This window comes from Rhinolophus sinicus, chromosome 1 (genome assembly GCF_057876585.1).
Source record: "Rhinolophus sinicus isolate RSI-liver-muscle chromosome 1, RSI-T2T, whole genome shotgun sequence".
In the NCBI taxonomy this organism is placed as follows: domain Eukaryota; kingdom Metazoa; phylum Chordata; class Mammalia; order Chiroptera; family Rhinolophidae; genus Rhinolophus; species Rhinolophus sinicus.
This window is the reverse complement of record NC_142501.1, coordinates 90,089,391-90,660,340: the sequence shown is the minus strand read 5'-3', so window position 1 is coordinate 90,660,340 and position 570,950 is coordinate 90,089,391. Positions and strand designations below refer to the sequence as shown.

General features: G+C 46.5%; 13 protein-coding genes, 2 long non-coding RNA genes and 4 pseudogenes across 50 annotated transcripts; 9 read left to right on the top strand and 10 right to left on the bottom strand.

Moving 5' to 3' along the window:
- Positions 1–10,641: 10,641 nt before the first annotated feature.
- On the bottom strand, positions 10,642–114,502 carry IQSEC3 (IQ motif and Sec7 domain ArfGEF 3). 5 transcript variants are annotated; one of them, XR_002135809.3, is made up of 15 exons: positions 113,805–114,502; positions 78,737–78,820; positions 58,065–58,344; positions 46,209–47,329; positions 44,047–44,208; positions 31,998–32,120; positions 31,319–31,485; positions 26,831–26,970; positions 25,551–25,676; positions 22,849–22,948; positions 22,532–22,693; positions 19,710–19,802; positions 17,729–17,778; positions 16,608–17,642; positions 14,067–14,205 (listed from the first exon to the last, which is right to left on the bottom strand). XR_002135809.3 is itself a non-coding variant. In XM_019711319.3 (14 exons), the coding sequence occupies exons 1-14, from the start codon at positions 114,356–114,358 to the stop codon at positions 13,785–13,787; spliced, it is 3,600 nt and encodes a 1,199-aa protein (XP_019566878.2). In that variant the 5' UTR covers positions 114,359–114,502; the 3' UTR covers positions 10,642–13,784. The 5 variants fall into 5 exon arrangements, 2 of the variants coding, with proteins under 2 accessions (XP_019566878.2, XP_019566879.1); XR_002135808.3 differs by having other exon boundaries at positions 14,083–14,222; XM_019711319.3 differs by lacking the exon at positions 16,608–17,642 and having other exon boundaries at positions 10,642–14,222.
- LOC141570055 (uncharacterized) lies at positions 35,021–36,310 on the top strand. Its single transcript, XR_012493815.2, has 2 exons — positions 35,021–35,234; positions 35,547–36,310. It is a non-coding gene; the product is annotated as an uncharacterized LOC141570055 (long non-coding RNA).
- A 33,773-nt stretch (positions 114,503–148,275) lies between the features above and the next one.
- Positions 148,276–164,999, top strand: WASHC1 (WASH complex subunit 1). 6 transcript variants are annotated; one of them, XM_074325223.2, is made up of 12 exons: positions 152,195–152,333; positions 152,866–152,931; positions 156,107–156,156; positions 161,045–161,156; positions 161,368–161,514; positions 161,677–161,813; positions 162,041–162,176; positions 162,330–162,531; positions 162,605–162,769; positions 163,503–163,661; positions 164,438–164,506; positions 164,634–164,999. In XM_074325223.2, exons 2-12 carry the CDS (start codon positions 152,866–152,868, stop codon positions 164,771–164,773), a joined length of 1,383 nt encoding a protein of 460 aa, XP_074181324.2. In that variant the 5' UTR covers positions 152,195–152,333; the 3' UTR covers positions 164,774–164,999. The 6 variants fall into 6 exon arrangements, with proteins under 6 accessions (XP_088657637.1, XP_074181325.1, XP_074181323.1 ...); XM_088801511.1 differs by lacking the exons at positions 152,866–152,931; positions 156,107–156,156 and adding an exon at positions 148,276–148,466 and having other exon boundaries at positions 152,180–152,333; positions 160,982–161,156; XM_074325224.2 differs by lacking the exons at positions 152,866–152,931; positions 156,107–156,156 and adding an exon at positions 148,333–148,466 and having other exon boundaries at positions 152,180–152,333.
- Positions 164,997–199,479, bottom strand: DDX11 (DEAD/H-box helicase 11). 7 transcript variants are annotated; one of them, XM_019711276.3, is made up of 28 exons: positions 199,341–199,473; positions 195,643–195,831; positions 195,208–195,355; positions 187,923–188,171; positions 187,319–187,405; positions 186,859–187,016; positions 180,542–180,587; positions 179,436–179,543; positions 179,102–179,189; positions 178,521–178,735; positions 176,868–177,020; positions 175,861–175,907; positions 175,444–175,523; positions 174,536–174,580; positions 174,347–174,414; positions 172,829–172,867; positions 172,462–172,573; positions 172,179–172,310; positions 171,584–171,696; positions 168,895–168,967; positions 168,459–168,562; positions 167,679–167,828; positions 167,343–167,411; positions 167,146–167,246; positions 166,640–166,724; positions 166,300–166,378; positions 165,957–166,111; positions 164,997–165,878 (listed from the first exon to the last, which is right to left on the bottom strand). In XM_019711276.3, exons 3-28 carry the CDS (start codon positions 195,349–195,351, stop codon positions 165,849–165,851), a joined length of 2,730 nt encoding a protein of 909 aa, XP_019566835.3. In that variant the 5' UTR covers positions 195,352–195,355; positions 195,643–195,831; positions 199,341–199,473; the 3' UTR covers positions 164,997–165,848. The 7 variants fall into 7 exon arrangements, with proteins under 7 accessions (XP_019566835.3, XP_074181320.2, XP_019566842.3 ...); XM_074325219.2 differs by having other exon boundaries at positions 178,611–178,735; XM_019711283.3 differs by lacking the exon at positions 176,868–177,020 and having other exon boundaries at positions 199,341–199,479.
- A 25,411-nt stretch (positions 199,480–224,890) lies between these two features.
- LOC109434390 (maestro heat-like repeat-containing protein family member 1) lies at positions 224,891–275,798 on the bottom strand. 9 transcript variants are annotated; one of them, XR_016022655.1, is made up of 19 exons: positions 274,101–275,798; positions 273,207–273,366; positions 272,670–272,722; positions 271,978–272,085; positions 269,226–269,342; positions 262,867–262,989; positions 262,391–262,543; positions 261,613–261,735; positions 261,144–261,223; positions 260,426–260,561; positions 258,815–258,904; positions 244,030–244,134; positions 243,118–243,253; positions 242,572–242,672; positions 241,857–242,006; positions 240,612–240,765; positions 240,226–240,361; positions 239,385–239,578; positions 224,895–225,496 (listed from the first exon to the last, which is right to left on the bottom strand). XR_016022655.1 is itself a non-coding variant. In XM_088801472.1 (18 exons), exons 2-18 carry the CDS (start codon positions 273,241–273,243, stop codon positions 225,481–225,483), a joined length of 1,818 nt encoding a protein of 605 aa, XP_088657598.1. In that variant the 5' UTR covers positions 273,244–273,366; positions 274,101–275,798; the 3' UTR covers positions 224,895–225,480. The 9 variants fall into 9 exon arrangements, 2 of the variants coding, with proteins under 2 accessions (XP_088657598.1, XP_088657603.1); XR_016022654.1 differs by lacking the exon at positions 224,895–225,496 and adding an exon at positions 238,590–239,156 and having other exon boundaries at positions 239,272–239,578; XR_016022658.1 differs by lacking the exons at positions 239,385–239,578; positions 240,612–240,765 and having other exon boundaries at positions 224,891–225,012; positions 225,338–225,496.
- Positions 273,375–343,207, bottom strand: LOC141570056 (maestro heat-like repeat-containing protein family member 1). Of its 2 annotated transcripts, XM_088801489.1 has the most exons (14): positions 343,081–343,207; positions 296,618–296,730; positions 296,156–296,278; positions 295,055–295,217; positions 293,800–293,886; positions 293,201–293,355; positions 292,695–292,835; positions 281,326–281,424; positions 280,680–280,758; positions 280,028–280,138; positions 278,450–278,523; positions 276,049–276,165; positions 275,806–275,850; positions 273,375–274,144 (listed from the first exon to the last, which is right to left on the bottom strand). In XM_088801489.1, the coding sequence occupies exons 2-14, from the start codon at positions 296,714–296,716 to the stop codon at positions 274,112–274,114; spliced, it is 1,326 nt and encodes a 441-aa protein (XP_088657615.1). In that variant the 5' UTR covers positions 296,717–296,730; positions 343,081–343,207; the 3' UTR covers positions 273,375–274,111. The 2 variants fall into 2 exon arrangements, 1 of the variants encoding a protein (XP_088657615.1); XR_012493817.2 differs by lacking the exons at positions 273,375–274,144; positions 278,450–278,523 and having other exon boundaries at positions 275,803–275,850.
- LOC109439264 (elongation factor 1-alpha 1 pseudogene) lies at positions 317,143–318,556 on the top strand (annotated as a pseudogene).
- Positions 342,967–351,769, top strand: FKBP4 (FKBP prolyl isomerase 4). 2 transcript variants are annotated; one of them, XM_074325230.2, is made up of 10 exons: positions 342,967–343,383; positions 345,447–345,591; positions 346,045–346,187; positions 347,072–347,192; positions 347,461–347,617; positions 348,277–348,367; positions 348,470–348,553; positions 348,831–349,016; positions 349,546–349,814; positions 350,981–351,769. In XM_074325230.2, the coding sequence occupies exons 1-10, from the start codon at positions 343,279–343,281 to the stop codon at positions 350,994–350,996; spliced, it is 1,317 nt and encodes a 438-aa protein (XP_074181331.1). In that variant the 5' UTR covers positions 342,967–343,278; the 3' UTR covers positions 350,997–351,769. The 2 variants fall into 2 exon arrangements, with proteins under 2 accessions (XP_074181331.1, XP_019575088.1); XM_019719529.3 differs by having other exon boundaries at positions 343,089–343,383; positions 349,546–349,785.
- A 5,705-nt stretch (positions 351,770–357,474) lies between these two features.
- Positions 357,475–368,822, top strand: ITFG2 (integrin alpha FG-GAP repeat containing 2). Of its 2 annotated transcripts, XM_019719530.2 has the most exons (12): positions 357,476–357,705; positions 362,421–362,516; positions 363,138–363,179; positions 363,367–363,538; positions 364,274–364,413; positions 364,869–365,017; positions 365,374–365,471; positions 365,645–365,698; positions 365,809–365,900; positions 366,670–366,787; positions 367,636–367,809; positions 367,895–368,822. In XM_019719530.2, the coding sequence occupies exons 1-12, from the start codon at positions 357,610–357,612 to the stop codon at positions 367,996–367,998; spliced, it is 1,335 nt and encodes a 444-aa protein (XP_019575089.1). In that variant the 5' UTR covers positions 357,476–357,609; the 3' UTR covers positions 367,999–368,822. The 2 variants fall into 2 exon arrangements, with proteins under 2 accessions (XP_074181333.1, XP_019575089.1); XM_074325232.1 differs by lacking the exon at positions 363,138–363,179 and having other exon boundaries at positions 357,475–357,705.
- Positions 368,823–369,145: 323 nt separating this feature from the next.
- NRIP2 (nuclear receptor interacting protein 2) lies at positions 369,146–377,072 on the bottom strand. Of its 2 annotated transcripts, XM_074325234.2 has the most exons (7): positions 376,625–377,062; positions 373,325–373,477; positions 371,839–371,921; positions 371,371–371,492; positions 371,062–371,114; positions 370,628–370,731; positions 369,146–369,733 (listed from the first exon to the last, which is right to left on the bottom strand). In XM_074325234.2, exons 1-6 carry the CDS (start codon positions 376,814–376,816, stop codon positions 370,639–370,641), a joined length of 696 nt encoding a protein of 231 aa, XP_074181335.1. In that variant the 5' UTR covers positions 376,817–377,062; the 3' UTR covers positions 369,146–369,733; positions 370,628–370,638. The 2 variants fall into 2 exon arrangements, with proteins under 2 accessions (XP_074181335.1, XP_088657621.1); XM_088801495.1 differs by lacking the exons at positions 369,146–369,733; positions 370,628–370,731 and adding an exon at positions 370,755–370,923 and having other exon boundaries at positions 376,625–377,072.
- Positions 377,073–386,240: 9,168 nt separating this feature from the next.
- Positions 386,241–392,704, bottom strand: TEX52 (testis expressed 52). Its single transcript, XM_019719528.3, has 3 exons — positions 392,633–392,704; positions 391,058–391,611; positions 386,241–388,106 (listed from the first exon to the last, which is right to left on the bottom strand). Exons 1-3 carry the CDS (start codon positions 392,702–392,704, stop codon positions 387,812–387,814), a joined length of 921 nt encoding a protein of 306 aa, XP_019575087.3. The 3' UTR covers positions 386,241–387,811.
- Positions 392,705–393,316: 612 nt separating this feature from the next.
- On the bottom strand, positions 393,317–406,484 carry FOXM1 (forkhead box M1). 2 transcript variants are annotated; one of them, XM_088801459.1, is made up of 9 exons: positions 406,237–406,484; positions 403,872–404,420; positions 403,121–403,272; positions 401,054–401,245; positions 400,051–400,179; positions 399,344–399,388; positions 398,644–398,713; positions 398,302–398,477; positions 393,317–395,302 (listed from the first exon to the last, which is right to left on the bottom strand). In XM_088801459.1, the coding sequence occupies exons 2-9, from the start codon at positions 404,371–404,373 to the stop codon at positions 394,280–394,282; spliced, it is 2,289 nt and encodes a 762-aa protein (XP_088657585.1). In that variant the 5' UTR covers positions 404,374–404,420; positions 406,237–406,484; the 3' UTR covers positions 393,317–394,279. The 2 variants fall into 2 exon arrangements, with proteins under 2 accessions (XP_088657585.1, XP_088657588.1); XM_088801462.1 differs by having other exon boundaries at positions 394,128–395,302; positions 398,644–398,710.
- A 21-nt stretch (positions 406,485–406,505) lies between these two features.
- RHNO1 (RAD9-HUS1-RAD1 interacting nuclear orphan 1) lies at positions 406,506–411,405 on the top strand. Its single transcript, XM_088801463.1, has 3 exons — positions 406,506–406,600; positions 409,673–409,924; positions 410,704–411,405. The coding sequence occupies exons 2-3, from the start codon at positions 409,757–409,759 to the stop codon at positions 411,265–411,267; spliced, it is 732 nt and encodes a 243-aa protein (XP_088657589.1). The 5' UTR covers positions 406,506–406,600; positions 409,673–409,756; the 3' UTR covers positions 411,268–411,405.
- Positions 411,406–413,687: 2,282 nt separating this feature from the next.
- On the top strand, positions 413,688–481,868 carry TULP3 (TUB like protein 3). 4 transcript variants are annotated; one of them, XM_088801429.1, is made up of 12 exons: positions 413,688–413,836; positions 444,080–444,131; positions 458,070–458,229; positions 459,435–459,611; positions 465,786–465,919; positions 466,302–466,496; positions 468,711–468,823; positions 469,602–469,716; positions 471,372–471,470; positions 471,874–472,045; positions 472,599–472,712; positions 475,154–475,453. In XM_088801429.1, exons 1-12 carry the CDS (start codon positions 413,796–413,798, stop codon positions 475,279–475,281), a joined length of 1,500 nt encoding a protein of 499 aa, XP_088657555.1. In that variant the 5' UTR covers positions 413,688–413,795; the 3' UTR covers positions 475,282–475,453. The 4 variants fall into 4 exon arrangements, with proteins under 4 accessions (XP_088657555.1, XP_088657557.1, XP_088657563.1 ...); XM_088801431.1 differs by lacking the exon at positions 475,154–475,453 and adding an exon at positions 480,102–481,868 and having other exon boundaries at positions 413,689–413,836; XM_088801437.1 differs by lacking the exons at positions 413,688–413,836; positions 444,080–444,131 and adding exons at positions 445,695–445,972; positions 446,727–446,767 and having other exon boundaries at positions 475,154–475,775.
- Positions 446,689–447,181, bottom strand: LOC148759123 (non-histone chromosomal protein HMG-14 pseudogene; annotated as a pseudogene).
- LOC148759122 (small ribosomal subunit protein uS5 pseudogene) lies at positions 467,485–468,704 on the top strand (annotated as a pseudogene).
- Positions 481,869–485,205: 3,337 nt separating the features above from the next.
- On the bottom strand, positions 485,206–488,550 carry LOC148759120 (uncharacterized). The gene is made up of 2 exons (XR_016022649.1): positions 488,411–488,550; positions 485,206–487,472 (listed from the first exon to the last, which is right to left on the bottom strand). It is a non-coding gene; the product is annotated as an uncharacterized LOC148759120 (long non-coding RNA).
- Positions 488,044–553,020, top strand: TEAD4 (TEA domain transcription factor 4). 5 transcript variants are annotated; one of them, XM_088801441.1, is made up of 13 exons: positions 488,044–488,184; positions 488,643–488,754; positions 515,004–515,258; positions 527,347–527,411; positions 527,926–527,988; positions 531,077–531,205; positions 532,280–532,323; positions 532,803–532,858; positions 535,327–535,466; positions 536,549–536,722; positions 546,733–546,873; positions 547,741–547,893; positions 548,009–553,020. In XM_088801441.1, the coding sequence occupies exons 3-13, from the start codon at positions 515,252–515,254 to the stop codon at positions 548,120–548,122; spliced, it is 1,086 nt and encodes a 361-aa protein (XP_088657567.1). In that variant the 5' UTR covers positions 488,044–488,184; positions 488,643–488,754; positions 515,004–515,251; the 3' UTR covers positions 548,123–553,020. The 5 variants fall into 5 exon arrangements, with proteins under 5 accessions (XP_088657567.1, XP_088657582.1, XP_088657583.1 ...); XM_088801456.1 differs by lacking the exon at positions 515,004–515,258; XM_088801457.1 differs by lacking the exon at positions 515,004–515,258 and having other exon boundaries at positions 530,931–531,205.
- LOC148759119 (midkine pseudogene) lies at positions 508,641–510,289 on the bottom strand (annotated as a pseudogene).
- Positions 553,021–570,950: the final 17,930 nt, after the last annotated feature.

The following is a 570,950-nucleotide window of genomic DNA, read 5'->3' as shown; positions in this document are numbered from 1 at the left end:
GTTCAGAAGGGAAGGGAGGAGAGGGAATGGAGGTGGGGTAGGCCACTCAGAACAGTTTCCTGGGGCAGGACCTGAGAGCTGGAAGAAGGGAAGTCACCTGGGGGGACTGATGTGCCCATAGATGTCACCTAGAGCCAATGCCCAGTGGCTGAAGTAAAAAAATCTATGGTCAGGGTGAATTCCATCCCCAACAGCCCCAAGCCATCCTCAGAGCACCCACCATGCTTTGCTCAGAAATGTAGGTGCTTTTCAGCTTGTGAGAACAAGTACATTGGCACACTGGGCACAAGCAGATGTTCAGACTCCTGGATTCTGGCAGTCCCCTTATGCCTCCCCCCTGGAATGCCCCCATGCACCTGTGTTCACCCTTCTTGGACTAGTTAGTGGGTAAAGAAGCAGGTAGAGGAGAAAGGGATGGAGAGAAACTGCTTCAGTCAGATTGCTCTCAATGAGACTGGGGAGCATGGTTGGGCCCGGCATAGTGCTCTCTGCTGCCTCCTGGTGGCAGATAGCAGCAGTGCTGCTTCCCCGGGCCCCTGCCTGGGACCTCCTGAGCACCCTTTACAAACAGGAGGAAAGTGCCCTCACCCCTGCCCTCAGGATGGATGAACAAGCTGAGCAGCTCTTCTTCCTTGTGTGAGCTTTCATTCTCTGGAACCCAAATATTTCCCTCAGCCTTCTCCCCATGGTCCTGGTGGGGCTCCTCAAGAAAGTCAGCTTGCTTTGGGGCAGCCCAGCTGTGGAGGACATGGGCGCGGTCAGCCAGGCTTCTCAGCTGCCTGTCGCCTCCCCAGAATGCTCCGTGCTGTATAACCTTGGTCCTTTCAGCCTGGAGAACAGTATTTTCTGTTGTAGGCAGTTCTGTACATTGGCGGGCACTAGCTCTCTCCAGCTCACTGGGCCCGGAATCTTAGTCTCTCTGTTTCTGTAGACTGTTCACAGACACCCATCGTCCTCTCCCATCTTTCTCTCCCCACATAAATTTACCAGTACCCTCAGCTGCCTGAGACCCTCAGGCTTTAAACTCACAGCCTGTCTAAGGTGGTCTCTGCCCTGGCACAGGAGTGCTGCAGGCAGCGTCTGCAGCGGTTCCTCCCTCTGTGCCCCTTCCGGTCCAGCACTCAGTATACAGCCTCTGTGGCCTGTGGGTCCAAGGGATCTGGAGGGGGCAGGTTGGGGCTGGAGGAAACAGGGCAGCAGGGAAAGGAACTCTGGCCAACTTCACAGCTCATGGGAACCCACTCGTACTGGGTCCACAACATGGACTGGAAGCAGCAATTCGACTCTTTAAAGTACCCAGAGCACTGATACAGGTGTGTGTGTGTGTGTGTGTGTGCGCGCGCGCGTATGTGTGTGCATGTGTGTGCGTGCATGTGTGTGCGCACACGTGTGTGCACGTGTGTGCGTGTGAGCATGCATGTGTGTGTGTGCACACAGGCGTGCATAAAGGGCAGGTGCAGGTCTGTTCTCAATCTCGTCTCCTAGGCTGTTGGAGTTTCACACCTGGCCTGATCTGGAAGCTATGATTTGTTTGGCCAGTGTATTTAAAAAATGTCTTTAAGTGCATGCCTTTAGGCACTCTCCAGTTTGCCGCAGGAGGGCCCCACCTTTCCCCATTACGCATACCGACTTTTCACACATTCAGGTCTGAAGGCATTTGAATTCATGACCTGTGCCCTACGGGAGGGACAGAACTTTTGGACAAGGGAGGTAACCAGAACCATTGCTAGAGCAGAAGAGGAACGGAAGGCCAGCGGTCTCAAGAGTCCCAGTGCCTCGGAAGGGGACAGCCACCAACTCCGGCTTATTCATGTGTGGGCTTCCCACTCGGTAGGCCCTCTGAGGCTGTTTATTAATCCACGTAAATGCTCCCCCTCCCATCCAGGGTCTTCCCTTTCCCAAAGAAGGGTGGTGGCCAAGTTTACTTTCAAAGCTAGATCTGCAGTGTCAGTTCACAGCGGCTCCCCATGCAAGAGTGGACGCTAAAGTCATGAAGAACTTGGTTGGATTTTCTGATGTTTGGGGTCACTTCTGCCTCCCGACCCCACCAGTTCATCCAGATGTGCGTAGGCATCACCCCCCCCTTCTCCTCATGTTATGCAAAAGCGTTTAATCTGATGGTGGCACTCCTCCATCTGGGAGGCTAAGACTGTCCCATTTTCTGGGCACCCTGAGCTCCTCCTTGGGATTTCCGTGCCTCCACCCCTTTCCCCCAGGCTGGGCTTCCTGTGTTGCTGGCTCTCCAAGGCTGCTGGTGCCTTGGGGTTTGCTGTTCCCCAACCATTCACCTTGTTTCTTCTTGTGTCCCCCTTGAAAGGCCAGGCCTCAGTGCTGGCCAAAGCTTGGACTCTCCCCCTCCTGCCTCATCTGGGAACTCCTCCCCCATCCAGGGTGTGGATTGCCTGTGTGGGGACTGAGGAATGGGCCAAGGCATGATCGGTCCCCTCCACCCCCTGCCCCAGGCTGGGAGAGCTTATGGAGCTGAAGAGGGCCCTGAACTCTGCTGAGACTGGAACCCCAACCCCTGATAAGCGGACTTCCCATGTGCAAGGTTGTGGTGTTCGGTTGGAAGGGCCCTTGACCAGGGGAAATTGCTCCCTGTCTAGCCTGGCATCCCACTCTTACAGCTTCTCCCACCCGAGTCCATGCATGGCCCCACAGGAGAGGGCCTGGCTCGGGTTTGGGGCTTCCAGGAATTGCCTGGGCTCCACCTCCAGCTGACCTCCCAAACTACCCTCCAGGTTCAGGCCACCGTGTGGCTGACCCTTGACTTCTGGTCAGAGTCCCATGTGTCCACTGCTCCCACTGCTCCCGTGTCTGCAGCAGCTGTGCCTTTCTCTTCCATCCCGGTGCTGCCCAGGGCTGCAGGCCTTGGTCCTCAGATCAGAACTCCTCCCACCCTAATCAGAGAGAGACAGGATGTAAGGCACCCAGCCGGTCAGCCTTGTAAGCCCTTAGCTGCCGAGGTGAAGGGCAGGAGAAAGGAACAGAGTCATACAGGGGCCAGAGGGACATGGCTTAGGGGCCCTGGAGGAGAGAGGTATGGATTTGGGAGGAAGGAGCCAGGACTGGGGTTTGCGGGGAAATATGACAATCAGAGAGCTAAAGCTCAGCTCACTGCAAAGGCTAGCACCTTGTTTGAAAATACCAGGAGCACAGAAGGAGCTCCCTGGATAAACCTTCCAGCCCACCTCCTCCTTCCTTCTCGTCTCAGGGTCCCATGATCCTCACCTGCTGGTATTTGTGCCCTTGACCCCCAGTATATATGATGAGGGACTTTTGCAGGTAGGTCACAGAGGGCACTAAGGCTTCCACCTTGATCTCTTGGGTCACTTGCTCTGGGGGAAGCCATCACCATGCCATGTGGGCACTCAAGCCTCCCAATAGAGAGGCCTACGCAGAAGGAACTGAGGCCTGGCCGTGAGTCATCGCCAGCTTGTCAGCCAGGTGAATGACCCCTGTGGAAGTGGACCCTCCAGCCCCAGTCAAGCCTTCAGATGACTGCAGGCCCAGCTGACATTGACTGCGATCTTATGAGGGGCCTGGCCCCGGTCTGAAACACCCAGTCAGGTGGGCCCTGCATTACTGACCCACAGTGAGAGAGAATAAATTTATGGTGTTGTTTAAGCCACAGAGTTTTGGAATCACTTGTTAGGCAGTGGTAGATAACTAATATAGGCCCTTGGCTACGCTGAGTTCGAGAATCACCCTTTTAGGGTCAGGTGTGGCCCCCTTCAGAGCGTCGTCTCAGCACACGAAATGAATGGGCTCGTGGCGTCCTTCCTGTCTGAGCTCTTTGCCTTTCTCTCACGTCCTCACCACTTCTGACCCCTCCAGAGTCTTCCCAACCCTGGCCTTGCCCTCCTGTCCTGCTCTGAGGCAGGTGAGGACTGCCTGCCTCTCTTTCTCCACTCCAGTCCTCACATGCCCGCTCCTTGGTGACCCAGCACCGGTGGTTTCCCTGCAGATTTAGTTGCTCAGGGAAGTAGTGAGGGCTGATTGGACTTGACAAGGATGAAAAGCTTGTTAACAACCCATCAATACAGAGAGGCTGACGTGGGCCCAGCCTGGCAGGTCACATGGGGCTGAAGTGGGTTGGTGCCCTGGGCCCTGGCACTTTGCATTGCAGCACGTTCTGCTTCCAGTGTGACGACCAGAGGTCAGGTCACTGCTCGTGTGGTCTGAGGAGCCCTGTGGCCCTCGACAGGTCGTGGAGGTGAGCACAGAATTGCCAGATGACGCACTAGACAGAGAGAGGAGGGCCCTCGATGGCCCGGGTCCCTCTGCAGGGTCAGTGTCCAACCCCAGGCAGTAGAAGGAGTTCTGCCAAATTTCCTGATGCAATCACAATCGGAGGCTTTCTCTGCCCACACCATGTTGCCAGCCTGCTGCAGTGGAGCTGAAAGGGCCCTGGTCCTGAGGCCAGAACTCCCGTGTGCCACGTCAGCAACACGTTACTACCGTGTTTCCCCAAAAATAAGACCTAGCCAGACAATCAATCCTAATGCATCTTTTGGAGCAAAAATTAATATAAGCCTCAGTCTTATTGTACTATAAGATAAGACCCGGTCTATAATATAATATAATATAATATAATATAATATAATATAATATAATATAATATAATATAATATAATATAATACTGGGTCTTATATTAATTTTTGCTCCAAAAAATGCATTAGAGCTGATTGTCCAGCTAGGTCTTGTTTTCAGGGAAACACAGTAGCAGTGGAGAAGTCCCACCAGGGCCACTCAGTTTCCTCACCTCCACTCAGACTCCTAAGCGTGGATGTGGGAAGGGGGCCTGCACCCTCCCTGGCCCACTCTGTCCTGAGCAAGTGCCTCTGGAATCTGGGTCCCAGGAGGAGGGTGAGGATGAGGACAGAGCAGCCAGAACAGGCGTGTGGGGTGGAGGAGGAACAGCCCCTAAGCAGCTTTCATCTGTATTCATTCTAATGTATTTTTCCTCTTGATTCTTTAGAGCTTTTCATGTCTGGACATAATGACAATTTTATTTCTCTGACCATTATTCCTTTCGTGCTTTTTTCTTGTCTTCCTTCACTTGGTAACTAGAAGTGGTGGTAGGACACATCCTCTCCTCCTTCCTCACCTTGAAAGGAATTCTAACATTTTGCTGTTAAGTATAATAGTTGATGTAGATTTTTGAAAGATACCATTTATTAGGCTACAAAGTTTTCTTCTGTTCCAAGGTTGCTGTTTTTCAAAAAATCAAGAATAAGTGTTGATTGGATGTTGGCTAGACTCACTGTGGTGATCATTTCACAGCATATACAAATATTAATTATGTTGCACACCTGAAACTAATATAGTTACATGTCAATTATATCTCAATTAAAAAAGAATAAGTGTTGAATTTTATTGATTTCTTTTCTGCATTTATTGTGATGATCATATAGTTTTTCTCCTCTAATCTGTTAATGTGGTGAATTACATTAATAGATTTTTCTGATATTTAACTATTTTTTCATTCCTAGGACAAACCTAACTTGGTTATGGTACATCATTTTTTTTGTTAGTTGGTCAATGCTTGATTCACTTTCTTTACAATTTGCTTAGAATTTTGTATTTATGCTCATAAGCAAGAGTGTCCTGTAGTTTTCCTTTCCCACATTGTTTTTGTTTGGTTTAGTTTTTGTTTATAAGGTTACACTAAATCTATAAAAGGGAGTTTGGGAATTTTCTTTCTTTTTCCTTCCTCTGAAAGAGTTAATAAGAGATTGAAACTACCTGCTTTTTGAATGTATAGTAGAACTTTATAAAATTATCTGGCCTTGTGTTTTGTTTAGGGGATGGGTGTGGCTAGATTTTTAACTTCACATTTAAATTTCTTGAAGGGGTATACATCTCAAAATTGCTATTTATTATTATTTTTGTAAACTTTTATTTATTTAAGTGTGTTTTTCCAGGACCCATCAGCTTCAAGTCAAGTAGTTGTTTCAGTCTAGTTGTGGAGGACGCAGCTCACAGTGGCCCATGTGGGGATTAAACCGGCAACCTTGTTGTTAAGAGCACCGCGCTCTAACCAACTGAGCTAACCAGCTGCCCCTCTATTTATTCTTTTTTTTTTTTAATTGGGGAAGGGGAACAGGACTTTTATTGGGGGGAACAGTGTGTACTTCCAGGATTTTTTCCAAGTCAAGTTGTTGTCCTTTCAATCTTAGTTGTGGAGGGCGCAGCTCAGTTCCAGGTCCAGTTGCCATTTTCTAGTTGCAGAGGGCACAGCCCACCATCCCTTGCAGGGAGTCGACCCGGCAACCTTGTGGTTGAGAGGACGGGCTCCAACCAGCTGAGCCATCTGGGAGCTCAGCGGCAGCTCAGCTCAAGGTGCCGTGTTCAATTTTAGTTGCAGGGGGCGCTGCCCACCATCCCTTGTGGGAGTTGAGGAATCCAACTGGCAGTCTTGTGGTTGAGAGCCCACTGGCCCATGTGGAAATCGAACCGGCAGCCTTCAGTGTTAGGAGCATGGAGCTCTAACCGCCTGAGCCACCCGGCTGCCCCCCCCCCCCCCCCCCATTTATTCTTGAGTGAGTTTTGGTAAGATATTTTTCTAGGATAGTGTTCATCCTGTGAAGGTTTTAAAATTTCCTGTCATAGGTTTATCGTTTATTTGTAGTATTCTATTTAGAAAACATTTGCAGTATAGGAAGCATGTCCTCGTGGCTATGTATCTGTGCTGACTCTCTTTTATGGTTAGTCTTATCGGAGATTTGTAAGTTCATCAGTCATTTCTTAGAACTAACTTTTGGCTTTGTTAATCCTTTCTATTGTATATGCATTTTCTATTTCATTATGTCTGCTTTCATCTTGATTTCCTTCCTTCTGTTTATTTTGGGATTCTTCGGCTGTGCTTTTTGTAACTGCTTAAGTTAAATAGTCTCCTTATCCATAAAAGGAAGCAGCTGGACTAACTGGCCTGTCTGCTTCCAGGTCTGACATTCAGGGACTCTGTGGTTCCCTGACAGTGGACACAGATGGCTCCTGCACACCTGCCTTCTGTTCCCGTGGGGTTAGGGTGGGAGGCTATTTCTCAGCCCAGATGTCTTGGAAGGAAAGGGGGTTGGGGCTCATGGCGGGAGTGGGCAGCAAGTCTGTCCAGGGAAGCTGGGAATACAGAACAGGAGCCAGTTCTCCCCGTGATCTCCCTCCTTCCCTGAGGCTAGTTCCCACAGTTTTCCAGGGCCTGCCTTGATGTTCTTTAGGGTCATGGGAGCAGGAAGCCCTGAGGTGCTAGGGGCTGGCTAGTGGGGTAGGGCGCCTGGTTCTCTAGGGAAAGAAGCCATCCGGACCTGCAGGGGGGATGGGGGCGGGTGTGAAGAAAGTGTTCCATCCCTCCTCCTCATCTCCTCAGCCCAGCTCCCTCATCCTCCAGCCTCTTCCAGAATGGAATTTTCCCAGTAGGACCAGTTCTGGCTCCAAGTTGGGGTGTGGGGCCTATCTCTGGGCCTGGCTGCCTTCGTCTGAGGAGCAGACGAGGACTCAGCCTTCAACTCCAGGCCACGGGGCTCTGTCTGGGCCTCACCTTCCCTAGAGGGAACACCTCACCTGCCCCCTGAAGGGTCTCTCCTAGGTCAGCAGTGCCTGGTGGTGGCCTCTCTAGGCCATGCTTTGCCCTGAGGTGGAGGGTCCCTTTGAGTGCCGTCTCCCCGGAACTCCTGATCTGCATCTGTGCCCCGGCTGCCATCTTGTGTTTCAGGGTTCAATCTGTGGGTCAGAGGAGAGGCAATTGGTGGGAGGTGTCTGGAGCAACTAAGGGGACCCACTACACAGGGAGTTGACAGGCTGCCCAAGTAGGGAGTCCTTGAAAAAAGCAGCCCTGAGCATGGTTGTGGCAGAGCATCAGTGAGCTAAGGAACAAAGCAGGATTCCCTCCCAGAGCTGGTTTCCATGAGCAATCTGAGAACAGGGAACCAAGCGTTAGCAGCCCCTGCCATGAAGCCTGTCTTCCTGGGCCCAGGAGCTCATAGCCCACAGCTTGAGCCCATGCCTCCTGCTCTAGAACCACCTCCATCCAAAATGCGTCCTTCATGGTGGCTCAATGAGGACAACAGGGCTGGGTGGCAAGTTAATTTCATCCTGGTGTCGACGTATGTTGATTGATGGTGACTTCTGAACAGCTGTGATCAATTAGGCACGTCTGTCAAAGCTGGGGAAAGGAGAGGAGTTGTGCCAAGGCCCACAGTGGTGTTCTGCCAGCCCTGATGTAGGAGAAATCAATCTTACTACAGTTTTATGTAGTCACGCTGGGGTGTGAAGGGTTGTCAACCCCAGGAGTGGCGGGTAATAGGCTATGGTCCATCCTGTTATTATTTTAAATAGCAAACCTGAGTCCATTTGGATTGGGGGAATGGGGAGGAGGTGGACGAGAGCCTACCGGCTGGCCAGCCCTGGGTGGGTGCCTGCTCCTCAGGAGCTGCTCAGGACAGACTTTCCTGCCGCTGTTTGTCTTCTGGGGTCTGCACTGGTTGCCGGGGTCTGACTAAGGACCCAGCCATTAATGTTCCCCTCACCCACCCTGTCTTCTGCAGCAGCCTGGATGCCTGCTTTCAACCCACTTCCTTTCCCACAGGTAATGGCGACCATCTGTCCTGGGTTTTCTAGAAGCCCAGTTTTATTATTTTCTCAACAAAGGTGGTTTTTAAATGCATTTAAGTAAGATTTAGTAAGAATTTTCATGTAAGTAAATTCATATATCAGGAAATAGTCCTTTGCAGACTCTCCCTGTAGGGGTGGTCTCTGACTGGCTCACCTGCCCTCAGACCTGACCTTGACCTTGTTGAATCTGCCTTCTTGGAAGGTCTCCCTTGACTGTTCACTCTAAAATCGCCCCATCACCTCTATTGCACCACCATCTGCTATGTGAAAAAGTTGGTTCATTTGTTGACTTTTAACGGAACAACCCAATGGGAATGCCTAGCTAGCAGGAGCGTTGTTTGTCCCGTTCACTGCATATCCCAGCATCCAGACCATTACCTGGTACATGGCAGGTGTTCATGAGCTTGTTGAATTTTCCATGACTTCTAGCACTGGCATCTTGTTCTGGCCCATTGCTCTCAGGCAGAATCCCGCAAATCCCGGGCCCCTTACTGGAAACATTCCAAGTCAATGGCTGATGACTTTGAGTTTCCCCATCTAAACGGTCACTACAAGGGAGCAGCACTGACCACAGCTCTCCATCATATGGCAGATGGATCCAGAGGGGCCTGAAACACCAGCAGGCTCTATCAGAACAGGATGGCCTCCTTCTCTTACTGGACGGATGGTCATTCTTCCTAGATGACCTCAGAGGCCAGAAGACTCGGAGAATGGTGGCACTGCCCCACGTCCCCGCACAAAGAACAGCAGGTCCTTTTGGCCCTCGGCCCTCTCCCAGGCCTGGGCTTAGCTGAGTTCTCAAGGGGCCAGTTCTCAGCTTCCTGGGTCAAAGAGTTCCCAGGACGGGACAGGTCATAGCTGGGCCCTTCTTTCCCTGGAATTTCCCATTTCCTTGAAGGAGGGTTAAGTCACGTTGCCTTTCCTTTAACAGGGGATAAGGGGACACAGCCTGAGGAGCTGTCAAGGTTCTGGCTGTTCAGAGTTCTGGGCACCAGAAGAGCTGCATTCCCTTCCAGTGTCCTTGGACCAGCCGTCCTGGCCAGTTGCTTTTCTCCCACAGCACAGTGTCTCTGATGCTCAGCATTGCTGGAAGGCTCTCCCCTCTCTCCCCTGCCAGGAGAAGTCACTCCGTGTCAAGTCCCTATCGTGGAACCTGATCTGAGCATCGCACGTGACTGTGAATGCTTGCCAAGCACCTTGCGTCGCTCTCGAGCCCTGATTTCCGTCTTCTCTCCAGCATTACAGACACTTGGCTGTTGTCATAGCCCTCTGCAGAATCTTGGTATCCCCTCCGGCACCCAACAGGGGACCTGGCACACTGTGGGGCTCGGTAAACGTTTGCTCCATTGCACTCTATGGCTCCCTGCACTTTTCCCAGCAATATTCCCCCAATCTTTTCACCTGAGTCTGACCCCCCTGCATGGCAGGAAGAGTACACCCCAGGGATTGTCAAATCAGACCTTGTGATTACAAGGTAGGGCTTCAGGAGCTGATGTCTGGGGAAAATAACCGAGGCAGATGATCAAACAACGTCAGTGGGACCCAGGCCCCCCAACACACCCTCGCTCTCCATTACAGAAAGTCAAGCAGGGCAGATGGGATTCTAGCCATCGCCTCTCACTGTGCTGGATGCACACTGGCAGTCACGGTGCTTCCCCTCCGAAGCTGCCCCTGGTCTCCATTGTAACCTGCTCTCTTGATTGGCTCAGTGTGAGTGTGTGTGTGAATGTGCGTGTGTGTGAACTCCTTGGCCCTGCACCCCAGCTTGGACCCACTGCCCTCCCATCAGATGATTCCCCGTACCCAAGCCTCATTTAATATAAGACAGCACTTCCAATCCCATCACATGCTGGCTCAGAAGTACCTTACCCTGGGAGAAGGGATGACGTCACCATGGCCAGAGAAGAGCAGCCTGGCTGCCCAGCTGCCCCTTAAAGACCCCAGGGCTGAGGGCATTGGAATGTCCTCTTGCTTCAGATTTAAGGTGGGCCCTCCCTCTTGGAGAACAAAAGACACACAACCGACAGTTTGCTCAAGTGACATATTTCAATATAATCTCTAAAACTATGAATTGAACAGATAAAATACCTCTGGGCTATTTTGTTACAAAATATTTGCCATTTGGCTTAGTTGCTGGGTGCAGCCACCCTGCTTTTCCCTAGAGAGGTTTCTCTCCAGCGGAGTGAAGGGGTGTATGCAGGGAGGAAGGGTGCAGCAAGAAGGTATGTACAGCAGAACACAGGGACAGACGGATAGATGGTTATCAGGGAAGCCTATCGAGTACAAAGAGACATTCTGGCAGGCTACAGGGAACAGGTAGGGTGGGGGTTAAGGATTTCAAAGGTCAAGGGCCCAGGGCTGACAAATGTGTGTGCCTTTGGATATAGGCAGGCTTCTAGGTCAAGCTGCCCGGGCAGAGCCTCGCTCCAGATCTAGAGGTGGGACTTGCCCAAAGGTGGGTGGGAAAGCTCGTTCCATCTCCACTCCTGATTCTGGAGCTGGAGCTAAATGGATACAATTGAGAGAGGGGCACAGGCCCCCCAAAATAAGGCCTAGAGAGTAGATAGAGTGAGGCCATGTTGGGGTAATTGGACACGTATCCAGGAGGCTGTGTCGGGGCATGCAGTCAGCACTGCACTGCCCCTCAGCCTTGGGAGAGCAGGAGGGCCTGTGAGCATCTCCAGCTGAACCCTCTGCAAGGACTGGAGGGCAGGAGGCTGGTCCTAGGTCTCTGAGGGTTAGGCTCTGGGGATGGTGACAGAGGGGGTCTCAACCTTAGCCTGCTTGCTGATCAGGAGAGGGAGGATGCAGACACTGGGAACTCTTACCCCAGGTCACTCACAGCTCAGGCTTGCCCTGCGTTCTACAAGCACAGGCTGGTCTGCATCCTAGGCCAGGACTCCCAGTGCTGACAGTGGGGCCCAGGGCAGCCCCCGCAGCAGCGGGGGGTAAACCCCACTACCCGAGCATCTGGGTCTTCAGAGAGAGGTTTTGCGTGCCAGCCCTAAGACCTCTGCTGGTCCCCGTCTGGAAAGTCAGGGCTGCAGCAGAGGTGGGGGGAGGGGCCAGGGCTGCTGTGCCCATTGACACGGGTGGGGGGGCACTGTGTCAGCTAGAAGCATGATGTGAGCAGGTGACAAGGCCTGCTGGCTGGGACTGTGCCCCTTCCTCACCATCCCCTGGCGTTCATGGTCCCCACCCCATAAACATGTTCAGCCACCTCAGAACGTCTCTTCCTTCATAACTCATACTCCCATCTGTAACTTCCACTGTTTCCAGCCCCCCTCATTCACTCCCATTCCCACCACTCTGCTCCTGCTGCCCCGCTGTCACTCTTCAGGGGCAATCCCTGTCCTGGCCAAGGGCATCAGAGGTGTCTGACTTCGTGCAACCATCTGTCAGCCACTCCATTCCAAAAGGCTCGGATTAGCGTGTCCTTGTCACAGAAGACACACAGGAGAGGCAACAAGGAGAAAAGCAGGTCGGCTGGGGAGCCACAGGGGAGGAGACTGTAAATTGGTCACAAGTTATGGAAACCGGGCTGACAAAGACAGGGCCAGAAATAAACTCACTGGGTGACATCATAATGACGTCTGGTGACCACACACAAATGGACAAAACTAGGTCATCTGGAGGCTCTGAGAGCGGGAGAAGCATCGGGGCCTCCTGGCTAGCCCACGGGACTGCAGTGGGGTGTGGGTCGAGGAGAGGCAAATTCACTTTAGACTTGGCCCACATCCATTCCCAGCTCTTGGGACGTTTTGATAACAGGTTCCCAGTAGGAGGGGGTGTCTCACTGAAGGACAGCAATGGGCCAATGGCCCAGGACCGGTCCAGGCTGGCTTATACATGACTGGGGGCCTGGTACCTCTGGAGGCCTTTGACAGGGTCTGCACAGGCTCCGTGGAGTCACAGGAAGGCTGACTCCCTGATTCTGCTTGGCCCCCGTAGGTCAGCGGGCCCCATTTTGCTCTCCTTTGCCATTTTAAGGGTGGAGGGACTCTTTGAGCAGCTTTTGCAGGAGGCAGGTCTGGTGCCTCCCTAGGGAGGCGGATGGGGGAGATTTAAAGGCTGAGAGGTGAGTTTGGGATGATAGCAAGGGAAATGCAAGTGCCTGTGGAGCACCAGGGTCTCTCGCCCACTCCTGCATCCAAACCCCTCATGGAGGCCACGGAAGGCATGCAAGAAGGAGCCTGTCTCAGTCCCAAGTCTATGTCCACAGGGCGTACCAGGTGGCATTTGCCCCTGGGCAGACCACTGCCCCTTCTCCCTATTTCCACTTCCACAGTGGGAGAAGTTAACCTGGTTCTCACATGTGTTTGTTTATGGCCGGTGCACACTTTATGTTGGCTGGGTATTATTTGGGGCTAGGGAACTAAAATTCCAGAAAGGTGCATTTTGTAGATATATGACCTCATGATTCCACAGCCTTGTTGAATTGAACTAAAGAAGCTGAGAGTGGTCTGCCTTCTCTCCGCTCTCTCTCACAACTTTCCTGGAGTCTGGGCAGCCCTGGGCTTCTCCGAGAAAGAGAAGGTCCTGGGAAGAGGGGGAGGACATGGTCAGGACAGCCAACATCCTTGGGGACAGACGAGCAGCCTCCCGAGACTGCCAAGATTGGAGAGGGGGCAGGGGCAGCAGAGAAAGCCCCGCTCCTCACACTCCCATCCCCTAGTCCTTCCAGGGATCCAGGGTGCCCCTCCTCTACCCAGTGCAGCCCCTAAAGCTGAGCAGGGAGCCCAGCCACCTTCTGTCCAGTGCTCAGGCACTGGCTCCCAGCCCCTCGTGCCACCCTTCCGGCCTGAGGCCTGGGGCCCAACACACTCGACCCAGAGGCTGGGTAGGCCCCCAGCTCCTGTTCTCTCAGTCCACGGTCCATGTGGTGAGTGGTGGCAGGAAGACGAGGAGGCCTGGCCGTGCCTGGCTGCACAGGGCCTGGGACAGTGCGGTGGTGTCTCCAGATTTGGGGGCAAGGCGCTCAACTAAATAAGGGAAGCATGGTCGGGTGAGGCAAACTCAGGTGCCAGGGACTGGGGTTCTCTTCCCAAAATGACAGTGATGGTGACCAGGAACGCAGTGTGCCAGGGTGTGAGGAGCAGTGAAGGGGCGCTGGGTGTAGTCCAGGGACCCTGGTGACAGCCCTCCTGGGACAGCAGCATGGGGGCAGAGTCTACACCAGGCTCCTGGAGCCGCTGGAGTAGCGGCGCCGGTGCAGCAGGGAGCCGGGTGGACAGTACTGGTGAGGGTGGTTGTAGGGGGGCGGGGGTGGGGGCAGCGGGGGCTGGTGGATGACCTTCACTGGGGAGCCTGGGCCACCCAGGGGTGTGGAGCCGCAGGAGTCGGAGGAGGAGGAGGCGTAGCAGGAGAGAGCCTGGCTTAGCAGGGGCTCCATGCGTGCCAAGCAGGGCTTGTCCAGGACAATGACCTTGACAATTTGCTGGCACTGCACCAGGGTCCCCGGGGGTGTGGGTGGCGGTGGCGGCAACGGCGGCAGGGGCTGCTCTCTCGGGGGGCTAGGCTGCGGGTCTGGCAGTGGCGCCGGAGCTCCCCTCTCGGCCCCCAGCCCGGAGTTGTGCTGGGACGTTTGAAGCCTGTTGTGAATTGACACCTAGTTTAGAAACAGCCAGAGAAGCATGAAATGTTACAGGACTAATTCCCAGCTACTAGGACTGGCTACCCTGAGCCTCCCTGCTCCCCTTCCCTGGCTCCTGTGCCCATTAGGGGCTCTCAGCCCTCACCTTCACCCAGTCCCCATCTCTCCACCCGGAGACAAATGGTTGCTGACAGAGGTTCCGACACCGGGTACAGTCAAGAGACTGGCGTGTTCCGCCAGCGGCCGTGAGCAGCCTCAGCTCCTCTGTGAGAGGGGCCATTGGACCAGATGACCATCAGGGTCTGCATAGCTCTGCAGTCTGACTTCCTGGACCTGCTGGGTGGCTTTGGGCCACAGCAAACTTCTCCTCACCTTCCTCTCTCCTGGCCTTTGAGCTTGAAAAGCAGTGTCTTTGCTCCCTCCCCGCCTCCCAGGGGTGACTCAAGGACAAAGGGAGGACCCAGGAACAGGGCCCAGCAGCCCCTCTCCTCCCCTGGCTTTGTTAGAGGGGAAGCCTCATTGTTACATTGGCATCAGGAAGGCACCCAAACTCCAGAATGCCAGGGACACTGCAGGGGTGATCCCGACCTACCCCATCCTCTCAGACTCCCCAAAGCCACGACCACCCATTCAGGGGCAGTCCAGAGAGCTGAGGCCAGAGTCAGGTTCCCAGCTGCCTTTCTGGCCCAACCTGGGTCCTGGCTAAATTTGTTCTGCTGCAGGAAGGGTACCCAAAAAGGACTCTAATCTTTATCCCCTAGGTGGGGCATGAAGAGGGGGCCCTCTCCCGCTGACCGTGGAGGTCACTGTGGACCAGCCTGGCCTCCTCTTGCTAGCAGGGGAAGGGTAAGACAAGGGTGGAAGGGAGGCTAAAGGATTCTGGAAGGAGAGGGGTTTAATTCCTCATCCCAAGTTCCCAGGCTGTAGATATGTGGTATGTCAATACCACAACCTCCTTTTGACGCCTGAGCCCTTTAGGGGGTGGCCCTTCTCTCTGAGGATGCTTCCTACTTTCCTTGCTACCACAACCCAGGACCAGCTGCTCAGAGCATGGGGGTGGGGACCCAGGCCACAGGGAGGGGACCTTATCCTCAGGCCTAGACCAGGATGGCCCAGGCCAACACTATCTCAGAGCCTTAATCCAGCAGATCCTAACCCTATCTTTTGGCAGAAGGTGCAATTGCAGGGACTCCCCCCCATTCCCAGGTCTGTGCACTCCCAGGGGGCTGCTTCCCTCTCCACAGCTCCCCAAGCCCCCTTCTTTCTCTTCTCTTCAATATTCACAAGCCCCCTGTGCCATGCTCAGCTTGCTGTAAGCTTTGCTCTTCATTCTCAACTTCCAGCCTTGGCAGCACTGAGATTCCCCCAAACTAATGACGGAGGGAATTAGTTTGCCCCTCACTGCCTTGGCAGGCTGAGAGCATGGCTGGGGCCCACCTTCTTCCTGGAGAGCCCTCTGTGGTCCTCATTCAGGCAGAAGGCCTCTGTCCATCACTGCTGGAGGGGACCGGCTCCTTTCCCCACTTGCTTGTATTCTGAGTTATTCCCCAGGAGAAAAGTGGCTGAGAGCAGGCACGGGCTTTTGTCTCTGCTGCTGTCTCCCCCCAGACACTACAGCTGCCCCGCTGTAGGCAGACGCCAAGCTGCCCCAGTTCAGACTCACTGAGCCTCCTCCCTCCTCCTCTCAGCTGCCCCCCCACGTGGCCCACAGCTCCTGGTTTCATCCTGCTCCTCCTCTTCACCTCCTGCTTTCTGATTCCACCTCCACTGTCTCACCTCCCTCCTCACCTCAGCCTGATCACTTATCTTTAATAGTATGTGAAAAGCAGGAAATGACAGCAAAACATTCTCTCATTCTGACCCCCTTCTCACCTCCCTGCTGATGAGAGAAAGGAGAGAGAGAGAGAGAGAGAGAGAGAGAGAGAGAGAGAGAGAGAGAGAGAGACAGAGAGACAGAGAGACAGAGAGAGAGACAGAGAGAGAGACAGAGAGAGGGATTGACGATGGAACATGAGTAGCAGGTCAGATGGCTCAGAGAAGATGGAGAAGCACCTGCCAGAGGGGCCCGGCCCAGCAACGACAGAATGACAGAGAGAGGGCAGAGGACAAGAGAGCTGGAGGTTCAGCTGAGAGGCCAGGGCAGGGAGGGAGCAGAGGCTGGCGGGGCCCTGGGGCTAGCTGGGCGAGGCAGCCTTGCAGATAGCCACAGGGCCCTCTGGGCAGGGTGGGTGGGGAGGACGGGCCATCAGATCGCTTGACCTCCCTGTGCAGGTCAGGCTGAGGCATGGGCAGGGCTGGCAGAACCAGTGGGAGCGCTGGTAATTGTGTTTATCTGCAAGGCTAGAGAATGGGCAGCTGCAGGAAGACAGGGGAGGAGAGGGCAGGGGATGGAATACCCACCCGGGGGCTTGTCAGCTGCTGGGGCAGGAAGCTCCTCCGTGTAAAGGTGCCTCCTCCAGACACAGGTGTGTGGGGGGTGGGGGACCATGAGGAGAGAGAAGGAACTGGGCTTTCCTGGGGTATCCTGCGGCTTCCCCCAGATTAGGCTGGTGGGCGGGGCTCCTCCCTCAGACTTCTAAGTGGAGGCTCCTTCAGTTTGGAGAGGGGGTTGGGAAAGGAGGTGTCTGTGTGAGCAGCTAGTGGTCCCTGGAGGCCTGGCAGAAAAGGAGTGAGGGGCTCATTGGGGTTCAAGGGGAGCCAGTGCAGGAGGACTGGCGCCCAGCAAGGCTTGCAGGGGCAACTGCATGTCTCCCAGGTGAAACTTTTGGGGCCTGAGAAGGACTGGCTGCTGCTGTTACTTCCCCAGTCTCTTCCTATGTGGCTTGAGGACGGCTGCCCTTCCCTCCAACATGGACAGTCTTCAGATAGACAAGCTCGTCCCCCAGAAAAACCCTAAGACAACGCAAGCCTACTCTTTCTCATTTTCAGCTGCACACATCCCTACCCCATGGCCAGCTTTCCAGATGGACCAGCTCTTCCAGGGAGAAGCTCCACCTTCCCAGCTGCCCCCACTCTCAAGTCTCCAACGTCCCTAAGAGGCACCTGGGAGGGCAGCGTCCATCCTGGAAGGTGACTCTACGGAGGGGGTCCAGGCTCCTTCATGGAGGATGGGAGGCCTTGAGGGAAAGGGAATACTGGGTTCTCTGATCTAGCAGGTATTAGGGGATCCGTGAGCAGTGTGCGGAGGACGTGGGTTTGGGGGTGTGTGGGAGGGGTCACAGTGGAGGCACATGGGCTCCATCTGCTTGGCGTTAGTCTGGGTCCTGGGCCTTGGAGGGCAATCAGCTGGGGCAAGCCAGCCTGGGGGTGGGAGAAAGTGCTGCAGTTTAGTTAGGCGCTGGGACCATGGCATTGCCCATGCTAGCAGTAACTTTTAATTGTATCTCTTGAAATTGGTAAAGTGGTGAGTCGGGCTGGGGAGGCATTGATTAATACCTGAGAAGAGAAACAACAGAGACGGTGAGAAGAAGGACAAGCGGGGCCACAGAATCACTCACCTGGGCAACCAGGCCTCCACTTACCTCCACCGTGCTCTCTGTAGGTCTCTCCCCCAGGGCAGCTTCCCTTTTGGCTTTGAATGCAAAGAGCACAGGGCTCATTCTCCACCCGGCCCAGTACAAACCCCTGCCCCCCGCCACGCCCCCAAAATGAGCATGCCTGCAATTATAGGGTGTGGGTAGTAAGACTCACTGCTGACTGAGATGCACCCCCCAGGGACAGTGGACTGGAAGTTAGAGCCCAATTCCTCCACTTAATAGCTGTGTGACTTTGGGCAAGATGTTACACCTCTCTGGGCCTCCACAGAGCAGAAAATCTCTGACATTCCTCCTGACGTGGGCATTGTTGAGTCTAATTCACCCACAGTCAAAGCCTTCCCAACGTGGACTGTGCAAGTTGGTTATGAGCTGGCACTGGTTCTTAGCTCCCAGAAACACAAGGAAGGCTCTCCTGGTCATAGCACTGCATTAATCAGTCTCCTTCAAATACAGGCTCCTTGAGGGAGGGGCCACGTTTCTTTTTTTGTTCCCATCCCTGCTGCTTAGCTGACTAGTGAGGATTCGGTGAGCTGAGACCTGTACGGCACTCACCACAGGGTCTGGCACTCACCAGAGCCAATAATGGCTCTGTAATTGCTACAAGGGTGTTCTGGCTGGACAGGCTCAGCACTGGGGACCCTTTGGACCCCCAGGGACAGGTTGATGACTTTTTCTGGCTCCACCACCCCCTGCTCAGCATGCATCCCGGGGCTCCTCTGATTTCTCACACCCCCGGGATGTGGGGGTGCCAATTCCCAAGCTGTGCTCATCCTTCTGCTTTCAGTAGCACAAGAGGGAGGTGTGCCATGTTTGGGACCAAGAAGCACCCCATATGGAGGCACCTGATAGACAGGCCTCGAGAGACACACATCCTGGTCTGACCAGGGGCTGCAGCTTAAAAGAGGCAGGTTGGGGTGCAGGCTGTGTGGTGGGCTGTCAGGGAATCAGTCACAGCTGAGATTCGGCTCTGGAGTTTAAACAGCTGCGAAAACAAGCAGCGACCCAAGTACTGTGACCTGATAGAAATGAAGGGGCCAGCTGAAAATCAGGCAGGAGGGAGAATTATGAATGCATGATTCGTCAAACCCATTCATGGGAGATGACATCACAGTGAGAATCTCCACACAGTTAAAAGAGCCCTAAGTCGTGCTTGGAAAATGAATCCCATCTCCCAGTTGGTGTGACCCATCCTGTGATGCTGTCTGCCACAGCAACATGGCATCAGGGCCATCACTGAGGGCTGTGGACAGCACGAAACCCGCTGGAGTTTCTCAGCTCAAGGCTGCTGGTCCCTGCTTTCCAGGGCTTAGCGGGGGCACCGAGCAGGTACTCGGTCAATGTTCCATGTAGGAATAAATGCCTGAGTGAATGAATGAGTGCACAGTGCTGGGCTTTTGTTGGGATGGCATTTAATTCTCATGCCACCTCTCCTTCAAATTCTTTTTCATTTGGGCCTGGTGCAGTGAAGGTGGCCGTGAGTCCTCCCGTGCTCCCTGCGGGTAGGGGTCAGGGGAGAACAAGGAGAAGGGAGGTGGCCAGCTGTCAGTGGGAGGAAGGAAGCGAGTCTAGAGAAAGTGGCTAAGGGGGTACAAAGCCTGAAGCTGGATTCATTCACGGGGAGTGAAGAGTTCCGTCACCCCCAGTGAGCCAGCAGTCTTCAGCGAGCCCAGGTGTGGGAGGGTAGGAGACACCCGCCCTGGGCCAGGTGATAGGCCTCGGCCTGGCCGTTTCACGTGGACCCTGCCTTAGTGCAGTCTCTCCGCTTCCTCCTCACTCCCACTCCTAAGGCCCCGTGACAGTAAGCCTGGAGCCCCTCAGCAGGAAGAGACGGCCATGGAAATGAGCACTTCCCTCACCCGACTCCCCCAGGAACCCAAGCCCAGGGGCAGCGAGTGGCTTCCACGTGGCCCGGACCCTGGCCATTCAGGCCTGGGGTCTGGAACTCCGGAGCAGAGCCCAGGCTCACCTGTAGGGGATCCCTGCTTCGACTGTGGGTCCACCTGGGCTCCTCCGGACTTGAAGGAGAGCGTCTTTGCTCCCTGCTGTTTCTCCAGCTCCCCTAGGGAATGGAGAAGCTATGAACAGGGAGAAGCCCTAACGTCCACCACACAGAGGGGAAGAAGAAATGAGGGCACAAGGAGAGGAGGAAGGGGACAAATCCCTAACACATGCTACAAAACATGGGACTCAGCGTCTGGCACCCCACTTCACGGCAACTTAAATGACCTCTAGCGTCTCCGTTTCTTCATCTGTATGTGGGGATGACAGTACCTGCTTGAATGTCAGAGAGGCAGTAGAAGAGGTTAAGAAGAAGACGGTAGGCTGTGTGGGTTTCAATCCTGGTTCTGAAATTTCCTAGCTGCGTAGCTTTAGGCAAGTTAGTTAACTTCTCCGTGTCTCACTTGAGGGGCAGCAGCGACCACTTCAGTGTCATTAACAGGATTACATGAGGAAATACATTAAGGCACTTAGACCAAGGCCTGGCTTGCGGCAAGTGCTCAATAAATAGTAGCTTTTAGGACAATGCGCGAGAAGCACTTGGCAAAGCAGACCTTAGCAGTGGCTAGAGACAGCTAGCCTGCCCACCATGCTTCCCCCACGACTGAGCCGCCCTGGCCCGCTGCACTTCCTGGGGTTTTCAGAGGTCTCCACAGGAGGAGACCCCAAGTGCCCGGGGGCCTGCTGGTGCCTCACAGCCCGCATGGCAGGGCGGCTGTCTTGGGACTCCACTTGAAATTCTCTCACTAGACTGCAAACCCGTTCCTTCTTGTTCTTCTCTCAGTGCTACTAGAGAACTGCCAGTTACCATCCTTGGAGATTTGACAGGCATTATTAAATCACTCCTGCAGCTTCTCTCTTCCAGGAGACATAACTCAAGTTCCTTTTATTAAAGCAACTCTCCTGGGTCCCATTTTCTGCCTTTCTGGTTGTCTACAATCCAGGGACACCAGCCTGCAAACCCCTAAACCAAAACAATTTGTCCTGATTTGCCTGAACCACACCATCAATCAATACGAAGTATTTTTTACTGAACTGAGAGTCGTCTCTCTCCCTGCAGAGGGGCTCTCTTGGCTTTGGAGGAATCAGCATCATAGTTATAGGCAGGGAGTCCAACGAGCCTGGAGCAGATCTTGTTTTGTCACTGACTGTGAACTTGGACAACTTCCTTAAGCTCTGTTAGACTCAGTTTCCTTATTTGTAAAATGAGGACACTACTACTCACCTCTGTGGCAAGAATTACTGTGTTTCCCTGAAAATAAGACCAAGTCTTATATTAAGGTTTGCTCCAAAAGACTTATTAGAGCTGATGGTCTGGCTAGGTCTTATTTTCAGGGAAATACAGTACCTCTCCATCTGAAGAATAAGAGCCAGATGTGAGCCTCTCTCCCTGCTCTCCTGCCCTCTAAACAGCGGGAGAGGACATGTACCCTTGCACATACAGATTCTGGCAATATCGACCCCTTTGTACTTTGGGGAGAGATATGATGTGCTGTTCCCTGGCTGATGGGGGAAAAGGTGCCTCTTCCAGCAATGCTGGTGCCCATCGGCCCACTCTGGCTCCCCAGGGCTGTGTGGAGCCATCTGTGACATTTTGACAATGAGAGAAGTGAAGCCATTTCAGGGTGTCCCCTTAAGAATGTTCAAAGTCAACAGCCGAGGTGGCATCTCTGAGTATCCAGCCCAGCCCTTGCAAAGACTGTTTGTTATACTGCTGAACTCAGGTAGGCCAACAGAGTACAGAAAGGGAATTTATACACTCCTCCACCCAATCAGTTACCTGCTTTATACTCTGTTCTGGTGGGTTTTTGTTTTAACCTGATTTAGTTGTTTTCTTAGGAAACTATCAACAGAACCTCTTCTCTCACTATCAGAGTAGAAAGGCCATGAACCTAGATATCAGACTTACATGCAAATTCCAGCTCCTCTGCTTCTGAGCTGCATGACTTTGGACACACCCCGTAACTTCTCTGAGTCTTATCTGTCAAATGGGATGTATGCACCTACTTTGCAGCACCACTGTTAGGATCAGTGGAATATAAACAAACTGCCTGGTCCATAGTCGGTGACCCAAGACGCTGATTAAAAAGCACCACTCGGTCATACTGGACCCCTGCTCAGAAACTCCCACTGCCTTTCCTGTTGCCTAACGGATTTATGTGAATTTGGAAATCCTTTTCCAAGTAGCTGGATGAGGCAGACCTGAAGTCGATTTTTATTTTTTGTTTTACTTTCTGAATCCATCCTTATTTGTTTGTCTTAAAGGCTATCTGAAGCCATTGCCCTGCTTAAATAGTAAGAGCTTGTAAATGGGCATATGTTGCAGGTCATCACTGCTCTTTTCTTAAACCAAAAAGCAACCAGTAACCACTAGATATATCAAAATGCCTGAATTGGAACAATCCAGCATGAAGACCTTCCTTAGAGGAACAGGAAGCCAACTCTAAGATAAGGGATAGTCAGAAAATCAGCCCGGGCTCTTCAAAAAGACAACGTTATGAAAAATAAAGTGTGTGTGGCAGGGAAGGGATGATTCAAGATTAAAGAGATGAAAGAAATGAAATAAATTGTGAAGAAACATGAAGAGCAGGGCACCCACATGGGGTTGTGATGGTACCGTGGGCTGGGGATGGGTGAGGGTTTGGATGGCAGGAGGGTCCTTGGCTCACCTCACATTCACCCCAAAGTGGGGGAAGGAGTCAGAGTCATTTCTGTGTGCCAGCTACCTGACAGGCAGCTGGCCCCCTCCCTGCCCAGCACCTCACGGCCCTGGGGAGCCCGTGTCCTTACACTCGACCCGGATCTGCTCCAGCTCCGTCACTTCGGCAATGGATTCCTTCAGGTCCTCCACAAACTTCTGCATCTCGTCCGAGCCCAGGGCACAGAAATGCAACACCTGCTTCTTCTCAGAGCCCGAGAGCGGGGTCACCAGGGTGATGCCATGAGAGTAATCTGGAAACCAGACCCCAGGCCCACGGGCCGTGAGCAGCAGCGGGTGAGGCATGAGGCTGGAGCCAGCGCAGCGTGCTTGCCCCTGCCAGCCTCCTACAACCCTCAGCCTCCTCTGACCACCGTCTGCCAGGTCTCTGGGGCCCACTGGGACTTACATTCATTCTCGAAGAGGTGGAACTGCATGCCAAGCAGGCCGGCCGACTTGCAGAACGTGTATGCGGAGGAGCTCTTCTTCTTCGGGCAAAGTTTGAGAATCTGCTCACGAGGGAGACAGAGACGCACCGATGGGTATTACATGCGTGTGCACACCTGGCTGTGTGAACCCCCAGGGATAATCACAAACACACAGCAAACACACACGCAGATACATGCACATTTATTATTCATGATACATGCACACACATGTATACATATACACACACATATAAACACCCATTCTATCAATTTCTTTTTTCACTGCATAAAACCCTCCAGTGGCGACTCCCACTGCACTTAGAAGAAGCCAATCCATGCTTCCTGCCCCCCCAATCTGGTCCCTGCCTTACTATGGCTTATGCTCAAGCCACGCTTCCTTCCTTTCTGTAGATTGAACAAGGCAGGCTCAGTCCACCGCAGGCCATTTGCACATGCTTTTCCCTTTCCACAACTTTCCCTGCAGCTTTTTTCATGGCGGGATTACTCTCATTACTTAGATCTTAACTCAGATGCTACCTTCTGAGAGATTCCTTCCTTGACCATCCTATTTAAAAACAAACAAAAACAAAGCAAACAGAAACATCCACCTTAACTCCAGTCACTCTCTATCCTATCACCCTGTTTTATTGTCTTCATAGCATCTTCCTCTCAGTATGATATTATCTTGTTTGTCTTGTTAATTCTTTTTTTTCAATCTCCCTCCCCTACTAAAATGAAAGCTCCATCAGCCAGTTGCTCAATACACAAATATTTCTTCAGCACCTTCTATGAGCTGGACTCTGGGGGTGCAGGAGAATGGGAGACAGAGAGAGCCCTGCCCTCAGGGTGCTTGCGCTAGGTGGAGGAAGACCATCAGAGTCAATAAAACATAATGAAGAAAAAAAAGTGAAGAAATGGATAAATAAATAAGGTAATTTCAGAGACTGAGAAGTGTTTTGAAGAAAATGAAATAGGGTAAGGATTAGACAGTGACTGGGCAGGCTTCCCTACTAGGTAGACAGGGAGGGCCTGTGTGAAAAGGGGATGTTTGAATTGAGGCCTGAATGAAGAGGGGGAGGCAGTGGGGCAAAAGTGGGGGGTGGGGGGAGGAGTGTTTAAGCAGAAGGAGCAGCAAGAACAAAGGCCTGAGATGGACCGAGCCTGGCTCAAGCGAGGCAGCTCTGGGGCAAGGTGCCAGAGCAACACGGAGGAGCCGGGGAATGAGGTCAGAGGTCCTGCAGGCCCCTAGGCGGGAGGCGGGACTTCCTTCTCCTGCCCGGGAAGCCAGGGTGGGGTCTGAAGCGTGGCCAACAGGCCTGATTTGCACTCTAGAAGGGTCACTTCTGGCTCTGCGGAAGAGCCCTTAGTGCGGGCTCGTTAGGGTTGGGATAATTTTAGAGGTAGTGCCAACAGGACTCATGGATAGAGAGGGTGTGGGGTACAAGGGAAGGACAGAAACCAGATCCTGTTCACCACTGGTTCCCAGGACTTAGAACACTGCCTGGCACACAGTGGACACTCATTAAACATTTGTGGAATGGATACCTGTTTTCAAGAGCACAGAATGAGTACCCCACTGATGTGCTACATGCACGCACGCACACACGCCCCTCCCCCGCCCCCCAGTATCCTCCCAGGCCTGGGGACAGCGCGTGCTCTGCTCAGGCCCACATCCCCCCATCCCCAGCTGTGGGACATGAAGTGCATCCCTGTGCCCTCCCTGCCCCATGTTCGATGGCAGGGAGGACGATCTGGGGTCTACCCTGTTTCCCCGAAAATAAGACCTAGCCAGACAATCAGCTCTAATGACTCTTTTGGAGCAAAAATTAATATAAGACCAGGTATTATATTATATTATATTATATTATATTATATTATATTATATTAGACCCGGTATTATATGTATATTATATTATTGTTATATTATATTATTATATTACATTATTATATTATATTATACTATATTATATTATATTATAAAGACCCAGTCTTATAGTAAAATAAGACTGTAAAATATAGTAAAATAAGTAGTAAAATATATTATTGTGTTATATTATCATATCATATCATATCATATTATATTATATCATATTATATTATGTTATATTAGACCCGGTATTATATTATATATTATATTATTGTGTTATATTATATTATTATATTATACTATATTATATTATATTATAAAGACCCAGTCTTATAGTAAAATAAGACTGTAAAATATAGTAAAATAAGTAGTAAAATATAGTAAAATATATTATTGTGTTATATTATATTATCATTATATTATATTATATTATATTATATTATATTGACCCAGTCTTATAGTAAAATAAGACCAAGTCTTATATTAAAATTTGCTCCAAAAGACACATTAGAGCTGATTGTCCGGCTAGGTCTTGTTTTCGGGGAAACGCGGTAGTTCATTTCCACCATGTCTGTGGAACCATGGACAGATCACTTAACCTCTCTGTGCCTCAGTTTCATAACTTATTAAGTAAGAATGATCCTCTCTGCCTGAGCTGCCTCACGCCCCATGATGTGAAAGTGCCGTGAAAAAGGTAACTCATCCACTAAGTACACAGCATTTGGTATGAAATCTGGGAGGGCCCCTCCTGTCCCTTTCGGGGTCCCTGCTAAGGCTGAGCAGGGCAGCTGGCGCCCCCACGGCCAGCCCGCTCACCACCAGCAGGTCGTTGAAGAGGAACACCTCCCTCTGGTGTGCGGCCTGCTTCTGCAGCTTGTTCACGTCCGTCACCTCAAAGAGCCGGCTGCAGCAGACCAGGCGACGATGGGGCACTGACAGCACCTGGACAGAGGCATGTGCTCAGCAGGAAGTGCCCCAGAGCTCACGCCGGGCGCCCCACCCCACAGCACCCATTTCCCAGAAGAGCAGGTAGCTGCCCGGGGCTCTATCTCAGGGCCTGAACTTGACCCTAAACCTCCTCTCTCCTCATTGGCGCTCTGGCCCCTTCATCATGCTTCTCAGGGAGAAGGGCTCATTATGCTGGAGTAAATGAGGAGATAAAGGGATGGGAGATGGTTGATAAGTACTTTCAGATAGTTCACATCCAGTCACTGTCAATCTGTTTCCCTCCAAGACCTTCTTGAGGGCAACCCACATCCCAGGCACGGCCTGCAGGACGTCACCCCGACCCCTTTCTCCATGACACACCTAAACACAAGTACGCAAGAGGGAGGGGACCACAGGAACACCTCAAATCTGCTCCAGGGTGTAAAACAATCTACTCCAGTGGTGTCTGCAAACCAAACAGATGCTGAAAACTCAGCAAGTCAAGCTCTGGGCAGAAAAGGGCCTTCCCTGTGCAGGCTCGGCTGACCAGCCAGTGCACGGCCTCAGGTGAGGTCCCCAAACTGTCCCTGTGTCAGCAACCCAGGGAGGAGGAAATGGAGACAGAGCTTCATAAAGAGCTTCTGCCGTCATATAGGTAGAGAATGATCACCTTAAAAATCACTGCAATCTTGAACATACTGCCTGCGACACAGACAATACTAAGGGTGCCCTAATGGTTTGAGACACCACAGTCTAGAGCCCACTTTAACCCACTTCCTGTCTTCTATTCAGGAGGACCATCCAGGAATGCCCAGTATGCATCCCACGCTAAATAAACCTCCCCATCTGGCCAGATGCTTCAACCCTAGAGCACTGGGCAGTCTTTCCTGACATCTCACCTCAGTCTCTCCTGCTGCTGTAGCTGGGAGCAAGAGGCAATGAGGAAAGTAGGCAAGGGGAGAAAAGAGGGTGCAGTGCCCGACACAAAGTAGGAACTCAGTAACTATTAAGTGCACAGGTAATGGAAAAATGTTTTTGAAAGGCAAGGAGGACAATGGGAGATGTCAGGAAAAGAGACATGGAAGGAGATGGGATATGGGGGTGCTTAGCAGCCACAGGAGAGGAAGTGACACCCACAGAGTGAGTACTGTTTTGCAGTGGGCACTTACTGTCTTCATGCCGACGATGGACTTCTCCACCTTGGTGACATACGTGACATGGTCCTCATTGGACTTGAGCTCCTTCTGCTGTATCCTTTCATAGATACCTACCACCAGCTCCCTCGGGATGTCAGCGCCATCATCCACACCTAGAGTGTGCGAAGGGAGGTGGGGGAGGTGGAGGAAGGAGGTGTTAGAGGCCTGGAGCCAGAAAGGGGAAGCCCCCTCTCAGACTGATGGTCCTAAAGCGTGGCCTCGATTTTGCCCTATCCCTGTTCCAAAGCCTTCAATGGCTGGCTCCCCATATCCATTAAATTACAGGCAAACTCCCCAGACACAAGACCTACTATAATATGCCCCCATCACACATTTCTAGCCTCATATCCTGCTGTTCCATAACTAGAACCTCCACTTCCACCTCCCAGGCCTTTTTCCTCATCTCCAAATGCAGCCTCCATGTTCCTGCTGCATGCCTGTGCTTCTTCAGTTCTCTAGCTCTCCATTTAGTGGTCTAACCTCCCATCCCCCTCCCCACCATGAGAGCATCTTGAAGTCCAATATTCTGTCTTGTTCTCTTTTGGATCTGCCCCTTCTCAGTCCCTTCCAGTAGGGAGCGTGGTGCTCAGTGATTGGTTGTTGAATGGCTAACAAGTCTCCCCTCACTGGGAGCTTGGGGGTGTTAGATGTGGAGTGAAGAGGAGCCGGGCTGTCCTCTGTGGCAATGCAGGTAAGGAGACAGACCCTCTACCCATCTCCTACTTCATAGTAAGGACAAAACTCTGGTAACAAAAATTACTAGCAGGAAATACACCAACATGAAAACAAATTTCTTTGGAAGCAGAAACAGAGGTCATTAAAATTTTCTACTTTTTCTAAATCCTTTTTTAATGACTATAAGCTTTGATAAGAGGGGGGAAATGGAAAATAAAACAACTTTGGCAAATGTCCTCAAAGGAGTTTTCCTAACGACTGAGAGGACATTCACCTTTTATAAGCAACTCTGTTTCCTCCACATCTATACTTGGTTCTTAAAGGTGGGGAAATGAGTGATGCAGCACCCCTGGGACCTTAAGGAAATCAGGCTGGGGGCAAAAAAAAAAAAGCAGGGATCAAGAATGAATATTGAGAGGCTCCCAGGTAAAGATGGCAGGTTGCACACCCGCTCTTTCTGAATATACTGGTAAAAAGGAGTTTTTAAAAGAGGCCACACCCACAAAGACAAAGAGAACAGGAGAAGAGGCGATGGCACGATGGGGCCTGGGAAGTGGATGGATGAGTGGATGATTAACAAAGCTGAGAAAGTAGGACCGTGAAACCAACAGAGAGGTTGAAGCCACTCAAGCCACCACAGAACCACCAAAAGGCTCTGGAATGGGATCACTTAACGTGGAGGTGAAGGTGGGCTAGCAACAAGAAAATAGGTTGAAAAGCAGTCTAGAAAGCACTTAAATCTCTTTATCCCTTCTTCCATTCCAGTAGAACATTCAGGGCTAATCCTCTGGAAGGGATGCACCAGGAATTCTGGGCTGGGACCCCCAAGCCCAGCCAAAGGTGGGAGTCTGGGCTGAAAATTGAGAGATGGAGCTATGTCTACGTATTAAGAGACCCCCCTTAACCCTGTTTACCCACAAAGATCTCAGAATGTTGGCAGCCAGACTTATATCCTCTGGGCAATAGATTGGACATTTCTCTTCTGGGGAATCAACCAGCACAAGAGAAAATATCTAAAGATATTGTAGTAGGGGTCTCTCAATGAAACAGCTCAACTAAACCACCCTTTGAGAAAGCCTACCTGTCAAGAAGTCCTATCCATACTCAAAGTTTTTAATCAGCTGTTTAGTGGCTCACTCTGAAATGTGAATGAACAACCAAGTTTGAGCAACTACATATGAAAAGTCTATAACATAAAAGTATGGAAAAACAGAAAAAAGAAACCAGAAAAAATAGAGGCAAGCAGAAAAAACTAAAACAAACAAATGAAAACACATTAATATCTTCAGAGATGTGTAAGAAGATATTGCATCTACAAAACAAGAGTAAAATGCTATAAAAGAAGAACATTGAGAGAACAAAAAAAGAATTACTGAAAATGAAAACTATGACAATAGAAATGAAAAATGTAGTAGGAGACTTGAATGATAAAGGCGAGGGGCATCTTCAAGAAAGTCAACAAGAAGACAAAGATGGCAGATACAAAACAATAAAAATTAGAAGATCAAACTAGGATATCTAACATCTGAATAACAGGAGTTTCAGAAAGAGAGTACAGAGAAAATGGAGGGGAAAAATGAACAAATACAATATTTAGAAAACTTCCCTTGTGTTTTTAGACTGAAGGACCTACCCAGTGCCAAACACAATAGATGAGAAAAGAACCATAGCAAGGCACATCATGACGAAAATTCAGAACACAAAGGCCAAGAGAAGAATCTATAAATTTTCAGAGAGAGCAAGAAAAAAATAATAGCAGAAGGTCGGGAACTGGAATGACAGAGCATTCTTGAGCATTGTCAGCTAAAAGACAATGCCTTCACAGTTCTGAGTTGAATGTCTCCAATCTAGAATTCTGTTTCCAGCCAAACTCTCAATCAAGAGTGATGATCGAAAAAGATACATTTAGACACACAAGCTTTCAAAACATTTGCCTCCAGTGTACCTTTTCTCTGGGAAAAGGAAGTCTACAGTTTCTCTCTTAGAGAGGAAGCTATGAAATCTAAGAAACAGGAATCTAACAGGAGCAAGGTGAAGGAGCGTCCCAGATGATGGTGGAAGGAGATACCAGGATGACAGCTGTGCGTCTGTCCAGATCAGAGCAGAACTAGAGACAGCTCCAAGAAGATGAACTCACGGAATACCTCCTGGGGCTCGATGTGTTGAGAGGAACTTGACACAGAGCGGAGAGTTTGCAGATGAATTAATGGAGGGTACGTAGATCTAAGCAGATGGACAAAGGACACAAGTATTCATTCCAAGGAAAATAGAAATAGAAAAGATCTGTCATCATTCTACACTTTAAGACTCAGCTTTGGATTGTGTTCACCTAGTCTTAATAACATAAACCCTGAGGTCACAAAAACGGTGCTAGTCTGAGAGAATGGGGCTGCAACACAGTTTTAGCGGGGATGGGTTGGGAAAGGTGGATGAGAGTTAAACCCTTATATCCATATGGGGAATTGCTATGGTGTGAATGTTTGTGTTCCTGCCAAATTCATATGTTGAAATCCTAATGCCCAAAGTTGATGGTATTAGGAAGTAGGGCGTGTAGAAGGTGTCTAAGTCATAAAGGTGGAGTTCTCAAGAATGGGATTAGTGCATTTGTGAAAGAGACCCCACAGAGTTCCCTCACCCTTTCCACCATGTGAGAGCACAGCAAGAAGGTGTTAGCTAGAACCAAGAAGTAGGCTCTCACCAGACACCAAATCTGCCTTGATCTTGGACTTGCAGCCTCCAAAATTGTGAGAAACATGTGTCTATTGTTTTATAAGCTACCCAGGCTGTGGTATTTTGTTATAGCAGCCCGAACAGACTAAGACAGAAATTAATAGAGATAATACTTAAAATTTTTTAAAGGAACAAGTAGCAAAGTATGAAAGAAACTCAAGATGGGCACAACTAAGCAATGGTGATGGAAGCCCGGAAGAGTTGTTACTGCTGGGCAGGGGTATTGAATCGGACAGAACATAAGTGAATGTCATGAGGTGATGGATGTGATCTATATTCAGGTCTGGGTGTGATTACACAGGTGCATACAAATAAAACATTCATCAGGCTCTCAGATTTATACACCGTATGTATATATACAGTATGTATTTTTGTACCAATGAAAAAAAGGAATAGGGAAAAGAAGAAACAGAAGCATGTTATTTAGTGATATAGAGGAAACACAATAAAGAGAAAAAAAAGTTGAAAGTGGTTGCCTCTAAGGGAGGAAAGTGGTGAGAAGGGCAGGAACTAATATTTTTGTAGTAAGCCTTGTAGAATTATTTGACTTTATTAAATTATGTTCATGCATAACTTTCATTTTTAAAGTGCTAAAAAAGAAAAAAAATTGAGTGCACATCACACCCTGAGTTTTCTTTGATCCCTGCCAGGCGGTGCACTATATTAGTTAGACAAGGACTTGGCTGGTAGAGGCCACGAGTTATCTGCAAGGCTGACTTACATGGATGCAAGACCTAAAAGCTCTCATGGGTTGTGGAGTGCGAAGGGCTGGTACCACGTAGGCAGCAGCTTTGGTGCCAGGGGTCTAGAGGTCAACCAGTGGAGGACGTTCCATGGAGGGTGAGGGCATTGCCTAAGGGCCCTTGCCGCTTGGTGCAGGGCCGTGGCAGTGGCTCCTGGAAACTCCCCAGATGCCTGGTGTGCAAGCAACTTTCCCAGGCTGCTATGCATGACCAGTGCCCTTGGCCGCTGGGCTGACAACCTACGATCAGGCTCAGACTCACAGAAGTCACACTGAACAGACCGGGCCATGCCCTCCTGCCCCCACCTCCTCACCTCGCAGGTTTCGGATGAAGTCCTCCAGCATCATCTTCCGGTCAGGCTTAATATTGGGGCTGTACATGTCAGTGTTGAGGAGGATGATGGCGAAGGCCAGGATGAAGATGGTGTCGGGGTTGTGGAACTGCTGTACCACCTCGGGGTTGCACATGCAGTAGCGCTGGCTGTGGGCGCACAGAGCGGAGGCTGAGGCCCCTCCCACCCTCCCAGTTCCCGCAATGGGGGTTGTGGGGGGAGGTGTCCCTGTTCTCTGCAGGCTGTAGGTCCAGGGAGGTTCCCCTCACACCCTGATCTGCCCACAGCCCGGTCCTCTTCCTCACTGAGGGGACAGGGCAGGTGTCACACACCCACGGATCCCCTACAGCATCAGCCTTGCACAGATGCTCCATAAAAGTCTACTCGTTGGTGGGGACAAGTGAGATGCATGCAGCCCAGCCCACCTGAGGGCCCAGTGCTGCTCCAGCCTGGGGAGCGCGAGGGGTCCTGTCCCTTTTCTTTCCTTTCCTCCTTCCTATGCAGCCCAGCCCGCCCTTGCCTCCCCAGGAGGGCTCCTCCGGCCCCTGACTGAGCCTCCAGCATCTCTGTTCCCCAGGCCCAACAGCAGCTCTGTCTCCCCCATGCCCTAGGTATGTGTTTGGAGGGGTGTTTGAAGGAAGGGGTTCAGAAGGGGTCCTACCTGAAGGCCTCTATGAGCCGCTCCACCTTCTGGGCCTCCCCCTGTACGCGGATGTGCGCCTGGAACTTGCGCAGGGCCTCGTCCAGCTCCATGCTGGAGAAGTCCATCTCGTCCACCACGCAGCTGCGGGTGGCAGAGGAGGGTCAGGAGGCCGGCCCCTAAGCGGCTCCCAACTCACTGGGGCTGAGAGCAAGAGGCAGCCCACGCTGGGTGAAGGCCCCACCCTGCTGGGCTGGGGCCGGGACTTTTAGTCCTTGGGACCAACTGGGAGGGGACTGCATCCCCCCACCCCAGGCCTTACTCACCCCCCAGGGGTCTCCCTTTAACAACCTAGGAGACCATTTATCACACCTCTCCTCTAACACAAAGGCTGTGAGGCAGATGGCTGATGTCTCCATGTCTCCGTAAGAACCCAGGCCCAGAGAGGCTGGCTGGTTGCCAAAGGCCACAGAGCTGGGAGGAGGCTGAACTTCCAAAGCCCAATTCTTTCTTCCAGCCTCAGAGCCTCTCAGAGTCAAACAAAGGTTTACTATGTGCATAAATACAACTTACTCTTCTGTCCTTTCAAAGACCTGTTAGGAGCCTGCATGTTTCCCTAGCTTCCCTTTCCTGGTCCAATTTTGGTGTCTAGGATGGCCTCCCGCACAGCCCTCCCAGTTCTGCTGTAGATTCCCAGGTCCTTCATTTGCAGCCAAGGATCCCCAGCTCTCAGGGGAAGCTGTGGCCATGGAGAGGAAATGACAAATCGACTTAACATGGGAGGGGACAGTGTGTAAAACACGGCCAGATTCTGGGCCTGGGCCAACCACTGAATCACTTGTGACTGGCTCACTTGTGCTTGGAGCCTCATTTTCCTTTTCTGAGAAGGAAGGAGGTCAGAGTCCTGCTCTCCAAGGGCTCTTCTGCCCCTGAAATGCCACCTCTAACCCTGGAGAGTTTGCCTCTGAACGTCCCCTTTCAGTGTGTGAGGGGAGGAGGAAGTGGGGGGCACATACCAGTCACCCGCACTGCGCAGCCTCACTCATCTGGCTTGGCCTGCTCCTGGGGGCCCACCCTTCCACCGGGTCTGGGGCCAGGACCCTTCCAGCCCCCACCTCATCCTGCCTTACCCTACGTTGGGACGACTGTTCCCCAGGATTGTGAGCAGTAAGGCAGGAATGTAGGCCCCGCAAAGCCGCAGACGTAATTCTCCCTGAGAACTGCAGAAGCTCATGCGTGCCAACAAGGCTGTCAGGGCTGATTCCTTCCTTTCTGCACCCATGCTCTATTCCAATCTCCTCTCTCCTGGTCATTTCAGACCCAGCCCCTCACTGCCATATGGGGTGGAGCAGCCCCCTCTCCACTCCTACAGCTCCTGGAGACTCAGCCACAGCATGATGACCCCCAGGCAGCACTGGCCTGTTCACTGCCAGCCCACGGAAGGCACAGCCCAGCCTGTGGCTCAGGGCCCAGCACACAAAGCGACTCAGGAAACATTTGCTGAGTGGCTACCTGAGCAGAGGGATGAGCCCTGAGCAGGCCCCACTTCTGCCATCATGCCAGCTCCTGTGCAGAGATCTCAACTCAACCCTGGCTCTGTTGGCAATTTTTAGGAGAAAGCAAAGGGAGACGCCCACATGGTAGTGGTCTTGGGCCTGGTCTTCTGCCTCCCCCACTCCTTTCGGGGAGCCAAGGGGCAGAGAGCATCACTGAGAACTCCTAGAGAGGGAAGGGCGGGAAGGGGCTCTGCTTCCCCTACTCCCCAAGGCAGGGAGGGTGAGCATCGTCAGCTGGGAGCCTGTCCTGGGCTTGGTCACACCCAGCCTTCTCTCAGGATAAGACAGTGAGTGGGTCAGTGGCCTGGCCTGGAAGGGGGCAGCAAGAATGTAGCCCAAGCATGAGAACTGGCAATGCCAGTGCCTGAGCATTTGAGACGGACAGCTGGGTCATAGGACCCCAGGTCCAGCCTGATTTCTTGGCAGTTCCTGTCACCTTCTCCCTGAGCCCCTCCCCAGTGGAGCCTGAGCTCTGAGAGCAGCATCTCGGGGCCCACACCTGCATGTCCCTGTCGGAGGAGTTATGCGTCCAGCATGACAGAGCCACACAGGGACACTGTCCGTCTGGAGGAGTAAACCAGTACAGTCATTCTGGAGCCGGGGAGATAGGAGAGGGAGGGAGGGGACAGAGACACGCAGACAGTGAGAGACACAGGACACAGAGAGTCACGTGAGAGAGGCAGAGAAAACAAGGAGAGACAAGAAGAGGGAAAGAGAGGTAAGAAGGCAAAGACAAGAAGAGAGAGAGAGAGACCGACGAAAGTGGGGCGGGCGGGGGGTGAGGAGAGAAACAAGGAGGAGGAGAAGAAGAACATGAAGATGAAGATGAGAGGCAATGAGGGAGGACACCCCAAAGCCTGGCCTGGGTGGGCCTGGGCATGGGACACATTGCAGCCTCCCACCCCAGGGCCTCCCACCCTGACTCCTGCAAGGCCAACGGGGAGGGCAATGCACCCGTCTGGCCAACCCTGCCCAAGAGGCCTGCCTCCCTGGTGGACCCCAGAGTGGCTCCTGGGTCCTCTGGTCTGGCGTCCAGCGGTCCCCCCAGGAGTTGCCCCTATCGGTCTAACTACTCCCTCCTGGCCCCACCCTCTTCCTGCAGGTCCTGGCACCCTGCGCCCCTCACCAGCATCCCTCCCAGAGCCTCTGTGCATGTACCCTCAGCCCCAGTGCTCTAGACCAGGCCTCGCTCCACGATGAGGGGCACTGTGGGGAGACGACAGGAGGAGGCGGTGCAGCAGCTGGGCGAGGGGGGATCTGCTCGGCCGAGCACGGCGGCCTAGTTTCCAGCCTTTCACTCAGGTGACAAGCAGCCCGCTCACTCACTCACTCACTCGGCTGCGGATAAAAGCTCCAGGAAAGAGCCCAGAGCCTGAGAGTCAAGGACTGGGATGGAAGATGCAGCCAGGTGGAAATGCCAGCCCACAGGCTGGCGAGAGCTGAATAAGTCAGTCACGACCATGGGATTGGGGAGGGCTTCAGGGGAGGACACCTGGGCCGTGGGGCAGGAAAGTCTACATCTCACATCTGTGTGGACCCCACGGAAGAGGTGCAAGAAAGCTTGTTAAAATGTGGACCCCCAAGCCCCACCCCAGATCTCCCGACTAGAACACCTGGAGGCGAGGCCCGGAAATCAGCATTCTTCACAAGCTCTCGAGGTGATGCTTAAAACTTGAAAACGAATAGCTGAGCTGAGTGCAAGGTAGGAGGGGACCAGCCCACATGGAGGCTTTTTAAATGTGGCTCCAGCATCTCATGAGCCACCTGGGCAGCAGCTTATGGGGACACATGTGTCTCCGTCAGCTCTCAAGGGCTGCTTTAGTGGTGCAGGTGGTGAGGGAGGGATGGATGGAGGTACAGACAGTGCAGTCCCTCACCCCCTTGCCCCCCCCACACACACAATTTCATGGCTTCCTCCCTGCAATTGCCACCTTGGGGCAGCAATGTGTGACGGGCAGCTGACATCTTGGGGTTCTCAGATCCTACAGGAATAAAATCTCACTGTTTTCTGCAGAACCCCCAGATGGAACGGAAGAAACGGTGCTGAATGGTGGAAAGGCACTCGTACCCCTAGGAGACAAATCTCTTCCTCTCTGTAGAGTTGGGGTGGGGCCAGGTGACCCCTCAGGACTTCCCTGACCTCGAGAGTCTTTGACAAGGGCCCTGAAGCAGAGAAGGCCTGCAGTCAGTCTCTAAAGGCTCTCAGATGGCTTCTCAGATGGCAAGAGACCAAGCATGATTCCTGGCTGGCTTCGGAACACAGCTCACGATGACTGCTTTCCCCACGCCTCCCAGAGAACCATCATGTGCCTTCCTGGTGGGGCCTGTGCCTGCTGGGGCAGATGGCGGGGCCGACGCTGTGTTCTCTAAGAAGCCTTCTCTAAGACCCCTCACCTCAGGGGTCTCCATCATCCTGGAATCACCTACAATCCTTGCAGCCTCCCCACAGCACGGTTTTTTTCGACCCCTTAAGTATAAACTTAGGCCTACACCTTGACCTCTTCTATCTCTCCTCTCCTCTCACCCTTGCCTGTTGCTTCTCTTACTTTGCAGTATCTAGCAGAACTTAAAATCTCCCCATCCTTCTTTGCTACCCTGGAATCTTTGTGGGGAGCAGATTGCCGACAGTTTTCCAAATCCATCCAGAGGCCTCCACTTAGGACAACCAACAACCTTCTCTACTTTTTGATTATCTTGAAGGTGAAAAAACATCACATGTTTCTGGGTGGTATATTCTGGTGTATAATCTCCCCCATTTTACAGAAGGCAAAACTGAGACCTCAAAGGGGCTCCCTCCATGTTCCCACAACTAGGAAGAGCAGGTTTTCGGCTTCCTGCTTGTGAGGCCTCTTCCCCACTCTGGGCCCTCTCCACTTCACTGTGTGTGTGGGGCTCTGACACCAGTGGGGGAAGCTCCTTCTGCACTCTCATTTCCTGATATTGTTCTTCGTGCCTCAATAAGTGACTTGCTTATTAATTTATTATAAGTCACTAACTAGTTAATTTTCTTTTTGGTTGAGCTGTACTGTTTATGAAAGACCATACTAAGCAATGGTGTGACTGAATGTGGAGCGCTCATGTAAACTATTATTCGATTGGAACTTAACCAGCCCTCCTGGGTTCTGCCTGCTGAATTCATCTGGGCGCTCCAGTCTGAACGTGGGTCCTGGGCAATAGTCACACGAACACAGGTTGTGCTAGCATCTCTGGCAGAGAAGTCAGGTTGCATGTAGTTTATGTTTTACCTGGTATTTAATATTTTAACTTGTCCTCGGTAAATACTTGACGCTGTCTGGTTTGAGGAATTCTTCAGATTAAATGTCCCCAAACCCAGCATTTCTCTCTCCCACAAAACTGAAAATATATGCATGTTTATTTAGTATAATTTGCACAAATTACTGTACTGGGCCTGAAACACAAACATATTCACATGCAAAGACTGAGTGTTCTGAATTCTCAGCAGCTCAGGAGGCTGTCCACTGTGATCTGGCCCCCTGTTCTCCTCCCTGCAGGGTCACCAGGCGCTGTGGCTTCTCCATGCCGCTGGGCTCCACGGACTCTACCCTCCCTGGGGCCACTGCTGAGATTTAGCGCATCATTTCTCTACGATGTGACTGCAGTAGCCTCCTATCCAGCCTCCCTGCCTCCAAGTCATCCTCTAGAACAATCCTTCTAGGACACCCACCCATTTGGTCCTGTCACTCACTCCTCTGCTTATATTCTTTCCAGAGCTTCCCACATCCCTTGTAGGAACTCGAATTCCTCAGCAAAGCGAGCCAGGCCCTATGAGCCTCCCAGCTTCTCCTGCGCCTTCGGCATACTGCTTCCCCACCTGCATCTCCCTAACACACCTCCACACCTTTGTATGTGCTGTCCTTTCTTCTTACTCCCCAACCCCAACCTTGTAGCTCTCTGCTGAGTTACCAGTCTCTCCAGGAGTCTTCCTGGACTTCCACTGAACCCTGGGCATGCGTTGTGTGTACCACGGCGGTTGTCTCCTGTGTCCTAACGTTTACGGGTCTGTCTTCCCGTGAGGCTATGTGCTCCCTCAGGAAGAGGCAGTTCTTTTAATCGCTGCATCCCTGGTGTATATATGAATTCAATAAACATCTGTAGGATGCATGAATGAGTGAGAGATCAGCTGAGTGAATGAATGAAACCTTAAGCAATGTGGTCAGCAGGGGAAGGAGCCCAGTGGCCTGCGCCTTTGGAAACTCTCTGCCCGGCAGCCCCGGATCGCTGGGCCTCCCTGTTCTTCAGGATCATCTGGTACTGACCCGAGACCTGGACAAGCTGCCGGGGGAACAACCCTGGGGATTACAGACCACGAGCCGGCAGGATGGAGTGCACATGCTTCCTCTTCCTTCAGCGGCACATGCAAGTGAGCAGTGATGAGATCTGGGCAAACCGGGGCTGATTAGACAGCTGCCAGCCCAGCATGTCTGGACCTGCCTCAGCAGGTGCCGCCGATGGGTGAGTGAGTCATCAATGGTGTGGTGTGGCTTCTGCTCAGGCTTCCCGCTTTTCTGTGGGTGTCTGCAGGGGCTGCAGCAAGTACCTCACTAGGGTGGGGAACACAGCACACAGGCGTTCCCTGCATCTGTATAAACAGGTACAATGTTGCATAAAATGGCTTAGCACTGATTTGTACTTGGAATCAGTTTGTGCCACAGGGAGATCAAAATGATCTGTGATCAGAATGAATTTCGTCATCTCAACTTTTCTTTCTTTCTTTCTTTTTTCTTTTTATGATAGCAAGACTGTGTCAAGCAGAGCTGAAACTAGGTAATGATAGCTGCAGGGATTTCTAATTGGCCAGAAGGGACAGCGGAGATCTAGAAGCTGCAAGTCAAGGTCGGAAGAGGTGTGAGTGCAGCAGACGTGGGACTTATACTCCGGGCAGAGACTGAGCCCAGGTTTCAGGATGAGGGTGGAAAATGAAACTGCCCACTGCTGCGGAATGTAGAAACCCTGGTTTTATTTCTGCAGTTCTTGGCTCATACAATTCAATTAAAAATATCCCCATCCGCCAGAGTTATTTTTGTTAGTTGGAACTCATAACGTGCCCAACAAAGGTCAAGGCTTTCTGGAAAAGTGCAATATGGCTAAGAGACTAGAGCAGAAGGAAGCTGACGCAGTAGGGGCTGGCAGTTCCTGGTGATGATGAGGAGAAAGAAAATCTCGTTTGAGGGGGCCTCAGAAGGGATGCCTGCCAGTCATACCGCGAGGGTGAAAAAACCAAGAGAACGAAGTTTAAACTACCCAAACACATTAGAAGTCAACGTGGATGCCTGCGATGACTTTCCTTTTGCTGGACCTCGCAGCATCCCTTCTTGCCAGTGGATCTCAAACTTGAGCAGGCATCAGAATCTCCTGGCAGGTTTACGAACACACAAAATGCTGCCCCCGGAGTTTCTCATGTAGTGGGTTTGGGTTGGAGTCTGAGAACTGATATTGCTAACAAGTTTCCAGGGGCTACTGCTGTCCTGCGGACCACAGTTAGAGAAGCACGGCTTTATGTCAGCAGCAGGGGGTGGAGTGAGGAGGAGTCAGGCTTTTGGTGTCAGACGCCCTTGGGTTTGACTCTTGTTTCTAGCATTTAGCTGTGTGTGTGTGTGTGTGTGTGTGTGTGTGTGTGTGTTGGTGGGGCAGGTGGTTGGGGATGGGGGAAGAGCACTGGAGAGGTAAGAGGTCTAGGCCATAAAACCCCAAGACATCATTTCAGAAGAGAACCTCTCCTTCCGTTCCGGTGGGTAGAGGCAGCGTCAAATTTTCAGGTCGGTGGAAATAACCTCAAGTCCCTATCCCTTCTGCCCTGGGCCTCTTCCCACCTTCCTCCAGACCCCGAAGCCAGCTCTCTTCTTCCTGTGGAAGTCCCCAAGAGTAAGGTAACTGTCCTGGGGTTACACATGGTCCCACCAGCAGGGTGTTCGCAAATAATTTCCTCTTAATGATGAAAGGCCAGAGCCTTCCAGCCTGTAGAGCTTGAAAATCTGCCTGCATTTCTGAATGTCCTCTAAGAGCAAATCTGCTACACTCTGGCCAACACATTTCTATGGAAATGAAATAACGAAAGCTGACTAAAATGCCAAACTCTCATATCTACCAAAGAATGGAGTAGACACAGAGAGAAGGAACACCTAGGAAACTTTCTCCTGGCAGCTCAACCCAAAAGCTGCCCTTCGTGCATTTCTGTGGAAATGACAAATATCAATGCACTCCATGTAGAAATCCATACTGGAAAAGATCACCCAGGCCAGGAAAGAGACCGCTCACAGCCAGCATGGAACAGTTCCCCATCCACTGGCTTTCACACCTGCTGAAGCGAACATTTCAGAAAGGAAATAGAGCAGAGCCAAATTTCCCAGCCGTGTGAAAATCGAGAGGGAGAAGCTTCCAGCGCCCAAGGACCCTAATCCTGGCTGTGTCCGGCTCCTGGGCCAGGCTGGCCACTGCCCTTCTCTCCTCAGCACCGAGAAGACTTCCTGAGAGCACAGCCAGTCCCCGAACAGCTCCCTTCCTTCCCTAGAAGCCTAGAAGTTCTCGTTTTCTGGGGAGTAGACTCAGTCTCAAACCTGACCTGAAGAGTTTGAGGTTTCCCTGTGTTGTGGGCGGGGAGGGGTGGTGGTGTATCTAATGCCTTGTGCTTCCAAGGAGGGAAGATAATAATAGGAATAGCTAACAGTTTTAAAGAACTTGCGGTTTATCAGGTGCTGAGTTAAGCACTTTACATATATTTCAAAATTTTAATTCATATGCGGTAGGTACTATTATCCCCATTTGACAAATGAGGAAACTGAGGCTGGTTTCTCTTTAAACAAACACTCTTTCCAGGTAAACACAAATGGACACGACCCTTTGAGCTCAGAATGCCTTCTATTATTATTTGAATAAATCCTGGTTGAACACATTCCTTCTTGGGATGTGTCTTCTATGGAAGTAGGACACAGACGGATGGAGAGGTCAGCTTCTAAGGGACCGAGGAGCTGATTCTGGAGGCAAATGTCACTGCATCTGTGATGCTCATAGCTCAGCCCTGAGGCGGATTCTGCTTGGCCCCTCTTACTGTCCCCCATGGCACAAGAGCTGGGCGGTGCAGGGGTCCCACCCTTTCCCCTTCCAGAGGCTTTCAGCCTCTCTCCTTCCTCTCTGGCTTCTTCTTGGAGAGCACTGTGGCTTGCGTTGTCTCAGTCTCCAAGGGGATGGGTGATTTATGTCCTTTTATTCAGCAAACAGCTTTGTACAGAATGGATGCAACTTGCTGAATGTACCAGGCGGGGGCAGGGGAGCCGTGTAGCATCCCAACGAAGCCTTCCAGGCTTGGGCAAAATGGCCCCGGGTGACTTTGCTATTGTGTACTTTCTCTGGTGGGAGTAAGGAAGAGGCAGAGGATCCTGAAAGGTTCCAGGACAGTTGGCTTGAGTGACAGGGACACGCCAAACTCCCAGCATCTGGCTCCCCTGCTAGTGCCTGCCTCTTCCTGCTTCTCCATCTTTTTCTCCTGGCACTTTGCAGAGACAAATCAGGAGGCCAGCAAACTGAGGACTTGGGGAGGAAGGCTCTTTTTTGTGGACCTGTCGTGTGCAGAGGCTGAATATGCCAGGACCTCGGAGCCCAGGGCCTGTGTGGCTACAGAATAAAGCACGAGGGACCAAGGCTTTCACTGCAGCAGTATCAGGGCTCAGCTCTGTACTCGGCCCCAAACCCACAATGCCCACTGGAGCTTCCTCTGCTCCTTGCCTCCCTTTCCGTGCTTCCCCATTGTTTTCCCCCAGTTGACACCTGGGTCTGTAAGTTCCCCGAGGCCACAAGCCATGCCTATTCCTCCCCCACATCCCACAGACACACACAGGATGGCCAGTTCAGCCCCATTCCAAACACATGGTAGGCAGTCAGTGTTTACTGAATGAATGCTAAATGGTCCCCTGTTCCCGCATGAGCTCGGGAGCCTCAGCGCTGGCCTGGAGCCTGAGGGACTGCTCTGGCAAGATGGCGAAGCATGGCCTCCATGTTTAGGGCAAATGATTCTGCACGATGCCAGTGTGCTACAAATCACTCAGGAATGGGAAAGATGACAGATTCACAGGAGTTGGAAGGACGAGGGAGATCACACAGCCCAACTCTCTTGCTTTACAGGTGAGGAAACCAAGGCCTAGAGAAGTGACTTGCAAAAGCTACACAGCATGTTAGGAGCAGAGCCAGGTTCAGAGGTGGGCCCTTTCTCTCAGGTCCAGCCATTTCTCCTCTCCCACCACACTGCTGCCTCATGCCAGGCCTGCCCCTGCCTCAGGCACTAGCCATTTCCCCAGCCTCGCTCCCTTCCCAGCACAGGCTGCGGCTGGTCTGAGCCTCCAGCCCACACATCAGTCTCCCAGGGAGGATGGCAATTAGTTTTCATTGTGTAGCTCAGCACGACCTGGGCTGGAGAAAGACGGCGTGTTTCCAGCACTTCCAGCCACTGTGGGCCTGGCAGGTTAGGATTCCAGGGCCAGGTGGCATGGGGACTGGGGAGGAAGAAGAGAACAGAGCAGACAGTCACCCCTGTCCCCAGAGCACAGAAACAAAGCAGGGTCACCCAGGGGGTGTGGAACAGTCCGAAAGAACGAAGCCACAGGGCACAGCATCTCCACTCACCCTCCTAGGAACAGAAGGGGGACAAAGCCAATGAAAAGGCCAGAAAGGGGAACCAGATGAAGGAAAAACGGAAAGGAAGGAGCCTGGAAAACTTGATCTTTCTCCTCTTTCTACTCGTCCCTCAGGGCACCCTACACAGCAGGGGTGGTGGGAAGGGGAAGGGGCGCCAGAGGCAGAGGGAGAAGAAAGGAGGGTGAAAGGGAAAGACTGCACATTTATCTGTTTGCTCTCCTTTGCGAGGCTCGCAGAGCGTCCCAACCACCAGTTCTGGGAGGGACAGCACATTGTCCAAAGCCACCGAGAGGCAGAGGCAGGAACAGTGTTCTGCCAACGAAGGGCCATCTGGGGGTTTCAAGTTCCCTCAGATGCTCCAAGCCCCTAGTCCTTTTTTTTGGAAAAGGGGAAATGAATTTAGTGATTTCTTACAATGTATCAAACATTGTGAATTATCTAATTTAATTCCTAAAACAACTCCGTTTAAATATCACTAATCCTTCATTACAGAGAACAAAACAAGCTGAGAGAGAACTTAAGCAATTTGCCCAGGCATTGCATAGCCGCATTTGCATAGAGAAACCAGGCTTAGAACTTGCTCCCTGGAATATTAGGATAAGCTTGGGTTCCGAACCAGGTAGGCCCCTACTCTTTTGATTGTACTTGGTTAGGAATGTAACAGGGATTCCGGAGGGCAACTGGTCCAGCCCTCATAATCTAATATCCCCACTCTACAGTCATGGAAATGCAGGCAAAGACAAGCACCAGGGTTGCTCCTTCAGTGAAGCCAGGTCTCTGAGCTCCCACTCCAGGGACATCGACAACCTTGCCAGTCAGGCAGGGTGACTCCCACGCGTCCGTACTCTTGCTCAGGAGCCCTCTGCCCCTCCGTCGCAGGCCCTTGCTGCTCCAAAAGCAAGAACACAAAGGAGAGGTTCTCCCAGGACCTCTGACCAGATCCAAGGAGAAAGAGGGGAGAGAAGTGGGGGTGGCTCCCTACAGAATGGTGACCTTCAAGAAGGACTGAGCCTAGGGGGCCTAGATGAAGAGAGAAGGGACATCAGGGGAGTGGCGGGGGCCTGGGGCAGACGCTTGGGGCCTCACTCCCTCTTTGCCAGGGGAGGGGGTAGCTCCAAGGCCCTGCTCCTCACCCCGAGTGATGCCACCGCTGCCCTGCGGCTCCAGATGGGGAGTGAGTGTGAAGATTCTCACCTGTCCACACTGTCAAAGCTGAGCCGTAGCAAAGGCAGCCCTCCAACCCCACCCCCCATCTATAGACTTTAAAACAATTTTCTTCGACTGTTGTGATTTTGGTGGTCATCCTTTCTTTGTGGAATCACAGTATTTTCTTGCTTTAAAACCCCTCAGTCTAACACCTTTTTTCTGCCTCATGTTTGCCACCACCAATATGAAAAAGAGCCTGGGGCTGGGGGCAAAGAGGCATACAGACGCTTGTGGGCATTCTGGGGCCGGGAAGGCGGCAGGGAGAGGGTGGGCTGAGGGACCTGTTCACCAGGAGGAGATGGCCCCAGCACTGACGGGCTCCGCTGGGAGCCGCAGAGAGGGAGGCCTTTTTGTCTCCCTTGACTATTCCTGTACCAGGGAACTCAATAAATGAATGACCTTTCCTGGGAAACAGAGGCTGGTCAGGATGAGGTGATTAGCTAAAGGCCATGGGGATTCTGGTTCCTGGGGCCAATTAGGACGTGGCTAGGGCTGGAGTAAGGCTTTCTGGGAAATGGCCAAGACTTCCAAGACTTCCCAGGTCCCGCTCCTGTCCGAGCTGAGGTCCCAGGACTCCTAGGAGATCCTGGGCAGGTGAGTTGTGATGGAGGGAGAAGGAGGGGGCTTAGGGAGGAGGGGAGCCTGGAGGGTGGAGTACTCACTCCAGCACGTCGCGGTTGAACTGCTTCTTGCTGTTGCCCAGGAACTCGCCAATCATCTGCCGGCTGAGGCCCTTACGCTGGAGCAGGAAATGGGCCACTCCAATGGGGGTGTCGGGGATGAAGCCACGTGAGATTAGGAACTGGATGCCCTTGTCCGGGTTTCTGGGGATGGGGTGGGGGTGGGAAAAAGGAGTAGAGAGTGAGCCAAGGCCATCCATGACTTCTTTCCTCCCCTTCTTCCAGCCAGTGGAATCCATAAAAGTGCGTGGAGGTCCTTGGAATGAATTCCCAGGAAATGCCAGGATTCCTTCTGTTGCAGAGGGGTTCCCCACCAGAAGCACCTCTCATCAGAGCCTCACTCTCCTGAACCTCCCCACACAGGAGTGAAGATAGTGTGGAGTCAGAAGAGGGAAAGGGAGGTCTGTCCAAGCAAAGTGAATTCCAGAGCAGGTGAAGAGGTGTCCATTCTCTCTTCCTGCCTCACTCCCTCTGGATCTCACCCTGAGTTCCCAAGGCCTGCCAAGAGTTACCCCAGGTCCTTTCTGCCTACATCCTATTGTCTATACACAGTACCCCTCCACTGTAATCTGGAGAGGAGGAAATTAGAAAACAGAGGTGAGATCTCGCCCACACCCCTTCTTTCCTGTCTATGGTGGACACACAAGAATCCTGCTCTCCAGCATTTACTTTCTCAGGCTTGACTCTGTGTGTGGGTGCTGTGTCTTAAGGCAAATGCACTCACTGTGTGGTTAGCAAATTCAGGCTGCTCCCTGAACTGTGTCTTACTGGTCCATGAGAAGATAAGTACAGAAATAGAGGGTAAGCATTTGGGACCTTTTATAGCAGTTTGACATTTTCAGGACAGCTAAGCATGTGATTGTTTTGCTAGCAGTTCATTTTTATTGTATTTCCCAAAAGCACTGGCCCACAATGTATTGGGTAAAAACCCAAACTTGTCCTTCACTAAAGATAGTTTGAGAACCACTGTCTTGAGGGATCGCAGTATCTGTGGGAGCACCTCTGTGCATACCAGAGTGCTGCCATGCATGTGTCGAGTGGGGCTGTGCTCACCAGGATGGTGGCCTGATGTAGAAGAAAGAGCAATGAATTGGGAGTCAGACAAATCTGGCTTCATCCAAGTCTGCTGCTTACTAGCTGTTTCACAGTTTGCAGCTCACCTTTCTTGTGTGAGCCTGTTTCCTTTTCTGTAAAACAGCGTAATAATGCTATCTTTAATATTGTCGGGAAGATTGTGGATGCTTTATGAACAGTGGCTTTTCTTCCTAGGATATAAACTTCTTGAGACCAGAGGATGTGTCTTAGGCATCTCTGTAGCCACAGTGCCTGGCACTCATGCATGTGGGTGGGAGGGATGCTGGGTTTCCTGGCTGAGGGCTATGAAGAAAGGGGTGAGTGAGGGTGGAGATCAGAGCCTCATATACTTGAAATTTCTGTGGGAGGGGCATGTGTGTGCCCTCTACTTGCCACTGGCTGTATACATTCTGATTGCAAGGGGAGGTCTGGTTGGGGACTCTGTGGGCTCTGCGCTCTGGCAGCCATTCGTTTCTCTCCTTCAGTTCCCCTATTCTCTGTGTACTCCACCTCTGCTTGCTCCACACTCTCTCCCTGTCTCCTTCTTCCCTCTTTGTCCCACCTGTACTTTCCACCTGTACTCCTTACAAAGGTCTCCTCTCTTCTCCCCCACCCCGTCCCTCATCCACTTTTCCTCATTTCTCCTTGGCTCACTGTCTGTTTCTCGTCTTCATCCACCCCACAAGATTGCTGTGTTGCCCTAACTTCATGTCCTTTTGCTCGAGCCTCATACTGCCTGTACTATTATGCACTTAATGCTGTATTTTCTCTCACTTTTCAAACCCTATCTTCATGTTAAGCAGTAATAGGGGTGAAAGCATGGGTTTGGAATGTTATCCTGTCACTCATCCTTCTTAAAATGAATTAACAATTAAAACTAAAATGTGTATTCGTACACAGTATCTCCAGGATCTGGCACAGCACAGCCGCCACCTAGGAGGACACCGGGATGATGTGCTAAGTTACCTGGCGGCCTGCTAAGCTGTCAGCCCAGCTCCCGCCTTTGCTTCCCCCTCCGAGACCTCCCAGGAAGCAGCACAGCTCCCCCTCCCGAGCCTGAGCTCACTTACATGTTGAAGAGGTTGAGCCCGATGCGGTAGAGGCGCTTGCGCAGGGTGTCCGTGGAGAGCGTGGGCGACCTGCAGCTGGCCGGGTTCTCGCAGTGGTAGCGCGGCAGGCTCAGGATCATGGCCTGCAGGGCCTCCTTGGAGGCCGAGGAGGACACTTCCGAGCCTGACGGGGCGGCCTTGGTGGACGTGCTGCTGACGCTCAGCTGCTCCGAGGTGTCGCCGGCCTCGGCCTCGGCCCCTTTCCCCACTGCCCCCGCCTCCTCCTCTTCTTCCTCCTCGGCCTGTGCGGCCCCGGCCTCCTGCACCACGGCCTCCGCGGCCCCAGGCGCGTTGGCGCTCAGGGCCCCGCGGGCTTCGGCCTCCGCGCACGTGATCCCTGCGGGCGCGCCCCCCTGGCCCGCGGTCGTCACCGGAGCCTCCTGGCCCCGGGCCGCATCCTGCTCGGCTTGGCCCGCCGCAGACTGTGCGGAGGGCTGGGATGTCTGTGCCCCCAGGCAGTTGGCCACCGACAGAGCGGTGGCGGAGGAGACGGAGATGTTTTGGTTGGCGATCTGCACGGTGACGTCCCGGAAGGCCATCATGAGGGTGCTGCTGTGGCCCGGGGGCAGACCGGCGGCCTCGGCGGCTTCTTCCCCCGGCCGCGGGCAGGCACTCTCCGACTCGCGCATCTCCGCCTCCAGGCCCGGCGGCCCCGCGCCCGCGTGCAGGGCCTGATGGATCTGGTAAGCGCCGCTCTCCTGCAGGGAGCACATGGTCTTGAGGCTCCAGGTGCTGAGGGCGTCGTCGATGGACTTGGCGAGGGACTGCACCTGCTCGGTGAAGGAGTCCTCCAGCTCCGTGAGCGTGCCCGCGAAGGTGGGCGGCAGGGAGGGCGAGCGCACCAGCGGTAGTCCCAGGAGGCCATAGCCCTCCATGAGCGCCTTCTCAGCCGCCAGGCTCTCGGCCGTGGGTGCACGCACCTTGCGCAGCGAGATCCGCCGCGGCAGGCGGCTCTCCAGCAGCGAGTTGCGGATCTTCTCGAAGTTCTTGCTGAGCTGGTACTGGCGGAAGGCGGTTTGGATGGTGCAAGCGGCGCGCCGGGACACCAAGTGGCCCCCGTACTTGTGTTCTAGCATTTCAATCTGCAACAAGGACACAAAGGAGGAAGAGGGAAGTTAGGGAAGGGGTTTTACTGCCCTTACAAAAAAAGCAGTGCTGGTGGCTGTCCATCAGTGCAGGGAGCCACCTGGCTAAACTTTGCAGGGATGCACAGCTGGGGGGCACGAGGCGCGCAGGTCTGAAAACTAGCACGCACGTCATGGCAGGAGGTACCAGGTCCTTGGCAAGACCCCTAGAAGTGTAGGATGTAGGATTGGATTCCAGGGCTTGGTAAGGCCCCAGGCAGGGGAGCGAGGGGCTGCTGATGGTGGTCAGACATTGCTGGTTTCGTGGTGATTTGAAAATCTTCCTATCAGAGACGCATATGGAAGTACTTATGGGTGAAAGGCATGATATCTTGAATTTGTATTAAAATACTCCATCAAAAACGTGGAAGGTTTCAATGAAACAATGTTAATAAAAATTGTTGGAGCTGGGTGATGCTTTTAAGACAGTTTATTACACTAGTCTTTCTACTTTTTTGTATATTTAAAAATAAAAATAAAAAACAGAAATGCTTTAAAAAAGAAAAGTTGCTACTCCTCCTGTTCACCTGCGTTCCCTCTCAGCGTTCATGTCAGTGCGTCAGGGAGATCCCTGCCAAGGGGCATCATGAGAACTGGGGTTGGGCCTTGATCATCTCTGTGTTCCCAGTACCCAGCCCAAAGGCTGGTAAATGGTAGGTGCCCAATAAATGTGAATTTAACAAAAAAAGTGGATGGATGGGTGGATGGATGGCTGTTTCAAGAGTGGGAATCCCTCCAGGTTACCATGCTCTACAATTCAAATCACCTTTGTTCTCAATAATGGGAGCTGTACAACCAGGGCACAGCTTGGTGGGGCTGACTGGTGCGGGCGTGCTGCCTCATCAGGGAGATCTGAACCCAGGAAAATGTCTGGCATGGCACCAGTTTGTCTTCAAGGCCTCTACTCACCTCCTCTCAGCTCTGTCTGGTGTCTACGGTCCTTTCTCCCCCTCAGGTTACTATGCTTTTACTTTTTCTCTCTTATCTGAACCTCTCGGGAAAGGACTAGAAAGATATTCCTCCTGAAATGTGAATGGCCAATAACATTTAACCATGCCTCTTTCTGGAGATTTTTTTCATTTAAATAAGGGACAAATCTTGTGCTAAGGGGATAGACAAACAATAGCATTGTGGGCTCTGCTCAGTCCTTGGGGAAGTTTGGAATGTGAGAAAGCATTCCTGAAATTATGTCCTATTCACAGCCATACACTCCATTTACACATGGTGTCATTCCTGAACTAAGAATCAGGATAAGTGGGCTGAGATAAACAACTAAAGGCAAGAACATCATCCCTCCCCTGTTCCCCTAGGAAGGGGTACAGATAGGAAGGCCAAATTTCATTCTTAAATAGAACGAACCCATCTGCCTACTTCCTGTTCCACTTGTCCCACCAGGGACTGCAGCTGGAGTGACTGCCTCCTCACAACCCCAGCAATTCCCTCCCTGTGGGTGCCCCACAGCTGGACCAGCAGAGGCACCCTCCTAGCCCAGGAGACACAATCCTAGTCCCCAGTAACAATCCCTGGTAAATCAAATGTCCTCTTCAATCCTGACTTCAGTTCTCCTAGTCGCACCATTCAGTATCCTTCCCCATCTTCACACTTTGTGGTGTTATGCTGTCTCTCTCCCCACATCCAACCCTCCTCTCTTAAGATAGTTGGAAAACTTATTCATGTTAAGGTTTGGATGGCCCAAATGGCTTCCTACATGACTCCTCCCAAAAGTATTTGCATTTCACAAGGTACAAGGGCTTAACAGAAGGCAGGAAGCTCTCCCAGTCCTCACGGTCATCCTATTGCAGGGCCTGCAAGCTGCTCTGAGAAAACCATACCACGTGTGTCACGTATCTCTTGCTGCCTAGAAGGTTACCACAAACTTAGCAGCTTACAGCAACACCCATTCAGGCCCTCACAGTTCTGTAGGTCAGTGGTCTATGCACAGTTCTCTCCTTGGGGTCTCACCGGGCTGAAATCAAGGTGGCAATCTCATATACGGCTTGGGGTCCTCTTCCAAGCGCACTGCTATTGGCAGAATTCAGTTCCTTGAGATTGTAAGACTGAGGGTCTCAGTTTCTAGAAGCTGCCTGCTATTCTCAGCCACATGGCCCTCTTCACAACAGGGTAGTTTGGCCCCACAAGGTCGCCATGAGAATGTCTCTCAGATGCTTGACCTTCTTTTAAAGGGTTCACCTGATCAGGTCAGGCCATCCAGGATGACCTTTTTGATGAACTCAGGGTCAACTGATTGGTAACCTAATCCTAGGAGTGACCTCTCTTCATATTCTCTAGTCCTGCCAAGTGGGAGGGGGTGTTATGCAGGATGTATACACAAAGGGGCAGGAATCTCGGGAACCCTCTTAGAATTCTGCCACCATACCAACTGGACAGTCGCCTACTGGGTCTTTGTCTAGGTATGGGCTCCTGTACCTAGGAGCTCCAGAGAAACACCTGCCTTCCAGGCATTCTGTTCCTGCTTTTGTGGAAATCATGCCAGAAGGGAGAGAGCGCTGTAGCTCAGGCGTTCTCCCTGCGGAACTCTGGAGGGGTCCCCAGGCCTGGCATGGAGATGGGCTGTGGCTTAGGCAGGAAAATCCTCCAAGGGGAAGTGTAGAGTGAGGGGGAACTAACCAGTTAATGTCCTCCTTCTCTCTCAATTTCTGTTTCCCTCTTACCCCTCCCCAAACACCATGAGAAACTGACATCAGGCAGGAATTCATACCTTGTTCCTACCTGGCCTAGTCATACTTCTAGGGAAACCCCAGGCCTGAGAGCATTCTTTTCAGGTTATGAGATGCTATTGGCAACAGAGGGAAACTATGAAATCCCATTGTCTGAAATGTTTCCAAAACAGTACAGGGGTCCATCCCCCTGTCACGGTACCATCCTGCTACGAGGCAGAAGGCTGGCTGAAATCAGCCTAGGAGACATCTTCTACCAGCCACTGTCCATGCTTCCTCCGAGAGGAGAAGAAAACCAGATTTTAAATTCTCGAATCTGTTCCATCAAATCCTCCACTAGACTATAAACCCCATGAAGGCAGAGACTTTGCCTGCCGTGTTCACTGCTTTATCTCCAATGCTCAGCACATAGGAAGTAGTCCTTCAATGAATATTTTTTGAATAAATTAAAGAATTAATTCCAAAGGTATCTTTGTGACTCTCAAAAACCTTCCTAATCTGACGTGTAACTTTCCTCTCCCGGACCTGGTGATCTCACCCTCTCTTGCCTCTTTTGTAAGTTCACTTGATTCTCTACTCTTCCTTTGACTTGCATTTCCAACACTCGCCCTTCCATTGGCCCATTTTTACCTGCCTGTAGATTCTTCCAGATCTCCCCAGGCTAAAACACAACTCTGCTCGTCTCCCCTGCATTGGAGCACTTTCTAATTCCACTGAACTCTTTGGAGGGGCAGTCTACACCCTCTGCCTCACTCCATGGGCAAATGCCAAAATGCTGACCCAGCCCATATGCCCAGATGCCTTTCAGCCTGCCGCCTGCTCTCACCAATCTTCCAAAATGACTCCCAGGAAGATCACCAACGATGTTTAATCACTAAATCCAGTGGCCTATCCTCAAACTTCCTCCTCCCCTCTTTTCTGCAGCTCTTAATATTTTTATCACCTTGAAACTCTGTCCTCGGCTCTCCCACCTCCGTACAGCTCCTCAATCCTATATTTTGACCACCAGATTCCTAAGCAAGCTAGTTACAAGTCACATGTGTGCCGTCTTCCATTCTCCAGACACATTTTAATTATTTTTCTATGCATTTCTGGACATCTTCCATGACTTCTTGTTGGAAGTCATTAGAGCAGCCTCTGGTAGCTGACAATTAGCAAGTAATTAAGAGGGAAGCCGTCTCAGGCAGAGTCTTTGTGGCAACTCTAAAGGTGTTCTTACCTCTTGTCTGAGAACCTCGACCACATTGTTCTAGCTTCACTCCACTTTAATGGACTGATGAACAAGCTTTAGGGACACATCCAGGCCCAGATCTGCCTCTTCCCTGCACGTTGGCCCTGGACATCTCTCACTCTCAGTTTTCTTATCTGTTAAATGAGGCTAAGCCTGCTGACTCTGGCTGGTTGTGAGGCTTAAATTATTTCACATAGCATGTGGCACATTGTAGGTGATCAACAAGTGGTACCTATTGGTTAATGACAATGATGATTATCAATAACTCTCAGATCTCCATTCGGAGCCTTGATCTGCGTTTCCAACAGACCTTAACTCGGGTTCCCCGTCCATCTATGCAGAGCTATTGTCTTTCCCCACCTCACCCAAACCAGCTCTCACTGACTTCCTTATTTGCCTAACAGTGTTTTACCATCCAATCTGGGAACCTTTCATTTGTCCTTGGGTCCCCCTTTGCCCCATCCTCCACATTTTCAACCTCAAAGTCCTATAGTCACCCCCCCCCATGCCTTTTGCCATCATCCTGACCTTTCCACCAGATTGTTGCCACATGGGGCTCTTTGACTCCCACCTGGACCATTCCAGCTGCCTCATGGCCTCCTGCTTCCATCTCACCTTTCCCCCTCCCACCTTACATGCTATGACCCTGATCAATGCTCTCCAGGAGCAGATGAGAGCAGAGGCCCTCTGCTGCTTGAGACCAGTGCCCAAAAGAACAAATGCTTCCTCCTGACATTCTGATGCTGAGCAGTCTGGCGCGCCCTGCCTCCAGCCTCTACTACACAAAGTCCGTGAACACACCAGCCCTACTCTGCTCTTCTCCCCCACCCCCACCCGGGGCTGTCTCACTTTGAGCACTTGCTCAGCCTGCAGTGTTCTCCCCACCCTCAACTCCCGCTCTTATCCCCTTCCCTCCAGGTAAAACTTGTCTCCTGTCTTCAAGACCTGTCTTGGGGACGGTGGGATGATTCAGTTGGTTACAGCGTGAGCTCTGAGCAGCAGGGTTTCCGGTTCGATCCCCACATGGGCCAGTGAGCTGTACACTCTGCAACTAGATTGAAAACAACCACTTGAGCTGAGCTGCCGGTGAGCTCCCAGTGGGCGGCCGGATGGCTCAGTTGGAACGCGTGCTCTTAACAATAAAGTTGCCGGTTCAACTGCCTCATGGGATGGTGGGCTGTGCCCCCTGCAACTAGATTGAAAACGGCAACTGGACTTGAAGCTGAGCTGCACCCTCCACAACTAGATTGAAGGACAACGACTTGGAGCTGATGGGCCCTGGGAAAAACACACTGTTCCCCGATAAAGTCCTGGAAATACACACTTTTCCCCTTCCACAATTAAAAAAAAAAGTCTTAAAAAAACGACTTACGACTTGTCTCAACTGTGCTTCATCCATGAAGCCTTCTCAGTCCCCCAATCAGACCAGGTCTCCCTGTCTTGGGCCCTCGTGTACAATGTTGTTTCATGTATCTCTTTGACACTCAGTTTTCTCCACTACTCTTTGTGATATTTACCTAGCCCCCCCTTCCCTCCCCAGACTCCCACAGAGCATACGTTATTCAAGGCCTCAGTATGTCGTAGACATCCATGTATAGCACCCAGCACAGAGCCTGGCATAGAGCCGCTGCTCACTGTGGTATGTGAATTCAGTTGCTGGGTCTTCTCCATTTGTTGCAGTGCATTTAATGCAACCATCCTCCATTTATTCCAGCCTTGCCTGCTGCACCCTGAGCCTGCGTGTGCCCATTGCTTCCTTCCCATCCTCAATGCTTTCACACACACAGACTATACCTGCAGTATTACCTGTCTCTGTATCCCTGGTGCCCAGCGCTGAGCCAGAGCCATGGTGGGGGCTTAATAATGTTTGCAGACATGAACTAAACTGAACTCTCTCCTATGTTCCAGGAGAAATAAAAATGCAGGCTCTCTTCTGGATCCGGGCTTAGAGTCAAATGCTGCACACCCACTGCCCCCCCAACCCCACTTCCCGTAGGGCTTGGGGACTTGGCAGTGCCCCAGGTCAGCTCCCTCTCCAGCCAGGCCCTCCCATCCAGGGCCAGGTCAGAGAACTGAGAGAGATGGATGTGGAAGGCAGGGATGGCCCCAGGGAGGGAGAAGCTTCTGGGCCCACTGGCCAAGGAGCCACTCTGCTCACTTCCCTCTAAACCCCATGAATCATGGGTAATTGTGGCCTCACCTCCTCCCAAGAGAGCAATCTCTCAGCTTCTGCCGGAAGAAGCAGTGGAGGGAGGCTCGGGGGCTCTGTCTCTCTAATGAGCCTCTCAGTGTTAATTAGAACATGCTCCCTCTTTTCAGGTTGCCACTGAGAGACGGCTGCCATGGCAGGGTCGGGGAGGGAGAGCAGCTAGCTGGGGGCCACAGTGCTGAAGAACGTGGGGGAGCCAGGCCTGGGTAAACGTACGGGGCTTTCACATGTGAGCGAGGATTTCCTCTGATCCAAGGATTCTCAATTGAGAACATTAAAGCATGACATGGTAGGAGCCTGAAGGACAAGGCAAAGCAAACCTCACATGAGGCTGAGGAGCAGAGTGTGGGAGGGCAGAGGAGCTTAGGAGACACTCAGGGCAGCCGCAGGAGAGCTCGGCCCGACTGGGAAGTGTGTATCCCCTGCGTCTTCTCTGTGTATCCATCTCCCTGCCCATTGTCCGAGATACAGAAAAGCTCAAGACGGCAGGGCACAGCAGGAATGCCCCGGCAACCTTTCCTGCCTATAGCCAGGTAGGGGTGGGGTGCTACAGCTCAGCTGCTCCGAGGTCGCAGAGGCTCCCTCAGGGGAGCTGCTCCAAGACGCCTACTTTGAACCGCAGGTTGGGCTGCTGCTTTCTTTGGGGTCCCCCTGTGCCCTGGGCACCACGTCATGGAACTACCCTTCACTGTAATGGAGGAGATGGTGGCAGGTGCTGGGTTAAAGTCTTGGACTGTGGAGTCCAAGTCTTGGCTACACGGGGGTGCACACCTTGGAAATGCCCTGGGGCAGGTTACATCAAATTACTGAGCCTCAGTCTTCTCACTCTTCCATGGGGACAGTAGCAGGGCCCAGCTCGCTGGGATATGGTGCAGATCTGAGGAGCTAATGCATGGAAGACGTCCAGGACTGTGTCGACACAGAGTGCTGTTTGTGCCCCCGAGTACTGGTCACATGTCGGCCCCCGCCGCTGGAATGTGGGCTCCCTGAGGACTGAGGCTGTGTCTTTTACATCATGGTGGCCCCAGGTTTCACACAGGGCCCGACAGAGCAACTGTGCCTCCACCACCGTCCCGGCAGCTGGTCCCTGGGGCCCTCTGTGCCACGTGGAGCTCGCACCTTCAGGGTGGGCAGGTCCACAGACACCTCTGCTACAACCCCTTGTTTCGCACATGAGGATACGGAGGCCCAGAGAGTTGGAAACACAACCACCACTTCTCCCCTTGAGAGGTACCCCGTGGTACCCCGTGGCTGGACCCTGAGGCTTGGGTATGGAAGATCGGTCGGAGAAGGGGCGGCTCTCCAGAAGGAGAACATGGCTTCCACCCAGGATCCTGACTTGAGGAGAAGGACGTGGATGCCACTGACCGCAGCTCCATAGCCCCTGGGCTCGCATGGGCTGCTCCTCCATGGTGACAGAGAACAGGACGCACCTCCCTAGAAAGCCTGAATGAATTGGGCAATCCCTCCTGTGCTTTCTGTATCCTTGCCACAGCCACTTTCCTGAAGGGGCTCCCAAAGGGACCTGCATGTTCCCTCCCTGTTCCCCAAGGTTTTAGCCCCAAGGATCACTGAGGTGAAGTGAAAGTTGAGGACAAAGGGAGCAGAGGGCGAGAGAAGCTGTGCAGGAAGACCTGCTCACTGTGAGACTGCGGGAGGAGCTTGGGGGCAGAGAGAACAGGCAGGCTGCATTCATTCATTCACTCATTCATTCATTCATTCATTCATTCATTCATTCATTCATTCATGTGTGGCCATGGGAGGGCATGGGAAGCTGACAAGGGGGAGGAAAGAGCACCAAAAGTGAGTCCCAAAACAAGGGAGGCAGTAGGAACATCAGCAATGGAGGCAAAAGGAATAGTAGGTACAAAGACCCAAAAAGATATGCCACAATGAGGCCCAGAGAAGTTAAGCAACTTGCCCAAGGTCACACAGTTCATTTGCAGAAGAGAGGAGCAGAGTTTAGTCTCCTATATATGTGTGCCATTTTAATCACTTTTCTCTAGCCCCTCAACCCTCTTTTCCCCTTCCACTTTCCTCCCACCCCCAACCTACATTTGGCGCTGAGAGGTACATGAGGCAGGGGAGGTGAGCTCCTCTGCAGGGCTGGATCCACTCAGCATGAGGGCCCCACCACCCTCCACTAACTCTCACCTTTCCCGCCCCACTCCTGCTGACCTGACATGTAAACCCATCTATTAGAATTACGTCCACTACAAAAAACAGGTCCCTGTGTTAATCAGAACCCTATACAGCTCTCCATATCCCACCTAGTGAGTCAGAATTAAAACAATTCTCCTGCCCAAGCCGAAGCATGAGTTTCCTTTGCTGTTGTTAACTGGATCCTTCTTAAATTGAATGCAATCCCTTTGAGGGGCAGGTAGGGACCATGCCTTGCTGCTTTGCACGTCATAGTTATTCAAAAAGTATTCACTGAATGAGCTCTTACCATGTCCAAGACACTCTGCTGGATGCTGGGGGAAGGATACAAAGATGAATAAGAGACAGTCTCTGTCCTCAAGGAGCAAAGTCAGGGGGAATTGAGGGACCGCTCTCATCTGGGCCAAGTGTCCAGACAGGCTGTGGTCAAGCCCCTGCATGGCCATTCCCAGCAATGCAGAACTCACTACCTCACAAGCAGGACAGTCTGTATTTTTAATAGCTCTAATTGTTAATTGAGCTAAAGTCTTTCTGTCCTATAGCTTGCATACATTAGAACCACTGTTGTTGCCTGGAATGATAGAAAATACATCTAATCCCTTTTTCACATGCCAGCTCTTCTGTATTTAGAGCTTGCTTTCATGTGTACAGTTTCTCTATATGACACCAGCCAATCCTGTTTTCCCTCTTAGGGGAACTTCGGAACCTCAGGATTCTCATCTCCACCCTTAAACGGAGCTCCCAGAACAAAGCACAGGCTCCAGACAGTCCTGGCCAGCAGCTAGTGTAGGGCTCTGGCTGGCTGTTCCCTTATTCTGGGGCCTTGTCTAGCCTCCTGTGGAGCCTGCGGTGCTGGCTTCTCTGGCAGCTGCTTCGCTGGCTGTTGATTCATCTTAAGCTTATAATGAACTGAAGCCCTAAGGCCTTGCTCCCAGAACCAAGCCTGCCCGTCTTATACGAGTGCCATGGGCTTTTCAAAGTTAAGAGCAGAACTTTAGATTTTTCCCTATTTCATTTGACTCTTCTCATTTAAACCATCTTTCTATCCTGATGAGATATTTTTAAAATCTTGGATTCTATCATCAAGGTATTAGCTGTCCGCTATTAGCTGTGTCATCAGAAAGCAGTTAAAATGATTGAACTGGACAGCACCAAGGATAGCGACCCACTCAATGACCCTGGAATTAGCACTGGTAGAAAAACAAACCTTTTTGAGAATTCTGTTTGAGAACAACCCACCTGACTATATTGTGATCTAATCCATTTTCTATCATGTCTACAAGCTACCATGAGAGAGAGTATCTATGTCAAGTACTTTTCTAGAGCCAGACGCACCGAACTGCAGCGGCCCCTGATCCAGGGTGCTGGCTTGGCATCGACGTCTGAAGAAAGAGAGGAGGTTGGCTTAGCTTGGATTAGTCTTAGTGACCCTTCTACCACCTACCCTTCCCAAGACTAACCTTGTTCACTGGGTTAAAGATTGGTTCTTTAGAACCTACACATTTCAGAGCAAAAGGGTCCTAGGAGATGCTTCAAGATCTATTTCCCAATTTTGTTGATGAGAAACCAATGCCCAGAGTGCTTAAATGGCATTCCCAAAGTCCAGAGTTAACTAGAGGAAGAACAAAGATTGAATGCCCTGTCTCTGGCTCAATGTTCAATGTTCTTTCTTAATAGCATCAAGTCAAAATGTCTTTCTCTAAGCACATTGACAGTGCACACACACACACACACACACACACACACACACACACACCACTCACAGACTTCCTTCAAGTCTCTTAATTGTCCACCAAGACAAACTGTGGCATTACCATTGGGGCGGAGGGGTTTCAATGGGAAACCTATGACTGACCACTTTCTCCTAATGCATCACAGAATAGAAGATAGAAGCCTAGAACCTCTCAGTGGTACTTGTTTTCCAATAGGAGAGCTTTGAATTTCCCCAATTCCGGTCATTCTTGGGACTCCTCAGTCTCCTGGGAGGAGACCACTATCTTTGAAGCTCGTTTGAGCTTGTGTGTGCCCAGACATGGGGTTTGTCCCTTGAGTGGGCATGTAAGCTGGGCTATCTTTTCTAAGTAATGAGTGGTGGTGGGACTTCCCCAGAGAACAATGGACCATTTGACTAGAGCTTTGTGGGGCAGTTTAGGTTTCCTGCACATGGTGAGAGGAGCAGAGCCCTGAACACATTGCCTAAGGGCCTGTTATTGAAAGGGTGTGACCCTTCCATGTAGTGGCTGGTTGCCTGAGGAACTAGGCTGCAGCAAAAGGCAGATTACTTAGCTAATTTTGGGAGAATTAGTGCTACAGCAGAGATGGGCCCAGATGGGGAGATGCCTGGTACCCTGGACAGCTCCCAAAGGCAGGGTCCCTTTGCCACCCTTCCCACCCCCCATTAGAGGCCCAGGGTACCTGTTTATTCTTTAGGTCAAGGGAGAGTTCGTAATCGGAGGCGGCAGGGGTGTGGGAGCAGAGCGCCGTCGCCAGAGCAGGCTGCTGCTGGCCTGGGGAGGCCTCGCGGTGGGGGCCAGCCCGCGGGGAGGCACCCCCTGCCCCCGGCCGCACCTCCTCCTCCTGCAGCTCCTGGGCTTGAGCCTTCGGGGCATGGGCACTGGGTCTGCAGGCTGCCACCACCGCCGCTGCTACCATGGAGTCCTCCATGCCCCCACCGGCCTGGGCGCAGGAGCCGTCACTGTAAACAAAAGGTAACGGTGCTCGGTGCTCGGTTGGGGGAAAGGGGGACAGGGTGCGTGTGGGTGTGGGGTGGGGGAGAAACTAGGCACTCTGGCAGCGCTGGGCCTTCCTAGTGGTGGGGGCTAGCGGGGCTGTCTCCTACAGTCCCCTCTTGGGAGGGGCTATCTTGGTAGGGAATAGCCCCAGGTAAGGAGAACCTGAACTTGGGGAGGGTATCCCACGCAGAGGGAAGAGGCAACTATGGCTAGAGATTATGAAACTTTGGTTAGAAACACTAGAGCTGAGAGGTTAAGAGTAGACTGGGTTAAAATCTAGGCTCTGCTTCTTATTAGCGCTGGACTCTGAGCAGGTTGCTTAACCTAACTGTACCTCTGTTTCCCCATCTATAAAATGGGCATAATAATAGTATCTATAATACCTCATAGAAGTTGGCAGGCTTAAGTTAGTTAAAGTTCTTCAACCAGTGTCTGGTTCATGGTCACTGCTATGTATAAGCGTTAAGTATCATGGTTATCAGTGGGCTAGCTGGGAGGAAGCTGACGCACACTGAACCAGCTCCATCTTTAGACTGCCCAAATGAATCTGGGGGAAGGAGTGATGCTTATAGGTCTGGCTTAAGCATAAAACCCGTCCAGGGTGGGCGAACCCCAGTTTTTTTGGGCTGGGTCTGTGAAGAGGAAGGTTCTTGCCCTGATAAGTTTAGGGAAACACCTCTTTTTCCCTGGCCCCTTCTCTTCTCCCATGGAGCCACCAGGAGGCTGTGTTGTAGCTGCTGCCCACCTGCCTACTATACAATCCAGCCTGACCTGAGGCATTAGTGCATTCAGGTTACTCCCCCTGTCAGCTCCAAGTTCTACCCTCTATGAAGCCTTCCCAGATGACTCCAGCTTTCACTGCTCTCTCTGCTGGAATACTAGGAGCTGTGCTTAGAGAGTCAGTGGCTATTCCACACAGGAGGAGAAGCATCAAGTCTCACAGTATGGGCTCAAGTCCAAGCTCTGCCACTGTGTGGCTTTGGTCAAGTTGCTATTTCTCTGAGTCCTGGTTTCCTCATCTGTATAGTGGAGGTACTAGTACCCACCCTACAGTGTTATTGGGTGGGGGCGCGGGTAAAGGAGTCAGTATACGTAAGGTGTTTAACAGTGTCTGACACAAAGTGCTCAGTTAACCTTAATTCTTGTTTCCCCTATCTGTCCCCTCCTAGAGGCCAGGATGTATATTCCATTTGATTCCCTTCTCCTCACTGAGTGCTGGGAAAAGATGAGTGCTCAATAAATACTTGCTGATGACAGAATCAAAAAATCAAAGAGGACCCAAGGACCAGAGGATAACCTCTTCAGTGGACAGTGACAGAAGGTCAAGACTGGAAGGGACCCTGTGGCCATCTGGTTCAGCCTTCCAATCTCCCTTTCTTACAGATGAGAAGCAGGAGCCCAGGGAGGTGGGGTGGACGTAATCAGAGAGCTGGGCAACCTCAGGACTTAACTTATTTCTTCCAAGGCTTTGCCTCCACATAAGATGCCCCAAATTGAACCAGAGAGGAGACCTCTTCCTATTGCTTCCACCCAACTTTGGAGGCTCCTGGTGCTAGAATAACCAAGGGCAGGGTGAAGGATTCTCTCTTCACTAAACCTCCACCTGTCCTCCCAGCATTCCCCGGGCTCCCTCACCCCCTGCCCCTTCCGCACCAGATAAAGGAGAGCTCGCTGGGCAGCCTTAGAACCAGGGGCCTCAAATTCCCTAAGGCCACCCTCCGTGCTGCCGCATACTCCTTCGCTGCGTCATTTCTTGTGCAGCCACCAGTGAAGCTGCATAGTTGGATGAGCTCTGGATATCTGCTATGTTTCTAACCAGTATCACCAGGAGGTCCTTTCTAAACTCGAACTTCAACTCCTCTTGCTAAAGTCATGCGCATTCTTCCGGCAGGGCACTTGGAAATAGCCCTTACCCTCTGTGAGCACAGCTTGCCTCCCAGCCCTGGCATTCAGGCCAATATTCAGTCTCATCCATCTCCTCTCCAACTGTCCTTGGTACAGATGCCCAAGGCCTCTCCACCCCAAAACCTTTCAAGACTCGGTAGAGAACTGGTGGCTACTCAGGGCAACAAACATCTTTTAAACTAGCCCCTTGTTTTCTTTGATTGCTGGAGTGTGTTTGGCAAGAGGTTCTGGGGAGTTGATGCCGCTCCATAGCAGTGCACAACCAGCGACAATGGAGGCTGGAGGATAGGTACCAGCTTCCTTGTCCCCTGGGCAGAACAACTCTGAAGTACCTTCTACACCCTCTCCCACAAGCACCTAGTAGAATGGAGCCCCAGTCGGCCATAGCAATGACCTGATTACTAATGAAGCTGTACTGACTTCCTTCCCTGAGGTATCTCATTCCCAACTCCTTACTGACACTTCTTAGGGTCACCATCCCAAATAAACTACTTGTGTTAAAACAAAACAAAATTTCAAAAGAGCATTCTTTGTGGACCACCCCTCTGGATATAGACAAAAGCTCCACGGCATTCTCACCTGAACTCATTCGGAAGGCTCAGGAGTTAGGAGGCCCCCACGGCCATCTCCAGCACATGCACATACATGCATGTGTGTGTGTACATGGGCGATCTCTCTCTCTCTCTCTCTCTCTCTCTCTCTCTCTCTCTCTCTCTCTCTCTCTCTCTCTCTCTCTCTCACACACACACACACACGTATATACAATGCTTCAGAATAATTGTGGCTTTGGGTAATTCATGTCCTCTACCTGGTCAGTTTCGTCACTGGTCACATGGCAGCAGCTTACTCATCTTTAAGGACCCTTCCTGCTCAAATGTCCTGGGAGCTTGGATTGCAGTGCCAATGCCAGTCCACCAGAGCCCACCAACCCCAAGGTTCCAGGCTCTCTGGCTGTTGGAGTCAACTCTACCTTTGCCCACCTGTGTGTACACGGACCCAAGAGACTGCAGCCTTTCCAGGTATATGATTAAAAGTGGAAGTGTTGGAAAGGGGAACCCTGTCCCTGCCTTCCTTCTTTAGAGTTTGCCACAGACTTGTGCGGTAGAAGGTGGCTGTGGAAACCCAGGACTGCTGTCATCACTATGGTGAAGTTTAAGGTTATATAGTATAGAGCAAAGAACATGGGGCTTGATTTTGGGAAGACCTGGGGTAGAAGCCCGGTTCTGCTACATACTATGTGACCTTGGGGAAGTTACCTAGCCTCCTTGTAGCTCTATTTCCTCATTTACAATACGGGCATCCTAGTAACTCCTTTGCAAGGTGCCTATAGCTTGCAAAGCACCTAGTACATTGCCTGGCACAAAATGGTCCTTGATAAATGGTAATGGCACTGGTGCTATATTCTGAGCTGGAACAGCACAGCATGGAGTCATAAAGGAATCTCCAGAAAATAGCACGGAGACTTCCTAAGTGGAAACAATTCTAACATTTAGCCTTCCTGTCAACCTTCACAAACAGAAACAATAGGGTTTTTTTCATCATACCTCCTGTCCTTTCCCAGCCCTCCAGACTAACTGCCAAGGTCTTTAGGGAGAAGGCTAAAGATGGACTGGTTTCCTTGAGGCTTCCTCCCACCCTGGTTCTCCATCCGGAGGAGCAAGAACACAGCGAAGGGCCTTGGTCTATGGTATCACCAAGTCATGGAAGCCATGGCCTCTGAGGAATCTGTGTGTATTCACTACCTACAGGAAATCCCTTTAACTGTAGCTACTGCAATGTGGGCATCCCTAGGTGGGCATTTGTTCAGTGCCCATTGTGCAGATTTGTGCTTTGGGCACTTTGTCAGGGAGCGATGGAGGCCTGAGAGCTCAGCACCTCTATTTGGTGACTGAGCATCAATGGAATGTTCCCAGCCTCTGTTTCCCTCTCTACACTCCATCTATAAAAATGGTCTGAGGAAAGAGGTTCAACTCTTCAGCCTAGGCTGTCATAGCTGGAAGGACCATCTCCTTCAATCCACAGTCTCTTATATAACTAGAGGCCCATTGTCCCAGCACTTGGAACATGACTCCTTCCAAGACACAGTCTGTGTTGCTTAAGCTTCCAGAGTTTGCTGGGCTGACCTCACATCATGAAGCCGCCATCCTTAGTGAGACTTCAGGCAGCCTGGTACTTGGACAGGAATCGGGTGGATGGGTTCCCCTGTGTGACCTGCTTAGCTTCTTGTAAGCCCCTCCCTTGAGCTCCTGGAGAGGGATTCTGGTGATCTTAGCTGTCCTGGGCTTGGTATTCAGCTGGGAAAATGATTCCTTAAATGGCAGCCCACTAGCCTGGAAAAACTTGGGGCCACTGCTGACATGTGGGAGATGCTAGTCACAAGAGTCTTCCCTGGGTTGAGAAGGTAAAAATAAGGGTGTGGGTGGCATCAAAGGGAGAGGTGCCCACAAGACATTAGGCTGGTACACATATGGGGCCCAGGCCATCCACGGAAGTTACTCCACACACAAGAACACAAGATGTGAGTAGGGAAATGAAAGTCTTTTAGAAGTTGAGGGAACAAGAGTTGCTCGGAGGAATATCACATGCACCCAGGATCAGAACGGCCGGTGTGCTGGAACTGCACATCACACCGGGAGGGTCACTCAGGTGGAAAGCAGCTTGCGCTCAGAAGGATGCTCGGTGCCTGCTGAGCGTGCCTGGGCCTGGCACATATATGACCCTTGGGGGTTCTAGTGACCACTCCAGACTATCATGTGTGCTGTTAGAGTTGACTTCCTAAAATGTAGATGCTTTAATGCCAGCTCTCTGTTCAAAACCCATCAGTGACTGTCCAGTACTGCTGGGATAAAGTCCACCAGTGTGGCACTCAAGACCCTTCATGATCGTACCCCAATCTCCCTTTCCAGCCTCATTTCCTCTGATTGATCTAACCACTCTGTCCACACCAAAATTCCCCAAATCTGCCATGTCCTCTCAGACCACGCTGCCGTCTCCTTTCCATGCCCCTACTCTTTCACCCAACCCTTTCTATCTTGTCAACACTTCCAAGACTCATTCATTGCCCCCAGGAAGTCAGTCCCAGCCTCCTATGTGCTCTCATAATTCTTGGCATTTGCCTCTATTTCAGCAATGACCACTTTGTGCTCAAATTATTCACAGATGTGTTTCTCTCCTCCACCAGACTGTTCCATGTACACCTTCTTCTCACAGGTGCCTATGACAGTGGGCTGGCTCATGAAGCATGTTTAATAACTGTTAAATGGACAGATGGATGGACATGTGGGCAGAGGGGAAGGTGGGTGGATATCGTTTAATCTGTAGTACTTCCTCAAGGGCAGAGATACTGGGGTGGGTTTGGTGATGTACACCCAGGCCCTCCCTCCAGGACTGACTCGCCTAGCTCTGGGAACGCTGTTGGAGGCTGCCATTAGTGGTCAGCCCCATCAGCCAGTTCAGGGACTGTCTCAGCTGCAGACAGCTACTTGGCCCAAACTCACAGCCTTCCCAGGGCTGTCCGCATCCAGTGACTAATTGAGGTGGTGATATAAAGGCTCAGTCATTTTGACCCAACATGGGGTAAGCTGATAGGTCATTCTCACATCAGAGCTCACCACGGGATTGGCCAAGGCTTTTGTTTACCTCCATTGCATGTGACTTCTCCCTCTGCCTCATGCTGGGCTCCTGCCCTCCCTTCCACGTGTGTTGACCCCAAGTGCATCCCCTAGTAAACATTCAGCGCCCTGAACTCAGAGTCTGCTCCCTGGAGAACGCAATCAGCGATGGATACTGAGCTTTTCTTTTTCCTTCCTTTTTCTTGCCAGCCAGCATTACCCTGGTCTCCCTACCCCCCAGACCTGTAGAACCTTTCTGGGTGCTAGCACCTTTGGTAAGAGCTCCAGACTCTCTTCCCAGAAAAATGCATGTTATAACATACATGCCAAATTCTACCTCCGCATTCAGAGGCTTTACAGACTCCATGGACCCAGGCTAAAAACACTAATCTGGAGAAATGATCATGGGTTATGTTCCATATGCTGAGGACAGCGCCAAGGGCTGTAGACAGCTCTGGTCACAGAAAACGTTTGGGTACCACACACGACAGGGCTTTCTGACACTGGCCCCTGTTTTCCTCAACGCTGATCGAATCCTTCCTTATTCACCAGTAGCAAAGCTTGAATGGAGCGAGGCCCCTGGCTCTGCAACTTACCTGTCAGGTAATGGTGAGCACGATACCTAACTTCCCTGCACCTCAGTCTCCTCATTAGCAAAATGGGGGTGTGCATATATCCTCCCCAGGGAATGGTGAAGATGAGATGACCTCATAGACTGGTAGGCTGGACACCATAGGAAATTTGACCTTTCTGCGGGAGGAATGAGTAAGCAGAGAGGGCACGTGACGGGACCGTGGCATCTGTGTCATGCAGGCCCTGCCAGGAAGCTGAGTCCCTGTGAGGATCCGGAGGGGACAGGAGCAACAGAAGAGCTGGGTGAGGATGGGGAGAGGCTGTGGGCTCCGCTTGGAGAGGAGAAGACTACAGGGGAGGGGCCCCCAGCCTCACACTCCCATACCATAGGCCGGCGTGGGAGCTGGCCCTTGGCACAAAAGTGGAGAAAGGTGGAGGCCCAGTCCCTGAGCTTGTTGGTGCTGATGGTGTTGGGTGGCTTGGGGGGTGGGGTGGAGGTGGAGGGGGGCTGTTTCCCCATGTGTGCGGTGGCCAGAACAGTAATTACTAGAAAGCTTGCTGGAATGTTTTGAAGGCTGTGGGACTCCTCAGGCTGGAAGATTCCCCCCTAGGGCCTGACCAATTGCACTAGATTATCCCAGACTCTGCCGGCCTTTCTTAAAGCTCTTCTGGGACAAAGACAACGAGGCATTTTCCAGACAAAAGCTAACAATACACCTTACATCTCAAGATTTTTCAGCCTTTACTAAAACACTTCTTTCCCTTCCTTGTCTGAATCAATAAAGGGATCTTAGATGGTCAAAGTAAAGTCACCAAACAAGGAAAGCCAAGCATCCTGTGGGGTCCCAAGTAGTACTGGGGAGGGTTGAGGTGAACAGAGGGCCAGTGTCAGAAAAATTCACTCAGTGCTGATTCAAAGAACAGGCTGGAAAGAGCTGTTTGAGGTGGTGGGAAGAGCATTGGGAGTCAGGGCTCCATTTCACCTCTGTCCGCAGCGTTTGGTGTAACCTCAGGCACGTTTCTTCTTTCTGGACCTCTGTTTTCTCATCATGAAATGGACAATTCACGCAAGATGCTGTGACGTCTGGAAGGAAGGAGAGGCCCAGCCTCCTCCCTCTCCTCTTCCTTCTGCACGGGCCCAAGGCCCACACTGCACCATCGCTGCTTACACCCACCAGTCAGCTCTCAACACCCAAGGACACAGCATAAGCCTCCCCTTGCCTCCCTTACGTCATTTAATCCACGGCAAGCACCTCCCCCAGCCGTGGCTCCTTGACCTCCATTATCCAAGCTGGAAGCCAAGTCTCAGAATAGAAACCCCTGGAGGAGGGCAGCTGTGGCTTTCCAGGCTCATCCACTTGCAGAGGCTGCCCTGACTTCATTGGTTGTGACAGATGCTTCTCCCTCCCATCTCCCAAGAGCCCTGAGAGAGTAAGTTATTCTCTCTCCTGCCAGCTCCTTGGAGGCTCCAGACTTCGGTCTCACAGCTGTTCCAAAAGGTGCTGGCCAGTTTGGTTTGTCTGCAAGGGTTTCCTGTCACAGGGATACAACACTTCTCTGGGTTGCGCCCTCCCCACACCCAGGCCCACACTCCCCAGGACACTCACTCAAGATGGGGCATAGGAGCTACTCAGCCTGCCTGCCCCCAGATGTCCCATGTGTAAAACTCCCCTGCTTAGCCCAGCCCACAGGGAACGTTAGCACCTGGGCATGTCAGAACCTGGTGCGCTCCAGAGAGGCCTTATCTAGAAGCTTCCTCCCTCATAGGTTCCCAAACGGGCCACACTGACTAATGCCATCTACCTGTATATTTTTGAGCATTTTATTTTCTCACAGATAGGCGTGGAGCTCGTAGCAAGATCAAGCTCTACGAGTTTCCTGTTCCCTGCATCCTCCCCAACATACAGCACACAATTTCACACGTGTGTGCTTCCCTTACGCCGGGCAGGTAGAACTTACTGTGCGCCTGAATACACCTTGGATTTTCTCACCTTTTATGTCTGCTCGCATTATTACCCCTAAGAGAAAGTACTTCCTCCTTTTAATGTTCTCATCTCACCAACCGGAAGCATAAGCTCCAAAACCTCCCTCTGCAAACCACCCGCAACACACAACCTAAAGTCATCCCACAATACAGGTAGCAATTACTGTTTACGGCCTAGTGAACTCTGGTTTTTATTTAATTTTTTCCTTTTATTATGAACTATGTTATCTATGCAGACATGAATAACATGTGGGGTATAAAGAAAAACATACACTTGTACCCCGCTCAAGAATTAGCACATTAGAAGCTTTTAATACTTGGTATTCCTCCTTCCCTCCTCAGAGGGAATCCCCGTCCTGAATTCGTGTTTATCACTCCCCACCTCCTCCTTTGGGGCGAATTTCCTCCTGTCTTTACATAAGCAATGGTGCTGCCTGGCTGCAGCACCAAGTCTGCAGAGCATGCTTGATGGACAGGCCCAGGAACACTCGAGGTCTTGCAGACCCCAGAGGGGTCAGGAAGCCCCTCCAAGGGCGATGGCCCCACAACCGCATGCTGGCAGGGCTGCACAGATGGCAAGGGTCTGACTGCAGCTGAGTGTGCCCATTACTTCAGCAAGGAGACCTTTAGGAGAGACAATGGATGTGTCCCTTGAGGACCACCCCCTATGGCCCTTTGTGGCCTGCATGTGTGATGATCTCCAGATGGAACATGGTGACTGTCAGAAGCCACATGGGTGATGCTGGGAGAGCTGTACTCAAGACAGCCTGTGTGCCAGCTGGGAGCCAGGCCCAGGTGTGAGTGCCTTCGGGGTCCCTGAGAGGAGGGGGCACACGAGGCTGCATGCTGGGTTGGCCAACTCATAATCGGGCAGCATGTGGCAGCTACAAGAGTGGGCTCAGGGCCTGAGTGCCTGGGTCTGAATGCGGGTCTGCCTTGCCCCACTGTGTGGCCTTGGGCAAGTTGCTTAACGTCCTGTGCCTCACTTCCCCCTCCATGAAAGAATTAGGTAGTGATGTATGTCAAATGCTCAGTAAGCCCTAGATATGTAGCAACTGTCTTTTTTCTTTTTTCCTTTTTAGGATTTCCAACATGCTATCTTGCCAGATAAGAAAAAAATTCCAGGGCGGCCGGATGGCTCAGTTGGTTAGAGCGCAAGCTCTTAACAAGGTTGCCGGTTCAATTCTTGCATGGGATGGTGGGCTGCACCCCCTGCAACTAAGATTGAAAACAGCGACTGGACTTGGGGCTGAGCTGCACCCTCCACAACTAGATTGAAGGACAACTCCATGGAGAAACACACTGTCCCCCAATATTCCCCAGTAAAATTTAAATTCCAAAGCACCCTTCAGTTTCCCTATAACATTATAAAAGAATACGAAACGTAGGAAAGATGATTTCAGGATAAAGAAGAGTCCTTTAACTTAACTATCATTTTTTAATGTTTTTGATTTCTTGTGCTAGAATTCTTTAAACAGAAGTATCGGGCTTTTCTGTATGGTGTAATTTCTGAAGATCTGTGTCAGAGATGATACCAAGAAAAGCTTACCAGAAGGAAGTAAGGGCTGGGAGGCAGCAGCCTGTAACAAGTATGAGATGGAGAACCAGACACTGACCATGGTGGAAATCCAGCTACTCACTAGCTGTGTGGTGTTGGGCTAGTTTCTTAACTTCTCTGAGCCTATTTCCTCATATGTAAAGTGAGCATACCTACTCCATGATTTTTGGGGGGAGAGTTAAGGAAATAATGTCCAATAAGCCTCTGGCACCTACTTGATGCTCAGTAAATGTAGGTTTCTACGTTTACCCTAATCCCCCAATTTGTACCTCGCTTCTCAGAGTCTCTCTCTCTCTCTCTCCATTTACCCTAATCTGGGCCTTTTGTGCTTCCCCAGGTCCTGGCTCATGAGCAATTGCTCACTGGAGAACAAAGATCTCCTTTTGTTCTTCTTGGACCCCTCGGACAACCCTACGATGGTGACCTACACAAACCATGTGTGCACACAGCCCATGCCAGCGGCAGGGCATGAGACCATGCCTGCCTGGGTTTTGTGTTCTTGTGACTCTAAAGTCCCTTCATTTCCTCCTCCTGGTCCAACCCAGACCAGCCCTACCTCACCCCAGCAGAGCAGATGTTTCTTTGGTCCTGAGACATTTCCAGGGAAGGCTATCCTTCCAGCTCCTCACAGGCTCAACTTCACCACCTGCCAGGAAAAAGGTCTCTGATGGCACTCAGGTGCTTATGGCAGTCAGGTGTGTGCTTGCCAAAACAGGAGTCTTGTGACACAAGAGATGGAAATGGCAGATTTACAGTAGCGTAGGACATTGCTCTGGACATCCATCAAATCACTATGGAGGAAGAGTCCCTACCTGTTTCCCTATAGTCACCTTCCTTAGCTTCACCTTTCCTATTGGAAGTCCTTCTTGATGTCTACCTTCAGTCTTCCTTGCTGCAGTAGAAACCACTCACAAGCTTATAGTATCAGAATGGCCATGCCATTTCCCACACGTCTGTGGGTTTCATGAGTCATCTCCCAAAGTATTTAGGAGGAAGGGACAATGCAGCACACACCGGCTTTGGGAAGAAACTTCAGAAAGCCCAGCTTGGGAAGCCCCCCACAGGCAGGCCAGGAGTCAGTGCCACACCATAAAACTTTCCCTGAGGGGCTTAAACTGTTCCTCCTCTTAGGAGAACAGGCAGTCAAACTGGCAAGACTTTCCCAATGAAATGCCTCTGCTCTTAATCTCAACGTAGCCTGTGCTGTTACAGCCGGGTGCCGGGTTAAATCATTTCCTCTCCTGCCCTGAAAATCTCCTCTTCCTGCCTATGGCCCTGCTGGATTGGCATTCATCTGGGCCTTTAGCTTCTTTAATATTTCCCCCAAATTTGTACCTGAGTTCTCATAGTCTCTCTCTCTCTCTCTCTCCCCCTCCTCCCCATCCCCCCCATTCCCCCCGCCCATATCAGGCACTTTCCAGCCAACACTCTGCACGTCAGGGGCTAGGATTGAATAGAAACATCTGAAAGACTGCCTCCTGCTCCATGCCCATCACCTGCCATCCAAAGGAGGGATGTACCCTCTCCCTGAAGGGCATGGCTCAATGACCTGGAACAAATGCAAGGTGGTGTATCCCCTGCTGCTTGCCATACCAGAGGCTCTGCCACTAGGACCCCTGAAGGGGTCAGTCCATTCTTTCTAAACAATTCCCAGTCATACCTGCGTTTCTAGACCCCTTCTCCTGGGACTCCTGGATCTTGACTGATTCCTCTCTTTCTGCTCTTGAAAAATCCAGCTTTAAAATCGCTAGCATTTATTGAGTGCTTACTCAATACCAGACACCTTGCCATTGCATCATCTCATTTAATCCTCCCAACCACCCTAAGAGGTAAGTGCTATTGTGACCCCCATTTTACAGATAAGTAAATTGAGGATTAGAACACTTAAGTAATTTAACCAAGGTCACAGAATTTGTAAGTGGCCAAGCCAGGACTTGAACCTGGACTTGAATTGCTCTGTCTATGCTCTCAACTGCTTCACCTCCCAATGCTTCCTTGAAGTCTTCGTAAATGGGTCTTCTGGCCCTGGGCTCTCCTTTCCCTCCTCCTCACCTCTCTTCCTTTCCAACCTGGAAGGAAATCCACAAAAATCATCTGGTGCTCAGCCCTCTCTCTGCCCTTGGAGAAAAAAGAGGACTTTCATACTTTTAAGTTCTTTACTGATCAGTAATTAAGAGTGTCCTGTTCACCAGGATCATTTCTCATTATAAATTAGTAAATTCATACTAATATGATATATCATCCTCTTATGAATTTGTTTCTGGTGAGGCAGTTCCCCTGGAATCAGAGGCCCTCGGGCTAGCCCAGGTGATCTCCAAAGCTGCAAAACTACGGCCTAGACTTAGAACATGGTGACAAACCAAGATCCCTCTAGTTTGTGTGGGTGGTGGCACGTGGGGCATGACACATTCCAGCCGTGACAAGGAGGAAGCAGGCCTCAACATCACGGCTCAGGCGGCCTGTTCTTGGTGTAGGCTCTCATCTTAAGCTCTGCCAGCTTCCACCTTCGGACCCTGAGCAAGCGGCTCCTCTTCTCTGAATATTTCCTCGGCTGTAAAATGGACACAATCATTCTTGCCCTGTGACCTTTAACAGGTGTATGTGATGAAGATCAAAGGAGTAAAAGGTTGGGAAGGAGTTCTGTAACCTGGAAAAGGCTGTACACACGTGAGTTAAGGTTATGGCTGACTTTCCACTTAAGCCTCCATTTCCCATCATTGCTGTCCTTGGAGTGTCAAAACTGCATCCAAGTCTAGGAGCAATGCTGGATGGAGCCTGCCCGCGTGGAGGAAGGGAAGTGGGGCTCTGGCTCTTCCCTGTAGCATTCTGGGGGCATGTCCCAGCCTGCACACAGCACTGCCCAAATGCATGGGGAACAGGAAAATGAGAGGGCGTGGCTGGGCAAAGACTGTAGGATTATGCACGAGGTGAGGGTTTTCTCCGTGTTAGAATTTCCTGTTGCGTTTTAACAATAAGAGAAATGAAGAAAGAAAAAAACACATGCACTGGCCTGTCCAAAGTTTCTTTGTCTTACATATGCTCATACTAGTTCAAATGTTGCCTTTCCCCTCCTCCTCTTGGGTCCACTGTCCATTTGTTTTGCTTTGTGAATGCTCCTGGTCTCTCCAGGTGCACATCCATCCCTGGCCAAGGCCGATTGCCTTCTTACAGGCTCACTGCTAGAGGCCCTTAGGGTTAGACAGCTCTCCCCACCTGTTACAGCTGAGGACACTGAGGCCTGGAGCAGGGCAGTGCCTGGTCTGAGTCAGGGGGTGCGAGCACCAGCTTCTTCAGGAAGCCTGACCTCTCCTTGTTCTGCATTTCACCAGCTGGGAAACCCTGGGCAAGGCACCTTCATCCCATGCTCAGTCTCCTGTCTGTTCAATCAAGGCCGATATGCATGCCTTGGCTTGCTTCCAGCCATGACATCCTGTGGTTCAAAATCAACAGACCCTTTCTCTTAGCTCCCGCTGACACTTCTCCCTGCTGGAGACTGCAACACGCGCCAATCTTCCTTCACAGACGGCTGTCTTTCCCGTTTTGTTTTTAATTGTCACAAAAGAAATCTCTAAAAATCTTTCTTGAGTCATCCCAAGGCCTCTCAAAGTTTTTAATGACCTGATTAACTCACTCTTGCTATAGATTAAGATTATTTCCTTTTTTGATTTTATAAAACAAATTTAAAACCCTTTTTGTCATACATCAGAAACACAATGGAATTATAAATTATTTTAATGGTCATATTATTGGTCAAAAGATAAATGAATAGGTAAAGATGTCCTTTCAGAGGAGAAACAAAACAAAACAAAAAGCACAGGAGATAGGGAGGTTAGAAAAATATCTAGGCCTGCTGAGAGAGGTGACTCTTTCTGGGAATGGAAAAAACAACATCCAAAAGACTCAATTGAGAAATTTTCGGTAAATGAAACAACAACGTATTTCCCAGAAAATTGGACAAAACTCTGCATTAATGAATGCCAACTGAACAGAGATGGCCAGACATTCCTTGTGGTATATTTGATTTTGTTGTTCTGGAAGTGTTATATTTAGTTCTGTTTACCTCTTTAAATAATAAAGCCTAGCGCTTTTTCCACCCCTAAAAATATTCTCTGGGTCGTCTCTGTCTTCAGCTTGGTTGCCCCGATGTGTTTACCGAATCTGCCTGGAGTCTGCAAACAGCCTCACGCATTAAGGTGTAGGGACAGAAAGAGAGGCGCCGCCTTCTCAGTCCTTGAACTATAAGCCAGGTCCTCTGAGAGGAGCAGACGGCTTCCTGTGGCTGGGGAAGTGGGAGCTGGCTGTTCACTCCCCCGGCCACATTTTCACTTCCTGTACTTGAACACACATCCTTTTTGTTATCTGACTTCAGTGGTAGAAGCTGCAACAGATGCTTCGTTCAAATCCTTGCTGTGCCATTTACCAGGTACGCGCACCTTGAACAAGTCATTCATCATCTCTGAGCCTTACTTTCTTTGTTGTAACATGGGATTAACACTTTATAAGCTTTTTGTAAGAATTAAATAAGGAATACTTGTGTAGCACATAGCACGAGCTCAGTGCATGACAGCTAGTATTCTTTCCCTCTCTCATGGGCGGGGGACATAAAGTAGAAATACTGGGTGAGGAGGAATTCTCTGATCACCTCTAAATGCTGCTGACAGGAAGCTGTTGGTCTCAATAAGCAGCTCTTTGGAGGTGGCCCCGCCTGGCCTCTCTCACGGGCGCAGCCCCCAGCACAGCTCCATGGACACGTAAGTTTCCTAAGCACCCTCTGGTGATAGGAAGCTTTCATGAAGAGACCAGTCTTAAAGGATGGCTCAAGGCCTGGGAGGGAAAAATACACAAGGAAATTGACCTGGACAAATACTTGACTCCAAACATGAGTTTCACATCCCAGCTGAGGAAAGTCCTCTGAGCAGAAAGTCAAACGTCAGGATAAGACAAAGCTTTCCTAACACTTTCTGGAATTAGTGGGGGACACCCACTGCCAAGGTAGCACAGTAATTTGACATCCATTTTGGTTTTGTGCCTACTGAGTCTGGCAGGGAAGACACAGGCGGAGCAACAATCACGGAGAGGAAAGGTGACAGGCCACACGTTCATCAGAGGCCAGATTTCACTGGCTCCAGGACCAAACTCTCCTGCCATCTTGTTGTGGTCACCCTCAGGTGTGGAGCCCAGTTGAGGTGGATTCTGCTGTAACTATGCAAGACCCTCAGAAGACCAGTGAGCAAATCTGCTCAAAAAGCCCAGACAGGAAGGAGCAGCCCTGCCCCTCCGCCTGCTGCTCTGCACTTCGGTGCAAGTTTGCTGTGCCCACACCAAACGGTCCTCAGTGCCAGGAGTCTCACCTGGGCCAAGACGGCAGGCAGGATGCTCCATTCCAGGGCAGGGCACTATGGGAATTTTTACAGCCCTGGGCCAGGTCACGTGATCCCAACTCTTGCAAAGCCCTCCAGGAACTAACCACTGGACCCTGAAGGCGACCAGACAACTTCCCCCTTGGCCTCACCTGTCACCCACTGCCTTCCTGGTGTGAAGATACAGAGACCCCAGAGCCTTGGGGCAGGGCAGGCTGGGTGGACCTGTCCCCCCCACACACACACACACCCGGGCCTGTGGGGGAAGCTGAGGCTTTTCCATTCTTGGATGCAGTTCTGCAACCCCAGAATGCCCCCACTGGGTCCACTGGTGGGTGAAGCAGGTTTCCCAGCAGCCTCTGAGCCTCGGACGTGACAAATGGAGTAAGCACTGACGCCAAAGCTCCCAAGCCCAGTGGTTTGAAGACTAAACTGTATTGATTGAGAATTTAATTGCTCCATAATTGCTGAGTAAACACTGGCTGGTCCATTGATCATGCCTCACGCCGGTGGGGAGAAAGGAAAGGAGAGCCGGGTGCAGGGGCCGTGCTAAGGCAGGGCTCTCCCGGACAGCCATTCTTGGAAGGGTGTCCCTTCCTCTAGGACATCCAGGAGTGCAACATCCAGCAGAGCCCGCAGCCACTGCCACACACACCTGCGGGCTGGTTAGCGGGTGACAGAGAGCTGCGTGTCCCACAAGAGCGGTGGAGGCACGGGGAGGGTCTGGTTAAGGCAGGAGGCTCTCTCAATGCACGCGGTGGGAAATACAGGCTACAGCATCCCTTTTTTAAAGTGGGGGGACATGTAAAACCCAGTTCATAGAAAAATAAAACTCCAGAAGTTTGCACACTAACATAATAACAATGATTAATTCTACATGACGGGATTCAATTTTTATTTTCTTCTTTGTATTCCTGTATTTTCCACATTTCCAACAACTAGCAAGCATAACTTATAATCAGAGAAAATAATGTTACTTAAGATTAAATGAAATGTCTCAAAGGATTTCTCCTGTGCTACAAAAAAAAAAAAAAAAAAAAAAAAAAAAATCATAGCAGCAGCTCCCTGGAAAGAGGTTTTATTTGAGAGTTAGACCTGGGCCTCCCTGCCAGCTCCAAACTGATTAGCAGGGGTCCCCCTATCAAGACACGGAACTTCTCCGCACCCAGACGCCTTCTCTGTAAACGGGACACTAGCAGCTGCCTCACAGAGTCACGTGAGATAAGACATTGAGCGTGCTTAGTGCAATATCCCTGGAGCGTTCAGTAAGTGTTGTGTCCAATAAATATCAGTGTCTCTTCCCTCCTGGAGTAGGGCAGGGCGGTTGAGGAGGAAGGACCAAATATTGGGGGTGACCCCCACCCTCACCCCCATCCCTTCTTCCTCCCCAGAGCTGGAGATTACCCCGTTTCCTCCCTAGTGCCTCCCCTTCCTGGACACCCCTCCACCCCAGCCTCCTGTCATTACCCGAACAGAAGCCAATCTTCCTCATCTTACCCCAGTGCCACTCATGGAGACAAACGGGCTGCCATTCTACTAGATGCTGGGAAGCAGCTGGCCAGCGCCAGGGTCATTGTTCCAAATGTCACTGAGAGCCTGAGAGGGAGGGGAGCCCATGGGATTGAAAGTAGGGCTGCAATTACCAGCCTATTCAATTCCCCAGAATAAAGCCCTGCCATTAGCTAGCAGCAGGGAGGAGGTGGGGAAGGGGGATGAAAGAGCCTGGCACACACTTGCTGCCCCCCCCCCCCCCCCCCCCCGGCTGGCTCTGAGCCCCCTACTCCCAGCTCTCACCTAAAGGCCTGTTACCCTGGTAAGCATAGGGATATGTGAACCCGGGCACAACGGAGGCTGTGATAACCCTCTGCCAGCCCCACTGCTGTTCCGTCCCTAATGCCCGCCACGCGGCCTCTTCTCTCACAGGTAGGCACTTTCCAGATTTGCTTCACTTCAGGACTCCCCATTTCTGGGCGCATCCTCTCTGGCAGGCTCCAGTTCCAAGATAGATTTCTCCTGACCCCCTCTCCCTCCCAACTGGCCGGGGAAGGCTGTCCTAGCACACACTCACAGGGCTGGGGCTTCCTTGTCTCTTTGGGAGGGGCTGAGGCTCTCTCTTGGTCCCCCGGGGCTCTCCCCTGGGATGAGGGTTTGCCTCAGGCTGCAGCAGCAGCTCCTCTCACTCGTGTGATCAGCGGGGACCGCTGGTGATCCGCTTATACAGATCAGCTGCCACTGCAGCCCCCAGGGATGAGCCCAGAGGCTCAAGGAAAGGGATTCTTACTCGGCCCCACAGCTTGGGACGGGAGTAGGGAGGGGACAGGGCCCTCAAACTTGTGCTGACCTTGGTCACCATTGGCTTCAGCCGTGGTGCCGAGAAAGAAGGTGAGGGGCCTCTGCAGCCAGCTCTGAGATCACACACCAACTGCCCCAATAATCGATCCTGAGAGCGGATGGATTAATTTGGATTTCTTATTGGGGTCACCTATAGAGACCGATTGGCTTATGCCTGGAAAGCTTCAGAGGAGGCTGATCTGGCTGGAGTCTGGCTGAGCTGGGGGGAAACTAGACTGAGCAGTGGGAAGGAGCCTGGCTTGTCGTACAGGGCCCTGTGTCACCCCACCTTGTGCTGGTCTCTCACCCCTACATCCTCGGAGAGAAACCCACAGGGAAGGTTTGGGCTACATTCTCTAGAGGCTGGAAACCTGACTAAAGGAAAGGGATTAAAGGTTATGAAGGGGTCACACGTAGGGTGGGGAGCAGGGATGTTGGGAGTCTGATAGCAGAAAACTTATCTCAGGATGGAATTCCCCCAAGAGGCCAAGAATAGACAGACCAACTGACACATATACACTGTCAGGAAACAGCTACATGGTCTCCTCCCAGAGAAGCAGAGAAACTGTCATCAGAAAAACAGACAGACAGACAGATAGACAGACAGAAACACACTCTAGAAAACTACAAACCAGATAGACAGGACAACTTGGAATAACTTGGAACAGACACAGACAACAGCTGGACAACAGCTTGCAAACTCGGGTGCAAGTCTCCCTGCCTCCCCACAGGGGAGCATGGCAGTTGGCAGGGTTTACAGGACCCTCCATGAACCAGTTAAAGAAAACCACCCCCCACCCCCTTCCCTCCCCACAGCACCTCTGCACCAACCTTCGCACCTGCCTTTCAAAGGGAAACTGAGATAATAGGTTTCCTACCATCCCATGCTGAATCTCGAAAAAGAACCCTATTACCTTGGAGCCCGGCTCACATGAGAGCAGCACCCTTCCTACACCCACCTCTCTCCCACCCCATCCCACCAGGAGCCAGGCTGCAGGGTTGCCCGGCCAGGTAGTCAGAGGAGTGTTGGCAGGTGAAAGAGTGGGAGGGGTGGGTATGATAGAGAGAAAAGACCAAGGAAAACACAAGAGAGGGTTTCTGTTGCTGGGCCCCCCAGGACTGAGCTCTGTGAGGGCATGATGTTACCCATTCTCACCAGTGCCTGGTGCTTGGGTGGCAGCTATTAAATGTTCACTGAATTGAGTTGGATTGATGGGGTGGGAGGCAGGGTAGACAGTTTTCCTCGCTTCTCATCCCCTGCCAGGGAGGACATTTTTAGGAGGAAGACAGCCATATGTCTGAACAGGGACAGTTCATGGGAGGAGCCAGACCCCATCTCTTTCCACCCAGACCACCCTCATGTTACTCCACTCTCTGTCCTCTCTCCCTTCTCTCCCGTTGTCTCATGCTCCCATGCCTTTCTTTCCTTCCAGTTTCCAGGTGAGCCATTTTCAATTTGGAGGCATCACTATGCCCCACTCGATGGGGAGCTCCTCAAGGACCCAGTGTCCTAATTGTCCTTATGTCCTGAAACAGAACTTGATGCAAACACCTCTCAGGGCATCGCACAGAGCTTGTGCCTTCCCTTTGCCTTCCATCCTCCAACCTGGTCATCTGCAGGGAACAATCATGCCTCCCGCAGCTCTGGACTAAAGTCAGAGTCTGGAGGTGTTATTGTGGCCCAACTCCCTTTGCTCCCTCCTCAGCATCCTACCTCATCCCAGACCCCCTCCAACTTCCCTTTAAGGGAAAACCAATAGTAGTGCATTTCGGGGGTGGTTTTCTGTCCCCAAGCTCGATAGCCACCATCTCTGAGTACTATCTAGTTCTTTTCCAAGGATGAGGGGGAAAGATCATTAAGGGAATCGTTAAATCTTAAACCTGGAAGTGGCGAGCAATGGGAGTCAAACGCCCCCGTGTGCATCTGAGCGTGGACACTAACTGGCTGTGTGGCTGTGAGCAAGTCCCTTGAGGGCTCCGAAACCCACTTGTCTCTCGGAAGACAGGGATTATAAAACCTGCCTGGTCTTATTTCCCTAAGCAGTCGAGAGGCTCAGTGAGGTTATATGTAAATATTATTTTCTAGATAGACCAACCCCTTCACATACAGACAGGGAAATTGAGGCCTAAGGGCATGAAGTAACTTGACCAAATTCGTTCTGACAACAGGAGAAAGTGGAGGGGGCAAATTTCAGTCCAGAATCGGAGTATCTTACTCCAAGTACAGTAAAGAACAAGAGAAATGTGCAGAACTGTGAGAAAAATTGGTGGAAAAGAGAAGAAAGCGAAGTGTAGTAAGAGACAGAAACTGACAGCACACACAGATCTAGAGGAGAGGGAGAGGAAATTGATGTGGGCGATGAGGAGAAATGGAGGAACAGAAGGGCAGAGAGACAGATGAATGTGGAAGGAGAAAGATGCAAACATGATGGAGAGAGACTACAGGGAAAGGAGACAGGAAGAAAAAGGGCATATGAGTAACCCAAAACAAGAGAAATAAGGAAGCCTGGGACACTGACACCAAACGCTGCCTTTCCTTCCCAGGTTGTCAGCTAACTCCACGAAGGTTAAAAAAAACCCTAAAATTAAAGTCCGTCATCTTGGCTCCTTTATCTAAGGAGACAGATTAGAAAGAAAAATGTAAATATTTGATATAAGAGGAAGGAGGGGCACTGTCATTGGTTGTGCAACTACTGAGTGCCAGACAACCTACTACGTGCCATGTACATGTGTGTGAATATATGTATATGTGTTAATTTCCCATAATGTTTAAAAATGTATTTCATATAGGCCGTTTACAAGGGAGGAAGATAGGTTTGGCATTTGAACAAAACTGCATAATGACCTCAAAAGTTGGGAATGGCTCATCTGGGGTTCAGAGGAAGGAAAGAGAACTGGAAGTATGAGGAAGGAGATAAAAACAAAAACACAAGACTAAGAGTAAGAGGCCTAATGGCACAGCTGAGTGTGCTTTGCTCTGGGGAAGGACAGTGGGGGTGGGGAAAGGAGGAGCATCCACAGGTCGCTTCCCACCTTTGGGAGGCCAGGTCGGAGCCGGCGGGCTTCTGCTCGGTGTCCGCGGCTGGGCAGCAGAACTGGTGCAGCACGGTCTCATTCCTGAGGGCAGAGCAGAGGAAGAAGGTCAGGGTGCGAGGAGGCAGGCTCACACCAAGGCACTTCTGCCCTGAAACCTTGCCCGTATGTCACCAAAGTGGCCAGCACTGATCCAGAGTAGCCCGAGGCAAACACCACCTCCCGTCAATGGAACTGGTCCTACTTCTGCACCCCACCCCTTAGTAGGCTCCTCTACATATATGTACCATCGATTCCCTCATGTTTCATCATTATCATAGGTCTTTATAACCCTGTTCCTCCCTAAATTCTGGCAAAACAGAACTAGGTCTATTCCTCTGTGAGAACTGCACGCAGGAAATATCATAAAGCTGATCAGATACAAAGATACAAATCGCTCATACAGAGACTTGAGTATGGCCAGCTGAAAATCCAAGGCATGGTGCGCGATGGATTTGTTTGATGCAGAGAAAAAAGCCAATCCAGGAAGCAGAGATCTGGGTTCCTGTGCCAGCCAGCCAGCCAGCCAGTCAGCTCTGTGATACCCAGCTCACCTTTTCTGGGTCTCAACTTACTGACTGATGAAATGAGGGAGTTGAACTACAGAAGTGGTTGGTTCTTAACTGTACGGTGTTTCCCTGAAAATCTGACCTAGCCGGACCATCAGCTGTAATGCGTCTTTTGGAGCAAATATTAATATAAGACCCAGTCTTATGTAATATAATAATATAATATAAATAATATAATACCGGGTCTTACATTAATTTTTGCTCCGAAAGACTCATTAGAGCTGATGGCCCAGCTAGGTCTTATTTTCGGGAAACACGGTAGATGCTTATTAGAATCACCAGGAGATTTTCCAAACTAGCCCTGCCTGGGCCCTTACCCTCAGGGACTGATTCACTTGGTCTGACTTGGCTCGGGGACACCAGGACTTTTTATATGCTCCCAGGTGATTCTAAAGGCAGCCAACATTGAGGGCAATTAGACTAGATAATTTCCAAGGTCCCTTCCACCTCTAAAATGCTGCAATTCTAATATCCACTTTGAGCCAACATGGGATTTAATATTGAAATTACTTTTGCACAAAGTAACGCTGTCTATTGCCTTCTCTGCCTTAGCAAGCAGTCGCCATACTGGGCATTATGGAGTCAGAGAGTGTCAGACCTGGAAGGGCCCCCAAAGACCACCTGAAAGGGATTTTTAACTTCTTTAGCTTCAGAACACTTTGTTCAAACCCAATATTTACTGGAAGCTGCTGAGTTTGACTATCTTCATGGAAGAAAATAACATTGGAGCCTACCTTAATTTGACAAAAATAAATTCCAGAGAGATTGCATGTTTAAATGAGAAAAATAAAACGAGAGAAAATATAGATGGAAACTTAGGAATGTAGCCTATGTGTCGCGGAGACAAAACAAAACAGGAAACTGAAAAGCCCGTAGGAAAAAAAATAAACATATCTGAAGACATAAAAGAAAAACATCTAGTATGGAAAAAGATACCCTATTAAGTCAAAACACAAATGATAGAATGGGAAAGTATATTTGCAACATATATGACAGAAGGCACATTAATATCCTACATTGAACTCCCACAAAGACAAACCCAATAGAAAAAATGGGCGGGGCACATGAATTCCAGCTGACAGAAGAGGAAATCCAAAGAGCAGATAAATATATGGAAAGATGCTCCAGCTTGTACTAAACAGGAAAATGCAAATTGAAGCATCACTGAGATGCCACTGTGCATCCACCAGACTGGCAAACATTAAAAAGACTAATAACCATAAGTGCTGGTGAGGGTGTAGGAAAGAGTAAACTGTGATAGCTTTATTCATACCACAGAATTATGCACTATATCTCTATATGGAATCTCTATATAGATCTCTATATCTCTATATGTGCTATATCTCTATATAGAATCCATTCTTAGTCCTTGGTTCTTAAAATGAAATTATGTGCTGTTGCTCTTGGCCTGGTTGGATTTCCACAACATAGGGCTAAATGAGAAAAGCTAGTTGCAGAGAAATGTATATAGTTTTTTAAAATAAACAATGACCCCTCTCCCCCTGTCATGCGGGAGACCCTCCTCGCTGCGCCATTTGTCGTGCAGGCGGCCTGTGGGGTCTCTGCTCCCGCTCCCCATACAAGAACGCAGGATATGGTGAGGCCAAAAAGGAACACCCACGGAGCCATAGGTAGGGGAGTCATACTTAGTATATTCTCGCCGGTGGCACTATACTCTCACTGAGGCTGGATCCACACTGTCCGCAACCAGCCATCCTAACTGCAATCCGCGCTTGCCAGCCCAGCCACCATCTTCTTGCTAGCCCCCATTCTCTCTCTCTTCTCTCTGCTAGCGTAGCCACAGCAGTTATATTGTGGCCAATGGCTCACTGGTTACAGCTGACGGCCAACTAGCCACAGCTGATGGCCATGCAATCACAGTTGATGGCCATTTACTACCTGAGTGAGCACCTGTCTATGTGAGGCCGAGAGCCTGGAAACTACTTTCTGGGGCTCTGCCCCCACACCCCCAATGCAAATTCTATACATTGTATTATACTATATTCATATATGAATGCATACATAACTAAGTAGTTAACATTAGTTACCTCAGCAAGATGAGAATGGGAAAAAAGAGAGCTAGGTAAGAGCAGGAAAAGGAAAAAATATGTGTGGGGACAGAGCCCCAGAAAGTAGTTTACAGGCTCTCGGCCTCACGTGGGGGAGTGCTGGCTCGGGTAGTAGATGGCCGTCAGCTGTAGCTGATTGGCCGTCAGCTGTAGCCAGTTAGCCAATTAGCCGCTAATATAACTGCTGTGGCTACGCTAGCAGAGGAAAGAGAGGAAGAATGGGGGCTAGCAAGAAGATGGCGGCTGGGCTGGCAAGCGTGGATGGCGGTTTGCGGACAGTGTGGATCCAGCCTCCAGTGAGAATATAGTGCCGCCAAAGAGAATATAGTGGTATGACTCCCCTGCCTATGGCTCCGTGGGTGTTCCTTTTTGGCCTCACCATATCCTGCGTTCTTGTATGGGGAGCGGCAGCAGAGACCCCGCAGGCCACCCTGCACGACAAATGGCGTAGCGAGCAGGGTCCCCCGCATGACAATATGTTTGTTGGAATGTTAACTGAAAATGTTAAATATAAATCCCTACTTATGATATTATTATAAATACAGTAAAATTGAATATGTACCTGGAAGGACTAGAACATGTCAGGAACCTACACAAATATTCATGTCATTTCAGGATGGATGATGGGCAATTTTTGTCTTGGATTTTTATTAATTTAATAGATTATTGATTAAGTATAATCTACAGATTATTGATTAATATTTAGTGCAACTAATACAGCGTTTTTGAAGGGCAATGAAGCAAATAATTGAATCTGACCCCTCATTTTACAGATAAGAAAGCTGAGCCTAGAGTGGTGTCGTGCGGGAGACCCTGTTCGCTGTGCCATTTGTCGTGTGAGGAGGCCTGCGGGGTCTCAGCTCCCGCTCCCCACATAAGAACGCAGGATATGGTGAGGCCAAAAAGGAACACCCAGGGAGCCATAGATGGGGGAGTCATACCACTATATTCTCGCTGGCAGCTGGGTTGGAGAAACAGGAGCCACACAATTCACAACCCTCACTGCGCAGCTTGCTAGCCCAGCCACCATCTCCTTGCTAGCCCCCATTTTTTTCTTGCTAGTGTAGCCATAGCAGTTATATTAGTGGCCAATGGCTCACTGGTTACAGCTGATGGCCAACTAGCCACAGCTGATGGCCATGCAATCACAGTTGATGGCCATTTACTACCTGAGCCAGCACCTGTCTATGTGAGGCCGAGAGCCTGGAAACTGCTTCCTGGGGCTCTGCCCCCACAGTGGGGAAGTGCTTTGTCTAGAGTTGTTCTCTGACCAAAGTCCCAGGTCAGTCTTCCCGTCATCCCCATCGTCCTCACCCCAGACCCAGGTTTCTAGGGGCAAATCAGAGCCTTTAGAGAATTGTCTCGTGATAGCCCCTAGGGCTGCCTGGCACGAGAAGAAGGGGAAGAAGGGAGGAGGAGGCAGGGCAGAAGACCTCAGAGCCCACACAACAGAGGAGCAAGTGGACCCAGGTGTGTCAATAAAGCAGAGAACTTACCCCCAGTTCCTGCCACCAGGTGCGCCTGTGCCCTAGCGCTGGTTCAGAATTCTGACAAAAGCCCCGAGAGCCTAGGCAAAGAGCCACAGCTGGTTCACCACAGGCAGCACTGGCATTTCAGGAAGGAGAGTGTACCCAGACACAGTCTCCGGCTGCCTGTGTTGCCTGGGGCCTGTTTCCCAGAGGCAGCCTCGCAGGGCTGGGAGCTGCTCCTCTGACCAGACCCCGAGGCAGGCTCCGGGGGTTTTCCCAAGTCCCCAGTCTCAGTTGCATTGGCCCATGCAATGGGCAGCATAAGCCTGCAAGTCCCCAAGTCCTTCTACACCTCAGGCTCGGGGTGGCAGTGCTACTGGGGTTGCAGTCTCTTTCGGGGTTCCTGCTGATGGGGTCCCTCAGGGCAGTCCAACTGAGAGGGGAAGCTTGCCTTTAGCCCTTCTCCTCTTCCCCCTCTGTCCACCTCCATCCCCACGAGCCTCCTAAGCCTGGCCCGGGGGCTCCCCGTTAGAACCTCCCTTCTTGTTGTCTCTGGGGCTTTAGTTCATAATGAGAGATAAGTCCTACTCCTCCTGCCTCTGACCAGCCTGGCCACCTCCCCTGCCCACAGGCGTGGTCCCAGGCTTCTGACCTGGGCAGGTCTTAGCTTACATTGGCTGAACGCTGCTTTCAGCCTCCCAGACTACCCTTCCCTCTGCTTCAAAGGAGAATCCGAACAAAGGGGCCCAAAGAATTCATTCCCATTAAAAATAAAATTGGAGACGTGATGAGATGGGTACCTCATCTCTGTAGTATCCTTTGTAAAACGTTTAACCCCTGTCTAACTGAGAAAAACATCAGACCAACTCAAATTGAGCACATTCTACAAAATATCTGACCAGTACTCCTCAAAAGGGTCAAGGTCATGAAAACCAAAAATATAGAAACTGTCAGGGATCAGAGCAAAACTAAGGAGACATGGCAACTGTTGTGTGGTAACCTGAATGTGCTCCTGGAACAAGAAGAGGATATTAGTGAGACACTAGTTAAATACAAATAAAGGCTAGAGTTTTGTAGATAGAGATGATAGATGATAGATAGCGAGATAGCAGATAGATGACAGATGATAAAATCAGGGCAGCAAAATACTAATAATCATATGTTAGTACTTTATAGTGTTTACTATGTGGTAATTCTGTTCTAAGCACGCCACGTATTAACTTGTTAATTCTCACAAAACATCCAACAAAACTTTCTCATCACTCTCCAGAAGAGGAAACTGAGGCATAGTGAGTGTGTGAACTGCTGATGAAATATGCATTCGACATATACCTCATTCCTTATGACAACTCTTCTGGTGTGTTTTATCATCCCCCCTTTTTTTAACAAATAAGAAAACCAAGACTCAGAGGAGGTAAGTGAGTTGCCCAATGTCACACAGCTGGTTAGTAGGATTGCCTAAAGCCCAGTCAGACTTTGGAATCAAACAGCCGCAAACTCACCCTGGAGTGTGAGCCTGGGAAGGGCTTTCTCAGAGCCACCATGTCAGCACATCCCGGAGGCATCATTCACATTGCAGTCTGTGGGGTTCACAGCCTAATGCTGTGGCCCTAGGAGTTCTGGAGCTAGAGGGGATCCCAGGAAATTGGCAATGGGAAGGGCCCCTCTGAAAAGGGAACATGACCCATTCTCAGTCCTTGGCTCTTGAAATTCCAAGAGGGAAGTTTGTGGTATCCAGGCCAAATCTCATTTCTTGGATTCTTAATTCCAGGGCCCATGACTTCAGGCAGAACTCAGCCCTTCCTGGCTTTAGCGATTCCCAAGTGCCCCAAATGGACGAGTATTAGGGATAGCCGGATTGTGGGTGGATGTGATAAAACCTAAATGTGAGGCAGTCTGGACCCAGAATGAGGGTTTTGATGTGTTGCTTATCCCTGCTCATGCTGGGAGGCAGGGCTGAGAAAGAGCTTGGGGTTCTCGGGAATGAGAGGGGCAACTAGCTCAGGGAATTTCAGGCATCACCCAGGCAAGATAGGGGTTAAGGGTCTTCAAAGAAGACGGTGTGGGCCTGAAGGAAGAGGAACCTGGGGCTTAGCCAGGAAAGGGCCTTGTTTCTTAACTAGGAAGCCAAGAAGCAAGTGGTGATGCTGCCAGAGAAAAAACAGAGACCCAAGGGGCCAGCTGGCTGGCTGGAAGGAGAAGAAAACATCAAGTGCTGCAAGGAACTAATTAAAGCTTCAGCCAGGGCCAGGCACTTGAAATTATGGGAGGTTGTGCACCTATAACTTCCCACATCTATATTTAGTTTCAGACTCAGGATTCCACTGCAAGGCCATAAAAATAGTTGAGTGGCTTAGAGTAACTGATGATATGTGCGGTCCTGCAGTGCGGGAAGCTGGCGGACGGATGAAGGAGGACTCCCAGCAGAAGAATCAAGAAGGAAAAGCCAGGATCCCGAGCGGCAACTTTGAAGGGAGAAGACCCCTCCCCTTCACCAAGCTGAATACAGCAGATTTAAACCCCAGTGTTTGGAAGGAAGCAGCCAGGGAACCACTCTAAGGGAGCTGTTTTGAGCTGCAAGAAAAGGAAGAAATCATAAAATCATTTCCAGGAATCTCCCCCACCCCCACTCAACCTGGTACCACCATCACTAGTGCTCATAGAGCCTGAAGACAAGGTTCCTTTTTTTTTTTTCACTTTCTCTTAACTTCCTCACCTCTTACAGGAAGGCTTCTTTATCTAAATGTGATGAATAGTCGGGAAAGATACCCTTATTTCCTCAAAAGTCATTCCTATCCCTGGGAGTGGGCAGGGACGTGGGAGGAGGCTAAATATCCAAAACCACTTTGAAAAACAAGAACAAATTGTAGGACTTACAATGTATGCTTTCAAGACTTAAAATAAAGCTACCAGAATTACGACAGTTTGGTGTTGGCGTAAAGATAGACATACAGATTGATTGAATCAAATAGAGGGACCAGAAATAGAATCAAACTTGTATTGATTCTTGGTAAAAGTACCAAGAGAATTCAATAGAAAATGATAGCCTTTTTAACAGATGGTGCTTTAACATTTAGATACCCATAGGCAAAAAAGGACTTTAATCCACAGTTTACACCATATATAAAAATTAATACAAGATAGATCATAGGTCAAAAATAACAGATAGAACTTCTCAAAGAAAACATAGGAGAAAATCTGTGACTTTAGAATATGCAGAGATTTCCTAGATAGGACACAAAAAGCACAAACCATAAAAGAAAATAAATCATAAATTAGACTTCATCATAAATTTTTTAAATGTTCTCTCTGAAAGACTATTAAGAAAAATAAATAATTCTGAAGACTCACTAAGAAAACAACAAAGCTTTATAGAAAGATGTACAAAAGATTTGAACAGGTACTTCACCAAAGAAAATATACTAATGACCTTATTAGTCATTAGGGAAATGTAAATTAAAATCACCACTGATACCACTACACACCCACTAGAATGACTAAACTTAAAAAGTCTGACAACACCAAGTGTTGAAAAAGATGTGGAGCATTTGAAACTCTCATACCCTTTTGGTGGGAATGTAGAATGTTGCAATACTTTGGAAAGCACTATGACAGTTTCTTATAAAGGTTGACATACACTTACCATATACCCCTGCAATTGCATTCCTAGGTACTTACCCCAGATAAATAAAAATATTGAAACAAAACTATTCATAGCAGCAAATATTCATAGCAGTAAAAGAACAGCAACTCTACACATGTACTGTCAATTGGTCTTTGACAGGGGTGCCAACAATGCACAGTGGAGAAAAGATAGTCTCTTCAACAAATGGTGCTGGGGAAACTGTATATTCACATGAAGAAGAATTGGGGGTCCATGTCTTACTACACACAAAGATCAACTCAAAACGGAATAAAGATGTAAACATCAGACCTGAAACTATAAAACTCCTGAAAGAAAACCTAGAGGAAAAGTTTCATGACATTGGTCTTGGCAATGGTTTCATGGATGTGACACCAAAAACACAGGCAACATAAGCAAAAATAGATAAGCGAGGCTACATTAAGCTAAAAAGCTATTACACAGCAAAGGAAACAATCAACAGAGTGAGGAGACAATCGATGGAATGGGAGAAAATGTTCGCAAGATTATATATCAGATGAGAGGTTAATTTCCAAAATACATAAACTCCCTCAACTCAATAGCAAAAAAACTAATAACATAATTAAAATTGGGCTAAAAGATTTGAATAAACATTTCTCCAAAGAAGACACAAACGGTCAACAGTTATATGAAAGATGCTCCAAGTCACTACTGATCAGGGAAATGCAAATCAAAATCACAATGAGAAATCACTTGTTAGGATGCTAGTATAAAAAAAAGAAAGAAAGAAAGGAAGGAAGGAAGGAAGGAAGGAAGGAAGGAAGGAAGGAAGGAAGGAAGGAAGGAAGGGAAGAAAGATGGGCCAGCCCGGTGGCTCAGGTGGTTGGTGCTCTGTGCTCCTAACTCCGAAGGCTGCCATTCGATTCCCATATGGGCCAGTGGGCTCTCAAACACAAGATTGCTGGTTCAACTCCTCGAGTCCCACAAGGGATGTTGGGTTCCGCCCCCTGCAACTAAGATTGAACATGGCACCTTGAGCTGAGCTGCCTCCCGGATGGCTCAGTTGGAGCCATGGGCTCTCAACCACAAGGTTGACAGTTCAATTCCTGGAGTCCCGCAAGGGATGGATGGTGGGCAGCGCCCCCTGCAACTAAGATTGAACACGGCACCTTGAGCTGAGCTGCTGCTGAGCTCCCTGATGGCTCAGTTGGTTGGAGCGCATCCACTCAACCACAAGGTTGCCGGTTCGATTCCCACAAGGGATGGTGGGCTGTGCCCCCTGCAGGTAGAAAACGGCAACTGGACCTGGAGCTGAGCTGTGCCCTCCACAACTAAGATTTAAAGGACAACAACTTGACTTGGAAAAAAAGAAAGAAAAATCCTGGAAGTACATACTGTTCCCCAATAAAGTCCTGTTCCCCTTCCCCAATAAAATCTTAAAAAAAAAAGAAAAAGACAACAAGTATTGGCAAGGATGTGGAGAAATTGGAACCCTTACACACTGTTGAGGGGAATGCAAAATGGTGCTATGAAAAACAGTATGGAGATCCTCAAAAATTAAAAATAAAGCTACCGTATGATCCAGAAATCCCACTTCTGGGTATTTACCCAAAATAATTGAAATTGGGATCTTAAGGCGTTAGCATCCCAATATCGTTGCTGCACTGTCCACAATAACCAAGAGTCACAAAGCAAATAAATGTCCAGTGACGGGTGAAAGAATGAAGAAAACACATGTGCATGCAATGGAATATTAGTCAGCCTTAAAAAAAAGAAGGAAATCCTGCAATATGTCACCATATGGATGAAATCTGAAGACATCCTAAGCAAAATAATCTAAATGGAATACTATTCAAGCAATGCAAAGGGACGAGCGTATTCATACATGCACCAACGTGGATGAATTTCAAAAGCATTATACTAAGTGAAGGAAGCTAGACACAAAAGTCTACACACTGTATGATTCCATTTGTATGACATTCAGAAAAAGGCAAAACTATAGTGACAGAAAGCAGATCAGTTTCAGAAATGTGGCAGGGAAGGTTAAACTATAAAATGGAGCAAGGGATCATTTAGGGTGATGGAAAATTTCTATAGCTTGATTGAGATTGTGGTTATACAACAGTAGACATCTGTCAAAACTTATCAAACTACACACTTAAAAGTGGTTCAATTTTACTATATATAAGAATACCTTAATACAGCTGATATTTTATAAAAACCAAAATCTTTTTGTTTTCCTTCTCACTTCTTGACACTTCATCAAGAGGCTTTAGAATCAGTTCTTTTCTAACTTCCCTCCTCCCATTATTCACAGATAACCTAATTATTAACACCCCCCTCCCCAAGCAGCAGGAAAATACCACTGTATTTTCCCCTCCTTTCAACTGCTAGATTGGATTTTCAGAAACCAGATGGTTCGTGACTGAGCCAAAGGAGTCCAGGGGGCCAGAAACTAGGACAATGAGAGAATCGGGGGTGGGGATGGTTGAATGGGGAAAATTGTGGACCTGGGCCCAGGGGCTGAGAATCCCTGGAAGTGCAGTAGTACCAGTGCTGAGAGGCAGATGGGCCAGGCTCCACTCCTTCAGAGGGGCAGGCATGGTAAATGAGGCTCTTATTCCTGCCTGGTTTATCTCACTGAGTTGTGGGGATTCAGTAAGACTTTGGATGTGAAACTGCCGTGGGAGAAACATAATAAACCATGCACAGATGCAAAATCTTATAATGACTATTATTGATGTTATTCGTCTTTGCCACCAAGGAACTCAGCAACCACAGCTCTGTCTCTGTCATAAGCAGAGACGGCCCAGGATGCCACCTTGACTTCCTTCTCCCTAGTCCCCTACCCCGTCCGCCAGGCCTGGGGCTTATGGGGGTAGATTTCCTTTGCTCATTGGCAGAATGTGTCACTGCATAGTCTTCCACAGAAAGCTTTGGGAAGCTCTTAATAAGCTCTTAATAAGGCAAGTGATTACAGATGTTCCAGCAGCGAGGGGCAAAGGGCTACAGAAAGTACCACCTTGGTGGCATTCAGGTCGGGGAAGTACAACCGGGTTAAGCGTTCACTGTTCAGTCCCGACAAAGTCTGAGCTCTCTGTGTGGACCTCCCACTCACCAGGATTTGCTTCTCTTTCATTCTCTGCTCACTTTCCTTTGGGCGCGTTTTAAAGGTCATCTACTCCGTCCGTCCCCCCCCACCTCCAAGGAATAGAAGGTTCCAGAGTCCTAGAGAGAGCTGTCTGCCTCTCCTTTTCAGAGCGATTTCCCCTGAAAACATGCTGCAGACTCTTCAGATGTTCATATGCAGAAAATGAGCTTGGTCTTCGGCAGCCCTTTGTTTCTCTCCTGTGTTCTAAGGCGCTTCAGCGCCTGCCGGCTGCCTCGGGGGCCACACTGAGATCAGAGGAAAGTGGAGAAGGCGGAGAGCATAGGACCTTACACTGCAACCCGTGGAGCTCTGCTTTGGTCTCCTTTACATATTAGGGAGGCCCATTAAGTTTAAAAAAAACAGCCAGGAAAGCATTCGTCTAACCCAAAGCCCTCCTACTGCAATGACTGCAGCTGGCTGGTCTTGTCCAGTGGCAGCTCCTCTGGGAGAGGAACAACTTGCCACCCTCCCTGCAATGGCCCTTCTTGGCCCTCCCTTTCTTGCTGGAGGAAGAGGTCCTGGGTAACTCTCCCTGACTCCTCTGTACAAACTCTGCCTCGGATTCCTCATCTGTCAAATGGGGTTAATAACAGAATATCTTTAAAGCATTGTTTGGAGGATGAAATGGGTTAAAACACGTAAAGCACTTACTAGAACTTAAGTAAATACTTAATAAGTGTCAGCTGTTATTCATGCGCCCTCCTTCTGCCACCCTCGCCTCTCTCCCTTTGATCTCAGGAGAGGTGTGCCCTCCTCTGCAAGCCCCAGCAGCCCTACAGCTCTCCGTCCTCTGTGTCCCCCCCCCCCCCGCCAGTCCTCATGCTGTCACGTTCATGGGCCTTTTCTCTTCAGCATAATCATGCTCAGCTCTCTCGTCCTAAAAACATGTTCCCCCTGCAACTCCTCCTCTTCCTCCTCCAGCCAGCCTTCCAGGAGGAGCTGTCTGCTTGCAGGGCCTGCCTTTCATCTGGATCTCCTGCCAACTTGCTAGACTATGGTTCTCCCCCCAGAGCCTCCTAGAGGAACTCTCACCAGGGAGACCCCCAAGGATCTGGTTGCCCAATCCACTGGGAATTTCCCAGTTCCTGCTTGGCTTTTCTGCAGTATTTGTTGGCCAAACCCTCCTTCTAGAAATAGTCTCCTCCCTCAACTTCCAGGGAAGTGATCTGCTGCTCTTCCTACTCCTTCCGCCTTGTCTTCATGGCCATAAGAGGAAACCAGTCCCCGTGCTGGACAGAGCCCAGACGAGTTCATGAAGAGGCCCATGTGGGAAGGAACCGACAACCACCACCAGCCCACCAGCCATGTGAGGACCATCCTGAAAATGAATCTTCCAGCCTTAGTCAAGCCTCTCCAACTGATGCCCTACGGGTAGAAAAGAGTTGTCCCCAACGAGCAGATTTCTGAGCAAAACAAGTGTTGCATGTTTTGGGGTGGTTACAAGACAGTAAGTTTGGGGTGATTTATTATGTATCTCACAGCAGATTCTGATGGTTGGCTTCCCCATCTCCTCACAAGCTGCTTTCAGGAGAGACCACATCTCTGCATCAGGTATTGATTGGATTAATACAGAACTTCACACCTGCTAGTCCTGTGAGATGGGCACTACTGCTGCATTATTCCCATTTTACAGATAAGAAAGTTGGTGCTGAGAGAAAGGAAGTGGCTTGTACTTACTTATATGCAGATTTTGCAATTCAAACTACAAACAGAGGACCCCACCCCCTTTTCACACTTCTTTAAGAAGTTATCAAGCCAACCTCTCCCCAACAGAAAGGATGCCCTCTCCTCAGCGTCTCCCCACAGAGCTCAGAAGACAATGAACACTCCATAACTGCTTGCTTGTCCATTTATTTATTCACTGAGTATGTATTGCCTGCCAGGAACTTAACACACAGTAACTATAAAACAATAGACTGAAGAGGTAGATATTATCATCCCCATTTCACAGATGAGTAGAGAAGTTTAGTAACAAGGTCGAAGCCATAGTGCTAGGAAGAGGCTGAAGGTGGCTTTGTACCCAGGCCTGGTCCCAGCCCCCTGCATTATTCTAGTGCCACAGAGGAGGCTGCGGGGTACAGTGGGCCAAACAGGAAGCCTGGGTTCCAGTTCTAGATCGGCATCTAGCTGAGTGGTTTGGGGCTAGTCACTCGAGCTCTCTGAGCTTGTTCCCTTATCTGTGAAATCCACTATCACACCAGGTTGCTTTGTGTCATAAGAGGTAACCAGCACGAAAACTCTTTGTAGACGATGCAGAGTGGAGGCAGCATGGGATTGCTAGTTGTTACTGCGATGGCCTCCTGACTGCAAGTCCTGAGCCCAGACTCCTCTACTTCCCAGCCCATCTCGTGGATCACCACCATGCCCTTCTGAAAGTGTGATTTTATTTCATGGAGGTGGCAGGCACAGGAGAATGACCTTGGCTTGGAATCAGGCCGATCTGAATATACATAGCACCTTTGCCATTTATAGCTGTGTGATTTTGGGAAAGTTTCTTAACCACTCTGAGCCCTTCAATTATCTCTCAAACAGGCATAATGATTATAGTTCTTCATCGGATAGTTAAAAAATTAAATGAGGAAATGTGTCTTAGGTCTTCAGCCCACAGCCCACAGTAGTGTATAATAAATGGTAGTCACTCCGTTCTTAAATTAGTTGCTATACTTCCCAATCAAATGGCAAATTCCAGGCCAGCCACCAATTACCTGGTCAACATTTGCTGAACTAAGGGCAGAGTCTGCCTGGGTCAAGTGCATTCCTTTTTAAAATTTCACTTACACAGTATAGTGTTTTAGCTATAGTCACCACGTTTTACATTAGATTCTCAGACCTTTTATCTCATAGCTGAAAGTCTGTACCCTTCTACCAACCTTTCCCTATTCCACCATCCCTCAGGCACTGGCAACCAATTTTCTACTCTCTGTTTCTGAGTTTGATTTTTTTTTTCTTTTAGATTCCACATATAACTGATAATCATGCAGTATTTGTCTTTCTCTGTCTGGCTTATTTGACTTAGCATAATGCCCTATAGGTCCATCCATGTTGTCAGAAATAGCAGGATTTCTTTCCTTCTTGTGGCTACATAATATTCCATTGCATATATATATATATATATATATATATATATATATATATATATATGACATTTTTTTCTATCCGTTCATCCACTGATGAATGCTCAGGTTGTTTCCATGTCTTGGCTATTGTGAATAACGTCACAATAAACATGGGGGTGCGGATATCCCTTCAGGATCCTGTGTTCATTGTCGTTGATGTATATCCAGAAGTGGGATTGCTTGGTAGTTCTATTTTTTAAGTTTTTGAGGAACTTCGTACTGTTTTCCACTGTGCCTGCACCAATTTACATTCCCACCAACAGTGCCCAAGGGTTCCCTTTTCTCCACACTGTTGCCAACACTTGTTATTTCTTGTCTTCGATAATAGCCATTCTAACAGGTGTGAGGTGGTACTTCACTGTGGTTTTGACTTGCATTTTCCTATGTGATGCTGAGCACCTTTTCATGTACCTGTTGGCCATCCATATGTCTTTGGAAGAACGTCTATTCAGATCCCTTGCCCATTTTTTTAATTGGACTATTTCTTGCTAATGAGTTATCTAAGTTCCTTATATATTTTGGATATGAAGCCCTTATCACATCCAAAATTAATGATTTGCAAATATTTTCTCCCATTCCTTCAGTTGCCTTCTTATTTTGTTGATGGCTTCCTTCACTGCGCAGAAGCTTTTCAGTTTACTGTAGTCCCACTGGTTGATTTTTGCTTTTGTTGCCGGGTGCTTTCTTTATCACATTTACCACAGCGGTGGGCACACAATGCTGCTGCCTCTTCCTTTCGTTACAGCACTGCCCACTTTATACAGCATTTTCTCGCATATTTTCTTTTCATCTTTGCACCACCTTGTGAGTTACACCTAGTTATTCTCCTTTGCAGATGAGAAACAGAGATATGACCTACTTTTCCTGAGGTCACACAGCTGGTAAGGGACGGAACCAGTATTGCGCTGAGGTCCTCTGTTCCTAGGAGTGCTCCTGCATGGAACAGTGAGGAAGGCACAAATACTCGAAGGAGGAATTTCATCGAGGCCTTTTCTAAAACCATAGGAGGTAGCATGGTTCCATAGAAAGCCAGTAGACTATAGGTTGGGCCACCAGGATGGCACTGGTATCTCAGGCAGATTATCTGACCTTCTTCAGCCTCAGTTTCCCCAGCTGTGAAGGGAAGGTCATAAAAGAACCAACTTCACAGGGTAGGGTGAAGGTCAAACAAGATAACACATGCCATGCTTAGTGTGCAATGCTTAGCATGTAGCAGGGGCAGCCTAGAACATGTGTACCTGGACCATACAGGAGGCCAATGTTCAGAGTCCCATTCTGCCACTTTCCAGTTAGCAGTTTGGCCTGCCCAAGCCTCACTTTCCTTACCTGTAAGATAGGCTACCACCTCAGTGTGTCGTGAGGACTAAATGAGCGAATATCTCTAACGTGCTGAAAACTGTGCCCAGTTAGGACACTCCTGCTGCTCCTAGACCTGGAGTTCCTCACCCTCAGCCCTGGAGCCGAACCCTCAAAGCCTCACAATGTGCAGTGGGGTTGGCATAGCTTCTACCTATATCCGAGTTTTGTGATTAGGAAACAGACGGAAGTGGATGGAAGCCTCAGCCGGATACCACAGGCGGTGCCAAGCTCCAGATTCTACCCGGCCTTCAGGGCCCAGCGCCAAAGACATTTCCACCCCCCACCCCACCCCCCGCAAAGTCTTCCCTAGCTCATCCCTGTGCCTGCCCCCCACCCCTGCTGGCCTCTGCCCCTGCCTGGGCTGTGGCACTCACTTCTGGACGCCCACAGCAGCCTCCTTGTGACACTAGCATGCCGCAACATGAACATTTTCCACGTTGTATTGCCAGTGTGTACATACAGGTTGCATCTCCCTATTCTAGAGTGAGCTTTCCAGGACAGAGCACACGACTGCGACCAATTCGAGTCTACATCCAATATAGGATGTAGCCTGGCTCGAGGCATGTGGTAGATACCTTTTGTTGACTAAACACGTGAATAAGTCTCTGTTACTGAGCATGCTAGAGTGAAATGGGGAATTAAACATGTATATACATGAAATGTGCACATGCATGGAGACAAAAGTCCACGTACGTACCACAGAGATACCACCACCATCATATGTGTGAGGCCATGTGCAAGCCCTTTCCATATATTCCCTATTTTAATCCCTATTTGACAGATGAGGAGGCTCAGAGAGACTAAGATACTTGCTTAACATCACACAGCCTTGGTTTCACCTTAGCAGTCTGGGGATGCCTAACTCAGACCAGGAAACAGCCTGTAACTTGAGTGTGCCCAGAGTCCCCAAGCTCCCCTCCTCCATGCTCACCACCCAGCGCAGTCCCAGAACTGTCAGGTTTCCTCTCCGTCCCCAAGCTGCACGCTGCCCTCTCTGCTTCCTGCCCAATAGGGTGGTACTGCCAGCAACCCCAGAGCCATTCAGTTGCCTAGCTCAGAATCTATTTCTGTGAAGCCCAGCATCCTTTGTAGGGAGCCAGGAGGCTGTCCAGAGCTAGGCAGGGAGTCTGTGTGAATGACAGAGCCGGGAGCTGGGCTGCACCATGCCAGCCTCCCTCACAGGAGATTTTATTACCTGGCAGACGAGTGCCTGGCTGCTGGGCAGAGCCAACTAGAGAGGACGGATCAAGGCCATCCGGCCCATGCCCGCCTCAGAGCTGCTTTGCACTGTGTCCTACCTCACAATGCTGGAGCAGCGTGCCTTCGTGGCCGTACTCTCCCATGCTAATCAATTATGGGCATGCATTGTTTTTCCAGGGATAGTGAAGATAAATCCCAATCAATAATAGTAACTGCATCTGTGCAGTGGTTCTGATTTACGAAACACTTTGAATGCCCTAAGAATAATCCCAGTGGATGATGGTAGTAGGAACAATAGTATTATATATTATAATTGTAATTAATGTTAATATTAACGCCATTTGACTGATGAGGAAAGGAAGGCTAAGAGAGGGTGGAGTACCTCCTATAACCCACAGCTGAGACTCCAGCCCCAGGCCCTTCCACTGCTGCACACAGCCCCTGGACCCTCTCACTGCGGCTCAGCCTCACGCAGGCCTCTGCAGGGCGCTGCCACTGGGCCGCGAGAGAAAATGCCTTGAGCTTGCCCTTATAGCACAGGCAGACTCTTGGAGTTAGACAGAATCATAAAATCTCACCCAGCCAAACCCACAGCTTCATTTGACTCCTAGCCATCTGCTCATGTGTGCCCACCAACCTCACATACCTACAGAAGCACCTGTTGCTTCTGGTAAACCAACTACACTCAACATATTTGTATACACCTGCTTGGGTGTGTGCAAAGATTCATACACATGAACACACACATGTCCCTTGGTGCACACACACACACTAACATGTACACCTCACTTCATGAACATATCCAGAGCTCTCATAAAAATGTACACAGGGGGCCGGCCCAGTGGCTCAGGCGGTTGGAGCGCCGTGCTCCTAACGCCGAGGTTGCCGGATCGATTCCCACATGGGCCAGTGAGCTGCATCCTCTACAGCTAAGATTGTGAACAACGGCTCTCCCTGGAGCAGGGCTGCTGTGAGCAGCTGGAGATCGGTGTGGGCTGCTGTGGGCTGCCGTGGGCTGCCGTGGGCTGCCGTGTGCCACTGGCAGGCACCATGAGTGGCCAGCAGCCTGTAAGAGCTGCCGTGACTGGCTGTGAGCAGCCAACCAACCACTGGTGACCGACTGCCTCAGCCGGGGGAGCGCAAGCCCCATGATACCAGCGTGGGCCAGGGAGCTGTGTCCTACACAACTAGACTGAGAAACAAGGGCTTGAACCGGATTTGGGGGGGAGGCGGAAGAAGGGGGAAAAATGCACATAGGTCCTAAATATATGGCTGTCCGTCAGGATCCGCTGTGGATACCCAAATCCTTGGATGCTCGTCTGTTAAATAAATGGTATAGTATTTACATACAAATGGTATAGTATTTGCATGTAACTTACGCACATCCTTCTGTTTATTTTAAATCCTCTCTAAATTTCTTATACTATCTAATACAATGTGAATGCTATGGAAGTAGTTGTTATACTGTATTGCTTAGGGAATAATGGTAAGAAACAAAAGCCTATACACATTCAGTATAGACACAACTATGTAAGCCTGAGTACACAGTACACATCAGCAACCATGTAAAATTTTTCTGCAGATTTTTGATCCACAGTTAGTTGAATCCACAGGTGCAGAACCCACAGATACAGCCCGCTGACTGTATTCCCAGTCTCACACTTAATATAAACTCCCCAAACCTATGCACACACAATCCTGCATGCACATGTACATGAATGCACACACACTCACTCATGGATGTGCATAGATACACATATAAATACTCATAGATACACATATAAATATTTTCACGTACGACACTACACGCACACACACACACACACACACACACACAGGACTGAAACCACGTGGCCCATGGAAGGATGCAATGACCTGCAAATCATCCATCTCGTGGCTGCATATGGATGGCATTGTTCCAGCCCTCTAGCCCAGTCCTGCATGGCATGACAGAGATGAGCAGGCCGAGGGCCAAGTTCAGAGCTGCAGCAACATGAACAACTGCCATACGGGCATGAAGCCTCCAGCCTTTTTGTCCCTGAACATTGAGCCATGTTTTGGATCAGGCCTTGCCTAAGGGAGCACTTCCCACACCACAAGGGAACCCGTCCACTACCCCCTACCCCAAAATGGGGATAGCTATGTCAGGATATAAGAGGCTAAAGCTTTCATGTGAATCTTGAAGGTGCCACTTTACCTATGTGACCTTGGGTGGGTCACCTTAATATCTCTGAGCCTCAGTTACCATATCTGTGAAATAGGGATAATAATACCTTCCTATTAGGGTTGTGTGGATGAAATGAGGTAATATACATAAATGTCTAGCAAACAGCGGAAATTAGTACATGGATGTTGAAAGAAAGATTGAATAAGTGAACATCAAATGGTTGTGAGTTGCACTCCAAGGCTCTTTTGCAGCACTGCTCTCCCTCTTGTGCCCGTTGAACCCCGTTTTCTGTAGTGGATCACATCAGTCCCCTGCTCAAAGTTCCCACCCCCATGGCCTCCCATTATTATGCTATTGCTGCTCCCATTTTAACAAACAATCTTCAGTCTTGAACCCACTTCCCCCTGTAGCTATCATCCAATTTCTTTACTCCTTTTTGTAGCAAAACTCAGCAAAGAGTTTTCTATACTCACTGTATACACTACCTCTCATTCTCTCATTTTTTAAACTTTTTATTAGAGAAATTTCAAACATCCATTTTGCTAGTCTTCTACCCCCAACTTTTTTGCTGGAATATTTTAAAGCATACCCCAGAAATAACATAATTTCACCCAGAATGTATCTCTAACAAGTAAGAACTTTAAAAGGATATAACAGTATCATTATTACACCTAACTAAATGAACAATAATTCTCCAACATCAGCTAATACATCATCTGTGTTCAAATTTCCCTGATTGCCTTATAAATGCCTTTTACAGTTGCTTCATCTGAATCAGGACCTAATCACTGTGTTTGGTTGATTTGTCTCCTAAGTCTCTTTTCCCTTCTCCCTTAAACCCACACTAACCAAGCTTCCACCCCCATCACTCTACCAAAACTACGCTTTTCAAGGTCACCAATTACTTCAGTGCTGCTAAAGCGAGTGGACAGTTCTCATTGCTCCTCTCGCTCCAGTGTCTGACTCCATGTTCCTGCCCTCCTTGCTGAAACACCTCTTTGCTAAAACACCAGAGTGGTCCTCCAGCTTCGCCCCTCCTTCTTTGGCGGTTCCTTCTCAGCTTCCATCCCCACCTCTTGACACTGGTGTGCTCCAAAGCTCCACCCCTGTTCCTCTTCCGCCTTCTTTACTCACTTCTAGGTGATGTCATTCGGGCTCAAGGCTTTAAAACTCATCCCAAATTCATAACTCCCGTCCCTTCCAAATGTCTACTGGTCGTCTCCACTTGAATGTCTAACAGGCATCTCAAAGTTAACATGTCTAAAACCCCACCCGTCATCTTACCTCCCACCCCCAGATTTCTCCATCTCACCCTTCCAGCAACTTTGGCCCAAACTCTAGGACTCACCCTCAGCTCGCCTTTCTCTCACACCCCACATTAATCCCTCAAGGAGCACTGTTGCTTTCACTGCTTATCTCCACTTTTGCTGCTGCTTTATCTCTTACCTGGACATTGCAACAACCTCCTACCTGATTCTGGATTTCTTCCACCTTCAGTCTATTCTCAACTTAAATGCAATCGAGCCACTGAAGTTCCCTTTAAGCATTCTGTGCTCAAAACCATCCAATTTGTTCTCCTTTTTTTTTAAGTAAAGGCCGAATTCTTCACAACAGACTCAAGGGCCCTTCAGTGGCTCTCAACAAAAGACACTGGTATTTGGGCACAGGACTGTCCCGTGCATTATAGGATGTCTGACACAGCCCTTGCCCCCCCACCCCAATGCCAGTGGAGCAACACTTTCCCTCCCGTGTCCGTGTGGTTTCGCTACCATGAAAGTACCTAGAACCCTCCTCTCAACCCTGCCAGCCATTGTGACAAGTAAAAAGTCCCCACACATTTCCACACACCACCTGGTGGGTTTGGAAATCTCAGCTGAGAATCTCTTATAAGATTTGATGGAGCATCTGTGCCACAAACATTTTTGCCCCACAACTAATTGGCCGTAAAGCAATTTTGCTGTAAAAAAGATAAAATCACAACAAATAAAAGAGGGACATTTAAAAAAGATAACAAAATTACAAAGGCTTTATTGTGAAACACAAAATATTTGAATACATTTAAAATCTGTGTAGATTCATGGCAACACTGTGAAAATAACTGATTTTGTTTTGTGGAATGTACCTCAGCATTGGCCTTCATTCTATGGGAAATGTGGGTTCAACTCTGTACCCTCAAAGAGGCCCCTCGATGCCTCTCTTTTTCCTCCCAAAATAAGAAACCAACTAACTCATGGGGCAAAAATTGTCATCTGGAAGAAACGTTAACTATTTTACGACCACCTCTATTTAACTATTTTTTCCACCACTTCATCAATGGAGAAGTGATACCAAACTGACACCCTCCCCCACATCCCAAACAAAACAAAAACTGTCAACCAGTTATTTTATCCTTTTTACGGCAGAATTGCCTTGTGGTCAATGAGTTATGGGGCGAAAATGTTTGCAGTAAATACATCCGTCCATGGCAAAGATGCTACCATGAAAGTACCTAGAACCTCCCCTCAACCCTGCCAGCCATGGTGACAAGTAAAAAGTCCCCACACATTTCCACACACGACCTGGTGGGTTTGGAAATCTCAGCTGAGAGTCTCTTACAAGATTTGCTGCACCCCTGCACTCTCCTGCCCTGCCTACCCCCCATGTTGGCTTTGATCAGACCTCAGAGGACACTCCCTGCACACACCTCGCTGGGTCCCTGTGCTGGCTCTTGCCTCTGCCAGGAATGCCCCTCCACCTTGCAGAGCACTGCCTCCTCCTGTCTTTGCTCAGGTGTTATCTTCTCAGTGAGGCCTTCCCAGGGGATCCTGTTTGAAATTGTTTAAAACCCTTTACTGCCAGGCCCCCTTCTCTGTTTTATTTTTCTCCAGAGCACTGACCCCATCAGATGTTCTATATGTATTAATTATTAACCTTGTTTATTTTTGTCTGTATGCTTCATGAAAAGTTTTGGGGGTTTTGATTCATTGCTGTACCCCAGTGCCTGAAATAGTAACTGGTACACAGTAGATAATCAACATTTGCTAAGTGAAAGAAAAGCTACAGACGCCATGAACATAAATTTGAACAGAGAAGAAAACAAGCACTTTTGAATTGTGGCAATAAAGAATTCATTTCATTCTTCGCGAGGACTGGCATATGCTCGGCCTGGGGTGGTTAAGTAAGGGGAGAAGCTACGAGAATCTCAATTTATTTCTCAGATCAGGAAGAGTTCCTGAAGGAGATGGGATTTTAGGACTCACCTTCAGCTCATTTTGCGCCAGATTATAACACCCTGACAGCTCCCCTAAGGAAGGGAACAAAAGTAAGCCACGCTAGAAGATTGGTGCAAGGTTTTTAGGCTGGGAAGCACAGTGGATGAAGCTTATTTCTACTGTAATTTACACGTCTGTAGGGTACTACAGCAGCAAGTCAGCACCTGCAGGGCCACGTTCAAATAGAGCCTCTCAATAATGTCTGCCCACTCCTACCCCTGGTCATACAGAGGCAGGCTGTCCAGAGCTTGCCTTCCAAACTCTCAGCAGATAAGAAGAAAGGACCTAGATTCACAGTCATACAATGGAATATTTTGCAGCTATTAAAAAGAATGAGACAATTTTTCCTACTAAAGATGGAAAGAGCACCAAGATAGATTATTAGGGGGAAAAAGCAAGGTGCAGAACAGCATATAGTATGCTACCAGTTGTGTAAAATGAAAAAAGAAAAAATATATATATATAATATGTGTTATATATACACACACATACACCCCCCACACACACACATACACTTGAATGTACATAGAATTCCCTGGAAGGATACATGAGAAATTGCGAACAGCCGTTGCTGGTGGGGTGGCAGTGGGGGTGAGAGGGTTGGAAATGGGTGGGAAGACACTTTTCACTGTAAACTCTTGTATCTTTTAAATGTTGTAATATGTCAATCAATGTACTACCTATTTGAAAAGAGTACATTGAGTTAAAAAGAAAAAAAAAGAAAAAAAAAAAGAACACAACCAGGCTGACAAAACTAAAACCAATAGGGTCATGGGAACAGTTCGGCATTTTTGGTGTTTAAACAAAAGCCACCTGGGGGCCGGCCCGGTGGCTCAGGCGGTTAGAGCTCCGTGCTCCTAACTCCGAAGGCTGCCGGTTCGATTCCCACATGGGCCAGTGGGCTCTCAACCACAAGGTTGCCAGTTCAATTCCTCGAGTCCCGCAAGGGATGGTGGGCTCTGCCCCCTGCAACTAAGATTGAACACAGCACCTTGAGCTGAGCTGCCTCCCGGATGGCTCAGTTGTTGGTTGGAGCATGGGCTCTCAACCACAAGGTTGCCAGTTCAATTCCTCGAGTCCCGCAAGGGATGGTGGGCAGCGCCCCCTGCAACTAAAATTGAACACGGCACCTTGAGCTGAGCTGCCGCTGAGCTCCCGGATGGCTCAGTTGGTTGGAGTGCGTCCTCTCAACCACAAGGTTGCCGGTTCGACTCCCGCAAGGGATGGTGGGCTGTGCCCCCTGCAACTAGCAACGGCAACTGGACCTGGAGCTGAGCTGCGCCCTCCACAACTAAGACTGAAAGAACAACAACTTGAAGCTGAACAAAACCCTCCACAACTAAGATTGAAAGGACAACAATTTGACCATTGTTCCCCAATAAAGTCCTGTTCCCCTTCCCCAATAAAATCTTAAAAAAAAAAAAAAAAAAAAAAAAAAAAAAAGCCACCTGCCCAAGTACATGTGGCCTGAAGTCAGAGGACAGAATCCTTCAAGTAGAAAGAGTCCAGGGGCATTAGCTATCTGTCCTGTCTGTGGCCCCGGAGCTAAGAAAACCATTGGGTTCCCAGTTGCTATCCAGAGCCAGGCAGGGTCAGAATTTGCATGGTTGGGGCAGGCAGGGAGTTTGGGGGCAGGGATCTGGCCATACCCCCCTGGACCCCATAGCTCACTCCTGGATCCTAAAAGAGCTGTGATGAGATGAGATCAGAGACCCACAAAGCCATGTGGAGCAGGAAGGCGTAGGTGTGTTCCCCTGAAAGAAAAGAAGACTGGAAGAGGGGGAGCTAATGGACAGAAAGGCCAGGGAAGGAAGTATGACTGTCTTCAGATACTTGAGGGGCTGCCAAAGAAGGAAGGAGAAGTCCTGTTCTGAGTCCTCTGGAAGACAGAGGAAGGTAAGGATGCTCTCTGCCTTCAAAAAGCACTGTCGGGCCCAGTTTTTGCCAGAGGGTTCCGAAAATACCAGCAACTACTCCAGACCTCACTGTGCACCAGGCACTTTGCTGGCTTGGTGATTTTTTTGGCATTACCTCTTAGTTTACACAGCAGTCCTATGAAATTAGTACTAATTGTACCCCCATTTTACAGATGAGAAAACCAAGGTTGGCACTGTCACTGCTCAAGACCACACAGCAAATGCATGACCGAGTCAGGATTCAAACCCAGGGCCACATTCTGAACTCTTATGCTTCATCATAGGTTGGCCCAGAATTCTAAGATCATGTGATCCTCTAAAACACGAACATAAATACGGGAAGGCACCTCTTGCTGAGGTGTCCTGGGACAAGGCAGTCTAGGGGAGGTGGATGCTGAGTAAAAACTGGACCTCGGTGACACCGTCCTGATCCCTTATCCTTAGTCACGACCCCCCTAGACCCCTTCTTCTCCCTTTCTTCCTCAAAGGGAATCCACTCAAAAGCAGCCAGGGCCGGGACCGAGCAAGGCCTGGGAAAGAAGCGCACATCAGCCCCGAGGGCGCGCACCCTGAAAGGAGGGTGACAGGGTCTTGGTTTGGGGCCCGGGAGGACGCCAGGGTGCCAAGCGGCGGCAGGAGCAACAGGACCGGGTGGTGACACAGCCCCGAAGCCTCCTCCCCTCCCCTCCCCTCGTTCCTGGGCGAGGGCGGGCGGCGGCGCCGGGGTACTCCCAGACGCCGTGGGCGGGCATGCGGGTGCGCGCCAGGCTGAACCTGCAAGGGCGCGGGGGCGGGAAAAGACCGGGGGAACAGCCACACTCCGGAGACCGGCTGGGTGCGGGGTCCGCGGCAGCGCGGGTGGGAGAGGGGGCGGGGGACACAGGGGAACGGCGGGAGGAGAGAGAGCGCCGGGCGCCGAGGCCCCGCAAAGCCGGCAGGGGCGCCGCAGCCCCTCCTCTCCCTCCCGCCCCCGCTCCCCTCTCGACAGGCGCCGCGGGAGCCCCACCAGAGCCTGAAGGGCCAGGTGTGGCGCGAGGCGGGGACCGCGCCAAGACTGCGCTTTGAGAGCGTGTGACTCAGCACCGCCACGCTCGGCGGGGGTGCGGGAGCGGGAGCGCGAGCGCCGGGCGGCGGGCGGCCGTGGCGTGAGGCTTCCCCGCGCTGGGGGCCCGCCCCGCGGGGATGTGCGGAGGGGCGCGTGGGCCGGGAGATTCCATCCTGGTTGTCAGCAGCTCGCCAGCCCGCCCACACAGCCGCGAGCCTGACTCCGCGATCCCTCCCCACCGAGAAGCCCCCGGGGACGCGGCCAGAGGAGGAAGGACTTTCCCCAGGCTCTCTGAGCGAGTTTGGGGGGCAAAAGGCGGGGGAGGAGACTCGAGGCGGGAGGGGGCTGGATCCTGAGCTCTGCCTTCCTGCTGCTCCTGGATTTTACTCATTAATGGCCCGAGGGAGCCCAGTGGAAATCTCTAGAGTATTTAGAGTTGGAAGACCCTGCAGAATTCACCTCATCCTTCCTGGACCTGCAGGGCAGCGCCACCCAGCACCGGACCCACAGGGATCTGTCTTTTTCTATTTTTTCTTGAAAGAAAGAGTAAATTAAATCTCCCTCGGTCCCCCATCCTGAGCTTCCTTTCTAAGACATCATTTGGAAGTCACTTTTCACATCTAATCTTGGTCCTTCGTTCTGCAGCAACCTCTTCACAGCTCTGCTTTGCCACAGACTTGGTGAGCTGAGGGAAGAGAGAGGCAAAAAGTGCTTCTTCCCGTTGGGCCAGAGAAGGGAAGGGGTTTGCTCCAAGCTTACACTTTGGGGTCTGTGAGGGTGGCACGGGATTTGGGAGAACTGGCTTCTTGGTGGCGTCCAGCTGCTTGGAATGATAGTATCCCCAACGAGTGCCTTCCCTGCCTGTGGAATTCCCTCTGGCCTTCCTTGATGGGCTTTTATGAGTTAAGTAGCTCCAAGACTGTCAAAGATGCAGATGAGCCCCTTTGGAAGCTTCCAGGATCTGTCTGTAAAGACCAGGCTGTACACAGGAAGCACTGAAACTAGACATAGGCAAGAGAGTCCCAACTGCTTTGTAGACTTTTTGTTGCTGTTGCTGTTTTAACGTAATGAAAATTGTGGTTGATAGTCTCATTTATCAAGGAAGAAATTATGGAATTTCCTTGCCTCTGCCTGGGGTAGAGGTGCATTTCTGATTGGAGGCAGGGAGACAGCTGGTTTAACCTGAATCGTCCAGAGTCCTGAGAGGTCATGTGGCGCCAGGCTCTGGCCACAGTTAGGCCAGGTCAGGTGCAGGGACACCACACTGCAGTGTGCGGTACATCTAATGCATCTCCCTGCTGTTAGGTAGCCGAGCTTCCAAAGGCCATCGCTCAATAGAGAATCCCAGATGCCCCACCCCTGCACCCACCCAGTCTCCAGGCAGCCTTCTTCCCAGGAGCTCACAGCCTTCAGAGATCCATCTCCTTCTTGCTTGAGACAGAGTGAGGGATAGAAAGCCTGGAGTATAGACATTGTAGACTCACCCCATTTTACAGAGGGGAAGACTCGGGAGAAACTGGCCAGCCAAGAAAGATGAAACAAGCCATGCAGAAAAAGGGAATCCCGAGTCCTGACAGGGTGACAGACTGGGGTGTCATGGGGAGGCCTATGCTGAGATTTTCTGTGAGGCCCACGCATCTTTTGTGTGGTGTGGGTTGTCATCCATCTCCCCCAACCTGTCAGTAACGCACTCACCCATACGCAGCCGTCCCCACTCGGTCCCCCCCACACATCCAAACCATACACACCCCCACTCACCCTCCTGTCAGTGTCCTAACATTTCCGTGAACAGAGCTGACACTGCCTAGGAGAGAAATAGGAAGAAAAGACCTGAAGCCTGGGTGTTGGTTCCTGGAGAGTATCCAGGCCAGATGGTGACCCCAGGATCCAGCTCTCTCTCCTCAGTGTCTTTCCACCTGGAGACATGGCCATAATTTAGGTTCCCTTTCCCTCCCATCGTCGTAGACCCATTGCCCATTTCTAGTTCAACTCGCTGACAAGGCTGTGTGTGTGTGTAGGGGGGGGGTGTGTGGAGAGACTGGGATGAAACACTCAGAGTACTTTTTCATGCTTAATAATATAGCTTCCCAGGCGGAAGACTGGACTGGTCAGAGGCAAGCACAGAGGGAGAGGAGGGCTGTCCGTGCTCACAGATAGAGTTGAGGTCAGATCTGTTAGCGGGGAGAAGCACCCTCACTGCCCAAGCAGACTTAGAGCTGAGCTTCTGATCCAGGTTTCACACAGGCTCTGCTGCAGAAACTGTGCTGAGGGGCCTAAGCACACCCTGCCTGCCCAGTGGGGCCCCCTGTCAGCTGAGATCTTCTTCAGTCCTGACACTCTCCTCTCCCTCCACCCGGATAAGCTGGCCTGGGCCCTATGTCCTAAGAGTTTATTCATACAAGCAGTATTTATCAAATACCTCCTAGATGTTGAGTTAGCGTCTCATCGCCCATCTTTAGGCCCATGCAACACCATCCTCTGCTGCCTGCTAGCCCTTCCTGCCCACAACTTCCGGCCCCATAGCAAACCCCAAGAGAGTTGTGTGAAATTTTCCACCCCGAAAATTACTTTAAGATCCTAGAAAGGATCAAAAGAGCTTACCAAGCACCAGAATGCTCCCTAAATTCCTTTTACACAGGAAGCTCATTGGGAAAGTGTCCCTTCTACAGTCCAGATAATTACTTTTCCAAAAGAAGCCAATATGAGAGTGTCCTGGGTCCCCCCGCTGTGCTTGCCAGATCCAGGCAAGGCAGTTCCAAGTCCCTGTAAATATAGCAGCGATAACGATCATTTAGGCTCTTGACAGTCTTCCTGGGGGGCTCTGCCCTTAGTCAACTGGTGTCTCCATGGCACCCTTCCCCCACTTAGCAAATCCGCTGTTAGACATGGCTCAGATAAACTCTTTCATGCTGAAATATGAGGATGATATAGCTAAATGTGTTGTTTTCCTCCTGTCCTGGGGTAATTTGCATTTTAACAAGGGGATAACCTTGAAGTACCCAAAGGAATCCCTAATGGTGGAAAATCTGGTATAGGCAAGATATTCTAGAAGGAAGGCAGAGAGACTGGGTCCCCTGAGCCCCCATAGCTAGCTGTGCATTTGGCCCTGCACGTCCACGGAGCCATCCTGACTGGTTCTCTTGGTCCGTCACTATAGATTGTTAAGAGCCCTGGGTGAAGAATTCTAGTTCTAGTTCTGCCATTAACTAGTTTGGAAGTACCAGTCACTTCTGTCTCAGGCCATAGTTTTCTCATTTGCTAAAGGAGAAGTTTGGACCAAATGACCTTCTACAGGACCTTTCCAGTCTTGACATTTGCCTGACTCCCCAGAGGGGCTGCAGGACCACAGTCCACCTCCTAAAGCCCTGCAGCCCCTGCAGCTGTTGCCTGGAGGAAATGGCCTGATGGCAGCACAGAAAATGACAGGGACTGGGACGGGCCGCCCGCCTGCCAGGGACAAGAGGCCCTGCGCATGCACCGGCCATGCAGTTACATAACCCTCCGGATGGGATATTCCAAAGAGCAACAGCAAAACAGCCTGCCTCATCCCACACGCCCGGTGCCCCAACAGTGCACGCACAGCAGTCTCCCTACGGTGGCCTCACAGCCACAGACACCCTGGGAGAGAAGTTTAGAAGCCCCCCATCTTTTCTTTTCCAAGTGTTATGTTTTCCCTACAAGGTATTTCATCTGAGAAAGTCCTTATGTTCTCTAGGCTTGACCACAGAAAGCAGAGTCTTCCCCTAACCCGCCCCCCACGAGCAACACCAAAACCCCCACAACAATGCATCAGGCCTCTCCTTTTCTTGGTCCCTCTCTGCTGTCCTTCCTAGCTTTCTGACCTCAGAGTCCTGCAAACAGCAGGCCTACCCTTCCATCCTTAGGATGGAAGAATTTGGGGAAATGGATTTAGCTTTCATTCTTTTCAAGTGGGAGGCATTCTCCTGGTTCAGGCTCCATCTCTCCCATCCTCCCCTTTTGTCCTTGACAAGTCCATTTACTAGATGAGACTGTAGTTTCACCATTTAGAAAATGGGGAAGATCATGCTTATCACTGTGGGGCACTGGAGTCCTGGGAACTCAGATCCTTTTAATGTCCTTAAGAAGAGTACAAGTCATCTTAAAATGCAACAGATGAGATTGAAGTTGGGCTTAGGGGAAACTCCCAAGCTATCAAGTTGTGAGCCCTCATCACAGATCTCCAGTGGACGGTGGATTCGTCCTGCCTGGCTGCATTTCAGTGTGAGCTCCACATGCAGGTATGTGGAATAGCCTAGATGCGCATTGTCCTGAGGAAGGGGGCAGATGTGGAAAGAGCACAGGTACAAAGCTGGTCTGGAAGCAGGGAAGGAATCCTGAACCTGGATCCCAGTCTATTGCTGTGGTCTGACTGTTGGAGCCCTGGGCCCTGGGTTTGCTACCTGTAGAAATACTGCAGTCTACTGAGCACGTACTTTATGCCTGGAACGGTACTAAGCAAATGATACTGTCTAACTTTTAAACTTGACAACGACCCTTTAAAGTATATATTACCTCTCATTTTATAAATGAATAAACAGAGGCTCAAAGGAGATAAATAATGACTGTGAGACCTCATGCGGGTCGCTGGTAGAACAGGACTCATACCCAGCCCATGTTCTTAACCACCCAGATCAGGAAAATTCTGTGATTCTATGGTTTCCTGAAGTTCCTCTCAGCCTGAAAAACCTAATGTCTCCCTCACTGTGCTCCTGATCCTTTTTTGTTTATGTTTGTGTGTTAATTCCCTCATTGCTTGAAATGGAGGCGACTACCCTTTTCCTCCGTGGAAACAAGGAACCCTTTGCAGCCTGTGTGGGAACCTGCACTTTGTGCTTTTCCAGAAGCAGAGGAAGGAGCTGCAGTGGCCCAAGCCTCAAAAATCCTGCCAGATGGCTTTGCATTTGGGGATCTGCCAGTTGCGATGAGGGTGTCCCCAGGACCTCTTACTAAGAAACCTCTTACTAAGCTGCTGCTGCCCTCTGTCCGGGGTCACTGAGAGCATGTTTGAGCCCCAGTGAAGAAATGTTCAGGCTCCCCAACAAAACCAATCTGTCTAAAAATCTTTACACGGGACCTAAATTCAGGATCCAAGTGTCTTTCCAGACCATGGGTGGAGCTGTGTAGCCCAGCTCTCCCCTCCGTTTTCATGTCGCTCTATCTTTCATTGGCTCTCCACCCAGACCTGACCCCAGCTGCCTTTTTTTCATGAGTGACCTTTGAAACTCAGGCTGCACAGAGATTTGCTGAATCAGCAGGACCAACTGCTGTTCCTCTTGCTTGGTTTCAGGCCAAGGGGGAATGTTCGAGGATGACTTTGTGAGGCCCCGTGGGTCTAGGAAGGGCTCCGGAGTAAGGAAGGGGAGCCGGGGTGGAGCACGGCCAAGGGGCTGGTGGAGGAAGACCAGAGTTTCCCCAAAGCCAAGAGTGACTTGTTTCTCTTGAATTGTGTTCTTTTTGGGTGAAAGGCAGGGGAGAGCAGCAGTCTGGGCCCTTGGAAAGGCAGGGGACAGCAAATCTTTATAAGTGCCTACTCCATGCGAGCTTCCAGGTGAGCAAAAAGACACACACCCCCTTCTCTCAGTGAGCCTTCATTCTGGCCCCATTTTCCAGCTTCCCAGCTAAAAGTCCTCTCTTTGCTGGGGACAGGGGAAGGCAAGGAAAGGCAGGTTGGTGAGCATTGGCCATAATGCTGTTTCTTCAGCAGCCAGGCTTTCCAGGCACGAGATAGAAAAGGATCCTAAGGAGTGAGGCTCTCCTTACCCTGTTGAGAGGGTTTTGCCTGGTGGGATGGGGTTAGGGTAGTGGGGGGCTATACAGTCAGAAGATGGGATGAAATGCACATGCAGTCCAGATAGCTCTGTGCATTGGACCTTCCGGGCTCTGTCCCCTGTCCAGCTCTCCTGGGCTCTTTCTGTTCCTGATAGAAACCCTTGACTCCAACCAAGAAAACCTTCTTTGTGTGCTCTGAACGTGATTTGTATGCTCACCCTTGTCACCCTGTTCTTTTCTGATAGAGGGTAGCTCTAGGCAACTGCAATCTGCTTATACCTGTTTAGATGTTTCCAGATATGTGTTTCCCATATGTTAAACCGGGACTGTTTGCTTCTTTCCTGTCCTTCCACAGCACAGAGTGCAGGGATTTGAATGGGCTGGACACTTGCTACAATAGACTTGACTGACTGACAGACCCTTCATACTCTGTCTGCAGCTCCCAGGACGGCCCAGGCATGAGCTGCATTTCCAAGCTAAGACACCTACTCCAGTTAGCATCTTAGATAACAGGGTACGAAGCACATGCAATGATCTTCCAGCCCTCAGTCACTATGAGACCATGAAGCTCAAAAGATGACCCAAGATTTATTTTATGCTGAAAGGATGGGAGTAAAGAGGAGGAGACTTCCTTATGCAGCTTATGTAGAAGCAAAGGACAGAAAGAAGAAAATATGGGAGCAAGAAATTGTGTGGGGGGAGGGAAGGGAAATGGAAGGAAAAAGGGAAAGGGGGAACCAGTGAGGAAGAGGAAGTGTATAGAAGGAAACAAGAGAGGAAGCAAAAGAGCACAGGAGTTACTGAGCCGTTCAGACTTCATGGCCACTTGGAGGTGAGGAGTCTGAGGTAGGAACTAACTTTGAATTATGATGCAAGAATGTTGCCCAGCCTCCATTAATGCTCTGCCCATGGGCTCGGGGACACAGGCAAGCCCTGGTATCCACAGGTTCTAAATGTGTGGCTGGGTGGGTGGGCTCAAACAGAGAAGCTGTGGTCATACTGAAGCCAGTAGCTTCAGGTAGGGTCATGTGCTTCCGTGGTAAGGAGGCGACTTTGCCAGGTCGAGCTGAGGCTCTGGCTCCAGCCAGGAAAGGGATCATCAATTCTGTAGATGCTGTGAGCCTTGATTGAAAAACTAAAGAGGAGGAAGCTAAGATCGCTGCTTTCATTACGAGGGAAAAGCAGTGGGGGCTGGAGCTTAGCAAGAGCCACGAAGCATGTAGAAAGAGAATTTTAACCCCTCGAGCGTCTTTCTTCTGTAGTATCTCTGCACTCATCCATCCCCACATCGTTGCTTCCTTGGCTTGACCTCCAAGGCCTTTCTGTCTCCCTCAGCTGAAGGGGGGAGAGAGGCCAGCCTGCATAGTAATGCAGATCTGATGACAATTAAACAATCCTTTATTTCCCAGTCCCAGGTTCCCCAGGGTTCCTGCCTTTCCTGGATTTGGGCAGGAAGAAGAGTTCTGGGGCTAAGAGACAAACCATGTGATGAGATAAGACATTTAACACCATGCCTGGCCCCTGGTAACTCTCACCCACCCCTCAGCAACCTCACCGGGGTAGCATTCTCACTATAATGAGGCTGGAGAAGGGAAAATAAGGAATGAGAAAAGATTTCAGTGAAATTATAACCCGAAGACCCCCTCTGCCATCTCTTCCTTCGACTTCGGCCCCCCCAGTAGAGAACTGATTCAGCACGGAGCTCCCCAGGAGAAATACCAGGGAGAGGGCTGCTGGCTCTGCTCTTCTCCTCACCTCACCCTGTCGATGGAGATCTCTCCCTGCCTGCTGGCTGCATCTAGCTCTGCACCATTGAAAGGCATGGGCAGAGAAGGACTGACATACAAAATGGGGGTCATCAGTAGAGAGCAGGGTGGGGCCAAACGTAGTCAGCAAAGATGATTCCATCCTGAGGTTCTGTGGGGGAAACTTGGGTTGAAGTTAGGCAAAACAGTGGGGAGAAATGGGTGGTCCAAAAGGCACAAAAGGCATTGGGCAAGCCAAGACGCCCATGATTTCACATCCAAGAGGAGAGAGAGCTGCAGGGAGGATATGAGGCATGCATGTCCAGGCCTAAGCTCTAAATCTCTGGGTGTCCAGACTTGGGACGCAGGAGAAAAAGCTGGAGAATCTGGAGAAATGAAGGAGCTACTGGTGGTATTAACTGCTTAGTTCCTGGTACAACTTCCTAAGTGAGAGATTTCCAACAACTTCCACTCTCCTCCACCATTCTAATTCTTTCTTATTTTTGTTCTCTCCTGGGAAGCAGAAGCAGGACAAGGGAGAAGGAAAGATGGTGGTTCCTTTCTGGTTTTGCCATGTGAGGCTGGATAGGAATCCAGGTAATTCCTAAATCCCTGAATTCCTAGCAAGAGCACTTGGGCAAGAGAGTTGGGACTCTCTAAGCCACTGGGAGTGTGTGTGTGTGTGTGTGTGGGGGGGGTCACAGCAAAGTCCTCATCCAAGAAAAAAATCTTTCTTCAACCCTTCTTGCCTGCACAGTCCTCTGAAGGGATCCAAACAAAGTGGGATGCAGTGGAAGAAAAGGAGACACCAAAGGCCATGAAGAGAGGAATCGAGTGAAGAACCATCATTACCAGGAAGCTGTGGCTGCCCCCAGGGAAATGGAATGGCATAATTCTTTCCCCTTATCTGGGGAAAAAGCCACATGGTATCTTGGACCTTTTGATGAGCTATGGGCACGAGGGAAAACTGTCTTTCTGCTTTTTATGCTAGATAAGGAAAGAAAATGGTGAAATTCAAGGAAGAGTAAATGAGCCATTGAGGGAGCTGAGGGAGAAAAGTGCATCTTTTGGGGGTTTCAATTAAATGTTTTAGGTCTGCTAAGTCAGATCATCCTAGATCTTTCCCCCTAGGATCCCATGGTAACATGGAAGCTAACATGTCCTGACCCAACTTCTCTAACTCTACAGTAGATGTGAGGAGAAAATGAGTTTTTAAGAAGTACATCAAATCTTCACAAGTATCCCCAGACCTAAAGCACGCCAAGACTGGGTGAAATTGAGATCCTTGACTCTCCTTGCTCCTCCTCCCCTCTAACCCAAAGCCTTCAGCAGCAGCAGCAGCGTCAGATTCTGACCAGGTACTGATTTCCCCTGAGCTGTTCTTCCATGCAGTTCTCCCATCCCCTGTCCAACCAAAGAAAGGAAGCTGACATGTCACCGCCTTCCCAATACAGAGGAGAGAATATTCTAGTCCCCTTTCATCTCTTCTTCCCTTATTCTTAGTTCATGGATGTTGGGAATAAAGAAAGCTTCCAGTCCTAGAGTCCCTCATGGGAGGTTAATTAGCATATTTCTCTCAGGACTCAACATGAGACTCCAGTTATCGCCAAAGAACCAAAAGGAAACAAGGTTTGCAATTACCAGCCTTAACAGAGGGACTTAAACAGGAATTACATTCAATTACCAACTCCATTTGCCAACTATCTCTGTCATCATTGTTCCCTTTCCACGACTGCCAAACACCCTGGACAGAAACCCTCCTTGAGTCAGAGGAAAAAGCTCCGACCAGACTGAGTCCTCACACGATAACTGAGTCTCCCATTGTCTTGGTGGGTTGTTACCTTGCACCCTTTGGTTCTATGTGGATTCATGAGAAAGGCACCACTCAGGTCAGAGCAGAGTAAGCATCCCTAAATGAGCCCCCCCTTTGACTCCCACTGCATCAACTAAAGCGCCAGCTTGTTCCTCTGGAAAAAGCTTTCTCCCACCCTTCATCTTTCTCTACATCCAGGCCCCCCTGTCATCTCACATCATTCCTGCTTTTCAGACTCTTCCTCTGCCTCCTCAATTCCCTCAGAACCCAATTCTACTCTTCCTGGGCCATAGCCCTTTTAAAGCTCTTAGCATACCTCTTTGCCAAGCATTCATCTTTTTCATATCTCACTTTTCATTCAAATAATTTTACTACCCAAACTCCCTTCCAAAATTTTCCTAACTTAAAAGCATTCTTCAGCAGTTCTCTTTTCTTCAGTTTAATCTTCACCCCAACTTCCTCCCAATCTCATCTCCTTTAAAAACTGCCAGTTTCCAATACCCCCAATCACTTAAACCCCATGTATTTCCTCCTTTGTCCCCAAAGATGGTCTGGATACTTTGCCCCAGCACCTCCTAAACCCTGAAACACGGATATCATTTCCTTCGTGCCCCCAGATCTCCTTGACACACTTCTACCCCAGACATCTCCACATCACCCTAGTCCTTCAGACTCAGGTTCACCCGATTTCCCCCTTGCCTCGTCATACCCATCTGCTTCCCTTTCTCCTACCACAACAGTCCCCATCCCTTCTTCCCCACTCACTCGGGTCTCCTGCTCAGGACGCCCTTGCTGAGGGCAGCGGGGGATTTGTGCTGAAGGAGGGTTCCAGCGGCAGCGCAACAACTCGGGGGACGCTCCTTCTCCTTGTCTGCGACCGCCCCAGGCGCCACCGGGTGCTGGTGGGGCGACTGGGGTGCGTGAGCCCTGCTGCTGGGGCCCGGCGGGGGTTGCACCAGGATCTGTCCGTGGTGCTGAAGCTGTGGCTGCTCCGGCGCAGGCTGTGGCGAAGCGGGTAGGAGCTGTCCGTGGTTCTGGAGCGGTTCCTGGGCCCCAGCGGCGGCGGTGGCAGCAGTGACTGGGATAGCCGGCAGCGGGGCTGGCGACGGGGGGACGAGCCCGGGCGGAGGCTGGGCTTGCAGCAGCTGCTGGTGCTCCCACAGGCTTCGGTTCTCGGCGCTTAGCTCGTCCAGCCGCCGCTCCAGCTCGTCGATGCGCTGGCGCTGGGTGTGGATGAGGCTCTGCTGGTTCTGCACGATGGCCGTGAGCTCCTTGAGGTAGAGCACGGCACGCACCGGATTCTCTAGCAGGCTCTCCATGCCGCCCGCCGCCTCCTGCGCCCTGCCTGCGCCTCGGCGGGCGGCGGGGAGCGCGAGGGCGCGCAGGAGCCGAGCAGCCCCAGCGATCCGCTCGCTTCCCTCTCCTGCGGGCCCAGCCGCCCTCCCCGCCGCCGGCGCCGCGTCACCGCCACACATTCACACACGCACTGAGGGGCGGGACCGCGGCGCCACGGCCCACCTACCCACCCTCCCAACTCCAGGCTTCGTCCTCCCACTTCCCGGCTTCGTGAGGAGTCTCGGCTTCCTGCAGGGCTGACAGAAGAGGAGGGGGGCGAGTGAGAGTGTGGGCAGGGGAGCAGGATACACGAAGAAGAGCTGGGGTGGATAAGATAAATCCAGAGAGAAAAGGAAAGCGGGCGAGGCGGAAGTAGAGGTACTGGGGAAGTGCTGTGGGACGGGGAGAAGCAGATAAGGAAAGAGGGAAAGAAGAGGGAGAGGCTGGGAGAACGAGGAAGCAGAAAAAAGGAAGGTGGCAAAAGAAGAGAGAGAGAGATTTAAAAGGAGGAAGTCACGGGCTCTGAAAGGGTCACGAATTATTTTCCCTACGTCCAACCATCCCAGGGGCTGGGGGGCTCATCTTAAAGATCTTCTGAGGAGAGGCTGCCCTTGCCTCTTTTGTACGCAACAACGTATTCTGCTGGGGAATTCTCTGGAACACAGGATCATAAGACTATAAGGGACCTTAGAGACCACCTAGTCCTACTTCTTCGCTCAGCGAAGAGGAAACTTAGAATTGGAACGTCGTTTATGCCGGGTGTTCTCTGGAAATTAGAGCTCAAGACAGTTTTGGCCACTCTGATAGGAACACGAAGTAGATAAACCAGGCCTTCTGTGTCAGAGGCTAATGCTTCCAGAAACTTCTGAAGGGATCATTCTGTTTGAAAAAAAATTTATAAAATTCATACTACTGCCAAACACCAGACTAGGTAGTGGCAAGATAAGGATGACGAGGATAGAATCTTTGGCTTCTTTTTTTTTTTTTTTTTTTTTTAAGATTTTATTGGGGGAGGGGAACAGGACTTTATTGGGGAACAGTGTGTACTTCCAGGCCTTTTTTCCAAGTCAAGTTGTTGTCATTTCAATCTTTGTTGTGGAGGGTGCCGTTCAGCTTCAAGTTGTTGTTCTTTCAGTCTTAGTTGTGGAGGGCGCAGCTCAGCTCCAGGTCCAGTTGCCGTTGCTAGTTGCAGGGGGCACAGCCCACCATCCCTTGCGGTACTTGAACCGGCAACCTTGTTTGTGGTTGAAGGTCGCACTCCAACCAACTGAGCCATCCAGGAGCTCAGCGGCAGCTCAGCTCAAGGTGCCTGTTCAATCTTAGTTGCAGGGGATGGAGCCCACCATCCCTTGCAGGAGTCGAGGAGTTGAACCGGCAACCTTGTGGTTGAGAGCCCACTGGCCCATGTGGGAATCAAACTGGCAGCCTTCGGAGTTAGGAGCATGGAGCTCTAACCGCCTGAGCCACCGGGCTGGCCCGAATCTTTGGCTTCTTGAAGCTTATGATTAAGTATGTGAAACAGGTAATAAATATTTAATTTCAATATACAGTGGTGGTTGTAAGTGGTAAGATAGGGATATGCCCAGAGTGCTGTAGGAGCCCAACAGCGTGGGGATCTGGGGAGGCTTATTGGAGGAAATGACACTTGAAGTGGGAAGGGTTTTCCAGAAAAGGGGAGCAGTATAAGCAAAAGCTCAGAGATATGAATTAGCATGGACTGAAGCACTCAATAATTTCTACAATAAATGTATGTAAAATACCCACTAAGTGCTATGTACTAGGAACTATGCAGGCTACATCTAGTATAGATAATAAATTATAGTTTCTATAATCAACAAGATTACAATTCAGTAGAGTAGATATTGTGTGCACAAAAATAACTAAAATACAAATCAAAATTTCTGTAAGAGCTCTTCAAGCCAAGTGCTATAGAAGTTCCGGGGTGGAAGGTAGAAGTTGTGTTTGACTATGGGGATCTGATAGGGAGGAGGTGTTATTCAAGCTGGGCCATGAAGGATAGGAAGGATTTCAACAAGTAGAAAGGGGCCAGAAGATCGTGAAGATATGTCAGACACCAGGAGAAGATTAAGGAATGGAAATAGAGCATCTTAGTTTAATCTAATTTGACAGGGAAATGACCCTTTCCTCTGGGCTATGACTGCTTTTAGCATATCTATTGTACTGTTCCATTCGCCACACAGGTGGTCCTTTAGGCTCCCTGGCTACCTGCTGTTCCCCCATGGCAGGCATATCTGTGGATACCGTGTGCCCAGTGAGCAGGCCAGCCAAACCCATTTGGTGCCAGACTTGAATGACCTTATGGGAAAGAGATCTGTGCTCTGCAAATATATTGGTTTTTCTGCACTTGTTATGTGTTTTTATTTTACTTTCTCCCATTTATTTTCCTAGCAGACTTCCTTTTGTAAAGAATGAGTGAAGAAAGCTTATCCACAGCTGAGCCACCAGTAAGGAGAACAGAGCACCCAGGAGGATACTTTGTAACAATCAGTATTCCAGCTGAAGAGTGGAGGTTGGAGGGATGGAATGCGGGCACACAAAAAAATCAAACTTTTCTTCTGAATGTTCTTCGCTTGCTTAGTTGAGTTGTTGTCCAAGAGTTGGATGCTCATAGAGACCAATAATATTCCTGTAAGTGAAACAACCTGCAGCATAATTATCCATGGGGCTTCTTTACATTGCAGATATTTGGGCCCCATATTAGTCCTACTGTGATAGAATCACTAGGAATGGGGCCCAAATGTTTTCGTTTTTAACTGTTTTTTCTTTTATTTAAAAAACATCAACTTTACTGAATTACAATGTACATGTCATAAAATGCACCCACTTTGTGAGCACAGTTCAGTGAATTTTGACAAATATATACACCCATGTAGTCAAAATTATCATTACTACAAAAAGAAACTTCATGGAGAGGCTGGTTAGCTCAGTTGCTTAGAGAGAGGTGCTCTTAACAAGGTTGCCGGTTCAATCCCCGCATGGGCCACTGTGAGCTGCGCCCTCCACAACTAGATTGAAACAATTACTTGGAGCTGATAGGCCCTGGAAAAACACATTTAAATAAATAAAAAAGTTTAAAAAAAGGTAACCTCATGCCATTTTGCAGTCCATTACTCTCATCCTCAGCCTCAGTCAACTGCTGATCTACTTTTTGTCAAGATAAATTAGTTCTGCCCATTTTAGAATTTTATATAAACAGCAACCATACAGTATATACTCTTTTGTGTCTTTCTTTTTCACTCAGCATAATGCTTTTGAGGTTCATCTATTCTGGTATAGGTGTAAATAGTGTGTTCCTTTTTATTTCTGAGTAGTATTCTATGGTATGGATGGATATACCATAATTTATCTCTTCACCAATTGATGGACATTTTGATTGTTTCCACATTTTGGTTATTTTGAATAAAGCTGCTATGATCATTAATGGAGAAGATTTTTGTGTGAACATATGTTGTAATATGTTGTTTCATATGTTTTATATGGGCATATATTTCCATATGTTTTACCTGGAGGAAAAATCTAGAATTGGAATTGCTGAGTCATATACGAAGTAAATATTTAACTTAATAACAAACTGCCAAATTGTTTTCTAAAGTGGTTGTACTATTTTTTATTATCATCATCAATGTATGAGAGGTTCACGTGTTTCATATCCGTGCAAACACTTGGTATTTTTAACCTTCTTTTATTTTATTAACTCAAATGAATAAGTGGTAGTATATTAATATGGTTTAATAAGTGTTTCCCTGGTGACTAATGCTGTTGAACATCTTCTCATGTGCTTATTGGCCATTTGTATATCTTCTTTGCTCACTGTTTCTATTGAACTGCTTGTTTTCTTCTTATTGAGTTGTAAGAGTTCTTTATATATTCTAGAAAGCAGTTTTGGTCAGGTGTATATATTGCAAATATTTTCTCCAGTCAGTGGCTTGCTTTTTCATTTTCTTAACATTGTCTTTTGAAGAGTAAAGGTTTTTATTCTGATAAAGAAAAACTTACCAATTTTTTCTTTTTATATTTTATGCTTTTTGTGTCCTATCTAAAAATTATTTGCCTTTTCCAAAGCTAAAAACATATTCTCCTATCTTTTCTTCTAGAAGTTTTATAGTTTTTGTTTTTATGTTTAGGTCTATGATTCATTTGGGGTTAATTTTTGTGTTTGGTATAAAAAGTTCATTTCTTTCCTAAATCTTTGACAAAATTCATCATTGAAGCCACATCAGCCTGGAGTTTTCTTTGTGGGAAGATTTTTAACTACAAATTCTTTAACAAATGCAGGGCTAGGGCCGGCCAGTTGGCTCAGGGGGTTAGAGTGCAGTGCTCATAACTCCAAGGTTGCCAGTTCGATTCCCCCATGGGCCAGTGAGCTGCGCCCTCCACAACTAGATTGAAAACAATGACTTGACTTGGAGCTGATAGGTCCTGGAAAGACACACTGTTCCCCAATATTCCTCAATAAAAATTTTTTAAAACCCCACAAATACGGGGCTATTTACATATTGTATTTCTTTGTGTATCCATTTTGGTAATTTGTGTCTCTGGTAGGCAGAATGACTTCCCAAAGATGTCTATGTCCTAATCTCCAAAACCTGTGAGTGTATTACCATACATGGCAAAAGCAACTTTAAATGTGTGATTAAATTAAGGGTCTTAAAATGGGAAGATTATCCTGAATTATCTGGTTGGTTCTAATGTAATCACAAGAGTCTATGAGTGAAGCGAGAGTGTCAGAGAGGAGATGTGACAACAGAACAGAGGTCAGAGTGAAGTAATTGCCATCTGGGAAACAGAAGCCAGGAATGTAGGTAGCCTACAGAAGCTAGAAAACGGAGGGAAATAGATCCTCCGACAGAGCCTCCAGAAATGCAGAGAAACCAATATAATCCTGTCAATACCTTGATTTTTGCCAGGTGAAATCCATTTTGGATTTCTGATTTCTGGAACTAAAAGATAATACATTTGTGTTGTTTTTAAGTCACTAAGTTTGTGGTAGTTTAATAGCAGCAATAGGAAATTGATACAAGTCTTCCATAAATGTATCTGCTTCATCTGAGTTGTTAAACTTGTTGGCATGAAGTTGTTCATGATATTTTTCTATTAGCCTTTTAATGTCTGTAGGCTGTGTAGTGGTGTCTCCTCTTTCATTCCTTATATTGGTAATTTGTTTATTTTTAAAAATCAGTCTGGCTAGAGATTTATCTATCTTTATGATATTTTCAAACAACCAGTTTTTGGTGTCATTGATTTTTTTCTATTATTTAATAATTTTCTATTTCATTGATTTCCTCTTACCTTTATTGTTTTCCTTTTCTACCTACTTTTGTTTCCATTTTTTCTTCTTTTACTAGCTTCTTAAGATGGAAACTTACATTATTGACTTTAGACCTTTGTTCTTGTTTAATATAAGCACAAAGCACTGAGTGTTTTGGTGTTCCCACTAAGCACTGTTTTAGATGCATCCTGCAAATTTTGTTTTCACTTTCATTCAGTGCAAAATATTTTATAATTTCCCTGTTACCTTCAAATCTTTCTATTATTAATTTCTAATTTAATTTCTTTGTGGTCAGAGAACATACTCTATATGAGTTCAATCTTTTTAAATGTATTCAAACTTTTGGAACTTTTATACGGTTCAATTTATAATCTATTTTGATGAATGCTCCATGTGCAATTGTCCGATAGCCACTCCAGCTTGCTCATTATTAATGTTTGAATGTGTGCTAGGCAGAATAATGGCTCCCCAAAATGTCCCTGTCCTATTTTGGGAACATCACAGAAGAGACTTTGCAAGTGCCATTAAAATTAAAGACCTTGAGATGGGGAGATTGTCCTGGACTATCCAGGTGTGCCCAATCTAACTGCATGACTTCTTAAAAATGAAGAAACTTTTCTGGTTGTGGTCACAGTAAGACTGACTACAAAAGAATGGTCAGAGAAGTGTGATATAAGAAGGACTAGACCCTTTTCATTTCCTTTGAAGATAGAGGAAAAAGCCATTAGGAATGTGGGTGGCCTCTAGAAGATGTAAAGGCAAGGTAACTGATTCTCCCTTAGAGCTTTCAGGAAGGAATGCAGCATTGCCAGCGCCTTGATTTTAGCTTAGTCAGACCCATGTTGGATTTCTAACTTACAGAACAGTGAGATAATTAATTTGAATAGCTTAAATCACTACATTTGTGATAATTTGTTATGGCAGCCATAGTACACCAATACAGCACTTTACATTTCCCCCCATCTTTTTTTTTTAAACCTGTGTCTTTAAAGTGTTTTTTCTTACAGATAACATTTTGTGGGATCTGGCTTGTTGTTGTTTTTTTTGTTGTTGTTGTTTGTTTTTTAAGTCCAGCCTGACAATCTGTCTTTTAATGGGACTACTTAGATCATTTACATTTAATTTAATTTATCAATATGGTTAGATTTAAATTTACCATCTTGCTAATGTTATTATTTGTCTCATTTGTTCTTTTTTTTTCCCCCACCTTTTCCTGCCTTGTTTTAAATTGAGTATTTTCTGGTACTCCATTTCATCTCCACTATTGGCTTATTGACACTACCTGTTCATTTATTTATTTAGCAGTTGCTCCAGGGTTTACAATAGATTGTTGTTAAGTTTTCGTTGTCTACTTTCAAATATAATATTTCCCATACATATAACAATCTTACAACAGTTTCTTTACATCCCCCCTATTCTCTATGCTATTATTGTTATAGATTTACATCTCTGTACAAGGTGTGATAAAAAAATAGTGAATGTTTAAATTTTAAAAATTTATTACAGTAAAAGACACATTGCCATTAATTCCCCTTAAAATACTCCCCCTCACTTCAAACACACTTATCTGCTCATTCTTGCCACTTTTGGAAGCAGTTCTGGAAGTCCTCTTTTGTGAGTGTCTTTAGTTGTGCTGTCATGGCTGCCTCGATGTCTCAGGACATGACAGCACAACTAAAGACAGAAATTGCTGTATCAGAAGCGATGTGTGACTGGAGCCTTTCCGTTGTGATCACAAAATACGGTGAATGCTGCTGGCGAGTGCCATCCAAAGGAAAGGCAGGGATGTTCAATATGGGAAGCACGTGTGGAACCTTAGTAACAGTGTGTGACAAGTTTCAATTTGCTCAGTGCAGTCAGTCCGGTGTGAGCTATAGTTGAGAGAAGGTGTGTTTTAAAGTGTGTTGTAAATCATCCTCCATCATGACAACACTCCATGTCACACATTGCTTATGGTATATGGCAATTTCTGCCAAATGAAAACATTACGGTGTATCCTCATCCACCTTATTCACTGGATCTGGCATTGTGTGACCTCTGGCTCTTCCCCAAAGTCAAATTGATTCAGAACATCGAGGCAGCCATGACAGCACAACTAAAGATATTCACAAAAGAGGACTTCCAGAACTGATTCCGACAGTGGCAAGAATGATGGGATAAGTGTGTTCAAATCGAGAGGGAGTATTTTGAGGGGGATTAATGGCAATGTGTCTTTTACTGTAATAAATTATTTTATTTAAACATTCACCATATTGTTTGATCACACCTTGTATATTGAGTCCCACAATGCATTGTTATCATTTTTTGCCGTAAAGAATCAATTATCTTTTCAAGAAATTGAAAAAAATATTTTATATTTACTCATATATATATATATATATATATATATATATATATATATATATATATACCATTTTTACCACTTTCATGTCTTTGTAGATCCAAGTTTCCATTTAGTGTAATTATCCGTCCACCTGAAGAATTTTCTTTAACATTTCTTATAGTCAGGGCTGTTGGTGACAAATTCTGTTTTCTATGCTGAAAAAAAGCATTTCTTCTTAATTGTTGAAATTTCTTTTCTGGGGTATAGAATTCTAGGTTGACTTTTTCTTTCAGCACTTAAAGATATTGTTCCAATGTCTTATGACTTGCATTTTCTGGCAAGAAGTCTGTGATCATTCTTATCATTGTTGTGATCCAAAATGAGGAATAAAATAGAAACAAAATGTGAAATGACAGAGAGGTGGAATTAGCAGAAAAAGATTTTAAAACAGCTATCATAAATATGTTTAATTATTTAAAGGAATACATGAACACAAGGAGGAGAGAAATGGAAGATATAAAAAAGAACTAAATGGAACTTCTAGAAGTGAAAATACAATATCTGAAATGAAAACTTTACTGGATGAGGTTAATAGTAAATACTACTGCAGAATTTAAAAAATCAGTAAACTTCAAGATATAGTCGCAGAAACTGTCTAAACTGATTAATATTGCTCTATAGATCACTGAGTTTCTATTCATTTTCTCTCCGTCTTTTGTCTTTCTGTGCTTCAGTTTGGATAATTTCACCTGTAGAATTACCATTTAGTTCTTTTTTATATCTTCCATTTCTTACCTCATTATGTTTATGTTTCTCCCAGCTTGGGGTCTCATTTTCCTGCTTTTTCACATCTAGTAATTTTTTTATTCTCTGCTGAACATTTTGAATATGACTTTATTGAGTGCTGAATTCTGTTGTTTTTCCTTAAAGAACGTTGGACTTGGACTTTGTTTTTGCAAGTAGTTGAGTTAGTTGTGGATCCACTTGATCTTTTCAAGACTTTTTTTAAAAAGCTTTTTTAGGGGAAGTCTAGAGTAATCAGTATTCCGGGACTAATTTATCCCTACTGTTATGGTGTGATCATTCTGTCATCTGACTAAGTGCCATCAAGGTCTCTTTAGTCGGACTGGTCAGAACTCTGATCTCTTCCAGCCTTGGGTGAGCCCCAAGAGTTTTTCAGTTTAAAACCCCTCAGTCATTATTTTCTCAGTCTTGCAGAAATTCATTCAATACATGTGCAGCTTAATGTTCAGCAACAAATTCAAGGAAGGCTCTCTGCAGATTCCTGGGGCTCTTTCTTTAATATACCTCTTCTCTGGTACTCTGTCCTATAAATTCCAGCCACCTCAGCCTCCCCAACTCCAGTTTCTGTGTCCTCAACTAGGAGAGACTACTATGCTGTTTTAGGTCCCCCGCTCCTTGCACTGCAATCTTGAAATTTCCTCAATCAGTAAGCCAAGGTGATTCCAGGGCTCTCCTAATTTTCCTTTTCTCAGCAATCAGAGTCCTGTGATCCGAGTTTTCCAATGTTGGAAAATTGGTTTTTAAATATATGAATATATTGGGATATAACAGTTTTCTTGTTGATAGTAGGACGACAAGTACAGTCCCAATTTTTGGTTTTTGGCCAATTTTGTATAGCCAGAAGCCAACAGCTATATTTTTTAACAAATATCCCAGGTGATTCTGATGAATCCTAAATGTGGTGAATTCCTGGGCTAGGTAGAGGGCAATAAAAGTAATGCCTTACATCTGTGTGGCACTTTGCAGTTTGCAACTTATCTTTATACTTATTATCATTGAATCCTCATATCCACCCTCTGTGGAAGGAAGAGATTATTACTCCCCTGTTAAGACACAAAATTTGAGACCCAAGTGTCATGCTGGGCATCTGGCGGGGTTTCAGCTCTCGCTCCCCACATAAGAATGCAGGATATGGGGAGGCCAAAAAGGAACACCCACGGAGCCATAGATAGGGGAGTCATACCACTATAGTCTCTCTGGTGGCTGGGTTGGAGACACAGGAAGCAGGAGCCTCACTATCCACAACCTGCCGTTCACTTCTCTCTGCCAACCAACCAACCCCACTTGCTAGCTGCCATCCACCATGCTAACTGCAATCCGCTCTTGTTAGCTCAGCCACCATTTTCTTGCTACCCCCATTTTTGCTGCTAGTGTAGCCACAGCAGTTATATTAGTGGCCAATGGCTCACTGGTTACAGCTGACAGCCAACTAGTGACAGCTCATGGCCACCCATTCACAGTTGATGGTGTTGTGCGGGAGACCCTGCTCGCTGTGCCATTTGTCGGGCGGGGCGGCCTGCGGGTTCTCTGGTCCCGCTCCCCACACAAGAACGCAGGATATGGTGAGGCCAAAAAGGAACACCCACGGAGCCATAGGTAGGGGAGTCACACCACTATGGTCTCACTGGAGGCTGGGCCCACCGGACGCGCGACCTGCCGTCAGCCTTTCCACCAACCGACTGACCGACGACTCTCCTCCGCTCTCCTCGACTCCTCGGCAATCCTCGGCTCTCCTCCGTAGCCGCAGCAGTTATACCAGCGGCCAATCGGCTAACCGGCCACAGCCAATGGCCAATCAGCCACAGCCAACGGCCATCCATTACCCGAGCCAGCACTCCTCCACGTGAGGCCGAGAGCCTGTAAACTACTTTCTGGGGCTCTGTCCCCACAGATGGCCATTTACTACCTGAGCCAGCACCTTTCCACGTGAGGCCGAGAGCCTGGAAACTGCACTCCTGGCTCTGTCCCCACACCAAGGAAGTCATGACTTTCCTGAAGCAGGATTGTTGCTAGGTGGGTTGCTGGAGCTGGGACTCCAGTCTTCAGTCCCTAATGCACAGACTCATCTCCCGCACGTTATAAGAAGTGAGGAGCCCTTGAAGAAAACAGGCCTAACAGTGAGCTTGGAATCCCCCTTCCCTGAGCTATGCCGTGTATTTGCTTTCCAGGACTCAGGCTGTTTCTGCCTTTCCTACCGCTTCCAGCCTCTCCTCCAGCACTGTGCCCCCACCCTCTCTTACTGAACATGAGGCTCCCACCAAAAGGGACCATTTGTTCCTCCCAGAGTAAACCACATGCTCTGTCTTTCTAGTATTTTTTTGTATTAAGTGTTCTTTCTTACCCTGAGTCCTTGCATGTTCAAACTCTGTCCCATCAAGTCTCAGTATCAATGCCACTTATACCATGAGTATCTTTCATTTTCTCTTCTTTTTTTAGATTCTCATAGCACCTTATCTGTGTGTGTCTCTGGTGTTCACCCCTCTGTTGTATATATCTTTGTAGTTGTCTTTTCCTCCTGAACTGGAAACTCCTTGTGGTCAAGAATTAATGCCTTATAGACACGTGTGCTCCAATGTTCATTGTAGCTTTATTTACGGTGGCCAAGACGTGGAAACAACCAAAATGTCCTTCGATAGATGAATGGATAAAGAAGTTGGGGTATATATACACAATGGAATACTATTCGGGGATAAGAAAAGATGAAACGGGATCATTTGTGACAACATGGATAGATCTTGAGAATATAATGCTAAGCGAAATAAGTCAGACAGAAAAAGCAGAGAACCATATGATTTCACTGATATGTGGTATATAAACCAAAAACAACAAAAGAACAAGACAAATAAATGAGAAACAAAACTCATAGACACAGACAATAGTTTAGTGGTTACCAGAGGGTAAGGCGGGAGGGGGGTGGTAGATGAGGGTAAAGGGGATCAAATATATGGTGTTGTGCAGGGCGGCCTTCAGGGTCTCTGCTCCCGCTCCCCACATAAGAATGCAGGATGTGGCTAGGCCAAAAAGGAACACCCACGGAGCCATAGGTAGGGGAGTCATATCACTATAGTCTCACTGGAGGCTGGATTCACACGACGTGCGACCTGCTGTCCGCTTTTCTGCCAACCGACTGACTCCCTCTCGACTCCCCGACCAGTGCAGCCACGGCAGTTATATCAGTGGCCAATTGGCTAACCGGCTACAGCTGACGTCCAACTAGCCACAGCCGACGGCCATCTACTACCCGAGCCAGCACCTTTCTACGTGAGGCCTAGAGCCTGGAAACTGCTTTCTGGGGCTCTGTCCCCACATATGGTGATGGAAGGAGAACTGACTCTGGGTGGTGAACACACAATGGGATTTATAGATGATGTAATACAGAATTGTACACCTGAAATCTATGTAATTTTACTAACAATTGTCACCCCAATAAACTTTAATTATACAAAAAGAATTAGTGCCTTATAAACCTGGGCACCACCCCACACCCCAACCTGCACCAATCCCAGGGCTTTGTTCAAATATGTGTTCAATGAAAGAATAAAGTAATGGTTAGATGTGGGAAGAAAGAGGACAATGAGCAATTGTGCTTAGTTGTAGGGAAGAATTCAGCCATAGACAATAGTACTTTATCCCTTTGGGCCTCAGATGTGTTTTTTGAAAAACGACATAGTAAAAAATGAATCAAATTTAAATCTGATCAAGCTTCTAGATTCAACTATTAATTTACAGAAATTCTAGAAGAGACAGAAACATGTCAAAAACACAGAAGGTAATCAGCAAAATCCACGCTAAGGGAAGATGTATAGGAAAATAAAATAAAATGACATGGTGCAACACTTGGTTAAATTTGTGTGTGTGTGTGTGTGTCTCTGCGCTTTTCTACAAGTGTGTATATAATCAATAAAATGTTTCAAAATTGTGATTGTAGAACAAGGTCATTTCTAGATTTCTCTTAGCGATGACACATACAATTGAAAAATCATAACTTTAGGGTAATTTGATGGGTGCAGAAAGGATACTATGCGGTCTGATGCCCAACAACCACCTGCAGGAACAGCAAGGCATTGATTTTTCTGGTGGGGTATTAATTCAGGGCCTCGTTTCTCCCCCAACTACCTGACAAGAACAGAAGGTATTGCCACTTCTGCCCACAAGCTGCGTCGCCCTGAGGGGAAATCCTCTCACTTCAGCACAGAAAGCTCACAGATTTCACACTTGTCTCTGATTGGACACTTTTCCAGAAGGGCCAGTGGGCCTCGGGAAGAAACAGTGGCTGCTTCTGCTCCTGCCCAGAAGATTCAATGGATTCTAGACAACTAGAGAGGGCATTCAGGATCTTTTCATCCAGCCCTCGGCCTCTGGGCAGAATAGCGAAGCCCCTACACACAGCCAGAACTTGTCCTGGCTCACACATGCTTTTTATGTATTCTGTTGCCAGGACTGGAAATAAATCAGGTTATCAGCCGATAGGGAAGTAAAGCAAATATGACCTCTCGGATCTGTTTTCATGGACATTTGTCTTATTATTATATAATAATAGTGATGATAATCCTAGCCAGCATTTGTATTCCACTTTATGGTTTTAAATATCTTTGGGCCTTGGTTTTGTCAAGTGTAAAATGAGAATAATAACTGAATCCACATCATAGGCTATTGTAAGGATAAAAATATACCATTTTGTCCCGAAAATAAGACCTAGCCGGACCATCAACTCTAATGTGTCTTTTAGAGCAAAAATTAATATAAGACCCAGTCTTATTTTAATATAAGACCAGGTTTATAACATAATGTAATATAATATAATATAATATAATATAATATAATATAATATAATATAATATAATATAATACAATATAATTAATATAATGTAATACTGGGTCTTATATTAATTTTTGCTCCAAAAGACGCATTAGAGCTGATGGTCCGGCTAGGTCTTATTTTCGGGGAAACACAGTAGCAGAGCAGAAAGCCCACTCAGACCAGCCTGTTCCAGGCTTTCTCAGCCAGGGCTTCTCTTAAATGCAGCCCTGGAGGTGCACGTAGCAAAGGTCAGTTGAAGGGATGCTGTTCGTTGCATGGGCCTCAGAAGGAGGCTCTGAGGCTGTCTTGCAGTTGGGTTTTGGGCTGGGAAAGCCCTATTCGCCCCTGATGGATCAAGTCAGTCCTGCCAGGCTCTGAGACATTCTGAAGGCACCCCAAGCTTCCTGGCTTGGAAAGAGCTCTCACATCCCTTCTCCCAAGACACTATTTCCTTGGGTCTTCTCTCAATTCAGGAATGGAATAGAATCATGGAGAAAGAACACGGGTTCTAGAAAAGGCAGACATGGGTTTGAAACCTCACTCTACCCCTCCCCACTATGTGATCTTGGGGAAGTTATTTAACGTGTCTGAATCTTACTTTCCTCACCTATGCAGTGGGTATCATGAGGTTGCTGTGCTAGCAGTGCACCTGGTATAGATAAATGCTTATTCGTTTTTAGTATTTAGTGGGAGCAGTGGGATTTCCCTGCAGTCAGAGACTGGTTTCACCCCTCTGGTCATGGTACGTGGGTGAGTCACTTACTCGTTCTGAGTTTCCCCATCCTCACCTGTGAATGTTGTATATGAACAGGAAAGTGTTTGGGGCGTAAGCCCAGATCCAAACAGAACCTGTGAGCCCAGGTGAAGGTGGGAACACACCTTCCTCATTATTTCCCCATCTGCAGTCCCCATCAATGGCCCGCCTCGAATTTGGAGAAGGTCATAGGCCTCCATGCCAGGCACATTGAGACAATCCAGAAATCCCTGTAGTGAGGAGGGCATGAAGACAAACTTCCTCCTCCTCTGAGGCGGGCTGCTGTGAGTGTCATTGAGAATATTTGAGAAAGTTCCAGGCTGAGCACCCTGGTAATTGGTTCTAATCTGTCCTCTGGCCCCTAACAAGCTGCGTGAGCTGGGACCCAGGTCTGCCGTTCTCTGGACTCAGGAGTCAGTCCCATAGTGCAGTTGGCAGTGGAATCTCTGGGTCCAGGAGAAGGGAAGACCTGGAGCTCACCTACTCCAGGACACCCTTCTACCCAAGCGCAAGCATCCCCGCCACACCGCTGGTCACCAGACTCTGCCCCAAATTTTCCAGGACAAACAGGTCCCCTGCGTCACAAGGTTGTTATCTAATTTTAGGAAGACAAATGGCTAGGAAGTTTTTTCTTATATTGAGCTATGATCTGCCTTCCTTTACCTTTCTCCCATGGTCTGAGGTCAGCCCTCTGAAGTCTCATTATGTAAGTCAACTCCTACATCCCTTCCAGCTCTGCCTTCCAGGAAGAGATGGAGAGATAAGAAAGCGGGAAGGAGGGAGGAAGCCAGACCCAAGCTGCCTGAGCTTTCCATATAGCATCTGTTTACACAAAAGCTGTGGGTGTCATGTTTGACAAATTGTTTTAAAATATTTTCTTTTTCTGATTGCTGACAACTTTTCCTCACCCCCACCCACAGAAATTGCTCTAAGAATGACCCAAGAAATGGGAAGCAGTCAGCACCACACCCCCTGGGGCATCTCCAGTTTGAATGGCAATATGCAGTAGTTTCCAAATGTTTGTTATTTTTTCTAACATTTTCAGAAAAATAATTTTTTTAATCAAATAAGCTCTTACATGGAACTTGGATAAATGGATAAATGGATGGATGGATGGATGGATAGATAAAATGGGTAGATAAAATGGGAATCATGTAGTTAAGTAGATGTACTCCAGAGTTAAACTACAAAGTTCAAATTCCTGCTCTGTTGTTCACTAGCTGTGTTACCCTGAGCAAGTTACTTAACTATTTAGCTCTTCAGTTTCCTCATCTGAAAATGGACCCATCTTATAGGAACATTGTGACTACTGAATGCCTTGGTGCATCTAAAGCACTTAGCTAACACCTGGAGCAGTGAGCGCTCCGCTAGTGTCTGCTCTTATTGTTGTTGTTACCACCGCTGACTGGATTTGGGGAGACTCCTCCTTCCTCCAACCAGTGTAATTCCTGAGACACTGGAAGCTCTGGCAACACTGCTTATGTGGTTCATTTTCTCATCTGACAAAGGAGAAAATGAGCCCCAGTGAGGGAATATCATTTGCCTAAGGTCACACAATGGACTGTGTATGGTAAAGCCAGATCTCTGAACTCTTGGCCGTTGCAATTCTCAGAGCTCTTTTCTGCAGATGCCGAACTGTGGCCCGGAAGTCAAGGCCAGAGACACGGAATTGATCATCCCCCCAGCCAGTGCGTTTGCCCTGGGCCGAGCTACGCTGCTTGTCTCAGCCCCTCCAGAATGGGTTCCAGAGGCCCCCTGCTAATGAAGTAGCAACCTCAGCTCTCTCGCTGAGCAGGGGTGGAGGCTGAAGGGAACAGGATGGGGGGGGGGGGGCGTGGACAAGGTGGGTGAAGGCAGTGAGCTGCAAGTTTAAGTCACACTTTCTCAGTTAAGGCCACGTCTTAGGAGCTCAGGCTACAAGGCGCCAGATGCCATATATGCAGACTGCAGTGATTAATTGACAGGCGGGACCGGGCAGGCTTTCCCAGCCCCCTCATGTCTTTCTCTTTCACTCTTGCTCTGAAATGTAGGAGGAAGTGTGTCTCCCCAAGACAGACAATCCTAAGTAATGGCGCCCCTTTGAAGTTTATGCCGAGTCTCCAAGGTGATAAAAGAGGGAGGTCTTCAGTTTTTACTAAAACAAAATGAACTATTTCTCTTCTATCAAGTGACAACCCTTCATTCGTTTATTTCACAGATACTTATTAAGCGTCTATTGTGTATGTTACAGACCACCTTCATCAACGTATGACATGTGCAGTCACGAGGGGTCCTGTGCTCAAAAAGTCCCTGCACTTGGTTTAAATGCTCTGCCCTCACCATCTTGAGGTTATTAATAATTATATATTTACATTTGTGTTTTGTAAGTGAAGTCCAGTGAGACAGTAGAGCTGCATGTGCACAGAGGAGCGTCGCGTCATGTCACCCATCCACATAAGCCTCAGTATCCCACAAGCAGAGTTCTGATGGGCCCACACCCCAGGGGGCGCACAGGGACAGTCAAATCGAGCACAAGGGAAGGGTGTTGGCTCTATGAGTGAGTGAGCAGATGCTCAAAGGCCCAAGAAGCCATGCCTCCCATTCAAACCAGAACTTACTCTGCACACAGGAAGAAGGCAGTGACATTTGAAGAAACGCAAATGACCAAGGAACTCTATCATATCCTTTCCTACTATCAATCCCTGTGCTAACCAACATGTATGCTGAAATGAAGGAAGAGCTACAATAGCTTATAGCTCCTTTCCCTTCGGTGCTTCCTCACTCATCAATAACCCAAAGGTAGAGTGTGCGGGTAGAATGTGTGCAAGTCAAGAAATGAAATAGAAACATCTGAGTTAACTTGTAACAGCATTTTCACTGTTCTGGTAAGAATAAAATGGACAAGCTATGAAATGTGAATTGTGTCATTTTGGTGATTTCACATCTGAGTTAAATGCTCATATTTCCATTTAAAACTTGTATCATATAAAGATGAATGGTAAAATTCACGATAATAATTTAAATTTATTTTTTAACTTACAAATAGTAAATAAAAATACCACGACAAGTTGAGAGGGAGAACATGGAAGAAAATAAAAAGCTATATATATTGACACCTTTAATGACATTTTTCCTGCTTTTTGAACAGGGGCACTGCATTTCCATTTTGTACTGGGCCCTACACATTACCTAGCTGGCCCTGGGGTGACATACCAGGGACGCGTGATGAACAAAATACAGTCCCCGTCCTCAGAGAGCCTACTAGTCTAGTGAGAGAAATGTTAATTGAATAATCCCAGAAATATATCATTATAAGTTGATAAGTGCCAAGTAAGAAAATTACAGGGTTCTCTGAGGGCATATAGTAGTAGGACCTACTCTAGCCTTGGGGTCAAGGGAGACTTTTCTGAGAAAGTGATGTTTGAACTGAGATGAGAAGAATAAGCATGTTAGTGAGGTAAAGAAAAGGGAATGCGTGTTCCAGACCGGGCACGGCATGTGCAAAGGCCCCAAGACAGGAGAAAGCCTGGCGTTACAGCTAAAAGAAAACCAGGTGGCGGAGGGAGTCACGGCCCAGTCTTAGAATTCACATTAAGGAATTGATCTTCAACTGAAAAGTTATGGGAAGCCACTAAGAATGTAAACAAGAGAGTAATGTGATCAAATCCGTGTTTTATAAAGATTCCCTGTTAGAACAGCCTGAAAGAAGCACGACTAGTTAGAAAGGAGGCTATTGCAGTAATCCAGGTGAGAAGTAATAGTAATTTAGGCTATGATGAGGATGGGGAGAAGCAAATGGGCTCAAGAGGTAGGTAGGAGGAAAAGTGACGGAGTGGATGGGAGTGAGGAGACTACAGAAGAAGAGGAGTCAGGGATGACTTCTGAGTCTCCGGTCTGTGCCACTGTGTGGCTAGTGAGCTCATTTACTAAAACAAGTATCAGTAGTGGAGGCTAAGGTCTGAGGAAGGAGGAAGAGGGAGGGAGAAGGTTTGAGTTTACCTTTATGTTCAGTTGAGGTCCCTTTGAGACATCCAAACAGAATTCTCAAGAATGACATTGACACAGTCATCCAGAGCCCAGATGTGAGTGAGATTTGGACAGAAGTAAACTGGCTAATAAAAATTGCCGCGCTGGAAAAGGCTTAAATAGGCACTTTATAAATCAGACTATGAAAATTAACAATAAGTACATAAAAAGTGTTCAACATCATTAGTCATTAAAGAAATGCAAAATTAAAACCACAATGAGATATGAGATAGGATTTCACTAAAATGGCTAAAATTTTCAAAGAATGACAAAGCCAGGATGTGGAACAACCAGAGCTCTCATATACTAATGGTGGACATGTAAGATTGTATGACAACTTTGGAAAACAGGCAGTTTCTGCAAAGGTTAAACACATACTTACCATACAACCCAGCAACTGCATTCCTTGACATTCACCTGAGAGAAATAAAACATTTGTCTACACAAAAGACCTGCAAAATAATGTTTATCACAGCTTTTCCATAAAAAACCCCAAAATGGAAACAACTCAAATGTGCATCAGTCATGAATGGATGAATAAATTGTGGGATATCCATACAATGGAATACTGTTTGTTCACAAAAAGAAACAAAGTACAGGTACATGTAACAACATGGATGAATCTTGAAAATATTTTGCTGAGTGAAAGAAGTCAGATAAAAAAAGCGTACATATATATAATTCAATTTATACAACATTCTATAATAGAACAGGCAAAAATAATCTTTAGTGATAGAAATCAGATCAGTGGTTGTTGGGGTGGGTTGTTGGGGTGAGGGCACAGATTTTTGGGGGTGATGGAACTGTTCTAATCTTGATTGTGGTGGGGGTTACACAACTATGTACATGTGTCAAAACTCACAGAACTGTGCACTAAAATGTGTGAACTTTATATGAAAATTATATCTTAATAAAAAAATTTTTTTAATTGAAGCCATGAGTATAGACAAGATTCACTAGAGTGAGAAGAGAAGAGAACCAGTGGCTGCTAATCTTACCAACAGGTAAAAGGTATTGTTATTCCCATTTTACACATGAGAAAAATGAAGCTCAGAGTCGTGAAGTAACTTCCCCAAGATCACACGCTACTAACTAGTAAAGCAGGGGCCAGAGACATCTGGTGTTAAGATGCATGTTCTTTTCAGGGCCTCCCATCAGCCAGGCCTGGGCCCATAGCTGAGCCTAATGGCCAAGCAGGGAGTAGGACCCCAACTCCTACTCTTTGAGGAAGAAAGGCAGTGGCCTTGAGGGTTGGGCCTGGATCTGAAAAACCATGTGCTGTTCTTTGCATATGAGATGATGCTCCTCCCCCATCACCACCTGCACAGGTGCTTAGGATGGCGGGTACGTGGATCACTGCGATGACGGCTTTATCCTGAGCCATCCATATCTCTGCACCAGTCCTCATGTTACCTAACAGAAGCCCTAGCAAGATGACAGGCCAGGGTTAGGGGTTCTGCCTGGGTCTGCCAGACACCCAGCAAGCCACGGTGAGATCTGCTCCAAAGGAAAATCATACCCTGCCCCACTCCGCCAGGAATCTCAACATTGCCACAGTTCTTTATACTTTCCAACTCCAGAAGTATAATATTTACTGAGGACAACTACATTCGAAGCCTTGTCCTGGTCCTGGGCTCATTTGATCAATCCCAGCCCTCGTGGTCTGGTCGCTCCCTGGCACTGTTACCAAAGCCTCATGATGGCTCACTCTGCCTCCCAGACATCCCACCCCACTTCTAATCTTGGGTCACTATCTTCTTCAAAAAATCTTCAATGGGGGGCAGCCAGTTACCTCAGTTGGTTAGAGTGCGGTGCTCTTAACAACAAAGTTGCTGTTTCGATCCCCACATGGGCCACTGTGAGCTGCGCCCTCCACAACTGGATTGAAACAACTGCTTGACTTGGAGCTGATGGGTCCTGGAAAAACACACTTAAAATACATAAAAGTTTTTTAAAAATAGGAGCGTTTAAAAAAAAAAATCTTCAATAGTTCCCCATTGCCTAAGCAGTGCTTTGCAAAATGCAGGCAGTAGTGGATCATAAAATTAATGTAATGAGTTATTTTAAAATGTAAAATAAAATAGAACAGAAAATGGAGTGCATCATATGTGATAAGTTTAAATATTATCTCTTGAATATGTGATTCAATTAGATCTACATATGTGTGCGTGCGTGTTTATTTATGTACTGACTAGAGATGTAACATATATTTCTTGCTGTTGATCACAGTAAAAAAAAAAAAAAAGGTTTGAAAGCATAAATAATCCTGCTATGATGGAACATTGAGTTCCTTTCTTGCCTCTCACTATATATGCACCCACATCCTACCTTCCAGCCACTAGAACATCCTCCAAACACCGTCCCGTCTCGTGCTTACATAGCTTGTTAACGTCACTGCTTCCATCATTGTCTTTCCATTCGCCTTCACCTATTGCAATTCTATTTTACAACACACTTCTGAGAAGTCTCGACCTTCTTCCCAATCAGAACTCATCACATATTCCTCTTTGCTCCCACAGTACATTTTCATATACCTCTCTTTAGCATTTTTTGTTCTGCTTGAATAAAGGTCATTCAAATGTCAGTTTCTCCCAGTTGCCTTGAGTTTTGAGCACATATTTAATCCATCTTTGTTTTCCTCTGCAACTAACACAGTGCCTGCTATATTGCAATCACTAGGGACGTGCTTATTCGACTGAACTGAATCCTCAAACAACGCTATGAGGTGGGTATTACTATTTTGATTTTGCACATAAGGAAAGTAGAGCTCAGAGAAGTTAGGTGACTTTCCCAAGGTCACAAAGCTTATTTAGGAGTGGAACAGTGGACGAGAACAGGTCAGTTGGTTTTCCCACAGTCCTGATCCTGGCTGTGCCTGGTCTCTGGTGTGTGGGCCCCAGTGAAGACTCCTCAGGCACTGGCTTCGCCAGAGAGAGGCCTGAGCAAGGAGCCCCTCATGCACAGGAATGACCCCAAGCTGTGCACACATTCTCCACAGAGCTGGTCAAAGCTCCCCACACACCCCTTCCAGCTCTGGAGCGTGGGGTGGGGGTGGAGAAGAGACTGGGTCTGGGCTTGGAGGAGAGGCTGAGAAAGACGGGAGGAAGGAAGCAGCAGAGGGAGCAAGCAAGCAGGCAAGCGGGAGGTGGGAAATACAGAAACTGCGGCAGAGATGAACACTGAAAGGGGCTGAGAAACCCAGAGAGATGAAGGCGAGGAAGAGGGAAGAGAGAGGAAAGGACAGAAAACAGGGCGGAAGGAAGGCAGAAGACGGAAGGAAGGCGGAGACGGACATGTACAGGAGACCAGGGAGAGGCCTGCCGAGGCCACGTGTTCCCCAGTCTCTTCTTTCCCTGCTCCTCTGGGGCTCCAGGCTTCTTGTGTTGAGTAGGGTCCTCTAGTGTCTGGCAAATCGCTGCCCCTCATCTTTTGTCTGGTCAGAAAATGACCTGCATTTAGCTCAGGTGCAATGTCAGCTCCTGTCCCAGGTGGAGAAACCTTGCTCAGGATATGTGGCGCTTTCGTGGCAGAGCTGGATTGGAACCGACAGCTCCTACCCCACACTTCAGGGGCCGACGGCTCCTAGGGAAGTTTGACCAGGGAGCCACTCTCTCCAGGTGCAGGCTGTGAGTCTCAAGACTCCTTTCTGGTTCCTAGACCTGGAACAAAGTAACTGAGTGACCTTGGCGAGGTTTACTGACTTCTCTGGATCTGCAGGTCCTCATGTACATAATCAGATGACAGCTGCATCCCTCACGGCTGACCACTTACCAATGTAACATTGTGTTACTCCCTCTACATATCTCAAGTAATTAGACATACATAGTCTTTGCTATTTTGTAGAACATAGGAAGAGACCCACAGCTCACCCTCAACCTGCAGGGTCATGTTTGCTATAACAAGGAGTTTGTCCAGGAAAAGTATGTTACAAGGTGGGTTCTACAGAAATCTGCTAGACAGAAAGTGTCCTCCAGATGTACAGTCCTTTCTCCTCATTTTCCTAAGCATCCCCGACATCTGGAATCTCCATGGTTCATTTATTTTCTCTCCTACATAGTACTTAATGAGCATCTCCCATGATCTGAGAATACAACGGTTAAAAAAAAACCACGCAAATGTAATGGCAAAAGCATTGGAGAAAAATAAAGAAGAAAGGGGGACAGGGAGAGTTTGGAATGGGGGTAGACATGGTGTCATGCGGGGCGGCCTGCGGGGTCTCTGCTCCCGCTCCCCATATAAGAACGCAGGATATGGTGAGGCCAAAAAGGAACACCCACGGAGCCATAGGTAGGGGAGTCATACCAGTATAGTCTCACTGGAGGCTGGATTCACACGACGTGCGACCTGCTGTCCGCTTTTCTGCCAACCGACTGACTCCCTCTCGACTCTCTGACCAGCGCAGCCACGGCAGTTATATTAGTGGCTAATGGCTAACTGGTTACAACTGACGGCAAACTACCCACAGCCGACGGCCATCTACTACCCGCACCAGCGCCTTTCCACCTGAGGCCGAAAGCCTGGAAACTGCTCTCGGGGACTTTGTCCCCACACATGGGTTGCAATTTTTTAAAGGAAAGCCTGACTGTGATGGCAAAATGTAATCGGAAGGAGGTAAGGGAATGAGTCACGCATTTATGTGCAGGAAGAGCATTCTGGGAAGAGGGGACAGCAAGTGCAAAGGCAGGAGGCAAATGCTTGCAGTGACAGTGCAGTGAGCCAGGGACAGAGTAGCAGCAGGTGAGGTCGGAGAAGTCAGGTGAGGCTCAGAGTGAGGAGGGGCTGACAGGTTGTATCAGCTCTCCATCGCTGTGTGACAAATTACCACACACTGAGCAACTTTGAACAACACACGCGACCTCATAATGTACTTGGGGTTACCTGGGCCCCCTGTAAGGTTGCAATGAAGGTGTTGGCCAGAGCTGGGTTCTCACCTGGCACCTGACCGGGGACCAACCTGCTCCCAAGCTCACACAGCAGCACTCCGTTCCTTGCAGGCTGCTGATGTCTCTCAGCTCCTTGCTGCACATATGTCCTCCCCACATGGCAGCTTGCCACATGGCATCCTGCCTTTCCAATGCCAGCAAGGGAGACAGTGCCCTGGCAAGACAGGTGTTATGAATAACATGATCATGGATGTATAATCACATATATACTATAACCCATGACGTTCTCTATCGATTAGAAGCAGGACACAGGTCCTGCCCATGCCCAAGGGAAGGGGATTATGCAAGGGTGTGAATACCAGAAGGTGGGGTCACTGGGTCACCTTAGAATCTGTTCCCTCCACCCTCTGTCCCCCAGTGACTCATGTCCATTGCACTTGCCAAATACATTCACCCTGCCCATCCGCCAAGGTCCAGTTCCAGAATCTCACCTAAATCATGTTTACATATAGATGAGTTTCCTTTAGGTGTTCTTACTCGATCTATAAAACTAAAGATAGAAGGTATCTGCCTCCTCACACACAACATACAATGGTGAGATAACAGTTACAGGCATTCCTACTCAAAAAGGGGTAACATGGGAGCTACAAAGTAATCGCTGGCCCACAGCAGTTCTGAAATCCAGCGGGGCAAATATTGGGTGCTCCCTGATTAGGTTGTAACACCTGAGAATAATTCCACGTCCCTCAGCTCTGCCTTTTGGGCTCCGCCCCTGGAGTCATCCTTCCTTTTTCATGAAAGGTAGCATGTATTTGCAGCTGAGTAGTGTAATCAGCTTTCTTCTTACAATAAGAATTTTGGGGGTCCTAAAGCCCCCTTTCATTTTGTACTCTCTCTGTCCCTCACAGTTCAAGCTGGCAGTGCCCTTGCTGAAACAGCTTTGTCAAAAACTTTGTGTGTCTTCTGTGATTTCAGTGGGGTTCACTCTATTAGGCAAAAGTCACACCCAATGTTTGCAAGAAGGTCCTGATGACCTGGCTGAGGGATACTCACCTAAGCCGCCTCCTGGAGGCCCCATGGTTGGATTAAGGAGTTCTGTGAAGCATAGCCTTAATCTCTTGAACAGCCGTCTGTGTGACTCAATTCTATTCTGATCCTTTGATCTTCACGATGTTTTAACAAAAGATTGTATAGTCACACTTCCTGCTTTGTCTCCAGCCCAGGTTTATCTCTATTCCATGTGCTTGGAGGCCATTTCTTAATTTCAGCACCTTCTGTCATGTAGGGAGGCTGAGAATTTTGAGAATCATCTAGTCTTGATTCCTTTTCAGCTGTTCTTTAAACCAGTTTTTCCCTCAATTTGTCTCTCTCCTCTCACAGTCTACTATAAGCAGCAAGAAGAAACCTGGCAGCACCTCCACGTTTTGCTCCTCAGTATATTAACCAGTTCATGACTTACACATTCTGTTTCCACGAAACGGCAGGGAACCATTCGTCCAAGCTTTCTGCCACTACCTAACAAGGATTCCCTTTCTCCAGTTGCTATTAATGAAATCCCCACTTCCTTTGAATTCTTGCTGGCAAGTCCTCCAAGTCCACATTTCTACTAACAGTCTAATTAAAGCAATCTAGGCTTTCTCTTCACGCTCCTCAAAATTCTGCCAGTCTCTGCCTACACCACAGTTCCAAAGCCACCCCCACCTTTTTAGATATCTGTTACAGCAGCAACCCATTTCAGGAACCAAAATCTGCATTAATTATGTGTTCCCATGTAATAATTGTACCACAAACTTAGGGGCTTCAAACCCCACATGTTTAGATGCTCACAGTTTCTGTAGGTCAGCAGTCTGGGTATGGCTTACCTGGGTCCTCTGTGAGGCTGCAATAACCATGTCCATGGTGACAGAGTAGATCTGTAGTTTCCAGGGGCTGCGGGAGGGGAGAATGGGGAATGATTGCTAATGGGCCTGGGGTTTCTTTTTGGTGTGATGAAAATATTTTGGAATTTGATGGTGGTGATGGCTGCCTAACTTTGTGAATATATTAAAGACCATTGAACTGTATACTTTAAAAAGGACAGAATTTAGGGTATGTGAATTACTTTTCAATTACAAACAAAAAGGTGTTGGTCGGGGCTGGGTTCTCATCTGGGGCTTGACTGGGGAAGGATTTGCTTCTGAGCACACATGGCAGCGTCCAGTTCCTTGCAGGCTGCTGGACTGAAGGCCTCAGTGCTCGCTGAATGCTGACTGTAGGCCTCCTTAGCTCCTTGCTACACGGTCCTCCCCATATGGCAGCTCATAACATGGCAGCCTGCTTTTTCAAGGCAGCAAGGGCTTGCCCTGGCAAGATGGTGCTACAGTTTTACAATCTTATGTAACATCGTCACGTACATGTAATCGCATCCGTCCGGTCACCTTTGCTGTATTCTCTTGGTTAGAAGCAAGTCACAGGTTCTGACCACACTCCAGGGGAGGGGTGTGCAAAAGTGTGAACATCAGGCAATGGGGGTCATGGGAGTCACCTGAGAGTCTATTGTCACATAGGCCAATTTAAGGGACTAGGGCTTTACTCTGAGATGAGGGTTTTGAGCGGAAGAGTCACATGATCTGCCATGTTTTAAAAGGACACCTCTGGCTGCCATGTTGAGAATACACTGAAGGTGTCAAGAGTGGAAGCAGGAGGCCAGTTCGGAAGCTATTGCAAAAAATATCCAGATAGAAGGTGGGGTGTGGAGCTACTACTGGGTTGACACAGTTTCCTTCCACTCCTCAGGCTCCCCAGAACTTCCCCCGGGAATGAAGACTCTCCTCCCTCAGCAGCCTTTAGTCTTTTCTCAGGGCCTGCCCTCCTCTTTCCTTAAGGTCTCTTCAGCCCAAAACACACACTTGCCAACCCACTAAAGCAAACAGCAACTTGATTGCTGTTTCGTCTGTCCGCAAAATATTTATCAAGTGTCTTGTAACTATAGCATGATGCTAATACTCAGAATACAAAGAGAAATAGGACATGATGTGTGCTGGAGAAGCTTATGGCCCAGTGATGGTTATGCCACTATAGATGAGACACACTCTGCCAACACATGAACAAAGATGGGGGGAGGAGGGTGCAGGGGTATTCAGGGATGCAGATTTGGAGGGAGCCAAGAGATACCTAAGCCTCGTGATATAAACTAATGAACATGGCCTGCCACATGAAACACATTTTTACATTGCCAGGTCCAGTTGTCTCTAACCCCCCCAGCCCCCACTCCCCTCTTATCCCCACCCCCAAGCTACCTTTGGTCCTAGCCTAGAGAGCCTTCTGCTCCCAGCTTTCTAATTCTTCTCTTTCACTTGAAGCCAGGGGTAGGTCCCTCGTAGCAACCTTTGTAACTAGGGAAGAGCTGGCCACTAGAAATATAATGTGAGCAGCATGTGTGATTTTTAAATTTCCAGTAGCCACATTTTTAAAAGTTTTTAAAAAGTTGAATTGATTTTAATAGTATATTTATTTAACCCATATATCCAAAATATTATCATTTCACATGTAATTTTATAAAAAATTATTAATGAGGTACTTGAACAAATTTTTTTCATATGAAGTCCTAGAAGTTTATTGTATATTTTACACTTATAGCATACTTCAATTTGGATGCTAAATTTTTATTGGAAATACATGGTCTATATTTAAATTTCACAAAATTACATTGAAAAAGTCAATTCAGACACCCAAGTTGTCTGACACATACTTAAGCTTTCCAATGATTGAATGGAGTCTATTTTTAAGTTAGTTAAAATTAAGCACCTTGACAGTTCAGTTCCTCAGTGATACACACAAGCCACATTTCAAGTGCTTAATACCCACACGTGACCAGTGGCTACCAGCCCTCTCCTGTGTGGGCCCTGGGGCCGCCACTCAGCTTTCTCTTTCTCCAGTCACCCCGCTCACCCAGATCCTGCTGTGCTCAGCATCTCCATCCAGACATCTACAGGACCCTACCACTTCCCTTTCCTCCCTGCACCCCTGTCTCCAGCCAGCAGGAGCCACCGATGACTCATATCCACCCCTGGCTCTCTTCGCCCACTTTTCACCTGGTCCTCCTCCTATCTAAATTATCATCTCTATGCATAAACATTAGCATACCGGAAAACCAATTTACATACTGATTACTTCTGCTCTAGTCAAATTCACACACTTTCAGGATCAAGAGCATATTCCCCTCACTGATCGAAGTGGGATTTCAGTACTTGCTTGGTTTATGAGATGGGAAGGAGGGACAGAGAAGATACCCATGCATGGGTGGTAGTGTGGGTTGGAGAAAAGGTACTGTGGGTGGGGGGGGTGGGGGGGTGGTGGTGGTGGTGGTGGTGGGGGTGGGGGGGTGGGGGGGTGGGGGGGTGGGGGGGTGGGGGTGTGGGGGGGGTGGAGGGGTGTGGGGGTGTGGGGGGGTGGGGGGGTGGGGGTGGGTGGGGTGTGTGTGTGTGTGTGTGTGTGTGTGTGTGTGTGTGGTGGGGAGGACGTTACACATGTGGTTCATTGTGTCAGAACGATTTAGTTATTAAATAGCACCTTAAGGGATTATTTCACATTTCATACTTTTAAATTTTTATAATTTAAGTTCTTTCCCACTGGCTGGGTTTTTTTCAAGCTTCAGATTTCTGGCTGGAATTGGCTTGATTTGCATAATCCTACCTCTGAGATTTAGCCCCTCCCATTAGGGTCCCTTGCCATGTTCCAGAAGCCTCTGCTGGGCATTTGCCATCCCTGGTATTCCCACTTTGGGAAGCCACCCTGCTCTGGTCTCCTCCTCCCTGGAAATGAGCCCGCTGCGGTGCTGCGGGGAGGCTGGGATAATCCTGCAGGAGCTCTTTCAAGGATTAGACCTACTGCCCTGTGCCAGCTCCCACACTAGTGGAAATTCAGAGTTGTGGACACTGTACCAGGAAGGGAGGGGCACAGCTCCTGTAATGCACATACATCCAGGCAGGGGAGTGGGCTCTAGGTTCCAGGTTCCTTAGAGCATGTTATGGTGCATGGGGTTCAATGAGATGGATGCTGGATGCACACACACACACACACACACACACACACTCACGCACCAACCTCATTATGACTTTCATAGGCTAAGCACTTTTGCCTTCATGAGGACCTTATTCTATAAACAAATATTAAAAGTTATATTTTATGCCTATGTTGGCACATAGATGAATATATTAATATTTTATATTAAAATATGTCTTTCAATCTGAAATTCATTTTTGTCTTCTGACTTTAATTAAAATATTTTTGTGGGTCTCTACAAGTATTGTGTCTACTATGACTAATGAATATCAGCCCTGCCAGTGCCCCGCTTCTGCTCGCCCTTGCTTATGCTCCCCGTCTCTGTTTACCCAGCCGTAGGCCTCCACGGCTGTAGAGAAGGCCAGAATTGGGGGTGGTGGGAGAGCTGTAAGGTTCTCAGGTGGTCATTTTGGGCTCAGAGAAGGGCACTGAAGCTCGCTGAGCTTTCCCTCTGAAAATGGAGCCCTTCCTCACTGGGAGATCCAGGTACTGCTCCAAGAAGGATGCATTCATGGTTGCATGGAGTCCTTCCTGTCCCCCTGATGCCACTGATTAGAGGTAAGTCTAAACAAATCTGAAGGAGCCCAAGTTTGGCCACAGAAAGAGCTGGCTCAAGTGTAGACTCCTTACTATACGACACATGAGACCCTCTTTGAGAGATAATATAGTGGATAATATAGTGGATAAGAGTGCAAGTTCTTAAATATCTTAAAACCTAATTTTCCCCCCAATTTTACATAAGAATGATGGGAATATTTTCCTCATCAAATGCTTATAAGCAATAAACATTGTATACGTACATGTATTTTGCATTCAATGAAGATCTATATACCTGTTAGGAAATAGGATTGTTATGCAAAACAAATACACATAGAAGGTCTCCTACCTCTTCTCCGCAGGTCAGATATTTTGTCATAATTGAGATTATATATGTAAAGTACCGAGCTCGTTACCTGGCATAGACTAGGAAACTCCAAAAACCATACCTAGTGTTGTGGTCTGGTGCCTACTGACTTCTCTAATCTCATCCCCACCCCTCTCTGCCTTTGAACTTCAGCAACACCAAACTGTTTATGGTTTTGTCTCATTTCCTACTCCACACCCAACTGTACATTTTCTCACCTCCTGATCATTATATCAGAAACTGGCTAGCTCTTCCTCCTGGGAATATAAATAGACTATATTTCCCAGTCTCCCCTGCAGTTGGATGTGGCCATTTGAACCAGCTCTAGCCAATGGAATGTAAACAAGAGTTGTATGCTGCTTCCAGGCCTGTTCCATCAAACCTCCCACAAGGCTCTTCATGCTCTTTCCCCTTCCAATCTTGGAAGCTCCGTGTTGAAGATGGTAGTCTTAGATGGAAAGTACCTGGGTCCCCGGATTAAAATGTGAAGGAGAACCGTCCACTGTTTCAGATGTTCCATTAGTGAGAACTTAGCTTCCACTACATTTAAGCCATTATAAAGTTTTTATTTAAAGTGTTCAGTTTGTTGCAGCAGCTAACCTTACCTTAATTAATACACTCCTGCTGTCTGACGTCCCTGGAATGCCTATAACTACCCCCTGCTTCACCAAGGTAACTCCTACTTAGTCTTTAAGCTTCATGTCTGGCATCACGTTCTCCAGAAAACCTTCACCGAGCAACCCCCGAAGCCACAAGGAAGGATTAGGTGTATCTAGCAGACACTGCACAGCTGACTACCCTCTGTCCATTCTCCCCTTCTTCCTAATGAAATTCCAGTTTTGTTCAGGGGATTTCAATACCCATTTCACAAGACTCCCTTGCAGCTAGGAGCAGTCATGTGATCCAGTCCCCGCCAATAAATTGTAAGAGGAAGTTGCTGGATGCAGAGTCTTAGAGAAGCTTTTTAAAAAAGGAAAAGATTGGCCTCCTACATGCCTTTTGCCTTTTTTCTTTGTGCTTCCTTCCTTCCCACCTGGAAGTCAGCCGCAATGCCCCAGAATGGAGCACACGTATTACAACCATAAGGGTGACTGCATGTACTAAAGCAGAGTAGAAAGAAGATTCCAGGTCCCGCAAGGCACCATGGAGCCATGAAATCTGCCCCGTTCCGTCTACCGCTGGTTCTCCTGCAATGTGGAGAACAGCAACTCCTAGTGCGTAAGCCCTGTCATGAGGTTTTTATTTGCATGACCGAGAACAGTCTGAACTGAATGCACGCCTTGCTCCGTGCTTCGGAGCAAGCCCTCCACTGCTTCCATCAAAATGCAATCACACCAGGCAAGCATCGGCTTAAGTGTCCGTCTCCCTGACTTGTTTGAAGGCACAGAGCAAGCACTCCACCAATGTGGGCTGAAAGAATGGTGACAAGGGAGACTGTTGTGTCTTCCTCATCTTCATTCTGGGGAAAGAAAAAGGTATCCTCGGAGGATACAGAGAAAAGGCCCTCAGTCTATCGGTGCTGCCACCATGCTCCTCTGTCCGTGAGTGGAGCGTCACTCTACGACCTCTGAGGTCTCTTCAGACTCTTGCGTTCTCTGATGTAGCTCACATCCAGTACACGCTCCACACCAAGGAGGGTAGAAAGGGTAAGACACAGGCTTGGCCTCATATGGATACAGCATTTCCTACTCCCAGCATCTTTGTGTTATTGTTGTTTGTTTGTTTGAAGTGAGGTGAAAGTCATATAAAGTGAACTTATATGACTGTCATGAAAGTTTGAGAGTGCACAGTTCAGTGGCATTTAGCACATTCACAATGTTGTGCAACCACCACTTCTATGTAGTTCCAAACATTTGTATCACCCCAAAATAAAAACTTGCCATTAAGTAGCCATTTCCCATTCTCCCCTTCCCTCAGATCCTGGAAACCACCAATCTATGTTCTGTCTCCCAGGATTTACATATTCTGGATATTTCATATAAATAGAATAACACAATGAGCCAACAAAGGCAGGTAGGGCCATAGGGTCCACACAGTAGAATGATATTCAGGTTTTCTTTTCCAGAGTGAGGTCAAGGATTCCCATTGCAGCTTGAGTGGCTGAGGTCAAATGTCTTTGCAATCTAGCTCCTTGGAAGTTTTTAAAATTAGGTCTGGGATGAGTCTACAAATAGTAGATTTGGCAGAGAACTTTTATGTAGTGAAAGGTGAACTGTATGGCGGTGAACTGGCTGGCCTGGGCCATGGGGCACTGTCTAGCTGCACTTTTGTGAGAAAACACAGCTAGGTTTCATGTCATGTGGTGTGTGTTTGTGTGTCTATGTATAGACAGACATCCCAGAGCACATCCAAATTTCCTTTTGTCCTTGAATAAACTTTACAGATCACGAAGAACTGCTGACATCTAATGACAGCTCTCAAAAGGAGGCAGGGCAAGCACTTTTAACCCCAATTTATAAACGGGGCAATCAAGGCCCAAGGTCATACAAGGAATGAGTGGCGAGGCCTCGATCCTGCGTGCTCTCCTCTGTGCACAGCACATTTCCCCTTCTTCGATGTAACCTGGATACTTAAGTTACTCAGTCATTGCTCAGGAGGAGTGAGGGGGAAATGTGTTAGCAGGTTGTATTCGTTAAAAACAAAATACCATAGCCTGAATGGCTTAAGCAACTTGAATAATTATTTCTCATCGTTCTGAAGGCTGGGAAGTCCAAGATCAAGGTGCCAGCTAATTTGGTTCCTGAGGAGAACTCTCTTCCTGGCTTGCAGATGGCCACTTTCTCTCTGTGTCCTCACATGGTGAAGAGAAAGAAAAGAGCAAACTCTCCTGTGTCTCTTCTTATAAGGGCACTAATTCCATCATGAGGGTCCCACCTTCATGACCTCATCTAACCCTAATTACCTCCCCAAAGGCTCCAAATACCACCACATTGGGGGGTAGGGCTTCAACATATGAATTTGGGGGGACACAAGTATTCAGTCCATAATATAGGTGGACTCCACAGCTGGTGGGGACCATGTACTACAGCTGGTGAAAAGGTGGAATGTTCTTGTCAAAAAAGACAATTCAACCTAACGCCCTTGGAAGCAGGGGCAGGGAAGGAGGACAAAACTTGGAGAGTGTTAGGAAGAAAGTAGGATTGCCAAATTTAGGAAATAAAAATATCAAATACTTATTTGATTTTGAATTTCAAGTAAGCAATAAATAATTTTTTAGTATGTCTCATGCTTAGTTTGGGATATAATTACACTAAATATATATATATATATATATATATATATATATATATATATATATTTTTTTTTTTTTTTTTTTTTATCTGAAATTCAAATTAACTTGGTGCCCTATATTTTCCTCAGGCAACTCTAAAAGAGACAGACCAAGAACTCTAAGACAAGCCCCAATGGACTCCAGGAGGGACAATTGTAGGATCTCTGGACTAACGCTTCCATTATATATTTAACCTTTTTAAAAATCTTTTTTTTTTTTTTTTAAGATTTTATTGGCGAAGGGGAACAGGACTTTTATTGGGGAACAGTGTGTACTTCCAGACCTTTTTTCCAAGTTAAGTTGTTGTCCTTTCAGTCTTAGTTGTGGAGGGCACAGCTCAGCTCCAGATCCAGTCGCGGTTTCTAGTTGCAGGGGGCACAGCCCACCATCCCTTGTGGGAGTCAAACCGGCAACCTTGTGGTTGAGAGGACGCACTCCAACCAACTGAGCCATCCAGGAGCTCAGCTGCAGCTCAGGTCAAGGTGCCTTATTCAATCTTAGTTGCAGGGGGCGGAGCCCACCATCCCTTGTGGGACTCGAGGAATCGAACTGGCAACCTTGTGGTTGAGAGCCCACTGGCCCATGTGGGAATCGAACCGGCAGCCTTCGGAGTTAGGAGCATGGAGCTCTAACCTCCGGAGCCACCTGGCCAGCCCCAAAAATCTTTTTTTAAAAAAACTGTTAGGTTGGTGCAAAAGTAATTGCAGTTTAAAAGGTTAAAAATAATTGCAAAAACTGCAATAACTTTTGCACCAATCTAATAGTTTGTTTTTTGTGTGATAATATAAAATTTGCCATTTTAACCATTTTTAAGTGTACAGTTCTGTGGTGTTAAATACATTCACATTGTTGTGCAACCATCACCACTACCAACCTCTAGAACTTTTTCATCATCCCAAACAGACATGTCAAAGAAAACCAGATCTGGACAGTAGTTAAAGCAGTGAAAGCAGATTTTATCTAGGACTTTGCAACAGGGGAAAAGAGACCTCAGTATAGAACTGGGGTCAATTCCGAATATAGCATGGACAAGTGGGGATTTATAGCCAAGAAGCTGGGAGTAGTGGTCCTGGATGGAAAATTACTAATTTTTTGCTAAACTCACCTGACAGGATTCTTGCTGAAAGCAGGCCAGGGCGACTAGCTATCACCTGGGGTATGTTGGAGGATGAGGAATTTGGTCAGATGTTTGATCAGTATGGAGGGTGATCTGCTTAATACAGGAGTGGGGGATTCTGTCTAAACCCACTTAACAGGATTCTCACTAAAATTCGGAAACGTAAGTAGAGGCCTAGTTGGGAAGAGGATTCAGAGAAGCCTGACTACAGTTTGGTCAGAGGCTTTGTCAGAAACTGTACCCTTTAAACAATAACTCCCCCATCCCTGGCAACCACCATTCTACTTTCTGCCTCAATGAATTTGACTACTCTAGCTATCTTATATAAGTGGAATCATAATACAGTATTTTTCCTTTTGTGTCTGGCTTATGTATTTAATTTTTAAAGGGGTGGTGGTGGGGGTGGGGGTGGAAACTGAATTCTATGGGGAAAACGGCCCACATTAGTCAAGACAAGAAATAAAGGCGCGCTGAAAGACGCATTAAATGTTAAGTACGTACGGCTGGAGGGCACGGGCTGTTTCCAGGCCTGTGCTGGGGGTCGTGCAGGGGGTACACACAGGGAAAGGCAAGGGCGTCTCTGAGCATCGGGCGGCAGAGAACCAGGCGGGGCCAGAGGGGAAGGCAGCGAGGGGCAGAGACGGGGGCGCGGGCCGGGCGGTTAGGTGTTGGGACTACAAGAGGCAAGTGCCCAGCGGTTCGAGGGCGGCTCCGAGTGCGACTCCACGCAGGGGTCCGAGACTGACCACGATCGGGGCCCGAACTTGGGGACCCAGCGAGCGAACCAGAAGCAGAGTACAGAGCGGCGGCGGCGCCAGGACCCGACAGCGCCGGCGGAGCGGAAGCGCGGCGGGCGGAGCGGGCGGAACGGGCGGAGCGGCGCGGCGCGGGGCGCAGGTGAGGAGGGGCTGGGCAGGCCGCGGGAGGGTGCAGGCCTCCCCGACCGACGCCGCGGGGAGTGGCGGGAGGGGCTCCGGGGCGGGCTGGGCGCAGACGCGGGCTCGCGCGGGGCCGAGCGTGGGCGAGCATCGGCGAGAGGCAGATGGGACTGCAGACCCTGTGCCCGGGTTGACTTCCGACTCTGCCGCTTGACTTGCCAGCCGGGAAGCGGCGCGGGCCTCTGCCCACCAGTAAGCCGGATTCCCACCCCTGTTGGTCCCGGGCCCTCCTCGCCGTGCGCCTGAGCCTTCCCCTGGCCCTCTTCCCGGGAGTGAGGCCGAGGCCTGGCCGTAGGGGGGCCCTGCTGCAAACCGGCTCCGCGCTTAAGGCCGCAGCCCTCCACTTCCTCTCTCAGCCGGTCCCCGTGACCCTCACGTGTCTCTCCACCCTCGGGGCCGGGCTCTAGGATCCGGACGGAATCCGCAGGCCTTTTGCAGCTCCCATCCCTCACTGAGGCCGATTAATGCCTCTACCTCCTTCGCCCCTCTTATGTGACCCCACCCTGAGTACCTACAGCAGACGTTTTGGACCTGGGAGCTGGGTGTTCGGGGAGGGTTTGCAGGAAGGATTTCATGCACTTCCGAAATTATAAACAGCATTGTGAGAGATAGGTATGGTGTGGGTTCAGTTTTTTGAAAGCGTCCATAGTTTTTACCAGATTCTCAAAGGTAGCGGTGTTCATTAGAAATATGTGAGGCACACACGTGATTTAAAAAAAAATAAACAAATGGAATTAGTTTAGTGATATTTTTTATTTAACTCAGGATAGCCAAAGTATGATGACTTTAGCATGTAATCAATATACAGTAGTCCTCCCCATCCCCCCCCTCCGCGATTTACCAGGGGTCAACCACAGTTTGAAAATGGAAAATTCCAGAAATAAACATTTCATAAGTTGTAAGTTGCACGCCTTCTGAATGTGTGATGAAATCTTGCAGGTGTCCCACTCAGTCCTGTTCTGCCCTCCCTGGGTTGTGAATCATCCCTTTGTCCAGTGTATCCGTTCTGTAGACCTGACTAGGTTATCAGATCAACTTTCGAGGTATTGCTGTGCTTGTGTTCAGATAACCCTTATTTTGCCAAAGCCATTCACATAACTGTTATTACAGTATCTTGTTATAATTGCTCTATTTTATAATTGTTGTTAATCTCTTACTGTGCCTAATTTATAAAGTAAACTTTCTCATAGGTATGTGTGTATAGGAAAAATTTTACATAGTATATATAGGGTTCAGTACTATCTGCAGTTTCAGGCATCCACTGGGGGTTCTGGAACATATCCCTGGCATATAAGGGAGGACTGTAAAATTTTTTTTTTGTAAGGAGGGCGCAGCTCACGGTGGCCCATGTGGGGATCGAATCAGCAACCTTGGTGTTATCAGCGCCACACTCTAACCAACTGAGCTAAATGGCCACCCAGGACTAAAAATTTTTAATAAGTTATCTTAAATTATTTTTTCCTACTAAGTCTTTGAAATTCGGTGTATATTTTACACTTATGCCACATCTCAATTCAGACTGGCCACAGTTCAAGTGCTCAATAGTCGCGTGTAGCTAGTAGCCACCACATTGGACAATGCAGGCCTAAGGATTTCAGTCCAAACTCTTTGCTGTGGTATTCAGTGCTTTTTACAATCTGGCCTCTCTTTATCTTTCTTTTTCCTGCTACTTGCCCAAGGATGGTTACACCCTCACCTCTCAGGACCACTTGCCATTCCCCTATACACCTTTGTTCAAGCTGTTCCTTCTACCTGGAATGCTTTCCCTGAGCCTATTAGGGAGGTACAACTTCTGCTGAGAGGCTTTTCCTGACTCCCTTAACCCCAGAAAAGGTTCATCACTCCTTCCTCAGTGTTCCCCTAGCACTGTATTCACGGCTGGATTAGAACACATCCCATGCTGTTTAATTGTTCTTGAGGCTATTTCCATGGCTAGTAGAGTGCCCTGTTCATCTCCGTTGTGATCATGGCGGGCACCTAATAGTTGATAAGTAGATGTTTGCAGACAGAATGAGTAAACCACCAACCAGCTATACGCAGTCTCTTAATTCCTGAATGGACCCACGACTTCCTTGTTCAGGAGATTTGTGCCTGAATCACTCCCTGGTGCGTGTACACACACACAGATATGGTAAATAGCCGTGACGCATGCATTTCAAGATGTGCACAGAAAAGTGTCTTCTACCTTTTGTCCCCTCCCCATCTTACAGATGGGAAGGCTGAAGTACAGAACTAAATTAGGGTGGCCAGCAAATTTGCATCAATATAAATACAAAGAAGTGGGGGGATTCTCCTTGAAAGGAGTTGGGGGGTGTCTCAGGATTAGATTCCTCAGATAGTTAGGGATCAGCTAGCACCACTTTTGGTAGTTTGACAGGAGGCAAGAGGAGTGAGGAGTAATGCTGGGCCCTGTTGGGGATTCAAGGTAGGTTCAGGTCCGAGAAACTGAGGATGTGACTGTTGGGAAACAAGTTGGAGAGCAGAATAGTCATCTCAGCTAATGAAAAGTGCTGGCCTGGGAAGGGTAGGAGAGAACAAGTAGGGCGGAAGGAAGGGCTAAGGAAAGCAGCAGAGGGAGCAGAGAAGTAAGCACCTACTTGGTGAAGATGTGGTGTGATATATTGGGAAAAACCCCTTAGAGAACAGTGCCATTCTCTGTAGAATGGGAAGTAGCATCAGATATTCAGAGAAGGCAAGCGACTTACCCGAGGTCACATAACACTTTAAGCCCAACTGAAGCCCCCTAAGCCCTCCCTACCATACTTAACCGAGCCCCACCCACACCGCTGTTGCAACCAGGGGCCCTTAACATGGTGCCTAGGAAAACAGGTCTGGAGCACAGTGCCAGGCCTGATGAGCGTCTTCCTCCCCATCTTCTGCCAAGGGGCTGTGATTAGACCTATTTATAGGGGCCTGGGGCCTTAATATTCTGCTTGGTGCATCTCTTGCCAATCAAATCAGTACCGTCTGCAGTGTGATTGCTGCTTTAGTGGCACCAGGGAGTGGGGTTAATTAAGCCCAGTATAAATAGACTCTGCCCTGCCTTGCAATTCGAAAGAGTGCTTTTCCTTCCTGTTTCCTGGCTCCACATGCCCCTCCTTTCTCCCGGCCCCCCTTAGCTATAGCCTGGGTGAGCAGATTCTGGACACTTCAACCTAGAGTCACTAACCACAGCCTATCCTATCTGAGGACTAAGCCCTGAGTTCCTCAGGGACCAAAGTGAGAAGAACCCAGGAGTCCACATTCTCTGTGCTTTTCCATAACCCTGGTACCATTTGGCAGTTGACTGAGGCAGATTTTCCCCACACAGCTATCCCTCTGCTTCCAGACTTTTTCACTTTGTAGCCAGGGCTGCTTTCTTGTTCATCCAGGTTTGGGAGGTTGAAAGATGTACGGTAATATGTGACCCCTTATGGGGTCAGTCAGTGCTGTACCTTCTCTGAACCCTTCTCATCAGCCTCGTTCCTACCAATTTCCCTCCCGCATTCACTCAATAAGCAGCAGACCTGTGGGCTCCTGGCCTCCCACCAAATGCTCTGTCCCCAACTCCCCACCTGTACGTGCTGAATCGGTGGGGTGAGGGGCTGTGCGCCCTCCTCCCGGTGCCTTGCTGTGTGGTGGGTGGGGGTGGGGGCATGTGGGGTGGCCCTCATGCTCCGGTTTCCCCCGCAGGCAGCATGACTCCCATGAGGACCCAGCACTCGTTGGCAGGTCAGACGTACACAGTGCCCCTCATCCAGCCGAACCTGCGGCGAGAGGAGGCTATCCAGCAAGTGGCGGACGCCCTGCAGTACCTGCAGAAGGTCTCTGGAGACATCTTTAGCAGGTGGGTGCTGCCCGCCTGGGCAGTCGTCTCTCCTTTCCCAGGGAGGCCCCTCTAGGAGTGACCCTTCTGGTGGTGTTTGGTCCTGGGGGACCCCAGCTTAGAAGCTTTTTCTCTCACATGTTCCTAAGAGCTACCTACTGTCCCACTTAGCCCCCTGCGGAACTCCCTGTGGCTCCCACAGGCCCAGTGGTGGTACCGCTCTCCCAGCTCCTGCTCTTCCTCCCTCTGGGGCCCACGTGCACTATTCCCGCAGTCAGCAAATCCTGTGTTCAGGCATTGTGCTCCTCTCCTTAGTTACAGCGGTGAATACGGGAGATCCCTGTCCAACTAGATGATAGACTCCGGCAGGAGAGGTAGACTGTAATTAATCAATTGCATGCTATTTAATTCTAATTGCGATAAGACCTATTTTTAATAATTTTGTAAAAGCTGCTATTTATATAGCATTAACCATGTACTTCCTTTGAGCTGAAGCACGTTAACCCTCACAACAACGTTATGAGGAGGTTCTGTTGAAATCTCCTTTTTATAGATGAGGAAACCGAGGCACAGAGTGGCTAAGAGACTTGCCCAAGTGCAGAGCCCGGGGTCACAGCAGGTATGGTGGCTCCAGACTCTGGAGTCCCTACTGTCTCTCTGTGAAGATAAGTTGCTATGAGAGCTGTTAATGGGAGGCCCGACTTGGTCTGGGAGGAATCGGAGAAGGCACACGTAGGGGAAACATTTAGGGTAAAATCTGAAGAGTGAGTGGGAGTTATTGTGTGTGGGGGACGGCTGGGGACAAGAATGCTTCAGAAAGAAAGAAGTGCACGAGCCAAAACTCTGAGGTGGGAAGGACCTGAATTGAAGCCAGTGTGGCCGGAGCAGAAGAGTGAAGGGGTAAGGCGGCGGGTGAAGTGGGTGAGGCCTCAGAGGTCACTGATGATTTTGAGGTGGTGAGTGGCAGCTTTTGTATCTCCAGTGCTTATCTAGCATAGTCCTTGGGCTATAATGATTCTTTGCTCGGTGTTTATTTAACATGAATGAATGGTGTTTGCTGTTTCCTTGCAAAGGTCCCAGGTTTTGTCCTGGATACAGGGCCTGTCTTTCTCTGGCCATAAGCAACCTGAGGTGGGCTTAGGTCATCTCCTTCCTGGGTGCCCACACCATGCCTCACATAGGGGCCCTTTATCCCACCCAGTGTGAAGTATTTACCTGCCTGACTTAGGTTACTCTTGTGGTCCAGGTCACCCCCCACCCTCCCCTGCTTGTAACCCAGCCCAGGAATCCCCTGCTGCATCACCAGGCCACGTCTGCCTCCTTCGTCAGTTGGGAGTCCACCTCTTCCTGAAGCCTTCCCCAGTGGGAGCAGAAAACGAGGCCACTGTCTTCAGTTGGACTTAGTATAAACACCAGATACTCTGCACTCTTCTGCCTGTTACCTACCCACTGACATACCTGCCTGCCCCAAGCCTATCCAGAATATAAATGGAACCAGGGGGCGGAGCCCCAAGTGGTTCAGGGGCTTGACTGTGGAGCAGACAGCCTGGGCTGCCTCTGGCCTCCCCATTGCTTGCTCTGGAACCTTGGGCAAGTAACTTAACCTCTGTGAGCCTCAGTGTTCTTATCTGTAATATGGTAGCTTCCTCACAGGATTGTCGTGAAGATTAAATGAATTAAAACTTGCAGAGGAATTAGTGCCTGGCATATAGCAGGCATTCAGTAAATATTTGCTCTTTATATCATCTCTGCTCGTTTGCTGCCGATGGTGGTCCTTCATTAACCAGCTATCAGTATAGAAAGTGGTAGGTGCCCCCTTTGTGCTTATTTTTGTGCTAAATATGATCAAGGAACACATAAGTTAGAGGACACAGGCCTTTAAGAGCTGTCAGTCCTAGATTATGGCTACCCCATGCCCAGTGATTGAAATGGATGCCAAAACAACCCACTGAAAATATTTGTTTCCTCAAGGACTGTGACTGCTGCTTGCCTTTCTGTAAGGAGAGCGCTGGTGTTTTTAGCATGCTTTCCTTTCTCCTCCTGGTATGTGACACCCGTAGACAGTTTCCTGGGTGAGAGGGCAGGTAGGCCACCTCCTGGGAAGGGATGGAGAGCTGGGTATGGGCCCTCCATGTGGCCCAGGGGGAGGATGAGTCCCAGGGGCCCTCAGCCAGCTTCCAGGTGCCGCCATTGGTCCCACTACGTGCCCACTTGCCGGATCCTGAGGGTGCTGAAGTTGTGTGCGCCGTGGTTCCTCTCCTCAGGACGTACCGTCCGGAATGGGAGAGCAGTAGGTCTCGGCTGATTCTTAACTGCATAGCCTCTCAGGCTCCGGAGAGGAGAGAAATAAGTACGAATTAATGGCATGTTTGTTAATCCAAACACCCCAAACTAGTTTAAGCAAAAAGTGGAGCAGGCTTTGGAGCTGAAGGGCGTAAATGACGTAAATGACGTCATTAAGACCTGGTTTTGCGTCCGTTGCATGCTGGCGCTCTGCCTCTGGTTGGCCCCATTCTCGGACAGGCCTTGCTCGTGGTGGCCGGAGCTCCTACGTTCAGGCTCAGGTCCAGCATTTCCTTGGAAGCCCCACTTTCTCATTGGCCTGGTTTAGTTCTCAGTCGATCCCAGAGCCAGCTGCTGGGGCGACAGGGGTGTGACACACTGGTCCCATGTGACACACCTTGGTCACATGCATTACCTGAGCTCTGGGTTTAGCCTCACCGGAAGTGCAGGGACTGAGCCTGAGGGAGTGATGGATTATGCTTGGATAAGGAGGAAGTCGGTGCTAGTGAAGCCCACGTGCCCCGCGCACGTGGTAAGGGAAGGCCTCCTGAGGGAGAGGGGCATGGACCTGGCCACGGGAGGGACAGGCTGTGGACAGGCAGAATGGGAATGTGGGCCTGCAGGCCCTCTCGGGGGTCTGGAAATGGGTGCCAGAGGCTTAGAAGCAGAATGTGGAGTGCGGTGTGCGCTGGCTCCCCGGGTGCGGTGAGTCCCGGCTCCCCGAGTGCCGTGTGCGCTGGCTCCTGAAGCACAGACCTTGCTGCCTGTCCCATACTTTGAGCTCCTCCACTGCAGAACAGAAGAGGGTGTGAAAAGTGAACTTGCCGGCATCTGTGGGCCTCACTTACCCTGATCCTGCGCCCTTGGGAGCTTGCTTCCCGCTCCTTTATGTTCTCCGCAGTGCTGTGGGGTGCTCCATGGCAGAGGAGTGGGAGGAGACGGGGTTGAGGGAAAAGTTGGGATAAGTTAGGGCCCATGAGGGCTTCTGCAAATAGGAGTGGACTTTGAGCTTGAACCAGGAGTTTTAGAGCCTGGGTAGGTTCTTGAGCAGGGAGGTGATGGGACAGAAGAGTTTGGCGAAGGTTCGTCAGGCAGCCGTCACAGAGTGGACAAGAAGGGGAGATAGTGGATTCCAGGGACACCCTGGGAGCTGTTACTGTGGCAGGCCATGGAAGGGAGAGGCTGCAGTCCAGGGGACTTGCAGGCAGGGAGGGCTGGATAAGTGACATTTCCACGGGAACAATGACAACATGATGACAGAATGGGATGTGGATGAAGGGAAGGGAGGAGTCAGAGATGATTGGCAGTGGGGGGCAGTGCCTAGGCCAAGCTCCTTTCGCCTGCCCCCATCCCCATCCTGCAACCGGCAACAAGCACGGGCGCTTTTGATTTCTCGTGGCCTTTTGTGGTGGGGATGTGACCCAGCTTGCAAAGCCCCCCCTTTATACGTGCTCCTCCTGCATGGAAACCTTATAGAGAAGAGACAATTTCTCTCTCTCCTCCCGTTTCAGGCCCAGGCCTGGGCCCCTCAGCCCACTGGAGCCTGTGCCCAGTTCTGCAGGTAGGTGAGCTCATGGAAAATTAGCATTCCAAGCGGGCCTTCCTTCCTCCCGCACTGCCGCAGTGGGTGCTGTGCAGAGACTGGAGCGAATGACAAGTACCTCTCAGGCTCTCCTGGAACCCCTCCTTCCAGCCCCGTCCCTGCTTCTCTTCCTGCTTAGCGATCTCTCTGGCCCTCACCTGCCCCCATCTTCACCTGGGAGAAGCCAGGCCCCCAAATATCTGCCCCGAGACCTCCCTGCTTCACAAGACTTAGATGACGAGGCAGAAGGTGTTGCAGTGGCATAGCGAAGAGGAGCTGGACAGACTGCCTGCGACAGTGGGGTGCTGTCCTCGCCACTTCCGTCAGCCCCACAGGGGAAGCCACAGCCTGGTCTCACTCCTTCCTCAGGGGAGAGTCCATCTTCCCTGCAAGCTTTTTCCTTTTCTCTCTTTTGTCCTTGCATTCCCTGCCTCTTCCTTTCCTCTCCTCTCTTCCCCTTCCTCCTTTCTTTTCACCTTCCCCACACTTTCCTCTTTTCCTACTCCCTTCTTCCTCTCTCCTTCCCATTCTCCCCCCTTTCTCTCTACTGATTGGCACCTGACTCCCAAGGTCCGGAAGCATTCAGTCAGCTGCCTGCATAATTAGCGATCGTTCCTGATTATCCCAGAGCTGAGCAGATAACGCTGAAGGCAAGAGCCCAGGTTCACTGCTGTGCCCAGGGATAGGACATGGGAGGGGAGGACAAGCAGCCATTATGGGACAGGAGCTGGTGCTCCCTCCTCCCTCGCCGCCCCTGTAGACGGCATGCTGATCGCGAGGGGCTGTGGCAGTGCCGCCGGGGCCCTGGGCCTGTCTGCCTCATTGGAGGGAATAAAGGGCAGCTTTGGAGGTGGTGGGATGGGAGCCAGCACTGCCCTGGCCTCCCAGGCCCCTCCCTCTGCCACACCAGGAGTGGAGTGGTCCCTGGGTGTCTCCTCGAGTGCCTCCCACCCCAGCCTGGAGCTTCCTTCTGTCTGCCCAGCACTTCCTCCTCTGGCTTTCCCTCATCCCTCTGTCCACTATGGGTAGTGACAGCAAATGTTAACCGAGTACTTAGGCTATGTCAGCTAGTGCAGGAATGCTAGACATACATCCGTGTTTAGCCTTTCCAATAATTCCACGATACAGAAGTTACTACTCCTACTTTCAACTGAGGAAGCTGAGTCATAGGCCAATTAAGTGACTTGCCCAAGGTCACCCTGTTACTAAATAGATGTTAACCCAGATCTGTGGGATATTGTAATTACTTGTCTCCCCAGTAAACTGGAATCTCCGTGAGAACAGGCGTGTGTTATATGATTCATCTCTGTCCCAGGCTCTGAGTGAGCCAGTTCTTCCCTGGTGCTGACGGATGCAGCCCTTCCTCTGCGAGTGTCTAGCAAACATGTCACAGGGACATGGCTTCAGTGATGAGCTTGGAAACTGACCGCCAGGCCAGGGGCTTGTAAATCGGGAATGGCAAACAAATTGCCCTTTGGCCACCATCACGCTGGCCTTGTGGTGGCCACTGCTCATTATTCATCGCACTCAGTCCCAGCCCCTGTGGCCTGATGGTCCTTCCTAACACAGCCTTCCAGACGTCGCTGCCAGTCAGCAGAAGACGGCGTACGAACTGAAAGCTCTTTCTCATCTGTGGTGTGTACGCTCAGCATCGTGGCACGTGACTATGAGATTAGAGTGTTTGGGAACTCTGTCAGCAAGCAAGCCATTAGACTTACAGGTTCTAGGGTAAGAAAAGAACCCTGGACATTATGTCTTCCATTCCGCTGCCACACACAGGAATCTCCCTTGGAGCATTCCTGACAGGTGGTCATCCAGCTGGAATCTGACTGCTTTGGAGAGCTAGGCAGCTATTTACTAGAAAGTTCTTATGTAGAACTGAGAGCTACTTCCTTGTAACTCCACCCGCTGGTCCTAATGCAGCCCTCTGGGGTGACAGCGTAAGTCTCATCGCTTTTCCACGTGACAGGACTTAGGATATTTTTGATATGTGAAAGGAGTGATCACGTTCTCTACATCATCTCATCTATAGCCAGACATCTTTCACTTACCTTTGTGTGACATGAGTTTCTCACTCGTCACCATCCTCATTATCCTCCTTTGGACGTTCATTAACTTGTCACTTTTTATTCAGCCAGTATTTGTTACATGTCAGGCACTGTCTCAGGTGCTAGAGATATAGCAGTGAGTGAGGGAATAGTCTAGAAGGGAATTCAGAGTCCTCTTAAAATGTGGATTCAGTTTAACGGGGACACAGCTGTGGATGAAACTGGTGCCTGGCATAGATTAGCTCATTAATTCGGGGCTCTGTTTTCTCTCTAGTGCCTCTTAGAGAGTGGATGTTCCCTGTTTATTGAAAGAAGGTAGGAGAGGGCTCAGGAGCTGTGTGCCTTAAGATTGCATTCCCTTTTTAAGCTGCTTAACATACTTTTAGCTGAAACTGAGCTTACAGTCAACCAAAACCTCAGGTCTTTCTTCACCTGAACTACAGCTAAACCTCTATCTTCTGTATTTACGCACTTGACTTTTTAACCTAAATACTGGGCTTCACATTCATTCCTCGTCAATTTTATCTTGGTGCTTAGAGTCCATCCTTCTGGCCTCTCAGGATTCTTTGAGTCTTGATTGCATCATGCAGCCCATTTCTGACCCTTCCCCGTTGCGTAGCCATTTACTGATCAAGTGTTGAGTGAGCTGGGTGGGGCCCTGCCAGAGACCTTCGTGCAAGACTGAAATCAATCCATTCTTCGGCAGTGCCCTTGGGGTGCTGGGGTTCGTCTGCTTTGATTTTCCTTAAATGTACTCTCCGCCAACCCCCACAGCTCCATCTTGTCCGCAGGATTTTGTGAGAAACCGTCAAAATCCTTGCTGACTCAAGATGCACTGTATTTAAGGCTTTCCCCTGACACACCGGTCTAAGCACCCTGTCAGAAAAAGAAATGCTGCAGATTTAAAGCAGTGCTGGCCCTTGGGACCCGCCTCTTCCTTTCCTAAGTGCTTACAGACCCTCTATTTAATAATCCATTCTGGAAATTTGCCAGGGCTCATTGTTCGGCTTGATGTTCACAGTTTTGAGAAAGCAGCCCTTTTCTCCTTAATGAAAGAACCAAACAGAGCAGCCTCTGTCCAGCTCCGGCTCTCATTCCCTCCCTCTCCACCTCGGCTTCGAGTGGAGTGGTTACGTAACCACTAAGGCTTGGGACCCAGGGCCAGGGTGGCAGAGTGGGGGATTGGAGGAAGCAGCTGTGCTCGAGTCCCCTTCCCAGTGGATGAAGACCTTTCCCCCTGCCAGAAAAGATGGGGCTCATGCTGGAAAAGATGGGTGGTTCTGCATTCTCTCATTGGAAGGAAACTATGCCTTCTTGTTCTCTCTCTGCATTGTAACCCCACTCAGACCATTGTGTCAAGGAGAACTCAGCTGCTTTGTGTGCCTGCTTGTGCCCCTGCCCCCACCTCTGGACCGGGAGTAATCAGGGAGACTTTATCGGGATGGAGACCTGTGGGTTTGCGAAATTGGCTGATGTGGTGGGTTCTCAGGGGGCCAAAGCCTTCTAGAGTTGGTAGGGGTGGTTTAGGAAGGCTGGGCCAGAGTCTTAACTGTTCATTTCAACCTTTAGAGGACTCTCCGAGCCCCCTGGCCCTGCAGTCTCTGACCCCTCAGACAGCGGGGGGTGGGGGGGGAACCTTCTGTTGTTCACCGTGTCCTCCCACCTTTCCCTGGGTACTCAGCTTGCAGCTCCGCCCCGTTTCTCGTGTGTCCCTTCTGTGCTCGCTCCTGCCAGGTGAATGCGGACATGTGACCGCTCTGCATGTGGAATGTGGCTGTCATGGGCAGGGGCTGGTGTTCTTGGACGTGGGGAGGATGGACTGGCACGTGTGAGCAGAGGTAACCGTGCAGTGAGAAGCCCCTTGCTGTTGCTGAATAATGTAGGAACAGCGTGCGTGAGGCTCGTGTGCATTTTCATTTAGGGCACACGGGTGTTAGTCATTCATTAACCAGAGGGGCCCGTACAGGTGCCAGGCACTGGGAATACACAGGGAACAAAACAGTCCTCAGTCCCTTGGAGCACGTGTAGGCAAGAGACACAGGTCAAGTGGCGCTGTGTAAAATAAAGTGGCCGGGGGGTTTGGAAAGTGACAGGTGCATTTTCAGATTCCGTGGTAGGGAAGACTATAGCAAGGGGGGGCTATGCAGTGAAGCAGCGGATGTCTGGATATGGGGGGGGGGGGGCATTCCATTTGATGCCAAGGCCGCTTGACAACAGTGAGTTTGGCATGTCCAGGGAATAGCAGGGCAGCAGGTGACACTAGAGCTGACTGATCAGGTGGGGGAAGGGGGTGGACACCCACAACCACGAGAACCATGGTCAGGACTTGGGACATACTTACCTGAGCCGTTACCATGTCAGGGGCAGTTCCTCCTGAACAGGGACTGAATTTAGGTCCCGCCTTGCCTGTCAGTCAGCCCTCTCAACTCTGGTTCCGTCATCGGGAAATAGGTCAATGTGTCCCGTCAGTCATGATGATTGTCTCAGCCTGCCCCTGCTTGAGGCTGTAAAGTCCAGGAGGCAGGAACCATGTCCCTTTAGATGGCATGTCCAGGCGCCAACTCTGGGCAAGGTGATTGCCCACCCCTACCCAGACCTCCAAGGAACTCCATACGGTGCGTTCCCAGATGCTTCAGTTTGGATAATCCTTGCAGACGCCACCTGAGCACTTCCAAGACTGGCCCTGACAAGCAAGTAACACTTTTTAAAGAGCCCTTGCCCAAGCCCCTGGCTTCACAGGTCTGCTGTCCAAACAGGTGTGCAGGACGCTGCGGGGGCTTGAGGAGCAGCCCCCAGCCCTGTCATTTTTTCCGTGGCAGGATCTCCCAGCGAGTAGAGCTGAGCCGGAGCCAGCTGCAGGCCATTGGGGAGAGGGTCTCCTTGGCCCAGGCCAAGATTGAGAAGATCAAGGGCAGCAAGAAGGCCATTAAGGTAGCCTGTGTGTCCTGTGGCCGGCAGGCAGTCGCAGAAACCCCCTTTCCTACCATATCGCTGTGCTTTTGAGGTTGCCAGGTCCCTGCCTGCACCGTCCAGTCACACCTCTAGCTTTCCTCTTTCTCAGAATCCCCCCACCTCAACTCTAGGCTCTCTAGAGCTTCTCAGGGGCCCTGAAGAAGTGACCTCAGACTCCCCCTTCCCCCAGGTGTTCTCTAGTGCCAAGTACCCAGCTCCAGAGCGCCTGCAGGAGTACAGCTCCATCTTCATGGGTGCCCAGGACTCTGGACTGCAGAGACGCCCCCGGCACAGGATCCAGAGCAAACACCGCCCCCTGGATGAGCGGGCCCTGCAGGTCTGATGGGCACACAGCTCCCACGCTTGCAGAGGGTGCCCAGCGGTGGTCCTGGATGTGGGGGAGGAACTACGGGCCCAGCATCGGGTTCTGCCTGGGATGGGGTGGAGGTCACTGGTCCGGCCCTGACACCCACCATCCCTGTCACATCCCACCCCCCAGGAGAAGCTGAAATACTTCCCTGTGTGTGTGAGCACCAAGCCGGAGCCTGAGGATGAGGCTGAGGAGGGACTCGGGGGTCTTCCCAGCAACATCAGCTCCGTCAGCTCCTTGCTGCTCTTCAACACCACCGAGAACCTGTATGACCAGAAGGGGGGCTGGCTGGCTTAGCGGGCGGACGGGGGGCATGAGACTCATGTGCAACAGCAGTCTGCAGCTGGGGAGCCATAACCCCTTCGGTTGGCCTTGTACGGCTTGGGATCCACAGTACAAATGATCGTTGCCCCTAATGAAGTGGGAAAGGTGGGTGAGGGCCCTGTGCCTAGAACAGATGATAGATTGCCTGAGCTGCACCCCACCTCTACAGGTACAAAAAGTACGTCTTCCTGGACCCTCTGGCTGGTGCTGTAACAAAGACCCATGTGATGCTGGGCACAGAGACAGAGGAGAAGTTATTCGATGCCCCCCTGTCTATCAGCAAGAGCGAGCAGCTGGAGCAGCAGGTATACCTGATGCTTAGTGGGCGGGGTGACAGGCGGGTGAGGAGGGGGCCTGCCAGCCCCGCTAGGGCTCTCGGCAAGGGGACCCCATCCAGGTCCCACTGACTGCCCGTGACCCCTGCAGGCCCCCCTCACGTACACCCACTAACCCTGCAGGTTCTGGAGAACTACTTCTACGTCCCTGACCTGGGCCAAGTGCCTGAGATCGACGTGCCGTCCTACCTGCCCGACCTGCCAGGCATCGCTGATGACCTCATGTACAGTGCCGATCTGGGCCCTGGCATCGCCCCCTCTGCCCCTGGCACCATTCCAGAGCTGCCCACCTTCCACACAGAGGTGGCCGAGCCTTTCAAGCCAAGTGAGCGAGAGCCAGGAATGGGAGTTGGGCCACTTTCTTCCCCAGACATCTCACTTTCTCACACTTGTTTCAGACCTAGAAAATGGGGTGCTAACAGCACCCCCACCGCCACCCCCCCCACCGCCGCCTCCCCCAGCCCCAGCAGTGCTGGTCAGTGCCCCCCCACCCCCACCCCCACCGCAGACCGTGGCCTCTCCAGGTCAAGGCACCGAGGATGAGCGTAGCACATCACCTTCAGGTAGGGGCAGCACCGCGCAGGGGGCGCATGTGTGGGGAGGGGGGGTCCTCTCCGTGGGGTGCCGGACGGACTTCTGTAGGCTTGCTAAGTGGTCATCAATTCTAGATTTTCAGGATAGTTCTAATTTTGTATCTTGTTCCATTAGGTTCATAAAATAGTGGTCTTTAGGCTATGTCTGTAATGGCCCAGGAATTCTATCCTCCAGGGTAGAGGAAGCCTGGCCAGGTGGGGCTTTGGGTCCCCCATTCCCACTTAAACCAATGGAAAAAGGGGGCTACTAACGTAATTGAAAACTGCAGCAACAAAATATCCACGTGTCCTTTAATTGCAATTTCAGTTTTAATATTTTACCTCCCAGTCCTGCTCAGCATGCAGAAGTGGCACAGAACTCCTTGTTGGCTCATCTGTCACGTTTAGACACTCAGCACAGCAGTAATTCCCAGGGGCCACACCTGCAGGGTCACACCTGACCTGGGTAGGGGCTGGAGAGGGAGCAGGAGAGCCTGGACGCAGATTCCCCGAGCCCCCAGCGCAGGCAGACAGGTCAGCTTCCCGGCTCGTAGTCTCCGGAAGTCCAACTTCACCAGCCGGCTTCCTCTTCAGGAGGAACCCCTCCTCACAGCTAGGCTGCTGAGGGCTCGTGGCCCCCCCAGAACCTTAGGTTGGGCAGGCCTGTCCCACAGCCGAGCCCTGCCTGAGCAGCCTTCCTTCCTCGTGCCCCTCCTCACCCCAGCTCCAGTACACGGAGCTCCCAAGGAAGTGGCTGACCCCTCCAGTGGCCGGGCCACTCTGCTGGAGTCCATCCGCCAGGCTGGGGGCATCGGCAAGGCCAAGCTCCGCAGCGTCAAGGAGCGTAAGCTGGAGAAGAAGAAACAGAAGGAGCAGGAGCAAGGTAAGGAGACGCCGCCCCACTCCAGGAGAGGCGCTAAGGGCCACCTCTTCTGACCATCAGGCTCCAACAGGTGCTCCTTGCCACCCAAGTGTCAGAAGGCCAGCCCCCTGTGTCCCTCAGGGCGTTTGCTGGCAGCCCTGGGTGGCCTCCCTGACTTCTCTGCTGCCTGGGCACTGGGTTCCTGCCCGGTTTTGGAGCCTGCTTGGTGGAACTCTGTTCGTTGGTAGGGGCCGGCCTCATGGCTCAAACTATGGGAGAGAATCTTCTCCTATCTGCCAGGTGTCTGAGGAAATGGTCTGGACCTGAGATATTTTAGAGACAGAGCCTGGAGGGGTAGCCCGGTCCTGCTTCTCTAAGCCTCTGGTGCTAGATTACGTCTGCTGTGACTCCCAAACACTGGCATAGACCTGGGCATAACGCAGCAGCCGTGCCCTGGAGGTCAACAGTCCCGAGTGGGAGTCCCAGCTCAAAGAGGTTGCACTGTAACCCCAGGCAAATCGCCTAGCCTCTCTGGGCTGGTTTCCTCATCCATACAGTGGGGCTGCTCATAAGTGCCCCTCTGTCTCACTGGGTGGCCGTGACAGTGTTACTCAAATGTTAACCATTTTCTTATCAGCACCCCAGAGCTGGTATCAGACAGGCTGACCTCCAAGAGCTGGTGGTAGCGTGGTGGCTGTGGAGGGCTGGGGTGTCAACAGTGAACGAAAAGAGGACACGTGTGACTGAAACTGAGAACGTCCCCTCCTCCTCCCTCACCTGTGGTTTTCCTGTTGCAGTGAGAGCCACAGGCCAAGCTGGCGACCTGATGTCGGATCTCTTTAACAAGCTGGTCATGAGGCGCAAAGGTAGGAGGCAGGGCCGGGGACCTGGGGCGTTTGCATCTTGCACTTTCTCTTCCTGTTTCCAAGTCTGGAGGGGCTGGGTGCTAGTACCCCAAACCTCCATCCTCACCCTCTGCCTGTTCCCTCCCAGGCATCTCCGGGAAAGGACCTGGGAGTGGGCCCGGTGAGGGGCCTGGAGGGGCCTTCGCCCGAATGTCGGACTCCATCCCACCTCTGCCTCCCCCACAGCAGCCAGCAGGGGACGAGGACGAGGACGAGTGGGAATCCTAGGGGCTCAGACACTCCTTCATCCCCCAAACCCCAGCGCAGGAGGAGCACCGTGGAGCACGGCCCACGTCTGGGCCTGGACCATCTTCAAGGAGCGGGGAGGCTGGCTTCTGAGGGTGGAGGGGCCTTGGCTCTGCCTGCACCTCAATCCCTTCACCAGCGAGCGCTCCTCTTCCAAAAGACTGACATCCAATAGCACACACATCAATAAAGTATAACGCTGAACTGAGCATAAAGCAACCGTGCACTTTTAATTAAGGAACTACCGCTGTGCAGGCCTGGTTTCAGGCGATGGGGCAGAGTGCTGAGTAGACCGAGCCCCTTTCTCTGGGGTCAGGGAGAGGAGAGGCAGTCAACGGGCAGCTGTTACAGACAGAGGGAGGGATATTTTCACACAGGAAAGTGTCTCAGTGACAGACACAGGCTGTCTAAAAATAGTCGTGCTGAGAGCCTAATGGCCCTTGGCGTAATTGCTAATGTCAGGGGAAGAGGTGTCTTGCAGTTTGCTCAAGTGGCTGAGAGGGACAGAGATGCCGATGGGGAGGAGCTGGAGGCAAGCCAGGGAGGGAAGGACGCTGCAAAGGGCTGGGGGAACAGGTGAGGGGCTGCCCTGAAGCAGGGCACGGGGCTCTTCTCCCCGCTCTTACCCAGGGAGGCAGCTGAGGTGACCAGAAGCCCCAGGGCAGAAGAGCCCTGGACACCAGAGGACCGGAAATGGGGAACCGTAATTCTGAGGAAAGGGTAAATATTTGTAACAGCTGATTTTAGTGAGAAAGGGGAGAGGAAGGATGGGCCTGCTCCATCTCATGTCTAAGTGGAAGCTGAGAACCAAGCAAAGACAGATGGGGCAGTGGAAGGCTGTAGCCTCTAGCCGCCCGGAAAGGATGGCCAGGAAACAGGGCAGGGAGCTCAACGGGGCCATGTGAAGAGGGAGGGGAACTGTCCTGGCCAGGACCCACTGTTCATTCAGGATTAACCAAATTTTCTCCTATTGGCTTTTCCACCTATTCCTGGATCCTGGCAGCCCAGCGATGGAGCAGGGGGCTAGTCTGGACTCCAAGCAGGGGTGTGGCTGTTCTCAGGAAAGGCCAGACTTCTCATGATGAAACTAGGGAGACAAGGAAAGACAGTGAGAGGCTAGATGCGGGTGGGGGGGCTTTAGGGGAAAAGGAAAAGGCAGGCTGACCTTCCGTAGAGCAGCAAATGCAGGGCCAAAGGTGGCTTTGACCTCCACGCGGTCTTGGATCCAGCCTGGCAGCTTTGCCAGGATCGATGGGCGCGCATAGCGCTGGTCCAGCAGCACTATGCTGGCAAAGTCCTTCTGGTGCCTGATGGCCCTGCCTGGACGCAGACAGAGGCTGGGGCTCGGCTTAAACCTACCTCTCTGACAGAACATTTCTAGTGTGTCCCCTCCCCTTCCTCAGCCCTGCCTGGAGAGAAGGCAAGGAAAGTCCCTTGCGGTCACCTCCCTCTTCACCCATCCATCCCCAACTATTCGTCCTGACAGCCAAGAGCAGTCCCAGGCTTACCTATTGATTGGTTGACAGCCTTCATACACAGATTCTCCACCAAAGCCTTCCCTGGGGGGAGCTGACCTGGTCTTCGGGGCTGTGAGGGGCGAAGGAGAGGACTGTCAGAACTCTTGCCTCCTGCCTAGTATTCTGAGAGCGTGACACTGCCAGGCTTTCAGCAAGACCAGCCGGCTTCGTGGGCGCAATGCCAGTGTCACGAGAAGCTCAAGGGCACTGAGAGCTCCCGTCCCTCTGGAGGAAACACATCAGGGCTTGGGGCAGTCACAGCTCTCAGCCCTGGAGGCCGCAGCTGTCCCTGCCCTGCCCTCGCATCCCCCCAGGACCTGGAGGTACTTACAAGGGTGTGATCCAGGTAGGCCACCTTCTCCTGGAGCTCTGGAGACTTGATGTTGGGGTAGGGCATCCCCACCACCACCACACACCTGGGGTGGGGGCACACATGAGCCCATAGCACCATGGGCCCTCAAAGCCCAGGGCGAAGGGCCCAGTCCTCCCCGCACGTCACCAACTGCTCCGTCTACCACCCCGGCAGCCCTCAGGCTGTGCCCAGGGATCCTGCGTCTCCCTCCCCACCCTACACCTACTACCTGGAAAGGGGCTTTTCGGCCAAGAGGTGCAATCGAGCCAACAGACTTGAGTCCTGGGAATGTTACAGTCTGCCTAATTGTCCACCGGGTCTCAAAGGGCCAAACCCAGAGTTGCCGAATCACTGCCCCTCGCAGCCGACTGGCCTATAGTCAGGTCAGACTCAGGTGGCCTTAGATTGCAGGTGGGGGCCCAGCTCCTTGCAGTGAGGGGTAGGTGGGTGTCAGAACCCCAGGAAAGGAGAAGCCCCCTACTTACCGGCCGAGGTTGTCGGAGAAGTTGATGCCTTCACTCATCTTCCCTCCGACCACAGAGAGCAGCAAGGCCCCCGTCACCACGCCTCCCACCTGGCCACAACACTGCAGGACACCCAAAGCTGGGACGCCGTCCAGAATGCTTTTCAGCTGCCACCCCCCATGTTTTCTGGACCCAAGCCTCAGAGTCACACCGCTCACCTTAATGCACCTGGAATAGTCCATCAGCACCTGCTCCACCTGGCTTGCTCTCTTGGGTTCCTGAAATATCTGAGGGTAACAGACAATGTCTCCCAGAACAGGGTTTCAGGATACCTGGGTTACCATCTGCTCCAGGCCTTGTATTTTCCAGCCTGGGGACTAGAGAACCCCGTGGGCTTTGGGAAATCCTCTGGGTGGAAATCATGGATTAGAAGTGGAAGGGAAAGGAACCAGGAGAAGCTCAACTATCTGGTCTGATGTGCAGGAGAAATCCCAGGAGGAACTCTGGCAGCCACTGTCCCCACAAGTGGAAGGTTCAGATGCGGGGTCACTCACCGTTTTCTTGACGGCCAGGCGGGCCAGTAAGCCAGTCTTGTCCCAGTGGGCATGGACCTGGCGTTGGTACTCATAGGAGGGGAAGAAACACACCACCCCTCCAGGCACCACGTTGCACAGGTTACAGAGGACGCGGCCGGTCTCATCCATCTAAGGAAGGAAGACGAGGGGCCCTCCATGTGGCCACAGCCAAAAAGGCTCCTAGCCTTAGGGCTCAGAACCAAGTACAGACCCAGGGTGAGGGGGGCCAGGGAGGGGGGCTGTGGCCAGATGGTGCCCGCTGGCTGGGAATCATTGGATGGTGCCACCCTCCCTACGAAGGACACCCAACTGACAGTCCTTGGGCCTGGCGGCATCTGTGACACCCCCAGCAGTGCCAGCACACCAGAGCTACACCTTCCCAGCTCCCAATGTCCTGGGGGCACCTGGGGAGTAAGCACCACTGTGACAAACCGTGCCACTAGGGATGTGCCCCCAACACTCACACCCCTGCCATGGCAGGGGCCGATATAGCCAAATGGCAAGAGAACCAAAGGAAACGAGCCCTTTCTCATGCCTGGAGGTGTCAAGAAAACATTTAGCAGCGTAAGGGGTGAGGGAAGCTCAGACCTCCCTTGATAAACATCTAGGTACTATTCACCCTGTGCCAGCTCTGTGACGGAAGACCCAGTACTAATTTCCCAACGCCTGAACCCTGAGGACTGGCCAGTGCCCCCCACTCCAGAAATCCCTCTCCTACCCTAGCCAAGGCCGTGGGGAGGCAGGCTGGCTGGTACTAACCATCTGCGGCAGCTCTCTTTTCAGGTATGTGAATTCCAGCTGCCGGTTGGAGGGCCCGCTGCAGATAATGAGGGGCAGGATGTTGTCTGGAGGGATCACGTGACCTGAGGAGACCCGGGGAGGGGCTGGAAACTGGACATGCAGACTGCCCTGCAGGGCAGAGTCCAGAAAGAGCACTGCCCAGCCCTTGTCTTCCAGACTGAGGGCGGTGTAACACCCACCCACCCACCCAGCCCGCTTCCATAATCAAGTGGGGATGCTCAGGCCTCTCCCATGTCGACGGAGGCAGACAGAGCATGGAGGTGCCGAGCTCACGAGAGCTGGCAAAGGCTGCAGCGCCTCCCGCGTGGCCTGCTCAGGCCCTCAGGCCTGGTAACGGCATATGGCTCCACTGTGACAACAGGGGGCCCACTCCACCCTGGACATGCATTCTCACCACAGGAGAACTCCACCACTCGCTCAGCTTCCACCCCAGCACATGCCAGCAGCTGCTCCCGGAAGTCAGACACCTGCCGAGCACAACGTCAAGGCTGTGACCTCCCAGAGGTCCAGGTCCAGGGACCGAGGTCTGAGCAGGCGGGGCCTTGGCAGGGACGGGAGGAGAGAGTCGCTTGGAAAGACAGAAGTCTGGGCTTGGAGGCAGCAAGTATGTAACAGAAGTGGAAAGAAAGGCTGATAACAAATTAGCACAAAGGATAAAACAATTTAATGACACCAGTGTTGGTGGTCTCATTTAAACTACTGGTGGGAGTGGCAAAAGAGATGGAGCAAATTAGGCACAGTGGATCTCAATGCTGCCTATGAAACAAAATCACACATACGCACACAGGTCCCCGCCCAAACTATTGAGTGAGAATCCCTAGGGGGAGGAATGTGACTTTTGTATTTTTAAAGAGCTCCATCCAGAGTTTTCACCTATCAAATTGGCAAAAATCCAAGTCTGACCACTCTGTGGAGAAACAGGTGTTCTTCCACACGCTGGCAGGATGCAGAGCAGTACTACTCCAGGTGGAGGGAAATGCCACAGGATTTAACAAGTTAGATGTATTTTTACTTTGTAGCCTGGAAATCCCCCATCTAGGAGTCTTCCCTGGAGATGCAGCTCCACAAGCCAAGTAACCCAGGCATAGGGACACTTCTTGTGAAGTTATTTGGGAGCAAAACTGCCTTTCCAGAGGGACTGGATGAATGAGCTGTGCTCCGTCCCCAAAAGAAAAGTATGCAGCCAACAAAAGCAATGCAGACCACACATGTAGTGATCGCCAAAACATACTGATAAATAAAAACTGATTATGCCACCTTTGACATAAGGAAAAAAGAGTATGTACATATATTTGCTTATTTTTGCCAAAAAAAAAAAAAAAAAAAAAAAGGAATGAGAGAGTAGAAGGCTAGAGCAGCAGCTAATAAAACATGCTTACCGAAGGGGATGGAAACAGGCTGCACAGGGACAGAAGTGAGAATTCCTGAATCTTGTTATATAGTTTTGACATCTGAACCATATTCATGGTTTACATGTTTTAAAAATAGAATTAAGTCACAAACAACAAGGCAAAGTCTAAAAGTGAAAACAAACTGAAACAAAGCCTAGCTACCTGTCAAATTCACAACATACACAAAGAAAAGCCTGGTATCGAGTGGCTTCATATCCTTAGTGACCACACATCCTTCGTAGGCTATATTCTAAGGGCAAAAAATAAATGCAGAGAAATAAAACCTTAATCAAGAGTTTGCTGTTAAAATATTGGAATATTTTTAAACTATTTTAAGTATATGTGGGATATAGCAAATAAGTAATTATGCTATTATAAGAAACCAAAGTTTAGCTCAAGAGAAAAGAGGTACAGTGTAAGGTGAAGTAAGTTGATTTTGCTTTAGAAATATCAGTATGGGCTCATGATGTTTGAGAACGTATTTTGTAGGTCTGTACTGAAAAGGCCTATACACAGTGGTCATCCAGGAGCACGACAAACACCCCAGCACCCAGATTTTGGTTTCTAAGCTCCCATCCCCAGGAAAAGAAACCAGGGCACTTTGGAGAAATGAATGATTCCAAATCTGGGGCAAAGAAAGTATCAGGTGGCCTGGGATGTTCTGTCGTGCCGGAAAGCAAGAAAGCGTTCCAAGGCTAATGGGGCCACATGGAAAGGGCCACAGGCAGCATGAGTGGGTTCCCACAGGCCACATCTGAGACAATTCAAGCATCAAAAGCAACAATGACCCTAAATGGTCTTAATACATGAATGAGTAGAAATCTGCAAGTCTATACACAAGAAAAATAGAAAAGAAAAAAAAAAAATAAAGCCAAGGGGCAACCAATTTAATAGGCAGCCAAACCACTGACTGCTTGAGGACACTGAGTAGCTTTTCACGTAAGTCCCATCCTAGGATGTCTCCTAAGGAAACATTCACCACTGTGCAGAGATTGCTTACGTTCACCACTCTATTGTTTAAAACAGAAAAATTGAAAATCGCCACAATATCTAACAAAAGAAGAGTGGTTACATAAGATATAATGTATTGTTGTAACAGGATAAAGTGTGGCCAGAGTACGGTGGAATAAATGCTTGTTTGCTGACAAGGAAAAATGTCTGACATTTTGTTGCTGAGTGAAAAGAGCAAATCGTAACAGCAGATACAGACAATACCATTTTGTTTTGTTTTTAAAAACATGTACGTGTATTTGTAAAAATGATGCATACAAAGACTATTATGATATGCACCAAAATGAATCTCTTGCTGGTGAAATTATGATCCTTTTTCCTGTTTTTGCTTGCCTTGCTTTCTACAATGAAAACATAATACTTTTCTAAACACATATTTAAATTTACAGAAGAGAGGGTAGGTTATAGGTACGGTGGGTACAGGGAGGTACAGCACTGGGGCACCTACACGAGGGGGAGACACTCCAGAAGGACTCTCTGGAGACCTGTGATCCCACTGCTCCAGGTGCACGGGCGCAGTGGCAGTGCCCTGGCAGTGAGATGGTACAGCAGCGCCATCTGGTGGACACTACTTGGCCTGCTCAAGCCAACCCCCTTCTGGTGTGGGGACCAAGGGACAGTGAGAAGGCCTGCAGGTCCCACCCACACCAGGGCACAGGAGGCTGGGTCTGGCGGCCTTACCGGCTGCATGGTGCCCCCAGCAATGACCACTGCCCGGCATTCCTTCACCACCTGGGCAAAAGGCACAGCCGGATTCAGGAGCAAGAATTTCAGGCTGCTCTGACTGAGGCTGCCTGAAAAAGATAGATCACAGACAGCTACACGGGGAAGGGGGCAGGCGGGGGCAAAGGCAATCTCTAGCTGGGTCTACAGAGAAGGCACAGAGAGAACAAACACTTCCTCTTTAAATTAAATCCCATTTAATCTTCAGGACAACCCTGAGGTAGACTGTACTATCCTCTCCCTTTTCACAGGAGGAAACAGAGTTCAGAGACAAACTGGTCCAAGACACACAGCCTGATGGAACCAAGACTCAATCCAAAGCTCCTCTAACTTTAACCACAAAGCCGCACAGCTTCTCTTATACCATGTGAGGCGACCAACCTTCCCAGCACCTCTGCTGCCCTCCTCACCACCCCACCACCTGCACAGGTCCCAGGAGGCCAGGGATCACCACCCCGTTCCTCATCCTGACCCACGGAGCTGCCAGGATGGGTGCTGAGACTCCTTTCCCACGCTGGCCCCCTAGCTCCAGGCTGGCTCCTCCCTGGATTACCTTGGCGGCTAAGGATGACCCTGCCATCCTGGTTGGCAGTGGTGAGAGCTGCAAGGAAGCTTTCTACACGCATCAGGGGGGAAGCTGGCCGAGGCGCTCTGGCGTCCGCCTCCTCAACCGGAGCTGCGGGACCTGCACAGAGAAGTAGAAAGAGGGTCTGGGACTACAGACAGGGCGGAGGGCCTCCCTGCAGGTGGGCTCTCTGGGGAAGAGGAGCCCACGAGTAAGAAAGGGCTGTCCTTGCCCAGGGCCTGCAGCCCAGTTCCCCACCCTCCTGACTCACCCTCAGTCACCCCCGGCTGTAGGCTCTGTAGGAAGTGCTGGAACCCAGCCAGTCTGGGTTGCTCCCTGGGGAGTGCGAGGACTGCCCCATACCTTTCTGTGAAGCCAAAGAGCTGGGCAGGGATGAGAGCGACAAAGACCAATGAGGATGGCAGCAGAGAGGCTCCCATCTCTCACCTGCAACTCACCCCCACCCCCACCAGGCATCTTGGCAGCCCCTCCCCACCCTGGCAAGGCTGCTGCACAGTGAGGAAAATGGAGAGAAGGGTGACTGAGTTTCCAAAGGGCAGGAGAGAAGGCGGCACTGTGAGGGCAGCAAGCAGGGCACTGCTGGACCCTGCCCAGGCCCCAAGGAAGGGAGGCTGTACCTTTCTGCTGACCATGCTCTTTTCACAGTAGCGCTGCACCTGCAAAAGCCAAATCCACTATAGGTGCATGGAAAACCTAACCAGGGCAACAAAGAAAGATAACCACCTTCCAAAACCCAGGCAGGATTCACCAGCTACTGTGGCTGACCTTGTCACCCTCCTCTCTGAGGTCACTCCATCCCCACTGCCCCCCACTCCTACCCCAGTGCTCTCCCTCCACATGGCCTCTGCCAGGCCTCAGACATGGCCTCCTCTCAAACAAGCCTGCACGGCTCCAACCCTCCTAGAGGTGTTCAGTGACATCTATGTCCCCTCCGCTGTCCTTCAGCATGACAGCACCTAAGCTGGACACTGAAAAATTTAGCTTTTAAAAAAAACAAACCCTATGAGCAACGGCACAAAGGAAGTAACTTGTTCAGGGGACCTGTTCAGGGGACGCCTGGGGTGCAGTTTAGTTGGTGAGTAGCTTGGATGCAAGACAATGAGTTTGAAGCCTTGAAATATTTCTGGAAAGAACAGTATCTTTCAATTAAGATTCACTAGATTGTAGTTTGTAAAAGCCCTTAGGAGGTAGAATGAAATCAAGGAGGCCAGAAAGAGGAGGAAAAACAGCGTGCACTCAGGGAGTAGCTGTGGAAATGAAAAGGCAGAATAAATTCAAAAGCTACTCCAGGCTACTGTGCCTGGCAACTGTTTGGCTGTGGGACAGAAAGGGAGGACGCCAAGATGACTCGGACTGCCAGCCTGCCGGAGGGGCAGGGGCAAGGGGTATGTCAGGGGCAAGCTGGTCTGCAGGAAAAAGGCAGGACGGACAGAAAGAAAGCAGAGCCGTGAGTGTGCAGCTGGTTTGCATGCCATTTGCTCACTTGTGTGTGGTGCTGGCTGTGTGGCGCCCTCCTGAGGTGACTGGCTGAGCCTCAGCCTCCTTTGCTGTAGGATGGTGACGGCACACCCTACCTGGGGTCCCAGAACCAGGCACCACTTTGAACACAGTAAGTGCTCCATCACTGGAAGCAAACGAGTCCTCACGGTTGTGAGCCAAGTGACAGTGGCTGCACCCCTCCTGGGAGAGCACTGAACATGCACAGCCGGAGCAAAGACCTGGGGCTGCGGCAAACCCACAGCTACAGTGGCGACGACAGCAGGGTGGCCAGCTGTGTTCTCACCTCAGCCTGACAGCAGGATCACACTCAGGAAACTCCCTTCCGGCTCTGCCCGGCAGCCCAGGGGGAGACCCTGCCCCAGGACGGAGTCGGGCGGAGGCCCGGCTCTCTACTTGTGTCTACTGGACAAAGGACGGCACCTTTCCTCCCCAGTCCCTATGACCCTTCGACCCCAGGTTGCTGGCACGTGGCACTGCTAAGGGTTAATGACAGGTCTGCGCTGTGGAGCCTCAGTCCTCTTGGTCTGCCCGAGGACAGAAGGAATTTACTCTTCCTTCCAGGGTTAAGTGTCCTGCCCACAGGTGGTGGGAAGCCTACGATTTGATGCGCTAGCGTGAAAAGATAAAGCCTGTACCTTGAACAGGTTGATGTTGTCAATCTGGCTCTGAAAGAGGAAGTCATTGATGGTCTTCAGCTCTGTCCCTAAGGGCATACAAACGGGCCTTGGCATCCCGCCCACTCTGAAGACCCAGGCTTTCAGGTCTCAGAGGGAAGCCGGGAACCGGCTCAGACCAGCTCTGGCCCCTGAGGGCCACCCCCTTACCTGTCTGTGAGAGGCTCTGCGTATGGGGATTTTGCTTAATGTTCCCTGAAAACAGAATTCAGACAGGTCAGGGTGGGGGTCCTCTCCCTCCCCCACCCATCTTCTCACGCTTGACATTGTACTCGTCACACAAGAACATTTGCATCTGAACAGTTTTCTCCTTTTTTCTTTGTCATTTTAGCACCCACAGACCCCACTGAGGACAAGAGTCTGAGCCATACGTGTGACGTGAAGCCCAAAGCTTTGTGACTTCATTCTTTTCACGCCTCTTCAAGGAGGCGGGGACAGAGTGACCACCCCGTTTGATGCAGGTGCCAGCAGGACAGGCCCATGCTAAATGGACAGTGGCAGGCGAATGGAAGCCAAGGGCACCGGCACCAGACAAAACCCCTCCAGAACAATCCCGGCTGCTTTCTGGACTTTGCGTCTATGAAAGCCTTCAAAGGGACTGCCGAGAAAGAAAAGGGCTGGGGCACCCAATGCTGGAAAGACGCATGGGACCTGGAGCCGGCAGACTCGTCCCTCTCACTGGCTCACGTCCCTCATCTGGTCTTAGCTTTCGTTTGCTCATCTGTCACTGACGGCGGCTTGTGGTGCTTTCCTCACAGTGACCCGAACTGCTATCACTATTACGTAAAGTGTATTATATTATGTTACATTACTATTATTATACTACCTGTGGCGTAGGGTCTGGCAAAATAAAAAGGATTCAAAACAGTGGCAAGCAAACTAAGATTCTAAAAAAAAAATCCAAGGTCAGACAATTCAACCAAGCTATAAAAATTTACGAATTTTCTAGATCGGTGACCGAGACAATTCTTAGGATACAGAAAACCCAGGTGTCCTGAAGCGCCCAGGGGACCGCAGCCAGCACGAGCAGCAGCTGGGGTGGGCACAGCACTCCTTACCACCCAGCACAGTCACAAACTTCTCCAGCAGATACAGGATCTGTTTGATGTACATCAGGTTCTTGGCCTTCAAACGCTTCCTGGGGAAAAACCAATGGACATCAGCTGATGTTACTCCAACAGACACGTCCCTTCTAAGGTCCCCAAGCTGAGGCCTTTGCCTGGTGTATTTCAAACTGGGTCACAAGCTACAAATCCTCTCCCAGAAAAAGGGCTGCCTTCAGAGCCAGCTGCTGTGTCCCAAGTATCCTTGGCCGGTGCTGGGGACACACCAGTGAGCCAGGGGACGAGCAGCACGCCAGTCCCCCCCGCGCTGAGCCCGGCCAGACATCAACCTATGTGCTTCCTCTCAGAGGCCGACTTGGGCGCTGAGGCTGAGCGGGGTTTTTCCCTTCCCCTCAGGAGGTAGTGTCTCACCTGTATCGTTCCATGTACTGGAACAACTGGGAATGTGCCTGACAGAGCTGGGGAGAGAAGAGAGAATGGTGTGAGGGCAGACTGGGCTCCGGGCAAGCAGCGTACGGCTGTGCCAGTGCAGTCTTACATTATATCCGCCCAGGACACACCAGAGGCAAACAAGGTGGAGAGTGGGGCTGGGTACAGACAAGGTATGGGTGTTTACGGTCCTGAGCCTGGTGGGACCTGAGAGAGGGGAAGGGAGATTCTGCTGCAGGGTCCACTTTGTGTCATGGAATAAAGCAAGAGGCGGAATCTCTCAGGTAATGATCTCCCTGCTAATTTTTACTGGGTTGGGAAAAGACGTGTCGTCTGCTAAGAGTGATGGTTCTAAGTAACCATCACATCCTGGCCAAAGGTCAACCCAGGCATTGGTCAGTAGAGGTGCTGTGCTGCCATGTGGGCTTGAGGGTCAGAAACCAGGGTCACATCCCAGCGCCACACTTAGCTGTGTGATGTTAGGCACTGCTTATACCTTTCAGCGACTTCAAGTCCTCAATGTAAAATAGGAACACCAGCCCAATGCAGTCAGTGTGAAGATCAGACATGCCTCCTACAGCGGATGGCACACAACAGGTAATAACGGTGGCTTCCAGACACCTTGAGCATTCCTCAATTAAATCCCCTCAAAGAAATGTCAGTAACAATGACATCCAACTACATGAGGACCCTGCCTCTCTTGTGCCATCATCCTGAATCATGGAGAGCTAGTAAGTAGCATCGTGGGCTGGAGGGACTCAGTGTGACACAGGCCAGTGAGGAACAACGGAATGTGCCACCCTGCCTGAGCCGGATCCCCACAGCCCTGAGATCTGGTGGGAAGCCAGAGTCGGCCTCTGACAAGGCACCACCATCACTCAGTGCAACTCTCCCAGGCCCCATCGCTGGCGGGATTCCAGGCCTAGGTGGTTAGAGAACCATCCCTTTGCCCCGCGGCGGGCCCGCCAGGCTGGGGAAGGCTGACCCACCTGGGAGCCACTGACGTCGGTGCTGTGGATGCTGGTGATGGTGTCAATCAGATTGTGCGCCTCGTCGATGATCACCACCTGGCCCTGCAGCCGGACCCCCGCGGCCTGCCGCGTGGCCGCGTGCAGCAGCATCTGGTAGGGCAGCACCACCAGCTAGGAGGAGACGGCGTCCACCTCAATGGTGGCGGGACTCCCTCCGCCAGCGGGCTCACCCCAGTTTTAGTTCCTGCCCAGAGTAGGTGTACACGGAAAGCTATAGCCTCGTATTGAGCTTTTAGCAATAAACAGACTCTTTCCTCAAAAGTTTTATGTGGAATATCAAATATGTGAAACATGAAACTGACTTCTGACCGAACCATGGGCAGGGATGGGGAAGGGGAGTGGAACCCCTGCTGCCCAGCCCTGTCCATGTCCCTATGGTAGCCCCTTTGGCACCCAAGGTTCCTCAAAACACTGTGAAAACTACTGGAGTACGAGAGGGCAGCCTGGGGTTCTGGTCCTAGAGCTGCCACTTCCCAGCTGTGTGACTCTGGGAAAGTCACTTAACCTCTCTGAGTCTTGTTTTCCTCATTTGCAAAATGGGCTTGATAAACTCTATCTCAAAATAGGGTAAAGGAGTAGGGCTGAGTAACAGAAATAAAAGCACTCTGTAAAATGTGGCCCAGGTTTTCATACTGGCTCCATTATTCACTTGCTGTGAGAAAACAGGTAAATCACTTAACCTTTCTGGACCCCCGTGCCTCATGTGTAGAACATGGTTAATTCCTGCCTTAGTTATTTCAGTGGGATACCATAAAAGCAAAAAGGTGAAAAGTGCCTCAAAAAGCCTCAGTCATTCAAATTTCAGGACATCGTCCTGTACTTGCCACGGTGTCTACAGCACTAGTCCTGCAGTCTGGCTGCCAGAGCCCGGGAAGGCATGAGATGCTGAGGCTGGGAGAGACGCTGAGGCTGGGAGAGTCACTGGACTTCTCTGGGAGAACCATACACACGGTTCAGGGTAACACACGTGCTGATGAGCTCTTAGTGCTCGATTTTTACTTAGCTCCCTGCATCTTTTAAAATCGACTTTAACCTTTTCGTGATTACATGGAATCCTTCACGAATATCCTACTTCTAAAAGTCACTCAAATTAAGTAGTAGCAAGAAAACAGTTAAATCGTACCAACCAAATAACAATGACCTCATTTCCAACCTGTCAAATGAGCAGTGCTTCTGTGTAATACTCAATATGGCCAGTCTAGAAGACAGGACTCTGATATGCTGCAGGGAGGTACGCACTTAGGACAGTCACTCTGAAAGGCCATTAGGAAACAGACTTATGTTCTGTAGCTCCCTTATTGCTTTCTTCTCAGTTTCTGCCCTGGCATCTCTCACCATGGTTTCCCTAGGAATGCACACTCCTTCCCAGCTCTTATCTGCTGTCCCCCCATAATGCCAACTGTCCCTGTAGCCCAGAGTTACCAAGGGACCCAGAACCTCCTTTGATCCTACGTACTAGGAAAGTGGTTTACGTGTCAGCAGTGTGCAGTGTGTCATCAGTCCAACTACAGCTAGTGACATCCTTCTGAATTAAGAGGAGTGAGGAATTCCCTTGTGGCCCAGGCCGCAGTCAGAGCTAAGAGGTACTGCCCAACTCTCCGGGGTCTTCACCTGAGCTGCTGGGATGGCAAACCGGCTTGCGTAATAGGGACAGGCCCCAGCCTCCTTCCCCAGGGTCACCAACTGCTCAATGTCCTTCACCTCCACCAGGACCTCGTCCCGAAGGCGCTGCAGCCGCGTGTAGTTGTAGAAGGGGCAGGCAGTCCGGGGCTCCCGCCTTCTCCTCTTGGGCTCCTTCTCCTCCTCCTCGGCTCTGCTCTTGTTCTCTGTGGGTGGCACCAGCATGGGGGCAAAAGCATAAAGCACGGTTAACTGTCCCTGTGGCCAGGGGTGGGCTTGCAAGGTCAAGTCTACAAAACCCTTCCATGCATTACTTATGCTGGTCTCATCATAACATTCTGGTATTTACTTTGTGTTCAAAGCCAGGATTTCAGACTAGACACTGACCCAGAAAGCAAAAACAGCTTTTCCCAAGGAGAGGATCTTTGGGAAAAAACCATTTCCATTTAAGACACTCTGTACTTCCCGTGGCGTTGGCCCACTTCCACTCCTGCCCCCACTTTCCCAGTACTGCCCAAGGCCACGTGATGGCCCTGAGGCTCTTTCTGTAGCTCGAGGGTGCTGGTGGCTACCGTGTTTGCTTCTCTGCATCTCCATGCAGCGGTCGTTGGTAAGCTGCATAGAACCCAGGTTTTTCACATCTTCATTTACACAAAGGTTCTATAAGACAGAAGAGAAAAAGTTGAAGAAACGGTGCTGGCTCAATGACACACAGCAGCCCACCAGGGCCTCCCAGCCTAGCCCTCCTATTTCCTTCCAAGGGCCAGCAAGGCCAGAGCAGGGCCAATCCTGCCCCTGCTCAGCCTGCCTCGGACCCATCATCCTTCTGTGCCTGGAAGAGGGAGACAAAGGCACAGGGAAAGCAGCAGAAGGGCACCTAGGACAAGCTGCCCTGTCTCCATCTACCTGCCGAGAGCCGAGGGAGACGAGCCGGGTGTCCTTGCCAAAGGGGCTCTTCTGGACCTCGTGTACAAACTGGGCCAGCTGGGAGTGCGTCCGACTGCAGTAATAAATCTGCTCCAAAGAAAAGCAAGGGATTCCAAAGAGGAGAGATTAGAACATCCCCCAATATTCTGTGGACTTCAAGGAATGCCCCGGCCTGACAGGCTGAGGGAACGGGAAGAGCGACCACAAATACACAAACCTACAGTAAGGCGACTCTGTCCCATGCAGAGCTCAGCGAATGCGGGACCCAGGGCTTACCCACGTCACCCTAGCTCCTGAAGTTCAAGAGACTGTCAAGACAGAACTCCTCCCATCAGCCTCTAATCCAACATTCTGGCGGGGGGGCGGGGGCATGATGTTGGGAAAGGGTATTTCTCTGAGTGGTGACTCGTGACACGGAAACAGTCCCTAAGATTCTGGGGAGTGTGTGAGGGAGGCCTATTCCACACACACCTCCCAAAGGGCTTGGCAGATGGGGCTGGCAGTAAAGCAGGAGGAGGCTGAGCTGAACACTCTCCCGGTACTCCTCTAACATAACATTTAGAAGAGTGACGAGAGGAAAAGAGAAAAAAGGGGGGGGTGGGGGGGGAATCTAATTTCAACAGAGAAAACAACTCTAATGTGCATGAAACCAAATATTTTGAATTTGAGAAGTGCTGGCACCACACATGCCTCATAGCACGCCATGCAAATAAAAATATGAACAAAAGAAGAGAGGACCATGCCATCAGAGATCCAAAGGGCAGAGCACTCTACCCCTGCCTTCCCCACCTCCCAATGGACAGAGAAAACCCTGCTCCTGGCCCAGAATGGCGGCTCCTCCACGCCCTGGGGCACATGAGCCCAGGCATCGCCCCCAGGAGGTCTCCCCAGGTGCTCAGCCCAGCCTGCCAGGTGAGCATCTAGAGACCAAAGTCTGGGTCTGGGGGGCCACGGAGTCGGCAGCTGGAGGCTCCTCACCAACAGGAGGGTGAGCAGCAGCTGGGGGACTCTCGCCTTCTCCCTGGGGGCGGAGAGTCCTGGACTCAGCACCAATCACAGCAGGAGCCCAGGACATGGCATCTTACCTTGGTTATATGTTCTTCCTCCAGGTCATCCTCATCCTCACCTAATCTGAGAGAAAAACAAAACCAAAAAAACAGTCTTGTCAGTGAACTCAGGTCAACTAGAAACACATTAGTTGAGCATCTACCGCGTGCCAGCGACCAGCCCTGGACCTAAACAAGTAAGAGTGGAACTGAGGACGGAGCTCTGAGCTGGGAGGAGCCAGACACACCCAGGCAGTGAGGTTCCACCAAACAGGCATGTGTCGCTCGTTCTCTCGGTCAGAGATGCCCCAGCTAACACCAATGCCAGCCTTCCAACACCGCTCAGGACTGAACAGAGAAAGGGCACGGTATTCCCAAAGGGGTAATGTCTCACTGTCTGTCATCGAAGGCTACTCTCCCCTCACTGTTCACCCTCCAGCAAACTGGACTTCTCTTAGTTCCCCAAGAGAACTTTACTCTATCATCTCAGAGCCTTGGACATGCTGTGCTCTTAGCCTGGAATGCTCTCCCCTCACGTCCTCCCTTTACAGAGCCAACGCCTAGTCAACCTGGAAATCTCTGCATAAATATCACCTCTGCCGGGCAGCCCTAATCAACCTGGCAGGTGGCTGCCCCATGACACGCTGCTGTGGCCCCTGCACCAGTTCCTTGCGAGACTCAGCTCATTCAGCATCATGTCTTCTTTGTCTCCTTTCTCCCTGACAGGACCATCATGTCCACGGGCATGACCCTGGTGTGTCCTGTTTCTGTAGGCTGCTGGGGTCCCACCTGGAGCCTGCACACAGCAGGAAGTCCACGCACAGTTCCTGAGTGAAGCCCCGACTGACTGACTGACTGACTGGCCACAAGATGCCGTCACTTATGACCAGATGAACTTCTCTCCTCAGCACCTCAGCCTGCCCTTTCTAGCAATGAACGAAGGGCTCATCAGCACTGGGGATGGGGAGGGTGGTCAATCCTGCATTACTTGGCTGGATGTTTAGTCAACAAGATTAGTCTAAGCTCCTTAGAAAACACAAAATACAGATACAGATACACCTACATTGTGCATAAAGTAAGGCCACCATATGGGTATTTTTTGTTCACGCAGCAGTTCAATTTTTTTTTTTTTAAGCAGAAATGCTAATTGCCTTGGGCTATTAGAAAAGGAGTCACTTGTAGGGTCAGCTTCCTGGTCAATAAAGAATTGTTCAGCGAGCTTTGTTGGAAAGGCTTGGATTTCAAACACATGCCACATAGTGAACACACTCAGCAGGATCTAGGTGCAAGACGGGACATGTGAGGAAATAAAGAGCAAAAATTTTGCATTCAGAATTGGTTGTGTCCTGAGAGGAGCTCGCGTCTCTGTCGCAATGCGAAGGCACTAGAAGCTGTACAAGCTAATCTGCAGGATGAATGGCTCTTGCCCAGGTCCTAAGAAGCACTTTGTTTCTCTCATTTCACAAACTCCACACAAGTTCTTTATCTGGCTCCCAAGGGGCTCTAGGAGAGGCAGAAGAGTAGACAAGCAATCTTGGAGGCAGGTGTGAAAGGGTTTATGGAGCACGTGTGGCTCTTCTCGTCCCCACAGTGGGATCCACAGAGCAGTCCAGACATCTCAGCCCTGGGCAGGTTCAGAAGTCTTAGTCTGAATCCCGGTCCTGAAATCTGGGCTTAAGGGCAGGCCACTGAGCATCAACAAAGAAAAGCCCAGGACCAGATGATTTCACTGGCAAATTTTACGAAATATTTAAAGAAAAGAATGCCAATCCTTCTCAACCTCTTCCAAAAAAACTGAAGCAGAGGAAACACTTCCTAATTCATTTTATGAGACCAGCATCACTCGATACCAAAGCCAGATAAGGACACAAAAAAGAAGACAGGCCAATTTCCCTGATGAACATAGATACAAAAATTCTCAACAAAATACAAGCAAACTGAATTCAGTAACATGTTAAAAGAATCACACAGTGTGAGCAAGTGGGATTTATCCCTGGGATGCAAGGATGGTTCAACAGAAGCAAATCAATCAACGTTATACATCACAATAATACAATGAAAGATAAAAATCATATGATCATCTCAATAGATGCAAAAAAGCATTTGACAAAATTCAACATCCTTTTACGATAAAAACTCTTAACAAATTGGGTATAGAAGAAATGTATCTCAACATAATAAAGGCCATGTATGACAAGTCCACAGTGAACATAATACTCAATGGTGAAAGACTGAAAGCTTTTTTTCCTAAGCAAAATTTTTTGAGATATTATATCTGTATTCATTTTACATTAATTCATGATCATGATAACCCCATGTATCTTTTTTTTTTTTTTTTGGTTACAGTTGACATTCAAATATTACATTAGTTTCAGGTATACAGCATAGTGGTTAGACATTTATATAATTTATAAAGTGATCCCCCTGAAAAGTCTGGTACCCGCCTGGCACCATGAAAGGTTGAAAAGCTTTTCCTCTAAGATCATAATCAAGATAAGGGTGCCCACTCTCACCACTCCTATTTAACATAGTATCGGAAGTCCTAAACAGAGCAATCAGGTTAAGAAAAAGAAATAAAAGGCATCCAAATTGGAAAGGAAGAAGTTAAACTGTTTGCAAATGACATGATCTTATATACAGAAAATTCTAAAGACGGTAACAAAAACTGTTAGAACTAATAAATTCAGTAAAGTTGCAGAATACAAAACCAACATATAAAAATCAATTGCATTTCTATATACTAACAACAGACTGTCTGAAAAAGAAACAATGAAAACAATCCCATTTACAATAGCACCAAAAACAAAATACTTAGTAATTAATTTAACCAAGGAGGTGAAAGATTTATTTACTGAAAACTATAGAACACTGATGAAAAAACTGAAGAAGACACAAATAAATAGATAGCCCATGTTCATAGGTTGGAAGACTTAATATTGCTAAAATGTCCACAATACCGAAAGCCATCTATAAATTCAATATAATACCTATCAAGTTTCCAAAGGCATTTTTTTAAAGAAATAGAAAAAAACTCCTAAAAATCAAATGGAACAACAAACGACCCGGAATAGTCAAAGGAATCTTGAAAAAGAACAAAGCTGGAGGTATCGCATTTCCTGACTCCAAACTATATTACAAAGCTATAATCAAAACAGTATGGCACTGGCATTAAAACAAAGAGACCAATGGAATAGAATTGAAAGCTCAGAAATAAACCCACGCCTATATGATCAACTAATATTTGACAAGGAAACCAAGAATACTCAGTGGGGATAAGACAGTCTCTTCAATAAATGGTGCTGGGCAAACTGGATAGTCACATGCAAAAGACTGAAACTGGACCTTTATCCTATACTACAGTTACCTAGAAATGGACTCAAGACTTAAATGTAAGACCTGAAACCATAAAACTCTAAAATGAAAGAGGGAATAAACTCCAATGTCAAATGGCCTTGGCAGTGATTTTTTGAATATGACACCAAAAATACAAACAATAAAAAGCAAATGTAGACAAGTGGGACTACATCAAACTAAAAGGCTCCTGCACAGCAAAAGAAATCATCAACAAAACGAAAAGGCAATCTCTGGAATATTTGCAAACCACATATCTGATGAGGGCTTAATATCAACACATATAAGGAACTTCTACAACTCAATGGCAAAAACCCAAATAGTCCAATTGAAAAATGGGTAAAGGACTTGAATAGACATTTTCCCAAAGAGGATATACAGTGATACCTCCGTTTTCGAATGTAATCCGTTCCGGAAGACGGTTCGAGTTCTGAAACATTGGAAAACAGCCAACAGCTAGGCCTCAGGATCTTGCACTCAGCGGAAGCCGCGTGACATGTTTGACTTCCAAGGCATGTTCAAAAACCAAAGCATTTACTTCCGGGTTTACAGCATTCGTAAACCAAAATGTTCGTCAACAGAGACATTCGAAAACTGACGTACTACTGTACAAATGGTCAACAGATACATTAAAAGATGCTCAAAATCACTAGTCGTTAGGAAAATACAAATCAAAATCACAGTGAGATCTCACCTCACACCTGTTTAGAATAGCTATTATCAAAAAGACAAGAAATAAGTGTTGGCGAGGAAGTGGAGAAAAGGGAACCCTTGTGCACTGTTGGTGGGAATATAAATTGGTGCAGGCACAGTGGGGAATAGTATGGAGGTTCCTCAAAAAATTAAAAACAAAACTACCATATGATCCAATAATTCTACTTCTGGGTATATATCTGAAGAGAATGAAATCACTATCTCAGAGAGATATATACAACCCCATGTTTATTGCAGCATTATTCACAAAAGCCAAGACAACTTGTGTCATGGAACACATGGAAACAACTTGTGTCATTGATGGATGAATGAAGAAAATGTGACATATATACACATATATACACACACACACACAGAGAATATGGTATATGTATGTGTGTATATATGTGTATATATGATATATACGTGAACATTTTTCAACCACAGAAAAAGAAGAAAATCCTGATATTTGCAACAGTATCAATGAACCTTGAGAGCATCATGCTGAATAAAATAAGTCAGAGAAGGACAAATGCTGTATGATCTCACATGTAGAATCTAAAACACCAAAATCACAAAAACAGAGAGTAGGCTGGTGGTAGTTGGGGGGTGGGGGTGTGAAGGTGGTCAAAGGGTACAAACTTCCAGTTATAAGACGAGTAAGTTCTGGGGGTCTAATGTACAACGTACAGTACGGTGACTATAATCAACAAATGTACTGTGTACTTAAAAGTTGCTACGAGGGCAAATCTTAAAAGTTCTCACCACACACACACAAAATGGTAAGTATCTGAGGTCATGGATGTGTTAACTAGCTTTAGCGTGGTAATCACTTTGCAGTATATACATATATTAAATCATCACACTGTACACCTCAAATTTGCTTACACAATACTATGTCAATTATATCTCGATAAAGCAGGGGGAAAAAAGCCAGGGCACTGGGACGCCAGGTGTCTGGTGGTATATTGCAGACAGACTGTGAAGGAACGTGGATTTATCCTTCACGAGAGTCAACGGAGGGTTTCAGGCCTTGGAGTCACACTCCAGACATGCTCACCACAGTGTTAATGAAAACGTGGAACACACGGGAACTGTTGTCACCTTTACGGGAGCAGGGAGACCCCTTCCATGCAGAGGGCCTAAGAGGGGTGATCTGTAGGCACACTCACGCCTTAGGGAAAGGGAAGGGAAGGGCCACTGAAGATCAGGGCCGTAATGACCTCTCTAATGCCCGGGTCACTCCTGTGCCTGAACCTCCCACAGCGCCCCACTGCACTGAGAAAATCACCCACACTCCTCACTGCCAGCTGCCTCGTCTTTGGCCTCTTCTCTCTTCTTCAACTGCTCTTTGCTTGGCACCTGGGCCTTCCTTCTGTTTCCTCAAACACGCCGAACACGTTCCATTTCCAGACCACTGCACTCGCCAGTCTCTGACTAGAACTCTCTTCGCCGCACGGTTTGCTCATCCTTCAGGCCTTGGGGCAAACATCACCTCCTCAGAGGGTCTTTCCTGACTTCTCCACCTGGAGGGGCAACCCCACACTTCACCCCCTTTACCCTGTTTTACTGTCCTCACAGGTAAATGTGCTACTTTCAAGTAAGGGCTGTTTTTACATTTCATTGTCTGTCTCCCTCCATAAAACACAAGCTGAGGGCAGGGGTCATTATCTGCTTTGTTTTGCTCAGTATCTATCTGCAGCACCTAGAAATGTGCGACAGCCTGAGCAGACACTCAAAGGCCATTTGTGGGTTAAAGCATGAATGAAAGAAAAAAGGGTCTCACCAGCGGCAGTGCGGTGCAGACGTGTTTGCTAGTTCGCCCTTGTGTTACAGCTCATAAATTAGATACCTATAAATCTGGACCTACAGAAGCCTCGAGGTGAAAAGAAAAACAGCTAAGGATGCCTTCGCGGTTTACGTCACAAACAAGACACAGCCTAGTTTGGTACTTAAGACCCTGAGAGCTAGAACTGGACAGGTGGGTTCAAGTCCCAGCTCCCCCAGCCTGGTCCTGTAGCCTCGGCCAAGCACCACACCTTGCTGGGCCAGTTTCCTCAGGTGCGTAGGGGAGACACAAACGTTGCTGTGAGGATAACGGCATTAACACACGTAGCCAGTGCCTGGCAACTGTCACTGTCATTACCATTTATGCATCCTAAGAAGGTCCCTGGCTGAGAGACACGGGGCCGTCGCTGGCACTCCATCCCTTCGGATGTCCTATGAGTGACCTCTGGGCACAGGGAGGGGTGCCTCCCCGGGAGCCCCCACTTAGGCTCGGGCGGGCGGTGAGTGGAGAAGCTCTGTCTTACCCATTAGCTGCTCCTTTCTCCTCATCACTCTCATACTCGGAGAGGACCAGCTCCTCCTCCCCAGATGCGAGCTGCTCTAGCGGCTCGGCCCCTGTGCCTGCTGCCAGTACCTCCCTGCTGAGGCGGAGGAGACGCTCAGTCTCATCTTCTTCCTGTCTCTGCATTACAGGCGAAGAAAGAGAAAACTCTCAGTACTGGGGCCTGCCTCCCTGACGGGACCAGCCCCCGTGCGGCTCTCCAGGGCCACACACACGGCAGTAACACTGGCCTCGCTGAGTCACTGGTGTCGGTGCCTCAGGTATCAGTACCTTAGCTCAAGCTGCCCAACCACTGGGTGATAAGAACTTAGCCAGTGGGGGTCAGAGACAGGAGACTGAGGTCCTGGCCACTCACCCAGAGGTACCAAGCAGGGTGACACTGCTTGGACACAACCCCAGCCACTTCGGGAGATGCCACTCACCTCGCGCTTGGCCACATACTTGAGCTGTGCATTGTGCCGGATCTGCTGCAGGCGTTCTTCTCGCTTCTTCCTCCTGGTCTGCTCCTCCTAAAGGGTGAAGAGGCCATAAAGCAAAGCCCTGCAGGAAGCCCCAAAGCAGGCCTTCCCTAAGAGTAAGGGGCGGCTCAGCCTAGTGCATCTTCACACAGGGCAGGTTTGCCTCCCTGGCCAGCACTCAGGCTGCTGCAGCATCTCGTCACCAGACCCTGAACCTCGCCAGGTCCCAGCCTCATACTCACTGCAGAAGTCTGCATGCTCCCTCCCAAAGCCGCACTCTCAGTCCAATGCATTCCTTAATTGAATTTGTAGTCATGAAAACATGTTGCCAATGGCAACAGTGAGGCAGGTTCCTTTTCCAGGTGGGCAATGAATGAGAACTGCCAACCCCTTGTCTAGAGAAGACCTGTTGACATCAGCTTTTAACAGACTGCGAGGATATAGCACCATTGACTCAAGAAGCTGCCAGAGAGCCGAGAGGCCCTGCAGAGGAAGAGACAGGGTACCTACCGCTCAGGACCAACCCAAAACAATCACTGAAGTCGTTTCCTAAATCACTCCCACTCACCTTTAGTCGGTCCACCAGGTCCCTTTCCTCTTTCTTCTGCACAAACTGTGTAACCCAGTCAGGTTCTCCTGCAGGCCGCAGGGTGTCTGGGGTCTCTTGACAGGAGGATGAGAGAAGTGGGGGCTGGGCCTTCCCATCATTTAAGGGGGCAGTTTCAGTTTCAAGGAGACGTGCTTCCTCTTGGCGTTTCTTCTGTTCAAAGTCACGGAGCCAGGAAAGGGCCCCACAAATAAGACTCAAAGATTTTCCCTATAGGAAGAAAAATGTCTTCAGAAATAGAGAACAAAAACGAAAGATTCCTAAACAACCTTTCCCTATTTTAGTAAAGCCTTCAAGGAACTAGACACGCATGAAAGAGGACTTCCAGAACAGTTTCCAAAAGTGGCAAGAACGATGGAATAAGTGTGTTCAAAGCAAGAGGGAGTATTTTGAGGGGGATTAATGGCAATGTGTCTTTTACTGTAATAAATTTAAACATTCACCAATTTGTTGACCATTTGTATTTAGTTAAGAAAAGATGGGTCCTGAGCCAGTATGACTGTTGTCCTTAAAAAGCGGAAATTTGGACATAGAGGCATACATAGAAGGGCGATTTACAGGGAGAAGACGGCCATGTACAAGCCAAGGAGAGGGGCCTGAACAGATCCTCTTCTCACTGCCTTCAGAAAGAAACAACCCGCCCACAACTTGCTTTCAGAGTTCTGGCCTCCAGAACTGAGAGAGAATACATTTCTGTTGCTTAAGCCTCACAGTTGTGGGCATAAGGACTATTTTTACAGAAGAAGGAACTAAGAGGTTGTATTCCAAGCCTGCTGCCGGCATGCTCCAAGATGTAGAACTTGGGCAAACATTAATCCATCACATAGAACAGACCATCTGAAGCCTACTGAGCAGAGATTCCATTACGGCCATTGCCGCTGCACCTTACGGAAGTTAAAGGTAAACCTGCCCCTATTCTCCTTGCATCTTGCAGAAGTTCTCCACACCAAGAAGTGTTCCGTGGAAACAAGAAACACACATACACCCTAGCCCGGCAGATGCGGGGTGGTCTCTCTTCCACTAGCGATTAGAGGCTGCCACGCTGTGGGGTCGCCTTTCTTTTCTTACTCACTCTCTGCTAAGTAAACTTACTTGCACTTTAAACTCTGTATTGGCTCACGGTTGCATTCCTTCCTATGTGACCTTGGCCCAGAGCCTGAGTCCCCACTGCAGGGGATTCGCCTCACTGGCATCAGTGTGGTTTTGTTGTAACAGTGTGAACAGACTGATACAGTCCTTCTAGAGAGGCTGCTGCAGTAAGTTTCACAAAGCTGCCTCATCTGGTGTCCAAAAGGCAGTTGAGGCTAGTGACCTCTGGAGGGGCCAATACCTCCCGGTCCAGGCCGTCAGCTCCCGAGCCTGTTTAACCCAGGGGTGATCTTGGAGTATCCAGAGCAGGGTTCTGAACCTAATTCAGGATTGACTGAATTGTAGGTGAAATGCACGTGTGTTTAGAGTTGGGGGAAACAGCGGAGCACAGTGGCTAAGACTTCAGACTCCACAGCCAGGCTGCCTGGGTCAAATACTGGCTCCTCCACTTCCAGCTGTGACCTCAGGTAACCTCTCTGGGCTTGTTTCTACAAATGCAAAATGGGAATTACAGTAGCACCTTTCTCAGAGTTGCTGCAAGTATTAAGAAAGTTAATACATGTAAAGGTTAATGCCTTCAAGAGGACTAGAATACCTGGTACATAAGTGAGCAAATAGAGCCTTTGTTTGCTATTATAAAATAATAGTAAAATTATTATCCTGGGGTGAGAATCTATTAGTTTTCATCAAATTCTCAGAAGGCCCTTTGACAGACTGACACTTCTGAAGAATGGATGGCTCACACATCTTTAGAAAAGCCCCGTATGTACTATTTCCATCAGTTTCTGATAAATACTGAGTGATAAAGATTTGCAGACAGCACTCCCCAAGAAAACCTGGCCATTCTATGCTGCCTGTGGGAGCCATCAGCTTTAGCTGTCTCCAAGCTAGGGGTGTAGGCAAGATGTCCCCCTGTAACTGCGGCCCAGGGACAGACCCCTCATTAGAGCCAGGACCCTCCACTTGAAAGTGAGCTGAGGAAGTTCCTGAGGGGACGGTCAAAGTTGTCTTCCAGAAACAACTGTGGATATACTCTAACACAAAGAAAAAAATTAAGGCCCTGCAGTTCTATATTCTGTCATAGGGCCACAAAAATTTTAGACTGGAAAATGCGAAAAGGCTATATAACCAAATGGTCACCACAGTTTTGAAATAAATTTAATGAAGTATCCACAGTATACCTATCTTTGAGCAATGGTATTTCCTGGGGTACCAACCAAGATAACACAGAAAAAAAAATTTATGCCGAGATAAATTCATTCATCCTAAATACATACATCGTAGCAAGCGCTGGGCCTGATGCTGGGAACAGAGAATTGCAGAGCTCCCTAGAAAACGACTCCAGGCTCAAACTTAAACATACAGTTTGAAGGGCTTCATGGATCCCTGCAGGGCACAGACTGCAGGTTTTAGAACTCCCAGAACTGCAGTGCTATACCAAGTACAGCAGGACAATGGCGAGAAGTCAACTCATGGGGTGGACTCATGAAAGGCTTAAAAAGGTGACTCTTAAAGGGAAAACAGGCATCATGAGGCAGCTAAGGGGGGGGGACTGGGCATCCCAGCAGAGGCCTAGCAGGGGAGGCACAGCCTGTAACAGCATGGCACCCCTGCACAGGGCAGGAGAGGAACTCCATCAGGGGTGTGGTATAGAAGGCATCAGCATGTGAAGGTCGGTGAAGGACCCACGAGGCCACAGAACCGAGAACATCCACATGAAGGGCTGAGCACAGTGAGAGGACGCCTGGAATGGGCCAGGGGCTGAGACGGAAAGACCTGAGAGCGGGGAGGTGGCCCTCCAGGTTAAAGAAGGCAGACTGACCATGTGCTCTTCTACGTCCTTTTCTGAAACACACTAGGATGACACCAAAGGGATAAGAGTTTATACCCACAAAAAACAAAGGAAGTGGAAGGAGAGACGCACCAAGAGTGAAGAGAGATGGAAGCAGCGACAGGGAACTGGCTCAGCCAAGTAAAGGACACTGAGCCTGCAGCCATCTCCCCTAGCTCCCCTCAGAATGCCCAGAGGCCAGCAGGGCCAAGGCTGGTGCCGAAAACAAAGGAAGAATGGAAATTCTTTTACAGAGTAATCAGATCCCCAGCAGCAGTCCCCACTCCTCACAGAAGCAGGAGGTTTATTCTGTGGTGAAGCTAAGCCAGGAGGGCCCTGGAGACAGCAGGTGAAGTGAAGGGTGGGAAAGAGGGCTGAGCTGAAAGCAGAGCATTAAGTGAAAAACTACACCTGAAGCCACTTCTCCAGGACACCCTCAAGAATACTGACTGTCAGGTTTGGACCCACTAGGCAAGAGTTTAGAAGAGCCTTCTCTGGAAAACCTGAATGGCTCTAGGGAAAATTCTACAGATACTGACAACGGGAGGCCCCAGCAGAGAGGCCCGGCCCACTGGTCCACAGCGCCAGCTGCACCACAGACCTTTCACTCAGCCCTGTAGTGGCTTTTTCTTAAGCACCAACAGAAGACAGCCAAGGACCACCAGACATTTGAGGAAATCCTCCAAACCAAACACAGAAGCCAAACTTGGGGGGAGAATGGGACAAGACAATGCAGGGGAAACAAAACTTCAAAATACTACCATAAATGGTATCTTCAGAAAGATATTTCCATGAAACAAGAACAGGATGTTAGTCTTAAAAATCAGAGAGTAAGAACAAATTCTTGACTATTAAAGAGATGACAGCCCAAATAAACTGAATAGAAAGACTGGGCAATAAAGTTAAAGAAATCTCGAGGAAGTAGAATGTAAAGCAAAAACAAAAGACAAACCCCGGTGCCCAAAGAAATGGGCCATTAGAAGAAAACACAGTTATAGGATTCACCAGGAGGTCCAGAACCCAATGAATGGCAATACCAGGAAGATTATCAAATATACGAAAATGTCTCAGAAGTGGCCAGCACAGGAAATCAAACATATGCATCAACTTGCAATTGTAGAACACAAACGATAAAGAGATGATCCTGAAAACTTTGGAGGGTGGGGTAGGATCAGGTCACAAAGACCTGAGGTGCAGATTGTCACTGGACTTTTCAATAGCAACAATGGAAACCAGAGAATAGAGGGAGCAATTGTGAGGGAAAATTATTTGAAGCTAGAATTGTATACTGAACCAAACTACCAATACCAACCAAGTGAAAAGGCAGAATTAATACATTTTCAGACCAGCAAAGTCTTCAAATTACCTCCTCTACAACCCTTTTCAGGAAGGTTTTCTACCAAAACAAGAAAGTGAACCAAGAAGATATGGAATCCAAGAAACAGAGAATCCAAAACAGAAAAAATAAGGAAAGAATATACACAACAACATGGATGAATCTCAAAAACATTACTCTGGCTCAGCAAAAGAAACCAGACACATAAGAGTATATACTATGATTCCATTTTATGAAATAGCGGAAAGAAAACTATACTACAGAAACAAAAGTGTAACAATGACTGGCTGGAAACAACTTCCAAGACGTACAATGAACTTTTGGGGTAACGGAAATGTTTTGCGTCTTGATTTTTGTGACAAAAGTGTTTATATCTGTCAAAGCTTGTTGAAATTGTAGACTTAAAGGGGGTACAATTTATTATATGTTAATTATACTCAATAAAGTTGATTTTTTTTTTTAAGGAGCAAAGGAAAATCCTAGGACAATAGCTATGAAGTAGGTCTAAGAAGCAACTAATTCTGATTAGAACAAAAGGAAGACGGTCTTCAAGAAGAAAATCTCCAGGGTAAAATGGAATTAATCATTGCTATGGAATGAACTGTGTCCCCCCAAAATTCGTATGTTGAAGCCCTAATCCCCCATATGACCATACTGGAGAAAAAGCGTTTAAAGAGGTGATTAAGGTTAAATGAGGGCATACAGGTAGAACCCTGATCTGATAGAACTGGGGGTGTCCTTAGGAAAAGGGAAGAGACACCAAAGGTCTTTCTCTCTCTGCCATGTGAGGACACAGCGAGAAGGTGGCGGTCTGCAAGCCAGGGAGTCTCCTCACCAGAATCCAAAGCCGCAACCTTGATCTTGGACTTTCCAGCCTCCAGAACTGGGAGAGAGTAAGTTTCTGTCATTAAGCCGCCCAGTCTATAGCATTTTATTGTGGCAGCTCTAGCAGACTAACACAATAATTTTATGTATGGAATACAGATATCCCCCGCTTTCCAAAAGTTCTCGTTAGGTAAGCGAAGTGGCATTACGTGAACTTTCGGAAAGTGGGTGGATACTCTTTCCTTTATGTCCTTTTGGCTTATGAAGTTTCATAGGAATGATCTACAGTCGTCCCTCGATGTCCACGGGGAGATTAGTTCCAAGGCGCCCCTCCAAAGATATCAAAATCTGCACACGCTCATGTCCTTTATGTAAAATGGCACAGTACTCGCATATAACCTACGCACATCCTCCTGTATAATTTAAATCATCTCTAGGTTAATTACAATACCTAATACAATGTAAATGTTATGGAAATAGTTGCTATACTGTTTACGGAACAATGACAAGAACACTGTAGGTCTACCTACATAGTAAACCTCAGCAACAACATAACATTTTTCCCCCCAATATTTTTTGATCTGAGATGGGTTGAATCCATGGATGCAGGACCTGCGGATACAGAGGGCCAACGCTACTTTCAAATAGTGCGGGAAACCTGTATCATGTTGAGAAACCACTGGACAGTGTGTGAGGAATTAGCTAAGTATATTAAAAACTGAACAAACTTTAAAAAGGCAATTATTAACTCTAGAAAAATGAAAAACTATTCAAGAAAAAACAATCATAGTATACTTAGCAGAGACTACAAATAGATAACTACCTCGGCAAAGGAAAGGAAACGGGATGGTAAGAAAGCTACATCTTATCTATCACAAGCGTAAGGTACTAATGACTAAAGCCAATAAATCAAGCGACAGCAGCATGTAGCTCATAATTTCATATGTGCTTTGAAAGTATTTCTTAAGAAATAGATAAAAGAATTAAAAGCACCTGCTCAGGGAACCAAATTTGATACATCTGACTTTTTAAATAACACGCATTCTTCTTTAAAATGTTTATATTGCTTTAAACAAAGGAGGAGGATGTGTTCAACAATGTCAAACCCTGCTGAGTGGTCAAGATAAGGACTTGAGATATCCCGATGTATTAACCAGAAAGTCACCACTGATCCTAAAAAATATTTCGGTCAGTAGGTAGGGGAAGAAATCCTATTGCACATGGGTTTAAATGGAATGTTAAAATGCTAGTAGAATACTAGTTAAAAAAAACAAACCATTCAGTACATTATATTCATGGTCCACATTTTGCTAACTGGCACGACTTATTCTCTCACTGTACATACATTAAAGAACAAAATGAGACAACAGAGTACCCCAGTCTGCACTCTTCCTATCCCAGGAGATCGTGTCATCTCAAGAGCGAGTGGCACCCTTCCATCAGCAAGTGAGACAAGGAATGAGTCACGTTCTTTCTTTCATTCATTCATCCATTCATTCAACACACACCTATTAAGAGCCTCCTGCGGGCCAAATGGACCAAGCTTTGCTAAATGACAGGGACACAGAGGTGAGGACCATAAGGTCCTTATCCTCCAGGAGGTGACGGCCTCGCGGAGGGACCTTCACATCAACATATACATTTCATTACCACATAGTACTTGCTATAAAATAAAGTGCAAGAGAGAAGTGGGGACCAATCACCAGAGCCCCAATAATCCCCATGGCCAACTTCTAATAAAGCCCTCATTCCAGGCCTGGAAGAAAAAACGTAAGGAGCCCTTCACTGGATCCCTCCAGCACTCAGTAATCTAGTTCCTGGAGACTAAACCAGTATGTTTAATCTGGGAATAAGTAACTTCTCTGCTGCTCAACATCAAAGCAGTTGTGTGCCCAGAGAAATCTGGAATGTTTCAGTGCTATGCTTCCACTGCCACTGCAAGTCTCATATGCCTTTAGCCTAATTTTTTTCAGACCTTGGGACTGTGTTTAACAATTTAACAGAGGGAAGTGAGCACTACTCAGAAAGATAAACTGAGAACTACTCTGCCCAACTTCAGACCATGAAAATCTCTGCACAGGCCACCAAGCATGCCAGCCTGCCTCTGGCTGGGTGCAGACAGGGTACCCCCGGAGCTCACTTAGGCCCCGACTACTCATACTTACAGTGCCAGTTGGACTCTCAAATATCCCAATCTTGCCAGCTTCTAACACCTGGTATAGCTCTGCCATGAAGTCTTTCTGGATGGAATAGGGCGTGAAGGGAAAAGGGAAGTGGATGCCACCAACCTCCTGGGTTTTATTAGCCATCGTCCTAGGAGAAGGAAAAAAAAGGTAGCTCTCTTAGTTCTCTGATGAGCCAGAAAACTGGCTTGAAATCTGGAACAGTTGCTAAGAGCAGTCTCAATACTCGTTACGGAATTTCTCCTTAGGTTGTACTTTTTTTTTCTTCCTGCAAGCAGAGCATGTTCTCTCGATCACGTGTCTATCCCCATGAAGCCATGCCAAATCATGCAATCCATCTAGGGACATTTATCAGAAATGGCTATAGCAGAATGCAGCCTAGAAAAGCCCCTAAACAGCAACCCCCTGCCATTTCACCTGGGATGCCTTTGCTGCTTGGATACCCTTCTAAAGCCTCTATGAAAGGCTTGGCGATTTCTTCTGGAAGACCTGTGCCACTGGGATCAAGGATGTTGCATGTAATTACTTTTGCAACATTCTTCTCTCCCATCTCCACACGCAGCACTCACATGACAAAACTGCTTCACTCTACCATTCTGGGAAGACCTGTAAGTAAAACCATGACACACAGGCAGAGAGTAACAAGTACCTTTATTTTCACATGGCGCAGATTTTACATACCCCTTCTTCCTTTACTCACTATTTGGAGGACTGACTCTTCCAGCCTGGTACCCACACTCTCTCTTTGGAAGACACTGCTCCAAGCTATTAAGCAGGCCCATCTTTTATAAGCACAAATATTAATAAATCTAAAACCATTTACATCTCTGCTACGTATCTGGCCTCAATACGACCAGTAACAGTGTCAATGCACTTATGAGGGGCAAGGTAGTTGCCAAGATGTTCTTCCAGCTATAGTTCGGGAGAGTTCAAACAACTAGAGGTGGAAGGATAACTGTAAGAAGGGTGACTTATAAAAAACGAGGACAATTCAACACTGAGAGGGAGGCACGTAATCAAATAGCCAACCATTAAAACACAAGGGGAAGAAGACAAGCTTCTAACAAACTGAGCACCTACTATGCGTTAAGCACTCTGTAGGCCCTTTTACTTTTACTCTCTCATTTAATCTAAATAACACTGTAAGGATACAGTTGTTGGCTTCTGATGCTTACAGAAATGAAATAATTGTTCAAAGTCTCAGCAAATTACAGGAAAAACCAGGGATCCAAACCCACCTCCTTATGGCTGTGTTTCAGTTAAATTTATCTGGCTGCAAGAGATAACTAACATAAGTAAAAGGGAACGTTACTGAAGCGATACCTATTGAGAGATTAAGAATTGAGACAATGTAGGAAGAGCACAATCAGAAGCCACTGACAGGGTGGGAGTTCTTGTAGACTAGACCTACAAAGTAGTCCAGATTTCATGACAGCTCCAGGAACCTCACCAGCAAGTAAATACCCATGGAGTTTCATTCGCCAGCTCACTCACACGCTAGACGGAGCCACTGACCGACTCCCTCTACTTACTCACAGCTTCTGCTCATGCAGAGCCTCAGCCTGTACATGGCCTCTTCAGCCCCCTCTACCTTTTGGCTTCAGCTCCCACTGCCAAGCGAAAATTCTTTCATGTTGCTTAGTCCTAAATCCCAAGAGAAAAACCTGACAGGCATCTCCTCCCATCGGTCAGCCTGCAGACCATTTGGTGAAGCACCCAGCCTGATCTAATCAGATTGGGCCTCGCACTTGCTTCCCGCACTGCCTGGGAAAGGATTGGTCCTCAGCATTTAGGGCTCAGCAACTCAAGAGAAGCCTCTCTCTCTCTTTATTTGGCCATCCGATAGTGGTCAAATACCACTACCCACCTAAATAAATGCGCAGGACACGCGCACCGCTCTAAGTCACTCTTTTATTTCATTACTCTATATTTAATTTCTTCATAGCTTATAGCAATACCTCAACCTATTTTATTTACTGTCCTCCCCACTAGAATATTAACTGCATAAAAAAAGGAACCTTGTCTGCCTTGTTCTTCCTGCCCATAGCACTCAGAAAACCAGGTGTCTTGGCAACTAGCAGGCATTCAATAAAAATCTGATGAATGAATGAATGGCCGGCTTGACTTGGAGGCTGTAAGCAGAGGTTTCTGTTGTTCAGAGGTGTGGGTATTGGAGGTCCCATGACTTAAATACCTAGTCCAAGGGCCAGTTCTTACTTTCAAACTGTTTTCCTATAGCCTCACAACAACCCTGTGTGGTATTTCATTAGATGTTTTACAGATGAAGAAACTGACACTCAGAAAGGTTAATGTGACTTTCCCAGCCATTCAGCAAGTGCTTGAATCCAAGATTTGAATGCACATCTGCCAGACCTTCAAACCCCTGAGCTTTTTATTTCCTCACTCTTCCTCCCACTATGGTAACTAGGGTGCAAAGAGATGTAATTACCAAACTTTAGAATGTCAACATGAAACAATACAGAACTAAAATAATTATTATTTCACTACCTGTGGGTGGAAATTATGGATCTCATTATTCTAGAAGTAGTACAAGCTAAGTCAAAAGTTACAGAAGGGTTTAGGTAAATCCATCAATAATGGATACACTAAGTGCTATTAAGGATATTTGGTGTAGCCTTTTCTGACCTCTTCAGGTTGGTTGTGAGGACAGCCATGACCTCCCACACAAGCTCTCCCTAGAACTCCCCACCAGTGCTCAGGCACACACCAGTACAGCAAATCCTATGCTCATTAAATAAGATAATATAAATAAAGCAACTCAGGTACACATTAGTTCTGAAAGTGTTCATTTTCTTTCATCTTCAATTATCATTTGTTACTGGGGTATAAACTATTGTGACAGACTGAACTGTTTCTCCTCCACCCCCAAATTCATGTGTTAAAGCTCTAACCCCCAACATGACACTCTTTGGAGATAGAGCTCTTAGAAAGTAAATAAGATTAAATGAAGGCAGTAATTAATATTAAATAAGTCATTACAGTGGGGTCCTATCCTTGTAAGGATTCGTGGCTTTCTAGGAGGGAGAGAGAGCTCTCGCTCTTTACCAGCCAGGTGAGGACACGGTAGGACGGGGGGCCTTCCGCAAGACAGGAAGAGGATCCTCACAGGAGGTGAATAGGCTGGCACCTTGATCTTGGACTTCCAGCCCCTAGAACTGTGAGGAAAACAATTCTGCTCTTTAAGCCACTCAGTGTATGGCAGTTTGTTAAGGCAGCCCGAGCAGACAGAAACAACTATGTTCCAGGTACTGCCCTGCTGTTACGCTCCTAAAATGCTTTCACTTCACACACCTGGAAGACAACACAGCCCCAAGAGAAGAAAGGTTTTCTGCACTTGCTGTTAATCCAGAGCCAAAGCACGGAGCAGAGCTGCAAGGCTCCCCCAGCTGGGGACGTGGCCTGGCCCACTGCCCCCCCGCCCCGGTCTCACCTGGCTCTGGCCTTGCCTCCCTCCCAGCTCCATTCTAAGAGTTCTCACACTGAGTAGGAAAAACTTGCTACTTATCGGTACTTATTTCCACTTTTCATGACAAACCCTCCAACAATCTGATCAATTCCATTCACCCCAATCCTCTTTACTGGACCCCACTCTATCTCGATTAGCTAAATGGCAGTAGGGCAGAGACATTAACATTATGGGCTCTGGGGGTCAAATTGCCAAATTTGGGATCCCAGCTGTATCCTTGCTTAAGTTAACATCCCTAATTCTCAGTTTCCTCACATGTAAAAGAGAAATAGGTAAAACCGCACACTCATAAGGTTGCAGTGACCACTAATAAGATAATTTATGAAAAGTGCTTAGCATAGATGGGCTGCTGAAATCCGGGGTGCGCGTTAGCCGCCTATTACGTATTAGCCCTAAACACGCCTCCAGTTCAACTGCAAGTCCCGCCCCCACTGGCCTCCCCTTCGCCCTCGCATTGGTTTCTCGCCTGTCAATCACGGGTTAGCCCCACCCCTCCAGGTCCGGAAGGTTTCTCCCGCTCCCGACTCCTTCGCACACAGTCCCCCGTTTGCGCTTACACCAGAGTTCACCCTTTCTTATTTCGTTTCTCCTCGTCCCCAGCCCCGTCACCAATCGGCACCGCGCTCACCCTCCTCGCCGGCAGGACAGCTTCGCTTGAGGCCAGGCCAGTGAGGAGTCTGAAGGAAAGTCGCTGAATTTGAAAACGCCGCTCTGCCTGACATCAGCCCAAGGAGGAGCGTGCTGCGCTGCCACGCCCCCGCGCTACTGCGCGTGCTTACGCGGTGACTTAATGGGGCATACGTTTTGCTTTTGCGCCACTGCGCAGACGCGCACAGGGGCGGGGTTTTCTCTTTTTCCGCCGTTGCGCTTGTATGGCGGGCTCAGGGTCAGGTATGTTTTTCTGGCTGTGAGAACGATGAACACGGAGGACGCTCAGAGGATGTGGTCAGACTCAGAAAGTCTTCCTCTGGTCTTGATGCCCGTCTTCCTCTGCCCACCTGCCAGGTGCAGGATAATCTTTCGCCAATTAGCATCAGATGTACTAGTAAGCGCTCAACAGTTGCATGACTTGATCAAATGGACCAATGTTTACCAAATAAGGGAAATGCTGCAACCCAGAACAGAGAAACCTGTAATCTGGTCACCTGCTCTTGTCAGGCTTTAATATATATGAACCTGTTATATAACTTCTAAAATGGATGGTACTTGCCATGCCCAACTCAACTGGGTTGTGTGGGATCTTCGACTTTTTTTAAAATTACAGTTGACATACAATATTTTAGGTGTACAACATAGCGATTAGACATTTGTATAACTTAAGAACTGATCACCCCATAAGTGTAGTACCCATCTGTCACCATGTTTCCCTATGTTGTACTGTACATCCCTGTGACTGTTTATAACTGGCAATTTGTTCTTACCCTGCCCATGTTTCACCCATCCACAAACCTCCATCCTATCTGACAGCCATCAATTTCTTCTGTGAGTTTGTTTCTGGTTCGTTGGTTCGTTTATTTTGTTTTTTAGATTCCACATTTAAGTGAAATCATACGGTAGTTGTCTTTCTCGTCTGATTTATTTCACTTAACATACTACCCTCTAGGGCCATTCATGTTGTCGCAAATAGCAAGATTTAATTTTTATTTATGGCTGAGTATTATTCTATTGTATATATGTATCAATTCTTTGTCCATTTGTCTATGGATGGACACTTAGGTTGCTTTTCATATCTTGGCTATTGTAAATAATATTGCAATGAACATAGAGCTGCATGTATCTTTTCCAAGTAATGTTTTGGCTTTCTTTGGATAAATACCCAGGAGTGGAATTGCTAGGTCACATGGTAGTTCATTTAATTTTTTTGAGGACCCTCCATACTGTCTTCCATAGTACTGTAAATACAGTCTCACCAAGAGTGCATGATTCCCTTCTCTTCACATCCTCCTCAACACTTATTTGTTGATCTATTGATGATAGCCATTCTGACAGGTATGATGTGATAGCTCATTGTTCATTTAAATTTTCATTTCCCTGATGATTAGTGATATTGAGCATCTTTGTATATGCGGATTGGCCATCTGTATGTCCTCTCTGGAGAAATGTCTATTCAGGTCCTCTGCTCATTTGTTAGTCAGATTATTTTTTCTTTTGATGTTAAGTTGATATGCGTTCCTTATATATATTTTTATATTAACTCCTTATAAGTTGTATCATAGTGAACATACTCTCCCATTCTGTATGTTGTCTTTTTATTTTGTTGATAGTTTCCTTTGCTGTGCAAAAACTCTTCAGTTTTATGTAGTCCCATTTGTTTATCTTTTCCTTTTGTTTCACTTGCCTGAGGAGACATACCAAAAAAAAAATATTACTAAGAGTGATGTCAAAGAGTTTACTGCCTATGTTTTTCCCTAGAAGTTTTATGGTTTGGGGTCTTATATTTATGTCTTTAATCCATTTTGAATTTATTCTCATATATAATGTAAGAAAGCGATCCCGTTTCATTGTTTTACATGTGTCTGTTCAGTTTTCCCAGCACCATTTATTGAATAGACTGTCTTCACCCCATTGTATATTCTTGCCTCCTTTATTATAGATTAATTGACCATATAGGCGTGGGTTTATTTCTGGGCTCTCTATTCAGTTACACTGATATTTGTGTCTGTTTTCATGCCAGTTTCATGCTGTTTTGATTACTACCTTGTAGTATAGTTTGATATCAGGCAGCATTATACTTCTAACTTTATTCTTTCAGGATTGCTTTGGTTCTTCAGGGTATTTTGTGGTTCCATATAAGTTTTAGAATTATTTGTTCTAGTTCTGTGAAAAATGCCGTTAGTATTTTGGTGGGGATTACACTGAATCTGTAGATTGCTTTGGGTAGGATGGATATTTAGACAATGTTAATTCTTCCTATCCATGAGCATGCTATATCCTTCCATTTATTTGTACCTTCTTCAATTCTTTCTTCAATGTCTTATAATTTTATGAATATAGGTCTTTCACCTCCTTGATTAAATTTATTTCTTGGTATTTTATTCTTTTAGCTGCAATTGTAAATGGGATTATTTTCTTAATTTCTTTCTGATAGGTCATTATTGGTTTATAAAAATGCAACCCATTTCTGAACATTAATTTTGTATCCTGCTACTTTACTGAATTCATGTATTAGTTTTAATACCGTGTTTCCCCGAAAATAAGACCTAACCAGAAAATAAGCCCTAGCATGATTTTTCAGGATGACATCCCCTGAACATAAGCCCTAATGCATCTTTTGCAGCAAAAATTAATATAAGACCCGGTCTTATTTTCGGGGAATCACGGTAGGTTTTTTAGTGCATTCTTTAGGGTTCTGTCTATATAGTATCTCATCATCTCATCTGCAAATAATGACAGTTTTACTTCTTTCCTATTTGGATGCCTTTTATTTCATTTTCTTGTGTGATTGCTATAGCTAGGACTTCCAATACTATGTTGAATAAAAGTGGTGAAAGTAGATATCCTTGTCTTGTTCCTTATCTTTTTTTTTTAAAGATGAAAGTGCTTTTTTTTGTTTGTTTTTAAAGATTTTATTGGGGAAGGGGAACAGGACTTTATTAGGGAACAGTGTGTACATCCAGGATTTTTTCCAAGTCAAGTTGTTGTCCTTTCAATCATAGTTGTGGAGGGCGCAGTTCAGCTCCAGGTCCAGTTGCTGTTGTTAATTGCAGTGGGCGCAGCCCACCATCCCTTGTGGGAGTCGAACTGGCAACCTCGTGGATGAGACTACGTGCTCCAACCAGCTGAGCCATCTGGGAGCTCAGCAGCAGTTCAGCTCAAGGTGCTGTGTTCAATCTTCGTTGCAGGGGGCAGAGCCTACCATCCCTTGTGGGAGTCAAGTAATCGAACCATCAACCTTATGGTTGAGAGCCCACTGGCCCATGTGGTAATCAAACTGGCAGCCTTTGGCGTTAGGAGCACAGAGCTCCAACTGCCTGAGCCACTGGGCTGGCCGTTATTCCTTATCTTAAAGAGAAAGTTTTTAGCTTTTCGTGGTTGAGTATGATGTTAGCTGTGGGTTTGTAATACATGGCCTTTATTATGTTGAGATATATATCCTCACTTTGCTGTGAATTTTTATCATGAATGGATGTTAAATTTTGTCAAATGCTTTTTATGCATCTATTGACATCATCATATGATTTGTATGCTTCATTTGTTTTTGTGGTATATCACATTAATTGATTTGCAAATATTGAACCCACCTGGTATCCAGGGAAAAAATTCCACTTGATCGTGATGTATGATCTTTTTAATTTATTGCTGAGTTCTGTTTGCTAATATTTTGGTGAGGATTTTTGCATTATTGTTCATTAGGGATATTGGCCTATAGTTTTCTTTTTTTGTAGTGTCGTTGTCTGGTTTTGGTATCAGGGTAATGCTGGCCTCATAAAATGAGTTTGGGAGCCTTCCCTTTTCTTAAACTTTTTGGAATAGTTTGAGAAACATAAGTACTAATTCTTGTTTGAATATTTGGCAAAATTTACCTGTGCAGCCATCTGGTCCAAGGCTTTGTTTGTTGGGAATTTTTTGATTACTGATTCAATTTTGTTAGTAGTTATTGGTCTGTTCAGATTTTATGCTTCTTCTTGATTCAGCCTTGGAAGATTGTATGTTTCTAGGAATTTTACTATTTCTCCAACTTATCCATTTGTTGGCATATTAGAGTTCATAGTATTTCCTTATAATCCTTTGTATTTCTGTGGTGTTGGTTGTCACTTCTCTTTCATTTCTGATTTTATTCATTGGGGCTCTCTCTTTTTTTCTTGATGAGTCTGGCTAAAGACATCAATTTTGTTTATCTTTTCAAAGGACCAGCTCTTGATTTCATTGCTCTTTTCTACTTTTTAGATTCTATTTCATTTATTACCACTTTGATCTTTATTGTTTCCTTCCTTCTATTCACTTTATGCTTTGTTTGTTCTTCTTTTTCTAGTTCCTCTGGGTGTAAAGTTAGATTGTTTGAGATTTCTCTTATTTCTTGAGGTAAGCTTGCATTGAATTTCCTATGACTGTCCCTCTTAGAACTGCTTTTGCTGTGACCCATAGATTTTGGGTCATTTTGTTTTCATTTTCATTTGTCTCAAAGTCTCTTGATTTCCTCTTTGATTTCATTGTTACCTCATTCATTGTTTAGTAGCCTGTGATTAGTCTCCATGTGTTTTTCAGTTTTCTTCTTGTAATTTATTTCTAGTTTCATACTGAAACTAGATTTTCAGTATGTGATTGGAGAAGGTGCTTGACATGATTTCAGTCTTCTCAAATTTATTGAGACTAGCTTTGTAACCTAACGTGGTTTATCCAGGAAAATGTTCCATATGCACTTGAAAATAATGTATATTCTGCTGCTTTTTAGTGAAATATAAAAAAAAAACCCAAAAAACAAATAAGTCCACCTGGTCTAATGTGTCATTTAAAGCCACTGTGTCCTTGTTAATTTTCTGTCTGGATGATCTATCCATTGACATCAATGGGGTGTTAAAAGTCCTCTACTATTACTGTATTACTATGGATATCTCCCTTTATGTTCATCAATATTTGCTTTATACATTTAGATGCTCCTACATTGGGTGCATACATATTTACAAGAGTTAAGTCCTCTTGTTGGATTGGTCTCTTTATCATCATGATATGTCTCCTGTTACAGCCCTTGTTTTAAAGTCTATTTTGTCTAAGATAAGTATCGCTACCCCAGCTTTTTTTATTTCCATTTGCATGAAATAACTTTTCCCTTCCCTTTACTTTCAGTCTGTGTGTATCTTTCAATCTGAAGTGGGTCTCTTATAGGCACAAATATACAGGTCTTGTTTTTTATCTATTCAGCTACCATATCTCTTTTGATTGGAGTAGTTAGTCCAATTACATTTAAAGTAATTGTTCATAGATATGTAGTTATTGCCATTTTATTAATTGTTTTTGTTGGTCTTCTCTGTTCCTTTTTTATTCTCTTGCTGTCTTCTCTTGTATGTTGATGACTTTCTATAGTGCCATGTCTGGATTCCTCTCTCTTTATTTCTTGTATATCTGTTGTACATTTTTAGTTTGTGGTTACCATGCGCTATATCAAGCTATGTTTACAGCAGTCTATTTTAATTTGATGGTCGTTTAAGTATGAACACATTCTAAAATCACTATAATTTTTACTCATCCTCTCTACATTTATGTTTTTGTTGTTTTTTACTTTTTGTGTTTGTATATTCCTTAGTTCATTGTTGTAATTACACATGAACTTCCTACTTTTGCTTTTTAACCTTTGTACTAGCTTTGTAGTTAGTTGATTCACTGCTTTAACTGTCAGTGAGAATTTTTTCTTTCTTATATTTTCTTATTCATATTTTTTAGCCTGTCTTTTTTAATTAAAAACATCCCTTTCACATTTGTTGCAATACTAGTTTAGATATTATGAACTCCTTTATCTTTTTCTTGTCTGGGTAGCACTTTAATCTCCTTTTCAATTCTAAATATCTTTGCTGGGTAGAGTAACCTTGGTTATAGGTCTTTACTTTTCATCATTTTGAATTTCTCGTGCCACTCCCTTTTGGCCTACTGCAAAGTTTCAGTTGAGAAATCAGCTGACTGTTTCATGGGCGCTCCCTTGCATGTACCTGTTTTTCTCTTGATACTTTTAAGATTTTTTTTGTTTTTGTTTTTAACCTTTGGCATTTTAATAATGATGTGTGTTGGTGTTGGCCTCTTTGGGTTCACCTTGTTTGGGACTCTCTGCACTTTCTGGATTGTATGTCTATTTCCTTCACCAGGTTAGGGAAGTTTTCTGTCATTAGTTATTCAAATAGGTTTTCAATCCCTTGCTCTCCCTCTTCTTTTTCTGGTCCCCCTATGATGTGAATGTTCGTATGCTCGATGTTGTCTCAGGGGACCCTTAAGCTAGCCTCATTTTAAAAAATTCTTTTAACTTTTTGCTGTTCTGATTGGGTGTTTTTCACTACTTTGTTATTTAGATTACCAATTCAATCCTCTGCTTCATCTAATCTGCTACAGATTCCCTCTAATGTATTCTTCATTGCAGTTATTGTATTCTTTATCTCTGACTAGTTCTTTTTTATGGGTTCTATCTCTTTGTTGAGGTTCTCACTGAGTTCATCTATTCTTGCCCTAAGTTGATTGAGCATCCTCATAACTAGTGTTTTGAACTATGCGTCTGGTAGGTTGTTTGTCTCCATTTTCTTTAGTCCTTTTTCTGAAGTTGTTTCCTGCTTTCATTTGGAAAATGTTTCTTTGTCTCCTCATTTTGTCTGACTCCCTGTGTTGATTCCATGTATTAGGTAGATCAGGTATGTCTCCCAGTCTTGGCACAGTGGCTTTATGTAGTAATTGTCCTATGAGGCTCAGTGGCACAGTCTCCCTGGTCCCTGGGCTGGGTGCTCCGGGAATGTTCCTTGTATGGGTTATGTATGCCCTATTGTTGTAGTTGTGCCTTGATTGCTGTTGGCACGTAGGTGGGTGGGATTTCTCTCAGGCTGACTGGCTCTGAGGGCTGTCCATGACTATAGCAGACAGGCTGCTGTGTGGGGGCTGACTCCACATGGAGTGGGAGTTGCTTTAGTGCCAGCTGAGTCCCTTCAGGTGTGTCATTTGTGGAGCTGGCTGGGTGGTACTCTGCTGTAGTCTGAAGCTGGCCACCAGGGGCATTGGTCCTTGAGATTTTCGGGTGGGGCTCCTCTACAGAGCAAGTTCAGCTGCTATCTGTGCCTCACCTGGGGCTGCCTGGTGGGAGCTACAAAGTGCTGTGTGGTTAGTTCCCACTTGTGCTCTGCTTGGAGGGTCTTGGGAGAGGCTATGCTGTGAACTGAGGCTGGCTGCCACTAGTATCAAGCTTGGGACCTTTTGGTGGGCACCACAATGTGAGTTGAGGCCAATTGCCACTTGTACTGGGTTTGTGGCTTCTTAGTTGAATCTACATTCCAAACCAACTCTGGCTTCAGCGTATGTCAGTCTTGGAGCCCCTGATGGGAATTATAATGCAAGTTGAGAATGGCTACTGCCTGTGCTGGGCTTAGAGCTACTTAACAAGTGGAACAGGGTATGCTGAGGCCAGCCACTGCCAGTTTGGAGTTTGTGGACCTTTGAGAGAGTTTAGGCAAGTCCATAGCATGAGCTCAGGCAGGCCAATTGTGTGGAAAACTGCTGAAAGAGCTTTGGGCTGAGAGCATGAGATGGGTGAGGCAAGGTCTTGGGAAATCACCAGGGCAGAGTAAACAGTGTTAACCATGTTAATGGAGAGCTCAGATTTGGCACCCACCTGCTCCTGCCAGTTGGGTGGGAAAAAGGCTGGACAAAGGAGCAGTAGGGTCTGCCAGCAGTTCTGTCCTAGGAGAGAGCTATCCTGCCTCCTGCCCTTCCAGCCTCACCCTGAAGCTAGTCAGTTCAGCTCCTCCCCGTGTATCCTTGGCACTTTTCTGAGCTGCTGCCCCAGCACTGGAGCTCAGAGCAAGTGAGTTTGTGAGCAAGTGAGTCCATGCACAGGCCCCTCAAGAGGAGTGCCTGGGACTCCAGCAGCTCTCTGTCTCACTGGGATGCAATCCCTGCTGGTTTTCATAGCCAGGTGTCATAGGGACTCCACTTCCCTGCACTGATGCCCCAGGCTGGGGAGACTGATATGGGACTGGAACCCCTTGCTTTTCAGGGGGGACTTCCGCAGTGGAGATATCCCTCCCAATTCTTAATCACCATACTGTGGATGTGGGACCTGTCCATTCTGCTTCATGATCCTTCCTACCATCTTATCATGGCTTCATCTTTATATCCTTAGTTATAGGAATTCTGTTCAGCTAATCTTCAGGTGGTTCTCAATGATGGTGGTTCTACAATTTAGCCGTCATTTTAATGTGGTTGTGGAAGGAGGCAAGAACAGCATTTACCTACTCTGCCATCTTGACTGGAAGTCCTCAATAAAGTCTCAGTGCCTTGAGATCAAGTAAGTAAAAGTACTCTAGTAGACAAGTTTAGGGAATTGTTCCTACTCAGTGCCAGGAACAACCCTGAGGAAACAAGACAAAGCACCAGTCCTTCCATCAGGGAGCTCACTTTCTAGTCAGGAGGACAAACCACATCACATTCATTTACCTGGACTTGGGTTTTCCTTTGTTCAATGGGCACATTGAACTGCATGATTCCTGTGAGCTTTTCTGAAAATATGTCCAACGTGTGTTTTTCTCCAACACCACCAAGCAATTAACTCAATTTTTATACTATCTGGAGAAAGCATCAGATCCCATAGGTTAAGGGCTCAGTCCTACAAGACTGAGATGCCAATCGCAAGTCTAAAGTGTTACCTCTACTTCTTACCTACTGGTTATAGATTGGAGGTTCCCACAACCTCCTCTTTAGGTTCAATTAATTTGCTAGAGAGGCTCACAAAACTCAAGAAAACATTTTACTTAACTGTGTCACCAGTTTATTTTAAAAGACAATAACTTAGGAACAGCCAGATGAAAGAGGTGCATGGGGCAAGGTATGTGGGAAGAGTTAGAGTTTCCACACCCTCTGGGCACACTATTCTCCCAGCACCTCAACGTATGCATCAACCTGGAAGCTCTTGGAACCTGGTCCTTTGGGGGTTTTATGGAGGCTTCATTACATAGGCATGATTAAATCATTGGCCATTGGTGATCGAACCCTATTTCCAGCCCCTCTCCTCTCCCAGAAGGTCTGGAGGTGGGACTGAAAGTTCCAACCCTCTAGCCACTTGGTTGGTTCCCTTGGCAACCATCCCCTGCCCCCTCTCCTTAGGTTGGTAACCTAGGGCCTTTCCAAAATCTACCTAATTAACATAGCAAGGGACACCTAGTATATTGATCTCTTCACTTAGGAAATTCCAAGTGTTTTAGGAGCTCTGTGCTAGGAACTGGGACTAAGACCAAATACAGTCGTCCCCTCTTATGCACAGTGAATATGTTCCAAGACCCCCAGTGGCTGCCTGAAACTGGGTAGTACTGAACCCTGTATATACTGTGTTTTCCCCAAAAATACATACTTATAATAAAGTTTAATTTATAAATAAGGCACACTAAGGGATTAACAACTAATAATAAAACAGAATAATTATAACAATACACTGTAGCAAAAGTTAATAAAAGCTAGGTGACTGGCTTTGGGGCCATTATTAAGTAAAATAAGTGTTACTTGAACACAAGCACTGCGCTACCACAACATTTACTAAGTGACTAATGGACACAGAGTGAATACAGTGTGGAGACACTGCACAAAAGGATGATTCACGTCCTGGGCAGGACTGAACAGGACAGCAAAAGAGTTCATCACACTACTCAGAATGGCTTGCAATTTAAAACTTATAATTTGTTTATTTCTGGAATTCTCCATTTAATCTTTTTGGACTGCAGTTGACCACAGATAACTGAAACCTCAGAAAGTGAAACTATGGATAAGAGGGGACGACAGTATGTATTTATTATTACAGGTATGGTTCGATGAAGTGAAAATTGAGGGCATTTCATGCCAAGTGCTCCCCCAGAATGACATTAGTAATTGATATGACTTCCCAGAAGGATCAAGAAATGTTAGGGACAGTTTCTGGGATGTGAAGGAAAAGCTTTCACAAAGAGCAGCCAGTGTTACAAGCTGTGTTAAAGCTTCGGGGTGGGAATTTACAAAAGGTGATTCCAGAATCTGTTTTTTGTCAGTATTTTCAACTACCACTGATTGGTGTAGTTTGGAGAGTGCAAAGAACTAATAAATACCCTTCAGTGTCTTTGAATGTGGTCTACCAAAATCCTGAAAGGGACTCTGATGCCTCAGTTTTAACTCTAAAACTCGTAAATGTTGCATTCTACTCTGTATCAACTATGTTTTGTTTGTTTTTAAATGGTTTAAAGTAATTGTCATCTGGTGAGCTTGATACTTCAAGAAAATATGATAGGTTTGCCTATTGTTTCAAAGTCTCCCTGCCCCCTCCCCACACACACACTCCTAGGGTATGAATCCACCAATTTAAGAAGCACTATTGGAAGAAAAGGTGATAATACATGGAGTCCAGCTGCAGAATACTTTAAACAACAAGCTAATAAGTTTAGACTTCATGCTGTAAGCAATTTGCATGTCACTGAAATGTCATTAAACAGAGGAGTGGAATTGCAAAAGCATTGTCTTGGAAATATTAAGCTAGAAAGATGGTTTGGAGGGGAGAGAGACCAGAAGCAAGCGAACAAGTCAGGTTATGCAGTAAAACGGACAATGCAATAGGGACTTAGACGTTCAGTGCTAACAGGAAGGGAGAGGATGGAGACAGTAACAGTAGGCTGTAAACCCAGATCCTGTCCCTCTATCTTCCTCTCATCCTTACACCAAGGTTAATATTTAGAGAATAACACTCCTGACATAAGAACCTGGGCTTTGTCCCAAAGGCAAAACCAAAAGTTAGCCATCTGTCGACCACCTCTGCATTTCTTATTACACAGTCTTATATTATGCCATTCGTTGAATTAACTCAAAGTCCTTCTTAATTCCTCTCAAAACTCATGGCCAGCAAGATGGCAAAATAGGTGAATGCTGTGCCTGCCGCCTCCCAGGATCACATGAACTTTACAATTAAATTAGAGAACAAGCAACATCAAGAATTACCTGACGACGAGCTGAACACAAACCTGATAACTAAGGACAGAAGGAAGGGGCCACATTGAGACTGGTAGGAGGGTCAGAGAGGTGAAATGGGCTGACCCCAAACCTCAAAGGTGGAGGTTCCCTCTGAAGAGTGAGAGGCTCCAGCCCTATACTGGGCTCCCCATCCCAGGGGTCCTGTGCCAGGAGGAGCAGCCCCCCCAGCATCTGGCAGTGTAAATCAGTGAGGACTCCATCCAACCATCCTGGTGAGACAGCAGGCAACTGGAAACACAGACGTTCTCTTAAAGGACGCACACACAGACTCACTCACTTGTGGGCACTCACCCTGGGCTCTGGTGGAGGATGAGTAACCCAAGAGGCACCAGAGACATACAGGGAAAGACTGAGTTGTGTGACTACAGGGTGAGGGCTGGAGGGACAGAAAACCATTGTCCCTGTGTGGAGCCCACCTTACAAGTGGCCTACAGGAGAGTGCCATCATTCCTGTGTTGAACCCGTACCCACAGGGCCAAATCTGAGGTTGCATTGGTTTGGTAAAGTCATCGTATGCACACCACCTTGATAACTCCCTGGAACCCCACCCCACCCAGCTAGCGAGGCATTTACAGGGGTACTCCTGGTTCCCGAGTGGCTGGCCCTGCCCTCTGAGCTGCTGGAGGCTTGTATAGCAGTGGACGGCCTATGGCAGTCTATGAAACTTTCAGTGACAGGCAATCAGTCCCACCTTGTGTTGCAGCCTTTCTTGGGTGGCTCTTGGGGTTCTGCAGTCCTGAGGCGACAGATGTCTGGCACAGTGTTCTCAGGGCATCTTGCAGAGTGGCCACAGGCTCAGCACTCATGCCAGAACTGAATCTGCATTAACTCTCTGAAAACCACCGGCTACACCCTGTGACTCCCTGGGTCCCCGCCCCACCCAACTCAGGCGGCATCACCAGGGGCACCATCAACACTGGGTCAACCAGCCTAGCCCACACACCTAAGGAAGTTCTTGCAGTGGCTGAGCCTTATGGGCAGCTGGCAGCTGGCAACAGGTCCAGGGAGGCCCAGGGTCATTTGCTAAGCTGCCTCAGGCCCAATGCTGGTGGCAGCCAGCCTCAAGTCACAGCGAGGCCACCCTCACATGCCTCCGGGTACAACATAGGTAGCAAACAACTGTATATAGCTTCATAGCCCCTACCAAGAAGCCCCAAGCTGGTCACAGGCTGAAAATTGGCCTGTATGGGAGCTCCTCACAAGAGGCACCAGAAAAAAACATACCCAGAGGCCGGCCTCAGACCACACCAGAGCACTAGCTGGTATATCCAAAGGGTGGTCTCAACAGGAACAAGACCCCACTCAGGTGAATCTGCCTCCAAGGGGACAGCACGTACGTTGTGGGCATAACCAATCCTCAAAGCAAGTCAACCTGAGAGTCAACCCCACCCACTGACATGCCAAAAGCAATCAAGGCTCAATTATAACAGAAGGGCACACAAAACTCTCACAAGGGACACTCCTGGAACACATCCACAGGTGATCAGGGACGCTGGCATTGGACCACACAGGACACCTACTACATAAGGCCACCCAGCAAAGACTGAGAGACATAGAGACCTAATACATAGAAGAAAACACAGAGAGGCAGCCAAAATGAGGAAACAAGGAAACATATTCCAAATAAAAGAACAGGAGAAAACTTCAGGAAAAAAAACCTAAATGAAATGGAAGCAACCAACCTACCAGAGACAGAGTTTAAAACACTGGTTATAAGAATGTTTAAGGAAGTTAGTGAGAATTTCAACAAAGAGACAGTAAGCATGAAGAAGGACATAGAAACCATAAAACAGAACCAGTCAAAAATAAAGAACACAATAACTGAAATGAAGAATACACTAGAAGGAATCAATAGCAGATTGGATGAAGCAGAGGATTGAATAAGCAACTTAGGAGACAATTTAGTAGGAAACACCCAACTGAAACAACAAAAGAAAAAGGAATGTCAACAAAAGAAAGGTAGTTTAAGGGAACTCTGGGACAACTTCAAGCATAGCAACATTTGCATCATAGAAGCACCAGAAGGAGAAGAGAGGGAGCAAGAGATAGAGAACCTATTTGAAGAAATAATGACTGAAAACTTCCATAGCCTGGTGAGAAATAGACATACAAGCCCAGGAAGCACAGAGAGTCTCCAACAAGATGAACCCAAGGAGGCCCACACCAAGACACATCATAATTAAAATGCCAACGGTTAAAGACAAAGAGCAGCAAGAGAAAAGCAGTCAGTTACCTACAAGGGAGCTCCAGCTGATAAGACTATCAGCTGGTTTCTCAACAGAAACTTTGCAGGCCAGAAGGGAGTGGCAGGAAATATTCAAAGTGATGAAAAGTAAGGATCTACAACCAAGATTACTCTACTTTGGAAAGCTCCCATTTAGAACTTTGAGAGCTTTCTAAATGAGAGGACAGAGAAAGAGCTTCCCAGGCAAGAAAAAGCTAAAGGAGTTCATCAATATCAAACCAGAATTACAAGGAATCTTAGAGGGACTTTTTTAAGATAAAAAAAAAAAAAGATAAAAAATGTGAACTATGAAATGGCAATAACTATGTATCTATCAATAATCACTTTAAATATAAATGGATTAAATGCTCCAATCAAAATACAGGGTGGCTGAATGGATAAGAAAACAAGACCCTTATATATGCTGCCTACAAGACACTAACTTCAGATCAAAAGTCACACAGACTGAAAGTAAAGGGATGGGAAAAGATATTTCATGAAAATGGAAACAAACAAACAAAAAAGCTGCAGTAGCAATATTTATACCAGACAAAATAAGACTTTAAAACAAAGGCTATAACAAGAGACAAAGAAGGATGCAGTAATCCCACTTATGGGTATTTATCTGAAGAAAACTAAAACACTACTTTGAGGGGACGTGTGAATCCATATGTTCAGTGCAGCATTGTTTACAATTGTCAAGATATGGAGGCAGTCTGGGTGGCCATTGATGGATGAATTGATAAAGAGAAGGTGGTGCATATATACAATGGAATATTGCTTGGCCGCAGAAGGAAATGGGTTCCTGTCATCTGCAGCAGCATTGTGCTGAGTGGAGTATGTCAGACAGATAAAGACAGATGGAATATGATTTCCCTTATATGTGGAATATAAAAATAAAATAAACAAATAAATAAAACAGAGAGAAACTCATAGATACAGAGAACATTTTGATGGTTGCCAGATGGGAGAGTGGTCGGGGTTGGGTGAAGGGATTAAGAAGTACAAATTGGTTGTTACAAAGTAGTTACGGGGACGTAGCTATAGCATAAGGAACATTGTCAATAATATTATAGTAACTATTTACGGTGTCAGATGGGTACCAGATTTATCAAGGTTATAGATGGAAGAGGGTTTGGGGGACAGGGTGAAAATAGTGAAGGTATTAAGAAATACGTATCGGTAGTTATAAAATAGTCATGGGAATGTAAAGTAAAGCATAGGGAATATAGTCAATAATATGGTAAGTATGTATAGTGCCAGGTGGGTAGTAGACTAGTCAGGGGGATCACTTATATAAATGTCTAACCACTATGCTGTACACCTGAAATTAATATAAAATAATATTGAATGTCAACTGTAATTGAAAATTTTTTTAAAAGGGTGGGGGGGAGTGATGAAGGGGAATAAGAGGTTCAAATTTCCAGGTATAAAACAAATGTCACGGGGATGTAACGTACAGCATGGGGAACATAGTCAATAATATTGTGATAGCGTGGGACAGTGTCAGATGGTTGCTGGACTTACAATGGTGATCACTTCTTTACGTGTATAAATGTTGAATTACTATGGTGTATACCTGAAACTAATATGATATTGTATGTTAGCTATATCTTATTAAAAATCTTTTTAAAAAACACAACTAGTCAATAATAGCAGTTATGTGGTACAAGGAGCAAGGATTTAAATCTAAGTTTTAGAATGATTTTTTAAAAATAAATTGGAGTAGACTTAAAGTTACCTGGACAATGTCACTCCACGGCAATCTGATGTGCTGTCTTGAGTGAGAGAGATGGGGCTGGAGTTATTGCTGTTCCACTGTCTATAACCTGGAGCCCACCTTTTTATGCTCTGAATATTCCCATGGAAGTGTGTCAGGCATGTGAATTTCACACTACCTGTGTAGAGGTGCGGAAAAAGATGGAAAACTAGTTATCATGTGGTTCTATCACCCTATTCCTCCCTTTTGCCATTTGAATCTTTACCTGAAGTTTGAAGGAAATGCTTCCAGAGCTATTGCTGTCACTCGGGTTTATCCCCAATCCCCCAAAACTAGGATGGAAGCCATCTTGTTTTAGGATGAAAAAATAAGTTTTATTGACAAGTGTATGTGCTAATAGCCAACGATCCCTTAGGGAGATAAAGGACAAGAAACACACTGTATCTTCTAAGATCAAAACTGCCGCCTTGGGTAATCCAAAGTCGCCCACCCAGTTGGACAATAGGTGTGAGAGACTATTGTGGGCTGAAGCACTGACATCTGGATAAACAATTGGAAGAGGAGTTCGTCCCCAGCTCTAAATGTTCATGTTAATAGTGACTCTAGAAGCAACTGGTTTTTGGACAGGTTCATTCTCTTCAGAGGGACTTTCAGACTTTTGTGCTTGTGACTGTGTTGACTTTTTACGAAAGCTGCTTATTTCAAGTGGAGTATTTTTCACCCTCCCTTCGTGCTGGCTGTTCAGTGAATGTAGAGTGCCTCGGAGCCAATTCCAGACTTTCTTTTTCTGACTGTCATCACCTCTTTCTCGTCTGACAATCTTAAACAGTCGCTTCTTTCTTTTGGGGGTTTTCATGCCAGAGACTGAAGAAATTAGTGCTCAGCTGGCTTATCCTGGAGGTACGGACAGGCCTGGTGTTAACAAGATAGTCAATATTTTTCAGGGTAGTATTGACCAAAGTCTGGATAGATTCCACGGGATCATTGCTCACACTTTGAAGAGCTGAAACCAGACAGGAGGTTAACTCAGATTCTCAATCTTTAATGACTGTCCACCCAAACCCCATTATTTTCCAACCCACATGTCAGGTTATAATATAACTTCATTTAGAATACATTTTGTCTCTGTAAATTTAATATTGTTTTATTGTAGAAAATATTTAAATGCAAATTGTTTTTTTAAGGAAGAAAAATCACTCACCCCCAGAGACAACAATGTTAATATTTTCATACCTTTCCTTGTATTTTTAAATACCTAACATAAAAACATTTTTTAGGGGCCGGTCCGGTGGCTCAGGCGGTTAGAGCTCTATGCTCCTAACTCCGAAGGCCACCGGTTCGATTCCCACATGGGTCACTGGGCTCTCAACCACAAGGCTGCCAGTTCAATTCCTCGAGTCCCACAAGGGATGGTGGGCAGCGCCCCCTGCAACTAAGATGGAACACGGCACCTTGAGATGAGCTGCCTCCCGGATGGCTCAGTTGGTTGGAGCGCGTCCTCTCAACCACAAGGTTGCCGGTTCGACTCCCACAAGGGATGGTGGGCTGTGCCCCCTGCAACTAGAAAATGGCAACTGGACCTGGAGCTGAGCTGCGCCCTCCACAACTAAGACTGAAAGAACAACTTGAAGCTGAGCTGCACCCTCCACAACTAAGACTGAAAGGACAACAACTTGACTTGGAAAAAAGTCCTGGAAGTACACACTGTTCCCCAATAAAGTCCTGTTCCCCTTCCCCAATAAAAAAATCTTTAAAAAAAAACAACACAAACATTTTTTAAACAAAAACAGGATTAAAAATAGGACTTTTTGGACTTTTTTCTTCCCATAAAATATTCTTCCATACAACATACTATCCAATCATAGGATTCTATCATAATTTCTTTGATGAACTCCTTATTGTAAATAATTAGATTGTTTTCAATTTTTCACTGTTATAAACAATAACCATTAATTCACTCAACAACTATTTATTGAGACTTACTATCATCAGGCACTGTGTTATGTGCTGGGGATACAGTGGTGAATAAGAAAGATTTCCCACAGTCAAGAACTTGACATTCTATTGGAGGAAAGACCAAATAAACAAGTAAACATAAATTAAGTACATAGAAGGAAATTTAAGAGAGTAATGAGAGTGAATAGCTGGGAAGGACTCCTTCAGATAGGCCATTCAGGGAATGCTTCTCTGCGAAGGTGACATTTGAGCTAAGAGCCAAAGAACGAGAGCCAGCCTGCCAGCCAGAGCCACGAAGGAGAGGCAGGGGTCCATTCAGAGTGCAGAAAGCAGTCAGTGTAGCTGCCCCTTCTAGTAAAGGGGAAATGAAGTAGGCTGAGGGCAGAGAGAAGTCAGAAGCAAGATCTTTCAGGGCCTTGTGGCCGAGGATAAGGGACCAGACTTTGATCTGAAGAGGAGTGGAAAGCCACTGAAGGGTTTTAAGCAAGAAGGTGACATGATCCAGTGTATATGTTTCAAAGAGAACTTGGCTGCTGTGTGGAGAGTAGTGCAGAGAAGAGGAAGAGGGTGTGGGGGGGTGTTAAATGGTCCAGTTAGGGAATGGGGGAGGGGCATAGCTTAGGTTTGGGTGGGAACAGAGGGGATGGAGACAGGAAATTACTTAAAGCAAAGGATAAAGAGGACAGGAAGAACCTTTGCTCAACAAAACTAAAAGAACCTCATGCCCATCAAAGACTACAGCTTTATATTTATGTCATTGATATTTAGAACAGAAAAAAAGAGCTGGGCTTAAGCTATATAGAAAAAATACAATCCTTTGAAGAACCAGTCTTGACCACAAGTTTTGTTACTAGGTACTAGCTATGGGAAGTGTGAGGAGAATTACTTTCCTTGAGAAAAAGACTAGGTGGGGTGGGGGGGCTAAGTGGGGTGGGGGCGGCCAGGTGGGATGGGGGAGGCCAGGTGAATTCTCTGGTATACTGACGAGTCTAGGATTTCCATTCTGGATATAGTGTCCCTGAAATTCCCTAGCGGTGGCTGGGACTAGGGGTCTACTATACAGTTGAGACGTCAGTTGTAAAACTGAGAAAGCAGCAGAGGTACAGAAGGTCAGGATCAGAATTAAAGCCAGAGTTCTAACCCTCAGGGTCAGATGCTGCTACCTAGTCATTAATGAGCTAGAGGTAGCATAGCTATTCTCTGTGAAGCAACAAAGCAGTGGATTTTTCCTGGACCATAGTTATAAGTACACTGCCTGCCTGCCACTCTCAATACCACCTCCACCCTAGCCCACAAGCCTGAGTCAATTCAGCACAAATGTTTGTGGGACATCTATGTGCCAGCAAAGCTCAGTGCTTTCATGCTTTATATTCAATACTTAAAACAATGTTTAATACCAGCATCCTCATGATGCAGATGAAGCAACTAAGGCACAGAGACAAAGTAACTTGTGCAAATTCACATGGCTCATTGTCAAGAGATCTAGTATTTGATATTGGTCTCTTTGATGCTGGAGCTCATGTTTTTCATTACACCACTAATTTGAAGAAAGAAAAGACCCTTAAAAGTCGTTTAACACTTTACTCCCTAAATAAAGAGCTGCGAATGAACTGTAAAGGAAATAGAGACTTGTCCATCTGCAGTTGTCCGCTAAGCATTTCCTCTGAGGTATGATCCCACCATTACCTCCAAAACAGCAGATCCAAAATATTACTTCAAAGCAGGCACCCAGAAACTCTAATTGGGCTCAAACCAGAAGGCAAACCCCCGGAGGGCAGGCATTTGCAACATCAGAACAGCAACAACAGCAAACCTGTGGTATTCATGTCAGGGCATTCAGACGTAAGTGTCCGCACACACTTAAATATAAAAGGGCTGAGACACAGGAGCAGGAGCTGGAAAAGGAAGGGCACTGTGGTACGTGAAATAGTGAAGAATATGTAATTCACAAATCACTTCCATTTGGTACTGAACGAATTGAATCACCCATCACCTAACCACTTCCCTGCCCCCAGAGGAGTTAAGAACAGTGTTTAATGCCACATCCCTACCACTCAAAGTAAAGGCCTCAGTCTTTACCACGGCTAAAGGCTGGCACGATTCTGGCCCACCACTGCCATGCTCTGCTCCCATCTCCTCCTGCCCTTCCTGTGCTCACTCCACGCCAATCACATTGACCTGGTTCTTCCTTGAACACGCCGAGTGCTCTTCCCAGAGTCATGTGGTTCACTTCCTCATTTCCTCCGGGTCTCTGCTCAAATGCCCCTAATTGGAGAGGTACCCCTGACCTGCCCTTTGAGCCTTCTTACCCCCTTGCCTTGCATCACTTTCTCCGTAGTGCTTATCTAACACCTAGGTACTTCTTTAGGCTTCTTCCTCCCTTTCTCACTAGTGTGTAAGCTGCATGAGGGCAGGGTTACCAGTGTCGTTCACTGCAGTAACCCAGTGCTTAGAAGAGTACATGGTATACAGGTTTTCAATGATTAAGAAACTAATTTAATTAATAGAGAGCAATAACAGGGTGTCAGTGAGGTATACCCTATATAAAACAGGCGTGGCTGTTTGGGTACTGGAGTGAACAAAAGGTTTTGAAAGGCGAGGTAAAATTTCTCTTCTCGTAGACATTACCTCTCTCTCCACTCCCATTCCCTGTCTCTTTTTCAAGACTTTTGGTAAGATTAAAAAATAATGGAGCATGGGTTAGCAGAAAGATCCATCCCTGAATTGGAAATTCTAGTTCTGGTTCACCCCATAATTCTCTTCTGTGACCCTGGACAAATGATTCAGCCTCTGAAATTAGGAGTGTATATTAGGACTAGCAAACGCTTCTCTGAAGTGCCCCTAACTTCAGAGGCAGCAGAGAATAAATTGGTAGCCTCTGGGGTCTGGATGAGTTACCTCAAGTCCCATATAGTCCACAAATTCTTGGAACCTCTTTGATCTTAAAAATTCATGCATAATTTGCATTCTACTCCCTAACATGTCCATTATAATTTCTTAAATTCCGGCAGGGAGAGGGTACAGGTAGGGAAATAGGAAAAACAAGGTGGCCATGAGTTGCTACTTGTTGAAGCTGGGATACGGGTACCTGAGGAGTTATCACACTAGTCTCTATACTGTTAAGGAACACTAAAAACAAGAAGAAAAATCTTAAAACAGCCCAAGAAAAAGAACAGATTACCTACAAAGGAACAAATATTAGAATGACAGCAGGCTTCTTCTTAGCAACGAAGAAAGCCAGAAAATAATAGTACAATATCTTTAAAGTGCTGAGAGAAAACAAGTGTCACTAGTAAAGCTATCTTGCAAGAATGAGGGTAAGAAGAAATCATTACAAACAAAAACCAAGAAAGCAAACATCAAGATACTAGAACTAAAGAAACTCCTACAGCTGTCCTTCAGGATGGAGAAAAATGACCCATGAGGGATGGTCAGAGACACAAAAATTGATGGTGAGGTCGTAGCACCTTGTAAATCTAAGCCGTTTGCATAAAACACCTTATTTGCCATGTATAATGCGCACTTTTCTGCCCACATTTGTGAGGAAAATATAAGGATGTGCATTATACATGGGTACTACTAATTCCATATCTATACCAATTTTTTAAATTCTTTTATTTGTGCTTAAGAGTTAAATGTGTAACTCTAGAAATCAATAACAATATCCGTATGCAAAATAATACCCTGAAATACAATAATCGGTTTTGTTGAACCTATGACGAGCTTGCAACCATGAAGAGTTCTTGGCCTTCTCTGATGCATAAATATTGTAAATTTGTTACCAGTACATAAAATTTCTTGTACCTTGTATCTGTTCTTGTGTTTTGTCATTATTTGTTACATAAAATTTCTTGTACCATAATGTGTTTAAAAATAAATGCTAAAATTCCTTTATAATACAAAAACAAGTACCTAAATGTAAAGAAATAAAAATTTGAATTAAAAAATTAAAACGAAAGATTTTTTTCCCTTGAAAGTTTAGGCCAAAAACGTGGGTGCACATTATACACAGGAGCACATTACACACGGCAAAATATGGTAACAATGATAGTCTAAATTATGGGTTAAAAAAAGAGAACCAGGGGCAGACAGGTGGCTCAGTTGGTTAGAGTGTGAGCTCTGGGCAATGGGGCTGACGGTTCGATTCCCACATGGGCCAGCGAACTGCGCCCTCCGCACCTAGAGTGAAGTCAATGAGCTGCCGCTCAGCTCCTGGGTGGCCAAATAGCTCAGTTGGTTGGATCATGTCCTCTCAACCACAAGGTTGCTGGTTCCACTCCCACAAGGGATGGTGGGCTGTGCCCACTGCAACTAACAACGGCAACTGGACCAGGAGCTGAGCTGCGCCCTCGAGGGCACAACTAAGATTGAAAGGACAACAACTTGACATGGAAAAGTCCTGGAAGTAGATACTGTTCCCCAATAAAATCCTGTTCCCCTTCCCCAACAAAATCTTTTTTAAAAAAAGAGAGAGAACCAAAATCATGGCTAATAAATACCTATAAATTGGGAGGGGTGGTGATTGGAATTTATGTCAACACAGGAGGGAAGGTTAAAATATTGTTTTCCTTTAAACTCTGTTAAGCTCACTATGGGTGAGAAAAGTCTGTTTTGTGGTATCCAGTCTGGACTAACACTAACACCTGTATATAAGGAGGCATGTAGTTCATGGTAGCACTGTTTGAATAGCAAAAACTTGGAAACAACTGAAATAGTAATCTATCAAGAGTTACAGGAATGCAACAAGTTTGTGCCAACATACTAAGTGTGAAAAAAGCAAGTTGCAGAAACTGTTTACACACACACACACACACACACACACACACACACAGAGGAAGGTTTGACAATTAAGTTTGTGAACTCATTGCAATGATGTTGCTAACCATTTTTATTATCAGAGGGATTATTCATTACGAATTTGTACCAACTGGACAAACAGTTAACCAAGTTTACTATTTGGAAGTGCCGAAAAGGCTGAGTGAAAAAGACGACCTGAACTTTTCACCAACAATTCATGGCTCCTGCATCACGACAATGCACCAGCTCACACAGCACTGCCTGTGAGAGAGTTTTTAGCCAGTAAACGAATAACTGCAATGGAACACCCTCCCTACTCACCTGATCTGGCCCCCAATGACTTCTTTCTTTACCTGAAGGTAAAGGAAATACTGAAAAGAAGACATTTTGATGACATTCAGGACATCAAGGGTAATACGACGACAGCCCTGATGGCCATTCCAGAAAAAGAGTTCCAAAATTGCTTTGAAGGCTGGACAAGGTGCTGGCATCAGTGCATAGCTTCCCAAGGGGAGTACTTTGAAGGTGACCGTAGTGATATTCAGCAATGAGGGATGTAGCACTTTTTCTAGGATCAGTTTGTGAACTTAGTTTTCAGACCTTGTATGACATACATAAAATATATACCATACATATATATTGTAACATTATATATAACACATATATAATACATATCACACACACATAATATATGTAATAATATATATAACACATTATATATAACATATACATTTATTTATTCTATGTGTACACAGAAAAAGAACAGAGGACTATATGGCAAACAGGCAGGGGAAGAGGAGAAAAGAGCAAACTTGGGTGTTAATAGAATTTTACCCTTATTGATAAGGTTTCTTTTTTTTTTGCAAAGAGATTATACTCGTGGATTTCTTCTATAAGTATAAATTAATTTTTAACTATTTTAATGCAATGAAAAAGAACACAAAACCGCCAGTTCCTTAGGGCAGGGACTGACGGCCTCGCGCACCACTGCCGTGGCATCACCTACTGCATGTGGTAAGTGTCCAATAACTGGAACGTTTTTGTAGCCGTGTTTTTACCTAACTAGTACTGACAATGGATAATTTGTTTCTGTCCTCTTACTTCTCTCCATTTTAAACTTCTAAATATAACATTTATAAGGCTAAAAATACTTTATCTAAAATAACGAAACATGTCCTTAAGGAATTTCCTCTTCCTCCTGTCTTTCTTGCCGCAGCGCCCCCTCGCGTCACCCAGAAGCCAGGGACAAGGCGCAGACTCACCTTTCTGTAACTGCCGGACGTCATCCTCATGTATTTGATTCATGTTTATCTTCTTAACTATTAGCCCTAAAGACAGGACAGATTTAGCCTTCCAGAATCCCTGGACCTTTGGGCCCTCCGTTTCCCCAGGCTCAGCAGTGAACAAAGAAATTTGAAAACTATTCTAGCAAGGACTGTATCTAGGAGAGGCCTTGATATCAGTGTCTTAGTAAAAGAACAACAGTCAGAGCAACTGCGGCCCAGAAGAACGTTGTCAGCTGGTGACAAGTGAAGCGTGAGCCCAGAATGTTAAACTTCATGGGGTTCCCAGACCAATAGATGGACAAAGGGCACAAAGCAATTAATTTGCAAAAATAAAACATGCGTTGGCAATAAACACAGGAAAAAATATTGAACCTCACTGCTGACAAAATGTTCATCAAAACAACAAGTTTCTCTTTTTCTCCTATCTAATTGGTAATGATTTTTAAAACACATTACCCAGGGTTGGCAAATGTCTAGAGAAATGGATATTCACATATAGGACTGGTGACAATAGAAAATGATTTCAAACTTTTTAGAGGGCAGTTTGGCAAGAAGCACCAAAACCCTTAAAATTTTGCATACCCTTGGGGCCCAGCAACACTAACTTGTTCAGAAATTGATCTTAACAAACATAATCATGACGACATGAAGAGATTTAACCTCTGTGTCCCTGCTCATAAAAACTAAAGATGACACAATCTCGATATTCAAAAATAAGGACTGCTTAAATAGTTTCAGAAATCCATCTATACAACAGGATATTATACAGTCATTAAAAATAATGTTGAAGAGTATATAATGCATGTATTTGTGATACAGCAAACAGTGTACCAAAGTTTGCATTTTTTAAAAGTGGTGTGTGTGTGTGTGTGTGTGTGTGTGTGTGCGCCAGGCTTCCCCCAAAATAAGACCTAACTGGAAAATAAGTCCTAGCATGATTTTTCAGGATGACATCCCCTGAACATAAGCACTAATGTGTCTTTTGGAGCAAAAATTAATATAAGATCCAGTCTTATTTTCAGGGAAACACAGTAGTATATTTTTAAGAAAAATATTCTAGGATGTTAGCAGTGGTTAAATCTAAATTGTGGAAGTTCTGGCATTACTTATTGTCTTCTTTTTGCCAATATGAATATTTTAGACTTCCCAATGTTAACACATACTGTTATTATAGTTCAAAAATATTTTGGAAAATCCACTGGGTTCCAGTGGAAGCAGCACAATAGCTTTTTCCCTTCCAAATGTAAATGGCTCTCTTCCCCACAGAGCAGCATGCAGACAACCGGGGTAGATGCAAACAGAGCCAGCACCAAGGCACGTGGCCCTCTCTTCCTCCCCAGGCCTTTCTAACACACAATTTGAAGTCTGGTCACAGGACAACCTCTTTCATCAGGTCGGAGCTAGAAAAGGACGGGACCAGCTTCATCGCATCATGGTTCTGGCTTAGCCCTTCAGCAATAGGTCAAGAAGGGCTTCCCCACTACAGAGAGGAGGGACCACCTACCTATGAAATAGACTGCAGCTGCCCTCAGGAAGGACTGAGGGCTCTTCAGGAAGCCAAAGCTCTGGGACAGAAACTCCCCCAAGAGCTGTTTTTCACACGTGCTTGCCTGGGGAGCCAAAGAGGAGTGGGCTGATTAGGAGAGGGGGCTGCTGGGAACTCTACTAAAGACCTTCTTGCAGCCATGGCCTCTTCCCCATGTGCACAGCAGCATCATTTGCTGTTTTCAGTCAGCTTAAACTGCTTGAACCTATGCACTCAGATACCCCCTGCCACCAGCAACAGTGCAGACTCAGCAGGAGATTCATAAAGAGAATTTTGCTCCTTGGTACCAGCCATGGTAATGGAGAAAACAACTGATGTGGAGCCAGGAGACCCAGGTTTGAATAATGGCCCTGACACTTACAGGCTTCAGTTTCCCCATCTGTAGAGTTGAAATAAAACCTGCCCAACCTCCCTTGCATAACTGTAAGGCTCCAGTGGGATAAGGGATGTAAAAGTGCTTTCTAAACTGTAAAGCGCTCTGTCTGTGTAAGGCACCAAAATCCATAACATTAGAATTACTCATACTAGTTCCTAACCTTGCTTAGTCCTTACATGTTTGCTTTCCAGCAAGGATTCCTGATCTCTGGTCTATTCTTCACTTCACAGGAGCCACAACCCTTAACACCACGACCACTGATCTAAAGCCCTAAGACTCCTGCCTACATGTCTTCCTACCAATTCTAACCAAGAGGCCCTGTCCCACTGTCATCTACTACCCTCAGGTGATGTCCCCAGCCTCTGAAGGCAGAGAGAGATTGGGATGCTGGGCAGGGGGTGGGGGGATCGTGTGCGGGTGTCAAATACGGAGAACCAGGAACTGGCATCCCAAATGTGGGTTCTCCGAGTTTGTTGATGATAAAAAATGAGAATCAAGGAAAGGAAAGAATACATCTGTTAGCCCTGTCCTCTTTACCCACCTAGCTGCCACTGAATCCCTAGCATGAAGATGGTGACCTGGCTTCCTCAGAGACTCTCACTCACCAGGTAATTGCAGGTTTCTTTCAACACCTGGATGTGGTCACTGAGGGTGGTATGCCGGAATGTCTGTGTGAGCGGCGCCCAGCCAATCACCTTAGTCCATTCAGTCAGGGCCCCTCCACAGGCCTATGGGATGGAGAGAAGGGAAGCCCCAGAGCCTTGGCTCTACAGAGCCAGGCCAGATGTGTAGTGGAAGACCACGATGGGGCCTGGTTGGGGGTTCGTAGCTGGAATCATGACAAGGGACATAAATAGCTCCAAGGAGCAGAATCATATCAGGATAAGACTGATGGCACCCAAGAGACGGTGCCTGGAAGATGTTACTGAAGAGGTGGACATTGAATGCACAGCCAAGACAGGACTCAGGAAAGAGGCCCAACGGGAAGAGGCTGTGCTCTAGCGGACAGGGATACAATCAGGCTGAGGCCGGCAGGACCGAGGTCGTCAATACCTTGACCACCTCGGGGTTGTTGTCCTGAAAGCTGAGCAGCAGCGGGACTAAAAACATGTAGATCTCTCTGCGGAGGACGTGTCCAGGCTTGAACTTGTCAACTCGACAGAGCATGTGGCCCAGGGCAGACGTGGCTGAGATCCTCACTTGGTCCCTCTCCTGTCATGAAGAACAAATGGAGATGAGGACGCGAGGCTTCCCTCTGGCCCTGCCCGGCCTGGCTTCCATACTCCCACAGCTCAGTTTCCATGTCCCAAGGACACTGATGGCATTGTATTTACATACTGTAAGGACAACCGATTTGTGCAGCTGAGCAATCTCTTTAGACCCTCGAGCTAGTAGGCCAGTTTCCTAAGGCATAGTGCTAGGGGAACCAAGATCATAGTGTCAATACCACATGGACCATCACCACATCCCATAACTCTATTCTCTTCTGAGGATTTAGCTCAAGAATGCCAAATTTAAAAAATACACATTACTATGCTACTTTTTCGGTGAATAAAATTGTTTAAATTTATATTCACTTGTGTTAATTAACAATGATCACAAACAGCTAAACTCTGTACACTTTCAAGAGTATATTATATAGTAATTGAACAAATGTTTATTGAGCACCTGTCATGAGCTAGGCACGTGCCAAATAATAGAGACATGATGGGACAAGACAGTCCCTGAATTTGTAGGATATGGAAAACAGAAATTTTAACAAATTGGACGCACAAATTATTATTAGTTTTTGCACAGAGAGCATAACAGGTAAACAGAGAGAAGATTCAATGTTCATTCTTTAAAAAACAAAGAGGAACTTCCGGAAAAATGGCGGCGTGAAGTGAGCCTCTGTAAAGCTCCCCTGGAATTTACAAAGAATCGAACAACAAAAACTCCACAAAGGACTCCCTGCACAGCAGACAGGCAAGATGAAGAGGCCCACTACCGACTGAAATCACCTACAGGTGGGAGATTCGCGCGAGTGGAGGGAGGAGGAAAGGGAGAAGCGCGCGAGACGGAGCCGCGCGGGCGCAGGACTCAGACCTCGCTCAGTGCTCCGAGCTCGCTGCTTCCCGGAGCTACCGCAGCTGCGGGAGAGGGAAGAACTCGGACTGCTAGGGCTCCGCTTATGGCCCACAGGGCTGAGGGGACAGCATATAACACGGCTGAACCCAACGCTCACGGCAGAGACCTCGGAGAAAAGACTGAGGGAAGAGGCTGAAAACGGTGGTTTAAGCCCTCACTGCCGAGCAGAGAACGGAGCCTTAGGCACTGAGACTAGCCGCCCCCTCCCTCCCCTCCCGGAGCTCGCCCCGCCCCCACCTGCCCGGTGCTAGAAGCGAAACAGTAGCAGTGTCAGATCAAAACAACAGAAAATTTGCTGTTTTGAGAATTGTGGACCGCAAACACAAATTCACAGCCCAACTAGTTCCAGCAAAGGGGAGGGAGCTGTGGAAGCAGGACCGGCTGTGGTGGTGGTCGCCGCCATTGCTCTGGGCCACCTCTCACAACTCACCCCGCCCCTGACTCCACCTATCTGGGCGGATCCCTGCAGGAGTAAACAGAACTGCTGAAACATACGGGCTCTGAATCAGGAGCTGGAAGAGCTTTGGAACATCAAAAGCTCTCCGCATACCCACCGGGACACTGCGCCCTGTGACCTAGACGAACTATTAACAGAGGAGAAGCCCGTCTCCCAGGGAATCCCCACATTGTGTGAGAAGTTGGAATAGTGCAGAGAGCACATAGCACTACTGTGTGGGAGAAGAAAAATAGGTTGCAGTTGGAGAAATAATAAAACATTCCACCAACAAGTACTGGCAAACAAAAGAAAGACCGCTTTCTATCAACCTGTTGCAGAAGTCACTCCTGTAGATGTCTAGGAAGAGAAATAGTAAACCAGTAATCGCCATGAATAACCAAGGCAACAAGATAGCTTAGAAAGAAAGTGAAAAATCTCCAGAGAAGGCACTTAAAGATACAGAAATATGTGACTTAAATGACAGAGAATTCAAGATTGCAGTTCTGAAAAAACTCAACGAGATACAAGAAAACACAGATAGGCAGTTAAAGGAACTCAGAAACTCAATCAAAGAACAGCATGAGCATTTTACGAAAGAGATTGAAATCTTAAAAAATAACCAAATAGAATTTCTGGAGATTAAGAACTCAATAGAAGAAATTAAGAATGAAATAACCAGCTTAGGTAGTAGAGTTGACCAGATGGAGCAAAGAATCAGTGACATCGAAGATAGAAACCTGGAAATGACACAAATAGAAGAAGAAAGAGACTTGAGACTTAAAAGAAATGAAAGAACTCTACAAGAACTTTCTGACTCCATCAGAAAGAGCAATATAAGAATAATGGGCATACCAGAAGGAGAAGAAAGAGAGAAGGGAACAGAGAATATATTCAAACAAATTGTCGATGAGAACTTCCCAAATTTGTGGACAGAACTGGACCCTCGAATCTAAGAAGCAAATAGAACACCTAGTTACCTCAATCCCAACAGACCTTCTCCAAGGCACATTGTATTGAAGCTGTCTAAAATCAACGACAAAGAAAGAATCCTCAAGGCAGCCAGGGAAAAGAAGACGGTAACTTACAAAGGAAAGCCCATTAGATTATCATCAGATTTTTCAGCAGAAACTCTACAAGCCAGGAGGGAGTGGAACCAAATATTCAAACTATTGAAAGAGAGAAACCATGAGCCAAGAATAATATATCCAGCAAAGATATCCTTTAGATATGAAGGAGGAATAAAGACCTTTACAGACATACAGAAGCTGAGGGAATTTTCTAATACACGACCTGCACTACAAGAAATACTAAAGAAGGCTATTCGACCACCATCAACAGGGACAACTTGTGGCAACCACAACTCAAAAAGGGGGAGAGTAAAGGCCTGAACCGGAATATGGTAATGGAGAAAGTAAGCGTGCTGAAGAAAATGGAATACTCTAAATATCAAACTTTCTTTTACATAAACTTAAGGGTAACCACTCAAAATAAATCCAGAATTGAAATATATACTGAAATAAAAGAAGAAACAGAGGGAAACATCATAGAATACCACCACACAGAAATAATAGACAACAACAAAAAGGCAAAGAAACAATGGAGACACAGCCTTACCAGAAAACTAAAGATAGAATGACAGGAAATCCTCACATATCAAAAATCACCCTAAATGTAAATGGACTGAACTCACCAATAAAAAGGCACAGAGTAGCAGATTGGATCAAAAAACTAAACCCAACCATATGCTGTCTCCAAGAGACACATCTCAGCTACAAGGACAAGCATAGACTCAAAGTGAAAGGGTGGAAATTGACACTCCAAGCAAATGGTACCCAGAGAAAATCAGGTGTAACCATAATGATATCAGATGAAACAGACTTCAAGGTGAAAAACATAACAAGAGACAAAGATGGACATTTCATAATGGTGAAGGGGACTGTACAACAAGAAGACATAACAGTCATCAATATTTATGCCCCCAATCAGGGAGCACCGAAATACACCAAACAACTACTAACAGAACTAAAGGGAGAAATTGACCAAAATACAATTATACTAGGGGACTTAAATACATCATTGTCAGCTATGGATAGATCATCCAAACAGAAAATAAATAACGAAATAGTAGCCCTAAATGACACATTAGATGAAATGGACATAATTGACATTTATAGAGCACTTCATCCTAAAACATCAGACTATACATTCTTTTCTAGTGTACATGGAACATTCTCAAGGATAGACCATATATTGGGACATAAAATCAGTCTCAACAAATTTAAGATTGAAATCATACCATGCATATTCTCTGATCACAAGGCTTTGAAATTGGATATCAACTGTAAAAAGAAAGCGGGAAAAAATACAAATACATGGAGATTAAATAACATACTTTTAAAGAAGGACTGGGTCAAAGAAGAAATTAGAGGAGAGATCAAAAGATACATAGAAACAAATGACAATGAAAATACATCCTACCAAAATTTTTGGGATGCAGCGAAAGCAGTTTTCAGAGGGAAATTTATCTCATTACAGGCCTATCTCAAGAAACAAGAAAACTCCCAAATAAATAACCTCATGTTACACCTTAAAGAACTAGAAAAAGAAGAACAAGTAAAACCCAAGGTCAGCAGAAGAAAGGAAATAACAAAAATTAGAGCAGAACTAAATGAAATAGAGAACAAAAAGACAATAGAAAAAATTAATGTGACAAAGAGCTGGTTCTTTGAAAAGATTAACAAAATTGACAAACCCTTGGCTAGACTTACTAAGATAAAAAGAGAGAAGACACTGATTAACAAAATCAGAAACGTAAAAGGGGAAGTTATCACGGCCACCACAGAAATACAAAGGATCATCCAAGAATACTATGAAGGACTATATGCCACCAAATTCAACAACCTAGAAGAAATGGACAAGTTCTTAGAAACATATAGCCTTCCAAGGCTGAACCATGAAGAACTGGAAAATCTAAACAGACCGATCACCAGTAACGAAATTGAATCAGTCATCCAAAACCTTCCCAAAAGCAAAAATCCGGGACCAGATGGCTTCACTAGTGAATTCTACCAAACCTTCAAAGAGGATCTAATACCAATTCTGCACAAACTCTTCCAAAAAATTGAAGAAGAGACAGTACTCCCTAACTCATTTTATGAGGCCAACATTACCCTGATACCAAAACCTGGTAAGGACAGCACAAAAAAAGAAAACTACAGACCAATATCTCTGATGAATACTGATGCAAAAATCTTAAGTAAAATTCTAGCAAATCGAATACAACAATGCATTAAAAAGATTATTCATCACGACCAAGTGGGGTTCATCCCCGGGGCACAAGGATGGTTCAACATACGCAAATCCGTCAATGTGATACATCACATAAACAAAATAAAGGACAAAAATCATATGATTGTATCAATTGATGCAGAAAAAGCATTTGACAAGATACAACATCCATTTATGATTAAAACACTTAATAAAATGGGTATAGAAGGAAAATACCTTAACATAATAAAGGCCATATATGACAAGCCCTCTGCTAATCTCATAATTAATGGAGAAAAACTGAAGCCCTTTGCTCTACGTTCAGGAACACGACAGGGATGTCCCCTATCACCTCTGCTTTTCAACATAGTGTTGGAAGTCCTTGCCAGAGCAATCAGGCAAGAGAAAGAAATAAAAGGCATCCAAATGGGGAATGAAGAAGTTAAATTATCACTCTTTGCAGATGACATGATGCTATATATAGAAAACCCTAAAGACTCCACCAAAAAGCTATTAGAAACAATCAACGAATACAGTAAAGTTGCCGGCTACAAAATCAACGCACAAAAGTCCATTGCCTTCCTATATACTAACAATGAAATCTCAGAAAAAGAAATACAAAAAACAATTCCTTTTGCAATTGCAGCAAAAAGAATAAAATACCTAGGAATAAACTTAACCAAGGATGTGAAAGACCTATATGCTGAAAACTATAAGACATTTTTGAAAGAAATTGAAGAAGACACAAAGAAATGGAAAGACATTCCGTGCTCATGGATTGGAAGAATCAACATAGTTAAAATGGCCATATTACCCAAAGCAATATACAGATTCAATGCAATCCCCATCAAAATCCCAATGGCATATTTTAAAGAAATAGAACAAAAAATCATCAGATTTGTTTGGAACCACAAAAGACCCCGAATAGCCAAAGCAATCTTAAGGAAAAAGAACAATAATGGAGGTATCACACTTCCTGACTTTGGCTTGTACTACAGGGCTACAATAATCAAAACAGCATGGTATTGGCAGAAAAACAGACACATAGACCAATGGAATAGAATTGAGAACCCAGAAATAAAACCACATAAATATGGACAGATAATTTTTGACAAAGAAGCTAAAAACACACAATGGAGCAAAGACAGCCTCTTCAATAAATGGTGCTGGGAGAATTGGATAGCCACGTGCAAAAGAATGAAACTGGACTGCTATTTGTCACCATGTACCAAAGTTAATTCAAAATGGATCAAAGACCTAAGCATAAGACCTGACACAATAAACTGCATAGAAGAAAACATAGGTACTAAACTTATGGACCTTGGGTTCAAAGAGCATTTTATGAACTTGACTCCAAAGGCAATGGAAGTAAAAGCTAAAATAAACGAATGGGACTATATGAAACTTAAAAGCTTCTGCACAGCAAAAGAAACCATTGACAAAATAAAGAGACCACCAACTGAATGGGAGAAGATTTTTGCAAACAGTGCCTCCGATAAGGGGCTAGTATCCAGAATATACAAGGAACTCATGCAACTCAACAACAAAAAAACAAACAACCCAATTGAAAAATGGGCAGAGGACTTGAAGAGACATTTCTCCAAAGAGGACATACAAATGGCAAATAGACATATGAAAAAATGCTCAACATCACTAATCATCAGAGAAATGCAAATCAAAACCACAATGAGATATCACCTCACCCCAGTCAGAATGGCTATCATCAACAAGACAAATAATAACAAATGTTGGAGAGGCTGTGGAGAAAAAGGAACCCTCATACACTGTTGGTGGGAATGCAGACTGGTGCAGCCATTATGGAAGGCAGTGTGGAGGTTCCTCAAAGAATTACGAATAGAATTGCCATATGACCCAGCAATCCCTCTCCTGGGTATCTACCCAAAAAATCTGAAAACATTTAGAGATAAAGACACGTGTGCTCCAATGTTCATTGCAGCTTTGTTTACGGTGGCCAAGACATGGAAACAACCAAAATGTCCTTCGATAGATGAATGGATAAAGAAGTTGTGGTATATACACATAATGGAATACTATTCGGCAGTAAGAAAAGATGATATAGGAACATTTGTGACAACATGGATGGATCTTGAGAGAGTAATGCTGAGCGAAACAAGTCAGACAGAAAAAGCAGAGAACCATGTGATTTCACTGATATGTGGTATATAAACCAAAAACAACAAAAGAACAAGACAAACAAATGAGAAACAGAAACTCATAGACACAGACAATAGTTTAGTGGTTGCCAGAGGGTAAGGGGGGCGGGGGGTGGGGGGTGGGAGATGAGGGTAAGGGGGATCGAATATATGGTGATGGAAGGAGAACTGACTCAGGGTGATGAACACACAATGGGATTTATAGATGATGTAATACAGAATTGTGCACCTGAAATCTATGTAATTTTACTAACAATTGTCACCCCAATAAATTTAATAAAATAAAATTAAAAAAAAAATTAAAATAAAATAGTGCTTAAAAAAAAAAAAAACAAAGAGAAAAAGTAGCACATGCAGATTAGCTCAAAGTGGGTGACTGAGCATTGCTTCAGTCATTCCTTCCTGTCCCCAATCCCTAAAAGAAATAGTAAATATATTTATCCATAGTGACTCTGAAGTATTAGATGGGGTCCCCCCACTCCACACACACACAGGACTAGAGTGTTCCTGAAAGCAGCAGCATACAGGGTTGGAATTCAAGTTGGCCAAAGTGTGGGCAAGAACGGACTGCTGCAGAAAGTGGGCATAGTTCTGAAGCGCTCCAAACTTGAGGGCAGTGAGTATAGGAAGCAGAAGTGGACACTGGGCAATTGACACGGTGGTTGTTTGGGGTGCTATAGTTCAGCCATACAGTTAAGTTTCTCCCTTTACCCTGCCCTCCCAATATCGCCCTTACTAAATAGTAAGCATCAGCAGCATGTACCACCCCAATAGAGCAGGCAATGTGGTATCCGGATCTAAGAGATAAGATGGTGCCTTGGGTATCTAGTAACCCAAGAAGAGCAGGGAACCTAATAGTGAAAAGACTGGCTGTTGGCATATCCAACTGCCCACATATCCCTGGGTGCTCCCCCACAATTACTGAACTCAGACTGTCATAATAGGTATTGCTTTCACAGAGGACCAGCTGAGAATCAATAGTGCAAAATTTCCAGGCCTTACCACCAAGACTCACCAAACATTTAGGAAAACCAACACTACAAAGAAATAATCAAAAAACCCTAGCATCCAAGGACACAGTTAATAATACAATCTGAAAAAAACTTTAAAGTATAATTGAATCCTCAAAGATTTTGTAAAAAAAAAAAAAAGTTATTGAATACATTTTAAAAAGTGATTAGAAATTCAAACTTTGGAATAATAAATAAATAAATAAACAAATAAAGGCAAAGGTAAGACAGTGTTTCCATAGAATAATGTACTGGCTATTCAGATATCACACCATCAACCAGAAGACAAAAGAAGAGCACTTGCTTCATAAAAAACAAAAATAAATAAATAAAAATTAAATAGGTCGAATAGCAGAATAAATTCACAGCTAAAGGATGAATTAGTAAGAGGACAATTAGCCCAGGAAGTCTTCCAAAGTGGACAAAGAGATGAAAAATATTAAACAAAAATTAAGAAAAAAGATATATGTCTGACTACAGGTCAGAATAAATCCAAAGTTCCAAAGAGTAGAACAGAAAGAAGAGACAAAATAATAGATTGACAAAATAATAGAAGAAAAGTTTGCAAATGATAAAACTACTGAGTTCTGACTAAGTAAATCCATATGACTAAGTGAATGGTAAAGCAGCAGCTAGAACCCAGATCTAACAACCTTTGTCTGGGTCAGTGTTCTTTTCATTTTGCTAGATTGTCAGTGTGTAGATGATGACCATTTACTATTTCTCAATTACACCATAAATCTTGACTTCTCATTCCAGCAATATTAAGAAAAGATAACCTGACAACCTTCCCACTATAAACACCTTTAGATACTAAATCCAACATACAAAAATATTTCGTAATGTATAGCTAAGCTTTCAAGCAAGAAAGAGAAGTTCCCAGGGGCCAAGGATTCGGAAGATGTTGCTGACAGTCCAGCTATCGTGGGGTGAGGGGATGTTGCTGGTCTCAAGAACCCAGGGGCCTGGTTTTTCATATCTTCTGGTCTCCCCAACCTGCCCGGAAGGCAGCCAGGAACTGAGAAGCAAGCACGAGGGGCAGACAGAGAGCTCTAAGCAAAGCTCTCTCGTTAACCTCATAGAGCCAGAAAGGGAACCCACAGTGCTCAAAGAGAGTGGGGAAATCCCTCAGCTCTTTTTCTTCGCTTATTCCCTCCTGCCACAGCTCCCAAACAAGCCCCAGTGGGGATCTATAGGAGCCAGAACTCCGAGGGAGGGAAAACTTACTCTCCATTTGATGGAGGTGAGGCCGCAAGAGGATTGACAAACCTTCATTGCTTTATTTCCTCTCTCTTGGCCCAGTGTGGGCACAGTCATAGAAGCGCCTGGCATGGGAGGGTAACTAAGGCTCCAGATTTCTGGCCAAACAACTGGAAAAAGGGAGTCCCAGGGAACTGTAAAACCAGGGAGGTCACAGAGACAGAGGAGCTTGGGAAAGTGAAAACTCAAAAGAGCAAAGGCTGTGAATTCAGAACTGACTGACACTGAAATCACAGCCTACACACAGAAAGCTAGTCAGAACCTGCAGCCTGCAGTTAAATACATCAATTGCCTTCTAAAGCAAAAATATCAACATTCTTCACAGGATTTCAGTGAGACCCAGAGTCATATTTACTTCATATTTACAAAGGATACAATCCAAAATTTCTCACTTTGCAAAGAGCCAATAAAATCATAACTCATTGATATGCTAAAGTCAAGAGGAAACAGATGTTGGAATTATCTGATAAAAAAATGTAAGGAGTTATTATACAGAATACTCCAAAAAGCAGCAGTGAACATTCTTAAAATGAGTACAGAAATAAAAAATCTCAGCAAAGAAATAGAAGATATAAAGAAGAGTCATGGGAAAGTTTTAAACTAAGAAATACAGACTGAGTAGAGCAGTAGCAAATCACAGATGTCAAAGGAGTCAGTGAATTTGAAGACATATCAATAAAAATTATCCAATCGGAACAAGAAAGAGGAAAATGATTGAAAAATGAACAGAATCTTGGGACCTATGAGACAATAACAAAAGGTCTCACATTTATGTCATCAGATTCCTAAAATGGGAGGAAAAGGAATGTGGTGCTGAAAAAATTTTAAAGAAATATGGGGCTGGCCCGGTGGCTCAGGTGGTTGGAGTGCCTTGCTCCTAATGCTGAGGTCGCTGGCTCGATTCCCACATGGGCCAGTGAGCTGCGCCCTCCACAGCTAAGATTGTGAACAATGGCTCTCCCTGGAGCAGGGCTGCCGTGAGCAGCCAGAGGTTGGCGTGTGTTGCCATGTGCTGCTGCCGGCTACTGAGTGCTGCCCTGGGCTACTGTGTGTTGCCATGAGCGGCTGGTGGCCAGTTTGAGTGGCCGGCAGCCATCGTGAACAGCTGGCAGCCGGCAAGAGGTGCTGTGAGCAGCCGACTGATGACCTGCAACTGACTGCCTCAGCTGGGGGGGGGGGGGGGGGGGGGGCAGAGCGCAAGCCTCATAATACCAGCATGGGCCAGGGAGCTGTGTCCTACACAACTAGACTGAGAAACAACGGCTTGAACTGGAGTGGGGGATGGAAGCAGAAGAAGGATGGAAAATTTTTGAAGAAATAATGGCTAAAATCTTTCAGTTTGGTAAAAGACATAAATATAGAGGTTTCAAGAGACTCAGTGAACACCAAACAGGCTAAAACCCCCAAAAATGCATATTAACACATCCTTGCCTGCTGAAAACTAAAGAAAAATGTGAGATAAAATAAAGACGTTTTCAGACAAAAACTGAAAATATTTACTATTAACAGACGTTCACTGAAGAAGTCACAAAGGAAAAAAAAAATGAATCTAGAAGGGAGGAGACAGCTATGAGAAGGAAAAGTAAAGAAAGAAATTTGTAAACATACGGGTAAATCTAAACAAGTACTGACTGTATAATGATCATGATGATGATGATGGTATTGAAGGCCAAATTTGGGGATTTTAAAAGAATGTGGAACTAAAATACTACACAATATAAATATTTAAAATGGGAGGGTGTAATCAGAGTTAAAGCATGCTAAGGTTCTTATATTGTTTGGATGGAGGGTAAAGATTATTTCTAGGCTTTGTCAAGTGTACATGTTGAATTTTGAAAGTAAGTAAGAAATAGATGAATCAGACATGGACCCTACTATTATGGAATGTCTAGGCTCATAGAAAAGAAACTGATACAAAAATAATTGAAATCCAAGCTTCACAGAGTAACAAGTTGTAGATACCAGAGAGGAGTAGTGCAAGCATGCATCTCTGATGTCAGGTCCCTTCAGCTCTAAAACTCTATGATCTGTAAGCAGCATGAGACGTGGAGCGGATTGGTATTGGTCTGGGAAGTTCACATTTCTGAGCCTTTGGGCTCTTGCGACAAGGCTCCCAGCATTCTAGGCTCTCTTGTTTGGAAGGAGGGTAGAAGTCATGGGCTCTCTTCCCACTCTTCACTCCATGAGTCAAGTCTACCAGAGAAGACCCTTGTAGTCAGAACCAATTTCGTATCAGAACGTCACTTTTTTTCCTTCAGTGGCCACTTCAGGGAACTTCTGGTGAGAGAGCGAGTGGATGGGTGTGTGCTACATCTGTATGAACTTGGGAATGAATTTGGGACATGTCCGATGCACTGCTTCAAGTAGCCAGCTCTCCATTTTTCTGCCCCTCGGTGACTTCAGCCTTCTACCACAGTCCCATAGCCTTGCCCCAGTGCCCTTAATTCACCTTCCAGGGTTCATCTGCAGCCCTAGCCCATACTGTTCCCACCTGGTCCTCAGGACGTAGGCACATACATCATTGATGAGTGGACGCAGGTGCGTGGAGATGCTGCAAAAGAGCACCTTGGTATCCTCGCCCTGTCCGTGGCAGATGACGTTCCGCAGGCTCTTCACTGCCTGAACTGTCACTCGCACCTCATTCTGCAGGCAGTTTAGCAAGAATGGAACCAGGCTCTTCAGAGACTCTGACTATTTGGAAGGAACAGAGATCACTCACCACCTGGAGATTGTGCTACACTTTAGGGACAGAGTTTTGAGAAAACAGATGGTGCCTAAGGGAAACGGACATAGGGAATCTGAGGGCTGGACATGCCGAGGAAGGCTGCGCTCAGAAGGGTGTGGGAGGCCCGATGGCCAGTCTATGTACGTCTACAAACTGGATGCCCTAGGATGAGGGGTTGGTGAATATACTAAGCTCTGGTTAAAGAAGAGCACTAAGGAGGTAAATTAAGTGGCTGAGAGACCAGCACTCGATTTCCATTTGGTCCCCCACTCTTACTTGTCCTGGGTGCAGTGCCAGATTGCTGATTCCACGGAGCCCAACTTCCTTCATGATGAGGTTGGGCTCCTTGATCCACCTGATTACACGGAAAATCTTGCCCCAGAGTCTCAGCCACTGATTGGTGCCAGAGTAGCTGTGGGTGCAAGGAGACTACAGCTATGGATGGAGAAAAGGTCATGGGTACCCTCTGTCAGGCCCCATACTAACGTAAGGACTGCAACCGGTTAAGAGCAGGGCCAGATCTGTACCCACGGGGTAGGGACTAAGGCAAAGGGGTCATGCTGATAAGGTTTCAATTTGGGGCCAGATGCTGGGATCCACGGGTCATTCTGGGGAGATCAGAGCTGCTGATCCCCTCCCCAGGCCTTCCCTGCCTCCTTTAACCAGGCTCCTGAAGTGGCAGGGAAGGAAACCCCACCTTAGATGGCTCAATTCTATTCTTTCCACTTTCTGGGGCAAGTTACTTAACATTTCTGTTAACTGTCCTCAGCTACAGAAAATGACTGGCTAGGGCTGTGGACCTCTCTCCCCAGGCTTTCACCTGTGCATAGAAGGCCCTGGCCAGGATCTTCTGACGCTCATTGATGCTAGAGAGGAGGTTCCTGACAAGGTTCAGGATCTGGTGCAGAACAGCTGGTTTACAGTTCTTCACGATGCCACTGGGGTGGGACACAGGAAGCCAAGACGTGGCAAAGGATCAGTGTGCACAGAACAGGGAAAATGAGGACTGAGGAATCAGAACAGAGGGCTGGGAGACGAGGAAGGGGCGTGGGTTACAGGCTGCTGTATTTGAGTGTGGGCCCTGGAACATAAGGGTTAGGGGGCTAGAGTTGTATTGGGGGGATAGAAAAATGGTCCCACCTTGTCAGTTCCATGATCCCCATGTAGTAAAACTTGGGGCAAGACAGCAGATCCCAGCAGCGATGCTGGTCTGCGTAGACCACCACTCGATCGTATGCAGCTGCCAACAGCACGAGCTTCACTACCTCCAGCGCACAACTGAAGGCCAACCATCATTGGGTTTGTGCAAAGAAAGGGACAGAGGATGGACAGGCGTTATGCACTAGTTTGCATCCCTGTGCTGGCAAACCTGGAGAGAGTTCCCTAATCTGGTAGCTGGGTTCTGCCTTCCTGCCGATAGAAATCCATAGCTCTAGGGAAGCCATGCCTAATTGCCCACCCACTCACCCCTTCAACCTTGGTGCTCAGCCAACCACACAGACTTATGAATGAGACTATGGAGATATTCTAGTGCCATGGTTTTCAAATTCTGCTCTCCAGGGCGCAAAAGTGCTAGGATATCTCTTCACCTCCACGTCCACCTAATCAGAACGTCTCTGCTTACTGGTTTTATTTATTTTCATTTTCATGTAAGATTTCACCAGAATAGAATATCCTGAGGTTTTAAGAAAAGGTATGACAGCCACTTATTTAGAAGCCCAAGCCCCATTTTACAGATGAGAAAACTGCAGTAGTGACTCGCACAAGATGGCACAGTGCGTGACAAAGCTCAGCCAGAGGTCCCCTAGATTTGAACGGCCATGACTGCATGGAGAGAAGGACGTAGGTGTAGTCATTCACCATCTAATTGAATCTTTTCATGTGCAGAGAATTATGAACATAGATATGAACTGATGAGTGCACGCAAGAAAAAGAGAAGAGAAACTTGAACACACGTGAGAACGCTCCAGCACATGCTGCTGCAGCACCCACACCCATAGTCTATCTCTTCCTCAGCATCCCTAGGGCTCAGCATCTAGCAGCCCATGGCTCTTTGGAGCTGACCAGGCTCATTCCCGCATCACTCTGGGGTCAGGATTACCTAGTGGGATCAAAAGGCTTGCCCTTGTTGCCTGGGCCCCCATCTTTGCTGAAGACCACCATCTTCTGGGGAGCATTTTGCTCAATCACCCAGTAGAGATGACACAGCACAGCCAGCAACAGCTGTGGGTAGAGTTCCTGGATGGCCTCCTGGCACAGGGACCCAGATAGCATCTCACACAAGGCACATGCCACCTGGGGGAAGACACATGGGAAGGGGGCCGCAGCACTGACTCAGCCTGGGTGGAGACAAAATGGTGCGATCCCATACACATAGTCCTGACCTGTCCCTCGCCTGTCACCACCCAAAGGGCACAGCTCAGTCTGACGCAAGCTTGTAAGAAACGCCCAAAGACTAAAAGGCCACAACTCATCCCGAGGGAAATGAAGGGCCACATACATGCAATCTGCTCTGTGTTCATTCCCCAACATTACAAACAAAAAGGGGATCAACTCTAAATTTTCGTCAGAAAATGATTGGGGGCATAGTTTGTCCAGCCCGATTCCAGGCAACTGAACCTCCCATGCCACAGGCCAGGAGCCGGAAAATGAGTGCCAGCCCCCAAAACGGGAGATAGAGAGAGCTGACAGACTCTGCCATCAGCTTCCTTGTTCATAAAACGGGGCTGCTCCCTGCCCTTTCTACGTCACGCAGTTCTTGGATGTACAGGTGCAGAAGGAGGTCAAAGGCTAACTGAGGGCAGTATTAGTGAGTCCGGTGTTAACCCTCTCCTCTTCGCTCTCCCCAACACCTGCTCCCACCCTGCAGGTGCCCTTTAATCTTCAGCTCGGCTCCCAAGTCCCAGAACTTGAGTCCTCAGCCCCCTCTCCCCCGTGCTGACCGCCACCGGCTGGGAGGCCATCTCCGACGTCTCCTCTCCAGAGTGGAGCTTTTCCAGGATGTCTGTGAGCAGCTGCAGTACATTGATTGTGGTTTCCCGCCGGGTGCCAAACAACTTCCACAGGGCCAGATTGGTTCTGCAGGACCCAGAGACAGCGATGTCCAGTGACAATGTTGTTAGAACTAGTCTGGTTTGGGGCTTATTAAGGGCCAGTTATCAGGGTCTAGAGGGAGTGAGACCAAAGAGGCCTTGGCCAGAGAACATAAAGTTTGATTGGTGTCAAAGAGAAAGCATCTCTGTGCAGTGATTTTTGTCATGGGCTTGGGCTGGAGCACAGGAGGGCTTACTGGGCTGGAGAACATGCGCCTGGGCCATGGGAGAGGTACCTATCCCAAGGGAGGGGCCTGTTGAGCAGCATGGCACAACAATGTGGGCGTTGTTCCCCGCCAGCGAGCACATGGCCCGAAGGGTCTCTTCCTTCGTGCTGGGCTCCAGCTGCATGTTGAGCCGTTCCATGAGGCCCTCCACAACTTCCTCAATCTACAGGGTGGAGCCAGAAGGATCTCAGTCATTCCTTCTTTGCTTCCTCCCCTCTTCCTCCCTCTCTACCAACTCCTCAAACTCAAGAGGCCTAGTTGCAATCTTATCAGTGACTGTCTTCTCCAGGCAGAGTGCTGGGGTGCCAGAGGGCAGACCAGCCGGGGCCACAAAAGGAAATTCTAGAAGCTAGTGCAAGGCCTACTACAGCCCCAAAGTCCCGACAGGAGCTCCCAGCTTATTTAGGAGACAGAAGATGCTCCAGAAGGAGGACAAAAACCCTGGAGACATTTCAAGGCTTTCCCTCCCATCTGAGATCAACTCCCAACCCATGAAACTGCAGGCACAGTTGGCAGTGGATGTGGAAAGACCATAATGCTTGTATCTGGCCCTCAGATCTCTAATATATGAACCACTGAGAAGCCCATTTCATTGTAATACCCCAGGGACTCCCTCAGAGGCGTCCTTCCACTTATGGTACCAAGGCCAGGCAAGTCACATAAATGAGTGGAGACAACGGGCGCCAGGGACAGAAGGGTCTGGAGAGCCCATGCCATGCATGAAAGGGAAGGGGGTCACTCAGAGAGTTGTCCTATATAACCCCATTTTAAAGTGTTGCTTTCAGTGACGTGGGAAACGTAGATTTTTAAATGCAAAACCTTCCCATTTTTACATGTTAGCCTAAAAGAAAATTTATGCAAAGACCAGAGTCATTTGGTGAGCTTGCTTGTTTGCAATCCACAGCCTTACCCCTCACAGAGGTCTAAGCCCCTGTGAATCACCCCAGGGAATCAGGGCAGATCCCCCAATAGTGCCTCCTTGTGCTCTGCTGCTGGGCCCTCTGGCTGCCTACACCATGGCACGTGACTGTCATTAACTGAGGAATCAGCCCCCCAGATAGGAGGCACTACAGTGACGAGCTCAGGATTGCAAGTGTCAGAGCCCAGTGGGACCACAGAGAAGATACAGTGCAAGGCTCCATTTGAGAAGGGAGTGGATCAAACCGTCGCGAGGCCTGCGGCTGGTTAGTAACAGAGCCAGGAGAGCGCCCAGATCTCCCAATTCGCAGGGCAGGGCTTCCCACAGCATACTACCTTTATCATCTCTCGGCCCCGCTCTTCCATTACAGCACCCATCAGCTGGGCTGCAGCCAGAGACGCCTTGGCCCTGCTGTCCGTCAGGCCTTCCATGGCCGTGAGCACCAGGGTGGTGAGCTGGATCTGGGTGCAGTACTCTGCAGATGCCTGCAACAGGATGGCATCCGGCTGGGCACAGCTGTGCCCCCTTGCCTGAGCGAGCCTGTGCCATTCCTCCTGGTTAGGGCTAGAGGAAGCAGGGCTTCTCCTGGGAATGTGCTGTGTTTTGTCCTAGGCGCATGCTGTCTGCCTGGCTCCCAGAAGACTCTTTCACTGGGGACTGAGTCTTTGGGGGTAGAAGGGAGGGGACACTGACATCAGATGCCACGTGAGGCTCCAAGGTCAGTGGCCGCAGAGTCGGAGTCCTGGGAGAGAAGGGCTGGGGCTGAAATCCTCAGTGGCATCTCCTGTGAAGTGTGGGGCAAGTCTACACATTGTTCACGAAACATCCTTAGCAGGAAGCAAATGCTTCTGGGGGGACAGGCAAAACAGAAGGATCAGGAGCCGTGACGTTCAAGGGGAGCAGATGGTAGGAAAACGTCCCCCAAAGAAAAAGTTCACATTTAGCGGTAGAATGGGCAAGGGAGGGGGCTGAGTCCCACTGGAAGTCAATGCTACCGTGTAAATGAGGGCCCAGGCCTTCCCCACTCTGTCTCTGGCCCTGCCCCCTCACCTTGGCAATCTCAGAGATGTTGTTGTAGAACACGTTGGCACTATAGACTTCAGGCTTGCCCTCTTCTTCTTCCCACAAGCCCTGTTGCTTCCTTCCCATCTCTGAAACGAAGACACCCAAGCCCACCCCTCAGACACTCACAAGGCATCTTGGGCTCCCCCTTTTCCCACCTGCCTAGCCCAAAACTCCTGCTGAACTAAGTCAGCTCGGGGAGATGTATATTCTGTGGGGCTGGGAGTAGAGGAATGGACATGAAGATAAGGAATGGTGCGAGATGAGGTCAAAGGAACCCCCAGGTTTCCTGCCTCCGAGCGGAGAACTGGGTAAACATATGGGGCTTAGTCAGAGAGGGAGAAACTAATTCAGAAGAATTGTTTCCTGTGCAGGAAGTTTGTCCCAAGAGGGTATCTGTAGATCTGTAGGTAGGTCCCCCAGTGGGAATGGGGTGCTCAGGTCACTTCTTGGCTCTCACTCTTCTGGGACAGTGTGGCGGGGGCAGCCCTAAGGAAGGTTGGAGGGAGGATGATAAGAGAAGGCTCTCCATACTCTTTTGCTGCAGGAGGATACAGTAGAGGTTGTATACGGCCTGGGAAGACAGGAAGCAGATGTTGTCCACTGGGTCCCGGCAGTGTAAGGCCAGCAGCCTCACCAAGCGCCCCAGGCAGGTGAACTCGATTTCCGTCTGGGGAGGGAAGCTGGAAGTCACAAGTTATCCTAGCCATTCCCTCAGGCTGAGTGACCACAGAAAAAGAACTGGGAGGAGGGAATGCCTGTGGCAGAGACCAGACAGGCAGACTAGGTGAGGCTCCCGGAAATGGGGTTAGATAGGTGAACTATGGCTGTAAAGGACAGAAGGATCATAGTTCGGGAATGACCTTACACTATCCTCTTCCTTTGCCTCTTGACACCCTACTCATCCTTCGAGCCTAGCGCAAATGCCTCCTCTGTGAAGCTTTCCCTGATTCCCTCACTTGTTATGATTTGTGTTTTGATCTTTTATTCCCACTACATTTGGTTTATACATTCACTATCGCCTTCAGTTTCAATTTGTTCTATGCACGCCTCTCCCCCCATGCATAGAACAAATTTAAACTGAAGACATGGACTGTAAGACCCGCGAAGCCAGGGACCTGTGTTGGTCATCTGTGTCTTCACTGTAGCACCTGACACTGTGCCGGAACAAGGTGAGTGTTCCGTAACTGCTTGTGCTGGTGAATGGAATCAAAATGAACCAAGGGGAATGGAATTCAGTTGGTGGGTGGAGACAAGAATCAAGCAGAAGATGTCAGAAGGGAGAAAGGGGAGAACGAGGAGGGATGCACAAGAGAAAACAGGATGGAGCCAGGGAGAAGGAGAGTGAGGATGAGTGCCAGATATAATGAAGTTTGGGATCAATGTAGGGCTGAAGGCGACCCAGCGGGCAGGTGGACCCAGACTTCAGGGCAGGCGCTTACTCACCTCGAAGTTGTTCATTTTTGCAGTGAAGCCAAGAATCCGTGCAGCACACCACATGGCCCGTTCACACTCATTGTCCTTCTGGGAGTTAAGCCATGTGTCCAGAAACTGGAGGGAAATGAGAATGAAAGAAGAGGCCTGTTTGATTGCATTCCAGAGGACAGAAAGGTAATCTTGAACCTGGCTTTTGCAGAGTATCAGGGCAAGACTTCTGAGAGCAGGACTTCTTTTGCCAAGAGGCAGATGATGTGTGGGTCTGGCACCAGAGGCCACCAGTCCTCCTGTCCCAAATTTTGCCCTCATCGAGGTGCTAAAAAATCTCAATTACTACCTCCTTCCTTCGTGTTAAAGCAGTGGCTCTCAAAAGATATTGACTGTGATTTACATTAACGGGTCAGCCCAGTGTTCCCTACACCCACCTCTCTCCATTCTTCAGTAGAAAGAGAGCTTGGTGATAACAAAGAAGAACCAATGGGTTCACAGATTCCAGGGTAAATTGTGTACCAATTTACTTGAGAAACATAATTATGAATGATTTCACTTGAAACACAATACATGAATGTCTCGCCTTTGGTCAATTATGGCCCCAAACACCACTGACCCAAAGATGCATTGCTATATGTCAATCTACAGTCATCAATCTGACAATGATGCAACTAAAAAAACAGCAATTTATAATTGAAGAAGAAGAAGAGCAGCAGATAGAAAATCCATGCCCAACTCAAGAGAACACTGATAAGAAAAACATGCTCTTCCTGAAGAGATGAGGAATTCTAGTGGGAGCTCTGCAAATCTTCCTTGCAGCCAGACTGTGACGAAATACCCAGTGCCAAGACTTTGGTCTCTAAACACCATTTCTCACTGAGAGGAATCAGAACTCCTTGGAGGAAGAGTTGCCTCCAGGACTGAGACAGGAAGTATACAAGATATTATACTAGAGAGCAGGGAAGCTATTGAAGATTATTCAAGTCATGTTAGAGGGATTCAGGAGCCAACTTGAAGACTCTCCCATTGATCAAAGAGGGAAATTTAGGCATCAATAGGAATAATAGTTGTAATTGATTAAAACACACGAAACACTTAAAAACTCATTTTAAATTCAAATGATACTAGAGAAATAACAATCACTGGTTGCCTTTAGAGAATACTAGGAGATAATTCATTACTGTGAAAACTGATGAAGGGAAAGGACCCAGTATTTATCTTGTTTTTCCTATATGAGATATACCTCAAAGGAAACCAAATAATCTATAAAGGTAACTTCTCTTTATAGAATAATTCCAGCTAAAAAATGAATAAGGAATGATATAATGTCATCATTTTGCAAAAATAGAGGTATATTCATTTAATGGAATACTACATAGCAATAAAAAAGAATGATCTAGTGCTGCATGTAGCAATATGGATGAAGCACACAGATATAATGTGGAAGTGAAGGAATCCAGACACAAAACAGCACATAGTACTACATAATTCCATTTATGTGAAGTTCAAAAACAAGCCAAATTGATCTATGGTGATAGAAATCAGAATAGTGATTATTAGTAGGGATTATTCACTAGGACAGGGCACATGGGGAAATTTGGGGGGTATTGGAAATGTTCTATATCCTGATTTGACTGGTTGTTACACAGATGCATACAAATGTAAAAATGTACCTAAGTGCACACTTAAGGTTTAGACACTTTATTGTAGCAAATGATATTTCAATACAAGGTCTTTCTAAGAAAAATAAGAGTATCATCAATTTTCAACCACTAATGAATTAGTGAATGTAAGCAGTGATCTTCAAAAGCTGTGAACACCACAAATAGAGAGACAACTAGACATCATATGCCTCTTGGTGCGAAGTAATCTTGTCAAAACTTGATCATATTCACGATCAAGCCTCTAGATCTAAAAATTAATTTATGAGAAAGACCTGGACAGGGGAACTTGTAATCATCACAACGCAGAATATGGAAGGTTTACAGAACAAATAACTTGGTTTCTCCAATGAATAAATTTTAAGGAAAAATTACGGAAGGGGTATAAGAGACAAACCAACCAATTGGAATGTCTGAATATTTAATGCTATTAAGAAACAAAATTTACCAGAGGGTGGTGGGGGGGGGGAGGTGGTAGATGACGGTAAAAGGGATCAAATATATGGTGATGGAAGGAAAACTGACTCTGGGTGGTGAACACACAATGTGACCTATAGATGCTGTATCACAGAATTGTACACCTGAAACCTATGTAATTTTACTAAGAATTGTCACCCCAATAAACTTTAATTTAAATAAACAAATAAATAAATGTTAAATTGTCAATGTAATAATGTTTCTACATTTTTTAAAAAAAGAATCCTTGTCTTTTAAAGAAATATACTGACGATCTTAGGGGGATTCAAGATGGCGGAGTAGATAAATACTGTGCTTGCCTCCTCTTGTGGCCACATTAAAATTACAACTAAATGATAGAGCAATCAACCTGGAGAACCATCTGAAGACTAACTGAACAGAAGTCCTACAACTAAGGATATAAAGAAGCCACATTGAGATGTTTATCATTAAACCTGAAATGTGTATATACACACACACAGACATACACACACACACATATACTAAAATATTTATGAATAAATTGGTATGGAATTTGTTTCAAAATAATCTAGAGGTGAGGAGGTTGAGGAGTATATGGGGTATAGACAAAATAAAATTGGCATGATTGATCATCGAAGCTGGGTGATGGTACAGGCGGGCTCATTATACTATTCTCTACTTTTGTAGATGTTTGAGATTTTCTGTAATAAAAATTATAAAATCAAAGAATGGAAAATGGAGAAAAATAAAAGTAAGTGTTCTGGTTGTGGATAAGATGAAATAATCACTCTCCAACATATCTCTCCCAATTAATGCAGCTATAAAATTGGGACAGATTACATGGAGCAGCTATTTGAGGACTCTAAAATGTAATAGTAGCAGGCAGATTCGGGAAGAGGTCCAGAATTCAAAGTACCACTGAATTGGTGGGGAGTTTACCATTTTTTTTCTCAGGCATCTTCTGGCTTAAACTCAATATAGTCCAAAACCTGGGCACCAGGGTGCAGACAGAGAAAGATCCAGGGGAAGTGCTCTAAATATATATCAAGGAGTGGGAGAGAGAACTGTTAATGCTCAGAGAGAGTGGGGAAATCCCCGTTTTTCTGTTAGTCCTTTTTACCCCCTTTTCTCCATTGTCCAATGCCCCAGCTCCTAAGTAAACTTGTGGTAGCAATAGTGAATACAGGAATCTGCAGGATCTAAGCCTCTGAGAGAGGGGAACCTTACTCTCTGATCAGAGGAGCTGTGGTCCCAAAAATGTACAGTGAACTCCCACTGCTTTTCTTTAGTCTCCCATTTTTTGTCCCCAGATGCAGGCACAATTGTGGAAATGCATGAGAGAGCAGAGTAACTAAAGCTTTAGATTTCCAGCTGAAGGACCAAAAATGAGAGCTCTATAGAAGTAAAAAATCCCAGGGATATTATGGAGAGGGACGAGTTTGGGAAACCAACCCCTTAAAGTTGTTTATGAACTCACAGGTTCACCCCCAAGATTTGCATGTATGAATATAATTTTAAAAACATACAGACATTGAGAACTGAACTATAGGAAGAGATTACCACCCTATTCCCAAAGCAGCTACAGCTGACATATATGTGGAACAGATCTGAATAACACTACAAAGACTTTGAAAAACGAACTGATACTCTAACCAAAACCCATAGAAGAATGATTAGACACTGTGGCCTGAACTCAACTAGGTCAATTGCCTGTTAAAATGAAAAAAATCAAAATATTATGTAGTATTTAAATAAGACCCAGAGACTCATAATATTCATAACGTCCAGGATACAATCCAAAGTTACTCCACTTACGAAGGACAAGAAAAAGTCAACTCATATGGGAAAACACAATCAACAGGTGCCAATACTGAGATGACACAGATGTTATAATTATCTGATAAAGATTTTTAAGGTAGCTATTATACAAATGCCCCCCCCAAAACAATCATGAACACACTTAAGTCAGTGCAAAACAAAACATACAAACAAAAACAAACAAAAAAGAAAACATCAGCAAAGAAATAGAAGATATAAAGAAGTAATATATAAAATTGCAAAACTGAAAAACACAATAACTGAAATTTTAAAAAATCACTGGGTAAGCTCAGTAGAAAACTGGCGATGTCAGAGGAAAGAGTCAGTGAACTTGAAGTGAGACCAACAAAATTTATCCAATCGGAACAACAGAGAAGAAAAAAATACTGAAAATAAACATAACCTCAGGGACCTGTGGGACAGTGCCAAATTGTTCAATATTCATGTAATTGGCATTCCAGAGGGAAATCAGAAAGTGTAATAATGAAAAATATTTGAATAAATAATGGTTGAAAACTTCCCAAATTTGGTGAAAGACAAAATAGATATTTTGAGAAGCTTAGTGATCCCAAACAGGATAAATCCTAAGAAATCCACTTGCAGACACATCAAAATGGAATTTTTGAACACTAAAGACAGAGAACAAAAGTCTTGAAAGTGACCAGAGGAAATGAAACATTACCTTTAGAAAAACAATGATCTAAATGTGTGTTTATTTCTCATCAGAAAGAAAGAATTGGAGTCATATTTGTTAAGTGCTGAAATTAAAACACTATTAACCTAGAATTTGTGTCCAGTGGGGGATAGAGGTGGAAATCCTTGGAAATAAAGGTGAAATAAAGACATTATCAGGTGAAGGAAACTAAGAAAATTCATTGCTAGCACTGATTAAAAAAGAGAAATGAGAGCAAAAGGAAACTTGGAACATAAGGATTGAACAGAAATGGTAAATATCTCAGTAAATATCCAGACTATTCTTTTTTAATATTTTTTTCTCAATTACAGTTGACATACAATATTATATTAGTTTCAGGTGTACCACATAGTGATTAGATATTTATATAACTTACGAAGTGATCACCCTGAAATCTACTACCCACCTGACACCACACATGTTTAATACAATATTGTTGACTATATTATTTTTGTTATATTTTACATCCCCATGACTATTTTGTAACTATGAATTTGTACATCTTAATCCTTTCCCCCTTTTTCCCCCAACCCACAACCTCCCTCCCAGCTGGCAACCATCAAAATGTTCTCTGTATCTATGAGTTTGTTTCTGGTTTTCCATTTGTTTGTTTACTTTGTTCTTTAGAGTCCACATATAAGTGAAATCATATGGGATATGTCTTTCTCAATCTGATTTACTCCACTCAGCACAATACCCTCTAGGTCCATCCATGTTATTGCAAATGGCAATATTCCATTCTATTTTATGGCTGAGTAATAGTCCATTGTACATATGTAGCACCTCTTCATATGTCCATCCATTGATGGACACCCAGGCTCACTCCATATCTTGACTATTGTAATAATGCTGCAATGAACATATGGATGCACATGTCCCTTTGAAGTAGTGTTTTGGGTTTCTTCAGATAAATACCCAGAAGTGGGATTACTGGGTCCTTCTTTGTCTCTTGTTATAGCCTTTGTTTTAAAGTCTGTTTTGTCTGGTATAAGTACTTCTACTCCAGATTTTTTTGTTTGTTAGTTTCCATTTTTAAGAAATATCTTTTTCTGTTCCTTTACTTTTAGTGTGTGTGGCTTTTGATCTAAAGTGGGTCTCTTGAAGGCAGCATTTGCAGGGTCTTTTTTCTTATCCATTCTGCCACGCTATGTCTTCTGATTGGACCATTTAATCCATTTACATTGAAAGTAATTTTTGATAGATATGTAATTATTGCCATTTTATTATTCATATTTTGAATCTTCTCTTTTTCTTTCTTTCCTTCCTTTTTTCCTTTCTTCCTTCCTTCTTTCCTTCTTTCTTTTTTCTTTTGTCTTCCTAAAGAAGTCCTTCTAACATTTCTTGTAATTCTGGTTTTGTAGTGATGAACTCCTTTAGATTTTTCTTGTCTGGGAAGCTCTTCATCTATACTTTAATTCTAAATGATAGCTTAGCTGGGTATAGTAATCTTGGTTGTAGGTTCTCGCTTTTCATCACTTTGAATATTTCCTGCCACTCACTTCTGGCTGGCAAAGTTTCTGTTGAGAAATCAGCTGACAGTCTTATGGGAGCTCCCTTGTAGGTAACTGACTGTTTTTCTCTTGCTGCTTTTAAGATTCTTTGTCTTCAACCTTTGGCATTTTAATTATGATGTGTCTTGGTGTGGACCTCTTTGGTTTCATCTTGTTTGGGACTCTCTGCACTCTCTGTGTTTGCATGTCTATTTCTTTCACCAGGTTATGGAAGTTTTCAGTCATTATTTCTTCAAATATGTTTTCAATTTCCCGCTTTTTCTCTTCTCCTTCTGGTACCCCTATGATGGGAATGTTGGTATGCTTGATGTTGTCCCAGAAGCCCCTTAAACTATCTTCATTTTTTTGGATTCTTTTTTCTTTTTCTATTCTGACTGGGTGTTTTCTGCTGTCCTTATCTCCTAAATCAATGATTTGATCCTCTGCTTTATCTAATCTAGTGTTAATACTCTGATGTATTTTTCATTTCAATTATTGCATTCTTTATTTCTGACTAGTTCTTTTTTATGTTTCCTGTCTCCATTTTTATGTTTCCTATCTCTCTGTTAAAGTTCCCACTGAGTTCATGTACTCTTCCCATAAGTTCATTGAGCATCTCTAAAACCAGTGTTTGGAACTCTGTGTCTGGTAGATTGCTTGTCTCCATTTCATTCAGTTCTTCTTCTGGAGCTTTGTTCTGTTCTTTCATTTGGGACATGTTTCTTTGTCTCCTCATTTTGGCTGCCTCCCTATATTTGTTTCTATGTATTAGGTAGGGCTGCTATGTCTCCCAGTCTTAGTGGAATGGCCTTATGTAGTAGGTGTCCTGTGGGGTCCAGAGGTGCAGTCTCCATAGTCCCCTGAACCGGGTGCTCCAGGTATGTCCCTTGTGTGAGTTAGGTTTGCCCTCCTGTTGTAGTTGATCCTTAGTTGCTGCTTGCACATCAATGTTAGAGGTTCACTGTCAGGCTGATTGGTTGTGAGGACTAGCCGTGACTACAGTGGGGAAGCTGTTGTTCAGGGGCTGGCCCTATGGATCAGGACTCACTTTACCAGGGCTCTAGTGCTTTCTCAGTTTGCCCTTTGGGTGTGTCACTCACAGAGGCAGATGGTGGCACTCTGGCTGGCTCTGAAACCAGCCACTGGGCATGCCACCCTGAGGATTCCTGGGCAGGTTCCCGCCATAGGCCAACTTGAGCCACACCCTGTGTCCTGCCTGGGACTATCTGTCATGAGAAACAAAGTAATCTGCTGGTGGCAGCCACCTGTGCTGGGCTTGGAGGTACCTGGTAGAAGCCAAGCCTCAACCGAGGCCAGCTGCCACTAATGCGTGGCTTGGGGCTGCTCAGCCAGAGGTACAGGACATGCTGAAGCCAGATGTTGTTTGTTTGGGTTTTGTGAACGTTCGAGATAATTTAGGAAAGTTCACAGCATGAGCCAAGAAAGGTCATTTGTACAGAAAAACCAACAGAAGAGACTAGGGTGAGTCCGCAGTTGGGTGGGGTAGGGTCTCAGGGAGTCACCAGGGCAGCATGCATGGTGTTAGCCAGGTTGATGGAGACAGCCTCCTGTGTCTGCACACCAGGAGTGGGGAGAGCTCAACAAACAAATAATGGCTTCTCCCAGCATTTTTATCCAAGAGTAAGCTGTCCTCCATCTCTTGCCCTGAAACCAGACAATAAAGTTCCTCCTTGTATGTCCCTGGTGCCTTTAAAGCTGCTGCCCCAGCACTGGAACTCAGAGCAAGTGAGTCCACCAGTGAGTAAGTCTATGTGCAGGCCCTTTAAGAAAACACCTGGGACTGCAGCCACCCTGGTCTCACTCAGCCACAATACCCACTGGTTTTCACAGCCAGAAGTTGTGGGGACTTCTCTTCCCAGCACTGGAACCCTAAGCTGGGGAGCTGCTGTGGAGCTGGGGCCCCTCACTCCTCCAGGGGCACCTCTGTGGCTGAGATATCCCTCCTGATTTTCAACTTCCACATGTAAGTGTGAGACCAGCCTATTCTGCATCTCCATCCATCCTACCAGTCTCAAGGTGGCTTCTTCTGTATGTCGTAGGACTTAGTTGTAGGACTCCTGTTCAGTTAGACTTCAGGTGCTTCTCAATGTTGGTTATTTTGTAGATTAGTTGTAATTTTAAAGTGGTCATGAGAGGAGGCAAGCATATTGTTACCTGCTCTTCCATCTTGACCAGAAATCCTAATAGACAATTCTTTTATTGCAATCTGGGAAATATGTTAGGTGGCTCAAAGCAAATGTAAAATTTTCTGATGGGGGTTTAAATGTATGTAAATGTAATATGTAAGACAACTATGGCATAAAAAGGGGAGTAAATAAAGGGGTCTATATGGTAATAAAGTTTCTACATTCCACTTGGAGTGGTAAAATGTTGATTCTAAATATGCTGTAAAGAGTATGTATACTGTAATCCCTACAGCAACTGCTACAAAAACTATGCAAAGAGATATCTTCAAAAACACAAATAGAGGGGCAGACGGGTGGTTCAGTTGGTTAGAGTGAGAGCTCTGGGCAATGGGGCTGCTGATTTGATTCCCACATGGGCCAGCAAGCTGCGCCCTTGGCAGCTAGTCAATGAACTGCAGCTGAGCTCCCAGGTGACCAGATGGCTCAGTTGGTTGGAGTGCTGTGCTCTTAACCACAAGGTTGCCAGTTCGACTCCTGCAAGGGATGGTGGGCTGCTCCCCTTGCAACTAAGATTGAACACGGCACCTTGAGCTGAGCTGCCACTGAGCTCCTGGGATGGCTCAGTTGGTTGGATCGCCGGCTCTCAACCATAAGGTTGCCGGTTCGACTCCCGCAAGGAATGGTGAGCTGTGCCCCCTGCAACTAAAAATGGCAACTGGACCTGGAGCTGAGCTGTGCCCTCCACAACTAAGATTGAAAGGACAACAACTTGACTTGGATGGAGCTGATGAGTCCTGGGAAAAACACACCACTGTTCCCAGAATTGAAAAAAAAAAGTCCTGGAAAATACACACTGTTCCCCAACAAAGTCCTGTTAAAAACAACAACACACAAATAGGCAAACTAAAACATAATATTAAAAACATGAAAATAACCCAAAGGTGGTAAGAAAGAAGAAACTGAGAAACAAAATGAGAGAAAAACAGAACACAAGTAACAAAGTGGTAAATCTAAACCATATCATAATTTCATTAAATGTAAAAGGTCTAAACATACCAATTAAAAGACAAATTGCGGGCCGGCCCGGTGGCTCAGGCGGTTAGAGCTCCATGCTCCTAACTCTGAAGGCTGCCGGTTCGATTCCCACATGGGCCAGTGGGCTCTCAACCACAAGGTTGCCAGTTCAATCCCTCGAGTCCTGCAAGGGATGGTGGGCTCTGCCCCCTGCAACTAAGATTGAACACGGCACCTTGAGCTGAGCTGCCGCTGAGATCCTGGATGGCTCAGTTGGTTGGAGCATGTCCTCTCAACCACAAGGTTGCCAGTTCGACTCCCGCAAGGGATGGTGGGCTGTGCCCCCTGCAACTAGCAACGGCAACTGGACCTGGAGCTGAGCTGCGCCCTCCACAACTAAGACTGAAAGAACAACAACTTGAAGCTGAACAGAACCCTCCACAACTAAGCTTGAAAGGACAACAACTTGACTTGGAGAAAAAGTCCTGGAAGTGCACACTGTTCCCCAATAAAGTCCTGTTCCCCTTCCCCAATTAAAAAAAAAAAAAAAAAAAAAAAGACAAATTGCCAGAAAGGATTTTTTTAAATGAGTATACTGAATGATTTTTTAAATGACCAACTGTATGCTGTCTACAAGAAACTCACTTCATATAATATTAATATGTTAAAAGTGAAAGGATGGATAAAGACATATCATGCAAACACTCGTAAAAAGGAAGCTATGGTGGCTAAATTAATAACAGAAAAAGAAGACTTCAGAGCAAAGAATTTACCAGAGATAAAGAGGATATTTCATGTGATAAAAAGAACAATTTACCAAGAAGATATGAAAATCCTAAATGTATATGTGCTTAACAACAGAGCTTCAAACTATGTGAAACAAAAACTGAGAGAACTGAAAAGAAAAATAGATAAATCCTCAGTATAGTTGGAGGTTTCAACATTCCTCTCTCAGTATTCAATATAATTAGCAAATAGAAAATCAGTAAAGATACAGCAGAACTGATTGACACCATCAACTGGCATTTTAGCACAGTTGATCCAACAAAAGCAATTAGGCTATATCTTGCTTTATAAAATAAAACCTTTAGAAATTTTAAAACTTGAAATCATAAAAAGTATGTTCTCTGATCATAATGGAATTGGACTAGAAACTAATAACTGAAAGAAAATTCTTCAAACATTTGGAAATTGAGCAACACATTTCTAAATAATCCATTGGCCAAAGAGGACATCTTAAGAGAAATTATAAAACAGTTTGAAACGAATGATAATAAAAATGCAATACATTAAAATGTATGGGATACAGCTAAAGTAGTGCCTAGAGGGAAATTTGTAGCACTAAATGTTTATATTAGAAAAGGAGAAAGGTCTCAAGTCAATGATATAAGTTTCCACTAAAAAAAAAAAAAATAGAAAAAGTGAAATAAATACAAAGCAAGCAGAAGGAAGAAAATACTACAGATAATAGCAAAAATCAATAAAATTGAAACATAGAGAAAAATATGAAAAGAATGAATAGAGGAAAATAATAAAACAAAAAGTTGGTTCTTTCTGAAGATCAATAAAATTGATAAACCTCTAAAAAGACTGACAAAGAAAAAGACACAAGAATGAAAAAAAAAATTATGCAGACATTAAAAGCATAATAAGGGAATACTACAAACAACTCTGACTCATATAAATTCACCAATTTAGATAAAATGGACATAGACCAATTTTTCAAAAACTAAAAAACTCAGCTAGGATGAAACAGATAGCTTAAATAGTCCTATAACTATTTTTTTTTTATATTGAACGTATAGATTAAAAAAACCTTCCAAAAAAAAAAAATCTCCAGATCAAGGTGGTATCAATGGTGATTCCTACCAAAAACTTAAAAATGCAATAACATTAATTGTATTCAGTCTTTCCTGTGAGATAGAAGGAGCACTTCCTAACTAATTTTATGAGGCAATATTAACCTGATACCAAAATCAGACAAAAACAACAAAAAAAGAAAACGATAAGTCAATATCCCTCATGAACATAGACACAAAAATCCTCAACAAAATGTTAGCAAATTAAATAATACAAAATATAAAAAGAATAATACATCACAACCAAGTGGAGTTTATTCTGGGAATGCAAGACTGCTTCACTATTTGAAAATCAATGTAATATGACATATTAATAGTCCAAAGAAGAAAATCAATGTCATCATATTAATTGAGACAGAAAGTGTTTTATAGAATTCAACATCTATTCCTATTCAAAATTCTCAGCAAACTAGGAATAAAAGCAAACTGCTTAATCTGATAAATGGCACCTACAAAAAGCCTATAGTAGACATCTTACTTAGTATAAGACTGAATAACTTCCCCAAGACAAGGATGTCTACTTTCATCACTCCTATTTAACAGCGTACTGGAAGTCCTAGCCAGTGCAATAGCCATGAAAATTAGAGAAAAGTTAAAACATTAGAAAGGAAGAAATAAAATGGTCCCTATTTGCAAACAAATTAGTTTCTACATAGAAAATTCCAAGGAATCCACATACCACCCCCAAAAGTCCTAGATGTCATACAAGGTCAACATGCAAAACTCAGTTGAATTTCTATATTCTAGCAATGAATAATTGGAAAGCAAAAAATTGTTAAATAATTGCATTGATAATATCGTCAAAAATGAAATACTTAGATATATACAGGATCTGGATGCTGAAAACTACAAAATGCCGATGAACAAAATCAAAGAAGATCTAATCAATAAAGAGACATAACATGATCATGGATTAGAAGACTCAACATAATAAAGATTTCAATTCTTCCCACGTAAAGCTATAGATTTAATGCAACTCCATAAAAACCCCAGAGGACGATTCATAGATATGGACAACTTGGTTCTAAATTTATACGCAAAAGTAAAAAAAAAAATAAATAAAGGAATTACACTATATAATTTTAAGACTTTACTAAAGCTAAAAAAGTCAAGATAGTGTGGTATTGGTGAAGAGATAGACACAGAGACCAGTGGAACAGAGAATAGAGTCCAGAAATAGATCCACACAAATACAGCCAACTGATTCTGACAAAGGCATAAAGGATAGTATTGGAACAACTGAACTTTCATATACAAAAAAATTGAACCTCAACCTAAAGCTTATACATTACAAAAATTAAATCAAAATGGATCACAGTTTTAAATGTAAAATCAAACAGCTTTCAGAAGAAAACATAGGAAAAAATATTCAGGATCTAATTCTTAGATATGACACCAAAATCATGGTTCATAAAAGAAAAAAATCATAAAATGGACTTCATCAAATTTTAGAACTTTTTTTTCTTTAAAGAACACTGTCAAGAGAAAGAAAAGACAAGCTACACATTGGGTGAAAACACTTGCAAATTATAGATCTAACAAAGAGACTTGTGACCATTAAACCTGGTGAATGAAAGAAGCCGATCTCATAAAAAGTTACATACTATATGATTCCATGTATATTACTCATGGAACATCTTCAAAATGACAAAACTATAGAGACGGAGAAGAGATTAGTTGTCCACAGGGAACAGAAACAAGGGGGGAAGAGGTGTGACTATAAAAAGGGGTAGTACAAGAGAATTTCTCTTGGTGAGGGAATATTCTATATCATCACGGTGGTGGTGATGGTTACACAATTCTATAAAAGAGATCACATTGCATAGACCACACACACAAATGAGTGCGTGTAAAAACTGGTGAAAACTGAATAGTCTGTAGTCTTACAATAGTGTTTCATCATCAGCCCCCTGGTTTGAGAGTGTACTACTTTATATAAGATGTCACCATCAGGGGAAGCTGAGCAAAGGGTTCCAGGGGTGCTAGCTACTAGTTTTGCAGCTCCCTGTGAATCTCCAATCATTTCAAATTCAAAAGTTAAGAAGAAAATTAGCAGAAAAATAATTGGAAACAGCCCAGTGTGCCTCCATAGGGGACTGATTGAATAAACTATAGCACATGCACACAATGTATGAAACCATAAAAAAATAAGGAATATACCTGTGAACTGATGTGGGTAAGTGAAAAAAGCAAGGTCCAGAGCACTGGATAGAATGTGCTACCTACTGTGTAAGAAAGGAAGGGAAGTAAGAATATACCATAAACAGTTTGGCTTATTTTTACAATAAGAAAAACAGGAAGGACAAACCAGAGTGAATGAAAATGGTTATCTATAGGGGTGAGTAGGAATGAGGTTTAGAGGATCAGGATGGGAGCAAGAATTCTCTGAGTAAAACTTTATATAGTTTTAAGTTTTTAATTATGTAAATCTTTACATAATCAAGCTCTTGAATTAAATCAAAGAAAGGAAGCCCTAAAATTGAACACAAATAAGTTTAAATTATATCAATTTGATAATATAATCACACAGGAAAGAATTATTTCAAGTAACTTTTGAACACAATACTTTGACTACAGTCATTAGTTATCTGTATTCTGACAACAAAAGGAACTGCAAAAATATCTCAAATTTCATGTGGTAATTGGGGAACAGGATTTCCGGAGAAGACCAAAGTATCACAGTAACATTAGAATAAAGTAAATCAAGTCAATAAAAAGACAAATAATTTTAAAATGGGCAAATTGTTTGAACCTGTACCTTCCTTCTTTGAGCCAAGCACTTTATAAACATCTCATTCACTTATCAAAATGGCTGTATTCACTAGGTATTATTGTCATTCCATTTTCCAGGAGAAAACTGAAACAAACGGAAATTAAATAATTTCCCAAGGCCGCACAGCTAATAGCAGAGGCAAAATCTGGAACTGTAGTGTATGGAACTCCAGAACCCATGCTTTTAACTTTTAACTAGTATGGATTTTTTAACTAGGAGCAGAGAGAAACTGAGAGAGGAGCTGATCGCAGTGATGGCTAAAGTGGAAGAAGGAAGAGGGAAATTTTCTCCTCCAAAGGGAAGACGAACGTTATTTGAATCCTAGCCTTTATCATCCTTTCCCTAAAAGCTCTGCTCCCGACCTTCATCATCAGTTCTACTTCTTAGTTGGCCCCTAAACTGTTCTCCTGCCCTGTTCCCAACTGTACTGGATTGGTAGTGTCCCCCAAAAATCATGTCCACCCAGAACCTCAGCATGAGACCTTGTTTGCAAATAGGGTCTTTGCAGATGAATTCAAGTTAAGGTGAGCTCATACTGGATTCAGGTGGACCCTAACCCAATGAAAACACACACACACACACACACACACACACACACACACACACACACACACACAACCCAGAAAGGAAGAATGCCCTGTGAAAATCAATGGAGGCAGAAACTGGAACGTGTCTACAAGTCATTCGCGATGTTGCCAGGAACCTCCAGAAGCTAGGAGAGACCCATGGAACAGATTCTCCTTCAGATCTTCCAGTAGGAACCAACTGAGCTGATACCTTGATTTTGGATTTCTAGCCTTTATGAGTGTGAAAGAAAGTTTTTCTGTTGTTTGAAGCCATTTGTGGTACTTCATTACGGCAGCCATAGGAAATGAATACGCCAACTTTCAGGGGCTCCTTCCCACTGACCTCCAAGCAGTTCTGGATCCGAGTGGGCATTTCAACAATAAGTGCCTCCATTAGCCTTCGGAGGGATTGCAGGGTCTCCCTGAACAGATCCTGATGGGAGAAGAGGGACTCAAAGAATTGCCAAGCTATCAGCCCCCACCCTCCTTCTAAACTCTTCTCGGAACTCTGGCTCTCCCAGGAAGCCTTCCTTAAGAAATCCCGCCCCAGAAGAGTTCCCCTACATTTTAGGCTCTACTTGCCCACCATTGACTTGCACAAATTCCTCTACTGTTTCCACCAGAACCAAATGTCTGTCAGTTTGTCCTGGTGAACTGAGAGTTCCCTGACAACATAGCTACCCTGCCCTTCCCCCAACCCCCCCCCGCCCCACCCGCCCCGTCCCCACTCCCGATTTGAGCTTAACTGGGACCCTGCTCCCAGTGGGTACAGCTTCGGTCAGCAGCCGTGACTGAGGTGCTGGCTGGCTCCAGAGAGGGAAGAGGACTGACCTGGCAGGGTAACTGATTCCCAAAAGTTAGGACAGCAGATTTCTCCCTCTGGCCCCATAGGAAACCAAGTAGCCTTGCCCCAAACCTTAGAAAGAAAGTAGGTGATCGGCCAAGGAGTGCTCCTAAAGTTAGGGGCCCGCTCTGAGAACCAAAGCAACGTTTGTGACAGTTCCGGACTAAAACTGACCAGGAAGGGGAAAGAAAAAGAAAGAGTTTTCCTTTTGAATAAAGAACCCAAAGGAAATCTACCTCACAGTAAAGCTATTCTTACTGGGGCAGTTAGAATTCTCAGCCTGCCCCAAACGTGGGAAAATCCTGTCAAAATACCCTCCCCACCCTAAACAGATTCACACTGAGGAAGTCTCATGGGGATACAATGACAGGAAACCCACCTCAGCCCTTTCTGTGTGTACCAGTCCTTCCCTCAAACCATAAATAAATATGAACTGAAAAAGAAGCCTCTCCAGGTATCTAATAAAAAGAAAACCCTGATGAACAGACCAACTGACCTTAAAGAAAATCAAACTAATTCAGTAAGTAGCAGAACCATTTATTTAAAAAAAATTCTTATTAATATCCTAAAAAAAAAAATAAAGTCAAGGGACTATGGCATCAATAAAACAAGAACCAGTCAAGACAAAGGAGTAATCACAGAACATGAAAGAATTCCTAGGAATTAAGCATAGGAAATGTACATTAAAAATTGAATCCCTCTTCTCTCCCCAAGGAAACGCTGTAGGGCTTGTAAGAAATGGACTCTCGTTCCTGGGGCTCCCTGACTTTATTTACCTATGAGCCTTTAGTAAAATCAGGTTTGAAGCTTCCCATCTGGTTTCAATTGTACAACAGTTATAAAGGGAAGGATTGAGTGCCTGCCTTTGGGCCAGAATATTAAAGTGGTGACAGTGGTAATCAAGGAGTGCCTCTAAGGAGGAACTGGATCTCAGGAGTCGAGTGCAGACTGCACGACCTAGCAACCCCTTCTTCACAGGAAGTCCTCCTTCCAATGATTTTGTTTTTATTAAAGACAGAAGATTCTTACCTAAAACTGCCAAGCTTATACTTCTCATCCCCTTAAAAAAATAAATCAAACCAAAGAGACAAATATCAAGGAGTTAATTACCACATAGGCCTGGGTCTCCTTGGGACTGGGTGCCTCCTTTTGCAAAACATCTGTGGGTGGCAGGCAGAGCACACTCTTGCAGCTCGTTCGGAGCAGCTCTATTCTTTCTTCTACCTCTAGGAGGGGCCTGAGCTTCCTAAGATCCAGGGAGGAGCAGAAGTGTAAGCAGACATGGTGCCCAGGAATAACAGCTGAGAAAGGTACAGCGAGATGGTGGAGAAGGAGAGACGGGGGGAGCAAGAAAGAACATACCAGAAATTAGGGTAATGAAAGAGGAAAGGGAGGAAACAGTGACAAGAGGTGAAAAAGCCAAGAAGATGGAAAGAGAGGAGCTAAGGGAAAGAGAACAGCACGACTCTTACAGGAAAGGGTACTGATAATTTGGGGTGATATATTACTTTGTGGCTCCCCAGAGGTTGGGAGGGAATGGGGAATCGGTGACGGAAATGGAGGTGCCTACTCAGGGATGGCCCTGAAAGCAAAAGGAAGCCTGGGGCAGAAATGACAGCAAGTTTCTCCGGAGATGGGAGAGGCAGGTGCTCTGAAAATCCCATCCAAAAAAAACCTTGGCAAAAGGAAGTGGCAGACATCGTCCAGTAAATGTCTACTACTCCCCTATAATAGAAGCAGAAGCAGAAAAATAAGAGGTGGGTGGGACTGGGGAATAAAGAGCTGAAATACACCGTGGCAGGGCAGAGAGGGGACGGCATGTTGTTACCTGAAGTCAGTGACAATGCTCATTGCCTTTTGCCGAATGGAGCTGGAGATGAAGTTCAATGGCTCCACCTTGATTAGCTCCTAACACACACACACACACACACACACACACACACACACACACACACACACAGACCGAAGACCAAGAGGATGGTGAACATATTTTTCTTGCCAGCTTCCACCTCCTCCCACTCCAGGCTGTGCGCATAAGAAGGTGGAACCTAGAACTTTCCGGGGCTCCCGAAGACTCTGAGGACAGCACCTCTCCTGTACGCCAAACCATACCTTCCCCACTGTATCCAGCACTACCTTGAGGACAGGAAAGGGAACACTAACGCAGGAAAAGGACACTGAAAATTCTGGACGTCTATCCACCAGGCCGAGCCTAGAGGTGCTACCAATGGTTTCCACGAGAACCCAACCTCCCTCCTCTCTGCATTCTCACCTCTGTGCTCCTGAGAGGTACTTACCCTCATCAAGGTTACAATTTCTAGCTTGTGGGGGAACTGGAGCCGAAAGTTCACGTTCTGGCTGCTCAGGGGGTGTGTCAGTGTGGTCAGGGCATTCAGGAAATCCAGCTTCAGATTCTTATCCTGAATGAACCAGATGCTCAGAGACCTCCAAGGCGGGAACGATCCGGGGCCAGGGCACACTGTGTACACGAAGTCTGGGGCACGAGGGGCTAGGCCTCCTGCAGCCTTCCCGCTGAGGGCAACCCAGGCCACTCCTCTAATCAACCCCTCCTAGAGTCCCCCTCTTATAACTCCTAAATTAGGATAGGTCTAGCTTCCTTGTCCCTCAAGGTATTGTCTTGCCCCTGAATAAGTTCTACCCAATGGGAAGGGCTTCTTCTCCCACCCCGGGGGATACACGCTCTGCACAAATAGCAAAGGCAGGAAAATACTACGGGGTTCCCCTTACCTTCCCCAAATGCTTCTTCCTAGGAATGTTAGGGAATTTAGGTTTTACTCATCCCTTCATCGGAGATAGCATGTGACATTGCATGCCAGCAGGAAAGGAGACACTTTTCCCCAGACCTAAAATTACTGTGCTGTCCTCCTGGGGCCAGTGAGAATCGGAGAATCGTAGGGTGGCAGGGTTAAGTGAGAGGACTGAAATGTGGGAGAGGAAGTAACTCTCCTAGCCCCACCCCCTGATATCCCTTCAAGGCCAGGCATCTGTTCTTGAAGGGGAAAGGAAGAGAAGGCAGGGCTGGGATGTTGGAGAAGCAGAATAAGCAGGAAGTACCTTTTCCACAATGCAGTCACGATAGTGTTGCAGGGTCAAGGCCAGGATGGCATCTAAATGCATGAAGATGGCCCCATTGCTCACTAAGATAATCTTGCTATAGCTTAAGTAGATGGTGTTACAGACCAGCCCCCACTCCCTTTGCTGATGTTCCTGTAGAGAGAAGGGGGAAATTTGCCTTCTCCTCACCTTATCTTCCTTGCCTGATGGGGTGTTGGAGGTTCAGAGAGGACCAGGTTTCCCAGAGGGTGCAGAGGGGAAGATACAGTTGTGGAATGGTGAGCAGTTGGCAAGGGCGGGGGGAGGGTGCAGCTGATGATACCATGGCCTGAAGTGTGGATGTGAGGGAGCAAGGGACAGGGAGGGCAGGACGAAACTGCCCCACAGCTGGTCAGAGGGAAAGAGAAGCATTTATATCCAGGCGCCTTGGAAAGCTTTGTGTGGGAGGCGGGCAGAGCCCCTGGGAATGCCGTCACCTTCATCAGTTTGAGGATGGCCAATGAGTCCTTGTCAGTGAGGACAGCATTATACACTTGCAGTTGGTCCAGGACGACCGTCAGATGTTTCACAGACACGACACGGAGCGCCACAGCAATGCCCTGTAACAGGGATGGTGTCAACCCCACCCCACAGCTCAGGGCGAGCCAAGCAGGGCTTTAGAGAGGGAGAGGCAAGAAATGGAAGATGGAGAACCAAACATCTTTGCAAGAAGTCATTCAAGATGCAAATTATCCCAGATCTAAAAAAAATTAGGTTCACAGATTTACAAAATCTTGGTATTATCAAATCTGACATTGCACAATAGAAAATACTTACATGCACTAGGAATTCAGAGAAGGGCTGTTCTGAGGAGGGAAAGGAGGGAAAGAACAAATCCAAGGCATCTTATTGACAGGACAGGATAGCTAATCAGTGAGGAGATGGAAGAGAGGGAAGACTTACAGACAATGCCAATATTTCCAGTTAGAGAGAACAGGAAATAGTTAACTCTCACCAAAATGAGCAGGTGAAAAAGGGGGCCTGTCTAGGTTGGAAAGACATGAAGCAATGAGTTCCTGGATGTGTCGCAGGCACGTCATGGCAGAACAACTAAGTGGAAATGTCAGTGCCAGTGGGTCTGAAAGTTGGGGCTAGAAGTGCAGCTCTGGGACTCAACAACCTAGAGAGAGCCAAAAGCACAGAGGCTTGGGGACTCTGTAGTTCCTGCCAGGAACAGTCTTTAACTTAAATCCCTCTGCCTCACAGCAGGTCCTTTTGACATCAGTGTCAGCCAAGCCTCTTCCTAGACTTTACTCAACAAGCATGATGGGGCACAGAGCTAAAGAAAAGACCAACACACACACAGGTGCCAGCTGTTTGCCAAGGGCCACCGTTAAGACTTCGCAGCAAGAGAAGGCAGAGTGGAGGGGACCTGCGGACAGTGACAGATTCCAGGACACAGATCCTCAAGAAGGGATGAAGTATTAGTGAGGCTTGTAGGCTTCTGGACTCCAAGTAGAGGAAGGGAAACGTTTAACTAGTTAGAGAGCAGGGATAGCAGAGTATCAGAAGGGGGTTCTATTCTGGCCCTGGCCTTCTTCTTATGTCCTTGTTTTGCCACACCTTCCACTAATCATGGTTGTCATCATCCCCATCACCGTCACCATCATCATTATCATGACCATCATGACATCATCTGAATATCAGTGCTTAGTTTGTAGCAGCCTTACGTTATTTCATTGATCCTCACACTAAAGCTTTCAGGTAAATATTACCATCTCCATTTTACAGACAGGGAAAAAAACATGTTTCCCAAATCTAGACCTCCAGCCCAAATCTGAGTTTCTTGTGAACTGGACATTGGATGTCTCCACCTGGCTATCCCGGGGCACCTCAACCCCTCCTGGGCAAAAACTGAATGTATCATCTTCCTCCCCAGTTTGTCCCGGGTTTCTGGTCTCAGTGAATGATACTGACTCCTCCCACTGAGATGCTGGAAACCCAGGAACCATCCTGGATGTCCTCCTCCCTCTTATCTTTATCTTCTGTGTCCAATCTGTCCCCAAGTGCTGGCTGAGGGGTTACTTTTATTTCCCTGCATTCCAGTCCCACCAGACCACTGACTGTTCTCTAGACATGTCCCCAAAAGTTCTTGCTTCCAAGTCTTGACTCAGGATATTATGTCAAGTGGGGATATCTGCCTCCCTCCTTCCCCTAAACTTGCCCCAATGAGCCCACATCCCAGGCAGCCCACACAGCCACGATGCCTCGGTGACCACTCACGTAGCCTTTGGTCAGGCTATTCTGCGTGGTTAGCTGCTTCCTTCCCATACGTGTCTTGGCTTCCCATTGATATGTTTGCAACTTGGGCTTGGTAAATACCTGCCGATAACCATGATAGTGATGGATGCTCGGAGAATCTGGCAGGGGAGGGACACGGAGAGGGGAGGCCTGAGGGCACGGACACCGAGGCCACCAGAAATCAACATTCAGAGAGGGCTTATGTGCCAGGCACCATTCTAAGTATTTTACCATGTCTAATCCTCAAAACTACCCTATGACATGCATCACTTCTGTGGTATTCCCATCAAAAATGCATAATCTGAATCTAATCATGAGGAATTATGAGGCAAACCAAAAATGGGAGACAGTCTACAAAATAAATGGTCTGTACATTTTTAAAACGTCAAGACATGAAAGATAAAGATGAGGAACTTGTTCCAGATTAAAGAAGAATGAAGAGAAATGAGAACCAAATGTATTACTTGATTCTGAATTAGATCCCAGACCAGAGAAAAAAACATTTTTCTTTTGCTCTAAAAAACATTGGTAGTGGGCAGCCAGATGGCTCAGTTTGTTACAGCATGAGCTCTTAACAACAGGGTTGCCAGTTCGGTTCCCACATGGGCCAGTGAGCTGCACCCTCTACAACTAGATTGAAGACAACGAGCTACCACTGAGCTTCCGGAGGGGCAGCCGGCCGGTGGCTCAGTTGGTTAGAGCACGAGCTCTTAGCAACAATGTTGCCGGTTCGATTCCTGCATGGGATGGTGGGCTGTGCCCCCGGCAACTAAGATTGAAAACGGCGACTGGACTAGGAGCTGAGCTGCACCCTTCACAACTAGATGGAAGGACATTGACTTGACTTGGAGCTGATGGGCCCTGGAGAAACTTTTTATTGGGGAAACTGTTCCCCAATATTCCCCAATAAAAATTTTAAAAATATATATCCTCGTCGCTAAGGGGTGCATGATTGCATATGTGTGTGTGATTTATTAAAAACAAAACAAAACAAAACAACAACAACAAAAAACATTGGTAGGACAACTGATGATTTTCAAATCAGGTCTATAAATTAGATAATAGCATGGTGGTGATGTTAGTTTCCTGATTTTGATCATTGTCGTGTGCTTATGTAAGAGAATACCTTTATTTTTAGATAATACACACTGAAGTATTTAGGGATAAATGAGCATCATGACTGCAGCTTCCACTTCAGATTCAGAATATACAATAATAATAAGTTAATAAATTAATAAATAAGTTATATTACTTATATGAAAGAATGACAAAGCAAGCAGGGGAAAATGTTAAGATTTGGGGAGTCTAAGAGAAGAACAAACAGGAATTCTTTGTGATTTTTTTTTTTTGCAACTTTTCCTTAAGTATAAAATTATTTCAAAATAGAGAGAGACAACAAAGATGGTGCAGTAGGTAAACACTGTGTTTACCTTTACTCACAACCACATCAAAATTTCAACTAATCTACAAAAGAACTGTTATTGAGAATCGCCTAAAATCAAGCTGAACTGAAGCCTTTCATCTAAGGATGTGTAGAAGAAGCCACCTCCAGACTGGTAGGAAGGGCAGAGACACAGAACCCTGGGCTGGTCCCACACCCGTGTGTGACCATTAAAGATCAGGAGGGCTATTCCGGCTGTTGGAATTCCCCACCCCCGTCCCCTAGAGGAGCGAGAGATCCCAGCCCCACCCCAGCCCAGGGTTCCAGTGCTGAGGAGAGAAGTCCCCATAGTCGTTGGTTGTGAAAACCAGCGGAGACTGTGACTGAGTGAGACCGAGAACAGCTGCACTCACAGGCGCTCCTCTTAAACAGACCACGTGCAGACTTACCCACCAACAGAATCACTCACTCTCAGCTCCAGCGCTGGGGCAGCAGCTGGAAAGACAGCAGGGACATATGGTGGGGAACTGAGTTGTCTGGCTTGGGACAGGGACTGGAGAGGCAGATTTCTCCTGGACGGGGGCTAGCGGAGGCCATCGTTTCTTTGCTGAGCCCTCCCCCTTCCTGACGTGGGTCGCCATTTCTGACTGTCCCCCATTCGTTTGTCACACCCTGGAGATTTGAGACCTGGCCCGCCCAACTTTCAGGCACACCCAGGATGCTTTCAGTGGCTTTTTCATGCAGACCGCCTGCCTTGGCTCAAACTGCAGACTTTCCTGTGGTCTCTCAAAGGTTCGTGAAACCCAGACAAACAGCATCTGGCTTGAGCGTGTCCTATACCTCTGGCTGAGCAGCCCTAAGCTGGCATTAGTGGCCTTGGTTCACAGCTTGGCCTTTCAAGGCACTTCCAAGCATAGCACCTTCCATCCTGCCAGTGGCAGCCATCTGCAGATTTCTTTGTGGCTCCTGCTGGGTGGCCCCGGGTGGGGGAAGGGCTGTGGCTGAACTTGACCTATAGTGGATCCCCTCCAAGGTGGTCCTGGGGCTGGCGCCCCAGTGGCCAGCTTCAAAATAAGCTGGAGCATCACCCAGCTGCCTCCAAGGACGATACACCCAAGGGGAAGATTGGGCAGGCACCAGAGTCCTGCTGAGGCAGATCCTGCTCCATAGGATCAGCCCCTGCACAACAGCCCTTCCACTGTAGAAAAGGCCAGTCCTCACAACCAGTGAGCCCAGGGTCAGTCCCTCCCATTGATGTGCAATTATCAACCAAGGCTCATCTACAAGAGGAGGATACACATAATCCACACAAGGGACACACCTGGAGTGCATGGCTCAAGTGACCAGAAAGACTGCACCACTGAGCCCCACAGCACACCTACTACATATGGCCACTCTACTAAGACCGGAAGACATAGCAGCCCTACCTAATACATAGAAATAAACACAGGGAGGCAGCCAAAATGGGGAGACAGAGAAACATGTCCCAAATAAAAGAACAGAACAAAGCTCCAGAAAAAGAACTAAGCGAACAGAGATAAGCAATCTATCAGATGCAGAGTTCCAAACACTGGTTATAAGAATGCTCAGTGATCTCAGGGAGAACTTAAACAGAGAGATAAGGAGCATAAAAACAGAGACAGAAGCCATTAAAAAAAAAAAAGAAGAACCAGTCAGAAATAAAGGATACAATAATAGAAATGAACAATATATTACAGGGAATCAACAGTAGATTAGATGAAGCAGAGGATCCAACCAGCGATGTAGAAGATAAGGTAGCAGAAAACACCCAACCAGAACAGCAAAAAGAAAAAAGTATCCAAAAAATTGAAGAGAGTTTAAGGGGCCTCCAGGACAATACCAAGAGCACCAACTTTTGCATTATAGGGGTACCAGAAGGAGAAGGGAGAGAGCAAGGAATTGAAAACCTATCTGAAGAAATAATGACAGAAAACTTCCCTAACCTGGTGAAGAAAATGGACATACAAACCCAGGAAACACAGAGAGTCCCAAACAAGATAAATCCAAAGAGGCCAACACCCAAGACACATCATAATTAAAATGCCAAAGTTTGGCATTAAAATGACAAAGAGAGAATCTTAAAAGCAGCAAAAGAAAGGCAGCTAGTTTCCTACAAGGGAGCCCCCATAAGACTGGCAGCTGATTTCTCAATAGAATCTTTGCAGGCAAGAAGGGAGTGGCAGGAAATATTCCAAGTGATGAGAAGCAAGGACATACAACCAAGATCGCTCTACCCAGCAAGGCTGTCATTTAGAATTGAAGGATAAATAAGGAGCTTTCCAGACAAGAAAAAGTTGAAGGAGTTCATCACCACCAAACCAGTATTACAAGGACTCTTAGAGGGACTTCTTTAAGATGGGAGGGGGGTTAAGGATGGGTGAAAGGGGAAGGGATTAGGAAGTACAAATTGTTTGCTATACAGTAGCCATGGGGATGTAGGGTACAGCATAAGGAATATAGTGAATAATATTGTAATAACAAGGTATGGTGCCAGGTAGGTTCTAGATCTATCAGGGTGACAGATGGGAATGGGGTTGGGGGCAGGGTGAAAAAGGTGAAGGCACTAAGAAATATAAATTGATAGTTAATACAATAGGGAGAATATAATCAACAGTGTTGTAAAGATCATGTAAGGTGCCAGATGGGCACTGGACTTATCAGGGGATCATGTCATAGACTGTAGATGCCTGACCACTGCGCTATACACCTGAAGCTGAAGTAGAATAATACTGAATGTCAACTACAACTACATATACAGGTATATACAGTCGCTGGACATGGAGAACAACATAGGGAAGATAGTCGATGTTATTGTAACAGCCGTATAAGATGTCAGAGGGGTAGTAGCTTTGGGGGGGGTGTTATCACTTTATGAGAAGTTTAAATATCTAACTATTATGTTGCCTTGTACACCTGAAACTAATAAAAAATTATTTCAAAATAAGAAAAACTTTTTAGGAAACATCCTATGAGGAAGGTATCATAGCCTCATTTTACAGAGGGGAAACTGAGGCACAGAGAGATTCAGTAACTTGCCCAATAGTGCTCAGCTAGTAGGTGGTCTGGCTGCCAGGGCCCAGCCTTTAAGCTCCTTGTCATCCTGCCTCTTAAACTGTAAATGTTCCCCTTGCCAATGAGTACCCACTACCTCACCTCCCTGTCCTGCAGCTCCTCGTGGGCAGTTTGTAGGATAGAGGAGATCATTATCTTCACCAGTTTCGTATTCCTTGAGGTCCGAAGGGTGAAGCCAAAGAATTTATATAGGAAACCCTAGGAGAGGTGGAAGGGTAGAGTCATGCTCAGCTTGGAATTAGGTTAGGGCAGCCTGGGGAACAGCCATGTCCAAGACCAACTTTGTGACTGCCAGCCACCACCTCCACCCACCGGCCCTCCTGCTCTCAGGGGACGTCTGGGTAAGGCAGTAGTCCTATAAAGCAAGGACTCACATTAGAGAAAAGAGAAAGCTACATTTCTCATTTCTCAGCCTCTTAAGGATCATTCTTTAGGAAATTTCCCTGATCCACATACTTTCCATTTCTAGCTAGGAAATAAAACAGTTCTTTAAATTGCATAATTTTAAAATCAAAATTGCATAATTACAAAGCACTTTTCTGTAACCTTTATCTCCCTCCTTTGAATTCCAGTGGCCTTCATCTTTGCTTCCTGCACATTGTCCTGTCTACCTTGTAACACCAGCCTGCATGGACTCACCCACGCTCCTACCTCAGGGCCCCATGCGTTTCCTATTTTCTCTGGCTAGAATCCTCTTACCTGGGCTCTTAAAAATGTCTCGTTCTCATCTTTCAGATCTCAGTGAGGCTTCCCTGACCGCCTAAGTCCCTCTCCAAGCTCACCATCCTGTTCCTTTCCTTCAGTGCTTCCTCACAGTCCCTCATTCTCTTGTTTATGCATTTGTTTGGTTGCTTCCTAACTTGCCCCACCCCCACATCTCCAGTGAGAACAAAGCTGAGGAGCGGTGTCTGTCCCCAGTGTTAACACAGCCCGATGTAGTAGGCTAATAGGACATACCAGATGTTCAACGAATGTCTCACCTGGTTTTAACTCACCCCTAACACTCCCCCTTCTCCAGGCACCTTTTTCGCCTCTAGCAGCCGCTCTCTGTGCCTTGTCTAGACCTAAGGGTTCCTTTCCTTCAACTGGCTACAGGCACTTTTGTGAACAGCTCCTCCCTGCAGCCTTCTGGGGAGAAGTGCCCTGGAGTTACTGGGGCCTCCTTGCCCAGGATGCCTGGGAGCTACATTCTTCTCTCTCCTCTCCCTACCCCGTACCAACTTTGGAAACCTGGAGCCAATGACAGTCCAGAGTGGGGGAGGGCAGGTACAAAAGCCCCCTCACTTGCCTCCAGGCAGGACAGACTCTGCGGTACAGTTTCCCTCCAGGGTTCTCATGGGATCAGGACACACCCTTGCTTAGCTTCAGCGCTCCTCTAGCCTGCGTCCTTCGTCCTATCACAGCTTCTCTCCAGCGCTCTTTCTTGCCAAGTCACTTGACAAGAACCCTCACCTCAGGCTCCGCATCAGTGAAACCTGACCTAAGGCACCTACTTGATTATTTAGCTGACAAAAGACTACTCATCTTTCTAGAGTTATTCACTCTTCTGCAGCACAACTCATTTCCCGGTTTGCCCAGGACTGAGGCAGTTGCCAGGATGCTGAACTTTCAGTGCTAAAATCGGGCCAGTCTTGAGCCAACCTAGACAGTGGACCGCCCCTGAGGAAGCTTCTCTGTGCAGCCCCCACAGGCCTCCTCCATGTTCGCGAGCACACAGTGCACATTTCCACCCTGATACTTAAAACACTTACAATAATTGCCCATTTTCTTGTCTATTCACTCAAGCAGACAATGGTTTCCTGAAGGCAGAGATGAGTACCCTGCACCTCGTCCAATGCCTGTTGTGCTATAGGTATTTCGTATATATATTTAATAACGGAATTAATAAGATCAGAATTCCTGCTTGCATCCCTAATCTACCATCCACAAAGCTGTGCATACAGTAGGTGATGAATAAATATTTATTAATAACTAGAGAGCAAACAGTCTTGGAAATAAGGCCTCTTTCCTGGAAACCTCCAGAGCCCAAAAAAAAGTGTTGTTCAGTGACAGGAAAACAAGATTAGAAATCAAGAAACCTGTATTCAGTTTCCATTTTACCAATAATTTGCTTAAAGCTCTAAATCCTCTGAATGGTGTTTCTTACTCTGCAAGGGAGGGATAATGGTGACTACCAGGTTACTTAGCCTTCTGAGTTACCAAAGTACCTTCACAGGCATCCTTCTTCAGTTCTCATCCGCTCTCCTGTGGTGCAGAAGCTACTTTTGCTGCTTCCCAAGTGAGGCAACCGAAATCCCAAGGAGGCTAAGACACCTGACCCAGACTACACCGGGAACACACGGAAAAATGAGGACCGGGGCCCAGGCCTTCACCACCACACACCATGTGGTCCATGAAGAAAGGAGTCCATCTTTGTTCCTTAGCTCTGGTCCCCATCACCAAGCAGAGTCCCTAATCTAGGTACGCCCTCAAACAGTCTTTGAATAACGTGCTTAAATCTGACTCTAAAGTCAGTAGTCTTTCCCCTGCACCCAAGTCCCAGCTCCATTCTTTCACAGAATAGCTGGGAGGTTTGAAGACCACAGATGGCGACGTTCCTGATAAAGCCTAAAACACCGAGCAAATGTAAGCCCCTGGTATTTTTGCTGTTCCTGTGTGACCACCACAAGCTCCTCGTCCTCTCCCCCTCGAGTCCCAGGACACAGGTATGCCAGTTTGCTTTTCCCCAGGGCCTGGACTTTGTGCACATTTCTCCAGCCCTTACCCACCACACTTCTCTAGCCCCACTGTCCACCCAGCAGCCCCCTTGCGACCACCACACCCCCAGACATACCTTTTCCTCCTCCTCATTGCTGAAATAACGTATCCTCTCCAGGACGACTCTGACAAGGTGCTCCAGCCAGTTGTCATCATCAATGGCCACTAGTGACTGACTCAAAAACTGAGGAAGGGGAAGGGAGAAGACCAGGAGGAACAGTGTCAGGGCTTTTCTGCCCCGTGGAAGTAAACTCAGAAGGAAGTGAGAGATGGGGGCATGGTCTGTAAATATGGAAAAAGAGCTCAAGAGATGCAGAAGAGTTGAAATACATGGAGGGGTTGAGTCAGAACGAGACAATGATAACACAGTGACAATGGTGACAGTGCCATGTCATGTGAGAAGCCCTTTCCAGTCTACAAGGCCCTCCCCTATGACATCTTACTTAATTCTAGAAGAAGGGATCACTTCCATTTTATAGATGAAGAAACTGAGGCCTTCAAATACTATATAACTTGCTAGGGCCCCTTCCCTTACTCCCTCTTGATGCAGGGCCTGCGGGAGTGAAAGGGGAGTCAAGGCTTAGACTATAGTCAGAGGCTCTGATGCAGGGAACAGGAGGCAAGAGAACCACAGACAGACATTCTCTTGAGCAGGGACGTCCTTGGTCATGGCCTCAGTCTCTGGGGGGCCTGGGGCTCTCTTCCTTCAGGATCCTGAGAGGAGAAAGAAGGCAATGTGGAGGGAGGGAGGTCTTGGGGGGTGCTTACCCACAGCAGCTTGCCATCCCACTTCTTCTGATTCAGGTTCTTCTCAGTGTGATCTAGGAGAGGAGAGAGCACAGAGACCCACCCAACCGTAAGGCCCCAGCCAGGACAAAAGAACCACCGTTGGAACACTGTGCCAGGCGCTGTGCCTACAAGATAACTGCTCTTCCACTTTACAGAGGCTCCAGGAGATAAATGACTTTCCAAAAGTCAAACATACACAGCTGGCCAGTGTCTGAACAAGGATGCAAACCTGATCTGTCTGGTTCCAAAGCCCACACTCTTCCCTGACCCTCTGCCCATAAGAAGGGGCAGGAGTCATCCTGGGAACTCTGGAGCCACAGAACTCTGCATATCTGCTCAGTGCAGAACATCGCCCACATAAGCAGACCCATCCAGTGGCACCTCAGAGGCATGGACAGGCTGGTCCCAGTTCTCCTCACCCCAAGGAAGCTCCATGCTGCACCTTGGGACTCCATCTCTTCTGGAATCTGCCCACTGCCTAGCTCCATTCCTCCCCATTCCCAACCAACCCCTCACCATCAAGTATCTGCACCATCTGGGGGATTGCCTTCATCCACAGCTGGCCCACGTTAGAGTAGATAACGGGGTCCAGGGAGGTGATAGGATGCAGAGCATGTAGTAGCCTTAGGGAGCTTGCACCAAACTCTTTTTCTCTTTAGGGCTTCCGGGAAAACAGCTGAGAAACAAGAGAAGCAAGCAGGAGGCAGAGAAAGGATTTAAGGGAAGAGAAGGAAGAAAATTAGAACAAACCCATAGAATGGTAGAGCTGAAGCTTAGACCTTCCCCATTCTTCTCCACCCATTGACTTTCCACATGTTCTCCAAGACGCTCTCGAAACGTCACCTCCTCTGTGATGTCTTCCTGACTCCTGGAGTCCAAGTTAGTTCTTCTAAGCTCCCAGTGCACCCTGTGCATTCCTTTATTAGTACATTTATCACATGGAATTATGCGTGGTTATTCCCAGGCTCGTCTTCCCCACTAAGACTGTGAACACCTCAAGGGCAGATCTATCTTTATCACTCCAAATGTTCATGACTAGCACATAATGTCTGGGCAAATAGAGAAACTCAAAGTTGCTGAGAAAATGATATCCAGAAAGTCATGTGTACTTGTCCAAGGTCAACAGAGAGCAGCTTACAATAAGGCCACATAAGAGACAGGCCAGGCCCTTCCCATGCCCCACTCCTTCCCCATCTGCAGGCCCCACCACTATGCTCCCAGTTCCCTCCTCCAAGCTCTGGCCTGGATTACCTTTCCCCAGAGCACCCATGATCCCAGGCGCTGTCTCTTTATTCCATGTCCAACATAATGCCTGTGATACAGTAGTACTCAACTATTTGTGAAATGATTGGATGGATGGATGAAAGAATGGAAGAATGGCGACATAGTACTCATCCCAGCATCACTTACCACAAGATGGGTCAGGAGTTTCTGTGGGGAGATGAACTGGGTGGCTAAGTTAGAGAGGATAAAAGAAGAGGACAGAGTCAGTGCAAGCTCCAGGATGCCCAGCCTCCAGCCTCCACTGGCAGCCCCCCATCAGTACTTCAGAGGAGAAGAAAGAGCAAAGTAGAGAAGAAACGTCGGTGCCAATGTCATGGGGGCTTGTGACATTTTGACTCAGCCTAAAAATCAAACCATTACATTTTCAGCTTATAAAACACACACACACACACACACACACACACACACACACACACACACACTCACGCAGCAAGTAAAGTGCTGAACAGACATCCCACTGGGATTACAGGTCTGGGATGGGGTGAGCACAGAGTAAGGCTTAGAGTTGGGGCGAAGGAAGAACAAAGGGTCAGGAACGTCTGTGTACTCATTACTGTGCAATTAACAATGTTTACACATCTCAACTCCAGGTTTTAAAACGAGGAATAAAGCAGGAAGGAACTGTGTCCCTAGAGGAGTCCTCTTTTCATCCATGGGGCCAAATGGCCTTAAGCTGATGCCCTAACCCTTTGCCTCACTCTTCTCATCATGGCCCAGGCTTGAGGCCTGCAGCTTCCCCCACACCACAGATCTGCAGCGACTGTCCCTGGCGTGTCTCAGCTAGCCTCCCACCCCAACACTCCGTGGCTGCAGCAGCCCGAGCTTTCAGAGCGGGCACGTCTCCATCGGCTGCCCCACCCTGTACTTAGGCCTGAGGTAAAAGCTGCTGAGGTAGGGAAACTGGCCCAGGGCCCGAGCCTTCAGTGCCATTTCTGTGGCCATCTTACTCAGGCGCACGAAGGCCAAGGTATTGCTGGGCTCACACACCAAGGTGACCAATTTGGGCAAGGATACCTGGCAGGGGATGTAGCAAGGGCTTCAATGCCAAGCCCCAAGTCAGCCCCAGGCGAAGTTCTCCAACCCCAGGACCTTGTCTTCTTTTCCTGGAGAGGCATTTGAGGCCTGTATACAGAGACCCCCTGTCCCAAGTCATATTCATTCTCTCTCTGTCTCTCTCTCTCTCTCTCTCTTTCTCTCTCTGTCTCTCTCTCCCTCCCTCTCTCTCCAGCTCCATATTGATAAAATATAACCAAGGTCCTGATTAAAATTACAGCAGGAAGGACTTGATTGCTAGACAAGCTTGTTGAACTTTGGAATTGAGTGACCTGTGATTGCCTGCATTGGGGAATTTTGCAGGGGGCAGAGACATGCCGAAGGTCAGCAGATAGAGCTTGCTGGGCAGAGGAAATCACATGTTCTTTTCCTCCCACAGCCCTTTACTCAACTCTGACCCATATCAGCTCATATGATTCTCCAAAAATTTTTAGAGGTTGCTAAGAACAGGTAGGGAATATAATCACCCCCTTTTTTACAAAAAAAATTAACTGCGGCTGGGAGAGCAATTTACTCAAGATTTTACAGCTAGAAACTGGCTGAGCAGGACTCAAGCTTGGGCCTCCATGTTCACCAGCCAGTGACCCTCTTCTGCTCCACTGAGGAGCCCCAGGCACTTGAGGATGACCAGATGGAGGTGGGGAGGGGGGCGGCGGAAGGGGCAACACAAGGGATTAGATGGGGGTGGAGGTTAGAATGCAGGCTGGGGGTCAGGGTAGTGATCTGGGAGCCAGGGGAGGAGGAATGGAGAGGCATCTTTGAGCCTAGCTGTTCGTACCATCTGTAGGATTCTGGAACACATTATTCGGATATTCTCTTCATTCTGGAACAGGAAAAGGAAAGATTTCAACCTGAACCACTGCTACATGTCCTGGTTCACGGCCTCCCTGGCGCAGGCTTTCAGAGGCCAAAGCCCCGTCCCACATGTCAGCCATGCTCTCTTCCTCTTTTCCTTCTGTTCCCAACTCTGCCCTTTTCTTGCTCCCACCCTTGGTACCCTCCCTGCTTGGCCCCTGCTCACTGATGGGTCAGACTCGCTGAGCTTGATGACAAAGTTGATGATGATATCCCCCTGGGGCAAGGTAAAGTAGTCATAGTGGCCCAGCATCTCAATGAAGTTCAGGAGGGCCTTCCGTACCTGTGGGATCAAAGACCGGCACATCACAAGACAGGAAGGCAGTCAGGGACGGCCCATATGAGACCTCACGTTGCAGGCGAGGACACAGAGGCCTAGGGCAGGTGAGGGGCTCAGCTCTCCTGACTCCAAGCCCAGTGTGACTCTTCAGTGGGCTCCGGGTGGTGACAGACCACCAGCCGCTGCACCTGACCCTTCTGTACTCCACCCTGAAGCTCTAAACACTTCAGCTCCCACTATCCTCCTGGAGAATGCAAAGCACTTATCTTGCCCACACCTTACTTCCCCAGAGATGTGACTATTGGTAAGAGTGTTGGGTAGAGGAAGAATCTGAGTAGAGGAAAGACCATGTGTTCCGGCCTCCTAAGGAAAGCCAGGAACAAATCCCACAGGTCCTGAGGGCCCAGCCCTCAAAATCCCAGGCTGTCCATTAACCTTCTGAGGATCAAGGACTTTGTTTTTAGGAACAATGCCATTGTCATCCATTTGGCACCCCAAACCACTGCTCCCATGTTCCCCAATCCTGAATGATCCAGAGCTGGGAGCAGTCTGCTCTCTCCAACCCTGGCTGCAGAGCTTGTAAAAAATATGACTTCTCATACAATGGAGAAAAGACAGCCTCTTCAATAAATGGTGCTGGGAGAATTGGAAAGCCACGTGCAAAAGAATGAAACTGGACTGCTATCTGTCACCATGTACCAAAATTGATTCAAAATTGATCAAAGACTTAAGCATAAGACCCGAAACAATAAACTGCATAGAAGAAAACATAGGTACTAAACTTATGGACCTGAAGAACATTTTACGAATTGGACTCCCATGGCAAGGGAAGTAAAAGCTAAAATAAATGAATGGGACTATATCAAACTTAAAAGCTTTTGCACAGCAAAAGAAACCATCGACAAAATAAAGAGACCACCAACTGAATGGGAGATTTTTGCCAACAGTGCCTCCAATAAGGAGCTAATATCCAAAATATACAAGGAACTCATACAACTCAACAACAACAAAAAAAAACAACCCAATTGAAAAATGGGCAGAGGACCTGAAGAGACATTTCTCCAAAGAGGACATACAAATGGCAAATAGACATATAAAAAAATGCTCAACATCACTAATCATCAGAGAAATGCAAATAAAAACCACAATGAGATATCACCTCACCCCAGTCAGAATGGCTATCATCAACAAGACAAATAGTAACAAGTGTTGGAGAGGCTGTGGAGAAAAAGGAACCCTCGTACACTGTTGGTGGGAATGCAGACTGGTGCAGCCATTATGGAAGGCAGTGTGGAGGTTCCTCAAAAAATTATGAATAGAATTACCGTATAACCCAGCAATCCCACTCCTAGGTATCTACCCAAAAAATCTGAAAACATTTATCCATAAAGACATGTGTGCTCCAATGTTCACTGAAGCTTTATTTATGGTGGCCAAGACATGGAAACAACCAAAATGTCCTTCGATAGATGAATGGATAAAGAAGTTGTGGTATATGTACACAATGGAATACTATTTGGCGGTAAGAAAAGATGAAACAGGACCATTTGTAACAACATGGATGGATCTTGAGAATATAATGCTAAGCGAAATAAGTCAGACAGAAAAAGCAGAGAACCATATGATTTCACTGATATGTGGTATATAAACCAAGAACAACAAAAGAACAAGACAAACAAATGAGAAACATAAACTCATAGACACAGACAATAGTTTAGTGGTTACCAGAGGGTAAGGGGGGTGGGGGGTGGGAGATGAGGGTAAAGGGGATCAAATATATGGTGATGGACGGAGAACTGACTCTGGGTGGTGAACACACAATGGGATTTATAGATGATGTAATACAGAATTGTACACCTGAAATCTATGTAACTTTACTAACCATTGTCACCCCAATAAACTTTAATTTAAAAAAAAATATGGCTTCTCGGGCCCCACGCCAGATGAGACGTTTGAGGTCTTCCCTCCCCAGACAAAGCACGAATTCTCGGGGGGCAGAATTAGTGCCCTCTAGGGCTCCCTGCCCCCACTGGGCACCCCACACTGCTGCCCACTAAAAAGAATCAGAAAATAGGAAAGAACCACCTGTCCACTTCTCAAACCCTTCCCAGGTTTTGAAGAGCCCAAATGTAAGCCACGGGCAGTGGTCTGAGGTCAGAACTGGCTTGGCAAGGGTGCTTTACCTCTCCCCTCACCCCCAAAGCCTTCCCCTCTCCTTTTTACAAGACCTCAAGTTCTCAAGAACGCAGCCGCCCTCCCAGCCTACACATCCCGCCTTTCTGCTCACTGGTTTGAGATTGTCCTGAATCACAATAATGGTCGAATGCATCACGTCTCTCTGCAGTTTCTCTGTCTGGGGCACTAGAGAGAAGGCAGACATGCAGTGGAGGATCAGTTGCCCCCTCCTCCTCTGTTGTTTTGGGGGGCATAGAAGATAGGTAAGAGGGGTTCTAGGTACAGTCCTGGTCTGCAAAGGCCAGGTGGAAGCCCAGAGGTCATCTCCACCATCCCTTTGCTCCAAACCAGACTGAAGAGTGACCTAAAACAGTATTTTCATCAAGCTGGCACGAGCCTCAGCCATCGTCAGTCTCCGTGACTGCCCACGCAAAACCACCTCACCCCTCAAGCTGTTCTCCCTCCCTCTGTACATTTCAACCTTTCAAACAGCCACCACTGCTCTTTACAGAGTGAATTTCCTCTCCTGACTCACGCTCTCCTTCCCTGCTCTCAGTACATCTCCTCCATGGAGCCAAACCCATCTCCCCTGACAGACTGATGCCCTCTGCGTTTCTGCCACACGCTGTCATGCTCACATGTAAGCAACTTACCACATATGATTTCACATCATTTCGCTGTGTGAACAGGCTCATCGTCCCTACTCCTGGAGAGTAGGGACCGTGTCTTATTTATGTATTGTCCATGCCTTGCACCGTGCTAGGCACACAGCGAAGGTTTGGCAAACACTTGATTGGAGTTGAAGCCCACACTCCCAAATAGTAATCATACACTAACCACTATAAAACAGACTGCACAGTGGGCATATGTTTTCTCATTTAATATGTCTAAGCATATGTTTTTCATATGTCTAAGCATATGTTTTCTCATTTAATTCTCACTAAAACACTTAAGATAGGTATTACTGGGCCGGCCCGGTGGCTCAGGCAGTTAGAGCTCCATGTTCCTAACTCCGAAGGCTGCCGGTTCGATTCCCACATGGGCCAGTGGGCTCTCAACCACAAGGTTGCCGGTTCAACTTCTCGAGTCCCGCAAGGGATGGTGGGCTCTGCCCCCTGCAACTAAGATTGAACACAGCACCTTGAGCTGAGCTGCCGCTGAGCTCCCTGATGGCTCAGTTGGTTGGAGCGCGTCCTCTCAACCACAAGGTTGCCGGTTCGACTCCCACAAGGGATGGTGGGCTGTGCCCCCTGCAACTAGAAAACGGCAACTGGACCTGGAGCTGAGCTGCGCCCTCCACAACTAAGACTGAAAGAACAACTTGAAGCTGAACGGCACCCTCCACAACTAAGACTGAAAGGACAACAACTTGACTTGGAAAAAAGGCCTGGAAGTACACAATAAAGTCCTGTTCCCCTTCCCCAATAAAATCTTTGGGGAAAAAAATCTCTAAAAAAAAAAAAAAGATAGGTATTACTGTACCCCCACTTCTCAGATGAGGAAATAGAGGTACAGACTAATGTAATCTGCCCCAGTTTGCACAGCGAGTAAGAGTCGAAGTCAAGATTGAACCCACTGACTTACACTGAGTGTAAAACTGCGCTTTTCACTACTCTATGGGACTGGCTCCCAGAAAAAGGAGATGTCATGGGAGAGAAGATCCATAAGACTGGGCTCAACCCCCACTCACCTTCCTCGAACACATTCATGAACACTTGAAGGGCTGATACTGCCTTGGCTGGGTCCTTGGATTCCATGGTCTTTCGTATTAAGAATACCACCTGGTCGCTGTACAACTTTGCTATCAGAAGGGCATGGATACAGGGAATCAACAGTATGCTTGGTGGCAGGTGGTAAGCAGGAGTAAATTATGCTCACGGCAACCCACTGATGCCACGGGCTGGACAATGGAGGGTCCATTGGGTTGGGAAAAAAGGAGGAAGAAAGAGAGCTGGTGTTTGTCCAGCATTCCCCTGTGCCAAGCTTGGGGAAGATGTTTTCCCTGAGCTAGGCCTGGCCCTCCGCTGCCCCACCATGTGCCCTTTCGTGTCTCTCTCACAATCGTCAGTGCTATAATCACATTAGCACCTTTCTGAGCTGGGAATGACTGAAGGAGAAAGGGAAGCCAAGCCCAGGTGACGGAGTGGGAACGGTGGAGCAAGGTCTATGCCCTTTGACATTCATTGAATTTCAGGCAAAGTTGACATGCATTACTTTGCATTTCGTTTAGAGGATGGAAGCCCCTCATGGCAATCTAGGCTTCCATTCCAGTCCTGGGAGAGACAAGGTCCTGAGTACACACCCACACACATACCTGGGGCTCCGGAAGTGTGTTAACTTACTCAGCATGTGGAAAGCCTTCAGGGTGAGAATGTGGTTCTTTACAGAGTTAGGATCTGAGTTGTTGACTTCTTCACTCAGCTGTGGGGAGACCAAGGCCATCAGACCTAGGAGGACTGAAACCAGAGGCCCTGGGCATAGATGGGGAAACCGAGGCATGCAACCATGAAAAGTGTGGCACTTGGCCATAAGGCTAACATGCAAATAGAACCCAGGAACACACATTCACAACCCCAGAGGAAAGAAGGCAACGGCCAACAAATTACACAGATGGAAGCTAACAACTTTTTGCAAAATGTTCAGTTGTCCTCTTCCTACTCTAGGCTGCAACACAGCAGGCCTGACATTTCCCACGGGCATGATGGAGTGGTTTGAACGGCCTTTTAACCAGTGTAGGGGGAAAACAAAGACCTCCACCCCCAAGAAACACACAGAATATACCCAAGTCACCTCATGGAGAATGTCCCTCTCTGCGACCAGAATCCGGGCATTTGCCTAATCCAGGGAAGCCTGAGGTGTATACAGTTAAGGTCACCATGCAATAGACACCTGGGCCATGTGGAGGTTGTGACCTGAGCTAGGGGGCCATCGCCTCCAAAGGAAAGAGGAAGAGCAAGCCTGGGACACTTCCAGCCCCACAGAACTCACCTGGGTGAACAGAATGCCTGTAATGTTTTCCAGCTGGAATTCCACATTAATTCTTCTGCAGTCACTGCGAGCCAGGGAACCCACAAGTTGGCAAATACACTGTGTATGTAAGGACAGAGTCAGCCAGCCCTTGCCACAGCCTCAAGGGACAGCCGCTGGCCTCACATCTCTCTGAGGACGGCCCATGCCGGCATAGCTTCACACTGACCTCCTAGACCTTTTCAAGAAAAGCTCAGAGTCTAGTTTTCCATAATCAAATATGGCCACAAGCTGCTGTTTCACCTCACCCAGGAAGCTACACTTATTTTCAAATAATCTCATTATACCACGGAAACACAGGGCAATTCAGCATTGCAGGTGCTGGCTGACTTCAAAGAAGCAAGATAAATTAATCACGGCCAAAGCAAGAACTGGTTCTATTCTCTGATTTTCAAAATCCAGAAAACCAAGTTTAAAAGCTTAAATACCTACCCTCTAGCTAATGGATTCTATTGCTTTGTGGGTTGTTCTTATTGCTTGTATGAGAGTTCTACAAATAGCTATAGTTTCCATATGTGTAAACATTCCATTTGACTTTCTAAAAAAGGCTTTATTGATGTCTAATTGACAGATAATAAAGGACACATATATAGTAAGTTTTGATAAACGTAGACACCCATGAAACCATCTCCACTATTAAGATAATGAACATATCCACCACTGCCGAAAGTTCCGTCTTATCTCTTTGCAATCCCTCTTTCCCCACCCCCCAACACCTTTCCTTTTCCCAGGAAAAGCACTGATCTGCTTTCTGTCACTATAAATCTCTCACTGATTTTTTAGAAACTGCCAAACTGTTTTATAAAATGGTTGTGCCAATTTACATTCTAACAGATGTGCAGTGGCATTTCACTGTGATTTTAAATCTCCTAAGGTCAAAATGATGCTCAGCAACTTTTCCTGCCAATTCGCCATCCCCATATCATCTCTGATAAAGCATCTACTGAAATTTTGTCAGTTTTTAAAATTCTTAAATTGAGTTTTGAGAATTCTTTATATATTCTAGATACATATATATAATTTTCAAATATTTTCTCCCAGCCTGAGGCTTATTTTTTAATTCTCTTAAAAGCTTTCAAAAAACAGAAATTGTTCACTTTGATGAAGTCAAATTTATTTACCTGTTTTTTCTTTTATGGATCATGTTTCTGGTGTTGGAACTAAGATATCTTTGCCTAAGCGAAGTTCACACAAATTTCTCCTATACTTACATGTAGAACTTTGATAGTTTCAGGGTTTACATTTAAGTATTACCCATTTTGAGCTAATTTTTTATACATGGGGTGAGGTATGTGTTGAAGTTCATCTTTTTGCATATGGATATCCGAATGTCCCAGCACCATATGTTGAAGAGACTATTCTTTCTCCAAACAATTGTCTCTTCACCTTTGCCAAAAATCAATTGACCATATACAAAGTGAGATAAAAAATTATGGTGAATGGTGCTGCCAAGTGTCATCCAATGGAAAGGCAGGGGTCTTCAATATGGGAAGTGGCACATTGAACCTTAGTAACAGTGTGTGACAAATTTCACTTCTTTGGTGCAATCAGTTGGGTGTGAGCTACAGTTGAGAGAAGCTGTGTTTTAAAGTGTGCTATAAATCATCCTCCATCATGACAACGCTCTGTGTCACACATCACTTCTGGTATACAGCAATTTCTGTCAAAGAAAAACGTTATGGTGTGTCCTCATCTAACTTATTCACCAGATCTGGCACCATGTGACCTCTGGCTCTTCCCCAAAGTCAAAATGACCATGAAAGGTAAACATTTTGAATCGATTCAGGACATCAAGGCAGCCACAACAGCACAAGACACTCACTAAAGAGGACTTCCAGAACTGCTTCAGAAAGTGGCAAGAATGATGGGATAAGTGTGTTAGAAGCGAGTGAGGGGAATTATGAGGGGGATTAATGGTAATGCGTCTTTTACTGTAATAAATTCTTTTATTTAAACATTCACCATATCTTTTAATCACACCTCGTATGTGTAGGTCTATTTTTGGATTATCCTCTATTCTGTTCCATTCATCTATCTGTCTATCTTGATGCCAATATCGCACTGTCTTCATTACTGTAGTTACGTAAGTAATTCTTTTTCTAAACTGGTTTGGCTATACTGGGATTTTTGCACTTCATATGAATTTTAGAATCAGCTTATCAATTCTCATTTTTTTAAAAAAAGCCTGCTGGGATCTTGACTAGGATTGTATTGAATCTATAAATCAATTTGGGAAGAACTGATATCTTAGCTATATTGAATCTTCTAATTCATGAATACAGCATATATTTCCATTTATTTAGGTCTTCTTTAATCTCTCTGAGCAATGATTAGTAGTTTCCAGTGTACAGGTCTTACATATCTTTGTTTTTCAGATTTATTAGAAAAGTTAGAAAACTTTTTCAAATTTTTGTATAGATGATCATGTTCCCTGAGAATAAAGACAATTGTACCTTCTTTCCAATCTGTATGTCAATTAGGTCAAATTGTTTGATAATATTTAAAACTTTTATATACTGATTATCTACTTGCTCTATCCATTATTGAAAGAGGGGTGTTGAAATCTCTGATTGTGATTACGGTGTACACCATAGAAAGTAATACCTACAATATTATATTAGCTTCAGATGCACACCATAGTTAGTCAACATTTATATATCTAAAGAAGTGATCACCAAAGAAAATAAAAAAAAAGAAAAAAAAGAAGTGATCACCATGATAAGCCCAGCAACCACCTGACACTGTCCCACGCTATCACAATATTATTGACTATATTCCCTATGTTGTACATTACATCCCCGTGACTTATTTTATATCTAGAAATTTGCACCTCTTATTCCCCTTCACCTTTACCCCCCTTTCAATTTTTCAATTACAGTTGACATTCAATATTATTTTATATTAATTTCAGGTGTACAGCATAGTGGTTAGATATTTATATAATTTAAGAAATGATCCCCCTGACTAGTCTAGTACCTGATGTGCCCCCTCGTACCTGCCCCTAAAGCAAGGAGAGTCTGTGAGACGGATCCTTTTAGGGACTTTGCTTCACCTTTGTGCTTGCACCTTATGTCTCCCTGTTTGGCCCTAGAAAGATGGCTGGTCACCCAATGACGAGTAAGATTCCCCATTGGGGGGGGACAACTCAAGGCAGGTGGAGCTGTGTGGGGACCAACAGGAGAACCCACGGGGTTCATAGAGGTGGGCACAGCCCCCCACCTTCCCCAGGCTAAGGAGAGCCTCTGCCTCTGTGGCTGCATTCCTTCCCACAACCTGCAGGGGAAGAGATTCAATGATGTGCTCTCCATCTATTCATATGCATATAGGTTTTGTCCCTTGGGGAAGTACAGACATCCTAAGACTTATGGTGCAGCTGCCTGCAGGCAAGGGTGATTAGCTTGAGTCAGTTTCCTATTATAATGTATGGAATTCACAGATCTTGAGATTGACAAGCTTTATCTCCTCTACTTCCCCACCTAAGTAATAAAAGCTATGTGTAGGCCCAATTCGGGGTTCAGCTCTTGAGGCTGCAGTCCCTTGGCCCCACTTGCACACTATTCTTGGCTACTGTATTTCTTAATCCTGCGCTGCCCTCCTCGCTCCCCACAATCCTTGTCACGCGTGATGCAACTAGTACCCACCTGGCACCTTACATAGTTATTACCGTATCATTGACTATATTCTCTATGCTGTACTTTACATCTCCATGACTTTTGTAAATACCAATTCGTACTTCCTAATCTTTTAACCATTTTTACCCTGCCCCCCAAACCCCCTTCCATCTATCAACCCAATAAATCTAGTACTCATCTGACACCACGAATAGTTATTACAATATATGGGAATATGCTATATCCAACATCCCCATGACTACTTTGTAACAACCAATTTGTACTTCTTAATCCCTTCCCTTTTTTCACCTACACCCGCAACCACCCTCCCATCTAACAACCATCAAAATATTTTCTGTAGCTATGAGTTTGTTTCTGTTTTGTTTATTTTGTTCTTTAGATTCCACATGTAAACAAAATCACATTGTATCTGTCTTTCCCTGTCTGACAAACTCCACTCAGCAAAATACCCTCCAGCAAAATACCGTCCAGGTCCATCCACAGATGGCAAGGTCCCATTCCCTTCTATGGTCAAGCAATATTCCATTGTACGAGTTGTGATAAAAAAAAAAAAAAAAAAAATACGGTGAATGTTTAAATAAAAAAAATTATTATAGTAAAAGACACATTGCCATTAATCTCTCTCAAAATACCCCGAATTCCCCCCCACCCCCTTTGAACACACTTATCCCATCATTCTTGCCACTTTCTGAAGCAGTTATGGAAGTCCTATCTCATGAGTGTCCTTAGTTGCGCTGTTGTGGCTGTCTGGATGCCCTAAATCGATTCGAAACGTTTACCTTTCATGGTCATTTTGACTTTGGGAAGTGTCAGAAGTCACATGGTGCCAGATCTGGTGAATAAAGTAGATGAGGACACACCATAATGTTTTTATTTGACAGAAATTGCCATGCCAGAAGCGATGTGTGACACAAAATTTCACGTTAATGCATTGTTTGTGATCCATGATTACAGCCGGGAAATAACAGCTTCTCTCAACAGTAGCTCACACCCAACTGACTACACTGAACAAGTTGAAATTTGTCACACGCTATTATGAAGGTTTGATGTGCCCCTTCCTGTATTGAAGGTCCCTGCCTTTCTGTTAGATGGCACTTAGCAGCAGCATTCACTGTATTTTCTTTTCTCTCTTTTTTTTTCATCAAACCTCATATGTATGTACCACCTCCTCTTTATTCTTTCATCCATCAACAGACACCCAGGCTGCCTCCACATCTTGGGCATTGTAAACAATGCTGAAGTGAACATACTCTCAAAATAGCATTTTGGGTTTCTTTGGATACATACCCAGAAGTAGGATTACTGGGTTCTTCTTTGTCTCTTGTTATAGCTTTTTACAGAATCTATTTTGTCTGGTATAAGTATTGCTATCCCAGGTTTTTTTTGTTGTTGTTGTTGTTGTTTTTCCATTTTCATGTAATATCTTTTTCCATCCTTTTACTTTCGGACTGTGTGTCATTTGATCTGAGGTGAGTCTCTTGTAGGCAGCATAAGCATATGTAAGAGTCTTATTTTCTTATCCAGTCAGCCACCCTATGTCTTTTGGAGCATTTAATCCATTCACATTTAAAGTAATTGTTCATAGACATGTAATTATTGCCACTTCATTATTCATACTTTTTACCTTTTCTTCTCCTTCTCCTTCCCCAGCTACTTCTCCTTCTCCTTCTTAAAGCAGTCCCTCTAACATTTCTTGTAATACTGGTTTGGTGGTGATGAACTCCTTTAGCTTTTTCTTGCCTGGGAAGCTCTTTATCCGTCCTTTAATTCTAAATGATAGCTTTGCTGGGTAGGGTAATCTTGGTTGTAAGTCGTTGCTTTTCATCACTTTGAATATTTCCTGCCACTCCCTTCTGGCCTGCAAGGTTTCTGTTGAGAAATCAGCTGCCAGTCTTATGGGAGCTCCCTTTTAGGGAACTGCTTTTCTCTTGCTGCTTTTAATTCTTTGTCTTCAACCTTTAGCATTCTAATTATGATGTGTCCTGGTGTGGGCCTCTTTCAGTTCATCATGTTTGGGACTCTCTGCACTTCTGGGCTTGTGTGTCTATTTCCTTCACCAGGTTAGGGAAGTTTTCTGTCATTATTTCTTGAAATAGGTTTTCAATTCCTTGCACTGTCTCTTCTCCTTCTGGTACCCCTACAATGCAAATGTTGTTATGATTGATGCTGTAACAGAGACCACTTAAACTATCCTCATTTTGGGGGATTCATTTTTCTTTTTGTTGTTCTGACTGGGTGTTTTCCGCTACAAATCATTGATTTGATCCTCTGCTTCATCTAATCTACTGTTCACTCCCTCTAATTCTTTAATTCGGTTATTATATTCTTCATTTTTGACCTTTTTTAATGTTTTCTATTGCATTTTTATGTTTCCTAGGTCTTTGTTAAAATTCTGAGTTCATTTGTTCTTCCCCTAAGTTCATTGAGCATCCTTGTAATCAGTGTTCTGAACTCTGCTGCTGGTAGATTGCTTGTCTCCATTTCGTTTAGTTCTTTTTCTGGAGCTTCATTCTGTTCTTTCATTTGGGACATGTTTCTTTGTCTCCCCATTGTGGCTGCCTCCCTGTATTTGTTCTATGTATCAGATAGGGCTGCTATGTCTCCCAGTCTTAGCAGAGTGGCCTTAGGTAGTAGGTATCCTGTGGCGCCCAGTGGTGCAGTCTCCCTGGCCACCTGATCTGGATGCTGCAGGTGTGTCCCTTGTGTGCATTGGATGTGCCCTCCTGTTGTAGTTGAGCCTTGGTTACTGTTGGCATGTCAACAGGAGAGATTGACTCTCAGGCTGATTGGCTGTGGGGACTGACTATGACTACAGAGGAGGAGCTGTGGTACAGGGCTGATCTTAAGGAGCAGGGTTTAAGGAGCAGGTTTTGCTTTAGCTGAGCTCTGGTGCCAGCCCAGCCTGCTCTTTGTGTGTTTTGTCCTTGGAGGCAGCCAGTTGATGCTCCTGCTCAGTCTGAAGCTGGCTACCTAGCATGCCAACTCTGGAGACTCCTGGGAGAGGACCCACCATAGGCCAAGTTGAGCTGCAGCCTGTGCCCTGCCAGGGGCCACCTGGCATGAGCCACAAAGCAATCTGCAAATGGCTGGGTTGGGCTTGGAGTTACCTTGAGAGGCCAAGCCACAAACTGAGGCCTGGTGCTGCTAGTGCCGGCTTTGAGGCTGCTCAGCCAGAGGTATGGGACACACTGAAGCCAGATGCTGGTTGTTTGGGTTTTGCAAACCTTTGAGAGATTTTAGGAAAGTTCACAGCATGAACCAAGACAGCTTGTTTGTATGGAAAAGCCACTGGTAGCGGTTTGGGTGTGCCCAAAAGTTGTGGGGAGGACCCTCAGGGAATCACCACAACGGGGCAAATGAATGGTGTTAATCAGGTTGATGCAAACTCAGATATGGCTCCTGCTTGCATATGCATGCCAATACTGGAATCTGCCAGTAGTTCTGCCTGGGATAAAGCTACCCCTCAAGCCCTTGCTCTGAAGCCAGACAACTCAATTCCTTTCCATATGTCCCTGCTGTCTTTCAAGCTGCTGCCTCAGTGCTGGAGCTCAGAGGGAGTGTCTGTCAATGAGTAAGTTTGTGCACAGGCCCTTTAAGAGGAATGCCTGGGACTCCAGCTGCCTTCTGTCTCACCCAGCCACAATCTTCGTTGGTTTTCACAGCCAGAAGATGTGAGGACTTCTCTTCCCAGCACTGGAACCCTGGGCTAGGGAGCCTGGTGTGGGGCTGGAACTTCTCTCTCCTCAGGGGGGACTGCCACAGCCAAGATATGCCTCCCAATTTTTAACTGCCACACACAGGGGTGGGACCAGCCCATTCCACAACTTTGCCCCTCCCACCAGACTCAAGTTCGTTTCTTCTGTATGTTTTTAGTTGTAAGACTTCAGTTCAGCTAGACTTCAGGCACTTCTCAATGTTGGTTGTTCTGTAGTTGTAATTTTGATGTGGACACGAGAAGAAGAAAGCACAGCATTTACCTACTCCATCATCTTGACCAGAAATCCTATTTTCCATTCATTTTTGAAAGACATTTCCACTGTTATAGAATTCTGAGACATAATGTTTTTCCTTCAGTACTTTGAAGGTGTTATTCCACTATCTTCTCACTTGCTTTGTTTCCATTGAGAAATATACTCTTATTGTTGTCTTTATTTCTCCATATGAGACATGTTTTTGTTGTTGTTCTTTTGTTTTTATTTGAGGCAATTAAAAATTTCTCTTTTTCACTGGTTTTGAGGAATTTGATTATGGCATGCCTTAGTGTAGTTTTTTTATATTTTTGTGTTTGGAGTTCATTGAGTGTCTTGGATCTGTGGGTTTATACTTAGCCTCAGATTTGGAAAATTTTCAACCACTATTTCTTCAAATATACTTTCTGTCTCTCCCCTTTATGAGGGGACTTCAAGTGCACATAAATTAGGCTGCTTGAAGTTGTCATATGCCTCACTGATACTTTCTTTCATTTTTTTCATCTTTTCTTTTTTCTATTTCATTTGTATAGTTTCTGTTGCTAGGTCTTTAAGTTAACCAAGTTTTCCTTTGGCAATGTCTAATCTGATATTGATCCCATCCAGTATTTTTCTTTTATTGCAGATATTCTAGATTTTAGCTCTATAAGTTCAATTTGGATCTTTTTAAAAAATATTTTTCCTTGTTTCTACTTAATTTACTTAATCTTTCCTCTAGTTTTTAAACAATAGAACATAGTTATAATATCCATTTTAATGTCCTTGTCTGCTACTTCCAACATCTGTGTGAGTTCTGGGTCAGTTGTGATTGATTTTTCTCCTTTTCATAAGTCATATTTTTCTGCTTCTTGCATGCCTGCTGAATTTTTATTTAATGCCATTCACTGTGAACTTACCTAATTGGGTGCTGGATATTTTTATATTCTTGTAAATATTCTTGAGTTTTCCCTGGGAAACTGTTAAGTTACTTGGAAATAATTTGATCCTTTTTGGTCTTGCTTTTAAGATTTGTTAGAACCAGAAGCGCATTCTGTTAATTTTGTTAATTTTAGAAGCCTACTGTTAATTTTGCCCCCACACATCCTCAGTATTCTACCTAATGCCCTGTGAATTAAGAGATTTTACGTTGGTTAGTGGGAACAAGTATTATTCTTGGCCTTGTGTGAGTTCTAGCTGCTGTTCTTTCAAGTCTTGGTTCTTTTCCTTGTCTGGGACCATTTCCTCACACACACGGACTGTTTAGTATTCTTGCCCTGTGAACTCCAGCTACCTCGGTCTCCCTGGACTCTTGTCACCACCTTCTCAACTCAGGAAGTCCATCAGATTCTTCCTAGGTTTTCTTTCCCTCTGCCACTGCCTTAAGGAAGTAAGCTGGGGCAGTTATAGAGCTTATTTCATGTTTATCCAGTCTCTCAGGTATCACTGTCCTTTGTTGCCAGATGTCCAATGTCTTGAAAACCATTATTTCATGTATTTTTTTCAGTTGTTTCAAGAAAGAGAGTAAATCTAGCCTCAGTGACCACATCCTTCCCAGAAGCAGAATTGTCCTCACTGGATTTTGAATATTTAACATTTCCTCTCTTTTGGTTCACCTGATTGACCCCCCAAATGGACCAGCCTTCCTAAATAGAGCTGGTTAGTGCTAGTTGATGGCCAAACAGAATTATACTACAGACTGACAAATATCTCGATTCTTAACCACTATCCCCTGTAGTGACAGAGGAGGAGGAGAGAAAAGAAAGAAGTAGCCAAAACATTTCCACTGTCAACCAAGACATAGGGGAGAATCTCTTCCTGGCCAATCTGCAAACTAGCAGTTAGGTTATGAATTTCATCCTCCAACTCGCTAGTTGACTTCTCAGAGCAAAGGTCTGTTCCAGATTCATAGACCTTACCCTTAGGCAATACGTGAGAGGAGGGTAAGTAAATAAGATACTGTGGCTGATCCACTAATGGAGAGAACTCAGAGCACATACGTGAGAAAGGTCAACTCTTCATATACCAAGGTGGCAGTGCAATGGTAGAACACAAACTGTGGTCCCTGAAACTTGATGCTAAACATGCTGCACTCAAATAAAAGTTCTCCTCTTGGAATCTTACAAGTGCATATTAACATCTTGAGCAACCATGAAAAATGTGCCTCTCAGATGCCCACCCTGAGGGGCATAACTGACCAATATCTCTAGCTTCCATGCTCTAAAACCCATTACTGTGTTAAAACTGAGGCCCAATTCCCACAGGTTTCTGCCAGCCAACAAATGAGCATAGCAGGTCCTCTAAGACAGGCCTATTCATGCAAAATGTGGGACTTTTCTGATGGGTAATTTTGGCTCAATGACTCCCTGTTGGCATTGCTAAAACTTTCTTAGAACTACACTATAAACTTAGCCCTCCCAACCACCCTCATTTCTTCCCTTCTTTCCTTCTTTCCTTCCTTCTCCTTTATCAAGGGTCAGACCTGCATCTCAGTCGATGGTCCTTCCAGCCTCCTCTGGCTCCTTCCATTTTTCCTCACAAGTGTTCCTTCAATACATCTCTTGTACCTTTAATTCCAATTGTTATCTGCTTCTTGGAGGACCAGACTAAGCCACATATTGAAGACTATGAGAAGTCCTACAGTTAAGAAATTTGTTTAATTTTTAACTCAGTATTTCCCACCCATTTTGCTAAAAAACACATTCTTTTTTTGCGGAATACCCATTAAAAGTTGGTGGGGGGCCGGCCCGGTGGCTCAGGCGGTTAGAGCTCCATGCTCCTAACTCTGAAGGCTGCCGGTTCGATTCCCGCATGGGCCAGTGGGCTCTCAACCACAAGGTTGCCAGTTCCATTCCTTGACTCCGCAAGGGATGGGGGGCAGCGCCCCCTGCAACTAACATTGAACACGGCACCTTGAGCTGAGCTGCCGCTGAGCTCCCAGGTGGCTCAGTTGGTTGGAGCGCATCCTGTCAACCACAAGGTTGCTGGTTCGACTCCTACAAGGGATGGTGGGCTGTGCCCCCTGCAACTAGCAACGGCAACTGGACCTGGAGCTGAGCTGCGCCCTCCACAACTAAGACTGAAAGGACAACAACTTGACTTGGAAAAAATTCCTGGAAGTACACACTGTTCCCAATAAAGTCCTGTTCCCCTTCCCCAATAAAATCTTTAAAAAACAAACAAAAAACACACACACACAAAAGTTGTCAGGGACCTTGGTGTGAGAAATGCCACAGAACTGAAAGAACGACCGAAACAACGAGAAAGGTTGGGCTCTGGTTCTCAGTCCTCTTCTCTTAAAACATCTAATGTTGGTACAACGTTTCTATCACGGGCAGAATTCTGACCTGGCCCCCAAAATTCCAGGCCTCTGGTGTGCACATACCTCCTCCCAGTTTCTCAGTCAAGCACTAGTCTAAGTGTTGATGTGAAGGGATTTTGCAGGTGTAATTAGGGAAGTCCCATACCAGTGGACCTTAAAATAGGGAGATTACCAGGTGGGCTGGACCTAATCTCATCAGCCTTTGAAATCTGGGTCTAAAAGTCCAAGACAGAGAAATCTGAGATATTCAAAGCATGAGGTAGATTTTACAAATGGGCATGGCTGAGTTCCAGTAAAACCTTAGTTTACAAAAACAAGCCTCAGGCTAGATTTGGCCTGTGGGCCATGCTTTGCCGATTCTAGCATTAACCACTCAATAAATATGGAATGCATGAAGTAGTTAAATTTCCTTTTCACCTCCACCCCAATCACCTGGGAAATGTAGAAAGATGTCACTTTTGTGGATATCAAAATCATTAACCATCGGATTAACCGCTTCACTTCGTTCTTGAGTTTGGATGGAGACATGAGGGAGAAGAGGCGGCCAATTATCACCAGAACTTGCTCTGTCACCTGTGCCAAGGAGACACAACAAACTTGCCTCAGCAAAGGGATCAAGACAGGACAGGCCCTCAGGGGCTTTGCCTTATTCATCTTTGTATTCCCAGGGCCTCACACAGTGCCTGGCAAGTGAGAGTAATCAGTAAACGTAAACTGCATACTTAACAAATAAGTGAATGGATACTGGAGTGTTTTCGGACTGTGTCCTTTTCTGGAGAATGAGAGGAGCAGCCTGGGGGGAGTCACGCTGCCCTCCTGGAAGAGGCTGGTGAGTCGGCCTTCCACCGGCAAGTGGACAGATACAGCCCTGCCCGACCTTGGATCAAGTCTTACTCCTTCAGCCCGTCCACCCAACCCCTGCTATCTCCCAATCCCACCTTATCCTTGTTCTTCAGGGACCAACGGTTGAAGAAAACCCAGAAGGTGTGGTAGGCCTTGATGGACACTTCCTCTTTTGTGATGTCCATAATTTCATCATCGTCAGCGCCCAGCTCCAAAAGCCTCTGGGCACTGATGACCAGTCCATAGAGCACTGTGAAGGGGAGAGGGAGTTGGAGCTGCCTATCACCTTTCCCTTCCCACAATGGAAAACATACACACCTTTTGGCACAGTCCTCCTATCCTCAACCATAAAAGGGCCCCTGGGGTCCTTTGCTGAGAAAGACCAACCTATGACTACCTCCCCAACTATCTTTCCTTTCTGACCACACATAGTCCACTCAGCAGGCCAGAGAAAGTGAAAGAGAACAGCTGTCAACACCTACAGCATTCCTACCAAGCTTGGACCTTGTCCCAAACCAGGCCAAGAAAGTCAGACGGAGACGGGCACCTCCTCACACATGGCCTGCTCCCAGCCACCGCCTGCCCTTTCCCTAGCCTTCTGGGATCTACATTCAGAGGAACTCAGTCTTTTCGTGGCTTTCATGCCTCCCTCTCCATTTCCAACAAAGCCTTCCCCAGACCCGTGTACCCTCACCATGACATAGGGCCAACATGTCATTCTCCTCTTGAGCCAGGACGTGCAGGACATATCCCCATGTGACACCAATGTAGGAGGCTGTACCTGGGAGGGAGAGTACAAGAAAAACATCCCTATCCCAGGGAGAGGAGCCTCCTAGCCTTAATATACAAAACCTTATTGATTAGGGGCTTGGAGACCTGGGTTCTGATCCTAGCTCTGCCTCCAGAGAGTCTGGGCAACCTGGAGCAAGTTACTTAATTTAGACTCTTTTCAGCTTCCCCAACTGTTCAATAGGATTAAGTTCCTAAAGCGGCCATCTCACAGGGCTGCTGGCAAAACTAAGCTCAATGATGGATGTTAGCAAAGCATACAAATGCAAGGTATTGCCATACCCTGCATATACACACTCCCCTCCAAGGACTCTTGAGGAAACAAAAAGCTCTGCTGTCTGAAGCCAATGTGAGAATATTTATCCTGATTAGATCGCGAGACACATTTCCAGATTCTGCTGCTGTGTCCTCTGAGCTTTCTGTGCAGCCTGACCCACAGGCCCTGTCATTTTGAACCTAATGCCCAGAAGGCCAGCTCACTTCCCCCAACCTCTCTCTGGCCCCAATTCCAAGTGGTAAAGAATGGGCAGGTACTGTCATTTGCCTGGTGACTTGATTTTTTTTTTTTCACACTTTGTGATTGAGGGAGGGGAGTGGAATGGATAAGAGAGCCAATGCTGTCACCAGGAGCCAGCAGGATGGAGATTGTATGGCGATTCTCTGCTTCATCCTGCTACACTATTACCTTCCAAGCCTCTAATCAAATTCAAAACTTTAGGTTCCCCTAAGCAAAGCACTCCTCACTTCCTCTTTTGCCCCTCCCCACTGCTGTTGAATGGGGGCTTTCAGCATTCTCTCTCCATCTTTGTTCCTAAGTCTTGTCTGCCCAGCCCCACAGTCTCCCATACCCTAATACTCCCTACTGTGCTATTCCTGGTCTCCAGGAACTCCCTCCTGAGTTCCCATCAGCCCACAGGGATCTTGGTTTGTCCCCTTGCCCCCTGTACATACACCCATGACTGAACTAAGTGGAGATGACAAGTCCAGTGAGAAGAGGATAAAGCTATCGTCTAGAGTCCACCCCCACCCCCTGCTGACCCTGTCGTCTTCTCACACTGACTTTTTTATTATTATTATTATTATTATTATTATTATTATTATTATTATTTTATTAGTTTCAGGTGCACCCAGACTGACTCTTTCACCACAGCGAGCCATACCCTGGCAGAGGATGAGCTTCCCCACTGCAACCAGGAGGCTCCTTGGGGGCACATTCTGCACATCAAGTTTGTCCCATAGCCTGATGATGACCATTCCTGGAGAGTGGGACCCCAGAGCCAGTAGGACCACAGTGCACATATCCTCTAGTTCTCCCTCTGGCTTCTGGAAAGAGAAAGACTAACTGTTCCAAGGCCAATCCCCAAGATGAGTCCCTCGGCTTCTGGGAATCAGTTTTGGTCAATAAGTGATTTTTCTCTATCTAGAAGGCAGGAATTCACCTACCTCATCCTTCCACCCCATTCAACACCTTCCCCGTGATGGCGGGTAAGAGCTTCCTAGGGTGTGTAAGCGGACAGGAAGACAAGAAGTCTGCAAAGTCTCTGGCTTGTGAGTTGGGGTGGGAGTGGGGATTGGGGTTTCCAGAGTACAGAGCTTCCCCTGTAACAGCAAATGAACCATCAAGAAGGTGGGTAGATTGTGGAAGCAACTTTGGAAAGTCCCTGGTAGGTCAGAGGTCTTGATCAGAAGACAAGCGTGCCAAGGAAGGTGGGTAAACTGAAAGATACCATGTATGTAGGTAGTTAACAAAGAAAATAGGAAACCAGATTAACCCAATGTCAGGAAAGTAAGTACAAATGTATGTGGATAGACGGATAGGTAGACATAATAAATGTTTAGTCCAAAGGTGGGCTAGAAAACAAGTGGGTAGATTTAAATAGGTTAATAAATAAATGTAGATGACTAGTTGAGTTGCAATAACAAAGGCGACTGCCTACAACCTCCTAGGAGGAGGTTTAGGACACAGTGTGAGGACCAAGGCAGGCTGTGAGGCCAAAAGCCCAGATCCTTCCCCCACTTTCCATCTCACTTCTCCAACCTTACCTCTTCACTTCATTTCCATCTCTTCTAGGTCACAGTTCTTGAGACATGTTCAGGGTACAAGCTAGAGGCTCTAGTAAATTGTTTAGAAACTTGAGGTGCTCATCCCCAGATACCACTTAGTTTCCAAATGTCATCACCCACCAGAAAGGAACTCCTGGATTTAGGCCTGGGATCCTTCCTTCCCCACAGTCCCCAACCCAGAGGCATGAACTCCTCACCATTGTCCTCAGGTAGTTGACAATGACATCTGTCACCTTCTGGTATAGTGTAATTCCCATCTTGTTATTTAGGATTTTGACTTCCAGCAACTTGAGGGTTTGTAAGACAGTATCTGCTGACATCTATAGGAGACAGAGGGCTCAAGGAGAAAGCAAGATTGAAGGGTGGAAAAAATAAAAAGAATAATGATCCCTGGTAGAGAAAGGAAGAGGACGAGTGACCTTAGAGAGAGGATTAAAGCTAGACCCTGGGGTGAGGGGAGCAGTGGTGGGGAAGGTATGGGTCAGACTGGGGACATGGGAACCTAACCTGGAGCTGTGAATACACTGGACGAAGTAGTGCTCTGCTGACTGGAGACTCTTCCCACTCTCCTGGCACAATGGCTATATGCTCAATCAGCTACTTTTATGGAGGTGGTTCTACCCTGGCTAGAGCCAGGAAGATGTCTGAGATGTCCTCACCTGACCAGCAAGTTGGAGTGTCTCTATAAAGGTCTCAACATTCCCTCCGGAGATATCGCATTCCAAGTCCCCTTCAGCGGTCTCTGAGGAACCTGCCATAACTCTAAATATCTCTGTAAGAAATAAAGAGGGTGATATCAAAGAGAGAGGTCCAAGATGGCAGATTAGGTAGGCTATGCCTACTGCATCCCAGGATCACACCAAAATTACAAATAAATTATAGAACAACTAACCTCAAAATAATCTGAACGCTAGCTGAACAGAACCAGTATAACTAAAGATATAAAGAAGAGGTCACGTCGAGACTGGTAGGAGGCCCGGAAATGCGAAATGGGCTGACCCCAAACCCACAGATAGAGGTTGAACATAGGGGGGACACCTGAAGTGGGAGGGATCCCCCAGCCCCACACCAGGCTCCCCAGCCTAGGGTTCCTGTAACAGGAAGAGGAGTTCCCACGGCGTCAGTGAAAATCAGCGAGGACTCTGTCTGCCCTTCTGGGTGGGGCAGAAGGCAGCTGGAAACACAGACACCCTCCTGTAGAGCCCGAAGATGGATTTGCTTGCTCTCGGGCTCTCACCTGGTCTCTGGTGGAGAAGTGGCGGCTTTGGGTGGAGGGGGGTGGGGACGTACAGGAAAGAACTGAGTCGTGTGGCTTTGGTGTGGGAGCTGGAGGGACAGGAGCCATTGTCGTCCCTGTGTGGAACCTGACACACATGTGGCTTACAGGCGGGCGCCACCTTTTCAGGGTTAAGCCATCCCCCAAAGGGCCACGTCTGGGACTGCATTGGTCTGGTGGAATCACACGTGCACATGGTCTTAGTGATGCCCTGGGTGCCCGCCCTCCACACAGCTGGTGCTGTGTCGCCTGCTTGTGAAACTCTCAACTGCTGGGCTGCTGGTCCCACCCCACAGGCTATAGAAGCCTGTTTAAAGCAGCAGAGGACTTGTGGTGGCCTGGGAAATGTTTGGTGTAACCCAAGGCCTCTGCTGCAGTGTAGGCAGGCGGTGGTGGCCCTGACACTGGTGGTGGCTGGCTGTAGTGCTCTCAGGGTATTTTTGTGGGTGATCATGGGCCCAGCACCGGTGCGGAAGCCAAGACTGCACTGAATTTATAGAAACCACCGACCACACCCCTTAGCTCCCCGGAACCCTGCCCCACCCACCTAGAGCTGCACGGCGAGGGGCACTCTGGGCGCCTGGGTGACCATCCCCGCCCCAGAGGCAGAGGAGGTCTTTTATAGGAGCGGACATTCCACAGCAGTCTGGGGACATTTTGGTGGTGGGCAGTGACCCAGAAACTGGACCGCAGCCTCTCAGGGGCAGCCCTCAGGAATTTGCAAGCCTGAGGAGATGGCTAGCTGCAGTGTCCTTGGGGCACTGTGCAGGGTGGTCACAGGCCAGGCACTGGCATAAGAACCGAATCTGCATTAACGTTGTAAAAATCATCAGTCACGTCTTGCGACTCCCTTGAACTCCACCCAGCCCAGCTAGTGCTGCATCACCACGGGTACTCTCCACACAAGGTCAACCAGCCCAGCACACGCACTGGCTCTTTCAATGGCTGTGCCGTATGAACAGCTGGCAGGTGGCAATAGGCGTAGGGGGCCCTGCACCTTTTGCTAAGCTGCCTCAGGCCCACTATTGGTGGCAGCCAGCCTCGGTTCACAGCAAGGTCACCCCCACATGCCCCCAGTTCCAGCCCAGGCAGCATCCAACCACATGTAGCTTTGTGGCTCCTACCAGCTAGCTGCAGGCTGGTAACAGGCAAGGCTGAAAGTGGCCTGCACAAGAGCCCCGCCCAAGAGATGCCAGAAACAACACACCCAGAGGCAGCTTCAGACCACACCAGAGCACTACCTGGTTAGCCCCACAAGTGGCACACCCAAAGGGGGTTCTCAACAGGCACAAGAGTCCACAGAGACAAAGCCTCCTCTGAGGGGTCAGCCCGCACACAGCACACAGCAGCTCACATAAGATGGGTGTAGCCATCCCTCACAGTTAGTCAGCCTGAGAGTCAATCCCACCCACTGAGGTGCCAAAAGCAATGAAGGCTCAATTACAACAGAACACACGCAAGACACAGGGACACCTCTGGAGGAAATGCACAGACGATTAGGGAGACTGCACAATTGGATGACACAGGACACTTACTACATAAGGCCACCCAGCAAAGACTGAGAGACATAGGAGATCTACCTAATACATAGAAGCAAACAGAGCAGAAGACAGAAGGAAACAAACAAAAAAAACATGTCCCAAATAAAAGAACAGGAAAAACCTCCAGAAATGGAACTAAATGAAATGGAAGCAACCAACCTACTAGAGACAGAGTTTAAAACACTGATTATATGAATGCTTAAGGAACTTATTGAGAATTTCAAAAAAGAGACAGTAAGCATAAAGAAAGACATAGAAACCATGAAAAAAGAACCAGTCAGAAATAAAGAATACAATAACAAATGAAAAATACACTAGAAGGAATCAATGGCAGATTAGATGAAGCAGAGGACCGAATCAGTGATTTAAAAGCCAAGATAGCAGAAAACACCCAATTGAAACAACAAAAAGAAAAAAGAATAAAAAACAATGAAGTTGACGTCATAGGAATAGTGGCAGCGGGGCACACTTTTTGAGTTCTCCTCCGGATCTTATCAGAAACGGTACATTTATAACCCCTCAAAGGACTCTCTGCTCATCACGCAGAACAGCTAGGAGACTCGTGCAAGGATTACTTGAAGGTGGGCAAATTGGGCGATCAGGGGAAGAGGGAAGGGAGCGGAGTGGAGACACGGCCCGCATTTGAGGCTGTGGGGACGCGGTCTGCACCTGCGGCTGTGGGGACGCGGCCCACATCTGCGGCTGTGGAAACCCGGGCAGGATCTGCAGTGGTGGAATCGCGGCCCACATCCGCAGCTGCAGAGACGCAGGGGATCCCAGGACGGAACAGAGAACACAAAAGCCAGGAGGTGGGCTCTTTCCCTGCATCCCACAGCTGATCTCTCCCGCCCAGGGGGCAGCATATCCAACATTTGAGGCAATAACCTCAGCTGATACCTCCAGGTAAGCCCTAGGCCGGACAAAGGACACAAACTCCATACCTGGGCCCCTCCCCCCGCTCTTCCAATCCTACCTCCGCCCTTCCAGAGACTTGAACTGGCCCCTGAACTGAGGAGTGGTGTCAGATTGCAGAGGACCATTGGTGCTCGGGCTCTGGGAAGACTGGCCGGAGGCTCTGGCCCAGGGAGGAGGCTGGGAGGAGTGTGGTTTTTGCTGGGCTAGGAGAGAGGGGACTCCTCCGCCCACAGCCACCACCCTTTCTGGCCTGCCTAGGGCGGGGCAATTACGTCTGTGGAGGCCCTCCCAGGGATCAGCAGTAAGTGACAGACACAGCTCCCAGCTTTCAGCAGCTCAGAAATCTCCCGCCCGCCACACACACACACACACACACACACACACACACACACACACACACAGAAGAAGTGCCCTAAGACTCAGGAGAACTGGACACAGGGCTGGTGGTGCTACTCTCAGTGTGCATATGTGCAGGCAAGGGCAGAAACTGCACTGACTTTGTAAAAACTACCATCCAGACCCCTCAGCCCCACGCATCTAAATCTGCAGTCCCAAGGTCACTCTGGGCACCAGGTGACCGGATCTGCCTGCACAATACGCAGGGGACTCTTTGGTATAGCAGAGGACAACCTGGAGATTACTTGGTGGGCTTAAGCCAAGTCTGGCGCTGCTTTTTGTTTTGTTTTGTTTTGTCTTTATATCTTTGATATCTTTGCCTGTATTGAGTGGGGATTGTCAGTTGTTTTTACATGTGAATGTATTTGATTTTTTCTTTGTTGTTGTTGTTGTTGTGCTTGGTGATTTGCTTTGTTCTGAAATTGCCCTACCAGGGCCCAGCTTAAGAGGCACAAGATTCAACATACCCAGAGGCCAACTCCAGACCAAACCAGAGTTCTACCGGGTTTGACCTACAAGTGACACACCCAGAGGGAATTCCCTACAGGCACAAGAGCCCATAGAGGCGAAACCACATTTAAGTGGTCAACCCTCATGCAGCAGAACACCCTGCAGTGGGCAGAGCCAAGTCTCACAACTAGTCAGCCTAGGAGTTAACCCCACCTACTCACAAGTGAAAAGCAATTAAAGATCTCCTCTAACAGGACAATATACACAACACAAGAGTCACCTTTGGAGCACACGCAGGGGAGAAGAACGAAGTAGTGCAAGTCAAATATAAAGGACACATACTGCATAAGATAACCCAGCAAGAACTAAGAACTCTAGGGGATCTACCTAATATATCGAAGCAAACACAGAGAGTCAGCCAGAATGGGGAAACAAAGAAACATGTCCCAAATAAAAGAACAGAAGAAACCTTCAGAAATGGAACCAAATGAAACAGAGGTAACCAACCAATCAGAGACAGAGTTCAGAACACTGATGATAAGAATGTTTAAGGAGCTTAGAGAAGACATCAAGAAGGATGTAGAAATCATAACGAACAACCAGTTAGAACTAAAGAACACAATTACCAAAATAAAGAACTCACTTGAAGGAATTTTGAAGCAGAGGATTGAACCAGCGACTTAGAAGACAAGTTAGCAGAGATCACCCAAACAGAACAACAGAAAGAAAAAAAGAATAAAAAACAATGAAGATGGTTTAAGAGACTTCTGGGATAACATCAAGCGCAACAACATGCGCATCATAGGAATACCAGAAGGTGAAGAGAGGGAGCAAGGGATTGAGAACATATTTGAAATAATAATCAAAACTTCCGAAAACTTCCCTAACCTGATGAAGGAAACCAACATACAAGCCCAGGAAGTGCAGCGAGTTCCAACCACGATAAACCCAAACAGGTCCATACCAAGACACATTATAGTTAAAATGGCAAAGGTTAAAGACAAAGAGAGAATCCTAAAAGCAGCAAGAGAAAGACAGCAGGTTACATACAAGGGAACTCCCATAAGACTATCAAATGACCTTTCTACAGAAACATTGAAGGCCAGGAGGGAGTGGCAGGAGATACTCAAAGTGATGGAAAACAAAGGCCTACAACCTAGATTGCTTTATCCAGCAAGGCTATCATTTAAAGTTGATGGAAAGATAAAGAGCTTCCCAGAAAAGAATAAGCTAAAGGAATTTATTACCACCAAGCCAGCATTGCAAGAAATACTAAAAGGACTTCTGTAAATAAAAGAAAGATGAAAACAATCTAACTACAAATTTAAAAATGGCAATAACTATGTACCTATCAATAATCACTTTAAGTGTAAACGGATTAAATGCTCCAATCAAGAGACATAGGGTGGCTGAGTGGATAAGAAAGCAAGACCCTTGTATATGCTGTATACAAGAGACTCACCTCAGATCAAAAGACACACACAGGCTGAAAGTGAAGGGTTGGAGTAAGATATTTCATGCAAATGGAAATGAGAAAAAAGCTGGAGTTCCAATACTTGTATCTCACAAAATAGACTTTAAAATGAAGAACATATTAAAAGACAAAGATGGGCACTACATAATAATAAAGGGATTGATCCAACAAGAGGACATAACCCTAGTAAACATCTATGCACCCAACATAGGAGCACCTAAATATATAAAACAGATATTGACTGACATAAAGACAGAGATCAACAGTAACACTATCATAGTAGGGGACTTCAACACACCTCTGACAACAAGGGACAGATCTTCCAGACAGAAAATCAATATGGAAACAGCAGCCTTAAATGATACATTGGACCACTTGGATTTAATCGATATTTTCAGGGCATTTCACCCCAATGCTACAGAATACACGTTCTTCTCAAGTGCACATGGAACATTTTCCAAGATAGACCATATGTTAGGCCACAAAACAAGTCTTGATAAATTTAGGAAAATTGAAATCATACCAATTGTCTTCTTTGACCACAGTGCTATGAAATTAGAAATGAACTACAGGAGAAAACCTGGAAGACACACAAATTCATGGAGGCTGAATAATATGTTACTAAATAATGAATGGGTCAAGCAGGAGATCAAGGAAGAAATCAAAAGATATCTCGAGACAAACGAAAATGAAAACACGACAACCCCAAATCTATGGGATGCCGAAAGCAGTCCTAAGAGGGAAATTCATAGCATTGCAGGCCTACCTAAAGAAACAAGAAACATCAATAATCAACAGTTTATCTTCACACTTAAGGGATCTGGAAAAAGAACAACAAAATAAGCTCAAAGGGAGTACAAGGAAGGAGATAATAAAGATCAGAGCGGAAAGAAATGAAATAGAAACCAGAAAAACAATACAAAAGATCAATGAATCCAAGAGTTGGTTCTTAGAGAAGATAAACAAAATTGACACACCTTTAGCCAGACTCATTAAAAAAAAGAGAGAGGACCCAAAAATAATAAAATCAGAAATTAAAGAGGAGAAGTGAAAACAGACACCGCAGAAATACAAAAAATTTTAAGAAATTACTATGAGCCAACAAATTTGACAATCTGGAAGAAATGAACAATTTTCTAGAGGCGTACAACCTTCCAAGGCTAACTCAAGAAGAAACAGAAAACCTGAATAGACTGATTACCACCAGGGAAATTGAATCAGTAATCAACAATCTCCCAACAAACAAAAGCCCTGGACCAGATGGCTTTACAGGTAAATTTTACAAAACGTTCCAAAAAGAATTATCACCTATTCTCCTCAAGCTCTTCCAAAAAAATCCAGAAGGAGTGAAGACTCCCAAACACTTTTTACGAAGCCACTATCACCCTGATCCCAAAATCAGACAAAGAAACCACAAAAAAAGAAAACTAGAAAACTACAGGCCGATATCGCTAATGAACATAGATGCAAAAATCCTCAAAATATTAGCGAACAGAATTCAGCAATACATTAAAAAGATCACACACCATGATCAAGTGGGATTCATCCCTGGTATGCAAGGGTAGTTCAACATCCACAAATTAATTAATGTGATACACCACATTAATAAAATGAAAAATAAAAATCACATGATCATATCAATAGACGCAGAAAAAGCATTTGATAAAATCCAGCAGCCATTCATGATAAAAACCCTTAAGAAAGTGGGAATAGAGGGATCATATCTCAACATAATAAAGGCCATATATGATAAACCCACAGCTAACATCATACTCAATGGGGAAAAGCTAAAACCATTCCCCTTAAGATCGGGAAGAAGGCAAGGTTGCCCACTTTCTCCACTTCTATTCAACATAGTGCTGGAAGTTCTAGCCACAGCAATCAGACAAGAAAAAGAAATAAAAGGCATCCAAATCTGTAAGGAGGAAGTAAAATTGTCATTATATGCAGATTATATGATACTATATAGAGAGAACCCTAAAGACTCCACCAAGAAACTATTAGAGCTGATAGATGAATTTAGTAAAATAGCAGGATACAAAATTAATATTCAGAAATCAGTTGCATTTGTATATACCAATAATAAAAAATCAGAAGAAGAAATTTAAAAAACAATCCCATTTACAATTTCTCCAAAGACTATAAAATACCCGGGAATAAATTTAACCAAAGAAGTAAAAGATCTGTACTCAGAAAATTATAAGACACTGAAGAAAGAAATGAAAGAAGATACAAATAGATTGAAACACATACCATGTTCATGGATAGGAAGAATTAATATAGTTAAAATGTCCATACTGCCTAAGGCAATATACATATTCATCGCAATTCCTATCAAACTACCAAGGACGTTTTTCACAGAAATAGAACATATAATCCTAAAATTTATATGGGACCATAAAAGACCCTGGATAGCCACAGCAATCTTGAGAAATAAGAACAACGTGGGAGGTATAACAATACCTGACATCAAATTACACTACAAGGCTACAGTGATCAAAACAGCATGGTACTGGCATAAAAACAGACACATAGATCAATGGAACAGTATAGAGAGTCCAGAAATAAATCCATGCCTATATGGCCATTTAATCTATGACAATGGAAGCAAGAATGTACAGTGGGGTAAAGATAGTCTATTCAATAAATGGTGCTGGGAAACCTGGACAGACACATGCAAAAAAATGAAGCTGGACCACCTCATTACACCATATACAAAAATAAATTCAAAATGGCTTAAAGACTTAAATGTAAGATCTGAAACCGTAAAATTCCTAGAAGAAAATATAGGAAGAAACTTCATAGACATTACCCGGAGTAAGATTTTTACTGATATATCCCCTCGCGTGAGGGAAGTAAGGGAAAAAATAAATATGTGGGATTACATCAAACTAAAAAGTTTTTTCACAGCAAAGGAAACCATCAATAAAACAAAAAGGGATCCTACTGAATGGGAAAAGTATAAAATACTCACTCAACTCAACTCCAAAAAAACAAACAACCCAATTAAAAAATGGGCAGAGGACATGAAGAGACATTTTTCTAAAAAGGAAATACAGATGGCAAACAGACATATGAAGAAATGCTCAACCTCACTAACCATCAGAGAAATGCAAATAAAAACCACAATGAGATACCACCTCACCCCAGTCAAAATGGCTATCATCAATAAATCAACAAACAACAAGTGCTGGCGCAGATGTGGAGAAAAGGGAATGCTTGTGCACTGTTGGTGGGAATGCAGATTGGTGCAGCCACTATGGAAAACAGTATGGAGGTATCTCAAAACTCTGAAAATGGAACTACCTTATGATCCAGCAATCCCACTCCTAGGTATCTATCCGGAGAAATCCAAAACTCTAATTCAAAAATCTTTATGTACTCCTATGTTTATTGCAGCACTATACACAATAGTCAAGACATGGAAACAACCGAAATGCCCATCGGTAGATGACTGGATTAAGAAACTGTGGTACATTTATACAATGGAGTATTAAGCAGCCATAAAGAAGAAAGAAATCTTACCTTTTACAACAACATGGATGGACCTAGAGAACATTATGTTAAGTGAAATAAGTCAGACAAAGACAAATACCATATGATCTCACTTATATGCAGAATCTAAAGAAAAGAATAAGTGAATGAACTAATCAGAAAGTTCTGGAGACATAGAGGGAAAACTGAGGGTTGCTAGATGGGTGGGGGGGCTGGGGATAAGGGGGAAGTTGAGGAGTTTAGAAAATAGTCAGTAACCACAAGATGGCCACGGGGTTTTGAAAATTAATTTGGGGAACGTAATCAATAACGTAAAGATTTTGTAGGGTGTCCGATGGACACGTGTCCCACTTGGGAGACCATCTCAGGGATGATGTAGATGTCTGATCACTGCACTGTACACCTGAAGCTGAAGCTGAACAATAATAAATGCCAACTATAATTTTATATATATATATATATATATATATATATATGTATGTATGTATGTATGTATGTATGTATGTATGTATGTATATGGTTACAGGAAGTGGAGTACAGCATTAGGAATAGAGACAGTGGAAATGTAATGGCTCTGTGCAATGTCAGAGGGATAGTGGATGGGGGAGGGTGGTTCACACAGTGTGAGGGATATAAATGACAAACGTCTAAGTATTGCTTTGTCTTGTGCACCTGAAACTAATTTTTAAAAAAATGAAGATAGTTTAAGGGGCCTCTGGGACAACATCAAGTGTAACAACATTCACATCACAGGAGTACCATACGGAGAAAAGAGGGAGCAAGGGATCGAGAACCTATTTGAAGAAATAATAACCAAAAACTTCTTTAACCTGGTGAAGGAAATAGACATACAAGCCCAGGAAACACAGGGAGCCCCAAACAAGATGAACCCAAAGAGGCCCACACCAAGACACACCATAGTTAAAATGGAAAAGCTTAAAGATAAAGAGAGAATCCTAAAAGCAGCAAGAGATGACAACTAGTTACTCACAAGGGAGCTCCCATAAGACTATCAGCTAATTTCTCAACAGAAACTTTGCAGGCCCATAGGGAGTGGCAAGAATATTTAAAGTGATGAAAAACAATGGCCTACAACCAAGACTGCTCTACCCAGCAAGACTATCAGTTAAAATCGAAGGAGAGATAAAGAGTCTCCCAGAATCATCAATAAATCAACAAACAACAAGTGCTGGTGAGGATGTGCACTGTTGGTGGGACAGCAGAACCCTCGTGCACTGTTGGTGCAGCCACTATGGAAATCAGTATGGAGGTATCTCAAAAAACTGGAAATGGAACTACCTTATGACCCAGCAACTCCATGCTTAGGTATCTATCCAGAGAAAGCCAAAAACACTAATTCATAAAAAAATATGCAGCTGTATGTTTATTGCAGTGCTATTCAAAATAGCCAAGACATGGAAACAACTGAAATGTCCATCAGTGGATGACTGGATTAAGAAACTGTGGTACATTTATACAATAGAGTATTACTCTGTCATAAAAAAGAATGGTACTGTAACAGCTCTTACCATTTGCAACAACATGGATGAACCTAGAGAATATTATGTTAGGTGAAATAAGTCAAATTGAGAAAAACAAATACCATATGACCTCACTTATATGTGAAATCTAAAGAACAGAATAAATGAGCAAACAAAACAGAAATAGACTCATAGATACAGAGAAAAAACCTGATGGTTGCCAGATGGGAGAGGGGTTGGAGGATGGGGAGAAGGTGAAGGGATTAGGAAGTACAAATTGATAGTCACAAAATACAGTGAAATACAGCATGGGGAATATAATCAATAATGTTGTAAAGACTATATAGAGTGTCAGATGGGTACTGGACTTCTCTGGGAGGATCACTTCATAAATTATATAAATGCCTAACCACTGACCTGCACACCTGAAACTAACATAAAGTAATATTGAACATCAACTAGAATATATATATTTCTAGTTCATATAGTTGACATATACATAATATAAAGTACAGCATAGGGAATATAGTCAATGGTACTGTAACAGCTCTGTACAATGTCAGAGGGGTAGTAGACTTGGGGGTTATCACTTTGTGAGGGGTATAAATGTCTAATCAGTATGTTGTGTTGTACACCTGAAACTAATTTTACAAAAAGAAAGAGGGTGAAAAGGGAGACGCTGTTTTGCTTTTTCTGGAGATGGGTATTTCTTCAGAGGTGGTATCATGGTATGATGAAAACATGCAAAGAATAATGATAAATCAGAAGACACAAGTTTGGCTACTGACTCAGACTTTGTCCCTCACTAGCAATATATCCTTTGGCAATACACTTTACCCCTAGAGACTCTATTTCTTCATATGCAAAATAAGCATAATAAAAAATAATATGAGAATCAAAAGAGATACAGTATGTGCTATTAGCTATCAACATTTAGGATCTCAGTCTGCTCTTTGGATCACATCTTTTCCATTGAGATCATAAAGTGCCTTCTATGGGTAAAAGCTGGATAGAGAGTTGAAATGGAGGGGGGCTGTCCACAGGACTATGAAAAACTGATTACTATAAACTATAAATAAAAACAGATAGAATGAAACAATAATTTATAAATAAGTATTTAAAACAACCATTTAGAAAACTTGGAAATGAAAAATATAGTCATTAAAATTTTAAATTTCAGCAAATAGGATATAATCAAGACTGGACACAATTAAAGAGAGAATTAGCATATTGGAAAATAGTTCTGAGGAATTTAACCAGTATGCAGTACAGAAAAATAAAATAATTTTTAATAAAATAACAATTAACAGACAGTTAGGATAGACTGAGAAGAGTTTAAGAAGAATGGAGGGAAGATAATGAAGATAACTGAGAATTTCCAGAATTGAAAAAAAACCAAACACAAGAATCCTCATATGGAAAGTAAACTCTAAGTACCCACCAGGATAAAGGTAAAATGATGTTTTATTGAAACTGTAGAATATCAAGGATAAAAATAAAAATTCTAGAGCCATTAGAATAAAATACAAATTGCCTACAAAGAAATAACAACCAGACTGACAGCTAGTTTCTCAACAGCAACAAGAGATGCCAGAAGATAGTAAAGATGTGTGTTGTACTTTCTATAGAGTCTAGAGTAACCACTACAGGAAGTGTGAAAGAATGTATAACTACAAAGGCTATATAAGGGGAAAATGAAATGATTTTACAAATAACTTAATCCAAATAAAGGCAAGAAAATAGAGAAATTAGAAACACAGAACACGTGGCATATTCAGAAAGTGCTTTTAAAAGAATGTAGCTTTAAACCCAAATATATTAGCAATTACATTCAATGTAAATTGATTAAATGTTCCAGTTAAAAGAAAAAGAATGATAGATTGGATTAAAAAGAGAAAACCAGCCATACACCTTTACAAAAGACATCTCAAACAAAAGGACACAAGAAAGTTAAAAGAAAAGGAAGGGCAAAGATATACCACGCAAATACTAATCCAAGAAAAGCTAGCATCCAAAAAAAGCTAGGGTGGCAATGCTTATACCAGACAATATAGATTTTTTAAAATGCTATAACAAGAGACAAAAAGGATCCACTAATCTCACGTAAGGGTATTTACCTGAAGAAACCCAAAATGCTACTTAGAGGGGATATGTGCATCCATATGTCCATTGTAGCACTGTTTACAAGGGCTAAGATGTGGAGGAAGCCTAGGTGCCTGTCAGTGGATGAATAGATGAAGAAGAGGTGGTACATATATGCAATGGAATGTTGCTCAGCCATGGAAGAGAATGAGTTCTTGCCATCTGCAGCAGCATAGATGGACACGGAGGGTATTGTGCTGAGTGGAGTATGACAGAGAAAGACAGATGCAATATAATTTTCCTTATATGTGGACTCTAAAGAACAAAACAAACAAACAAACAAAACACAAACAAACTCACAGGTACAGAAAACATTTTGATGGTTGCCAGATTGGGGGGAAGAGGTGTTGGGGGTGGGTGACAAAGGGGAAGGGATTAAGAAGTACAAATTGGGGGCCGGCTCGGTGGCTCAGGCGGTTAGAGCTCCATGTTCCTAACTCCTAAGGCTGCCGGTTGGGCCAGTGGGCTCTCAACCACAAGGTTGCCGGTTCGATTCCTCGAGTACCGCAAGGGATGGTGGGCAGCGCCCCCTGCAACTAGCAACTAGCAATGGGCAACTGGACCTGGAGCTGAGCTGCGCCCTCCACAACTAAGATTGAAAGGACAACAACTTGACTTGGAAAAAAGGCCTGGAAGTATACACTGTTCCCCAATAAAATTCTGTAAAAATAAACAACAACAAAAAAAACAATCCATATATATATATATGAAAACAAGTACAAATTTGGTAGTTACACAGTATACACAGTAGTCATGGGGAGGTAGGGTACAGCATAAGGAATATAGTCAGCAACATTGTGATAACTATGTATGGTGTCAGATGGGTACTAGATTTGTTGGGGTGATAGATAGGAGTGAGGTTGGGGGGCAGGGTGGAAAAGGTGAAGGGATTAAAAGGTACAAATTGGTAGCTACAACATAGTCATGGGGATGTAAAGCATAGGGAATATAGTCAGTAATATGGTAATAACTATGTATAGTGCCAGGTGGGTACTAGACTAGTCAGGGCGATCACTTCTTAAATTATATAAATGTTTAACCACTATGCAGTACACCTAAAATTAATATAAAATAATACTGAATATCAACTGTAATTGAAAATTTTTAAAAGGGGGGGAAAGGTGAAGGGGAATAAGAGGTTCAAAATTCCAGGTATAAAACAGATAAGGCATGGGGATGTAGATGATGTATTATAGAAATGTACACTTGAAACCTATATAATTTTACTAACCATTGTCACTCCAATAAATTTAATTAAAAACAACAACAAAAATAAGTCATGGGGATGTAATGTACAGCATAGGGAAGATAGTCAATAATATTGTGATAGTGTGGTATGGTGTCAGATGGTTTGCTAGACTTATGGTGATCACTTCTTTAAGTATATAAATATTGAATAACTATTGTGTACCCTGAAACTAATATAATATTGTGTGTTAGCTATATTTTAATAAAAATCTTTTTTAAAAGTTTGAGCATTCATTAAAAAGTAAATAAATCTAACTGCATATAAAACTGATTATATAGCTATTCAGAAAAAAGTAATTCAAGTAACTTTTAAACACAATAACTGTATACACTTAGTGGGATGTATTCTTAGGTAGAAATACCTGCAAAGAAGCCCTGAACGTTACTTAATGGATTTGTTATTGGTAGTGTTATTGGGGTAGGAATTCTGAAACTATTGTATATATTGTACTAAATAATTGTGAGGCTTTTCGGGAAACAAGATTCTTACTATGGAAGATGGGAGTTGCAAATATGGAACAGGAGCCCCATGATGCTTCAATTTTAATTGGAAGTATGAATAAGAATTCATCATTTAAAGTATCTCTGTTCACTGAAAAGCCCTAGAGGAAATGACACTACAGTAGCAAAGAGCATGCTACTACCCAAGTCATACTTTCTACATGCCATTCATACCATACTCTTTAAAAAGAAAGGACTCCTTTGAGAAATGGCTGATTACTGGTTGGGAGTAGAAGTACAAGATGAGTATCTTTTGGTGCCAGAAACAAGGAAGTGCTCAAAAACGAATGGGGATACATTAAAAGAACAGGGGATCCAGCTTAAAGGGTTCTCCCACTGGCCAAATGAGGAACAATTTGAACAAAAAGAAAAATGATGATAATGGGTTAAAGCCCACTGAATAAAGAAAGCAACCCATAGGTCCAAACTGGAACAAAAAAATGCGTAATGGTTGGGATTCCACTTCAAAGAATGCCACCTCATATATACAAAAGGAAAGATAGAATCACAACTACAAGTGAAATCATTGATGCAGACAAGAAGTGTCCATGGAACAAGAGAATCACACTACCTCAAAGTATCATCATACATGTTACTTACTAACTGAAACAGGAGCTCCACTTTACAATGGAGCAATCTGATGGGCACCACCTTCACTAAGTAATCAAACTTAGCGTCGCTAATAATGGAACTAACTGATACTATGTGCCTCTGGATGATACAATGGAAAATATACAACATCACCTATATAATGTTATTGCCCAGTATGTTTAATCTGAATCTATAATAAGGAAACAATCAGTTAAATCCAGATTATGGGACAGTCTACAAGACAACTAAAGACAAAGACGATGAGTGGACTGTTTTCAATGAAAGGAGAATGCAATCAATGACCTTTGATTCAAACTTAGGGGAAACACTGTTATAAAGAAAATTTTGAGGATACTTGGGAAATTTGAGCACAGGCTATATGGTAATGATAATATTATTATATCAATAATATGGCAAAATATTTTAGCAAATTGGTGAATGTAAGTTGAAGAATAATGGGTGCTCATTGTACTATTCTTTCAATTTTTCTATAGGTTTGATTTTTTTTCAAAATAAAAAATTGAGAGAGAAATAAAGATCTACCAGTTATCAAAAGATACCATTAGGTGTGTAAAAAATGGCAAACTACAGAGTGAAAGAAGATACATGTGTCACCCATAAAAATAAAAATGGATTCATATCCAAAACATATAACAATCTCCTGCAAATCAAAGAAAAACACAAATGAAAACATGGGTAAGAGATTTATGAGGAATTCACGAAGGAGGATATCCAAATGGTCCCTAAACACATTAAAAGGTTTGGCTCAACCTCACTAGGAATTAGGAAAGTGGAAATTAAAACCACAAGAATATACCACTACACACCTACCAGAATGGCTTAAATGTAAAAGGTTTACAATGAGAAGTGTGGCAAGGACGTGGAACAATGGAAATTTTCTTATACTACCAGTGGGAGTGTAAAATAATATGGCCCCTTTGGAGAACAATTTGGTATTAACTATTAGGAGTTGAAGGTGTGCACACTCTGTGGTCTTTTCCTAGGTACACACCTAACAGAAAAGCACGCTTATGTACAGCAACAGACATGTACAGGACTGTTCATAGTGTCATTATTCATCATGGCCTCAAACTGCAACTCACGTGTCTAAAATCATCATGAATAAACTGATGATATATTTATACATTATTCATATGAAATATGAATAATTTACACATTATTCATACAAAAATGAAAATGAACAAACTGCAATCTCCTGCAACAAATGTAGAAATCTAACAAATATAAAATGAGTGAAAGAAGCCTGACATAAAATAATAAATACTTCATTATTGCATTTATAAAAAGCTGAAAAACAGGCAAATATAAACCACTGTATTTAGGGATGCAAACTTAGGTAGGAAAACTTGAAAGAAAAGCAAGGGAGTGATTTTTATAAATGATTAATGGGTTATCTTGGGAGGGAGTGGTGACTGGGAAGGACCACAATACGGAGTTTTAAGGTGCTGGTGATGCTTTGGGGTTTTTTTTAACCTGGATTGTGGTGACACAAGTATTTGCTTTGTGATAAATCACTGAGGTCTACATACTTGGTCCATGCACTTTCTCTGTGTTTATTTGACAAAAACAACAAAAATATTTTTCTAAGTTAAAGGAAAGATAGGAACTATAAGGCAAATACAAGAAGTAGCTGTATTTTCAAATGATACAGAAAAGAAAAACATAGACATTGACTAAACAACTCAGTAGAAAGATTTCATAGACTAGACACAGCTGAAGATTGAATTAGTGAATTGGAAGATAAAGTGACCCAGCATACAGAAAGGAAAAACTGTATTAAAATTACACTGATGGTAACCACTTTGAACACCTCTTGTAATTGCACAAGTCAAACGTGACTTGTATTCATCCTTTGTTATCGGTATACGAGGTTGGACAATTCAGTTTGCGAACTCATCCCAGAAAAAGTGCTACACACCTCATTGCTGAATATCACTAGAGTCACCTTCGAAGTACTCCCCTTGGGAAGCTATGCACTGATGCCAGCACCTAGTTCACCCTTCAAAGCAATATTGGAACTCTTTTTCTGGAATGGCCATTAGAGCTGTCATCGTATTACCCTTTATGTCTTGAATCCCATCAAAATGGCTTCATTTCAATATTTCCTTGATCTTTGGGTAACAAAAGAAGTCATTGGGGGCCAGATCAGGTAAGTAGGGAGGGTGTTCCAATACAGTTATTTGTTTACTGGCTAAAAACTCCCTCACAGACAGTGCTGTGTGAGCTAGTACATTGTCGTGATGCAAGAGCCATGAATTGGTGAAAAGTTCAGGTCATCTAACTTTTTCACACAGCCTTTTCAGCACTTCCAAATAGTAAAATTGGTTAATTGTTTGTCCAGTTGGTACAAATTCATAATGAATAATCCCTCTGTATCAAAAAAGGTTAGCAACATTGTTTTGACTCTTGATTTGGACTGACAGAACTTTTTGGTTGTGGAGAATTGGCTGACTTCCATTGTGCATTTTGATGCTTTGTTTCAGGTCGTATTGGTACACCTATGTTTCATCACCAGTGATAACACGGCCCAAAACATCGTCTTGCCTCTCCAAAAGGTCTTGGTAAACTTCGACTCTCTTTTTCTTTTGTTCATTGGTGAGCTTCTTCGGGACCATTTTTGGACACACCTTTCTCATGCCAAGATATTCAGTTAAGATTTTCCTAACTGTTTCTCTATCAATGTTTACTTGGTGCGCTGTGCTTCTCACAGTCAGCCGACGATTTTGACGCACAGTTCGATGAATTTTTGCGATGAATGTTTTTGTCAGTTCTGCTCGTTACTGGCTGCCCTAACCTCTCTTCATCAGTGACGCATTCTCTCCACTCAGAAAAACGTTTAACCCATTTGTACACTGCCGTTTTATTTATGGCATTATCCCCATACACTTGGACTAACATGTCCTTAATTTCACTTCCACTCTTGCCAAGTTTAACAAGAAATTTAATGTTTGTTCGTTGTTCTAATTCAAGTTCAGACATTCTTACGATGGCACACAAAAACATGCAACAACAATAATGAACGCCACTCAGCAAGACACCACCACTCTCCACACGAACACAGCTGTGAGACACTGATATACCAAGGTTATGAAACCTTATCGAGCTGTTTGTACAGCGCTGCCAATGTAAGGGCACGGTGGCAAGTTCGCAAACTTAATTGTCATACCTCAATGTTGAGTATTACGATTTTAATACAGTTTTTTCCTCCCTTAAAATATGTTTACATTTTTTGGCACCCTACGTATATTTGAGAGAGAGAGAGAGGTGAAGAAAATAAAAGTTTAGAGAGATGAAGGATAGGAAGAAAAACTCCAATGTATGCTTAATTGGAAATCACAGAAGAAGAGAGTGAATAGGTAGGAGGTTAATATATAGTTGAAGTGATAATGGCTCAGTCTTTCAGAATTAAAGAAAGACATGAATCCTTAGATCGAAAAAGCACACCAAGTCTTTCATAGGACAAATAAAAATAAATCCATATCTAGATAAATTGGAATAAAATAAAAAATCAAAGAAAGTGAGAGAATCATAAAAGTTTCAGAGAAAAAAGAACTGCAAAGGAAAGACTACCAGACCAGCTGCAGACTTCTCATCAGCAAAAGCAGATGAGACAATGGAAATAATAGCTTCCAAGCTTTGCAGGAAAGTAACTACTAATATAGAAATTTATATTCAGTTATATCATTCAATGGGGGGGCAAAAATAAAGACATTTTCCGATACACTAAGAAATTTATTATTCATAAGCCTCACTGAAATACTAATAGACTTCCTCCTTTCAGCGAGGAATAAAGTAAACCTGGAAGGAGGATTAGGATGCAAGAAATGTATTAATTATGTGCTAAGAATTAGTAAAACACTTGGTGTCCTGAATATCTTCTGTCGGCTCTCCAGATCTTCCCCACACCCCTCTCCAACCTGCTAAGTGCCTTAGAGGCTGGACAGTATGGAGTGCATCGAATAAACTCTCTTGTTCTCTGGCGTGCAATTGAGTTTTGCCAATGGGGAGCCCTTATAGGACACGGCAGAAAGGGAGGATGGTCAGGTCAGAGTATACATTCTTCTGGTTACTCTCGGCATGGTGATCCTTGGCTGCGTGTATCCTGTGTGGTCACTGCTTCTCTCAAGATAACTCCATATACACATCTCTCCTTTCAGGTTTCCATGACTGCTCTCTACCAAATTCCTTCAGGTCTAGGAGTGCTAAAACTCTGGTTGTTACTACGGCATATTATACTATCTCTTGTGGGCTTTTTAATCTCTACCCACACATACCCATTAGAAAGAGTTGTTTAATTTATTTATTTATTAAACTCTCCTGGAATTACCCTAATTTGAGTGTGTAATTGTTTTCTGTTGGGACCCTGTCTGAGAAGGTGGCAAATCTAAATAAGCATTGATTGTTAAAATATAATAATCACCACTAATTCGAGGGAGTTAAAAATCGTGATGGAACAAAAACATTAGAAAACACAACAGAAAAAATGAGAAGCGTGAGGTTACAGAACATTTAAGGAGTTTAAACCCTTATTTTGTTCAGAAGGAAATCAGCAAATTGGTGAAATTTAAATCTTATTAGGAAAATATAGAGTTCAGAATAAATGTTTAAAATTTTTAGAGTAATAAAATCTCAGTCTCTCCAGGTCTTGTTTGAGTCACAAACCTTTGTTTCTATATTTTAGACTTCTTCATTTCTGGCAGTACTTCAAACTCAATACATCCCACATTAAACCTATCTACTCTCCAAACTTAATTCCTGTGTCTAGACAGTGCTGGAGTTTCCAGGCATCTTTGACTTCTTCTCTCTTGCACCACCCACAGGCCTCCTGAAACAGAGAATTCTACTTACGAAATGTCCCTTGAATCCATCCCTTTCCTATCCTTACAGGTCATTTCTCATGGTTAAATTCACCTCCTCGCTACGCTTGAGCCTTCTCCAGTACCTGTTTCTGTTCTTCTTACTCACGTCAGATGGGCAACAGCACTAGGAGGAAGAATCAGATGACACAGGAAGTGTCTCCTGGGAATACTGCCCAACTGTTGAGAAATAATTCACATCTTAGCAACCAAGCCTAGAATGCTCACCTTAGAACTAACCTACCAGCTCCTCTTCTAAAGAACCTAAGGTGGGATGGAGTGTCCCCTCCTTCCAATTATGACTCCTGGAGAGACATGACTCTATTATAACTTCTTTAAAATACCTGCCACATAGCAGTTACTCAATAAATATCTGTTGAGAGAATAAATGAGTAAATGAGCTATTTTTTATCTTGTAATGTTGAATCAAAGGTTTGCATAGGATTTATATACAACTATGTTCACCATGGCATTTTTTATCTATAAGTAAAAAGTCAGGGTGGCCTGATGGCTCAGGTGGTTAGAGTGCAGGCTCTTAACAACAAGGTTGCAGGTTCAATTCCTACATGGGATGGTGGGCTGCGCTCCCTGCAACTAAGATTGAAAATGGCGACTGGACTTGGAGCTGAGCTGCGCCCTCCACAACTAGACTGAAGGGCAACTACTTGATTTGGAGCTGATGGACCCTGGAGAAACACACTGTGCCCCAATATTCCCCAATAAAATTTTTTTTTAAAAATTCAGTCTTTTTCGCAACGGGTTTGCCACCAGAACACAGGTGTAGTGAAAACCATCGCTGAATCTAACCCAAAATGGGAAAGAAAAAGACACACATCAACATCGTTGTCATTGGACACGTAGCTTCCAGCAAGTCTACCACTACTGGTCATCTGATCTACAAATGTGGTGGGATCGACAAAAGAACCATAGAAAAATTTGAGAAGGAGGCTGCTGAGATGGGAAAGGGCTCCTTCAAGTATGCCTGGGTCTTGGATAAACTGAAAGCCGAACGCGAGCATGGGATCACCATTGATATCTCCCTGTGGAAATTCGAGACCAGCAAGTATTACGTGACCATCATCGATGCCCCAGGACACAGAGACTTTATCAAAAACACGATTACAGGCACATCCCAGGCTGACCGTGCTGTCCTGATTGTTGCTGCTGGTGTTGGTGAATGTGAAGTAGGTATCTCCAAAAATGGGCAGACCCGTGAGCATGCCCTTCTGGCTTACACACGGGGTGTGAAACAACTAATTGTTGGTGTTAACAAAATGGATTTCACTGAGCCGCCTTACAGCCGGAAGAGATACGAGGAAATCATTAAGGAAGTCAGCACCTACATTAAGAAAATTGGCTACAACCCTGACACAGTCGCATTTGTGCCAATTTCTGGTTGGAATGGTGACAACAGGCTGGAGCCAAGTGCTAACATGCCTTGGTTCAAGGGATGGAAAGTCACCATAAAGATGGCAGTGCCAGTGGAACCACACTGCTTGAAGCTCTGGATTGCATCCTGCCACCAACTCGTCCAACTGACAAGCCTTTGCGTCTGCCCCTCCAGGATGTCTACAAAATTGGTGGTATTGGTACTGTCCCTGTGGGCCGAGTGGAGACTGGTGTTCTCAAACCCGGCATGGTGGTCACCTTTGCTCCAGTCAATGTTACAACTGAAGTAAAGTCTGTTGAAATGCACCATGAAGCTTTGAGTGAAGCTCTTCCTGGGGACAATATGGGCTTCAATGTCAAGAATGTGTCTGTCAAAGATGTTCGTCGTGGCAATGTGGCTGGTGACAGCAAAAATGACCCACCAATGGAGGCAGCTGGCTTCACTGCTCAGGTGATTATCCTGAACCATCCAGGCCAAATCAGTGCCGGATATGCACCTGTGCTTGATTGTCACACAGCTCACATTGCTTGCAAATTTGCTGAGCTGAAGGAGATTGATCGTTGTTCAGGGAGAAAGCTGGAAGATGGCCCCAAGTTTTTGAAATCTGGTGATGCTGCCATCGTTGACATGGTTCCTGGCAACGCCTGTGTGTTGAGAGCTTCTCTGACGACCCTCCTCTTGGTCGTTTTGCTGTTCGTGACAGGAGACCGACTGTTGCTGTGGGTGTCATCAAAGCAGTGGACAAGAAGGCAGCTGGAGCTGGCAAGGTCACCAAGTCTGCCCAGAAAGCTCAGAAAGTTAAATGAGTATTATCCCCAATACCTGCCACCCCAGTCTCAATCAGTGGTGGAAGCACAGTCTCAGAACAGTTTGTCTCAATTGGCCATTTAAGTGTAATAGTAAAAGACTGGTTAATGATTACAATGCATCGTAAAACCTTCAGAAGGAAAGGAGAATGTTTTGTGGACCATTTGTTTTTTTGTGTGGCAGTTTTTAAGTTATTAGTTTTTAAAATCAGTACTTTTTAACGGAAACAACTTGACCAAAAATCTATCACAGAATTTTGAGACCCATTAACACAAAGTTTAATGAGAAAAAAAAAAATTCAAAATACCCTTGACATTTAACAATGCATAGATATATTACAGTTCATATATATGATGCAATACTGTGCAGTCTTTAAAAATAATTTTTTAAATAATATTTAATGATATGAGGAAATGTTTGTACTACATTAAGTTAAAAAAAGACACGTTACAAAAGTATATATAATACTGTTTTTTATACATCCAAACATATACATATATCCAGAATATACACACAATATATATGCATATGTGTCACACACATATGAATGCACAGAAAAAAACTGGAAGGACATACATCAAAATGGTAACATATCCAGAGAGTAGATTTATAAGGAATTTGTATTTTCTTCTAAGGGCTTTTCTATAAATTCCATGCAATTTAAAATAGACATATGTTACTTTTGCCATCCACGAATAATGTTTTGTTTTTTTAAATATATGCACCTTATGTTTATTGCAGCACTATTCACAATAGCAAGATATGGAAACAACCGAAATGTCTATCAATAGATGATTGGATAAAGAAACTGTGGTACTTTTTTTTTTTAAGATTTTATTGGGGAAGGGAAACAGGACTTTATTGGGGAACAGTGTGTACTTCCAGGCCTTTTTTCCAAGTCATGTTGTTGTCCTTTCAATCTTAATTGTGGAGGGTGCCGTTCAGCTTCAAGTTGTTGTCCTTTCAGTCTTAGTTGTGGTGGGCGCAGCTCAGCTCCAGGTCCAGTTGCCGTTGCTAGTTGCAGGGAGTGGAGCCCACCATCCCTTGCGGGACTCGAGGAATTGAACTGGCAACCTTGTGGTTGAGAGACCACTGGCCCATGTGGGAATCGAACCGGCAGCCTTCGGAGTTAGGATCATGGAGCTCTAACTGCCTGAACCACCAGGCCAGCCTGAGAAATAATGTTATTTTTAAGTATGTTCTTTAAACATGCATTTAAACTGTTTGACAAATTAGAAAATGGTCTATTAAAAGCAAGGAGGTTTATAGAAAACGTCTAATTAAGATGAGTTCAACGCGTTTTTTAGCATTGTCTATATACTGGGTATTGTCAGGGTGTTCAAGATAAATGTAACATGCCTGCTGACCTCAGAGATCTTAGATTGAGGATAAAGAACAATGACAGATAATTAGAACACAGGACAATACATGCAGTATTATAAGCATGTGTAATGCTCTGAAAAAACAGAGAGGAGGGCATAATTAATTCTGTAAGAGTTAGAGAAGTTTTCAGAGAGAGTGGGCTGATGAGTACGGTTTTTCAGGATGAAAAGGAGTACAGGGAATGATGTGGAAGAAGAAACTCTCAAACAAAGACAACAGAATATAGAAAGGCATGAGATGACATGACATGCACAAGAAAGTATACACAGGACCAATCAAGTAATTTATACTGTCTCCGAACGATGGAAGCATTATGCAGCTGTGAAAACCGATACCTTATAACGCATTTAATGAGCTCAGCGTTGGTGGAAGTACATAAAACACACTGAGGATAGAAGGCCTTGCTTGTCCTGCTGTGGCGATGGGGAGCCTCAGAAGGTTTAAATATCAGCAGAAATCACTCTGCTGTTGGTAACGTGGAGGGTGAATTTGACGGGGACAAGACTGGGGCCAGGAGTGATCGGAGGTAGTAGCAGTGGCGATAGAGAAAAGAATGGATTACACAGACACTTTGAAGGTTCAAACAGACAGAACTTCACCACTGATTAGAAAAGACAAGAGGGGCCAAAGGGAAGAAGGCTTGTAGGATCACTCCTAGGTTTCAGGCTTGAAGAGGATAAATGGAAGAAGCATTCGATATTGAAAATACAGAAAGAGGAGCCCACTTGAGAGGATGGGGGAATAATGGGACACTTTGGGAACATAATGGGTTTGAGATTTCTTAGATGTCCAAGTGGAGGAGACTTGGAAGCATTAGGATATACTAGAGCTCAGCGAGGGCTGGAGACACAGATTTTGTAGTCATCAGCTGAGAGGCGATAGTTGAAGCCATTCTCTCACCTCAGAGAGAATAACAAGTGCAAAGGGCTAAGAAGCCTGGAGAACAACGTTAACAAAGTGAGCAGGAGGAAAGAATCTAGAGGGAGGAGACTGAGGGAAAATAATAAAATGGAAGCGTGTACTATACAGATAGCATAGTGATTAAGCGTTTGGTCTTTGGAATCAGATCATCTGTGACTAGAATGCTAGTTTCCTAATGTTTAAAATAGGAATAAGGGTAATATCTACCCATTCATGAAAAAAAGATCCTCAGCAAACTAGGACTAGAAAGTTACTTCCTCAACATGATAAAGAGTATCCGTGAAAACCCTGCAGCTAGCATGATATTTAATGGTGAAAAATCAAATTCTTCCCCCCCCCAAGGTTGGGAACAAGACAAGGATGACATACTCACTACTATTCAACAATGTACTGGAGATTCTGGCCTGAGTAATTAGGCAACACAGATATAAAGGCATCCAGATTGGAAAAGAAGATGTAAAACTGTCTTATTCACAAATGACATGATCTTGCATACAGAAAATTCTAAGAAACCACTAAAAAAAAAAAAATAATAACCTAGAATAAATGAGTTCAGCAAGTTCACAAAATCAACATACACCAATCAATTGAATTTCTATACACTATCAATGAACAGTTTAAAAATGAAATTAAGAAAATGATTCCATTCACAGTAGCATCAAAAAAGAATAAAATACTTAGGAATAAATTTAACAAAAGAAATGTAAGACTTGCACAATGAAAACTATAAACATTGCTAAAAGAAATGAAAAACCTAAACAAATGGAAATGCATCCCACATATCAGAAAACCAAATATTATTAGGATGGCAATACTCCCCAAATTGGTTTATAGACTTAACACCATCCCTATCAAAATCCCTGCTGCCTTTTTTTTTTGCAAACATTGGCAAGTTGATCCTATAATTTGTACGGAAATTCAAAGGACCCAGAATAGCCAAAACAATCCTGAAAAAGAACAAGGTTGGAGGACTTACATTTCCTGATTTCAAAACTTACTACAAAGGTGATCAAGACAGAGTAGTACTGGCATAAAGATAGACATATAGGTCAACGGAACGTAATTGAAAGTCCAGAAATAAACTCTTCCATGTATATAGCCAATTGATTTTCTTCAAAGGTACCAAGAAAATTCAATAGGAAAGGAAGAGTCTTTTCAGCAAATGGTGCTGGGGTGATTGTCTATTCACATGCAAAACAATTAATTTGGGCCCCAACTCACCTCCTACACAAAAATTAACTCAAAATGGATCACCAACCTAAATGTTAGGATAAAAACTTAGAAGAAAACATAGGAGTAAATCTTTGTGATCTTGTGCTAGGCACGGATTTCTTAGATACACCACCAAAAGTATAGGGAGAACAGAAAAAAAAGGCAAATTACCCATGACCCATATTAAGAACTTTTGTATTATACTTCAAAAGACCAACCAAGAGGGCCGAACTGGTGGCTCAGGTGGTTAGAGCTCCATGCTCCTAACTCCGAAAGCTGCCGGTTCTATTCCCAGATGGGCCAGTGGGCTCCCAACCACAAGGTTGTCAGTTCAATTCCTCGAGTCCCGCAAGGGGTGGTGGGCAGAGCCCCCTGCATCTAAGATTGAACAAGGCACCTTGAGCTGAGCTGCCTCCCAGATGGCTCAGTTGGTTGGCACACAGGCTCTCAACCACAAGGTTGTCAGTTCACTTCCTCAACTCCCACAAGGGATGGTGGGCTGCACCCCCTGCAACTAGCAATGGCAACCTGACCTGGAGCTGAGCTGCGCCCTCCACAACTAAGACTGAAAAGACAATAACTTGAAGCTGAACGGCACCCTCCACAACTATGAGTGAAAGGACAACAACTTGACTTGGAAAAAAGTCCTAGAAGTACACACTGTTCCCCAATAATGAACTGTTCCCCTTCCCCAATAAAAAAAAATGAAAAGACCACCTACAGAATGAGAGAAAATATTTACAAGTCATATACGTGATAAGCGACTTATATTCAAAAGAACTCTTACAACTCAATAATAAAGACAACCCAGTTCAAAAATGGGAAAGGATCTCAATAGACATTCTCCAAAGAAGATCTATTAAGGACTAATAAGCACATGAAAAAGTACTCAACATCATTAATCACTAGGAAAATGCAAATGAAAACCACCATGAGATATCACTTCACACCCACGCGAATGACTATAATCAATAAGACAAGAAGTTTTGGCACTGATGTGAAGAAATACAAGTCCTCAGACATTGCTGGTGGGATGTAAAATGCTGCAGCCACTTCTTGGGAAAACAGAATGACAGTTTCTCAAAATGTGAAACAGAGAATTATCATAAACCCAACAATTTCACTTCAAGATATCTCCCCAAAGGAAATTAAAACATATGTCCACACAAAGATTTGCATGTAAATGTTCAGATAAGTACTAACGACTCAAGTCAAAAGGTGGAAACAATCAAATGCCCATCAACTGATGAAAGGATCAATAAAGTGTAGTATGTGTATACAATGGAATACTATTCAATAGCAAAGAGGAAGTATTAACCCATGCTATAACATTGATGAACCTCAAAAACATTATGCTCCATGAAAGAAGCCAGACACAGAAGAACACATATAGCATGATTCCATTTAAATGAAGTATCCAGAATAAGCAAATCCATAGACAGAATAGGCAAATGCATAGTTTAGTAGTAACCTAGGGCTGGGGGTGAGAATGATGAGTGACTCTAGTGGGCATGAAGCTCTTTTTAGGGTGATAAAAATGTTCTGAAATTAGATTTTGGTGCTTGCTGCACAACTCTGTAAATATACTAAAAATCATTGAATTGTACACTTAAAATGGATGAATTTTATGGTATATAAATTATACCTCGATAAAGCTGTTAATTTTTTTAAATGTAAAGATAATATCTATCCCAGCACCAAGATTGTGGTCTCCAAATTCCATTTCCCACTAAAATAAACAAGGACTTCTTAGAGAAATAGTTGATTCCAGGTCTGAGGCCAAAAAAGGATAAGATGACCCTGGAATATAAATAATGCCACTCTAGACAACAAGGAATCTATCAATGATTATTGGGATGATGGCAATAAGTCTCAAGAATCAATTTGAAGGGACTCCTCCCGGCCAAAAATGGGACATTTTGCACATTAATAAGGACAATAATTACAATGGAATAAAATACATCGAATATGTTTAAATCCTTGAGTTTATAATGATTCTTGATAAAAAATAAAGTGCTTGCCATTGAAGGGCATGAAACAACTAATTATTTTGAAAAATGGTAAATAAAAAGGCAAATCAAGCAATTATCCAGCCTTTTCTAAATAAATTGGACCACAAATTTTCTATATAAGTTGGTAACAAAATCAATTTATATAGTTTATAAGGGGCAGTATCTCTTTATAGAAGTATGCCCAATAATAAACGAAGAAGGAATGATATAATACTACCATTTTTCAATCCATAACTCATCAATAGCTAACATCACTCAAAATAAAGACAACCAGACAATATGTATCTCCTCCTGAAAGAACCTAGCAAAATATTTGTTGTCTCCTCCCCATATATAACCTGAATCTGATCAAGGCTTTAGATCAAAATACTAATTTACAGTAAATACAGAGAACAGAGGAACAGTTAGACAACTTCATGAGGACTTAATTAGCAAAATCCAAAATATGGAAAAACAACCAGGTTTCTTCAATAAATAAATTATAAAGGAGGAAAAAAAAGATAAATGGCGAAACCAAAGTTCAAAAAAAGGCTAAGAGACAAATCAAACAATCATAAAGTAGGACTTTATTTGGATCCTTGTTCAAAGAAACACATTGTAAAAAATATATGAGCTAACTGGAAATTTGGAATAGTACAATATTTGATATTAAAGATAATTGTGTGGGGTGGTTGGTGTAATCATGGTATTACGGTTATGTTTTTTTAAAGAGACCTTATCTTTTACAGATATATACTGAAGTATTTATGGATGAAATTATATAATGTCTGGGATTTGCTTCAAAATAATAAGGGAAGGGGGAAAGTGGGGAGAGTAGATGTGAAACAAAATTAGCTATCAGTTAATAAATAGTGAATTTGGTGATGGGTACAGGAAGGCTTATTGTATTATTCTCTTGACTTCTGCATATGTTCAAAATTTTCCGTGAAAGAAAGATTTGCTAAAAATCTACTTCATGGGTATATAGTATTAAATAAGACAATGGATAAAGAATGCTTATCACTATGGCTGACAGATGGCTAGCCCTCAAGCATTGTTTTTAATTTTTATATTCCCTTTCAATTAATCACATCTAAAAGAACATTATTTAGACCAAGAGCCACAGCCCACATGATTTTGTCCACCTGGTTGGAATTTATTGAAACTTCAAGTTTAGAATTAGGAAATGCTAACCTTCAAAGTCCCAAATCTATCATGCGACAGTAGTCAACAATCCCAAATGCTTCCCTACCATTTCTGGTAAGTATGATGGCTTTTCTCACCTTGTAGAAATACTTGAGATCACTCATTTATTTATTATTTTTCATTCATTTAAAATATGTCAGATATTAGGAGCTGGGGATACAAATATTAATACAGTGGACCTTTGATTGATTGAATGCATCACTAGATCAATATTTTTGAGTGCAAATTGAATTCAAGAAATAGTGCTCAGCATCTGTTACTGATATATAACTCAGGAATCATTAACTCTCTTCCTAAAAACCAGCCCTACTGGGCATATAAAAATGAATAGAGATGTGGTATTTATCCTTACATAGTTTAAAAACTGATAGAGCACATGAGACAAGAATCCAAATAACCAGGAACAAGACGCTGAATGTGATCAGTGATTCCAAAGGATTCAGTCACCAAGGTGGAGAAGGTATGTTTCGGGAGTGTAGTCAGGTTTGGCTGAAACAATTAATAAGTATTTGGATACAGTTAAAAACTCAGGCTGGAATGGTACACTAGAACCACATGTGAAGAACACTGAAGGTTAGGTTAAGACATCTGAATTTTATTAGGCAGCAACAGAGATGGCTTACTGTTCCTTAGCAGCAGAAGATGCCTCTTGGAAGACGCCCCTTGCAGCAAGTGATAGAGCCCAGAGACACTCATGGAAGATCAATTCAAGCCTGCACTACATCTTTAAACTCATAGCACACTACGATGTACATGTGAACAAGCTTAAGGACTAACAGATTTATAGCACCTGAGATGGACTTCAGCTTCTGGAGATCCAGCTTCAGAGTAAATAAAGCCTTACTTTCTCAGCACATACAGTCCAGGCCTGAAATACCTCTGAGAAAACTACAGCCTAGAGCAAGGTTTAGCAAACTTTCTCCATAAAGAGTGAGATAGTAAATGGTTCAAGTTTTGCAGGCCATAATAGTCTGTTGCAACTATTCAACTCGCTATAGCAACCACTGGCAATATATAAATGAAGGAGCTCAAAGAGACCCAAGATGGTAAAGTAGATAAACACTGTGCCTGCTGCCTTCTGTGAACACAGTAAAATTACAACTAAATTATAGATCAACCTAGAGAATCATCTGAAGTCTGGCTGAACAGAAGTTTTATAACTAAAGATATAAAGAAGAAGCTACATTGAGACTGGTAGGAGAGGCGAAGATGTGAAACAGCTGGTCCCAAACCTCTGTGTGGCAGATGAAAATTGGGAGGTACACCTCAGCTACAGAGGTTCCCCCTGGAGGAATGAAGGATCTCAGCTTCACACCACGTTCCCCAGCCCAGATTACTGGTGCCAGGAAAAGGAGCCCCCAGAACATCTGGCTGTGAAAAACAGTGGGGATTCCAACATCTGGGTGGGACAGAAGACTGTGGGAAACCCAGACATCTTCTTAAAGTGCCCACACACAGACTCTTTCACTCGCAGACAATCACCTTGGGCTCCAGTGGAGGGACGGTGACTCAAGGGGTGTCAGAAACATACAGGGAGAAGACTGAAGTGTGTGGCTTCAAGGCCAAGGTTGGAGGACAGTCTAATTTCCCTGTGAAGCATCTTCCTCCCATGCAGCTGGCAGGTGGCCGCCATCTTTAATGTGTTAGGTCCTCTCCCTATGCTTACGGCCAAATCTAAATCTGATTATTCTGGTGAGCTCCGGGTCTCCCCTCTGCTGACTGGCTGGGACCCCACCCCGTGCAACACCCCCAACACTGGAGGCACTTTCTCCGCAAGCAGCCAGCCCTGCCTACATTGTACTCTTTCTTGGAAAACTACTGGAGTCCCCGGGACCCAGATGAACGGACACTGGCTTTGGCGTGCTCCAAGATGTTTGCTGAGTAGCTCCAGGCTCAGTATTGGCACCAAATCAGAATCTTCATTAACCTGGTGATCACAACTCTTCCCACTCTAATGACTCCGAGACCTTGTCTCACCTAACTTGCATACCCCACGAGACTTTATCAGCAGCTGAACCTTAAGGGAACTGGCAGGTGGCAATAGGACTTGGGATGTCCTCGCTTTTTGCAGAGCTACCCCAGGCCCGGTACTGGTGGTAGCCATCTCAGTTTGCAGTGTAGCCTCTCCCACGTGCCTCCAGGTTTAGCACAGGTAGCAAAAAACCACAGATCAAAAAACCATGGATCACTGTGGAGCTCCTACCAGATAGTCAATCCCTGGCTGGTCAATAGCAGTGGGTGACCTGAGCCTGCACCAGAGCCACCCACCCCAAGAGGTCCTAGAACAAACATACTTGAAGAGTGCCTTCAGACCACAGATGAGCACTGCCCAATTAGCCCCACAACTGACGCACACAAAGGGCGGTCTCAATAGGTAACAGAGCCTGCTGGGGGTGAATCCTAATCAGTGGGGTAAGCCTCCCCCACAGCAGCCCGTAAGCTGTGGACGTGGCCAAACCCCACAGTCAGTCAGCCTGAGGGTCAATCCCACTCACTGATATGCCAATAGCAATCAAGGCTCAACTATAACATGAGGGTACTCACAACTCACATTTCTGGAGCACCCAGAGTAGGTGACCAGGGAGACTATGCCAGGGCCCCACAGGGCACTTACTACGTAAGATCACCTGGCCAAGACTGGAAGACATAGGAGATCTAACACATACATAGAAACAAAAACAGGGAGGCAGCCAAAATGAGGAACCAAAGAAATTCATCTCAAATAAAAGAACAGGAGAAAACTCCAGAAAAAGGACTAAATGAAATGGAGGCAAGCAACCTACCAGAGACATAGTTTAAAACAATGATTATAAGGATGCTCAAGAAACTTAGTGAGAACTTCAACAAAGAGATAGCAAGCATTAAAAAGGACATACAAACCATATAACAAACAAACAAAAAAACAGAAGTGAATACAATAACTGAAATGAAGAATGTGCTAGAAGGAATCACCAGCAGTCTAGATGAAGCAGAAGACTGAATCAGTGATTTGGAAGACAAGGTAGCAGAAAACACCCAATCAGAACTGAAAAAAAAAAAAAAAAAAAAAAAAAAGAATTAAAAAAAAAAAGATGATGGTTTAAGAGACCTCTGGACAACATCAAGCGTAACAACATTCACATCATAGGGGTACCAGAAGAAGAGAGAAAGCAAGAGACTGAGAACCTACTTGAAGAAATAATGACTGAAAATTTCTTTAACCTGGTGAAGGAAATAGACATACAAGGCCAGGAGGCACAAAGAGTCCCAAACAAGATGAACCCAAACAGGCCACACCAAAACACATCATAATTAAAATGGCAAAGGTTAAAGACAAAGAGAGAATCCTAAAAGCAGCAAGAGAAAAGCAACTAGTAACTTATAAGGGAGCTCCCATAAGATTGTCAGCTGATTTCTCAACAGAAACTTTGCAAGGCCAAAGGGGATTGGCACAAAATATTCAAAGTGATGAAAAGCAAGGACCTACAACCAAGGGTAATCTATCCAGTAAGGCTATCAAGTAAAATCGAAGGATAGATAAAGAGCTTCCCAGACAAGAAAAAGCTAAAGGAGTTCATCACCACCAAACCAGTATTACAAGGAATGTTAGAGGGGCTTCTTGAAGATAGAGGTGGGGGAAAATTAAAATTATGAATAATAAAATGCCAATAGCTACATATCTATAAACAATTACTTTCAATGCAAATGGATTAAATGCTCTAATCAAAAGACACAGGAAGGCTGAATGGATAAGAAAACAGAACCCTTACACATGCTGCCTACAAGAGAATCACTTCAGGTTGAAAGACACACATACAAAAGTGAAAAGATGGCAAAAGATATTTCATGAAAATGGAAACAAACAAAAAAAGCTGAGGTAACCATACTTATACCAGACAAAATAGACTTTAAAACAAAGACCATAACAAGAGACAAAGAAGTACCCAGTAATCCCAATACTGGGTATTTATCTGAAGAAAACCAAAACAGGACTTTGAGGGGATGTGTACATCCATATGTTCATTGTTTACAATGCCCAAGATGTGGAGGCAGCCTGGGTGTCCATTGATGGATAAATGGATAAAGAGGAGGTGGTACATATATACAACAGAATATAGCTCGGCCAGGGAAGGGAATGGGTTCTTGCCATCTATGGAGGCATGGATGGACCTGGAGGGTATTGTGCTGTGTGGAGTATGTCAGACAGAGAAAGACAGATGCAATGTGATTTTGCTTATATGTGGAATCTAAAGAATAAAATAAACAAACAAACAAATCAGAAACAAACTCAGATTCAGAGAACATTTTGATGGTTGCCAGATGGGAGAGGGGGTTCAGTATGTGGGTGGAAAAATGGGAAAGGATTAAGAAGTACAAATTGGTAGTTACAAAGTAGTCATGGGGATGTAGGAAATAGCATGACAAATATAGTCAATAATATTGTAATAACTACGTATGGTGTCAGGTGTGTACTAGATTTGTTGGGGTGATGGATGGCAGGGGGTGCAGGACAAGGTGAAAAAGGTGAAGGGATTAAGAAGTACAAATTGGTAGTAACAAAATAGTTATAGGGACGTAAAGTAAAGCATAAGGAATATAGTCAATAACATGGTAATAACTATGTATAGTGCCAGGTGGGTACTAGACTAGTCAGGGGGATCACTTCTTAGATTATATAAATGTCTAACCACTATGCTGTACACCTGAAATGAATATAAAATATTGACTGTCAACTGTAATTGAAAAATTAAAAGGGTGGCAAGGTGATGGGCAGTAAGTGAGCCATATTTCCAGGTATAAACCAAATCAAGTCATGGGGATGTAACGTGCAGCATGGGGAATACCGTCAGTAATATTGTGATAGCATAGTAAGGTGTCAGACGGTAGCTGGATTTATCATGGTGATCACTTCTTTAGGTATAAAAATGTTCAACAACTATGCTGTACCCCTGAAACTCATATAATATTATATGTTAGCTATATTTTTAATAAAAATCTTTTTTAAAAACTGAAGGAGCTCAGCTATGTTGTAATAATATAGTACCTGACCCTTGCGCCATAGTCTACTGACTCCTGGCCTAGAGTTTGGAGCCTCTTCCCAGAGCCCAAGTGACAACTCCAGACACAGACCAGCTCCAAATCCCTCCAGAAACCAAAGCCTCATGTGTCAAAGACTAAGAAGGCACCTTAAAAAGTACAACCCCTCCAGGCCAGGTCCATCCTCGCACTGGAACACTGGTGGGATTAAGTGCCTGCCTCACCCTACAGATGCTAAACCCATCACGCCCACACTACTGCTATGTTTGCTTACAACTCAAGAGGAGGCCCCTCCAGGCATGTACTCTTCCCACACCCTGCACCTTTGCTCCCTGCCTCCTCTACGTAGGAGGGATGCTCTCTTCCACTGGGCCACCGGCAGTAACCCTCCTCGGAGGTTTTCCCTGGCTCGCCAACAACACAGAGAAGATCCTCCCTAAGCACTTGCTATTACATTCTCCTAGTTTCCATTCTCCCAGCACTTACTACTATCTGAAATTATCTTATTTGCTTATTGTACTCATATGTCACCTCCCACTAAAGTGTAAGTTCCATGAGATTGGAGAACTTGTCTGTCTCATTTACTGTTTTGCGGGCCTAGAGTAGGCACTCAGTACGCACTTCTGAAATAACATGAATGAATGAGTTGCCAAACTTACTCTGTGCGTCCTCCCCGACATACGCCTCCACCTCCGCCCCTCTAAAACCTCTCCACGAGGCTCTTTGAAAAGCCTCTCACATCACAAATTTGCCTCTATCCTCAATGCTTCATTGAATGCCCTTTCCACCTCCTTTGCTTGATGGAAACCTGAGGACTTGGTTTCCCCTGTGTGCTCTGATTTGAATGTTGCTGGTTTTCTCCTCTCCTGCACACCTCAGGGTGAGGCACTGCATGCCCACCATGTCCAGTGTTATTGAAACCCTTTCTCCCCAGCCCCAGCCCCATTGCCGCCCAGGGACACCCTGGGAGGACACCAGGGAGCCTCTGCTCATTCAGTTGAGCCTTGATGCCATTGCTCCAGGAAACCTTCCTCGGTGCTCCACGTCCAGGTTACGCCCCTCTCCTGGAAGGTTCTCCTGGCTTCCTGTTCTTCATTCGTGAGAGCATTTTCCACACTATATTGCAACTGTTAGCTCAATTATCTATGTATAGTCTCTTTCTTCATCCCCACCCCCCTGCACTAGGCCACAAGCTCTGCAGGGGAAGGAACTTGTCACAGAGCCTGCACACGCCAGGCTACCAGTAAATATGTGTTCAATGAAAGCATTCATAAACTAGAGACTAAACACTAAACACTGTGAGACGCAACAGGAAGCCACTGTCACTGAACCAGCGAGAATAGTAAGGATCTAGACTGGGGGGTATTGTGGGAATGCAATGGAGTACTGGACACGATGCCCCGTATGTGTCAATGACTTGTAATTTCCATCCCCAGATCGCTCCTCTTCCCTTCCGTTCTCAGTCTCATTAGCTGCCACCAGCCCTCACCCCAGCTACTGAAGCCAGAAACCTAGGGGACCTCTGCCCTCCCCTCACTCCATCTAATCAGAGACCAAAACCTGTCATTTCAACCTCATGTCCAGCCCCTCCTCTCCATCCCCACCCCTGCCATCCTAGTTTTCAGACCACCATCATCGCTCATTCTACCTGCTTCAAGCAAGTCTTAACTGGCCATCAGCCTTCGGGGCTGCCATTCCTACATCCTAACTGTATCCACGCTTCACACGCTAGAAGAGCAAACTTTTTAAAAGTGTAAATCCGATTGTGTCATTCTTCTAATTAAACCCCATGATGGCTTCCCATTTCCTTCATGGTTCTCCTCAGCATGGAAGCCAAAAACAGCCCTCCACGATCCACTACCTCCCCGAGTCTCTTCTGCCCCCTCTCTAGCACCTTTTGTCATGGAGTGTCATGCTCACCCTGGTTCTCCTGGCCGTGTACACTGCAAGAAAAAAACACATCATTTTCCAAGACCCAGTTCAAGCATCTCCTCCTGAGGCTTTTCTGAAGTCCCTCCTCCCACCCCTGCAGTCCCCTGAAGAGTCCTCTGCCTGAGGACCTCACCCCACCGTTTGACATTGTGTGTTTCCATGGCTGTCTCACTCTCTTAGGTCATGGGCTCTCCCAGAGCCAGGACCCATATCTCAGTCAGCGTTGCATCCCCAGTGCCCAGCACAGAGTCTGGTGCCTAGTGGGCCCTCAGTAACCACCGAAAAAAATGGCCGGAATCCTGGGCAGTGCTGACAGTTAGCAGTGGGGTAGAGGAAGTGATTTGCTGCCCTCTCCTGGCTACAGGAGGCATTGTCCTACCCACAGACACCTCCCCTCCCCTCCCCGTCCTCTGCAGAGAGAGAGAGAGAGAGAGAGAGAGAGACAGAGAGACAGAGAGACAGAGAGACAGAGAGAGACAGAGACAGAGACAGAGACAGAGAGAGACAGAGACAGAGAGAGACAGAGAGAGAAGTAAAAAGTGGTGAAAGGAGAGGCAGAAAAAGGAGCTGAAGGAGAATGGGAGAACTGATAAGCTGCCTCAAGAGACAAATTGGATTGAGGTGTTGCTGGGACCCCTTTGTCAGCTCCCACACATGTCCATGCAGGCTAGGGTGCACAAGCCAGTTGGTGCTACAAAAGGACGGCACATCCTTAGTCTTTCCTCCTCTTATAAACTGTAAACCCTTTGGAGTATATCTTATTTCTCATTCTATCCTACAGTCATTGTTGGTGTTACTATTACTGCTGCGTTCATTTATTTTAGTAGGTGATCACTAATCATTTCCTCCATTGTTGTAAAACATTTTTGTTCTTGCGTATAAAAAGACTCTAAATTGACTACTAGCTTCTCCTGATTTTAACTCAGCTTCCTACCGATAGGAGTTTCTCTGATGTTCTGGGTTTCTCAGGTTTCTGCCCAAATCCAAATACCACTTAGGCTTCCTCTACTCCCACCCCTTCCCACAACTTCATGCGCCTCCTCCTGTCGACAAGAAGCATTACCTCATCTCCACTTGGCGCTGCAGGTTGAAGTGCCAGTATTTTGACATGTGGAAAATTGTCTCACACCTAACATGGGAAATGGGTTTGGGGAAGGGGCTTGGGAGTGGAGACAGGTTTGTGAGTGTCGTGCACTGAGCTAAAGACTCAAAGCAGCTAAGACAGAGAAAAATCACCTCTTATTCCGCTTTGAGTCCTTAATGTTTATCACACAGGGTACTTGATAAACATCTGATGTCTTGAAAGATGAGAGGGGAGCCCACGAAAACAGCAGAAGGGACTAGGGAGAAGAGGCCTATCTCTGTATAGTGTAGAAAATTAGATCTGTCTGATAGGTTTGTTCTAAATTTAGGAAATGCTTTTTCCAATTAACAAATGATCTCTCCCGGGTTTCCAAAGAAGTCCTCCTCGTCTCTTCTTTAGTTTCAGTCCACTTATCCTTTCCCCAAAGAGTTTCCTGAACAACTGGAGGAATAAACACTGTCTTCATGGAAAACACCTACCCTCCAGTGGTTGACAATATATTTGGTGAGACATGGCACAAAGAAAGATTGCTTCCATCCTCAAGAAGTTTGTAATCTCACTGGAAGACAAGGTATCCATCTGCACCAGCTTCTCCAGAATAGAGAACCACATAATGTACTCGTATAATAAAATAGTGAACTGACAGCCACTGGGCACTGAAAATGTATAGTGTAGAAAAAAAGTATTTTCAGTTCGGTGGAGCTATCAAGGAAGGCTTCCTGAAGGAGGTTGGGTTTGAACTGTCCTAGGCTCAGTAGAAGTAGGAAAGTGAATGGAAAATTCATTGTCCAGGGGCCTGGAGGCATCCTGAGTCCCAGAGACAGTCCCAGTCTCAGAGCACCAGAGGTGGGGGACACGGGGTGAAGCGGACAGCCAGCTTGCCCTCCTACATTCTCCCTATTGACAGCTGTGCCACCAGGAGCAGCAGAGAAGACAACTGCATAGCTTTCCATCTTGAAGACAACAGTACACTCTGGCATCCTTTGCAAGAGCCTCCCTCAGCAAACCCCATGCCCTTGCAGAGCGGTATAGTGAAGAGCTGGAAGACTGAAGTACTGACCAGGCTGACAATGCCGTCTCAGAATGGCATCAGTGAGACCAGGGAGAGTTTTGAGAAGAGGAGGGGCAGGGCATGGTGGGCAGCCCAATGAACCAGAGGGTCCCAAAGGGATGAGGTGGCCTTGAGCTCCCAGACTCCTCACCCCTCATTAACAGAATCAGCTTGGGACACAGATCAGAGCAATGCTGTTCTAAAACAATAACAAACAGCATGCCATGTTTGGCTTCCAATCAGAACCGAGTGAAAGGGCCTGGAGAGAATCTTTTTCCCCATGGGTGGTTTGTTTCATCCCAGTCCAGCCACCCTCCACCACCCGCACACTTCTGATGAACAGCCTGAACATTCCATCATCTCAGTGGTTTCTTACCATCTCAAGCCCAAATTCCTCTGCTTCCAAAATCTAATAATCTAATCTCCCATTCTTTCAAAATACTCTACACCATCTAAGACTCATCTGTGTGCCACACATGCCATATCCAGCCTGGGGGTGGCTTTCTTCTACTGTGCCCACCTCCTGAAAGACCCTGCTCTCTCCACTCAGAACAAGATGGTAGAAACAAAACAACAACAACACTGGACTTAGAAGCAAAGAAACTAGCTTCAAATCATTCCATAAACACTGAGTGCCTATACACTGCTGCTATAACAAATTACCACAAACTCTGTGGCTCAAAATAATAGAAATGTATTATCCTACAGTTACGGAGGCCAGAAGTCTGAAATCAGTCTCACTGGGCTAAAATCAGCTGGGCTGCGTTCCTTCTGGAGGTTCCAGGGAAAATTTCTTTCCTTACCTTTCTTTTCCAGTTTAGAAACTGCTTGTGTTCTGTGACCTGTGGCCCCACAGCACACCAATTTCTGCTTCCATTGTCACAGCTCCATCTCTGAGGCTCATCCTCCTACCTCCCTCTTATAAAGACTCCTGTGATTACATTGGGCCCACCAGGATATCTCCCCATTTCAACATCCACAATAAAATATTCCTAGATTCTGGGGATTGGAACATGGACAGCTCCGGAGGGCCATTCTTCGGCCTAGTGCCACGCCATGCACACACACCTCTTATAAACCTGATAAGAAAACAATCTGATTTTTTTTTAATGGATAAAAGACATGAACACTTCACCAAATAAGATATACAAAATGACAAATAAGTACACAAAAAGATGTTCAGCATCATTCATTAAGGAAATGTGAATTAAAACCACAATATTTTACTGCACACCCATAGAATGGGTAAGACCAGTCAGTACTGGCCAGGATGCCGAGCAGATGTGACTCTCATCCACTGCTGGTGGAAACACAAAATGGTATAGCCAATTTAAAAAAGAGTCTAGCAGTTCTTTATAAAGTCAAACATATACTTACCACGTGACCTAGCAATCCTGCTCCTAATGAGAACATGGAGAGAAGTGAAAACATGTTTCCAAACAAAGATTTGTATAAGAACATTCCAGCAGCTTCATTACTAGTAGTAGCCAGATTGGAAACAACCCAAATGTCCTTTAGATAAACAGATAAACAAACTGGCATACGCATACAATGCAATACTATTCAGTAACAAAAAAAGAACAAATTACTGATACAAACAACAACAGGTAAATTTCAAAAGAGTATGTTAAGTGGAAGAAGCCAAACACGAAAAATACATACTGTGTAATGCTTTTATATCAAAGTCTAGAAAAGGCAAGACTATAGTAAGAGAAAGCAGATTAGTGGCTGCCAGGGGCCAGGGAGGAGGTCTGCTAGGAACTGACTGTGAGGAGCACACGCAAACTCTTGGGGATGATGCAAAGGTTCTGGATCTGGTGGCTGTGTGGCTATGTACACTTAGTAAAACTCATTGAAAGGAAAATTGAAGAATACAACTGAAGGAAGACAAATGTTTTCAAGCAGCCGCGGAATGAACCAGGGAGAGGCATGCCATAGGGAAGGACATGTTGATTCGGGGTTGGGAGAACCCACCAAGGAAGAGTGGGTTTGTCTGCTTCAATGTTCAGAGAGTATCACAGATGTCAGAAATGAACCTCTTTCTTTCATGAGTAGGAAACAAAAAAGGAGAAAGGAAAAGAAAGCTAAGAACCAGGCAGATAAACAAACAAAAGAATACAAGTGCCTAAAAGACTGACAGATAAGGTGTCTGTAGGAATTCTTAAAGCATACCCAGGCATAAAGATGAATCTCCAATCATTCTTGGAAACCTCTTAAATACCTGTGAACTAAGGGAACAGATGGACAAAAAGTAGATTAGTAATTGCAGAAGCTAGGAGCTGCGGAGGGTTGGGAAGTGATAGCTAAAGGGTACAGGGTGAAGAAAATATTCTAAATTTGATTGTCGTGATGGCTGCACAACTCTGTGGATATACTAAAGGCCACTGAATTGTACACTTTAAATGGGTAAATTATATGGTGTCTGAATTCTATCTCAATAAAGCTTTTACCAAATTAAATTATTTGCATGTTTGTACAACAATGTGAATGTACTTAGTGCGACCACACTATACACTTAAAAATGGTTAAAATAGCAAACTTCATGTTATGTATATTTTAGCACAATTTAAAGAAGTAAAAACAAAAAATTGCATTTTATATATTGGCAACAAATAATTAGAAAATTAACTTTTGAAAATAGCATTCACCATAGGACAAAAACCAAAAATACCTAGGAAAAACAAATATAAAAAGAGATGTGCAAGACCTCTATACTGAAAAATATGAAACATAAAACAGTGCTGGAAAAAAATAAAGAATACCTAAGTAAATGGAGAAACATATCATATTCTTGGATTAGAAGACTCAGTATTTAAGATGTCACATCTCCCTAATTTTAAGACAATTCTATTGTATAAAGTCAATGGGATCCCAAACAGAAACCAGCATTTTTTTTTTTCCCCTGGGTGGGCTCGGTTTTGGTTTTGTGTGTGCGTGCGTGCATGTGTGTGTGTGGTTTTGTGGTTTTTTTTAAAGATTTTATTGGGGCAGGGGAACAGGACTTTATTGGAGAACAGTGTGTACTTCCAGGACTTTTTTCCAAGTCAAGTTGTTGTCCTTTCAATTTTAGTTGTGGAGGGCGCAGCCCAGCTCCAGGTCCAGTGGGCAACCAGTGGGTCCAGTTGCTAGTTGCTAGTTGCAGGGGGCGCTGCCTGCCATCCCTTACGGGACTTGAGGAATTGAACCGGCAACCTTGTGGTTGAGAGCCCACTGGCCCATGTGGGAATCGAACCGGCAGTCTTGGAGTTAGGAGCATGGAGCTCTAACCGCCTGAGCCACTGGGCCGGCCCAAAATAACTTTTGATATCTGGTAATGTAAGAGCTCTAGCTTGTTCTTCTGTTTTAAGATTGCCTTGGCTAGCCTAGGTTTTTCAATTTTCTGTATACATTTTAGAATCACCTTGTCAACGTCTAAAAAAAAATGCTGGGGGTCGGGCGGTGGCTCAGGCGGTTAGAGCTCCATGCTCCTAACTCCTAAGGCTGCCGGTTCGATTCCCACATGGGCCAGTGGGCTCTCAACCACAAGGTTGCCAGTTCAATTCCTCGAGTCCTGCAAGGGATGGTGGGCAGCGCCCCCTGCAACTAGCCCCCTGCAACTAGTGGACCTGGAGCTGAGCTGCGCCCTCCACAACTAAGACTGAAAGGACAACAACTTGAAGCTGAACGGCACCCTCCACAATTAAGATTCAAAGGACAACAACTTGACTTGGAAAAAAGTCCTGGAAGTACACACTGTTCCCCCAATAAAGTCCTGTTTCCCTTCCCCAATAAAAAAAAAATCTTTAAAAAAAAAATTATTTTAAAGCTACAGCAGCTAAGATACTAAGGTATCAGCACAAGTATAGTTTAACAGACCACTGAAACAAAATGTAGAGTCCACAAACAAACATAAATACATGGTCACAACTGATAAATGGCAAAGGAGCCATTGGTCTTTCAATAAATAGTGCAAGGTCAATTGTACATCCATATGGGAAAAAAAAAACAAAAAACACTTCACTCCACATGTAAAAATTAATTTGAGATGGATCATAGACCCAAATGTGAAAGGTAAAACAAAAAAAGCTTCTAGGGCCGGCCCAGTGGCTCAGGCGGTTAGAGCTCCATGCTCCTAACTCCAAGGCTGCAGGTTCGATTCCTACATGGGCCAGTGGACTCTCAACTACAAGGTTGCCGGTTCAACTCCCACAAGGGATGGTGGGCTGTGCCCCCTGCAACTAACAACGGCAACTGGACCTGGAGCTGAGCTGCGCCCTCCACAACTAAGACTGAAAGGACAACTTGAAGCTGAACAGCACCCTCCACAACTAAGATTGAAAGGGCAACAACTTGACTTGGAAGAAAGTCCTGGAAGTACACACTGTTCCCCAATACAGTCCTCTTCCCCTTCCCCAATAAAAATTTTTAAAAATCTGAAAAAAAAAAGCTTCTAGAATTTTAAAAAGCAAAAATAAAAAGGAGACTATGTTCACGACCATGGACTAGGCAAAGATTTTTTAAACAAGACACACATAAAAAAACCTCTAACCAAAATTGGGCAGGAGGAAATAAAACTATCTTTAATCACAGACGACATGATCATCCATGTATGAAATCCAAAATAACCAACAACAATAAAAACTAATGGAATTAATAATTATAGCAAGGTTGCAGGATAGAGATTTATATGCAAATGTTAATAGTTTCCCATATACCAGCAAAGAACAAGTGCAATTTGAAAATAAAAACATGATACCATTTACATTAGCACCCCCAAAATAAAATCTAACAAAGGTGTAAATCTAACATAATATGTACGAGATCTACATGAAGAAAACTACAAAACTCTGATGAAGGAGATCAAAGAACTAAATAAACAGGGAGAAAGTCCATTTTCATGGATAGGAAGACTCAATATTGTCACGCCATCAGTTCCTCCAAACCTGATCTATAGATTCAATGCAATCCCAATCAAAATCCCAGCAAATTATTTTGCAGATATCAACAAACTTCTAAAGCTTATATGAAGAGGCAAAAGACCCAGAATAGCCAACACAATACTGAAGGAGATAAAGTTGGAGGATTGATATTCCCAGACTTCAAGACTTACTACTATAAAGTGACAGTAATCAAGACAGTGTGGTTTTGGTGACAGTATAGACAAATATATCAGTGTCACAGAAAAGATAGGCCAGAAATAAGACTCACGTAAATATAGTCAACTGAACGTTGACAAAGGAACAAAGGCAATACAATGGAGCAAACAAACGGTGCGGGAACAACTGGACATCCACAAGCAAAAAAATGCATCTAGACACAGACCTTACACCCTTGCCCAAGGACCTATGGTGTGTTCAATGACGAAGCTGAGATTTGAATCCAGGTAGACCCAATCCAGAGTCCATGAGCTTAATCTTTACACTATGCACATCTCCACTGTGTGCAGACCTCACATAGAGGTCTACTATTTTTCAAATGTATGAAAATGCAGCTGTCGTCCCTAAAATAAGTAAATAAATAAATGTTTCATGAAATGTATAGTAGCCGTTTTGGTCAGTGGTATAGTTTGTGTTTTCTTAGTAAACAGATACCAAATGTAGCAAGAAATTACGTAAGGGTACTTAACATTTTTGGTATTATAGTTTTGACACAAATCATATTGGTAATGTTCTAATTCTTAGGTTGGGTGATATATTCCCAAGGTTCATTATGTTGGTATGTTACATAACATGTGTACTCGTATGTGCATGCATATGCACATACACAGATTCACCTCACATTCTTTTGAATGATTCAAATATTATATAATTTTTTACATGTTTAAGAGCACTGGTAGCCTAAGAAGGTCAAAATAGCAACTTTAAAAAACAAGAGGGTCTTCATGTGTGAAGGACAGGCCCAGCACTGGGGAAGTGAACCAAATGAGCTCAGGAAGGCTCATTTTGGCAATAACAAAACTTCTAACCACAGCGTGAGTCATCTACAGAGTAAGGTAGATGGTTTAAAAAAAAAAGAAAAAGTGTGTTATCTTTCTCTAGCAAAAGGGGGAAATTTCGGAAGGATTTTGAATGACTGGATGATACCAGTGAGAACAATTACATTGTTAAACATCTTTGATGAGAATACTAATTTAAATTATTGTTAGGGCTGGGAAAGGGTAAGGAAGAGGAAGGAAAGAACAAAACATCCATGTACTTTCTACATTGAATATGTGTAAATTTTACAATCAGAAGACTATAACGTAAATAACCAGAAAAAAATTCTGGAAACAATAAGGTCCTGCTCAGAGATTCAGGAACCCAGTGCCTACTGTCCCTCTCCTCTCCCTTTCCCCTCCCAGCCCCTCATCTACTCACTCACTGAATGGGGACAGAACTTTCTCAGTGGAAACCCTTCCCTCGTCTTTCCCCTTTCCCTTCCACCCTATCTTCCCCCTCTCACAGACCTCTCTATTTTTAGCACTTTGTCCCTATCTCCACCATAACACTTATCACATGAGAATAATGACCATAATTTATTAACCATCCACTTGAAGGCGGGCATTGTGCTAGATACCTGACATACACATTCCTTCATCTTTAACCATCACCACCCTCACTGATAGACGTTACTATCCCCAGAACCTGCCCCAAATCAAACAGTTAGTACGTGGGCGACCCAATTCTTTGTTTCCTCCAACACATATGCTCTTTCCACTGTTATTAAATTATGTGTTTATGCAATGGCAGGCACATCTTAAGTGCTCAATTAATGAGTGCTGGCAGGAATTAAAAGACATAGACCTATCCTGTTTGCTTCCAATAAAGAAAAAGATGCAGAAATCACTAATCTAAAGTTGAACCCTTTCTATCTCACCTTGTTATGCCAATGGCCCTAGCATCAAAAGAAACTAGCACATGCTGAAAGCAAGTGCATAAACCAACAGCAAGATAACTGCCAAACCCACAAGCCAGCACCTTACCCTCCATCCCTGACTCCTGGAGTTTTGGAGGGCCTCGGCACTGTTACTTCTTATCCTACTATGGAAAGTGTAGAAAAGAAATTGCTTTAACCCCTAGAGAGTCAATCCTCAATATCCTTTGAGGGTAGTATCCTGTCATCTAATGAGAAATGTCTTTGTTGTGGCTAAACTCATTTGCTGTAAATTGCTGGAGAAAACGGTTTTATTTCTTCAGCATCTCTTTCCAGTGAAGTTCTATCAGAAAGGAATACGATAAATTATTAAATTATGTTATGGTATTGAAGTTTCATCTGAACAGTCTTTTAATTACCTACCTAAATGGGACAGTTTGCCTATAAGAACACAGTGCCAGGCGCATAGCGAGGGCTCCAAAAAATGTATTATTATTATTATTATTATTATTAATTATTGGAATACAAATGCATGTAGCCAATAATTATTTGATACCACTCATCAGGAACTATTCACCAGGAACAATGCTAAACTGGAGCTAAGTGCTGAGCAAAATCAAGACCCTCTCTACATGGATCCTTTTATCAAAAGGCTATTTTTTGGGAACTAGGTGTTGCTTTGACCCACCGCACAGATACTCTGCACTCCACAGGCAGTCAATAAACACTTAGGAACCAAATATTAAGAAGAAAATATATCTTCCTACGGGCCTTTAGTAAAATGTAATGACTTTTTTCATTAGTTGAAACCATTTTTTAAATTTTGTTATTTTTTTAGTTTCAGGTGTACAAAGCAACGTAACAGACATTTAAACCCCTCATAAAGTGATAATCCATCCCACCCCCCAAACTACTACCCTTGACATCTTATACAGCTGTTACAATACCATCGACTACCTTCCCTATGTTGTACTCCACACCCCGTGACTACATATTAGTTATATATATTTATATATATTAGTTATATATATTTAGTTATAGTTGGTATTTAGTGTTATCCTACTTCAGCTCTTTCCGTGTATAATTGGTCAGGCACATTTTTGGTTTTTAAGTATTAGCCGAATCAGCAGTTTTATTATTGTCGGGGAAGGTCCCTTTAATACGTGTCCCATTTAAGAATTCTTAGCGCAGCGAGTCATTTCTTGAAAATCAGCTGCTCAGTAGCATTTTAAAGAACTGAAGGTGGCACATCTTCCCGGCTCTGGGGAAATCAAGACTGCTTTCGCCCAATTCTGTGCACTTGGGTAACCGCCACTCACTCACTGTCCCCCAATTCCGCCCCGCGAATTCCCTTCCCCTTTTTCTCCCCAATTCGGTAAGTGCAACACGCGGAGTGAGCAAGGGGAGGCCATGCCGTCTGTTTACAGTCAGCTTTTATAAAAATGCGCGCATCGGTCCCGGAGAGACCCAGGCGCTGCCACTCGCATCCGGCTACACAGCTCTGAACAAACCACGCTGCGGGCTGCAATATATAGGGCGGATCTGGGTTGGCAGGCTAGGTGTTGGAGTGATGTAGGGGCATCGAGAAGGATCTGGAAGAATCCGGTTAGACCGGGAACAGGGCGAGGGAGAGCCTGGGAGAACACGGGGCAGGGAGGGGCGGTCCCCAGAGTCCGAGGGTCCCAGGACTCGGGGGAGAGGGGCCAGGCAACCCGCAGAAGGAATGAGCCAGAAATAGAAATTTTCATATAAGCGCCCTTAGCACTAGAGCCCGAACTAGATTAGCCGCCGCCGTCTCTAGAAACTTCTCCATCTCCACCCCTCCGTCCCTCGTTCCCGCTCCGACTCCTCCCAGCCCCTCCCTCCGCGGCGGGGTGGGACCAATCGCTCCCCCGGCCGCTCAGTACCCACCTACTCCGGCTCCCGCGCCGGACTCCGCTGCGGGCCGCGAGCGCACCGGGAGGCAGAGGGGCTCGAGCCTTGGACGGGTTCTCAAGTCTGCGGCCGTGGGGCCGGCGCACGCACCCCCGTGCAGAGAGGCCGGCGGCCGAGAGGGCTTGGCTCGCGCCCAGTGCCCAGCTCCCCGAGTAAACGGCGCACCGAGCGGCGATGACCGCTGAGAAGATGAAGGCGGCCGAGAGCGGGGCGCAGTCGGCACCCCTGCCCCTGGAGGGAGTGGACATCAGTCCCAAGCAGGATGAAGGAGTACTGAAGGTAAGGGCGAGGGGCGCCCGGGGAGCTCAGGGCCTGCTGGGGGCGGCCGAGCCCCGAGTGTCAATCGCAGCACTCTCCCGCCGAGCCTGGAAGCCCCCGACCGGGGGACGGGGCGGGGACCGCTGCCTCTGCAGCCTCCGGGACAGTTGTTGAGTGGTCCTGCAGCGGGCGGCCAGTTATAACGCCTTCCTGGACTAGGCTGCGTTTGGGAGCGAGAGCAGCCGCACGCTCGGAAAAGGGTGGCGTAGGTGCGCAGGCCTCCCCTTGGCCATTTTTCCGGCCCCCTTGAAAGCCTGTGTTCTGGGCCGAGACTCCCAGCCCCGCGGCACCCTCATCCGTGCGGCGCCTGGGCCCGGGCAAGGGGCCGGGACTGCAACGCCAACTCCGGCGTGCGCGGTGCAGCGAGGAGGGGGGCGGGGGAGAGGGGAGGGAAGGGGCGCGGCGGCGCTCGCGAGCTGCAGCTAGGGGGCCCGGGGCAGCGTGCACCCGGGGCCGGGCCTCCTCCGACGCCGCCCCTCCCTCACCTCTCTCCGACCCCGCGGCGGGGGCCAAGCTGCCAGCTCCTTCCCTGCCAGCAGCAGCGGGGAAGGTCCTGGGCCGCCTTCATCCCGGGTGGTGCGAGAGTTCGCCTATCCCTGGCAGTTAAATATTAGCTAGGACCTGAAGTGGGTCTCAAGAGTAATTTCCTGGCCCAGAGGTCTGCGTGCAACTTTGGCGCCTGGTGCTGGCCGCGAGGAAGGTTCTCGCGACCTCCGCCCTCTCGTTACCCCCTTTCTAAAGGCTGGGACTCAGCTAGGTCACTCGCTCAACCATGCTATCCCTCCTCCCCCCAGCCCCGGGAAAACCAGGGAGCGGTGCATGCCGGGACCTGTAGTTCCCATCGCACCTCGGCCCCCCCCCCCTTCCTGATTTGGGGTGTGAGGTGCGGGGCCGAGAGGAGGTGCTTTGCTTGGGAGCTTGCTACTGTGTAACCGCCTGACTGCAAATAGCCAGAGGAGTGAAGGGGGAGGGGTCTGGGACTCAGGGAGCAGGGCAACTTGACCTGGGTCAGGGCAACCAACTGGTTCAGAGCAGATTCTGCGGAGTCCAGGATGACGACGAAATCTCTGCCGGGATCTCATGCCCACCGCTTAACTCCACGTGTGTGTGTGTGTGTGTGTGTGTGACCTGGGCAAATTCAGGGAGCCTTTACCTGGTCCAGAAGTGCTTTGCCCCAAATCTTGACATTTCAAGCTGTTCTCCCAATGGCGGTGTGGCTTCCCCTTCTCTCTGCAGTGTCAGGTGATTTCTACAAGGTTATTACTCCAGGAAGGGTTATTTCCCCTTTCATCCTCCACTCTTTTCCCTTAACTTTACTCCTCAGTCCCCTGTCCATTCTATCATGGAAGCTTTCCTGTAGAGGGCAACGTCACACCTACCAGGTTGCACATGGAGTTTACCTTTTATAAATGCTGAGGAAGAGAAGCAGAAGCTTGTAAGTTCCTAGGACTTAACTCACCTACCAGTCAGGAATGCTCATGTCCCAAGTGAGAGTTTAGGGTCTGATTGAGAGCCCTTGCGCTCATCTGTAACCTGGTGTATTCCTTTCCCTCTTTTTGACTCTTCCTTACTCATACTCCTTATCTCCAAACTAGATCTTAATCTGATGACCACTGGCCTTTAGGAAGAATGAGGAAACAGCATAAATACTTCTCCCTTTGCAGCTGATAATAAATTTTACCGATTTAGTCTTCCAACAGCTCTAATAGGAATTATCATCACTACTTTACTAATAAGGTCTAGAGAGTTTGAATGACTTATCCAGGATCATACAGCAAAAACTTGAACTTGGGTCTTTTGACTCCAGTTTTTCAAACCAAATCATGTCGCACCTCAAGAAAGACAGAGAGGTCAGTTGGCTTCTAGCCAAGTTCCATATCAGAATCATTTGAGGATTGGTCCCTTGAATCTACTTACAAGGAGGCAGCAGAGTCCCTCTATGTTCCTGTCAGATGCATGCAGACAATTTTGTGCCTCGTTCTATCCCCATCCCTGGGTACTCACCTTCTCCCCCTTCCTCCCAGGTCATCAAGCGGGAGGGCACGGGCACAGAGATGCCCATGATTGGGGACCGAGTCTCAGTTCACTACACTGGCTGGCTGTTAGATGGCACCAAGTTTGACTCCAGTCTGGACCGCAAGGACAAATTCTGCTTTGACCTGGGAAAAGGTAGGCATGGTTAGTGGCTTGGAAGATAGACTTTGAGGAGAGTATAAGGTGTCACAAGCAGAAACCATATTCTCAGAAGCTTACAGAGGAATGGTTTAGAACTGTCTGTTACTTTTTTTTTTTTTTTTTTTGCTGTTATTTCTTTGTCTTGTAACAGTATTGATTTCTCTCATTTACCTGATCACCTCTAAATACCTCACTTCCTCTTCAGGAGTGGACTGCACTGCCTTGTTTCTTGAACTCCTTTGTTCCAGAGTAGAGTGATTGTTATTATTATTATTATCTTTTTGAGACGTCTGAGACCTGACAGCACTTACTGTAACCAAGCTTCCTACCTTCCTGGTCCCATTTCTAAAGCATGTCCAGCTTCCCTTCAAGCATAGTACTCCGGGACCACTGAGCCCAGAGTCTGAGCCCTACCAAGAAGGACCTTTTTGCTTTTTGTACCTACAGGGGAGGTCATCAAGGCTTGGGACATTGCCGTGGCAACCATGAAAGTGGGAGAAGTGTGCCACATCACCTGCAAACCAGAATATGCCTACGGTTTGGCGGGCAGCCCTCCAAAGATTCCTCCCAATGCCACGCTTGTGTTTGAGGTGAGCGTAGCCACAGGGAGCACGGCAAAGAACCAGCCTTAGTCAGCTCGGGCCCTGGCTGCCTTCCAGTCCTGCCTGCCTCTTGGAGACAATGTAGCCAAGGCTGAGGGCCTGGCCTTAGGGGAGAAGAGAAATGGAGAGGGCAGTTGGCTCTGCTGTGCACATAGCTTGCTGCTTCTAGAACATGGGCAATGGGTGAGGCTTCAGGTGGGAAGAGGTAGCCACGAACCCCTCGTCAGGCCCAAAGCAGGATAAGAGATTGAGACAGGTTTATTTCAAGAGCAGTGCCCAGAGGAGATGGGGTACAATTTTAACTTTAAAAAGTCAGGAGGTCAGAAGCTCTATGCGGTCATAAATGACCGTATAGAATATTGGTGCTCTAGAGATGACAGGAGGGGAGAGATGCCTCCCCCGGTAGGTCAAGGGGATGAGGAAAGTCTTTACTGAGGAGGTAGAACTCGATACTGTTCAGGCTGAAGGTGGTTGAGCCCTAATCACCACTGATACTTGGAGAATGTTCAGGAGACTCCTGAAAGATGTTGGGTCATTTCTAATGCCTGTCAGATTGGGCTTCTCACGTAGCTGAATTAGGATTATCCAGAACATGTCCTTACTATGTGGAGCAGGTAGTAAATAAATTGATCTCCTGTGGTTAACTGAAATCCATGTGGCCTGCCCACCTCTGCCAAAGTTGAGACTAGGGCAGATCCCAAGAACTTACTAATAAGTGTCACTTTGTCCACTCCTAGTGTGCCTGCCCTTGTGGTCAGATGTCGTCTGGCAGTTACTAGGGACTCTTCTGAATGAGAGAGAAGTTATATCTCACTGTTGATGCGTTAGTGCTGAATGAAAGGAGTTGTGTCACCTTATGTCTTGTCCCACAGGTGGAGTTGTTTGAGTTCAAGGGAGAGGACCTGACAGAAGAAGAAGATGGCGGAATCATCCGGAGAATACGGACTCGGGGTGAAGGCTATGCCAGACCCAACGATGGTGCAATTGTGGAGGGTGAGACAGTAGTCAGGGGTTTCAGTTTGGATTCTAATTCTTAGTCTTCAGGTGGCTTTGGGCTAGTCACTTCCTTCTCTGATCCTATTTTCTTGACTGTAAAATGGGGGAGTCACTGGACCATACACTCTTACCATCCCTCCAGGTCTGAGAACATAAGGGCATCTTGGGGGCAAGAAGCAGTGATGTGACAGAGGGAAGCTAATGGCATCCTCCTTCAGTTGCCTGCCCACTCACATCCTGGTACATTGCCTCTCTTGTATGCCAGTTGCACTGGAAGGATACTACGAGGACCAGTTATTTGACCGGCGAGAGCTCCACTTTGAGATTAATGAGGGGGAGAGTCTGGATCTGCCGTGTGGGCTGGAGAAAGCCATTCAGCGCATGGAAAAAGGAGAACACTCCATTGTATACCTCAAGCCCAGGTGAGGAATGAGCACTCTGTAGAGCAAGTGGGTGAACTCAGGTCAGAGAGCTGCATGTCCACAGTGAGTCATGTAACTGGCCACGTGTGTCCTGTCCCCTGCACATGTTCATTACCCCACAGCCTTACTGGAGTTCACTGCTGTTGGTCACACCAGACATACGTGCCGTTATGACCTCTTCATTACATTTAGGAGCTTGGCCACAATTGTCCACATCTCCTCGGGTCAGAGCCTAATCTTTTCAGTCATAGCTGCTACAGACTCCCTCTACTGACATCAAGATTTTTGTCTCCTGTTAACTCATCCACTCATTAATGACATTTATTGAAACACACCTACTTTGTGCCAGACACAAGGCTGAAAATTCCTAGTTATTAAGAGTCATTGTTCTGCCATCTAGTGACTCATTTTTCAGTGAAATGCCATTTAAATTAATAATCATGCCAGTGTGTAGTATGAGTTATTAGAAGGATATATAAGATGCTAAGAGACCAACTAATTGTGTGAAGAGGTCAGGGAAGATTTTGCCAAACAGGAAACATTTGAACCAAGTCTCAAGGGATGGGGAGGTACTTTCCAGGAAACAGACCGGAAGCCTTTTCAGTGTGGAGCAGGTTACGTGCTGCTGAGATGACCTAGAGTTTTTTTTGTCCCCACAGCTATGCTTTTGGCAGTGTTGGGAAGGAAAAGTTCCACATCCCACCAAATGCTGAGCTGAAGTATGAAGTCCACCTGAAGAATTTTGAGAAGGTGACTTTGCTCTCAAGGGCTTCCCTCTCCTGAGGTCAGGTCCCACCCTGCAGGTGACTCTGGGGTAGCTGACAACTATGTTTTTCCCTTGGGGAACGGCAGGCCAAGGAGTCTTGGGAGATGAATGCAGAGGAGAAGCTGGAACAGAGCACCATAGTGAAAGAGCGGGGCACCGTGTACTTCAAGGTGAGCCAGTGGCCATGGCCCTGAGGACACTTCCGGGCAGGGCTCCTCTGGGCCCATCCTTTCCCCTGATGACTGAGGACATTTTCTGCCAGGGAGTGGACGAGTGGCCTCTGTAGTCTCCACCTAGTGTATCTGAGCCAGCTGGTCTTGCCTGGGAGCATGGAGCACGGGGTGGGCAGGGCTCTCTTAAGCTCACGGGTCATTGGGGTCTACAGGATATGACAGCCTGGTGCCACTGAACTTGTGCTGGGTGCCTGAGCCCTCCCTCCCATTCTAGGAAGGCAAGTACAAGCAAGCTTCACTGCAATACAAGAAGATTGTGTCCTGGCTGGAATACGAGTCGAGCTTCTCTGGTGAGGATGCACAGAAGGTACAGTCCCTTCGGCTGGCCTCCCACCTCAACCTGGCCATGTGTCATCTGAAACTACAGGCCTTCTCAGCTGCCATTGAAAGTTGTAACAAGGTGAGGCCCCTTTAAAGAAGGCGAGGGAGCAATGCTCCACAGGTGAGATTGGGATGAGCTGCCAGCATGTCTGAAACCGCCCTCAGGGACTAGGGTAGGGGTAGCAGGATGGACCGTTGGGAGCTCTGAGATTACGGGCCCAGAGGCGAGGGTTTGGCTTCTGTGGTAGGAGGTAACTGACCCAGAAGTAGGAGGCACTGGGTGGGAAGAACTACGTAAGTGCTTTCTCCCCCCTTGGTCTTAGCCTCTTCCTCTTCCATACCTGCTTTATTCTAAAGAGAATGGACATGTTGTCACAGGTCCGTCTCTGCCATCTAATGACCTGTCTTCCCTCTCTGCCTCTTGGCCTAAATGAGGTTCCTTCCTAGACCTTGGTCCTTTCTACTTAATGCCCCAGGACTCATTCTTTCTGGGGTGGAGCCAGCAGTTTCCGTCCCCCCTCATCCTGCAGAGGGCTACCTTTGGAACCCAGTCTTGGGCAGATATGCTGCAGGAACTGAGGTCTCCCTGTTTCCTCCCTCGTCATTAGGCCCTGGAACTGGACAGCAACAATGAGAAAGGCCTTTTCCGCCGGGGAGAGGCGCACCTGGCAGTGAATGACTTCGACTTGGCACGGGCTGATTTCCAGAAGGTCCTGCAGCTCTACCCCAACAACAAAGCCGCCAAGGCCCAGCTGGCTGTCTGCCACCAGCGGATCCGCAAGCAGATCGCAAGGGAGAAGAAACTCTACGCCAACATGTTTGAGAGGCTGGCTGAGGAGGAATGCAAGGTGAGGACCAAGACAGGCACAGGGACGAGGTAATGTCTCCTCTTTTGTCCATCCCATTACTTCATCCCTGTGCCCAACCAGCTTGTGTGGGCTGTGTGTGCTTGTGGTTGTCTGTGCCAATCCTGGAAACCAGAAGTTGCCCTCGCCCCCGGAGTAATAGCATGTAGAAACTCCTGCCATCGGGGCCGGCATTCCTCGGTGGTCAGGGCTGGAAAGCCACTTGCAAGCACTAGATGTTAGAACTGTGCTTCCCGACATATGTTCTCTGTGTCTTTTAAAAACTTAGGTTTTAAACATCTATTTTTAAATAGGCAATAAATTTACATGTTTAAGTTCAAAGTGTATAAAAGAATGTGTAGTAAAAAGTCTCCCACCACCCAAAAGCAACTGATACCAGTTCTTGTGTCATTCTAGTATATTGAATATATGCATAAGCTGATGGATTTATGTTTTCTCCCTTTCCCCTAATGGCTGACAATGTGTTCTACCTATTGCTTTCTTCATATACCTGGAAGCTTAATTTACATCAACATCTAAAAGAGCTTTCACATTATGCTTATATAGTAGTATTCCATTGTATAGCTACATCATAGCTCATTTACCCGGTCCACTATTTCTAATCTTTCAGTGTGCTGAACTAGCACTGTCCAATACTAATATGCAAAGCACGTATACAATTTTAAATTTTCTGGCAGTTGCGTTAAAGTAAAAAGAAACAGGTGAAATTAATTTAATACTATTTAGTTGACCCGAGATATCTAAATATTGCACCATGTAATTTTTTTAAATTGTATTTATGTACTTTTTTTTCAGACTGCAATAAATGATCCTGTAAATTCATACTTTTGTACATGGGTAGGTGTATCTCGAGGACATATCTAAAGAGGGAATTGCTGTGTCTGTGTAATTCTATTAGAAGTTACTGTGTATGTTTTTGTTCTTTTTACTTGAGGCATGAGTGTGGGTACAAACTATTCGGTTGGTGCAAAAGTAATTGTGGTTTTTGCCATTGTTTTTAACCTTTTAAACCGCAATTGCTTTTGCACCAACCTTGTATGGTGGCAGTGTGTTAGGCAGGTCACCAGATCAGTTGAGTGCAGGCAGACAGGCGTGGGGACACAGAGTCAGAGTCACCCTTCTCATCGGAGGTACGGGGCCAAATGAGAGTTGGAACTCATCCTCTTCCTTCTCACAGGCCAAGGCAGCAATAGCCACAGGAGACGGTCATGCTGACACAGAGATGAAGGACGAGCAGAAGAAGGATGTGGCAGGGAGCCAGCCTCAGGTGGAGACAGAAGCATAGCCTCTCCCTGACCCCCCTGCGGCTGCCTGCCTCCCCTGCTCCTACTCTATTCTACCCTGTTTGTTTTGTAAAAACTGAAGAATTTTGAGTGAATTAGACCTTTATTTTTCTATCTGGTTGGATAGTGGCTTTGGGGGGAGGGGGACAGGAGTAGGCTGGGGGATTGAGGTGGGGGATCCTTTTGGTGTTGTCACCCCCTCCTTTCCCCATCACACGTGAACGAATGTCCATCCACACGCACACTCATCAGAATGTTAATTTATTTTTGCTTCCTCTGATTGCTGTGTCCATTTTTCAAATGGTAGAAGGGGGTGAGTGGTAGGGATGTGGAGTCGGATGTGAAAGCAGAGGAGAGGGAGACGTCCTGAGCAGCCGTTTCCTCCTCGTCCATTTCCAAACGTGGCCTCCATGTGGGTGCTAGCAGCATGGGGAAGCACTGTTGTGCCCATTACTGCTCTCTGTTCCCTTCTTCACCCAGATGCTATGACTGATGAGGTCTTCTGGTGTTGTGGTGACCACCCCCTGTCCCCCTTCCAGTATTTCCCCTCTGATCAGTTTCCCTTCTCAGTCGGGTGTGTCCCAACCCCCACCCCCCTCAGCCTCTTCTCTGCACGTTGCTGAAGGTCCAGGCTCACCTCAAGTTCTGCACTTGAGCAATAAAGTGGAAACAATAAAACCTGCTGTCAGGTAACCCTTTTTGTTTTGGCCTCTGGGTGGGCATGGGTGGCTAAACTATGAGTGCAAAATTAAGGGAGTCACCCACCTCATTCCCAGGCCCGCTTAAAATTGCAGCACAGGGAGCAGCGCTGTCATGCAGGGGCCTCCGGGGCAGGCCCCGAGCTGTTGCCAGGGCTGGTGCTGAGGCCTCGCCATAGGTTCCCAGCCCTCTTTCCCCGCCCCACCCCCGCCCAGCAGCCTGGCAGTGTTCAGTAACTGGTTTTCTTCCCTAACACTTAGGAAGAGGAAAATACAAACATCTAAACTATTGGGACAATTTGTGTTTGTTTTGAAGTTAGATTTGGCAATTTCCACCAAACTGATCCCATAGAGAGCACAAGCTTCCTTGGTTCCTTAAGGTAAAATCTCTGACGTCACTAATACCTCCTGTCAGACACCTTTGACACAGTTAAGAGAAGAGGGAAGAACAGTCCTCAAGCCCAGGAACGCAGGCACTCAGGCCCTCTTTCCAGCTTCCTTCTCGGCCCTAACAGGAAAGAACTTACACTTTTTTCTAACTATGCTTTGACCCTTGGCTCCTATGGCACAGGGCCTTGGGAGAAGCCACAGGGCACAAGGCAGGCATGCTGAACCTTCTTCTGATCTTGGCTGCAGGCCAGCGCCTACATCTATGCCCTTATCTTTCTCTCCTGCGTAGGCTGTTTAGTCCTTCCTGCATGATGACAGAGCTAGTCTGCTTACCTACATGCCTGTATAGTTCCTTCCAGAAGAGTTGTCTCCATACTTTTACTATGGAAGATTAACTTCTATGTGCAAAAGTTTCGCCAAGTCATACGCAGCATGGCTGGTGCTGGAACCAGACATAAAATGTGAGCGTTCTAGTGTCCCAGGGCCACCGCTTGCTCTCTCGCTGGGTTCACATCACAGTCCTGTACTTGGGGTTTGTATCTGGGTCTTTCTGGTATTTCAAGATTAGACAGACGTGGCCCTGCAGCCAACGATAATAGCTAACTCTCATTAAGCACTTATGTAAAAACAGCACTAAACAAAAGAGCTTCGTGCAGATGAACCTTATTCTTTGCAACCATCCTACAAAGGAGTTATCACCGCATTTTACACAGAGGAAACCAAGGCTCAGAAGTTACTGGATAGGTCTGTCTGGAGTGTGAGATCTCTTGAACCAATTCAAACTGCCATGAGGTTCACATGACCTGAGCAAATTGAGCCTCTCATCTGCAAAAATAGGAGGGAGATGGACAAAAAGTGTTCCGAAGTTTCCTTCAGCTCTGAATGCTTCTGTAGGAATCTGAGAATGTAAAACAAAACTGCACTTCTGTAGACCCCTGCAGCCGGACAAGCCTTGGTTTATGTGACATTATAACTGTCTCATGAGGATGTTTTATTAAAGTGGCCAGAAGTCTTTTAGGTTAAAAATAAACCCACCATGCACTCCACTCTGCCCTGGGTCAATGCTCAAATTAATTTCCCAGTCAGTGGCACCTTCTTCACCAACACTTAAATGTGGAGAGAACGTACTCGAATAAGGAAAACTAGTAGCAACCAGTAATTTTAGCTGTTAACAGATTTGCAAGTCATCTCCAGAAAGTTTAAAGTAGGTTTTCTCTTGTCCCAGTGCTGGTCCAAACACCAAATTCTGCAAAGTCTAAACCTCCTAAGTACAGTATTTCCAATCTCCATTCTAGCAGCCCCTCCCCCACATTACTGAGTACCTGCAGCCTGCTCTCCTGCCCTGCAAAAGACTCCTACCTTGCATTTCCTCTTGCCCCACCTGCACTCCAATCTACATGGCATCCAAATCGGCATCCAGATCATATGGTTCCAATTGCTTAAAACCCTGTCAGTGACTTCCCGTCCCATTTACGCTGAAGATCAGAATCTTTAGCATGGGCCACAAAACCCTGCCAAACGCCTGGCCCAACCTGCCTTTCCAGCAGCAGTACACTTAACTCTCCTTCACTATATATATGAGCCATACCACCCTGAGATTATAAGGGTGAATTATCTCACTTCTATTGGAGAAATATGTAAAAGACATTATAGGCAGGACTAATAAAAAGTACCGTTTTAGAAAACTTACTGGAAAATCAAAAAGCTGGGAAAGAAACACCTAATTTCTTTCAAAGAGAACATGTTCTCTTTCCAAATGCAGAACATCTCAGAGCCTTGTAACTTAAGTTGACATGACAATGGGCTAAGGGCAGTGCTCAATAAAGCCAATGTAAGATTTAGAAGACACTCTAAGGGGAAAACTTGTCCTTTCTGGAAATCGTTATTGCTGACTGTAGTTCCTCAGTTGCTTGCCAACCTCAGATAACTTGGATGCACTATAATTAAATCTAAGAATTGTGATAAAACCTTATGTAATTAACAACACTAAACATACCAATTTGGGAGGCAAAGTAAGAATGAAAGACAAAGTAATTCTGAGGAGACATGATCAAGAAAAGCAATGCCTTTATGAACTTTGAGAGTTCTTTGTCTAGAAGAGACCAGCCAGGCCCTATTCCCCACCCCCATGACCTATGTCTTAGGATTGCCAGTTTTGTGTTCCACGGTTAGGGGTGCCTCACACTTAAACTTGTTCCATTCTGGGGTGTGTTTTTTTTTAAGAGTTGAAATTTACATAACAAAATTAACCATTTTAAAGTGAACAATTCAGTGGTATTTAGTCTAATTACAATGTTGTGGCACCCAACACCCCCATCTGGTTCTAACACATGTTCAGCATCCTTTGTGTTTTAAGCCTATTGCCTCACATGCTTCAGTGACAATGAAGAACTACTCATTACCCTTCAGTTAAAGGCCAATCAAGTCTTGACTAGACCACAGCTCTGACTGGTTCTAGGATCAAAGCTTTCCAGTGTTGGTCCTTTGTGATAGGGCCAAACCTGTGACAGGTGGGACTCAAAATTAAGCTCTGAATAACAGCATTTTCTTCAGCAGGGCGGCCCACATTTTTCTGCCTAATTTCTAGGTCAAGTAAGTTTGAGAAAGATTTCAGTATTTCATGACTTCTCAGAACCATACGTATGCTAAGATGCACTGAACTGGAGGGGGAAAGGGAAGGAAGGAAGTCTCTCCAACTGAATCCATTAGAAAGCCTTAGGCCCGGCTTCCAGGATGGTGAGTGGCTCTGGGCCCCACGTGTAGAAAGAGCTTTAAAGGTCCCCTTTCTTACCTGGGCACCCTAGGCAGGCAGAATTTGATAGGACCCCGGTGACTATTCTTGGAGGAAGAAGTAGACAAAGAATCTCCCTAGAAACGTTTCCCACTTAATGTTCCCCCTCTCATGCCCTCCCATAGCAGGTTTCTAATGAAGCTAGAATTTGTTTGGCTGGTTTGTAAAGAATATGCCACCTACACAACTATCCATGTCATCTAACCAGGAAGATGGCCTGGTTAGGCAGTTCTGGGGAGTAAGCCAAAACCCTTCCTGAAAGAGTGTGTTGCTGAAACAAGACAGGCTCTAGATGGTACCGGTGGAGACTCCAACCATCCCACTCGAAAGGGCCAGGAATAGGGCTGCTGCTTGTGGAGCCGGGGATCTGTCCACCAGACTCTGCAATGTCTAGTCCTGTATTCATTCCTCCTACTGTGAATTTAACACTCAATGCAATCAAAGTAATTGACACAAGGTGCGGAGAGGCATAGGCATGGAAAAACTTGTTTCATACCAAATTCCTTTGGAGACCCATCTTTCCTTATTTCTAACTGTTTGGCTCTTGACAAAAGCCAAAAGGCATGGTATCCAGGAGCATTTGAGATCCTTTTCCCCAGCATATGTCATCAGTTTGGCTCAAAAAAAACAAAAACAAAACCAACTTATTAAAAAAATAAAAGGGCATGGCGTTCAAGTTGTAACCATAATGACATGACCTTCATGGCAAAAATGGAACAAACAAAAACAGGCACCCCCTGGCACAGAAAGGTCAAGAACAAGAAGCCAAGTGATAAAGAAGATAAAGCTAAAGCATTGTAGAGAGCTGGGTCAGAGTATGATTTCAGAGAACTGGGTCAGGCCAGGGCACTTGGTGACAGAAGCAGGGGGATCATCTATTTTGTCTTTGGTTAGTTAGTATTACTTATTTTACAATTTCACTCAAAGGGCTGGAAAAAGAAAACAATGTAGAAATAGTAGTGAAAAGAAACATAATTCAAACTATTTAACTGTACATTTAGAGGTAAATATTTTAAAACTGGCTTTTGTTTTTCCTTCCTTTAAAGCTTAGGGTTTGAAGCTTAGGGTTTCAGCCAGAAGAATAGAGATGTGGTAGGGCAGGATGAAGGAGGATGCAACCCTTCCATAAATGAGATCATGTATTTGAAGCACCAGGTACACCAGAGCCTTTGAATGGGCCTGGCCAGCACCACAGCACACCAGCAGAAATAGAAACTTGAATGTATCTCCAGTTCCAGTATTTATCTAGACTGCTTCCTGTTTGCTGTTCTGACCTGCTGTTCCTTGTTCTCATCTTATCTGGCCATCAGATCCATTGGGTCCTCTTGGGGGAAAATGTGCCATCTGTCTCCCTTGCCCCCAGGCGCAAAGGTCCTGGCCTCCAGCCCCTTCTCCCTGTAGGTTCGGACATAGAAAGCAGGACCAACCCTGGTCCAACATCCTCAAGTGAGGTAGATAGATACCCTCATTTTCAGTGTTGATTCCTGAAAGACCAATGTGTGAATCAGCCTGAGCTAGCAGACCTAAACCTTAGAATGTATTGAGCAACTGCAGAATTTCACAAATCATACTTTTGGTGCCCTGATTGATGAGGCACCCCAAAGAAATACTGGACTTGATTCAACGTGAAAAGTTGCCCTAAGAGGCCAGCCATGATGGTCATGTCCTATTTAAACTACAGAGTGAGGCCACTGAGGGAGGGAGGCAAGAGATTTGTGCTGGGGGACCACAGGGCAGAGCAGGTCCAGAATCTCAGCAACCCTGACTTCTCTAGCCTGAGGACTTTCCTAGGAACTATGACATATAGGATAGAAAGCACCTGGGGTTTTAGACCAGACAATCCTAGTTCAAGTCCCATCTCTACCATTTTCTGCCTTGTCACTTAATCTTACTGACTGAACCTGTTTTCCTCAGACAAAAGTTGGAATATACGCTCACAGGGCTGTTGTGCTAATAACATGAAATAATATATATGAAACGTGCTTTGCACTAAATACTGAAAGTACTGAATACAAAGCTCAGACACCATTAAACATTTTTTTAAAAATTAACACATATATACAGTTGAAACAAAGGTTTCACAAAAACATTACTTACCTTACTATTCAAAAGTCACTTGGTATTTTTTATTGGGTTCTATTTCGTGTTTCTAAATACTGGTTTCGTTCACTACATTGTTTTCACAACTCCTGACAGGTAGCTTTTAGGAAACACTGTTGAAAACCATGTGTCGGTTAGTATGATTATTTTGATTCTCTGGGATGGTCTGATGGTTGGGAATCTTCATTGCCAAGGCAACAAAGGAAGAGGTCAAGGTTATTAGGTCAAGAATTAGAAAGCCCTGTTGCCAAGGGAACAGATCAGCCCCGTCAGGTTTGGTCTACCCAGGCGCGGAAGCTCTCAGGAGAAAAGGAGTGGCCTATGCCCCTGTCACTCACACCAGTAGCTGGGCAAACCCGCCCCTACGCCCAGAGGGCTCGGAAGACCCGCCTCCTCTCTAAGGTGAAGCGAGGAAGGCCGGGATTGGAAGCTCAGGCGGTGACGTAACTTTCCCCTTTGGGTGGCCTTCCGCTCCGGCGGCTGTCGGGAGGGGCTCCTGGAACATTTCGCAGGGCTCTTCGACCCCTCGGCCCTTGGAAGTGCGATGAGGTCGGTTAGCTACGTGCAGCGCGTAGCCCTGGAATTCAGCGGGAGCCTCTTCCCGCACGCAATCTGCCTCGGAGACGTCGACAACGATACGGTCAGTGCATGCGCACTGCGACAGACGCAGCCCCGGTCTGCGCAGGGCCGGGCGGGGCCGGGGAAGTGGGGGAAGCGTGCAGCGTGAGCTGCGGCTGCGCGGTGCGACTGTCGTGGCGGACTTAGGGAAACTTTGTGGATCGCTTGAATGCCGGGGCCTGGCCGCGTTGGCCTGGGGCCCTGGTCTGGTGTTTATTTTAGGGGCATGAATAACTGCTCCTGTGCCTGGCTCACTAACTTGTTCACCGTGGAAGCCTAGTAAACCCTGGTGGCCAAATTTCCTGGTTCACGGCTACTGTCATGCTTCCTGCAGGGGCATCACCTCTCAAATCACTTTACCTTTCAAAGCCTCAAAATAGGCTTTAAAAGCACCTCCGCTGCTCTTACTTCTGGCCCCTTGCGCTGGAATACATTGCTGTACTTCGCTGCCTCGCCTCCCTACTGGTTCCTCCCTCCGCGGTAACAGATGCCCCCACCCTCCTATTGTCTTTCTTTAGTACCTGCTCCATAGAACACGCAGGTGCCTGGAAACTGGAAAGCGCTACATCTTGGTTGAGTTACAAAAACAGTTTCCACCTACCTTTTCTTCCCTCAGCAGTCGTTCCTTTTCTCGTTGTTTAAATGAATTAATACAGGTAAAGCCGGTGGCATCATGCCTGGCACACAGTTAACAGCTCAGTAAGTGTTAGTGCCATTGTTGTTAGTATTTGATTCTGTTTGTCTGCAAATATTTACGGAACTGTCCATTATGCCCCAAGGACACTGCTACATTTTGGGAATTAAAAAATGAACAAGACAGGCCCAGCTCTCAGCATCAGGTGGGGTGGTAGTCACCAGAATAACAAAGTGTAATGAGGTGCATTGATTAAAATATACAAAGGGTTCTGGGGTGGAGCATCAAAAGGGTGGGGGCTGTTCCTGGTGTGAAACACTTTTTTCCAGACTTTATCTTTTCTTTATTAAAGATAAAGAATTGCCCTCCTCCCCCACCCTCTGTCCCATCTCCCTATTCTGCCTCCCTACCGTTCTGTGCTCTCTTTTCCCGGAAAAAAAAAAAAAAAAAGGGAGGGCTAAAACATCCTCCCCTCTCCCCCAGACTTCTCTGTGCTGTGATGGAGAAGGTATTTTATGAGGTCTCTTTTGGCTGTACCTGCTCTAGGGAGAAAAAAGTTATTCTCATAAATTTGCATTATGTTTTATAGGCTTTCACATTTCTTCATATGCCAAGCAGTACAATTTTTATGAGAAAATCGAGGCGTTTTAAAATAGTAAATTAGCAAAGTGTCTTTAGATGAGAATATTTTCCATGTTATCTGATTGTCTTCTTTATTTAAAAGGGAAAAATATGTGCCTTTTTTTTCATAGCTTCATAGCATCAGCTTTTTTGGAAATTGTACTTTGCTAAGTGAATTGCACTATTATACTCTGAATTCTGCAATATTTGTTATATATATATATATATATGTATATATATACACACATATATATACATATATATATATATATATATGTATATATATATATATATATATATATATATATATATATATATATATTTATTTTTTTTTTAACTTGAGTTGTAAACTCTATTAGGATAGGATAGGAATTTTTTGTCTGTTTTTTTGCTGCTATGTTCCCAACACTGAGAATAATACCTGGCACATAGAAGACAATAAATGTTTGTTGAATAAATGAGGATTATTATGAAAAGCAAGTTAAAGGGCTTTGCCTGTTATTAATAAATACAGTTGAAAGAAGGGCAAGTAGTTTAGCTAGTGGGCCAGTGATTGGATGTGGTACACTCAGGCTGCACAAGTGTGGATAAAAATTTTGTTATTGGTTCCCCAGGCCAGCATTTGGAATTTGGGGTAGGAAAAACACTTATTTCATTCTAATAAACCTTTAGTCTAAAGGTCTTTGAAACTAATTTATTTTCTGCTAAGTCAGAGGGAGAAACCAGGAATGAAATATACACCCTCTAGGACTGCCCACCGAAGCCTGGATACACCAGGAGGGAGAAAGTCTGTAGATGGCTGAAGCAGATCACAGAAAGATCTCACCTCCTTTTTCCCTTAATATCTCTGACTGATGGTGTTACTACCAAGCTGGGGTTCTTTAGTGTCACTGAGTGGCCTCCAGAGGCCAGAACCAGAATCAACCACAGAAGCGCAACTGCTGGGGTGCATTATCCAGTAGTTCCTCCACAACCCTCCACCCCTCCCACATCCGTGGCTTCAGTTACTTGCAGTCAACTGAAGTCCAAAAATATTAAATGAAAAATTCCAGAAATAAACAATTCATAAGTTTTATATTGCGTGCTGTTCTAATCTCATGCGGTCCCTCTCCATCCCGCCTGGGACGTGAATCATCTCTTTGTCCAGTGTATACCTTACCCACTGTTGGTCACTTAGCCTCTTGCTTATCAGATCAACTGTCCCGGTATCACAGTGCTTGTGTTGGAGTCACCCTGATTTTACTTAATAATGGCACAAGAGTAGTGATGCTGGCAGTCCGGATATAGCAAAGAGGAGTCCTCAAGTGCTTCCTTTGAGTGAAAAAGTGAACATTCTCTACTTCAAAAGGAAAAAAAAAAATCATATGTTGAGGTTGCTAAGATCTATGGTAAGAACAAATCTTCTATCCGTATAATTGTAAAAAAAGAAAAAGAAATTTGTGCTTATTTTTCTGCTGCACCTCAAACTGCAGAAGTTATTTGCCACAGTCTGTGATGAATGGAAAAGGCATTAAATTTGTAGGTGGAAGGCCCGAACAGGAAATATGTTCCAATTGACGGCAACATGGTATGCCAGAAAATATTGAGCCTATATGAAGACTTCAGCAAAGGAACCCCTGAAATGAGTGACCATATTCATGTAACTTTTATTATAGTGTATTTTTATAATTGTTCTGTTTTATTAGTGGTTATCGTTGTTAATCTCTTTATGTGCCTAATTTATAAATTAAACTTTATCATAGGTATGTATATGTAGGAAAAAAACAGTATCTATAAGGGTTCGGTACCATCAGCAGTTTCAGGCATCCACTAGGGGTTTTGGACCGTATCCCTACGGCTAAGGGGAGACTGTTGTAGCTGCTGGAAAGCAGATGGGCTGCCCTGGAGTTGTCCTCTTCCAGTACTCCTGCCATTGCCTCATTCTCTGCCTGGCTCGCTGCACCTACCATACTGTTTTATGATTTTATTCCTGTGTCTGTGCCCTTGTTAAACTGAGGTCCTTCTCAGCACGGAGTCTGTGGCATTTATCTTCGTACTCCGAACTGGTTGTCCAGCTTTACCTGAAGACTCAAGGGCTGACTGGGCATTCTTTCACTGATTTTTCTGTTTCTTAAAAAAATTTTTTTGTTTTTTGTCTATTAAGTAAACATTTTACCGAGGCCTACTTATAGACTATGGTATCTGTTGAATGAATATATAAAAAAAGAATGAATTGTATGAAAGATGCTAAGATCTTTAGCCTTGGAGATATTTAACTGGATGCTGAAAACTACCTGGTATCAGTACCCACTGTATGCCAGTCACTGTTCTAAGTGCTTTCCTGTTAGCTCAGTTCTCGAACAACCTTAAGAGGCTTATGATCTTTGAGTATAGATGAAAAACTAGGTGTAGAGAGCTGGGTTCAAATTCAGGCAGCTACACTCTGAACCTCCGCGCTATGAAGCGTGTCTCCTGTGTGTCTGCAGAAGTCGTCCAGGGGCAGCTGTGACTGAAATATCAGGTGTAGAGGGTTTGATGTAAACAAACCTGTTTTGTGCTAGTACGATCTAATAGCCCCACAAGAAACTCCCATAACTATTACAAATAATTAATCTAAGATTCAAATAAAGTAAATCATTATTAATAAATTCCAATTCATCGCTAATGTTTCCTAACTGTTGATCTGGTATATCTTTGTTGCCTTTATAATGAAATCTCCTGAGAATCTAATAGTCACTCTATTTTGAGGACAAGAAGGAGGTGTTGGATGTACCCTCAAGGGGAAATCATGAAGCTGTTTGTGGAAATTGGGTTTGGAGTCCCTTATTATTGTTACCCCTTGGAAAGGTTGGCCAGCCTTTAGGGAACCCCTGGGAGAGAAGAGGCTCCATGCAGGGAGCCGCCCCTCCCGAGAGCTCAGCGACCACTAGAGGGCACCATAGGCCCAAAGCATGGCAGCTGACGCCTAGGAACTCCGGTGTGCTGCCCCCTGTGGCACCGCCATCCCCTGTATTTACTCATTCACACCAAGGTCAAAAGGTCTTGCTAAAGGAGGACAGGCCTCCAGAGCAGACATTTTCTTTTTATTCGATCCCTAATTAAATACGAGGTTTGAAGTTAAATTCTCCAAAAGTTGAATATTTTGGGTTGTTTTCAGAATATTCCCGTTTGTAATGGACAAAATGAGAGCCAAAGTCAGGCATGTGGCTCATTGAGCTGTTCAGATGTCAGATTTTTCTGGGATGGATCATAGATTCTGAGTTGCCCCATTCCTCTAACCTCCCCTGCCCCCAACACACACACACACACACACACACACACACACACACACCTTAACAGAAATAAAGAAACTCTGGGAAACTATAACTGTTGTAAACATGTTTAATGAAGTTGATGAAGATACAGCTGATGTCTTGTGAGTTGCCCAGGACGGGCCCAGGTGAGAAGAGTTTGAGGTAGTTCAGCAGGACCCCATGCTAACACTATTCTCTCTCCATTTGAAGTTGAATGAACTGGTGGTGGGAGACACCAGCGGAAAGCTGTCTGTGTATAAGAATGATGACAGCCGGCCATGGCTCACCTGTTCCTGCCAGGGAATGGTCAGTATTCAACTCCCTGGGTCTTGAGGGGGGAAGGGATTTCTTCTGTCTAGGAACTGTCATGGCTGAATCCACACAGGAGCTCACCAGTGTCCTAACTCACCAGCTACTCAGCTTAGCCACTGGTTCAGGGTTCATTTGATTCTGGGAGGGAAGACCCAGTCACTGCTCTACCAGCTGTTACACACACACACACACACACACACACACACGCACACGGCGGGGTTGTTTTTTATTTTATGTTATGGAGTGACTCCTTTAGTACTTTAGGGAAACTGCATAGGTTGTCTGATCTTACAAAATACAGTAGAAAATGGGGGCATTATGTGAATAAGTCTAGAAACATGATAGTCTGGCTGTATTAGAATTTTTGTTGTGTAGAGTGTTTGTTTTGAGCCCATACTGTCTTAAATACCTCAGGTCTTCATACTGCTATCGGGGTTAGCTGTGCCGACCTTAAAGCGCAGTAACTCGATTAATGCGGCCTGTCAGTGTAGGGCACGTGGCACAGCTTCTCAGTGAGCGGCGGTAACTAGAACACCCGCTCCTTCCTGCTTCACAGACATTAAGGGTCCTGGCCTCTCTCTGTGTCCCCCTGAGCCTGCCTTTCTTCTTTTGCAGCTGACTTGCGTTGGGGTTGGAGATGTGTGTAATAAAGGAAAGGTAAGGACTCTCGGGGACCTGGAGACTTCAGTGTAACTCCAAGGCCTTATCTCAAGCGATTCCTGTCTCCAGGTGGGAATCAGTTGAGAGTTCAAGGCTTCAGCGCTGACTTTTGTGTTCTGCTGAGTAGTCTGTGTCCAGACTTCCTTTCCCCGGTCCATTTCCCCTATATCTCTGTCTGTCCCAGAACCTGGTGGTGGCAGTGAGCGCTGAGGGCTGGTTTCACTTGTGTGACCTGACGCCTGCCAAGGCCCTGGATGCTTCTGGGCACCATGAGACCCTAATGGGAGAGGAGCAGCGTCCGGTCTTCAAGCAGCACATCCCAGCCAACACCAAGGTCATGCTGATCAGCGACATCGGTGGGCATGCAGGCTGCGCAGGCAGCTGGGGGAACAGGAGTCAGTGGCTAACAGAGCAGACCTCGGGGGACTGGGGGTGGGGCTCAGTATTCATTTGTGCAGTTGTTGTGCATTTAGTGTCCAATTACTGAACTGTCATTATAAACCAGGCATTGCTGTAGGCATTCGGATTGCAGTAGTAACTAAAACAGACAAAAATTGCTGCCGTCTTGGACCTTTGTTGGAACGGGACAGAAAACACAATACATAGTGTATTAGAAGGTAGTAAATGCTGTGGAGAAAACAAATCACGGAGAGGGGCTAGAAGTATCGCGGTAGAGTTGTCGGAAAAGTCTTTGCCAAGAGGGTGACATTTGATCAAAAAAGAAGGTCACGGGAGTGAGCCATGCAACTACAGGGTTTTTATTTTGGCCACAAGCTGCCTTGAAGATGTATGGTAGGAATCCGGATGCTCGAGAGAAGTACGAGAAAAGAAAGCAGTGACAGGACCTACAGAGCAAATAGGTGGGAAGGGTCCCGGAACAAGTAGGTGTTGTAAGCACGGGAGGAGCAGGCAACCCAGTGCCAGACTCAGGTTGTGTGATGTGGTTCCACCACAGATTGGGCCTGAATCATACCGGATAAAAGTGCCAGGGGTGGTGACATTAGCAGAGGAGTGGGGAGGGGAAGCTTGGAGGATTCAAGCTAAGGAATGCAGATTTGGCTCCAAACTCGTCTTATTTTCTGGATCCACAGATGGAGATGGGTGTTGTGAGCTGGTGATAGGTTACACAGATCGTGTGGTGCGGGCTTTCCGCTGGGAAGATGTGGGTGACGGCTCTGAGCATCCGACAGGGCAGCTGGTGTCACTTAAGAAATGGATGCTGGAGGGTCAGGTGAGAGGCTGAGTGTGGGTACCACGGAGCCCAGAGAGCACGGAGGAAGGCCTCCTGAAGGGGGGTTGTGGGAGAACAGTCGTGGGCCATGGCGCAGGTGGGAAAAAGGGAAAATCATCTTGCTGAGAGAGATCTAAAGATCATTTCAAATCGGTCTTAGGGGAAATTGCTAATAATAGGCCAATAGGAAGGAACCTAAGAATTAATGTGAAGGTGAGTGTGACATGGTCTGTATTGGGATCGCGATCCTCTTGAGGTCTGCACAGTGGAAAGCAGATGGTGTGTGTGTGGAGAGGATAACACCAGGCAGAAGCCCTGTGAACTCTAGAATTCCTCCTGCTGCCACCCTCGAAGCCTGAGGGACTGCTCCCAGGGCCCGTCTCTGTCCCCTTTCTCTGCAGGGCCCCACTTCCTTCTCTGTCCAACCGCCTCTAAGCCCCTGTTCCCTGGTGCAGGTGGACAGCCTCTCGGTGACTCCAGGGCCACTGGGTGTTCCTGAGCTGATGGTATCGCAGCCAGGCTGTGCTTATGCAATTCTACTGTGTACCTGGAACAAGGACACTGGGCCCCCTGCTACCTCTGAGGGGGCCATGGAGGACAGCAGGTAAGGGGTGCAGGCCTGTGGATGGTGTGGGGTGCATGGAAACAAGGTGGACTCCTGGATGTACATGGCCATGGATGAGTTTGCAGTTGGCCGAGCTGCCTCAGCCCTCCTGTCAGTATATTTTGGGACCCAGGGAATCCTGGCTTTAACCTCCTAGCAACTGGAAGATGTTCCAAGATTCTAATCTGGCAGCTCCGTTCCTCTCTTTCCTACTTGTCACATGGGCCAGATGGGGTCAGCGATAGGTTTCCTTGTTGATTCACATCTTGGAAGCTCTTATGGAGATGGGGCTACAAAGGCACTGAAGAACTAAGCTCACGTGGTTTCCCACTGAGCCCCTACTCTCCTGCCCACAGGGAGACTCCAGCTGCCCGAGATGTCATGCTTCACCAGACGTCCGGCCGCATCCACAACAAGAATGTCTCCACTCACCTCATTGGCAACATCAAACGAGGTGGAGTGGGGTGGGGCGACGCAGGGAGCTGAGGGCAAAGGTCGTTCTGGGAGAGAGATGTCTCCCCTCATTTCCAGTCCTGTCCTCTCCCTCCCTGCCCTTGGCCGCCCCTCACCCCACATGCTCTGATCTCGCCTTGACCTTTGTATTTTCTTCTTCTGTCCCATCCACAGGCCACACCCCTGACAGTGGTGCCTCTGGCCTCTTTGCCCTCTGTACCCTGGATGGTGAGTTCCCTAGTCAGCTATGGGCCAGTGCTGCAGTAAGAAGGTATGGGTCTGGGGGGTTTGCTCAGGGGTTCTGTCGCACCCACCTCAGACTACCTCTCCTTCTGAAGGGACACTGAAGCTTATGGAAGAAGCGGACAAACTGTTGTGGTCAGTGCAGGTGGATCACCAGCTTTTTGCCCTAGAGAAATTGGATGTCACGGTGAGTGGAAAACCTGCTGGAGAGGAACATTCTTACCTTCTTCACACGGAGAGATGAGATTTCAGTGAAGGCCATTCTCACTTGTCAGTGAACTCTCAACCTTTATTTTAATGCTCTCTTGAGACAGGTCTAACCCCCTGAAGTGAGTTCCCCTTATTCCACACGCTTGGCACTATTCCCTGCACTCTGGGGAATCGCACACATTAGTACCTTCCAGCAGCAGTCATAGCTTCTAGGGTCCAGAAGTTAGTTATCAGCCCCAACTCCAGACGAATGTCTCGTAGTGTTTTTCTTGTCCTGTATGAGTCTGTCTTCCTTCCTAAGGCATTCGCCCCTGAATGCAGCGGGGGCTGCCCGCTCTGCTGCCATCGTGCAGGTGCGATGGTCTCGGAGAGGCACGAGAATCCGAGGTCAGGTGGGACAGGCCTGGGTGGGAGGCCTGATTCCACCCCCTCCCAAATGAGCAGCCTTGGGTGCGTGCCTTTATTTCTAGAAACGGAAGTTTCCTCAGGATCAAAGCAGCAGTACTGCTGCCTACTTCACAGGGTTGCTGTGAGCCTGAGATGAGGGGCTCGTTTGGCGTCCCTTTTGGTGCCTGGCACATGGGAGAAATTCAGTAAGAAGCATAGGGCTATTTGCTTTCCCCGTTGGCTGTTTGTCACCCAGAGCCAAGTCCACAGCTCCTTTGTATTTCACCCAGTCCCGTCATTCGATCTCTTTCTAAAACGGCTCCTGGCCATCCTGCGATCTTGTCTCTGGCTTCTTGTAGGGCAACGGGATGGAGGAGGTGGTGGCCTGTGCCTGGGACGGACAGACATACATCATTGATCACAACCGCACGGTTGTCCGCTTCCAAGTGGACGAGAATGTCCGAGCCTTCTGTGCAGGTGGGTTCCCGTCCTGCGCACCCCCCCCCCCCCCCAGCCATACTTGTCTGCCTCTGGTTTCCACTCTCAGTGTGTCCCCTAATGTGAGTCTTCATTAAACAAATGAGTCCCTTAGCTCTTTCATTAGAGGATGATGGGTGGGAACTAAATTGCCATCGTACAGCTTTAAATAAGGAAAAATAAAAGATAGTGAGATCTCCAATGCTGAATGTTTTAAAGAATGAGCTGAGTTCTTACCACCTGTCTGTCTGAGATATGTATGAAGACATCAGAAAGTTCTTTCCCCTCTGAGTTCGTCAGAACTCTGAAGAACATTTTCCCAGAGCGTTCCCATTAGTTCCAAATCAGAACCTTGGAAGCCAGCACTAACCCCCTGGGTGACATGGTGCTATCTCCACGTGGTTACTGAAATAAGAATTGGACGTGCTCTAGTGTACATGCTCCAGTGACCTGAGAGGTTAAGGTGCTTGTGAATAGGGATTGCCTCCCCAGAGAAGCCTTAGTTCCGGGTCTCATTTTGCTAACCTATCCCTTGGATTAGTGAGACTGCCCTCATTACTCCAGGGCTATCATTAAGATAAGAAAATTGTATCAGTGTTTTTGGATGCTGTTCTGCCTGGGTTTTGTTACTGTGGTTTTTCTATATCTGGAATGGGCCAGATATTTTACTCTTTTATCTATTTTACTGAGTTCTCAAGAGAGAAGACACAGAAAAGAAGGCCTTTAGTTTTCCGCTTGCCATCCGTGGGAGGGTCAAAACCACTGCCTCTCATGCCGGTATCTTGTTCTCTGGCCTCCTACACCTGGGACTAAAACTTGTTGACTTTTGTGTCCACCCCACCTCCCAGGCCTGTATGCCTGCAAAGAGGGCCGCAACAGCCCCTGCCTCGTGTATGTCACGTTCAACCAGAAGATCTACGTGTACTGGGAGGTGCAGCTCGAGCGGATGGAGTCCACCAATCTGCTGAAGCTGCTGGAGGCTGAGCCAGACTACGAGAGCCTGCTCCGGGAGCTGGGCGTGGGTGAGTCCCAGGAGAGCTGCGGGGCCGGAGGGGCCCAGGGGCCCGGGCCCTCCACAGCCTCTTACCAGCCCGTTCTTGCCCTCAGATCCTGATGATCTCCCAGCAATCCGCAGCCTGGTCCACCAGACCCTCTACCATCCCGACCAGCCACCACCGTGTGCCCCTGCAAGCCTCCAGGACCCCACCTAGCTGGACTCGCCCTCCAGGCTGAGAAAGGATCCTTGTGAACCTCACCTCCCCCACGGTATCCGTGGTATTGGCAGGAAGGGAAGCTACATTCCCGAGGACCATGGAAGGACGGAAACGACTCCAGGGTGACTGTGAATATAGATCTCACGGTCTTCTTGGTGAAAGGAGACAAGTTGACCCTCGCCCCATTTTCTTGTGTACCTCACCCATCACATCAGCAGTGTGGTAGGACCCCAACCTTATCCCATATCATCTGGGGCTGCCCCTTTCCCACAGCTCCCCACTCTTATGTGGAAAACAGACTTGTTTGTGAGGGGGGAGCACAGATCTTGTGCATGGCCCCACACGCATAAGGAAACTAGGTTTGGGGCCAGAGGAGCGGTGAGGTAAGGGCTCTACCTCATCTCAAGCTTCGTCTTCCGTGGCACAACTCCAGGTCACTGACAGTGGGACTTCTTACAGGAATGGCAAACGATCTGTTTTGTGTTTGAGGGGTCCTTCAGGACATGTTACAGTCTGGGCTTCCTGTGTCCCCAGCAACCCTGAGATGATTTTCTTCTATTTTCCAAACAAACTGGGCCAGCACTGTCTCATTTTGCCGTATTTTCAAGTAGTGTGCAGTTTCATAGGCCTTGCTCCATTTCCCACCCACCCATTTTCACAAAAACACCTTATTGTGTAATAAACAATAGACATTTAAAATCTGATGCAGGTCTATGATCCAGACCACAATCAGAATTACATCTTGGGCTGTTTTTATCGTTTGTGCTCTTAATTCTGTGTGCTTTAAATCACTGTCTTTCAAATTGTACGTTGCAATCTTTTGGTGGGTTGTGGTCAGCATTCTTTTAGTAAATAGAGTAAAATAGAATGAAAAATAGAGTATATTGCTTACAGCGCAGGGAAATAGTGTTTTGTTATAATTGTATGTGTATGCACGTATTAGTGCAATATAAAGTTTATTTCCTGCTGAGAATTATGTTCAACGGACTTTGACAGCCATTGCTCTCTGTTATACTGACCTGCGCTGGATCAGTCAACCTGACGAAGGGTCCACATCCCCGTTTCCTTTGTGTAAGGGAATAAGGGCAGAGTTATCATGCAGCCTCTGATAGGCATGGAGGAAAACCAAAGAAGGACATTAACATAGAGAAACAGGTATTTATTCAAATGGAGAAATAGCTAAGCTGAGGGCCTGCCATAGGGCCTGGGGTCTGCAATAACAGAAGCAGCAGGAGGCAGAAGGGGAAGGAACAGGGTGAGCCCAGGAGAGTAGAGGTCATGGAGCGTGGCAGTGAGGGACCAGGGTGCTATCACACAGGTGACAGTGAGCCCCTCTCCTCTCTTTATGAGGACAGGGTATTCCGTCGAGAAAGGTAAGGCCAGGTGTCATGGGCCTTGCATCTCAGTTCTCCTCTAATCTACCCTCGGCTCAAGATTTCATTTCCAGCCCAAACTCCTAGTTCCCTAGTTCGGGTTAGTTACTCCACTCTCTTCCTTTACCCCTAATCCATGATTTAAGATGCTCAAACCAGCCAGAAAGACACTCAGGGGTCTGGCTTCTTAAGGTTTGGGTTCCTCTCTTCACAGTGAAGTCAGAAAAGGCTCCTTGTCTCTTTGCTTTGGCTCAGAGCCTGGTGGGGGATAGAAAGCCACTGATTCCAAAACAAGACAAGCTCCAGCTCAGAAGGCCAGAGATGAGGGGCGGGAAGAAGGTCTAATGAGGTGGATAGTTCTAGAAATAAGAAGGCATACTGGTTAGGTGAAGTCACAATTCACAACCCCACCATCCTATTCACCTTTGGGGGCAGTTCTCTACAGGGATGTTCCACACACACCCCAAAGTTTAGGGGTGAAGTTCAGTGGGTGAAAAAGCAAGTGGAGAAGGATAAAGATGCAGAGCAAAAGTTGGAGGTATATCCAATGTTTTGCACAGAGTAATCAAATAATAACTGGCTTCTGATGTTTGCGAGCCCAGAAAAGGTAACTAACAATGCTCCCAGCCTTGTAAGTTAGCCTTCCTCTACCAAACCACCTTCCTATTGTATTAAATTATTTCATTCATTGTTTCTTCCCCCACTCAACTGTAAGCAGACATGTACAGAATCGGAAAGGTAGGCACCAGCAGGGCCAGGGAGCCAGGTTGGTGAGGTGTGATTTCTAATTGTGAGAGATAATGAGCCCCAAAAGGTGAGGTGAGAGACGTGGGGATGTAGGCAATTGAGGGGTGTTTGGGGTGGAGTTGGGGGACAGGTGGAGGGCAGTAGTGGGCTCTAGCCTTCGACTCAGGCCAGCACCTACCCTGCCATGGCCCAGTCCACAGCCCCATTTTGCTTGTGTCCTTTTCTGCAGTCCCAATATGGCTTCGCTCTTCTCGGGAGCAGAACGAGAGAGAGAACAAGGAAACCAGAACCCTGCGAACCTGGGCTCTCTAGGGAAATCTCCTCGGGGTAGGGAAGTTGCTGAGAAGCAGAGAGGATTGTGGCTGACTGAGGGAAATGGGACAGCAGGGTCAGGGTGGTGACAAAAGGGACAGACAAAGTAGTCCCCAGCTGCCTGGCTGTAGTGATGTCCCCATACCCCACACGGCTCTTCCCCTATGTCAAGGTGCTTCCCTCTGGGGACTGACCGGAGCAACAATCACTCGCCAGGCTCTTGGTACCAAGGCAGGAAGGGCAGCTCTGGGAAGGGGGCCTTGAACCGCAGCACGCCACGTTCCAGGTCGATGCAGCACTGGGGGGTGGGGAGGGGACATAGGCGCTTACCTCAGAAGGTAACCTCTCTCTCATCCCCTCTTTTTTGTCCCGCCTCCCACTTCCCACAGCTTCCCCGTGCTCCTTGCTTCCCTGTTTCCATTCACCAGGAATCCAGTTGGGGAGGGACCCAGTTCTCCATATTTTTCACTTGTGGAGAAATCAGGAAACTCTAAGAAAGCAAAAGCGCATATCTCCCTGTCTTTCTCATCAGAACCTGACCCATGCTTCCACACCTGGGCCTCCTACCTCTTGCCCAGCCCTTGGGTCAGGCCCCAAGTGTGGGTGCAAGTGCTAGCATCCCTCTTACCTTGAGAGAAAGCAGGGTCTGTAGTCCAAGGCAGAATTCAGGACTCTCAACATCTGCAGGAATCATTTGGAAACAGGAGAGGCTGGAGGGTACTTGTGGTCACCGCTGCCCTCCTGTCAGCACATGCCCTTCTCTGCCCGAACCACCCCCGAGGTCTGAGAATCTTGGCACAGACATTGGGGATAGTCAGAGAATCTTTGGGGATACCTGTCTGGTGCTGGCAAGGCTGCAAGTTTCCGCCTTTGCCCCTCCCAGGAGAGAAAGGTAGAAGAGGTGAGAAGCTGGACTATTGATGAAGGGAGGACTTACCAACCACCTGGGCGGAACATGCCACGGTCTCCTGGCCTAGCTGTAGCTCCAGCTGCTCCACCTGGGTTGGGGGCCCAGGTGCCAGGTCCCCCCCTGGGGCTTTTAGGACCCTCTTCCCTAACCTGTGGTTGGGAAGCAAGGGTTATGGCCACCCCGGTCCCCACCCCCATCCCTTTAGTCCGCTAATGGTCCTCCCACCACCTTGGGTTCTCACCCAGTCCCTGGCCCCACATGGGGTCCAAATCCCTGTCTTCTCTGCCAGAGTCCCCATCGACTCTTTTTGTTAAATAAGAGCTTTATTGAGATACAGTTCATGTATCATAAAAGTCACCCTTTTAAAGGGTACAATTCAGTGGTTTTTAGTATATACACAGAGGTATAAGCAACTGTCACTACCTAATTGCAGAATATTTTCCTCGTTCCCAAAAGAAGCCCCGTCCCATCCACTCTTTTGGGCCAGACTCTTACCCCAGGCGGCTGAGGCATCCAGCGGAGATCTGGTTGTGTTGGGTGCCGGTGTCCACGGCCACCCTAAGCGCCTGGTCCTGGCACTGAGAAAGAGGGTTGTGGGGACTTGGTGAGCCCAGAAGGCATTGGCTGGATCCTTCACTTTCCCAGCCCTGGTGATTCCCTTTCCAAACCACATGAAAGGGATGAACTGAGTCTTTAAAGGTGGTTTTTGTGGGACACATGCAGATGAGGCAAAACTGGCTCAGATAAAGGAATCAAAAAAGGAAGCGAGCTGCCCGTGGTGGTGAGTCCATCCATACATTTGGGAACGATTTGACCGGAAATGGTGATCTGGTTGTTTAGGGGAATTCTTGGGAGGTTGGGAGCCTTCAGGTTAGAGAAATCTAGTTAGGAGTAGAGGAGGGAAGAGAAGACCAGGATATCTTGTTAGGAAATTCAGATGCGGGAAAGCGAGGGGTTCACCATGGGGAGCAATGGAAGACACGTTCTTTTGGATATACACAGACATTTTGGGTTGCATTCGGGTATCACAAACACACACGGTTTTCTTATTCCACACATTTATTGAGCATCTGTGATGCACGGATACGTGGCTGGCAGGCACAGCAATGAACGCTGTTCTTTAGGAGTCCAGAGAAAGTGAAATTTGTATGGTAGAAAGACTTAAGGTCTGTGAAAGGATGGTGAGTAAAGTGCCCTAGACATTGAGAGGGAGGAAAGGCTATTTCCTTGTGGGGAAATCAGGAAAAGGTTTCAAGGAGGAAGTAACATTTGAGACTTAAAAGATTATAGAATGTGGATGCAGAATGATTGTGGCCGAGCAAAGACAGTGGCATAAGAACACTGGGCATTTATTAGGAAGGTTCAGTATTGGTTGGGTGGTTCAGTGGCTCCAGAGACGACAAGGCCTCACCTCAGCTTTTTCCAGGAGGGTTGCATTATCCATACAACACACACCATTACCGGGGGTGCCAAAATGTCCACAAGTGGACACTTTTGGTCAACGTTGTTCAAGCAGTAGTTTGCCATAATCACAAGTGTCTGGACGCTGATGGGAACCACTTTGAGCGCCTCTTGTGATTCCAGAAGTCAAACGTGACTTGTATTCATCTTTTGGTCTTGGTATATATTGAGTATTACAATTTTAATGCAGTTTTCCTTTCTTAAAATGTGTATACATTTTTTTGGCACCCTCTGTATGTGTAGAGCCCACTGAAGAGTATTTACATTTTCACATCTAAGGATTATACTTTGATAAAGGAGACGGCGTAGTGGTGGTGACAGATTGAATTGCACAGAGGAAAGGTGCTTTGAGACAGACAGTAAAGAAGATAGGGGATCCCATTTTTAGGTCCAGGCGTGGTGGAGAGGTGCCTTTCCTTCCTCCCTCCTTCCCGCACCCAGGGCAGAAAGGAGAGTGGGTGAAGTGAGCCAGGCCCAGGCAGGATTGTTAATGAAAGCCAGTGCCTGGGGGACCTCTCACCTTGCAGTTGACCAAAAGAGCTGGAATCTCTGTCGTGCTGGTCTTCCTCCTGTTCTCCTGGCCATGAGTCAAGGCCTGCACCAGGGGGGATGCCCCCTGAAGCCGACTCTGGTTTCCCTCCACCAGGCGTCTTTGGATCACGCTGTGCGGCTGCTGGCTCCATCACAGAACAAGGAAGGCAGACAGGTCTAAACCCAAGTATCCAGGCTGCTCCGTCCCCCCACCTTAGCTATCCCAGGGCGTTGTCTCCAAGCCCACCCTGTCCTGAGTCTCACAGGAGGAAGAAAGGGGCAGGAGCTTACCCGAGGCTCCCAGCAGTCAGATCATTAGAGCAGAGTCAACCCCAGGATCAAAGCATGCCATTTCTCTGGGACCCAATACAGTGCTCAGTGATGAAGAAATAGGAGGAGGAGAGCGGTCCATTCTAGGCCGTGTCAATATTGGCTGATGGGGCACTTCAGGAACTAGTGTCATGCTTGGGGGAAATTCTGTCTCTAGTCTACAACACGTTTTTATTTTGGATGTTTTTTCTTTTTTTTCCTCCTCTGGCCTCATCCTTCCATGGGTTACAGATCCCTGTGCTGATGGTGTGATGAAAAGAAGTCAAAGTAACAAAAACAAACAAAAAAGGGAAAAAATAGTCAAAACTAGGATGCTGGCAGTCATCATTGGATTCTCCTTCACCTGCAAACCTCCCCTCCCCCAATCACTTCCTAATTCTACCAGTTTTGCCTCCTGCGTGCATAGCCCATCCCTGCCATCCATCTCTGCCTTTATTCCAGCCTCACCACAGCTCCCCTGGGTCACTGGGACGCCTCCTTACATTCCTAAGAACCTGCCTCCCATACTGCCACCTCTCAAGTACACCTGCTCAAAGCCAATGATTATCTAAATCCCTTGCTGCTCAAAGTGTGGTCCTCAGCTCAGCAGCTGTCACATCGCTTGGAAGCCTGTTAGCAATGCAGAATTGGGGCCTACTGAATCAGAAGCTGCCTTTTAACAAGAAGCTCCGATGACTCATGTGTACATTACGGTTTGAGAAGCACCCAAATGAAACAAAACTAACCATGTTACACCCCTGTTTAAAATCCATCAAAGCACCCCTGCCCGCCAATGCTTACATGGTAGAGCTCATACTTTTTAAGGAGCTCCACAGCTCAGATGACCTGGTCACTGCCTGAGTCTGCCTGTGTCCCCCTCCCACCCCATCCCACACACATCTGCCCCAGCCACCCTGCATATACTGCTACCCAAGACTGTTTTCCTGCTTCCAAGCCATTGCTCCTGTTCTCCCCTCTTCCTAAGACTCCTCTGTCTCTCTCTTCCCGGGGCCAGACTGGATGACTAGCTTAACACTCTGTTCAAGAAATAACTACTCTTTATTTGGGGGAGAGGTTCTTATCTTAAACCTGGGATTACCATCCGGTAATTAGTGCAGGTTTACCTCCTCCAGGAAGCCCTCTCTGACTTCCTTGTACTCCTCCCTCCACACAGGAGGCTGGGCTTCTCACAAATGTTATTCACTCCCCCATTAGCCTGGGAGTCCTTGAGCTCAAGTCTGCAACTCATTCATCTTTATATCCCAGGGCCTGGCACAGCATATAAATAGGCCCTCAATAAATGCTTGCTGAAGAAGACTGTATTCTTCCAGGCTCCACACAGGGTTCTCCACCTGCCCTCGCTCCTCGGGAGCCTGGGATTGTTTTTCCATCCTTGGCCTAATGAGGCCCTTGAGGCTGCTGCCAGCAGGAAACCGGGCTCTGGGAAAAGGGACTGGCCCTGGGACTGGTCAGAAGGCTGCTTTGCAGTTCCTAGCGCTCCTCCCACCTTTCCCGTGGGAGTGGCCCTTCTCTAGGGCCAAATCCTTGTAGGATGGTCCCCAAAAGGCAGAGGCTGTGAGGGCCTAGCCACTGGGAGCCAGAGAGCCCACTTCCCTGCTCCGTCCTTTCTTAGCTGTGCGTGCTGTTTGCAGGAAGGAATAACCCTGGAGGTCCTCTGGACTGAAACCTCAGTCTGATGGCTTTTCTTTGGGAGCTGCCAGGGTGTGGACAGGGGATTGCCTGGCCACTGCGCAGTGTTCCTGGAGGGGGAACATTTGACTGGGAGGAATTTGGAAAGGTAGGGTTGGGGCAGGAAAAGCAGTGAGGGGCTGTGTTTGCCTCCAGGCTCCCAGGGAGAAGGGGCTGCTGAGTGGCCTGAGACCCCTGGAAACGGCCTCATACTTCTCAGGTTGCACGAGTCCCCTCCTCTCAGACCCTCAGATTAGGAGCTGGGAGCATGAACAGAGTGCCAAACCTTTCTACAAAAGTCTTTCTTTCTTCTATGAGCAAGAAGCCAGATACGATTCCATGTTCTCTGGACCTCACAGAGCTTACTTTCCTCTCTGAGGCTAACTGGAATAGTAGCTGAAGGAATAACGCAAGTTAGCATTTAGATAGTGCTTTGTATCACCCAGGCACTGTTCTAAGTCCACAACAACCCTAGGAGGTAGATGCTATTAATTTTATCCTCATTTAACAGATGAAGAAACTGAGGCACAGAGACGTAAAGTAACTTGCCTGAGTAAGTGACAGAGCAGGGTCTGAACCCAAGCAACGTGGCTTCAAAGGCCATGCCTAACCTCACTCTCCTAGGGGAATGTGTGTGTGCTTTGTGCCCTGGCCCACTCACCTCCTCACTGTTACTCCCCACCCCGTTCCCTCCGGAGGCCAAAGCTGCTGCGAGGGGCTGGAAGGAAAGGAGCCTGGAGGGAGGCTAAGAGGGAGAAAGAGGACACTCAAGGAGGCAGGTGGCCTGGCAGGAGCCATAGGAAAACCCAGATGCTTTGGCAGGATGGAGGCCTTTAATGCTTCATTCTGAGGGGAAAAGGCAAATGAGTGGCCTGGCCCGTATGGGGGATTCTGGTTTACAGAGAGGGGAATCGCAACCCTGAACTGCCGGTCCGCCAGGCCCTCCCAGCCGTAAATGACTGCTCCAGAGCATCCTGTGTCCCGCAAAGCCTGTGCTCCTCTACAGCACAGCACACCCTGAAATAAGCCTTGGATTACTGGGGGGGGCTGAGCAATGAGAACAGGGTCCCCTCAGAGCCCACAAGCTATGGGAACATCCCCAGTAAAGAGCAGAGAATGGTCAAAGGGAGCCCCTCCAGTTGGCAGGACTGCCTGTCCCCCACTCCCAGTGAGGGAGGGGAATCTGAAGGCTTAGAGTCTCACCTCACCCCCACCCTCAGGTAGGGCTGGGGAGGTGGGGAAAAAGGGCCAGAGGACTTCCGTGGGTGCAGAGGGGAGAGGGCTGCCTCACCAAGTCCTTGGAGGTGCCGAGCCTCTTGAGGCTGTCCAGGGGGAGCAGGTCAGCCGAATCCTTGTGCAGGAACTGGGTGGCCTGTTTGAGCCGGCGCTGCTGGCTCAGGTGTGCTCGGTCCCGAAGCTCTGCCTCCTGTCCCCTCACACTGGAGTCTCTCCCCAGTCTCATGGCCTCCTGCCTGCTGCTCATGGCCCTGTGGGGCTTGATGAGCTTATGAGCGGGGTGGGGGCTTCTGAGGGACACTTCCCTCAGGACTCTCTGCCTCCTGTGTCCCTGTAGCTTCCTGCCTGGCTCCGTCCCAGGCTGTATCTCTCCTGACAGAAGGGTCTCAGCAGGAGGAAAAGAGGAAATAAATAAATAATGTGCAGGAGCAGCCGCGTCAGACACCAATTCCCAGAGATTGCAGTAGAGGGAGTGAGGCCGTGCTGGAAAAACCCAGCATGAGAAGGGAGGGCTGGTCGGCGGGGCCTGCAGCTGACAGGCTCTGCAGCAGCTGTAATTCTGGGGTCCTGGCTGGAAGGGACGGTGGAAGGGGTGTGTGTGTGTGTGTGTGTGTGTGTGTGTGTGTGTGTGTGTCCACGCAAGGGGCCGTAAGGGGGCTGTAAACTGTCAGGTTGTTTGAAGCAGCGGCCTGCGTGCTTGGTGTGCGTTCGGCACACAGGCGTGTGCGGGCCGGTGCGTGGGCGCTGGTCGGCTCTGCGGCCCCCAGTCTCCTCCACCTGGGGTTCTCGCAGCCCAAGGGTGCAAGCCAATACCTAGGTTGAGAACAAGAGGGACAGCGTCACATGTCCTTGCCTCTTGTCCTGCCCCTCACCAGGAGAGCTTCACCTTTCAGGGTCTCAGCCTTGCAGCGTGGCTGGTGTCAGATGGGTCTCTAGCTTATTTACTTTGGGTTCTGGGTTCCAGGGAGTGACAAGAGCAGCTCTTGATGTCTCCACAGTGGAGCCCAGCTCCTCCCTCTCCTTTATGTAAGTCTCCTCCAGGCCTGGCTCTTCAAAAACTGTCAGAATTCAAACAGGCAGAAAGTTATAAAGAATAACCAATGCCCTTTACTTGCGACCTCATTTTAAAAATGCAGACACCTCCCCTTCTCCCCACATAGCATCCTCCCTGAATTTGGTGTTTGTCGTTCCCATATTTCTCTCCATACTCTATATGCATATCCGATGTGTCTGTATCCTAAGCTACACAGCATTTCATTTTGCCTGACCCAGTGTAGCTGTTCTGCAACCTGCCCATTCTGGCTCAGCATTTTATTAGTGAGATTCATCCATGACATAGCTAGTTAATTCACTTTAACTGCTGTATCATATTCCTGTGTATGAATACAGGAATCACATTTAGGAAATTTAGGTTTTCATTTTTTTACCTACAACCAAAGCTGCTATGAACTTTTCTGCACATATCTCCTGGGGACATGTATAAACATTTCTCTAGAGTATATACCTAAGAGTGGAACAGCTTCCCCATTTGTACATAATGCCAAACTGCCCTCCAAAGTATTTACACCACTGTGTACTCCCGTCAGCAGTGTATGAGGGGGTCCGTGGTCACTTCTTCACCAACACTTGATAGCAGACATTTTATAGCCCTGGCTTATCTGTCGTCAGATTTGCATTGGTCAAGCCCCTGCTCACATGTGCTGGACACTCACAGAATGAGTACCCCATCCAAGCCCTGCTCCCTTGGGACACAATCTGGTCCAGACAGCACCAACCAGATATCCACTGGCCTTCTATGGACCAAGCCTCTTTGAGGCACTTTCACAACCACTACTATGATATGAGGGAGAATTGTATTGCGATCCCCATTTAATGATGAGGAAACTAGCTAAGCGTTATGGATTCATTTGTGTCCTGCCGAATTCATGTGTTAAAGTCCTAATCTGCAGCACCTCAGAAGGTGGTCTTGTTTGGAGAGAGGGCTTTTACAGAGAAGTCAAGTTAAGATGGGCTCTAAGCCAATGTGACTATGTCATACTGGGGACATATGGGGAAATTTGGACACAAAGAAAGACACACGGGAAGAACACCATGTGAGCATGAAGGACGAGAATAGGGTGATGCATCTATAAGCCAAGGATTGCCAGCCGACCACCAGAAGCTGGGAGGGAGGCATCACAGCCTCAGAAAGAACCAACCCCGCCCACATCTTGATCTTGGACTTCTAGCCTCTGTAACTGTGAAACAATATATTTCTCTTCTGCAAGCCAGCCAGTTTATGGTACTTCGTTATGGCAGCCCCTGGAAATTAATACCCTGAGACTTGGAAAACTTGCCTAAGTTATTGTACGTCAGAGCCAGGAATCAAACCTTTGTGTTCTGTCTCCCAAGTCCTGCTCAGTTTCCATTATGCCAAAAGGGGAATAGTGATGGAGATGATCAACATAGAATGAAAAGCAAACTATTGAGCGACTTCACTTACCAAGCTCTGGCCTGCTAGATCCTGGCTTCAGTTAGACTTGACTTTAGTGGAATAGTCCAGCTCTCTCCCAGGCCTTGACATCCATCACCACCACACACTTGCCTGGGATAGAGGTTGAAGAGGGCCCAGTGGCATGCTGAGCTGGGTTCCTGTAGTGGTTTCCGTAGGACTAACTGTGTGCGTTGCCAGGGCAATGAGTGAGCTTGGCCTGTATACTATGACGCTGTGCACAGGCCCCAGCGCTGGAAGGTATCTCCTCCAACTTTATTCTCAGCAATTCATTCCTCAGGTTTGAAAATTCTTCAACATCTTCCAGAGACCTTTATTCATGTATGTTTTGGAGGAGTAATGCTACCAGCGAATGAGAGTGAGACGACTGTAGGCCAGTCTGACAACATGGATGGGATGGGTCAGAACTCAGATGTCCTTAGGCCTGTAGGCTGCACCCCAGGGAAGAGTAACTGTACCTGGGCGTAGAAGGGAGACTGGAATTTCCAATTTGGATGGGGTGAGGCTGGGGACATCAGCTCCTCTTCTCCAGTTGGCCACATAAGGCCTTTGCTGCCTGGCCCTCGGAAGCACTTGTGCTCAGGAAATGCCATTCTCTGCAGTGCAGGTGTGAAGAAGGAGGCAGTGGGCCCCTGTGTTCTTCAGCCCAAACTAATACTCCCTTACTATCTATCTCGCCATTTTGGGTGGGACTCAGTGGTAAGGAGACTCTTCTGCCTTTTTGTGTTCCTTGGTTTCTTTCCTTGTAAATTTATTCTTTACCCAAGTTGCAGGGTGAACGGGAATGTTCTGACCATACAAAGTTCTGAACTCTTCTTTCTCAGGGTCTAAAGAAATCCCTTTAATAGGATGGTAGAGAATGACAGGGTAGAGAATGCAGCCAGTTTGTAACCTCAGCCGGGTCGTCTGTGTCCTTACCAATAATTCACCTTGGTTCCCTCCCTTCATTATTTTTTAACTAAATGGTTACGGAATTCAACAAACCAATTCATTCACGAGGAATAACTACACTGCGCTCTAATGATGAGACATAGAGGGAGAAAACTTCCAGGAACACTACTGAGGAAGGTGAAACCATTCTGGATTGTAAAGAATAGAGGAAGCAGAGGCTTTCCTCTCCAGGACACTGGACATATCTGTAATTTCTCCCATTTATTTCATCTTGCCATTCACATAGATGTTGCAGTGAATGGATCCAAATTCAGAAATTTTCTGAGAAAAAAATGGAGTGTACGATTGGTTTTCCTTTGAATTATAACAAGTTTTCCTTTCACAAAGAATTCAGTTAAAAATATTTATTGAACACCTACTATGTGTCAGACACTGAGCCAGTCCCTGGGTGTATAGTGCTGAACCTAAGAAGGCCCTGCCCTCATGGAATTCTCATTCCAATGAGGAAAGCAGACAATGAACTAAATTTATAATGTCAGGTAGTGGTAAGCTAAAGAAAAATAAAGCTGAGTTGGAGGAAAGAGAGCAATCCAGGGGGGTGGGGAGTGGAGGTGTCTCTTTTAGAGCAGATGACATTGTGCAGAGATGAGAACAAGGTGAGGAGAGGGTCATGCAGGGAGCTGGAGAAGGGGGTGTCACAAAGAACTCGGAATAGTGCCGAGGCAGTGCTTATGTCCCACACTGCACCCCAGAAGGGTACATTTGATCCTGTCCACCCCTCTGTCCCACTGGCTCCTCCTGTTCCCACCAACAAGACAGACTGGCAGGGTGAGGGGCACCGACTCCTGCCGTGGAGGAGAGCGCTACCTGTCTATCCCAGGATGGAACCCTTTTCCTTGTTCTCTTGGGCACCCCGCTCTTCCCACCCTCCTGAACACTAAATCTGACAGACCTGAGGGAGTCAGCTTCTCTCTACTGAAAGAGAACGCAAAACACTGCGGAGTGGGTTCTAAGAATTCCCAGAGGGCGATGGGGCTTCACGTTTCTAGCAATGAGGGAGGCTAAGACGGGCTCCAAAAGGTTAGCTTTTCTTGGCCTTTACTCTCATAGGCCATCAGGTTTCCTAGAGAACTTTCTGCCTGTAAATAAAACCAGACTACACCTTGTATTTACCACTGGGTGTCTGACAGTCATGTGCAATCCTAGGCTTGTGCTGACCAATACAGTGTCCTCTAGCTACATATGGTCATTCAGCACTTGAGACGTGCCTAGAAAACAATACAAAACACAATGTGAAATATCTCATTAATTATTTTTACACTGATTACATTATTTTGCGGATAATATTTTGGCTCTATTGGATTAAATAAAATACATTATAAAACTTAATCTAACCTGTTTCTTTTTACATTTTTAATATGGCAACTAAAGAATTTAAAGTTACATATATGGCTCCATTACATTTCTGTTGAACAGCACCTGTCTAAATAGATTCACAACTTGTTTCCTTGAACCTGATATAATCTATTCCAGCATATCTCCACTATAGTAGGAAGTTCTTCTTTACAGCTAATCAGACTCCCTATGACTATATTCAAAAGCTCTCCTTGTCCAAGCCACAGTTGAGGTGGAGGTGAACTGTTTCCCAACCTCCTCTTGATAACCTTTCATGCTTTTAAATATCTTACACCTTTTCTTTTTAATCCTCTGGCTGAATAGTGCCAATTCGTATCTTGACAGTAGGATGGGAAGGAGAGTTCATTTGGCACAGTGAAATCATCCAGTCAAATGCCCTGCCGCATTAGGAAATTCCCAGAATATTCTTCATAGACTGGGTTATTCAGAGCTAGACAAACGGCTCCCTTGAGCCCGTGGAGGGGTAAGGGCAGCCAGTTCTATTTCAGGCTTTCTCCTCTGGCCATGTCAGATCTGCTGAAGACAGAAATGAGCTGTTTTCCAGAATTCTCCTGTCCAGTGAGGGTCCCAGGAGGTCTGGGCCAGTTTTGAAAATTGACTACCCTCCCTCCACCCCCAAAGGTAGATCTTCCAAAGACCACCAGGCTAGCGAAACTTTTTGTGCTTGGCACTAGGATATTTCTCTCCTATTTTATAATTGGCAAAACTAAGGCATGAAAAGGTCAAGTGTTTGTCTCTGTTGATGAAAGCAGACTGAACATGGGATATTGAACTCAGACAAGCTAGGTCAAGTATTCCAACTCAGTGATTTACTAACTATCTTTGAGTGAAGTGCTTAATTCTTTTGGAATCTACTTCCTATCTGTAAAACTAAAAGAACGTGAAATTTGTAGAATTGCCATGAAGTTTAAGTGAGAAGCAGAATATAGCAAAATGGTTAAGAGTTCTCTGTGCCCCACTTTACTCATCTCTAAAATGGAGATCATAATGAGACCTACCTCATAGTGTTGTTACAATTAATTGGGTTGATTTGTGAAAAGCTCTCAAAACATTGCCTAACACATACTAAGTGCTGAGTAAATGTTTGCTGTTATTTGGGAACTATACATACATACGCACATGCGCGTGCTTGCAACACACACACACACACACACACATACACACACACACAGAGTCATAGAAGGCACTCCCCTTTGCTCTCATAGTACAGCTGGATCAGGTATCTATTACATTATTCCTCCCACTATTTTAATTGTTTACTTGTCCATCTTTCCACTAGATCTTAGGTTTTGTCAGGGTAGGGTTTTTGTGATTGTTTGTTTGTCTCCTCTCTCTTCTTAGGCAAAATTGTTGAATGACTTGTTGAGCAGGACTCCAGAGGACATGGGAGGAAATGCGCATAGTTGTCCCCCCAGCTACTCAGGTGACGAGACACTGGAACAGCCAGTTGAGCTCCCCACCTGATTGTTTTCAGTCACAGAATCCAGATGATGTCATAGACACACACTCAAAGGCAATCACCCTTTCTACTCATCCCCCTATTATTTACCAATCTCTCTCGTCCCCTGGGCTCTGTACCCTACTTTTTATCCTGCAAGTGCTCTCAGAGAATCTGTCAAAATTGCCCAACTCCTTCCAAATATTCTGGACCGCTGAGCTCTGACAGAGACTCCTGTTCTGCCTTTCCTCTGGCTTCAGCTTTTCTCTTCCTCCCTCCTGTGTTGATCCACTTCCTTTCCTGTTTCAATTTCCCTCCATTTTTTTCTTCCTTCTTGCCTAAGCTGTGGGCCTGCCCTTGGCATCCCTGGACATGACCTCCACTTTCTAGTGATCCTGTGCTAAAGAAGTCACTGGCTATTATCTAGGAACCACGCCATGACACATAGTGTCAGTGTCCGGTGAACATCCAGGAAAATGGTGGTGGGCTAAGGGAAGCCACATCCAAACTTCTACCTTGGAATTTGAACAATGGCAAGATGCAGCAGCATTATCTTTTTTTTTTTTTTTTTTTTAAGGGTGTATTTTTTTTTTTATTAGTTTCAGGTGCACAAGACAAAATAATACTTAGACGTTCATCATTTATATCCCTCACATTGTGTGAATCTCCCTCCCCCCATCCACTAACCCTCTGACATCGCACACAGCCATTATGTTTCCACTGTCTCTATTCCTAACGCTGTACTCCGCTTCTTGTAAGTACATACGTATACATATATACATATATATACATATATATGTATACATACATATACATACAAACTTGTAGCTGACATTCATTATTGTTCAGCTTCAGCTTCAGGTGTACAGTGCAGAGATCAGGCATCTACATCATCCCTGAGGTGGTCTCCCTAATGAGACAAGTGTCCATTGGACACCCTACAAAATCTTTACATTATTGATTATATTCCCCAAACTGACTTTCGTATCCCCGTGGCCATCTGTGGTTACCGACTATTTTCTAATCCCCTCACCTTCTCCCCTATCCCCACCCCCCTCCCATCTAGCAACCCTCAGTTTTTCCTCTATGTCTCCAAAACTGTCTCTGATTAGTTCATTCACTTATTCTTTTCTTTAGATTCCGCATATAAGTGAGATCATATGGTATTTGTCTTTCTCTGTCTGACTTATTTCACTTAACATAATGTTCTCTAGGTCCATCCATGTTGTTGCAAATGGTAAGATTTCTATCTTCTCTATGGCTGTGTAACACTCCATTGTATAAATGTACCACAGTTTCTTAATCCAGTCTTCTACCGATGGACATTTTTGTTATTTCCAGGTCTTGGCTATTGTGTATAGTGCTGCAATAAACGTAGGAGTGCATAAAGATTTTTGAATTAGAGTTTTGGATTTCTCCAGATAGATACCTAGGAGTGGAATTGCTGGATCATAAGGTAGTTCCATTTTCAGATTTTTGAGATACCTCCATACTGTTTATCATAGTGGCTGCACCAATCTGCAATCCCACCAACAGGCAGCAGCATTATCTTACAAGCACAAAGCATTTGTGAGGTTCTGTCCTGGTATGTGCAGAGGGTGTGTTGGCTGAAGACTAACCTGAGGTAGACAACTATATGAATAGCCACAGAAACCACTGATTAGAATGATAAATAGGCAGCTGAAATTACTCACATGGTGTAACGAAGAGTAAACGTGTGTGGTTCAGTGGACAGTACAACGAGGAAAGTACTCAGACGTGGAAGAGAAGCAGGAAAACAAAAGGCCTGAACAAGTGAATCAGCGATGCGTAGAAACAAGAGGCCTGAGTGTCCTGGGGAAGGTGGGAAGTGAGTTTGGGGCAGGCTGGAGAGACAATCTTGGCTCTGATTTGCCATCTCAGAGAGCAACGATGGGGCTTTTTGAGGCATGGCAATTAGATAGGAGACAGCCAGTTAAAGACTGAAGGCTGAGATCATGATTGGCAAAGTGGCTGGCTCTGTATCTCCCCCAAGGGTTCCCAGCCCCCACAGCTTCCAGCACTCACTGTCCCCCAGCCATTTCTCTGGCCCCCAGAAACTCAGGAACCTGAACTGGTCTCAACAACCCAGCTCATGAGACCAGTCCTGGGTTTAGAAAATGGGAGGCTGCGGAAGGGGAGGTGTTGACCCGACGAGGCCCTGAAAGCCTCTGTGCTGGGATTAATTAGGGTCGATGAAGCTGGTGGCATTCCGCGGGACACTGGATGTTCTTTCCGTGGGGGTGGCGTACTGGGTGTGTGGGGGGGGGAGGGGGTGTCCGTCCCTGCCTTCCTCTCAGATCTACTCTCAAAGTTGTGGTGAGAGAACAGGTCTTTAAGGCAGACCCAGGTGACAGGGATCCCCAACTCTGTCTCACCAGAGGCTTTCCAGAACTCCATATTCATTAGTGTATGTGGTGGGGGGGCAGGGGGGGGTGTGTTCATGGTTGCTAGCAGGCTGAGCTGGGGATTGCCTTACAGAGTCCCCAGGCCAGGAGGACGTGTAGATGGTATTGTTGTCTCCCAGATCGCCATGACCAACTGGAGCTCAGGAATTTCAGGAGTCTTGCTTCCACATCTCTGGCTTGCCGCTGGACAAGAGGGCCCCTGACAACGTTGTAGTCCCCTGCCAGCAGGAAGGAGGCTACTGCCCAGAGAGCAGAGCAGGAAAGTGGTGGGTGGGGTGGAAGTCCTGATGTGAGGCTGGCAGCCTCTGGGGTGGTCTGGGTCTGCCAAGGCAGGAGTCTGTGTGAATGCAGCTTACCTTTCAGCTCTCTCCTAGATCCAGGCCAGAGAGTAGGCGGCTTTCTCTGAAGAATTCCAAGGCCTCCTTCCTTCCACCCGCCAAATCTTCATATTAACCCTCCAAGTATCCCCTGGGCCTCTCACTGTGAAGGTGACAAAACCCTGGCATCATGTAGCCTGAGAAGGAGGATAACAACACAGGCCCAGGAGCCCGAGCTCTAAGCCCTGTGCCTCGTGTTCTACAGCCAGGAGGCAGGGACTGCCTGGCTTGGTGGCCGGGAGAAGTCGCTTCTCCCTGGGCCTTGGTTTACTACGTACGCACTGAGGTTGTTTTCTAATGGCCAGCCCCACTCTGACATGTTAGGATCCTAGGTAAAGGGACCTCCACCTTCCTACCACTGTTCCTAATCCAGAGTGGAGAGAACAGGCACGTTCCCAGAGCCCCAGCACTTCCTGGGGTCCTCAGGAAATTCTCCTTCACCCCCCCTCCCCCGGCTCTGGAGCCCCCCACCCACCCACACATGTACCATGGAGAGAGGCAGCAAAGAGGGCTGTTAAATAGAATTACAGATTTGGAACTATAAGGAAATTTAGAAACTCTACATTACCCTATTTATTATAATTATTTTTAACTATAAATATGAAATTCACACCAAATTTACCATTTTAAAGTATATAATTCAGTGGCATTCTGTTCATTCATGATGTTGTACAACCACCAGTTCTAGTTCCAAAATATTTTCATCACCCCAAAAGAAAACCCTGCACCCGTCAAGCAGTCAGTCCCCATCCTCCCCTCCCTCAGCATCGGGCAACTACCGGCTTACCTTCTGTGTCTATGGATTTGCCTATTCTAGACATTTCATATAAATGGAATCATACAATATGTGGCCTTTTCTGGCTTCTGTCACTCAGCATGATGTTTTCAAGGTTCATCCACATCGTAGCATGGAGCAGTACTTCATTCCTTTCTGTGGATGAGTAATACACCATCCATTTACTACTTTTATACTAAGAATAATGGTTCATAGCTTCATTTATGGAGGGTCTACAATGTGCCAGACACTTCGCAGGTCCTTCGCTTGTATGATTTTATTTATAGCCTAGTGGCTCCCACTGTGTAGAGAGAAAACTGAAAGCCTGAGGAAACGATGACCTTCCCAAAGGTCGCATAGCTGGTTAGTGGTTAACCAGGGCTAGAACCCTGGTGCTGTTTGGATTCCCAGGGGCCTGCAGGGCTTGAGAAAAGTGGAGACAAACAGGCAGTGGGCAGAAGGCCAGGCGAAGCCCAGCTGGGGGTCACGAACTTGGGGTATGATGGGGACAAGAGGCTGCCTCTCCAGTCACCTTCCTGCTGCCACCTCCACTGGGCCTCTTGCAGGCCCTCCCCCACCCAATCTCCACCCCAGGTGGGGTCAGCACCTTTCTGACCAGTGTGCTTTGCCTGCCTCCACTTTAGGCCACTTGTCCCTGGCATCCCATCGTAAAAGCTGAGGCCTCTGGGGTCTCCTGCAGCACAGGCCCAAGGCCTGAAGGTAATGTGCTGGGGGGACCACTCTGACCTTGATTGTAAATCTCTACTTTGTTCTGGAGGCCTGGTCAGCCTTTCTCAGACCTGACTCTTCCATCCTCCAGCACCAGCCTTGGCCTGGCCTCTGCTCCCGCAAAGCCTGCGTAGGACCTGCAGCCCAGCTGAGTTGCTTCCAGCCTTTGTCCAGACATCAAATGGTTCAGGGAGGGGTGGCATCAAGGTTATTTTTGCCTAAGAAGCTTTCTGTACCCTGACCAAGCCCAGTCTTGTTTCAATGGGCTATGGGAGTAGAGGTAACTTCTTACCACATTTCTTACAGCGCCTCTTCCCCCACTCCAACACACACACACACACACACACACACACACACACACACACACACACACACGTTCTTCCTCCCCACTCCCCGTTCTGGCTGTAGGAACTGGATTCCCCTTGTGCTCTCTGCTCTACCCGCCCCTCAGTCTTCCCACCTGCTATGAGAGAGTCCTCCAAGGAGGACAGAGAACAATTTAGGGTTTCGGTAGATTCTTGAGGAGCCCAGGCTACAGAGGTGGCTTGAAGTTGGGGGGATGGCAGACAGGCTGTGTTCTGCAGAAGCCAGAGTCCTTCAGCCACCCCAAAGGCTTCTTGCTAAAGGCACATTGGTTGAGAGCACTGGAGCCTGGGGGTCTGTCTGCCCACCATGGTCCCCACCCATCTGGAAGCTTTTCTAGGTGTGTCCAACTCTTCTCTTTCTCTTCCTCACTAAGTCTTGGCTGGGTTGTGCCTTGGGGAGATGGTGGAGGGGCAAGGGCACCCGGTCCTGTATCAGGGTTTGGTAGCTTCTCACGAGGTCCTGGTCTAGCGGCGCACTGGGGAGCAAAGCCAACTTGAGCGCCTTCTCCCGGTAATGAGGCAGAGGATTCGGGCATGGCCAGCCCCTGGCAGAATCATCGGGAAGTGGGTTGGGCAGGAGCTGAAGGCCGAGGGGTTCAAACCTCCCACCAGCTGAGATGTGTCGGTACCTGTTGGGGGGAGGAGGTGTGGAGAGAACAGAGAGGTCAAAGGAGAGATCAGGCATGGTGGAAGGGGGGTGACATGGTAAAGTGTCATGCTGCTGCCTTCCACAAGCTAGTGAGAGATGGGGCGTGTGGAATCCCTTCGTCTCTTTTCCCAGTTGCATATTACTCTATTCCAAATGGCCTGTACCCTGTGTGTGCGTGTTTGGCATTAGGCTCGAATAATTGTGTTTATCTGGTCAATCTTCCAGCCTTTTGACATATTATAGGTCACATCATTATCCAGATTCTAACTATCCCTCAAGGAGAGCGAACTCAGCGCAAGTCTCCTTCTCATGACTGGTGAACGTGACGCTATCCAAGAGCCCTTCCCGCTCTGACCTGCTGCCTCCCGACACCTGGTTTGATGGCTTCGTCTTCTACAGGCCTGTCATATTAAGTTCAACAGTGGGAAATGGACATTTTAAAAGCCATATCTGAAGAGCGGCAAATTTCCTGTTGCTCAACGTGCTTTGCCCCTGGTTCAGCAGATATCCCCGTTTGCCGTCTTTGGTTTATATCAGAGCTTCTCAGGCCGGGCTGCCGAAAGAACCACCCTCAGCAGCTTTTTAAACACACTAGTGCCCAGGCTACCCCTCCCTCCACCCCAGGTCAGGTAAGTTAGAATCTCCCAGGTGGGTCTCAAACCTCAACACTTTCCTACAGAAGCCCAAGTGACTCTAATGTACCACCAGACCTGAGAACGGCTGGGTTTATATGTAAATGTTCTATTTCCCAGCAAGATCATGAGCATCTGGAGGCTTAGACCTTGTCTGAAGTTCTCTGGGTCTCTCCTGCTCAGGATATGCTCTCTCATAGATCTCGAGTCATTTTAACAATTTACGATAACCTCTGGCAGAGTGGCTCAAGAGGAAAGACAGGGCTGGGTGGGCCTTTGCTCTCACCACTCTTTCTTGTTCCTACCTGCTGAACTTGTACACAGCCTTCAAGGGCCAGCGCAACTACCTCCTCCTCTGTGAATAGCAAAACCCTGTCTGAGACTCCGGCCTTCATTCCTGGCTCCAGGGGCTAGGCCTACAGCGGCAATAAGCGAAACCAGGATCCTTCTCTCATGGAGATGCTGTACTAATGATGACACGATTTACAGAGCCCCTTCTGTATGCCAGGTCCCGTACCTGGGACTCTTCTAAAAACCCTGCATGGACTGGCTCCAATACATACTTGAGGAAAGTGAGGCTTGAAGAGTTTACAAAACTTCAGGTTGTATAGTGGGTTTGTGATGGAGCTAGGTAGAGTGCCACCTGGACCGGCTTGCCCCCAGAGGCCACGCTGCTCCTGCCATCACACATCATTACTGTACGCGAGGCGCTGTGCTGAGCTCCTTTTATGGCTAATTGTATCTTCTTATACTGCCTTTATTGACCATTCTGTTCTATTAGACGTGTCTGTGAACTTGTCTGATTCCCCAATCAGACAAGAGCGGACTGGAGCAGAGTGGGTAGGAATGCAGCTCGGGAGCTGAGCTCCCTGGGTTCAAATCCTAGCCCTGCCGTTCACAGGCTGTGTGAACGTGAACAAGATAGTCGAGCTCTCTGTGCTTCAGATGCCCCATCTGCAACATGGGGTTGATGATAATAGTTTCTATTCCGAGGGAATGGGAGGATTAAATAATATAGTTAAAGTGATTAGAACAACATCTGACACTATCATTTCACTAAGTTTTTTTGAAGAGTGTTCTAAGTCTTCACCTTTGTGTGGCTAGTGTTGGCCCATATTAGCCATCAATAATCTTCATTGCAAAAATAAATAAATATAAATAAATAAATAAATATTTAAAAAATTAAAAATAAAACAATAGTCTTCATTGTAGGGACAGTAGAGGGAAGCGAAGGTCCTGAAAAATCTTCTCTTAAAATTACCAACTATTGGCATTGCTTTTTGAAGATTACAGATCTCCACGGCCTCCCCCTCCAACCTCTCACTGCTCCTGTTAATTGCCCTTGGGAATTTGAGACATTCCGTTCCTTATTCCTCTCTTCCTCTCTGGCCACGCATACTGGACAGGACCCAGTATGGCAATGTCTGTGAGTTCCCACGATGGGCAAGGTGGGGAGAGCTGTGGGGTTCTCAAATAGCTCCTTTCACATTCCTGTCTCTGCTCACACCAGGCAGCCCCTCCTTTCTGCCTTTCCCAAGGCTTCCTACCCTTCCAGCCTTCATCCAATTCCTCATGAAGCCTTCCTGGGAGGATGTGCCAGCCCACAGCAATCCCTCCTTCCCTCCCTCATCTGAATTTCTGTAATAATGTCTATTTTTTGTTTAGAGCATTCGTATATTCATTAACCCACTTTATCTTCACCCACTGAGGTAGGCATAGTATCTACCATACCTATTTTGTTGATAATGGAATTATTAACAATCAACAATGGAACTGAGTCTGGAAAAGCTAAGCAATTTGCCAAAGGAACACAGTCTGGATTTTAGTTCTAGCCTCCGACTCCAGCTTTCAGGTTTTTCCATTAATAACGGACATCCTTACAACTTTGTCCATTAATAACAGACATCCTCTGTCTCACACTTTGTGCACTTAGCACATGTGGGCTTGTATTGATAGATTTCTTTCCACACATGTATGTAGGTAGGTTCCTGCCTTTCGTAAGCTCCTTGAGGGCGGGGACTGAATGGCATTTCTCGGTCTCCCCAGGGCCTAGCAGGTGTTAAGTAAAAGTTGCATCCCCATAATTTTAGTTAAAAAATTGAACCCCTCTCCTGGCTGTCCTTCTCTTGCCTCCATCCCTTCCTTCCAGCTACATTCAGAACAGAGTTTAGTTTTTGATGACCAGAGGTGGGAAAGTTAGAGTACCAAGTGAGATAGCAGCAACAGGAAGCAGAGAGAGGGAGGGGTCACCTGAACGTGGGTTGGTGGGTGAGCTCCCTGAGGAAGGAGTGCCTCTTACTTCTTGAAGTTCTTTGGGGGCAGGATGTTGCCATTGGCATCAAGTGGAGGTGCCCTTGCTTCACTCCTCAATTTGAGTTTCTCCATCTCTCTTAGTTCCTTCGCTGTCCTGAAAATCACCTGGCTCTTCCTATTCGCATCCCAGAAGATAGGAGGGTTACAGCAGATGAAGGTCAGAAAGCTGTTTTGACCCATCCAGGAGGGAGGGGGGATGGGGGGCTCTGCTGGGGGACGGCAGTGAGCCCTGGAGTCCGTCAGCCAGCGCCAGACATTACTATCATAGGGCCTGTCGGACCTGGCTGGGAAGGTAGCCGGCAAGCGCCCCACGTCGAGCCACGTGTGAAAGCCCCATGTGTGCTCTGTTGTATCCTTCCATGGGTGGATTAGTCGGTGGTGTACCTTGGACTTCGTGTCTGTGTAGGGTGGCAGCTTCAGGGCCAGCTGGTGGTAGGCTTGCCGGGTGAAGCCAGGCCATTCCCAGGGCTCATCCGGGAGGAAGAACTCACGCTGATGCCACGTGTGGGAGGCCAGTAGGGCCTCACGGGCCTCGACCATCTAGGGAGAGACAAAGGGAGCTTGCCGGCACTCTCCCTCTTCTTCCAGGAGCAGCCGCAGAGGAAAGAAGCTGCCAGCCTCCTCCAGACACAGGATTCCCATCAGGAGACTGATGGCCCGGCACGGAACCATGTCTGCTCTGTATTATTCTCCCCGCACCTGCAGGAACTTCATGGACTTCTCACCTGTTGTTCTCTTTCCATCTCTCAGGTTTGGGCTTTGATTTCCTACCCTCTTTCCTCAACTTGAATTTCCCCTCTTCGCTCCTTCCTTTCACCCATCCTCTCTCTTGTGTTGCTTCCACACTCCCACCCAGGAATGGGTGCTCCTAAACAGGACACGTCAGGCCTGAGGAAATCCTGAGGAAAAACACGCCTTACCAAGTGTAGAAGGGAAGTCTTTCTCCAGAGCTTGGGGGCTGGGTGCTTTTCTATCCTAGACTCCTCCTATGACTCATTTCTCTGTCATTGCTGTGTTGCCCTCGCTTCTCATTAAAATACCAGCAAGTATAGAAAGCATTTAGAGTGTGGGTCCCTCCCCTTTCTGGGCCCCACCCCCATGAAATAAATGGTAGCAAATATGCTAAATACTCATCCACACCGTGTTTAACCCTCACAGCCCTATGAGCAGGTGTTGTCATGGTCCCCTTCTCAAAGATGCAAAGAGCAAGATACAATGAGGGTAAATAACTCATCCAAAGTGCCAGAAGAGTGAGTGGCAGAGCTGGGACCTAGGCCATCTGTCTGTCTGTCTGCACTATCCATCTTCTTCAAAGATGCCTCTTCCTCCAGTACACTCCTAGGACTTTTCTAATTCCATAAGTCACCTGTTTCGTGGGCCAGGTCCCCTGTCATTTCTGTGTGACCACCCAGATGTAATAACCAGGCATCTCCTCTCCTCTGTTCTGAGCTCCATGTTCACAGTATCATGGGACTGAGAAGACAGCAGAGGTCATAGCCCCAGAGATCTGCTGCCCTGGAGGAAGCCTGGCCCACCCCAGGGATGGGGCTTGGGCCCCTACCTGCAGGAAAGGTTCTCTGACATGGGATGGATTATTCCGCCCTCTGGGTGATCTTTGTGGGTGACAGGCCATTTTCTTCTGAGCCTGGTTGCTGGGAGGGGCAGCTCTGTAGGGAAGATCTTACTGGCAGCATTGTTTGCTTCTGGGGTTGCTATGGTGATGCTTCCTGAGTGGTGACACAGGGAGGAGGGCTCATTACTTCCTGGGGACCTGGCTGCTTCAGGTAACACAGGCAAGAGATGGGACTCTTAAGTTCTGAATGCAAAAGATGGTAATGGGAGCTGCTTCTGGGGACTGGCCAGGAAGGCCTGGGAAGGAAAGCAGGGCAGGCTGGCTTCCAGGCCTTGGGTATGGGGTAAAGGTGGTCATGAGGCACCTGTAAGTGTGCCCTTCCTTCCCTAACGTTCTGAGGTCTGCCCCTGTGTAGGCCTTTCCCTTCCTGGGGACTGGCTGAGCAGGACCAGCACTAGGAAAGCTGTCAGTTCCCGCTCGAAAGGCTGTGTGCCTGCGCAGGGTGTGAGACAGGGGATCCACGCTCAGGTCCTTTGCACTCTCCTTCCGGTGCTTCTCCACGTTGGCTTCAGGCCTTGCCTCCTCCATTCCCACTGTCTTCATCACCACCCACTTTCTTTTCCAACCCCTTCTTATGCTGTAGGGGCCAGACAGACACACCAGAGACCAGCATTTGCAGCCTGGAGTTTATTGAGTAGTGGTTACAGTAGTGTTCTTGAGCTGGCTCCCATGTACGTGGTCAGCTGGGGCCAAGGGTAGCTCTTTGCAAAGCTTTGGTGCAAGCTAAGGAGGCCAGGCAGGTCAGGGCCCTTTCCGCCTTCTCACACCTTGGGCCACGTTCTCATCAACGCTAGTCTCTCTGGCATGATTAGGGACATTATCAGAGAAACATCTCATGGGTGCACACCTGGGCACCCACTCTTTGCTTTAGATGCATCCACCCCCCCCACCCCCAATTCAACTCGACCTGTTACAAGAGACCTCATAACCAGGACTTCTTATGGGAAAGCTGACTTGGAAATATGAGGAGGTGGGAGGGAGGGGCAATAAGAGGGACCCTGGCAAGCAGAGCCACCTGTATGGGGGCCTGCAGTAAAGAACCCTTCAGGCAGGTACCTTGGGCCTGGAAGAAACCGTGCACCGCAGGTCCCCCCTTCTCTAGAAACTAAAAGCAAGGAACAGAAGCCAACTGACACCGCTGTTGTCCTACCCACCTGGCAGTCTCTAGATAATGATCTAAGGAAATAAGCTTACATTTATAATTAGAGGATAATTTTGGAGAATATACACTATTTACAAGGGCCCCCCTGCAAGGAACAGGGAAGGTGAGGGACTGCTGGGCACAGAACGCAGCTTGAGGAATTCCTAATCTTGTTTCACCCTTGTCTTTGCTACGCCCACCTTCCACCTGTAGCAGGGATAGGGAGGAATCAGGTCCTCGCAGGAAGCACAGGGCAGCAGAAACCAGTCACCAGGGCCTTGCTGCTTGCAGAGGGCCCAGTGGCACCTATGGCGTGACGTCTGCCTTGGCATAACCAGGCAAGGTGGGGCTCGAGGAGCGGACCTGCTGTCCTTACACAGAGGCCTTGCATGGCCCAGGCCCAGCCCCACGAGTACCCAGGAGTAGACAGGTCTCTACCGCAGCTCAGGGATGAGCTGAGCCCAGCTGGCGCTGTCAGGGCCCAGCAGGTCCTCCTCCAGGCCAGGAAAGCTGATGTCCAGCAGGATCTTGCTAAGGCTGTCATTCATTGTGTCCAGAACCAGACCTTCTGTGAGGGAACGGTTGGCTGAGAGGCTGGCAACCTGTGGCTCAGGGGAACCTGGCTTGGGGACCTCCATATCGGAGGGGGAACAGCTCCTGAAGGGGTCAGAGGGGAGGTCAAAGGGCTCGGAATTGAGGAGCTCTTGAGGTGAATCAAAGAGGGGGATATTTTTCAGTGGGGTGGTACTGAGATCTGTCAGCCCCAGGGAGTCATGCAAGGGACCAAAGGGGCCCTGGGGGGTTCGTACTGGGCTGAAATCTAGCCCCCCGATTTTGGCTGGGGGTGTGAGCCTCCAGGATTCAGGGGTCAAGGGGAGGACAGATTTGCTTGGGGTGGAGGAGATGGGCAATGTCTCCTTAATGGGTGTCTTAAAAGGTCCTTCCTCCCCCTGGGAGTAGCCAAGCTGGGAGGCAGGTGCAGAGGACTCTGAGGGGAGAGCGAGCTCTGAGGCTCGCTGCGAAGTCCCGGGGCCCTCTGAGAAGACCAGCTCGGGCTCATCCACACAGGGAGGCAGCAGGTGCTGTTTCCTTCGAGACCGGCTCCTTTCCCTCCGCTCCCTTCGTTTAATCACGACCATTTCCGAGACACACCGGGCTGGGGACTTGAGCCCACTGTAGGACTTCTTGGGCCTTGGAGTGGGAGAGTGGGACGAGTCCTCCCAGGACTGAGACAGCTCCTCTTTGACAGACGGGCATGGCGAGGGCCACTCTTCCAGGGGCGGGCTCTCTACCTTGATGGGCCGCCCTAAGTGTGGCATTTCCTCCCCCTGGATGTCTTCCTCCTTAATGGACTGAACTGGAAGCAGAGGGCACAGCCCTTCTCCAAGCAGGAGTTTCTCCTCTTTCACTGGTCCTGCAGTGGGCAGAGGGGCTACCCCCTCATCCGCCAGCAGCACCTGAAAGGCAAGCAGGGATAAGGTGGAAGGGAGCTGTTGAAGCCTCGAGACTCAACCCAGTCACCTGGCGGGACACAAGATCATGACTAAAGTAAGTGACATGCTGCAACTGATCTTCTTTTTGTCTTTTTAAAATCTTAAAAAGTATAAAATACAAGAATATATGACGGGCTGGCCCAGTGGCCCAGGCGTTTGGAGCTCTGTGCTCCTAACTCCGAAGGCTGCCGGTTCGATTCCCACATGGGCCAGTGGGCTCTCAACCACAATGGTTGCTGGTTCGACTCCTCGACTCCCGCAAGGGATGGTGGGCTCTGTTCCCCGCAACTAAGATTGAATATGGCACCTTGAGCTGAGCTGCTGCTGAGCTCCCAGATGGCTCAGTTGGTTGGAGCGCAGGCTCTCAACCACAAGGTTGTCGGTTCAACTCCTGGAAGGGATGGTGGGCTGTGCCCCCTGCAACTAGAAAATGGCAATTGGACCTGGAGCTGAGCTGTGCCCTCCACAACTAAGACTGAAAGGACAAAAACTTGAGGCTGAATGGCATCCCCCACAACTAAGATTGAAAGGACAACAACTTGACTTGGAAAGAAGGCCTGGAAGTACACACTGTTCCCCAATAAAGTCCTGTTCCCTTTCCCCAATAAGAAAATATGACGAAGATAGTAGTTCAGTTCCAGGGGGTGAAGATAGAGCATTTAAGATGGTGCTGACATAATCATTATCTATCTGAAGTAAAATAAAATTAGATATCTATTTTATACCTTCTACAAAGACGACAGAAAAATTAAAACCATACAAATCCTGAAAGAGAACCTAGGAGACTACATGTACAATCTGAGGGTAGGGGTGACCCTTCTTAACCAAGACTGGAAACCCAGAAGCTGTAAAAGAGAAGAGATACATATTTGACCATATAAAAATTTAGTATCTTACTGTGGCAAGAGACACCATAAACAAAGTTCAGAAACAAACAATAGAAGTAAAAAAATATCTTCAGCATAAAAGACAAGGTTAATATTTTAACAACAAAGAACTCCCACAAATTATTAACGAAACCCGGTAGAAAAATGGGCAATGTCCATAAATAAACATTTCATAGTGAACAATCCCAAGTGACCAAATATAATGAGGAGGTGCTCACATTTACTGCTAAGCAAATAGTTTATGGAGACATCCTTTATGCACATTAGATAGGCAAATATTAAAAAGATTAATAACACCAATTGCTGGCAAAGAAAGACACAGGTCTTGTCATATCCTGCTGGTGGAAATGTGAATTATCACAGATTTTTTTGGAAAAGCAATCTAGCAATATCAGGTAAAATTTAGAATACCTCTTCACTGAGCAATCTCATATCTGGGACTCTATCCCATAGACATGAAAGCATTAGTAAGAAAGATACTTGCAAAGATATTTATTGCAATGTTGTTCATAAGGCAAAAGAACTAGAAACAAAATGTGCCCATAAAAGTGGAATGGCTGGAAAAATTATGGCATAGCCACACCATGGAATATTATGTGGCCATTAAAAGACAATAATTAGGGTGGCCAGATGGCTCAGTTGGTTAGAGCGCCAGCTCTCAGCAGCAGCATTGCCGGTTCGATTCCTGCATGGGATGGTGGGCTGCGCCCCCCTGCAACTAGGATTGAAGACAGCGACTGGGCTTGGGGTTTGGCTGCGCCCTCCACAACTAGATTGAAAGAACGGCGACTTGGCTTGGGGCTGAAGGGCCCTGGAGAGGCACGCTGTTCCCCGATATTCCCCAATAAAAGAAGAAGAAAAGGGGGAAAAAATTGGAAAAAAAAAAAAAAAAAAAGACAATGAATTAGAGCTATGCCAAGTGGTTTGGAAGCATTTCCATGAAGCAGAGTGTGTAATATGATCCCATTTTCAATGTTCTGTGTTGTGTGTGCATATATAAAATGACTATGGCTATATATGTCTGCTATACTAAGAGCATGGATAAAGTATGGAAGAAAGCACTCTAAATTGTAAACATGGGTTAGCTTGGGGAGCGAGGGTGGTGTGGGTGAAGGGGAAATGGAGGCGAGACAAAGAGGAGGAGGAAAAAGACTGCATTAAAACAAAAACAATACACATGCTACGATCACATTAATACACATATGTAAAATTATATATAGTGATATGTATAATTTTATATATTTTTTAAAAATATTTTTTAAATAAAACAAAAGCAAACCCAAGTCTCTCTAAACTCCAGAGCCCATGCTATTTCCATCTCAGTGAGGAGGCAGGAGCCCTTTTCCCTACTTTGTTATAGGTCAGCTCCTGCTCTCAAAACCTTCTCGAAAGGGTTGAGTTCAGACTTGGTAGCCCATCGCAGTATGGCCTTAACTTAATCTCCTCACTTTCCCTCAAACTAGACCAGTGATGCTCCATCGAGGAGTGATTCCACCCCCAGGAGACATTTGGCCATGTCTGGAGACATTTTGATTGTCACACAGGTTGGGGTGGGAGTGCTCCTGGCATCTAGTGGGAGGAGACAAGGGATGTCATTAAACATCCTCCTGTGCACAGGGCAGCAGCCCTTCACCCCCAGAAAAGATTTATCCAGCTCTAAATGTCAACAGTGCCGAGGCTGAGAAACTCGGAGCCAGACTGACCCAGGCCCTCCACTGTTACTGGGCACAAGCTGGCATCTCCTGCCTCCATGCTCTCTTCACACCTGTTTGCTTCCCTAAATCTACTCCTTTCTAAGACCTACTTCCCTTGCAAACTCTTCCTTAACCCTCCGAGCCCATCTATCATCATCACCTTGTCTGAATTCTTATGAACTCATCAGGTATTTATGGGCCTTCTGATACCATTACATTGTAATCTAAATTCCTTTTTAGCTTTTATAATTAAGTTTTCCTTTGTATGTATGCCTTGTCTGCCCAACTAGACGTATAAGCTTCTCAAGGAACATTCAGCAGAGTGCGTTGCAGGTGTAGGTTCAACACTTTTACTCTTCCCAGGAAATCAGAAGCCACTCACCTTAGGGGCAATGCGCACTCGCTTGCTATGGCGGGCAAGCTCTGAGCTCATGAGGGAAGCTGCCAGGGGCAGTGGCACCTTCACCGAGGGCTGTAGCACCAGCGGCTGGTTCACCGGGAACTGGATGGGCACCAGGTACGAACTGACGCGGGGCAGCAGCGGCTTCATCTTCCGCCCTGGGAGGAAATAGGATGGGTGAGGGGCAGAGGTCCAGGACACACCCCTTCTCATCCGCTCTGGGATCAGATCCCTCTGAGCTGGGCACAGCATCCGGAGTCTGATCCCTTCCGGCCGCGCTCCCAGAGCAAGGCTCAGGCCGGAAGTCCACTCTCCCATACTAACGTGCGCCCAGGGGGAGGTCGGCTCTGATGGTCATGTTCCGGCGGAGCTCAGGATTGGGCCGCTTCTGCTGCTGCGTGTGGCAGACAGGGAGAGAAAGAAACATGGGTTAATCAGGTGGGGAGACGGTGGGGGCACCCGCTGGCTGCTCTGGCACCGTGCACTGAGCTAACCGACAGCCCAGAAATGGAAGCTGCTCTGGGAGATTTCAGGCGAGCACTGCCAGCAAAGCCTAGATAGTGGCAAAGGTGGACAGCACACAGACGCACGGTGGCAGATGTTCCCAGCACCTCATCCATGTGTCCTCACCACCCCAAGGGATGCTAAAGCATGGAGCTCTAGGAGTGGCAAAGGAAAGCCAGAGGAAACACTGCCACCTGCCAGGCCCGCCATGCACTGTGGTTGCTGTGCCACACGCACCACACCCGTGCCATGTCCTCCTGCCACGTACGCTCTGCTCAGTGTGCCTTCGTGATGCGAGGGGCAGGAGCAGTGGGCACAAGCCCTCCTTCTGGGGAGATGAGGTGGCAGTCACACAGTGCCTCACTCCCAGAAGCTCGGGGTGCCCTGTGTGCAGGGCTGGCAGTCACCCAGCCACAGGCTCCCTTCCCCTGCTTAGTGTCTTGTCCCTGTCCACTAAAGCCATGCTGAGCAGTGAAAGGAAAACAAGGCCAAGCCCCGAGCCAGAGGGAAAGAATCTTACTGATTCCAAGTGATCGGGCGATTGTGGAGACCCTGGGTCCAGTGGCTGGTGGCGGTCAGGCATTGTGGGAGAGAAATGAGATGCAGTTACCACCAGCACGGTCAACCAGGCCGATCACATTGGGAAAAACACCTATTCCCGACTGGCGCCGAGGGCCACCCTGGACCACCATCCCTCCCAGGAGAATGGTGACAGCTAGGAGCGTATGGGCACTCTGAAATCCCAACACAATTGCTTCTGAATGCTAGCTCGGTTTCTGGTCTCCAGCCTAAAGCGCTTTTTTAAAACAAGTTTTCTCAGACTTTGTAAGAATCACCTGAGGTGCTTGTTAAAAATACATATTTCTGGACCCATTCCAGACCCACTGAATCAGAAGCCCCCAGACAGGAGCCTGGGAAGCTGTATTTTAATAAGCATCCCAGGCAGTTCTTATCCACACAGCAGTTAGGGAAACACTGTCTCACGATGTCCTCTATTTGGATCAGAGCAATCCTCTCCATTGCCTGGTTTAGCACCAAAGAGTGTCATTTGGTATTTGTCAACTGTACTTAATCCTGTGAGTTACATGCAAATCACCTATGGGGCTGAGTGGCTTCTAACTCTGCCCTGATCAGTTAAGCTCGTCACAAGGACAACTTGGTTCCTTTTTGAGATGGATATGACCACGTCCAACTCTGGCCCCATGCAGACGGAGCCAGGACACGCACCTTAAACACCTGGTCCAAAGTCAAGTAGCGATTGGCACTGGGGTGAATGGTCCAAAAGGAGACCTTGCCATTGGCAGATGTCTCTCGAACAAACATGTCATGCAGAGAAAGGTTGTGGCGAATGGAATTCTGAAAGAAGAGAAAGACAACCGGAGAGGAGGTGCTTTAGCTTCAGAAACATCACCTTTGCTGTTTCCTGTAGGGAAATCAGCCTCAGGCCTCACTCACTCTACCCAGCACAGGCTTAGTGGAGTGTCCGCCTCGTTCCCTGACTTCACGCTGCAGAGTCACCCACCTCAGCTATAAACCCGTCTATCCAGGGATTAAGGCTGAGGCCATTCCTTAGGTTGGTGTTAGGGAAACACCAACTAAGAAAGAGGAGTGAGACTGTGAAGCAATAGTCAATAGCAAGATAGGCGAGTAACAGCATTCAGAAACTAGGAAATGTAGTTGAGGTGAGAGGGTGAAGTTAAAAGTTCTACTGTGGGGAGAACAAAACAAAAAACCTGTGGCTTGGAGTTGAGCACCTGTCAGAGGATCTGAACTGTGGCACTGACATTGTCGTGTGAGTTGCAATGACTTCCAGGCATCTGTGTTCCCATGAACAAAATGAAGAGAGAATCCCTGCCTTCTAGAGATAATATGTGACATCAGAGGAGGTGAATCACGAGGCTCACAGACAGCATTTTTTAAAAAGGTCTTTTCATAAGGCTACTTAGTGACTCCAGCTGCTGTTCAATGCAGCATAAGTGAACTTAGTGCTACACTGAAAAGTCCCCATAAACCTTTGGTAGTAACACATGAGGCTGCCCAGCTCTTATCAATGATTTTGCCTGGATTCAGCAGGATCAAGTCACAATCCAAAAGATATAACTGTTTATAGTTCTAGCATCCTTTGCACTTAACACTCCCTCAGGACACCAGACACAAACTGTTGCACATCTGTGCAGACACACTGTCAGGCCAGAGTGGCCTTGACTTTGGTTGTTATGGGACACAGTACCTTCCAGCCTGGCTTGGCCATGTGCTTAAAATAAGGGAAGTGGTCCTCGATCCAAGTGTAGATGTCTTTCAAGGTCATGCGCTTCCTCTCGGTGCTGTTGATGGCGAATTGTATCATGGCCATGTAAGAGTATGGGGGCCGCTCAGACACAGAGTCCTGCCAGGATGACGATGCTCCCGGGGGCTCTTCAACCTGGGGTTTGTAAGAAGCCAGAGGGAGAGAGAAAAAGGAACGACATGGAAGCATTCACAAGACCTCCTCCACCCTCGCTCGAAGGACATTCCCTAGAGAAGCCTTGTGTCCCATAAAATCACACTGGAAACAAACTCATCTGAGACCGCTGTTCCATAGAATAAAAGTTTAGGACTAGGCAGGATCGGAGAGATGATCCAGTCCGGTCCCCAGACAACGTAGAACCACTTGTCTGTCTTTACTCATTTTGTGAAAGATACTGACCAATAATAAGTGGAACTCCAGTGTTTGCTAGTTGAAAACCTCTCAGGAAAGTTTGGGCATATATTATAATTCTTAATGCATTGATTTTACACTAAAAGCACACCCACTTTTCAGACCTGGGGGGTCAAGAGACCTAGGTCTTAGTCCGATTCCTACTCCTGATGTGATGTGAATAAATCCATCTCCTTTCAATGTTTGTGTGAGAAATATCTCCAAGAGTACAGGACAGACAAATGTCTGCAAAGCACACATCTGGCTAAGTCTTAGGCAAGGAGCTGATCATTCACATTTTAAAATATTGAGCTTTATTACATTTAGATACATATTTATAAATTTATATATTTATTTAATGTATATTTATATAAATATAAATTTATTGTATTATATATTTATATAAATAACTTTATAAAGTACACAAGTTTTAAATGAACAACTCAGTTTTACTTTTGTAAACATCCATGTAAATTTTCACTTTTAAAGGTTGTGGAATGAACGATTAATGGATACCGTATTTTTCTTTAAAAAATGAAATAAAATAAAAATAAATTAATTACTTACTTAAAAAAATAATAAAGGATACCATATTTCGCCGTGTATAATGTGCTCCCGTGTATAATGCGCACCCACGTTTTTGGCCCAAACTTTCAGGGAAAAAAAATCTTTCGTTTTAATTTTCCAAGGGATTTTTGTAAAAAGTATCAGCTAGATTGCCAGCTCCCGCCTCAAGTGTACAAAGAGAAATGTCGCCTTGTTCATCCTGTGGTAACAGAGTCGGCATCACCTGTCTTATCAAGTCACAGTCACTTACTCTGTGGACAAGACGTCGCTCTTTGTTTCATTTCGTTGAATTGTTTGCTGAAATTACTTTCATTGCAAGTTCGTAGTAAGTTCAACAAAACCGATGATCATATTCCAGGATATTATTTTGCATATGGATAGCGTTACTGATTTCTAGAGTTACACTTTTAACTCATATGCATCAATAAAAGAATTAAAAACATTTATATAGATTAGAATTAGTACTACCCATGTATAATGCGCATCCTTATTCTTCCCTCACAAATGTGGGCAAAACAGTGCGCATTGTGCACGGCAAAATATGGTATGTACAACAGAAGCTAGGTGTGTGGCTACTGTGAAAATCAACCCCAGGCTACACAATCGGGTCAAATCAATTTTGATTGCTGGGGAAGAATGTAAAATTCACATTTAACTCACTTTATTTGCTATTAATGTATCTTCTAAGAGAACTACATGGTTAAAAATGCTGTATTCCTTTCATACCATTGGGATGCCCTTTAAAGTTTAAGTAGCTTTCCAAACTAAGATCTCTTCATCATTTCCTGAATACTTACTGAGGGTGGGGTACTAAACTCAGTGCTGATGGAGCACAGTGAGCCAGAGGAATCTGCCGGCAAGGAAATTTCCCTGCAGATGGGGGAGAGAGACCCCAGGCAGAAAGGTAGCTCAAAAGTTATACAGAATCGCACTAAGTGAAGTGCTAACAACAGAACCTGGAAATTCTGCTGCACAGGCCACTTGCTCCATTTCCGCTCTTAGGACCTCTCTGCACAGGCTCTGGTTTCCCTAGTAAACGACAGGACAGTTCACCTTAACCTGACTCTCCTCCAGGTGGCGATTCTCCTTTCCCTCCTTCTCTTGCTTGAAGCTGCAGGAGCCCAGTCCATCAGAACTCATCTTTCCAAGCCACTGAATGTTGGTCAAGCTGTTGTCGAGAGTGCAGCCTGCTGCCTCACCACCAGCTAGAAGGGAAACAAGTCAAGATGCCACTTAGCTGCCTGATCTGTTGCCTGGCAGGCCCATCAAAGGTGGTGCTTAGGGATCACCTCTCTAAGACCTCTACCCTTAGGGATTGGGAGCATAGGCCGAATCTATTGTGGCCCCATCATGGATTTCAGGAGAAATTCAGGGGCATAGTTCAAGTTGCATTTCCCTCTAAGCCACACTGAGCCTAGAGATTAGTCAAAGCAACCTTATAAAGGAGTTACTGAGTATCTGCATAGAGAAAATAACTTTTCCTCTTCATGCTTCATTTTTCTCCTTTATTAAGATAGAGAAAGATTCCTACTTCTTTATCCAGTCAATGGGAAGGACAAATAGAAACAATAAACAAATCCTTTTCCAATATAAAGAAGGCAATAGAAGTGCTAAATGACAATTACAATCTTTTGGACTGTACCCAAAGGATTTGGGTCAAGGTTTCAGAATGAAGAAAGACAAGACTTTCCCCCGGTTCGGGCTAGATGCCTGTCTAGTGCAGGTATCTACACGACTGACTGCCGTCCTTGCCGCCAATGGGGACAGGCTGGGCTCCTCACCCTTTGCCTGGCAGACCACGTACCACAGCTCTCCCATCTCTGCCCGGAAAGGGCTCCAAGTGGTCTAGGAAGATTCACATCCTTCGCTGCAGGTTTTGGTCCCAGGGTCTCGGGGATCACTTCTGTCCTCTTGGGATCATTGCTGGTTTGGGCTTGAGGCTGGGGTCCTGGAGGGTGAGTGGGGGCTCCGCCACAGCTGATGAGGATGAATTTGTTGGGCCCATTGCTGCCACTCTCTTTTCCTTTGGCGGTCAATGCTGTGATGATGCTCTGGATATTGGCATTATTGGGGATGGCCACCACTTGGGTGTTGGGCATGGTGGGGTGGTTAATAATCTTGATCCCAGCTGGAAACCTGCAAGAATTGGACGCTGCCACCTCCTTGGAGGCCTGTGCTTGACCAGGCTCTTGTTGGGCTGGGGGCCTCTTAGGCTCCTCTTTTGATGTTTCACCTGGGGCATTTTGAACAGGAAGGGGCAGCCTCCGTCTTTTGAGAATCAGTGGCCGACGGGGGCTGGTTTTCATTATGAATCTGTGCTTTCACTCTCCATTGAGAATCACAAGCACGGACCCTGGAAAGTGCAAGGAGCAGAACGATGTCAGAGATCTGTTAGGCTGAGAAGGAGGTTCTGTTAGAGAGAGGCGTTCCTCTTCCTATGACCAGAAGCATGTGCCCACAGGCCCAGGTGAATGTTCCCTGGGCCTTTGTAAAGACCTCAGACAATAAGGAGATGAGTTCTACTGGCAAAAGAAAGCTAAAGCTGAAACAAACAGAAGCAATACAAATGGGGAAAGTGGGATTCGGCTGAATGTAGGTCAACACAGACGAAGGTCTTCTGGAAGCTTGAGAATGTTTGGCTACAGAAACAAGAGGGACCGTTATAAAAATGTAGAAATGTCTGTTATTGCCTATTAGAATCCAGATCATCTGCAGGGACTGTAGGGACAGGACTGCTGGAATAGGAGGACATTTGGGCAATGAGGAGTCCTGACGACACTCTGATCCCAGTCTATTTTAGGATAGAGCTTGTACATTTTTATACCATTTTAGTTTATAAATAAAAGGGTCAGTGCCCATAGCATCAGAGGAGAACGGCAGATTGTACCATTGCTCTATGGCCACACCGCTGAAGAAAGCATCCCCAGTTCACGAGACCTCTGATAAAAAGGGAACTGCTCAATTCAAGGCCCATGGCAAACTTGTGCACACTGTGCACTGCATAACAGTGAGGGCTGCCATTCATTTCACAGGCTATTATCTTTGCATTGATTTTTTAAAAGTACATTTTTCTTTCACAATTTGCAAAATATTTATATAGTGACATTCTAGTACTTGCATGTGCTTATTCATATTTTTCACTTTCTAAGCATGTTACTGTGTTACTTAATTCCTTTCCCAGAACCAAGACTATAGTTCTTATCTGCTGACTACTAAAATGTGCTGTCATCAATATGATAAGGCGGTTTTGTAATGCTAAAAAAATAGTTTTATTTAAAAAAAAAAATTGTACTTTGCTGATTTTAATAGACATATACTCTACCATTATGTAAAATTGTGTAATCCTAGCTAAATAGAGGTACTTTGACAAGGGAATGGGCTGTTTATTTTTTAGGACATCTGATATCTCCCTGAAAATGACTCATACTCATATGACATTTGTCATTGGCCTCCTTCCTCCCTTTCCTTTATACCTAGGTTTCCTCTCATTTCAAATCTAAGTTTTACTTCCACCTTATAGCTCTTCAAGCCTTCCTCCCTTTCCCATCAGTCAGTAAATACTATTATTCCCTCCCCACTCCCCAAAGATATCTTTTGGGTCTAAGGATTAATATTCCCTTCTACTTTCTGACCAGCCTCTTCCTATCATTGCCAACACTTTATCTAGCCCAGGGTATTTCCAGAGTGACTCCACGGACCTCACCACCGTACTGACCAGGGAAACCTTGCACGGTTCTGAAGACCCAGAAGGGTCCTTGAAGATGGTGGAGTGGAGGTAGTGTGGTATATAATGGTGAGAGCAACTGGAAGCAGGGGAGTGTGTGGGCAGGTTTGTCTTTGACTTAATGCCGAATCAGCTCAATCTTCATCCCAGTTACAGCCTGCCTAGGAAAGTAGGCCACGCCGGCCCTCCCGAGGCTGCGGGGAGGGTGCAGAGGTCAAACTTCCAGGGAAGCCCACGGGGTGCTTTGGGAAAGAAGTGAGGACAGGCCAGGGGGGTGGATGCAGAAAAAGTTTGCACCCTCGCTCAGACCTCCTTCCCGGTGGCCCCAAATCTCAACTCTTGTCCCGCGCCCTACTGCGCGACCCCTTGACCTCGGCACCCGAGACCTTGCTCCCTGCTTCCTCCAAGGCCCGGCCTCAGCCTTCATTCCTCCGCTCCCGCTCACCTCACGGCTGCAGCCGCCGCTGCTGCTGGGCTGTGGCTCCTAGGGCGGCTCCGGGCTCCTCCAACCTGGGGGCCGAGCCAGGGTCCCGGACAGGGACTCGCGCCAGGCCAGCCGGGTCCCCGGCGGTGCGGGAGGGGTGGGGAATCCCGGGGGATCCCGGGAGGGGAGGGGGTCCTGGGCTGGGGGCCGGGGGTGGGGTCGGGCACCGGAGCTTTCAGTTTGTTCCCCTGTTTGAAATTGGCGCCGGCGGAGCGTTGCGGTCACGTGACGGAGCGTCGCCAATCAGCGTCCGTCCGTGTCTCCGCATTCTGAGCTCGAACGCGGCGGCGGCTGGGGGATCCGCGGCTGGGACGCTGCGGGGCGGGTAAGGCCGCTGGGCCGGCTCGTGGGGAGGCAGCGGCGGGGGCAGGCAGAGAGAATGCAGACTGGGCCCCGGCGGTGGCGCGCTAACGGAGATAGCTGGGACCTGGGGTGACGGCGGCGCCTGCGGTGCCCCCTCGGCCTGCTCTCCCGCGCGGCCCGGTAGCTTCCTAATCGCCCCGGGCTCCCTCCTCCCCGCCTCCCTCGGGGTCTTCCCACCTTTTTAAAGTCTACGCTGGTTGATTTCCTTACTGGGGGAGCTTGTGCTCCATGTACCTCCAACTAACGATCGTCCAGTGCCTCCGACTGGACTGAGAGTCTTTGAGGGCAGCATATAATCTTATTCAAGTTTCCTCCATTAAAAAAACTACACACCACAAACCCTACCTCAGCTCCAAATCTTCAAGTCCTGATCTCTCATCCACCCCCAATTCAAGTCAATCTTTTATATGTAATAAAGGACTTTGTTAACTTACTCAGCAAATTTTGCTGAGCACCTACTATGTACCAGGCCCTCCTAGGATACAATGGCAAAGGAGGTTCTTTCCTTACTTTGAGTTTATAGTCTAATGGGAGGAAGGGGAGGCACAGCCCTTTTCAAAGAATCAGATAAGCAAATGGAAAATTATAGCTGTGAAGTGATAAACTAGAGGTCAGTGATAACTTTGAATATCTACAATAAGGAGCTCTTGCCTTGGGTAAGTCAGGAAAAGCTTTTCTGATGAACGAAAGCTAGGTGTGAGATCTGATGCCTTTATGCAAAGAAGGGAAGGAAATTCTCAAAGCAAAGGGAATAATGTGTGAAATGTTATGGGTCAGGAGGGAGCATGGTGCTACAAAGGCTGAAGAATGTCTGAGGCGTTTCAGCTAAGAGACCTGAATGGAGTGTGTTGTGAGATGAAGCTGGAACCTGAGGAAGCAGGCAGGACTTAGTCATAACTGAGGAGTTGGTTCTTACCCAAAGATCAAACGTTTTAAGCAAAAGTGAGTCAAGATCAGATTTGCATTTCTTAAGGTCTCTCTGCAGGGGGTGCCATAGTGGGTTAGGGTAGACCAGTTAGGCTATTGCAATACTCCAGGCCAGAATTGCTGGACTTCAAAGGGTGGTGGGGAGAGACCAGGGGAAGAGAAGGAAGAGAGAAGGAAGACAAGTTTAAGAGGTGAAATTGATGGGCTTGGTGTTGTGTTGGATGGGAGAGGGGAAAGGGAAATGTCAAGGTTTCTGGCTGAATGACGGATGATGTTCCCTAAGGAAGGGTCCTGGAAGATAATCACGTTTGCAGCAGGGGTGCTGGGGAAATGATCAGGAATCCAGTTTTAAACATGCTGAGTTTGAGGTGCATTTGAGACATCTAGTTGCTGTCAAGTAAGCAGCAGGATATGTGGGTTCCGAGTACGGAGAATCCTAAGCCGAATATATAAATACTTAAGTCTAGGTGATTATTGAAATGTGAGTAGATAATTGCTTAAGAAAGGTGTAGAGAGTGAGGAAGGCTCCAAAGCACAGCCAGAGGGAAAGGCCTTAGAATAGCAAAAAGAGCTGACTTTTTTTTTTTTTTTTTTAAATTATATTGGGGAACAGTGTGTTTTTCCAGGACCCATCAGCCAAGTCACGTTGTTTTCAATCTAGTTGCGGAGGGTGCAGCTCACTGGCCCATGTGGGAATCGAACCCATGACCTGGGTGTTATGAGCACTGCGCTCTAACCACTGAGAAAACCAGCCTCCCCAGGACTGACTTCTAATTACAGAAGAAAGAATGAGGATGGATGCAGATATATACTGGTTTGCATGTTTGAACTCTGGAAAATGTATTTCCTTTGACGTCTCCTGTATTCTTTATGAAGAAGGAAATAAGGTCATTTGTTGAGAGGGAAGGAGAGTTCTACAATTTTAAGAAAGGTAGAAAAGTTTTAGGATAATCTTTGTGGAAAATGAGTTGATCAAGGATACATAGCTGATTGCTGCACAATGTCATGTCCATTTGAGGCTGGTAAATGTCAACACTTCCTGCTGTGGCCGTTGCCACTGTCATCTCTCCAGTGGACCCCTGCAGTCTAGCTGCCTCACTGGGCTCCTGCTTCCTTTCTCATCCCCGCCCCCAACCCACCTTTTCTCACAAAGTCCCTCAAGTTATTTTTTAAAAGTATAAGTCAGATTATGTCACTGCCCTGTCCAGAACCTTTCAGTGGCTTCCTATCACATTAAGAATAATTAAATCCAGAGTCCCTAACCTTGCCTGTAAAGCCCTGTGTCACATGAACTGGTTCTCATCTGCCACTCTCCGGTTCAGCCATGCTGACCTTCCCGTTTCTTGAACGAGTCAGACGTATTCCCACCTTGTGGTCTCTGCATTTACTATTCTTGCAGCCTGGGATATTCTTTGCTCACATCTTTCTATGGTTTGCTTGTTCTCTTTTCTTCATTCAGGTCTTTGCTCAAATATCACTTTTTCAGATACTGTGTTTCCCCGAAAATAAGACCTAGCCAGACAATCAGCTCTAATGCGTCTTTTGGAGCAAAAATTCATATAAGACCCGATCTTATTTTAATATAATATAAGACCAGGTATAACATGACATAATATAATACTGGGTATAATATAATATAATAATATAATATAGTATAATACCCGGTCTTATATTAAGTTTTGCCCAAAAAACGCATTAGAGCTGATGGTCCGGCTAGGTCTTATTTTCGGGGAAGCTCGGTAGGTCTTCCCTGACAACCTTGTCCAAAATAGCACTCAGTCAGCCTAACCCCTTATCCTGCTTGATTTTTCTCAAGTCTTTGAAACAGGGACATCCTGACCTCTGAGTCCCAGCAAGTGCTTGGCACTCAATAAATGATCCTGGAATAAATGGTTATTCATGTTTAAATTCCTAAAATCCAGCACGGCACTTAACATATGCTTGATAAATGTTCATTGAACAAATGTTGAATGTGAACTACCGTGTTTTAAGGTGGTAGTGTAGGTATAGGAAGCTGTGCTCCCCACAACCTTGAGGTGGGGGTGGTAAGTTGATAGTAGGACAGGTTGGACGAGTATGAGGAAGAGCTTTTGTTTCTTCTCTGCAGGCATGGGTTGCAGCGGAAGCCTCTCTCCGGACCTGACTACAGCCAGCACCATGTGGTTACTAACTGCTCTTCATTCACCTATTGATGCCTCCCAGAAAAAAACGCCGCCAAACGTCCCAGAAAGCCCAGCTGCTGTTCCACCAACAACCACTGGAGGGCCCCAAACACCGCTATCGATCGCCACAGCCTCCCATCACCCACACTATGCGGGTACCCAGCAAGCCCATTGACCACAACACTATTACTTCCTGGGTAAGCAGTGGGATTCCTACTTTGACCTTTACTCTGTTAAGCTTCTCAGAATACTGACTTTTCTGCTCGCTGAACCAGGACCTCCAAAGAATAAGATTCATGGGAGCAGGGACAAGAAGGCAGTATACTCTTTCTGTCTGTTGTCAGCCATCTCTTCTGCTGTATCTTCTTTTCTAAATTCCAACTGAGGCATAGGTTAGTTGGAATCGGAGTCTTCCCCCCACATTCCTCTGAAGGAGTTCAGTATAAAAGTTTCATTACCCAGGACCTGGGTGAGAAAGCCAGATAAATGGCAGAACTAGTGAAAAATGAGATTGTTTTCTGAGCTTCATGAGAGGTGTAGAGTATTTAGCTAGGTACTCTATTTACTTGTTAATAGATTGAACCTCAAATAAACCCCACAGAAATGGCATGTGTCATATTTTGACAGTTTAAAAGCCCTGGGAAGAGACTATAGCTACCAAAGTCAAGGAAGTAGTATAAGTATAGCAAAAGCATAAACTCTGCTTAGGAGTGCTTAATAAATATAACTTGTTCAGGATTGCTTAGACAAGGCATAATACTTGCTCCATGATAGTCGAAGAAACTTAAATGTTAGATTGCCCAAATCTTATATGCCTTTCTATTACTGTTCCATTAGACAGGTAGGTATTTTTGTTTTGTGTCCATTACTATAGTGGGTCCCATTTAGGATTCTGGTTGCTGGTCATTAGGTGTAGTTGCCTACCTAGGCTTATACTTGGTACTCAGCTATCCTTGCCTCTTTTTTTGATCCTTAGGTATCACCTCAGTTTGATGGAACAGCAGAAAGCTGGTTCCCAGCCAGCCGGAAACGGAAACGTCATCACCGAGACCAGGCAAAACATTCAAGTCGAAAATCTACCACCTCCAAGTTTCCACAGCTACCATTTGAGAGTCCACAGTCTTCTACCACTTCAGCCACATTTGGGATCCCCTTAACCAGGGAGTGCCTCAGTCAATCAGAAAAGGACATTTTTGAAAGGCCCTTAGTTCCAATGCTCAGTCCCCAGAGCTGTGGGGAACTGTCAGCACATGCACTTCAAAACTTACCTTATGTGTTCATTGCACCTGATATTCAGACCCCAGAGTCATCTTCTGGAAAGGAGGGGCCCATTCCCCCAGATCAGAGGGAAAATAGCCTGTCAAACTACTCCCTTCACACTAGTACTCCCGAGAGCCCAGATCCTGGGCCTGTTCTGGTTAAAGACACTCCTGAGGAGAAGTATGGAGTAAAGGTCACATGGAGGAGACGACGAAACCTCTTCACTTACCTCCAGGAGAGAGGGAAGCTGAGCAATAGCCAGTTCCTTGTGAAAAATTGACTAGATTTCTCAGACAGTAATCTCAAGAAATTGATTGCTGGTTTTCACCGAGTTGCTAAAGTCACTTTTCCAGCTCACAGAAGGGCACATCAGTAGAATAAATGGAAATAACACCAATAGAAGAAAGGTATTTTAACTAGAGCCCTGGAGTCATAAGGGAATTCAATTCCCAGATTTGCTTGTTTAAATATGTTGTTATAAACAGTTTTTAGTGTATAGACAGTTCACTTTATATTTTTCTTGTATTAACAGTTTAAAATTTTTAAATATCTTGTAGTAACTGTTTAAAATGTGTTTGTAAATAAATGGCTGCAGAAAGTTTTTAGAGAACCTTGATTCCGACTGCCGGTATGCGCCAATGCTGCCCCTTCCACAATAGGTCTTCCTTGTTTGCTTTTACCACTACTCATTTATCCTTTAATCACCTCATTCAAACTAATAATTCATTACACATTTTTGAGTACCAACTCTGTCAGGCTCAGTGGCAGCTTCCTCTATGACATGATGGATGAAAACACTCAAAGCAAACTCTTGACTTTTTATAGTTGAGCTGCCACCTGTGCAACCCTGGCTCATGTGCTGAAGAAAGAGCAGCAAGCCTTGTTTGGCTACAGTAGGATCAAGGGTGGTAAAGGGGACATGGGTAAGTTACTTAGGTTTGCTGTGTTTCGATTTTTTATTTCCAGCCAAAGCTGTAAATAAATAAGGTGGGAAAATGATTTCTTGGGGTAACTGTTTAAAATGTATGTAAGTAAACGTGGAAACTTTTCAGAGAATACTAATTGTAATTAACCTTTTCACTGCGTTAATTGATTTCAAGTTTGTTCTCCAAAATGTGTCAAAAATCCAGAAAATAATTACAGTATTTATATTTTTAAGTAAATACAGCTAAGGTGCGACATTTTATTAAAATAAATGATTAAAGTATAAAAATGTCCTATTGTTATTCATTCTTGAACAACACAAAAATATAGAAAAATGTGCATCTGCTTTCCTAAACTTCTTTTCTGGAACACTGAGCTCGTTGGGTTAGGTTGAATGCCCCAGTTAGCGTCATGGAAATGTCATTGGACTATAGACGAAAGTCGCAGTGAAAATGTTAGTGCAGTACTGCCCAGTCAACAAAATGTATCCATTATCCTTCGACCAATACAAATAGCATCTCATGCAACTCCATTCACTTAGCTTTAAGAACATACTCTGTGTCAGGTCCAGTCTCAGGTAGACAAGCAAGGATTATTCTGTTTATTTTATAGATGGGAATTTGAAGCACAGATAATGAACCATGTTCAGTGTCACAGAGTGAGTGGAGGCTGACCCAGCAAGTGCAATGCTCTGCTTTTCTATCTTGTGCCAACTTCTAGGCCTCATAGAAATTCAAAAGCAATGTGGAAACAACTTTGACTTTGGAATGCTATAAACTAAACTCAACTTGCGATAACTTCTGTCAGGATGTTTTGTGGGGACTATAATGCTGTATGTAAGTTGATGGAGAGAAAGGAAGTGATGGTTGAAGACAAGATTTATTGGAAACGTGAGTACAGCTTTAGATAGTGGATTTCTTTAAGGTGTTTGGATGTCTGAAGGTGGTCCATAGGTAAATACTGTGTTTCCCTGAAAATAAGACCGGGTGTTATGTTAATTTTTGCTCCATTAGGGCTTATTTTCAGGGGATGTCTTATTTTTTCATGTACAACAATCTACATTTATGCAGTTACAGTCATGTCATCTTCTGGAACATCGTCATAATGTACTACATGTGTACGTCTGGATGAGATCTTAACTGGGGCTTATTTTCTGGGTAGGTCTTATATTCAGGAAACACAGTAGTAAAGATTCTTAGGAGAGTGTAGAGCAGGGCTAGGAATGCTTTAAAAGCTTGGGCTGGATTCGGAGAGGCTGAGGGAGTTCTGTGCTGTTGGAGGGCCAGAGCAGGTAACTCTAAGATGCATTTCAGAGGGAATGACTGCTGGCCAGGCTACAAGTGGGGTTCCTGGTTAGGCTCTGGTGTGTCCGGAAGAGATCCGACTGTGAGGGAGCCGGCAGAAGTCTGTAAACCTTAACATTACAGACCTCGGGAAGCGCTCTGGATGGTTACTGAGTGCAAACCGCGGGGGTGCGGGGAGGCCGGTCCACGTGTGGCGGTTAGTGGGGGTTGGGCGGCTCCTCCGACAGACTGGCTTCCTGGCGGCGGGAGCCAACGCCGCTGACGGAAACACATTCTTCCATCTCGGCCCCTTCTCTCAGCGAGCTCTACAGGGATCCAAACCTACCGCGTCATCCCCGCGCGGGCGCAGGCGCCGGCGCCGGCGCCTTTAACTCGGGGTTCCTCTGTTTCTTAGATACCCTCCCGCAACGCGGCAAGAGCCAATCAGAGAGGAGCGGCGGGCCCGTGGGCCAATAGGCGGTGGCGACAGTGCTTGGTGCGGTTGTCAGGGGGCGGGGCCGGTTGCTGGCCAGGCTTGCCACCCTAGCAGCCGAGTAGGTGGCGGGTTCTGGACGTGCTGGCCACTTTCTGAGCTGCGGTGATGGAGGCGTCGCGCTGCCGACTCGGACCCTGCGGGGACAGGTCAGAAAGGGGTGGTGGCTGGTCTCATCTTGAGTGGGGCGGAGGGCCGGAGGGAGCCAGTGGAGGTCCTCTTTGGAAGCTCTGAAGGAAAGGGCGGTGGGCTCAAGTGCGGGAGGGAGGGACTGGTTTGCATCCTCCTCTTCCCTCCGCGGCGGAGGACCCCTCCCTTTTCCCGGCAGAGCTGTGGGGAGCGGCGGCTGCCCCCGGAGCAGGGACTAGGTGTTCAGTCCCTGCTTGGGAAACTCTTGGGAGTTTTCGTTGTGAGCTCGCCTTGCCCTCTGTGGGCCTCGCTTTCTCAAAACGCGTTAGCCCTGCGCCTCCCCACCGCCTAGGAGTGTCATACGTGAGATTGGATGAAGTCTCTCCCGGGGTCATCGAAGCGAAATTTAATAATTTGCTCTAAAGCCGTCGCTTTCGGCCGGCAGTGCTGAATTCTGGAACAGAATCCGAGGGCGGAAAACGCAAAACTATTCTTCTTTTGCCTCTATGTGCTCTATAGTAATTATCTCTTAGTCAGGATTGGCTGCCTTGCTTGCAGCGTACCATAGCTCCTCTTTCTCTGCCATGTCCCTTTTTTGTGCCTCGGCCAGAAGTAAAACGACCCGAAATCTCAATTTCTTATTTGCCAGCTTAATGAAAAGTTAATGGGGAGCGGCGCGAAATCACTGCTTTAAAACTTTGGCATTGTCTGAAGATTTAAATCTTACACCTCAACTCTACTCTCCTCTTTTTAGACCGTTACCACGGCAAATAAAGATTTAGCATGTAAGGATTTAGTCCGATATTTAGAATAATAGGTATTTAAACAATTCTAAACCGTTTAAAAACGTCGCGAAGGAGGCATTGGGGTAAAGAACACCCATTTTCTTCTTTCATCAGGTTTTATTTACGTAATAACTGCTGTGTGGAATTTGTTCACTGCACTTTTTTTTAAGTCGACAGAAAAATAACCTACATTTGCAAGTATAAATACGGAGGTGCTCGGAGGATGTCAAGTTAAAATTGAGCGTTTTCGTTGAATTCAGATGGTATTTCTTCAGTTGTGGGCACTCAGTAAATCTTAACTGAATGAATTTAAGGCAGTGAATTTCATGGGTACGAGATGTTTGATCTGACTTATGATTTTGGTGTGTGTGGGGGAAACATGGAATTGATTTTGAAATTCAGAGTGGTTAATTATTGGACCTGAAGTTTCAAGGGATAATTTTAAAGTTTTCCCCGTCTTCGTCCCAAAGAAACCAGCTCTTTAGTTTAGAAATTGACATCAAAGGGGAATGTGTGAGTCACCAAATGTTTCTCCGCCTTAGGTAATATTAATGCAGCCTCTATTACTGTTTAACTCATTTGTTGTTGAGAGAGAGTGGAATGTCTCTTGCTTTTTGGCTCCTGGTTGTGTGTTTAATGTTTTTCATGAAATACGTTGAGAGAGTTTTTGTCATTAATACCTCTTGATGTGAAGTATAACATCCAACTTTTAAGTTTCCTATGACTTTTTTTCCTTCTTTGAATTATGTGACTGTTTTACCATGAGGCAGATTTATTTTCAACAAAGTAGAAAAATTATTAACAAATAAACTTCAAATATTTTTCCTATATCTGAAACATTTAGAGAAAATTGGAGATGGAATTTGAAACAACACTCTGAGGACCTTTGTTGAGGCTACTAGGCGTTTGACATTATAGATTCCCTGTAGATGACAGTGATTGGCTGGTGCTGGAATTTGAGCTCTCTCTGGCTTTTTGTTCCTGATCAAGAATTGAACTTGCGGTAAGAGAGACTTTTCAGTATGATGTGACCTTGTGACCCAGAGGTGACTAAGAAAGTCCTCACCTGTGGTTTATCCGTATGCCATGATTTGTCTTTAGAACTATGAACAGTAGCAGTAGCTGGAGCGTCTGTCTTGGCCAGGCTTGTTATCCTTTTCATGTTCTCCCTTTTTACAATGTTTCATCAGATCAACAAATTGTTGGCAAACAGACTTAGCCAGTGCTTAAAAATTCTTAGATTAACTAATACATGACTACAGTATGTTTGGCAAATATCAGCAAGTACAGTAAAGGCCTGATAACATCTAACATGCATGTGTTTCTCCAATTGTGAAGGCTACATACAGACCTAGAAAGGATAGGAAGTAATAAATTTCCTTTCTTCCAAGATCTTTCTGTCCAAGCAGACAGACTCAGACATTTTTTGGAACAGTTCCATTTCTGGCTTCTCGTCTTCCTTTCTGTGGAAACTCTTGTTTCCGCTGGATCTGTCCCCATTAAAAGAAAAGGTTAACGTTTCTTCTTACCAAGAGGAAAAGTATGCTTGAATTACTCAGAGAAGTAGTTAAAGCTGTCTTGCTTCTCTGTATTTGAGGACTTTAGGACTCGAAGGGGCCTTGATAATTTCCTTAGTTCTATTTGAGAGTAGTTCCGCAGTGGAATTGTTAAGGCTTCTTTCAAACAAGAATTTTCTGTCATCGCCTTTCGCTCTATTTCCTCTAAGTCAATGCACTAGGAAGAAACTCTTTGTACTGCCGAATCTATTTGGCCTCATCAGACGTCCTTAGTTCTTAATAATGAAACCGGCAACATTCTCCTGGCCTGGTTACAGCTTCAATCCTCTCAGCCTGAGAGAAGACACGTTATCCATGTGCTGATTGATGTGCTGTCTGTATCCACTCAGTACTTGGTGTGAGTCTTGATAATGGGGTTGTCATCTCTGCCCCTTTCTTTGCCTTAGAACTTCTGTGAAAGCATTAGTGACGAGCATGAGTCACAGACCCTCTGGAGGATCACAGTTCTGAAAAGAATTACAGTAGCCCTTTCATTGTTCATAAGAAGATGGCACTTGCTGTTTTACCACATGGCGTTGTAATGAGGGTGAGACACTGGAAGCTTCTGCTGGGTTCCCGAGCGCCAGTCCCAACTTTTTCTTCCTCTCGCAGTGTGATCCTGAGCAGCTCATCATCTCTTTTGGCTTCACTTTTCTCTGAAAAATGAGGGCTTCTTCAGATTCCCTCAGTTATTTATTACGAATTAATAAAGTGATAAATATATATCATTTAAATGCACATGGCTCACATTTCAAAAGGTACAAAATGCTATTTCGTGAAAAGTATGTCTTTTCTCATTGTCTCCATGTCACCTGGTTCATTCATTGATAGGTTTCTTAGAGTGCCTTCCCAAAATAGTCTATGTGTTGAATAATCCTTTCCCAGACTTAAAATTTGATGATTTTGAGTTTCAGGGTAAGATATCTCAACTCTGATATCTACTTTCATCATAAGCAAGCTCTATTTTTAGAATATGATCTATAGTTGCTGCAAGTTTTAATTTTTCTACAATAATTAATACAGAGGGTGCCAACAAATGTATACACATTTTAAGAAGGGAAAAAACCTGTATTAAAATTGTTATACTTGATATATACCAATAACAAAAGATGAATGCACGTCACATTTGACTTCTGCAATTACAAGAGGTGCTCCAAGTGGTTACCATCAGTATAGTGGTAATACAGTTTTATCCTTTCTTAAAATGTATATACATTTCTTTTGGCACCCTCTGTATATAGAAAATAGGACTGTACGAAGAAAATAAGAATTGTTTTTCAGATAGGCTTCTGGAAAAATAAATCATTCTATTTAGCTTTGCAGGAAGAAACTTGAATAAATCTATAGTTTGCCTTTGATTTTAGGTTTTAGAATGAAACAAATTTAATAGAAGATTGACTTGGTTCCCTATTGAAACTTAATGTCATTTTGCTGTGCTAATTTGGTTGTCATATAGGTTAGAGGCAAAGTGGAGAGGAGTTTTTTGACTAAGTAAAATTCTTAAACTGTGTTTTTAAACAGGGAAGATCTGTAAAGATAAGATTATCAATAATAACGGCTTATATTTGTTTGTCTTTTGCAGCGTTCATAATTCTTTCACATTTTTGGTCTCTTTTGAGCTTCATAACACTGAAGAGGGAAGGGCTGGTGTTATTATTTTTATTTTATAAATGGGGAAATTAAGGCTTAGAAAGGTGGGATACCTAAGATCACGACAAATATATAGTTAAAAGTAAAATCCAGGCTTTTGACTTCTAGTCTCTTTTCTTTTTCTCACGTATTATCCAACTACCTATTCCAGATACTCTGGATGCCATTTGTGCATATAAATGATAACAGCTGATACCGACTGCATTCTAATTATTTTTAGGGAGAGCAGTTGAAGAAATCAGACATTTTAGGGACGTAAAATGAGGGTTAATTTCATCCAATGGAAAGGGAGTAGAAATATTTATTTGGTATTGTTAGGCAAAGGAATTTCATCTTTCCACAAGAAAGAGAAGGGGAATAATAGCATATCTGAAGAGAGAAAATGTCGCCCCTGAATGAAGAAGAATAAAGCAAAAGATGGAATGAACTTAGATTCTGAGTAATGTCCCATTTTAAATCTATAAAGAATAGATCCTTTTAACTTCTGGATCAAATAAATTTTTTTTTTTCCCCAAAGCCAGGGGTATCACACTCCCTGACTTCAAACTATACTACAAAGCTACAATAAAATAGTATGTTATTAGCAAAAAAACAGACACAGACAATGCAATAAGATTGAGAGCCCCCAAATAAACCCACATGTATATGTGCAACTAATTTTCAACAAACAAGTCAAAAACATACAATGCAGAAAAGAAAGCCTCTTCACTAACTAGTGCTGAGAAAATTGGAAAGCCACATAGAAAAGAATAAAACTGACTGCTATTTGACACCATACACAAAAATGAACTCAAAATGGATCAAAGACCTAAATATAAGACCTGAAACAATAAAATACATAGAAGAAAATATAGGTACTGAACTTATGGGCCCTGAACTCAGAGAAGATTTTATGAACTTGACCTCAAAGGCAAGGGAAGTAAAAGCAAAAATAGATGAATGGGACTACATCAGACTAAAAAGCTTCTGCACAGCAAAAGAAACCATGAACAGGACAAAAAGGCAACTAACCAAATGGGAGGAGATATTTGCAAACAATACCTCCATTAAGGGGCTAATATCCAAATTATATAAAGAACTCGTACAACTCAACAACTATAAAACCAAACAATCCTATTAAAAATGGGCAAAGTACCTGAACAGACACTTTTCCCAAGAAGACATACAAATGGCCAACAGATATATGAAAAGATGCTCAACTTCATTAGCCACAATGAGATACCACCTCAACTGGTTAGAATGGCTATTATCAATAAGGCAAGAAATAACCGGTGTTGGAGAGGCTGAGCTGTCACTGAGCTCCCAGTGGGCGACCGGATGGCTCAGTGGGTTGGAGCGCGTGCTCATAACAGTGTTGCCAGTTTGACTTCCACATGGGATGGTGAGCTTTGCCTCCCACCCCTCCTCAACCCCCCCTGACCCTGCCCCGACTAGATTGAAAACAGGGACTGGACTTGGAGCTGAGCTGCGCCCTCCACAACAAAGACTAAAGGACAGCAACTTGACTTGGAGCTGATGGGTCCTGGGAAAAACACACTATTCCCCAATAAAGTCCTGGAAATACACACTGTTCCCCTGTCCCCCCCCCAAAAAAAAAAAAAAAAAGATATCAAAAGATATGGTGAATGTTTAAATAAAAAAATTTATTACAGTAAAAGACACATTGCCATTAATCCCCCTCAAAATCCTCCCCCTCACTTCCAACATACCTACCTCGTTGTTCTTGCCACTTTCTGAAGCAGTTCTGGCAGTCCTCTTTCGTGAGTGTTTTTAACTCATCGTCTATCATGACAACGCTCTGTGTCACACATCACTTCTGGTACGGGAATTTCTATCAAAAACATTACAGTGTGTCCTTATCCGCCGTATTCACCGGATCTGGCACCGTGAGACTTCTGGCTCTTCCCCGAACTCAAAATGACCATGAAAGGTAAATGTTTTGAATCAATTCAGGACATGGAAGCAGCCTCGACGCACAACTGAAGACACTCATATATTTTATTAATTGCTCATCTATCGACAGAGACTATATTATGCTCAGTTTTATCCTATTGAAAACAATAACATCTTTGTTACATGTATCTTTGTATATTTGGCCTAATATTTTGTATGTTTAAGGATGCAGAGTTTAAATTTTGGTAGAGGTTGCTAAATTTCCCTCCAGAAAGGTTATAAATTTTTTCTTTAGATTGTAAATGCCCATTTTGAAATACAGCAATGATCCATTCTTGTTGCTCAGTCCCTTGTATGTACATGATGAGTACACAGTTGGTACTTAGTAAGTATTTACAGGTGATAAAGATGAGTGTACAGCTGAGGGGCTACCTGTAATTTGGATAAGAACCAATTAAAGTTGGATGAGCGAGACAAAGAATATAAAGCTAACTAAAGCAAAACTCAACAACTAACAGCAAATTTGCTTATGAAAGTAGGAACAACGGTAGCCAAGATTATATAGCTAACATTATAGCCTTTGTAGATGAAACAAAGCACATTGTTGAGTTCAAGATTTTTACTGGCAATTGTGATAGGGAATGGCCACAACATTTTTATCAGAAGTGTTATAATAGGAATTTTGATTCACAGGTGCAAGAGTTAGAGTTCTGGTTAGCAAAGTATAATTGAATGTATAATTGGAAGATGTACCACCTTGTAGCTATGAAGATTAATCATCATTGTTTGGTTTTCAGATGTCGTTTGATAAAAGAATTAGCACAGTGAGCTAAAATTTAAGAATGTATGTAAAAATCACTGCTGCCAGCTTTTTTCATGTAGAATAATAACCTCAGACTGATTATTCCTGTCCGTGAAACTAAAGGTCTATTATGTGATGTAACGGATACTGAGTATAGTTTGAAACATTGTCCCAATTAAGTATATAACTGACAGAAAAATAAATGAGAAAACCAAAGAATAGAGCAGAAGCCTCTATCATCTCAGCAACTGGGTTGATTGCATCTCTGAGATTTACTTTTTAAAAGACTATGGTAATATGTACAGCCAATAGGGTAGGTACTATTTTACTAAATCTGTGCAAGATTTATCTGAGGTTTAAAACTGAAAATCAGTTTTTTTATTTTTTTAAAAGAAAAATGGTTTTAGGCTTACCTGTATTGAAATTATATCTCATAATTAGGCAAGGTAACCAGATAATCGCTTGTCATTTGCTTAATTATTTTCTTGTAGCCATACAGAGTATAAAATAGGGATGATAATATCTAATTTTTACCTACTTTGCAAGGTCAAAGCAAGGGATGATGAATTAGAATATTACTTTAAGGCATAAGTAAGAGGGATCTTTTTCATGTAACTTTAAAATTCATTTACTTATCAAATATTTCACATCCTCCAAGTTCTGTGCACCATGTCTCACTAGTAATGTTAGAAAGTACTGATGTCTGTGAGTGAGGTTTTTTTTTTGTAATTTTGCTTTTCTTTTGAGTGTTGGAAGTGTCTCTAAAGTCATGAAAGTAATTACTGTGTATGTCACTTAAGAGCTTATCAGAAGCATTGATTTGGTAGTTGCTCCGTTGTAGTGAAAATGAGAACTCCCAGAGAAGTGTAGAGCCTATCTCCAGATACCACAGCTGTAGCATAAACACTGTATGAAAGATACTGATGTGGATAAATTTAGCTTCATGACACACAAGCTTGCAATTGAACCATAGGTGTACACCCGCTTTCTTACTAGAGCGCGGCCAGAAATGTCTAGTGCCTGCCCGAAGCTGAGCAAGTAGCTCCTGACGGTGCTCTGGCAGTTCATATTCCTAACTGTGATAATGGCATCAGTTTCAATTTCTAGTTTAAAAATGATCAACAAAACTTAAAGTCATTTTTTTCATTTTAAAATTCTACCATGTGGAGCCTCTGAGTATATTCTGAGTGAGCACGTGCTGCGGTTAGTACTGATCGTAACTCAGACGCGGGTTGGTTGCTTCATGGCAGAGCATGGCTGCCTCCTATAGTGATTTCAACCATTTATCGTTTCAAATTGTTTTATTCTCAGTCACGTGTAATGGGCCAGAAAGTTAACTTATGATACATTTTTTTAAAATGCCTTTATGTGGTACAAAATTCAAAAGCATCAAAAGTGTGTGTAATGAAAAGTGAGGCTACTTCCCATCCCCTACCTATTTAGTTTTCTGCCCTGAAGGCAATGCTGATAACGTCTTACTGTGTATCCTTCTAAAGATATTCTCTGCATTTCATTCCTTCAGTGAATGGTAGTGATTGGACTGTTCCGGTGGTTTGCCCCTTGCCCTTTTCCAATAATTAAGACACCTTGGGACAGAGTTTAAAATCAGTGCCTCCATATTTCTGTATTTTATTCATATCAGTGCAACAGTAATAGCTACAAAGTCTATATAAAGTTTAATGTATAATCATACTGGGCAGTTGGCTAAAGTCAGGAAGTAGTAAGTGAATAATAGAAACAAAAATTTGTAAATTTGCCTAAAGATGAGTTTCTCTGGGAGTATAAATTGTGTTTATTAGTGATCAGAAATCTTATATTTCATACCAATGTATTTTTAATATTTTGAAAACTAATGCTACAAAAAGTAAGTATGCAATCATTATTTACAATTGGGCTTTTTTATTTATTGGGAATAAGGAAATAACGAAACTGGGTCGCTCTTGTCCTTTCTATTTTGTCTGTCAACTTTATGGCTTTTCTATTTTTACACGGACAAAACAATTCACAAGGAAGGGTATGTTGTTTAAAAATGTAATGGAGTTGGGGTAGCTGGTTCTATCACCGCATGGGCCACTGTGAGCTGCGCCCTCCACTACTAGATTGAAACAACTACTTGAGTTGGAGCTAATGGGTCCTGGAAAAACACACTTAAATAAATAAAAGTTAAAATATATATATATGGTGGAGTTGAGGTGTCAGGAAGCAGGAATGATTATTTATTCACTGTGCTCTGTAGAGAGGAATTGTTTGTATTTGTGTTTCTATGTCAATTCTAGAAGAAACTGTCCAGGAGTCATAAGCATTAAAATCTGCTTCAGTCGTTGATTTTCATTGGTTTTTTTATTCAACCTTCGGATTCCTGTAAATGCATGTGGTTTTGAAATACTCTTTCTCTTTGAAAGTTAGTCATCTGACTTCCCATAGGAAGGCATGAAAGTCAGAGAGAGGATGATCAATTGAAAGAATGGGGAGGGGGAAGCAGACGGAAGCTGTAAGAAACAATGAGCGGGGACTGTATTGGGGGAAAAAGAAATCTCTTCGTTGATGTTAGCCCAGGTTTGCTATTTGTTCAAGTAAACTTTTGCTGAGCAGCTCCAGGGACTGTGTACAGCGGGGAGTTGTGGTGGAGACGGGGTGGGGGGATGCTACCCTGTTCCCTTTCAGTCACATTTATAAATTTTCATCATGTGTATAAAATGATCAGACTAACTTGTCTGTAGCTTATTAAATTCCGTGTTTCCCCGAAAATAAGATCTAGCTGGACAATCAGCTCTAATGCGTCTTTTGGAGCAAAAATTAATATAAGACCCGGTCTTATTTTCGGAGAAACACGGTTTAGTTTTTCTTAGCTGTTAACTCTGTCCTTTCCATTAGAAAGTTAGAGATAGCAGTTGCAGCTATCCTATCAATTTGTGTCAGTGTCAGCTTTTTAGTAGGTGTCTTAGTAGTCTTAGTTACAAATAAAATGTAAAATAGCAATATTCTTAAATACAGTGGTTGAGAGCACAGGTTTTAGAAACTAGACTTCCTGGGGTTGGATCCTGGCTCTGCCATGTACTGATGTTGGGACCACGTAACTTTACTTAGCTGTGCTTGTTTCCTCAACTGTAAAACAGAAATAAAGGCTGAATGACTTAACTAAATAACCTATACTGAACTCAGAGCTCTCAGATCCAATGTAAAAACCCCAGGAGAGTCTGGTTACTTCAGCGTGGGTCAGGTGTCTACCCGCCTGTCAGCTATGGCCATGGAACTAGGGCTGCAGGGAGTAAATGAGCTGTATAGACATGACCTGCATAGGTCCAGAGATCGGGGCTTATCTTGGGTCAGACGAACCCCAGAAGGTGATTTTAATAGTATTGACACTATCTTGTCTTAAAAATAGTTTTTATTTTTAGAGTGGTTTTAGGTATATAGAAAAATGAACAGAAAGTACAGCGAGTTCCCATATGTGCCCTCACCCACCTCAGTAACCCCTAGTGGTAGCATCTTGCGTTAGTGTGGTACATGTTACATGCAGTTAGTACTTTTTTTTTTTTTTAAACGCTGTTACTTTAAACCCTATGACAAATCCTTCCTGCCGTTTGGAGCACGACTGAATGGTCATTTCTACCAAGTCTCCAATGACCCTCACCAAGTCACATAATAGTTTATTCATACTCTATTGCTTTACTCTCTGTACACTTACGGTTTGGTCTTATCCCACTAGGCCCTGTGTTTCTTGAGGGAAGGATTTGTGTGTGATAAATCAGAATCACCCACAGCACTTAGCAGCATGCTTTGCACTTAATTTATCCTCCATAAAAATGTTTTTAATGAACAAATGAATGAATGAATGAAGAGTGAAAGGCAGTAATGTAGTAGGAAGACCAGGTGATTAGAATCAGGAGACCTACATTCTGACTGCCACTAACCAGCTTTGTGACCTTGGACAAGAACAAATAAAAAGTCAGTCACTCTCTGGAAGGAAAGGGCCATGTCTTCATGAAATCTAAAATCCCCTGCAGTCCTCTACCAGACACTTTCCTGGGTTTAAGAGAGTATGGCACCTGTCATCATTTCACCCCAAATATTATGTTTTATCTGCTAATAAAATATTTACTTGTCAGAACACTTTCACAAACATCATTTATTTAACCCTCAAAACCTTGACTTTTAGAATAATGAAAATGAAATCAGGTTAAGTGGGTTGGCCAAATCACAGCTTACAAGTAATGAAACCAAAAGCTAAACTCCAGATCTTCAATCTTGTATTTCGCATACTCTTAATTATTAATAACTGCTTTTAACTTTCCTCCATTATAAAACCAAGACTTTGATTCTTTCCTCTACAATATTGTTCACAAAGTTGGCTCTTTGAAATATAAATGAAAAAGGACTCAAAGAGAAAATCAGTTTAATGTGTGGGAAATCATTTCCTGGAAGACGGTTCTTCAGTAAACTCCATGTTGGTATCTGTTCCTATGTTGCTAAAATGATAGAAGGCTTGAGCAGGTGACTCTTATAGATGAGCATACAGTATCACCAGGATGATTGACTGTTACTTGATTATCCTTTAATGATACATTGTTATTAACTAAAGTCCATAGTTTACATTAGGGTTCACTCTTTGTGTTGTTCATTCTGTGGGTTTGGACAAAAGCATAATCGCATATATCTGCCATTGCAGTGTCATAGAGAATAATGTCACTGCCCTCAATGTCTCCTGTGCTCTGTCTGCCTCGTCATCTCTCCACTGATCTTTTCCCTGTCTCCTGGGTTGCCTTTTCCGGAATCTTACGTGGTTAGAATCATATAATGCGTAGCCTTTTTTGATTGGCTTTCAGATTGGTTTTCGCTTACTAATATACCTTTAAGGTTCCTCCACATCTTTTCATGGCTTGAAAGCTCATTTCTTTTCATCACTGAATAATATTCCATTGTTTGGATGGACCACAGTTTGTTTATCCATTTACTTATTGAAGGACATCTTGGTTGCTTCCAACTTTGGACAATGAGGAATAAAGCTATTAGAAACACAGAAAAAATTCATGTGCAGGGTTTTGTGTGGACAAAAGTTTTGAATTCACTTGGGTAAATACTAAGGAGCATAATTGCTGGATCATATAGTAAGAGTATGTTTAGTTTTGTAAGGAATTGCCGTACTGTCTTCCAAGGTTGCTGTGCCATTTGCATCCCCACCAGCAGTAGTTCCTGTTGCTCCACATGTTTGTCAGCGTTTAGTGGTGTCAGTATTTGGGATTTTAGTCATTCTAATAGCTATGCCGCGGTATCTCATTGTTTAATTTGCAGTTCCCTAATGACGTGTAATGGGGAGCATCTCTTCGTACGCTTATTCCTCATCTGTGTATCTTTGGTGAGATGCTTGTTCAGACTTTTTGCCTGTTTTTAATTGGGTTGTTTTTAAGAGTTCTTGGTATCTTTTGGACCAGTCCTTCATAGATAAATGTTTTTCAAGTATTTTCTCTCAGCTTGCATTGTGTTTCACCTCTCCTGGCCTCTGCTTTTCTGTAATGATTTCCTAGTTGGCAGAGCTGCACAATGCCTTGGTCAGTGAGGTGAAATAGTTCCAAGTGGTGACACTGAACTAGGCCTCCTAGCAAGATTCTCATACACATGTTGTAGCACATAGGCTGCAGTAAACTATCTTTTTCTAACATCTCCCCCCCAGACTTTAATTAATGCAGAGGTAACAGAGGAACAAGAAAAAAGGAAAGGTCACCCATGATCCCGCTAACCTAATATCTGCTCTTCTTTTTCCTGCATTCCCTTCATTTGTCCATATGGGAAGTAGTGAATTTGATGACCTCTTGAAGCTACCACAACAATTTGTTGCCTTTGAAATTTTATTTTTATATCTTCTTAGCTAGTTAAACAAGAGACCCACATTTTGATATTTCTTTTATTAGTAAGAAAATGGAGGTCATGAAAAACTGTGGGAAATAACTCAGTAAATCAGCAGTAGAAAGTGGCTCTCTTCTTTCTTGTCTACTCAGTATTCTATTTTCAAATCTATTAGAATTTCCTCTACTGTTATTTAACACCCCGACCTTGCTTTAAAATACCAGTGATGTCTGGGCTGTACTGTATTGCCATTGTAGTTTATGGCGACCTCGGAAGCCCTCGCGTTGGTGCTTGAGGTGACTTTGCAAGGATGTAAAGACAGTACCCCGTTTATAACTGTATTATCTCTCAAACGTTGGCATGGGTCAGTTGTTTAGCATTCAGAATGTTTTCCCATTAGAAAAATCTTTCAAATGGAAATTGGATTCCCAGAGCAATTCACAAGAGTAAACTTAACTCTGGTTATAAAGTAATTGCAAGATTTTAGTTTCACCATGGTTTGAGGCCTTTCTGAGCTTGACTGGAAACCTAAATACCAATTACAAGGATTTTTATGGAGAAAATTGTTCTGTAAGTGATCTAGATCATGAAAAGTAAAGGCATGTGTTCATTTTTCACATTACTCACTGAGGATTACACTCCTGGAATGATTCTGTCATTTGTATAGATGTTCCAAAGTTGGAAATGCCTGTCTTGTCCCCTAAGGGGATGAGTATTACTAAAACTTATTACAATTATGCGATTGTGACACACAATTCTGTGAAGTAGATATTACTGTCCACATTTTATCATCCGGGCACCTGAGGCTAGGGCAGCTGAATTGACTTGTTGAAGAGTAAACAGTTAGGAAGTGCTAGAATCAGAATTTGAACTCAAATCTTCTGGCTTCCAATACTGAGCTTTTCTTACTATATTATCATTCAAAATCATTGATTTTTATCTTCCTTAAGTGTAAGATGTGGAAAGTATCAAGATTAGCTTAGAAAATCTGGGCTATCTGGTCAGTGTGGTGTTAGTGGGGCATGGCTTTATTAATTTTTAACATACAGATTATAAGTTTTTATGTAATAAAATCTAGTCTTTTCCTTAATAGTTTCTGGGTTTTATGTCTTGCTGTGAAGTACTTTTTTATAGTTCTCATTATAAAAATATTAGCCTATATTTTCTCAAGTTTTTTCTTTCTTTACTATGTTGATATATGCATAATATATGCATAAAATTTAAGTGTACAGTTCATTTTAAGTAAAGTGTAAAGAAACTTGTAGACTTAAAGAAGAACAAGTGGTTAAATAAATTAAAAATATTTTAAAAAGCATGTGGTGCTAGAATAGCACTTTATGTCTGCTTACTTTATGTCTGATCAGCAGTACACACTGGTGGGAATGTGAATTGAGGGAATTTTGCATACCCTTTGACCAGACTTCTTATTCCAAAAAGGGTTTAAGATCACTCTGTAACCTTAGTAATCCTGTTTCTGGGAATTCACCTCAAGAAAAAACCTTGAAATACAGATACAAATTTTATTTAAACTTATTCATTTATTGTTGCAGTACAATCTATACATAGTAAAATACACAGATTTTAGGTGTACAGCTCAGTGAGTGTTTTACACGTGTATGTATCCCTATGCTACAGAGCATTTCCCTCATCCAGAAAGTTCCCTTGTGTCTCTTTCCACTTACATCTTTTTTATTTCTAAGCAGTGTTCCATTGGATGAATATACCATAATTTGTCTACCTGCTCTCTTGTTCATAGACTTGTGATTCCAGTTTTTGAGTGTTATGAACATACAAGTCTTTTGGGGGACATATATACTCATTTCTCTTGGCTATGTACATATCTGCAATATTTCTTATTAAAAAACTAGCAACAAAAATATCCAACAATGGGAATAGATTGGTATGGATAAAATATTATGCATCCATTAAAAATTATGCTTATAAAAATTAAGGAAAAAGTTTTGATATGTGACATGGACAGAAAAATGCGTAATTACTGTGTGGCATATTTTTCTTTACTTTCACATTTTTTAAATAATGGGAGCAAATTACTTTTCTAACAGAAAAACATACGTTGAAAGTATGAATTAGGGTCATTGTACTTTAGATGTTGTGAACTTTGGTTATACAGGCAGTAGAGGGTAGTCAGGTTGAACTTCTTTTGTGTCTTTGATTTGATGACTTTCTGGATCTAATTCTAAACTTTTCCCAGTTGTAGATCAATTATGTATATAAGGTGAAATAATTATTCATTAGATGGTAAAAGAGTCCTCTTCTTAGTAATTAAAAATGTACAAATTAAATGCCCTTAAGTTACTTTAATACATCAGTAACCTATCGAATAACATCCTAAATTGTGAAGATCATAGAGAAAAAGGTTATTAACTTATTGGTAACAATATAAATTTATGAAGTACTATTATGGGGGAAAACCATCTTGAAGAATTATATATAAGGAACCATAATAGTATAATTTTTGACGTTTGACTGAAAATCCCTCTTTAAAGAATAAAGATACTCATTGCTGAATAAAGATACCAAAAAAGAAGAAAAAGTTCCACATTTAAAAGAGAAAATTATAGGATCCCATCTTATCAGTGGGATAGAGTACTTTAGCCATTAAAACATGATATGTATATGAAATTTGTCAATAAAAGGAGATATATATATGAGTATATATATAAAATAATTGAAAAAATAGACCAAAATGAGTTTTTGCAGAGTTCACAGCAGATCTTTTTTTCCCCCCCTTTCTTCCGCCTCTTTCCCACTCCAGTTCAAGCCGTAGTTTCTCAGTCTAGTTGTGTAGGACACAGCTCCCTTGCCCATCTAGTATTAGGAGCCTTGCGCTCCCCTCCAGCTGAGGCAGTCGGTCGCCAGTTGTCGGTGGGCCGCTCACAGCAGCTCATGGCAGCTCTCGCTGGCTGCCGGCTACTCACACTGGCCACCAGCTGCTCATGGCAGCACACAGCAGCCCGCGGCAGCACATGGCAACCCACGCCAACCTCCCGCTGCTCACAGCAGCCCTGCTCCTGGGAGAGCCATTGTTCACAATCTTAGCTCTGGAGGGCGCAGCTCACTGGCCCATGTGGGAATCGAACCAGTGACCTCAGCATTAGGAGCACTGCGTTCCAACCACCTGAGCCACTGGGCCGGCCTACAGATCTTTATATGTATTGAATTCATAGTACATTTAAAAAGTCAACTTAACTGTATGGTAATTTTAAAAATTAATAATAAACAAATTCAGGTTGAGAAAAAAAAAACCGTATACAAATATATACTGACAAAGATCAGAAATTCATTTATAATAGAATTGAAAACCCAGAAATAAACCCACATATATATGGGCAGATAATTTTGGACAAAGGAGCCAAAAATATACAATGGAGAAAAGAAACCCTTTTCAATAAATGGTCTTGGGACTATTGGGAAGCAACATGCAAAAGAATGAAACTAGACTGCTGTCACCATATACCAGAATTAACTCAAAATGGATCTAAGACCTAAACATAAGACCTGAAACAATAAATTGCATAGAAGAAAGCATAGGTATCAAACTTATGGCCCTTGGGTTCAGAGAGGATTTTATGAATTTGACCTCACAGGCAAGGGAAGTAAAAGCAAAAATAAAGAATGGAACTGTATCAAACTAAAAAGCTTCTGCACAGCAAAATACACGATCAACAAAACAAAGAGGCAATCAACCAAATGGGAGAAGATATTTGCAAACAACGCCTCTGATAAGGGGCTAATATCCAAAATATGAGGTCATGAACTCATCTTAGAAAAAGTGCTACATCCCTCATTGCTGAATATCACTACGGTCACCTTCGAAGTCCTCCCCTTGGGAAGCTATGCACTGACATGAGCACCTAGTCCACCCTTCAAAGCAATTTGGAACTCTTTTTCTGGAATGGCCATCAGAGCTGTCGTCGTATTACCCTTGATGTCCTGAATGTCATCAAACTGTCTTCCTTTCAGTATTTCTTTTATCTTCAGGTAAAGAAAGAAGTCATTGGGGGTCAGATCAGGTGAATAGGGAGGGTGTTCCAATAGTTATTTGTGTTTATGCACCTTTATATTATGCGTCTCTATATGTGCTAAATCACGTTGAATAATACTGGGGGTGCCAAAAATATGTATACATGTGACTGTATTCATCTTTCATTATCAGTATATATTGAGTATTAATACAATTTTAATAGTTTTTTCCTTTCTTAAGATGTGTATACATTTTTTTTGGCACCCTCTGTATAGTTCTTACAGTTTCACTATCAGCAATTTTTGAATGTTGCTGCTCTAGTGGGTAGGAAATGATTATAAACATAACATCAAGATATTCAGGATAAGTATAATTTATATATAATTATAACAATTAAAATTTAGAAATGTTCGAAACACTTTTGAGGTAGAGCAGAAGAAATTATTAAAAAATTATTAATGAAATTATTAAGAAATTATTAAAAAATTGAGGACTTTTTCATAGAGAAATTGATCATTGAATTAGGGTGTGTGTGTGTGTGTGTGTGTGTACACATTCATCCTTCTTGGGGTTCATTGAGCTTTTGAATCTGTGAATTTATGTCTTTTACCAAACTTGGGAAAATTTTAATGCTTATTTTAATTACACATATATTAAACATTTTGATATTGTCCCATAGGTCCCTGAATCTCTGTTCATATTTTAGAAAATAGTTCTTCCTTCTGTTCTTCAGATTGGATAATTTTTACTGATATTTTACCCATTTCTTTACATATGGAGTAATTGTGTTCTGGACATTACGAATGATAATTTGTAAAGACTCTGGATTCTGTTATTGTCCTGTGAAGATTGTTGATTTTTATTTAAAGAGATCACTTGTCTGAACACTAATTGCACACTCAGTTGGAAGGCAGCTGAGATCTCAGTTTGCTCCTTTCAGTCTTACCAGGACTGCTTGGAGTCTGTCTTAGGCGTGCTTGGTTCAGGGGTCGACCAGATATTTGGGCAGAGTTTATATGGATGCTAGAGATAAAGATTTGAGGATTACAGTCATGGAAATAGATTTGATGACATAGGAAGTACCTGTAGATGAGCATGTAATCCTGGCTGCAATATCAGTGAATGGAGGAGAATGGAAAATAAAGGAGACTGAGACTAATTCCTTTTAATTCCTGTATGGTTAGTGCCTAACTCAGTGCTGGTGTGTACAAAGATGCTTAATATTTGCTGAATTAATTGAATGAAAGGAGATTGCATGGCAGGTAGGTAAGAGTAGAAACAAGGAGTTTTCAAGAAAACAATGGAGGAAGGCGCTAGTAGTTTTATTCTTGCCAAATACTTCAGAGAAGTCATGCAGGAATGAAGAATGAAAACAAACTATTACTTTGGCAATTAGAAAAAGAGTTTTGGAAAAATGATAAGGGAATAAAGCCAGATTGCAGTAGTTGAGAAGTGAATTGTAGTTGAAATGGTGACAATTTATGTTTATTATTCTTAACTTACTTAATGATGATGGGAAGTGGAGATAGAGTCATAGCTTTATAGATAGATGAGGTCTAGGAGGGTATCTTTTTAAAGAATGATTGTGAACCAAGGAAAGAATCTACTAGAGACGGAGACGCTGAAGATACAGGAACAATATTCAATATTCATTTTGGTGGGAGAGAGGCCAGAATCAGTGTTCCAGTGGGAGTTCACTTTATGGAAGGTAAACGTCTCTTTCTTTGTGACAGGAAGAGAGTGTCTATTTCTGTGAGTAAGGTTAGCGGGGTGGACAAGCATTTGCTTCTCAAACTGCCCCCCTTTGCTTAAGAAAGAAGAGCTTTGTGGCCCTTGGGCCTTTTGGCCCTCTTGAGAGAGTGATAACAGAGTAACTGAAATCTAATTCATATAAGTTCCATTCTCCAGTTTACATGCTTATTTATTTTGCATACTTTTGTTGCAAGCCTGATCTTAGGTCATCTTTATATTCAAATATTTATAAGAGGGCTGAAGTGTGTGCATGGGAGCACATTTAACATAGTTTTGATGTTGGAGATTTTCTATCATTGCAGTTGGCAAAAGTTTAAAATATGTAGTTTGCATAGCTTTAACATTAAACTGACACTAGTGCTGGAGTTGGATCTGGATTGTGAATTATTTTAAATGCCTTTGTATGTGAAATTTTACAATAGCTTTATTGAGGTGTAATTGATGTATATGTACCAAACTCCACACTTGAACTGTACATTGATGAGTATTGACGTGTGTACCTGTGAAACTGTCATTACAGTCAAGATAATGAAGCTACCCCAGAGTTTTCTCCTGCCCTCTGTAATCCACTCTCCTCCTCACCCTCAGACACCCACTGATCTGCCTTTTGTCACTACTGATTAGTTTGTATCGACTAGACTTTTATATAGATCTCATTTTACAGTATGAGTATGTTTTTTTGTACTTAGCAGAATGATGTTGAGATTCATCCATTTTGTTGTGCGTATCAGTAACTCTTCCTATTGCTGAATAGTATTCCATATAAAATTTGCTTATCTATTCACCTGCTGATGGCCATTTGGTTGTTTTCAGTCTTTGGCTATTACAAATAAAGCTGCTGTGAACCTTCATATATGTATAGGTTTGTTTGGGTGGGCATTTCATTTCTCAGGTAAATATCTAGTAGTGGAGTGGCTGGATCAAATGCTAGTTATATGTTTGACATTTTAAAGAAACCTGACCAACTGTTTTCCAAAGTGGTTGTATATTTTACGAGTACATACAACTGCTGTTTGACTAGGACCTTGAGAGTTCAAGTTGCTCCACGTTCTCAGGCACTGCTTGGTATGGTTGTAGTCTTTTAAATTTTAGCCTTTCCAGTGTGTGTATGTACTGATATCTCATTGCGGTTTGAATATACGTATCTTCTTTTGTGAAATAAATGTTGAAATATTTTGTCCAATTTTTAATTGGGTTTTCTTAGTAAACTGATAAAAATTCTTTCAATTTTAATTATAAGTCCTTTGTTGGATATGTATTTTGTAAACATTTTCTACCAGTCTGTGGCTTGCCTTTTAATTTTCATAGCAAATCTTTTGCAAAACAAAAGTTTTTTTATTTTGATGAAGTTCAATTTGTTGATTTTTTTAGTATGTGAACTTAAGTAAAAGTCATAATCAAACCTACAATTTTCAGTTTTTCTCAAGAGGGTGGTAGTCAAATCTTCAATTAAGCATGAATAACTGACTAGAATTAAGAATCAAAAATTACGTTACTTTTTGTAGCTATTGTCTTGAGGTAGTCCTTTTTTCCTTTATGTTTCCTGTATCCTCATCTTTCCAGTAATTCCTTGTCACACATAGTTAGTATATTTATTTATTTTTAATTTTTTTTTTTAAGATTTTTTTTTTTCTTTTTTATTGGGGAAGGGGAACAGGACTTTATTGGGGAACACTGTGTACTTCCAGGCCTTTTTTTCCAAGTCAAGTTGTTGTCCTTTCAATCTTAGTTGTGGAGGGTGCCGTTCAGCTTTAAGTTGTTGTCCTTTCAGTTTCAGTTGTGGGGGGCGCAGCTCAGCTCCAGCTCAGTTGCCGTTTTTCTAGTTGCAGGGGGCACAGCCCACCATCCCTTCCTGGAGACGAACCGGCAACCTTGTGGTTGAGAGGAAGCATTCCAACCAACTGAGCCATCCAGGAGCTCAGCGGCAGCTCAGCTCAAGGTGCTGTGTTCAATCTTAGTTGCAGGGGGCGCTGCCCACCATCCCTTGCAGGACTCGAGGAGTTGAACTGGCAACCTTATTGTTGAGAGCCCACTGGCCCCATGTGGGAATCGAACCGGCAGCCTTTGGAGTTAGGAGCATGGAGTTCTAACTGCCTGAGCCACCGGCTGGCCCCAGTATATTTATTTTTGATAGATTGAGTTGAACCAGATTTTTATAAATTGTATTTATTTCAACTTCATTCAGGTAGCTAATTACTAAAGATTGACGATTATGAATTCTTCTAACTAAAATGAATAAATTGCCTTCCAAGTTGTCCTCTTTATCAATCCACATTGGCATTTGTTGCATTTATTTAATAAAGTGGGGTAAGGCTTTCCTTCTCTTCTGTTTCTTAATTGTGATCTCTGAGACTGAACAGTATCATTTGTGATGTTATGAAGCAATAATATCATGAGTAAAGGAAGTGTTCACTCAAGTTACTATTAGAAAAGCCCTGGGCGGCTCACAGCCTTCCTTTTTGCAGAGTCTAATCCTGCTGTGTTCCTGGCCAGGAGGTTGTTGAGTCCCTCCAGGACCACAGAGGAGGCTGTTTAGCCTCCCGGCTCATTGGCCACATTGCAGTTAAGTGCTGATTACAGCCTCCGAGCTATGTGGCACAGTGTAGGGGGCAGCAGGAAACACTCTCTTACTGAACGTTAGCAATGGATTTTGTGTAACTGGCAGCTAGAACGTTTTTTCATTTTTTTGCAGGCCAAGAGAACTTAAAAGGAATGTTGAAAGTGTAGAGTAATCATAGAATCTAGGTGGTTGATCCATTATTAAATGCTTCAAACTATTAGGCAGCATGGTCTGTTAGATACTAACAATTGAATGAGTTTCAGTTCCTCAGAATTTTGACCTTGGGCAAATTTCTTTATTATTCTGTACTATCTCCATTCCTTAGAAATACTGTGTGTAATGTAGGTGCTAGGTTAAAGGGCATATGGATTTTTAAGTGTCCTCAGTCCTTGACTGTAAAGTAGACATTTAGCAAAATGTCTATTTTCTTGGTTTTTCCCCTCTAATTTGAAAAAATTAAAATATACTGAAAAGTTGCAAGAAAAGTACAATTGATTTCCTATGCCTTTTACCTGGATTCATTGCTTATTAACATTTTTTAGTATCTTTAAAAAATCTTTTAAATTAGACTCACAGAAAAATTGTAACAATATCAGAGAATTCCTGTATATCCTTTACTAAAGTTTTCCCTAATGTTAATATCTTACATAACCATAGTACAGTTATCGAAATCAGAAAATTAATATTGATTCATGACTATTAATTAATTCAAAGGTCTTATTTGAATTTTGCCTCTTTCCCCACTAGTGGCCCTTTCCTAGCCTACGGTTCAAACCCAGCGTCTTGGGGTGTGTTTAGGTGTCCTGTCCCTTTTGTCTTCTCCAACCTGAACAGTTTCTTAGTCTCTCTGTGCCCTTCCTGTCCTTGACGTTTTGAAGAGTACTGGCCAGTTATTTTGTAGAATGTTCCTCAGTGTGGGTTTGTCTGGTGTCTCCTCATGATTAAATTCAGGTTGTGCGTGTTTGGCAAGAATGCTACAGCCGTGACGCTGTGCCCTTCTCGGGGCATGAGGTGGGAGGAACAGGACGCTGCTGTTCTTACTGCTGGTCGTGGTAAATCCCAACCCTTCCTTCAGGCCCTGCCTCCCATGTTCCTCCTCTACGGAGTTCCCATTGCCCTTTGTAGTGGTAATTATCTTGTGGGCAGGTACTCTGAGTCTGAGACTCTGCAAATATCCTGTTTCTCATATACTCTCACCCACCAATTTTAGATCTAGTGATAGGACTTGCCTGCCATAATTATCACTGTGCTGTTTGCCTAATGGAGATTGTCTTTTTCCATCATTTCTTTATCTTTATTAATTGGATTTTTTTTCTGTATGAAAGATCTGCCCTTTTGCCCCCATTTATTCACTCATTCATACCATTATGGACTCTTGAATACTCAGGGAAGCGTGGCTTCTCCCATCCTACGGTCTTGTTCCCATTCCCTCATTTCTACCCCATTCTCACTCAGGAGGGCAATTTCCACATGAGCAAAGCACTATTACCACGTGTGGGACACCTCACATTAGTATAATACTCTTGTCTGATGTGTAGCTCAGAGTCACATGTCCTCAGTGCACCCGTGATAGTCTTTACTGTTTGTATGTTGATTTCAAGGATTATGTTTATGTGTGGTTGCCAGATACATCTTTACTCTCCTCGACTTTAACATGGAACAGTCCACCAGCCTTTTTTTTTTTTTTTGTCTTTCTTGCTGTTGACATTTTGGAAAAGTCCTGACAGTTGTCTTAGAGAATTTCCTTCAATTTGGGTTTGTTTCCTTCTGAATAAGATTTAGCTTAAATGTTGTTGACAAGAATATTAAATATATTGTATTCTTCTCAGTACATCACTTCAGGGGAAAACCTGATGTTGGTCTGTCCCATCATAGTTACTGTATCCCATCACTTGGTTCAGGTAATGTCTGCCAGATTTCCTCATTGTAAAGTTACCTTTTCCTCTTTGTAATTAATGTGATCTGTGGGGAGACACTTGAGTTGTGTTGAATATCCTACTTCACCCAGTGGTTATAACATCCAAGAGATGTTTCTCGCAAGAGTCAATTATTAATATGGTGGTTATAAAATGGTGATACTCTACTTCTGTCATTCCTTCCATATTTACTGCCATTATTCTGTAATGCCCTTTATTTGTTGCTGTGCCACTTTATTTATTTACAATCGGTATAGACGCATGGATTCTTTTTTTTAAATAACAGCTTTATCGAGATATAATTCCTGTACCATATACTTCACCCATTTAAAGTATATACTTCAGTGGCTATTCGTATATTCACAAAGATGTGTAGCCATCACCACAGTCAACTTTAGGATATTTTCATCACCTCAGAAAGGTACCACATACCCTTGAGCTATCATCCCCCAACTCCTATCCCACAATCCCAAGCAATCACTCTTTTACTTTCTGTAACTTTCTCTATTCTAGACATTTCATAAAAATTGAATCATATATGTGGTCTTTAGTGATTGGCTTCTTTCACTTAGCATATTTTTCAGGTTCTCCCATTTTTTAGTACTTATTCCTTTTATGGCTGAGTAATATTTTGTTGTATAGATATACTAGATTTTGTTTATCCATTCATCAGTTGATGGACATTTGGGTTGTTTTTACATTTTGGCTATTATGGATAATGGTGCTATAAATGCTATAAAAATTTGTATGCACACAAGAGTGTAAATATAGTTAACACTACTGAACTGTACACTTAAAATGGTTGAGATGTTAAATTTGATGTGTTTTTTACTACAATAAAAAAAGAAACAAATTATAGAATGTCTATATGATAGCATATTATATAGCAATTTAATATTATAATTATAAAACCTTTGTAATAACAGATGCTTTTAGTATAGTCTTAAAATGATGCAAAAATCATAAATATTCAAATATATAAAAATTGACAGAAATATATGGAAGAATGTTTACTGCAATGTTTGCAGTGATATTTCAAGATGGTAGGATTATGAAAAGACCATTTATTTTTCTTTATGCATTTTTATAAAATTTATGAAATGGGTGTGCATTATTTTTTATAATCAATGTAGAAAAACTTAGAAAGAAAAAATTAATCCATACAAGAATTGTGTGGCACCAGCAATCGCCTTGTAACTCATACATTATTTTAAAAATCTTTTTGATTAAAGAAATAATATACTTGTAAAGAAAAAATGTTTTTGCTTGGGTATATGCTTTCATTTCTCTTGCATATATACCTAGGAGTAGAATTTCTGGGTCATATGGTAACTTTATGTTTAATCATTTGAAGAACTGTTAGGGCTGTATCATTTTACATTCTTACCAGCCATATACGACGATTCTGATATTTCTATATCCTCACCAACACTTACTATCTTTTTTGTTATAGCCATCCTAGTGGGTTGGAAGTGATATCTCATAGTTTTGGTATACATTTTCCTGATGACTGATAATGTCAAGAATCTTTTCATGGACCATTTTGGAGCAAAAGTTAATACAAGACTGGGTCTTACCTAACAATATAAGACCAGGTCTTATGTTAATTTTTGCTCCAAGAGACGCATTAGAGCTGATTGTCTGTCTAGGTCTTATTTTCAGGGAAACATGGTATACAAATGGCCCATGAAAAGATTCTTGACATTATCAATCATCAGGAAAATGTATATCAAAACTATAATGAGATATCACTTCAGACCCAGTAAGTCCAGCTAGGTCTTATTTTCGGGGAAACATGGTATCTATTTTGGAGAAAAGTCTATTTAGAATCTTTGTACATTTAAGAAAATAGGTTATTTGTCTTTTGATTGTTGAGTTGTAAGAGTTTTTTGTATATTCTGAGTACCAAAGTAGTCAGATACATGATTTAGAATATTCTCTCTCATTCTATGGGTTGTCTTTCAACTTTATAATGTTCTTTGATGAGAGAGGTTTTTAATTTCAATGAAGTCCAGTTTATCTATCTTTATTGTTCATGCTTTTGGTGTCATATCCTAGAAATCATTGCCAAATCCAATGTCATGAAGATTTACGTTTTCTTCTAAGAGTTTTAGAATTTTAGCTTTTACAGTTATATCTTTGATAAATTTTGAGTTAATTTTTATATAATTAATATATGGTGTAAGAGATCCAACTTCATTCTTTTGCAAGTGGCTATCTAGTTGTCTAGCACCACTTGTTGAAGAAACTATTGTTTCCCCATTGAATGAGCCTGGCACCCTTGTCAAAAATTGATTGGCCGTAGATGCATCAGTCTACTGTAATTTTTGAAATGATCATTTCCTTTCTCTTCTGTTGCGACCTGCACAACACAAGCCGTGGGAAGGCGAGGGAGGCGGCGAGGGTTAAACTATCATAAAGAGACAGAGACTCAAATACAGTTAAATCACAGAGGACCAGGGACTCGCAGCCTCAAGGGACTGGAGCCCCGAATCGGGTGGTCGTGGGTATTTATTGATTTCTTACAATAAGCATCACAAGATTAAAGGCAGGGTCCGCGAAACTCTCACACCATGACAATTCTTCCAATTCCCAGATATCTGTCCCAAAGCAACCGATGCTCATTGTCCCCAGGCTACTAAGGTGGGTGTGTTCAACCCCCTGGGGGAGCGAGTCTCACAAGGTAAAACCATCCCATGAGCTAAGCAGGAAGAGCGATATCTTATCACTCTAAGAAGCCCTTTGCATAGCAGAGTGCAGGACAGCAACTGGGGCAGGCATCAGCAGCTTCCCATAATGGTGAGGAGGAGGGGTATGGCTACCTCCTGGCTTTTATTATGTTAACTCATGGGGGTCCCAATGGGGTCCCGTCTGGCATAAGTCGTTCCTCCCATGAGGAATCATTACTTGTCTTTGACTGCAGACCCAGCTTACAAGGACCAAATAGAGAGACTTAGGATAAATGAACTCAACCCCAAAGAGGGACAGTCCCGTAAAGTTTTCTTTCCCTAAGGAAAGATTGGAGGGGACAAACGGCTAGGCTGCTGTGTGACCACACTCTTCATTATCACTTTGTCCTATGTGTATATTCTATGAGCAGTCTAATTTGGTTTATGTTTTTGAACTTTATATAAAAGTAAGCTTAAAAATGTGTTATTTTTTGTGTTGCCTGTTTTGTTTTACATTTTGTTTACAATCCATTTATAGATTTGTGTTAAGGCGAAGTTCATTCATTTTCATTGATGTATCACATTCCATTACATGACTATACCAGATTTTATTCAGTTTACTCTTGACAGATGCTTGCATTGTTTTCAGTTCATCTAGTGATTCTTAAAAGTGTGTGTACAGGCATGAATGAGTAGGGGCAACCTTGTGGCAGACTTTTACCAAATATTTGTTAGATGAATAAGTGAATAATAGTATGGGGGATTAGGGCATATTTTGGGGGCCAATAAACAAGGATGGGCAGGTAGCACACATTTTCAGAAAATTATTGTGTGTGCTCTGCAGTGGGAAAGCCTTGTGGGTATGTTCAGTTTAGATTTTGGTTAGTAATTGGGGAGTAGTTCAGGAGAATGGTGTTGTGTAGGAATGGTCATCTACCACACTTGAGAAGTCGATCTGTGTTTCTCCCAGATGTATGCTTAAGGTTTTCCCTGTTTAGACCAAGTAAATAGGAAATTTTTCATGAAAAAAATGGAAGGAAAAGTGGTAATTCCATTTCTTTTATTCTGCAGGAATTCTTTGTGGTTGTCTACTAACCTGTTAATTTATACCCTGGCTCTGTACAAAAAAAATGATTTTCATTAGATTAACAATTTAAATAAATACTTGATAGACCATTCTTTCTCATTTTTATAGCTCATCGTTGGGATTGATCTCAGTTGCTGCTTTCCTTGCTGTTCTTGATCCAGGATTGTGATCACTTGATTGGCTTATATTCACTCTTGCAAAAAAGACAGTGTACTGGTTTCTGTCACAGGCATCATCAGCCCCAGTGGCAACTGCTTCCCAAACGCTTCAGACATCATGTGTACAGGGGTTGGTGCGGAATCCGGTACAGGGTTGAGCCTCGTCTTCATCCCTTCACTGGTGCCTTCTCTCTCCTGAGTTCCCGAGGTCCTAAGCACTTCCTTTCCAGGATTTCTCCCTCTTGTCTATTAGCTGTTTACTACCCTTTCTACTTTGTGGTCCCATAGATATCTCCAGCTCAGCTCTCCAATGCAGTGGTCAAGCTGAATTCACCATTTTCTCCTCCATACATTATACTAAGTGAAGTAAGTCAGAGAGGGAAAGACGAGTACATGTAGCTTCCACTTTTCAAAAGCTTGTGTTATGCCACTTCGCTCTTCTGAAAAGCCTACGTTAGTACCTGTTGTGCTAACTGAAAGACTCCAAAGAGGATTTCCACTTTATGAAAAAAGGCAAAAAGCAGAAATAGCGTTCAGCGTTTGTGTTGCAGCCATTATAGAGGCAGCACGCACCCCAAGCAGCGAGAGTGGTGGCCACGCTCCTTCCCTGGGAACTACACTCAGTATCCAGCATCAGGCCGCCATAGCTGTGAACTGTGTCTGTGAGCGTCTGTGCTTTTATCTGGATTTAGGCCAAGTGCATCGGTTAGCAAGATGTGTCCGAAGGTATCACAAAAGCCAAGAGAGCTCGTAAGAGTGTTATGCTCAGGGTAAAACTGGGTGTAATTAAGCATATTTGGTATGATTTAATAGGTTATTTTTTGGGTCTGAGAACATCAAAAAATTTTCCATACAAAGTAATGGTAGTTGCTTCTTTGCTTTATGCCATTTTGGCTTACAAAAGGTTTCATAGGAACTCTACTTTAGAATAGCAGGGGAAACCTGTGCTTATGATTTCACTTATATGTGGAATCTGAAAAACAATACAATACAAAACAAAACAAAGTAAAAAAACCAAGCTCATAGATACAGGGAGCAGATTGTTAGTTGCTAGAGGGTGGGGGTAGAAAAAAATGTGTCAAAAGGTACAAACTCCTCGTTATAAAATAAATAAGTCATGGGGATGTAATGTACAGCATGGTGACTATAGTTAATAATACTGTATTGCATATTTGAAAATTGCTATGACTATAGATCTTAAAAGTTCTCATCACAAGAAAAAGAGTTGTAACTATGTGATGATAAATGTTAACTAAGACCTACTGTGCTAATCATTTCATAGTGTATACAAATATCAAACCATTATATTGTACACCTGAACATAATATAAGGTTATATGTCAGTTATACCTCAAATTTAAAAATTTTTATTAAAAAAATTCTGTTTTGTGTTGATTTACTAAACAGGCTTGGTTAGGCTTGCTATTCAACAACTCAGTTTGAAATAAAGGAAAGAGAATATTAAAGGAAAAAATGCAAATTTAGTAAGATCTTATTCTAGTTTAGACTAGAAATTCTAGTTCAGATTTAATATAAGTATGTAAAATATCTTTATTATTTCTGCTAAGTTATAATTTAACACCAGAGCTCAGAGAAAGTGTAGCTGTTGATGTACAGGAGGTATCTAAACATTACAGTTTCATAGCATCTTTTTAGTGCTTCTGTTCAGGTTAAATGCTTTGATATACCCTGTTTATTTAAATCATTCAGCTTGTCCAGGCCTGATGAAAGGAATTAAATGATGTCAAGACAGGGCATTGAAGACACACCTTGTTTCTTCACTATTATTAGAGGCCTGAAGGGAAATCTTTGAGGACTTTAGTCGTGTGTCAGAATTGAGCATTATTGAGGAGGTCTTAGCATTTGAGAGAGGGGGGAATCGGATGATTTTTTTTTTTTCTTTCACATGCCAGAGAGTTTTGCAATTCTGGTTTCATGTTGAGGGCAGAGTGAGTTGGAGGAAAAGCAGAATAACAACAGTAGTTGTTCAAAATACTAGTTCATAACAGCGGATTTTTACACCAAATTATAATGTTCATAATATTTTTTTGTCTTAATCATTTTATGTAGAACTTTATCAAATTCATACTAATATCCACTGAATACTAATGCTAGCCTAGCACTCTATTCATAAAGCTAGAATTTTAAACTATGTGAATGAGGATTAAAGACATTAAGGAAAACAAGAACGTATCTAAGAGAAATGCAGGCCATGAAGTCGAGGCCAGAATTATATCTGACATTTTTATTTTTGTCCTTCTTTTGTGCAGGGAAAAAGGAGATGATCTGTTTTGAATACCCAGTGTTTTGTTTTTTTAACATAAAGGCTGTAAGAGAATTAATAGAGGGGATTGTCAGAGAATCAGAACACATCTCCACATTTGTGTCCAAAGGGTTATTCAATCTGCTTACAGGTTGACAGACAGGAAGAGTCTTGGAGACAGTATGCAAATTCCAAGTTGCAATGCATTATTAAAATGCATAAAACCTTCTAACTGTAGGAATGTAGTGGTAAACCATTAAACCATAGATACTTTGGTGTATTTACCCGAAATGCAGGGAAAGCCATGCTTCCCTTTGTAGCCATGGAATTTGTCTTCTTAAATAGGACCTCATTTTTATGGTTTTTTTCCTGATAGTAAGCTCCCAGTAAAAATTTATAATACAAATAATTGAGAACCATTCCTGCCATGTTTCATACTTTTCTCTTTCCAAAAATGCTGAGTCACAAAATAAAATATTCAATTATCAAATATTGAAGATGAGGCCAAGAAGCTCCGACAGCTGAAACAATTGTCAAAAATAGAAAAGGCTTCAGATAAAATTTTTAAAAACTTAAAAAGTGTTTGGCGTTTCATTTTTATTCCATTTTTGTTGTTTTCTTCCATGAAGAAAATCTGTCTCCTAGTGGTACTAGATCTTGTCTCTTCACCCATACTTATTGCTTCCTTCAATGCCTAGCATGTTTTGTTAATGGGTAACTTGAAGAGTACTCCTAGATCTTCAGGAAATCAGTGGGGTATATAGTAAGATATTATACACAATCTAATTGTCCCTCTCCTACAGCTAGCTCCAAAAAAAAAAAGTCAGATTTATTTGGTTTTAGGTGGAGTTTAGACTATGGAAAGAGATCAGGCTTAGGGTCTGTTTCTGCTGTTTAGCCATATGCATGGCTCTCCAAGTCTCTGTTTCTTCCCCTACAAAGTGTGAAAAATAACTACCTAAGTCATAGGGTTGTTTGGAAGAGTCAATAAATAATGTGTGCAAAACACTTTGTAGTGTGTCCAGAATATCATGAGTGTTCAGTGTATGGTTTAAAAGAAAAAACAACAACAACATCCCTGCATGTGTGGATTCTGTGTTCTGTACCTTTCTTATCCTTTGGGTGTTTTAGTCGCCTCAGGGCCACTGTGGAATATGCGTGGCATTAAGGATGGCAGTCGACCTGCATGCAGTGTGGGCAGCATCTAGAAACGGATGCTCTTCCGCCCAGAGTTAATGGGTTCCAAATGGCCAGAGGAGGGGCTACACAGAGAACAGGAAATTGACATGATTTTGAAAGAATTTTTTCTTTACATGCTTTCTTTTCTTTTTTTTTTTTAAACAGTGCCTTTGAAGATGAGGCCAAGAAGCTCCGACAGCTGAAACTAGATAATCAGGTGAGCAGAGTCCCCTCTTTTGCAATAAGTGGAGAGCTATACTGACCGGGATGCCGATCGTCGTGACTCTGAAATCTTGGCAGGGTTATGGAAGGAAGACTGGAAAGGAAAAGGCTCTGTCGTTACTCACTGAACAGTGTCTGGAGTTAGTATTTGCTGGGCCAAGGCCCTGGGCTTGGCAAGCCCAAAGTGCTTTGAGGACATCAGCAATAAAACTGGCCTTGGATTTATAATCACTGAAAATTCTTGGCACCTTTCATAAGAATTAGAAGAATGTTAACATTGTAATTCTACGTAGTTATTTGGCTCTGCTGCCTTAAATACCTCTCTACACTGTAATTTCACTGAACTACAAGTTTTCTTATCCTAATGTGCTGTCTGAACACGCTGCCCTGCTGTTTAAAAACTTCCATTGCCTACAGGATAATTTTCTTCATGACACTGGTCCCAATTTTAGCTACACATCTTAAAAGATTTTTTTGCAATGATTGGATTTATGTTTGTTTCCTCAACTAGACTAAGTTCCATGAAAACAGAAAACAAGTCTATGATGACTATTTTATCAGAAGTTTCAGGCATAAGGCTGGGCACGTAATAATCCTTCATTAAATATTTGAGTGAACGAAGGGATAAATGAAGAGTTCTGTATTGTCACAGGCTATGATCATCATGATTAGTCCGTTAGAACCTGTACCCAAAGTAGCATATTTGCTGTTCCAATGGGTGTTTTTTATTTTAATTCAGGAAATTCTATAGCTCTAGGCTACCTATTTAGGACCATTAACAGTCAAAGTGTCTGCACTCCATAGGTGACTAAAAATACCTCTCAAGTTTTGTCTTGCTTCTTTATGTTGCTGTTGTAATTAATAATGGGAATTCTAGCGTAATAAATTACTTTGAAGGCGGAATCATTAATAGGAGGGAAGAGGTCTGGGCGGAGCATTCGGGGATGTGCGGAGCAGCGCCCCCACAGCTGGGTGAGGTGGGGAGGAGGGATGGGAACGCCAGGACCACCCCTGGAACCACACAGGCACTTGTGCTCCTGTGCGGCTTACCCCGCAGGGCACCTTCCAAGCCCTTCGTGGCAGTGGCACTGCCGTGGGGACTGTCTTCACATCAGGCCACCAGATGATGGGGCGCAGCACCCAGTGGTCCTCGGATCACGTGTGCAAGCCTGCGCCACGATAGGAGACCTTCTTCGAGGCTGCCGTGATTGGCGGCGGCGTCAGCTGCGCCAGCGTCCTGCTCGCCCAGGGCCTGCTTTATCTGCTGCCTCGCACAGAAGTGCAAGGAGAAGAGCGAACCTCGGTGCCGGCTAGTGGCTCCAGCCGCCCAGCTCGGCCTCAGGGGCCTGAATAACGCCAGCAACACGGTGGAAGCCTGGAGCCCTGCCACCTGGCCCAGCTGGGTACACCACAGTCGCAGCTTCAAGGCCACCACAGGACTAGCTAGTGTGGACAAGGTTCCCGGGGCCCCTGGGCTCGGCGCTCTGAATTCTCCCCAAGCCCTGGTGACAGTGCACACGGCAGACCTTGCCTGCTTCGGGCTGCAGCAGTACCTACCCATCCTACCATCCACCCCAGGAGGGCCAGGCCCATCCCACCAGCCTGTCACCTGCCTCGCCATGTGTGTCCAGCTCCAGATTGATCAGTGAAATCCATTTCCAGGTTTAGGGATCCTTCAGGGCACCCTGATGCCCAAGGCTGAGGTCCACAACTGGGGTGACCTGTCCCCAGGGGAGCACGACTATAGCAGTTTTTTTTTTCCTTTCATAACCAAGATTTTATTGGTGATTTTGAGGATAAGTACACAGACATTTCAATTTGTACACAATTCTTAATGTACGTACCAAAAACCTCAAATGTCATATAGTTGTGATTCTTTTTCTAAAGTTATTCCATTGACTTTCCAGCTTACAATTTGGAGGCTAATTTTCCTTAGTAGAATATCAAGTACCAATACCTTCAAATGTTGATACGCTGTTATATCAAAGTCCTGCTAATTCACAATTTAATATCATATACATGACATACTCAAATTTTCAATCTTTCACAGCACATTAACAAAATGATTAGGGAAAACTGGACTGCCACGACCAAAGATGGTACAGAGTGCTCAAAATCATGACAGGGAGAGTAAAGATCAAGGAGTGGTTTTGTTTAGGAAATAATTCTACCAAAAACAGGAATAGAAGTAATTCAAAATGTTCAAGACCTGTTAAATGCATGACTGACACCAAATGACCACTTAATATGCTCTGTATTATAGGATATAAAAACTGCCTCCATATGGAATGTTAAGCTGACACCCAAGACAATCAAAGCCTCCCATATTCAATATCCCACTGTTTTCTGGTTGTACCAAAAAATAAACAACCAGCACATGATTTCACCTCTTTAAAAAAAGCATTGACACTTAAAAAATGGGATGAGGTGGAATTCCCTACTTCTTAAAAACGTTTCTAGAGCTACTTGCATTTACAAACTAGTTGATAGAAATCTTCCTCTGGATTGTAGAAGCAGGGAGACGGGGATCACTGATAAGACGTGCTGTGATATTAATCTGCCTTGGCTTCTTTCTCTCCTGCTTCCTCAGAGGCGGACTCTCCTCATTTTTATTTTCTCCGTTTTCTGCAGGTAAATCTTTAGTTTCTGGGTGAGCCACGTAGGCCTGTTTTCCCTTTGCTCCCCTTTCCCCTTTTGTTTGTACTTTTTTGTCTGCAGGTTTATCCTTTCCTGCCGCCTTGTTGGGCTTCGTTTCCACTTTTGCAGGAGCAGGTTTAGCGGACAACCTCGCCTATCTCCTGTGGGCTCCTCCTCCGCTACTTTCGCAGCCGAGTTGACCTTCCTCTTGGGCAGCGTGGCGGCGGAGCGGGCGTGCCGGGTGCCTGCGGGGCGGGCGTGCCGGGTGCCTGCGGGCCGCAGCGCCGAGGGCCGTGGCGGAGCTGGACTGCCTGGCAGCCGCTGCTCCTCCCTATAGCAGTTTTTATGGCTTGAAACCACTGCTAAGTTAATATACCAGCCGCTGCCCCCCTCCGACTGGCTTCCTTTAAAGAGACCGGGAACATTTTAAGCAAGTCTAGTTTTTCATGGCAGAGTAGGAAAACTGCAAGACACTTCCCAGCAATTACAGATGGCTGCCTTTGCCCCTCCCTACGCGGAGGCGCTGCCTCTAAGTGGGGAACCAGCTAGGGTTCTGCGTCTGTCGTGTTGGTGGGGGGGGTGAAATCAACAGTTCTTGCTAGTACCGGAAAAAGTAAATAAAACGGAAGAAACTAATCTTCCTCGGATCATGATTTTATATATGAGTGTATGTTTATTCCTCCCACAAAGATCAGGATAATTGTGATGAGCCCTTACTTTCACATTCCATTGCATAGCAAACTAAGGAGAAATAACCACAAAGCTTTAGATCTGAGTTTGATTTAGTTTTATAAGGCTAAATGGTGCATCCCTTGTTGACACTAAATGAAATCTATGGTCACTTAGCCAATTAAGGATAGAAGACATACGTTTTTGAGTTTTGTGTCATTTCTGAACTTTGTATGTAGATATATTTTCTGGATTTTTAAAGAAGATCGCCCAAATATTTTATACTTTTTATTCTTTTCAGTGAGAATGCTACATGTGGTATGTACGTAGTATAAATATTGGAATTTTGTGAGCCTTTTTATAGCACAAATATTTTTAAATTATGTTTTTTAATAATAATATATATGGTAAGAATTCAAATAATACAAAAAGGTATTTGATCAAAAATCCCCCCCCGCCCCCGCTTGGCTCAGTTCTTTGCTAGAGGCTGTCACTGATTTCTAATTTTTCTTTACGGAGACAGTCAATGAATATAAAGACATACAATTTTATTGGATTGTTTTGTATTTGAGAAAAATCGCTTTGGCATTAAGATATATAAATTTTGGCGCTAAATAGTATATGAGAATACTGTCAGCGCCCCAAATGCTACCATGTGCATAAGGAGGAGGTTCCTCAGCAGGGCTAAGGGGCTGTCCGCACATACGAGCCTGAAGCAAGACAGGCGGCTCAGGAGGTAAACAGCTGGGAAACAGAAGATTTTGGTTCCAGTGCTTCCAGCTCTGCCACTAATTAGCTGTGTGAATTTAGATGAGATCCTCAAACTCGATGGGCCCCAGTTATTTCATCTCTAAAGTGAGATGAAGCTGGATAAAGTAATAGAATGGTAAAAAGGATCTTGGAGTATGGCAGTTGGAGAGAGCTGGCATACAGGTAGGTGGAGGGAAGCCAGTGCCTTGGTGGGAGGCTCCCAGTCCAGGGTATGCTTACCCATCTGAGGAATATCGTGTGCTCCCACCAGTGACAGTGGCTTACTCTGGCTGTGATTGTCTGGCAGTGCTTTTGAACAGCTTTACGGAGATATACTTTACATACTATAAATATGCACCCATATTTATGGGTGAAAAGGCTTATGCGTGTTGTAGCATATATTAGTACTTCATTCCATTTTGTGCACATACCACATTTTCTTTATCCATTCATCAGTTGATGCACATTTGGGTTGTTTCTACTTTTTGGCTCTTACAGGTAATGCTGCTTTGAACATTTGTGTACAAGTTTTTGTGTAGAGATGCTTTAATTTCGCTCAGGTAGCAGACCTAAGTATAGGTATACCACGGTATACCTAATATACCTTGGGTAATAGGAGTGAGATTGCTGGGTCATATGGCAACTCTATGTTTAACATTTTAGGGAACTGCCAGACTGTTTTTCAAAGGCACTGAACTATTTTACATTCCCATAAGCAATGTATGAGGCTTCCAGTTTCTCCACATCCTTGCTGATACTTATTATTGCCTGTCTTTGATTATAGCCATTTTAGTGAACATGAAGCAATATCTTATTATAGTCTTGATTTGCATTTCCCTAATGACTAATGATGTTGAGCATTTTTTAAAATACTTAGTGACCATTTGTATGTCCTCTTTGGAGAAATATCCATCCAAATCCTTTGGCTGTTTTTAAATTGGGTTATTGTCTTTTTGTTGTTGAGTTGTAGAGTTCTTTACATAGTCTAGACCCAAGTTTCTTATCAGAAATATTATTTGTAAATATTTTCTCCAATTCTGTGGGTTGTCTTTTTTTTTTTTGGAGGGCGCAGCTCACGGTGGCCCATGTGGGGATCGAATTGGGAACTTTGGTGTTATCAGCACCACGCTCTAACCAACTGAGCTAACTGGCCACCCCTTGTGGGTTGTCTTTTTACTTTCTTGATGGTGTCATTTTTAACACAAAAGTTTTAATTTACTTTTCCTTTCGTTGTTTGCACTTTTGGTGTCATATCTAAGAAACCATTGTCTACTCAAAGTTACAAAGACTTGCTCCTATTTTTTCTTCTAAGAGTTTTACACTTTCTCTGATCCGTTTTGAGTTAATTTTTCTATATGGTGTGAGATGCGGGTCCAGCTTCGTTCTTTTGCATATCCAGTTGTCCCACCACCATTCATTGAAAAGCTATTCTTTCCCATGGAGTACATTTTGCCTTTGTTTTTACTGGTTTCACTAGGGTGCTCATATTTTCAGGATATGTGGACACCATAGCTGGCTATAGAATGTAAAGATTTTCAGACTCTTGTAGTGATGTTACTCCAATATGGATACACACGAGGTAGAAAACATTTATGCCATCTGGTGGACAAAGGATTAAAGTACAACATAGTCCCTCGAGGTCAGGTTGCCCATCTATTTCTACACACCTCTCTGAGATGCAGTGATCAGTGCATTGAATTGGTATTTTAAGAAGTCTGATTTACAACTTTTCCTTTTAGCTTATGATCTCACTTTGTGTGCCAGGAAGGCTAGTTATTTGGCGCAGGCTCCCTGGTTACCTGGTCGGGTGCTGTAGGTGTGTCCCTTGTGTGGCCGTATGTGCCCTCCTGACGTAGACTTTCGGTTGCTGACTGACTCTCAGGCTGCTTGTTTGTGAGGCCTGGCCGTGATGACAGTGGAGGAGCTGCTGTGCAGGGGCTGGCCCTGCAGAGCAGGAGTCACTGTAGCAGGGCCCTGGTGCCTGCCCAGTCTGCCTACTGGTGTGTCATCCTCAGAGGCGCTCGAGTGGTGCTCTGGCTCTGTCTGAAGCTGGCCACCCAGTGTGTCAGCCCACCCAGTGTGTCAGCCCACCCAGTGTGTCAGCCCCGGGGCCCCGCTGCAGGTCAACTTCAGCCTGGGGCCACCTGGCATGAACCACAAAGCAATCCACAGATGGTTGTCACCTGCGTTGGGCTTGGAGGTGCCTCGAGAGGCCATCTCTGAACCAAGGCCGGCTGCCACTAGTGCTGGGCTTGGGGCTGCTTAGCAAGAGGCACAGGGCACACCACAGCCAGATGCTGCTGCTTTGGGTTTTGTGAACCTTTGAGCGATTTTAGGAAAGTCCACAGCATGAGTCAGGACAGGTCATTTGTATGGAAAAGCCACTTGAGTGGGCTTGGGTGGGCCCGAACGTTAGATGGGGTGGGCTCTCAGGGAATTATCAGGTCAGGGGAGCCAAGTTGATGAAGACTCAGATATGATGGCCGCCTGCATCTGCTCACTGGGAGGGGCTAGGGTTCACAAAGAAACAGTGGATTCTGCCAGCATTTTTGTCTGAGAGAAAGCTGCCCCTCTCGCCTTTGTCCTGAAGCCAGACAAGTTCCTCCCTGAATGTCCCTGGCAACTTTCAAGCTGCTGCCCCAGCACTGGAGCTCAGAGCTAGTAAGTCTGTGCGTGGTCCCTGGGAACGCCTGGGACTCCAGCCGCCCTCCGTCTCCCTCAGCTACGCTCTCCACTGGTTTTCACAACCAGAAGTTGTAGGGACTTCTCTTCCCAGCGCTGGAACCCTGGGCTGGAGAACCTGGTGTGGGCTGGGACCCCTTGCTCCTCTGGGGGACCTCTGCAGCCGAGATATCCTTTCTGATTTTTAATTATCACACATAACGTCTCTGTCCCTCCTACCAGTCTTGAGTATGACCTTAGTTATAGGACTTCCGTTCAGCTAGACTTCAGGCGATTCTCAGTGATGGTTTTGTAGTTTAGTTGTAGTTTTGATGGGGTCATGAGAAGGGGCAAGCACAGCGTTTATCTACTCTGCCATCTTGACTGGAAATCTAATTATTTTATTGAACTAAGCCCTTTGATGGAAACTCCCCCATCTCCCCCATCTAATCTTTATTTCCTCGTTTATTTTGGCATCACCATTTGATATTTTGCCCTCAGGATAGTAGGGCATATTATGGGATTCTGCAGAAGATGGATTCTTTGACTTATTGTTCAATTTCAAGGAAATTGGGAAATGGAAGCTTTATTTTATGTGGCACTTAGAGCTCTGAAGGCCACATATTTTAATTGCATATGAAGGCATTGCTTCACTTCCTGACTTCCCTGACTGTCCCCTGGGTTCGTAAGGAGTCCTTTGTTTATGCAGCCTCGTTTAAAGCACTCTTAGCTTTTTAGGGAAGGTACAACATAAATGAAATATGAGTTGACATTGTTACATTGAAATTTAATTAGCACCTCTTTTCTCCCCCATCCATGTTATGTGAGGGTGATTAGAATATTAAATCAGGTGACAGTTTTCACCAAATTGCAGTTTGCCCATGTGTAAAGTTTAAATCTAGTTGTTTTTCCCCCTAAAGTTGTCAATAAAAGTGAGTTTGGTGTTGAAGGTGATAGAGAAAGTCTTCACCAGAGCATCGTGGCCAAGAATCTGGTTGGCCTTCACAGGTCTGAGAAGGTGGTTTTGTCAGTGAGCCTAGCTATAACATGGGACGTCTAGCTCTTTGGCTCCCCTCTTCTAGACCGCAAGCAGAATTATCCTTTGGCACAAACCGCACTAGTCTAACTCACAACAGTCTGTTATGAGAACTCTAACTCTTCCAGCATGCGTTCGTCTCCACGTAATTCTCCGTTCTTTGGAATATGATGCGTAAGAAGTTAAATTGAAAATTAGAAGTGTGGTTGGTAAGCAAAGAATCAGAGGAAACAAAATTAGATAGTGCTCAGGGACAGTTCCTCAAGGCCCTGAACAAGCCTGATAGGCTTTTTTGTGCTCAAAGGGAGTAAGATCCCTGAGTAAACAGCATGCTCTTGTCTACCAGGTTCAGCATTTCCTGTCTTGGACAGGCTGGATAAACTCTGTCAGGTTCTAGCTCTTTGGTTCCCCTTTTCTAGACCCCAAGCAGAATACTCCTTTTCTACAGAATGTTTCTTCTTTTCATATGTTAATAAAATGGACTAGCTGTAGCTTGTGTTTTTGTTTCCTCAATTGTTTCACAGTTATGAGACTATATGAAACGAAATACCTGTGGCCATGTAGATAAGATGTGGCAGTTTCTCATGTCTTTATACTTCATATTTACCATCTCTTCATGCAGGTTTCTTCTTACCCATTATACAAGACTTCTTAGTTTCTAGAAGAACCTTATCAGCAAGTTCTGTGGGGAGGACCTCACTATAATCTCCTGTGTATTTAGTGTCCCTGGTACATTAAGTTCTATCTATTCATATTAATTCATGAATCTCAAAATAATCTCAAAAACCCCAATGATTCCTTCCCAACTTGCTCTAAGTTCTCTTTTTATTCTTGATGGTATAGTCCATTTTTGGCACATTATCTTAGCTCCCCAGTCTTTTTCTTAATACAGTAAGTCCTCACTTAATGTTGTTGGTAGGTTCTGTGACTTAAAGTGAAGCAATGTATAGCAAAACTATTTTTACCATACTATTTTTACTCTTGATATAAACAAGAGTAAAATTGCTATGTATCCCATCAACATTATAACGAAATGATATTGAATGAAACGATGTTGTTCGAGGACCTACTGTAAACAAAGGTGAAAGGATAAAAATAGTTCTATTTCTTCTTTGTCTTCTGAATAATATCTGTGAGCTTTCATCAGTCTAGTTCAGGAAAAGCACATTTCCTTTTCTACCCATAGTCTTACCTCTTGGAGTAACTCTTCTTGTTAGTGGCACTTTTTAAAAGCAATATTAATGGAAAAAAGTAAATAGATGGCTTTTTGTCTAGGAAACAGTAAAGTAGGGTATAATATATTTACTTTTAAATCACGGCTTAATTTCTTAGCTTGGGACTTGGTATTTTCCTATTCTGAGATATCCCAGATTCATAATAAGTTCTGTATTATAAGCTCGTATTTGCCAAAGCTTAAAAATAGTATCCGGCGATACCAAGATGGTGCAGTAGGTAAACACTGCCCTTGTCCTTACCTTCTCTCACGACCACATCGAAATTACAGCTAATCTACATTATTGAGGGTCGCCTAAAATCTTGCTCAACTGAAGCCCTTTAACTAAGGACTTGCAGAAGAAGCCACCCCCAGACTGGTCGAAGGAGCAGAGATGCGTGTGACCATTAAAGATCGGGAGGGGTATTTAGGCTGTGGGGGGACACCGTGCCCTAGTGATTCGAGACACACCCAAGCCACTTCCAGTGGCTTTTTCATACAAACTTTCTGCTTTATCTCCTGCTGAAGGGTCTCTCAAAGGTCTCAGAACCCAGATAAGCAGCATCTGCTTGAGCATATCCTGTAGCTCTAGCTGAGCAGCCCTAAGCTGGCACTAGCGGCAGCCGGCCTTGGTTCACGGCTTGGCCTTTCAAGGCACTTCCAAGCATAGCACAGGCAGCAGCCATCTGCGGATTTCTTTGTGGCTCCTGCCTGGTGGCCTCGGGTGCGGGAAGGGCTGTGGCTGAACTTGACCTACAACGGATTCCCTCCAAGGTGGTCCTGGGGCTGGTACTCCCCACTAGCCAGCTTCAAAATGAGCTGGAGCATCACCCAGCCGCCTCCAAGGATGACACACCCAAGGGGCGTATTGGGCAGGTACCAGAGTCCTGCTGGGCTGATCCTGCTCCATAGGATCAGCCCCTGCACAACAACTCTTCCCCTGTAGTCAAGGCCAGTCCTCACAACCAGTGAGCCCAGGGTCAGCCCCTCACATTGATGTGCAGTTATCAACCAAGGCTCAACTACAAGAGGAGGGCACACACAACCCATACAAGGGACACACTTGGAGCGCGTGGTTCAGGTGACCAGAAAGACTGTGCCACTGAACCCCACAGCACACCTACTATGTAAGGCCACTCTACTAAGACCAGAAGACATAGCAGCCCTACCTAATCATAGAAACAAACAGGGAGGCAGCCAAAATGGGGAGACAAAGAAACATGTCCCAAATAAAAGAACAGAACAAAGCTCCAGAAAAAGAACTAAACAAAATGGAGATAAGCAATCTATCAGATGCAGAGTTCCAAACACTGGTTATAAGAATGCTCAGTGATCTCTGGGAGAACTTCAGCAGAGAGATAAGGAGCATAAAATTGGAGATGGAGGGGCGGCCGGATGGCTCAGTTGGTTAGAGCGCGAGCTCTCAACAATAAGGTTGCTGGTTCAATTCCTGCATGGGATGGTGGGCTGTGCCCCCTGCAACTAAAGAATGAAAATGGCAACTGGACCTGGAACTGAGCTGTACCTTCCACAACTATATTGAAGGGCAATGACTTGGAGCTGATGGCCCTTGGAGAAACACACTGTTCCCCAATAAAAATATTTTAAAAACAGGGAGATGGAAAACATGAAAAAGAAACACTCAGAAATAAAGGCTACAATAATGGAAATGAAGCATATACAAGGTCTGACATTTAAGTTTGTGAACTTGCCACTGTGCGCTTACATTGACAGCACTGTACATACAGCTCAGTAAGATTTCATAACCTTGGTAAATCAGTGTCTTACAGTGTGTTTGTGTTGACGTGTGGTGGTGTTTTGCTGAGTAACATTCATTATTATTGTTGCATGTTTTTGTGTGCTGTTAAAAGAATGAGCTTGAATTAGAGCAAGAAACAAACATTGAATTTCTTCTTAAACTTGCCAAGAGTGGAAGTGAAATCAGGAACATGATAGTCCAAGTTTATGGGGATAATGCCATGAAGAAAACAGCAGTGTACAAGTGGATTAAACATTTTTCTGAGGGAAGAGAACAAGTTACTGATGAAGAGCAGTCAGGGCAGCCAGTAACGAGCAGAACTGATGAAGACGTTGCAAAAATTTGTCAAATTGTGCATCGAAATCGTCGACTGACTATGAGTAGCATAGCAGACCAAGTAAACGTTGATAGAGAAACAGTTAGGAAAATCTTAACTGAAAATCTTGGCACCAGAAACGTGTGTGCAAAAATGGTTCCGAAGGAGCTCACCAATGAACAAAACAAAGGAGAGTTGACGTTTGTCAAGACATTTTGGAGAGGCAAAACGGTGTTTTGGGCTATGCTTTCACTGGTGATGAAACATGGGTGTACCAATATGACCCTGAAACAAAGCATCAAAGTGCACAATGGAAGTCAGCCAATTCACTACCAAAAAAGTTCTGCCAGCTCAAATCAAGAGTCAAAACGATGTTTTGATATCAGAGGGATTATTCATTATGAATTAGTACCAGTTGGACAAACAGTTAACCAAGTTTACTATTTGGAAGTGCTGAAAAGCCTGCGTGAAAAAGTTAAGATAAAAATGACCTGAACTTTTCTCCAACAATTCATGACTCTTGCATCACGACAATGCACCAGCTTACGTGGCACTGTCTATGAGGGAGTTTTTAGCCAGTAAACAAATAACTGTATTGGAACACCCTCCTTACTCACCTGATCTGGTCCCCAATGACTTATTTCTTTACATGAAGATGAAGGAAAGATTGAAAGGAAGACATTTTGGTGACTGACATTCAGGACATCAAAGGTAATACAACGATAGTTCTGATGGCCATTGCAGAGAAAGAGTTCCAGAATTGCCTTGAAGGGTGGACTAGGCACTGGCGTTGGTGCATAACTTCCCAAGTGGAGTACTTCGAAGGTGACCGTAGTGATATTCAGCAATGAAATATGTAGCACTTTTTCTAGGATGAGTTCGCGAACTTAATTGTCAGAACTCGTATTACAGGGAATCAGCAGTAGATTAGACTAAGCAGAGGATCCAACCAGTGATGTAGAAGATAAGGTAGCAGAAAACACCCAACTAGAACAGCAAAAAGAAAAAAGAATCCAAAAAATTGAGGAGAGTTTAAGGGACCTCTGGGACAACATCAAGCGTACCAACATTTGCATTATAAGGGTATCAGAAGGAGAAGGGAGAGAGCAAGAAATTGAAAACCTATCTGAAGAAATAATGACAGAAAACTTCCTTAACCTGGTGAAGGAAATAGACATACAAGCCCAGGAAGCACAGAGTCCCAAACAAGATAAATCCAAAGAGGCCAACACCAAGACTCATCATAATTAAAATGCCAAAAGTTAAAGACAGAGAATCTTAAAAGCAGCAAGAGAAAAGCAGTTAGTTTTCTACAAGGGAGCCCCCCATAAGACTGTCAGCTGATTTCTCAACAGAAACTTTGCAGGCAAGAAGGGATTGGCAGGAAATATTCCAAGTGATGAAAAGCAACGACCTACAATTAATATTACTCTCCTAGCAAATCTATAATTTAGAATTGAAAGACAGATAAGGAACTTCCCAGACAAGAAAAAGCTGAAGGAGTTCATCACCACCAAACCAGTATTACAAAGACTCTTAGAGGGACTTCTTTAAGATGGGAGGGGGGTTAAGGGTGGCTGAAAGGGGAAGGGATTGAGAAGTTGGTTGGTATACAGTTGTCATGGGAATGCAGGGTATAGCTTAAGGAATATAGTGAATAATATTGTAATAACTATATATGGTGCCAGATATGTCCTAGATCTATCAGGGTGATAGATGGGAATGGGGTTGGGGGCGGGGTGAAAAAGGTGAAGGCACTAAGAAATATAAATTGATAGTTAATACAATAGGGAGAATATAATCAACAGTGTTGTAAAGATCATGTAAGGTGCCAGATGGGCACTGGACTTATCAGGGGATCATGTCATAGACTGTAGATGCCTGACCAATGCATTATACACCTGAAGAGCTGAAGTAGAATAATACTGAATGTCAACTATAACTAAATGTATAGGTATATACAGTCGCTGGACATGGAGAACAACATAGGGAAGATAGTCGATGTTATTGTAACAGCCGTATAAGATGTCAGAGGGGTAGTAACTTGGTGGGTGAGTTATCACTTTATGAGCGGTCTAAGTGTCTAACTATTATGTTGCTTTGTACTCCTGAAACTAATAAAAAAATAATAATGTGGAAAAAAATAGTATATCTGTTAGTACCTTCCTTTCTATCTTGTTGGATTTTTTTCTCATAGTCTCTCATGCTTTTTCTCCTGCCTTTTCTTGCTACCATATTCTATATCTTGGTTTTATCCTTGGAGTTGATTGCTTTCTATTTTGAATGTTCCAATTGCTACTTTTTTTCCTTTTTTGCCCTTGCCCCTAATTTGTTGATTTCTAAATATGTAAAAAGGGGCAAGAAAGCAAAGCTTATTGCTCTTTTGCTAATTAAAACATGAAAATATTTGGGGTTAAGAAGATAAGTTTTATTTTTTTCTTTCAATTACAGAAGAAAAATTTAAAAATGTAGAAAACTAGAATAAGGAAAATAATCATTCATATTCTACCACCTAAAGAATATGGTTTTCTGTGTTCCTTTATCTTTTCCCCTGCGCATTTATGTTTACATAGTTTAAACTTGTGATCATGCATTGATAATAGTATCGTAATTACTATATATATTAAATAGACTTGGATCATGATCTCAGCTTGGGTAGGAATGCATTTGTGTCTGTCTCTATATCTGTCTATCTATCTATAGATTCATTAAGTATTTATTAAATGAAATGAGTGAATCCTTGCACCTATGTGGGCCTCAATTTTCTCATCTCTTAAGTGGGAAAATTAATTTACAAGAGGTTTTGTAAGGATCAATGAAACACTGTAAATGTAACAGGTAACTAGGACTGGTCATAACTCTCCTGGCTATAATATCACAATATTTTCCTAGAGAGCATTGCTGGAGAAGAGGCAGAGAAAAAAGCGCCTGGAGCCACTCATGGTGCAGCCCAATCCAGAAGCCAGGCTTCGCCGATTAAAGCCAAGAGCTAGTGAGGAGCAGACTCCTTTGGTGGAACCTCAGACCCCTCACAACGATGTCGTCCTGCAGGGTGTGTATTCAGGCAGCATCTCTGACTGCTGGCGTAGTTTTTACAAACCTTAGAGAAAGCAGGAGGCATCTTAGATGGACCAAAGAAACAATAATGGCGTCATTACTAGGCTACCTTCATAAATTATTATAACCAAATTCTGGGTCTTTGAGTTATAATAAAAGCAATGGTCTAATCAGTAGAAGATGCCTTAAATTTTATGTCCATCCGAAAGCTGTTGTTTTAGATGCCAAATGAATTAGTCCAGAATAGCCTATTTGAGGAGATTGTAGTCTTTTTTGTTTTTTTAAGATTTTTATTGGGGAAGGGGAATAGGACTTTATTGGGGAACAGTGTATACTTCCAGGACTTTTTTCCAAGTCAAGTTGTTGTCCTTTCAATCTTAGTTGTGGAGGGTGCCGTTCAGCTTCAAGTTGTTGTCCTTTCAGTCTTAGTTGTGGAGGGCGCAGCTCAGCTCCAAGTCCAGTTGCAGTTGCCAGTTACAGGGGGCACAGCCCACCATCCCTTGCGGGAGTCGAGGAATTGAACTGGCAACCTTGTGGTTGAGAGGACGTGCTCCAACCAACTGAGCCATCCGGGAGGCAGCTCAGCTCAAGGTGCCTTGTTCAATCTTACTTGCACGGGGCGCTGCCCACCATCCCTTGCGGGACTCGAGGAGTTGAACCGGCAGCCTTGTGGTTGAGAGCCCACTGGCCCATGTGGGAATCGAACCGGCAGCCTTCGGAGTTAGGAGCACCAAGCTGGCCCAGGAGCTTGTAGTCCTTGATTGTTACATCGTGGCATAGTTAATCTTGAAGCCAGGAGTAGGTAGAGAGCATCCATTCTTCCAATAGGTAGGACTGAAAGGATCATCTGAGATGATGGGGGGTAGAAGGAGGAATAGGGTTAAGAGCCTCTAAATCCATCCCCTAGAGCTATTGGCTTGGACAGGATTTGAATTTTGAAGGACCTGCTTTGTTTCATAGTCTCATTCTTAAGTTTCTAAAGACAATAATATCAAGTACATTTTATTTAAGTAAGAGTCAGAGCACATTAATAAAATGAACGCCGGTCCTGGATTACTCTGTTGACAAATGTACCCGTGGGTGTTAAGGACAGAGAAGTGAAATGCTTTGGGGCTTCTTTATTCTCATTATATACATCAAACCCATGTAGCTAAATGGTAGGTTATACTTTCTCTTTTTCCTTTTTCTTTTGGCCCGTAGGTATCGACGGCCCAGCTGCTTTCCTGAAGCCGGATGCTCAAGATTCAGAAACCAAACTTCATGTTATCTCAGTTGGCTCTTCTGCTACAGAAGAGGATACGGAAGGAAGTGTTGATGGGGAAAGCAGTTTGGACACTGCTTCCAAGCCAGATCTTCAGGAAATTCTCCAAAAACACGGTGAGGGTTGGTCATAATCTTCAGGCATTTAATCATCTTAGTCATTTATAATCTTTTCCTTTTCTGTCGTTTACATCATTGGTTAATAATCTAGGTGACTCAAAATTGCATATAATGTGGCTTAGGGCTTTACTGAGGTGACAATATTAGGTATCTTTGACATCTGAGAATTGGTTATTGTCAACAATAGTATTTATCCTATTGCTTCAGAAAAATAAGTCAAACATAAAATGAATGAAATGTAAAATATCAGCAGATTAGCTACTATATATGACTATTTCTTTCTTTTTGATATTTTTAGTTCCTACTCTCTTCCTTTGACAATGTTACCACTTTGCCTCCATTTCACAGTTTTATATTGATCTAGTGGTAAGGGGAGTAGCCATCTTAATGGGAACACAAATTGGATCAAAATATACTTAAGCTAATACTTTTTCCACTGGAGTCTGCTTTCTGCCAATTGGAGTTACCATTTCCATACATATTCCTGTATATTTCAGAGGCTCCTTTTAGTCTTTTATTCCTTCTTAGAAAAATAACTTTAGAGGAGAAGAAATTGATTGTCTCCTTTTCAGATGAGAAGACTGAAGCCCAATAATGAATAAATATTTATCAGCTGCCTACTTTGTAATAGGTAGGCATTGCTAGGTCCTGGGCTATATGAATCAGGATATTGTACCACAGAATATTAGAATAGATGTACATTCAAACACATGCATATATGAGGTGTGATAAAAAAAAAAAAAAAGAGTGAATGCTGTTGCCAAGTGCCATTCAACGGAAAGGCAGGGATCTTCCATATGGGAAGCGGCCCCTCGAACCTTAGTAACAGTGTGTGACAAGTTTCAACTTGTTCGGTGCAGTAAGTTGGGTGTGAGCTAGGGTTGGGAGAAGGTGTGTTTTAAAGTGTGCCATAAATCATCCTCCATTGTGACAACACTCCATGTCACACGTCACTTCTGGTACAGCAATTTCAAATAAAAACATTATGTGTGTCATCATCTACCTTATTCATTGGATCTGGCACCGTGCGACTTCTGGCTCTTTCCCAAAGTCAAAATGATTCAGGACATCGAGGCAGCCACAACAGCGCAACTAAAGACACTCACAAAAGAGGACTTCCAAAACTGCTTCAAAAAGTGGCAAGTACGATGGGATAAATGTGTTCGAAGCAAGGGGGATTAATGGCAATGTGTCTTTTACTATAATTTTTTGAAAATTTAAACATTCACCATATTTTTTTATCACACCTCATATTCGTTCATTTAGAAAATATGTGCTGAGTATATACTATATATTAGGCATTGTTCTAGGCACTTAGGATATGATAGTAAATAAGGTTCCTGCCGTCATGGAGTGTTTATTCTGATTGAGGCTCAATGCTTAAATTGAGGTTTCATGCACTTACATAGCCAACAGAGCATAGAGAAGGTTGCCTCGCCCAGAGTTGAAGGTTTGGGAAGCTTTCCAGAGAAAAGTGATATCTAAGCTAGAGCATGATGCAGGAAGAAGAGCTGGCCAGTGCTGAATGGCTGGAGCTGAGAGTAGGACGAGCTAAGGTTTGGAAGGGGAATGTGGAGAGATGAGCTTGGAGAGGTAAGTGGGCTCTTTTCTCAATTATATAGGACTTTATAGGCTGTATTAGGAATTTGGACTTTTATCTGAAGAGTAATAGGAACTGATGAGGGATTTTAAGCTGAGATATGATGTCATCAGACTTGGGCTATAGAAAAATTACTCTGCACCATAAAGAATGAATTGGAAGTTGGTCAAGTCTGGAAGCAGGAAAACGAATTAGTAGATGATTGGCTGATGGCCTGTCCTAGAGTTATAATGTGGTGTATGCAAGAGTAGAAAACAGGAGAAATAGAATTACACTGACAGGGCAATGAAAAAGGGACAAGAAAGAAAGGCATCAAAAGGAGGTGATGATGGGGGGCAGCCGGATGGATGGCTTAGTTGGTTAGAGTGCGGTGCTCTTAACAACAAGGTTGCTGGTTCGATCCCCACATGGGCTGCTGTGAGCTGCGCCCTTCACAACTAGATTGAAACAACTACTTGACTTGGAGCTGACGGGTCCTGGAAAAACACACTTAAAGTAAATTTTTAAAAAGTTTTTTTTTAAAAAAAAGGAGGTGATGATTAAGCTGAGCCATGAAGGATGCGTGTCCTGTGTGCTGGTGTCACGTGTGGAAGCAGCTGGACTCTGACATTTTGAATGTCTTTTGTATGTCAGGCATTTGGCATGTGTTATTTCAATTAATATCTATAACAGTACTTTGAGGGGTTTATACATATTAGTTTCTCCGTTTTACATATATGAAAATTAGTTGTCAGAGAGAGGCTGAGTCATTTGTCCTAGATCACACTGGTAGTCAGGTGGCAAACTTGGGCAGAAGAAATAACGTGTGCAGAGGTGTCAGGTGTGCAAACTGGAACCGATGACCAGAGTGTGGGGTGTGGCAGAGGCTGTGGAGGGAGCTGGGTTGGAGCCTGGCTCCGGAGCCGACTTGCTTGGTTTGCGCATCCAGTCTCCCACATCTGGCTGGGAAAGGGCAAAACCCCCTGACTTTTCTCTGCCAATTTCCCGAGTGTAATGAGAATGTGATCTTGGTACTTCCATATCACTTTACTGCCACTGTTATTGACAACAAAAGAAAAAGCAAAGAGAACTTTCAGTTTAACCGAAAGCTAATTTACTTACCCTAAGTTACCCAGCTAAATAATGGCAGACCTAGACTTTCTGATGCTTAGTCCAGTTCTTGATCCCTTACTGTACATACCAAGGTGTCCCCTTTTACCTGCCTTACTAAGTGACTGCTGTGTACTTTCTCAGACCTGGCCTTTCTGTGCCAGATGCATTAATGCCTTTCATGTCTCAGCAGGTTGCATCTTACTTAAAACCCACTCAGTGCTCTCTCTCGATTAAGATTTAAGAGGTGTCAGTTTGGCAGAGTATAACCCATAAGTGGGTCCAATTGGCTTGTCTTAGAACCTTGGGAGAAGTATTTGCTCTCCATCTTAAGACACATACTCACGTAAACTGAGTTCTTGGTATAAAAATGGCATTTGGAAACAGTATTAAGTGAAGATTCCCGTATGGTACTGAGATCCCAAGAGTTTCATGCCATTTTGCTACCAAACAAGGTTAATATTTTGCTTTATTTATTTTATTTTATTTTTTAAAGATTTTATTGGGGAAGGGGAACAGGACTTTATTGGGGAACAGTGTGTACTTCCAGGCCTTTTTTCCAAGTTAAGTTGTTGTCCTTTCTATCTTAGTTGTGGAGGGTGCCATTCAGCTTCAAGTTGTTGTCCTTTCAGTCTTAGTTGTGGAGGGCACAGCTCAGCTCCAGGTCCAGTTGCCGTTTTCTAGTTGCAGGGGGCACAGCCCACCATCCCCCGCTGGAGTCGAACCAGCAACCTTGTGGTTGAAAGGACGCGCTCCAACCAACTTAGCCATCCCGGAGCTCAGCGGCAGCTCAGCTCAAGCTGCCGTGTTCAATTTTAGTTGCAGGGGGGCGCTGCCCACCATCCCTTGTGGGACTCGAGGAATTGAACTGGCAACCTTGTGGTTTAGAGCCCGTGCTCCAATGAACTGAGCCATCCAGGAGGCAGCTCAGCTCAAGGTGCCTTGTTCAATCTTAGTTGCAGGGGGCAGAGCCCACCATCCCTTGCGGGACTCAAGGAGTTGAACTGGCAACTTTGTGGTTGAGAGCCCACTGGCCCATGTGAGAATCGAACCGGCAGCCTTCAGAGTCAGGAGCATGGAGCTCTAACCACGTGAGCCACCAGGCCGGCCCCCCAAAAAGTTAATATTTTAGAAAACAAAAGAAAAAATGTCCTTTACAAACCAAAGAATTATTTTATAGTAGCTTTATTGAGCTATGATTCACATACCTTACAATTCACCTATTTAAAGTAAACAATTCATTGGTGTTTATTCGCAGAGGTCTGCAACCATCATCAGTCAATTTTACAATATTTTCATGACTCCCAAATTTTTCATGACCTCATACCTGTTAGTAATCACTTCCCATTTCTCTCCAACCCACCCCCAGCCCCAGCAACTTCCCATCTTCTTTCCTTCCATCTGTGGATTGTCCTATTCCCGGTATTTCATACAAATAGAATCATATACTATGTGGTCCATTACGACTGGCTTCTTTCACTTAGCATAATGTTTTCAAGGGTCATCCATGTTGGAACATGGGTCAGTACTGCATTCCTTTTATTGTTGAATAACATTACGTTGTGTAGCTATGCCATATTGGATCTTTTCATCGGTTGATGGACATCTGGGTTGCTTCCACTTCTGGCTAGTATGAATGATGTTGTTGTGAACATTCATGTATAAGGTTTTGTGCGGAGACATGTTTTCACTTGAGATTTTCTAACTGGCCTTTGCCTTGTCATTGGGTGCCCTTGAGAAAAGCTAACACCAATTTTGTTAACTGTGTAAAAATAGATCGTCACTGTCCCTCATCTGAGATGGTTAAATGTGGGCAGGAAACGGTTTGGAGCAAAAAGCCACACTGCTTGTTGTTAAGTCTACTTATAAGTTCATGATTTGGGAGCTACTTTAACTGTTATTTGGAGTATAATGTCACCCTACAGACTAAGGAAAAAAGGGCTTTAGTTATGGTCTTAGCTGTGCCTCTTGCTCTTGGGCAAATGACTGTCACATGTAAATATGAGTGCCATACTTCCTTTCTAACATGCCTCACACTTTATTCAGTGTGTGTTCCTCTCCAGATATGTCCCATAAACAAATAAGAAACAAAAGACTACCAGTATCTCCTCCTCAAACTCATACAAATATGAGCATAAAATGAAAAAATAGTTTTTAATCAAATAGTTTTTAATTTTCTGTAAGAGGTGCTTCATAAATCCAAGGTAGTAGCATTTCAGATATTCCCAATTCGAATTAGTTAGACTGAAAGTGAACAAAATGCAGGGAAAAAAGGTGACTGATACAGAGAACAATGGATCATTGATTTTTTTATTGTGGTAAAAAATACATAATATACAATTTACCATTTTAAACATTTTTAAATGTACAGTTTTGTGGCATTAAATACCTTCTCATTGTTGTGCAACTATCACCACTACCCATCTGCAGAACTTTTTCATTATCCCCAAATAAAATCTGTACCCATTGAACGGTAAGTCCCCATTTACCTCCCTCCTGAGCCCCTGCCAAGCACCATGCTGCTTTCCTTCTCTGTGAATATGACTATCCTAGGGGCCTCATGGCGTCTAGGTACTAAGCGGAGTCGCGCAGTGTTTGTCCTTTTGTGTCTGGCTTGTTCCACTGAGCATCATGTCTTCATGATTCATCCATGTTGTGGCATGAATCAGAATTGCATTCCTTTTTAAGGCTGAATAGTATTCCATTGTATGTGTACACCACAATTTGTTCATCGGTTCCTTGGTGGATAGATATTTAGGTTGTCGCCACCTTTTGGCTATGGTGAGTAATGCTGCTCTGAATATTGGTGTACACGTATCTGTTTGGGTCTCTGCTTTCTTTTGGGTGTATCCCCAGAAGTGGAATTGCTGAATCATATGGTAATTCCATATTTAACTTTTTTAGGAACCACCATACTGTTTTCCACAGTGGCTGCACAATTCTACATTGCTACCAGCGATGCACAAGGGTCCTAGTTTCTCCAGGTCCTCACCAACAGTGCTTTCTGTTTTCTTTTTTTTTTTTTTTTTTGATAATAGCCATCCCAGTACTTGTGAAGTGGTATCTCGTTGTGATTTTGACTTGGATTTCCCTAATGACTAGTGATGTTGAGCATCTTTTCATGTGCTTAATCTTAATGTTTATTCAAGCCTTTACCCATTTTTGAATTGGGTTGTTTGTTTTGTTGTTGTTGAGTTGTAGGAGTCTTCATATATTAATCCTTTATCAGACATGATTTGCAAATACTTTTTCCCATATACATAATGTTTTAAAGAGCTAAATTACGGTGGCAGCAGTGGGAAAGGAAAATAGGATGTATCTGAGTGAGATTATGAAGAAAGAATTGTCAAAATTTGGATAAAGTAACTGTGTTTTAAGTCAGAATAGCTTGGCATGTTTTAAGCAAGAAAATTAAAATTCTCTTTGGTTCAAAGATTTCTTTTTTAAATAAGGTTTGTTGACAATTCTTCCTTCGCTGCCAGGTATCTCAGGTAGTTTGAACTTTGATGAGGAGGAGACTGATGGAGAGGAAGAAGAAGGAAAAAAATCAAGATCTCAGTCACCACATTCAGAGGCAGAGAAACCCGATTCTACCTCCAGCCAGAAATCAACCATAGTATGTAGTTCTGAAACGTCTTCCTTTGGAGTTAACGTAACTATTTCCCAAGTATATCTTCAGCATTTAAATACCATTACTGAATGAGGTTGCTTCAAAAGATTTAAGCTCAAATTTAAAGTGCATGACCTGTTAATTTCTTGTGTCTCAATCCAGCTATTGTGAAACTCTGTCCCATTTCTGTTCTTAGTGCCTTCATTATTCCCAACGTTCATATGCTTATTTAACTTCTCAGAGTTTCCCCTTGTTTTGTCAGAAGACTGAAGACATAGGGTTAAATCAGTAAGTTATTTTATCCATTAAGTGTTTCTCAAACAGAATATGAGGGTTCTGACCCAAACCCCTCTCGCCCCCCGTTGCTCATGTGTGACTGTTGTTTCAGGATACTGGAGCTTCCGGTACCGCAGCCCAACCTGATAACCAGCTGGGAGAAGTAGAGAATTTAGAGGACTTTGCTTATAGTCCTGCCCCTCGAGGCATCACAGTCAAGTGTCGGATAACCAGGGATAGAAAAGGCATGGATCGGGGTCTCTTCCCTACTTACTATATGCACTTGGAAAAGGATGAAAATCGGAAGGTATGAGAATTGATTCTTAAGACAGATCTTGAGAGACAGGGGAAGAATGTTGTGAGGCCAGATTGTTGATGGGTCTCATGACAGGGGAATAGCACTGGTGTTAGACCAAGGCAGCCAGAAGTAGACTGTACTTATTAATTGCCAGGTGCTGTGCTCTCACTGTCTTCCAAGAGCTCATAGTCTAATAGGCAAAATCTACCCCCACCCCAAAGAAAAGAGTTTCATCCAGAATGTAAGAAAATGGAAGGGAATATTTGAATATAATTATGTTTACCTCCGTCCCTTTTTTGGGGTCAGGGTTGCTGCTGTGTGTTCTTTGGCTCTTATTTTTACTTTAGGAGAACGTGACACTGGAAGAAAGAGAGCAAGTTTTAGGGACTGGGAGGAATTGGAAATGTTTTACAGAAGAGCATACAAGTGAAATGTCTGTTTCTCATCCCAGAAATTCTAATCTACTTTGTACATAAGTTTGAGACAATTTAATACTTGGTAATGAACAGTGTATTTTGTATTGATATCAGGTCTAAGTGGGTGATTTTAAGAGCCTACAAATGAGATGATGATAGTAGATATCATTGTTATTAGAATCACTGTTTATTGATTGTTTACAGTGTGCCGGACATGTGGTAAGTGCTTTATATATATTGTCACCTATAATCCTATGACAACCTTGTAAGATAGGATTTATATCCCTGCTTTATGGACAAGGTAACTGGGGCTTAGTGATATAACTGTCCCAAGTCACACTAATAAGTGGCAGCCGGATTCAAACCCATACCTGTCTGGTTCTAATGTCCCCCGTTAGCTACAACCATTCCTCTGCCCTAGTATTGTCCAAATCCAGTAGGGTTTAGGAAGGACGCATAAATATGAGAGTATTCACATCACTGAAGTCACAAGGGTGATAAAAACAACAAAATACAAAGAACAAAAACAAAAACCCAGCAAAATACGAAAAACAATGTTGGGAATGCAGTTGCAGCAAAGAATGGGAAAGGTAGGTATTCAGGATCCTGTCTCCTAAAGTTGGAAAGACTCTTATTCATGGAATTGGATGAAGCTTTTTTAAAAAGTCACTGGAGGTTTTAGCGATAAAGTTGTAAATAATTATACAGAGAACCAATCCAGCAAGTTTAGAAAAGTTGTACAGTAGGGAAACCCTGACAGTGAATTCTGAGAAGCATAATGAGAGTTAGGAAAAGGAATAAAGACCCAGAGATTGGTCTTCTCTGAGGAAACACCACATGGCAGATGGCTCCAGGGCTGTGACAGGGAGAGACCCCCGGGCACCCTGGTGGAGGCCTCGGTGGCCTCTCTCCGGGTGGGGGTCGAGGCTGCAGAGCGCGTGGAGGCCAGTCTGAGGACAAGGAGCAGATGCCCTTCACCGAGCGGGCCGCCTGGTCAAAGACGCGATCAGGTCCCTGGAGGAGATCTGTCACTTCTGCCTGCCCATCAGGGAAGCTGAAATTCTTGGTTTTTGTCCCTGGGGGCGCCCCTCAAGGATAATGTTTTGAAGATTATATCCATGTGAAAGCAGACTCATGCTGGCCAGCAGATCAGGCTCAAGGCATTTGTCACCATTGGAAATTACAGTGGACGTGTTGGTCTGGGTATCAAAGGCTCCGAGGGGGACGCCACTGCAATCGGTGCGGCCGTGATGCTGGCCCGTCTCCCCGCAGCCCTGATGCAGCAGGACTCTTGAGGGAACAAGAGTGGCAAGGCCCAGACTATCCCTTGCAAGGTGACTGGCCACTGTGGCTCTGTGCTGGTGGCCTCATTCCCTTCACCAGGGCAGTGGACCCAAGAAGCTGCTGCTCATGGATGGTATCGAGGACTGCTACACCTTAGGCCGGGGCTGGCCTGCCCCCCCGGGCGACTTTGCCAAGGCCGCCTTTGATGCCATCTCTAAGAGCTGCTGCTGTCTCACCCCCGACCTCTGGAAGGAGACCATGTTCACCAAGTCTCCCTGTGAGGAGTTCACTGACCATCTTGTAGAGACCCACACTCCGTGCAGAGGACACAGGCTCTATGTGGCCACCACATAGTTTTATACGAGAAGAATAAAGTGAATCAAGTCTGTTTTTTAAAAAGAAAAAGATTTGACGGCTTGGTACATGATAGACACTTGCTAAACATTTGCTAAGTGAATAGATACGAGAAACCATGGCGAGTCTCTTGACTTCATGTGTGACTGACATTTTTTTCTTTTTCCAGATATTTCTGCTGGCAGGGAGAAAGCGGAAAAAGAGCAAAACATCCAACTACCTTATTTCCACTGATCCAACAGATTTGTCTCGTGAAGGTCAAAGTTATATTGGCAAACTCAGGTGAGGGCAGCCTTGTATCACTGTCCTATTCTTTCAGATGCTTTTATTCCTATTGTAAAAAATAATACAAATGGAGCCACTTTAAAATGGAGCTGGAGCTGCCATCCCAGAGGAACTGCCTTGTATGTCTTATGCCTCAAACCTTTGGAATGTTAAAACAGGGCAAAATAACCTTTGGACTGAGCCTAAAGCAACATTTTGTCCCAAAGAACTGTTTGCAAGGATAACAAGAAAGCAGATATTATGACTACTGGACTGATGACTACCAGACTAAAAATTAAAAACATTGTTTAGAATTAGTGTCACTATGTTAGCTTTACTGCACCAATAGAGACGCCTTTTTTCTATTGCTGTGATTGTTTCCCTTCCCTTTCTCACAAACACCCCTTGCCTTTGTCTCCTCATCAGAACACTACTTGGGTTTCTGCCTGAATCAATGCTTCCTGAATAGCTATTATTTTTTTATCTCAAATACATTTTTGTTGCCTCTCACTTTGGCCTTTTATTTTTACGTTAACACTGTACTTTCAGAACAATCCATATTTTTTCTACAGTGAGCATGTGTTGATGTTGCAATCTAAAGAAAAAACATTAAAAGAAAATCTAAGTCCTTTCTTTGTTTTAATGAGAGATCTTTGAAAAAGTGATGGTGAACATTTAGACATTTGGAGAACAAGCAAATAGGCTTCCACTGTCACATACTTGTACCTCTCCCAGATTGTGTTTGTGTAAGAGAAAATAAATGGATCTTTATGGTGTCTTTTTCTTTTCACTCTAGGTCCAACCTCATGGGGACCAAATTTACAGTTTACGACCATGGTGTCAGCCCAGCCAAAGCCAGAGGTCTGGTAGAAAAGACCCATACCCGGCAGGAGCTGGCAGCCATCTGTTACGTAAGAGCCGAACTCCTAACATGCTCTTTCTTAATCTCCCATGTCCTGCTGGCACTTCTAACTTAACATGACCAACTCTGAACTCATAAACTTCCCTCCCAAGCCTGAATCTATTTCTGCGATCCCCTTTTCTGTCACTGGTATCATTTTCTCTAAATATTCAAGTTTTCATTTTTTATGAATTGCCAAGTTATTTTTTTACTGTTTTAAGATGTCTTGCCTATCTGCTCTTCTCTCTTCCTAATGCCATTGTATTAACCCAGACTTTCATTCCTTCTTACCCACTGGCCAGAGGTTACAATAATTAGAAACTGATATCTCTGCTTTTAGTCCTTTCCTACCTGCTGCCAGATGAATGTTCCTAAAACAGAGCTCCAGTTGATCCCACCGTGCTCCTCACTGTGTGCAGATAAAAGCCCTGACACATTAGTCTTTCCTTTCTGGCTGTTCTGGGGCGCTCTCCCCATCCTGTTCCCATCGTTCTAGCCCCAGTAGCCTCTTGTCATTCCTTTGCTGCACCATGACCTTCCCTCACCCAAGAGCCTCCCCCCGCCCTTTGCCAAGTCACCCAATGTCTTTCTGGACCACTAGATGTGGTTGGCATTCCTGTGGGTACATCCCCACGGCATCCTGTGCTTCCTCTTGGACCCAGGTTATATTACTAACCTCATCAACATGAACCTTCTCCACCTGTTTGTAAACTCTTACTGCTATATCCACAGGGACACGGGGCCTGGCGTGTAGCTGGCATTCAGAGGGTTGTTGAGGAAAGGAAAGCAAGAAGGAATTAACCCAACTCACCTGTGCTTGATCCCAAAGTCTCAACATTTCTTAAGTTGGAATTAATCTCATTATTTCATTCCTGTGAGATTTTATCTAAGTGACTGAGAACCATTTGACATAACACTTTATAATGTATAGTATTTTTCTCTTAGCTTCAGAGTCAATGAAATATTTTAGCTATGCATGACTGTCGTGTGTGTATATGTACATGAATACACACACAAACATATATCCACCTCCTTAATGTGCTTATTTTGTTCCTGTATAATCTGCCTAACTTGACAGGTATTTGAGGTGTTTGCCTCCTGAATCAGCCTGTGGAATTTACGCGTAATTCTCATTGTAGATCACATAGTGCCCTGTCCTCACGGGAAGTAAATATGTATTGATGATGACAAGATTGGACAGTTTGCTCATAGTTGTCTCGAAGTTCACTTAAGATTAAAGAGTAAGAGTCAAGTTTCAAGCCAACAGAATCTAATTTAAATTCAAGTGTTCAAATTAGGTTTAAAAAGAGGTGTAGCATCACTTTCCTGTCTTGGTTCTCTGTCTCTCTTTAACTACAGTACTAACAAAATAGCTTTTAGTGCTCTTGACGTTGTCAACATTTTACATGGCCAAGAAAGTCTGTGTCAAAAATGGGGACTCAGGACGGCTAGTTCGCTCAGTTGGTTAGAGCGCGGTGCTCTTAACAACAAGGTTGCCGGTTCGATCCCCACATGGGCCACTGTGAGCTGCGCCCTCCACAACTACATTGAAACAGCTTGACTTGGAGCTGATGGGTCCTGGAAAAACACACTAAAAAAAAAAAAAGAATGTGGTCTCGTTTTCCTTTCTGTTTCCAAGTCCTGTCTTATTTTCCTACTTTCCAGGAAACAAATGTGCTTGGATTTAAAGGTCCCAGGAAAATGTCTGTGATCATTCCAGGGATGGACATGAATCACGAACGGATCCCATTTCGGCCACAAAATGTGAGTAGGAACATATTTAATCAGCAAAAGGCTCCAAAGGACAAGAATACAATACAGAAGAGATAAACCCCCAAATTACTGATTCGCCCCGAGCCCAGGCTGGCGTGTTGCTCATTCTCTGCTTTCGGAGACCGTCACTCTACAACCTCAGCGTAAGTGCAGAGGCAGAGCAGTTGCCGAAGTGCTTGATTTTGCAGCCACTTAGTCCACAGAGAGAAACTAGATCATCTGTAGGAATCAAAACAAGAACAAAACTGGCTTAATTTTTGGCTTTCTTTATTTCTGTTTTCCCTTTTCTGAAATGGAGAAAACACTCCCCTACTCCACCTTCTGCCTCACGGAGTTGAGAACACATAGGTTTTTGTGGTTCTCAGTACAAAGTAATGATTTTACTTTTGAACAGGACCATGTGAACTTGCTTTCCAAATGGCAAAACAAAACCATGGAGAACGTGATTGAGCTGCACAACAAAGCGCCTGTCTGGAATGATGACACTCAGTCTTATGTACTGAACTTCCATGGTCGGGTCACTCAGGCGTCTGTGAAGAACTTTCAAATAGTCCACGAAAATGACCGTAAGCCCACAGGAAGGGCCAGGTGGGAAGGGGAGGAAGGAGGTTCTTACACGGTGGGAAGCGAGCATTTCCTATCATTGATAGTCTGTGTTCAGGAGAGGGTTATTTAAGAAACGATTTCTTTGGAAAGACAAAACACCAGTTTTACGGTAAAACTGCTGAACCACTATGTTGAGGAGGACAGGAGAGTGAGAGATTTCTTCCTGTGGCCAGTCAGAGAAGTCTTAGGCCAGGCTGTTTGGGAAACAAATGCAAATGCCCTCACTCAGTAAAGGGTCCTTGGCGCCCACAGGCCGTGCCACTCTCGACTCTTCTCTTACCCTTTCATGCTGCTGGTCAGGAGTGTTCCCCATTCTCTGTAGTTGAGAGGAGTCATAATAGAAGCCTTGCTCATGGTTAGCAGACAGTGTTGTTAATGCCTCTTTCCATTTGTATAAAAGTTTCCCACTTTAAAGAGACCTGCTGTTTCTGACCTATTTGGAGGATTTTTTTTTCTGTACCTTAACAGGCTTTTCCCCAGTATCTTCTAACATCCTATTTTCTTTGTTTCTAGCTGACTATATCGTCATGCAGTTTGGACGTGTGGCCGATGACGTGTTCACCCTGGACTACAACTACCCGCTGTGTGCGCTGCAGGCCTTTGCCATTGGGCTTTCTAGCTTTGACAGTAAGCTGGCGTGTGAATGAGACCCGGGCACGCACGGAGCTGGGCTGCTCACCACAGACCCTCGGGAGCAGGCAGTGGCCTCCCTCTGCCCTCGCCCTAACATGTGATTCCTGAATGGATGTATGTGTACTAAACACATACGTGTGTGTGTATGTATGTGTGCACGTAGGTATGTGTACACACACACACACACACACACACACACACACACACCTCTTCTCTGGTGTCACAGACATGGTCCAGAATTACAGTTGAACTGAGGTGAGAGATAGTCAAAGCACAGGGAGGGTCTCGTCCAGGGCACACCGGTGACTCCTGAGGTTATCATTGCCTAATAGAGTCTGTGCCTCGAGAGTCAGACTCCCTATGCTTGGCAACTTGCAGCTAGAATCAGGTTCTAATGATTAAATACTTGGGTCTCTTGTCTTGAAGACCTTTTCAGAGAGGGACAGTTCCCAAAATTGCCTTTAGTCTCCAGGTCTGCACACCTTTTCCACAAATGGCCAGGTAGTGTTTCTTAAAACTACTCTGCTCTGTCATTGTACTGCAAAGGCAGCCGTAGCCGATTCGTGAGCAAAGTGTGTGGCTGTGTGCCAGTGGATATTTATAAAACCAGGCAGCAGGCCAGGCTTGGCTGGTGGGCTGTCATTTGCCAGCCTCTGCTTCGGGTATGTCTCTATCATTTCTGGACTTGGGCTTCTTCCCAAATGGGCCTGTGGTCACGAGATGGTACGAGTGGGGAGTGGATTATCTCTGGGAAGCAACAGTCCTACAGATTGGATCCAAAGAGACACTCGGCTGCATTCACTGTTATGGAGTGTTGCCTTGTTTTGGTGACAGTGGTTTTTAGAGTATCATCTACCACCAGGACTGGGAAGCCCCAAGCCCGTGATCATTTTGAGTCCACGCAGGTGGCTTAATTCTGCTATCCTCCCCAGCTTACCCATGGGAGAAGGCGATGTCAGCTACTTCACCTACCCTACGAGAAGAGCTAGTGCCCACTGGGAAACAAATCTAGCATTGTCTTTATCAGAAGGATTGTGGTGTTTGTTTCTTAGAGCGAGCTTGTTGTCCCCTTGGGGCTTAGAAGGTACTGATGTCATAGGGCCCCACCTCCCATTCTTCCCCCAGGGCAGATTGGCTGGCACCAATGTCAGTCAAAGTGGCTATGGCCACATTTGTAATCAATGAAGTGAGACTTTTTTATAATTGTCTTAATTTTGGTTTAGACTGAAAGCATAAACTGAAGAGATTGACTTTAGTTAAGACTAAGAATAGTTTGACAGTTGCCTTCACTCTCAGCCCAGGAGTGCCTCCCACAGCTGTGTAATTACAGAGCTGTTAGTATAGAGGGACACACACACCTGTAGACCATGGAAGAAGTAAGAGATCATTACATATTGAAATTGTCATTGTCATGATCAAGAGCAGTGTCAGGACAGTCTTCAGTGAGGACCAGCGAGCTGGCTCTTGAAATCTGCAGACCTTGTTGGGCAGAGCTCTGGGCCTTTCTCCCTGATAGCAGTATTGTTAGCTCCCTGAAGCCTGGGTCACTGGTACAGATCAAGTTCCAGTCACTTTTCCTCACAGATTGTGAGAGTTTTGCTGAGTCGTTCAGATGATTAGCATCTCCCAACAAATCATGACGCTGCTCTCAGTTCAGCAGTCTCAGAGTGTGTCAGAACCTGGAGAATCCAAGAACTTTGTACGGCTGCATCCAGCATCGTTCAACCCCCAAGCCGTTGTGCACTGAGCTGTTGACCAGCGCGGGTCAAGAGAGCAGTGGCTGTTGCTGCATTCGATTTCCCTTCTGTGGACTCTCCTTTTGTCTCGGCCTCCTCTCGTTCCTTGCTCCCCACCAAATAGCAGTGTGAGGGAAGGAGACCTGGGAGATAAGAAGACCCTTTGCTCCTTCCCTACTGGCAAGTGCAACCTGCTTTGTTTTGACACGATTGGTTTCCATCTCAGGCATGCCTCCCATCAAGTGCCTCATTTCTAGAAGTGCCCAAAGCCCCTCAGACCTCCGGTTCCACCAGCCTGATGCACTGTCCGATAAGCTACCCTGCTTGAAAACAGAAAGCTGTCCACTTGTCTCCCAGTACAGGAGATGACAGCGTCTGGGGAAGGGGAGTATCGTGGGCCGACTGGATCTAAGCCTGCTTCTTCCTGCTCGCTCCGGCTCAGACAAGACATATATATATATATACCCAGCTTTATAGACTTACTGCTTGAGTGTGTAGATGATTGATTTTATATAAGTCATATTTATACCTTTTGTATGCTATAGAAATAAAACATAATTTATATAAGAATGGGAGTGGCACCTTTCTTTGCAAAGCCCCACCCCTCACACAGTTCTGTAATAATTTTCATAACGTGGCTACATGGAACTGTTCAGTTCTTTGAAGCCATGGAAGTGTCACCATAAGCTTTCATCCCAGGGTCGAACCAGGAGCCTGAGAAGTCTGATTCCGGAGACTGCCTAGACTCCCCACACACATTTTACCAAGAGTTCTGGAAGGATGACGGAGCCAAGAGGCACGCAGAGAGAGGGCTGCAGAAGGATTGACCTGGATGCCTGCACTGGTCAACCTTCTGGGTCATCTTTCCTGGTACTCCTTACTGATTCAGCAGAAAAACAAATACCTCCTAGTGAAAAAGACCCTGTCTCTTACCATTAACTGTTCAGGTTTTAAAGCTACCTTATATGGACAAGTTGAAAGAAGTATGCGTTCACAAGTATGCGTTTATTTACTGGGCTTTGCTGCTCTTACTAGTGTGATACTCACAGTGATGAGTCACATGGAAAGAAGCAGGAGGAGCCTAAAACTCATGGTGAGAGCTGGAGTCAGGGTTTACTTCTTACAGCTTGATTTTGCTTTTCACATTCTTTGTGGCTAAGATGCATGGCTGGCCAAACAAGTTATTTGTGACATAGTTTTATTCATGTTTCAGTGACCAGAAATAATATCAATAGTCATTGACATGAAAGATATCATTAAGTATTATTTTAAAAAATCTAAAACAGATCTTGCAAAAGGCTTTTTAAAAAAAATTTTATTAAGTTTCAGGTGCACAAGACAAAGCAATACTTAGACGTTTATCATTTATATCCCTCCCACTGTGTGAACCCCCCTCCCCCCACCCACTATCCCTCTGACATCTCATAGAGCCATTACATTTCCACTGTCTCTATTCCTAATGCTGTACTCCGCTTCTTGTAAGTATATACATACATATATATATATACATATATATATAAAATTATAGTTGGCATTCATTATTGTTCAGCTTCAGGTGTACAGTGCAGTGATCAGGCATCTACATCATCCCTGAGGTGGTCTCCCTAATCAGACAAGTGTCCATCGGATACCCTACAAAGTCTTTACATTATTGATTACGTTCCCCAAATTAATTTCAAAACCCCGTGGCCATCTTGTGGTTACCGACTGCTTTCTAATCCCCTCACTTTCCCCCTTATCCCCACCCCCCCGCCCATCTAGCAACCCTCAGTTTTTCCTCTATGTCTCCAAAACTGTTTCTGATTAGTTCATTCACTTATTCTTTTCTTTAGATTCCGCATATAAGTGAGATCATATGGTATTTGTCTATCTCTCTCTGACTTATTTCACTTAACATAATGTTCTCTAGGTCCATCCATGTTGTTGCAAATGGTAAGATTTCTTTCTTCTTTATGGCGTAATACTCCATTGTATAAATGTACCACAGTTTCTTAATCCAGTCGTCTACTGATGGGCATTTCGGTTGTTTCCAGCTCTTGGCTATTGTGTATAGTGCTGCAATAAACATAGGAGTGCATAAAAATTTTTGAATTGGAGTTTTGGATTTCTCCGGATAGATACCTAGGAGTGGGATTGCTGGATCATAACGTAGTTCCATTTTCATATTTTTGAGAACTTCCATACTGTTTTCCATAGTGGCTGCACCAATCTGCAATCCCACCAACAGTGCACCAGCATTCCCTTTTCTCCACATCCACGCCAGCACTTGTTGTTTGTTGATTTATTGATGATAGCCATTTTGACTGGGGTGAGGTGGTATCTCATGTGGTTTTTATTTGCATTTCTCTGATGGTTAGTGAGGTTGAGCATTTCTTCATATGTCTGTTTGCCATCTGTGTGTCCTTTTTAGAAAAATGTCTTCATATCCTCTGCCCATTTTTTAATTGGGTTGTTTTTTTTGGAGTTGAGTGAGTTTTTTGTAAATTTGTGATATTAACCCCTTATCAGATATATCGTTGGCAAATATTTTTTCCCATTCAGTAGGATCCCTTTTTGTTTTATTGATGGTTTCCTTTGCTGTGAAACAACTTTTTAGTTTGATGTAATCCCACATGTTTGTTTTTTCTCTTACTTCCCTCGCGCGAGGGGATATATCAGTAAAAATCTTACTCCGGGTAACGTCTGTGAAGTTTCTTCCTATATTTTCTTCTTGGAATTTTATGGTTTCAGATCTTACATTTAAGTCTTTAAGCCATTTTGAATTTATTTTTGTATATGGTGTAAGGAGTTGGTCCAGCTTCATTTTTTTTGCATGTGTCTGTCCAGGTTTCCCAGCACCATTTATTGAATAGACTGTCTTTACCCCACCGTACATTCTTGCTTCCATTGTCATAGATTAAATGGCCATATAGGCATGGATTTATTTCTGGACTCTCTATCCTGTTCCATTGATCTGTGTGTCTGTTTTTATGCCAGTACCATGCTGTTTTGATTACTGTAGCCTTGTAGTATAATTTGATGTCAGGTATTGTTATACCTCCCACTTTGTTCTTATTTCTCAAGATTGCCGAGGCTATCTGGGGTCTTCTATGGTCCCATATAAATTTTAGGATTATATGTTCTATTTCTGTGAAAAATGTCATTGGTAGTTTGATAGGAATTGCGTTGAATATGTATATTGCCTTAGGCAGTGTGGACATTTTAACCATATTAATTCTTCCTATCCATGAACATGGTATGTGTTTCAATCTATTTGTATCTTTCATTTCTTTCTTCAGTGTCTTATAATTTTCTGAGTACAGATCTTTTACTTCTTTGGTTAAATTTATTCCCAGGTATTTTATAGTCTTTGGAGCAATTGTAAATGGGATTGCTTTTTAAATTTCTCCTTCTGATGTTTTATTATTGGTATATACAAATGCAACTGATTTCTGAATATTAATTTTGTGTCCTGCTACTTTACTAAGTTCATCTATCAGCGCTAATAGTTTCTTGGTGGAGTCTTTAGGGTTCTCTCTATATAGTATCACATCATCTGCATATAATGACAATTTTACTTCCTCCTTACCGATTTGGATGCCTTTTATTTCTTTTTCTTGTCTGATTGCTGTGGCTAGAACTTCCAGCACTATGTTGAATAGAAATGGAGAAAGTGGGCAACCTTGCCTTCTTCCCGATCTTAAGGGGAATGGTTTTAGCTTTTCCCCATTGAGTATGATGTTAGCTGTGGGTTTATCATATATGGCCTTTATTATGTTGAGATATGATCCCTCTATTCCCACTTTCTTAAGGGTTTTTATCATAAATGGCTGCTGGATTTTATCAAATGCTTTTTCTGTGTCTATTGATATGATCATGTGATTTTTATTTTTCATTTTATTAATGTGGTGTATCACATTAATTGATTTGCGGATGTTGAACCACCCTTGCATACCAGGGATGAATCCCACTTGATCATGGTGTGTGATCTTTTTAATGTATTGCTGAATTCTGTTCGCTAATATTTTGTTGAGGATTTTTGCATCTATGCTCATTAGCAATATCGGCCTGTAGTTTTCTTTTTTTGTGGTGTCTTTGTCTGATTTTGGGATCAGGGTGATAGTGGCATCGTAAAAAGTGTTTGGGAGTCTTCCCTCCTGGATTTTTTGAAAGAGCTTGAGGAGAATAGGTGAAAATTCTTTTTTGAATGTTTTGTAAAATTCACCTGTAAAGCCATCTGGTCCAGGGCTTTTGTTTGTTGGGAGATTGTTGATTACTGATTCAATTTCCCTGGTGGTAATCAGTCTATTCAGGGTTTCTGTTTCTTCTTGAGTTAGCTTTGGAAGGTTGTACACCTCATTTCTTCCAGATTGTCAAATTTGTTGTCATACAGTTGCTCATAGTAATTTCTTAAAATTTTTTATATTTCTGTGGTGTTTGTTGTCACTTCTCCTCTTTCATTTCTGATTTTATTAATTTGGGTCCTCTCTTTTTTTTAATGAGTCTGACTAAAGGTGTGTCGATTTTGTTTATCTTCTCTAAGAACCAACTCTTGGATTCATTGATCTTTTGTATTGTTTTTCTGGTTTCTATTTCATTTATTTCCACTCTGATCTTTATTATCTCCTTCCTTGTACTGCCTTTGGGCTTATTTTGTTGTTCTTTTTCCAGATCTCTTAAGTGTGAAGATAAACTGTTGATTAGTGATGTTTCTTGTTTCTTTAGGTATGCCTGCAATGCTATGAATTTCCCTCTTAGGACTGCTTTCGCGGCATCCTATAGATTTTGGGTCATCGTGTTTTCATTTTCGTTTGTCTCGAGATATCTTTTGATTTCTTCCTTGATCTCCTGCTTGACCCATTCATTATTCTGTAACATGTTATTCAGCCTCCATGAATTTGTGTGTCTTCCAGATTTTTTCCTGTAGTTAATTTCTAATTTCCTAGCACTGTGGTCAAAGATAATTGGTATGATTTCAGTTTTCTTAAATTTATCAAGACTTGTTTTGTGGCCTAACATATGGTCTATCTTGGAAAATGTTCCATGTGCACTTGAGAAGAATGTGTATTCTGCAGCACTGGGGTGAAATGCTCTGAAAATATCGATTAAATCCAAGTGGTCCAATGTATCATTTAAGGCTGTTGTTTCCATATTGATTTTCTGTCTGGAAGATCTGTCCCTTGTTGTCAGAGGTGTGTTGAAGTCCCCTACAATGATAGTGTTACTGTTGATCTCTGTCTTTATGTCAGTCAATATCTGTTTCATATATTTAGGTGCTCCTATGTTGGGTGCATAGATGTTTACTACGGTTGTGTCCTCTTGTCGGATCGATCCCTTTATTATTATATAGTGCCCATCTTGTCTTTTAATATATTCTTCATTTTAAGGTCTATTTTGTCAGATATAAGTATTGCAACTCCAACTTTTTTCCTCATTTCCATTTGCATGAAATATCTTACTCCAACCCTTCACTTTCAGCCTGTGTGTGTTGCAAAAGGCTCTTCTTGATCAGAAGTTTAGTAGACCATAAAAGAAATCAACGAGAATCCATTCCCTTCCTTTAGATAGCATCAGAGGTGCAGAAATAAAGCGATGGTTTGACTGAGGCAAGACCCCTGGGCCCTTTTCCTGCCAGTGATTAGCCACATGCCGCTTTCCTCACCTGTAGATGGAGAGGCTTTGAATTGCATCATCTTCAATTTTTGAATTCCACGATTCTCCCCATTCACACGGGCAACGGTCTGGAATTCCTGTGTTTTGAATCGAGCTTTCTGGTTACCCTATGGACAGCATCTCGTTCATGGCTGGAGATTACTGTTCGGAGGAGGACATACAGACCTCCCGAAAAGATCATGGATGTTTGAGCTAAGGAATTAGAAGGGAGATTCTGAACATGTGTTTTGTTGGGAGATTTTGGGGTGGTGGGACTGCACAATGTGGGAGAAGTACGAGCTTATGCTGAGGAAGCACAAGACCTCAGAGCTGCTTTTTTTCAACCACTGGTGACATCTTGCTGCATGGAGAAAACCTGGGATTGTTGCAAGCTGCCCTTCTCCTCAGCCTCCACTACTCCTCTGCGGAGTGGCTCCTGCCTGTGTACTCGTCATATGCCTGATATCTGCTGCTTTCCAGTCCATGGCCTTTTTCTAAACTTTCTCGTGTGGACCCCAACTAGGGCTTTGCCAAGCATTGGGCCAGATTGTCCACCCTTCAGGCATGTTGGGTTGTTTTGCCTTCTTTCCCCACTTTGGTCTCCTAGTTATCATAATCAATGTATATTCTTTAAAAGTCTCACAGCCTTCTTTATAAACGCATAATTTTTTGTCCACAAAAACCTAAGGATACCACCATAAATGCTGGATTTTCCATTGCTGCTGTCAGAACTTCAGGCAAGCCCTTAATTATACCACAGATGGTTTCATTGCACCACCTACTGACCAAGGATACACATTACAAGTGCCTTAAAATGAAAGAGCACAGATTGTGTAAAACATGAAGGAGTCACAAAGGGCTCGGGGTGACTTTGGCAACGGGACCAGGTAATGTACCTACTAAGTACCCCTGTGCTATGGTGTGTCTCTGTTATGAAGGTCTGAGAACTGTAATATTTCTGGAGTTTAGAAACAGGTATTTCAGGTAAAATGCCTGGGATCTGGCCCATATTAAACATTCAGTATCAATATTATCATTTTTATTAATGTGCTTTTAAAATAGGATAAGGCATATATCAATGGACTTTTTCACTTACACAGACTGGTTTATCAATGCTCATAGAGCAATTTTAGATGGTTTCCAGGGACTATGATGAGAGGAACGATAAACAGCGTGGCTTGTCTGGGTAACTAAACATCTGTGCTCTAGCCTCAGTCCTGACCCTACCTCAGTCCTTACTCTGTACCTGTCTCTGTTGCTACTTGAAGGAACACCTGGGCAAAAAACAGCCCTGATGTTAATGGAAGGTTTTAAAATACAGAATGGGCCTCCCCGATTGGTTCTGGCTCTGCCTGGTCTTTCGGTTCATCAGGCCCTAGCTCTTCTGCACGTTGCCTTCTAGCATGGCTGTGGCTCAGGAGTGGGGGTGCAAGAAAAGAGAGTGAACCACATAGAGGGTGAAGCTGGGGGTGGGGGGAGAGCAAGGTGGGAGTGGCAGTAGGAGTGCTCCTGGTCCGTTACCATCTTTCATTACACGTTTTGGTTTGATATCGTGGTTTTGAAGCCTCAGGGTTTTAACAGCTAGTTAAGCATTTTCTATCCAGATTTTGTCCCTTACAATTTTCAAGGATTCCAAGAGTAATAATCCAGTAGTTCTCTCTCTTCTGTATTCTGGGGGCAGGCAGGAAGGTTAGGAAGAATGGTCTGAGAGGAAAAGAGGCTGACAGGCAGAGGAGGGCTAGGAATTAGATCAAGATCTTAAAAGTGGGGTCTACATGTCTTCCTAGGGTATTAATGCGTGCTCAGGACAGACTACGTCAATGTAAGGTAGAAACATGACCTTAAAAAGATGTCCTGATTTTGCCTTTGACTAGTCTTTTGTTCCGTATCAGATATATAGATAGATATGAATTTTGAATAGTAATAATTTCATATGGTTAAACATTTTTTTAAAACATGTACTTTTATAGCCGCCTTCCTCATCTGTCCCCTCTTCTGTTTCCCTTCCTGTGTCCTATTCTTATAGTTAACCTTTTAGTTTTTTTACAGTGTATCTTTCCAGTTTCTTAATGCAAAAATAAAAATGTTTGCATAATTTCCCACCCTTTGTGCACAAAAGGTAGCATATCAGATACTAGGCTCAGTAGCTTGCTTTTTTCAGTTAATATATCCTGGAGACATTCCCATGTCAATAAACAGTCCTTCCTCATACTTGTTTATGCTCCACAATATTTCATTGTGTTTTTAACTAGTCCCCTACACATGGACAATTCGCACATTAAGAAATTGTATTGTGTTTTGAGTATATATAGAATTCTAGAGACCCGTGTTATTTTCCCCTCCTTCTTCTGCCTTCCCACCCCTCCAGTTCAAGCCATTGTTTCTCAGTCTAGGTGTGTGGGACACAGCTCCCTGGCCCATGCTGGTATTATGAGCTTGCGTTCCCCGGGCTGAGATAATTGGTCTCCAGGTGTTGGTCGGCCGCTCTCAATAGCTCACGGCAGCTCTCACCAGCTGCCGGCCACTCATGGCAGCACACAGTATCCCACAGCAGCCCACAGCTGCTCAGTGCTGGCCGCGGGCCACTCACACTGGCCGCCGGCCCCTCCTAGCAACACACGGTAGCCCATGGCAGCACAGCAGCCCTGCGTGGCCTGAGCAGCTCACTGCAGCTCAAGGCAGCCCAGCTCCAGGGAGAGCCGTTGTTCACAATCTTAGCTGTAGAGGGCGCAGCTCATTGGCCCAGGTGGGAATTGAACCAGCAACCTTCGGCATTAGGAGCACAGCGTTCCAACCACCTGAGCCACTGGGTCGGCCCCCTTGTTATTTATTGTAATGCTCTTCTTTTTCACTCTTCATAACAACTCCAACATTGCACCTTCACACTTGATGTCTCCCAGAGTTCTGAATTCTTCCTTACCTCTGCAAGTGGTCCACAGCTGTGCTGTCCAGCGCCACAGCCACTAGTCACATGGAGCTATTTAAATTTAAATGTAAATGAATTAAAATTCAGTTCTTCAGTCAGACTAGCTAAATTCAAGTTCTCAATACCCACATGAGGCTCGTAACTACCACATTGGACATAGTAGATAAAGAACATTTTGTCATTGCAGAAAGTTCTGTTGCAGAGTGTTGGTCCACAGAAATCTCAACTTCAGGTTTTCAAAACTTAACTATCTTCTTACCAATTCTCCTCCCACGTGGAAGTTGTTACTTCTCTAGTTCCCCCATTAGACTGTTAATTTGAGGGGCAGAGATTGTGACTTTTCTGTTTATCCCTGGTGCCCACCTAAGCACATCCATCCACGCTCAATAAATATGGGATGAACAGCTGAGTGATGAGAAAACTGAGGCTTATAAGTGTCCCCAAGGTCATAATTAGTGTGTGGCCAAGCTGTTATTTGAACCGAGTTTAACTCTCGAGTAAGGTTATAATACATGACTTATGTTAACTTTTCATTTTTAAAAATATTGTATCAGTTACTGGAAATGAAAATTTTAAATAAGGCAGGAGGAGGAAGCCTTTCCACTTGATATTTTTGTTTTTAGGAAGCTCCGAGATATCTGATCCCAAAGACCCCCTGGGAACCTCAGAGAAACTCTGGGAATCATGTGGAAATTAACCGCTGGGATCTGGAAACCAATCGTTTTGTTTCAGTCTGGAATATACTGTATTAGTTTGCTAGGGCTGCCGTAACAAAATACCACAGATGGGGTGGCTTAAACAGAAATTTATTTCTCCCAGTTCTGGAGACCAGAAGTCCAATCATGGTGTTGACAGCTTTGGTTCCTTCTGAGGCCTCTCTTTGGGCTTGTAGATGGCCCTCTTCTCGTGTCCTAGCCTGGTCTTTCCTGTGTAAGTTGTCTGCATCCTAATTGCTTCTTCTTCTAAGGACACCAGTCAGACTAGATTAGGGCCCACTCTAAAGATCTGATTTTAACTTAATCACCTATTTAAAGACCTTATCTCCAAATTCAGTCATATTCTGAGGTCCTGGGCATTAGGACTTTAACATAAAAATTTGGGAGGGGGCACAGATCAGCCTGTAGCTTATAGTGTGCCCTAGATAGTAGACCTAGAGTCCCCTCTCTTCCACATTTCTCTTTGATGAAGAGACAGCAGAACTAGTATTATGCTTATTAAATTACAGACTGCTTTTATTTTAGAGGGGGAAAAAAACTCCACACAACTTTGATAAAAGTCTGTCTTATCCTTCAGAGCACAAGATACAGTTCAGTTTGATGGAGTGAAGAGTCTTAAGGAAAAAAGCAAATGGAAATGCAGTCTGGGAGGTTACACCAGAAAAGGAAGCTGCGAGTCACAGGCGACCAAGACTACAGTGGTCGGCATCACACTTGTGAAAGTGGGGCGGGCAGCTTGGGGAATCTCCAAAGCAGATTCGCCTTCTACCTGAAGGCTAGGAAATAATCTTCCTTTGACTCTGTCTTACTCTGCTTCTTGTAAGGCTATTTAATTCAGTTGTAGGTGTTTCTTTTTTTTTTTAAATGTGGAAAAATTAGGAAAGGGTTAGATATAGAGTTCTAGTCACAGTTTCTTCGTCTCATTATAAAAGAAGTTTGTTATAGAAAATAAATAATAAAAATGGGAAAATAAAGAAATCCTCTTGGGGCCAGCCTGGTGGCTCAGGTGGTTGGAGGCCATGCTCCTAATGTTGAGGTCACCCTGAGCGGCTGGCGGCCCGTGTGAGTGGCCGGCAGCCGGCAAGAGCTGCCGTGAGCGGCCACTGACGACTGGCGACCAACTGCCTCAGCCGGGAGCGCAAGGCTCCTAATACCAGCATGGGCCAGGGAGCTGTGTCCTACACAACTAGACTGAGAAACAACGGCTTGAACCAGAGGAGTCGGGGTGGAAGAAGGGGAGGGAAATCCTCTCAATCTTCAACCTGTGAGAGATAATCACTCAACTTTTTTTTTCAATTTATTTTTCAAAAACAGGATCATCCTATACTGTTTTTTAATTCCACTTTTCCACAGATCATGAATGTTTGGTTTATTAAAAACATCTTGTTATTACTAGCTGCAAAGAATTTTATCACATATATGTTGTTGAATTTGTTTAACACAGTATCACATGGATAATTTGTTTAACTATGACCATGGAGATTGGAAAAACAAAATTTATTAAAGAAAATACAAAAACAATACCTGATAAAATTAATATGATTTTTGACTTTCATTTTGGAGTACAGACAACACAAATACTCTCCCCACATCAAAATGGGCTCTGACCACACCCCTGTCCTCCATCGCTCATCATCAGGCTTGAGTGGGGATCCATTTGTAGGACTAGGTAGTGGTCTGGATCACTGGGAAGTGAGGGGAGTTGTACATTATATGGAGTCATTTGAGGGGAGCCATATGTATATGTTCTAGCTTGATCCAGAGAAATGAAGTATCTCTGCCAATAGATTCATTCCTGAGGGTCAATGAATGCAAGTCATGTCCCTTAAGAAATGTAAATGCCCCTGGTAAGAGCAGGATGTGTCAGTCTTTAACCCTCCAGAATTTCCACATCTAAGAACTTTCCCCAGAGGGACCTGAACAGCTTAGGAACATGACAAGCCTGAAGGCACAGAACTCTCTAGAAGCTTGTAAGGGTATGGACCAGGAGGCTGACGTCCTGAAGTCACACCATTCCAGCTGGGATCATTTATGGTCTTGGATAGTTAAACTTTGGAAGGAATAGCCAGTCTCATCTCCAAATTTCCTCTCGTGAGTCTGTGCTGAAGTGACTGACACTCAAAGGTTGTTTTGTCTCCATGTTGAAGTCTGTCCTGCCTTCCTCTCAATCCTCCGAACCTGGCTGGGCCCACCTTCCAACTCAACCTCTTGCTCCTTTTGTTTGAGTTCGTCTTATCTCAGTTAATGGCACCTCCACTTGTTCATTTGTCAAATTTAGTGATTTTTGTTTCCTCACCCTCACAGCCAACCTAGTCACTAGTTCTTGCTGATTTTGCCTCAGGACTGTTTCCTAGACCCTTTCCCTCATCCTTAACCTCAGGACCACTGCCTGAGTTTAGGGCCCCTGATTCTCCAAACCAGCCCTAACACTGTGGCCACAGGGATCCTTCTGATGCTCGTACTGATTGTGTCACACCTGTGTCTAACGGGCCTTCCTGATGCCCAAACTCTTCACGGGATCCAGTGATCTTCCCAACCTGCACCACGTACTGTAACCTATTCTCCCCATGTCCCGTTCTCCTGCCGTACCAGTTTACACGACTTCTCTTAACCCCTTGTGTACACGCTATCACACCTTTGTGAGTAGTCCAGTCTTAATTTGGCAAACTCTCATTTATCCTTTAAGAGCTAGTTCACATGTCACCTCTGTGACTTGGATTTTATTGTTCCTTAGGTTTCCCACTGAACTTTGTAAAATTGTCTCTGTCTTCCCATCTGATGGCAGTGCAGGGACCTACCCCCGCACTTAGCACGGTGCTCAGTCAACAGACACAACAAATGATGGTTACAGTAAATAGCAAGTGCTTACAGTTGGTACTTCATTTGGTCTGTATACTGTCCTGTACTGCATTCTTTTCATGTATATGAGATGTTACCAGGCCCTGGTGAGTGTGACTCATTATTTAACAAGCATACCAGAATTTATAAATGCAAATGAGCTGCTGCCTTCAAAGCCTTCCCCTTTGAGACTGGATACTTCCTCCAGTGATGCTGTCATTGTTCAAAACACCTTTGGAACACCTCTCTTGGGAACAACGTCAGCATTTCTTTTCAGTATCCTCTGTGATAGCGATTTTTTTTCCATATTTTCAATATTTTGATCCACTTATCTACCCGAAGCACCAAGCTGGTGCTGGGTGCAAGATAAGATGCGTCACGCATTCCTCAGTCTTCAAGGAAATTTCTGTTTGGTGAAGGAGATAAGAGCTGGACAACCACTGCAAATCAAGGTTAAGAGATAACACTCCATAGATGTTGGATGTGATTTTTGAAAAAAAGCCCAAAGTCCTTTGGTTTCAACTTCCCAACAAGGTGGATGACAGATGTTTGTGATAACACACTGCTTTAAGCCAGTGGGTTCTGGAGTCTTCCAAACGGGAAGTCTCCCAGTACATTTCTAGCACCTCTCTCCCACCAAGAGACTAAACTCTTCTGTTTGTTTAAAACCCAGACTTCCACTTCACAGCAACGCTCTTCATGTACAATCTTCCCAGCTAAATGTTAAGCTCTTTGAGGGTAGATGCTGAGGTCTTATCCTTCATCATCGTTTTCACAGTACCTGGTGCACACATAATACATGTTGGATAAACATTCATTGAGTTACTCTCATGCTGGGCCACGCAAACTTCACAGAGTAGTATCGTTTCCCCTGTGTGCTATACTCTGTAGTGACAGCTCTGCAGATCTGCAAGGGACAGAACAGAACGACTGAAGGACGAATGCCAGAGAGGGCACGCGGGGGCGGGGGGGGGGCACTGGCAGAGGACCTGGGACTAGAACCCCGAGTTGCCGCTTCCGGGTTCCTCTGAGCGGGTGACCCTCGGTGGGAGCCGCGGGGAGGGAGCAGCCCTTTCTGCGCTCCGGGCGCCCCCTTCCCCCGGCCTTTCACGGACACGTGGGGAGGGAGACGCGGAGCATGGCAGGGCGCAAGGCCCGAGCCCAGTCCACCCGCAGGACCCCCGGGCCCCGGCTAAGAGGAAGGTGTTCAGCTCCTGGGAAAGAGTTGGAGACTCCGTCCGGAGGATTTGGGAGAAGAAAGAGTCGAAGGGAAAGTTTGTGTGAGGGGAGCGGCTGAGGCCGGATCCAAACACTGCGGTCAAAGTTGGGGGTCCGCGCGGCGGGTCCGCCAGCTCCACGCCCACTTCCCCTCCGCTGCCCCGCTCCCTCCCGCGCAGGCCCCGCCCCGCCCGACAGCCCCCTCCCCCGCCCGCCCGCATCCCAGTCTCCTCCCCGAGGGGCTGGTGGCGGGGCCGCCACTCCCTCCAGCTCCCTCCCTCAGCTGCGCGCATCTCATACCAGCCCTCATTCCGCACATTCCAGGCTCCCTCCTTTCAAACTCCAGGCAGGGGTGGGAGGGCCCGCAGCCCGGCTCCAGCCCCAGCCGCCTCGTCCCCCAGGTGAGTGTGGGGACCGCCGCGCGCCCCGGCCGCGTGCTCCGCTCACTCCTTTCTTTAGGCCTCGCCCCTTCCCGCCCTGGACCTCCCGGCTCCTGCCGCGCTAGGTCCAACATTCCCTTCGCACCTCCGCTCGTTCCGCGGGTCCCGACCCCTCTCCCGCTGCTCTCTCTGCCCCTCCCGCGCCCGGCCCGTTTCCCCGGCTCCCTTCCTCTAGCCGTTGACTCACCGCTCCAGGAATAGGGATCACCAGTGTTTTCCCGGCAGTCCCGTTCTGGGAAAACTCCTCCCTCCGCGCGCTCCGCTGCGCTTCACTCCGCGCGCGGGGCGGGGTGGCGGCGAACTGGCCTCCCGGGCGCGGGGTCGGCTCGGTCCGCGGCCCCGCCTTCCTCCCCGCCCAGCGAGTCGGCCTCCGGGCGGGAGCCGGGTCTCTGCGCGCTGACCTCCTGTCGTCTCTGCAGAGCCTGCGCCGGCCGCCCGGGACCTCAGCGGAGCTGCGGCTTCAAGAGTTTGGGTCGGACTCCGTGGAACTGGCTTAGCGCAGCCACCCCGCATTCCCGCACCCTGGGACCGGTAAGGCTGCGGCGCGGGGACGCGGTAGCACCTCGCCCTCCGGCACGCATCCGGGGGGACGCGTGAGGATAGACCAGGAAGAGAGCTGGGCACGTGGAGGCTGTGCAGACCGTAGGGTCGGGGTGGAGTACGAGGGGCGTGGGGAGGGGAAGAAAGTCTGGGTAGTTGGAAGGACCAGAGGCGGAACTGAGAACCTCGGCGATGGAAGAGACCCAGCACCCATGCCCCTTTCCTGCTGGGCTCTTTTCAGGTTTGGAAGAAAGAGCCCTGGAGGTAGGTGTGTTGGTTGTTTCAAGTATTAAGGCTTTGCGAGAGCCGAGGGGACCTGTACAACAGGCCCCTACGTCCTAGGGCCTGAAAAGTCCTCTGATGGGGACTAATGATCTAGGGAACAGAACTCCTACACCCCAAAGCGAACTTCCCCAGTCCACACGCCCTCTGTGCACCGGTGTGTAAATGGGCTTCTTCAGACCCAGTGGGTATCTGACTGTCCTGTCTCCCTTAGCTTTGGGTGTATGTGAGGGTGGTATCTGTTCACGTGTGACTCACCTTGGCTTACAGTAGGTGTATTTGTTTGTGTTGAACGTGAGTATATTTCCACTTGAGAAAAGTGCTGTCTGTCTGAAAGTGTGTCTTGAGTACTTGTGTGATGCCCTGTCTCTAAGTATGTATTTTTCTGAGGATGTTGGTTGTGGCTGGGCATGACTGTCCTTCCTCGCTGCGTAATGTGGGCCAGAGACAGTGTCTCTGGTTGTATGTGTGCAGGGATAATTTGCCTGTGGTTGTTGGGGCTTGTGGCCCCCAGGCTCCATTCTCCCTGGACTGGGCAGAGCTGGAGGGAAGCTGTTTTTCTGAGGGAGAGTGGGTTCCTGCCTGGAACGGTTTAGAGAACAAGCTGGTAGAAGGCTAAAGGAAGTTGAGGGCTTTTGTTGGTAGGACTACTGGTCGTTGACAGAGTTGGGGATGATTGTGGGGATGGACCCCCGCCCCCCGAAAGAGGAGACCGTTTGAATCCTGAGACTTGAATAACATCACTTTAAAGTTGGCCTCAAGGACAAAGATGAATGGATGTACACCAGCCTGAACTTTCTCTACTGGTCCAGCTCTCCTTGGAGCTACCAGGGCAGTCAAGTGGATGAATCCTTCTTTATTTACAACTCGATAGACCATTCTGCACTTTCCTATGACAAAGGGAATGACTAGCTCATGTTGTAAATGCTACAGTGCCAGCCTGAGGGAGGGGTGCCTCTGATTTGCCAGTTGACTGGTGGGGAGGAACTAATGGGTGTCTCAGTTCCCCCTTCTCTTCCTTTCTGCTTTGCGTGCTGTACTCTCTCCATTTTGGAGTTTTACTGTCTGACACATTTTAGAGTGAACTAACTGGGTAGAGGAGAGAGGTGCGATGTCCAGGAGATCAACAGAAGTGACGGCATGTAGGGGTGGGGTGGGGGGGACACAGCAGCCCTGAACTCAAAACTTCTGCATTCCCGTAGCATGGTGATGTGGGCATAATGTTTAGGGCTTCTTGGAAGGAAGGCACAAGACTCAGAAGGACAGGGACTCTGGTCGCTGCTTCTCCGAGCAGCCACAGGAGAGGCTGGATAAGTTCTGGTGGGAGCCTCCTCACTCGCTCACCTGCTTAGGCCAGGTGAGCAGCTGGGGCTTCCGGGGTGTCTGGTCTAAAGGCAGCATTGATGCAGTGGAAAGTACATGCTTGGGGTCAGACATACCTGGGAACAGATTCTGACCATTACTCACTACCTTCGAGGCTCTCAGGCTCATACTCTTGGTGAGTAATATGGGAGGGGGTTAATGACTGTCTGTCCAGAAAGCTTGTTGTGAAAATTCGTTATCTGCAAACGGCCTAGCCCAGTGCGTGGCACAGCCAGGGGACTCAGTAGCCAGATTCCCATGCTCGTTTCAGCATGGAATTTCTTTTTTATTGGGGACTAATCTGAACACCCTTTGCTAAACCCTGCCCTGTTCATTCGTGTTTGTTCAGCAGACATGAATCCAGAATTTACTATAAGCCAGGCCCTGCACCTTGGTCTTCACCTTAGGAACCAGGGTAACTAGTGGCTCAGGTGGCGGTGGGGGCAGAGCTTCATCACGGGGGCGTATAGGGCCTCCAGCTCCTTCCTAGGTTCTAATTCCACTTTTGCCTTGACCCCAGGGTGAACTTGCTGAACATTATTGGACACTCCAATGTCAGCTTCTACGTCCCTCATATTAAAGATGGGCAAACTGAGGCCCCTCGAAGGATAGTAGTAACCTGTTTAAGATTCCACAACCCGTGAGTTGCAGACCTGGGACTAGAATCCACTCTGTCTTCACTTTGCATTCTGTCTCCTGCTCTATGGATCCCAGTGCTCAGACCCCTTGGCCACCGTCATCTAATGGGGTGAAGGCTGAAACAGCCTGACCTGGGCGATGTCATCTCGTGGCTCAGTAAGGTTGTTAGGAGACAGAAATAACTCCCCTCTGTCCCAACAGAAAGCAGCCTTGTAGAATCTGAGAATGTCAACTCTTGAAGGGGCCCTCGAGAGGCCTTTAAAGTGCACTCTCCGTTCTCCCTGGTCTGCATATTACTCGGCCAGGTGGAGAAGGGTCTCTATCATTCGAAGGTCTCCTGGGATGCTGATGTCACAGCTTCCCGTGGCTTCCATTCTGGAGTCCTGTGCTGTCGCAGAGTAGTACCTGTTGCCTAACCTGTGGCTTCTCTCTTCTCCCTGTGGAGGTGGAGGATGTGGGTCACACTTTGCCCTACTGCCTCTCCTGTCGCTGAGGTCGGTCTGGGGGCAGTGGGAAATTCAGGGCTTGTCAGGATGGCTCTACCTCGCCGGTCTTCCTTTGCCCCCCATGACCCTTTGGCAGGGGTTGTTGGGACAGAGCTCCTTTTAAAGCTCTGAAATTGGAGCTGAACAGCTGCTCTCCAGTCCCTCCTCCCTCCCCCGGGGGTTTAACCGGCTCAGGGGCCCAGGTGGAGGTGGGGGCAGGGCTTTGTCCCCGGGCAGGGCAGGGTCTCTAACTCCTGTGTTCTGATTCCAGCTTTGCTTTGACCTCCTCTGAAATGACAGCTCTTCCCTTGCTTTTGGGTTTTCCAGCTAGATATTGGGGAGATTCCACTGACCCCCTGTGTGATATGGTCCTGGAGCCTCCAGCTGGTACTGACTGGATTTTTGGGAGCATTTCTTTCCACTGGAACTCCAGTCCCTAAGATCTGTGCCCACACCTCCTGCCCTTCATACTGGCGGGCTGAAGGGAAGGCAGGAGGATGGGCCTGGCTCCCTGTGGCGTGGGCCAGCTCCGTGGCCGGTGCTGAGGGTAGGCGGGCCCCCATGGGTGGGGACTCAGCTTCCTTTAACCCAAACTTCATGGGAACAATAGACTTCAGAGGAGTAACCAGGGGCAGGAAATGGGAGCTGTGCTAAGGCTGGGTGACCCTCCTGGGGGATGGGATGCATATCCGGCCGAAAGGAAGGGCAGGGTGTTGGGGGCAGTGCAGAGGGCACTGGGGAGGGGCTGATGACACACAGGGTGGGCCTCTCCTAAGAAGGGGGCTGTTGACTCAGTGAAACCTGAGCTGCTTTGAGACCATTCTTCAGCTGAGCTTTCTGCTTTGTGTCTTACTAGCAAAAGCTTTGTGTGGTGTCTGCCAGCCTCGGCTGGTGCCCAGCTCACCCTTGCCAGAACCAGGTCTTCTCCTTCCCTTCAAGCCCCCCGAGATGACTGCACAAATCGTCCTGGCTGGGATAAAAGGCTAGTTTTATTTCTTTCTGGCTGGTCTCCATCTTGGCGTTGAGCCTTGAGTAATAGTTGACTGGGGAAGTGATTTGTGCAGTGGGCAGAGCTCTGGGTGGGGAGGCTACAGGCGTGGGTCAGCTGGACAACATACAGGGGCTTTTTTTTTTTTTTAGCCACAAGCAGAGAGAGCAAGAAGACACAGGACAGGCAGGGGGAGATTCCTGCCTGAAGCAGGTGGTGGAATGTTCTGGGAGGCAGAGCGCTTATCTTGCCTTCATCTCTGTGAGGGCAAAACAGACTTTGTGAGAGGGCCGAGGAGGGCTTTGGGGGAAGCGAGAGGCAGACCACACAGAGTTCCTTTTCTTGAGTTCAGGTTGCTAGATTCTTACAGGTCAGGTGTTGGGGTACTGAGAAGCTGCAGAAGTGACCCAGAAGCACTCTAGGCTCTGGGAGGGCATAAGGGTGGCAAAATAACGAATGCTGTGCTGATTTATTCTTCAGTGTGGTAAGATGGGGGTCCTGGGAGTGGGAGGCTGGTCTGCTTCTTACTGTATGGCTCCCTTGCCAGGTTCCAGCTTAGATGTCTGAACGATCTGTGGGAACTTCAAAAACGAAGTTGAGATAACATGTGTTCACTCTAGCAAGTCTTGGAAAACAATCTAATTTGGGTGGAGGAATGTTCAGTAAGAACTTTGAGTCTAATGATTTTCTTGGGTTCAAGCGATGTAAATTTGAGCTGGCTGACAGAGCAGTAAGGTGGCTTTGTAGCTGGTTGAAAGACGACTCTGGGTCCTAGCACTGAGCTCACATCATGCTGCGGGCAGGTCTCTGGTAACAGGCCACAGAGCTTTCTGGCTCTGTCCTCTATCAATTCTGTGGGTATGTAAGGTAGCAAGCATATTGGATGACAGGACCAGGATTAGAAATCATCTGAATTGACTAGAATGCAGAGATGAAGCGGGAATATAAAATAAACATTTTGTCTGTTAAAACTCATACATGCGCATTGTAGAAAACCTTTCTAAATCAAAGGAGAAACAAACTGGCACCTCGTACCACAACTTAGGGAAGAGCACCATTAATATTTTAATGTCTGTCTCTCCAGATTTGTGTTCATGAAGATCTATATATTTTAACATAATTGCAATTATACTCTATTCTGGTTTTTCCCTACTGAATACTAAAGAACAAGTAATGTCCTATGTCATGAAAAATGGTTTAAAACTGTAATTGTAAGGGTCTGAATGATATCATATTATATGAATATACCTCAGTTTATTTAACTGCACCCTGCTGGACTTTTAAAACTTTTGTGAATTTTTAGCCATTAAAAATTACTCGACATGTAGCAATGTTGACCATGTATTCTTTCCTCAAGATGAAATCTAATAGATTTAAATGTAAAATCCTACATTTAAGTTCAAAACATCAACTATGTAAGTATAGAATAGGTAGGAACTTACTGTCAATTCTTGTGGGAACAAATACTTGGGCTTTTTGGTTGACGAAGGAAGGGGGAGGGAAGCAAGTGCCCACTAGGTGCCAGGCGTTATTCTAGACAATTTTGCCTACGTCATCTCCTTGATCTTCATAGAAGCCCTGTGAGACAGGGTTTGCTTTTTGTATGTTTTGTTTTTTCAACTCTGCTGTACAGAAGAGGGGAAAAGTTACCCAGAGAACAATGCTGGGGTTGGAGCTTGCAGCCAGGTTGATGTGACGCTTCGCACCACCCCAATAAACCCCCAGCCTGTGTGGCCAGTGCTGTGCTGGGGTCTGCGCCAATGAGGACCTCAGTGCACTTGGCTCTGTGACGCTCGGGCCACATCTGGTTCTGCAGGGGGTACACCCTGACCTATGAAGTATTGAGCGTGCTGATGTGGTGTCTTAGCAGATGTCAGATGAGGACTGGAACCTGTCTTGCGATCAGGGTGCTGTCATTTATCGTTTCCCGAAGGCAGGCCCTCTTTGTGGCAATGGCAGCTCAGGTCTATCTGATCTAAAGTCGGTTTCACTATGGAGGACCTCACAGGACTACACAGAATTTCATTATGTAGGACTCTGGAGCGCTCGTTAGGGATGCGCCGGAGGAGGTCTCTGCACTGGGTGGGAAATTGGACCGGATGACCTGCAGGACCTCTGCTCCCTGCCTGTGGTCCTGGGCCTCCGTTTCTCCACATGCAGCAGGGGGAGCTTGCACTAGGCTATCTGGGAGCTATTTCCCACTTGGACATCTGGGGGTTCCTGCTGGAGGGAGGTAAAGCTAGAGGCAGGCTGAGAGATGTGGGGTGGGAAGAGGAGACAGAATGGGGAGATGTGGGAGTTACTGCCTGGCTCCCCATCATCTTTGTACAAGGTGTTGGGGACAGGCTGCCTCCGTGAGGCTGGGGCAGGGGGAAGATCGTCTCAGCGTGGAGTGGTGGCTACGAGCGCAGACTCCGGAGCTGTGGTCTCACACATGCAATGTAAGCCAGACATGTCATTTTAAGTCACCTAGGAACCACATTTCACAAGTAAAAGAAACGGTAAAATGAATTTTAATAATCTATTTGTTAAACTACTATGTCTAAAATATTGTTTAAACGAGTAATCAGTAGTTAAAAAATTTGTGATCGTTTGCATTGTTTTCATACAAAGGGTTGGAAATCCAGCGTGTACTGTTTTACACCTCACAGCACATCTCAGTTTGGACTAGCCACGTTTCAAGTCTCAGTGCTACCTGTTCCTAGTGGCGAGAGTTTGAACAGGGTAGCTTTACAGCTGGCCTGCCTGGTGTTGGATCCCTTTTCTGTCACTTACCGGATATGAGGCCTTGGGCAAGTTATCTAACTGCAATGTGTCTTATTTCCCCCCTCTGCACAATGGGGTAATAATATTAATAGAACCAACCTCGTGTAGTTGGTGTGAAGATTAAACTAGTCAGTGTTTATAAGGTGCTTAATTTTTTTGCCTGGCATATACTAATCACTGTGTGTTTATCAAATAAATGACTTACAAACAGTCTTTAAATCATGGCCAAGCTTGAGTTTGTAAGAAGGAGAAGGTGGTGATGTCCTTGGAAAGAAAACTCCGATCACAGCGTGGCCCTATAAAGTTATTGGTGCCCTATGCCTGTGCCAGTAGTTCTGAAAATGAAACCGACTTCAGATCAGATGGACCTGAGCTGCCATTGCCGCAAAGAGGGTCTGCCTGCTGGAAACGAGAAATGACAGCACCCTGATGGCAAGACAGGTTCCAGTCTGTCAACAAGCGTCCTGAATGTCTGTGTGCTTGGGGCTTGGAGCTGTGCTGGCAGCGTGGAGGAAGCTGCGGCACCCTCATACAGGCTCTGTCGTAAACTGCATGACCTCATGTTGGAATCGGAGGGGAGGTCACTGCCAGCACTTAAAGGTTTAAGCAGTAGTCGTGCTGCTTATGTAAGAGAAGAAGTAAACCGGTATCAGGTACCCTCCTCAACACTGCCAGCCCAGCACTGCCAGCCCGCCTCTCTTGGCATCAGCCCCTCCATTTGCTCCTGCCCTCAGCCAACCAGCAGTGGTCACACAGCACCCACTGTGTGCCTGGACTGTGCCAGGTGCAGTGGCGGGGGGGGGGGCGGGGGGGATGGGCTGCCTGGACCCTGCCAGTAAGTAGCTTTTGATGCGCAGGGGAGACAGACTGAATAGCAAACGCTGATAACCTGCAAGATGAAAGAAGGGCTAATTAGAGGCACAAACGAGTGCCACGGGTGCCTGGTAAGGGTGATTCATTCTGGTGGGGCTGGGAGGGGTCAGGGAAAGCATCACAGAGGAGGAGGCTCTGGAGCTGGCTTTGTGGATAGGGTAGGGTTTTCATTGCTCTGTGTGTACGTAACAGGGACTAAGGGAGAGGGAGAAATATCTGTGAGAAGACAGAGGAAAAATGGTGATTTCAGGGCAATAGTCATGAAACCACTAGAGGAAGGGAGATAACTGGGCTTTATGAAATCGGTAGATTGGAGTTGGGTCCTCTGGCCAGAATAAGAAGGACTTTTAAGAAATGTATATTTAAATTTACATACAGCCAAATTTACTCTTTATGGTGTACAGTTCTGTTGGTGTTGACAAATGCATAGAGTTGCGTGTTCACCAGCGCAATGAAGAGGTAGAACCCTGTCCGTCTCCCCAGACAGCGCCCTCGTGCTGCCCCATGCGAGCCACCCCTCCTCCTCCTCCCACCCCGCACTGACAGCACCCACCTGCTCGCCACTCCTGTAACTGCCTCCTCAGGAACGTCAGATGGACGCCTACAGTAGGTGGCTTTTGCGTCGGCTTCTTTCACTCAGCATAATTCCTTGAGATCTACCCTAGTTTTTGTGTGTATCGGGAGTTGATTCCTTGTCTTTGCTGAGTAATACTCCACTGGTGGATGGATGTACCACAGTGTGTTCACCATTCACTGGGTGAAGGACTTCTGGGTTGTTTCCAGCCTTTGTTGATAATGAGTAGAGCTGCTGTCAGCATTTGTGTCCAGGTTTCTGTGTGAACACAGGCTTCCATTTCTCCCGGGTACATACTCAGGAGCGGGATTGCAGGGTCACATGTACGTGTACATTTAATGTTTTGAGGAGCCACAAACTGTTTTCCGGAGTGTAGCATTTTGCTTTCCTACCAGCAAAGCATGAGCGTCCCGTTGCTCTATACCTTCAACAGCACTTGGCATCTTCAGGCTGCGTTTTGTTTTTCTTTTTGCCGTTCTAATAGGTGTGTAGTGGCATCTCATGGTGGTTTTACTGTGCATTTCCTAATTGACTAATGATGTTGAACATCTTTTCGTGTGTTTATTGGCCATTCATGTAATGCCTTTGGTGAAGTGTCAGTCCAGATCTTTTGCCTGTGTTTTCTTCTGATTGTTTTGCTTCAAGAGTTCTTTAATATTCTGGATGCAAGTCCTTTGTCAGATGTGTGATTTACACATTTTTGGAGAAAACTCATTTAGGGAGAAAATCTCCAAAAGAAGATGATGGGTGTGAGAGGCTGCGAGAGTGAGGTTAGAAGTTTGGTGTCCTGAACCTTGGCCTTTCTTCCAGGGCCAAGGGGCACGGACGTGAGGTGGAGGCTGGACGAGGGTAACACCTAGAGAATTATCTCGTAAGGAAAAGAGGGAGGGCACAGGGCCTTCTGTGAGTGTTCCTGGCTGAGCACCTGCCGCAGAGCTCACGTCTGAAGAGGAGGCACCACTGAGGGCACGTTATGCTGGGCGCCTCCCTGGTGGGCCGGCTGCACCTGGTCTGGGGCAGGCTGGTTCGGCCCCATCTAGAACAACAAATGCTTGTGCCCAGCCTGGTATCAACCACTTACATGGCCTTGTTTCCAAACTGGATGACCATGCATTCTGGAATGGGAGGTGGGGCAGTTGGCAGGCCTGCAGGGGCAAGCCACTGGGTGGGAGTGTGGCTGGTGCAAGAGAGAATCAGTGCGGTGTCTTTTCTGGGTCAGGGTGGGTCCTCTGTGATGGTGACCTCAGCCAAGGGTCTCAGAGCTCTGGGCCATTGGAATTTCTAGAGCATCTCAATTCTCATGTGTCGTTCTGTCCAGGTAGGGTGGCTCTGAGATGGAAGAACATTTCTCGGAAACATGAGTAAGGGTCGGATGGGTGCTGCCCCCTGCCTCTTGTTAAAGCTCAGTCCTGACTGTCCCACTCCTGGGAGCTGTGGCCCTGTCCGGATGCCCGAGTCTCCATCCTCCCCTGGGGTAGGCCTTTTCCAGACGTGATTCAGGCCTCGAAGGAGAGAGTAGGGCAGAGCGGGAGGGTTTTGCTTTCCTGAAGTGGCTTGTGCTGCTGCCACCAGGGCCCTGCAGGCTCCCCGGGCTCCCTGATGCTCTGAGCCCTGGAGGGCTGCTCCCCAGGGCTGAGAACTCCTGCCTGACTCCTCCCTGGGCAGGGCTCATGCCCAGAGCCCCCGTCTGGAATGCTTTGTGCTGCATGGGAACCCTCTGGTCCTGGCAGGTGGGGCACGGTCGAGTCTGTCTTTCGGAGAACCGCTGATTGGACAGACGCACCCCACGGCTGGGGAAGCAGCATTTGGTGAGCAGCTCACTGCGCTTGGGTGTGTAAACTCTGGTTCTGTCAGTGCCCCGGGGAGGGGGCAGTCACCCTTTGATGGGATTCAATGGCAAGTCCCATTAGGCAAAGGCTCAGCTATCTGTTTTGAGATGTGCGTCTTCATAGGACAGGCCTACTGAACGTGCGGCCAGCTAGTTTGGTTCAGTGCTTTGGCCTCCACGGCACAGGAAAATTAAGCAGGAAGTATAGAGAGGTCCCTCCTTCCTCCCCCACGTTCTCCTATTATTAACATCTTGCACTCAAGTCCGTAGTTTACATTAGGGTTCACTCTTCGTGTTGTTCATTCTGTGGGTTTGGACAAACGCGTAATGGCATGTATCTGCCATTACAGTGTCATAGAGAATAATGTCACTGCCCTCAGCGTCCCCTGTGCTCCCCCATTCGTCCCTCCTTCCCCCTCATCACTGGCAACCACTGACCTTTTCCCTGTCTCCATGTTTCGCCTTTTCCAGAACGTCACATGGTTGGAATGATATAATGTGTAGCCTTTTTAGATTGGCTTTCAGATCAGTTTTCACTTACTAATATGCCTTTAAGGTTCCTCCACATCTTTTCATGACTTGAAAGCTCATTTCTAATTGCCACTGAATGATATTCTACTGTCCCCATGATTTCTTTTTGTAAATGGGAATACTGAGGTCCAAAGAGGGGAAGTAACCAGCTCATGAGGCACCGTGAATTCGTGGCAAGGCTGAGCTTGGAGCCTAATTCGCTTGCCGTGTGAGAAGCTGTTCAGAGGGACTTCTGTGCAGGTTACACCGGAGCCTGGAGCCCTTTCATCAGCCCCATCAGCCCCTTTCGTGGCTCCAGGGCAGGCTCCAGGGTGGGGTGCGGTGGGGAGTGGAGGGCCGTGGACACCCACTTGCTGTGACCCACTTCCTGGCTGTGTTAAGGCTAGGCCCTAAGACACCCACGGCCCTGGCTGCTTGGAAGGGGTGGCCGGGGTCTGGGGGCAATGTCCTAGGTCCTAGTTCCTGGAGGGCTGGGGGCTTGTATGCTGCTCCCCTGGGGATGGAGGGTCTGGGGAATGGGTGGAGACTCTGCTCCCCCAGGGGCTCAGAGCCTAAATCCACTCAGGAATCTTATCTCCCTCCTTTTCTTTCCATCTCTGAGCCACCCACTGCCCCTCCTTGATGAGACACCTCCCACGCCTGCTTCCCTCTCCACCCATTTACTTACCTCTCCTCTTGTTACCCCGCATTCCTCCTGCTTCCCAGAGGGAAAGGCTTCTCGCTGGTTCTTCCTGCCTCCGTCATCCCTCCAGTAACCATGGATGTTTGAGGAGTTCTCCCGAGAGCCAGCCTCTGCCTGTATCTTATGGACACGATTGAACCTCGTCCTCCTGATAGTTGGCTGAGGAGCTAACATTATTACCTCTGGAGCACATTTGGGAGGACACAGGCTCAGAGCGGGTGGCTGGCCCAGGGACATGGGACACCACACCAGCACGAGGCCCAGCCAGGATCTGAGCCCAGGCCCACCGCCCCTCTCCTGTCCCAGCCAGGCCTGCCGGGCTGGCTCTCCGTGACTATGGTTCCAACACATCTCAGGCTGGGCAGGATCGTAGGGTCTTCTTTTGGCCTTTTCTGTCCCCCCCCCCCCTCCCCATTCCTATCCTGTCAAGAAACAAGATGTGATAAACATCTTCCCACTTAAAGGTTAGTGAGGGGTGCTGGCTGGTGCTGTTTTGCACTGTACCTGTTTGTCTCACTTAACCCTTCACTCTCTGTATGGCAAGTCTTCTCCTCCCTATTTGAGAGATGAGGAGACAGAAGCTTCAGGGAGGTTAAATAAGCTGCAGGCAAGACGCCGATTTTAATTCAGGTCCCAGTGTTCTGAAGGTTCCTTATGGAGGACCAGATTCCCACCGAGCGTCCTGCAGAGCGTTATGCCCATGAGGGAAGGAAGGGTGCCGAGGCTGGGAGCTCAGGCTTTGCGACACCTAGATTTTGTGTGGTTTTGAGATTGTTTGAGAATGGCCCCTTTCTGCCCTCTAGCAAGCCCTGGCCAGCCTTCTGAAGTCACACTGGGGTCAGTTTTTTCCAGCGGAGCACATGGCCCGGCCCCACCCCGCCCAGCCTGTTTCTCTGCTGGGCTGTGTTCTCCTCCGTTCCCTCTCCTTCCTTCATCCCTGGGACTCGCCTGCCTGCGGCCTGCGAACTCTCCTGTCTTGTCTCTTTTCATTTCTAGCTATAAATAGGCCATTTTCCTTTGTCTCCCGGATATATATTTTTTAATTTTTAAAAATTTAGTGTTCAATTACTGTGACATACAATATTATATTAGTTTCAGGTATATAAAACAACATAAGTGATTAGACATTTATATACCTCACAAAGTGATAACCCCAATAAGTCTATTGCTTATCTGACACAGTATATGGTTATTACAGTGTTATTGATTATTCTCCCTATGCTGTACTTTACCTCCCTGGGACTATTTTTTTTTAAATTAGTTTCAGGTGTACAAAGCAATGTAACAGTTAGACATTTACACCCCTCACAAAGTGATAACCCCCCTCCCCCAATCTACTACCCCTCTGACATCGTATAGAGCTGTTACAATTCCATTGACTCTATTCCCTATGCTGTGCTCCACAGCCTGTGACTATATATATACATATATATATATATATATACACACATATACACGCACACACACATACACATACATATATATGTGTACATATTTTATTATAGTTGACTGTCTCCTATATTTTGGACTCAGGTCCCCTGAAGTCCCTTCTTTTCCCCTTCTCTGCTCACATCTTCCCCCTTCTATCTCCTGGTGCTCTTTAAAAAAAATGTGGTAAAATATACATAACATAAAATTTACCGTTTTAACCATTTTAAGTGTACAGTTCCCCTGCGTTAAGTGCTTCGAGTACACTGACAGTGTTGTGCTACCATCCCCATGTATCTCCAGAACTTTGTAACGTCCCAAACAGAAACTCTGTACCATTAAACAAGAACTCCTCACTCCCTCTCCTGCAGTCAGCAGGTTCGGAACCATCGCTTCTGTGGGAGACACATGGCTAGGTTCCGGCAAACCTCGCACTGCGTTCTCATCAACTGATTAATTCATAACCTTTGTTTTATGTGTGTTGCTGTTCAAAGACATTTTATTTAATATGTACGTGATTCGTTACCATAGAACTCCCAGCTAACAGCACTGAAACTCATTCCTGGAAGCTTATCTGACCATGTACTTTCTCCAGAAGGTACATAACAGCCTTCGTACACGTAGAACACTAGAAAACACCTTGGCTTACAATTGGGCACCATTGTAAACAGTGAAATCAATAACAAAGATGCAAACAAATGTGGCCCTAACTAGACTGTGACAAGGCACTCGTGTGCAGTGTGAGAGCCGAGACCAGGAGCGGCAGCCTGCAGCCTGGCCTTCAGGGGGAATGTGTGCGGCGCAGTCGTGGCTGCACACACAGCACTTGTTCGTGTCTGCAGATGAGCACGAGTGTGCCACAAGCATCGATGTGGGGGTTACAGATTTTAGTGAGTAGGCACATTTGCAAATATGGACTCTGAATATTCTGTGACTAATAAGGACTGACTGTATTTACGTCTTCGCAAGGAACCCTGGACATTGGGGGCAGGACATGTCATGTGTGACTTGGTACCCAATGCCTGGCATATAGTAGGTGCTCACTGTACAACTTTGAATGAATCAGTGAAAGACTCAGAAGGCTAATGCACGAATGGTGAGGTGTGAGGCATGAAGATAATTGACAGATTTTGGTTTTGCCGGGGAACCTGCTTGACCACATTTGTGGGTCATGTGCTCATCTCCTACCTAAGAACCAGCTTTCTCCTCATCAAGAGGCACCAGATGCTGGTCACAGTGGTTGTCATTGTGGAGCAGCAAAGTGCAGGGCTGAGGTTTAGTTCTAGTCCCTGTTTCAACTTCACCAGGGTCTGCGGGAGTAGTGGGTCTGTGCTGAGAAAGGGACCAGGAAGGCTTTTGCATCCACAGAGGGAAACGCCTCTGTTTCCCCGTAGCTCGTCAGTCATAGGCTGGTACCCTTCCTTGTTACTCATCATAGCTAACTTAAGTCCTTCACGCTGTAGACTCAGACCACTCCCCCTCCTGTGGGCCATAGAATGGTTGGCAGAGAGGTCAGAGCAGCGTTGTGGGGGGCGCGAGCTGGGTTGCTGCCGGAAGGGGCTGAGCTCCTCCACTCAGAGCTCTGGGGCTTGAGCACTGCGCTTCACCTGGGGAGGTCCAGCCCATCATCTGAAATGAGGTGGTACTGGCTACCCCAGGGGGTGTTGGGAGGATTAGAGGAGATGTTAGCCAGAGCCAGACATGGTACCCACTGGCCTCGATGTTAAAATCATTCTCTCTGGTAAGCAGGATGTTTCTGTCCCTCAGTGCTCTGGGTACATCCTCAACAGCCAGGCCTCCCTCCCAGAAGTGTTGGACCCCCAAGTCTGTCCTGCAGGGTCATCTGCCCAGTGTGTGGGGGCCATGCATGAGGCAGGGAGGCAGCACTGTGTTGGGGAGATGAGCTCCTTGCTCTGACTCAGCTCTGCCTGCAGGATGTGTTCTCCTCCCTGGCCCCACGCACCTGTCCTCTCCTTCCCTCTCCAGCTTTCTGAACTACAGCAAAGCAGCCAGTGAATTTCCCCTGGTCCTCAGACGTCCCTGGCTAGAGTTGGTAAAGAAGACTGACTTAGAATGAAAGACAGAAGACAGCTGAGAAGGCAGATGAGTAGGGAAGGCAGGAAGTGTCACCGGCCTGAGGCCCCTGTGGGCTGGGCTGGGAGCCCCCCAGGGCAGGGACAAGCCTTGGCCGAGCTGTGTGCTCTGTACCTGTTTCCACGGAAGCCCCTCCCACGTCCTGGCACGTATGTATCATGTGTTCTGGACCAGCCTCCTGCCCTCCATCTAAAGCCTAAGCCCCCTGAGCTCCTGAACCTGTTTCTCCAGAGTTTAGTCCAGGAATCAGTGATACTCAATAGATGGTTTACAAAAAAAATTTTTTTTTTTAATTTCCGCTTTATTGAGATATAATTGACATAAAATTATAAGATATTTAAAGTACATCTGGTGATTTGATATATATATACATTGTGAAAGGATTGCCCTATCTAATTAACACATCTATTACCTTGTATTTATCTGTTTTTTTAATGACAATATTCAAGTTCTGCTCTCTTAGCAAATTTCAGTGACATAATAGTGTTATCAATGGTATCAATAGACCATGTTTTACCCTAGATCCTCGGAACCTACTCACCTTATAGCTGAACATCTGTATCCTTTTACCGGCATCTCCCTGTTCCCCTCCCCTCAGTAGATGTTTGTTGATGGACTGGTGTCAGGAATGAAATAAGTACAGAGGCCCACCCTAAGCAGGAAAACCAAGTGAGTAAACTCGGGGTTTAGGAGGTACTGAGGAGCCTGAGGGGCTGGAGGGAAGGCTCGGGTCTCCTGTTCCTGATAGCCTCTCCTGTTCTTATTTCAGAAATGAGGTCAGGCCAGTGAAGGCGCACGGACCCCCCCCGCACCCCCCCAACCAGGGGGTTCGCACTTCTTCAGTGTGTGCACCCTTGTGGCCCCGCCTCCAGCGGCTAGTCCAGTGGGAATAGCTAGCATAATGAGGGGAGGAGCCATGTGCATCTGCTCTGAAATGAATGGGTGGGGAAGATCCACATTCCATCCAGGGTAGACATTCTGTAGCCACACTGTTAGACTGGGCAGAGCACCTGGGGCTGGAGACGCGACACCTCTGGCTCTAACCAGGCCTTGCAGATAAGCCCCCACCCTGAAGGAGGATTCCTGGTCTGGGATTGAGACAGAAGGGGATTCGCTCCCACCCTGAGTTACTTTAGCCTCTCCCCCTGCCTCCTACATCTTCATACCTCTGGGACAAATGTAGCTCAAAGACTTGGGTGGATCTCCTGGAAGGAAACTCCAGGTTTTCTTTTTCCTCCCAGCTTCTCAGTTGTAGGAGCCATTGGGATGAAGGAGGTAGTTCTTTCAAAGGCCCCGAGGAGAGAAGCAACGGAATGAGAGCTGAGGCATCAGTGGGCAGGAAGTCACAGCCCACAGCTCAGGAGAATCTTGGTATGGTTGGAACATTTAGCCTGGATCCCAGAGCTCTTGGAATCAGAGTAGGGAGAAGAGGGGCAGAGAGAGCCATTTCTGTCTTCCTAATTGAGAGGGAGACTCAGGTCCTGTCCTAATTCTCGCTCCCGAACTTTCTAGATGATACCAGGTAAGTCTTACAAACTTTCTGAGTTTCAGTCTCCATAACTTCCAATTTGGGGTCAGGGAGCACGGAGAGGAGGTTATACCATGTGTTGACCCGCAACGAGTTAGACATTATGATAAAAGGAAATGAGAAATAGATTTGTCCCTGACTGAGGAGCAGGGGTCAGTGGAAGAGTCAGCTCCTCAAGGATGACATCTGCTGCCTAAATGCCCAACACTGAGGCCGGAATCGGGGAGATGCTACTGTCTGAGAAGTAACTGTTCTCCAGTAGCTGACAGTCCAGCCAGGGAAACAGGTGAGCAAGGTGCCATCACTTCTACAGGACCAGGCGTTGTCACATGCAGAATTGCATGTTGGGGGCTCTAGAGGCTGCGGGGAGTTAGGTGGGGCTTAGAGGTTCACTCGTGGTCGTGGAAGACTCCTCAAGGGGGTGGGCTTTGAGGGCAGGAGGTGGGTATCTCCAGGACACAGCCACGGACTAGGCAGGGGACAGGATTTCAGGGTCTGAGAGCTGGTTTTTTCCAGTGTCGCAGGGCAAGCTATTTGCCCTCCTTGACCCTCGGTTTCTCCGTTTATAACCTGGGGACCACGACTCCCTCGTGTCCTGAAAGGGGTTTGAGGAGTTATTGTTCTCATTATTGGAAAACCCCGGATGAAAGCCCCTAAGTTCGTGAGCCTTCTGAAAATTCCTGAGTAACCCACGTCTGTGGCCCCTAGGATGGGGCCTGGAGTTTGCAGTGGGTGGGCCATCTGGTGGGCTTTTGGGTGGGGTGGGGGGTAGAGCAGGAGGCCGCTGGGAGCAGAGGCCAGAGCAGCGCCAGGCCCTGAGAGACAAGTCAGGGATTATTTTTATTCCTCTGTTCATGGCACATGGCCCAGGCTTAACCATGCCATCTGTCCCCCACTCCAGCTCTCATCCTGGCAGGCCCCGAGGGTCACTGTGGAGCACTTGGGGAGAGGAGGAGGAGAAGGAGTGGGGATCCTTTTCTGGGCTGGTATTGGCTTACCCCCCATTCTCCTAGCTGTGGGGCAGAGGCTGTGTGGGAAGTTGGCCTAGTGAGAGGAGCAGCTGCCAGGCCTAGGGCCGTGGGCGGGGAGGGTGGGAGAGGCGAGGCCAGGAGGTAGGAGCGGTGGGCCACACAGGGCTGAGAGCAACTCCATTTTGGTAACGAAGCCCGTGGCCCAGGGCCTTGGGTGACCTGCTGCCCTGCTTTCTCTGGGACAGACCCAATCTTGGGGACATGGAGTGCAGGTCCTCAGAAAACCTCCCTTGTGGGGCAGCGTCTGGCATAAGTCTGGTTTTCCCCAGGTCTGGTGTGCCACTGGGCTGTCCTGGGCCCACCTTCTGCAGGCACCCACGGTACTCATTTCACCCATGGGTCTAGCTCAGCTCAAGTGAAGGACAGACCTGGAGACCACATCCTCTGGCTCTCAGTGGGGCTCACACAGGGTCAGGAAGGTCGGGCCTCCCTCCTTGTCTTCTCTCCTAACTTTCTGGCCTCCACAGCACCCTCCGCCTGACCCAGACTATCCTTCTGTGTTTAGTGTCCGGTTCCAGAAGAAAATCTAGGTTAAAGCCAGGACATCCGAGGCTTTAGATATTAATATTATTAATTAGCCTTAATATTAGGTATTAGGGCGTGAGGTATATGTACCTATCAAGTCCATTTAGGGCTTTACACCTTCCACTTGAGGCATTATTTATAGCTGAGTGAAAATGATTGTAAGGGTGGCGATGATGACGATAAACAGCCTCACTGAGCGCTGACTGGCAGGCCCCCGATTAGATGACATCTCATCTCATTGACCATCATATGGGCCGTCTCTCCATGGCAGCTCAGTTCCCTGCCTCCTCTGAGCAAAGCCATAGCTGAGAGTCTGCAGGGTATGTCTAGAAGCTGCTAGGTAAGCTCCCGAGGACATGCAGGGTCTGGGCAGGGAGTGCGAGCTGCAGACGCCGCCAGGGAAGAAAGGCCTTGGATCCCAGGGGGAGCAACTCCTCGTCTTACTTTTACAGATGAGCAAACTGACCCGGAGAAATGGAGGGATTGACCGTGGTCACACAGTTGCTTGTAGAACTGGAACCCAAAACCAGTCTCTTGATTCCCAGACATCACACATACAGTTTACAATCCTCCAAAATAAATCCCACAGGGATTTACAACAACTGAAGCTCTCCCTCTGGTGTGCCAAAATCCAGACATTTGCTGAGATTTTCTTTTGTTTCCTGACACTAAACACAGGACAGTTCATCCTCCCCACAGAGAAATCATTTCACAGAGAACACTTACCAGCTATCCATTCATTTGTTCATTCTTTTGTTCTCCAGCATTGTGCAATGTGCTGAGGACTTACTAGAAAAAGGCAACCTTCCCTGCCCTCTTGTCTGAAGTGTGGTGAAGGAGACCAGTCTTTCCTGGGAGATGGCAGCTAGAATATACAAAGCACAGGGATCTGTTGGAGCGCATAGGAGGACACCTAATCCAGACTTGAGGTCGGTGTCATCCTCCCAGAGGAAGTGACATTTTGGTTGGGCCTTAATCGGGTGAAATAGGGACAGGGAGGAAAGTTACATAAGCGACACTTCCAGGTGTGGAGAAAAAGCTTAGCATGTTGGGCTTATCATTTGGGTAATTAAGTTTGGGGGTTGGGAGTGCGTGCAAAGGAGGGTGTACAGAGTGTGGTGCAGATGTATGGAAGGTATGGCAGGAAAGCAGGGATCAGCTGACAACGGGCTTTATAAAATCCCATTATGGAGCATGTCATTTTATCTAAGATCGTGGGAAAGCCATCGAAAGATTTTAAGCAGTAGAGGAATCACGGGATCAGATTTGTATTGCAGAAAAAGCACTCTGGATGCCGTGGAAAGGTTATGGAGTCTGGATGGGGTTGGCACAGTCGTCCAGGGGGGCGCTGGCGGAAGCTTTGGATTAGGGCTCTGCGATGGAAAGAGAAGTGGGTCCAAAAAGACATTTAGGAGACAGAGAGATAGACTGTGGTCGTTGCTTACGGTGTGTAAGAACAGTCACGATACACTCCTAGGTTTCTGGCCTCTGAATGGATGGTGGTGTCATTTCCTAAGTGACAGAAGAAGAGGAGCAGGACGCAATGGCAAGCTGCAAGTTTGGTTTCGGACATGTTGAGTTTCAGGAGCTTTGGACAAGTCTCATTAGAGTTGCCGGGTTGGCAGTTGCTATACAGGCCTAAACTCAGGAAAGACCCGCAGTCTTGGGAATCAAAAACATACAGCAGAAGTGTAAGCCATGGGTGGGCATCTCCCATGGGGTATGCACAGCACTGAAAAAAGAGAGGTCAGGTCATAACCCTCATGAAGACATTTATGGAATGGGTCTGGCAAAATTCGAAGCCAGGGAGAGGAAAGGAAGAGTGAAGACGATTTAGACAACTTGAGAACGGCCTTGGGTCTCCCATGTGTTTTGAGAATCAGCTTTTTAAGTTTTGTGAAAACCTTATGGGATTTTTAATTAAAACTTCATTGAATTTATGATTTATTTGTGGCGATTCAACATCTTTATATTTTCCCAATCATGAACATGCAGTTTCCTCTCCATTTATTTAGGCATTGTAACTGTCTTTCAAAACAGTTTTCTCTGTAAAGATCTCAACTATCGTTCTATTTATCACTAGATAATTTATGGCTTTGGTTTCTAATGGAATATTGTTAAATATTTTATTGGTTTTTATAATTTGTAGAATCTTTTCAATCTTCTATCAATTCTTTAGAATAATGACAGTTTTACTTCTCCCTTTCCAATCTTCAGATCTCTCTGTCGTTTTTTAACAGTAAAAATGTTTATGTTTAGAATTAGCCTGATGGACTCGGTTTAGAGGATCCCATTTTGTTGGCAACATCCAAAGCATCGTAGTCAGGAGCCCGCCAAACAGACGTCTTCTCTCCGTCAGGCCTGATCCGGGTGTTGACCTTGGCCACGTCAATGTCATAGAGCTTCTTCACGGCCTGTGTGATCCGGTGCTTGTTGGCCTTGACATCCACAGTGAACGCATGCGTTGTAGTCTTCTGTCTTCTTCGTGGCCGACGTGCTAGTCAGGGGAGCTTGCTGAGGGCAGGGTGGTCAAGCTGGTTTCTCCTGGGGGTGCTCTTCCCAGGATATGCGGGCTGCCTTCTTCGCTTTCGGCGCCGTCTTAGTGAAAAGCCCAAGCTTCCCATCTCTTTATCTTGTCCTACTCTGTTGGCTAGGACTTCTGTGACAGTGTGAGCTTAAATGTTGAAAGGGAGATGATTTATCTTATTACAGAGGTAATACTTTTGGTGTTTAATCATGAAATGTTGCATAGACAAAAGTTCTGGTCAGCAATTCCAACGTGTGTGTGTTGGGGTTCCCACATCAACGAGTGAGCCTCTAACAGCAGCTGGATGGACTGTAATTCAGCTCAGTCCTGACACTAGCTGCTCAGAGATGGTTCCTATCCCACAGCTTAGGGGCTCAGTCTCACAAGACTGCTTCCCCCTTCAGATGCCAATCGCAAGCCTAGGTTATCACAGGCTATAGATTAGAGGTTCCAACAACCCCCTCCTTGGGTTCAGTTACCTTGCAATTACTTTGCTAGTGTGGCTCACAGAACTCAGAGAAATGTGTGACTTACTATGTTACCAGTTTGTTCTGAGACTATATCTCAGAGACAGCTGCATGGAAGAGATGCATAGGGCAAGGTTGGGGAAAGGGCGTGCAACTTCCATGACCTCTCCAAGTATGCACCGCTCTCCCCAATCCCTACGTGTTCACCAATTTGGAAGCTCTTCTTTTTTTTTTCCCCTTTAATTAAAAGAAAAGCTTTTATTGGGAAAAAAAAAGTGAGAGTGTGTTTTGTTTCTTAGTAACGGCATCATTGTGGGGAAGAACAAAAGGGGTCTGGGGAATCAAATCCCTTTGAGGAGAGGCTCAAGCTACCCAGAATCCCTCTCCCTCCACACTTTGGGCCCTGGGGGTGGGTGGGGGTGGGGGAGGGGAGTGAAAGGGATGAAGCAGGGCATGGTAGAGAAGGCTGAAGAGCAGACAGAGGCAGTGGGTTACATCTTGGGCCTGTGGGACAGAGGCTGTGGACCTTGGCTTTGATCTTGGGGGTGCAGGGCTTGGTCACCCAGATGGTGTCCTGGCACTACACATTATATTGTGCCTCCTTCAAGGGGTTTGGCAGGCTTTGGTGCCTGTGCCACTGTCACACACTCCCCAACTCTCCAACTTCTACTTGCAAAGGTTCCAAACTCTTTCTTCCAGTTGCAGGGCACCCTGCACTGAATGCACTGAGTCAGGGCCCTGCAGGTACCCTCACAGAAACCCACATACAGACCTTGCCGCTGGGACTGCCAGGAACACTCTCTTGCACTTGCTGTCTGGGCACCTTCCTTCACTTTGTCTTTCCCTTTGGCCGTTACACAGGTGAGCGCCAGCAGGATGAGGAGGGCGAGAGAAGGAGGAAGCCCAGGTGCTGCATCTCACTTGCTGCCCGTGTCCTCCCCCAGGCTGTCCTTTGGGTTTTTATGGAGGCTGAGGCATGACTGATCAAATCATTGGCCATAGGCAACTGATTGAACCGTCAGCTCCTTCCCCACCCCAGAGATGGGTGGGGGAGCCCGAAAGTTCCAGACCTCTAATTGCAAGGTGGGTTCTCCTGACCACCAGACCCCATCCTTAGGTGCCTTCCAAAAGTCACCTCTTTCACATAATAGGACACCTCCGTCCCTCTCGTCACGTAGGAAATTCCAAGGGTTTTAGGAGCTCTGTGCCAGAAACCCGGACAAAAGACCGAATATCTATTATTATAAATCATGGTATCACAGTAGGTTTTGGGAAGATACCTTTTGGCAGATTAAGGAAGTTCCTTTAGTTTCTAGTAGTTTGCTAAGAATTTTTATTGTGAATGGATCTTGAATTTTATCAAATTCATCTTCTGAACTTACGGTCAGAAGTACGGTTTTCCTGTGCGTGCTGCATGTGTATATCGCGTGGCCAAATGTCATCGTCGTTGTCGTCATTATTGTTTTTATATAGTTAGTATTGTTGAGCTTCATTCTTATTTTTACCAGTTAACGTTTCTCACCATTCTTCCATGTGTGTAATGCTTTCTTTTCATATCAGTTCCTTTTATTTAAAAAAAAATACTTCCTTTACTGTTGTTTTTTTTTTTCCAGTGAGGATCTGTTAGTACCAAATTCTTTCCATCTTTGTCTGAAAATACCTTTATTTAATGTTCAGTCTTGAATGATATTTTGCTTGGGTTTTAAATTCTGGGTTGACAGTTATTTTTCTCTCAACAATTTGGAGACGTTATTTTGTGTCTTCTAGTGTTACTGTTGAAAAGTCTATTAGCAATATATGCAATCAATATAATAGTCCTCTCTTTTTTGGTGCTCTGTCCTTTTTCATTCTGGATGCTTTTAAGATCTATTCTTTATTTCTGCAGTACCTCTGATATGTGTTTATTTCATTTGAATTTATTCTGGTTAGGATTCAGAATGGTTCCTGAATTGGAGGATTAATGCATTTCATTAATTCTGGAAAATTCCCTGCCATTATTATTTCAAATGTTCTACTTCATTTTCCATATTCTCTCTTTCTGGAATGCTAATTGGAGGTATGTCGAACTGCCTTATTTTGTTCTCCTTGCTCTTTATCATCGTTTAAAAAAAAATACGCATCTCTGAGTAATGTCCTCAATCTATCTTCCAGATTGTTAGTTCTTTCTCTAGCTGTATCTAATTTGCTGTTAATCTTAACCATTGAGTTTTTAATTTCAGTGAGTACAAAGTTTATTTCTAAATGTGGTTTTTTTTGTTCTTTTTACAGTCTGCTTTGTGTATGTGTGTTTTTTTTTAATAAGATTTTATTATTGGGGAAGGGGAACAGGACTTTATTGGGGAACAGTGTGTACTTCCAGACCCTTTTTTTTTTTTCCCCAAGTCAAGTTGTTGTCCTTTCAATCTTAGTTGTGGAGGGTGCTGTTCAGCTTCAAGTTGTTGTCCTTTCAGTCTTAGTTGTGAAGGGCGCAGCTCAGCTACAAGTCCAGTTGCCATTTTCTAGTTACAGGGGGCACAGCCCACCATCCCTTGTGGGAGTTGAACCGGCAACCCAGTGGTTGAGAGGACGGGCTCCAACCAACTGAGCCATCCGGGAGCTCAGTGGCAGCTCAGCTCAAGGTGCCGTGTTCAGGGGGCGGAGCCCACCATCCCTTGTGGAACTTGAGGGATTGAACTGGCACCCTTGTGGTTGAGAGCCCACTGGCCCATGTGGGAATCGAACCGGCAGCCTTCGGAGTTAGGAGCATGGAGCTCTAACCGCCTGAGCCACTGGGCCGGCCCTGCTTTGTGTTTTGATAGTGTCCAATCCTTTCTCATGTTTCCAATTCCTTGTTAATAGTTTTTAATCTGAGATTTCAAATATCAGTAGTTCTTGGGGATCTTATCCTGTTAAATCTGGATCCCGGTGGATTGTCTTTTATATATGGTAATTTGGGATTTTGAGATCCTCTTTAGCAAGTTATTATTTTTGGGACTTCTCTGCAGTTATTCTCTGCAGGAATTCTTTGGGTTACGATTGTCTTTTCGAGATTTTTCAGCCTGGGACCACTGTTTATTTTTGTGGTTTGGCTGGGAGTTCCTAAGTAATATAAAAATCATTTCTGTTTAAGGGTAGGCCCTTTGGTACAAATTCTTAGGAAAGACAATTCTTTTCTATACCTAGGGCTTAGACCAAGACAGGCAATCTTCCCTCTCATATGTTGTTGGAGTCTACCTTTTCTCTGAGGATTGAGGTATATAGTTCCCTGTCCGAACCTCCTTGTATCTCTTATGTCTAAGGTCTCACCTCTGAATGTCCATTAAAACCAGTGGCTTTATGACTAAGATTAGCTTCACCCTGGCCTCCCAGGGCTACTGTTGTAACAGCTCATTTGCTTATTGCTATAGCTTAGAGTTCTCTCACATTGGGCCTCTAGGCGTTTACTTTCTTTTGAAGTCAGCTATGCATTTAAAAGTGTATTTGTTATATTTTATTTATCACTTCTAAGTTCCTTTTATAGAGTGAGAGTTTTTAGGTCATCTTTATTTACTATATTGTCAGAAATTAAAGTTGACAACTCTTTCAAAAAGTTTATTTTGGAAGGTACAGAAGAATGCTTCAATGCTATGGTAGAATCAAGACCAGAATTTCTGGTGGAGAATAAACTTCATTTTTTTCAGATCAAGTGATCCCCTAAGACAAACTTTGAGGAAACCTTATTTTAACAGCCACAGAGAGGAAGCCATTTGTTATGCTAAAAGTCCTGGGACACTGGGGGACAGAGATCAAGACCCAGCTGCTTTGTTGACTTGTTATGTGACCTTGGGCAAATCCTTAGGCCTTTCTGGGCCTCAGTTTCCTCATCTGCAAGCTGAGGAAAATGGGTTAGGTTTCCCTAGTTTTCCTGCTTTCAATTTCAAGGGTTTATCCTCCTTCCGACTATACACCTGTGCCCGCAGTCTGGCCAAGCTCCTTGGCACCTCCACTCCCTCCCAGTATGTGCCACCCCCCACTCGGCTCCACCCCTCCCTTTGCTGGATATTGACCACACTGACCCTCATGCCCACCTGTCTGTGAAAAACTGTTCCTATAACATGCCTAGTTGGGTGGGTGAGAGGTTTCGGGCATGAGGAAGGGAGAAAAAGCGAGGAATGCTATGGGAAGGTCTTATCTCAGAGGGTCCTGGGTGGAAGTGGGTTAGAACTCAGGTGTTTAGACTCCTAGTCCTGGGTTTGGGCTTCTGGGGGTTGTTCCTCGTGGCTACTGGGGGAGAAGGAAAGGGGTGATATGTGAAGTGCGTGATGGGGATATGTGCTCCGTGGCTGGGGGCCTCGGGAGGGCTGTGGGAGGTAAGTGGTCCCCACCTGGTGTGCATAATCCACAGGCTGCTTTAAGGTTACTAGGATGTCCTGCTCCTCCCCTAACCCCTGAAAACTGTGTTCAGAAATTGGCAGCTTGGACAGTTGGAGCCAGGAGGTCACTGCATTTGTCTCATGCTGGTGGCAAGGACAGGGCTGTGTGGTCAGCTTCTGGAGACTAGCAAGTCCGCGCTGCCATGGCCCCAGCATGGGAGACTCTTCCAGGCCTAAAAGTTTTTTCTTTAGAAAGAGCTCAAGCTGGGATGGAAGAGAATAGTGAGCCGCATTTTATTTTGCATCCTTTTTTTCCTTTTTAAATTAAAAATTTTAATGGTGGTAAAAACCACATAAATTTTGTCATCTTAACCATTTTTAAGTGCACAGTTCAGTGGTGTTAGATGTATATTCACATTGTTGTGCAACAGAGCTCCAGAACTTTTCCATCTTGCAAAACTGAAACTTTATACCCATGAACACCAACTCCCCATTTTCTCCTCCCACCAGCCCCTGGCAACCACTGCTTTCTGTCTCTATGACTTTGATGACTTTAGATACCTCAGATAAGTGGAATTATATATTATTCGTCCTTGTGTGTCTGGGTGATTTCACTGAGCATTATGCCCTTAAGAGTCATGTTGTAGCACGTGACAGAATTTTCTTCCGTTGTTGGCATAGACCACATTTCGTTCTCTGTTTATCCACCCGTGGACACGTGGGTTGGCCTTGGCTGTGGTGAGTAACGCAGCTGTGAACGTGGTATACAACTATCTCTTTAGGGCCCTGCTTTCAATTCTTTTGGATACATACCCAGAAATGGGATTGCTGGATCATAGGTAGTTCTATTTTAACTTTTTGAGAAATCGCCATACTGTTTTCCACAGCAGCTGCCATTTTATATTCCTGCCAACAGAGCACAGTGTTTTGCATCCTTTGTGTCCATTGTTGATTTAACGCCAGACCATGCTCAGGCACTTGGTGCTTGTCTCCTACTTCCCAGCCCCATCTGGGTTCTTAGAGCCACGATCCGAGAGTGTCCAGGTCACTGTGACAGGTGGGAAGCTGAGGTCTGCAGAGTGGAGATGGCCTGCTGGCTCCCAGGCCTCCTGACCGTCCTGGACCTTTCACTTCGCTCTTGGTCCCCTGCAGTCCCTGGCCTTTCCCCTCCAAGCTCCTGTGCCGTGAGTGGCCAGGCAAGGAAGAGCAACTGGTTCTAGGGCTTGGCACCCCCTGGGCGTCCCCCTTCCCACAGTCCACATAGTTCTTCCAGCAATGCCATGGTTTCTTCCCACTCAGGTCCAACGGGCGCTCCTCCAAGCGGAGCCTTGGAGGGCAAGGCCGGCACCATTACCTCCAACGAGTGGAGCTCTCCTAACTCCCCTGAGGGGAGCAACGTCTCTGGGGGCAGCCAGGCATTGGACAAGCCCATCGACAATGACGCAGAGGGCGTGTGGAGCCCGGACATTGAGCAGAGCTTCCAGGAGGCCCTGGCCATCTACCCACCCTGCGGCCGGCGCAAGATCATCCTGTCGGACGAGGGCAAGATGTACGGTAAGCAGCCTGTTGGGCAGGACAGCAGGCCCCTGACCTCAGGGTCCTGCTCTGCAAATAGAGCCCCGGCGAAGGGCGAGGCACAGCAACCTCAGGGGTCCCTCCAAGGGACGGAGGGGGAGAGATCTCTTGGGGCTTCTAGCAGGTGGACCCTGCTTTCTTCTGAGCTGGGTTCCCAAGGATGGGAGGACATCTGAGGAGAAGGCTTTGAGTGGGTGAGGAGCTGCGGCAGTGGGAGACTAGGGAAAGCGGTAGAAAACTGGACAAATCCACAGGCCGTTCCCCAGGCAGACGCCTCATCTTCTCCCTGTTTCCTACTGGGCTGTGAAGGGAGGTCCGGAAGGTGGCTGCTGGCCTCATTCTCTCCTTCATGAGCCTTCTGGGTGCCAGGTTTGGGAGAGGAGTGGGCGGGCAGATCTATCCCTGCTCATATTATGATGGGTGAGCACACAAGTAACTGACTGCAAGGCAGGCTGGAGGGCCCGAGGAAAGAGTATAGCAGAGGGCGGTAGACCTCACTCAGGAAAGATCCCCTCCAGCTGAGCGTGATCTGGAAAGGCTTGGTCTCCCGGAGTGGCTGAGGATGCAGACATACAGATACAGAGATACTTTATGTGCAGGAGCCATGCGGGAAGACCAAGAGGTCTGCTTAGGGCTGTGCTGACTTTGGGATGGAAGAGATAGTATCTGGGAAAGTGAAAAACAAAAACTGAACAGCTAGTGGAAGGCCCAGGTCAGGTTTCCATTCCCATTGGAAAGTCCCCTGGAACCTGCAGCTTGAAACACTAGTCTTGGGCAGGAGCTAAGAGTGTCTGTAACTCGCTGAAGCCACTGAGAACAGAGAGCCCCCCCACTGCCCCCACCCCCAGCTCCCAAGAGGATGACTCCAGGCCAGTCGCCCACCTCCAGGAGTTTCCATTTAGCTTCTCTCCTCCCAGTCAACACTGGTGCCCCTCCCCCAGCACAGATGCCCTGTCAGCTGTTTAAAGAGCACCGTGTGAGGGGCTGACTGTATTCGTCTCCTAGGGCTGCTGTAAGGAATTACCACAGACAGTGCGGCTTAAAACAACAGATGTTTATGCGTGAGGCCAAAAGTGTGAAATCAGACTGTCCTTGGGCCACTTCCCTTTGGCTCTGAGGGAGAATCTGTTCCATGCCCCTCTCTTAGCATCTCGTGGGTGCTGACCGTCCTTGGGGTTCCTCAGCATGTAGCTGCATCACTCCAGTCTCTGACTCTTGTCACATGGCCGTGTTCCCTCTGTGTATGTCACTACATGTTCCCCTCTCTTCTAAGGACACCAGTCGTTGGGTTAGGGGCCCACCCTAATCCAGTATGACCTCATCTTAACTAATTACATCTATAGACCCTATTTCCAAATAAGGTCACATGCTGAGGTTCTAGATGGACAAGAATTTTCGGGGGGCAACTATTTCACTTAATTGAACTGACTAAACTCAAATCTGGTTTGTTACCAGCCCAGGGAGTCAGAGAGGTCTCACAGCCCCTCCCACTTCATCCTCCACCCACAGCCTTCTCTGCAAGGCCAAATGAGGCCGCCTTTTTTGCTTGTTGGGGAAGCAAACTCCTTTGGAGCTAGACCCTGGGTCTGCTCCTCCGTCACCATTAAAACTGCTCATCTCTCCTTACGACCCTCTGCCGTGGCTTTGCTCGGTTCCCACGGTCTCGCTTATTTCTGTGGGCACCCATGCCCAGGGTCGGCCCCCTGTACCATTCCTACTGTAACCACTTCATGTTTGATGGTTACTTCTTACTCCTGGCTCCAACGGAAGCTTCATGGAGGAGACAGCTGGTGTGTATGGAGCACCTGTTGGGTACCAGGTGTGGGACGGGTGCTTTACACAGGTCATCCCCGTGGGGGTGGTGAGAAACAGGCTTTTCCTGCTACTTTGGTGTAAAGTGGGGTGGATATTGACCATGAGCTGAGGTGAGAAAGGCCCAGGGGTGTGCAGGGGAGGGCGAGTGGTTCAGCTGCGAGCTGGCGGGGTCCCTGGCTGGGAAGCCATGTGTGTGCCCAGGACACTTTGCAGGATAAGTCTTCTTGCTGTAAAGGGACAAACTGTCTGACAAACAAGTGTGCAAGTGGCATTTAGCAAAGGGAGAGAACTGAGGTTGCTGAGGGGTCTGGGAAGGCCCGTAGATATGGCAGAAGGTGGCAGAATCAGCAGACATTTATTTCAGTGCCTCTGTGCCCCCAACTCCGGTGCTGAGCTGCTCCTTTTTGTGTGTGTGGCAAAATATATGTAATATTTACCCTTTTAGCCATTAGTGTACAGTTCAGTGGCATGAAGTACATTCACATTGTTGTGCAACCATCACCACCATCCATCTGTCTCCAAAACTTTTTCATCTTCCCCAGCTGATGAACTCCTGGACCCTTTCAACACTAACTCCTCATTCCCCCATCACAGCCCCTGGCAGGCACCACTCTTCTTTCTGTCTCTTTGGATATGACTGCTCTAGGCACCTCATATAGCTGGAATCCTACAGTATTTCTCTTTTTGTGACTGGCTTATTTCACTTAGCATAATGTTCTCATGGGTCACCCATGTTGTCACATGTGTCAGAATTTCCCTTCTTTTTATGACTGAATAACATTCCATTGTATGGATAGACCACATTCATTTATACATTGATCTATGGACATTTGGGTGGATCTTAGTTTTATGTAGTTGTTATGGGCAAATATTTCTATCCTCACTTTACCTATCAAGGAATTGGGTTAAGAGACTATCTTCGGTCACCAGAGGATTGTGACTGAGCCAGGGTTTGGGAAGTCCGAGGCTGTGGGCTTCCAGCAAGCCTGGGGCTGGAAATTCTGTTTGGCAGGAGGGGAGCTGTTGGGTGTGTGTGTGTGTGTGTAGCAGGATGGAACGGTGCTTGGCAAACTGTCCGGACCATGTTGGTGTCCCTGTGCAGAAAGCCAGGGAAGGGCACAGGGTGAGGGGATGGCGCAGAGAAGGACCTAGGAGGAGGAGCGGGGAGAGGGGCTGAGCCAGGAGTCTCTTACGTATTATGAGTGAGACAGGAGTGCCCAGTGGCCTCTGACATCCATCATCTCTTCAGTCTTTTTGAGGGAGGAATTATAACCTCTGCTTGCAGATGCAGAGAGAAGCTCAGAGAGGCCGAGTTTCTGCCAGAATCTCTCGGGTAGTAAGCAGGAGAGCTGGGCCTACAACCCAGTTCTCCTGCCTCCTTGCACAGCGCGTCCCCATTGCTGAGTGGCCTTTGTAAGCTGTGCAAAGCCTCCCACCTGCTCCTCTCATCCCCGCAGCCCCGCCTTCTGCTTGGGCCCCAGCTCCAGGTGGATCAGGCTCTGGGCAGGGGGCTGGAGGCCGCTCCACTGTGTTGATGATTCGCCCAGCCCCCACAGCACCTGTCCTGTGTGAGTACAGAGCCTGCTGAGGTCCAGATGCTGGTTTATCCTCATCTCTTCTTACCAGGCATGGGGTCTGGGCCAAGGCAGGACTGCACAGGGAGTGGATGGAGGGGCTCTCAGCAGGGGCTCCGGTCCAGCTGGGAGGTATATATAGCTCTGAGCTCAGCCCCAGTGTGTGGGAGGGACCCCAGGGAGGGAAGGGAAGAGGGCCAAGCTGCCAAGCTGACTCAGACCTCATCTCACACTTGCCATCCTCCTGTGCCTGAGCCCCCGAGAGCCCCGGTCTTTAAACTCCCCCTCCTGCTGCATCCAGAGGCTGTCGTTTGTTTTCCAGGTGGGCCAGCCTGCTGGGGCCCAGGGTGGGAACCAAGAACAAGCAGGCAGGTAGCAGGCTCAGGCCGGGGAGAGCAGAGTGACTCCAGTGTGCCCAGAGAAGGAAGGGGATTAGACGTGCTCTCAGCCGCGGTCCAGTGCACACAGAGCAGGACACACTGATGGTGGCCAGACAGACATGCACATGACAGGCAGAGAGCTGCACAATGGATTAGCACCTGTTATTTCTGCGCCCAGCCTCCCACATTTGTGGACTGGCTCCCAGGCCGGGGCTGGTAGGCCTCTCTTGCTCACAACCACCTTCATTTTTGCCCCGTCACTGTGTGTCCCTTGCCCTGGCACTGACACAATGGTCATTCTGACCTCCTTGGGCCAGCCTGGCCTCTGGCCCCGTGGGCAGGTGTGGGAGGTGAGCATGGGGCAACTTCTCTCCCCCATCTGCCCTCACACACGGCCTAACCCTCTCCTGACGGCTCCGGCTGGGCCCTGCTGTCTTGCTTTCTCCCTCCTGCCTGCAAGAGGCTGTGGCTGGCTCTGTCTTCCGCTGTGCGGTCCTTTCTGCCTGCCATGCCGCTCGCCCTCCTAGAGCTTGCCCTTCAATCTCCCAAGTCTTTCTGCCTCTCTTCTCTCTCTGCTTCTCCTCTCATTGCTCTCTTCTTTGTCTCACGGGGTGGCTGTGGCCTGGGCTGCCCAATCCTGTTAACAGTTCTTATCAAGAGCCTACCGCTCTGAACCAGGCTGGGCTGAGGGCTGTGGGCTCTGTTCTCTATGGCTTCACGGTTGAAGGGGAAAAACAGGAGAATTATCTTTGGAAAGGAAGCGAATGGCGCTTGTGTTGTAGACCGCCAGTAAACCAAAGGGCTGGGTTATCTTGGAAGTTTTCTGGAAGGAAGTGGAACTTGAGCTAGTAAAGGCGGGAAGCAAGGGGAGAGGGTGAGTGTTGGCCCAGAGGCGGGACTTGGCGTGGCGGTTTTGGGGATCTGGGCAGGGCCCCGTGATAACAGACTGTCAGAGGTGGAGGGGTCCTCGTTCTGGGTGAGTCACACAGCTGATGTGAGAGAGTAGGGGCTGGCCTGGGGTCGGGGCTCTTGTCACTGAGGTGATGGGACACAGGTCAGGGAGCCTCCTCCCAGCTCCTGTCCCCACCGCACCATGTTCCCTGCGTCCTCCGCTGCCCTTGGCACCCTGTGCTTTCCAGCTCCTTCCATGCTTTCCCTTCTGGCCCAGATCCCTGATGTTGTGCTTCCGGAGGCCTGATGTGAGCCTGGTTTCAAATCCATTCTCTGTCCCAACAGCCAGTGTGACCTTGGTCAAGTTGATTTAGCCGGTCCCAGCGTCAGTTTTCTCATTTGTAAAATGCGGATGATAATGACACTACCTGTTTTGTTGTTGTTATGTTTATTTGTTTTATGTGGGAAAATATACATCACATAAATTTTACCATTTTAAATATTTTTGGAACCATTTTAACCATTTTTAAGTGTATAGCTCAGTGGCATTAAATATATTTACATTGTTGCACTGCTGTCACCACCATTCATCTCCAGAACTTTTTCATGCTCCCCAACAGAAACGCTGTAACCAGTTAAACGCTAACTCCCCGTCCCTTCCTCCCCAGCCCTGGGTAACTTCTGTTCAATGTTCTGTCTCTGAGTTTGCCCATTCTAGGTACCTCACAGAAGTAGAATCGTACAGTATTTGTTCTTTTGAGTCTGGCTTATCTTACTGAGCATAATATCTTTAAGGTTCATCCATGTTGTAGCAGGTGTCAGAACTCCACTCTTTTTCATAGTTGAATAATATTTCATTGTAAGGATATATCACATGTGGTTTATCCATTTATTTATTGACGGACATTTGGATGGTTTCCACCTTTTGGCTACTGTGAATAATGCTGCAGTGAACAAGGGTTTACAGGTATCTGAGTTTCTGTTTCAATTGTTTTGGGGACATGCCTAGAGGTGGACTTGTTGGAGCTCATGGTGATTCTATGTTTAATGTTTTGAGGCACTGCCAAACTATCTTCCACAGAGGCTGCGCCATTTTACCAGCAAAGCACAAGGGTTCCAGTCTCTCCATCTCCTTGCCAACACTTGCTATTTTCCTTTTTCTTTTTAAATAGTCACCCTTATGGTGTGAAGTGGCATCTCATGGTTTGGACTTGCGCTTCCCTAATGACTGGTGAAGTGAGCTCCTTTTCATGTGTTTGTGGAAGAAGACACGGCCTCGTAGTGGCCCTGCCAGGACAAGCACCCCGAAGAGGTGCCCAGTGGGCAGCACTGGATGCAGAGCTGAGTGGCCATGTCCTGTGCCCTCAGGAGCCCCTAGTGCGCTGAGGGGGTCGGATAAGGCCTGTGAGAAAGGCACGGCCCTGCGCCCGGGGGCTTGGAGGCAGGAGTGGGCTCACCCACGTCGGTGGGCATCAGGAACCTTGGGTGGTGGCCTTGAAGACTGGGTGCGGTTTCACCAGCAGCCTCAGCCCCCCAGGGACAATGGTGGTAACAGTTCAGATGTCAGGCGTCACCACTGCCTTCTCAGGCTTTAGGCAGAAGGTTCTTCCCCACAAATGGTCTCCTCCGCCAGCTGCAGGTATTTGGAGCTTCGGCGGATCCCTGATATCGGGATTAGCGCCGGGTGTGGAGGGAGGGGTGGCCTCCGCCCCGTCCCAACCTGCAGGGGTGACATGGAGAGCTCGTGGAAGGGGCTCGCTCCCCCTGTGAGGCGTGCACATCCCTCTCCTGCGGGTGGGGAGGCTCCTGCCCTCGGGTCTTAGCCCGTGCCACTTTTTCAGACTAATAACGTCCGTTATCACAGCAGCTTATTAACGATGTGAACAATAGCTGACTTGGCTGACCTGCTCGGTGGCAGGCAGGTGCGCCACTTACTTTACACCATTTAATATGTTTGTGGCCCAGAAGGAGGGCTGGGGTAGAGATGGAATGGGTACAGAGGGAATGGGCTACAGAAGTGACCTGTCCCAGGAATTTGCAGAGGGGATAACAATTTTGTGGTACTGCGTGGCTGAGGTAAAGCCTGGGGTGGCTGGCAGGGTGAGAAAGTGATGGTGACCTCTGTGGGCCCTGCTCTAGAAAGGCCCCACCCTCAGCCTGTGCTTGGGCCAAGGCCCCTTCTCCATCGGCAGTCGTCCCCCTGGTGGGCTGGGGTGGGGCTGTAGATGTGAGCTGGGGGCTGTTGGACACATGTCCCCTGACAGATGTGCCAGTCTGGCAGGGGTGTCCTTCCCAGCCCCACCCAGTCCCTCTCGGGTTGGCCGAGGCCACCTGCCACACTGCGATGTCCAGCTGCCCAGCTAGCCTCCAGCAAGGCCCAGGCTGGCCTCCTGCTGCCCCAGCATGTGATCTCAACCACCAGACGGGAGAAGGCCTGGGTTTTGACAGCTGGTGGCAGAGCTGGGAGAAGGATACGGGTGTCCTTCCCTCCCACTGACTCGTAGATATTCTGTTAGGCCCTGACGGCCCTTGCTGCCCTGGCTGACTTTCACCGTGGTTTTAGGGCACACACTCCCCACTTCTCTCCGCTTCTGCCACTGACGCTTCTGCCTGATCATCCAGGGCCCATGGGCTTCCCTCAGCTCTGGGTACCACTGTGCGTGACAGCGACAGCAGGTCCGCAGGCTCTTGGGCCCAAATAGTTGGCTCTCCCTGCAGGACCTGGGTCAGGGCGAGGGGCAGTCAGACGTCACCAGGACTGGCTCATGCAGGGACCCAGGGGGTCGGGGTCGATCCAGAGAGGAGGAGCAGAAAGATGTTCTGCAGAGGAAATGGCCAGCCCACTCGGAGAGCATCGTAGGAAAGAGCAGTCCTTGTGTGATAGTCACAAAGCCTTAGAAATGGAGGTTTCGTGGTCCCTGGGACACCAGCAAACTGTGTGACTTTGAACAAATCACTTGCTCTCTCTGGGCCTCAGTTTCTGCTTCCTTAGGTTAAATAGGACCTGTGGGGTCAACTGGTCCAGCCCCTGCTCTGACAGAGATGGCCCCAAATCCCATGTGAAATACAAGTCATGCTGTGCAATGGGAGGCTCTGCAGCCACACTGCATGGCTTTGAATCCCCAGCACTTGCTGGCTCGTGACCCTGAACAAGCTTCTGAACCTCTCCGTACCTCGATCTCCTTGTCTGTGGCGTGAAAATGACGGTACCAGCTGCGTAGAGCCATTGTGCGGATTGAAAGAGTGATGCAAATGGAGCCGTTAGAGTGTACATTCTGTTTGCACAGGTACCTGGCACATCTAAGCGCTCCATGAGCGTTCATTACTGTTACCGCTGTTGTAAGAGTGGAACAAACCACAGCCGTTCCCTGTGTACATGTAAAGCCCGGATCAGATGCCAGCTAGCCTGGAGGCAGTAGAATGGCCAGGTTGACCTCTGGAAGACCTCTGGTTGTGGGAAGGAAGCTGTTTGGTCCCTCTTGGCTTAGTACACCCACAGAAACCTGGCATTTCACTCCCACTCAGGAGGGAATTCTCAACTGCTGGCATCACCTCCGATAAGCAGAACGATGGATGGAAATGATCTGAGATGAACCAGCAAGGGAGAGGAGGGTGCAGCTCCAGAAAAAGGGAGGGAGGAAGCACAACCTGAGAAATATACAGGCAGCGGAGCCAGCCTGACAGCCCGTGGCCCCACTGCCGGCCTCTGGCCCAGGGCTAGCTGGCCTGTCTGGTCCGGAGCTGCCGAATGCTGCAGCAGAGGGCAGAGGAAGTTGTGGGGCTGGTGGGGGGCACTGTCCGCATGATCCGGGGCTCGTTGCACAGGTGGTTTGTCAGCAGGGATGTCTGCGGAGGGTCTCAGCCCGAGGTGGGCACGGGCCTCCTCAGCTGCTGCAGAAGAAACACCGCTGTCTGGAGGGCCAGGACGCCGCCCGCTCTGGGAGTGGAGCTCCCATTCACTGAGCGTCTTCTCCGGGCCAGCTACGTGCTGCGTGCAGTGGCTGGGCTGGGATGCAAACCCATGCAGCTAGTCCTTGATCTGCGGTGGGTGATGTGGGCGAGATTTTCTGACCTGAGCTTCCTCGTCTGGCGAACAGGCGTCATCGCCTTCCTCACTGGAGGAGGAGGTGCCTTTCTTGTGAAGTCAGTGAGGCTCAGTCTTCAGGACCCCTCCATGCACGGGCCCCTTCCAGGTCCCTGGACTTCTTATTTAAATTTGTAAAGTAGAGTTATTGAAGTACAGTTGCCGTACAATGAACTATACGTACTTGAAATGGACAGTTTGAGAAGTGTTGACAGATGTATTCACCTGTGAAGCCATCACCACCATCACGCGTGTCCACCTCCATCTCAACCTAAAGTGATCTTAACCTAATTTTGTAGTTTTAATTCTTTTTCTCAAAAAGAGCTTTCCAACTTTCAGATGCTTTAGTCCCCATAAGAATCTGGATTTGGTCCTGGATAGGGAGGCTGGCGTGAGATGAGGGCAAGGAAACACTTTCAGAATTCTGTTGTGGGGATTAGAGGAGCTGTTGCCTTACTTAACTCGCGTCTTTCCCTTAGCAAGCTGAAATGCTCTATGCGACGTCTGACAACATGTTTTCACTCCCTTGTCGTTTGTTTAACAAGTATTAATACTTATTGGCAGCCTACTATGTGCTGGTGGTTTCTAGGTATGGGGTATAAATAACTAAATAAGCAGACAAAACCCCCTGTTCTCAGGAGCTTTCCTCTGATGGGGCCGGGGTGTAGACAGTGCTCTAAATGAGTGAATCGATCACGTGGTGCGTTAGAAAGCACTGCGGAGAACAGTGAAGGCGCTAGGCCGTAAAGGGTACATGGGAGGTGATCTCAGCTTTCAGTGGGGTGTTCAAGGGAGATGTCCGCAAAACAAAGGCATCTGAGCAGAGAAGCCATCAAAGGTGTGCAGGTGGTGGAGTGGGTCATGTGGGTCGCTGGGCAGAGAACAGGACATGCAAAACCCGGGGTGCGAGTGAGCCTGGCACGTTCCCGGAGCAGCCAGAAGACCCAGTGACGGTAGTGTAAGATCAGAGAGGGGCTGAGCTGGGACCAGGTACACAGATCCCCCAGCCATTACAGTGGCTTAGACACTGTGACCTGTGGGAAGTGGGCAGCCACTGGGCAGTGTCTGAGCCACAGGATCACTGGCCACTGTGCTGAGAATAGACTGGGAGCAGGGAATCCAGAGGGAAAGCTTTCATCATAGTCCAGGCCAGAGAGGAGGGGGAGCTTGGCCCATGGAGGGTGAGGTGGTGAAAAGTGGCCAGATTCTAGATATAGTTTGAGGACAGAGCCTTCAGGATTTGCTGGTGGACTCATTCATTCATTCGTTCATTCCTTCATTCAACAAATAGGTGCCAGGTTTTGGAGATGCAGACCTGAGTGAAGATGTGGCCCCTTCCTCTGTGGTGTTGAGAACCAAATAGGAACAGACAGACAGAGAATTGATAAGCTGCTCCCTGTGTGCAAGGTGTGGGCTGGGGGAGCACCTCTGGAACCATATCTCAGGGGGTCTCTCAGGCCCCTCCAGACTAAAGTGTCCCCCACTTTCCCAGTCCCTTCAGCTTTCCCGCCAACCCCAAGACTCTCCAACTCGTCCTTGCCAAGACACCCGCCAGCACTAACCAGCCTTCTGGCTCTCAGGGACCGCCTCTCTGCCCTCACGCTTCCTTATCCCGGATTGGTCTCTGAACTAGACTGCTTCCAGGGGCCTGGAGCGTGTTCATTTTACTGAAAGGAAACTGAGTCACACAGAGCTCTCATTGAGCCAAAGTTAAGGTCTGTTTCCTAAGTCTAAAACTTAGATTGGAAAAATCTGGTGCGAAAACCTTTAAATGGCAGATTCAAGGAGCGAAGGCTGGCTGGAGGTCCACAGAGGAAACTGACTTGCCGAGGTCCCATAGCTCACATGTGGAGAAACTGGCTTCCAACTGCTAGTTCTGTGACCCGTTTTCAGGCACCAGTGGTGATGACGTAGACTCTCTTGCCAGTGAAAACAGCATTTCATAGCTGCAGCCTGAGCGCCTCGACTGAGACATCGGGACATTCCCTAGACTGTGAAAGGAGCCTGTGGAATCCCTTTCCTTGGAAAGCTTTGAAGACACGTCTTGCTGGATCATGGTTTTGGGTGCAGAACAGCGCTCAGGCCGTGTCCCCAGGGTCTGGCCCTCCCCCACTTCTTCTCCTGTCACAGGCCAGAGCTCCCAGGCCAGCAAGCCTGTCTGGCAGACGGAGCCTCCTGAGTGTGGCCTCTTAATTGAGCCTTGGCAGTGGGGAAAGGTCAGCTGGGGGGCCAGCATGGCCTTGGCTGTGCTCTCTTTTTACAACCCAGGTAGGTGGCAGAGAGCCACCTCCCCCTGCATCAGCAGCTTCCTTGCTCAGCCACAGCCCTGCAGGCTCAACAAGGCCCAGCAGGACAGCACAGGCTGGTGGCTGTGCCCTTTGGCCCAGAGTCGGAGCAAGGAAACGTTAGCTGCCACTCAAACCCTCTCCCCGACCCAATACCCTTGTCTATGGTCGAATCCTACACAGTGGTCAGGTCCAGCTGAAGGCTCAGCCGACTGCCCAGCCTAAACTGACCCCTCATCCTTAGAACACACTGCATGTTGCCTGTCTGTAGCACACACTGGAGCCATTGTGTGGGTACATCTCACCTCAGCTAGGTGGTGAGCTCTGAACACCGGGAACCCCTTCCAAAATCTCATTTATGATAGAGAGGACATGGTGGCTCCTTATGGCTTTCCAGGATCTCAGACACGGCCTCAGCCTCTCGGAGGCGGGGCTGGGGAGCATAGCATCACCTGTCAACTCGTCTGGTCAGAGCCATGCAGCTGGAAGTGTGGTTGGCCTGGGTTTTCTTTATCTGAGTTAAGGCCTCAGGCCTCCTCTCTGGGGACACTCGGTGTCTCAGCCCTGATGTCCCCCATTCCCCCTGCCACTCAAGACAAGACATCTTGTACGGGCCTCCTCACTTATGGCAATAGTGGCACTGTGGGGGTTGCACAGGGGAAGGGCCAAGGCCAGGCACTTCCCTGCAGCCTCTAAGTATGTAGAAGGCCCCGCAGAAGATGGGAGCAGAGAGGCAGCTGTCAGGCTGCTGTGGGGCAGAGGTGTGGCAGGAGCTGGCGTGGATGAGGAGGGAGGCTCTGGGGGGGTCTCTCAAGCTGGACACCAGCTGGAGGCCTGTGGCCCGGTCACCTCTTGTTCTCAGGTTACCAGTCCCCCAGCGAGGCCTCAGCTTCCTGTTGCTGCTGGGAGGTCCCTGGGATCCAAGGATGGCAGGAGGGCACAAGGACCCACTCAAGGTGGGCAGAGGGTGTAGGCAGGGACCGCTCAGACTGCCTTTTGTCCTCCTCCTCCCGCTGATGGCTGTTGGTGTCTCCGCAGGTCGGAATGAGCTGATCGCCCGCTACATCAAGCTCCGGACAGGGAAGACCCGCACCAGGAAGCAGGTGGGCCCTGGCAGATGGGCATGGGTCCCGGGGGCGGGTACCTGCCACCAGCCTGCTCCCGAGGTGGGCCAGACCTTTCGTAGCACCAAGCATGGGCTCTCGGTGGGGCCGGCTCAGTGGGTTATCTCTTCTGGTGCCACAGACAGTTCAGTTTCCCTGCTGCCATCACCTGGGAGGAACCCCCTCGCATTCCTGGGGAGTCAGCAGCCCCCTCCCCATTCTTCTCCAGGATGCCAGAGAACATAAAGCAAAGCAATGGCACTGTGCTTTTGTTTATTGCCAAACACTGGATTAGCCAGGACTGAGGGCCCATCATTGACTGGCCCATCCATCCATCCATCCATCCATCCATCCATCCATCCATCCAGTCAGTCAGTCAGTCAGTCAGTCAGCCAGTCAGCCAGTCATTCCACAGTGTGGATTGAGGACTGGGGGCGCTGAGGGTAAGGGAGCCAGCGTGGGGGGCACAGGCCGTCTGGAAAGTTGGGACAGGAGCCCTCTCTTCCTACCATAGGTCTCCAGCCACATCCAGGTGCTGGCTCGTCGCAAAGCACGTGAGATCCAGGCCAAGCTAAAGGTAAGGCCGAGGGCAGCAGTGGAGGAAGGACCGAGGGCCCAGGGGGGGCTGCTTCCTGGAAGCTGGGACTCTTTCTCCAGCAGGAAAAGCCTTCCGTTTGGGTTTAGGGGCTGGTTGCTTGTGTGTGGACCCAGCATGCTTCTTGGTGTTGATGAGAGTGGTGTTTAAACTGTAACCTCTCCCGTCCACGCAGCCGGGGACACTTGACCTGAGAGCCATGTGTGTGACTGCCAGCCGCCATAGAATCCTGGGGCCACGGGCCAGTCTCCTGCTGTGCTCCCTTCCCCTGCCGTGCCCTCCCCAGATCACAGCGGGTTTGCCCTCCAGACCCCGTTCGTTGAGCCGCTGGCTAGTGCCATCAGCTGCAGCCTGCCGGGTGGTCTGCTGTGGGGGTGGGTTGGACACCACTGCGAGAGCAGGTGGAATTCCTTCCCACGCCCTGCTCTCCGGGACTGGCAGTTCCTTCCTCTCCCTGGATGAGCCCCACCTTGGAGGCCGCCTGACAGGTGATGCTCTGTGGAGGGCCAGCTGCTAACCGCATTCCCTTCTGGCCAGCCCTGCTCCCACAGGACGCAGGCCTCTCAGACTCTGGAGCCAGAGGGCCCTTTTGGTGAATACTAGGAGGGAGCGGGCTCTGTATCCTGAAGCTGTTAACAGCAGAGCCTGCCCAGCTACCTGGTAGGAAGAGCTAACATTTGGGGACATTAGACTAACAGCAGCCATTTATAAACATTTTTTCTAAAGCTGTTTTCTAAAGGAAGCCCCTTTTGTGTTTTGCCCTCAAACAAAATATCACCCCAATATGCTCTCAAAGGAGCTACGCTGGTCAAATCTAGGTGGGTGAGAAACAGGCCAGAGGCCAGAGATCCCCGCTCCTAGTCTCCTCTCGCGCCCATGGCTCTTGAACCTGAAAGTAACCCAGACCCCAATTGAAAAGCCCTGGATTGGATGACCTCAGAGGTCCTGTCTGGCCCCTGCAGTCTCATGGTCCCGGCACTGGAGGCTCCGAATGAGTGGGTGGGAACTCCCAGGAAGCCACAGCCCACTGCCTGCTGAGCTGTTCCTTGTGCCATCGGCCCAGCTGTCCCCTACCCACTTTGTCCCAGGACAGCTGGCTGGCCCTCAGCTGTTGATCCCTCCCTCTTAGGCTGGCACATGTACTTCGAGACACCCCGTGGGTGCTGGAGCCCTGCTTCCTCTTCATTTCCCGTCTCTTTCTGCCTCTGACTCACTGGGACCCTGGGCGGCAACCAGAACAGAGAACAGACTTTGCAGTGTTCTGTTTAGAGTCATCAAGGGGAACTTTCAATTCTGTCGGGGCCCGACTGCCATGGCTCATACTTGCTTCAGTGAGTTGCACCTATCCTTGCCCACAGGCTCTAGCTTGGTGCCTAGGGACGGCCTGCAGTAGATCACTGGACAGACAGACATCAGGGGGATTTTCATGTATGTGTGTTTTCCTGCTGCGATTGGTTTGGTGATTTTGTCATTCTCCAAGGGGTCTCAGAGTGAGGTCAGGGAGAAATCCTCTAGGTCCTGGGTTTGGTGTGGCCTGGCTCTACCCTTGTACCCTGTGGGCTTGGCGAGTCACTGCTCCTTCTTGAGCTTCATTAAGTCTCCCCATCTGTAAATGACAGGGCTAAGCGAGGTGGTATCTGAGGTCCTCTCCAGCTCCTAAATTCATGGACTCCCTGGCTCTCCAGCCACACACTGATGTCACTCCCTATAATGGCCTTCCCACTTCCCCTGATTCCTGTTCCACCCGCTCATTTCCTGAGCCCCAGTGGCTTGTTTAGATCAGCTGTCCGGGGAGGGACGCAAGTTGCTTGCACTGAGCACACCGTGCTCTCCGGCCTCATGACGTAGCTGTAACCGCAGACTTTGCGGGCTTTCTGGGGTACCTCCTGCTGCATCCCTCATGGCCTCCTGGATGGGGAGAGCCTGGACTGGCTGTCCTGGGTGGGTTTGGCTTTTCCCTCTGAATAGTTCAAGGGTCCTTGGGAAGAGGCACAGCTTCTGCTGACTAGCTCCCTCTGGTTATCAGACCACCTCTGAGAGCAACACCCAAGTGCGGCCCCACGTGGACAGTGGGTTGGGCCTGACCCCACTGCTCTCTATGTTGGACACCCGTGCTATCCAATCCCGACATACCCCATCCCTGGTTTGCTCTGCTTCCCCGGGCTTGCAGAGGCCCAGAGGTGAGCTGATGTCCAACCTGGACCGAACGCGCAGGGCCGGCCATCACCGCCATCAGCACCCCAAATTCTGTGCACCTCAATTTCTTCATCTTGAAATGGGGATGCTACTGGTCCTGCCGGCCTCACATTGGAGGGGGAATCTGACAAATAATTGTGTATCATCTGCCACGAGCCAGGTGCCACACCAGCTACCCGTGGTGTGGAGTTGAGCAAGCACTAAAAGGTCTCTGTTCTCAGCTGGTGGTCGCCAGAGGGGTCGGGGGTAGGGGGACGGGCGGAAAAAGGTGAAGGGAAATAAGAAGTATAAGCTTCCAGTTATAAAGTGAATTAGCCACAAGGATGGAGGGTACAGCACAGGGCATGTAGTCGATGTCAGTCGGCCTGGGACAGGTGGATACTAGACAGGTGTGGGGATCACATCGTAAGGTGTAGAAATGCTGAGTCACCATGGCGTACCCCGAAACTAGTATACTGTTGTATGCCAACCGTACTGCAATAAAAAGAATTTTTTAAATCTCGAACATTAAGTAAGTAAGTAAATACATAAACAAAAGGTCCCTGTTGTCAAGGTATCCCCGTGGTTAGTACTTTGAAAGACGTGGTCTGGCAGATGGTCTCCAAAGTCCCTTTAGGCTCTAATAAAACAGGCAGGGCAAGTGTTATGCCTCTTTGACAGATGAGAAAACTGATCCAAGAAACCGTGTGACTTGCTCACTGTCACCAAACAAAACAATATCATTGCAGGGACATAAGCCTGGTCCCCTGGGGCCCAGTCCAGGGCTCCGGCCGCTGGCCGTGGGACAGCTTCCCTGAGCACAAGCCCGCCCCGCCTCACCTCAGCCTGCCAGCGAGACCAGTCTGAGGTCGTCCCTTCCGCTGTCTCCCCCCAGGATCAGGCAGCTAAGGACAAGGCCCTGCACAGCATGGCTGCCATGTCGTCCGCACAGATCATCTCCGCCACAGCCTTCCACAGTAAAATGGCCCTCGCCCGGGGCCCTGGCTGCCCAGCAGTCTCAGGGGTAAGTGGGGCAGCCTGGAGCCAGAGGCCACACCAGCCCGCTCCTTCTCACTCCTCCCCCGCCTGCCGGGCTGGCAGCACTGGCCAGACCACATTTCTCTCCCTGAGTCCTCTCAGGCCAGGAGAGCCAGGGGGAAGGAGGGACCAAGGACCAAGGGGCCATGCTGGGTCACGGCTCAGCTGGTATTGGAACCACCTTCCTGGGGGCCTTGGCAGGGACACAGCAGACCTTTCACAAGGGACAAAGCCGCCCCCAGTAGCCGACTACCCGAGAAGCTCCACACAGTTGGCCCAATTTACAGATGGGAAAGCTGAAGTCCCAGGGCCGGGGGCTGAAGCCAGGGCTTTGGTGCAGCACCACGCATGTCCCTGAGTGTCTCCCACTCGGCCTCATCCCCACTCCTCCCTCGGGCACTCAGCACTGCCCTCTTTCCAGTGGGAGGGCTGACATTCGGAGCAAACTTCTGTGTCTCGTCTTAGCCATGGCCAGGGTAGTCACACTTTCAGAATGGTCCAGAAAGCTCCTCCTTTCCAGGGCTCTGTCCTCACAGGGTTTTCTTGGCTGTAGGGACTAAACGGGTCGTCAAGATGTACCTGCAGTGCTGCCCTAGGGGCAGTGACAGGCTCTGTGCTCGGTGAGCCTCTTCTCTAGCATGTTTTTCAAAGTGTGTTCCAGAGAACACCGGGCTACAGGATGCTAAGCAAATACGACAAATCGATTCTGTGCATACGTAAGTTGGGGGCACTTAGAACTAAATAGGTTTCCTGACTCTAGGACTGCTCAGCCTGACGTGGTGCTGCTGTGCTCCGCGTCTCTGCGGGAGGAATATGAGATGCTGTGGCTACCAGACCTGGGTGTTTCTCCCATGGGGAGCCTTAGCAATAGACTAGAGTTCCTTGAAACACACTTTGGGACGCTGTTGTACCTCCGTACTAGACAGCAGCATTAAGCCTCTCCCCCAGCCACTGGTCCAGGCTCCAGCCTCGCCCGCCAGCCTCGCCCACTGCACTGTCCCCGTGCCCCAGGCCTGCATGCACGTGGGCTGTGCTGACGCTGCACTTTTTGCCTCCTCAGTTTTGGCAAGGAGCTTTGCCGGGCCAAGCCGGAACGTCCCACGAGTGAGTATGGCCTGCTACCAGTTTGCTCCCCGGACTGAATTTGAGCCCATAAACATGCCGTTGAGCTCGGCCCCCAGGACAGCCTCGAACTTGGGGATCAGGTTCTCGTGTTCTCGGGCAGCAGCTCAGTCTGCAGTGTGGACACCCTGGGGTGGCATTTGCCGAAATGCCAGTGTGTCCAGCGTGTAGCAGGGCCAGAGCTTTGGAACCCAAGGGAACTGGGCTAGGAACCAGCCTCTGGGTGTCCTGGGAGGGAGGGCCGAGGGAGGGGTGGATTTTCCCTACAGACGTGTTGCTTCTGTGGGTCAGTCAGGGAACCTGAGGGAGTTGGCAGGAAAGGAGTGGGAGGCCAAAGCCCACCAAGGCCATCGGTGGCCAGACCGCTAGGGCCTGCCGCACGGAAAGCAATGGACACTGCTTGAGGCTCGGGGGCTGCACCCTGCCCAAGGCTCACACTTCCTCTCTCTTGTCTCCTACAGTGTGAAACCTTTCTCTCAACAAACCTACACTGTTCAGCCTTCGCTGCCTCTGCCAGGTGGGTCGGCAGTGCACGGCTCCCTCGCATGTCGCACCCCTGCAGCCCCTGTCCCCGGTCCCTGGCCCCTGACAGCCAGACACCTCCTCCCCCTCTTAGATGCCACCTTGGCATGTGCTGAGACCGTGCATCCGTCTCCTGGCTCCACCCCATTCCCTGCCCAGCAGGCGCACCTTTCCATGTACAAGGCCCTTCCTGCCCCTCAGATTGCCTGCCACCTCCCCCCCAGCCTGGGCTCAGGCTTGCAGGGGTGCACACAGTTCAGAGGCAGCGCCTGTGCTCAGGGCACCTGCTCCACCTGCCACCCCTGTGTGCAGCATATACCTTAGCTCCTGAGAAGGCTTCCCTCTTGGTGACCCTGTAATCCTCTCCTTCAAACTTTCCAGCCTGGAAAGGGAACCCTCCTTACAAGAGGGAACCCTCCTGGGAAGAGGCCTGGAGCATGAGTAAGGCAGGTGGAGGTCTAGCCACCTGGGCCAGCACAGGAGCTCCCCTCCTTGCACTGCCAGGTGACCGGCTCTGTCCTTGGCTCTTACTCAGTGAGGGCCCCTCACCACCTTCCATTGCACGGCGACACAGGATCCTGCCTTTCACCACCTTTCCTGGCTTGGGGCATGACCCCTGCCTACATCTGGCCTGGCTCTTCCTGCCCTGGGAGCAGCCCTGCCACCCGCCTCGGTTCCTGATTACTGCTTTCTCCCAGCCCCACGCAGAGCCCCTCCTGTCGATCCTCACCTCACTGGCCTCCCTGCCTTTGCTCAGACCCCTCCATCTTGCCTGGATCACAGACAAGAGGCAGCAGCCTCTTAACCGGCTCCCCATCTCCAGTCTCTCTTCTTCACCCTGTAACCCACCTACTCACCCATCTCACCACGTTGCTTCTAGGCTTACAACCCTCTAAGGGATCCCTGGTGCCTTCAGGATACAACCTAAACTCTGTGGTAGGACCTCACCTTTCTCCTCTCTCCCTTCCGTCCGTCCCTCCCTCCATCCTCGCCTGTCCTGCATCTGGGCTGTGGCTCAGGCTTCCCTGGTCTCTCAGGTTTCTCTGCCTTGGCCCTGCCCAGGTGTGGCCCCATGCTGCTGGCACCTGGGTGCTCTGTGCACCTCACTCTTCATTGTCATTTGGGCGGATGGGGCAGCGTGTGTGACCGATTTGTCTGTCTTCCATGCACCCGATGCTGTCTGGCACTCAGTAAGCAGTGTTTGACTGACTGACTGACTGAATGAATGAATGAATGAATGAGTGAATGATGACTCTGCTGACGCGTTAAGCACCGGCTCACGTGTCCTGCACGGCCCTCTGACTACTGTCCGCCGTCTCCTTACTCTGAGTCAACTGAGTTTCTTCCTCAGCACATGGGGCCTCCGTGCACCGGCGGCGTCATCTGCAGTCCAGCCTCCCTGCTCTCTCCCATGTCATCTGTCACCAAAGCCTGGGGTTTTGCTCCCTTCATATCCCTCCTGTGTCCCATCCTCATCGCTGCTGTAGTTCAGGTCCTGCAGGGAGCATGCTGGCCTGCCTCACCCCTGCCCAGTCCTTCCTCAAAATGGCACAGACCTTTCGGAAACGCACATCGGAGCATTAAGCTGCTCTGCGTCAAGTCCTCAGTCACTCCCGAACTCTCGGGCTCAAGTTCATCGTGCTTGCGTGGCGCCCGCGGCCCATCGCTTCAGCCTTGTTTCCTGCCACTGGCACACACCTGCCCTTCTCTCTGTTCTACCTCAGACTTGAGCTTCCAAACTCAGGGAGCCCCTCACAGCCCCTGGACCTTTACCTCTGCCACATCGTCTGCTCAGAATGCCTTTTCCCTGGCTGCACCTGCTGCCTCCTATTTCATAATTTCTTTCCAGCATCACCTTCTTCGGAAAAACCTTTCCTGGCCGCTCCCAAGTTAGACTAGAAATTCCTCTTTGGTGCTGAGTGCATACCTTGTCAATTTTTACCCCATTCATTTCTTCGTTTATTAACAAACCTGAATCAAGTGCCTGTTCTGGGCCAGGCACTGTTCTAGGTGCTGGAGAGACAGCAATGAACCAAACAGGAAACTTCCTCTTCTCGCAGGGCTTGCATCATTGTAATTCATGATTTGTCTGGTCATCTCCCCCACTGGACCAGAAGCTCCTGGAGGGGGAGAACCTAGCAGTTGGTGCCTGCTCTAGAAGCCCTCAGCTCGGCAGGATCTGGCCCCCCATCCAGCATGCAGTTGCCCTTGAGTGTAGCTCTGGGGGGCGCCGAGGGGACTGAGTTGTCCCAGGCTAAGTAAGCCCTCCCCGCCAGGGCTGCTCCTGGACACGTCGGCCAGTGCTTTGCACTCCCCCCCCCCAACCCTGTTGGGACCCCTTTAGGGGAGAGAGGAGAGCCCGTAGCCAGCATGGTGTGTCACTGGTGGGCCTGGGGTCCTCAGGGGGTGTTGGCAGGGAGGTTGTGTGTGAACAAGCTCCCATGTGCCTCCCACTGCATGCAGGGTTTGAGTCTCCTGCGGGACCCGCCCCATCACCCTCAGCACCCCCGGCACCCCCGTGGCAGGGCCGCAGCGTGGCCAGCTCCAAGCTCTGGATGTTGGAGTTCTCTGCCTTCCTGGAGCAGCAGCAAGATCCCGATACGGTAGGTCCCAGCTCCCCTCTGGCCGGCTCTCATGCCCTTTCCTCATTCCTGGATGCTCCAGCTCCCTCACCTTGGGAAGCTCTTTTCCCACTTGCTTCTGGCTTTCTTGCCCTGCCCTTCTGCCCCGCTCATTCCTTTCCAGCCTCCCCCTTGACCCTCCCGCCCCTTTTCCTTTCCTCCCTCAAGCTGCCTGTCCTTGCCTCCTTCACCTTCCCTCTCTCCCTGTGTAGCTATCGCTCCCCTCCCAAAGCCTCCCCACGGTTTCCTTGCCTCGCCCCTGTTCTCTCAGGGCCTCTCCTTTTCCTACTCCCTCCCTGACCTCTGTTCTTCCCTCCATGTTCTCTTTCTACCCAACCCAGCCACCTCTTAGTCCAGTCTTCCCAGCCCCACCCAGGCTGTTCCGGCCTTCCCCCTGAGCGTCCTGTGTCAGACCCACATCCTGGGAGCCGAGCGGAGCAGAACCCTGCCCCCACCCGTCCCCGTCCGTGTCCTGTGTCCTGGGTCAGCAGCATGACCTGCAGAAATCAGAGTAGCACTTGGGCATTTGGAGGAAGCTGGGCCAACGGGACTGCATGGACCGTTTCACTCTGACATTTCCAAATTGGCTTTTTAGCTGAGAAACCCATTAATGCAACAAGCTCTTCCTCAGAAGCCCAGTGTGTACAACGAAGGAAGTATATTTAGTTTGGTTGTAGCAACAGAGGCAATCAGCCCCCGTCTCCAGGGGTGGAGCACAGTTTGAACACACGGTATGTAGGTCAGTGGTCTTACCTCACAGATGAGATACGAGAGGCCCAAAGGTAGAGTGACTTGCCTAAGGATATTTAGTGACAGAGGCAGGACTAAGAATAATACAAGCAACTACAATTTGTTGAGCACCTACTGGGTGCCAGGAACTGTATCAGGTGCTTTATAAACCATTACCTTTGCTTTACAGTCAATCCTTGTACTGTCTCCATTTTACCAGTGGGGAAACTGAGGCCCAGAGAGGTGAAGGTGCCTTGCTCCAGGTCACGTGGCTAGGACCTGAGCGCTGGCCTGCTGCCCCCACCTGCCCCTCAGACCAGCTGTTCTCTCCACAGTACAACAAGCACCTGTTTGTGCACATTGGCCAGTCAAGCCCGAGCTACAGTGACCCCTACCTCGAAGCTGTGGACATCCGCCAGATCTATGACAAGTTCCCAGAGAAAAAGGGTGGACTCAAGGAGCTCTTTGAACGGGGACCTTCCAATGCCTTTTTTCTCGTGAAGTTCTGGGTAAGTCTTCAATAGACTCTGCCTTCCTACTGTACCCCTAGTCTGTCGATGCAAGAGGGGAGAAAAGAGGACGAGGAGGCATAGGTGCCCTTGCCATGGCGGAGACCTGGGGAGGGCAGGACCATTGACAAGGGGAGGAGCAAGCATCAGAGGCCGCCCACTGGGGGAGCTGAGACCCAGCGGGGCCAGAAAGCTGGGCTGGTCTGAGGCCCTTTTCTGATCAGGGGTAATGACAGCCACGCCTGGGCGGGAGTTCAGCCTTAGGAGGGTATAGTACTGGAAGCAGACATGCAGGCGACACGGGTAGGTGAAGAGTGGCGTGGATCCCCCCCAGTGTTTGAATGGCAAGGCCTGAATTGGTTTCAGGGCCTCAGGCACAGCAGTTGGTCCTTTTTAAAAGCTCATCTGCAAGTCAGGGCTTGGAGAAGTGAACCTGTAGAGTTAGGAAAGGTCATCGCTAAGGAAGAGCTGCCCAGCTTTTCAAACAGCCCAGCCGGTAGATTTGGTCTCACCTCATCCCTGGCCAGGTGCTATGTGAGTAGAGCCCCTCCTTTCAGAACCTCTCCTCTAAGACCAGGACGCATAATTAATACCTGCTCTGGAGCTTGCCTTCCGGGGGGCCCAGTACACACAGAAAAGGGCTGCAGGGAAGAGAGTCAGACAAGTGCAACGTAACCCGGCAGCAGGAAGTGCAGGAAATCCTCTGGCTGGTGGTGGATCCTTGAATATGTCCGCGCATTGACAGGCCTGGGTGGCCCCGCCCACGTGCCTCTCCCTGGCACCCTTGGCACCTCGCAGCTCTGTTAACACCCAAGAGGCTGCATGCGCTGAGAGTCTTACCCTTCACATGGTTCCAAACCACTGAGTATCTGAAAGCTGTACTTTTCCTAGAAGTAAACGTATTCACACAAAATTTTATGTGTGATTGCAGGTGGCGTACCGGCCCCTGGCTGGGAATCGCTAGCCTCTGTAGCTCTTACCCACAGCCACACTTGTGGGGCTGGCTCTCTCCAGAAGAGGCAAGTGATGGAACTGAGACCCAAGGCCCCTGAGCTGTAAGGTGCTTGTTTTGCACTGTGCAAGGCTTATTCTGTGAGCGGGGGAAGTGGAACCTGGGCCTTTCGGATGAGCAAGTTCTCTTCGGCAGAGATGGGGAAAGGCAGTGACAGCCTGGCGGGGGCGCCCTACGGAAGTGGGCTCTAGAGGGGAAAGTCCTGGGTACAGGAGTGTGAGCGGGAATAACGGAACATAAAACTGCAAAGGCGAGTTTGATCCTGGAAAGCGCTGCTCATACAAACGTTGGTGTTGATCTATGCTGGGTGAAAAATTGGTCATCGTTTCTTTTATTTGGCCTTATTTTTAAATCAGTGCAGGTTCATAGTTATATTCCTCATTAATACCATGAGGCTCATAATGAAAGCATCAGGTTCTTGGCCGCCTCCTCATGCTTATACTGCTGTCTGTACCTTGATGACGTAACTAAGACGTTCGTTCTTATGGTAGAAAAAAATTAACTCTGTTATGCCACTTGTCCCCTCATCATCCCAATAATATCATACCTAATAAGTCACATAATTTATTCAGAGCAATAAAAGGTTTATATATATATATATATTAAATATTTATATTTTTGACAATGTATGTTGACCACCAAAGAGCCGAGAAGTGTGTTGTGATTACATTTCATTTCTTGTGCAGCTTTTTGTTTTTTCCTACAAATGAATGGCCTTCAGTTACACATTTTTAAATAAACCTATTATTAAAATGTTATAGATTGCTCCATTGTAACTACCATATAAAATTAAAAAAAATTTTCCCAAAAAAAAAAAAAAAATTTTTCCCCCCAGATATTCAAACCTATCAGATACTTTGTCGATTCCCCCGTTCTCCTGGAGACCTTTCTCCTGATGTCTCTGTTCTGCTCCAGTTTAAACTGCTTGTCCTCCAGGACTTTTGTCACCCTGAGACCTCCTTTATTGAAGCTCTTCTTCATTGAATCTACAGTTTCCTAGATCTTGTATTTCTCTCTGTTTTGGTGTCCCCCGTCATTTTGCTGGAACACATTCTCTAGTATCCTCCTCAGACAAGATAACATGGTAGATAAATATTCTGTCTTTGTTTGAAATGTCATATTTTTTGTACTTGATTGATAATTTGGGTATAGAATCTAGATCATAAATCATTTTCACTAGAAATGATTTTCAAGAATCATTTTTTAATGCATTGCTCTATTGTCTTCTAACAGGGGTAGTCTAGTAGCATTTTAATTCTCTATCCTTTCTTATGTAGCTTGTATTGGTGGGTTTGTTTGTTTTTTGTCTCTAGAAGTTTTGCATTTTCTCTCTATCCCTGATGTTCTTAAATTTCACATTGATGAGCTTTGGGGTATGTGTTACTGACTTCTATTTTTGAGCCAAGCACTTAGTAGGCATTTTTAATAGTGAGATCAGAATCTGTTAATTTGGGGAAATTTACTTGTATTATTTCTTTCCCTTTTTAAAATCTTTTCTAGGATCCCCTATTTGTCTGATGTTGGATCTCCTGGACTTTTATATTCTATGACTTTTATCATTTCTTCATTTTCCAACTCATTTTCTTGGAGATTTCCTTAACTTTATCTTGTAATTCTTCTGAATTCATTAAAAGTATATCTGAGTGCATAGTACACAAAACTCAAAGTAACAATGGCATAAATTGGTTTTCTTTCATGTAAAGTAAGTCTGGAGGTAGACTGTCCAGGGCTGGTCTGACAGCTCCATGAAATACCAGGGACCTGACTCCTGTCTGACTATCTGCCATCCTCAGTGCATGGCCTCTGTCTTCAAGGTCACGGCTGTTGGAGTTCCAGCTACCATAATCACATTCCAGGCAGCAGGAAGGAGGAAGCCTACTTAGTTCCTCTTCAGGGGCCATCCTAGAAGTCCCACACAATACTTGGTGGTACGTTGCACCGAGCTACAAAGGAGCCAGGGAAATGGACTCCTTTAGTTGAATAAATTGCCATTCTGAATAAAATCAGGGTTCTGTTAATATAGAAAAAGATGGATGAGTCTTTCAGTTGCTGGTGTGTAATGATTCAGTTGATGGCATTTTTTTCTTTTTTAAAATTTTTTAATTGGGGAATATTGGGAAACTGTGTGTTTTTCCAGGATCCGTCAATTGTTGTCCTTCAATCTAGTTAGTTGTGGAGGGTGCAGCTCAGCTTCAAGTCTGGTCGCTGTTTTCAATCTTAGTTGCAGGGGGCACAGCCCACCATCCCATGTGAGAATTGAACCGGCCACCTTGTTGTTAACAGCTCGCGCTCTATCCAACTGAGCCATCCAGCCACCCCTCCGGAAGCTGAGCGGCAGCTCGTTGTCTTCAATCTACTTCTGAGGGTACAGCTCACTGGTCCATGTGGGAATTGAACTGGCAACCCTGTTGTTAAGAGCTCAGGCTCTAACCAACTGGGCCATCCGGCTGCCACATTTTTTCTTTCTTAGTGGCTCATAAAATCACGGTGCATTGTACAGTTAACGGCAAATTAGATTAATGGGATATGGTGGCATTCTCTGTCACACCTTCTGTCCAATATTGGATTTTGATGATTTTTTTTTTAAAATTTTTAAGAGCTCCTTTTATTCTTTGATTACGTCCTGATCTTGTTCAATGCATACAATTTTTATCTTTCTGGGACTATGAGGTAAAGGTTATTTTTTAAGTTTTCTTCTGCTCCCTTCTTTGTCTTTGTTTCCCTTTACTCTTTTTTTTTTTTTTCTGTCTGTTTTGGACTATGTCTTTCAAGTTGAAGGGTTTTCTCAAATATCTATAATCCTTGGCCATATTTTACGGCCCATATTTTTTAAAAACAGCTTTGTTGTCATACAATTCATTTACCAAACATTTCACCCACTTAAAGTGTAGAATTCAATGTTTTTTAATATAGTCACAGAGTTGTGCAGCCAGTCAATTTTAGAACATCTTCACCACCTTATAGATAAACCTGTACCCCAACCCCCACTCCCTCGGCCTTAGGCAACCATTAATCTACTTTCTATCGCTATAGCTTTGCCTTTTGGGGACATGTCAATAAATGGAATCACATGTGGTGTTTTGTGATGGCTTAATTCACTTAGCATGATATTTTCAAGGTTCAGCCAGACTGCAGTAGGTACCAGCACTTGGTTCCTGTTTAAGGCTGAATACTATTCCACTGTGAGGACACACCACGTTTTAGTTCTCTGTTCATCAGTTGATGGACACTTGGATTGCTTCCACTTTTTGGTTATTATGAGTAACGTTGCTGTGAACATTCCTGTACAAGTTTTTGTGTGGACATATGTTTCCAGTGCTTTTGGGTATATACTTAGGTGTGGACTTGCTGGGACATACGGTAACTCTGTGCGTACCTTTTTGAAGAACTGCCAGACTGTCGTCCAAAGTGGCTGCACCCTTTTACATTCCCACCTGCAGCACGAGAGGGTTCCAGTTTCTCCACATCCTCCCCAGCACTCGACATTCTCTGTGATTATTGTATTCTTATATCTTCTTTGGAGAAGTGTCTGTTCAGCAACTTTGCCTATTTTTAAATTGGGTTATTTGACTTTTTAAATTGGGTTGTTTGATTTATGAGTTCTTTATAGTTTATAGACACAAGCCCCTTATCAGATGTATGATGTGGAGATATCATCTCCCATTCTATGATAGTGTCCTTTGAAGCGCAAAATTGTTCATTTTGATGAAGTCCAGTTTATTCTTTTGTTGTTTGTGCCATTTCTCCACGTTTAATAGTGACGGGAGCTCTGTGTATGAGGCAGGATTCGTCACCTGGTGGGCTTCTCTTGAAGGTGATTGGGGTTGGAGAACCAGCTCTTTTATTGGGGAAACCAATAAATGTCAGTATGTTGACTAGACCTTTCTTTTTCCCCCTGAGGTGGTTCAGTTTCTCCAGAGAAGACTCCGTTCATCCCCTGCCCCCTGGAATGGCTATACTTGATCAGTAGAATTCTAGGAGTGGGGCAAAGGAGAGAGCTAGGGGGTCCCACCATCCTCATGTAGGTTTCACTTAATTGTCCTGTTTTCATCCCTGTCTCTTCCCATCTTCTCAGCCTGCTGTTTAGTTTCTGCAGATGCTTGCCCTTTGTCCTCTTCTGAGGGGCAGTGAGGTCAGCCTGGAGGCACGCCCACCCTGTGTCAGTCTTTCAGCCAGTTCCTGTGTCATATCCTGTGCGTCCCCTGGCCCATTGTCCTGGTCCCTCTAGTCCCAAGCCGCTTAGGGCTTCTCTCAAGTACATCAGCTCACTTCTTATCTGTTACCCCTCTCAAGGCACATTTGGATTGTAATTTCCTCTGCTTCCTTTCCCCGACAGAATCCATTCTAGTTCTGACCAGCCTTCAGTCTTCCCGAACCTGAACTCTCTGGTCATTTGGTCTCTTCTCCATCTTCTTCGCCTTTGTGGTGGGCAGCACGTTTTTAAAAGTTCTTTGCTATCATTCCAGTTGGTTCTCTGGAAGGGGAAAATGAACTTGAATGGTCAGTCTCCCATGTTATCCAGATGGCCAGGAAAATGGGTTTTCACCCGAGTGCCACCTGCAGTGGACTGGTAGTCATGGTTTGGAATGCTGGGTTGAGAGAAGAATCTAGAGGGAGAAAGCTGGATTGACTGGTAGTGTCTGTCTTGGCTGTAGCAGGGGATGATAGTGGCACATTTACTGCATATTTGCTGTCCCTTCTCTTTAAGTAATGAGGAATCATTGAAGTTTTTTTGAACAGGGCATGACATGGCCAGAGCTGTGCTTAGTTGGAGAAATCAGCCACCCAGACTGGAAGGAAGTAGAAGGCTGCTATGATACAGGCCAAGTGAGAGACAGCAGCCTTCTGCAGGACCGCAGCCAGAAAGGGCTTCAACAGTCTCCCTTCCCTTTTTCCTCTCCCTACTCTCCCTTGCAGCCCTGGCCCTGGGAATTGGAACCAGGAGTCAATTAACATTGTTACTGTCCAGCCAGCAGTGGCAGCTCCACTTCCTGCTGTGTGCATGGGGAGGCTCCTGGCCTTGACTTTGGGGAAGCCAACACCCTCTCTTGAGTCCTCCTTCCCCTCCCCTCAAACCTGTCCAGGTTTAGCCTTGAGTTGGAAAAAGGAGCTTGGGTGCGGTGATTTGTGGCTTTTTCCCGGCACTGGCTCAGCTACCCTGAGGGTGTAATTTCGGGTCAGAAGGGAGGCCTTCTTGGCAGGAGGCATTTATGGGAACATGACCCTGGAGTGGGGTCCTTTTCACTGGCTCCTGCCTTTTAGCTGGATAATATTCTGTATTCTTCCAGTCACCATACAGATGTGGACCATTTTAGGCCCCTAGTTTCACAAATGGGGGGCAACTGAGGCATGGGGTAAGGAAGGGCCTGGCTTGTGAGTAAGGTGAGCCGCTTTTCCATGGTTGTTCCTGTTACATACATGCAGTGAGGAGCGTCAGGGCGGTTGGTGAAAGAGTAATTACATCAGGCGCTGCTCTCACCACGTTACATGTATTAGCATGTCTTATCCTTCCCACACTCCCAGCCTCATTCCATGGAGGGGAAACAGGCACAGAGGGGTAAAATGACGTGCAGGGGTCACCGAGTTCATAGTGGCAGAGCCAGGGTTCAGACGTCTGGCGGCAGCATGTGAGCTGGAAACATTATACTACTGTCTACCTTGCAAAGCATGTGGGGTTCCCTCCAGGCAGGATCCTGGTGCTCCCCCTGCTCCTGTTGGAGCAGGCTCTGGATGGCCTGGAAAAGGATCCCCAGTCCCCTGAGGAACGGCAGACGTGGTGGCATGGGGAGAGCAGACTTAACTCGATGCTGTCAGTATGGGGTTGGGCGGTTGGGCTTCTTGGATTTTCTAGAGCCCAGACTTCTCTTCCACAAAATGGAAGAGATTGCCCCCCATTTGTGAATCCCCCATTTCTCTTCCTGTCGTCCAACCTTGCCCGTGGCTCATGTGCTCTCTGTCATTCTGACTCTGTGGGTAGGTTGGAGGTGGAGACTGATGGGAGAGGAGAAGGGGCGGAATAGTGGGGGCCGAGGAAACACGATCGGGCAGGTTCCAGGTACGGCCTTTGTGCGCTGGCCGTGGGCTCTGCACACCACCTGTGCCGTGTGGCCCCAATGTCTTCCAGGGGCTCATGTTCTGAGTGCAGGATCCAGAGTGGATCTCAGGGTCCTGGGGCAGAAACCCCAGGGGTGTAGGAGTGTGGCCGACGGGCTACCAGCCAGGCCCTCCCAGTGTATCCAGGAAGCACAAGGTGGGCAGCGGAGGCCCAGCTGGGAAATGGAGGCCCCAGTTCCAGAGCTCTGTCCTGAGCCAATCTCGGCTTCCCGGACCTCTTCCTCCATCTGAAAACTGAGCAGTTGTTCTCACAGGCTTGTAACAGGCTGTGTCTCGGAGGCCCTGGTGTGCGTGGGGTCAGCTGGCAGTGAAGGGAGGCTGTGTGCCCGCTCCACCTGAGCTGGGCCCTCTCTGCAGGGCAGAGGCTTGGGCAGTCGGCCAGGAAATCAGAGATGGGCATGTCTGCGGCCAGGGCACCTTGGCAGTCATCTCGTCTCCTACCTAGGTTGGGCAGAGGCATCAGGGAAGTAAACTCTGTGATGTGGGGAAAGAAATGCTCCTGTGTGCTCACCATGAGACTTCTGGTCACACACGGGTCCTCACAGGCAGCTTGGCCACTCCCTCCCCGGCCATCCGCTGGTGTGAGACTGCCCACACGCAGTGAGGAAGGCAAAGAAACAGTGCCGCCTGAGCCGAAGCCTTCCTCGCTTCTGCCTGGCCATTTTCTGGGCGTGCTGGGATTTAATCACAGCCCCCTTGGAGTGGGAGGAGGACTTTGATGTCCCCAATCCAGCTGCCCGGTCCCCCCTCACTGCAATTACTGTCCTTATTGGTGGGATTGCAGTGGTACCTCATAGGCTCGTGGACTCCAGGACAAATTGTTCCCAGCTGGAAGCGGCATCTGGGTGCAGGAGAGGTTGAGTTGTGAGGCTGTGCTCCGTCTGATTTGTACAGTGGGGCTGCAGCAGGACTGAGAAGCTGAGACCCCTTCTCTCCTCACCCAGAACATGAGACCAGCAGAGGCCACCTCTGTCCTTGGGGGTGGGGGGAGAGGGCACTCTTGGACACTGATGGCCATTAACGCCAGTCTGCCAATTTAAAATGCTGGGCAGAGCTGAGCTGAGGCCATGGAGGGAGGAGAGTGCTCCAGCCTGCCCCCCCTCCCAGCCTGCCCCCCCAACTTGCCCCCCTTCCCAACTTGCCCCCTTCCCAGCCTGCCCCCCTTCCTGCCCCCCTCCTGCCCTCCCTTCCCAGCCTGCCCCCCCAGCCTGCCCTCCCCTCCCAGCCTGCCCCCCCTAGCCTGCCCCACCCCAGCCTGCCCTCCCATCCCAGCTTGCTGTCCCCTTTTGGGCCTGACATTTCTCCCAAGCACATACCAGCACATGACAATGAATCTGAGCCCCTCTAGCCCCCACACCCGAGCTACGGCTGTCCTGGCTCATCTGTCAGTCACCCGATCCCATACACCTGTTCCAGGCACAGCCTGTGAGCTGCCCACCCGCACCACAGCTATGAATAGGGTGGAGGATGGGGAACAAGGGGGCATTCTGAGGGCAGGAGGACAAGTGGGGGGGCATCTCTCAGGGTAATATGGGGGCAGCTTTCCTCTTAGGATGAGAAAGTAGAGAAGCAAACTTGTTTGGGGGAGGTGCTTAAAGTGGGGGGATACATGGTGGAAAGGAGTAAGGACTGGGTTATAATTAGAAGGCTGGGACACTGAGGCACGATGAGGCACGGGGGGTGCACTCGGCATCACTGGCCAGCATCCCTGGGTCTGTGCAGCATCACCACAGGGCAGCTTTGGGGGCAGACTTTGGATTGTCACTTGCGGGATATCCGTCTCCCCCAAACAACCAGCTCACTTATTCTACTTGCTCTCCCACAAGTTATAAATTCCTTGAGAGCAGAGACAGTGTCTCGCCCTCTGGGCCCCCACTGGCCCTAGCGGTGCTGGGCTGGGGCAGGAAAAATGGGCGATTGATTGACTGATGGGGAGGGCCAGGTGAGTGAGAGGGGGTCAGGGAAGCCCGCGGAGTGTGTTTGAGATGGGGGCAGAGCCAGGTCCTTCCTGGGGACCCAGGGGCCTCTCTCTCGTCTCACCTGGCGCCACCCAGAGGTGAGAGGCGCAACCGCCACAAGTGACCTTTCCTGCAGGCCCATCCTGTACGGGGCACTGTCCAAGCTCTGGGGAGAGCTTAGTTTTAGTGTTTGCCTCCAGAGTGCTTACCATCTGGAAGGGGCAAGGCCTCCTGAACAGCTCCTGCCAGAATGGGGTGGTGAAGGGCAGATCAGTGTACTGGGAAGAGCCTGGGTGGGTTGGGCCGGTCCCACCCAGGCCTGGTGTGTAGCGTTCTTTTAGGTGGAACATGAATAAACATTTCTTCTGTAATCATTATGTAATTATTTTCATATATATATTAGAAAAGTAGAATCCCTGATTTCATGGCCATATGGCTTAGAATGGAGTTAAGGAATAAGAGTGAGTTGATTTAAAAGAAACCGTCAGGGACATGGTAGGACGTGGTACTGGTACGTGGATGTGCATTAATCACGGGGAGGCCAGCAGTGGCTGACGTCTGAGAGGCCTCATGTTATGACCTGGCCGGGCCCCTTGGATGTCCACCCCCCACGTGCAGGTACCTGCCCTTCCCAGGCCGCTGAGCTGCCTGCCAGCTTTTTTCCAGGCACTGTCCAGTTTCTGCCCTGTACCTAATACAAGTCCCAGTGTTCTAGTTTTCCATTACGTAGGTAGCACAACCTGATTGTATACGAGGCCCGGCTGTGGAGAAGGGGGGAGGTTTCCAGGACCCTGCTGCCCAGGTTCTTTGTAAGCCCTCCCGATGGCGTCCGGGCCCGAGAACCTGGATGTGTGGCCCTTGGCTCCACCCCCAACAAGCTGCCTGCCGACTTACTGTCTGGTCTTGGCTTCCCCCTGTCTCTCCAGGCAGACCTCAACACCAACATGGAGGACGGAGGCAGCTCCTTCTACGGGGTCTCCAGCCAATACGAGAGCCCTGAGAACATGATAATCACATGCTCCACCAAGGTCTGCTCATTCGGCAAGCAGGTGGTGGAGAAAGTGGAGGTAGGGGCACCCGTGCACTTGTTGAACTAGAACTTTCCACGTTTGAAGCTGGTCTGCGTTGCTGTCCTCCGCTTCCCCCCAATTTGTCTGAATCAATGAAGCCTCAGTCTCACAGTCTCTTAGTTATCGATAACCCACCGCATGTCAAACATGGGCAGGTGCTGGGCTGGGGAGGAGACAGAGAGGACACATCCCTTCCCACTGTTCTCAAGCCTGGCTGCACCTTACATCACTGGAGCTTTCGAAACACACCAAGGCCCGAACCCCACTTCACAGCCCTTAACTCAGAATCTCAGGATGGAATCTGGGCAATAGCTGTTTGTAAAAAGCTCTTTTAGAGTTACTTATTTTAAGTTAAACTTTTATTTTGAGATAATTGCGGGTCCCCATGCAATTGTAATCCCATGTAGCCCTCACCCACCCAGGGGCAGCATTTTGCATAACGGGAGTGTAGCATTGGCAGCCAGGAGGTTGACGTTGATGCCGCTCACCAATCTGATGCAGATTTCACTGGTTTGCACACACTCAGTTACACGAAGCGTGTGTGCAGAGGTATAGATACAAATACGCGACAGTTCCGTGACCACAGGGATCCCTGTGCATCCTTCCCTCATGTGTGTTAGTGTGCAGCCAGGACTGCGTCATTGTCTGTCCCTCTTGCCTGTTGCTATTACTCTCACGTCTTGAAGCTCTCCTCTGAGACCCAGCTTCTGCCTGTCGCTGAGAGTTTGTTCTCAAGGGTGTCCAGGCTTCCTGCCTTTTCTTCCCACTTAAGACTCAGTGGGTCATGGAGCTTCCCCGCAGTTGGGCCTGGGCTGGATGTGGTCAAAAGAGATTCTAAGCCCTGCTGCCCCCTGGGTCCTGCAGACAGAGTATGCCCGCTATGAGAATGGCCACTACTCCTACCGCATCCACCGCTCCCCCCTCTGTGAGTACATGATCAACTTCATCCACAAGCTGAAGCACCTGCCCGAGAAGTATATGATGAACAGCGTGCTGGAGAACTTCACCATCCTGCAGGTAGGGGGACCGGTGCGGGGGCGCTGCAGGTGTGGGGCGGAAGTGGATTGGTTCCAAGAGGAAATGGCATGCCCTCTTCTGGGGCCTTGACCCTCAGCTTTTCTCTCCCCTGCAGGTGGTCACCAACAGAGACACGCAGGAGACCTTGCTGTGCATTGCATATGTCTTTGAGGTGTCCGCCAGCGAGCGTGGGGCTCAGCACCACATCTACCGGCTGGTGAAAGAATAAGAGACTCGGGGAGCAGGGAGGGGGAAGAGATGTCGTGTGCAGGGACACGGGGCGGGGACCGGCAGGGGCAGCCCCCGGAAATGCCAAGACAGCTGAAAGGTCATGACTCTTCCTACCCAGGAGCAAACTGTGCCTGAACCTACAATGCCCCCAATAAACCCAAGATTTGTGTATTTTCAGAGGACCTGATCTGACTGTATGAGCCTTGGCAGGGGCTGTGGGAGAAGGGGGGCAGGCTGGGAAGCAGGCCGGAAGCAGCCCCCGAGAGGCATCACTGGCAGTTCTGAAGTCATTGCCCCGATGGACTCAGCCAGGAATGTCGCCAGACGCGGAAGCTCAAGATGGGACGATTCCTCTGCTGCCACTCGAGTCCCTGCACCCTGAGGGGCCTGAGGATAGGCGTGTGGGTTCTCCGTTCTGTGCGTGCTTGTGTGTGCGCCCTGGTCCTTGCGCATGAGGCACCTGCACTCCCTGGCCACCTCCGCTGCCACTGCCACAGGACAGCAAACAGGGAGGCCGGTCCAGCCCAGGGGCTGGATTTTAGGTGTGGAGGTGACTGAGTTGTTGGAAAGGTTGGAAGGGGGCACAGTCAGAACTGATTAGATAGTTTTTATCCATCTCTAGTGTTGTGGTCTCTGTGGCCCTGCTGGCTTGTTGTGGACACTGGTTCCAGATCAGAAGAGCCCGGGACGGGGAGGGCAGAAGGGACAGTGCTGAATACGGCCTGCGGAGTTGAGGTGCTGAGGCTGGCGTCACGCAGCATCCTTTCTGGTGGGGAAGGCCAAGCACGTTGGTCAGGGGTCTGTGGTGGACCAGTGCTCTCTGAGACCATCCAGTGCTGACGTTCTGTGAGCCTTACCTCAAACTGCCTCGCAGCCCAGATGCCTGTTAGGGGGTGACTGCCTGAGAACCAGCTCAGGACATCCACTCCCTCCCCAAACAGTATTATCTGTGCTCCCTGGGGATGGAGGAGGAGGGGCGTGGAACCCACTCTAGGCCTAGAGGCAATCACAGAAGGGGTTCCCTATATTTCTCTTGCGAACTGGCAGGGGCTTTGGGTTTCAGCTGTCCTCGGTTCATCCTAGTACCCATAGCTGCCTGACCTGGGGCAAATTTCTCCACCTGTCTGAGCCTTTGAAGAGTGCAGGTGATGGCACCTACCTTAGAAGGCCTTAGTGAGGAGGAGAGAGAATGTCTGCAAAGCTCCTGGTGCAAGATGCAGGATGCACTAAACAAACATTATGGCAGTTTGTCTACCTCCCTCAGCGAGTCCTGGGCCTGGCTCTTTGCTGCCATCTAGTGGCTATTTGGTATCATCCCTAATGGGAACCACAATCCCGGGAGCCTGGGTTTCAACCTATAGGTGTGGGCTGTGTCCCAGCGGAGCCCTCAGGGAGCTAGTGTATGGGAATACACAGATGAGGAAGGCAGCATCTAGGATGGGGTACAGAGTGCTGGGTAGGAGCAGGGGCTCTGGCATCAGACCACTAGGATTGGAATCCTGGAGCTGTGTGGCCTGGGGGCAAGTTACTTAATCTCACTGTGTCTCAGTTTCCCCATCTGTAAAATGGGTATAATAATAGTACCTACCTCGTAATGTAGAGTGCCAAGCATAGTACCGAGCACATAAATGTGTTCGATAAATATTATGAATATTAGGAGCTTGTAGTCCAGGGAGTCAGATTGGAAAACTTGTACGTGGGCCTGGCTGAGCCTCAGAGCAGCTGGAGCTCAGAGACAGCAGAGAGTGGGCTGTGGAAGATTCAGGGGAGGTGCCACAATGGAGAGGGGCTGCCCTTTAAAGGATGGGCATGGTTTAGATAAGCAGACAGGAAGAAGGCTGGCCGGCATTCCACGTGGGGGAAAGAAGCCAGCTATCCAGTCGCCCTCTATCCTCTATAGGCCAGCACCCTCTCTTCATAAAAAAGTAACTTTAGCAAATACCTCTGGATTGCTGCTAGACTTCATGCCAAGTTGCTTAACTCTACTGTACATGGTGGGTCAGCTCTCATCACAAGATGTGATGTGGAGGTGGGCGGTGTGGTCCCTGTGTCCCTGAGTGGGGTGGCATGTGCTCACATGTCTGTGGGAGTCTGTGTCTGTGTGAGGCTGCCCCGCCCCTCCCCCAGTCACCCGCACAGCCCTCACCTTTGCCCCTCTCCCCTCTCCCCTCCCCCCTCCGCCCTCCCCTGTTCCTGGGCTATTTGGATGAAGGAGCTCATGATGCCTGCGTTGCTACTTTGAGAGCCTCTAGATCAGGGGTGTCCAAACTTTTTTCAATGTTTTTCACCAAGGGCCATATGTGGTAAAATACACAAACAGCCGGGCCACTCACTCGAGGTGAAGTACGTATTGCTTCACCTGGTTTTTTTAAGTAAACTAAATATATTTTTGGAATTTGCTGCGGGCCAATTAACAATGGATCATGGTCCGCAGTTGGCCCGCGGGCATCAGTTTGGACACCCCTGCTTTAGGTGCATGCTCATGAAGGATGTGTGAGCAGCCCCTTGGCCATGGGGCAAACGCACCAGTTAAGGAGATGATGTTTTGGTGTCATGGGTGGGAAGGAGTCTGCAGGTGTTGTTGGGGCCAGGTGTTGGCTGTGAATTTTCCCTTCTCTTTAGGAACTGACTTCAGTGGCCTAATGGAGAGTCACGTACTTATAGCTGGAAATTCCAAACCAGTCAGCTGTGGGGGACACATGACACGTAGGTGCCTGTCCCACTGGTGTAGTGCAGACTGCGACCCTCGAGGCAGATGGGAGCCCTGCCCTCCCCTGCCACCCTCTCCAGCAGCCTCAGCTGACAGCCCTGCGCTCTCTGAGCCACTTACCCTTCCCAGTATGTCCCCCTGGCCGTTCAGCCTTGGCACTGCATGTTTCCCTGGCCCTCTTCTCCCAGTGGAGAACTGTTTCTCATTTTTCAAGAGCCAGCATGGAGTCACCTCTTCTCATGAAGAGGGTTCATCCCTCCTGCCCCTGTGTGGCAAAAGCACTCCGTTCACGCCCTGTGAGAGCACCTGCTCCGTGGTACCAGAATACGGCACCTGTCATCTCTGCCAGTGCTCACCTGATGGGTACTGTGTGGTCCTCGTGTTGAAGATGAGGAAAGTGGAGGACGCAGCAGGGAGCTAGCTTTCTTGGCGTATTCATGCATTTATTCACTCATGTAGCATGTATGGACTTTACTTCTGCGTTGGGCCAGGCCCTGGGAGCGTACTGATGACCAAGATGGACAGGTTCTCAGGAAGCTTACATTTTGCTGAGGAAGAAAGACAAAGTGAGCAAGGAAACAAGACGTGTCGACTGTGATACGTGCTGTCAGGTTGATGAGAGGACGCTGCCGTTGGGCGTCCCTGGGGACGGAGGGGCAGGAAGGTGACTGGTGTGTCCCAGGTACAGAGAGCAGGGTGTGTCAGGAATACAGAGGGAGAGGCGAGTGGACCAAGGTGTGGAGGCAGGTGGGGGCTAGGTCCTGCCCAGGTCAGCCGTCCAGATGGGGAGGACCCAGTGATCAGCTCCTTCGCCCACAGGCCAGCACCTCCTCACTCGGGAAGGACTCTGGATTTTGCTCTGTGTCCTGGGAAGGGAGGTCCTGGAAGTGTTTTAAGCACGGGAATAAGTCTGATCTGATCTTTAGAAGACAGCACTGGGGCTGCTGTGGACTACAGAGAAGCACATGTAATTGTCTGCCTCTGAGTCTCTTTCCTCCTGGACTCAACTTCTGTGGGTGGAGACTATGAATTTCCTGGTCTGTTACTTTCTGTAGACCAAACACCACGTCTGGAGCCTAGCGTGCTCAGGACACGTGATGAATGAGTACCTGTGCACAGGGCTTGGGGTCCCTGGGAGGTGAGTAGGGGTCCCTGAGTCCTCTGGGATGGAGCCCCTTGCCCTCCTGACACGATCTAGAACTGGCAGGCAGCGTCATCGAGATGGGGATGTGGAAACAGATCACCTGTGTTGTGGGGTCTGATGATGGCCAAGCGGCCTGTGTCCCAGTGGCCACCAATGAACGTCCATAGAGTGGGGTGATCCTCTAATGAAGGAGTTAGAGGTGCGTGTGCACGAGTGTGCTTGCGTGTGCACGGGCTCTGCCCTTTCAGGACTGAAGCCGGGGGTGGAGCCAGGGGCCGCCGTGCTGTGGCCTGACTCAACACGCTGTGTGCATTCGTGCATCCCATGCTCCCTCTCCCTGACTGCAGAGTTCAGAGGACAGTGGGCAGGGTGGTGACGGGCTGGAGGCCGGAGGGCTAGCGTCTCTTGTGAGCAGGAGTGGTGACAGCAGGGAGCTCTGACAGCCACAGGCTCGGGCTGACCTGGCTTCTTACAAGTTGTGTGATCTTGGGCAAATGACTTACCTTCTTGAAACCTTCATAAACCCATTTGTGGAATGGAAACAAAATGGCTTTGACTTAAGGTCGTTGGTGGGAGGAAGAAAGGTGGTAGTACATATGAAAGGGCATCTCCACTCCCAAGTCAGTGAGCGCTCAGTGTTACTTACGGGTATAAGCACTTTCCGGACTGCTCTTCCACCCCTACCACACACACACACTTTAGACAACAAAAAAGAAATCAGTTAAGGAGAACGCCTCAAGGCTGAGAAGGGTCCCAGGGCCCCAGGGAAGGGTCGCGAGAGTAAGGACAGGACAAATGGCGGGCTAAGCCACTCTGAATAGGAAACTGTCCGGAATTCGGGTTTTGTTTACTTCCTAAGGGCGGGGAGAGGTGGTCACATGCCTTCGTGGAAGGGTGGACGGCTGGAGTCCAGTTAGTGGAAATAGCTACGGGTCTTTTTAATCTCATGGATGTCTAACACTCAGCTAAGGTTTTGTGTTTTTGCTGTGAAAACCTCCTTTATCGCTCCAAAGCCCCAGTAAAGTCGGCTATGTACACCAAGGCCTTTGTGCGAGTGATTTCTTTTCACGGAAACGAAAGTCTCACCTGTTGGTCGAGCAGCAAAAGCAGCCACAGCAGCATCCGAGTGGAGCCTGCAGGCACGTCACGGAACCAAGCCCGGAAGCAGGAGCGCAGACACGTGAGTCGCCTGCCCGCCAGACCCGTCCTTCCCAAGAGAACTGAAAGCACTTGGGGGTGCCTGCAAAGGGATCCAGTTCAAGCCAGTGTCACTAGCCTATCAGAGAGCAAGTGCCTTGGCTGCTGTCTGGTTACGTAAACTCCTTAACCGCTTTTGAAGTGAGGAAGTTCTGGTTCTGTGAGCACTGCAGTTTTAGAAGCATGGCATGAGGTACTTCAACAGAGGGACACAAAACCACTGGATTTGAAAGTGGTCAAAGCGAGTGGTTCAGGTGGGGCTGGTAGGATGTGGTCCCTAGCTTGGCATCTTACGAACTTGATTTTAGCCCTGGGGCAACCCAGGAGTGAGCAAGCCCACAGGACTGGTGTGCACACCAAAGTCAGGGCCCTGTGATCAGTAAGCCCACGTGCCACTTCATTAATTCACATTGGGCACTGCCACGTCCAGGTCAGGGGACACCTGTGTGTGCTTGTTAGCACGGCCTTTCCTTCGTAGGGAGCCCTTCCTCCGTGGGAAACCAGATCGCTTGTGTCTGGTGGCTTGTGCATGTGTTCAAGCTTTGCTGGGCCAGCTTAAAGGACTGTGCTTGCAATGTTGAGAGTCTGGTGCCCCGTCTCCATTTGGGGGACCTGAATTCTCCCATACAAAGATCAAGGAATCTCTTTTTTCTGGACATTCGTTAGAGATGGCTCCTTTTTGTAACCACGAGTCCCATAACATCACGTTGAAAAGTTCCAGTGCGTGTGGATATTCACCCAGTTGGCATTCCTCAGACTACTGAGCACCTAACCATATTAGCTACTGTGCTACGCTCACTCTTACTCGTTTGTGGTTCAGAGAGGCATAGGTCTAAAGCTCCATTTACCTGGCGCAAATCCCCCTCCTCCTCCTCTCCCTCTCAGCGTGGTGAGCAGGAGACCCCGCCTCGGTGACAAGGCCTGCCTGTCACAGGCTCAGTGGCCTGACACTACCCCCTTACGTTAGGTCTAGGGGCACAGAGGACAGGTAGCCTTAGACTGGGCTTTTCTTGGCTCCCAGGTTTGTGGGGAGCCCTGGGCATCACAGATGGACTTACAACTTGGGATTGAGGAAATGAAGGAAGAAGGAAAGAGCAGGAAAATGTGAGAAAGGGTAAGGCAGGAGCCATGTGGGAGTGGCATTGCTGTCCCCCGAGCTTGTTCTTTCAGGCCCTGCCAGCAATCGTTGCAGTACAGAGAGAACACTTATTGAGCACATGTTGTATGCCAAGCACTATTCTAGGTGCTAAGCTGCCAGGGGAGAGTGCAAAGGTCCTCGCTCTTACGGAACGTCCATTCTAGTAGCAAGCCTGATAATAAGCAACGAGAAGAGGTATATAAACAAGAAAACAGCAGGAACTGATTAGCGCTTTGATGAAAATAAAACGGGATGATGTATCGGAACAGGGTTTGGCCATATCCAGCGCCCCACCTGGTTTCTTATTCCCAGGAGCTAAGAATGGTTTTCATGTTTTTAAATGGTTGAAAAAAACGTCAGGAGGAGAATAACACTGTGACCTGTGAAAATGATACAAAATTCAGGTTTCAGTGTCCATAGAGTTTTATTGGAACACAGCCACCGTCATGTGTCTGCGTGCTGTCAGTGGGATGGCTGCCTTCCTGCTGCAGCGTGGAGCCGGGGGTGGTGACAGACCACGGACAGCTCGCAGTGCCTGAAGTACTTACTGCCTGCCCTTCACAGACTCAGTTTGCTGGTGGCTGTCAGTGGTAAGCAGTGGCCACAGGGGCTTCTTCAGAGTGGGTGGTCATCGAGGGCCCCCTGAGGTGACAGTAGGAGCCAGCCAGGTGAAGACATAGGGAAGGGAACCCTTACTTTGAGGGTGCTGAGGTGGGGAAGAGCTCCGCGTGTTCAAGCAGCAAGAAGGACCGAGTGCGGCTGGAGGAAGGTGCTGTCCGTTTCCTGGTGGCCATGTCTTCCCTGACTTACCTGAGGATCGTCATGGTTTCGGGCATGTGGTTCATCTCCCAACCGGCTGTTTCCTCCCAGGTGCTTTCACCTTGGCTGGTTTCGGTCTTGTCCTTTGTGTTAAAGCTTTTCCTCAGAAGCCCGGTATTGCCAGTTGTCTGCTTCTACTTACGAGGGTCACTGAGAGTCCAGGGGAGGCACTGACCAGGTGGGCAGGTATTGGAAGCCGGCTGCGCTCAGCCAGTTGGTGGGGCTCTTACTTTAGGATGTGGATTTTTTTAGGGCATTTCTTCCTGGCCTGATCAGATACCATGAAAAGTATTCCTCCAGTTTCTTGCTGGAGAGAACTGTCTGGCCACCAGCATTCTGGGAACCAACTGGGAGAAAAGTGCCAGGGACATCTTAACAGTCCTATGGAAACTCACCAGTTCTGTTTTCTGCACACTCCTCTTGTGTTCACCTGGACCCGGTGTCCCTGGCCTGGAGACACCCAGCTTCCCCTCTCCTGGGGAAAGAACTCCCGGCTTCTGGCTGAGCTGGGCGGTCCAGCCCCAGTTGCATGGAGTCGAGGAGAGGATTTGGGATCTCTCTTCTTTAACTCAATTTGAGCAGTCCCCTGTCTTTACTTCCATTCCCAAGGATACCTGGTGCCATCAGTCTTGACTGTGGGGGTGTTTGGTGGTACAGTAGTACCTCGGTTTTCGAACGTCTCTGTTGACGAACATTTCTGTTTACGGAGGTCGTAAACCCGGAAGTAAATGCTTTGGTTTTCGAACACGCCTCGGAAGTCGAACATGTCACGCGGCTTCCGCTGAGTGCAAGATCCTGAGGCCTAGCTGTCGGCTGTTTTCCAACATTTCAGAACTGGAACCGTCTTCCGGAACGGATTACGTTCGAAAACCGAGGTACCACTGTATAAATCATGTTCCCTTTTCACTTTCTCTGGATTAGGATTCAGCTTTCTTGGGTCTGCTGTCAGTTGGCACTCGTCCTTCCGTTTTCCAGCCTCTGAATTTCTGTTACTATTATTTCCTCTCCTATTCTCTTTGTCCTTTAGAGATACCTTCTAAAAAATCCCTGTATGGTCATTTTAGAAGGGTTTCAAGAGGGAACAAAGTAGATGTGTTGAATCTATCACCTTTGTCATGACTTATTTAAAATATCACTCTTGTCATTGTGTACAGACAGATAAGAGGAGGGCAGGAGTGGAAGCAGGAGACCCAGTTAGGGGGTTCTGCAAAGGTCTAGGTGAGAGATGACGGTGCTTTGGACGAGAGTGTAGTGGTGGAGATGAAAGAAAGTGGATGACCTTGAGATACGTTTTGAAGGTATGTTATGACTTCCTAATCGCTTGGGTGTAGGGTGAGTGGGAAAGTGAGGCATTCAGAGTAACTCCAGAGTTCATGGCTTAAGTCATTGGTGTCGTTTACTACAACGTGAACGTCTTGGGGAGGAGCAAGTCTGTGGGTGGAGATGGAGAGTTAAGGTTGTAATACCTATTAGACAGCCAAGTAGACATGTCCAGTAGCAGCTGCATATATGATTCTGGAATTTAGGGGAGAGGTCAGGGCTGGATTTAGAATTCATTGGCATCTGCATTGGCATTTAAATCCTTGGGACTAGATGAGATTACTTAGGAGGAGAGTATGGATGGAGAAGAAAGAGGTGTCCCCAGGACTGCCCTGAGTCATTTCAACATTTAAGGTTAGAAGAGAGAGAGGAGGAGGAAAACCAGAAAGGTGTGGTTTTCTTCTCAGTAGTAAAGAGAAGAAAGTGTTTCCACAGGGAGTGGTGACATGTGACTGGCAGGTAGATTGAGAAGAGGATGGAGACATGACCATTTGTGGTGGAGACTTCCTGGTCTCCCTTGATTCCTGAGTAATAGGACCCCTCCATTTTAGCTGAGCACCTGGTCACTCAGAGTAAAAACCATATTTCCTAGTCTCCTTTGCAGTTAGATATGGCCAATGGCAATACGCAGAAATACAGTTTCCAGAAGTGTCCTAAAAGGGAGGGGGCATGTTCTTCTTCATCTCTTTTTCTTTTCAGTTGACTGGATTGTGATGTAATGGCTGGATGTCCTGCAGCCTTTGTTGACCATGAGATGACCGTGGAAATGGAAGTGACCTGTGGTAAAGCAACAGAAAAAAGGCTCTTGGGTCTTTGATGACAGACCAGTGTGACAGATTTTATATGAGAGAAAAATAAACCAACTTGTTTAAGTCACTTTTAGCCTGTGTTTTTTGTAATTAGTGGCCAAACTTAATTCTAACTGATAGATCGTTGGATCTGGCAACACGCATTAGAGGCATGGTGGATGAAGCATGAACAGCTGTAAAAAAACCGAGCTGTAAAAAAACGTTCACATTGTAGAAATGGCACCAATGACTTAAGCCATGGGCTTTGGAGTTACTCTGAACGCCTCACTTTCCCACTCACCCTACACCCAAGCGATTAGGAAGTGATAACATACCTTCAAAACATATCTCAAGGTCATCCATTTTCTTTCATCTCTACAGCAACAATAATAATACCACTGCTGACTATAGTGCTTTCCAGTTTACAAAGCACTTTCAAATACGCTGTCCTGCCAGGTGTTTACAGCTTTACTGTGATACTGGAGACATTCTCCTCACAGATGAAGAAACAGGCTCAGAGAAATCACTAACTCATGTCACCTGGTTACTAAGTCGCAGGTTTTATACTACTTCTACCTGGATATTCTGGCTCCTCTCCCCGTGCTCATGAATGTAGGTGGATAAATATAAGCTTCTACCCCAGAGTTTGCCTGACACTGGGCAGGGCAGTTGGAAGTTAGCCCCCAAAAGTCCCAGAGTGCGGGCTTTAAGGAGAAAGCTTTTTTTTTTTTATTGTGCAGCAATCAAAGCTTTCTCACTTTTCAGGAAAATGCCTCTGTTTCTGTCGGGGCAATGCGGGGTACAGGAGGTTGTGGAGAATAAAGGGAAGTGAAAGTTAGCCAGCCACCAACGCTGGAGGGAAAATGTGTTTGCCAGCTGACATGCCAGCGATCCCCGTTTGGAAGTAATCGGGTAGCGATCAGATGTTCAGGAGAGTCTGCTGAGTGTCCTGTGACCATATAAATGTTTTCTTCGTATCAAAGGGATCTGCTTCTCTTCGCAGTCTCCCCTCCTCAGCGGCCAAGCTGAGAACTTTGGAAGTTTGGCACGATTCTCTCCTTCTGCTTTTCCTCTTCAGTAACTACTTTGCTGACTTTTTTCCAATTTCTAAATCCCCACCGATGCTCATGCAGAGCCTTGGTGGGGGGCTGTGCCTCATGTCGTGTTGGGGAGCTACAGGCTTTAAGCTGATGAAGGGTTTGTGCCTTCCTGACAGCAAGCAGAGGTGAGGTGACTTTTAGGGAGCTCGCTCAAGGTCACACAGTCAGGAAGTGGGAGCTGGGATTTGAGGCCCGCCTGTGACAGACAACTGTGCTGTCTCCCCAGCTTTGATCTTAGAGAATTAAGAGCTCCTTGGGAAAGACCATTCTGCCCATCCCCCCATGGCCCCCTTTAATCTTGTGTGACCCACCCTACTAGCTCCTGGAGGCACATTAAAGCAAGCCTGCCATGCCGGCCTCAGGGAGGCCCCTCCCTAGTTACCACTTGCTCTTTATCTCCCTGGATTGTGGATTCCTGGCTGTAGTCCCTGGCTTTGATATTTGCTTCTACTTCTGTGGAGTTTGGCAACTCATCACATTCCCTTTGCAGCTTTTCGGGCTTCAGGTTTTCTTTTTTCGTTAGCCCTCTGCTCTGTTCCTGCTTCTGATTTTGTCTCCTTCCATGGCCTGGGGTGAGGAGCCCTCTCCCTCTGGCCTGGGCTCTGCAGAACCCCGCAGCTGGGCCAGAGATGGAAGTAGCATCGAGATGGCATTATCACAAGGGGCATAAGAAGACTGCAACGCTGCCCTTGGCCACAGTTCCCCTCCCTCAAAGGAGACACACGCACAAGAGGATAAGAAGGCACTTACCAGTGTCTTTATCAGGTGAGACGTGGACCCCAGTGTCAAATTCCAGAAGGGTTGGCTCCAATGCCTAGGGCCAAACAGGCCTCACTCATCCCATAAACACTTCCTGAGCTCCTAGGACTGGCCAGCACTGTTCTCTTTCCTGGGGATGCAGAGGTGAATAACATAAAAATCCTGGCCCTCCGAGAGCTTATATCTAGTGGGGGGAAATCACACAAAAAATAGACAAAATTACGTCAGCCTCCTGTTCTGTCTCTTCCCCCACAGCCATACCCAAGCATCTTGGATCTGATCTCTGATGGGGGCAAGGCCACCCTCACACCGGAGATCAGCACAGGGAGGGTAAGACTTGGGGGGTGGGGGGTGGGGGGGCACAGCTGCCTCAACTCCCACATAGACAAGGACCCCCTACCTCCCACCCCGGGCCCTGCTACAGTATGACAGCAAAACCATTTGCTCCGTCCACAGAGAAAACGCAAGAGAGCGCAAGCACACGCGTGAGTGAGAGCTCTCTCCTCTGGCTTAGGGGGCAACTCCAGGCCTTGGCAACTGGTCACTGGAGCCCTGGAAAGGGCCACACGCATGCGTGCACACGTGCAGAGCGTGTACTTCATGGGCTTCAGTGCGTGGTACCCAGCAACGGCAGCAGGAGCTCAGCAGAAATGCATTCTCATTCCACCCATCCCAGTGGTTCCCATGCACATTAAAGCTTGAGAAGAAACAGGCTAGACTTTGACCAGGTGCAAAGAAAAGCTCCACCCCCAGATGTGACCAGTATTAATTCCTCTTGGAGCTGGAGTAGGAGAGGGAGTATGGGTGGAGTAGAGACTGCTTCCTTCCCCGGGAAAGGTGTGTATTTGGAGCAACATACGCGCATGCGTCATTGTTTGTAAAAATTAGTTACTGTAAATAAAATAATCAACATCAATAAAAAAAGAAGAAAAGAAAATTAACTTAAGTCCAAAAACGGATGCTTCCTTTTAATTTGACTTGTAGTATTTGACTTGTAATATTTTCAACTGTCAAAATTTCAACGAATACATGCCATCTTCTACTTTGTATTGGTGTGTAAACTACTAAGGCACCATCGATTGAGTTTTTAATGTCTGGGGAACTTTTATGCATGGAAAAGAATACTAAAATTATTTGTGTGTATTAATTTTTTTCAATTGATCAAAATTATAAATTTTAAAGCCTGATTTTATTAAGTTCAACTTACAAATCTTGCTATTTTGTTCATAGGGCTCGTAATTTTATGTTAAATGTCTTTTACGTGCTCCTTAATGTCAGTTAGCTTATAAATTCTGTAAACCTTTAATATCACTTACAACCTTGATTAATTAAATGCTTAGGTGGTTTAAACTACAATTAAGCATCTAACAAAGCAGACTTACAAATCTAACAAAATCTTAGACGCTAAGAATTTAAAAACTATTCACAAAACATAGTAAGTCTCAACTTACAGATCTAATCAGATTTATTTAAGCATTTAACCTTTAAACTTAATGCACCTAGGATTACATTAACATCACAAGTCTAATATGTCACATGCTTTTATACTTTTCTGACACATTAAAAAGCAGTTAAAAATTATAAGCTTTAAAATGGTTAATTTAGTGTTATGTGAATTTGTAAAACAGTTAAATTTTTAAAATTACCAAAAAGAACAGATAAAGTATAAATTATCCCAGTGAGTACAGCAGTTACTACTACACATACCTTTAAACCTATCACAAGAGTGTTAATATATGTTTGCTTCATTCATCATCTTGATATTTATTTTCAAGCTCCTATCCAAACTTTCAAGTTTCTATCCAAATAAAGCAGGCAGAATCAGCCTCACTGGGCTACTATGACTACAGTGAAGATTTAGGACTTGTATATACATAAGATTGGGCTTTTGAGCTCTATATTTGGAGCTGCCATTCTGTTATAGATATGGAGAGACTCCAGGAGATTGGGAGAGTCTGGGGGTGGGGTCTGGAGGTGCCTTCTACAGTAATTTTGCCAGTCTGGCAATTATCTGTGGGAGTGGCTTTCTGTAGTCAAATTTGTGTGCCACAATAACAAAATTCATAAAACCCTCACTTAAAAATAATACAACCCATTGCATCTTTCATCCCTGATTGTCACCCTGCCTGGATATAAATACAAGAAATTCACAGCTTCATTACTAACCAGAACATGCCTGTGGTATACACATTGTTTGAATGGTTGACATTTAGGGGGAACTTGCCCAGACCTTTTATTGTCTAACCCATATTCAATATCATTAAGGGCTCAGGCTTTTCACAAGACTTGTTTTCTTTCTGATACTCAGACTGTTGCCACTTTGCCTTTTTTTTCTTTTTCTGTGTTCCTTTTCCTCTTAACACTGTTTCAAACATTTTTAAAACTAACATGCTTCTGGCATCATCTGGCAGACTTAGGTCTGCTTTGACTTTTCTTGCCCTGAGTACGGAATCCCCTGGTCTCCAAGGAGCTCTGCTTTCCTTCAGTGGTGACTGTTATTAGGGAGCAATCTGGGTGCTTGTGGTGTGACTCAGATTATCCACATGAGAACGGAGGGCAAGGAGGCATGTCCACCCCGGGCCACGTCAGTGAGAGAGCCTGAAAATGAGTTCACTGTAATGTGTCCTTTAGAACTCCAACCCTAAGTCCTTTAGAAATGTATGGGCTACTGTAACAGCTTTTCATTTTATCCTTCCCTTTGTAACCGCCAGCTTTCAACTGCCAGCTGCTGCTGCTTTTTTAGAAACAGCTTTCATGTCATGCTATATATATTTTAATGATAATATTGATGAACCTTTCTGTGTCATAATGGACGTATATCGACTTAGATTCCAAACGTCCTGGCCAGGGCTGCAATGTGTCCCTCGTCGCTTTTATGATGCTTGTGTGTCTTATCAACCATCATCCTCTGGTCATTTTATTGACAGTCACACATTTCATTTCACTCAACTCTATTGAATTCACCAGGCGTGATTCCAATTTCAGAGCATCAGCGTGGTTCTCTCCTTTCTCCTGGAGCAACCTTTGCCTTCTGGCTTTCCTCTGCCTCTTATACTGGAGATGGGTTGTCACTTTTTTTCTCCCTGTTATCGTCAAGACTCCTCTCACGCAGTCTCAGTGGATGTGCCTCAACCATTCGCTCTTTAACGAGGCCAGCCTTTCAGAGGAAACAGTCAAAATATTTTTGGCACCATTAACCTATTTAACACAACGTTTTTATAAGTTAGCAGATTTCTTTTCCACAGTACATGTGACAGAGAAAAGCAGAGAACCCAATTTCCATCAGCTTGTGCCCAACGTCTGTGCCCCTCTCCCTGTCACTCCATCCGTTCTCTGCCAAACCGTCATCCTCAAGTGCTCGGCATTTCCTCACTCTGACTCAGCTCCCACCTCCCACCTCCACCCACCACGCTGCCCTCTGGTGACCAGCAAGCACCCCATATCCCCAACCCTTCTATGGAGGACAGACCCCAACTCTTGGTGTTCACACCTTTGTGGGCTGCCCTCCCATTGAGCGCATGTGACCTGTGACTTGCTTCTAATGGATGGGATATGGCACAGGTGGTGGGACGTCACACCTGTGATTAAGTTACGTTCTATAAGACTCCCATCTCGCTAACACATTTGTCCTAGAGATTCTCTTTGCTGGCTTGATGAAATAAGTGGCTGTGCTGGGGGTAGCACACTTGGCTAAGCCCGAGGGTAGCCTCCAAGAGCGGAGGCCAGCCTGCAGCAGCCAACCAGCAGGAAGCCATCCTCAGCCACACAGCTGCAAGGAAGTGGATTCTGACCACAACCTGAGCGCGCTGCAGGGATTCTTCCCCATTAGAGCCTCCAGGTGGCAATCTGGCCTCACCCTGACGGCAGCCCCGTGAGGACCCAGCTAAGCTGTGCTAGGACTGACTCGTGGAAACCGTGAGATGAGAAATGGGTGCTGTTTAAAGCTGCTAAGTGTGGTCATTTGTTGTGCAGCCATAGATAAGTAGTACACTTGCAGACACTGCTCCTACTGTGGCCCTCCCACCTGGTGTCTGGTTCCGTTCTCCCATACCAGGCTTAGACGCTGGGAGGTAGGGGGATGCTCTTCCTTCCTTCCCTCCTCCCTCAGACCACTTTTCCGAGCCTCAGTGGTGTGGCTCTGCATCCTCTTCTCTTGAGAGCCTCTGCCATTTACTCACCCCCTGGTCCCTTATTCTTCAAAGATCTGAGCCACTGTCCCATATAATCCTTTCATCCTAGGTAAATTCAGGGTTGTTTTGAGTGGACTGTCAGTCTCTGGACTTGCTTCTCTCTGAAGACCATCTATCTCTGTTCTCTCTAAGCCACCCACTCCCACAATTACAACTGGGGCTTTGGCACCACTGGAAGCTGTTCCACTCTAAAAATCGCTGAGGTGGTCTTTTACCTCCTCAGCCTCCTCCCCTTTCAGCTCTCTGGTTCAGTTGTTCCCACTGCCACAGTTTCCCCCTTATCAGCACCTCTGCTCTGTTGCTCTCTCTAATTATCCCCATACTAGCGTACTACCTTCTGTCTCTCTTCAATCACTCTTTTAAACGGAGAACAGAAGCCATCAAATGAAAATCTCCACCTGGGGCATAATCTACCTGTTTGCTCTCATTCTATCCTCTTTTCCCTCCTATTGCAATGCGAGAGCTAGCATCTTTCTGCCTCAGTCAAATCTCTACACTTACAATTTGGATTCGATTCCCTTCCCTCCTTCTATAAAAACGTTTTGCACCAACCTACTATTTGTGTTCTCTTATCTTTCCCATATATTCAACCTCTTTCTCTTAACTGGATCCTCCCCATAAGCTGTTTTTCTGTCCCATCTTCTCTTTCTGGGATTTCAATTACCCACATATTAGACATTTTCATATTGTCCCATAGGTTCCTGTGACTCTGTTATCTTTTTTTCTTTCTGATGTTTTTTCTTTTTCTTTCAGATTGATTACTTTCTATTGATCTATCTTCAAGTTCATTTTCTCTTTGCACTGACATCTTTATTTGGCCATTAAGTCCATCCAGTGAATTTTTAAATTCCAGATATTTAGTTCTAAAATTTTCATTTGGTTCTTTTTAATATTTTCTATTTTTCTGTTGTAGTTTCCTATCTGTCCATTTATTATAAATGTATTTGTCTTTGTATCATTGAACATAGTTATAATAGCTGCTTTAAAGACTTAGGGGGGCGGGGGGTGGGGGGTGGGAGATGAGAGTAAGGGGGATCAAATATATGGTGATGGAAGGAGAACTGACTCTGGGTGGTGAACACACAATGGGATTTATAGATGATGTAATACAGAATTGTACACCTGAAATCTATGTAATTTTACTAACAATTGTCACCCCAATAAATTTAATAAAATAAAATTTAAAATAAAATAAAATAAAATAAAGACTTTGTCTGAGAATTCCAACATCTGAGTTATCTTGGAATTGGCCTTTGTTGTTTGCTGTTCCCTTGAGAATGGGTCGCATTTTCCTGGTTCTTTGTATTCTGGGCAATTTTGTATTATATCCTGAGTATTTTGAAGATTATGTTGAGGATTCTATTTTATCCTTCAGAAAAGTGTTGATATTTTTCTTTTGTCAGGTAATTAACTTGATTATGCTCAAACTACAAACTGTTTTACCTGTAGCATGCAATTGCTCGAGTGTCAGTTTGATTCTTTTATCTTTAGCTGGGATTCTGCTCATGTGTGGTTCAGGCATGAGTCAGAGACTTAGGCAGAGTTTATACAGAGAATTTTGGGTTTCTGTTCTCTTTCCAGGACTCACCCCTCATTCAGCTCTGGGCTTTATCTGCTGGTTCCTCTGCCAGAAAGACAGTGGGTTTTCTATTGGAACTTTAGGCATCCTATGCTTTGCTTCTTCCACATTTTGAATCCCCTCCAAAATCTATCTACTTGGGTTCACTCTCCAGAACGCTCAGGTAGTTGAAGTAGTTCTTTTCTTTACTTTTCTTTTTTTTCAGGAATTTTTTTAAAAAAACTTTTTATTTATTTTAAGTGTGTTTTTCCAGGACCCATCAGCTCCAAAACAAGTAGTTGTTTCAAGCTAGTTGTGGAGGGCGCAGCTCACACTGGCCCATGTGGGGCTTGAACCGGCAACCCTGGTGTTATGAGCATTGTGCTCTAATCAACTGAGCTAACTGGCTCCCCCCAAGTTTTGGTTTTTGGTGTTGTTGGTAGTGGGTTTTTTTTGATGTTGTCCAGAGTGTATAGTATCATCTGTGGAAGGGTTGGTCCATTAGGAGCTTATTCCTCCATACCAGAAATAGGACTCTTCCCACAAGGTTTTAAATAGGCTCATTCCTCTCTGTTAAATTCCCCAAACCCTCCCTTGATCTACATTCTCCTTCAGCTATCTGTCTGCTGTATTTTCCCATCCACAGCCTCTTTTTTTTTTTTGGGAAAAAATTGTCTTACTGGCTCTATTTCTCTGCTCCACTCCCTTCTCAACTCTCTCCATCAAAGCTTCTGCCTCATCATTGCAAAAACAAAACAGAACAAAAAGAAACAAACAAACCAAAAAATCTGGCTCTTGCCAAGATCCCCAGTGACCTTAAACTTACTAAATCTGCTGGATACTTATTAGCCCTCATTTTCTTTGAACTCACAACCTTTGCCTTCAATCTAACCCTCTTCCCCTGTTGCCTGTCTCAGTGAATGGCTCCAACGACCATCCTCTCAGGCTGACCAGGAACATGATGACTCCTTCTTGACACCTCTTTCCCCCAAATCCGTCATATCGATCGCTAATCCATACATTTCTCTTTCTGAATCTCTCTCAGGTCTCTCCATATCCCTTCCTTTGTCACTACTACCAACCTGGGCCAACCTAACCATCTCGTGCCTGGACCACTGCTAAAGCCTCCTGTGTGCATGCTGGTGTGCATGCTGGTCTCTGCACCCCTCCAATCTGTTCTCTATGCTACAGCCAGAGTGATGGTCTCAAAATGCAAACCTGATCCTGTCACTCTTATTTAAAACACTTCAATGATGATTTGCTTGTCTTAGGACATAGGGACCTGTCAAAGTCCTTAATGTGACCCAGCAGAGTCTGCTGCCGATGTGATTCTTTGCTCTTATCTTGTATTGTGTACCTCACCCCTAGCTCCCTTGCTCCAGACACACTAACATTTCCAGTACTGTGGCAAATTCATGTTTGGGTTTAATGCTTTTAATTGGTCCATCCTTTTACATGTGGTTGTGGTCTGCAAGGCAGAATTTGTTTGTTTGTTTGTTTTTCAAAGATTTTATTGGGGAAGGGGAACAGGACTCCTTCCAGGCCTCCCCTCCAAGTCAAGTCATTGTCCCCTCAATCTCAGTCGCAGAGGGTGCTGTTCAGCTTCAAGTTGTTGTTCCTTCAGTCTTAGTTGTGGAGGGCACAGCTCAGCTCCAGGTCCAGTCGCCATTGCTAGTTGCAGGGGGCACAGCCCACCATCCCTTGCGGGAGTCGAACCGGCAACCTTGTGGTTGAGAGGATGCGCTCCAACCAACTGAGCCATCCGGGAGCTCAGCGGCAGCTCAGCTCAAGGTGCCTGTTCAATCTTAGTTGCAGGGGGCATTGCCCACCATCCCTTGCGGGAGTTGAACTGGCAACCTTGTGGTTGAGAGCCCGCGCTCCAACCAACTGAGCCATCCGGGAGCTCAGCTGCAGCTCAGCTCAAGGTGCCATGTTCAATTTTAGTTGCAGGGGGCGGAGCCCACCATTCCTTGGGGTACTCGAGGAATTGAGCTGGCAACCTTGTGGTTGAGAGCCCACTGGCCCATGTGGGAATCGAACCGGCAGCCTTCGGAGTTAGGAGCATGGAGCTCTAACCGCCTGAGCCACCAGGCTGGCCCTGCAAGGCAGAATTTAAAGTGTGATCTTAAACCATGGAATTGCCCTTATCAGCATATTCTAAGATCATGAAGAAAGTTAATACAAATGCAGCTCCTATGGCTATTATTGTTACCTATATTAATTCCAACCAACCACGCAAACTCCTCAGTTGCTACTCACATGTTCAACTAGATGGTATACATGTGGCATACATGTGGCACGCACGCACGCACACGCACAGAAAATGAGACAGTTACCACGTGCTCCCCAGTACTCTACATCAGGGGGACAAATGCCAACAGCTTGAGCTTCACCTGAAGGCCTTCTGTAGCGGCGTTCTGCTTTTCTTGGCCTCTGTACACTACGTCTGACTTCACAATGTTGCCTGTGCCTTTTGGTCTTTATACAGTACATGCTGACCACCAGTGATCCAGACATAGACTCTGTACTTCTTCAGACAGGGTCTGATCAAGGCTTTGTAAAACCTAGGCAGCTCCAAACCAGCCCCTCTGTTAGGCACAGCCAGAGGAATGAGTCGCGGGGAGACCAAAATTGGTCTATTAGAATTTATTTGGTGTGTTTGACCTGCGGGAGGTCAGGCTAGAAAAAGACCATAACCTCTTCAAGCAAAGAGGGCTGTGGAGTTTTATAGGAGGGGTTAAACGAGGCTGTTCCCCCTTCAATGACAAAGGGTTTCAGGGCATGACCAAGCCCTCCAGCTCCACACCCTGGCCCCAGGTCACCGTTGGGACTGCCCAGGCCCCTAGGAGATAAAGCAAGACAGGATCAAGGCAAGATGGCTTTTAAGATAAGGTTTCTGCTCCTGGCCTGAATATGGCTTAACACCCTTCTCAGAAGTGCATGCTTTCTGCAGGCGCAGACCAACCTTGGGTCACGCTCGCACATGTGCACACCCACTCAGAGTTACTGGTGTTCATTATGCTCAGTGATTTTGATCAGTGTCTCTGTTTTTCATGCTTGAGAACTTGGATCCAACCCACTTTCGCCCCTGCAATACATCTGAGAATAGCCAGGAGTCTGATGCCCTAATTTGGTCCAGGGGTTGGCAAACTATGGCCAGATGCCCTGATGCCTGTTTTTGTAAATAAAGTTTTATTGGAACACAGTCATGCTCATTCATTTATGTATTGTCTGTGGCTGCTTTTGTGCTACAGTGGCAGAGTTGAGTAGTTGTGACAGAAACCATATGGCCTGCAAAGCCTAAAATATTTACTGTCTGGCTCTTTACAGAAATTTATAGACCTCTGATTTAGTCTGTTTTCCAACTATTTTAGCAATAATTGATAACAAAGTAGAGTTGCCAGATTTAGCGATTAAAAACACAGGACACACGGATAAACAATGAATTTCAGATAAATGATGAATACTTGTTTTAGAATAAGTATGTCTCAAATATCATATGGTAACCTTTTAACAAAGACTTGTACAGCACGTCTATCGCCCGTTCAATCCTGCTAATCGTACTTCACTTTGAGCTTTAGAAGAGAAAGAAGTTGACGGAACAAAGGGCCTTGGGATGATCTGAATTCTCTAGAAGAGGGAGCCCAGAAAAGAAGCAGAATAGTGGTCACTTCTGTCTGCCTCACCATGACAATGGTGGGAGGTCTGGGCATAGGTCCTCTGGGCACAGCTGGTAGGCTTCAGTGACCAGTAACTACTCTTCAAATTGTCTGAGTAAATGTTATCGAGGCGGGTGGGGTAGGGAAGGGACTGCTTTATCCTTCACGCTGGAAAGTGCTTCTTTAAACTAGCAGCTCCACTGTGCATTTAACTGGTTTATAAGTCTTCCCATTGTCTGCTCTAATGCGCCGATTTCAATCCTGGGTAGAAACGACCACTCATTATTGGTAGATGTGGAAGCTGATCTAGTACACTCTGCTTCTCACTCTCCCTTCGTATCATCTCATCTTACGTCAGAGGGTTGGTGGAAGTCACATTAGATGGAAGACACCTCTGAAGTACCTTTGCACAAGTAGCTGATAGAGGCTGGATGAAGTGGCAGTTAAGTGCCCAGGCCCTGTAGCCAGACAACCTGGGGTTAGCTCCTGTGGGGTTAGATCCTGGCATAGTCATTCACTTGCTAAATGATGAGGTGGGTGGGGGGGATTACCTAACTCTTCTGAGCCTCAATTTCCTTTCCTGTAAAAGGGAAGACCAATGCTGGTAGCTACCGCTCGGAGTTGCGAGGATCAAACGAATTAGAACATGTAAAGTACTTAGAACTGTTTCTGGTACATAAGCATTTGGAAAATGTGAGCTGCTGTTTTATAAGTGGAAAAGAAACCAATGGCCAAGTGTGAAGTGTCCCGGAAACTCAGCCTCCGGCAGTGTGAGTTCTCCCCACTAGGTGTCACAATTCAGCAGGCATCCTCTCGCCCTTAGCTAGACTTGGGATGGCTGGCTGGAAACTTAATTTTTGCTTATTATCATTTTTGATTTGATTTGGTGATTTCAAGGGGATAAACTGAATACTATCTTTTGAGGTCTCTGGGGATCCAGAAATTCCAGCAGGACTGCAGACGTGCAGGTCTGGGAGGAGCAGTTTGGAGTACTGCCTTTGTTCATAGTTGATGCGACCTAACAATTTATTGTCCAAACCAACATATTTTAAGAGTGAAAGGCGGACTATTAATAACTATGCCAGGACAGGAGGAGAAAATGGGATGTGCTGGACATCCTGGACATAGTCACCCAAATAGGGTGGTTTTTCTGCAGCAGTTTCAGAATCTCTGGGACACAAACTCACTGACTTTCCTTGGAAGTCCGGCACAGTCAACTTTGACCTCGTGCTTTTGAGAAGTTCCTGCCCTAAGGGTATCTTGCCTCCTTGTCAGGTCATTTATTTGGGTTTTGTCCTCAGTGGACATGGTGGGTATGTGTCTGCCTCACAGACTGCAAGTTACCTTGGCCTCCTTTATGTTAAATAATTCCATATCCTCTATGGCTTCTCTGCATGGGTTTTTCCTACAGTGGTAAACCCCTTTGGGGGCCCTGAGTCCTCCCTACCTGGAAGTGGGGTGAGCAGCATGGCCACTTCCTGGGTTATTGCTGAAGGGATTCTTCTGTTTCTTCCACCCTTGAGGCTTATCATCCTACTATTTTCAACTTGCTTATCTTCTTTGAAGAGCAGGCGGAAGCTAACATTCGTTGATCACCACCGCGCTTCAAACGTTGTGCTTTTGCCCCCACCATCTTGGTCACCCCATCCACCCTGTGGCATTGGTATTATTAAGGTAGGGAAACTAAGGTCTAGAAAGGTCATAGCCCGTAAAAGGCAGAGCCAGGATTCAATTCCAGGTCTGTCTGGCTCCAAAGCCCTGTGGTTGCTGCCACACCAGGCTGCCTCCTGCGGTTTTTACAGTAAGTTTTTACAGTAGGACCACCAGCAGAGATTACTAGCAAGTCCCTTTCCCTCTCTGGGTCTCAATTTCTTCTTCTGGAAGCTGGGCAGAGTTAACAATGTGTTAAAGGGCTGTCACAGTGACTGGGGCTGGTGGGGGCTAGCCTTGGAGGACTTTATGGGGGGGCAGTGAACAGGTTTTGAAGGAAGGGAACGGAGAGTCAGGAGATGGATCATTCGGTTAAGTCTAATAGACAAAAAGAAGGCTGTGTATGGGGGGGGGGCTGAGGAGAAGTGTGGAAACTGCCAATCTAATTAGGAGAGGTGAAGGGGACCCTAGTGATTATAGCTGGGTTTAAAACTTTGTCTCAAATCATAGACACGTGATCGTGCACACGAGAAGCACAGAACACATTCTGATGACAAGAATGAGGAGGAGAGATGGCTGTCAGTCATCACTGCAGTAGAGTCCAGGCCTTCGGGCTTCAAGAATCCAGGCCTGGAAAAGCCTGTAGGAAGCACTCAGCGGAGGTGTCCAACTTGAATTTTTCCTGCTTCAGTTTGGTTCTTTTGGGCTCACAGTGCCCTTTACCAACACTTAGAGGCCTGTAGGTCTTGGGGAGACAAATAGCCGCCCCTCTGGGCAGTATCTAATACACATCC

Bases quoted from the DNA above. Each gene is read 5' to 3' on its own strand.
- LOC109434390 (XM_088801472.1), bottom strand. From the start codon at position 273,243: ATGAAGGCAATCCCCCAGATGGTGCAGATACTTGATG. The intron at 269,343-271,977 runs GTATGTCTGGGG...CACCTCTCCTAG, and splicing joins GCAATGAGGAGGAGGAAAAG to GGTTTCCTATATAAATTCTT. The intron at 262,544-262,866 runs GTGACGGCATTC...TTCTCTCTACAG, and splicing joins CCATCCTCAAACTGATGAAG to GAACATCAGCAAAGGGAGTG.
- FKBP4 (XM_019719529.3), top strand. From the start codon at position 343,279: ATGACCGCTGAGAAGATGAAGGCGGCCGAGAGCGGGGCGCAGTCGGCA. The intron at 346,188-347,071 runs GTGAGCGTAGCC...CTTGTCCCACAG, and splicing joins ATGCCACGCTTGTGTTTGAG to GTGGAGTTGTTTGAGTTCAA. The intron at 349,017-349,545 runs GTGAGGCCCCTT...CCTCGTCATTAG, and splicing joins CCATTGAAAGTTGTAACAAG to GCCCTGGAACTGGACAGCAA.
- IQSEC3 (XM_019711319.3), bottom strand. From the start codon at position 114,358: ATGGAGAGCCTGCTAGAGAATCCGGTGCGTGCCGTGCTCTACCTCAAG. The intron at 78,821-113,804 runs GTGAGTGGGGAA...CTCTGCCCTCAG, and splicing joins GTCCTGAGCAGGAGACCCGA to GAATGAGACCGTGCTGCACC. The intron at 17,779-19,709 runs GTGAGCCTGGGC...TTGCATTCAAAG, and splicing joins GAAGCAGGGATCCCCTACAG to CCAAAAGGGAAGCTGCCCTG.
- NRIP2 (XM_074325234.2), bottom strand. From the start codon at position 376,816: ATGAGCAGCAGGCAGGAGGCCATGAGACTGGGGAGAGACTCCAGTGTG. The intron at 371,922-373,324 runs GTGAGAGGTCCC...CCTCTTTCTCAG, and splicing joins CTCTTTTGGTCAACTGCAAG to TGCCAGGACCAGGCGCTTAG. The intron at 370,732-371,061 runs GTAAGAGGGATG...CCCACCCCCCAG, and splicing joins AGACCCTGCTTTCTCTCAAG to TGCTGCATCGACCTGGAACG.
- ITFG2 (XM_019719530.2), top strand. From the start codon at position 357,610: ATGAGGTCGGTTAGCTACGTGCAGCGCGTAGCCCTGGAATTCAGCGGG. The intron at 364,414-364,868 runs GTGAGAGGCTGA...TCCCTGGTGCAG, and splicing joins AATGGATGCTGGAGGGTCAG to GTGGACAGCCTCTCGGTGAC. The intron at 365,699-365,808 runs GTGAGTTCCCTA...CTCCTTCTGAAG, and splicing joins TGCCCTCTGTACCCTGGATG to GGACACTGAAGCTTATGGAA.
- TULP3 (XM_088801429.1), top strand. From the start codon at position 413,796: ATGGAGGCGTCGCGCTGCCGACTCGGACCCTGCGGGGACAG. The intron at 413,837-444,079 runs GTCAGAAAGGGG...TTTTTTAAACAG, and splicing joins CTCGGACCCTGCGGGGACAG to TGCCTTTGAAGATGAGGCCA. The intron at 444,132-458,069 runs GTGAGCAGAGTC...ATATTTTCCTAG, and splicing joins AGCTGAAACTAGATAATCAG to AGAGCATTGCTGGAGAAGAG.
- DDX11 (XM_074325221.2), bottom strand. From the start codon at position 195,351: ATGGCTAATAAAACCCAGGAGGTTGGTGGCATCCACTTCCCTTTTCCC. The intron at 179,190-179,435 runs GTAGATGGAGAC...TCTGTCTTATAG, and splicing joins TCTCCCTCGGCTCTCGGCAG to AACCTTTGTGTAAATGAAGA. The intron at 167,412-167,678 runs GTGAGTGACCCC...TGTTACCCTCAG, and splicing joins GCCTGGCCGTCAAGAAAACG to ATATTTCAGGAACCCAAGAG.
- FOXM1 (XM_088801459.1), bottom strand. From the start codon at position 404,373: ATGAAAACCAGCCCCCGTCGGCCACTGATTCTCAAAAGACGGAGGCTG. The intron at 403,273-403,871 runs GTACGTGGTCTG...TTTCCCTTCTAG, and splicing joins GCAGAGATGGGAGAGCTGTG to CTGGTGGTGAGGCAGCAGGC. The intron at 398,714-399,343 runs GTAAGATTCTTT...TGCCACACGCAG, and splicing joins CGCCCGATCACTTGGAATCA to CAGCAGAAGCGGCCCAATCC.
- WASHC1 (XM_088801511.1), top strand. From the start codon at position 152,185: ATGACTCCCATGAGGACCCAGCACTCGTTGGCAGGTCAGACGTACACA. The intron at 162,770-163,502 runs GTAGGGGCAGCA...TCCTCACCCCAG, and splicing joins GCGTAGCACATCACCTTCAG to CTCCAGTACACGGAGCTCCC. The intron at 163,662-164,437 runs GTAAGGAGACGC...TTCCTGTTGCAG, and splicing joins ACAGAAGGAGCAGGAGCAAG to TGAGAGCCACAGGCCAAGCT.
- RHNO1 (XM_088801463.1), top strand. From the start codon at position 409,757: ATGCCTCCCAGAAAAAAACGCCGCCAAACGTCCCAGAAAGCCCAGCTG. The intron at 409,925-410,703 runs GTAAGCAGTGGG...TTTGATCCTTAG, and splicing joins ACAACACTATTACTTCCTGG to GTATCACCTCAGTTTGATGG.
- TEAD4 (XM_088801441.1), top strand. The intron at 531,206-532,279 runs GTAAGTGGGGCA...TTGCCTCCTCAG, and splicing joins GCTGCCCAGCAGTCTCAGGG to TTTTGGCAAGGAGCTTTGCC. The intron at 536,723-546,732 runs GTAAGTCTTCAA...CTGTCTCTCCAG, and splicing joins TTTTTCTCGTGAAGTTCTGG to GCAGACCTCAACACCAACAT.
- LOC141570056 (XM_088801489.1), bottom strand. From the start codon at position 296,716: ATGGCAGGTTCCTCAGAGACCGCTGAAGGGGACTTGGAATGCGATATC. The intron at 296,279-296,617 runs GTGAGGACATCT...TGTCTCCTATAG, and splicing joins CACTCCAACTTGCTGGTCAG to ATGTCAGCAGATACTGTCTT. The intron at 280,759-281,325 runs GTGAGTTCTGTG...GTCTCCCCACAG, and splicing joins CAGGCATTCTGTTCACCCAG to CTGAGTGAAGAAGTCAACAA.
- TEX52 (XM_019719528.3), bottom strand. From the start codon at position 392,704: ATGGCCTGTCACCCACAAAGATCACCCAGAGGGCGGAATAATCCATCC. The intron at 391,612-392,632 runs GTAGGGGCCCAA...GTCTCTCCCTAG, and splicing joins TCAGAGAACCTTTCCTGCAG to ATGGTCGAGGCCCGTGAGGC. The intron at 388,107-391,057 runs GTAAGAGGCACT...TCCCCCCAACAG, and splicing joins CCCCCAAAGAACTTCAAGAA to GTACCGACACATCTCAGCTG.